Raw genomic sequence first — 576,716 nt, 5'->3', positions numbered from 1 at the left:
AATAGACATATGGAGAAAAATAAATAGGGATAAAAAGGAATACACCTTCTTCTCAGCACCACATGGCACATTCACAAAAATTGACCATACATTAGGTCACAGAAACATAGCACACAAATGCAAAAAAGCAGAAATAATGAATGCAGCCTTCTCAGATCACAAGGCAATAAAAATAATGATTAGTAATGGTACATGGAAAACCAAATCTAAAACCAATTGGAAATTAAACAATATGATACTCCAAAACCGTTTAGCTAAAGAAGAAATCATAGAAACAATTAATAATTTCATCAAGGAAAATGACAATGGCGAAACATCCTTTCAAACCTTTTGGGATGCAGCCAAAGCGGTAATCAGAGGCAAATTCATATCCCTGAAAGCTCATATTAACAAACAAGGGAGAGCAGAGATCAATCAATTGGAAATGCAATTGAAAAAACTCGAAAGCGATCAAATTAAAAACCCCCAGCAGAAAACCAAATTAGAAATCCTAAAAATTAAGGGAGAAATTAATAAAATCGAAAGTGATAGAACTATTGATTTAATAAATAAGACAAGAAGCTGGTACTTTGAAAAAACAAACAAAATAGACAAAGTACTGGTCAATCTAATTAAAAAAAGGAAGGAAGAAAAGCAAATTCACAGCATTAAAGATGAAAAGGGGGACAGCACCTCCAATGAGGAGGAAATTAAGGCAATCATTAGAAATTACTTTGCCCAATTATATGGCAATAAATACACCAATTTAGGAGAAATGGATGAATATATACAAAAATACAAACTGCCTAGACTAACAGAAGAGGAAATAGAATTCTTAAATAATCCCATATCAGAAATTGAAATCCATCAAGCCATCAAAGAACTTCCTAAGAAAAAATCCCCAGGGCCTGATGGATTCACCTGTGAATTCTATCAAACATTCAGAGAACAGTTAACCCCAATACTATACAAACTATTTGACATAATAAGCAAAGAGGGAGTTCTACCAAACTCCTTTTACGACACAAACATGGTACTGATTCCAAAACCAGGCAGGTCAAAAACAGAGAAAGAAAACTATAGACCAATCTCCCTAATGAATATAGATGCAAAAATTTTAAATAGGATACTAGCAAAAAGACTCCAGCAAGTGATCAGAAGGATCATTCACCATGATCAAGTAGGATTCATACCAGGGATGCAGGGCTGGTTCAACATTAGGAAAACCATCCACATAATTGACCACATCAACAAGCAAACTAGCAAGAACCACATGATTATCTCAATAGATGCAGAAAAAGCCTTTGATAAAATACAACACCCATTCCTATTAAAAACACTAGAAAGCATAGGAATAGAAGGGTCATTCCTAAAAATAATAAACAGTATATATCTAAAACCAACAGCTAATATCATCTGCAATGGGGATAAACTAGATGCATTCCCAATAAGATCAGGAGTGAAACAAGGATGCCCATTATCACCTCTACTATTTGACATTGTACTAGAAACACTAGCAGTAGCAATTAGAGAAGATAAAGAAATTGAAGGCATCAGAATAGGCAAGGAGGAGACCAAGTTATCACTCTTTGCGGATGACATGATGGTCTACTTAAAGAATCCTAGAGATTCAACCAAAAAGCTAATTGAAATAATCAACAACTTTAGCAAAGTTGCAGGATACAAAATAAACCCACATAAATCATCAGCTTTTCTATATATCTCCAACACAGCTCAGCAGCAAGAACTAGAAAGAGAAATCCCATTCAAAATCACCTTAGACAAAATAAAATACCTAGGAATCTATCTCCCAAGACAAACACAGGAACTATATGAACACAACTACAAAACACTCGCCACACAACTAAAACTAGACTTGAACAATTGGAAAAACATTAACTGCTCATGGATAGGACGAGCCAATATAATAAAAATGACCATCCTACCCAAACTTATTTATCTATTTAGTGCCATACCCATTGAACTACCAAAATACTTCTTCACTGATTTAGAAAAAACCATAGAAAAAAACATAACATTTGGAAGAACAAAAGATCAAGGATATCCAGGGAAATAATGAAAAAAAACACATATGATGGGGGCCTTGCAGTCCCAGACCTCAAACTATATTACAAAGCAGCAGTCATCAAAACAATTTGGTACTGGCTAAGAAACAGAAAGGAAGATCAGTGGAATAGACTGGGGGAAAACGACCTCAGCAAGACAGTATACGATAAACCCAAAGATCCCAGCTTTTGGGACAAAAATCCACTATTCGATAAAAACTGCTGGGAAAATTGGAAGACAGTGTGGGAGAGACTAGGAATAGATCAACACCTCACACCCTACACCAAGATAAATTCAAAATGGGTGAGTGACTTAAACATAAAGAAGGAAACCATAAGTAAATTGGGTAAACACAGAATAGTATACATGTCAGACCTTTGGGAGGGGAAAGGCTTTAAAACCAAGCAAGATATAGAAAGAATCACAAAATGTAAAATAAATAATTTTGACTACATCAAACTAAAAAGCTTTTGTACAAACAAAACCAATATAACTAAAATCAGAAGGGAAACAACAAATTGGGAAAAAATCTTCATAGAAACCTCTGACAAAGGTTTAATTACTCATATTTATAATGAGCTAAATCAATTGTACAAAAAATCAAGCCATTCTCCAATTGATAAATGGTCAAGGGAAATGGATAGGCAGTTCTCAGATAAAGAAATCAAAACTATTAACAAGCACATGAAGAAGTGTTCTACATCTCTTATAATCAGAGAGATGCAAATCAAAACAACTCTGAGGTATCACCTCACACCTAGCAGATTGGCTAACATAACAGCAAAGGAAAGTAATGAATGCTGGAGGGGATGTGGCAAAGTAGGGACATTAATTCATTGCTGGTGGAGTTGTGAACTGATCCAACCATTCTGGAGGGCAATTTGGAACTATGCCCAAAGGGCGACAAAAGAATATCTACCCTTTGACCCAGCCATAGCACTGCTGGGTCTGTACCCCAAAGAGATAATGGACACAAAGACTTGTACAAAAATATTCATAGCTGCGCTCTTTGTGGTGGCCCAAAACTGGAAAACGAGGGGATGCCCATCAATTGGGGAATGGCTGAACAAACTGTGGTATATGTTGGTGATGGAATACTATTGTGCTCAAAGGAATAATAAAGTGGAGAAGTTCCATGGAGACTGGAACAACCTCCAGGAAGTGATGCAGAGCGAGAGGAGCAGAACCAGGAGAACATTGTACACAGAGACTAATACACTGTGGTATAATCGAACGTAATGGACTTCTCCATTAGGGGCGGTGTAATGTCCCTGAACAACTTTCAGGGATCCAGGAGAAAAAAAAACACCATTCATAAGCAAAGGATAAACTATGGGAGTGGAAACACCGAGAAAAAGCAACTGCCTGAATACAGAGGTTGAGGGGACATGACAGAGGATAGACTTTAAATGATCTCTAATGCAAATACTATCAACAAAGCAATGGGTTCAAATCAAGAAAACATCTAATGCCCAGTGGACTTACGCGTCGGCTATGGGGGGTGGGGGGGAGGAAAAGAAAATGATCTATGTCTTTAACGAATAATGCTTGGAAATGATCAAATAAAATATATTAAAAAAAAAGAAATTAATAAAGAAAAAAAAAGACAATCAAAAAAAATTGTTATTATCACCTGGGTAGTTAGAAGAATTACATTTAGAGGGAACAGTAACAGACTATATAGGATGAAATGCCAAGGAATAAACACATATATAGATATATATAGCCATAAATATATACATGAATATATATAGTATGTATATATATGTATATATATATACACACAACTAGAGCTAAAAAAGAGGTTAATACTAAGAGAAATGGGAAAAGAAACAAAATGGGATACATTTATATGTCACAAAGAAGTGCATGGCAGGAGAGGGGAGAACATCAATACACTGGAAGGGTAAAGAGGTTGGAGATAAGAAATACTCAATTCTTACGTACATTGAAATTGACTCAAAAAGGGAAGAACAATCAAATACATTGGGGCAGAGAATGATTTGTGCTCTATAGGGAAGTAGAAGGGTAACAAGTGGACTGCTGAGAGGGAAGCAATACAAGGGAGGTTGAAAGTGGGGGGGTAGTTTAAAAAGTCTTTAGAGAAAATAAGAAGGGAATAAGAAGGGAGGGGAGGTACAAAGGGAAATAAAATAAGGGTGGGAATCAGGAGGACTGAATAAAAACAAAACAATGGTATAGAAAGAAATAGTGAAAGAATAAAGGGCAGGAAGAGGAGTGAAAATCAAAATGCTGGGAAAATACACAGCTGGTAATCATAACTCTGAATGTGAATGGAATGAACTCACCCATAAGCAAAAAGCAGAGTGGATTAGAAACCAGAACCCTACCATGTGCTGTCTACAAGAAACACACATGAGGATGGTAGACACACATAGGGTAAAAGTAAGAAGATGGAGCCAAATCTATTGGGTATCAACTGAGTAAAAGAAGGCAGGAGTCTCAATCATGATATCAGACAAAGCCAAAGTAAAAATATATCTAGTCAAAAGAGATAAGGAAAGTGATTACATCCTGATAAAAGGCAATATAGACAATGAGGAAATATCAGTACTCAACATGTATGCACCAAATGGCATAGCATCCAGATTTCTAAAGGAGAAACTAGTGGAGCTCAAGGATGAAATAGATAGAAAAATTATACTAGTGGGGGACCTGAACCTTCCTCTATTAGAACTAGATAAATCAAACCAAAAACTAAATAAGAAAGAGGTAAAAGAAGTGAATGAAATCTTAGAAAAATTAGAGTTAGTAGATATATGGAGAAAAATAAATAGGGACAAAAAGGAATACAACTTCTTTTCAGCAGCACATGGTATATTAAAAAAGATTGACCATGTATTAGGGCATAAAAACATTGCAAACAAGTACAAAAGAGTAGAAATAATAAATGCAACCTTCTCAGATCACAATGAAATGAAAATAATAATTATTAAGGGTACATGGAGCAGCAAATCAAAAATTAATTGGAAATTAAACAATACAATTCTCCAAAATCAGTTAAAGAACAAATCATAGAATCAATAATTTCATTGAAGAAAATGACAATAACGAGACATCCTTTCAAAATCTATGGGATGCAGCCAAAGCAGTACTTAAGGGGAAATTTATATCCTTGAATTCATATATTAACAAATTAGGGAGGGCAGAGGTCAGTGAATTGGGAATGCAAATTTAAAAAAACTAGAAAGTGAACAAATTAAATATCCTCAGATAAAAACTAAATCAGAGATCCTAAAAATCAAAGGAGAAATTAATAAAATTGAAAGTCAAAGAACTATTGATTTAATAAATAAGACTAGAAGTTGGTACTTTGAAAAAACAAACAATATAGGCAAAGTACTGGTCAATCAAATTTAAAAAAGTAAAGAAGAAAACCAAATTGGCAGTATCCAAGATGAAAAGGAAGACCTCACCTGAAATGAAGAGGAAATTAAGGCAATCATTGAAAATTATTATGCCCAATTATATGGCAATAAATATGGCAATCTAGGTGGTATGTAGGACTATTTACAAAAATATAAATTGCCTAGATTAACAGAGGAAGAAATAGAATACCTAAACAACACCATATCAGAAAAAGAAATTGAACAAGCTATCAAAGAACTCCCTAAGAAAAAATCCCCAGGACCAGATGGATACATAAATGAATTCTATCAAACATTCAAAGAACAACTAATCCAAATATTATACAAAGTTTTTGACGGAATAAGCAAAGAAAGAGTTCTACCAAATTCCTTTTACAACACAGATATGGTACTGATTCTAAAACCAGGCAGGTCAAAAACAGAGAATGAAAACCACAGACCAATCTCCTTAATGAACATGGATGCAAAAATCTTAAGTAGAATACTAGCAAAAAGACTCCAGCAAATGATCATGAGGTTTATTCATTATGAACAGATAGGATTTATACCAGGAATGCAAGGATGGTTCAATATTAGGAAAACCATCCACATACTTGACCATATTAACAAGCAAACCAACAAAAATCACATGATTATCTCAATAGATGCAGAAAAAGCCTTTGACAAAATACAACATTCATTCCTACTGAAAGCACTAGAACGCATAGGAATAGAAGGGTCTTTCCTAAAAATAATAAACACTGTATATCTAAAACCATCAGCAAACATCATCTGCAATGGGGATAAACTAGAAGCCTTCCCAATAAGATCAGGAGTGAAACAAGGATACCCATTATCACCTCTATTATTTAACATTGCACTAGAAACTCTAGCAGTAGCAATTAAAGAAAAATAAATTGAAGGTATTAGAATTGGCAATGAGGATACAAAGCTATCATTCTTTGCAGATAATATGATGGTCTACTTAGAGAATCCTAGAGAATCAACTAAAAAGTTAGTTGAAATAATCAACAACTTTAGCAAAGTTGCAGGATACAAAATAAACCCGCATATGCCATCAGCCTTTCTATATATTTCCAACACATCTCAGCAGCAAGAATTAGAAAGAGAAATTGCATTTAAAATCACCATAGACAATATAAAATACTTAGGAATTTATTTACTGAGACAAACATAGGAACTATATGAACACAACTACAAAACACTCTCAACACAATTAAAACTAGATACAAACAACTGGAAAAACATTGATTGCTCATGGGTAGGACAAGCTAAAATAAATAAAAATGACAATCCTCCCCAAATTAATTTACTTATTTAGTGCCATACCCATTGAACTACCAAAAAACTTTTTTACTGAATTAGAAAAAAACATAACAAGGTTCATTTAGAAGAACAAAAGATCAAGGGTATCCAGAGAAATAATGAAAAAAAAAATGCGAAGGAAGGTGGCCTTGCAGTCCCAGATCTCAAATTATACTATAAAGAAGTGGTCATCAAAACAATATGGTACTGGCTAAGAGACAGAAAGGAGGATCAGTGGAATAGACTTGGGGTAAGTGACCTCAGCAAGACTGTCTATGATAAGACAAAAGATCCCATCTTTTGGGACCAAAATCCACTCTTTGATAAAAACTGCTGGGAAAATTAGAAGACAGTATGGGAGAGATTAGGTTTGGATCAACATCTAACACCCTACACCAAGATAAACTCATAATGGGTGAATAACTTGAATATAAAAAAGGAAACTATAAGTAAATTAGGTGAACACAGAATAGTATACATATTAGATCTTTGGGAACGTTAAGATTTTAAGACCTAGCAAGAGTTAGAAAAAATCACAAAGGTACATGGAAAGCCAAATCAAAAATTAATTGGAAATTAAATAATATGATACTCCAAAATCGGTTAGTTAGAGAAGAAATCATAGAAACAATTAATAATTTCGTTGAAAATGACAATGGTGAGACATCCTTTCAAACCTTATGGGATGCAGCCAAAGCAGTACTTAGAGGAAAATTCATATCCATGAGTGCATATATTAACAAATTAGGGAGGGCAGAGATCAATGAATTGGAAATGCAAATCAAAAAACTTGAGAATGAACAAATTAAAAACCCCCAGAAGAGAAAACCAAACTAGAGATCCTAAAAATTAAGGGAGAAATTAATAAAATCAAAAGTGATAGAACTATTGCACTAATAAACAAGACTAGAAGCTGGTACTTTGAAAAAACAGACAAAATAGACAAAGTACTGGTCAATCTAATTAAAAAAAGGAAAGAAGAAAGGGAAATTAACAGCATCAAGGCTGAAAAGGGGGACCTCACCTGCAGTGAAGAGGAAATTAAGGCAATCATTAAAAACTACTTTGCCCAACTATATGGCAATAAATATACCAACCTAGGTGATATGGATGAATATTTACAAAAATATAAATTGCCTAGACTAACAGAAGAAGAAATAGATTTCTTAAATAATCCTATATCAGAAAAAGAAATCCAACAGGCCATCAAAGAACTTCCTAAGAAAAAATCCCCAGGGCCTGATGAATTCACCAGTGAATTCTATCAAATATTCAAAGAACAGCTAACCCCAATACTATACAAACTATTTGACATAATAAGCAAAAAGGGAGTTCTACCAAATTCCTTTTATGACACAAACATGGTACTGATCCCAAAGCCAGGAAGGCCAAAAACAGAGAAAGAAAATTATAGACCAATCTCCCTAATGAATATAGATGCAAAAATCTTAAATAGGATACTAGCAAAAAGACTCCAGCAAGTGATTAGAAGGGTCATCCACCATGATCAAGTAGGATTTATACCAGGGATGCGAGCTGGTTCAATATTAGGGAAACCATCCACATAATTGACCACATCAACAAGCAAACCAACAAAAATCACATGATTATTTCAATAGACGCAGAGAAAGCCTTTGATAAAATACAACACCCATTCCTATTAAAAACACTAGAAAGCATAAGAATAGAAGGGTCGTTCCTAAAAATAATAAACAGTATATATCTAAAACCATCAACTAATATCATCTGCAATGGGGGCAAACTAGATGCATTCCCAATAAGATCAGGAGTGAAACAAGGATGCCCATTATCACCTCTACTATTTGACATTGTACTAGAAACACTAGCAGTAGCAATTAGAGAAGATAAAGGAATTGAAGGCATCAGAATAGGCAAGGAGGAGACCAAGTTATCGTTCTTTGCAGATGACATGATGGTCTACTTAAAGAATCCTAGAGATTCAACCAAAAAGCTAATCGAAATAATCAACAACTTTAGCAAAGTTGCAGGATACAAAATAAACCCACATAAGTCATCAGCATTTCTATATATTTCCAACACAGCTCAGCAGCAAGAACTCGAAAGAGAAATCCCATTCAAAATCACCTTAGCCAAAATAAAATACTTAGGAATCTATCTCCTGAAACACAGGAACTATATGAACACAACTACAAAACACTCTCCACACAACTAAAACTAAACTTGAACAATTGGAAGAACATTAACTGCTCATGGGTAGGACGAGCCAATATAATAAAAATGACCATCCTAGCCAAACTCATTTATTTATTTAGTGCCATACCCATTGAACTTCCAAAAAATTTTTTTTTCTGATTTAGAAAAAACCATAACAAAGTTCATTTGGAAGAACAAAGGATCAAGGATATCCAGGGAAACAATGAAAAAATAATACAAAGGAAGGGGGCCTTGCAGTCCCAGATCTCAGACTATATTATAAAGCAGTGGTCATCAAAACAATTTGGTACAGGCTAAGAGACAGAAAGGAGGATCAGTAGAATAGACTCAGGGTAAGTGACCTCAGCAGGACAGTATACGACAAACCCAGAGAACCCAGCTTTTGGGACAAAAATACACTATTTCATAAAAACTGCAGGGAAAATTGGAGGACAGTGTGGGAAAGATTAGGTTTAGATCAACACCTCACACCCTACACCAAGATAAATTCAAAATGGGTGAATGACTTGAACATAAAGAAGGAAACTATAAGAAAATTAGGCGAACACAGAATAGTATACATGTCAGACCTTTGGGAAGGGAAAGATTTTAAAACCAAGCAAGACTTAGAGTCACAAAATGCAAAATAAATAATTTTGACTACATCAAATTAAAAAGTTTTTGTACAAAAAAACCCAATGTAACTAAAATCAGAAGAAAAGCAACAAATTGGGAAGCAATTTTCATAAAAGCTTCTGACAAAGGTTTAATTACTCAAATTTACAAAGAGCTAAATCAATTGTATAAAAAATCAAGCCATTCTCCAATTGATAAATGGGCAAGGGACATGAACAGGCAGTTCTCAGCAAAAGAAATCAAAACTATTAATAAGCACATGAAAAAGTGCTCTATATCTCTTATAATCAGAGAGATGCAAATCAAAACAACTCTGAGGTATCACCTCACACCTAGCAGATTGGCTAACATGACAGCTATGGAAAGTAATGAATGCTGGAGGGGATGCGGCAAAGTAGGGACACTAATTCATTGCTGGTGGAGTTGTGAATTGATCCAACCATTCTGGAGGGCAATTTGGAACTATGCCCAAAGGCGATAAAAGGCTGTCTGCCTTTTGATTCAGCCATAGCACTGCTGGGTTTGTACCCCAAAGAGATAATAAGGAAAAAGACTTGTACAAGAATATTCATAGCTGTGCTCTTTGTGGTGGCAAAAATTGGAAAATGAGGGAATGCCCATCAATTGGGGAATGGCTGAAAAAATTGTGGTATATGTTGGTGATGGAATACTATTGTGCTAAAAGGAATAATAAAGTGGAGGAATTCCATGGAGTCTGGAACAACCTCCAGGAAGTGATGCAGAGCGAAAGGAACAGAACCAGGAAATCATTATACACAGAGACTGATACACTGTGGCACAATCGAAGATAATGGACTTCTCCATTAGGGTCAATGCAATGTCCCTGAACAATCTGCACGGATCTAAAAAATACTATCCACAAGCAGAGGATAAACTGTGAGAGTAAAAACACCGAGCAAAAGCAACTGCTTGACTACAGGGTGGAGGGGATATGACTGAGGAGAGACTCTAAATGAACACTCTAATGCAAATACCAACAACATGAAAATGGGTTCGAGTCAAGAACACATGTGATACACAGTGGAATCATGTGTCGGCTAAGGGAGAGATGGTTGGGGGGGGGGGGTTAGGAAAAGAAAATGATCTTTGTTTCCAATGAATAATGTTTGGAAATGACCAAATAAAATAATGTTTCAAAAAATAAAAAAAGAAAATATCACAAAATGTAAAATAAATACTTTTGGTTACATTAAATTAAAAACATTTTGTACAAACAAAACCAATGCAACCAAACTTATAAGGGAAGCAACAAATTGGGAAAAAATCTTCATAACAAAAACCTCTGGCACAGGTCTAATTACTCAAATTTATAAAGAGCTAAATCAATTGTACAAAAAATCAAGCCATTCTCCAATTGATAAATGGACAAGGGACATGAATAGTCAATTTTCAGATAAAGAAATCAAAATAATTAATAAGCACATGGAAAAGTGTTCTAAATCTCTTATAATCAGAGAGATGCAAATCAAAACAACTCTGAGGTATCACCTTATACCTATAAGATTGGCTAACATGACAGCAAAGGAAAGTAATGAATGTTGGAGGGAATGTGGCAAAGTTAAGACTGTAATGCATTGCTGGTGGAGTTGTGAATTGATCCAACCATTCTGGAGGGCAATTTGGAACTATGCCCAAAGGGTGATAAAAGACTGTCTGCCCTTTGATCCAGCCATAGCACTGCTGGGTTTGTACCCCAAAGAGATAATAAGGAAAAAGACTTGTACAAGAATATTCATAGCTGTGCTTTTTGTGGTGGCGAAAATTGGAAAATGAGGGGATTCCTGTCAATTGGGGAATGGCTGAACAAATTGTGGTATATGTTGGTGATGGAATACTATTATGCTCAAAGGAATAATGAATTGGAGGAATTCCATGTGAACTGAAATGACCTCCAGGAATTGATGCAGAGTGAGAGGAGCAGAACCAGGAGAACATTATACAGAGCGACTGATACACCATGGTACAATCAAATGTAATGGATTTCTCCATTAGTGGCAATGCAGTGATCCTGAACAACTTGGAAGGATCTTCAAGAAAGAGCACTATCGACATGCAGAGGAAAAACGGTGGGAGCAAAAACACAGAAGAAAAACAATTGCTTGATTACATTGGTTGAGGGGGATATGATTGGGGATAGAGACTCTAAATGACCATCCTAGTGCAAACATCAACAACATGGAAATAGGTTCTGATCAAGGACACATGTAATACCCAGTGGAATTGTGTGTTGGCTAGGGGAAGGGGTGGGGGGAGGAGAGGGAGGGAAAGAATATAATTCTTGTAACCAAAGAATAATGTTCTAAATTGACTAAATGAAATTTAAAAAAAAGAAAAAAACATTTGAGGTCACTTTTCAAAAATGTGAAACTGGCCAGGTTGTTCTCTAGCACAAATAATTTCTCTGTTCAGCAACCTTTCCTCTGGTCAGAAAAAGTCCAACTTCTCCTTGTACTCAGGGGTCCAGAGCCCTCATGCCCTCTCCCTTCGCCCCTACCAAAGCTGCTCTTAAGAAGAGAAATACACTCACCCCAAGATACACTGGCTCCAAAAATTATACCTCCCAGGGTTTTTTTTTGTATTTTAATAGAGACAAAACCTTAATAATAAAGTAATAAAATGAAACTCCAGGGTGGAGGCATTTCAGGCACTAACCCAAGGGATGGTAAACCTAACTTGCATTACTGAAATCATAGGACATAGATGACTCACTTATTCTACCTTAATTTATAGAGGCAAAATGGAGAATGGCAATAATGGAGAAAAGTCTGACCTTAGATTTAGGAAAACCTGGGTTTAATTTCTGCCTCTGACACATACGGACTGTGATTGAATAAATCACTTAAATTCTCAGTCTCTCAGACAACCCTCTAAGATTCTAAATGGCAAAGGAAATGTTCATCTGCCTTGGGGGAAGGAACTTCCTCACAAGGAGTTTTCTGTACCAGTGAAATTACAGGTCCACTTAAATTGTTTAAAAATAAGAACAATGTACAGCTCTGACAAATCATTCTTGGCTTCTAAAATTGATCACAATCAGATAAACCAATGTACTCTTTGATGCATGACCTCCTCATCATTCCAAGGATGCAGTTTCTCATTCATCATCCCTTCTTAATTTGTCTGATTCTTGTACATATCTTTCCATAATTCCTCACTACAGAGTTTACCCAATATACTGGAAGCCTTCCTATAAGTATTTTTTTAAACATTTCATGGGTATCAGTGTAGTTACCCAGTGGTGCATCCATCTGTTGTTCTTTATCTAAAGCAGTATTCTCCATGTTGGATCTGGATTACTGGATTTGGAACTTTCCTTGCTGAACCTCCAGAATTCATTTACCCCTGTTGATCCTTCTCCCCAATCCTCAGAAGTTAATAAACTCCTCTTGGGATTGCCCCATCCTAGGATCTTAGCTCTAATGATTCATGACTGAGTGAGCACAAATCCGTCCCCAAGCCCACTGTGTCTACTAGATTTTTCCAGGCATCAAACCATGCTTTCACAGGGCATCCAGCTGTCTTCAAAAGTCATTTTGCCACCTGACAGACCCCAACAGTGTATCCCATTCCTTCTTCACACAATCTCCATTTCTACATTTTTCTCTGGACATGATAATCAAATTGATAATAGCACTACTTCTGGAAAATGTATGTCAATCTAATTATTTATACATGAAATCACAATCTCTGTGATTCTCTAGACCAAAATTCCCTTACCTGACCATCACTCCACCATCTATGTTTGTTTTCCCCTATTACAACATAAGTTCCTTGAGTACAAGGACAATCCTTCTATATCTGTTTCCCCAGTGCTTAGCACAGTATCTGGCACATAGTGAGTGCTTAATAGATGCTTCTTGTTTCTTTGTTTTTGCCTTCCTTTCTTTCATTCTCTCTCTCTTTCTTTCTCTTTTTTTCTTGTTAACATGATCTGCCTATCTTGTTTTCTGATCTCCTGAAAGATGTCTCTTTTGCCTCTTCAATGCTAATAATTTGCTATAACTATCTAATCTCTACTGTTCAGAGTTCATCATTACTCCTCTCTTCATAGATACTATGATGGTGTTTCATAATTTGCAACTATAGAATATCGTAACTTTTAAAATATTAGTTGTGTATTTGTGCAGGTAAAGCTTGAGATCCTTGAAGTCACTGCACAATTTTCTAGGCATAAATATATCCTGTGTGCTTCTTTCTGTTCAATTTTGTGCCTAGTTAATTGTCAACTGGGGTGATTACATGTTGCAGAGGACAGTGCTGGACTTAGAGTCAGAAAAACTCATCTTTCTAAGTTCAAATCTGGTCTCAGACACTTACTCATATAGCTTACTTTCTGTGTGACCCTGGGAAAGTCACTTCACCCTGTAAGTCTCAATTTCTTCATCTGTAAAATGAGCTGGAAAAAGAAACGATAAAGCACTCCAGTATCTTTACCAAGAAAACCCCAAATGGGATCACTAAGCATCAGACACAACTGAAAAACACCTGAATGAACAGCTGCCAATTGGCAGTGCCTGTCAAGGATACTTATATTGATGGCATTGGATGACATCTATTAAACCCTCAGAGAAATGTGCAGGCCTTCAAAAGAAGTCAATCTAATAATCCACAAAGGAAAAATCAAATAGATGAAAAATGCTTATTGACCAGGCTAAGTAACGCAGTTGGATGCACAGAACAACAGTTCTTTAAACTGTTTTTACTTTGCTTTAATCTGGTATTGCTTTTTATTTTGTCTGTGTACATTTCTTCAGGAGGAATGAATGAGATTTAAACTGAACATTGATAGGGGGAAAGAAGTTGATTAGGTGCCTCGGTGATCAAATCTGACCTTTAATATTTCCTATCTATGTGACTTGAGTAAGTTACTTAACCTCGATTGCCTAGTTCTTATCATTCTTCTGCCTTGGAACCAATGCTCAGTATTCTCCCCAAGACAGAAGGTAAGGGTTTTAAAAAACACAGTATTGGTTCTAAGATGGAAAATAATGATTTTGAAGAGGAAAATAATCACTTGGGTAACATACCTTGGCAAGAGAGACTGTATGTAGAGGGAAATAAGATGTTCAGTAAGAATGAGAAAAAAGAAAACCATTAGATACTCTTCTTGAGGAATCATCTCTTTTGTGTTAAGAAAATATCACTGAAGGACATTTTTAAAAAATTATGAACTTAAACACCAAATAAAATGGGCATTTCCGTATTTATAGTAGAACATAAAAAGAACGTTGGACATGAAACTTTAGATCTCTTGTATGTATAGTTTACTTTTTCTTTATAAGCATAATTAGAATAATGAATTCAACTAGTTTAAAACTAGAACATATTTTTTAATAGAATTAATAATCAGTGGGAAAGGACCTGCCATCCCCATAGCTTGTGGTGTACTAGTGGTTAATTATTACTTTATCCTCAAATGGCTAATGATTGAGAATGGAGGGGAGTGGCAGATCTGCTTCCTTTCTTATCATTGTGTTTTAAATCAATCCAGTTCTAACTATGGTAGTAGTACCTTGGGAGTCAGAGGACATAGGTTCAGATTTGACCTCTACTTCTGGTTTTGTGGGGGCAGCTAGCTGGTATAGTGGATGCAGCCCTAGTTCTGGAATGGAGAGACTCTGGGTTAAAATCTGGCCTCAGGAACTTCCTAATTGTGATCTTGGGCAAGGCACTCAACCCCTGGCTGCCTATCACTTACCAAATCAATATTAAGACAGAAGGTAAGGGTTTATAGGTTTGTGACCTTGGAGAAGTCATTTACCCAACTTGGTCCTCCAATTCCTTTTCTGTAAAGTATAAAAGGGATTGGACTAGACAGTCTCTGAGGTAACAAGTATCACTTCCATGTCATGGGGGGTAGGAGCACAGTGCCCTCTCGATCTAGAAAATCCACATACATTTTTTGGACCTCCCCTTCATACCGGAGAAGAAATATGAATGTTTTCCTTTTTCCTTTATGGGCTACTTAGAATACCTTATATCTATTTATGTGTTACTGAACGTTTTTAAGATTGCTCTATATTTCTAGTCTTTGTGTGCCATTTACTAGTTTTCACTTTCTTTTTACAACTTTTTCCTTATTTTTATTTTTTTTTTCATAAGCCCTTACCTTCCATCTTGGAACGACTACTGTATTTTGGATCCAAGGCAGAAAAGTGGTAAAGGCTAGGCAAAAGGGTAAATTAAGTAATTTGCCCAGGTTCACACAGTGAGGAAGAATCTGAGGCCACTTTTGAACCCAGGACCTCCATTCTCTAAGCCTGGCTCTCAATCTGCTGAGCTACCTAGCAACTCCCTTATTTTAACTTTTCGAAAAATTGTGTATATTTATGGTACTAAAATAAAATATGTTGATATTATATAATACACATAGTTTATGCACTTCTGAGTTTATAAACTGTTTCTGTGTCATCTGCTGGCCTTCACATGTTATTTGCAGCTTCTGCAAAACTCTTGCAAAATGCCAACATATAACATATTGACACCATAATGGGGAAAGTTATGATGTAGAAGGATACCAGTATGTAGGTTCTTGAGTGTCTTGGAACAGGGATTTAAAAAAATTCTTTTCTTTAACTCTTATCTTCTGTCTTAGAATCAATATATTTTGCCTCCAAGGCAGAAGCATTAATATTTAGGCAATGGACATTGAGTGATTTGCCCTGGGTCACACAGCTAAGAAATGTCTGAGCCCACATTTGAACCCAGGACTTTTAGTCTCTGGGACATTCTCAATTCACTGCATCACCTTGCTGCCCCCCCCTTTTTTATTCTTAGGATGGAGTTTACAGATTTCCCTAATGAGGTCAGGGATAGATTTCAAGGGAATCTTTTAACTCTAGCTGGAGAAAAATTAAATATCTTTATTTTTATTAACCTCTAATTAAATATAGCATTTATTTCAATTATTAATTTAAAAATAAAGAAATATTATTCTGAGAAAGGTTAACCAGACAGCCAAAGAGGAGCATCACCCAAAACAAGGTTAAGAACCCCTTAGAATTGGAAAGCATGTTAAGGATCACTTAATAAAAATCCCATAATGCACGTTGAGTCGCAGAGAGGACAGATGACTGATCTAGAGTGAGTGAGTTGGTGGCAAAGCTGGCATTAGATGCCAAATCTTATTATTCCATGATCATAATTCTCCCTCACCACACTGACAGCCATACTCACCATGTTACACCAGCAGTGTATGTCCTCCAAGGATATCCCTATGACAATCTATTCTTTAGAGTTCTTATTTATTAGCATTTGGTTTTGTGTGTATTGTAACCGTATTATTAAATCCAGTGTTTCAAAGAGATTAATTTTCTGAAATCTTGATGGCCCTTTAGATTCTTGAAAGACGTACAAATGGGTAGACATTTTCTTGTGCTTAGGTGACTATTCAAGATTTTTTAACTCCTTACAGCAGCGGGGCTTAACCTTTCATTGTGTCAAGGACCCCTTTGGTGGCCTGGTGACGCTTATGGTTCCCTTCTCAGAATAGTGTTTTTAAATGCATAACACAAAATGCATGATTATAAAAGAAACCAACATTAGTGAAATAAAAATGTAATACTTTTCCCCATCCAAGTTCATGGATCCCTTTAAATATATGTACAGATACAAAGACACAAGGTCAACACTAGAAGAAAGAGGTGTATCAATTGATATAAATATTATTTTTTATCTTTTTTAAAAATGTTTTTAGTTGCACGTAGAAACAATTTTTGATAAGTGTTTTCTGATATTTAAGGCTTCAGATTTTCTCCCTCCCTCCCTTCTCCCCCACCATCCCATAGGTGATAAATAATCTGATATAGGTTCTAACAGAGCTTTCATGCAAGGATCAGACATAATGGCTTACTTCTTCACTACCCACCACTTTCTAGCTTCCTAACTTAGTTATTTGTTCCCCCAGCTGGATACAGCAGAGTATCAATTTGCACAAATGTTCTACCATGTTCTACTAATGCTCCTGCTATATTCAGAGCCTTTCAGTAAGCATTAGGATGGGGAAAGAAGAGAGAAATTGATTTCAAGAAAGAAAATCTAGCTCTTGCTAGATTTTAGAATGTGCTAGGAAATACAAACTTATTTGAGAAAGATGCATTGCTTGTTATCTCCAGGAATGGGGAAGATGGGGAAGGAGAGAGACAATTGGAACTTTTAATTTCAGAAAACATGCTGAAATTTGTTATTGCATGTAATTGGGAAAATAAAATATCTTTTAAAAAAGAAATATTCATAGTTAAGCAAAAAATAAAGAGAAAGGTGCTGCTAAAACTTTTGGCATTAGGATTTCCATCAGATTTAAGCAAAGTGGTGGTCATGTATTACATTTAAACATTTCTAAATTTAAAATTGACCTGGGATCAGGAAGTTACAGAGAAGTTGTTACACACAAATCAGACATTCTTTACCTTTTGTGTATCATAGGCACCTTTGGCAGTCTGGTGAAACCTATGGGCCCCTTTTCAGAATAATATTTTGAAACTCATAAAATATATTATCAAAATATTTTTAAAAAACAAACAAATTCATAGACTTCAGATTAAGAAAGTGGATTATGTCAGGAAGACCTATTTTCAAGGACTGCCTTTGAGACATACTAGCTCTGGGACTTTATCTCTTAACCAGGCAACTCTCTCCAAGAGTATAAGTTACTAAAAAGTTGCTTGTATGCATAGGGTAGGAGACCTGGAATTCCCCTATCCATAAAATTATAGCACTGCACTGTCCCCCAAATCTAGGAACACCCAGATTTATATATGCTTAGCAGAAACTGCATTAGAAGGATCTGTTTTATTTACTATATAAAACCAAACAAAATGAACTCATTGATGGAATTTACTTAAATTCTATTCAAATATAATTTTTAGGGTTGGTCACACTAAAACTAGGGGCCAGGTTATTAACATGAAGGGGAAGGAAAAGGAACATGAGAGAAAGGAATGTGTATAGTAAAGAACACTTGAAAGAGGAAGAGATTTCCAGAATCAAGCAAGAAATCCCTAAAAGCAGATTGAATACAGCCAACCAAAAGTCTCTTAAACTCTAAAGTTTAGGAAGTCTGCCCATCTGCCCAATTTCAGGAAGGGGCAAAGAAACTTTCTTCAGTTCTTCTGCTCCCATATTGGCTATTACTCTAGAAGTAGAAGCTGACTATTCTAGAGCTAGCCCAGGGAGTAGATTATTAAATATTGGGTGTGAGCATTAACACCTTAGCTATTAAAACCTTGGATATTGGATAAATACTAACAAATCAGATCTAATGTACAACAAAACAAATCTAATGTACCAGTTTATTGATTGTTTGACTTAAAAAACTGATAAAGATGATGATAATAATGCAGATTAAACTCAAAAGTGTGGCATGGATACATTCCTCTTATTCCCAACTAGATGATAAACATCCCCTGAAGAAGTCAGATTATAAGAATCCTTCAGAATAAGAATAGCCTCAGAGACAACCTGCAGCCAAAGATGGAGAGAGAGGACACAAATCAGGCTCTCTGGACATCTATGGAAGTAGAAGAAACAAATGCTGGGATTAAAAATGGTGAAGCCTTTCTGCTCTCTGATAGGGATTAAGAATAAGCTAGTTTTACAAACTCTGCTGCAAGTCATTAAATCTGTAAACTATTTCACCCACCAGCTCACACAATTGCTATTGTCCCTAGGGATATTTTAATATGTTGAACAATATACCTTTTCCTCTTGCCCAAACTCTGATTATCAAGGAGATGAAACAAAAAGAGGTCTTTTTTTTCAACTGTAGAAAACAAACCAAAAAAAATGAACATCCCTAATGAAGAAAGGAAGAACTGAATTCATCACAATCTAATAAATTCAATTTATTCTAGGCCCACAGACAAATTGCTTTCAGGCTTGGCCAAACTGTTTTCAGGTTCTTGGTCTGGGCTAATTTTCATGAACTGTCAAATTACAGACAAGTATGATGCATATTTAAGAGCTGTGGAAAATGTAGCCCTGATAAACAGAATAGTCAATTCCCATGGAAGGTTTTACAAGTTATGTGTCCATACATTAGGTCCCATGGAAAATTGGGCCCTTTCACCTTCAACTCACAGAGGGTTCCTCTTTGTAAATCCATTCAAGATCTAAGGAGAAGGAAAAGGAAAGTCCATTACTTAATGTTGGGAGAGTAAAGGCTGCATGCCATGGCAATGAGAAAAACCTCCTTCAGCTTCTTACTGATGTCCCTTATTAATCTTTCCCATTTTCTGATGGAAATGTATTAATGGATTAATCTTCCCTCTTCCAAACAAGTCATCTGATTTGTTACTATACATATGCTAAGTGTATTACAAAATGTATTACTATACATTTTTCTAAGTGAGCAAAGAAGAATCCATCCCTTAGCACCATATGAAATGCATGTTTACATGTGCATTTGGGTGTAAGAAACAATTGTTTATGGATTTTTTTCAAAAGTAAAGCAAAAGGGCATTTTATCTATGAAAGAGTTTGCTAGATGTAATATCAATCACTGCAAATCTCTAGTTCTGCAAACATTGATATAAAAGGTAGCTTTGTTAATATTTTACCCATTAGGCTTTGCTGGTGCCTGAGAGACACATAATCACTTTTTGCTTCATTTTAGTCTGTCATTGGGTGATTAATTCATTACTCCAGTCTTGATTCAAAGACCTGACTTGACCCTAAGATTTCATATGATCATTATTTCTTTGAATCAGTTGCATTGTATAAACCTGTGGTTTTCTACCTTTTTAGTCACAAGGGCCACATTTAAGTGTAAAAAAAATCCCCTGTAAAACATCCAATATATATTTTCCAATTATAGCATTAGTATCCATTGCTTGAGGAAATACATAATGACTAAGAGAGTCTATGAAATCGGCAGTGCTTTTGAAAGATTTTGAAGTTGACTAAACCCACTAGCATCTAATATATATTTACATGTGTTTTGAAAATTATTATACATATTTCATATGTAATATTGGTGTGATTCACAGTATTGATTTAGTCTAAAGGAAGTAAGTTGGTCTATTCATGGATTCACATGAGGACTTGTGGACCCCTTGCAAAAACTGTGCCAATTCCCCAGGGATTTATGCTTCACCTCTTGAAAACCTGGTTTAGAGAATATGAGTTGTTCCGATATATCTGACTAAACTAGAAGCACTCTTTTTAAAAATAAAATAAAATCTGACTAATTCAGATTTTACCAACTTGAAATCTATAGAAATCTGTATCTATATAATCTGTGAAAACTCAAAGCACATGAGTACTTAAAATTTGTAGGAAAATGATTATTCTAATTAAGAAAATGAATTATTTATAACCACATTAGCAATATCAATTTTCAAACCAACAATTATTTTCTATTAGTTTAGGCAGGTCTCCCAAAGACCTATAGGAAGCAATACAAAGATTTCTAAATGTGTATGGAATGAATATGGCTGAATTTTACTTACAACCTCCTCTGAGTTAGTCTTTGGCACTATCTTCCTACTTTTTGATTCCAGTCAATATTCTGACTGATAATTTAATATTTTGCAATTCCTCCTCATAAAATATTTCCTGGGCTTAAAACTGAACATAGAGGGATTAAGAGTGGTTTGAGAGTTAGGCCTAAAGTCAGGAGGTCCTGGGTTCAATTTTGATCTCAGACACTTCCCAGCTGGGTGACCCTGGGCAAGTCACTTAATCCCTGTTGCCTAGCCCTTACCACTCTTCCGATTTGGAATCAATATACAGTACTGTAAGGGTTTAAAGTTTTTTTTAACTGAACATAGACTGCTTGATAGAGCTCTATTAAGAAATGAAAATTAAAGGTGAAGAATCTATTGAGCTACTTCTCCGGTAACAATATACCTTACAAAAACAGCTCTATTTACTTTCCCATAGCACTAATATTTGAACAATTTACAAAATGAAGCAAGGAAGCCCTGTTAACAGTAAATCTAAAGACTGGTTCTGGAGACACAAGAACTTTTGCAATTTAGCCACCACAGAAACAGAAATTCTTCTGATCCCATTTGCTTACCAACAAGTGATGTGATGGCCACCAGGATCCAGAAGGTAATGAGAAAAGGAACATGAATGGAGAGCCACTGAAAGGTCAGCACCTGTAGCCCTTGGCTGATGCTGCTGTTGCTGTTCCAGGTAGAATTGGGTAGTTTTTCTCCCAAACTACTGCTAATGAATCCCCCTGGACTAATGCTGCCTATGAGCCACATGAACAGTGCAAAGAAGCATGCCTCAGTCAAGCTTCCCCACATTCTGCAGAATTGGAGATGTGTCTGTTTGTTTTTAAAATTCCTTTCTCCAAGATCAATGGCATGTGATTATAAGCATTCAATTCTCAATTACATTTCCAGAGTAGTTCTAGAAACCTATTTTTTTCTTTCTCTTTTACCCAAATGGACTAGAATAATTTAAATTTGACCCTTTACTCTCTCTGATGCCTTCCTTTCTCTCCTTTTGATCTCTTTCTGATGTCTTAGTTCTTTAGCTCCCAAGGTCTCCTTTTTTAAATGTCAGGCTTATTGCCGCTAGGACATCAGAGTCTAGACAGTCCTCATGCCCAGTCGGATTCCCAGTGGCTAAAAAAATGTGATGCCTACGAGTTGGCCTCTCAGAGGGAGAAATCTGTACTGTGCCGTGTAATGTAGTGCCAAGTTAGGTCTGCAGATAAGCTCACAGGATGTAGAGCTGGAAGAAAATACAGAAATCATATTGTCGAATTCAATGGTGAATTTACAAACAAGGAAAATGGAAAAGGGAAGTGACTTTACTAACGTGATATGACTACAAGTGGTAGAGGAGAGATTTAGATCTAGGTTCTCAGATCCAAATCCAACGTTTTTCTATCAAGACACTACTTCAATATTTCAATAAATTTATGATTTCATAAATGTGGGTACCTCATCTAATGGTACAGATCACATTTTATTCTTGTCTTCTCATCTCAAGTGACTCTCATCAATGTGCTCTTAAAATCCTCCATCAGGATCCATCCAACTTGCCTAGATCCTTCCTATGGTCTTTCTCTATTTTTTAAACCCTTCTGTCTTAGAACTAATACAAGGAATTGGTTCCAAGTCAAAAGAGCAGTAAAGGGTCAGGCAATTAGGGTTAAGTGAGTTGCTTAGGGTTGAACAACTATTAAGAGAATCAGATCAGATTTAAACTTATGTCCTCCCATCTCCAGACCTGGCTTTCTATTCACTGTGCTACCCTAGTTTCTTAACATTATGTAGTGTACCATGCATCATTTGGGTTGTTCTGTCATTATCACTATTGTGATATGATAGACTTGCTTCCTCTTTCAATCATATATGTCCTTAAAATATCTTTTATGACACTTTTGATGAGCTATTCTTTTTTGTTTGGCTACCCACAACTCTTCTCTATCATCCTTTGGATAACATAGAACTTAAAATTTAAATTTTTTTTAGAGTACAAAAGTATTTAACATTCTTTTTGCTATTGGACTCTGCCAAAAAAAAATCATTTTCTCACAGAAGCTACAATATGCTTTTAATTTGAGATTTAATGTAATACAAAGTTAAATTTCTTTTTTTCCAGAGGACTATCTATCTCAAAGCATATTTTAAAATATATCAGATATTTAGAATGAAAATTATTGTTTTACTATAGTTTTTAAATAGTTTAATATAATAGTATTATTTTAATATTTAATATAGTTGTAATAATATGGTTAATAATACATTTAATTGATAACAAATAATATATAAACATTCTGTTTATATAAATGTAAATAAATGTTCTATAAATAACAAACAATACCTAAAATAGATAATGTAGTTATTTAATATCATTATATTTAATATAATTGTTATATTACTTAATATAATTATAATGAGTAATAAGTAATTATTAATTTAAAATATATCAAATATTTTAAAAATAATATCATAGCGAGCAGCCATATAGCCTCAAAAAATATCCTTCTTGTTTGGATTCAATTCTTTTCCTAAGCCGTGTATATACCACTATATTAGTTTCTAAAACTTCAATTCACTATCATTCAACATCATTGGGAAAATATTGGCCTGAAATATAGGGAACTATTTGTGGGAGGATAGTGGGATTCATGAAAAGTTCTGAGTAGCTTCTCAAATACCATCGAACTTGATCTCTGTCTTCTATTCATTCAATTCTAGACAATCTCTTTCCTCCATTCTTCTATTCTATTCATTCTGTGTCCAGTTAATTGTCCATCTGTTGGGCCAGTCTATATAAACTGAAAATTTTGGACTGATTATAGATGTCTTTTAGGAGACTCTTCAATGATCTGGATCTTAATGTAATGAGCACAATGCTACCTACAAAAAACAGCATTTAGAAGACTTTATCATCGGTAGGGAATACGTCTTTCACTTAGACTCTGCACTGATCATTTGCTATGGCCAAGATAACTATAATTTATGAGTATATGATTCCCTGTTTTATGCTCTCATGACAATAAATAGGGGGAATATTGAACAATGTTAATTCTGATCTGTCTTTTAATGAATCTTCTGTAATTTTTACACACTTCAGGGATACCTTGCTGCCAAGAAGCATTTGTTAGCCCAAGGTGAATGCTTTTGGGTACTCAACACTCTACATGCACAATGGGATTTTGTGTTTCTTGAACCCTTCTTCTAGTTAGGTGACAAGGAAGATATATTTAGTGTGGAATATTGTTTGCAAAAGCTTGCCAGTTCCCTGTTAATTCCTTTATTTAGGATGCCCTTGTACATAGATTTATCTAATAAAGGTTTTATAGATTTTAGAAAAGTAGGTTTCTGGAATCATTTATTTATTATATTTTAAAATATTAATGATATCTATGATTTCCCCAAGAATCCTCTCCTATTTCAACCACCTTGGAAATCAATCCTTCAATGCCCTCAGAAGGGTGTGATCTTCACCAAGTTGTGTATGTCTGTTCTAGATTCTTTCTCCATTTTTAGATTCTTTAGTGACCTTTCTACTTTATCATATAGCAACTAATCTACCAACAAATATTTATTATGCACTTACTTAGAGATATAGATGTAAAGAAGGAAACAATCTGTGCTCACAAGAGTTGCATTCTAATGGAGGAGCCAAGAAATGCAAAATCAATGCAAATAAAGACAAAGTAGCTAAATACATATAATAATATTATATTATATTTATTGTTAATGAATAATATTATAATGTATAATATACATATTTCCTTATAAATATATAGTAGAATTTTTAATGATAATCAAAAGAGAGGAGAAATAAAAAAGGTTCTTTCAGTCAAGTGAGTAGAGCAAAGAGAGACTGAGACTCACACCTGCAGGACTTAACCAAAAGCACAAGCTCCAAAAAAAGAGCTCCGCAGTGTGGGTCTCAGCCAAATTTATCTACTAAGCATCCTTACGTAAAAAGAGGATGTAACTTAAATGGATGCTGGGAATGAACTCAGGTGTTGCAAGTTTTCCATCTGCACATTATTCATGTTTGGGAGAGATGAGACTAACGGTTGAGGTGATTAGGAAAGGCTCCAGTTAGAAAGTCCATCTCCCAATTCTCTGCCTTTTCACTGGCTGTTCCCCATGCCTGGAATGCTTTCCTCCTCACCTGTACCTCTATTACATAGCTAGGGCCTTCTTTAACTTCCGCTAACTCCATCTATATGTTAAATGCATAGTTATATCCATATTGTTTACTCTATTAAAATGTGAGCTCTGATAGAGCAGAGATTGTTTTTGCTTTTCTATGTATCATTAGCCTGGCACATGGAAAGCGCTTAATGTCTGTCTGTTGACTGATTTTTCTAGTAAGGCTGTAAAGAGAGCCTGGAGCCAGACTGTGGAGGCCTTTAAAAATGAAACAGAGTGGTATTTGATTCTAGCAGCTGGATTTAAATAGGTCATGTTGCAACAGTTTTAATTATATATTGCATTGCCTCATTTTTATTGTTTCTTCTAATTTGCTATTAATTTGGATCTTTGTTCTAGTGAGTTGATGGTCTAATTGTATCCACTGTTAAACACTGGTTAAGTTCTCCATACAGTTGTGGATTGATGGGACCAGTCAGCAATCTTATCTCTATTTCACATTATCTATCTGACCTTTAGAAAGCCATTATAAGTTGAGTCTCAGTTTCTCTACTTGTAAAATAGGTATGATCCAACACTCAAATTTGGCATTTGTATAATACTCTCCTTGTTGGAGGAGGAAACCATCAATGCTCCATACTTGCAAGAGAGAAATAACTGGTGAGAACTTAAGAGAAGAGTAATACAGTTTTTCTGGCTCCCAACATCAAACTTAGTTGCAAGAGTTCTTCAGTAAGAGGTTCCTGGAGAGAGAGAAAGACTAGGAAAAAGCTAAAATGCAGAGAACCCAGTCTCAAGCCTGCCATATTAGAGACTTCAGGGAATTTTTTCTTGGGTGATATCCAGGACTTTTTCTCTTGATTGAGTTGAGATATCTCATTCCAAGTGGGAGAGTACCTTTATTCTGTGTATTCTCTCATATATTCTAACTCAGTGGTGTCAAACTCATATAGAAAAAGAATCCTGATGGTCACATATGACCTAAAACCTATAAATTATCTATAACATTTTGATTTTTATTTATTTTATTAAATTTTCCCAGTTATAGTTTAATCTGGTTCCCTTATTTGCAGAGATTTTTATTCCTCTGCTCTAATCCATATAACTTCTTTGATTCCTTTTTATCAGTTTGGATAAATCGGTTTCTATGGTATTAATAATCTATTGTTATTCATATATATGTGATGACCTTTATGTGACAAATATTTGATGAGAAGAGTATCAAGAGCTCAGATTTCACATGGGGCTCTCATCCCGTGAAAATAATTTTGATTTCCTTACTCATTTTAATAAATATTTACTCAGTTCATTGTGATTTTATGAGTGTCAGTGATTATGTTGATGAATTAAGTTGAATAGAATTAATATTGATAAGTTGATGCTATTAGATTGAGTTATGCAAGTTGGAATTAATTAAACCCACTATATATTTAGAGATATTATTCATATATTGATGATTATATTAATTGTATTTGATTTATAAAAATAAATCATACTATATCAGTTAGGCCTCTTAAAAGGAATTATATGAACCTTTTTGGAATTTGCTATCTTAGCAACACCCCACGACCCAGCGCTATGAATCACTAATGTCCACCCCCCAGTGACCTTTGCTTCAAAACCACAACTTCTTTGGTCCCCTAGGATACTGCTAGCCAAACATTAGTGTTTGATGGCCTGTGGAAAGCCCCTACTGAGAGGGTCTTGAAGTTGATGACCTGTAACTGATGGCCTGAAGAAGACATGTTGACAAAGTCCCTAAGACTGATGTATGTATCCCTTCACTAATCATAAGGTCTCCTTCATTTTTGGAATTGACCACTCTTGAATTATACCACTCTATTCTATTTTTAGTATTCTCTCTTTCTGTTAAAATATTTACAGTCCTTAAGCAGAAGGGATCCTTAACCAAGAAGAAAGTCTTGGATTTTCATCGCTTAAGGACTTCTGCTTTCACTAATAAATCACTTGCTGCTTGGATCTCAGTTTCCTGTTGTTGATGACTGAGAATTTTGCAGGCCATAATTCCTTATGAAGGGATAGCGACCTGGAGACAATTTGAATCTATAAATCATTTCCTTTCAACTAGCATATTGGTATAGTGGGCAGAGAGAGATTTCAGTCCTGAATTTTCTCTCTGAGGAAAGGAGAGTGGGGCAGCCTTATGAGCCTAATACCTCCTGGCAAGAATCAAAATCTCCATTGGAGAGAGAAGGATGAGATCCTACAACTAACTTCATATTTTCCTGGGAAATGCCTTAAGACAGATCTATGTGAACATAAATATAATATACGTCAGCATCTCATGCATAAACAAACCCTAGATAGGGACAAATCATACTATTGAAAGGGATGTTATAACATTCAAATTCTATAAAATGCAAAATTCCAAAGCAATGCAAAGTACTATTATTATTTTAGAATTTTCAATTCTAGGAAATGTCTCATTCAATTTTTAATTACAAATTGAAACCCCCTAAGATTCAGTGATTTGCCCAAAATCACACAGCAAACTAATGACATAACTGGAGCTGGGACCCAGATTGGCTAACTCCCTGGTGAATGATTTCCCCAGTTATAGGTTCCGTGAAGATGATAGCTCTTGGTGAGACATTAGGTTCAGAATATTATGTAAAATGAAAACAGATAAAGAAAAACAGATTTAATTGATTCAGTATCAGGGTGGTTTCTACCTTAACAAATAGATGCTGCCTTTAATGGGAAAAAAAAAGTATTGAATGGAATTAGGTCTAATGAAATTACCTAGAAACCAAAAATCAAGGCTGCCATTTGCATGCTGTATATTGCTATATACTGTGTACCTAATTCAAAGCAAAATATTGACATTTAAATGTCTCTTACATATGAGACAAGTAGAAGTCTGTGCCTGGGTGGGGGGAGGTACTTGGCAAAGGTCAGATATCTACCTTTTATTGCCTTCAATTATAGTATCAGAAAAAAGAAGCAGAAACCAGTGCAAGTTAATATACTAGAAAAGACTCAAAGGTTTTTAACATATACATTCTCTGTTATTTTTCTCTATGGTTAATCATTTTTTACTTGATACATTTATAAAATTTAGTCAGACTCTAAGTGCAAATAGAAGTATGAGGACAGCTGTTTCTCCTAATCTTCCCTCCTCTTCCTCCTTTTCTTCTTCTCAAGTTGTAGCATATAATTATGATAGAATACTACAGTGCCATAAGAAACAATGAGCAGGTCAATTTTAGAAAAACTTGGAAAGATATACATGAAACAATGAAAAATGAAATGAGTAGAACCAAGAATAACTTGTGATTGTCCACTTCCAGCAAAAGAATTAATAACTAGAAAGATGAAATACATGATTTGTATACATGTAATTTGTTGGTTGATGCCTTTTATGATGTGGGGAAGAGAGGAAGGATTGCAATGCCTTGGAATGAATTAATAAAGAAATTTAAAGAAAAATTTTTTTCTTTTTAATTTATTTTTTAACATTCAGTTAAAATTATTTTTGTTCTAAATTTTCTCCCAAAGTCTCTCCCCTACCCATAGAAGTGTAACCGTGAAAATGTGGGTTTCAAGACTGTGAATTGCCAAAACTGTAAAGATAATTTTTAGTGTCTTGATTTTATATTAAAATAAGTGGTCACCATGGGAAAATTCCCAAATATGAAAATACCCAAGTCAGCTGGGTTTTATGGAGATTTTAATTAATACAAATTAAGGAATTAAGGAAAAGGAGAGAAAGAGAATAAGAGAAAATAATATGAGAGAAAATAGTATGAAGGGCTAAGCCTTAAGAGCGACTAGTCAGTCTTTAATCACTCACCACAAGATTTGTCTCAAGCAAAACTCCAGTCCTTCACTGAAATCCTCAACTCCTGAACTGAGTTCAGGGACCCAGCTCCTCCAACTAACTCCAAACTCCAACTAAGTTCAGAGAGCCAGCTCCTCCAAACTAACTCCAAACTCCCCAACTAAGTTCAGAGAGCCAGCTCCTTTTAAAGAAAAATTGCTCTCATGTCACCTCCCCTAAATTTTCACATCTACCAATCACAGTAGATATTTTCACCAGGACTGACCATTCTTAGTTCACATCTTCTTTTGTTATCACCTTCTCTGAGTAGATTAAAACTTCACACCTCTTGCCTTTTGTAAGTTGCTTGACCTTTTTAGTGATTAATTTAACCTTTATAGGTACTTAGCACCCTTTTGTATTAGATCTAAAAATAGACCTAGCTTAGGGTTTTTGCTTCACTATAAGTATGAGTGTGTATATGGGGTGCTCAGAGAGAAGTAATATCTTTGGTACGGAGGGCTTATCGTGCCCTCCTAGGGCAGCTCTCCAGCCTCTGACCCTTACCTGACACCCAGCTCTCACTTGTGGCTCCCAGTAGCTGCTAGCATGCGGCAGCGGACACACCCCGGACAGCGGCTTCAACAGGCCGACTAAACCTTGTGAGGGTAGCCATCAGGTCATAGACCCCCGGTGAACCAGGGCTTTGCTCACCCAGCATGTGAAGACTGTTTCAGTGGAACAGGCAGAAGAAACCAACAAGAAGGTTCAACGGCTGAGATGGCAATACAGCAAGGCACTATGGAGTGCTTAGGGCATGTTGGAGCACAAAAGACAACACGGCCATCCAATGCAGCTGAGGAAGTCTCCAGGTGTAACAACTTTTCATGCCATTGGACCCAGGCTTCCAAAGCCAGGAGAGTGGGACTGTCTCTGTGCTTCGACTTTTCCACTTAAATCTTCATGCACAAGTGTCTTTGTGCACAAAAACACACAAAGAGAATTGTCATCCTCGGTTACCGAGAGACTACTACTAAGTATGAGTTGGGGACTTTTCATTGTTCAGTAAGGAGTTTACAACTTTATCTTCCCCTAAAGTATGCCTAAGTATGGGTGGAGTAATGTTAAAATTCCCAATGCATTCCTAATCAAATACATCCATTTGTTACAATAAGTGAATAGCTTAACCAAATCTTCTAAGGTAGAGTCTAAGCAGTTTTAAGATTCACTGAAGGCAATAAATATGATATTAATTATTTGTGTGAAATCATACATCATATATTTCCATAATAGCCATCTTTTTAAGAAAGGCAAGAAAAATAAAGAAAATGAAACAAGTATGCTTTAATGTGCACTCAGAGTTCATTAGTTCTCTTTCTAAAGGTGTATAGTAGTTTTCATCATGAGTCTTTTGGAATTGTCTTAGATCACTGCTGATAAGTCTTTTACAGTTGATCATCTTTACAATTTTGCTGTTACCATATACAATGATCTTCTGGTTCTGCTCACTTCACTCTGCATCATATAGGTCTTCCCAGGTTTTTCTGAAAGCATCCCTTTTTTCATTTCTTATAGCACAATAGTATTCCATCCCAGTCATATACCACAAATGGTTTAGCCATTTCCCAGTTGATAGACATCCCTTCAAATTCCAATTCTTTTCTACCACAAAATTGCTATAAATTATTTTGGTACATATTAGTCTTTTTTCCATTTTATTACATCTCTTTGGAATACAGACCTACTTGAGGTGATGCTGGGTCAAAGTCTAGGCACAGTTTTATAGTCCTTTCAGAATAGTTCCAAATTTTCTGCAGAAAGGTTGAACCAATTCACAACTGTACCAACAGTATTTTGGTATCTTCCCCACTTGTCCTTCAAAATTTGCCATTTTTTCTTTTCTATCATGCTAGCCAATCTGATAGCTGTGAGGTAGTACTATAGAGTTGTTTAATTTACTGAACACTCATAATTTAGACCAGTTTTTCCTATGACAATTGCTAGCTTTGATTTCTTTTTTTGAAAACTTCCTGTTCATATCCTTTCGTCATTTATCTACTGGGGAAAGGTTTTTATTTTTTATAAACGACTCCATTCCCTATGTATTTGAGAAAGAATGCCTTTACCAGAAGAACATGCTATAAATTTCCACCCCACCATGACCCAGTCTTTTGCTTTCCTTCTAATTTTGAAGACATTGAAAAAGCAAAAATATTTTAGTGTCATGTAAGCAAAATTATCCATTTTACTTCCTGTGATCTGCTATATCTTGTTTTTCCAAGCTCCCCTAATTTGCTTATCTGATTTATCTGATGAGTCAAATCTTGGGATACAATGTGAGATGTCAATCTATATCTAGTTTCTGCCAGACTACTTTGCAATTTTCCCAGTAATTTTGGTCAGATACTGAGTTCCTGTCACAAAAGCTTAGATTTTGAGGTCTATCAACACTAGATTACTATGATAATTTACTACTGTGAATTGTGTACCTAATTTATTGTCTATCAGTAGATTGACAATTATTTCTCTATTTCTTGACTAGAATAATATTGTTTTCATGATGACCACTTTGTAATATAGTTTGAAATCTGATAATGCTAGGTTACCTTCCTTCACATTTAAAAAATTGATTTACTTGATATTCTTGACCTTTTGTTCCCTCAGATGAATTTTATTAATTTTTGTCTAGCATTATGAAAAATAAATCTTTTAGTTGTGGAATTGGTATGGAACAGAATAAATTAATTTAAGTAGAATGGCTATTTTTTATATTGATTTGGCCTACTCATAAGCATTAATCTTTCCCCAGTTGTTTAGATCTTTCTTTGTGTGAAGAGTGGCTTATAATTATGTTCACATAGTTCTTATGTTTGTCTTCCCACAAGTAGACCCTCAACTATCTCATATTATTTGCAGTTATTTTTTAAATGGAATTTCTTTTTATATTTCTTCTTATTGAGTTTTGTTAATAATATATAGACATGCTGATGTATTCAATGATCTCCTGAATCTGCTGCTCACTTTACTGTCATCAAATCATATTCTGAAAGCATTCCCTTTGTTATTTGTCAATTTTTACATGGGTTTATTTTATATCTTGCAATTTTCCTAAAGCTGTTAATTGTTTCAAATAGTTTTTTAGTTAATCCTCTAGGATTTACTAAGGATACAATTATATTATCTGCAAAGAATGATAATTTTGTTTCTTCCTTGCCTATTATTTTTCCTTCATTTTCTTTTTCATATCTTACTGCTATATTTTGCATTTCTACTATAAATTAAGTAATTACAGTGATAATAGATTTTCTTTTTTATCAAAAGCTTTTTCAACATCTATTGATATAATCATATTTGTTGTTTTTGTAATTGATATGGTAAATTATGCTTATATATTTCCTAATATTGAATCAGTTCTGCATTCATGCTAGATATCCCACTAGACCATAGTGTTTAGACAGCTGTTATCTCCTTGTTAGTATTTTATTTAAAATATTCACATCAATATATATTAGGGATATGGGTCTGTAGTTTTCTTTATCTGTTTCTGTTCTTCCTGGTTTAGGTATCAAAACTTTATTGGTGTCATGGAAGGGATTTAGTAGGATTTCTTTATCAATTTTTTTCAAATAACTTAATGATTTAAAAAATTTTTGGTAGATTTCACTTGTAAATCCTGAGATTTTTTTCTTAGGAAACCCCTTGATGACTTGTTCAACTTATTTTTTTTATGATAGGTTTATTTAAGTATTCTATTTCCTCTTATGTTAATCTGAGCAATTTACTTCATTTTCTATGGTATTTTAGGAAGTTGTATCTGCCCTGATTATCTAGCTTAATTAAGTCTATTTTTGCTTTTGCTTTGTCTGACATCATGATTGTTGCTCCTGTCTTGTTTTCTTTAGCTAAATCATAATAGCTTCTGCTCCAACCTCTTATTTTAATTTTGTTGTCTTTCTATTTCAAGTATGTTTCTTGTAAGTAATATGTTGTTGAATTCTGGTTTCTTATCCATTTTGCTATCTGTTTCCATTTTGGGGGCAAGTTTGTTTCATTCGTATTCACAGTTAACACTGTTAACTATGTATTTCCCTCTGTCCCATTTTCTTCTGTTTATCCTTCTCCCTTTTATTACTCTGTAATTCCTCAAAAGTCTGTTTTGCTTCTGACTGCTACATCCCTTAATCTACCCTCTCTATCATACCCTACTCATTCTCTCAGCCTCTTCCTCTCTTATTTCTCTATTAGAGAATAGAGATTTCTTTAACCAGCTGAGGGTGTATACATATGTTCTTCCATCTTTGAATCAGTTCAGAAGAGAGTGAAATTTAACTGTTACTTGCCTTCTCCATTTCCCCTTCACCACTTTTATGTGAGACAAGTTTTCCTATTCTTTTTCCCCTTTCCCCTTTTTCCTAGGGCATCTTGCTTTCTTACCTCTTCTTTTTTTGGAGATCATCCCATAATTTACTCACGTCTGTGCCCTCTGGCTATGTAGATTCCTTCTAACTACCATAATAGTGAAATAGTTTTTAGGAGTTACATGTATCATCTTCCCAGACAGGGATGTAAACATTTTAACCTTATTAAGTCCCAAGGGCTCCTAAGCTTCAAGCTTTTTTAGGTTGCTGTTTTCATAGCAAGTTCTTAAGTTTTTGGTGATTCTACCTATGGAAAGGCATGGTCAATGCACTCCTAGTTTTTGCTGATTCTTTCCTAGTAAAGGCACCTGTTTATTTCCAGGTACAAGCAGTAGTGCTCCTTTTTGTCCTAAAACAACAGCTTCTGCTTCCTTGTGCTTAAAGGATTTCTCTGATTTGTAACAGTAACCAAAAACTGGGTATGGGCAATGAAGTTACCAAATAGCACTTAGTCATGTGTCCAATGCTAGAAAAGAAATCACTAGTCTCTTTTGGATCAATTGTTTAATCCCTTTATTATCTCTGGGCTGAGAGCTCTCAAAGATGCTGTAGCTGCTATCACAACTGCCTCAAAGGAACAAAGTTGTCTAGTGAGTGCTCCAGCTCAGCTCTCATTTCACAGACCACTCTTCCCATATTCTCAGTTTTCTTATGTTGCAAGTGTCTCACCTTGATCTGTTGTTGGCTCTACCACTCCAGAATCCAATATTTTAAAGTTGTTTGGAGGAGAATGTTGGGCTGTAGTGTTTCTTCTATTCTGCCATTTTTGCCTCCTTTTCAAGATTAAAAATTGTCAGTAATGCAGAATAAACTTTAAAATGTGTATGAATATTTCATTTTTCACAGACCCTCATTGTTAAACATTTACCAGCACGTCTCTATATTTCTCTAAAAATTCCTTGAGCTTAGAAGGAATGCAGTAGAAGGCTCAAAGATTGAAGTTATCATCAAATTGGAGGCCTGGTAACCACAGACTAATTATAACAACAATAACTCATTTATATCATGACTTAAAGTTTGCAAAGTGATTTGCCTCCATAATCTCATTTGAACCTCACAGTACCCTTGGATCAATGGTTTATAAGAAATTGGATCAAGTTCGAGTTCATTCATGGAAGTTTGTGTAGAGTATAATGGGGGTATTTGGAAGATGGGATTGGATGGGATAAGTGAAATACTTTGGGCTAGTAACAGGGTCCAGCACACCAACCACTTAGTCACAGAACAGGCAAAAGTCACTGGAAGTTGTAATTTATTTTTTAAGAGGGGTTTGGAGGGAAAAGGGAATTATGATCACTATTTTTCTAGCTAAAGATCCTAGGAATTATACCTTCATGAGAAGGGTCTTCATAGAGTTGTTGGACTATTCTTATCACCCTCTCCTTTCTCACCTAAAAATCCTGAACTGTAGAGACTAGCTATTCAGCACGAACCCAAACCTCTTTTGATTGTTATTAGAGGTATTGGTCTGTGGCAGATTAGGTAGGGTCCCAAGGGGGAAAATCTCAAGTCCAGATGCACTCAGACTTCCCACTCACTGACAGCTACAGATGACTGGATGTTGTCTAAGGCTAAGTCCAAAGATCTTCTTCCAAGGGAAACACCGGTATCAACAGCAAGGACACGTATAGGAACTCCACCATGTATTTGGCAGCAAATCCTTCCAGGTGCTTGCAGTCAACAAACCCCCGAGAGACTTCCAGCTCCTGAGATCTCAGCTCAACCCTTCCTTTTCAAGGTTTCAGAATCTTTCCCCATGCATCTGTACTCTGCAGACCATCATCTCTTACTGTAACCCTCTCTTCCTTATAACAAGAGGAAAGATGATTCCAAGTATTGGCAAAAATATTTATGTTGTACCTCTGCTCTTGGTAAATCTTTGAAATAAATATCTTTTGCAAAAATCTAATATTATTAATTGGTTAAGTAAAATTAGGCTTAGAGTCACTAGTGTCTAATAGTGAGAGGTATAGAATATATACATAACAGGGTCTAGAGTTGACAATGCTGGAAAAGGAGACACTCCAGATTCTTGAAAATACCCCAAGAACCCTGAAGGGGCAATGTATCTGACCTTATTTGGGAGAATGAATTTAGTCTTGCCTTTAAATTCTTTAGAATGTTATTCTAGTTCTAAATCGAAATAGAAATGTTAATCTGGTTCTGAATAATTTAAATTTTTATAGTGTTATTAGAGTTTCAAATCCTGTTGCAACACAATGAATTTTTTATGTGATAAACTAAAAGCTCTATGTTTTGTCTATTTCTCTATCCCTGTTGATCTGTCTCTCATATCAACTTTCCTCTGAAATAATTAAATGAAAACAAGTAGCTGAACATTCCAGTTTCATTGTTGGCAAAAGTTCCATTTTATAGAAAAAATGCCTAAATATTTTAGGAGACATTTGCTGCAATTGAAATATTTTGAGGTTTTGCAAAGGTACATTTCTCCTAATTCATTAATTTTTTGGCTTTGCTTTATTGATTCTTGCTGTTTTGTAATCTCACTGTCTTCCATTTGCTTAATTCTGGTCATTGGGGACTGGTTTTGCTTTTCAGCTTTGTCTGCCCTTCTATTAGATGCTTTCAGCTCTTTCTCCAATTGTGAAGTTTTGTCTATCAGACTGCTGATCTCTTTCTCCCATTTTTCTTTCCAAAAGGTTTCCATCTTTTGGGAAAGCTCCAATTTGAGATCTTCCAGAGCTTGTGGATAGTTTCCATTTTGGGAGGCATGTTCTGATTTTGTTTGGATTTCATCCTCATTCTCTTCTTTTCCTTGGGTACTCCCTCCATAAAAGTTTTCAATAGTCACTTTTTCCCCCCTTCCTTCTTGGAGGCTTGATTTTGGGCCATGTGAGCCATCCCTTTGGTGGTTTTATTCCACTTTCTTTTTTTGGTCTGGGGTCTGGGTGATATGGGCGGGTTTTCTGTGAATTTAGGTTGCCTCAGACTAGTTCTTCCCAGCCTCCAAGGTTTCTTAGAGTGTGGGCCCCTGTGTTCAGCCCAACAGCCCAGATGATCAGCACAGCCCACCCAGGCGATCAGCGCAGCCCGCCCAGGCGATCAGCGCAGCCCGCCCAGCTGTTCAGCTCCGCCCAGGTGCTCAGCGCAACTGCCCTGGAGTTCAGCTCCACAGCCCCCTGTGCTCAGCGCAGTATTCTCCTGTGAAACCGCCCTGAGTGTGCCCCCCCAGACAGAGATTTCTGCTCCTCACTCACTCGCTATCCCAGTGAGCGCTCTGATAGCTTACTCTGGTTTGGGGGGGGAGGGGTGGTTCAGTTCACGTTTTTGTGTGAGTTTTTCCTCCTCCTTATAGTGTGGAAATGTTCAAACCCCAAGTACCTTCATTTCTGTGGGATACTGGAGAGTCCCTCCATTCTTCCAAAGGTGATTTTTATGCTCTTTTGAGGTAGTTTATTTTGTTCAGTGCAGGGGGAGTGGAAGCAAGTCGTGTCTAGATCGCAGCCATGTTTACCCGGAAGTCCAAAGGTACATTTTTTAGGGATTGAATACTTCCTCTCCAGCTTTTGTCTGCAATTCCAATAACATTCTGGGATATAAAAGAATTAGAAGGTACTGAACAGGTTAACACAGATTTCTGTTGTTGGCCTATTGGCAGGCATGAGATTTGAGTTAAAATCATGAGTCAAGATAATCATTTTTCTATTAAAATATCTTTAAATTTAAATAACCATTGTGGCAATATTTGAAGGGTGATGTGGGGTGTGGGGATGGAATGTGGTTTTGGAGTCATATACCTGAAGTCCAATCTTGACTCTGTCACCTTGATGAATTTGGGGTCACCTCTATGACTGACTCTATGGTCACCTCGATATCTATGTGCAAACCATCGGTGTCCTCATCTGTAAAATAAACAGATTGGAATAAATGATCACTAATATCTCTCCTAGCTCTAAATTATGATCTTATTATAAGGACAGTATCTGTATCCCCTATATATCTGAAACCAACCAAACAAAACTTATTCAACATTTATCATATTATTATAACATAATTACATTAATATTATAATTCATCATCATTGGTGGAGAGTATCTAAGCTATGGTGGTGATTGGAAAAAATCCAGAAGGGGGAAAATAATTCTTGGGCAGGAGAAGGAAAGAAACATTCAAAGACACAGGAGAACAGTCGAGGCAAGGTGTGGTTTGGTAAAGGAGTTTTCTTCGTGTGGCCTGCACTTGAAGGCTATTGTCTGCAACAAATTTGTGAGTGAAAAAGAGATAGTACTGAAGTCTGGTTCTGGCTTAGTTTTCTATATCTATTGATATAGATGTCTTGGAAGGCCAAGCGTCAATCAAAATAATCTTTTGCCTGTTCTGAGGAGGAACAAGTGACAGAGCTGAAATGAATTGTGTCTTTCTTAGAACTCTTGTGTTCCCTTAGGAAGCCAATTTCATTATTCCTAGGTTCTATAACTATCGAACATTCAAGGATTAAGAGGGATTTCATAGTAGCTTTATTCATTACCTTGTGAGTTTGACCACCCAGAGAACTAGAGACAGAACAGTAACAATTCTCTGAGACTTCCTCACCATCTTGCCACCCCTTTACTGGGAGAAGTACAAAGCTGTTAGAAAAATCTTGGGGCTTTCCAGACACTGGTCTTTTTGTATTATTGTTGAATAGAATCTTGTTAGTAGTTAATTAAGTATGTCCCCTAGTGGTTAAAGCAATAATGCTAATAGATTCCGATTGTTTTCAAGTTATGATTTTTCCCTCTCTTCTGCCATAAACACAGTACCATGTCTTTTTGACTGCTTTAACTCAATCTTTTTTAAAGGTGGCTCTATTCCTCTCGACTCTGTTCCCATTACTCCCCAACACCCCACAAAACAAAATTCTTTAAAAAATTGATTCACCTGGTCAGTCTCACAAGATTCTGACCATTATATCTAGAACCACCTCTACCCCTCCTGTTTGTTACCCCCTTCCCCTTTGAAATTTTGCTAATTAATATGTTTTTATTTTCTACTTTAATCTAATTATTTATTACTTCCCTTCTTTTTTACCCCTCTCAGTTGGTTAAGTAGATTCTTCCTTCTCCCCTCTTTCAACTAGTCCTACTTATTACTTTTAAAAATTTCATTTTCCTCATGGAATCATTCCTTCTGAGCTATTCATTCTGGGCTCTCCCTTGACTTAAAAGGCTTCCCTTTTTCCATTATGCCTTGTCTCCAGACCAATGCTAAGTTCTGTAAGTGACAGAGAGGATACAGGCATACCTTGTTTTATTGTGCTTCATTTTGCTGCATTTTGAAGATGGTGTGTTTTTTACAAATTGGAGGTTTATAGAAACCCTGATATAAAAAGTCTATTACCTCCATTTCTCCAATAGCATATTCTCCCTCAATGCCTCTGTGTCACATTTTGATAGTTCTCAAAATATTTCAAACTTTTTCATTATTATATCTGTTGTGGTGATCTATAATCAGTGTTCTTTGATGTTATTATTGTAATAGTTTTTGGGGTGCCACCAACTGCACCTATATAGGCTAGTGAATCCACCCCCCATGTTCACAATGTCCTGCCCTGCTCCCTTTGTTCCTCAATCCTCTGGCCTGGCTCACTGGGGTCACTTCAGTGAGTCTGGTTTCTGTTTGGGGCCCTGGGAGGAGGGATGGAGTGAGGTGTGGGATCAAGTTCTACTTCAGGCCCCAACATGTGTACCTCTTTCCCTTTGTTTCTCTTTTCTCTTGCAGAAATCTTTAGCAGCACAGAGTGCTGTGCCCCAGCAAACTTCTTCAGCCTAGAACCCAGATATCCACCACACTGGAAAAGAGGGAAGAGGGGGTGAAGTCTGAGGTTGGGTTTTCTTGCACATGCATGGGTCAGTTTCTTGAGTCAGCTAATGTAGCCTGACTCTTAATAGCCTGATGGGTGGCAGGGAAGGGGATGCTTGAACTCAAGGTAGGCATTAATTTATGGCCTTTTTATACCTTTTGAGGGATTCTATGTGTTCTAGACCCTGAAGACAGTTTAATTTGCTCTTGCTTTTGTGTATGATTTCTGTTTTAGAAAGGTCTGAAAAGTCATGCGAATTACAGAAAATGTGTAATTTTCCCTTGTGACCCAGAACTCCTCTGTCCTGAGGCTTTCAACCATATCTATTGTAGAGATTGGAGAGAGACCTTTGGAATCCTACACTTTGAGTGACAGGCACTGCAGTGACAGTTTGGACAGCAAAGGATTGTGGGGGAGAACTGTTGGCTGAGGAGAACTGTTGGCTGGTGATTCATGAAGGAGAGCTGTGAAGTTCAGTTCTGAGTGATGAAGGACTCCCCCAAAACCACGAAAGGACCCTGCCTTTAGCTCCTGAAGCTGTATTCCCCAAGAAATCCATCCTACGGATTCTTCCACGGGCCAGCAAGATCTCTCTTCCTGAGGAGGAGCTAGAAAGAGACTCACACAAAACCCTGAGCCTGGCCCTCTTGCTTCTTTTGGTCTCTCCTATCCTTCCCTGAACTGATTTGGGATTTAGATATGATACATTAGCTTAGAGATAAATAGAGCAGTTCATTTGGAAAGGGGACTGAGACACTTGGGGGACTTGGACATCTGCCCCTTGATCCAGCTGCTGGGGATTTAGTTGACAGGGCAACCTCTTCCCATTTTCCTTCAATACTTTTACCCCTTTCCCATCAAAATAAATCCTTAGTATAAGTTAGATCTGGTTTTGGTTTAATTCCATAACAGGAGGGGTGTCGGGCAGTTGGAGACAGGATTCAGAGTTTGAATTCTGTCCTTCCTGTGGCAAGACCAGTTTAGGTCTGTCACACAATCTCCATTGAGGAAAGTTGACTACAAACCTTCCTCAGAAAAGCTGAAAGGGAAACAGAAATCTTTTCCTCTCAACTTGTGCTCTCATTAGTGCTCAAGGGATATAGTCTGTTAAAAATATCCCTTGAGGAAGGAGAGAGTCTCCTTCCTTTCTCTCTAGAAGTAACCTCAAACTCCTGCTTCAGTTCACCTAGGGAGGGAGAAATCTTGCCATCTTCCCTTCATCAACAAGGTTTACCTCAATTCCCATATTCCCTCACCACTTGATTCACTCAGCTGTCTCCACTGGTATCACATCTAACCAGTGGGACAAACCATCCAACCCTCTCCATTAAAAAGAAGGGAAGCCTCTCTTTTTTACACTATGTTTCTTCCATTCTTAGAAAATCCTCACTGAAGTCTACCATTCCCTCAAGTGACTTTCTTGCATCTCTGCCTCCTTTCATCACCAAACTTTCAGAAAACAAAAGCAAAAACAAAACAACTGTTCACATTCGTTGGCTGGTTGTTCTTTTTTCTCATTTTCTTTTCAGCACTTTGCAATCTGGTTTCTGCATCACTAGACTAACATTGCTCTTTCCAAATAACCAATGATCTCATGTCAAATCTGGTGGCCTTTTCTTGATCCTCATCTTCTTTACTTTTCTGTGGCACTGGACACTTGAATCCTTTCTCCTTCTGGATACCCGCTTTGTGCTTTATGATACCATTGTCTCTTGGTTCCCCTTTGACCTGTCTGACTGACTTTGAAGGCCATTGCTAGTTCATCATCTCATGTTACATCTTCTAACTGTGTGATAGGTACCTCAAGGCTCTTTTTCTTTTTCTATACTCTTTCTGTGACTTCATTGATTCACATGGATTTGTTGTTCAGTCATTTCAGTTGTTTTTGACTCTTTTGGGGTTTTCCCGACCAAGATATAGAAGTGATTTTTCCATTCCTTCTCCAGGTCATTTTTTATAGTTGAGGAAACTGACAGAAAACAAGGTTAAATGATTTGTCCACATTCACAAAGCCAATAAGTGTTTGAGACCAGATTTAAAGTTTGGAAGATAAATCTTCCACTGTACTACCTATTTGCCTTTGTATGGGTTTAATTATATCTATATGACTCCCAGATCTAGTTATCTAGCCTAAGTCTCTTCCAGAGCTCTAGGTCCACATCACCAAAAGCCTTTTGGATATTTCAAACTAGATGTTTGCTAGATACCTCAAACTCAATATGTCTGATACAAAACATATCTGCTTTACTCCCAAACCCTCCCTTCTCCCAAATTTCTCAGTTTCAGTTGGAAACCTCACTGCATTTTTCTGCCAGGTTTACAACTTGAGCATTATTTTTTATTTTTCATTTCCACTCCACATATCCTTTCAGTTGTCAGATCTTTTTTCTGTCTCTGGATCTCTTCCGTCTGATTCTCTCCTCACATGGCCTACTTCCCAATTCAGTAAATCCCCTCACCTCAGGTCTCTTTCTATTTCAATCTGTCTTCCAAAAAGCTCCCAACGTAATTGTTCTAGAGCATGTCACCCATGTACTCCATCGATTGTAGTGTCTCCCTCTGGTGGAAAAACTTGCTTGGTGTTTAAAACCTTGGCCTTAAACCACCTTCCAAAAATTGTTTTACATGACTCCCTTTTTGTGTACTCTACAGTTCAGCCACTTTGGCCTTATTATTCCTCACACGTGTCACTCCAACTGTCATCTCTCATCCCTGTAATGAACTCCTTCTTCACCTCAGTCTCTTAATATCCCTTCTTTCCTTCAAGACTCACCTTAAGAACCATCTTCTACCTGAAGATGTTCTTCATCTTCCCAGTTCCTAGCTTCCTCCTTCCCCAAATACCTGGTATTTATATTGTGTATATTTTACATATGTATACATGTACATGTTTTATCCCCTAATAGAATGCATGGTCCTTTAAGAACAATTCTTTAACTCTAGTTATCAAAAACTACCTAAAAATGCTCCAAATCACTAATAATTAGAGAAATGCTAATTATAGCAAGTCTTAGTTTCACCTTATATCCATCAGGTTGGCAAAGATGACCAAAGAATGTAATGACAAATGTTGAAGAAGCTATGGGAAAACAGGTATATTCACGTACTATTGGTGAATTTGTGAATTGATTGTCATTTTAGAAAACAATTTGTAATGATGCTCAGAAACCTACCAAACTATGTGTGCCCTTTGACCCAGCTATACCACTAGCAGGTCTGTATTCCCCAAAGAAACTGAAAAGAGAAGAAAAGAGCTCATATATATGAAAATGTTGTTAGGTATTTTTGTAATATCAAAGGACTGTAAGCAGAGGAAGTTCCTACCTACTGAGAAATGGATAAATAAATTATGATATATAAATACAATAGAATATTGTTTAGTCCTAAGAAACTACAAAAAGGCAAGTTTCCTCTGAAAGTGGTAAGGTTTCTAGGAGCTGGAACACAGTGAAAGGAGTAGAACTAGGAAGACAATTAATACAATGATAACAGCTCTAAAAAGGAAAAAAATCCTGAAATACTTTAGAACTCTGATTAGTATAATGATCAAATAGGATGCCAGAAGCATAACAGACTTAAAATGCAAAATAAGATACAGAATACATTTCTGAAATGGCCAATTTGGTCATTTCTTTTTGTGACCTATAGATATTTGTTATAAGAGTTTCTGTTTTCTGTTGTTGCTTTGTTGCTGCTCATTTGGAGGGGCCAGGCAAGGAAAAGAGAATATATGCATAAATAAAAATAATTAATATAAATCATTAACTATGTTATTAATAATAAATTAATGCCATATATTTATAAGTAAAGGTTATTAATATAAATAACAAAAGTATATTATTTTTTTAAACCCTTACCTTCTACCTTAGAATCAACACTGTCTATTGGTTCTAAGGCAGAAGAGTGGCAAGGGCTAGGCAATGGGGGTCAAGTGACTTGCCCAAGGTCACACAGCTAGGAAGTGTCTGAGATTATAGTTGAACCCAGAACACACACACCCATCTCTGGGCCTAACTTTCAATCCATTGAGCCATCCAGATGACCCTTAAAAATATTTTAAAACAATGTAAATATCCTGAGTATATGATCTATTTCATTTTTATTGGTGACCATAGCATTTAGCACAGTGCCCTGCAAATTAGTAGGTACTTAATAAATGTTTGTTGATTCATTGATCTTGCCTTCTTCTAGTGTTGTATCTGGTGCAACCGCACTATTTAGCTATGTAACAGAGAGATGCTTTGCTGCAGTCTCCCCAACATATCACATAAATGTATACAGATATACGTATGGAGAGAGTCCCAAAAGACAGTTTAGTTTTAAGCTTAAATAATTTCAGAAACACAAATGCTGTAACTTTATGAAAAAAACCTAATATTTGAAAGGTTAATTATTTAAATTTTTAAAAATCTGATAACTTTCCTCATGAAAATTCAACATAATCACCATGTTGCATTACAACATCGCTCTAGCTGGTTTCTGAATTTTGTAAAACCATCAGCTGTTTTCCAGTGACTGAGAGGATTGCATCTTGTGCTGAAATCATCCAAAGCATGAGATCTGGATGCATACACAACTATTTTGACATGATCTCACAAGGAAAAGTCTAATGGAGATAGATCAGGTGACTGAAGCAACCACACAAGAGGACTCCCTACAGCAGTCTACTACTCTGAGAAAATGTCCATTAGAAACTGTTGCACATGCAGTTCAAAGCAACAAGATGCTTTGTTTTTATCAAAATTAAATTTTTACTATTCGAAATTCACAAACCCAAGTAAATGTCAAAGAAATCTAAGTAATTATACTTTGAAATTATGCTTTTTAAGTTTATAGTATTAATATTTCTGAAGTTATTAAAGCTTTAAAATATACTATAACTTGTATGTAAGTATATAGGTTATAAAATGTTTCCCAAACCTCTTAACCACCCTGGGTTTCCTCAGCTGTAAATGAAAACTAGATGACCTCTAGAATCTCTTTTGGCTTTTATTTTCTATAAACCTACAAAATAATTTTGAAATTTCCTTCCAAGTCTAGCCTTTGGGAAGTCTGCAGATGGTACAATGGGTTAAGAATTCTTTGGGGAGTCAAACAACCCAGGGGTCAAGTTCAGCAGTGTCGCCAATTAGCTATATGGTCTTGGGAGATCTGGTCCTCAGCTTCTTATTCTTTCAAATGAAGAAGCTATAAAATAGATCTTTAGAATTCCATTCAACTCTAACCAGAGATGAATAGCCATTATTTTGTTGCTCTGTGACTGAGTTTCTTACTCTGACTGAGAATCCTCTGCTTGCAAAAAGGAAAGGGGAGTGGGCAACATTGTCCTTATTTGATTAGTTCAATACTGAAGCTCACGATACTAAGATTTGGAATTATTCCAGTAGCTTCAAATCCTGTTACAACACAATGAATTGCTTTATAATACAAAAACGTGGTAGTGCAAATATTTGTTTAAGAAATTATTTACTAGTCTAAAAAAAGATAATCCCCAAATCTAATCATCAAAAGCTCTGACCTCTGGAGTTAGTATTTGCCAAAGAAGCCTTGCATTTCATTGTTGTGGGAGCTTGAGTGTTTCCTCACAAAATGGGATATGAATGCTGGAACCTTAGGTTTTTTGCTCTTTTTATCCATTTAAATGGCCACCACATTTAAATAAGGTGATAGTAAATTACATTTATTGAACACTGAAATTTAATAAATACTCTCCCTAGATTACCCTCCCATGTAATCCTTAGAAAAACCCTGTAAGGTCAGTACATTTACTGGGTTTTATTATGCCCAATTTTACAGAGTAAAACTATTTAAATAATTTAAACTGAGGTTTGGTCTGGTCATTTTTACACGATCACACAGTGAGTGTTAATGCGTAAGTTCAAACTCAGTTTCTCCCTGACCAAATCTAATGATTTCTTCTATATACCATACTGCCTTGATTTTAATTGTTAATAAATATCAGTCAACTTTAAAATATCAATTTAAAATAAAAGATATTCCAATGCTCTTAAGTTGGTTGAGGAGCTTTCCCTAATCTCTCTACTCTTATATTAAAGAAAAATGGGAACTGGGCTCCTATGAGGCCTCACCAAATCTGGCACCAAACTCAAGCTATTACAATCTCCTCATATTTGCTCTCTGCCTTGTCTCTCTCTACTTCAATCCATTTTCCACACAAAGTCCAAAGAAAGTTTCTTAAATATAGATCTGACAATAACACAAAAAAATAAAATCCTTCCTGAGAGTTATGATTTTTTTTCACTAAAAGTCTCAATTTTAGTGTTACCCAGCTTTATTGAAATGTGTCTTGCTCCAGGACAGGGAACTCATAATTCCATAGAGACATTTTAAAGCTTATTTTAACTAAACCAGTGAGACAGAAATATTTCAAAATATACTACCTTTAACTATGAACTTCAAAGGCATCAATGTGACATGTTGATTTGCTCATTAGCTCAAAAACAGACTTGATGGAAAATTTGCATTAACCTTTTTTATTATTTAGATACACTAGGTCTAAATCAAGGTATCTATTCCTGGAGACTATAAACTTCTTGTTGCTTTTTTCCTACATTTATAACTGTAGTTTAACAAAATGAGTTTCCTTTGAAATATTATTGATTTTAAAATATTATTCTGGAGAATCCATAGGTTTTCCCAAACAACCAATTGTGTGCATAACGCAAACAAAGTTTTAACCTTACTCTAATTAAAATGCCTCCCACATTTTCTCTCCTCTCTTTTTAGGACTTCTATAACAGGAATTTTAATATTAATTAATTAATAACATAGGCTTAACTATTAAAATAAAAACTTACCTTTTTGCATCATGGTAAGGTTCATAATCTACTTTCCTCTAAACAACTCCAGAAGTACTTAGTGCAACTATTATTATCTCCACTTTAGAGAATAAGAGATCGAGGCTCAGATATACCCATCATCCATCAGCTGATCCATCCATGCTTGCTGTCCCTTAGCTAGAAACAGCAACAACTCCAAGGTACAAAGCTTTATGCTTGACCACAGGGGAGCTAAGAACTCGGATAAGACACAGTCCCTGTCTTCAAGGACCTTAGTGTCTAGAAAGGGAAGAAAACGTCAACACAGCTTCAAAACTAGGAGTGGAATTCAAAAATTCAATTCAATAATCATTTAATAATGGATAACTATGTGCCAGCTCCTGAAAGGCATGTAATGAAAGAAAGGTGGAATAGGAAACAAAGAGTTAGCCTCAGAATCAAAACGACATACCTCTGGCATATGCTGTCTTTGTTAGCCTGAGGAAGTCACTTAACCAATGAGTGCCACTAGGTATTGTGCCAACTATAATGTCTTATTATGCATCATGTGTGCTTTGCCTCTCTGTCAGGAGATAGGTGGCATGCATCCCCAGGGGTACCCGGGCACTGTGGTTGGTCATTGCATTGATTGGAACTTTTGTGAGTTGGAAACCCTTTTAACAGGTTGGTGATGCTCGCCTCAGAATGTTTTTTAAATGCATAAAATATATAGGATTACAAAGGAAACCACTTATAATGAAATACATTTTTTGTATTCATTTTTGCCAATATTTTTATGGACTCAAATCTAATCCACTGACCCCAGGTTAAGAATCCTTGCTCTAAGACTATAAATTGCAGAAGTCACATTGAATGTGAAATTGACAGAAGAGTTGTCAATCTCTGTATATGCATTTATAGATATTTGTCATATGATAAATTAAGACAAGTGAAAAATATAGTCATTTAAAATAACAATATGTTAATATTTTAATAAAATATTTAAAGTATTTATATTCTAACATTTTTATTTTTAAAACTATTTTCTAAAACAAAAATAAATAAATAAAGAGAATAGGATTGTGTCCTATATTTTTTGCAAATTTCAAGTGCTTGGCTTAATGGAAAATAGCTACTTTCTCATATCTATTTCTGTATTCAGTGTGTTAAAATATGTTATTTTGGTTGAAGAATAAGAAGAAAATCCAGCTTCACAAACATAATTGGAAAAGGGAGGAATAATTTAGTAGGGCAATAGTGTCTTACTAATATTTTGAAAATAATTTTGTTCTTACAGACCCCTGAAAAAGGGCCTGAGTGTTCCCAAGAGTTCATGGACCACATCTTGAGAACTGCTGCTTTAAGTATATAAGTTGAAGATTAATTACTAACCTACCTTGAGGAGGATATTTCTACACTTGGAGTCCCAAACTTGGATGAAATCCTTAGTTGAGATACACACAAAAATGTGTACATATCACTTCAATGTAAGACATTTAATTATATAAATACATGTATGATTGACTGTGGTATTCACAGAGAATAGCATGAAGAATAGGATGATGTCTTCAGTTTTTCTAGCTCCAATTCTCATTACTTCCTTTCTAAGCTAATGCATACCATTTTAACATCTGCTTTTCAATTTTCATTTTTTCCTCTTCTCATAGAGCAATAAAATCATGAAGGATCAGGGCAGAAAGGGACCTGAGAGGTCATCAAAATCAATTTGCAACAGAAAAGCTCTTCTCTGAAGATCAACACTGTCCAGGCAGAAGAGGGAGAACCATATGGGGAGCCTGAGATAATCACATTAGATAATTACATTTCACTATTTGTGGAAACCATCATTTTCAACCCTTTGGAGGTCAGAGGAAAATGGAAGCATCTGTGAGAATGAAGGAGGTTGAATGAGGATCAATAGATAGAGCAGTTCTGAAGCTCCAGGGTGAGAATGGGGTGGGATATGTAGACCTGAACAACCAAACATATGTAAACCCAGTTCTTTAAGTGCAAAAATAGAAGAATAGGTAAGAGCTGGCTCCAGCATGTGTCTGCTTCTAAAGATCCATGACTAACTTTATTTAATACCAAGGAGAAAAGTACCTTACAAATCTATATCATATTGGTTATCATCTGAGGGAGGAGAGGACATGTGGGATGACAGGAAAGAGGGGGAGGGAAGGAGGAAGCAAGAGTGGTAAGGTGGGAAAGAATTTGGAAATCAAAATTTGAAAAAAAAGGATGTTAAAAGTTGTTTTTACATGTAATTGGGAAACAGTGAAATATTTTTTTTTTAAAAAGCATTTTGCAAGTTTTATTTCATTTATTTCTCACAATAGCTTTCTAAGGTGAGGAGGCCCTCCAAGGCCAATCTCTATACATGAATTCTTGATCTAAACCCTTTCTCTCTTCCCCAGGCATTAACCCCATTTTATAGATGAAGAAAACTGAGACTTAGAGACTGAGTGACTTGCCTGTGAACCTAAAATGTATTAATTATTCGAAGGGATAGTTGAAGGGATCGTCTTTCTGACTCCGAGTCCAGCACTTTATCTACTATGCCACGTTTGCTTTGTCCAACCAGATAATTACTCTTCTTAAAGATAATTTGAAAAATATTATTGTATACACAGTGCTTAGTTTTTTATTGACTGTGAAGGGCAATCAATGCTGTTGGATTTGGGAGACATCTATGATTGTATGAGGTCAAGGAGAGCCTCAAATTTCTAATACTATGGTCATCAATCAACAGGGTAAATGTGCCACAGGGCTTAATCAATAAGGATCTATTTCCTAAAACTCTGACATTCTTCTAGGCCTAACTGCATCCCATTGCTCCATGTCACTCAATGATAGAGGACCCATCTGAGAACAACCCTACACATTGAGTAGGGCTCTGTGACCAAGGAAAACTCATTTCACTGAGAGTGCTTAGAACAGGGATAGGCATTCCTACTTCTAATGATTTTAGAGTTTCTGTGATTTTTCAGTTAACTGTTATTTTTATACTTCTAGTCACATAAGAGGCAGGAAGAGTAGAGGTCTTATAACCCTGGGAGCCAAGAAAACTGTTACTAATGTGCTTCTTCCTTCCTGGTAATTTGGTTGCTAACTAATCTTAAAATTATTGGCTTTGAGCTCCCTTTTCCCCCTCCTCCTCCATCTACAACTCCTTGACTGCACCTTGTGTCTCCTTTTTTATTCCAGTCTCTGATGAAGAGGTGAACTTTCTCCCCTCCAAGGCCAATCTCTATGCATGAATTCTTGATCTAAACCCTTTCCCTCTTCCCCATCAGATTGTCCCTAGAATCTCCCTCTAATACAGAATCTTTCCCTATGTATTGGTTCCCTCAAACATCCCTATGTATTTCCCATCCTTAAAATCGTGGTGCCATCCTTGACATTTCTCTTTTCCTAATCCCATAGATCCAATCTGTTGCCAAGTTTAATTGTGTTTTTATTTTAATAATCTCTTATGTTCCATGCTTTCCTCTGACTCTCCCACCTGGATTATTACAATAGCCTGATCTTTGTTTCCCCTGCCTGAAGTTTCTCCTTAACTTTAGTCCATCCATCCAAATTAGTTTTTCTAAAAAGTAGAGTGACCCATGTCATGCCTCTACTTAATAAATTTCAGTGTCTTATTAATTTCAGGATCAAAATATAAAATCCTTTTTCTTTTTTAAAGTCTTCCAAAATCTGTTCCTCTTCTATCTTTCTAGTCTTCTTATACTTTAATTCCATTCATGTACTCTATAATACAGACAGCTAGGTGGTACAGGACTAGGTGGCACTAGGAAGATTCATTTTCCTGAGTTCAAATCTGATCATAAACACTTTAGCAGTGTGGCCCTGGGCATGTCTCTTAACCCTTTTTGCCTCAATTTACTCATCTGTAAAATGAGCTAAAAAAGGAAATGGCAAACTATTCCAGTATCTTTGCCAGGAAAACCCCAAGTGGGGTCATGAAGAATTGGACATGACTGAAGAACAACACTAGTATTATCTCATAATTTTATTAGGCACCTACTAAGTTTTAGACACTGCTAGAGGCAGTAGTGTCATAAAGACAAAATGAAATAGCCTCTTCCTTCTAAAAGCTTATATTTTACTCAGGATAAAAACATAGATACGGAAAAGGCCAAACTGAGAAGAAATGGAGAATAAACTAGTTTAACAAAGGCTCTGTGAGAGAGCCAAGTAAATAGGTTTAAAAAAAAATAACACCAGAAAGTGTAACACAAAGAAAAATGGAAAAGATCTGCAAAGATTTTACATTTTAACAAAAATTCTCGACCCGTGACTTCATTGATATAGGAAACTCTTGTTAAGGAAACTCCAGCCATCAAGGCCCTTGAAGTCTTACATCACAGTTTCCTGTGTTTGTAGAGGAAGTACAAATGACCTTAATGAGATCACATGAGAGAAAAGCAGCTGAATTAGACCAAGTGAATATACCAAGTGTACATGTTGGAGCCAGCTCAATTGTGAGGCTATTGAGAGATCAGTTTTCAGGGTGTTTGTGGGACAGGGAGATGCCAAGGGATGTAGAGAAAACCTCAACATTTACTAAAACCAAAAGAGAGGGGCCAAGAGAACATTAGCAAATACATCTTTTGCCTCCTTTCCTATGGATGGAATTTTTATGAGAATAATCTATACACATATATTGAGGTAATCACTGATAAGGATATTAGAGACTTTCCTAAGCTCCATTCCACCGCGAACCACACCTTTGCTAGTTCTTGGAGCCATTTTAGCAGGGAAAGATCCTTCTAGAGCTTAATGGAAGTTGGCATCACTTTTAGAATCCAACATGTACAAGAATAAAATTTTTGCTGACTTCTTTGGTTCTGTTGCTAATCCTCTATCTCCCTTTTTATCATCAGTTACAACATGTTCCTAAGTGCACACTATTTTTAGGTTTTCTTATTATTAATATTTTGTCTGCCCAGTCTGATAACAACATGAAATGAAATCTTTTCAGTTACAGAATATTACTTTCCTTTTGCCAGAAATGAAAGCTCTTTAGTTATTTTTGATAATTTATCTCTTTGGGAGTCATTTCCAATACCATCATATTTTATCTTGCTAAATAGTTTCCAATTCCTGTGTCATCAGATTTCTTCTGTCCAATCATAACAAAATTGACACCATTGTTTAGCTTGTTTTCATTAAATATATTAGAATTCGCTTCTAAAATCCACATATGGTATATTATAAAATTATCTGCTTTCTACCTAACGCCATCAAAAATCATGCCCTGTTTATCCTCTCTATTTCAGTTAGAATTTGTTTGAAAATTTTTGGTGAGAAATGAAAATTCTATGTTGAATTTGTCATATTTAAAAACAAAAGCAAGGTCTACATAAAGATTTGAAGCTTCATGTACAAGCTTCTCCTCTTCTTCTACATTATATATAAAAATGCTTATTTTATTTGGGGGTTCAGTTTGGAATTTTAATAAAATGATTTTTGTAAAAAGGAAAACTTTGACTGTATATAATATTCCTTAGCATTGCTTGATAGCTGTTGCTTATAATGTTAAAAAGTTTAGAAAACTTTTTATAAAGACTTTATAAAGACTAAGCTTCAACAATTAAAGCTGATTAATAAATAAAAAACAAGACTTGATGACAATGTGCTTTTAACCTTTTTCTTGTATGTTCATTTCCAAAAAAGTTCACAGAAGTATTCAATTAGCAGAAATATTCAGATGCTATACATTCACGTGGTAATTGTGATGATAATTTAATGTTTATTTAGAATGCCAAATATGAAAATATAAGCCAAGTTTGTATGATTAAAGAGAACAGGGAATGAAAGTTAATGTAACCAAGAAGGAATCATGAGGCTTTCACTATTGACATTCCTTAGCAAACCATATATTCAATTGCCTGGTTGACAGAAATCTAGTGAAAATGCAAGATCTCACTACATTTTTTACTTGTAGGAAATTCTGCAAGACAAGAGCCCAAGAGTCCCTGAACATGTAAGGAGGAGTGCTGTGCTTCAAATAAGAAAGCCGTGTTTGATATAATGCTTCAGAGCAAAGGGACTTCAGGGAAGATGGTAGATTGATTCAACTCAAGAACTGAGCTTCCAATATGTCCCACAGGAGCAGACATAGAAAAGCCTCCTAAAAGGCAAAGGAAATATGGGATGGTTAAACAAAGCACTTTAAAAGATAGTAGCCTCTCATTGAGGGAAATATAAAAGAACAGTGCAAGCAGGAAAAAAAAACCCAACCACAAACACAATAAATGTGATGAGGATTTTTTCTTAATATAGAGGACATAAAAAGGAAAAAATAATAAACTGACCTAAACAAGTGCTTCAGAAACTAACTCCGTCTATGACAACATCCACCAAAATGGGAGAAACCTTCTATAGGAAAGAGAAAGAACTGGTATCACTAGTAAAGAAGGATTTAGAAAAAGTAAAGTTGAAGCTGACCTCAATAAAGAAAGAAAAAAGCAAAATGATAAGAAAACCCTATAGCAGGGAGATACATGAGGAAAACATAGGTGAAAAGATAGTGAAAGGTACAATTAATTTATAGGAAGATAAGAGGCAAAACCACTCAAAAGAGCTATATTTGGACCCTGACTCTGCCACTTCGTATTTTTGTGACCTTGGGCAAGTCAAAACCTTTGGGACCTCAGTTTCCTTATCTCTAAAATAAATCTAGTGCAATTATTATCAATAATATAGAAATAGGTCTTGATTAACAATACATGTAAAACCCAGTGGAATTGCATGTCAGCTACGGGGAGGGGGGGAAGGGAAAAATATGAAACATGTAATCATGGAAAAATATTCTAAGTTAATTAAATTTTTTTTCAATTAAAAATAATAAAATAAATCAGACTTTCTGAAAAAGTTTTTAAAAATAAAATAAAGCAGTTGCATTATAAGACTTCTAAAGTACATTTTAGATCCAAATGAGTACTTGTGGTACCTAATAAGCAATTGGAAAATGAATATCGATTGATTGATCAATCTTATAACTATCTAATCTAGGGAATGCTTAACAACTTTATAAACAAAAGTGATAAATTAAAGGAACAGAGCTCAAAAATTCATTAAAAAAAAGCCATAGGTGGGGCAGCTAGATGGATTGGGAGCCAGGCATAGAGACTGTTGGTCCACTTCCCAGCTGTGTGACCCTGGGCAAGTCACTTAACCCACCCCTGTCACCTAGTCCTTACCACTCTTCTGCCTTGGAACCAATATATAGTGTTAATTCTAAGAAGAAAGGTAAGGGTATAAACAAATAAGAGTCATAGGTATCTCTCCAAAAAATGTGAAGGTCTGACCACCATGTTTCAGGATATTATGCAAGAAAATGTCTCATGCGATTTAAACAAAGGAAAAACTACAGAGAAACAGAAGCCAGATAATGCTTACAGGTATAAATGCCAGATTTGAATAGGATGTGCTTGTCAGACTCTAAAGCTACAATGACCAAAACAAAAAAATTACAAAAATACAAAATACCCAGCTTAACCCAAAGAGAAGTAGGGAAAAAAGAAGGAAAGGACTGATAGAGGTAAAGAATAAAAAGATATAAATAGGAGGGGGAAAGGAGATAGATTTGCAAAAAATGGAAGATGGTGCCTAAATTTTTAATTTACTTTTCATTCAAGTTTCTGGTTTGGATCTTAGGTACTTTTGGTTTAGAAGAAGCTGACCCCAGAGCAGCCCGGGGTCTGCTTGAAGCATCTAGTGGGGGAAATTAGAGCTTTGAGATCTATCCCAGAGATGACAGGGCAGATAAAGGAAAGGGTAGGGCATGCGCACTGGGGTGCAACAGTCTGTGCTGACTCGCTCTCTCCTCCTTCAATCAGCTTAAGGAATGGCAAGAAGCCAGCTGTTTTCTCAACTTAACCCTGTCTGTCTAAGAAAAGCCTCCTTATGGCAGCTGACTTGCAATATCAGAGCAAAAAACAAAAGAGATGTGATGTTCAGGTAGGGATTATTTCCTCTCAATATAGTTTGGCAGGAATATGTGTTGAAGAAAAATAGAAGCAAAAAATATTATAGGGAGCAGGACTAAATCTTCTACCTAAGAGAACCAGTCATGCTCTTTGGGAGGAGGAAGTTAAAATGAAGGTTTAATTCCGGAGACAATAAATTTGTTTTCTCACTACTCAATCACATCAAGAACAAAGAATTAACATTATCTTTTCGTGGTTGAAGTGTTAATAATTTCTTTAAATTGAAAATATCTCCCTGGGCTTCTATTAAAACCTTAATGATTAAGCATCCATTTCCTTTAGTGTGATTAACCTAAAATTGTTGATGTAGGAGAAAAAGTGATGAAAGAGGGCTTCGGTTCAAATTCTGACTGTTGCAGAAGAGCTGTGTGATTTGGGGCAATTTTCTGTATTTCTGGGTTAAATTTTCATAATCTTTAAAATCAGAGACTAGATAGGGTCCCTTACAGCTCTAAATCTTTAATCCTATCTTTTTGAGAGGAGAGAGAGGTTCTTCAAGGGTGAAGGAAGAAGGAAAGTAGAGAGGTGAAGTGCTCATCCTTCCTCAAAAGATACAGATAAACATTTATCTAATAGTCCCAGAGAGTTGGGGTGGGGGGAAGGGAGAGGAGAGAAAATAACTGGGTAAAGAATAAGGGATGCCACTAGAAGGTTAAGTAATTAGCCCACTTGAACCCAGGTCTTCCTGACTTCAGTATGAGCCTTCCAACCAGAAAAAAATTTTTTTTTAATTCTGAAGACCCAGAAAATCAACAAAAGTTAGAACTGGAAGTCTTAGAAAACCAGAATGAAAAAAGATGAGGAAGGAAAGATGAATGAACAGAAAAAAAGAAGGGATGTGCCCAGAGGAGTTGAGAGAAAAGTGAAGCAGATATTAGCCTAGCTCACAATTTTTTTTTCACCTTTAAACCTTTAAATACTCTGGTTTAAATAGGATGTTGTTTAGTTATTTCAAATATGTCTGACTCTTCATGACCCCATTTGGAGTTTTCTTGGCAAAGAGACTGGAGTAGGTTGTGATTTCCTTCTGCAGCTCATGTTATAGATGAGGAAACTGAGGCAGGATTCAGTGACTTCCCAAGATTACAAACAAATTAGTGTCTGAGGCCATATTTGAACTTGAATCTTCCTTACTCCAGGCTCAGTTCTCTATCCACCAGGCTTCTCAATTGCCCCTAGCAGGAATAAAATCATGCCATGGAGCAGCAGTGGCCAGGGTATTATTATTACTGTTAAAGCTCAGGTAGAATTAATATGAAGGCTATGCTTTATTTAGATCACTTGGGATAACCTTCTTTCCTGTCCTTAGAGGATGTACTAGGAGGGCTTGCATCTCACACAAACTTACAGGGGTAGCTGCTACTATTTTAATTTCCTTTTTCCAAAAATTAACTTTTCGTTAACAGGCTCCCGAGTGCGTAAAACAGATGCATGCTACAGATGCATGCTACCTAACTCTAGAGCATCCTTGGCAGAGCAATTTTAGGTTGATAGATGGCATAGTAAATAGAGACTTGGATCTGGAGACAGTAAGACCTAAGTTTAAATCTGGCCTCAAACTCTTACTGTGACCCTGGACATACCTCTCTTTGCCTCAATTTCCTTATTTGTAAAATGAGGATTATATTATATTATATTAGGATGTATTCAGGGGAGCTAGTAGTCACTTAAATCCATTTGCCTATCTAATTTACCTATCCCTTACCATTCTTGGGCATTGGAACTGATATTTGTATCAGTTCTAACACAGAAGGTAAAGATTTGAAAAAAAAAATAGTAGGACCTATCCCTCAAAGTTGTAGTGAGGATCAAATGAGATCATTGTAAAATGTGGGAAAATTCCCAAGTCAGCTGGGTTTTATGGAGATTTGATTAATATTAACGAAGGAATTAAGGGAAGAGAGAAAATAGTACAAAGGGCCTAGGCCAAATGGCCTAGGCAGGAAAAGAAAATCAGTCTTTATCACTCATCACAAGATTGTCCCAAGCAAGCTCCAATCCTTCACTGAAATCCTCAACTCCTGAACTGAGTTCAGAGACCCTCCTCTGAACTCCTGAACTCCTTCTGACTTCCTCCCCTGAACTGAGTTCAGAGAGCTCCTTTTAAAGAGAATTTTCTCTTATGTCACCTCCCCTAAATTTTCACATCTACCAATCACAGTAGATGCTTTTTCCTAGGACTGCCCATTCTTAGTTCACACCATTCTTTAGTTCTCACCTTCTCTGGGTAGACTAAAACTTCACACCTCTTTTGTTAAGCTTGCCTCACTATAAGTATGAGTTGGGGACTTTTCATTGTTCAATCAGGAATTTGCAACTTTATCTTCCCCTAAGGCACTGTCTGAGCAGGGTGGAGTAATTTTAAAGTTCTCAATACATTCCTGACCATGTACTTCCATTGTAGAAAATGGGGAACAACTTAACCAAATCTTCTGAAGTAGAGTCTGAGCAGTTTTTTAGATTTATAATCCCCCCTGATGATCATTGGGAGACTAGTCTCCCCATTGATCATTTAACATAATCATCTTGTAGTCCTAAATGCACTTCTAACTACAGATGTATACAATATTCAATTTTCTAAGAGGAAATTACAGTAGTTAAGGAGGAATAAAAAAGAAAACAAGCAAAACCAATGTTTTGCTAGGCACATTGACAGAAAGCCAAATTAGGGGCATTATTCCTTTTGATAATCTTGAGAAAAGTTCTACATTCTATCATTCTGTGGCCCTTCTTCCCACAGAAGTGGCAGGTTACTGATTTATCCATGGATTCCTGCAAAGGGGCTATGGTTTCTCTCTTATTTTTCAATTGTCTCTTTAACATTTCAATTTCTTTCTTTAAGTCTTCCACTAACATGTTGTTTTCCTCAGGTCTTTTTACACAACCCTTATAAACATAGGTTGCTACTCTCCTCAATTCTTCAAGGTCCATAGAGTCCCAATTGGGACAGCTAGTTTTAAAGTAGTCTTTTACCACTCAACAACAATTCTCAATGAATTGCCTACGTATTTGCCTAATGTCCCTTTCTCTGGATAAATCAAGGTCCATATATGTATTTCCTACGTCAATAAGTCTGTCCATAAACTGGAAGGGGATCTCATCAATTTCTTGTCAGGTTCTTTCAAATTTTGACTATTTTCCAGGTCTATCCAAGCATGCTCTCATAGCTGTCAATAATGCTTCTCTGGCCTGGTTTAGTTTTGTGTGATCTAGTAGCATACATTACACATTCCATACAAATGTATCAATGATATAAATCTTTTTAAACTGTTTTAAAATAGGTAATTTATAATGGAACATTATACTTTTCACAAATATAGGATTGAAGAAAGTTCTCAGCTAGCCAAAATTTAAAGAATTATAAGAAATAAAAAAATTAATTTGTTTATACATATTTAGGAAGAAAAAAATTCTTTTTGGCACAATAAAAAGCCTTGTGTCCAGAACAAAAAAGAAAAATGGACTGGGGGAAAAGCTTTCAACATATCATTATGAAAATCATTAGATATTCCTGATAAAGCCTAAAATTCTATAAGGAACACACTTCAGAAAAGTAGGAATTATTTTCTAGCACATAAATGATCAAAGGATAAGAAGAAATATTTCACAAAGAAGAAACCATAGACAATCACATGAGAAAGCATTCAAAATCTTTAATAAGAAGAGAAATGCAAATTCAAACAATTGACCTACCATCTTACACCCCCTTTAAATTCTCTGGATAATAAAAAATGACAAAATTAAATGCTGATGTAGCTATGGGGAAATGAGCATACTAATCCTGCTGGTGGAACCAAGAATTATTGTTTTGAAAGTAATATGAAACTATACAATAAAAATTGCAGAGATATTTATACCCTTTGACCAAGTAGATCAGGTACTTTGAATATACCTAAAAAGAGGTTATTTATGGAGTGGGGATGGGAGTGGTATAAATGACATATTAAAAATATTTTGGGGAGCAGTATTTATCATGCAAAAAATGAGAATAAATTAGTTTAACTGAGGCATGAGTGAACAAATTCTGATATATATGTATATATGGTATATTATTCTGTTGCAGTAAATTATGTTAATTTTATTAATTTGTTCATTAATTAGTCATTAATTAAAGAATTTGGAAATGTACATCAAGTAACATTCAACAAAGAGAGAAGAGGCAAAAGACCAATTCACAAACTGGCTAGAGCTATCTAAAGAAGCAAAAGAGATGATTTGTTATTAATGTGTTAGAGTTATTATGTATGTCTTCTATTTTTTTGAACAATTAACACATAGAACTTTCCAATTGCATTTATTTTTTGCATGTGTTTTGTTTGCTTGTTTTCTTATTTTCATTTCTTTCCTTCTAACTTATCCTTCAGTTTTTGAAATTGAAGTAATGTTATCTTGATTTTTTAAAAAATGAATCATCTTAAGGTAATGTTATATTGGGGCAGTAGCTTATAAACCCCACTACCCTCACACCTAGGTAATGAGGCTATGACTCTGACATCTTTGAATGGATGAATAAAAAAAGCATGTATTAAACACTATGTAAGAGCTAGCAAAGAGTCAGGAAAACAGCAACATCAGAGGGGAGGCTTGTTGGAAGATGGGATCCAATGGACACTCACTATCAATGCAGGTTGGTCAGATCAAGCAGGGTAGGGCAGATAGTAAACTTCTGTCAGATTATACTTTCCTGAGGGACTAGAAGATGACATTAAGGGATTGTTTGTAATGTGGATTTAGAATTCGGTGAGTTTTCTCTTGCAAATAAACATTTTTTCCTCATTTTAATTAAAATTCCTTTTGTGGGGAGGGTTTCATGCCCATGATTATTGCAAGTGAGAGACACTCCCGAGTTGTTCAGTGGAGGAATATTCCAAGCTTTCTGGGGTAGGACTTTAGGCTGTTAGAAATGTGACCTCCTGGATGGGTCATTTGGGTCCTTTTGCACCATAACATTTTTTGACATAAAGCTTATATAGAATGATCTTACTCTGTCATTCCTCTGTAAAAAAAAAACCTTCAATCGATAGCCATGTCCTCTAGCATAGAGTAAAAACAACTTAACCTTGAATTTGAAAACCCCTACAAGCATTGCCCTCCATACCCCCCAAATGAACCACTCCACAGATTCTCTTCTCTAACTAGACTTTTGTCATTACTGTCCTCTAAAGGGGCAATGCTCATAATTCTCACCTTTCTGTCTTTCTGTCTTCATTCATGGTACCCTACTTCACCATATCTTCCCTCTCTTCTCTTTTCTGCCTATCCAAGCACCAACCATCCTTCAGGTCCTCAGTTGGGTCCCATCTCTTCCACGCAGCTTCCTTGATTCCTGCCCCCTGCCCCCAATTCAATCCTACTCCCTCTTGTGACATTATTATCTCTTCCCAGTGGGTATAGACTCATACAATATCTTGCAGAGTTTCTTATTAACATCTTATATCACTGTTTATATATGTATAGTTATATCATTTATATTTTCACATGTGTATTCAAGTGTCTTGTTGAGTATAATTCTCTACCAGCTTATAAGGACAAGGTATACATACATGCACTGTGAACAATTAGTTTTCCAAAATATTTTCCCCAAAATCCTATCCTTCCAATCAATGCACTTCTGCCCCAGTGAAGAGAGCACTTAGATGTCTCAGTAATAACTGACAACTCTGTAGCACCATTATTTCAAGCATGCACCCTGTTGAGGCAGTCAGAGGAAAGTGCGCTGAGCTGGAGGGTCATACTTTCTTTTGCTGTTCTTCACCCTTTGGCGTTCCATTTGAAGACCTGCCCTGAGCTTTTCTGAACATTCCTGTCTATTGCTAGCCATTGAAGATCATGCATTTGTCAAAATGCAAACAAAAAGCTCAGGATAAGGAGACTAGCCACGGGACACTCTTGAACTAATGCCATAGTCCCACTGAGTTTATGAACAAATATTGCATCCTTTTCATGTAATCATTGGATTAGTGGGCAGAATTTCCTCCTTTGATAACCTGTGTATTGTCTTGTAGTTAATCCAGTTTCATTATGTGGGCTTTAAAAGTGCCTTTACATTTATTCTGCTTTATAAAATTGCATTCACATAATACTATTAGTAAGGTGTGCCCTTCTTCACTCCTAATTCTTAAATTTCTTTGGATATTTAATTATTTCAAATCACTCCTAAAACTAAAGCCGTTGATTCAAACTTTCTTCACACGGGTATCTCACTACCCCAGATCAGATTTGATTATGTTCCTCTTAGCTATAGAAAAGAGGAAAAGATTGAGTAGGGAATACATGGTATAAATTTGGTTTTTGTTTTGTTTAATCTGTTTTAAAAATCAGGGGCATTAGCTCAGGTGGCTAGAGTAGTGGTCAGTCAGTCAGCCAATAAACATTTATGAAATATTTACTATGTGCCAGGCACTGGGCTAAATATTGGGGGTACAAAGAAAAGCAAAAGACATTCCTTGCTACCAAGGAGCTTATAGTCTAATGGGGGGGGGGGAGAAAATCTGCAATTATGTGCAAAAAACCATATACAAGATAAATTGGAGAAAACCAACTGAGGAAAGGCACTAGAATTAAGGGGGATCAGGAGAAGTTTTTTTTTTTATTGAAGATGGGGTTTTAGTTGAAACTTGAAGGAAGTCAGGGAACCCAGGAGACAGAGATGAGGAGGGAAAGAATTTTCCACATTGGGGACAGCCAAGGGAAAAACTACAATGTATTATTCAAGGACTAGTAAGTAACTAGTCAAATATCATCTGATCTCAAGAGTTCCCCGCAGGGCAGAGTGTAAGGTATAAGAAGTTTGGAAACGTGGAGAATCCAGTTATAAAGAACCTTGAAAAACAGACGGCTAAGCCTGTCCTGGAGGTAATAGGAAACCATCAGTTTACTGAGTAAACTGGGGGCAAGAGGGTGACATGGTCAGACTTTTGCTTAATGTAGGAGGATCACTGAGAAACAAAATGGATGTGGAGAAACTGATGAGCTATATTTCATATGGTCTCTATCAGTACCCCTTTCTAATCTTATCCTTTTATTCTTTTAAACACTTCAAATACAAATGCCTTATCCCATCTTACTTCTCATCAACAAATCTTATTTCTCATCAACACCTGTGATTGACTTCTCCAGAGGTCTTCAAATAAAGACAGAAAGCCTACTCATCAGCTATGTTGTAGAGACAATGCTTATTTCGGAGTGAGTTGGACAAAATAGACTAAAGTCGCTACCAACTTGGAGATCCTGTGAGTCTAAGATTCTACCCATTCTTTTGGTCAGAACCAGGAAATGAGTAAGTCAGAAGTCAGGATGAAGAGCCAAGCCCAAAAAAGGCAAAGAAGGATACTAATTGGGGTCAAGCAATTCAGGCTATCAGAAAGATTTCAGATGGAATTTATCTGAATTTTTTTCACTTGCTTCCTCTGCAAAAAATACTTCTGGAATCTTATAAATTTATTTTGTACTGAAGATTTTACAACACTCCTTCATCAAAGATGGGAACCAATGAGCAGTTGCCATGTGCCAGGCACTGTGCTAAGGGCTGGGGATACAAAGAAAGCCAAAAGCATGTTTTCTGTCCTCAGAGGGTTTAGATTCTAAAGGGGGAGATGACATATAAACAACAATGTGCATATAAGATACATACTATGTAAATGGGAAGATTCTCTCAGACAGGAGACTCCCTATATCTCCAAGGACTCAAAATCATTGGTTTAAGGATACCAGTTCTACAATTATTTTGAACCTATGGACTTATTTTGTTCTCCTACCACCCAGTCCCTTAATCTTTCCACCCTCCTTTTTTTAAACCCTTACCTTCCATCTCAGAATCAATACTGTGTATTGTTTTCAAGGCAGAAGAGCAGTAAGGACTAGCCAAGGGGGTTAAGTAGTTTGGCCAGGGTGACATAGCAAGAAAGTGTCTGAGGTCATATTTGAACCAAGGACCTCCTCTCTCTGGATGTAGTTCTTTATCCACTGAACCATCTATCTGTCCGAAGCCCTCTGGTTTTTAAGAAATAAATTAACTTAAAGTACTCTGGAGGAAAATAGTAGAAAGGAAGAAAGATGAGATGGGTAAATATTGAACCGAAACAGTTGTCAGCTCCATTACGCTGAGGTCAACAAGAAGGTGGGTGATCAAGCATACAACAAGGTCAACTCAAATAGCAAAAGATAGTTGAGACAGGTTCAGAAAGTCATGACACTGCAGAAAGAAAGGACGAGTCAGAAGGAGAGCCAAAGTCTAAGGTAGTTGCTTGAGAATCAGGCAGCCAGTGGCATCTTGAGGCAGCAGGGAGGAAAAGGGCTATGTCTTAGTATCAAGGGGAGCTTCCTATCCTAGTTTGTATATTTCTCTAAACCCAATATCATAGGACAGGATTTCTGGGTACAGAGCAGATGACTAGAAGAATGTGGCTAAGGTGGTGATTTCATGGGCAGAAGAGTAACCAGTGCTTCTTCTGGTTGACAAACCTTAACAAACTCTTCCTCACCAAAACATCTTCCCTTTCTTCTCTCTCTTCTTTCCCATAGTGGTGGCTGAGTGACACAATATACAATGGAGTAGAAATATATACATATATACAACATACACTGGACCTGGAGTCAGTAAGACCTGAGTTTAAATCCTGAATTCAAATCTTGCCATGCTTCCTATGTGACTGTAAGAAAGTTAATTGTTGCCTCAGTTTTGTCAACTGGAAAATGGGAGGGTGATAATTATAATAGGTTGTTTTGAGGCTCGACTGAGATATTTTTTAAGTGTTCAGCCCAGTGCCCTGGTACAGAATAGGAGCTTAATAAATCCTTGATCCCTACTCCTTTCTCTCCTGCATTTTCCCTTTCCTTCTAAGCTATATCATTTCCATCTAAGCTATCATATCAGGCTAATTCATTCACAAACATTTGTTTAACACCTATTTGTGCAGATTGTTACAACAGATGCTATTGGAAATAAAAATTTAAATAAGATAGTGTCCTGACCCCATTAAAATTTCCTTAAAATAAGAACTGATCTCAGCATTGCAGGTCTAGGCTTTGCTGCATGGTTGGGGGAGTGAAGCTTATAATCTTCTAGGAGTAGGAGAATAAGTTTCAAACATGGATGTTTAAATCTTACTCTCTTCCCATACCTCTCTAGTCTTAGTCCCTCAATTGTTCATGGTATAAAATTGTTGCACATTTAAAAAAATATTTGTTGGTATTTATTGAATAAAATGCTAATGAAGTTATTTTGATTGGTGTGTAATTTGCCCTCTTTGGGTTAATTTCCCTTGAGGGAAAAAAAGAGTATTCATGATTTAGGGAAAGATTGGGATCTTAGAATTTTTTGAAAAATTGTTTTATTGATTTCTTTTCATTGCTATCACTTACCAATGACTCTTTCCCTCTTGCCTTCTGAAGCAAAACAAATGACCATATCTGACAACATAACAGCTCATTTCACACATATAGTTTATTTCCTCCCTACTAAAAGGAAGGATGTATGTTTCATGATCCATTACCTGAAGTCAAGGATAGCCACTGCATTTCTCGGAATTCTAAGTCTTTCATTGCTGTTTTCCTTTAACTTATTGTAGTCAATGTGGAAACTGTTTCTGCTTACTTTACTCTATATCAGCTCATGTACATCTTCCTGTTTCTCTGAATTCTTCCAATTTTATTGTTTCTTATGGCACATACTAAATACAATAAAAACAAATATATGACAATTTGACCTTTTCTCAGTTGATGAACACACTAATTCTAGTTTTTTTTACTATTGCAAAAATACTACTATAAATTTACATGTATAATTTCATTTAGCAAAATATTATTCATGTGTTAGACACATGTTACATGTATGCATATATACATGCATAGGTGTATATATGTATATAAATTACCCTTCTATCTTTGACCTCCTTGAAGTCTATGCCCAGTAAAGGTATTTCTGGGTCAGAGGATATGTACATTGGAGTGACTTTCCTATTATAGTAAAAAATATGGTCTGGCTGAAGAGTTCCTTAGAAATGATCTAGTCTTACCCTCTATTTTATAGACAAGTAAATCAAGGTCTAGAGATATTAGTTGTTTTGCTCAGTGATGATCAGTGGCAGAGCTCAGACTAGAGCCCTATGCTTTCAGTTACACAAAGAAAAAGCTCAAGTAGAGGATACATTGCTATAGAAGAACACTGCTCTATGCAGTTGCTGTAATTTTTTTTTGGCAAATCCAATTATGGGGAACCTAAGACAAAATTGACCTATTTATAATTTGTACCCATTGATTCTAGTTCTATTTTCCTGCCCCTCTTCACTATAATCTAATAATTCTTCAACTTTACAGTCATCATACTCTGGAGTTGGCTTGTCTCCTTCAGACCAAACTTGTGTGGTTCAATCAACTGATTTTCATATAAAATGGTCTCCAGTTTAATCACTATCCTGTTCCTCCTCTAGTTACATTCCATCTCATCAATTATCTTTCTAAAATGAGGAGTCCAGTAATGAACACAATACTTAAAATATGATTTTACAGTGGCAAAGTTGGAGGACTGTCAATACCCTCCTCTTGTTTTTCTTAATGTTACCTAAAGTTGGATCTGTTTTTTGGTTGCAATGTTGCATTGTTGATTCATATTAATGAGAAACCCTGACTTACTTAGAAAGACATTAGATTTAGAATCAAGGGACTTGGTTTCAAATTCTGCCTCTGATAATTACTACTTTCTGTTTGGGAGAGTCAATTGGTTTCAAATGGAAAATGTGGATTTTGGACAAGATATTTTCCAAAATTCTCTTTAGCTCTAAATCTATTGTCAACCAAAACCCTTGGGTTCTCATTTTTGTTGTTTATGTTTTTCTTCAAAAATAGTTTTGGAACCATGGCTCCTCTGTTTTGTACTTGTGAAATTTATTTTTTTTTAACACAAGCATAGGACTTTACATTTATTCCTATTGAATTTCATCATATTAGATCCAGTCCATTGTTCTACCCCTTCAATATAATTTATGTCCTCTCAACTACCATATTAGCTATGTCAATCATCTTGATATCATCTACAAATTAAAGAACCAAGAATGTCACGAATATGAATATGAGCTATTAAAACTATAAAGGAAGGGAAAAAAAAACTTGTCTGCATAAATCTGCCAAGATAGAAACCACATAGTGTTGGTTTCTATGCAAGGATGAACGATAATAGTAATAATTCACAGAAAACAATATTCAAGAAGGTAACCAGGTTAAAATAATGATAATGGATGACAGAAAGGAAACAGAACTGTCAATATCCTTGATTTTGCTTTTATGATATTTTTGCCAAAGAAAATGATCTTTTGACTGGAAATGAGAAAAGAAAAATATAAAGTCCCTTATTCACAATTACTATATGAGGTCTAAATATTCCCATTTTGTAAATGAGGAAGCTGAGGTCCCAGGACTTAAGAATATGACTTTCTTGTGGTGACACAATTAGTAAGTGGTTGTTCAAGTTACCATGCATAGAGGAAGCTGTACACTAGGATACAAAAACAGCCTGTGATTACTCAGTCAGTCCAGGATCAAATATCAAATCCTCTGTTTTGCTTTTAAATTCCATTATAACTTGTCCCTTTAATATCATTTCATGCTTTTTATACCTTACTCTGCTCCACGTACTCTGTGATCCAGTGACTATGGCTTCCTTGTTGTTCCTTGATTAGGACACTGCATCTCCTGAATATGAATATTTTCACAAGTGGTCCTACAAGCCTGGAATTCTCTCATTCCATAAATTTAACTCCCGACTTCCCTGACTTCCTTTAGGAATTAGCTTTAAGTCTCACCATCAGCAAGAAGTCTTTCCAAATCCTCTTACAAGAGGTCCTGATGCTACAAACAAGACAATTTTGCAATTTTGCAAACAAGACATTTACAATAGCAACTTGCCATAGCAATGCTTTCTCTCTAAGAGCAGCTCTAATTTATCCTATATTTATTTGGAATATTGTGTATCTTTATAAGAACCAGAAGTACTTGTCTTTGAAGAAAGTACTAAGGCCATCCAGACTCATTTCCCTCCTGGTTTTTACTCATGACTCCTCTTTTCCATCTTGTCTCTGCCTGGGTACTTTCTCAACTTCTTTTAAAGTATGTTCTTTTCTCATTAGAATGTAAGTTTTCTGAGGATAGGGACTTTCTTTTTGGTTATATTTGAATTTATGGCATCTAGCACAGTTCTTGGGACATGTTATTGTTCAATCATCCAGATAGGTCAAACTCTTGGTGATCTCATGGATCATACTGTCCATAGGGTTCTGCTGATAGGGATACTGGAGTGGTTTGCTATTTCATTGACCAGTGGATTAAGGCAAACAGATTAAATGACTTGCCCAGGATCACGTGACTAGTATATAGATATAGAGATATAGCTTTTGAAGATATTGGTGGGAAATATTCTGGATGAATAGTCTCTTGCCTTCCCCAAAGAGAAAAAGTCTCTATCCACCTCTTTTGAAGAAAGATTGTGAATATGGGTATCTTCATATCAACTGAGGGATTATAGCAGACTAGGTTCAATGAGAGGTTCACCTCTCAGTTCAGAAGGGACAGAAACCCTTTCCCAACTGACCATCTCCTTTTCTTAGCTGAAAGTTCCAGTCCCATCTCCCATTGTCAGTTTCATTTCCTCCTGTAGTCCTTACTGTATCTCTCCCTCATCCACACTAGTAAATTTCTGATGCTGAATTTGAACTCAGATATTTCCAACTCCAGACAGAGTGCTCTAAACTAATTAGCTGCCCCCTGTCTAACACATAGTAAGTATTTAATAAATGTTTTATCTATCTATGTTTCTATTTATCATCTCCCTTTTAAACTATGTACCTATCATCTCTTCATATATTATCCATCAATCTTTCTACCTATTATCTATCTCACTGTCTTTCTGTCTGTTTATCCATCTACCTTAAAAGTTTAGCCTAAATCATCTTTGAGCTCCTAACTCATTGATTCTGTGACTCTAGAAAATGAATATTCATGGAATATTCAAGAATATTTGTGAACTCAGAGTGCTGAAATGGAAAAAAAATGTATTCTCCACTTTAATATAAGTAGTAATTTAAAAAATAAGAATAAAGATAATATGCATGAAACTCTCTCCCAACTAAACCAACTAAAACTGAAAGAAATCGTACTCGCTCATGTGGTATAGTAGATTCAGAGCTAGCCAAGAAGCTCTGATTCAAATCTCACCTTGGACTCTTACTAATTGTGTGACTCCAGGCAACTTATCTAATCTTTCAGAAATTTAGTGAATTGTCTAAGACTAAATTACAGGGAAGGTGCTCACCTGCCTGGATGGGAGTTTTCTCATTTGGAATTTCCTTATGCCAATGAAATAAAAGCTTTGGTCTTTAGCTTATATCAACCTGAGCAGAAATGCATTGAGCAAGCTTATTATTCATTTCTTACACCAGTATCTATAGGAGTGGTAGCAAAAAAGTTCTTTTTTTTCTCAGATAATAATTAAAAGGAAATATGTTAGTCTTGACATTCTGCCTGCCAGAAAAAATTAGCACCTTGTGGGGAGTGATGGATGTGGTGTTAATTTTAGGGATAACAAACTTAGAAGAATTTAACCATTAAAGAAGCGTCTGTAATTTCACATGTCAACCATGCCTATAAGTCGGTTGGAATATATCCTTAAACACATCTCACTCAGAGGAATGTGTCTTTTTTTAGTTTAGTACTTGATCTTGATACTATTCATAGTTACTGCTTGTGGCATTGTGAACCATATTCTTGTCATGCTATTATTCTACTAAGTCACAAATAATGGAATTTAGGTACCAGTTGCTCTAGCTCTCATGACAGATGACCCTCAATTTAAACACTGCCACACACAATGGGAAATGGAGAATGTACAAAGTAAATTAGATAAGTCAGTCTTCCCCTCAAAAAAAAAGTCCTAGTGGGCAGAATAGAAAGCAGGAAAACTCAAACCACTATGAGACTCTTCTCCAACCAACCTTAAAATAACACTTCAAAACAAATACTGCAGTGAAAGAATCAAAAAGAGACAGAGTGAAGCAATTCATGCAGAGAAAAACTTGAAAAGTACACAGGGAGAGTCTGGGTCACCGGGATGAGAGGGGAGCAGAGCCCACAGTGAGCCACACTAAGGAACAGCAGAGCAGGCCAACAGCAAGCCCCCCTCAACCCACATCTACTGTTCCAAGTTCAGAATCTGGGCCAAAACAGCCTCCAAACACTAAAACCTTGCCTGAGCCAACAGCAGTGCAATCACATACACACACCCCTGGCCCCCCATAAAGTCCCAAGTCCCAGCCCAAGCCTGCAGTGAGCACCTGAATACTAGCACAAGGCAATCCACAGTGTGTCTGACCTGACTAAGCCCAGAAGGAGATCAAAAGCTCCTGCCCAAGCCTAAGGCTGGACCCTGAGCCCCAGCAAAGGTAGTTCACAGTTCTCTGAGCTCTGCAAGTCATCAGCAGTCTCAGGGGATGGTTGAATCAGCAGTGGAAGGTGACTTTCAGAGCTCCCAGCCCACAGGCCATCATACTACCTTGGAAGAACTGAAACTTGCAGAAATCCAATAATAGAGCTAAGAGTAGCAGGAAGGAAAAACTGAAGTTTAAGAGTTCCCTCTCTACACTACAAACAGAACTCACCTTTAAGATAAAAGTGAAAGTAAGGAAAAAGGCTGAGGAAACGGAAATAGATAACCGTTAGAGGGGATGTGGCAAAATTGGGACATTAATGCACTGCTGGTGGAGTTGTGAACTGATCCAACCATTCTGGAAGGCAATTTGGAACTATGCCCAAAGGGCTTTAAAGGAATGCCTACCTTTGACCCAGTCATGCCACTGCTGAGTTTGTGCTCCAAAGAGATAATAAAGAAAAAGACTTGTACAAGAATATTCATAGCTGTGCTCTTTGTGGTAGTAAAAAAATTGTAAAATGAGGGGATGCCCTTTGATTGGGGAATGGCTGAACAAATTGCAGTATATGTTGGTGATGGAATACTATTGTGCTCAAGGGAATAATAAACTGGAGGCATTCCATGGGAACTGGAATGACCTCCAGGAATTGATGCAGAGTGAAAGGAACAGAACCAGGAGAACATTGTACACAGAGACTGATACACTGTGGTACAATTGAATGTAATGGACTTCTCTACTATCAGTAATGCAATGATCCAGGACAAGCCAGAGAAACTTAGGAGACTGAACACTATCCACATCCAGAGAAAGAACTATGGAACCAGAAATGCATTAGAAAAATATATGTTTGATAGGGATGTGATTATGGTTTTGATGTTAAAGGATCACTCTACTGCAAATATGAATAACATGGAAATAGGTTTTAAACAATGATATATGTATAACCCAGTGGAATTGCTTGTTGGCTTTAGGAGGGAGAGGAGAGAATAGGGAGAGGGGGTGCAGGGATCATGAATCACATAATCATGGGAAAATGTTCTAAATAAAAAAAATTTTTAATTAAAAACAAGGCTGGAGAAATGATCAAAGATTTTAAAAAAAAAACCCAAAACCAAAAAACAACCACCTAACCATAGAAATGTTTTATGGAGATAAAGACGTGTGAAGACTAGACTAAGCTCTCTTTGGCTATCATCAGCAAAATTTAAGTTAATCAATCAAAAACTTAAGAACCCCTGCTTAGTACCTTACCAGTCACTAAGTACAAGAGTTCACAAGTCACTTGCTAAACTGGGTGACAACTCCAGAGGACATTGCCCCACCACTGGGCATTGCTAAGCAAATTGAAAGACTTCAATTGGTTCCCATAAAGTGGGGAAGGGACAGGAAGTGACATGGAAAAAGGACTATAAAAAGTCCTGAACTACCTGTCCAAGGAACTTCTCCTTTGAACTTCTTCGCTTTTGGGGTTTGTTTTTGGACTCTGCGTTGGTGGGCCAGACTGGAGAAGGAGACTCTTTCCTTGGATCCTGTGGTGGTGAGTGGAGTGATTCCTTCCTTGGTTCTTTGGTGAAGAAACCCTCTCTGCTCATTGGTGCTTTGGTGGGACACTCCCCTCATCATGATTTCTGGTGATAGTCTTGGCAGTCTTAGCCTCATGTGTACTGAAGGTTCTTGGTGGATTCTTCATCTCCCCCTGGATTTTTGGATTTCAGCTTACTAATTAGGACTTTGGATTCTGGTGAGATTTGCTTTCAGATTCCCATTTGTGGGCTGGAGATATTAGGATTAAACTCAAGATATTGGAAGCTAGGCAGCACTTTCTCTTTATCTATATTTTCCCACTTTCACTCTTTCCACCTCTTTGTAAATAAAGCTGCTAAAAGTCATTTTGACTTAAGCTTTAATATTTTTAAATCAATGACTACAATATTATTTAAAATTCTCATATTTAGCATAAAACCTAAATTTAAATTCTTACAGAAGAGTAAGGCATACACACAGAAAGCAGCCCTCAAAGCAAAGCAAATATAACAAAATTTCAAAGAAAAATATAAATTGGTATCAGGCTCTGGAAGATCTAGAAAAGGATTCAAAAATCAATTAAGATAGAGAGAAAATGGGACAGAGAAATGAAAGAAATGTAAGAAAATCACAGCAAAATTGACCAAATGGAAAAGGAGATTCAAGAGTTTACCAGAAGAAAATTATTTCTTAAAAATTAGAATTGGCTATTTAAAAGCTATTAACTTCATGAGACATCAAGAAACAACAAAACAACTCTAAACAAAGAAAAAAGAAGAAAACATGAACTACCTCAGTGGAAAAAGCGATATGTAAAAAATATTGGACTTCCTGAAAGCCATAATCAAAAAAAAAAAAGTACCTGGACATCACAATATAATAAATCATCAAAGAAAACATTCCCAATATTCTTGAATGAGAGAATAAAATAGAAATTAAAAGAATCCACAGATCATCTGTGGAAATAAATTGCCAAATGACAACTCCCAGGAATAGTATAGCTAAATTCCAGAACCCCCAACACAAGGAGAAAATACTTCAATCCATCAAAAATAATTCAAATATCATGGAGCTACAGTCAGGATCACATGGGACTTAACAACCTCTACATTATGGGATCAAAAGGCTTGGAATATAAAATTCCAGAAGGCAAAAAACCTAAGTTTACAGCCCAGAATCATTTACCCAATAAAACTGAGTATATTCTTTCAGGGGAAAAAAATGATCATTTAATAAAAAAGAAAATTTCTAAGCATTCCTGAGGAAAATACCAGACCTCAGCTGAAAACTTGATATCCAAATGCAATACCCAAAAGAAGACTAAAAATATAAATTATAAAGAAAAGTTTTAAGGGTTTCATAAAGGTCAAACAATATACATTCCTATATGGAAAGATGATATTTGTAATTCTTGCATTTTTTATCAGAATTAGAGCAGTGAGATGATAAACTCACCCATAAAGTTGAAGTAGATTATAGCATGGTTAAAAAACAGAATTCTACAATATGTTGTTTACAAGAATCACATTTGATGCAGGGAGATATGCACAGAGTAAAGGTAAGGGGCTAGAACAGAGTTACTGTGCATCATCTTAAGTAAAAAAAAAGAGTAGCAATCAAAAACTTGGACAAAGCTAAAGTAAAAATAGATGTAATTAAAAGAGATAAAGAAGGAAATTACATCTTGCTAAAAGGCACTATAAAAACAAAGTAATATCAATATTAAACATATACACACCAAATGGTCTAGCCCCCAAATTTTTAAAAGAGAAATTAAATGAGCTTCAAGATGAAATGAACATTAAAAATATACTAGTGGAGGATCTCAATTCCCCCCCTTCCTGATCTAGATAAATTGAACCAAAAAATAAACAAGAAAAAAAATTTTAAAAAGTGAATCAAATTTAAGAAAAGACCTCTTGAGAAAATTGAATGGGAATACAAAGGAATATGCCTTCTTTTTATACATGGTACCAACACAAAAACTGACCATATATTAAGGCATAAAAATTTCATAATTAAATTCAGAAAAGCAGAAACAATAAATACAGTCTTTTTAGATCATAACGCAATAATAATTATAAGCAATAAAGGATTATGGAAAGACAAATCAAAAGTTAATTAAAACTAAATAATCCAATGCTAAATATAGAGAGCTCATACATGTAATTCTCATGTGGGTTTGAATCACCTGTGGATGGAAGATGGAAGCTAGAAAGTAATGTGTTAAGCTTATAGGTTAGAGGAAATGAGACATAGAAAGATCAGAGAAACAAGAAACACAGAGACAAGACATTAGTGTGGTGTCATCAGGTCAGCCTGTCAGCATCTTCTCAGATGGTCAGGGAGAGAGAATGACTGAGCTGAACTGACTTTCTTAAGGAAAGTAGCAATGGGGGTTGTGGGATGTCAATCAAACAGGTGACATGACAGAAATATTAGCATTATATTGGCAATCAATTACAAGATAAAGGAATGAATACCAATACAATGGTATAGCCAGTGCACAGAGGAGAAACTCATTTGAAAGTCCTTGCTCCTCCAAAACACTGGCACCCTCTCATTCAGATGTTGAGTATATGTTTTGATATTTCAAAGGAGCTGTAGAACTGCTCTGTTAGCTTTCAGACTACAGATCACACTAAAGGCTTAATTTCTAAGTTCCACAAAATTTAAGACCCAAACAACTTAAGGATTCAAAAATCAATCATAGGAAATATTAGAAATATATCCATAAGTCTGGTCCATAAGCACTTTGTTCATTAGAGTCAGCTTTTGAATACATCTTTAATACCTTCATGATTTGCTATAACTGAAACACACACGAAAAAAGGAGTGGATCAAAGAACAAATTATAGAAACAATTTCATTAAGGAGAATGATACTGAGGAAACAACATATCAAAATTCATAGGATATAGTCAACACAGTATTTAGGGAAAATTTATGTCTCTAAATGATTACATAAATAAAATAAAAAAGAAAACAGCAACAAATTGGTCATGCAATTAAAAAAAAGAACAAATTAAAAATCCCCAAGAATAAATTGGAAATCCTAAAATTAAAGGAGAAATTAATAAAATTGAAAGTAAGAGAACCTTTGAACTAAAAATAAGACTAGGAGTTGGTTTTATGGGGGGGGGGGAACAAAATAGCATAGATTAATTTTATTTTTTAAAAAGTAAAGAAGAAAATCAAACAATCAGTATCAAAAATGAAAAGATTGTCAATTCTGGTCTGAGACACTTCCTGGCTGTGTGATCCTGGGAAAGTCACTTGAACTCCGTTGCCTAGTTCTTACCACTCTTCTGCCTTGGAACTAATACACAGTATTGATTCCAAGATGGAAGGTAAGGGTTTAAAAGAAAATGAAAAGGTTAGACTCACCAGCAATGAAGAAGAAATTAAGCAATCATTAGGAGCTATTTTGCCCAATTATATGAAATATTTTTTTAAAATATGAATTGCCCAGATTAACAAAATAAGAAATTGAATATTCAATCCCATCTCAGAAAAATTGAACAAACTATCAGTGAACTCCCTAAGAAAAAATTCCTAGGGCCAGATGGATTCACAAGTAAATTCTATCAAACATTTATAACTAATCCCAATATTATATTAACTATTTGGGAAAATAAGCAGAAGGATTACTCCCAAATTCTTTTTTATATCACAAATATTGTACTGTTACCTAAGCTAGGAAGAGCAAAAATAGAGAAAAAAAATTATAGGCCAATTTCATTAATGAATTAGATGCAAAAAGTTTAAATAAAATACTAGCAGGGAGACTATGGCAATACCGTGATCCCTCACCTACAAATGGGAGTTACGTTGCAGAGACCCCTGCAATAGGTGAAAATCTTTGAAGTAATATGAGAGCAAACAGAGCGATGTTACAGTCAATGACAGTGCCAATTAGTGTGGAGGATACAAAACACAGAGCTTTTGGTTAGTTGTCTTTCATCCCATCAACCAATAGTGTGTTGTGTACAATCTCACATTGGCAAATTTGTGCAAGTGGTAGTGGTGTTCTGCATTTCCATTGTGTACAGTATGGCATTCATCTATAAATCCCATGATATAGCAAAAATTCCACAATACAGAATTAGATTTTTTTTGTTTAAAAACCCATGACACAGTGAAGCCGAAATAAATGAACTGCAATATAGCAAGGGATGACTATATATTATAAGAATCATTCAATATGTCCAGGTGGGATTTATAACAGGAATGGAGGGCTGGTTTAATATTAGGAAAACTATCAGAATAATTGATCGTATCAATAACCAAACTAACAAAAATTACATGATTATCTCAATAGATTTAGGAAAAACCTTCAACAAATAAATATATAGCATCCATTCCTATTAACAAACTAGAAAGCATGGGAATAAATGGGCCATTTCTTAAAATGGTAATTAGCATCTACTTAAAGCCATCAGTAAATATCCTGGGGATAAGATAGAAAGCTTCCCACTTAGATCAGGATGAAGCAAGGATGTCCATTATCACCACTATTATTTAATATTTTACTAAAAATTCTAGCTTTAGCAAAAAAGAAAGGAAGAAATTGAAGGAATTAAAGCACACAATGAGGAAACAAACTATTACTCTTTGCAGATAATATAATGGTATATTTAGAGAATCCTAGAGAATCAACAAAAACTAATTGAAATAATTAATAACTTTAGTAAAATTGCAAGAGACAAAATAAATCCACATAAAAATTAGCATTTCCATATATTACCAATAAAGTTCAGCAACAAGAGATAGAAAGAGTAATTCCATTTAAAATATCTCTAGACAATATAAAATAGCTTGGAATCTACTTGCCAAGACAAACTCAGGAATTATATGAACACAATTACAAAACACTTTTCACACAAAGTCAGATCTAAACAATTGGAAAAAATATTAATTGCTCATGAGTTGGTGAAGTTAATGTAACAAAAATGTGTTAAGGGTTAATTTTGGTAGGATTTTGACAAAAGTGAGGATAAGTTTGATAAAACACTTAGTTTAATTTGAGAAAAAGTACAGAGAGAAAATAGAAAAGAGGAAATAGAGGTGATTACTCTAATACTCTAATACCATATAACTAAACCTAAATTCCTAATCCCAACTAAAATTTCTAAAAAACCCTATTCTAACTGCCTTCAAGAACAGGTTCTTCTGCCTGGCAAACCAGGCCTAACTACCTAAAATGTCTAACTAGAAATTTGTTCACTAATTAAACTACTTAAAATAATAACTAAACATTCATCACCGACGAACTCCTTATATCCATTTCTCTATCCTAACTGTCAGTAGTCAAAAAACTTTGTCACAGAGACAAAGACAGACTGACCTGATCCCTCCAAGACCAGAGATAAAAGCCCCACTGTCTCTTTCTTTATATATCTTGTCTCCTAGGTAATGAAATCTTCAGCTCTAGCTAACTGTCTTCTCAGCTCTGCTGCTCTTACTTAGAAATCTGTCTGTTCCTAACTCTTAAAGAGACAGAGAGAGCAAATAAGAAAATTCCTCTAACAATGACAATCCTACCTAAATTAATTTACTGATTCAGTACCACACCAATCAAACTACCAAATAATTAAAATAATTATTTCACAGAACTAGAAAAAGATGATAGTAAAATTCATCTGGAAGAACAAGTGGTCAAGAATATTAAGGGAATTACTGGAAACAATAATGTGAAGGAAGTTGGCCTAGTAGCACCAGATCTCAAACTATACTACAAAGTGGTAATCATCAAAATAGTCTAGTATTGGCTAAGAAATTGAATTGTAAATCAGTAAAATAGATTATATACACAGTATAATGGAGGAAATGGCCATAGTAACCTACGGTTTGATAAACCAAAAGACCCCAGCTTTGGGGATAATAATTCACTATTTAACAAAAACTGCTAGAAAAATTGGAAAACAATATGGCAGAAACTAAATATAGACCAATATCTCACACTGTATACCCAGATAAAGTCAAAATGAGCATATACTTTAAATATAAATAGTGATACCATTGGTAAATTAGGGGAACATAGAATAATTTACCTGGGAAATCCATAGAGAAGGGAAGAATTTATGACCAAACAAGAGACAAAGAGCATTATAAGATGTCAAATAAATAATTTGATTATGTTAAATTGAAAAGCTTTTGGAAAAATAAAACCTATATTACCAAGATCAGAAAGGGACCTAAAATACAAACAAAATATTCTTTGCCCTGAAGGAATTCACTTTCTTTTGTAGGTATAAGACAAGTTCGCTGTTAAGCAAATACAAAATCATTTGAACAGAAAGCATTGGCCAGTAAGTAGGGTCAAGACAGTGAAGCAGGAACTGAGCTGAGCCTAGAAAGAAGTGAAAAATTCTACTTAAAAAATTTTAAAGCATTATTAAGTAGCTATTGTATACAAGACACTTTCTTCCAACCCAGAGAAAATATCTATCCCTATTTTAGGCAGAGGGGTTTCTTTCAGGAAACCAAAGATACAGTTTTTTTTTAAAAAATCTTCTTTTTAAAAGACTTTATTAAAAAATTCTTATGTAAGTGGGTAGTAATCCTGACAAGGTTTGTAAGGAATGGTGAATTGGCAACAGGAAATATATTGCAGTTTATGTCTGAGGGATGACAATTAGTTATGAAAATTAAATATGTAGATAATTTAATAATGGGTACATGAGAGGATTTTTGGAATCTTGGCACTAGGAGTGAGGGACAGAAAGCATCAGTTGGATAGTGAGGCATTCTGGGAAAGGAAATTGACCTGAGAAATAAGAGAATTGTGGACCTTTTGAGCTGAGTCCTTGACCTGGTAAGACCTGTTCCTGGGCTGACACGACATCCACAAGAGAATATCCAGTTCTTGTGTTCAATTTCTTCCATAAATCTATCTTCTGCCTGATATCTCTAACAACCTTCAACTGAGGAGAAGATACCTCAAACCCCAAAAGGGGGCTGTGGACTCACGGAGGAGAGAGCCCAGCTTCTTTGCCCTTCTAGTCTTCATGCACCTATGTCTTTATAGTTTCTTTAGGCCAGATAGATACATAAATTAATAGTGGGATTATTTAGTTGGGGATACAGGGCAGAGAAACCTGGATCCATGAAATTACATTGTGCATATGAAAGACCATGTTAGAAAAACATTAGGATAACCAATCTCCACTTTCCATCTCCCAATTTGCCTATAGATTCATCATTATTAAACCTTACAAATGGCAGTCAGATTTGTCAAGCCTCTTGGTTTGTAATTGAGAAGGTATCTGATTCAAGACCAACAGAGAGCCACCAGGACCATCCCCTGCTGAGGCAAAGCCTCCACAGGGGCTTGTCTCCAAATCCTCTCAGTGTCAGAAGAACTGAGGCTATCCTTGGGCTTCATTGGTAGGGGAGACCTGTATTCAACTCTCCACATTCAGCTCTCATATACAGATCCTTCTCCAGAAACTTCTTGAGAACCCCACTGATATACCATCGAAATCTGTGGAGAGAACCTTTATTTTGACCTCAGGGACATTCATTTTTACAATAGGAAATGGTATTCTTAGTCAGACTAATTCCTTCTTTACTGAAATTATAATTTTATATATCAAATTATATAATCTAGTTGTAATATTATAATTTGTCCAGGTTATAATACAGTTTTTAACATGAGTATGCACTGAAAAATCCCAAAACAGATTATAATTCCATTTGCAAATTATAAATTGCTTTGAAATTAGATAAGAGAATCACAACATTTGACTGGATATAAAAATAAATCTAAATCCCTTATCTTACTTTCTTTTATATATAGTTCTGACAGTCCAATATATATTGATTTCTACTATATGTAAAATTATATACATTATGTATAATGATATTACTACATATATGCTATTTCTTTGCCAATATCTATCTATCCATCTATATCTAGTAGCTTCTTTATCCATTAACTTAACATCAGAGAGACAGTGTGGTACTATGGAAAGAAACCTGAATTTAGAATCAGATGACCCCAGTTCAAAGATAAGTTCTGTCATTACTACTTGTTTGACTTTGGGCTCATTAAACTCTTTGGTTTTCACTTTCCTCATCAGAATAATGAGGAGGCTGGACAAGATGACTTTCTAAGGTCCCTTCTAGCTAAAAAATTATGGTCCAAGAGAAAAGTAAGAACATTCAACTACTGGTAAAGTCCTTAAGGCAACTAGGTAGCTCAGTGAATAAAGCCTGGAGTCAGAAAATTTTGAGTTTAAATCTTGCCTCCAACACTTACTAGTTATGTGATCAATCCTAGGCAAGTCATTTAAACTCTACCTTAATCCACTGGAGAAGGACATGTCAAGCAACTCCAGTATCTTTGCCAAGAAAATCCCATGGATAGTATTGGTGCTCTATAGTTCACAGGGTCACAAAGAATTGGACATAACTCAACAAGAAGTCCTCGATGACTTAAAAAACTGTGATGTGGGGGGCAGCTGTGTGGCTCAGTGGATTGAGAGCCAGGCCTAGAGACAGGAGGTCCTAGGTTCAAATATGATCTCAGATACTTCCCAGCTGTGTGACCCTGGGCAAGTCACTTGACCCCCATTGCCTAGCCCTTACCACTCTTCTGCGTTGGAATCAATACAGAGTATTAATTCTAAGACAGAAGGTAAGGGTTTTAAAACAAAACTAAACTAAACTGTGATGTAAGTGAGTGATATGATATGACAGTGTTTGTTCTAAGGACCATTAGTTAGGCTATATTTCAAACAAAATAATTAGATAAAGAATATAGCAAAAAGTACAGGGGTAAAAGAGTGATTTCACACTAATTCACCATTCTTTAAGGCATTTGTCAGGATAATTCCCATTTACCTAGGAATATTTTGATATGTGAAAGTGCTTTACCAAGTATAAGGAATTAGGCAAACTTCACACCAGCATATTAGAGATACTTTGCGAAGAAGAAAACTGGAGAAGGTAGCAAGTCATCATGGCAAGATGTTGACTAAAAGTGTGAATGTCATTAAAATTTTTTTTAAAAAGTATGATAGCTGGGAAAAGGCCAAAAACTTTCAGGATTATATAAAATCAATTAAAAATTAAGGTAAAAGGGTTCTTGGTTGGGCCATACTACAACAGAGGGACTTGGAGACAGGAAACCCTAGCAAACATGCTCAAAGAAGGGAATGTTCCCTCAAAGTCCCTCTGATATAAAAGTATGGAGGATTCTCAGAATAGTGCCGAAGTCATTCTTGCTGCCATCTTGGGTGAATTGAGAGTGTTTCTGACACATGAAAGCATCCAAGCCTGGGAGGCAACTCCTTCATCTCTGCTGTTTGCCTAGTTGCTAAAATGTCCCTGGTCTTTGTTCTATCCTGGAACAATATCATCCCCAAATAGACACCATCAGTAGACCTCTCAGATCCCCCTCCCCCCCCTTGAAAACACAAGACACACTCTGGACAGCCAATTAAGCAGTCCATACCACCAAAGAGCAACAGAAGTTGACATAGGAGGATTAGGATTCAAAGTTCTTCCTCAAAACTACCAGGAGGTCATTCCTTCTCACTCTTATGCTAGCTAACTGGTTTATTTGACAGCTTCCTTGGGAGAATTAGGTTTTTTTAGTCACTTTCAATCATTTCCAACTCTTTATGATCCCATTTGGAGTTTTCATGGCAGAGACACTAGAGTAGTTTACTATTCCCTTTTGAAGTTCATTTTACAGATAAGGAAACTGAGGCAAACAGCTCAGTGGCTTGCCTAGGGTCACACAGCTAATAAGTGTCTGAGGCCAGATTTGAACTTGGGAAGATAAATTGATAGAGGAATTGATGGGCTTCTAAGGCACCATAAGTCTCTTGCTGCTGAAGGTTGCCCTAAAATATGCAGAATGGAATGACTATCTCCCTGGGGCAGAATTTTTCCTAGGTACTCATTGCCCAATGTCAACATCTTCATGCTTGAATGAAACTCCTTCCAGTTTCTACACTACAGTGGAATGAGATTACCAGACATTCCTGCATGCTGCTGACACAGAAGTTGGATGTAGGGGGAAGTCTGGGAACAGAAAACTTTAGCATCACTAGAGCCAAGGAAGATTAGTGGTGGGGATTGTAATAGATAGATTTTCTGAGGGTATATATTGATTGTGTATTAGATGACTAATGGATCAGGTTTGCCTACCCTCCTCCCTTTATGTCTCCCTTCCTCCCCCCTTTTAATCTCCCTTCCTCCCCTCTTCAGAAGCCTTTCAGCTTCCCCTCCCCCCTTTCTTCAGTTTCACTCAGTGTAAACTATGATGCTTTAGAGAAAGTACTCTTTTCTCTTCTTTAACTCAAGTAAGGGTTTATTGGGGAAGATAGGAAAGAATGGAGGATAAGGTAAGAGGGGAAGGATTTCCCTATTCTTTAAAATGAGGGTTAGGAGGATATTGAGGGTATGGCAATTCTATCACAATTGTGACACAGAGTCAGTCAGAGAGATATGAGGACAACTCTCTGTATTCTTTCTTCTTCTGCCAATCAGATCAGATCAGTCCCAGAGATACAAATACCTTCTTCTCCACCTCTGTCAGAAGCCAAAAACCAAAAGTCCAGTTCAACCCAGCTCAGTCCAGTTCAGCCATTGGCTTGACTCCAACTGTCTCCCAGTCACATTCCAAATGGAATCTTCATTTTAACTGACAGATGATGTCCTTTGCATTTTGTCTTGCGTGCATGCCTCCTCCACAATATCCCTCCCTTTTTTGTCTTTAAAAAAAGCAAGTTGCATTTTTTTAATGATTTTTACCTTTTGGACATATATCTAGCTATCTATTCTTTTTTTTTTTTTAAACCTTTACCTTCCATCTTGGAGTCAATACTATATATTGATTCCAAGGCAGAAGAGTAGTAAGGGCTAGTTAAGTGACTTGCCCAGGGTCACATAGCTGGGAAGTGTCTGAGGCCAGATTTGAACCTAGGACCTCCTGTCTCTAGGCCTGGCTCTCAATCCACTGAGCTACCCAGCTGCCCCCCTAGCTATCTATTCTTAACTCTGTACTATCTTAAATATTCCTTTACCCTCCCAAAATAACAAATCCTAACTTATCTTAGCTATTTTGTCTACCTAGTTCTATGCTAAGTTTGGGTATAGGAAAATGGTTTAGGTAATAGAGATTTACATGAAACATAGTTTTGACATAACAAATCACGTAATAATTTCAAACAGCTTCAACAATTTCAATAACATTTAGAATAAGTAACTGTCTTATCTCCCAGTGTCTATAAATTCAACTAAGTAAAATTTTCTAGTACTAACAATTGCTAACCTACAATTATAAAGTATTCTAACTTCTATACTTAAATAGTTCTATATCCCTAAGACTTTGAACAAATTCACTAAGTTGTCACTATTGTTAGTCATTAGAATATTAAAAAAAATTCTAATATAATTAGTTTGTTAGTGCATTAGTATCTACATGTGTATATAAGTTGTACCTATACAGATTTACATAAATGTACATTTACATGTACATTCACATACATTGATTTCTGTGCAAACTCATGCAGATAAGAAATATCTTTTTTTTTTTCCACAGAAATTTAAATTAGTTTGACTTTAGTGTTTTGCCTCTATGTTGTATACTTATCCATTCCATGAGATATCTTCTATATTGTATGTAGGATGTGTATATGTGATGTTAACATGTATTCTTACATATGCTCATGATCTCAAGTACAAAATTTCAAAGTCCTTCCATGTCCTTTTGTTGATTGTATAAACTCTGTCCTTCATCATCAGTTCATCTGGTCATCCTACCACTCTCATCAGCTCTGTCTTGATTGTAGTCCTGTGTTCTTTAATTCAGGAACAAACTGGAATAATCAGGAACATCCATTCATGTAAGGTTTTTATATGTGCATGTATGTAAGATTGAAATTTTCATTGTGCATGGAAGTAAGCTGAGTTCTTCAAGAATGCTTGTCAGAATTCATCAATAATTCTTCATGTGTGGAAGTATTACATGTGTTCATCTTCATGAATGGAAGTAAGCATTACATGTGTTCATCATCATGCATGGAAGTAAGCTTTACTCATGTTCATCTTCATGGGTGGGTGTAAGCATAATAGTATTGTGCATAAGTTCTTAGAATTTTGTTAAGAATATTGATTTGAAGTTCTCTAATCTTTTCATGTTTGACTTTTTTCACAAGGAGGTTTATTGTATGTTTACTTTAACTGTGTCTTGGAGATAGAATTTGGATTTAATTCATTAGATCATGGAGTTACATTTTTATTTGAGATAATATTGTATCTTTCTTTTCTGTCACTATGGTTGGCAGAGAGTTTGTAGAGTATATAGAGATTTTTCTTTGGCTGCTAATCTTTTAAATGCAAAATTTCTCTGTTTTACTGGCTTTTGCAGTGCTTTCCTTTCATAATTTCCATTCACAGGCTATCATTCATAAGGACTGTTGTTGATATCTTCTTGGGCTATTCGTGTTGCTGCTCATGACTATGACTTTTTTATCAGATGTCATTTGTATGTATCTTCATTGATGACACGATCACATTGTTGTGTCCTAGTGAGTTTTCTGAAACTATGATGGTAACATCTTCATGGTACACCCTCCCTCTCTTCCTTCCCCCAGTAGAGGTTGTTTAGGGTGAAGGTTGAGAGGATATGGATAACCTGTTTCAGTTCTCAACAATAACTTGATGTTAAAGTCTTTGATAAAAAATTCATCCAATGTGAATCTATGCTTTCATAGCATTCTAGGTGTTTGTGTCTGTCATAATTATGAAGTTAGAGATTTCTACTACAAGGTTAGGAGTGTACTTGTTGTTGAATTACGTTAGCTAGAATATTTTCTTTTCTACCTAAGACTAGTCTTCATTCTCATAAGGTTTTGTGTAGTATGTTACCCTATGGAACTCCAACTAATCTTGGTTTCACTCTTACTGCATAAATGATATTTGTCATGTTTTTTGAAGTTAGAGAATAGAAGTGAAATTGTATATCTATTTCTCCTCCTCCAGTTCTTTAATATGTTCCTTAATATCCACCTTCCCATTCAAAATCTGTATCTGTACAAGCCATGTAATTCAACTTTCAGGGATTCAAGTTCCTGTGATGTAAACTGCCTGTGCACTTTAGATTGTAGCACACCAGCCGTATTTGAAAGCTTGGTGACCTCCTTTAATGGACAAATTTTTTCTGGTTCACTATCAGACTCAGTGTCCTTTTCACCTTCATTTCCTTTTGCATTGACCTTTGATTTATTTGCCTTTCTTTTTCAGCCCAGTTCAACCATTGGCTTGACTCCAACTGTCTCCCAGTCACATTCCAAATGGAATCTTCATTTTGACTGACAGATGATGTCCTTTGCATTCTATCTTGCATGCATGCCTCCTCCACAGGAGAAGTTGTTGGGAACACATCTGCCAGCCATTTGGCAAGAGAAGGAAAGTTTTTAATAGCATGAAGCAAACTGCTTCTTCCAACCACTAGTTCCATTTTCATTCATTCATTTGAGTCATGTCTCATTCTTTGTGACCCCATTTAGGGTTTATTTGACCAAGATATTGGAAGAGTTTTCCATTTCCTTCTCCAGCTTATTTTACAGATGAGGAAACTGAGGCAAATGTGTTAAGTGACTTGTCTAGAGTTATACAGCTAGTAAGTGACTGAGGCTGGGTTGGAACTCAGGTCTTCTTGACTCCACGCCTAGTGATCTATCTATTGAGTCATCTATCTACCCTTTTTGGATCACTACATATGGATTAAGAACACTTGAGGACTGATACTAGTTAGGTTTTGTGGTAGAGGCATAGAGAAAGAGAGAGAGAGAGGACTTGTAAGTCAAGATGCAAGAACCAAGGCTGGTGACCTGCCTGTCAATCAAGAAGAAAGTTCCAAACAGAATGTTCCCAGGAGAGGCAGTTGGGGGTTTCTGGCCACACAGAGGAGAAGGAGAAATTTGTTTTTTGAGTTGGTTGTCTCTTTGAGAGTTGAACTGGTCAGGATAAACTGAGAGACTTTGGACTTTGTTTTCTCTCTGGGGTTAAGCTGAGAGACCTTGCTGACTTTGTGAAGAAGAAGAAAGAAGATTTTAAACAGCTGTTGTCCTCCATCTCTCTAACTGTCTTAGAGTCACAGTTTGTGATTGGACTACTTTCTCAAACCCTCAAATTCTCCCTCATTTTAGATTAGGGACATCCTCATCCCTCTTATCTCAGTTTCCTATCCTGTTATCCCAATAAACCACTTGACTTGAAAAAGGAAAAGAAAAGAGTATCTTTATAGTTTACTCAAGGGGAGAGGGAAGAAGCCAAAGGCTTCAAGAAGAACTGGGAGGTGAGGGAGGCAGGAAGGAGAGGGTTGGAGAAAGGAGGGAGTGAAGTGGGGAGGAGGTTAGAAAGATATACTGATCCATCAGTCATCAGTAGGGATCAGTAGGCCCTAGAGCAGTTCCCTTGTATAGCAGTTCCCCTGTGAGACAGCATCTCTGTACTAGCATCCCTCAGTATCCCTCATTCCTACCTCCATTACAACCAAGCAATTTCAGGTTCCCCTCTAGCAGTTCTCCAGTCACAGCCTGTCAGAGTACAACAGTCATTGCAACAAGAAATAATTTCCTCAGTCTACCATTTCACTATTTCAGTTTCTAAATATTCCCAGATACCCAAAACACAAATATAATGGTGTAGTGACAAGGGAAGCGAACTACCAGGAGAGTTATCTGGGCTGAGGCAAAAATCATTGTACAATTGAATTTTAAAAAGCATTTATTAGGCACAAATTATATGTAAGATCCTTTGTTCCAACCCAGGAGACGTCCATGCTTATTCCAGCCAGGAAAGTGGCTGGGAATATAGTAGAATAATTGACTCAAGACACATCCAGAGTCAAGACAAAATGTTAATTTCATTTTTGCTTTGAGAAAAGTTCATCTTCTTGAGATAGGCATCCAAAATAGCAGAATAGTAATTTAATTAAATAAAATAGAGAATTTTAAATTGGAGTGAGTAAATGAAGATTTGGCATGGCACTTCTTTTTTTTATTTAAATTAATTTATTTAGTCAATTTAGAACATTATTCCTTGGTTACAATAATCACATTATTTCCCTCCCTCCCCCCTGAATGTGGTTAGTGTTCTTTCTCATAGACCCCTCCAAGTTGTTCAGGATCACTGCATTGCCACTAATGGAGAAGTCCATTACATTCAGTTGTACCATAGTGTATCAGTCTCCATGTACAATGTTTTCCTGGTTCTACTACTCTCACTCTGCATTAATTCCTGGAGGTTGTTCCAGTTCCCATGGAATTCCTCCACTTTATTATTCCTTTGAGCACAATAGTATTGCATCACCAACATATACCACAATTTGTTCAGCCATTCCCCAATTGAAGGGCATCCCCTCATTTTCCATTTTTTTTTTGCCACCACAAACTGCGCAGCTATAAATGTTCTTGTACCTGTCTTTTTCTTTTATTATCACTTTGGGGTACAAACCCAGCAGTGCTATGGCTGGATCAAAGGGCAGACAGTCTTGTAGCACCCTTTGGGCATAGTTCCAAATTGCCATCCAGAATGGTTGGATCAATTCACAACTCCACCAGCAATGCTTTAATGTCCCAACTTTGACAAATCCCCTCCAGGATTCATTACTTTCCTTTGCTGTCATGTTAGCCAATCTGCTAGGTGTGAGGTGATATCTCAGAGTTGTTTTGATTTGCATTTCTCTGATTATAAGAGATTTAGAACACTTTTTCATGTACTTATTAATAGTTTTGATTTCTTTAACTGAAAATTGCCTATTTACATCCCTTGCCCATTTATCAATTGGAGAATGACTTGATTTTTTGTACAATTGGTTAAGCTCTTTATAAATTTGAGTAATTACACCTTTTTCAGAGGTTTTTGTAAAGAAGATTGTTTCCCAATTTGTTGCTTCCCTTTTAATTTTGGATGCATTGGTTTTGTTTGTACAAAACCTTTTTAATTTGACATAATCAAAATTATTGATTTTATAGGCTCTTACTTGGTTTTAAAACCTTTCCTTTCCCAAAGATGACAAGTATACTATTCTGTGTTCACTTAATTTGCTTATAGTTTCCCTCTTTATATTCAGGTCATTCACCCATTCTGAGTTTATCTTGGTGTAGGGTGTGAGATGTTGATCAAACCTAATCTCTCCCATACGGTCTTCCAATTTTCCCAGCAGTTTTCATCAAATAGTGGGTTTTGGTCCCCAAAACTTGGATATTTGGGCTTAGCATAGACTGTCTTGCTGAAGGTCATTTACCCCAAGTCTATTCCACTGATCCTCCTTTCTGTCTTTTAGCCAGTACCAAATTGTTTTGATAACCATTGCTTTATAGTATAGTTTTAGATCTGGGACTGCAAGTCCTCCTTCCTTCCCATTTTTTTTTCATGATTTCCCTGGATATCTTTGATCTTTTTTTCTTCCAAATGAACTTTGTTCTGGATTTTTCTAATTCAGTAAAAAAGTTTTTTGGTAGTTCAATGGGTATGGCACTAAATAAGTAAATTAATTTGGATATGATTGTCATTTTTATTATTTTAGCTTGTCCTACCCATGAGCAATCAATGTTTTCCCAATTTTTTAGATCTAGTTTTAATTGTGTGGATAGTGTTTTGTAGTTGTGTTCATATGGTTCCTGTGTTTGTCTCGACAGATAGATCCTAAGTATTTTATATTGTCTAGGGTGATTTTAAATGGAATTTCTCTTTCTAATTCTTGCTGCTGAGATGGGTTGGAGATATATAGAAATACAGATGACTTATATGGGTTTATTTTGAACCCTGCAACTTTGCTAAAGTTGTTGATTATTTCGACTAGCTTTTTGGTTGATTTTCTAGGACTCTTTAAGTAGACCATCATATCATCTGCAAAGAGTGATACCTTGGTCTCCTAATTGCCTATTTTAATACCTTCAATTTCTTTTTCTTCTCTAATTGCTACTGCTAGTGTTTCTAGTACAATGTTAAATAATAGAGGTGATAATGGGCATCCTTGTTTCACTCCTGATCATATTGGGAAGGCTTCTAGTTTATCCCCATTGCAGATGTTGTTTGATGATGGTTTTAGATATATACTGTTTATTATTTTTTATGAAAGGCCATTGTATTCCTATGCTTTCTAGTGTTTTCAAAAGGAATGAGTGTTGTATTTTGTCAAAGGCTTTTTCTGCATCTATTGAGATAATCATGTCGTTTTTGTTGGTTTGCTTGTTAATATTGTCAATTATGTGGATGGTTTTCCTAATATTGAAACATCCTTGCATTCCTGGTATGAATCCTACCTGGTCATAATAAATAAACCTCATGATCACTTGCTGGAGTCTTTTTGCTAGTATCCTATTTAAGATTTTTGAATCTCTATTCATTAAGGAGATTGGTCTGTAGTTTTTTTTTTCTCTGTTTTTGACCTGCCTGGCTTTGGGATCAGTACCATATTTGGGTCGTAAAATGAATTTGGTAGAACTCCTAATTTGATTATTCTGTCAAATAATTTGTATAATATTGGGATTAGTTGTTCTTTAAATGTTTGATAGAATTTATTTGTGAATCCATCTGGACCTAGGGATTTTTTTCTTAGGGAGTTCTTTGATGGTTTGTTCAATTTCTTTTTCTGATATGGGGTTGTTAAGGTAATCTATTTCTTCCTCTGTTAGTCTAGGCAATTTATATTTTTGTAAGTATTCATATCACCTAGATTGCCATATTTGTTGCCATATAATTTGGCATAATAGTTCTTAATGATTGCCTTAATTTCCTCTTCATTAGAGGTGAGGCCATCTTTTCATCTTGGATACTGTCAATTTGGTCTTTTCCTTTCCTTTCTTTAATTAGACTGACCAGTACTTTGTCTATTTTATTTGTTTTTTCAAAGTACCAGCTTCTAGTCTTAGTAATTAAATCAATAGTTCTTTGACTTTCAATTTTATTAATTTCTCCTTTGATTTTTTAGGGGCTCTAATTTAGTCTTCATCTGAGGATTTTTAATTTGTTCACTTTATAGTTTTTTAATTTGCATGCCCAATTCATTGACTTCTGCCCTCCCTAATTTGTTAATATATGAACTCAAGGATATAAATTTCCCAGAGTACTGCTTTGGCTGCATTCCATAGATTTTGAAAGGATGTCTCATCATTGTCATTCTCTTCAATGAAATTATTAATTTTTTCTATGATTTGTTCTTTAACTAAATGATTTTGGAGAATTGTATTGTTTAATTTCCAATTAATTTTTTATTTGACTCTCCATGTACCCTTAATAATTATTAATTTCATTGCATTGTGATCTGAGGTTATATTTTTTATTTCTGCTCTTTTGCACTTTTTTTGCAATGTTTTTATGCCCTAATATATGATCAATTTTGTGAATGTACCATGTGCTATTGAAAAGAAGGTGTATTCCTTTTTGTCCCTATTTATTTTTCTCCACATATTTACTAACTCTAATTTTTCTAAGATTTCATTCACTTCTCTTACCTCTTTCTTATTTATTTTTTGGGTTGATTTATCTAGTTCAGATAGAGGAAGATTCAGATCTCCCACTACTATAGTTTTTCTATCTATTTCATCCTTGAGCTCCACTAGTTTCTCCTTCAGAAATTTGGATGCTATGCCATTTGGTGCATATATGTTGAGTACTAATATTTACTAATTGTCTATACTGCCTTTTATCAGGATGTAATTACCTTCCCTATCTCTTTTAACTAGATTTATTTTTACTTTGGCTTTGTCAGATATCATGATTGCAATTCCCACCTTTTTTTTATCAGTTGGTGCCCAGTAGATTTGGCTCCATTCTCCTACTTTCACCCTATGCATATCTACCTTCCTCGTGTGTGTTTCTTGTAGACAGCATATGGTAGGGTTTTTTATTCTAATCCACTTTGCTGTGTGAGTGGGTGAGTTCATTCCATTCACATTCAGAGTTATGATTATCAGTTGTGTATTTCCCAGCATTTTGATTTCTACTCCTAGTCCTGCCTTTTTTTCTTTCACTATTCCCTTCTAAACCAATGTTTGTTTTAAATCAGTCCTCCTAATTCCCTCTTATCTTAGTTCCCTTTCTACCCCCCTCTGTTGTTATCCCCCCCTTATTTTCTTTGCAGTCTTTTTAAAACTACCCCCCACCCTCTCCCTCCCTTGTACTGCTTCCCTCCCCACCAGTCTGTTCACTACCCTTCAACTCCCTTATGGGGCACAAATCTATTCTCTGCCCCAATGGATTGAATTGTTCTTCCCTCTTTGGGTCAATTTCAATGCACATAAGTTTTAGTATTTCCTATCTCCATCCTCTTTACCCTTCCAGTGTATTGATGTTCTCCCCCCTCCTGCCATGAGCTTCTTTGTGATATATAAATTTACCCCCTTTTGTTTCTTTTCCCATATCTTTTAGTACTAACCTCTTTTTTAGCTCTAGTTGTATATATATACATATATACATATATATGTATATATGTATATATATACATACATGCATATGTATTTATGCATACATATATCTATATACATATTTATGTCTTGTTATTTCATCCTATACAGTTTGTCACTGTTCCCTCTAAGTGTAATTCTTCTAGCTGCCCAGGTGATAATAACAATTTTTAAGAGTTACCAATGACCTCTTTCCTTATAGGGATACATATCATTTTCATTTTAATTTATTGGGTCTCTTTAAATAAGTTGTTTTTTGTTTGTTTGTTTATTTTGTTTTATTTTGTTTTCTTTTTTCCCTCTTTTTAAATTACCTTTTGATGATTCTCTTGAATTCTGTGCTTGGGAATCAAATTTTCTGTTTAGGTCTGGTCTTTTCTTTATAAATGCTTGGAATTCTTCTATATTTTTAAATGACCATACTTTCCCCTGTAAGAATATAGTCAGTTTAGCTAGGTAGTTGATTCTTGATTGTAGACCGAGTTCCCTTGCTTTCTGGAATATCATATTCCATGCCTTTCGGTCCTTCAGTGTAGATGCAGTCAGATCCTGTGTTATCCTCACTGTGGTCCCATGGTATCTGAATGACTTCTTGGCAGCTTGTAATATTTTTTCTTTGGTCTAATAGTTCTTGAATTTGGCTATAACATTTCTGGATGTTGTCAGTTGGGGATTAAGTACAGGAGGTGATCTGTGGATTCTTTCAATCTCCACTTTTCCCTCTTGTTCTAGAATATCAGGGCAGTTTTCTTGGACAATTTTCTGTAGTATTATGTCAAGGCTTTTTCATATGTCATGGTCTTCTGGTAGACCAATGATTCTTAAGTTGTCTCTCCTGGAACAATTTTCTAAATCTTCTGTTTTGTAAATAAGATACTTTATATTTTCCTCAATTTTTTCATTCTTTTGGTTTTGTTTTATAGTGTCCTTGTGAGGTCATTTAATTCTAGTTGTTGTATTCTGGTTCTTAAAGACTGGATTTCATCTCTGGCTTTTTGGTCATCCTTCCCCTTCTGGTCTGATTTTCTTTGAAGGTCATCTTTCTTTCTCTTTACCTCATCTCTCATCTCCTTTGCCTCATCTTTCATCTTCTTTGTCTCATCTTTCATCTCCTTTGCCTCATTTTCAAGCTGGTTGTTTTTGGCTTTGAAGACACTATTTTCTGTTTCCACATGACTTATCTTAGTTTTTAAGTTCTTTTCCCAATTGTCTTCAGCCTCTCTTAATTGTGTTTTGAATTGCATTTTGAGTTCTTCCAAAGTCTGTATCCAATTCTCTGGGACTTCTATTTTAATGCTTGATGATCCCTCCTCCTCTGTTCCATTTGCTCTTTGTTTATTGCCTGTTCAGAAGCTGTTGAGTGTTATTTCTTTCTTCTTTTTTTGTTGTTTGCTCATATTTACCCCCTTCTTTACTCCCCACAGTTGTCTGTGCTCTTGCTCCTCTCATTTTTTAGGTTTTGGGGTTTTCTGTCAGTCTCCCCTCTTGGAGCTTCGTCAGCAAATCTCTCAGTGCAGTCTGTGGGGGAAGGGTGTTGGAGCTTGAGTTTCCCTGCCCTCTGAAGGCTTTTGAATGGATTAAAGTCCAGCAGTCTGTGGAGGAAGGCTTATGGAGCTTGAGTTTCCCTGACCTCTGAAGACTTTTGATGGGATTAAGTTCAACTGGGTTGGGCTGGATGTGCTCTGAGGCCAAAACTTCCTGGAAGGCTGGAGTAATATGGAGGGTCTCTGCAGCTGTGACTAGGCTGCCTGCTCTATGTTCCCTCTCCAGCTCCTTCTCCAACTCCTGTGTTTGATCCTCTGAGCCTGGCACAGCCCTGCCTGCAAGGTACACCCTTCAGACCAGCACCTTTGCCTGCCCAGAGGTTCCCGATGCCTCTGGAGGTTTAGTGCTCTAGGGGGTGGGGAGGGGTGTCCTGGGACCTTCCTTCTTCCTTCCCCTTAAACCCAAGTGTTCTTGAATTCTGACTTTCTTGTTGTTAGGCTTGATTTTCAGTCCCCTAGAAGCATTTAGTTTGTAATTGGTAAGGAACGGTATTCAGAGGTCTGAACTTTTGCTGCCTCTACACTGCCATCTTGATTCTGCCTCCTGACATGTCACTTCTTAAAGATCATTAAACCCTATTATTGACTGGCTATTCTTACTCACACTTGAGGTTCCTTAAAAATTTCCAGTACTACCCAGTTTCCCAGAAATTAGTGTGACTGAATAAGGTTCAAAAAGGGGTTGTTATTTTCATTCATCTATTGATGGAAGTCCTGCTAACTGACCCTTTCTTCTCCATGTCATTCCCCATAGGACACACTTCTAGCTGGTACACACAGAAGAATTAAATACCTCTTGTTCTGGGGAAGGACGTAGACCTGTGGTTATTATTTTCAAGAAACCTTATTTCTGGATGAGGTAATTCCCTTTTATCTTGAATTTTACTGGGACTCCTAAAGCCAATAAATTTAAGTCCATGCCCTGTGAACCCACAGCAATGATCATAATATAACTGCTGACATTTATATAGCTCTTTAAACATTTCAAAGGCTTGCATGTGAATATAACAACCTTAGGGTAAAGGTGCCACAGAGATTATTATCTCCACTTTGCAAATAAGGAAACTGAAATCCAGAGGTTTCAATCACCTATGCTTGGCCATATGGCTGGTTCTGGGGGTAGAATTAGAATACCCATATCTTCCTGATTCCCAATCTGACATTGCATCTGTTACACTTCATTGCTTCACTAACTTGAACATATGCACAGTGTCTACTGAGACTATTTCTGGATGAAATCAAAGCAACCAAAGCAAACTGTTCTCGATCAATCAATAAACATTTATTAAATAACCACTATGTGCCCAGTATTAAGCTAGGCTCTAGAACTACAAATATAATAAATGAAAAAAAAATCCCTGTTCTCAAGGAGTTCACATTCTGATGGGAGAGGGAAGTCCATATATAGGGATTGGATACAAATAAAAGTTATAGTGTGATTTGGGGACAGTATTTTTTCCCTCAGAATTTTGGAACATTCTATATGATGAGAAAAAATAAATCACACACACACACATGTTTGCATATATATTTATATAAATAAATGTATACAAATAAAAATAGGTAAATACAATACAGTCAGGGACGAAGGGCACTAGCTAATAGAGAGGAAATCAGGAAAGGTTTCATATAGTAGGTGGTAGTGGAGTCCCCTTCTCTTACTTGAAAGTAGAAAGAAATTCCATAAGGGGGAGGTAAGGAGGAATTGGATTCCAGGTGTGAGGAATGGCCAGTGCAAAGGCATGGATATATGGGACTGAGTGCTCTTCATATGAACAGAAAAATTAGGATGACTAGATCTCAGAGTGCAGTAAATAGAGCAATGCACACCGAGGCTGAAAAGTTAGTTTGGGTCCTAGTTGTGAAGGAATTGAAAAAGCAAGCAGGTCTTTAAATTGTGTCCTGAAGACCATAGGAGTACTTGGTGTTTATTGAATAGTCATATAGTTAGGTAGAGTAAAAGGACTCTAGTAGCATGGGGAGGATGGATCAGATTGGAGAGAAACTCAAGGCAGGGAGGACAATTAGTAGACTATTGTAATAATCTTAACAAGAGTTGAGGGAAGGGAAGGGAAGGGAAGGGAAGGGAAGGGAAGGGAAGGGAAGGGAAGGGAAGGGAAGGGAAGGGAAGGGAAGGGAAGGGAAGGGAAGGGAGAGGGTGAGGGTGAGGGTGAGGGTGAGGGTGAGGGTGAGGGTGAGGGTAAGGGTAAGGGTAAGGGTAAGGGTAAGGGTAAGGGTAAGGGTAAGGGTAAGGGTAAGGGAAAGGGAAAGGGAAAGGGGGAGCATTTATAAACAGCCTCTACCATTTGCCAGACACTATGTTAAGTACTTTTAAAAATATAATCTCATGGGGGCCGCTGGGTGGCTCAGTGGATTGAGAGCCAAGCCTAGAGACAGGAAGTCCTAGGTTCAAATCTGACCTCAGACACTTCCTTGCTGTGTGACCCTGGGCAAGTCACTTCACCCCCATTGCTTAGTTCATACTGGTCCTTGGAACCAATACATAGTATTGATTCTATTGATTCTCAGGAGAAAGGTAAGGTTGTATAAATATATATATATATATTATAATTTGAGGTAGGGTAAAAACTAAGGAATGATCAGTAAGTTTAGAAATTAAGAGATTATTGGTAACTTTAGAGAAAACAATTTTAGTTGAGTGAAAATATCAGCATAGAATAATAATAATAATCAGTAGGAAGTGAGTTCAAATCCCAATTCTGACACTTGTAGCTATATGAACATGGGTAAATCTCAATTGTATCATCTGTAAAATGAAGGAGTTGTACTTTGTAACCTCCAAGTTCCTATACCTATACCTATAGCCTATGATCTTATATTACTATGATTGAAAATTAAGTGAGACAAAAGTAGAGACAATCAGTGTAAACAACTTTCCCCAAGAATTTAGTTGAGAAAGAGAAGAGAGACAAAGAATGAAAGCTTAAGAAGGTTAGAATTTAGGGAAGGTTTTTATTTTTAAGGATGAGGAAGGCTTGGGAGTATTTAAAGGCAAGAACTAAGCTTGGAAGGGGGATTTAGCAGTTCATTAAGGGTTTATACTTGAGCTGGGCATACCTATCTTTTATATTTATGACCAAAAATTATCTATTGAAAACTGAAAAATATATCCAAATATTTGTTGCTTTTATCTGTATGTTTTCAAATATCCACATAATTGAATTAATTTTGAAAATGTCTCTTTATGATTCTAACTCCAAGGGACATAATTCTTTTTTTTTAACCCTTACCTTCTGACTTGGAGTCAATACTGTGTATTGGCTCCAAGGCAGAAGAGTGGTAAGGGCTAGGCAATGGGGGTTAAGTGACTTTCCCAGGGTCACACAACTAAGAAGTATCTGAGGCCAACAAGGGAAATAATTCTAATGAGGAGGAAAACTAGAATTTGTCTGAAGGGATGAATGTGGAAGCACTGGGAACTTAAAAAGATTTAATATAATATTTTATTTTTCCCAATTATACACAAAAACAATTTTTAAAATTGATTTTCCAAAATTTTGACATCCAAATTCTATCCCCCATCCCTCCTTTCTTTGGCACATCAATCAACCTCTAGGCTATATATGTGTGATAATGGAAAATATATTTCCATATTGGTCACATAGAAAATTAACTTTTTAAAAAGTAGAAATGGTCAAATGGTAAAAAGAGATACAAATGCTCATGGAAGTAAATAATTTCTTAAAAAAGAATTGGGCAAATGGAAGGTAATGACTCTCTGAGACTTCAATAAACAATAAAAACAAAATCAAAAGAGTGAAAAAACTACAAGGAAATGTGAAAAGTCTCATTGGAAAAAAATTGACCTGTAAAATAGATTGAGGAGAGATAATTTAATGATTATTGAACTAGCTAAAAGTCACAATAAACAAAACAAAACAAACTGGACATCATATTTCAAGGAATTCTAGAACTGCCAGCATATCTTAGTCCAGAGGATAAAATAACAGATTCCACATTAAAAGAGTAGAAGGCTTGGAATATGATATTTTGGAAGGCAAAATCACTAGGATTACAACCAAGAATAACCTACCCAATAAAAACAGTATAATGCTTTAGGGAAAAATAGGTATTTAAAGAAACAAAGGACTTCTGGGTATTTCTGATAAAAAATATTAGAGATGAACAGAAAATTTTATTGGCAAAGAGAAACATAAAAAGGTAGACATGAAAGTGTAATCAGAAGGGACTCATAAAGTTAAACTATTTATATTCATGTATGTAAAAGTGATAAATGTTAATCATAATAACTTTATCATTAGGGCAGTTAAAAGGAGTCTACATAGAGAAAGAGTATGAATGAAGGTTGATTGTATTGGGATTATCTCTAAAATAAATACAAAGGCATGAGAAAGAGGGATTTAGTGGGAAAATGGGGGAGGGAGAATGAGAGGTATAATGGGGGAAATTTTTCTCACATAAAAGAGGGAGGAAGAACTTTTATAGTAGAGGGGAAAAGAGGGGCTAGGCTTGAATCTCACTCTCATCAGAACTGATTCAAAGAAGAAGAATACACACACACTCACACAGAGTTGTGTATAGAAATCTAACTTCACCAAAAGGGAAATTGGACAGGAAGGGGTAAATAGATAGAGGAGAGAATGACAAAAGGAAGAATAGATTAAAGGAGGCAGTGGTTAGAAGCAAACTAGACCTTTGAGAAGCAACAGGATAAAAAAAGAAAAAGAAAAGAAGAAACAGAAGAAAATAGAACAGAGGGAAATACACAGTAATTGTACCTATGACTGTGAATGGGAAATAGTTAACAGAATGTGTTAGAAACAAGAATCCAACAATATGCTGTGTACAGGAGACACACTTGAAACAGAAAGATACACATTGTTTAGTGTAGAAATGACAGAGAGAAATGGGTTTAAGTAATGAAAAGGTTTGCAGAGGTTGGTTTGGCCTCATGGTTAGGACTCTGTAACAGGAGATTCTAGAGTCTGGAGAGACGATTTGAAGGGCACTAACCAGTGGAAGGGGTTTCCTGTTCATTGGAGCTGAGAGGAGAGGAGGTAGCCAAGCTCTGCTGATCCTGGAGATACCAAATCTGACTTTCTCGGAAGGACCTTTCCTCACAAGAAGAGAGACATCAAAGAAAACCTTGTATAATATCAAACCTGATAAAGACCTCGTTGTCAGGAGGCAGTTGTGGTGTGAGGCCTTAGCCAAGCTCAGGGCCTGCCCAAGCTGGGTTGAACTCAGTCATCTGGGGTTCATCCCTGTTCCATCTTAAAAGACTGTTACCTCTTGAGAAACCACCTGGGAGGATTTTATAGGTAGATTCAGAGAGGCCTTGGGGATATTAGCCAGAGAGAGGAAGGCCTTAGAGAACATCAAGAAAAAACGAAGATTTCCCCATGCAGGGAACATAGAGGGAGAGGGAAGTAAGTATTCATAGTGTTAGGGAAACCCTTATTCCTTAATCCTACCTTCCTAACCTTGTGTTGTATTTATAATAAATTCTTTACTTTTACACCTACAACTGCTTGAAGGTCTGATTGTGCACTGGTCCCAGTAGATAAGACTATCGGCTTTACTTCACTGAGGAACACTGAGGTATTCCATACACTTCAGTGTGTACCTATTATGTCAACATACAGTAAAAATAAAGGGCTATAAGAGAGTTTATTATGCTTCAGCAGAGGTAAAAAAGATAAGGGTAGCCATCATGATCTCAGACCAACCGAAAATAGATCTAATTAAAGAGAAAATCATAAAAAAATATTTTGCTAAAAGGAAAATGAAGTAATTAAAACATTTAAAGCAAATTTCTCTGATAAAGGCCTCTTCTCATTTATATAGGGAACTGAGTTAAACGTATAAAAATATGAGCCATTCTCCTATTGGTAAATGGTCCAAGGACATGAATGAGTAGTTTTCAGAAGAAATTAGAGCACTACATAGTGAGATGAAACAATGTTCTAAACCAATTTATTGATTAGAAAAAGCCAAATTAAAGCAACCCTGAGGTACTGCCTCAGACATATTGGAAATGACAATTGCTTGTGGAACTAGAGGAAAATAGATACATGGATGAACTGTTGGTCCAACCATTCTGGAGAGCTATGATCCAGTAATTCTCCTACTAAGTCTATATCCCAAAGAGATCAAAGAAAGAAGAAAAAGGTTCTCTATGTTTAACATCTCTTTTTGAGGGAGCAATTTGAAAATTAAAGGATTGTTCATCAATTAGGGAATGGCTAAACAAATTGTGGCACATAGCTGTGATGGTGTATTATTGTGCTATGAGAAATGATGATGAGGGATGATTCCAGGAAAAAAAAAAACCATGGCAAGACTTAAATGAGCTGATGCAAAATGAAGTAAGAAGACCCAGGACATTATTGGGTCCAGTAATGTTGTGATGATGAAAGACTTGGTTACTCTGAATATAATGATTGAAAATATTTTCAAAGGATTCATGATGAAAAAATGCTATCCATATCTGGATAGAGAACTGATAAACCCTGAGTGCTGATTGAAATATAATCTACTTGCTTTCTTTAATTATTTTTGCAATATGGATAATATGAAAATATGTTTTGTATGATTTCACATGTAAAATTCATAGTGTTTGCCTTCTCAGTTGGTGGGGGAGGCATAGAAATGAAGGAGAAATCTGAAACTCAGAATTTCAAAAGAAAAGAATGTTTAAAATTAATAAAGAACACATATTTTTAAAAGGGGGAAATTCTAGAAATATACAATCATTTCAACATACAAAGAATAGGAATTATAATTACATTTCAATTATGAATTTTCAGAATGTACAGATTTTAATGCATTACATTACATTTAACAAGGTAGTATAGATATGTATACACACAGACATGTAAATATACACAAAATGGCAGCAAAATCAGAAAATAGAGATGAATGTAAGTCAAGGACATGGTCCTAGGACAGATAAGTAGCACAGTAGGTAGAGCAGCAAGCCTGGAGTTGGAAGGACCTGGCTTCAAATCTAGCTTCAGATACTTCTTAGCTTTGTGACCCTGGTCAATTGTCTAGCCCTTGCTGCTCTTCTGTCTTATAACTGACACTAAGGTAGAAGATGAAGGTTTAAAAAAGAGAGAGAGAATAGCAAGATTCTGTAAAAAAGGCCAGATAACCTCAGAATGAGTTTATTCCTACTACTCTCAGTAAAGAATGCTCAATAAATCACAGAAGTCATTCACATTCCTATGAAAAATACATTGTTGACACACAATTCCCTAAAATATAGGTGCTGCTCTCCTTATTTGCTCAAATAAAACAATAAACTGGACTTGAGACCTGGGGATATATAAAACACTTGGGTTCCTGATGATCTCAGATAGAATTGTTCATATCCTTATTTTTGCCATCATTCATTGGATCCTGATATAATTTCCCCTTTTACTCTGTGAGGCAATCATTGTTCTATTATTAAAGGTAAATATAATTCTCATATATTTCAAAACACATTTATTCTAATTTTAGGAATAAAGTCAAAGTGTTGGGTGCTACAAACAACTAGGAAGCATTGGGTCAGATTAGCATTGTAGTAGCAGACATTACTCGACCTCCATCCTCATTTCCCCTTTTCTGCACCTCACCCATTTTATTGCTATTGTATGGGAGCAATATTTCTACTTTAGTTGGATATAAAAACTCCAGGCCAAGGGCAAAGACTATATAACAGGTTATTCAGAGCCTTCCAATAACCTTCTAGGTGCCATCACCTGTTCAGCTCACACTCACTAGGTTATGCCCCCAGGAGAAGGAAAATGTGGTCTAGAGAATGACATTACAGTTGGGAAAGTATCTACCTACTGATAAGGAGAATATGAAGATCAGTGTTCAATTGTCTTTAGGAATTTCCAAATCAAACTTTTGGAAGTGGCTCTACTAAGACAAAGATGGAGGTTGAGTAAAGTATCACAATTTGTAAACGAACTACTCAAATGCCATTCATATGCCATTTATAACAGTTTATATGATTCTCCCTATTTTTCTTTTAATTTCTTAAACTTATTTTTAACCATTTTCATCCTTACGTCCATTATGGCCTCATGCCGATGTTGGTTTGATGACTCATTTCATGAACCTTCCTCTATGTTCAAAAATATCTATTTTGGGTTCTGTTTGGGAAGTAGAATGTCTAGCTTACCAAGCTTCTTAGCAGTTGTCATTACATTGGTAGAAGATTGACTGAAGTACTTCTGAAAGTATGGCTTGGTCAGAATGACCATATGCTTCATAATATAGCCAACTTTTAATTTGTTTGAGTTAGAGTTACTGGAAAGCACCTTAGAAATCATCTAGTTCAATTCCTACATTTTTCAAAGGAGAAAATGCTAACCAAATGCTAACCAAAAAAACTAAGTGACATGTCCAAGGCCATATATGGTAGTTGACTATGAACTCAGTCTCTTAAACTCCAAATCCAATGTTCTTTCCATATATCAGTCCATTCATTTATCTATTCAATAATAGTAATATTTCTATATTGCTTTAAGGTTTTCAAAACATTTTATGTTTGTTCTTGCATTTGACCCTAAAAACAACCTGACAAAATAATACTATTGTTGTCATGACCATTTTATAGATGAGGAAACAGGTTAAGAGAGGCTAAGTGATTTGCTCAGGATTATGCAGCTAGAAAGTATTCCAGGCAGGAATTGAAATAGGTCTTCCTGTTTCCAAGTCTAACTTCACTGGGCTATCTAGCTATTATTATTGAATATGTCATTGAATATGATGTATCAAGTGTCCCACAGGCCTGACTCTGTTGTGAAGCAAAGCTATGAAATAAATTTTTTTCAACATACCAATCAAATCAATTCCCTCCACAAGAATCAAAGCTTACCAACCTTACCATTTATCTTCTATTTTTGACCCAATTAAGTGTTACCTTTATTTAGACTTCTCTAATTTCCTTTGAGTTAGTAGGTGATAAAGGCTTGAAGTAATAAATATTCTAAAATTATTATCACTTAAGGAGATTTTTGAGGATGTACAAGCTTTCAAACACAAAGCAACACATTTCTAATGGCACAATATCAGACATAATAGTAAACAAGAGAAAATATTCAGACAATGTTTTTCAGAACTCCTCAAGTCATACTCATATGCAAACCAAAAAGAAATGAAAACTGAGAAGTGGTTTCAGCTATTAACCAATCAAAAAGTCAGATATGGTGCTAAGTACTGGGGATACAAAAATAAAATTTTGAAAAGTCAAATGTCAGCTGAACTTCTGTAAAGTCCCATCGTTGTCAAAGAAAACAGTTGATGGGACATTCTTCTCTCCATCTCAGCAGAGTAGACAACGAACTGATGAAAATGAAGTAAGCCAAAACATACACAAGTAATAGTAATATTGTAATGATGGTCAACTGTGAAAGTCTTAACTAGTTTGATCAATAAAATGATCTATGACAATTACAAAGAACTCAAGATAAAAAATGCTATCCACCTCCAGACAAAGAACTGATCAACTTTGCAAATTGAATTATATATTTTTTAATTTGGAGTTTTTTTGGCAACATGGCTTATATGGAAATATGTTTTTTTTTTTTTTAAGATTAGGGTTAGTTTCTTTGGGGTTATATAGCCACTGCTAGGACAGTCCCTGGCACATAGTAGGGACTTTTTTTTTTTAAATTTTATAGTATTTTATTTGATCATTTCCATGCATTTTTCATTAAAGACAAAGATCATTTTCTTTTCCTCCCTCCCACCCCCCGTGGCCGACGTGTGATTCCACTGGTATCATATGTGTTCTTGACTTGAACCCATTTCCATGTTGTTGGTATTTGCATTAGAGTGTTCGCTCAGAGTCTTTCCTCTGTCATGTCCCCTCAGCCATTGTAGTCAGGCAGTTGCTTTTCCTCGGTGTTTCTATTCCCTCAGTTTGTCCTCTGCTTTTGGATAGTGTTTTTTTCTCCTTGATCCCTGCAGATTGTGCAGGGACATTACACCACCACTAATGGAGAAGTCCATTACGTTCGATGATACCACAGTGTGTTTGTCTCTGTGTACAATGTTCTCCTGGTTCTGCTCCTCTCACTCTGCATCACTTCCTGGAGGTTGTTCCAGTTCACATGGAAATCCTCCACTTTATTATTCCTTTGAGCACAATAGTACTCCATCACCAACATATACCACAATTTGTTCAGCCATTCCCCAATTGATGGGCATCCCCTCATTTTCCAATTTTTGGCCACCACAAAGAGCGCAGCTATGAATATTTTTGTACAAGTCTTTTTGTCCATTATCTCTTTGGGGTACAAACCCAGCAGTGCTATGGCTGGATCAAAGGGTAGACATTCTTTTATCGCCCTTTGTGCATAGTTCCAAATTGCCCTCCAGAATGGCTGGATCAGTTCACAACTCCACCAGCAATGAATTAATGTCCCTACTTTGCCACATCCCCTCCAGCATTCATTACTTTCCATAACTGTCATGTTAGCCAATCTGCTAGGTGTGAGGTGATACCTCAGAGTTGTTTTGATTTGCATCTCTCTGATTATAAGAGATGTGGAGCACTTCTTCATGTGCTTATTAATAGTTTTGATTTCTTTATCTGAAAACTGTCTATCCATGTCCCTTGCCCATTTATCAATTGGGGAATGGCTTGATTTTTTGTACAACTGATTTAGCTCTTTATAAATTTGAGTAATTAAACCTTTGTCAGAGGTTTTTATGAAGATTTTTTCCCAACTTGTTGTTTTCCTTCTGATTTTAGTTACATTGCTTTTGTTTGTACAAAAGCCTTTTAATTTGATGTAGTCGAAATTATTTATTTTACATTTTGTGATTCTCTCTATGTCTTGCTTGGTTTTAAAGTCTTTCCCTTCCCAAAGGTCTGACATGTATACTATTCTGTGTTTACCCAATTTACTTATGGTTTCCTTCTTTATGTTTAAGTCTTTCACCCATTTTGAATTTATCTTGGTGTAGGGTGTGAGGTGTTGATCAATTCCTAATCTCTCCCACACTGTCTTCCAATTTTCCCAGCAGTTTTTATCGAATAGTGAATTTTTGTCCCAAGACCTGGGATCTTTGGGTTTATCGTATACTATCTGGCTGAGGTTGCTTTCCCCCAGTCTATTCCACTGATCCTCCTTTCTGTCTCTTAGCCAGTACCAAATTGTTTTGATGACTGCTGCTTTGTAATATAGTTTGAGGTCTGGGACTGCTAGGCCCCCCTCATTAGTGTTTTTTTTCATTATTTCCCTGGATATCCTTGATCTTTTGTTATTCCAAATGAACTTTGTTATGCTTTTTTCCAAATCAGTAAAGAAATTTTTTGGGAGTTCCATGGGTATGGCACTAAATAGATAAATAAGTTTGGGCAGGATAGTCATTTTTATTATGTTGGCTCGTCCTACCCATGAGCAGTTAATGTTTTTCCAATTGCTCAAGTCTAGTTTTAGTTGTGTGGCGAGTGTTTTGTAGTTGTGTTCATATAGTTCCTGTGTTTGTCTTGGGAGGTAGATTCCTAGGTATTTTATTTTGTCTAAGGTGATTTTGAATGGGATTTCTCTTTCTAGTTTTTGCTGCTGAGCTGTGTTGGAGATATATAGAAAAGCTGATGACTTATGTGGGTTTATTTTGTATCCTGCCACTTTGCTAAAGTTGTTGATTATTTCAATTAGCTTTTTGGTTGAATCTCTAGGATTCTTTAAGTAGACCATCATGTCATCTGCAAAGAGCGATAATTTGGTCTTCTCCTTGCCTATTTTGATGCCTTCAATTTCTTTTTCTTCTCTAATTGCTACTGCTAGTGTTTCTAGTACAATGTCAAATAGTAGAGGTGATAATGGGCATCCTTGTTTCACTCCTGATCTTATTGGGAATGCATCTAGTTTATCCCCATTGCAAATGATATTAGCTGATGGTTTTAGATATATACTGTTTATTATATTTAGGAATGACCCTTCTATTCCTATGCTTTCTAGTGTTTTTAATAGGAATGGGTGTTGTATTTTATCAAAGGCTTTTTCTGCATCTATTGAGATAATCATGTGGTTCTTGTTGGTTTGCTTGTTAATATGGTCAATTATGTGGATGGTTTTCCTAATATTGAACCAGCCCTGCATCCCTGGTATAAATCCTACTTGATCATGGTGGATGACCCTTCTGATCACTTGCTGAAGTCTTTTTGCTAGTATCCTATTTAAGATTTTTGCATCTATATTCATTAGGGAGATTGGTCTATAGTTTTCTTTCTCTGTTTTTGACCTGCCTGGTTTTGGAATCAGTACCATGTTTGTGTCATAAAAGGAGTTTGGTAGAACTCCCTCTTTGCTTATTATGTCAAATAGTTTGTATAGTATTGGGATTAACTGTTCTCTGAATGTTTGATAGAATTCACTGGTGAATCCATCAGGCCCTGGGGATTTTTTCTTAGGAAGTTCTTTGATGGCTTGGTGGATTTCATTTTCTGATATGGGATTATTTAAGAATTCTATTTCCTCTTCTGTTAGTCTAGGCAGTTTGTATTTTTGTATATATTCATCCATATCACTTAAATTGGTATATTTATTGCCATATAATTGGGCAAAGTAATTTCTAATGATTGCCTTAATTTCCTCTTCCTCAGAGGTGATGTCCCCCTTTTCATCTTTGATGCTGTTAATTTGCTTTTCTTCCTTCCTTTTTTTAATTAGATTGACCAATACTTTGTCTATTTTGTTTGTTTTTTCAAAGTACCAGCTTCTTGTCTTATTTATTAAATCAATAGTTCTATCACTTTCAATTTTATTAATTTCTCCCTTAATTTTTAGGATTTCTAGTTTGGTTTTCTGCTGGGGGTTTTTAATTTGGTCACTTTTGAGTTTTTTTATTTGCATTTCCAATTGATTGATCTCTGCTCTCCCTAGTTTGTTAATATATGCACTCAGGGATATGAATTTACCTCTGATTACTGCTTTGGCTGCATCCCAAAAGGTTTGAAAGGATGTCTCGCCATTGTCATTTTCCTCGATGAAATTATTAATTGTTTCTATGATTTCTTCTCTAACTAAACGATTTTGGAGTATCATATTGTTTAGTTTCCAATTAGTTTTTGATTTGGTTTTCCATGTACCATTACTGATCGTTATTTTTATTGCCTTGTGGTCTGAAAAGGCTGCATTTATTATTTCTGCTTTTCTGCATTTGTGTGCCATGTTTCTGTGACCTAATGTATGGTCAATCTTTGTGAATGTGCCATGTGGTGCTGAGAAGAAGGTGTATTCCTTTTTATCCCTATTTATTTTTCTCCATATGTCTATTAATTCTAATTTTTCTAAGATTTCATTCACTTCTTTTACCTCTTTCTTATTTATTTTTTGATTTGATTTATCTAAATTTGATAATGGTTGGTTTAAGTCTCCCACTAATATGGTTTTACTGTCTATTTCTTCCTTCAATTCTCCTAGTTTCTCCATTAGAAATTTGGGTGCTATATTATTTGGTGCATATATGTTGATTAGTGATATTTCCTCATTATCTAAAGTCCCTTTTAACAAAATATAATAACCTTCCCTATCCCTTTTGATCAGGTCTATTTTTGCTTTGGCTTTATCAGATATCATGATTGCCACTCCTGCCTTCTTTCTGTCACTTGAGGCCCAGAAGGTCTTACTCCATCCTTTAATTCTGACCTTGTGGGTGTCTACCCGCCTCATATGTGTTTCTTGGAGACAACATATGGTAGGGTTTTGGATTCTAATCCATTCTTCTATTTGTTTACGTTTTATGGGTGAGTTCATCCCATTCACGTTCAATGTTATGACTGTCACTTGTGGACTCCCTGGCATTTTGATATCCTTCCCTAATTCTAACCTTTCTTCTTCAGCTCTACCTTTTAGTCCAGTGATTTACTTTAAATCAGTCCCCCTTGTATTTCCCTTTCTACCCCCCTCCCTTCTAATTCCCTCCCTTATTTTCCCCTGTAGTCTTTTTAAAAATTCCCCCCCCACCCTCTCCCTCCCTTGTACTGCTTCCCTCCCCACCAGTCTGTTTTTTACCCTTCTACTCCTCTATAGGGCGCAAATCTATTCTCTTCCCCAATGGATTGGATTGTTCTTCCCTCTTTGGGTCAGTTTCAAAGTACGTAAGAGTTGAATATTTCCTATCTCCGACCTCTTTACCCTTCCAGTGTATCGATGTTCTCCCCCCTCCCACCATGAGCTTCTTTGTGACATATAAATTTACCCCCATTTGTTTCTTTTCCCATTTCTTTTAGTCATAACCTCTTTTCTTTTTTTAGCTTTAGTCATGTATATATATATATATATATATACATACACATGTATATGTATTTATGCATGCATATCTCTATATACCTATTTATGTCTTGTCCTTTCATCCTATACAGTTTGTCCCTTTCCTCTGAGTATAGTTCTTCTAGCTGCTTAGGTGATAGCAACAGTTTTTAAGAGTTGCCAATGACCTCTTTTCTTATAGGGATACATATCATTTTAACTTATTGAGTCTCTTAAAAAAAACCTTTGTTGTTGTTGTTGTTTTTCCCCTCTTTTTTAATTACCTTTTGATGATTCTCTTGAATTCTGTGGTTGGACTTCAAATTTTCTGTTCAGGTCTGGTCTTTTATTTATGAATGCTTGGAATTCCTCTGTTGTGTTAAATGACCATACTTTCCCCTGTAAGAATATAGTCAGTTTTGATGGGTATTTTATTCTTGGCTATAGGCCTAGTTCCCTTGCTTTCCGGAATATCATATTCCATGCCTTTCGGTCCTTCAGTGTGGATGCAGAAAGATCCTGTGTTATCCTCACCATGTTTCCATGGTATCTGAATGGTTTCTTTTTGGCAGCTTGTAATACCTGTTCTTTTATCTGATTGTTTTTGAATTTGGCTATAACATTTCTTGGTGTTGTCAGTTGGGGATTAAAAACAGGGGGTGATCTGTGGATTCTTTCAATCTCCACTTTCCCTTCTTGTTCTAGGATTTCGGGACAGTTTTCCTGGATAATTTCCTCTAGTATTATGTCCAGGCTTTTTCTTTTGTCGTGGTCTTCTGGTAGTCCAATTATTCTTAAATTGTCTCTTCTTGAACGATTTTCTAAATCGTCTGTTTTGTGAATGAGATGCTTCACATTTTCCTCAATTTTTTCATTCTTTTTGTTTTGTCTTATAGTGTCCTGCTGCCTTGTGAGGTCACTTGATTCTAGTTGTTTTACTCGGGTTCTTAAAGATTGGATTTCATCTTTGGCTTTTTGGTCGTCTTTTTCCTTCTGGTCTGAGTTTCTTTGAAGATTGTCTTTCATCCTCTTTATCTCGTCTTTCATCTCCTTTGCTTCATCTTTCATCTCCTTTGCCTCATTTTCCAGCTGGATGATTTTGGCTTTCAGGACACTATTTTCTTGTTTTAGTTCAAGTGCCTCTGTTTCCAGATGACTTATCTTAATTTTTAAGTTCTTTTCCCAATTGTCTTCAGCCTCTCTTAGCTGTGTTTTGAGTTCTTCCACAGCCTGTATCCAATTCGCTGGGATTTCTGGTTTATCGTTTGCTGATCTCTCCCCCTCTGTTCCATTTGGTGAGTAGTAGCTGTCTATTGTAGTTTCTTTCTTCTGTTTCTGTTGTTTGTTCAAATTCACCCCTTCTTTCCTCCCTGTATTTGTCTGTGCTCTTGTTCCTCTCATTTTTTTTTTGTTTTTTAGGGACTTCTATCAGTCTCCCCTCTTGGAGCTTTAACAGAGGATCTCTTGGTGTAATCTCTGAGGGAGGGTTGTTGGGGGTTTGAGCTTTCCTGTCCTCTGGAGGCTTTTGATTGGCTTAAAGTTCAGCAGTCAGTGAGGATGGATGGGGAGCCTGGGCTTCCCTGTGTTCTGGAGACTTTTGATGGGATTGAGTTCAGCTTATTTGGGATGGGTTTATTCTGAGTTTTAAACTTCCTGGACGGCTGGAGCAGATATGGAGGATCTCTAAAGCTCTAGCCAGGCTGCCAGGTCTATGCTCCTTCTAGGCTGCCATCTTGACTTCGCCTCTAGGTTTCTGTTTTTTCAGAAGACCCAGCTCTCTAAGGGGGGAGGGGTTGTGGCTTGCCTGGACTCTGAGGGCTCCTGATGAGATTAGGTTCAGGTGGTGTGGGCCGAAAGATCCCAGAGCCAAAAAAGGGAAGGGAAGAAAAGAAAAAAAAAAAGCAGCCACCTCCTCTTCCACAGCCTGTGTTGAGTGCCCAGAGACTGGCCGAGTTACTTTCAAGGAAAGCTCTTTGGAGCAACCCCTTTGCCAGCCCTGAGTTTTCTGTCCTTTCAGTAGCTCTGAGGGCTCCTGATGGGATTAGGTTCAGCTGGTTCTTTCAGAAGACCCAGCTCTCTAAGGGGGGAGGGGTCGTGGCTTGCCTGGACTCTAATGGCTCCTGATGGGATTAGGTTCAGGTAGTGTGGGCCAAATGATCCCGGAGCCAAAAAAGAAGAAAGAGAAAAGCTGCAACCTCCTCTTCCTCAGTCTGTGTTGAATGCCCGGAAACTGGCCCGGGGTTACTTTCAAGGCAAGCTCCCCGGAGCACCCCCCTTGCCAGCCCTGAGTTCTCTGTCCTCTCAGCAGCTCTAAGGGCTCCTGATGGGATTAGGTTCAACTGGTTCTTTCAGAAGACCCTGCTCTCTAAGGGGGGAGGGGTAGTGGCTTGCCTGGACTCTGATGGCTCCTGATGGGATTAGGTTCAGGTAGTGTGGGCCAAATGATCCCGGAGCCAAAAAAGAAGAAAGAGAAAAGCAGCAACCTCCTCTTCCTCAGTCTGTGTTGAGTGCCCAGAAACTGGCCCGGGTTACTTTCAAGGTAGGCTCTTCGGAGCCACCCCTTTGCCAGCCCTGAGCCCTCTGTCCTTTCAGTAGCTCTGAGGGCTCCCGATGGGATTGGGCTCAGCTGGTGCCCCGAAGCTGGGTCCTCCCCCGAGACCCAGAGGGAAGAACCCAGCCAGGAGGCCACAGGCTTCCCCCTTCTCTCTATGCTTCCCTGCCGTCTGTGTTGGGCGCTCCAGAGACTGGCTCGGGTTGCTTTCAAGGTGAGTCCTCAGAGCCCTGAGGTTCCCGCTGCTGCCGTGGGCTCAGCACTCTGGGTTGGGGGGGATGGGTCCTGGGACCTTCTTTCTGTCTACCCCTTAGATCTGAGTGATCTAGGGTTCTGGCTTTTGGGGTGCAGTACCTTTTGATCCAGGTCCAGGAGGAGGTTTCCCCAGGTCTATCCTGTTGTTCAGCTTGAATTTCGGTGGCCTAGGAGCACTCTGTTTGCGATCGGTAGGGAAGGGTTTCGGAGGTCTGAACTTTCACTGCTTCTACACCGCCATCTTGACCGGAAGTGGAAATATGTTTTGCATGACTTCTCATGTATAATGAGTATCATATTGTTTTGCCTTCTCAAAAGATGAGGAATGAATTGGAAGGAGGAAGAGATTTTCAGATTCAAAATTTTAAAACGAATGATAAAAAATAAAAATGACTGAGAACCAGGAATTGAAAAATGCAGGAATAGACTTTCAGAATATTGCATACACTGTCACACATATTTGCTTTGTTACTTTTTTTTCTTAACTATTTATCTTTTTTTTTTGGAAGGGAGAGATCAGTGACTAAGGAGTGTATCAGGAAATGACAATAGGATAGAAACATAAAAGATAAAAAAAAGCCATTTATGTAATAAAAAATAGTCAAAGAGAAAGAAATAACCAGGAGAATAGAGAACAAAAGTAGCTCTAAGATGAACCCCCAAAGTTAAATAAATTCCATTGATCAAAGGATCTGCATCAAGAATTAAAGAACATTTTGAACTGAGTGAAAAAAAAAATCCTATGAGCCTGGGGAATCAAAGGGAGATTTGAATTCTGTTTTTAAAATCTCCAGAGAAGCTAAATGGAGGAAAAAGAAATAGAGAACATTTGGATGAGGATTAATTTAAGTCAAAATAGAAACAAACTGAAGAGACCAAAACAAAACAAAAACAAAAACAAAAGCAGGCAAATGGGCAACAATCCAGGCATTAAAGCATTATGTTAGAAGTGACTGAGGATTTAGATGTTTACTTTCCTCAGAAGATGGAGGAAGTGATTAGGGGAATTGCTATCCCAGACCTAGGAAGAAAGGAAAGAAAGGAAAGAAGGAAGGGGAGGAAAGGAAAAGAGTTATTGCAATAGAAATGTTGGGAATCTTGTAAGGATGGAAACATTCCAAACTCTAATTTGTGATAGAAAAGAAAAAACAGAAATAAACTGATTTTTTTTTTCCCTGAGAGTTTGGGAAACTGGATTTCAAAGTGTTCAGAGAAAGCAAAATAAGAATCACTATGGCCCAAAATTTCATATTCAGCCTAAAAGATATGGGAAACTTGAGAATACAGCTCTGTACCCTGGAATGCCACTCCTGTATATAGATCCTCTCCTCAGTATGGCCTGATCTATGTATTAGTCTCAGTTTCTCTGGCATTAGGGATTATAAATGTAAACATCTACTCTGGGTTTAAAATGCTAATTCTTAAGGTATTTGAAAGAGAGGAGGATCTCAAACATTTGGGGAAAATTAGACCTATCATTACAAAAAAGGTAAGCAACTGAGAAAATATGAACAACTATAGAATCATATTCTACTTTTCTGTCTACAAAATCTTTATATGAATTTTCTGTACTTGAATTGGGGTATATTCAATGAAGATATGGGAAGAGAATGGGAAGATTTTCTCAGAAAATATTTTATATCAGATTGTATTTTCACAAATACAACTGACAGTCATTCTGACTATTAAAAAAATTGATTCAGTCTAGCAAAATATCCCAAAGGCAACCCCTCCAATAATTGGTCTCTTGGAATTTTCCAAAACCAAACAAAATTTCTTGAAAACAGCAAACTACAGAGATAAATTTTACTGAGGATAAAAACACAAAAGAAAAACAAAAGCTGCTGACCATAAGGAATTTATTCTATTTGGGTAACTATTTAGTTATTTAGCTGGGACAAGGACCTAGTTCTTCTAGTTCCCAATCTCATGTTCTAATTGTATTTTTTTAAACTGGTTTGGAGCCTATACTAGGTACCTAAGAGGCCATGTTAGTCCAATGCTTTCTTTTTTATAGGTGAGGAAACTAAAGTCCAGAGAGGTAGTGATTTGTCCAAGACCACACAGCTAGTTAATAGCAGAGCTGGCTTTTAAAATTCAGGTTCTGTGTCAGCAAATCCTATACTTTTTGCACTCTCCCTCACATTCTGATTACTGATATCAAGTGAGACATAAAACAGGATGGCATGTGCTTACCAAAGTTGTTTGTAGCCCTCATGTCAGATGTCTAGTATAGATTCCAAATAGAGTGGAGATTCTCTGTTACTTATAATATTTATAGCTTGCATTGTGTGTTTTGTTTTTTTTGCATGTTGCTCTTCCTAGTAGATTATAAGCTCCTTGAGGGCAGGGACTTTCTTCCCCCCCCCCTTTTTTTTAATCTCCAGGGCTTAGCACAATACCTGGCACAAAGGAGATACTTAATAAATGTTTATTTATTGATTAATTCTCTCTAAATAATGATGCCCTCCAGAAGCTCTTATTTCATGATAACATTGTGCTGATTACAGCCAAGTCCTGGAACTCTGCAAAGTCTCTTAAATGGGATGCATAAAGAATTAAGTCTAACCATTCACATAGAAAAACCTAGTGAGTAAAGAATGCTTGTTGTCAGGACAGTGATATGCCATCTGGAATAAGCAGCACAGGGAGGTCATCTATTAGTACATATATCTTAGACAGCCAGTAAATCCAGAATTGAAAATAGGGTGGAAATGGGCTGGATTGCCTTCATGGGATTTCAGAGTGTTTATAACAATATTAAATTCTCTCTCAAACAAAGATCCATCTTTCTAATATAAATATTTCTTAGGCGATGCTGTAGGGCTATGTCATGGAATAACAATTTCTGAAGCATCCACATTATGGATCTCCCAAAGGGTTACAGGGAGGTGCACATTGCAAATTTCTTCTGAGTTGGTATTGATGGGTTATGGTCCATGCCTTTGACAGTTGTGCCCGCATTAAGGATAATTGTACGCACAAATTCATCAAAGAGTCTTGAAATACTGAAATATACTTCACCTTATTAGACTTGGCTCAATGTTCAAAGAAACAATTCTTATCTTGCAGGTCATACAAAACATGTGGCAAAATGAATTTGATCTGTAATCTATAGTTTGCCAAACTTTGGTCTAGACCATAAAAATATTTTTGACTATGAACTTTGTACCTATTCTTCTCAGGTTTGTGTCATCTGCAAATTTGGCTAGTATTCCAGCTCTGCCATAACTGGTCAGCATCTCGGAGTCAGGCATAATAGATATGTAGGGCACTCCATTCAAGACCCCTTTTTAAGATTAGTTATTAATGACTATTACTGCAGTCTGGACAGTGAACCAATTCATAACACTACTTCTGCAAAATTCTTTGGTTTTAATGTGTTGCAGCCTACTCACACTCACCATGTGCCTCTCCATTGTTTTTTGTCACTGGAGACTGAGGTTTTCATTGTCTTGAAGTCTTACAACAACACTGGAAGAATGCTGGGTCTTTGTTTTAGGAAGAAGGTTGGGATAAACTACACTATTTTACAAAGGCATTCCAACCCAAACAATCTCCTCTTCCTATTCAATTCTGGGCCCATTGCATTGTCCATTTTCTTCTTCTTCTTCTTCTTCTTCTTCTTCTTCTTCTTCTTCTTCTTCTTCTTCTTCTTCTTCTTCTTCTTCTTCTTCTTCTTCTTCTCCTTCTCCTTCTCCTTCTCCTTCTCCTTCTCCTTCTCCTTCTCCTTCTCCTTCTCCTTCTCCTTCTCCTTCTCCTTCTCCTTCTCCTCCTCCTCCTCCTCCTCCTCCTCCTCCTCCTCCTCCTCCTCCTCCTCCTCCTCCTCCTCCTCCTCCTCCTCCTCCTCCTCCTCCTCCTCCTCCTCCTCCTCCTCCTCCTCCTCCTCCTTCTTCTTCTTCTTCTTCTTCTTCTTCTTCTTCTTCTTCTTCTTCTTCTTCTTCTTCTTCTTCTTCTTTCTTCTTCTTCTTCTTCTTCTTCTTCTTCTTCCTTCTTCTTCTTCTTCTTCTTCTTCTTCTTCTTCTTCTTCTTCTTCTTCTTCTTCTTCTTCTTCTTCTTCTTCTTCTTCTTCTTCTTCTTCTTCTTCTTCTTCTTCTTCTTCTTTTTTAACTTATCTCTATCTGAGTATCAGTTCTAAGATGGAAGAGTAGCAAGGGCTACACAAGTGGAGTTAAGTGACTTGCCCAGGGTCACACAGCTAGGAAGTATCTGAAGTCAAATTTGAACACAGGTCCTTTCCTACTCTAAACCTAGTACTATATCCACTGCACTACCTACCTGCCCCATTGTCCTTTTTCAATGTTTGTAGGTACAAATTGATAAGTTTAATAAGTTGATTATTGAAAGACTTATAATACTGAGGAGAACTGGAACTTTTTGTTCACTTGTTTTTTTTCTTTTATGGTTAGTTAGCATAAATCATTCTGAAAAAGAAACATCTGGAAGAGTTCTTTAACTATAGTTATTCAGTCAAGAAGTCAATTAATAAGCATTTATTAAATATCAATTATGTTTTTAACACAGTTAGGCACAGTGCTAAACACGAGGAATGCAAAGAAAGACACAAGACAGTTTCTGCTCTTGAGGAGCTTAAAATCTGTTGGGGGATATAACATGAAAACAACTATGTACAAATAAGAAATAGATAGGATAAGAGTCAGCTAAGGGGAAGGATGGAATGGAAGAAGGGAGAGAGGGAGAAAAGAAAGAAAAAAGAAAGGAAGGAAAAGAGAAAGAAAGGAAGGAAGAAAAAAGAGAGAAAGAAGAGAAAAAGAAAGAAGTGAAAGAATGAAAGAGAAAAACAAAAGAGAAAGAGAAAAAGAAAGAAAATAGAGAAGGATATGTAGGTTTAGATTAGAAATCAAAAGGGATTAGATTAGATTAGATTAGATTAGATTAGATTAGATTAGATTAAAGGGGATCATCAAAGACTTCTCCTAGAAAGGTGAATTTTAGAAGGAAATTGGGGAAGCCAGGGGGTAGTGAAATAAGGAGGGAACATATTCCAGACATGAGAAATATTCAATGAAATGCTTGGAGTAGGGAGATGGAGGGTTTATGTGGAAGAAATAGCAAGGAGGCCACTGATATCATATTGTGGAATATGTGTGTGTGTGTGGGGGGGTAGGATTAATGTGTAAAATTGGAAATGTAGGAAGGGGTCATGTTATGGAGGTCTTTAGATACCAAACATAGGGTTTTATATTTTATCTTAGAAATTATAGGGAGTCATTAGAGTTTATTAAATGGGGGGGGGGATCTGTTGACATGACCAGATGTGCATTTAGGGGGAAAAATAATAAGTTCAGTTCTGGACCCATTGAGTTTAATATGCCCATGGGATATTCAGTTTGAAAGTCTAATAAGCAGTTGGAGATGGAAGACTGAGATCTTTAGAGAGGTTAGGGCTAGGGTCTGAGAGTCATCAGCATAGAGATAATAATTGAAACCATGGGAGCTAATGAGGTCACTACATGAAATAATGTGGAAGGAAAATAGGAGACTCTTGGTCCAATAGAAAGCCCTGAGAAGAATTCATCTTTGGAGAGTGTGATCTGGACCAGAATTCAGAGAAAGAGTAGCCATACAGGTAGGATAATCTATTCTATTCAGACTGAACAATGGATCTTCTCCATGAGGGTATTGCACAGCTTTGGCTCATTGTTTGATGCCTTGCTTGATATTGATGATCATAAAACTATTGAAAAATATTTCTATTTGTACATATTTCAAGAAATATTTACATAATTATGCTATAGAAGTTATAGGTACCTTATTTAAGTAGTATATTTAAGGAGATATTCTGTTCCACTAAATCAAGTGTTTTTATTCTTAAATGACAAATAAAATGAGATCTCGTATGCTCCACAGTTTTCCGTTGTGTTACTTTAAAGATGTAATCTGCTATAGAAAATCATTTCAGAAGGGCTACTTGTTCCATTTTCAGATTTTCATCAAGAATACCCTCTATGCACGCATAGGCCATTCTCATAATTTTTTTAGGAATGGGAAAGCAGACATAGATTTTTAATTATTTACATTCTTAGTAACTTTTTAATGGAATATAGTAAGAGCTGAGGTTTTTTTTTTCTCCCTCACAGGTCTTTGGCCTCCTCTCTTCTTTCATATAGTTTAAGAAATGATTGCTCACAACTTTTGAATTATGTTGCTTTTGGCTTTAGGCTCTTCTGTGTATATTTGGTCTGTTTGAGCTACTCTTTCCACTTTAAAAAATATTTTGGCTGTATTCTGCTATCTCAGGTGGCATATCTTGGACTGTGAAATAAGAGGCCAAATGTAATGGCTCCACTGTCCTCAATGGTATCGAGAGTTTTTTAACAAAACATTTTCAATTTTTGTCTGTTATATTTTAATTACATTTTTCAAAACCCTTATCTTCTGTCACAGACTCAAAACTAAGTATTGGCTCAAAGCCAGAAGAGCAGTAAGGGCTAGACAATTGGCAGGAGAGTAGCTTCTGTATCCTAGCAGATGTGTAGGTTGTACAATATTTTCCTCTTGAAGAATAGGGAATCATCTGGTGAGATATAAGAGGATAACTGGACATGTCACTTATCTCCTTGGAGTCTCCATTTCCTCACATATAAAATGAATCTCTAGACTTTCTTATAGCATAGACATTCAATGATGTCAGAATATTACTTGCCTTTCTACACTATTTGGTAAATCCTTTTAAGGATTTCATCGTAAAATCATAGGATTACATTGTAGAGGAACTTAAGAGATCATTTAGTCTAAGCTTCTTATTTTATAAGTTGAGAAACTGAGGCCAAGAGAGGTGATGTGACTTGCCCAATGTCACATAGGTAGTAGCAGCAGAGATGAAATTTGAACCTCGGTCATAGAATCATAGATTTAAAGTTGAAAGGGACTTTACAGGTCATCTAGACCACTGTGTTCGTTATATAGATGAGGAAACCAAGGCCAGAGAGAACAGTTATAGATCTAGAGCAGTAAGGGATCTCATTGGCTCTCTAGTCAAACTTTTATAGATGAGAAAACTAAGAACCTAATGAAATTTAGTGACTTGTCCATGGTAAGTTGCCTCAGCTACTGTCATAAGTGAAATTTCAAGTTCCTCTTAAGAGGTAGGTGACTACTTAGGTTTAAATGACAATAGGGAGATCCATGTGTTTTATGTTTTTTTTTTCCTTTTTTCAGTGGGGAGGTATGCAAGAGAGAGAAAATGGATTTTTGATACTGAAAATGTTTTTTTAATTATTGTAAGAAATATTATAAGAAATGAGGTGCACATGATCATATATTTCTCTTCATCATCCATTTCTCTGAAAGATTAGCTGGTGAAACGATGTGTTGGCAGCTCATCAATGTTTACTCAGATAAAGAAAAGGTGTTTTTTTTTTTTAATTTAAGAGATATTGTAAGAGGAGAAAAAAGGTTCTTTGTTTAAGTTTGAGACACAAGTCAGTGTGAATCAAAAGAAAGAAAATGTAGATCTTTCAAGTCAGACTATGGATTTTGTGTTTTATCCTAAAAGCAACTCAAAACCACTGAGTATTTTTAGTGTGAGAATGTCTATTCCTTCCTAGTAAAAGGCATGGATTTCAAGAATGAAGATGAAAAGTGACATTTAAAAATTTATAATGATAAAACCCAAGGAATAAAAGCCTGTATTCACCTTCTTAAATTGACTACTGAAGTCATAAATATTTGAAAAGCATCTACTCTGTGCTAAATACTGTACGAAACATTCAGGCTCCAAAAAAAAAGAAAGGCAAAAGACAGTCCCTGTCCTCAAGGAGTTTATAATCTAATGGGGGAAGACAAGATACAAAAGAAAGAAGAAAAACAGGTAGGAAGTGGTAAAGGTTTCCAGTGCAAGGGAAATCCATGATCCAGTGATAGATGGAATCTTATTACTTAAGATGAAAAAAAAATTTATGCAATGTTTGCTATGGACAATCACCCTAGCACAAATTCATACTATTTATGCAAACAACCTGAGCCAAGAGTTATTCCTTTTGAACCTGTCTTCTTAGTTTCTTGATCCTTTAATGCCAACTATTAGCTCACTATTTGGTCGGGTTTTGTATTGAGGGGATCCTCACCTCAAAAAACCCAGATTCGAGGTTTTTAAGGCAAATAGGTAGGCCTTTTCCTAATAGTTGGCAAAGATGATAAACTCTGCTTATTTGGGGGGCAATGGTGGCTTCTCCAACCAGTCCTTTCAATTTACAGTCTCCCTGCTACAATGCTTCAATAACTTCCCTGATTTTCTAACCCTACCCCTCACCACACCCCCCAGAAATGACCTGCAAAGTAGCTGAAGGTTACTGTAAAACAAAAAGACTAAGGAATTAAGGAAACACAATTATTTCCCAGAATGTGTGGTGGCTTGGGATATAAAATATTTTTTTTCTAGTTTGAAAAATGAAGAACTAAATTTGTTAAATTTTTCTCTTGTCAAATTATCAAAAGTTGTTGAATGTCAAATGTTAATTTAGTGCAATAATCTCCTTTGTAGCTTCTAACTATCTGGGTACTATTCCACAGCACCACTAATGATGTCATCAACAACACCATGAGGATGTCTGCCATCACTATTGGAGCCCATAAACCAGGCTCTTTCAAGTATTTCTTTAATGGTTTCAGAGAGGTCTCTTGTTGGGAATTGGTGCCTCAACTGTTGAGCAATATTGACAATCTCACTGAGACTATTTAGTTTTCTGCTTCTTTCTTTCCTGAGGAGGTTCTTTTAGGGGTTTGATGATTGAGGCTGAGGCAGAAGACACAACCTCAATCTGGATCACTTAGTACTTAATGATTTTTCACTGTGATCCTTAGCCCTTTCCTATCATCAGTTGCCTTGGCAATGTTATCACCAATTTTTTTGGGAACAAACCCCAAGTGACCAATTTTGGGGGTGAGAGTAGATATGGCAACCAATGACTCTGATCTCATTAGAGCCAAAGTTGGGCAGCATGATGGTGGCAAAGCTGCAGGGCAGCTTCCAATGTCAGATGAACCCAGATTTAGGATGCCTGAAATTGCACCTTTACTACTTATGAATTTGGGAGTCAAAAGCTGGATGGAATATTTCAATGTGAAGAGATTCTATATGGTTTCAGATAAGAACAGAATTAAATTTCTTCTAATATTCAAGAATAGTCATCATTCAAGTCTGGTAAGAAGGGTTTTGAAGCCTTTCTCTTTTCTTCTAGTCTCCCTACTTCTTCTGAATTTCCTTTTCTGGCTTTTATTTCTTTTATCAAGCCTCAAAGGTAGATGCTCTGCCCATCTCTTTTCTGTCTGTGCCCTCTCTGGACAGTCTAACTTATTCCCTAAATGTCAACTACTATCAACTCTCAGTAGATAATTTAAAAATGTATTCTTCTATTAGTAACCTCTCTTGACCTACATTCAATGGGTTCATTGCTTAACCTCTTAACGAGTGAATTTTCTCATCTTTAGAATCTCAACCTATATGATCTCCAAGTTATAAATTTTTTTTTCAGTTATAAATCTCACCATTTCCCATTGTCTGATGGACTTTTGCTATTACCTACTAGCAGCTCAGATTGAAGGTGTCCAAAATCAACTTTATTATCTTTTATTATCTTTTCCCTGTTCTTCCTACTGACTTTACTATTTCTATCTGTGACCACATCATCTCCCTAGTCTCCCAAGTTTGAAAGAGTGGTAGGATCTCTGACTTTTCCCCCTTTTCAGTTATCTTTTCTAATCAGTTACTTCATTGATTCTAATTCTTACTATTACTTAAATCTATCCCCTCATCAATTTTCACCATTGGTGGACATCTGGAATTCACTTTCTGTTTAGTAAGCCAAACAGCAGCTTTCTGGGATAAACTGGCTTGGAAATAAGGAGATTACATGACCTCCTGAAGGTCCTATAAGTCCTCAAAGTCTCTGATTAGGTAAATGGATGTCGTTTTTATAGCTTCTAGTGCCTGAACAATGCATTCTGCTAATGCTGCTTAATACATCAGTTTAGTTTTGTTGAATAACAGGGTCACTACTAGAAAAGATGAGGAGGGCGGTTGATCTTAGTACAGCTTGATGGAAAGGTGAAGTGAAAGAACTCAGTTGGTTATACAGATGGAATCTCTGCAGTGGGTCCCTTCTCTCTATCCTGCTCTTCCCTCCACATACTTTTTCCACTGCCTGGAAAATAAACATCAATTGATGATGTCATTATGATATCCATGAGTATGATTTGGCAGCAACATCAAAGCACTTCTCTGTCTCTCCTCGTCAGCACTCTTCCAGATGCAGATTGGATGTGGTATCCATGGGAACAGTTACAGGATTTAGACCATAGCCCCATTTGGCTTCTACAGATAATGGAGTTGGCTTGCACTGAGGTCTCCTTTGCAAGCCTCATGGCTTGGCTGGATTTTGCAGGAGGAAAGAACTTTGAAGTTCTTTGGTATTAGGACTGAGCCCTGACAAACTGCTTTGATTCTTTGCGTTTGGATGGCAGCCACAGAAAGCCTTTTGCTTTTGTTAGACTCTGAAATGGGTTGGGCATTAATTAATTGTTTTTAAGTTTATGAAACCACACTAAGGTATTGTTTGTACCCAATTCAGACAAACTTGCACCTGATGTCTGATTAGATATCACACAGACTATCCTTTCAGTGGTATTAGCAATGAGAAGTTAATGATTCTTATGATTTAAATCTCCTAATAATACAAAGTGAAAAGGAAACTTGGGTCACACAATGTGAATTCAAAATTTTTGAAGGAGTCAGTCACACAGCATAAAAACCAATTATTTGCTTCAATATTACTGACATCTGTTCAAAAAATAAGCTGAATTAGCATTGATAACAAGTTATAACATCTTACTCTTATAGAGCTTTCCAAGCACTTTTCTCACAAGTCTATAAGGTCACTAGTGCAAGTATTACCTCCACTTTACAAGTAAGGAAATTGAGGCTCATAGAGATTAAGTAATTTGCTAAAGGTCACACAATTATTAAGTGGAGAGCCAGGATTCCAACCTAGGCCTCCAATGGAGTTCTCCTGACACCACGTGTCTAGACTGTTTCTCAAGGACATTATTTACACCCTTCAATGTTTTTTTTTAGAAAAAACTTGATCATACTAGTTGCATATCATTCAGTTTCATCTTTTAAATTTACATTGTTATTGTCAATTCTTAAACTGTTTTCCTGGTGCTGGTCATTTAACTTTGTATCAGACCATGTCTTCCTAGTTTACTCTGAATCCTTTAGTTATCATTTCTGACACAATGATCTATTATATTCACGTACCAAAATTAATTTGGTTTTCTCTAATTGTTGGATATCTACTTTATTTCTACTTCTCTGCTACTATAAAGTGTTTATTAGTGGTAGTCTCTCGGTGATTGAGAATGACTAAAGTGTTTATTACTCCCTTCTTATGCTACCTAATATTTGCATTGACTGATAATTCCATTTGACTAATAAATGTAATCATATTGAAACAAGCCTGTGATTTATAATTTTGTGATGGATGTGAAGTCTTTTCTGGGGGAATCCATATGTGAGCTGCAGGGGATAACCTTTCAGGTGATTCAAGGGCATAAGTTATCATAGTAGTATAAAAGATGATGGCTTCTATTTCTTCTAAATCTTTTATTTTCTAACTTTAAAAAATCATGTCCATATTTTGTTGAAATCAATTAATATTGAGGGAAGTATTGACTTAGTTTGGTGTGGAAATTTCATTCACTAATGTCTATCAGTAACTTATAACTTAAAGAATTTTAGAGAAATGGTTGAGACAGAATTTTAGTGACTTGCCTATGGTCACACAGCTAGAATATATCAGAAGGAAGACTTAATTGAACTCGCATTTCTCCTAACTTGAAAGTGAGCTTTCTACGCAGTGTGTAAACTGCAGATGTTATCATTTATATATATATATTTAAAGTGAGGTTAGGAGTGATTAAACATTTTATCTGGGATCACTTGAGAAATAAATGAGAAAGTATAATTTAACAATTCAAGAAACATTTATGAATCCCTTTAATTATCTTTTATATGAGGAGGATTGTGTTAGTTCCTCAGATAAATCTAAAATTTAAGTAAATAAGAGAGGAATTTATAGATACACAAATAACTGTTATAGAAAATAATATACAAGAAGGGATGTAAAGAACAAGTAGGGGAATTTGAAATATACCAAGTAACCAACATATAAATATAAATATATTTTATTTTTCCCAATTACAATTTTTCAAAAATATTGAATTCCAAAATCTCTCCCTCTTTCCCTTTCCCCCTCCCTAAAATATCAAGCAATTTGATCTAGGTTATATATATGTATATACATATATATACTTATGCAATCATGCAAAATATAGAATAAAGATAATAAGGAATTAAAATATTGGGAGAGAGAACATATGGGTATCAGAAAGTGTAAGCAAAGGTAGAGTCAGGAAGAGTGCAAGTGTATTACTAGGACAGTGAAGAAGGCAGTTAGATTAGGGAATAGAATACTTGGGAAAAAATAGCTAACAGAGACCTCAGAGGTGTGAATCTTAGACATTCTCAGACCCTACTTCATAAGATTTGGTTAAGACCATTGCCCATTTTAAACAATGAAGGGACTTAGTAAGGAATGTGAGAACACTACTCCACCCATACTTAAGCATACTTTAGGGGAAGATAAAGTTGAAAACTCTTTACTAAACAATGAAAAGTACTTAACCCATACTTATAGTAAGGCAAAAAACCTTAAGCTGTCTATTTTTAGATCTAATACAAAAAGGTGCTAAGTACCTTTGAAGGTCAGGCAACTTGCAAACTTGCAAGGGGCAAAGAGGTGTGAACTCACTCAGAAGTTTTAGTCTACCCAGAGAAGTTGAGAACTAAAGAAGGTGTGAATTAAGAATGTTCAGTCCTTTGGACTGAGGAGGGGTGTATGGGGTGTTCAGGGAGGGGTAGTATCTCTGGTATGGAGGGCTTGTCGTGCCCTCCTAGGGCAGCTCTCCAGCCTCTGATCCTCACCTGACACCCAGCTCTCACTTGTGGCTCCCAGTAGCTGCTGGCATGCGGCAGTGGCCACACCCCGGACAACGGCTTCCACAGGCCGGCCAAACCTTGTGAGGGTAGCCATCAGGTCGTCGACTCCTGGTGAACCAGGGCTTTGCTCACCCAGCATGTGAAGACTGTTTCGGCGGAACAAAAGAAACCAATAAGAAGGTTCAATGGCTGAGAGGGCGATGCAGCAAAGCACTGTGGAGTGCTTAGGGCGTGTTGGAGCACAAAAGACAACACGGCCATCCAATGCAGCTGAGGAAGTCTCCAGGTGTAACGACTTTTCGTGCCAATGGACCCAGGCTTCCAACGCCGAGAGAGTGGGACTGTCTCTGTGCATTGACTTTTCCACTTAAATCTCCTTCACGCACAAGTGTCTTTGTGCACAAAAACACACAAAGACAATGGTCATCCTCGGTTACCGAGAGACTACTACTACAGTCCTTTGGAAAAACGTCTACTGTAATTGGTAGATGTGAGAACTTAGGGGAAGTGACATAGGAGAAAATTATCTTTAAAAGGAGCTCAAAAGAGGTCTCTGGGAGATTTAGCTTGCCAGAGCTGCCTTGAAGGGCTTGGTGGCTCTCTGAAAATTCAGTTTGCCAAAGTTGAATTGGAGCTTGGACTAGTTGGAGTAGCTAGGTCTCTCTGAACACTAGAATCTTGCTTGGGACAAATCTTGTGGTGAGTGGATTAAAGACTGACTGATCTCTCTTAGGGCTTGGGTCAAGTCCTGGCCTGGGCTGGCCTACCCGTTTTCTCATTATTTCCTCTTACTCTCTCTCTCCCTTTCATTAATTTCTTAATTTGTATTAATTAAAATCTCCATAAAAACCCAGCCGACTTGGGTATATTTCATATTTGGGAATTTTTCCCTGGTGACCACTTTATATTTTATTTAACTCAAGACAATATCTTGAAACCATATTTCCGCAGTCACAGTTTATACCAACCACTCTTTTAATTGTTACAGAGGTCAGGTAGTCTATAATCTCTTCATTGTGAAGAGAAGGAAACTGAAGCTTAGGGAGGTCAAATAGGTAGTAACAGGGCTTTACTTCTAATCCTCATTCTGATTCCATATTCAGTCCTTCCTACTATATTATGTTGCCTCTGGTTGTATTAGCCCTTGGGGCTAAGACATATAAACTTGATTTGGTTGGTAATAGGGAGCCAGTGCAGATCTGTGACCAAATCTTTGCATAGTCATTATGTATCCATTAAAGCACTTCATCTAAAATTATAGCACCCTAGAGTCAGAAGGAACCTTAGGACTTGAAGAGCCCTTCACCAGCTGGCTCCAAACTACCTTTCCAGCTTTATTAGAAATGATTCCCTTGTATGGCTCTTATGATGCAGTCATACTGTTTAAGTCTAATTTAATCCTCATAGTCAATGCATTGGCACTGGCTGTTGTAAAGATAATTTTAGCATTTTGACTTAATATCTAAATTAATTATTGGTCGCCATGGGATATCCCAAATAATAAAATACCCAAGTTAGCTGGAAATTATGGTGATTTTAATTAATATAGAGAGAAGGAATTAATGAGGAGACAGGAAAGAGTTAATTTAAACTGCCCCATCAGGCTGAGCCAGACAGGAGTTAAAGGCCTTGGCCAAAGGGGCCTCCCCTGGGCCCAAGGGAAAAGAAAGTCAGTCTTATCACTCACCATAAGACAGACTCAAGGAAGCTGTCTGAGGGAGCTCCTCCAGGCTCAAGTTCCAGGATTGAACTGGCATCCAGGCTGCTCACGGGAAGTGATCAGCCAGATCCACCTCTCCAGGGAAAGAGAGCGAAGAGAGGAAGTGAAGCACCCTATATAGACAGTTTTACGTCACTTTTCTGCATCTTATCTGTACCAATGGTAGCTTAGCTTGACTTATGACAGCCCAGGGGTCTGTCAGCTGTTTCTGCACATGGTATATCAAAGGCCATCCTCCTAGATACTTAATCCTTAAGTATGGGTGCAGACATTCCTGACCTTGTTAGACTAAGTAGGGTGGAGAAATGTAAAGTACTACAAGACATTCCTGATTCTGTTAGACCAAGTATCTCCATTGTTATAATCAGGAAATAGCTAAATCAATTCTTCTAAAGTAAGGTCTGAGTAGGGTGGAGTAGTCTTAAAGTTCACACTGTTCCCCTTGGCAGGACTGGTTTCCCTTTTCTTCTTCCCCCTCCTTTACAGCTTCTCTCCCTCTCCCATATCTTCCCTCATTCTTCTTCCTCCTTTTCTTCATCCTCTTCCTCCTTCTTCTCGCCTTTTCTCATTCTCCCTTTACTTTCTCTCCCCTCTGCCTTCCCTCCCCAAATTTTTATTTCTTTTTCATTTCTGCTCATGGCTGCCTTCTCTCCTGAAGGCCTTCCTAATTCCTGGCTCCCTCAGACCCTGAGCTGGTTCTTCTTCCCAACCCCTTCCCCCCCCCTTCCCCCTTTCCCCTCAATGCCCCTTCCCCTAGGCAAAAATAAATAAAAAGACCATAGTGTTATTACTCTGGTGTATGGGATAAACTCGTGTATTATTTTCCAGCATTCATTAATTAGTATTGATCATCTTAGACTTAGGTGCCCTTCAGAAGGGAGACACCAATCTCCTTAAGAAGAGTAAAAAAATTCCCCTCTTCAGCAGCTTTATATATACATAAATATATAACTTTAATTCACTCTTTTCTAATGTAGTCAACCCACCCCTTTCCCTTTTTTCTTCTTCCCAAAGGAAGAGTCTTAAAACTTAGTTATAATTTTAACTCCCTCTCCTAAATGTTTCAGCCTAAAAGACCTTTGACATGTCTAAATTCTGACAACTTAAACATTGCAAATATAAAGAATACTCCCATGGATTTGAGAGAGCTGGGAAACTTAAGGAGGGTAGGACAAGATAAAGAAAATACAACGTACATAGATATTGTGTTGCATACAGGTGGTAGGCGACAAAAAAAAAGAGGAACATTGTGCTAATTTACTATAAATTCTGATTTCATGTGAATATATTTGGACACTTGCTTTGGGTTCACCACTCAGAGCAGTGCCGCTGTCCTTTCTTTCCTATTAAAGGCCACATTTTCTCTGCAAGCATCTATCTAAGCCTCCTGTCTGCTCATTAGTGACTTTGGGGTGCAGACCCCAAGATTCCACTCCATACACTATGAATACTATATGTGGCTCTCCCAATAAAACAGGCACCTTTGAGGGAAGGGCTGTTTCACTTTTGTCCGTATTCTCATAGTAGGCGCTTCACAGGCCTTGCGATCTGTTCCAACCGCCTCATTTTACAGGTGAGGCCACTGAACCCCAGAAAGCTTACGTGATTGTCTAAGGACAGATAGGTAAAAATGAACCCCGTGGAGAGTCGGACCCGTGAGCTTCCAAATTCTTTATTCACCCTTTCCCATACCCCACCCCCTCGTCCCTTCCCCCGCTCCAGCTTCTAGACCTCCCCCCTTTCCCGGGAGACCTAGTGCGTCGCTTCGTCCACTTTAAAGCCTCTTCCGGTCCCAGGAGGGGCCTCACTGCGCAGGCGCCGGCGCAGGCGCGCTCGGTTTGAAAAAAAATGGCGACAGCGATAAAGTTAATACTGTCGGAAGAGAAGATCCAGGAGAAGATCGGCGTCTGCTTTCGTGATATGGGTAACCTGGGGAACCACTGCCTCCAAACGGCCTTGGGGCCCCGAGAAATCCTCCCATTTCCATCCTGTCTAGCGGCTCCAAGGCCGTGGAGCCCGCGCTCCGCTAACCCCGAGGGCTTGAGCCCCTCGGGTTAAAACGGCCCCAGGCCGCTGTGGACCCCGGTGGGAATGGGGCGGGGTGGGGTGGGGTGGGGGTAGAGAAGGACCAGAACCAGCCCTGTTGTCTGGGCCACGGAGTAATCCCCCCAACACACCCACACACCTCCATGTTTTGCAGACCCTCCCCCACATGTGTGTGTACACACTTCACAACAAACCCAATGGTTAGTCCCCTTCCCTACATGTATGCTCACCATCCCTACTTCACCTCTCCTACCGCAACCCCGTGGTTAACTGCCCCTTCTCACATACACAGCCCTCTACCCAGGACAACCTGTTGTTTATAGAAAGACATACACATAGCAACCAATTCTTTGCGCTTCCAGTGCAACCCAGACAGTTGTACTAGAGTCAGCTTGTGGAAGCCTCAGTAGCTGAATTGACTAGTTATTTATTTACAGGTTTGAAAAGGGGTAGTAAGTATATTTGCACCAATTATAGTTTCAGTTTCCTCTTAAGCCAGAACATTGACCTGAGTTATTAGTAAGGTTAGACGAAGGACTGGCTTAAAAAAAAGCATCACTTGTGGTTTCTTTATAATTTTATATTGAACATTAATAAAGGCACTGATTTTTGACAAAATAATTTTTTTGAAGCTCTTAATCCAATTTAGATTTTTATATATAATATTTAATTTGTTGTTCTGGGTAAAATGCTTTTTGTTGGAATGAGCCATAAATACCCATTCAGAATGTGTGTTGTAGCTGAGCTCTGCTATGGAAGCCAACCCTTTATAAAGGACAGCAGAAAAAAGAGAAGGGCTAATCCTGTTTTTAGTAGTGCAGATGGTTTGAAAATTGAAACCAGGTATCCCTTTGATGCTTATTAGAATCTTCTTGGGGGCAGTTGCGTGGCTCAGTGGTTTGAAAACCAGACCTAGAGATGGGAGGGCCAAATCTGGCCTCAAACACCTCCTAGCTGTGTGACCCTGGGCAAGTCACAACCCCCATATGTAGCCCTTACCACTTTTCTGCCTTGGAACCATTATACAGTATTGATTCTAAGACAGAAGGTAAGGGTTTAAAAAAAAAAAAAGAATCTTCTTGATTAGCAAAGCCCTGATTCCCATTTAGGGGAGTGTTTAAAGCTGGAAGACATTATAGACATTATATAGCCATTGGCTTCTCTGTAATGAATTGTCCATACTAGAAAACAAGAAAATTTTCTATGGACATTTGTAATGGCTATTGAGACCAATGCTTATTTTAGAAATGAACAAATGTAGGAGATATAAAGAGATAAAGACACATAATCAAGCATTTATGAAATACCTACTATGTTGTAGATACTGGAGACAGGTGTCTGAGGTAAAATTTGAATCCAAGTATTCCTGATTCCTAAGCCTAATACCCTAGTCTATTCTGTCTTATGCTTCTCATTCCATGGGACTGGTTGAATGACCAGATTAAAAGAGTAAACTTTAATGGATTGATGGGAGGGACTTATTCAATGAAGTGTTCCAGGGAATTATATTTGGACTCATGCTGTTTAAAGACATATGTGGAACACATCATATTTGAAGGTGACAAGAAGCTGAAAGGGATAAATAATACCCTAGATGACAGATTTGGAATTCAAAAAGATGTTGAATGACTAGAACTTTGGGCTGAGTAAGAGGAACTTTAATAGGTATAAATGTAAAGCCTTATACTTGGGTTCACAATACAAGTACAAATTAGGGGAGGTAGGGCTAGATAACAATTAGTCTTGAAAAGATCTACAGCTTTGGTGGACTAAAAGCTTCATTATGTCAAAAGCATGAGGTGGCATGCTTAAGAAACACATACTGTCTTAGGTTGTTGTGACACATACAAGATGACATTTTGCATTGATATTGATCAAGAGAGAGGTTTAAGACAAAATTATGCATTCAACTGCCCAGATGAGATAAAAACTCTTTTGATTGCATTCATGAAGAATATATGGAGGAAGACACATCTGAAAGGTAACATTTATAGAACCTTTAGGAGTTAAAGTAGCTCTGTCAACTTTGCATATTTACATATACTCTTCTATAAAAGACAATAGCATCTTTGTTCATTAAATTAGATTATAGACAGCATAGAACATCAATACAATAACTGAAAAGGTAAGTAAGGCAGATTTTAGGTATAGGTAAATAATTCTTTTTCTACTATAGCTGCTAAGAGGCTGTAAAATTTTCAGGATTAGAAAGATTATATTTTGCCTAAGTCAAACCACATATTATGTTCAGTTTGGGGCACCATATTTTAGGAAGGATGTTGATAAATAGGATACAGACAAGTATAGTATATATAGTATATAGTATAGGAAAAGACCTCCAATTTATGCAGTATAAAGATTAGTTGAAATAATTGGGAATGGTTAGCTTAAATAAGAAGTGAGTAGAGGCAGTTAGTTTTCCTTAAGTATTGTTATGTGAGAAAGGGATTGGAATTTTTCTGGATATCACAAGGCAGAACTATGATTTGGATAGACAAATTTAGGCTTTATGTACAGTGGATGATTTACAGTAGAACTTGGTCAAGATTTGAAGTTAGTCAAGACTCATTGAAAGATATGAACAACAGGAAGAACCTTGTTCAGCAACCCATTGATCACAAATAGGCAAGGCATAAAACATAAGTATGGTTCTGTGTAAATTAACTGGAACAAAGTAAAATCATTACATTTATTGATTTATGTAGTGAACATTAAGGTTTTTTACATATTTATGTCCTTTTGTTTCATACTTTTTATATGATTTTTCATGGAGTTCACAGTATTTTAATACATATTTCAATTTATCATGAAACCTCAGTTTTACCATATTGGATACTTTTAATAGTCTACTCTTCCAAATCTAACTTGGGTTATAGTAGGTTTTCAAATGGAGTATAAATCAGGCACATTCCCAGATCATCAAAACTTCTTTATCTCCATATTTCATAGAAATTTATTAATGATTTGTGATACATGTGATACATAGTGATACAAAGTTGTTTATGGCAGTTTCTGGTGATTTGGAAAGAATTTGGAAAGAATAAGTATATGTAAATATACTTATCTGGGTTCATTATTTCTCAGTGAGGAAAAGGCTTCCACAACCAATAACACAACCAACACAACAACCACCAAGAAAAAAATACTTTTTTTCTGGGTAGATGTTTTGCAATCTGATGAAGTTGCTCAGATATTACAGGCAAATGAGTATGAATTCTGATAAAGGTTTTGGTATATACTTGAATAAAAAGATGAGTTTCATTAGTAAAAATTTTATTGTTGTAATTTTTAATACTATAATCTTCATATTTTTTGGTCTTTTTTATACATAGCTCATAGCATCTGTTAGATTTTACTGTTTTTTTCTGTTTTTCCAACTTGGAAGTCTGGTACTGTAGATTAATCACTAAGCCCCCTAAAACTTTGATGTTCCTTGGAAGTGCTTTACTTTGATATTGAATTAGGCAGTTTTGCCACAATAATTTGCCAACTTGAGGCATTTTTGTTTTTTACTGCATCTCTATTTGTGCTTCAGTGTTGACTGATTTTTTAATTGTGGGCTTAAATGATCCTTGAAACTCTTTATCTTCCCCCAGCAACAGCTATGGAAATATCTAAAACAGAGATTGAAATATGAATTTTTTGGGGGGTCCTTTGTTAGTTCATTGTAGTAATAGCCATTCTTAAAGTCTTCAGAATTAAAAACAGCAAAAGAGCAATGAAAAACATGTCCATGGCATATGGGCTTCATCACTAAACAGAGAAGGAACTAACTATAAGGTAGGAAAATCTACTAATTCCTATTTCTTTTGCTCAAGGACACACTTCTGAGTGAGGCTTATGAGTAGAAACACACAAGAATGACCACTGATAATCACAAAATGAAACCATATCAAAATTATTGGTTGTTCCAACAATTTATGTACTGCCATATATTTTGATGAGAGTGTTCACTGTCATGAAGGAGATCCAGCACAGATTTCAACTTGAAAATAAATTCTATATAGATTATGAAATTCTCTATGTACTTGTGTTTGTGGATGGCATTGCCCTGGAACACTACAGAACTTCTTAGAAAGTATCTGTAACCACTGAGAAGAATTTGGTCTCACTATCCATCTAGAAAAAACCAACAGCAACAAGTGGATGAAAAATTCCTAATGCCCAAATTGTAATGTACAATCTATAGAACTTCATCCTGCAAAATATGTATGTATGTTGGATGGACAGTCCAATTGCTTAGTTATATGTAAATAAGAGGAGAGTATGTTTAGACTGCACATGAATATTTGCATAGCTCCTTTAAAGACCTCAAACTTGGGCCCAGAAATGTTAAGTCTCATGGAAATGGGATTTGAACTCAACTCCTCTTGCTCCAAATCCATTGATAATTCCACTGTATCACCATGGTGGGTTTTTTTTATAAAGCAGTTTCTTTACAATCTATGGCTTTCTGCCATCTAACACTAACCTACTTTTCTTAGCTTAGCTTAACTTTGTTATCAATAAAGTCATGAAGACTTAAACCTATTGTAAGGGATTAAGGGGAAAAAAATAAAGGTATCTGGTGTAGAGCAAATTGAAGAAGGAGTTAGATGGGTTTGAAAAGATTGAGCTTTGGGAAGACCTGATTATATTTGTAAATAGATGAGAAGAAGCCAGAAATGGAAAATTGAGCATACATATGAAAGGGAAATCTGCTATATCAAGGTATTATATGGATGAGGTGAGATGAGAGGGGATAGGATCATAGGCATTGATGATTGGGGAGATGTGTTTCTGGCACTCTTGACTCAATGATTGGAAATGCATTTTCCCATAGAAATATTCTTACAGAGAACAAGACAGCCTCTTTGGTACCAAACTTTGGATTACAGTGATCCCTCACTTATTGTGGGAGTTACATTCCAGAGATCCTTGTGGTAGGTGAAAATCTGCAAAGTAGTAGCATTTATTGTCAGAAGCTTTAGAAGGAGCAGAACATTTGGGTGACTTCTTCAAAAACTTCACAAAAACAGCACCACAGAGCAACACTATGCACAATGATCAGATGTCAGTATGAGGTGGACACGGAGAAATGCTGAACTTATGGGCACAGTGCAGGAGAGCAAACAGACCAATGCTATGTTACTGAGCCAATCAATGCCCAGGTTACAGAACATAGTGCTGTGATTGGTTGCTTTTTATCCCATAAGTCATGTACCGTGTATAATCTCACTTTTGTAAACTTGCATGGTGGCGTACTGCATTTCCACTGTGTACAGTATGGTATTCAACCGCAAAATACTGTGATATGGTGAAAACTCTGAGATACAGATTTAGATTTTTATTTAAAAAAACAAAACAAAACCTGCGATACAGTGAAGCCATGATAAGTGAACTGTGATCTAGAGCTGGGTGACTGTATTCCCGTGCCTAGGAGGAGATAGATGAATGATGATTCAGCAATGGAGTCTGAAAAGGAGGGTTGGACATATAGAATTAAGAGAGAAATTGCCATATTATACATGAGAAGAGAGACTGTCTTAGACGAGGTATGGTCAGTAGTGTCTGAAGTTGCTGAGAGGGCAAAGATGATGAGAATGGAAGTTATTTTATAAAGAATTATGGATAGCAATCAAAAATTGATATTGCCATCCATTTTTCTTTCTAGGTTTCTCTTGAGTACCTAGGCAGACTCACTTTACCACTATTTTGTTTGTTGTCAGTGAAATACAAATTTACTTTATATTAAACAAACCTTTTAGAAAGGTATCACTAAAACATCACATGATATATTCTAAAACCAAATAAAAATGCCTTTTTTTGTAGTGCATGTTCAGTCTTGTTCATTTGTATCATCTTCAGTATCAGTGCACCTTGTTGAGTGCTAACTTCTCAACTGTGATATCTATAAATAGAACTAGAAACTGTTTTGTATTAAATCCCTTAAAAGTTCTTTAAAATAGTTAAAAGAAGCAGGATGGTAAGATATAAATAGGTTGTTATCTGCATAGTTAGGGTGGTATCCATATCATTGATATCAGAGATCTTTCAGTGGAATACTTTAGGGTAGTCAACATTTTAGTTGAGTTAAAGGATCTGAGGCAGAGTAAATAACTCATTTTGACTTAAAAAATAAAATATAGTTACAGTCTTAAAATTTTCTATTCTTAGGTTTACTTCAGTCACTATCTATACCTGGAACTTACCAAGAAAAGATTACTCATCTGGGAAATTCTTTGAAGAATTTAACTTGTTTGAAGTCTCTCGACCTCTCACGCAATTCATTGATTTGTCTAGAGGTAAATTTTTGTCTGCTTTTTTTTTTTAATTTGAAAGAAACAATTGTAATTAAGATTAAAGCAACAGAAAATAAAATTAGCTAAGATTATAATTTCCTTTAAAATAAATTAAGTGTATTCTTTGTATTTTGTACTATAAATTAGCTCTCATTAATTGAGGTGTACTATAAATAAATGAAATAAGCAAAAGAAAAGGTCTTGGATGAAAAAGGAATAACTTCTTTTATTGCATAAAGGATTAATAATACTAAGGAATGTACCTCAAATTTTATATTCATAACAAGATTCAGACACATTTTCAAACATATAGTGAAAACAAGATGATTACTTTTTTAAAAAATGAGGACTCTATGAACATCCTAGTAGTCATATTATTGTGTCAAAACTCTTTTTGGATATCAACTTTAATGACAATGGTAACATATTAAAATATTTTCTAAAGATTGTAAACCAATTTTTCTTTTTCTTTTCTTTTTTCCTGTTAACAGGGTATTGAGTACCTAACATTATTAGAAAATCTCAACCTGTACTACAATAATATTTCCTCACTAACAGAAGTATTTCGGCTTCACCAGTTACCTGAACTAAAGGATGTAGATCTGCGACTGAATCCTGTAGCTAAGAATGAACCAGATTATCGTCTTTTTCTTGTATATATAATTCCAAGACTTAGACAATTAGGTAGGAGAGACAATATTTATCAAAGACCTAATTTCCCCCCCTAAATGGTTATACTAGACAGAACTGAAATGATAATCTTATATATATATGACTATATTGAGAAATTCAGACTTGTGGTTTTGGGGTTTTGTTTTTTTTCCAGTTGTGATAATGTATTTGCTTTTATATCTCTATTTGGACCATTGTCCTATGTTTCTTTGAAGCCTGAGTTTTTAAGATGGGTGGCTTGAGTTAGGAGAGCAGTTTTTAAATATGTAAATATGGACATCTAACTAGCCTTAATGATAAATCAGTCTTGTGATCTTGACCTTGATTTGGTAGTAATAAGTAAAATTCATTTTTTTTTACTTGTTTAGCAAAAGTAACTTAAATAGTTAAGTAATTCATTCATATAGTGTCTAATATCACATTTAAAACTCTGATAGATTAAAAATTTTTTTCCATACTTAGAAAAAATAACAACTCACAAAATTTTCTAAGGTATATTTAATGCACTTTTCTCACAATTACCCATATAGTATGCATATGAGTATACTGGTGAAATTTGAAAAGAGACAGTTACTTTCTTCTTCGGATTTAAATATTTCAAAGCAGAAAATTAAGAAAAAATATTGTCTTTAGATAAATGTTATATAAAATTTCTTTAAGAAAGTTAAATTTTATTTAGCATTAAAAATTAGAACTGACTATAGGTCTTAAAAGTCAACCCTATATGCTATAGAAATTGTAGGACCAGTACAGAATTATGAGTAAGAAAGATAAAATGTTATCTTATTGGTCCAGTTTTCCCACTTAAAATGAGGAAAAATAATGCTATGTAATATTGAGGTCATAATACTTGCAAAGTATTTTGATATTTGTTAAAATCCGTTAGACCTAATTATGCTATACATAGGTCCCATCATGATAAGAAATTAACCCTTTTTCTTCCTTTATCAAAAGTGAGAGGTGCTTACAGTATAAAATATAGCATTCTTAGGTATATTGATGGTCCACGAGACACTTAAGAGAGTTGGTTTATCAAAACTACTCCATATTTTATTATTACTACTTCCATTTTCCATAAATTAGACTTGAATAATGTCATCCATAGTATTGACTTTTTCATATCTTTAAAGGAATTATTGAATTCTCCTCAATTCTTCAATGTAGTATTTTATTTATATTAGTGTATAGTGGCTGGAATTTGAATGAACTCTTTATTTCCTTTTACTAATCATTTTAAAAGCCCTACATACCCTGGCTTCAGGCTGTCTTTCCAACCTCATTAGATACTATCCACTATTTTTACTTTCTGTGATATAAACTAGTCTTCTCTCTTTTTTTTATGTACCACTTGATCTTCTGTCTCAGTGCTTTGCACTGTCATTCATATGCTTGTGATATAGTTCCTTCTTTACCTTCACCTTATAAAGACTGTCTCTACCCCTAAAATGTACCTCGAATTTCTTTTTTTATTAAATTGACCAGTACTTTGTTTATTTTATTTGTTGTTTTTCAAAATACCAGCTTCTAGTCTTATTTATTTATTCAATACTTTTTTCACTTTCAATTTTATTAATTTCTCCTTTTATTTTTAGGATCTCTAATTGAGTTTTCAACTGGAGATTTTTAATTTGTTCCCTTTCAAGTTTTTTGATTTGCATGCCCAATTCTTTGACCTCTGCTCTCCCTAATTTGTTAATATATGAATTTAAGGCTACTATAAATTTCCCCGAGTACTGCTTTGGCTGCATCCCATAGATTTTGAAAGGATGTCTCATCATTGTCATTTTCTTCAATGAAATTATTGTTTCTATGATTTCTTTAGCCGGTTTTAGAGAATTGTATTATTTGATTTCCAATTTTTGATTTGGCTCTCCATGTACCCTTACTAATTATTATTTTTATTACATTATAATCAGAAAAGGTTGCATTTATTATTTCTGCTTTTTTTCACTTGTTTGCCATGTTTTTTTATGCCTTAGTACATGATCAATCTTTGTGAATCTACCATGTGCTGCTGAAAAGAAGATATATTCCTTTTTGTCCCTATTTATTTTTCTCCATATATCTATTAACTCTAATTTTTCTAAGATTTCATTCACATCTCTTACCTCTGTCTTATTTATTTTTTGGTTTGATTTATCTAGATCAGATAGAAGAAAGTTCAGGTCTCCCACTAGTATTGTTTAATGTCTATTTCCTCCTTTAACTCCACTAGTTCCTCCTTTAGAAATTTGGATGCTATGCCATTTGGTGCATACATGTTGAGTACTGATATTTCCTCATTGTCTATACTCCCTTTTATCAGGATGTATTTACCTTCTCTATCCCCTTTAATCATATCTATTTTTACTTTGACTTTGTCAGATACCACAATTGTAACTCCTGCCTTCTTTTTCTCAGTTGAGGCCCAATAGATTTTGCTCCAGCCTTTGATCCATATTCTGTGTCTACCTGCCTCATGTGTGTTTCTTGTAGACAACATATGGTAGGATTTTGGTTTCTAATCCATTCTACAATTTGCTTTTGTTTTATGGATGATTTCATTCCATTCACATTCAGAGTTATGATAACCACCTCTGTATTCCCCATCATTTTAATATATTCTCCTAGTTCTGCCCTTTCTTCTTTCGCTATATATTTTTAAACCAGTGTTTTGCTTTCACTCAGTCCACCTAATTCCCAACCTTATTGTACTTTCCTTTCCTTCCCCTCCCTTTTTGTTCCCTTCTTTTTTTTAGTGCTTATTAAGTTCCCTTACCCCCTTCCCTCCTTTTTTGTACTCCCCACCCCACTCCCCCCTTAGTTTTTCCCTTCTCACTTTCCCTATAGGGTAAGATAGAATTCTGTATCCCAATATATCTACATTCTCTTTCCTCTCAGAATTGATTTCACTAGAGAGTAAAGGTAAAAGTATTTCCTATTAGCACTCTCTTCCTCACCTTATAATAGTATTCTTCCCTTCCCCTTCCCATGTGCCTCTTTGTGTGATATCATTTATCCTATTTATCTTATTCCTTCAAGTTTCTCTTGTTGCCATCTTCTATTTTACCCTCCCTCTTTCTTTTTTTGCTTATCATCGTAGATCACTTATTGAATGAATCGTCTAATTACTATAGTGCATATAATTTTTGAGAGTTACAAATAACATTTTTCCATATATTAATAAAAACAATTTAATATCATTGAAACTCTTAAAGAAGAAATTTTAAATTAAAAAACATTTCCTCCCCCCCCCTTCCTCTCTTTTTCTTATTTCATTTTTCTCTTGATCTGTGTGTTTGGATATCAAACTTTCCACTTAGTTCTGGTCTTTTCTTTACAGATACTTGGAAATCTTCTATTTTGTTGAATGCCCATACTTTCCCCTGGAAGTATACAGTCAGTTTTGATGGGTAGGTGATCCTTGGTTGAAGATCCAATTTTTCTTGCCTTTCTGAATATCATATTCCAAGCCTTGAGGTCCTTTAGTATTGAAGCTGCCAGATCTTATGTGATCCTGATTTGTGCTCCTTGATATCTGAATTGTTTCTTTTAGTCTTCTTGTAAAATTTTTTCCTTATCTTGGAAGCTCATAAAATTGGCTATTACATTCCTGGGAGTTATCTTTTGAGGATTTAGTGTAGAGGGTGTTCTATGAACTCTTTCAATGTCTATTTTGCCCTCTTGTTCAAGAACATCAGAGCAATTTTCTTGGATAATTTCTTGTAGTATGATGTCAAGGTTTCTCTTTATTTCTGGGTTTTCAGATAGACCAATGATTCTCAAATTGTGTCTTCTAGATCTGTTTTCTTGGGCAGTCATCTTCTCAGTGAGATATTTCATGTTTCCTTCTATTTTGTCAATCTTGATTTTGCTTTATTAATTCTTGCTGTTTTGTGAGATCATTGGCTTCTAATTGCCCAATTCTGGTCTTTAAAGAGTGGTTTTCCACTGTAATCTTTTGATTTTTCTCTATAATCTTTTGATTTTCCTTTTAGGTTTGGTCTATCCTGCTTTTCATGGCTTCCAACTGTTTAATTTTGGTCTCTAATTTATTTATCATTTCATTTGATTTCTGGGCTTCTTTCTCCAGTTGGGAGTTCCTGTCTTTTAAACTATTATTTTCTTTTTGTACTATTTCCCACTTTTCTTTCCAAAATTCTTTCATCTTTTTCATAAGCTCTGATTTAAATTCTTCTAGAGCTTGTGGCTAATTTCCATTTTTTTGGAAGGTTTGGATGCATTTGTTTGTATGTCCTCTTCTGCTATTTCCTCTGTAGTCTGGATTTTTCCTCCATAAAAGTTATCCAGGGTCAATTTCTTTTTTTTTTTTTTGTTCTTCTTGGTGTAGGGAAGTTGTTTTTCCCTGGCATTGTTTGCCATCACTATGCTGGTTTTTCCTTCCCTTTCCAGTCAGAAGTCTGAGTGAGGTGGGCAGACTCTCTGTGTATGTAGCTAAGGAGTGAGATTTTTGCCTGAGGCTACTTCTTGAGTCTCTGGAGCCTCTATTGTTTGCAGCCCTTCTCTGCACTATCTCTGTGCCCAAGGTCTGTGCTCTTCAGCCTGTTGGGGTCTCAATTCTAGCTGCTCTCAGGGATAGGTCTTTGGTGGTCTTAGTCAGCTGCCAAGGATCTAGAGGTGCCCCTCACTCACTCACTGATTCTAGTGTGTGCAGACTCCGAGTCTAGTGCACTGGCTCCGTAGGTGGGGTGGGGAGGGTAGATCAGCTCGCAATTTGGTGGAAGCTCACCCCCTTATAGTGTGGAAATGCCCAAATTCCACATACCTTCAATACTGTGCCCTACTGTTGTGGAGTTCCTTTGTTCATATGAATTCTGTTTTTTTGTCCTTTTGAGGCAGTCTATATTGGTAGGCAATGAGAAGAGGTAGACTTCTGTGTCCAAACTGTAGCCACATTTACCCAGACTTGAAATTCTTTATGAAGTCTTACTTGGTCCCTTTAACAGTGTCCTCCTCACCAAACTACCTTGTATATAATTATTTTCCGTACACATATATGTTTTTATATTTTATTGTATGGACTTCTCTTCCTTCTCAGATAATCGTTTAGTGAGAGAGAGTGAACGAAAAGCATCTCTTTCCCATTTTTCTATGGAAGAACCATTTGAATTGAAACAGATGTCTTCAGATTTATTGAAAAATCAATCTGAAAGGTATGAACAGAAGTGATATTTACATTTTTAGAAAATTAAGTTTAAAAGTGTCAAAAATTTAGACCCCAAGTTAAAAACATATTAACTGAGTATATATTCTCAAGAAGAAGAGTGGTAAGGACTAGGCAATGGTGGTCAAATGACTTGCCCAGGGTCACACAGCTTGGGGGTTTGAGGCCAGATTTGAACCTAGGACCTCCCATCTCTAGGCCTGACTTTCAATCCATCTGTCCCCCAAAAGTGGGAAATATATTAAGGAGACAAAGCCTGGGTTAGTCTGCTAGCTCTAAGAGCTGCTCTGGTGAAGTCTAACTCATCCCTCAAGTCCTAATCTCTACATGGAAGTCCTAGTAGTCCTCAGTCAGAAGTCCTGGTGTCTTCAGCCAGAGTTCTACCAACTCAGAATGACTCCAAGGAAAAGCATGTCTCCTCAGCTCTACTCACCAACACAGAATCCAAGGGAAGAGTCTCTCCAAAAGCCAAGGAAGGAATGTTCTCCAAGGAACCAATCTCTCCAAAAACCAAGGAAGGAAAGAAGAGCCCAAACCATGTTGTTCTCATTTTTTATACCCCTTTTTTCCATGTCATTTCCTGTCTCTCCCCCTCTTCATAGGAACTAACTGCAGTCTCCCAGTTTGCCTAACACTGCCCTAGGTGGGCTGTGCTTGTGACCTTTGGGGGTTGAGAACTAGTAAGTGACTTGTGAGCTCTCTTACCTAATGGTAGCTATCTACTAAGTAGGGGTACTTTAAGTTATTGATTTGATTTTCTAAAAATAGACAAAGGAAGAGTTAATTCTATCTTTACAATTCCCCCTGTGATTCTGTTGGGAGACAAACATGATGAAATCTACCAGATTTATATGCCTAGTCTCCCCAATGAATCATTTCATATAACTAGCTTATACCTTTAAAGATATTCTAGCTAAAGGTCCATACAATATAGCACTTTCAAAGAAGAAATTACAATAGCTGGAGATAAGAGGAAAATAATAGAGAGAGAGCAAAACCAATGATTGATAGGCACATTGACAAAAAGCCAATTGGGGATAATCTCTTCTGGCACAAGAGTTTACATTCAGAATAAATGTGTCCAATCAATCCCCTTCAGTACGATTGACTACATCCTAAAATTCATTCTGGATCTTCGATGCAGTGGTTTCTGCAGGCTTCTTTATGACACTTTCTCCTAACAATTCACTTTTCTTGATTTGGGAAATTAGTGAGCATCTTTTCCTGAAATTTTTCTCAAAAATTTTTAAAATTTGGATTTTGCAAAAATTATACTTTCCCTAATTTGTGGAATGTTCCTAAAAAGTCCAAAGTCTTGAATAACTAAAGCTAATGCATTTAAAAATATTTTAAAGTAATACTCTTTAATAGTGTTGAGTAGAAGTTATTTGTTGCTATTTAAATTTATATATTCTTGTAATATTTCAAAATCCTATCTGATTTATAAGGGTTGGACCTCTGTTAAAAGTTCATATACAGATATCTGGGAGTTTTTGTTGTTTACAAGCTCAGTATTATCCACTGTTGTGTTATCTATAGGTATAAAATAAAATTCTAGAATTTTAAGTTGTATTAACAGTGTGGGATGCTGTCTTTCTTTAAAAACGGAGGCAGCTGGGTGACTCAGTGAATTGAGAGCCAGGCGTAGAGACAAGAGGTACATGGTTCAAATCTGACCTCAGACATTTCTCAACTATGTGACTGTGGGCAAATAATCTCCATTGCCTAGCCCTCATCACTCTTCTGCCTTAGAACCAATACAAAGTACTGATTCTAAAATGGAAGGTAAGGATTTAAAAAAAAGAAAATGCTTTAAAAACTTATACAAAGCTTAATAAGCATTTTCAAAAGCCAAATATTCAAGTAAAAACTTAGAGGAATCCATAAATTATGTTAATTAGAAAAGATATAATTTTTTTGTGTCCCATCCTGATTTCTCTCTTGAAAAATGTCGCTATTATTTTATGTAGTTGAAGTCACTGTATGTATTCAACTTATGATTCATTACTCTGCATCAATTAATAATTTTTCCACATTTCTTTGCATTTTTTAGATTTTTCTTTTGCCATAGTAGTAGGCAATTGTTTTCATAAATTATTTAGTCATTTCCAATTGTTGGAAATAGTTTCCAGTCTTTTATTATTATGATTATTTTAATTTAGTTATTTAAATAATAAAATAATTTTACTCACAATCTTATATTTTAATAATTAATATTTTATACAGTAAGGCTTTATTTACTTTTAGTAACACTCTCACTGATACTTGTTCTATGTGATCATGAGGTCAGAGTATGACCAGTTTTGTAACTGTTATATCACTCAATCAACAAACTTATATTAAATATCTACTATGTTCCAGGCATTGTGTACCAAATAAACAAACTTATAACATCAAGGAAGTTATATTCTATAATTTTATATTTTCCATATTTCTATATTTCTTCATTTCTTTTTTCTTTTTTTTAAAACCCTTACCATCTGTCTTAAAATCAATACTAAGTGTCAGTCCCAAGGTAGAATAGCAGTTAGGTATAGGCAACTGAGGTTTAGTGATTTGCCCAAAATCACATAACCAGGAAGTTTCTGAGGCCATATATGAAAATAGGACCTTCTGTCTCTAGGCCTGGTTCTCTATCCCCCGAGACATCTATCTGCCCCTATATTTTCCAAAAATATAGAACCATATCACAACTAAAGGATATAAAATAGTATTTAAGAGTTATATTTTAATCCTTAAGTAATAATTCTTTTGTACTCTGTACTGGTTATATTGTATAAAAGATAGTAAAGGAGACTATTTTGAATTAACCTCTTTTAATACAAAAGAGAATGGGGGGACAGCTGGGTAGCTCAGTGGATTGAGAGCCAGGCCTAGAGATGGGAGGTCCTAGGTTCAAATCTGGCCTCAGACACTTCCCAGCTGTGTGACCCTGGGCAAGTCACTTGACCCCAATTGCCTAGCCCTTACCACTTTTCTGCCTTGGAGCCAATACACAGTATTGACTCCAAGATGGAAGGTAAGGGTTTAAAAAAAAAAGAGAATGTCAGAATTTCAGAAAGAATTCATTTGTATATATGAAACTTGAAACTAAAGATGTATTTAGTGACTAAGAGGGAGGGGATAGTCTCATTGAACCCAGCTCTTGAAAGATTTCCCTTATTTGGATTATTAAGTTCAATTGTGCGTGCTGCTGGTTTTGGTTTTGGTTTTTGAAACCTTTACCTTCCATCATAGGATCAATACTATGTATTGTTTCCAAGGCAGAAAAGTGGTAACAGCTCCTAGACAATAGGAGTTAAGTGACTTGCCCAGTGTCACAGAGCTAGGGGGTATCTGAGGCTGAATTTGAACTTGGGACCTATTGTCTCTAAGCTTGACTCTCAATCCACTGAACCATATAATGCCCTTAGTTACTGCTGATTTAAGAATATTCATAAACTGTAAAGTGTCAGAGAAGAGCTACCAGAAGGGTGAAGAACTTTCTGAGAAAAATCTCTGAACGGCATTAACTGACTTAGGTGTAGAAGGCATTGGGCTTTTTTCAATTGACCCTGGATGGTAGAACCAAGACTAATGGATGGAAGGTACACGAGGCCAATTTTGTCTTAATATCAGGAAAGATTTCCTAATAAGTAAGAATTCTTTAAAGGGAAAATGGGCTTACTTCAGAGATGAGGGTTATTGCTTAGAGGTCTCCAAACAGAGACTGACTAATTACTTGTAGGCTATATTAGAGCGGGGATTCCTTTTGGTTAAGGGTTAAACTAGGTGATTGCTGAAATACCACTGCTTAAAATCCATAATTCAATGAAAATCACCAAAATTATCAGCATTTTAATAAAGTAGTTTTTTTTTATAAAAGAAATTAAAAATCTGCAAAAGGAATTGAAAGAATTCTACAAAATCTATGAAATGTTTGAGTGTATTATGTACCAAGCCACATTGACGACTAATAAAGTAATTTTAAATATATTTGAAACACTGTACAGTATATAAAAATAACAAAAGACTAAAAAATTGGAAAGATTCCTTGGGGGCACCCATATAATAGAAATAAGATTACTTATATTTGATGCTATGCCCATCAAACTGCCAAGGCATTATTTTGTAAAAGACAGTTCATTTGAGGAAAGGGTTTAGTAATAGAGTAATAACATTTATATGGCACTTTAAGATTTATAAAGTGTTTTCCATATGTTATCTCATTTGATTTTCACAATAGTTCTGTGAGGTAAGTGCTGTTATCCTTATTCAATTTAGAGGTATCTTTAGTGGTGGCAGTAATATAAATGAAATATCATAGAAAACAGATGATTATGTCTTTTGACACTGCCATATCTAATACTTTCTAAATACTTTTATCTCAGTGGAAGTTCATATAGTTGGAATCTTGGCATAGTAAAATTAGTGCTAAACTTGGAGTCTGGAGAAGTGGTTTGTGTTTGAATCCCAGCTTTAGTTGAGTTATCATGAATATATATCATTTAACTTGAATTTTTCCTTATCTGTAAAATAGAATACTTGTAAGAACAAAAGACCAAGAGTAGGAAAATAATTAATTTTTTTTAAATGTAAAAGAAGAGAGTCTAGCAGTACCAGATTTTAAACTGTATAATAAAGCAGTAGTTATTAAAACTATCTGCTAGTAACTAAGAAATAGCAAGGTAGATGAGTGGAATAGAGCAAACACAAAAAACAGTAGCAAAAGCTTATATTAACCTTATATTTGACAAAAATACATATCCATGCTTTTGAGATAATAAATTACTCTTTGGTAAAATTTGCTGGGACAACTGGAAAATAATTTTTCAAAAACTAATTACACCATTCATTCACCAAGTTAAGATCAAAATGGATATGTGATCTAGATATAAAAAGAAATATAAGCAAATTAGAACAGAGAGCATATTACCTATGAGATTTATAGATAGGAGAGGAATTTACGAGTCAACAAAAGATGGTGAGCACTATAAGATGTAAATGGATCATTTTGAGTGGATCAAATTGAAAAGATTTTGAACAAATAAAACAAGTGTTGCCAATATTAGAAGGAAAGCAGAAACTATGAATGTTCACCTCCAGAGGATGAACTGAGAAATGGAAACACAAAAGACAATCTGTGTTTTGCTTTATGTTGCCTTTTTGGTGTGGGGAGGGGAGAGAGGGGCCCAGTAAAATAAATACTTTCTTTAAAAAGAAGGAAATCAGAAAATTGGGAGAACATTTTCATACAATCTCTCAGAAGTCTCATTGAAAATACATTAAGAATTTTGTCAAATTTATGTGAATAAGAGCCATCTTTCAATTAATAAATAGGCAAACAATATGAACAGGTGGTTTTTGGATTAAGAAATCAAAGCCACCTCTGGGTACATGAAAAAAATGCTCTAAAACTACTGATTAAGGAAATGCAAACTAAAACAATTCTGAGGTACCTCACTCATCAGACTGGCTAAAATGACAACAGGGCAAAATGGCACCTGTTGCAGGGTATGTGGAAAAGTGGGGATATTAATACACTGTTGGTGGAACTGTGAAATTATCCAATCATTTTGGAGAGCAATTTGGAATTAATGCCCAGGGAATTATAAAATTGTGTATACCCATTGATTCAGCAATACCATTGCCTGGCCTGTTTCCCAAAAAGATCATGGAAAAAGGAAAATAATGTATATGTCCCAAAATATAGCAGCTCTCTTTGTGGTGGCAAAGAACTAGAAGTCAAAGGGATGTCCATCAATTGGGGAGTGGCTAAATAAATTGTGCTATATGATTGTGATGGAATACTGCTGCACCATAAGAAAGAGTGAACAGATTAATTTTTTTTTAATTTGGAAAGGACTACATGAAATAAAAGTGAAAGGAGTGGAACCAAGAAAACGTTATATACAGCTACTAGTTTAATATTTGAAGAATAACTTGTGAATATTTGCCTCCAGAGAGTGAACTGAGAAGTAGAAACATGAAAGACATGATTTATTTATTTTGCCAAATGGAACCTTCTGTAATGTGGGGAGGGAAAGAAGGGACTGAATAAAAAAGAAAAAGTTAAAAAAATAGAACTTGTATTATCTCAAAAGAGTGCTTTGAGGAAAGCACTTTATAAGCTATCAACTTTGTTTTTTAAGCTATTTTTGAGCTTAGTATGAATCAAATTGTTTTGTAATGTCTTTAGATTTCCTTTGCTTGAGAATGGCCAGATTAATCATTGAATTTGAAGATAACTTGGAGAGACCATGTAATCCATTTTTTTCCTTTACCTATGAAACTAATTCAATTATAAAAAATTTTCAAATTAAACACTAGATCATAGCAATAATAATAAAAAGACTCTTTTAACACTGCCTTTCTTTAGTCCCTCCTCCACACAAGCAATTTGATACCAATTATATATATACATATATATTTCATGTAAAAATCCTTCCCAGCTAGTATCTATATACTATAGTCATGTTGTCAAACTTAAGTAAAAAAAAAAAGGGTTACTAAATTCTACGAAAGGATCCCAGCAGCTACAATTTGTTTAGAAAACCTTATTAACATTTGTATTGTACTTTTATTTTGTTAAATAATTCCCAATTACATTTAATCTAGTTTGGGTTTCATTTAGGAGTGTTACAGAAGGTGACACTTCTGTTATAAGAGAACAGTGCTGATATAGAATGATAATTAATGATTTTGCTTTCTTTGGTAGAGATCGACATTCTAGAACAAAATACATTGATTCTCTAACAAAGAAGTGTTCAGTCATGGATGCAGAAGATGAAGCTGTTCTAAATCTAATTGCTGAATGTGAAATGGATTTAAGTAAACCTCCTGGGCTTGCAAGTAGCAGTAAAAAAGACTGTGCTGTACCTGAATTTCATAATTTGCCAGGTATTCTACTATGGCTAATGTTTAATCAATGTTGATTGTGGGCCATATCACACATGCTACTCTTTCTAATTAGTGTTTTTTTAAACAACATGATTTTGTAGAAATAACCCTGCATTTGTAGTTAAAGGCCCTGGGTTTGAATTCTGGTGTTGGGATCACCCAGTGGAAAATCTGTGAAACCAGGGAATTTAATTAGATGACCATTAAGGGTTCCTTCAGTCTTTTGATCTACATTTTGAACTCTTTAGAAAACTGGGCTTATTTATGGAGGGTCTTCCTAAAGTTTTAAAGAAGTTTTAAATTTTAATAATTAAAGTTTTAGATATGACAAAAAGAAAACAATAAATGGCTTTAAAAGAAATTTTATTAAAGTTTAGAACAGATGCATTAGTTTCATGGTGTATAATTATTTCAGAGCTGACAAAAAAATAAATGTCTCTCCCAGAAAAGAAGACTGCATAGGCCAAGATTTGTATTCTTTTTCATCTTTCTTCTTTATCTTGCCTAGTATAGTGCTTAAGAATGTTTTTTGAATTAGATCGAGAAGGTAAAATTTCTGTAGCTAGCAGAATTGAAGTCCTTGTCCACTCTCAGAAAAAAAATTCTGTACCTTCAAATGTTGTTTATAGATCACTTTATACTTTACTATGCCTTAATGATTTCATAAGTACTTTATTAAGATTTTGTATGTTTATCTAAACCTGTGGTTTCAGTGTTATAGGAAACTTTTATTGATGAAACTCCCCTAATACAGCTTGGCATGTTCTTTGAAGAGGTGTTAGTCTCTCCTGAGTGCTTCTGGAACCAAATTAAAATTGGAAAATATTTAACTAGATAAATAAAGCTATAGTAAAATGTATTAATATGATTTTTTTTTAAAAAAGACAATATGCCCCCACAAGGATCTTTTTGTAAGTTTTAATAGCCTCCATTTCTCTTAATTTGATACTTTGGCCTTATTAGAGAATTACATTGATGGGTTAAGTAACTTGCTTAGACTTAACAGAGTCAGAACTTGAATTCAGGTATTATTGTCTGCTGTCTCTTAACCTCTAATCCATGCTAACAGTTGTCAATCTTGTTTGTGTGTTTATTCATACACGCGTATATGTGATTAAAATTTCTCATTATTTGAAATATATATAAAGCTTGATAAAATCTTATTCAATTATGGAGCATACATATTTTCATTACCAATTTCTTTCTGGAAAAAATTTATTAAAAAAGGAAGACAAAGCTATATACTGTAAAGATTAAAATTTAGGAATATGGGGAGACTGAGGCAGGTAGAAATTAGTTTCTCTCTGCAAGGAGTATTATATTTTATGAGGCTTATTAAAGATTAAGGATTAAAGAAAATACAGGATAAGAAAAAACACGTGTCTAGGCCAGAGGCCTAGACCTCACCTACATTATGGAAAGAGCCGCGTCTGCTCCAAAATGGAAGTCCAAAAAAGAACCCCCAAAAACCTTTGCCACCAGCTTAAATCCTTCCTTGATCTCGGCCCACCTCAGAATTCCCGTGAGATTACAAAGCATTTTGGGGAAGTGGAGCAAAGGCTTGTGGGGATTGTAGTCCTGTGTTCGAGTCTACTTTTTAAATTCCTCCATTTGATTATTTGCAAAAAAATTAATTTTTTTTCAAAGGATCATGAAAACATAATCAATTTAAAGATTACAATAATTTGATGATAAGAGAAAAAAACAAACAAACCCAATAATTGCTGGATGCATTGACAAAAAGCCAGTTACGGGGCAGTCCCCTTTGGCATGAAAGTACAGATACAAATAAATGTTCAATCAACCACACCCAAAGTTCAATTTTGTGCAACTTGTGGTCTGGAGGCTTCTTCATGGTGGCTTCTCCAACAGTTCAGTTCTGGATTCAGAGAGGTAGCATCTTCTTTACCTAAAATTTTTCTCAAAAGGAATTTAAACTTTGCAATTTAAATAATGATATTTTTTTACATTCCCCCCGTTAAGAGGGTGATTTAAAAAAAAAAAAAGATCTCTTAGGGATGCATGGCTGAGGTATGAGGTATATGAATCAATTGGCAAGAGATATTAAAAAGACATCAGAAAAATCAAAAAGAAAAGAAAAATTTCTGGATGAAAATATAGACTATCAAAGTCTTATGTGTAAAAATTCCAAGTAAAAGAAAAATAAATCTATAACAGGTCCTTGAATCAGGGCCCAATTAAAATGATCTAAGCAATGATGCATTTATCTATTCAGTATCCAGGACTACAGAAAGTTACCGCACTATGAGAGGCAGAAAAGGGACCAGATTATCAGAGCCAAGGTTTTGGGGATACTCGTCTGTGAGTATTTTCAGAGTGAGTGTGGACACAAGGAAAGCCTATGTCTTAACACATGTTAAACATAGTAACCTCGAATCTTCACAGTAGGTTCAAGACCTTTGTATTGGCCTAGAAGTCCATCAATCCATCCTGGATTGGCTTTTCTTTGGCTTTTGTGAAATGGCTCTTGTGTGTATATCTTGTCCTGGAATCAGACAGAATCATTAAGCAAAGTCCCATAATTTTTTAAATAATTAGTGTCATTGTTTTTATAGTCACAAGCTTTTTAGGGCATGCATTAGCAAATGTATTTCAAACTTGTAGCACTGAAAAGTCAAAAAGTTAAAGAAAATCTTAATGCTGGTGACATGTGCTTCAAATATAAAAAGGAGAGAAAAAATAATAAAAAAAACTGAAAAAGTATATTGCACATGTAAGAAAAATATACTAAAAGAGCTTTAAAAAATTCAAAAATATAGCTTATAATCATTGACACTCTGTGTCAGCTAAGAAAATATAAAATGCAAGACTTTCTCACCAAAAATGAGATCCATTTCCTCTTAATATCTGGCCTTACCACTGTGAGTAGAAGGCAAATGAATTGAACAAGGTTAACAATTTTTTCATTTTTAAAAATATAGTAGTACAAATATGTAGTTACCAAAATCCCCAAAATTCTCAATAGCCCAATTATTTACAATAGCAAACAAACACACTTTCATATTTCACATAAGTTGCTGTATGGCATTTTTAAAGCCTATGAATTGATGGACATTTGTCACAATTTTTACAAACAGCAATCTTTCAACCTTGGTAATAAACATATTTTTAAACAAAGTAAAACTCATCTTGGGTTAAGAACATAATCAAGAAATCTATATATCATTCTGGTAGAAGTAAAATAGTGAGCTGAAGAGTATAAATAAAGGGATGCTCCTTTTTCTTGGAGGCTTTTTAGGGATACAAATGCCCTGAGATTAACTGCTCAACTTCCATTCACATATTTAGAAATGTGGGAAGGTTGGGGGTTATAAAATGTATTTCACTTCAGCTACTATTGGCCTTACCTTGTGGTAGGGGCAGGCAAAAATAACCAAATTGTTAAAAAAAATTCCCAAAATCATATTTAAAAAACCCTTAAAATCAAATCATTTGAGGTATTTAGCACATTAAATTTTTCCAAGGTTGTTAATACAATTATAACCAGTTCTGAAGTCCATCTATCCTTGGCAAAATAGAAAAAAGCTGTTTTTTCATATATGGGCTTATTCACAATAATATTTGTTCAATAGTTATAAGGGAAAAAACCAGAATTTTTAAAACTAAGTACATTCAAAATAAATTCAATCAACCTTCAGTTCAAGCAGAATAATATTGAATCCAGTAATATATGAACTTAAAATCACAAAGTTAAACCATCCTTTAGTCTTTAAAGTTCCTTAGGTGTGTTTATCCATTTAAATGTCTATTGTCCTAAGGCAGAGTAGTAAGGGCTAGGCAATGGGGGTTAAGGGGTCTGCTCAGGGCCCCATAGCTGGGAAGTATCTGAGGCCAGATTTTAACCCAGGACCATATGTCTTTATGTCTGGCTATCAGTTCGACCAGCCACCTATTTGACTCCCCAAAGTTGAATCTTTTGGCTGAATCTTTCTTCTGGCATGCAGGTGAAATCAATGAAATGACCAGAACAGTCAAAAGGTATCCTTTCAAACAGCCCATTGCTCTTAAGTTTCTGTTTGAAAAATCTGTTTCTTCTCCTCTCCCTTTTCTCTCTCCCCTGATATGATCCCTCCTCCTACCCCAGTCCACGTGGAGCCCAGGCCACCCACGTGGAGTCAATACACCCCCCCCACCCCCACCCCCTTTTGTTACCCACCAAGGATCTAGGTTTGTTGGGCAGGCAGGTCATCAGGTGATTACAATCTTGGTTGAATCAGGTGGGCCAGGTGAGCGAGAGAAAGTCCCCTGGGCCGGGCCGGGGCCGGGGCCAGAGCCAGAGTGCACACAAGCAGGGCCCAGCTGAGCAGGCAGCCCGGGTGGGGCTGGGAGAAGCGGCGGCAGGCAGGCAGGAGCTGATCAACAGCTTTGGGAGGGTAAAAAAAAAAGACAAGCAGGGCCAGGAGCTTGGGCACCAGGTGAGAGGCTGCAGAAGCAGGAGCAGGAGAGGGCCGCAGGCAGGAGCTGATCAAGATAGTTTTCTAAAGAGCATCTTGGAGAAATTTGGCTTTAAAAAAATCATTAGGCTTAAAAATTTGAGACGTTCTCATCCAATCTAGTGGTTGCCATCTTTAAAGATAAAAATTTAGGAATATGAGGAGACTGAGGCAGGTAGAAATTAGTTTCTCTCTGCAAGGAGTATTATATTTTATGAGGCTTATTAAAGATTAAGGATTAAAGAAAATACAGGATAAGAAAAAACACGTGTCTAGGCCAGAGGCCTAGACCTCACCTACATTATGGAAAGAGCCCGCGTCTGCTCCAAAATGGAAGTCCAAAAAAGAACCCCCAAAAACCTTTGCCACCAGCTTAAATCCTTCCTTGATCTCGGCCCACCTCAGAATTCCCGTGAGATTACAAAGCATTTTGGGGAAGTGGAGCAAAGGCTTGTGGGGATTGTAGTCCTGTATTCGAGTCTATTTCTTACAATACTGCTATAAAAGAGATTATATTGATTCAAATTGCCTACATGAGATGTCAAAAAAATAAAAAAAAACCCAAACAGTCAGGGAATTCTAGCCAAGCAATATTATCTTTTTCATATTAAAGTAAATTCTGTTATTTATTAGCTTAAAAGTCACTCATAAAAAGGATCATTTAATATTTCCAGATAAAGAGAGAAAGTAGGATTGCATATGAAAACATAAGTATCATAAAGGCTTATTTTAAGTATATAATACTTTCAACATGATAGTAATATTATGAAAAGAAATATCTTTAAGTAATTCTCTTTTAAGTAATTGTCTTTGTCTTTGTAAATATCTTTACTCCTTTGCCACTTAATTTGTTTTTAGACTGAATACAGTTCTCAGCAACTAGTTAAATATGATAGTGATCAGAGGTAGTGATGTAGATATGGAAATGACTTCCTACTGAGTATAATTTTGGTAAATAACACTTCAGTTTACCATAGAACAAGGCTGTGTTTTCATATGAACAGATTTCTGCTCTCATCATTGAGTAAAATAGAAAGGGAAAACCAATAGCATGATACTTAGCTGAGACTGTATTCTTAGAGTCAAAGTTCTGGAGTCATATACCAGCTCTTCGCCTTACTAAATTATGATCTTTTACTAGTCAACTTGTAAATCCATTCAGTAGTCCAATGATTAATTTTATCATCAAATAAAATGAAGGCTTTGGACTAGATATTTTCTAATATCCAGTTCCATATTCTTTATTATGAACTTTTAAAAAGTTACTTAATTGATGACATTTTCTTATCGTCCTCAAGGCAGAGTAGATTAATTTCTAGAGATACGCAAAGCTAATTCCTAGAGATACGCAAAGCTATAGGTAACACAGTAGGTATGGGATATCTAGATAGATAGATAGACAGAGAGAAATAGATATAGATAGCTATAGCTTTTGTGCTCAAGGAACTCAATCAGTTAGTATCTCAGGAAAAGGTGAGATAACCTTTCTGGCTGAAGTTAGAGGTACCACATAGTATTTTTCCCACTCATATAAGTTGTCTGATATTAGATTGATGGCAGGTGACACCTTTTGAAAAATAATTTTTTTTTTGATGAGGATAAAAACTTGTCTGAGAATAATCACTCTAAGATCCAAGATTTTTGTTGAAATCTTGCATATATTTTCTCTATCCAATTCATGCCTTTGTTCCTGGCCTTGAGGATATTAAATTTCATTAGTTGAAAAGAGAACACACAACATGGAAATGAGTAAATACAATGATGGAGAGAGTAGTAATTATTAGAGGGATCAAAAAATTCTTCCCAGAGAAGGTTGAGCTTTGAAGGAAGGTCAAGATTCAAAGAAGTAGAAGCAAGGAGAGAGTATATTCTTGGTATGTTAGATAGCTTGTGCAATAGCACAGAGATGGAAAGTTAAGTATGGAAAGATGGATTAGTGAACCAGTTTAGTAAGAACTGTGACATGTTCAAAGAGGAATAATGTTAAATAAGCCTGGAAAGGTAAATTATAGCCAGAATGCTGTTGGCTTTAAATGCCAGCCTGATAAATAAGTAACTGACTCTAAAGGAAATGGGGAACCAGCAATGTTTCCTACGAAGTAGAATAGTATTATCACAGTTTGATTTAATTTTTTGTTTGTTTTTAATTTTTTTCATATCCTTATTTTTATTCTTAAATTTATCTTCTACCCTCCCTATGTTACAAATGTCTGGGAGATAGATGTGTTCATACAAATTAAGTCTTTCATGTTTCTACCTTTCAGTTCACTTTGGAGGTAGCATTTACAATTTAGTTTTTTTTTTTAACCCTTACATTCCATTTTAGAATCAATATTGTGTATTGGTCCAAGGCAGAAGAGTAGTAATGGAGGTTAAGTGATTTGCCCAGAATCACACAGCTAGTAAGTGTTGAAATGGGTGAGTTACTTGACCCTTAAAGATGATAAATGGTCAAGTATCTGTGACAAGGAAATCACTTTAAAAGACTGATATATATTAATTTAAGGTCGCCAAGGAATTCAGCTATGTAATTCCTAAATGAAAACTCAAGTCAGTAGTCAACCTTTTATGGAGTTTAATTACAAACAGGATGAAGAAAGGTATTAGAGATAGAGAGAGAGAGGGAGAGAGAAAGGGGAGAGAAGGGAATAGGGCTTAAATACCCCTTCTGTTTAGGCTGGGCCAAAAGGCCCAAGCCCTTAGATAGCTGGGGCAAAGAAAGGAGATCAGTCCCTATTACTCACATGACCAAAATGGAGAAATAGTCTCAGGGGCCTCCACCTCCAGCTTCCTTCAGAGCAAGCTTCTCAGAGCACCTCTCCAACCACTCAGAGCCAAAACTCTCCACCCCCTCCCCAGACCCCTCTATCTTTAAGGAAACCATCCAAGTTCCCTCCCCTCAGTTCTCACATCTACCAATCACTGTCCATGTCTTCCCTGTGCCAATGGTGGCTCTAGCTTAACCCAGGACCGCCCAGAGGTCTGTGGCTTTGCACATGTCTGTTGAAGGTCATATTCTCAAATAATTAAATCTTTGATCCTTTGCTACAGCCCTTCCTAAATCCTGTTACCCTGAGTAGGGTAGAGATTGGAATAATTAAATTTTGATCTATGCTGCAGCCCTTCCTAAATCCTGTTAGGACTTAGTGGGGTGGAAATTGTATTTTCCAAGACCTGGTTCTGTCATTCCAAGTATCTCTATTGTATCAATTCTAAAATCAATCATGACTCAAAGAAATTCCTGTTCTGTGCTTAAGCAAAGGTCAAAGCCCTTTCCATTGTTCAGCAAAAGGTTTCTGTCCTAAAGTAATCTTAAGTAGGGAGGAGAAGGAACCTCCCATGCCAATGGGGTTCACATTCCAATAGACTATCAGTAAGAAATTTTCCAAGTATGAAATTTCCCAATGGTGAAATTTCCAACATTTATAAGTCTAAGAAATTTTAAGGTTTACATATCTGAGCCTGTATTTGAACCGAGGGCCTCCTGTCTCTAGGGCTGGCACTAAGGCCGGCACTAAGGCCCCTGAGCCAACTAGCTGTCCCCTCACAATTTGTTCTTCCTGTATTTTGTGGTTATGTATGATGTTTTATTGATTCTTCTCATTTCTTTGTTCATTATCCTGTGTAGTTCTTTTAAGTTTTTTTTATTAGCCTTCTCATCATTTCTTATGGTGCAATAGTATTTAACCACAATCACATACCAAAATTTGTTTAGCCATTCACCAATAAATAGTCATCTCAGTTTCCAATTCTTTGCCACTATAAAGAGAGCTGTGTTAAATATTTTAGAATACATGAGTTCTTTTCCTCTTTTAATGGTATTACTAGGTCTAAAAGTATATGTAGTAAAACTGGTTGTAATTCCAAATTGCTTTCTAAAATGGTTGACTCACTTCACAGCTACACCAAGAGTATGCTAGTGTGTGGGGTGAGATTCAGTGTGTAATTCTCAGAGAAGTATTTGACTTGTCACCCCAATTCTCAAGGCCCCTTTGTGTTACTATTCCTTAGACTAAAGCTGCATGCCCCCCACCCCCTATGCCATAAAACTTTTAGTTTTCCTGACCTATTTTTGAAAACTTTGAAAACTGTACCCATGATAGTCATGGGTTTTTCTTGATCATGGGCGTCTTTAGAGGTACATCATGTTGAAAATCATACACTCAAAGGAGGAGGACCATCTTGCGTCAGGATTATTATAAAAGTCTGTGATTGTACCTAGAAGAAGAGAGGACATTTTCACCTCAAGCAAACTGCTTGTGTGGGCAAAATCCCTTTTCCTTCCCTTTCACTTCCCCTTCCCCTGCCCCTCTACTGTCTGCTGCTTTCTCCGAATGAAGCAGCTTTTCTCTGCCACCATCTTATCAAGTCTCCTGTCTATTCATTAGAGTGATTTCTGGTGGGAATGAGCTTCCCCCAAATTCCACTTCACACACTACTATGTCCCCATTTTCCCACATTCCCTCCAATATTTGTCATTTTAGCCAGTCTGATGGGTGTGAGATGATATCTCAGAATTTTTTTGGTTTGCATTTCTAATCAACAGTGATTTAGAGCAGTTTTTCATGTATCTATATGTAGCTTTGATTTCTTCCTCCAAAAATTGTCTGTGCATACCTTTTGCCCATTTGTCAGTTGAGGAATGGCTCTTATTCTTATAAATTTAACAAAGTTCTCTATATAGTTTAGATATGAGAAATCTATCCAAAGTACTGTCCATAAGAATTTTCCCCCAGTTTTCTGCTTTCCTTCTAATCTTGGCAACATTTGTTTTATTTGTTAAAAAATATACATTTTCAATTTCATATATTAAATATTCATTTTACATTTCACAATCCTCTTCATTTTTTTCATGACTCATGAATTTCTCTCCTACCCATAAATCTTATAGGTAATATGTTCATTGTTCTTCTGATTTACTTATGCTATCACCTTTTTTTTCTCATTTGAATAAGTTTATTTAGTCAATTTAGAACATTATTCCTTGGTTACAATAATCAAATTATTTCCCTTCTCCTCTCCTCCCACTTGTCCCCCAGCCAACCTGCAATTTCACTGGGTATTACTTGTGTCCTTGATCAGAACCTATTTCCATGTTGTTGTTTACACTAGGATGTTCATTTAGAGTCTACATCCCCAACCATATCCCTTCAACCTATGTATTCAAGCAGTTGTTTTTCTTCGGTGTTTTTACGCCCACAGTGTTTCCTCTGGATGAGGATAGTGCTTTTTTTCGTAGATTCCTCCTAGTTGTTCAAGATCACTGCATTGCCACTAATGGAGAAATCCATTACATTCAGTTGTGCCACAGTGTATCAGTCTCTGTGTACATTGTTTACCTGCTGTTTGCTCATATTTTCCCCTTCTTTGCTCCCCGTATTTGTCTGTGCTCTTGCTCCTCTCATTTTTTTCGTTCTGGGGCTTTCTGTCATTCTCCCCTCTTGGAGCTTTGTCATATCTCTCAGTGCAGTCTTTGGGGAAGGAGTTTGAGCTTCCGTGTCCTCTGGAGGCTTTTGATGGGATTAAGTTCAGCTGGGTTGGACTGTATGTGCTCTGAGGCCAAAACCTCCTGGTAGGCTGGAGCCAAATGGAAGGTCTCAGCAGCCCAGGCTCTCTCCAGTTTTCTCCAGCTGCTTCCCTGCCACCTGTGTTCCACGCTTTGAACCTGGCACAGCCTTGCCCTCCCAGTACACCCTGTAGTCCAATGCCTTTGCCCGCCCCAGAGGTTCCTGTCCTTGCTGGAGCCCCAGCACTGGTGGGGGTTGGGCTCAGGGCAGAGTCCTGGCCTCCCCTGAGCTCTGAGGACTCTTGATGGGATTAAGTTCAACTGGGTTGGTCTAGATGTGCCCCAAAGCAAAAATCTCTGGTAAGGCTGGAGCCAAATGGAAGGACCCCGCTGCCCAGGCTACCAACTCTTTGATCTCTCTTCTGCTGCTTCCCTGCAGCCTATGTTGGACCCTCTGAGCCTGGCACAGCCCTCCCCACAACGTACACCCTCTAGACTAGCACCTTTGCCTGCCCAATGGTTTCCACTGCCACTGTGGGCTCAGCACTTTGGGGGGACGAGGGGTTTTGGGACCTTCCTTCTGCTTTTTCCTTAAACCCGAGTGTTCTCGGATTCCGGCTTTTGGGTTTGGGGGGGGGGCGTACCTTTTGGATTGAGTTCAGCAGGAGGGTTCCTTTGCACTGTCTTGTTTTTTGGTTTGATTTTGAGTCTCCTAGGAGCAGTCAGTTTGTGATTGGTAAGGAAGGGTTTTCGGAGGTCTGAACTTCTGCTACTTCTAAGCCACCATGTTTACTCCGCCTCTGCTATCACTTTTTATGTCTAGACTGGACATATATTTTTATCTTAACCTAGTGAATGGTGTAAGATATTGATCTGTACCTAGTTTCTGCCACTCTACTTTCCCATTGTCCCCTAAATTTTACCAAATAGTTTTTTCTTAGTCTTAAAACTTGAATCTATGCTTTTGTCAAATACAAGGTTACTATAATCTTTTATTGTTATTTGTTTTGTGTCTACTTTTAATGCTATTCATTGTGTGTTGTGTGTTCCAGTGATCTACCTTTCTATTATTATTAACTATTTCCAGATAGTTTTGATGTTTACTTCTTTATAATGGTATTTAAAATCTGGTACTGATAGATCTTCCTTTATATTTTTTTCATTAAATCTTTTTCTAGTCTTGATCTTTTATTCTTTCGAATTTTGTTATTTTTTTATAGCTCAATAAAATTTTCTTTTGGTAATTTAATTGGGATAGCATTGAACAAATAATTAGGTAGAATTGTCATTTTAATTATATTGCCCTCTGCCCATCCATGAACAATTAATATCTCTCCAAGTATTTCGTCTGAGTTTATTTGTGTAAAAACTATTTTATTATTATGTTCATATTTTATAGAAATGAAATTTGATCTTTTGAAGTTTAATTTGTAACCTGCAACTTTGTTGAACCTACTGTCTTGAATTAGTACATTTGCTGATTCCCTAAAATTTAGTAAGTAAAACATGATTTCTTTACCTCTCTTTACCTTTTAAATTTCTTTCTTTTGCCTTATTGCTGTTGCTGGCTGGGGGAGAATGGACATATCTCATTTATTCCTCTATAGAGACATTCTAGTGTAGTGATGGTGAACCTTTTAGAGAATGAGTGCCCAAATTGCAACACTCATGCCACATATGAGCTTCCCCCTTACCCCAGACAGGGGTGGGAGGAAGCTCATTGGGCTGCTGGGCAGAGGAGTGGGTGATGAGAGAAATGTCCTCAGGTGTGTGTGGAAAAGGAAAAGGAAATAGACTCTTCTGGCCTGCTCTGGTAAGCATGCTATATGTTCACCTATATAGTTCTAGTGTATCCCCATTGTATATGATAATTGCATTTGACTTTAGATAGATACTTTTTATATTATTTAAAAAACCCCTTTGTGCCTATATTTTATTAGCAGACCTGGGTGTTGTGCTTTGTCAAAGACGTTTTTTCCCCCCTAGAGATAATTCTGTTATTTTGGATGTTTCAGTTGTTAATATTATTAGTTTTTGATTATTTTACTAATGTTGAATCACAACCTTATATTTCTTACATAAACCCAACTTGGTTGTGATTACTAATTTCTTGAATGATCAATTTTTATTTAAAGTTTTTGAGTCACTTCATTAATAATATAGGTCTATAGTTTTTTTGTATTTTTCTTGCTCAGGTTTAGATATTAGGGTTGCATTTGTCTTGTAAAAGATTCTCATAGGGTGCTTCTTCAATTAAAAAAAATTGTATAATATAGGTACTAATCGTTGTTTAAAAGAAATATCACATGACTATCAAAATCAGTTTTTTTCTTTAATGTATTTCCTTTTTTTTTAACCCTTAACTTCTGTCTTGGAATCAATACTGTATATTGGTTCCAAGGCAGAAGAGTGGTAAGGGCTAGGCAATGGAGGTTAATTGACTTGCCCAGGGTCACACAGCTGGGAAATGTCTGAGGTCAGATTTGAACCTAGGACCTCCTATCTCTATGCCTGGCTCTCAATCCACTGAGATACCCAACTGCCCCCAATGTATTTCCTTTTTTTATGTCCTGTTTCCTTTTTTGAGATTGGTTTATTAAAGATCTTTTTTCTTTTTTTAGTTGGAGTAGTTTATATTTCTTTTTCTTTTGTGTTCTTAATTTTGTTAACATGTAATTGTGTAATAGATTATGTTGATTCTTTTTATTTTGGTTTTGTGGTGATTTTACCTTGCTCATTTGCTATTTTGTTGATTTGATTTTCTACTGTCTTTTGTCAAATTAGATTGGCTAAAGTAAAGTTTTTTCAATTTTATTAGTCATTTCAAAGAACCAGCCTTTTTTTTTTAAACCCTTATCTTCTGACTTTGAATCAATACTGTGTATTGGCTCCAAGGCAGAAGAGAGGTAAGGGCTAGGCAATGGGGGTTAAGTGACTTGCCTAAAGTCATACAGCTGGGAAGTATCTGAGGCCATATTTGAACCTAGAACTTCCCATCTCTAGGCCTGGCTCTCAATCTACTGAAGCCACCCAACTGCCCCCTATCAACTTTTAATTTTTAACTTTTCTGAGTTTTTTTGTTTTCAAATTATCTAGTTCTCTACCTTTTAATAAATCTTTAGTGTGTATTTTAGGTTTGAATATTTGTTGGCTTTACAATTTTTTAAGGCTTATTCAGTTCAATATTTCTTTTTCTTTTTGTCTCTTTTTTGCCCCCTAAAGTGATTATTATTTTAATTTCATCATGGTATCTAAAAGATATTTGCTGTTTCTGTCTTTTTGCCTTTTTTTGCAGCATCTCTAATACATGTCTCTAATACTCCCTAATACATGATCTATTTTTGTTGAAGTTGGTGATGTAGTGCTGTTAAAAATGCATGTCCTGGGGGCAGCTGGGTAGCTCAGTGGATTGAGAGCTAGGCTGGCCTCAGACACTTCCCTGCTGTGTGACCCTGGGCAAGTCACTTGACCCCCATTGCCTAGCCCTTATCACTCTTCTGCCTTTGGACCCAAGACAGAAGGTAAGGGTTTAATAAAAAAATGCATGTCCTTTAGCAACCCAGTTTAGAAGAAACTGTAAGTCTTTAAGTTCTAGTCTTTCTAGGAATTCATATATATGTATATATATATATATTTATATATTTATATAATTTATTCAATTATAGTTTCTCTTTTCGTTACCCTTTTAGACTAATATCTGAGAGGAACTTTGACTCTTTTGTCATTCTTGTATTACTGTTGATATGTCTCCTTTTAACTCAATGTTTCTCTTATGAATTTAGATAGTCGTTTGGAGTATGTAAGATTAATACTGATATTGACTCATTGTATATAATTCCCGTCAGTAAAATGCAGTTTTCTTGTTTATCCAATTTTCATGTTTTAAATATTTGTTTTACCTTGTTATATGCATGATTGCAACTTCCACTTTTGTGGATCTATTCAATGCATAGTTCAAAAACATATTCTTTTCCCTCAGTTTTATTTTGTAGATGTGTTTCAGGTCATTTTCAACTTGCTTTTTGCTTTCTCACCTGTCTTCTTGTGTATTTTTAGAAAGAAATCTCTCTGTAGTCTCTGTGTGTGTGTGTGTGTGTGTGTGTGTGTGTGTGTGTGTATTCGTTTCTGGATTTATTTACATTGCTTGTATTGCTATCATCTAAGGTATTTGAAAAACAAATCATTGGTACATGTCTACTTTTCTAGTGAAGAATCTCTGATATCTGAAGTGGTCTGATTCTTTGCTTCAAAGCAGCATTATTTCAAAAGTTATAAGTCCTGTATGACTGTGTTTAATTATCAGTCATGTGTTTTTTAAAACAGAACTTCATATTTTTGTTTTTTTCATAAATGAACAGCTATATAAAGTTAATTGTTTTAGATGTTTGAACTATTTTGTTTTAGATGTCTGAACTATAATGTCTAGTATATATTGCTAATGAATTCTTACCTAATAATTATCTTAATTCTTCACCTATCAAAATAGCAGTGGATAGCACATGAGGCCAGGGGGTTAAGTAATTGAGTAAGCTCTCAGGGTTTCATCCCTTTTCCTATATGATCACAGTAGGAAATTTGATAACTATTATGGATTTACTTTCTTGGGAGTTAATTGGGAAATTGTTTACCATTCAGCATATCTAAAAGAGAATGCTTCTCTTCTGTAGATATTCATTATATTAAATTATGGTGAAATAATTTCTATAGTTCCATTTTAATTATTTATACCTAATTATTTATAATTATAAAGATTTATAATTCTAACCCTCTACATTGGTTTCAGAACTGGGACAAATATCTGATAGGTCATATTTTGCTATGACTATCTTTGGACATAGGCATACTTTTCCTTCATTACTTTTTCCCATGCTAAGGTGCAAAAAAGGGAACTTAATGGAAGGAATGCATACCCCTCAGCATTTGTCTTCCTTGGTTCCATTTAGTTGTTTGATATTAGAGGATGACTTTATGTAAAACCTAACAACTTTTATTGTGGAAATAACTTGTTTTTATGATCCTTGTTTGACTAAATGATGGGGGTTGAGGAAGACTTTTGATTTCACATAAGGGAAAAGAAGACTTTCAGAATTGTAATAATAATTAATTTTATTATAGCATGAACTCTAGAAACAGTATAGTTTAGACAATTTTTAAAGTTTCATAACAAAATCATGGGCATACATTTTAAAAATAGTTATACATATACATATATGACATATATGTATATATAGTGGGCTCTGAAAGTTGATTTTAAAGTCCAGTTGTTCTTCATTTTAAATGAATTTGCTTTATAGAATTTGAAGTTAATTGTCTTGCTAGTAACTAGCTGTGAATGACATGGTCAAATTGTTTCACTTCTGAGCCTAAGTTTCCTCACTGGATTCTAGCTATTATGTGGCTCTTTGAGAAAAAATAGAATACTATTTTATAGAGCCTGAACTTTGAACTCAAGTAATTTTTTTATTCGAAAAATTATATTTAATTAATTACTTTAGAATATTTTTCCATGGTTACATGATTCATGTTCTTTCCCTCCCCTCCTCCCACCCCACCTCACTCAGATAGCCAGCGAGCAACTCCACTGGAATTTACATGTGTCATTGATCAAGACCTATTTCCATATTATTAATATTTGCATTAGGGTGATCATTTAGAGTCTACATCCCCAATCATATCCCCATCGACCCATGTGATCAGGCAGTTTGAACTCAAGTAATTTTCAGGTTAAAATATTAGGCTTATTGAGAATATAGGCTTGATCATCTTTGTGGAGAAAATGAAATTCTTCCAATTTAAAATCATACTTAAAATGTAATATTTTCTTACCTTTGGAGTAATTTTTCTACTGATCCATTTTGTTTTGTAGTAATGGAAATTGGTTATAATGTTAGATGTCATATTATTAAACTATACTGACATTTTATACATTTTATGAAAATATACTTTTCTGATATTACTTCTCCGTTTGAAAATGTATTTATATTTGTTATTTTATCTTATAAAGCTACTTTTTATAATGTTAATTTTTTAAAACCCAGGTTCTAGACCTCTTCAAAGTCCTAAACCAGTGCCACGTGTCTCTCAAGAAAACATAAGGGGCTATGATAGGAAAAAAAGCAGTAGCAAAGTGAATTTTCTGGATGATAAACTTCTTGAACATTCCATTGTGAAAAGTCAAGATGAAGTAGAAATGCAACGTAAATATATGCCTTCTGGTCATTTTGACCTCCAACTCTCAGGTAATTAAATTTGAAATTTCTATTTAAACAAGTTAGTTCTTTTGTTTTTGCTTTTAGTATATGTAATACAGCCTTTGTTTATTGGAAACATATTTAACACATCTTAGTTTGCAATCAAATTGCACATTAATTTTCTATATTTTCTTTTGAATTTAGAGTACAATTTTAAAATTACATCACCTTTTTCTTTTCCTAAAATTTTTTTCATGGCATTACGTTACATAATATGTAGCTTTTATTAGTTATGACATCATGGCATAGTGGAACAGTCCTTGAAGTCAGGAAGACCTGGAATCAAATTCTGCCCCTGGGTTGTGATCCTGGGCAGCACACACTCTTTAGTTCTTCAGGCAGCTAAGAGTGTAAGTTGCAGAAAAGGTATATACTTATAAGATGTTTCTTACTAGAACCTCCCTAGATTATTGAAATTCCATCTCAGGTGTCTATTTGTATAGTCTGTTTTAGCTGAAAGGGTTCTAAAGTTCTCAAATGGAATTTTTTTTGAAGATTTTTGATTCATAGTAAAATATTTCAGAATATGCATTACTATTTAAAATAATACAAATAAAATGGTATTCTTTTAGAACATGCTGCATTTTAAATTAGTAATTGATTTATTAAAATCTAGGGTTATCATATTTTAAATTAATTCTTTGAATAAATCTCATATTTTGAATAATTATTATTCCATAAATTCGGGAGTTTTGTATTTTTTGTTTTTTTTTTTCTACCTTTATCCAGGACATTATCTGCTACAATTAAATTTAGTTTTGGTCATTTAAAAACTTAATGAATCACAATATTTTTGAAGTTAAAATGCTATTGCTTTTTGAATTTCACAACATTTTACCTTTGCAACATGTTAAATAATTTTTAGTTTTAAAGTTAAAATAAATTTATGATTTTTTGGAGATTTCATTGATAAACTCAAGAAAACTAGAATCATCTTGTGTTAATTCTTAGTGTTTAAAAATTTTCTCTATTATTTATTACCATTTTAATGCATGCTATCTTCATTTGTGCCTTACATATTTTCATTGTAAATTATATTATTTCCACGTGATAGAAGCATTTATAATAATTTTGCTGCTACCAAACCAACTAACCAAAAACATTTCTACAATCATTGAATAACACAGAAGCATAGTAAAAAAGGCCTATAGTCATCTATTCCAGGTTTCATTTTGTTTTAAACTCATGCTCACATTTTCTTTTTTCTCTTTCACTTCTTTCATCTCCTTTTATTTTGCTTTACTCTGTTATTCTCCTGACTCTTTTGTATCCTTATAGAATTTAAAATTTTAACAAAAACTTTTAATGGTGATTCTTTGATCCTCTTTACTTTTTTTTCTGTCAATTAGATCTATTATTAATAGCTATTAATAACCTTTCTCTGACATATATTTGTCATGCAACCATTATCAAGTTACTTAATCTCTCCTTGTCCCTAGTTTACTCCCTAAGTCTTGCTGCAGAACAGTTTCTGATTAGAATTTATAGAGCTTGTCTTCTCACCAGGAATTTAGTTCCCAGCACTGTGCAGAACGTTGGGATACAAATACAAAAGTGAAAATCGTCTTTGGGTTTAAGGAGTTTACATAGTAAACATGAAAGGATAGGGGTATTGAGAGTGATATTTTGGTTTGGAAATTTTATAAGTATAGTAAATGGAGACATAGAAGAGTAGCAATTGCAATTTTGGTTTGATTATGGCTCCAGAACAGAAAAGCAGGAGTTAGATAAAAAGAGTGGCTTACTGGACGTGTACATGGTGGCAAAGAATGAGAAGTTGACTGAGTAGTAGTGGGAAGCATGGCTAAAGTCAACCTAGCAGGATAAAATGGTCCCTATGATGTACTCATCAGTCAGGACAATAGGGGTCTGGTTTGGCAGTTATGACTTGTAAAACAGTGAATCCTTCAGTGCAGTCTCTGATCTGGATGACAAAGCAGATAATGAGGACTTGGGTGAAATTCAGCATGGATGGAGCTGGCCTAATCTCAAATAGTAAGTCACAGAAAGGGGATTGGAAGTAGTTAGGGGAAGGTCGGAAAGGAGAATAAAAATTCTGGAGATGAAAGGGTTTTAAATTCTATAGGGGTTGAATAGTCTTTGGGCTGGATGGCAGAATAGATAATTAGGAACAGTCTCTTAAAACAAAAAAATTAATGGAAAAAAGGCAGTTTTGCAAAATTTTCAACATATATTAAAATCTGATAGTATGGATCATTGCATAGTCAGCCAGCAAGCATCAGGTACTGTGATGAAAGATTGGGATACAAAAAAAATGCATAAATAGATAAATAAAACACACAACCCATGCTCTCAACGATTGATTATATTTTCTAATCGAGGCTACAACATGTAAACATCTAAATGTATATATGTATACTATGTACAGTCTATATGAACGTATGAGTAAGGCATTAGCATCTAAGATCAGGAAAGGCCTACAGAAAGTGACATTTGAGCAGAGTTTTGAAGAAAGCTAGGAAAACTTAAGAGATGGTGTGGGGGCTGAGCATTCCAGGCATTGAGGTTCACCAGTGCAAAGGCACAAAAATGAGTGATGAATGTTATTTTCGAGGAACTACAAGTAAGTAGATCATAGAATTTGAAGAAAGGAGTAAAATATGAGAAGGCATAAAAGGTAGGAAGTACATACTATAAAGAAATTTAAATACTGAACAGAGGACTTTTATATTTGATCCTAGAGGTAATTTGGAGCCCTTGGAGTGAGTTGGGTTACATGATTAGATCTGTGCTTTAGGAAAATCATCTTGGCTGCTGAGTATAGGAATGGGGATAGACTTTGAGGCAAGGAGATCATTTTAATAGTCTAGGAGGCTCTTATAGTAGTATTCTATGAAAAAGGCAAGAGGTGGTAGGGACCTGGACTAGAGTTATAGTTGTATGAGGGAAGAGAAGAACTACATAATGAATATAGAGGTGATAAAACATGATAATGAATTTGGATATATTGTGTGAGTAAGAATGAGGAGTTGAGAAAAACACCAAAATTGCATTTAAAACATTCAATTTGTCAAATGTATTTTTGCAATGAAGCATGTTATCAATTTTTGCATAATTCAGTCTTTACAGATACTAAAGATCTGTGAACACATAGTTTTCTTAAGGAAACCTAGAATATCCTAATAGTTCATTAAGTAAACTTCAAATGTGAAAATCATTTTTGTTACCTCTTAATTTTTTTTGTTATTTTTGAATGGTGATGTTAACTTGAGAGTACCAGAACTAATGAGTTAAGGGATATGATAATTTGCTTCTCACTTTGTAGAATCTTCAGGAATAGAGGGATCATTCAATAGTCCAATGCAGAAGAAAGTTACATCAGCTCAAAAGATGCTAAAAACTTTAGCTACTTCTGGAATAATATATAAAAGAAAAATGCTTAACAGAAGATTACAGTCAATTCAGGAAGAGAATTGTTCCGAACTCTTGGAAAGAAATAGTATCTTGGAAAGAAATAGTAGATTATCTAGTTCTGATGAAAGTATTTTCAATCAACAAATAGAAAGAACCCTGGAATCAGAAAGAAAAAATGACAGAAGCTACTCTAACTTTGATAGATCTGAACCTGATATTTCTGAACAAACAAGGATTAAAAATATAAATGCATCTCTCAAAGAGGTAAGCCAGAAAATGTTATCATTTTGGCAGAATATAGGACTCTTAATAATTCTTATTTGATAATCATTGGATCTTAATGATTCTTTTTTCTGTTTATGGATCACTAGATATTTTTATACTCTAAGTATCATTAAATGTTTAATATTAATTTAGATATATTAAATTTACTTCCATGATAAATGTAGCTTCATAAACTTTATTAGTTTTTGTTATACTTTTACATTTTTTTTTAAACCCTTACCTTCCATCTTGGAGTCAAGACTCTGTATTGACTCCAAGGCAGAAGAGCAGCAAGGGCTAGGCAAAGGGGTTCAAGTGACTTGCTCAGGGTCACACAGCTGGGAAGTATCTGAGGCCAGATTTGGACCTAGGACCTCCTGTCTCTAGGTCTGGTTCTTAATCCACTGAGCTACCCATCTGCCCCCTATTTCTTTAAAACTCACTTCTCTGCTTTAAAAAATTTTATACAATGTGAAATTGTTGGATTAGAATTATAATAATAGAGATTATATACGTGAATTTAATTTTTGCTTTTACATGTCTATTTTTTAAAAATTGTAATTCAGTCATTCCTGCCACCTGGTGGCAGAATCATCTTTAACATTGTCAGACTCTTGGAAAGACTGGTCCAGTTGTGGGACAAATGTCTCAGCTTACACTGACCAGTAATACTCCTTTTATTTTTTGTTTGCTTGGCTCATTTGTTGCCTTGGATATAATTGTCTCAAACTGAGGGGGAAAAGACAGTGCCCTTGCAGCTACTCTAGGTGATGTGGTAGACTACAAAGAGGTTTGAATCTGAAGTCAGTTGGCCTCAAATCCTCACTTTGTTCTTTCCTGTCTATATAAACTATAGGCCTTAGTTTCTGTGTAATATATGGGAAAATGACCCATTAGCTTCAAAACTGTGACCTTGGTATTCCCTCAGCCAGATAAGTTTTACTTTGGTGAAGGAATTTCTAAAGAGAATATACCAATTAGGGCATTAACTATAACCCAAATTTTAGTCACATCTTCCAGTTGATTTCTAATATATTTATTGCACCCAAGGTCAGTAGAGACTCTTGACTGTCAGGTTTCCCTTAAAGTTGGAGAGAATTTCAAATGGCTAGTCCAGCCTTTCCCCAAATCATGAATCAATTCAACAGCATTCTCAGTAAGTGGTCTATTTAAATATCCTCTATTTAAAGGCTTTAGTGATGGGAAACTCACTGCTTCATTAGGCAATAACACAATTAGTTGAAGTGTATTTCTCTATTTTGGTGTCAGAGAGCATACATTCAAGCCCAGGCAGTAAACTGGGAATAATAATACTTTTTGCATCCCGCATATGACTGGAGTTAGGAAGATATTTTTTAAAACTTCAGAATACTATGTTATTAAGAGTTTTTACTACCACCATCATCATTATTATTCCATATTTGGATAGTTCTGATTTTTAGGACATTTTTATATGTATTGAGCTGAGTTCTACTCCTCCATGATTTGGATAGGGCAGAATCATGTAAAATAAGTCTGATTCCTATTCCATAAAATACTTACATGATTACTAGCTACCTCTGAGATCTTTTACACTGTCTTTTCTAATCTAACCTAAAGATACCTGGTTGCTTCCTTTGACAGGGTTTCAAGTATTCTTGCTATTATACTAGTTACTATTCTTTGATTTAGAGTCAAAAGATCTGACTTTGAAACCTTCTCTGCTCTTGATTACCTTTGTGGCCTTGAGCAAATGACTTAATTTCTTTGGGTTTCAGTCTTCATTTATAGAATAAGGAAGTTGAAATAAATGACCTCTAAGATCTCTCTCAGGTCTAATTCATTGATCCTTTGTTTTTGTGAAAAGAGTTAAGGACACATTTGTCAGGGTATGACAATAGAATTGGGCAGTTACTATGAAAAGTGACTAATACATAAATTTCTGAAGAAAGTTTTAAAATTCTCTAACAGTTCCTATGCCTTTTCCCACCCTAATCTTTTAGTCACCAAAAACTTGACCTCCTGAGAAGAATTTAAATCAGGTCTTATAGTCCTGCATCTACTGTTCCTGCTTTGACTTCCACTCAAAGTCATTGATAATATGAACAGACAGGGGCAAGAAATACCAGATATTTATAAGTACTAACGAAAACTCATTACTCTGAAGATCTTCTTGACAGCTGGTACACATTATTTCCCATCTATTAATTCCTTGTTCAGGGCCTAACAGTTTTGTTTCTTCAAATGATCTTCATATGAAGAAGTAGAGAATTTCTTATCCCTGTGTAAAATAGAATGGGGATATAAATCTTTCTCTGGCTATAGCATGGCTTATGGAAGTTATCTTAAGCTAAAAAGCTTCCCTGGGATGAGTGACATAATTATAGGGATTCTGGTGGTACCAGCTGTTAGGTATAATACATTTTGGGGGGCTAGCTTATTAATAAGTGCTAGAATTTAAGCAATAGTACATTTGATGTTACACAAAATTAAAAAGAATCTCCATAATCTTATTTTCCAATTCAGGCATCAAGTTCTCATTCAGCAACACAGACACTGAATAAGGATGCATTCAAAATTTCTCTCTTGGATACTCTTTTGGACTTGGTGGATAAATATTGGAATGGTCGTAAATCACTGCACTCCAATGAGAAGTTTCTGTGTAAGTCAAAACAAAAAAACCAACCAAACAAACATAGTGCTTAATAATTCCAGGAATTGACAAGCCCAGTATTTAATTGTTGAATTGGGTTCTTAGAAAAGTGCATTAATTTTACTTGTTTCTTACATATTTACTCTGTGTAACTGGAGGAATTACATGAATTTTTCTGTTATGAGACATTTAAACAGGAGAGAGAATACAATTGGCATGGCCAGGTGGTGGTTGAGAATCCGTATATAACTTTGCTAAGTTTGGATTGGGGCAAAAATCTACATTGCTTCATCTAAGACCTGTGCTTTTTTTTTTTTAAACAATTACATGTAATAAATTTTCACCTAAGTTTTCTGACGTTATATATCCAAATTGTCTCTATCTGTCCTCTCCTCCCTACTCCTGGAGATGGTAGTCAATTCAGTCTGGGTTATATATGTTTTATGACACAAAACATGTCTATATTGTTCATTTTTTGTGAGTGACTAATTTTGCAAAACCAAAGTGCCCAAACATATACCAAATAAACAGGTGAAAAAATAATATATTTTCATCTGCATTCTTACTCCAAAAGTTCTTAGAGCTAAATAGCATTTCTTTGTCGTAAGTCCCTCAAACTTGTCCTGGATCATTATATTGCTGAGAGTAGCTAAATCAATCACTTTTGATCACTTTCCATAATATTGTTTACTTTGTACAATGTTCTCCTGGTTCTGCTTATTTTACTCTACATCATTTTATGTAGGTCTTTCCAGCTCTTTCTCTTCATCATTCCTTATAGCATAATAGTATTCCATCACCATCATATAAAAGAATTTGTTCAGCCATTCCATATGCATTGTTTTAAAGCCCTTTGGGCATAATTCCAAATTGCCCTCCAGAATGGTTGGATCAGTTCACAACTCCACTAGCAATGCATTAGTATCCCATTTTTGCCACATCCTTCCCAACATTTATTATTTTCCTTTACCATCATATTGGCCAATTTGATAGGTTAGGTGTAAGGTGGTACCATAGAGTTGTTTTTTTTTTATCTAAAAACTGCTTATTCATATCCTTTGACCATTTGTCAATTGGGGAAGTACTGTTTTTTTTATTTTTTAAAGAAATTATGACTACTTTATCTACAAAATTTCTATTCTATGACTCATTTTAGTATTTTGTGCCCTGGATTTTCCAAGACTTTATCAATGGAACATAACTTTGACAGCTTCTGCCAAGATGCAAATAGTTTAAATATGAACCCAGTAGCATAATATGTCTCTGGACTAAGATTAGCTAACTTAAGAGGGGTCATTGCCAGTAGATTGACTAATGAATAAATTCTTTAATGATGGCAACCTATGAAACAAGAGTAATAAGTGATTCAGTGCTGAGTGGTCTGTTTTCGTTGAGAATGGGGGTAGAGAGGTGCAAAAGGGCACTGAGGTAACAGAGAATCATATAGTTTTTATTCCCACAAATAAACAACTGTTGTTAAATATGAAATATTTGCCCTGAAATTATGAATTGATATATTACTGAAAGAATTGAACCATATCAATTCTTATAGTCTTAATTTAAATGAACCAGAAGGCATAAAGAGCTACCAGTAAATTAAAGGATTAGTCAATCAAGTATGAAGTGCTTACTATGTGTTAGACACGGTGCTAGGTAACAAAGATAAAGATATAATAAATGAAACAATCTCTACCTGTAAGGAATTGCATTCTAATGGAGAATTTATGGTTGATTGCTGTCCTTTGTACTCAAAGAATACCAAAGTGGCATCATTGATATGATGTCTTTTGACTGGAGCATGAATTGGATTTAATTGAGACAGAGATGCAGCATTACCCTCAATGTCTCTTCCAGGGTGCTTAAAGTCCAGTGGCAACTCTTAAAATCAAGATGACTGATGGCGGCCTGGGATGCAATGAATGACTTTGGCTTTTATGTCAAACCAAGCTCTAAGCACTCCATAGCACGTACTTCTTTGGAATTGTTCTCATCTGTCCTTTCTGTGGAAGGGCTTCATATGCCTGGGGTAGATGTCCCTCTAGTTCATGATGATGAGTTTGAGGCCTGTGGGTTACACTCAACCTGATTTAGCTGGCCTGCTGAACTGATTACCAGGCTGTGGCCACTCGACATGTTACAGGTTCTTGAAGTCACAGGTTGGAGTTGGGTGATGCGTAGACACCATGGAAGTCAACCTGAAAAGTGTTCAGCAAGCCCTCACACCAAAAGTATTAGTGTTCCCTGACTCCATATATCCCAGAGTATCTGGAGAATTTATACACACACAATATGAACCACAAGTATATTTTTTACAATATGTCTATATAATAAGTGCAAAGTAGTTACATACAACTCAGTTTGAGTCAGTCAGTAAGTACTTATTAATCACCTGTTATGTCAGACACTAAACCCAATGTTGGGGATACAAAAAAAAAGAAAAAGACAGTTCCTATTTACGAGGACTCCCATAATTTAATGGGGGAAAAGGTAACATACAAAAGATTATGTACAAACAAGTTATGTAGAGGATAATTAGTGATAATCAAAAGAAGATAGACACTAACATTAAGGAATGGATTGGGAACAGCTTCTTATAAGAGGTGAAGATTTTAACCACAACTTTTGAAAGAAGCCGGGGAAGCAAGAAAATAGAGATGGGGAGAAAGAGTATTCCAGGCATTGGAGACAATTAGTAAAAATTCCCAGTTAGAAGGTGGTGGGAGTATATTGTGTAAGGAATGTCAGAAGAGACCAGGGTCACTGCATTGCTGAGTATGTAGGAGAAGTGAGTCAAGTATAAATACTGGAAAGATAGGAGGAGGCCAGGTTATGAAGGGCTTTGAATGACAAACAGGATTTTTAAATTTGATCTTGGAGGTGATATGGAGCCTTGAAATTTATTGAATTAGATGTTAACTTTGGTTATATCTGTATTATATATAAGAAGTGAAGGATGATGGACTAATTTGGGGAGAGATGAGGCAGGAAGACCACCTAGCCTATTGAAGTAGTCTAAACATGGAATGAGGAGGACTTGCACCTGGCTGGTGTCATCATCTGAAGAGAGAAGAGACATTGTTATGCAGCAGATATTGCAAAGGTAAAATCCACAGAAGTTGACAGCAGATTAAATATTTGGTGGTTGGGTGAGAGGAACTGCCACCTAGTTTAGAACCTGGGTGACTGAGAAGATACTTATCCTCAACAATAATAGGGAATTTAGGAAGATGGGATATTTGGAAGGAAAGATAATGTATTCAGCATTTGGACATTTTGAGTTTCAGGCATTGATAGTACATATAATTTGAGATGTCTAATAGACAATTGGAAAAGTGAGACTGGAAGCCAGGAGAGAGTTTAGCGCCATATAAGCAGATTTGAAAATTATTAGCATAGAGATAGTAAATGAATCCATAGGAGCTGATGAGATCACCAAGTGAAATAGTATATAGAGAAAAGAGCCTAGGGCAGAGCACTATGGGATACTGACTATTAGCAGGTGTTAGCTTAGCTGGATGAAGTTACAATCAGATAGGAGAAAGAAGATAGTGTCATGAGAAACTTTAGAGAAGAGAGTATCAAAGAAATGAGAGATCAGTAGTGTCAAAAGACCAGAACAATGAGAACTGAGAAAAAATGCGTTAGATTTGACAGTTGAATCATTGGTAACTTTGGAGAGAGTTTCATTTGAATTATGGGGTTGAAAGCCAGATTTTAGAGAGTTTGGAAGAAAGATGAAAGGAAGTAGAGGCATTGGTTATATTTGACCTTCTAATGGAAGTTAATCACAGAAAGGAGACATAGAAAACCAATGAATCATCTAATTGTGTTTTGAGAATGAGAGAGACATATTTTGGGCAGTTGGGAATTAGAAAGGGAAAGACGGAAGATAAGTGAGAGAGTAGGGATAATAGAGGGGACATTCTGCTGCAAAAGACAAGATAGAACAAGGTCACTTGTTTGTAGAAGGGTTTGCCTTGGCAAGAAAGGCCACCTCTTCCACCTCTTCACATAAGAAAGATGTGAAGGAAGAGGTGCACAAGGCATCTGAATTTTGTGAGATGAAGAGGAGTAGAAGAGGAAGCTCTTGGCAAATGGTGATTCAAAATTGGAGTCACCACTTTAGGAGATTGTAAGTTCACTTTTCACTTCATGATTATGATTCCAAGTGAATACTGTATGTCTAATTTTGGGATGTGAAAGAGATGTTGTTTAGTCAATTTTTGGATTGCTCTAACTGTAAAAAGCCAAAATTTACTCTCCTGTAACTTCTAGCCATTACTCCTATTTCTGCACTCAAGTTGACTTGGTTTTGAAAATCTTATCAAGTTCTTCATATTATTTTTTTCTAATTCTTCATCCCCTATAATAAATTCTAATGGATAAACTAAAATTATCTTCATGGTGATCTTTAAAAAAACTTTAGCTCATTAAAAGCACTTAAACTATAGATTACCAAGTGTCCAATGAGGTGATGTTTTTTTATTGTCCATGTGTACAGGATGAAACCAACTTTGCCAATTTCTTTGTTTCTAAAAAGAACTGCCAAGCCCTCCCTTCTCACCTCCATTTCTCTTCCTTTGAAGCGCAACTCAAGTGCTTCCTTCTTTTGTTGTTCAGTTATTTAGTTGTGTCTGACTCTTTGTGACCCCATAGATCATAGCTTAGTGAAGTTTTCTTGGAAAGGATATTGGAGTGATTTACCATTTCCTTATCCAGTGGATCCTTTTGTCAGGCAATCAGAGATTAAGTCCAAGATCACACAGTTAGGAAGAGTCTGAATCTGGATTTCAACTCAGGTGTTCCTGACTCCAGACCCAGTGCTGTTAACCACTGAGCCACAGCTGCCTCTCAACCTTTTCATCCCTCCTAAAACACCTTTCCCTTCTCTTCACCCTTTCCAAATGAGAATCTTGCCTCACATTTCACTGAAAAACTTGGGGGCTAAGAAGAATAAGTTTATATAAGAACTTAAAATATGGAAACTACAATGGTATGGTCAGATAAATTGATGGAAAACTAAGTGCCATAGAAGCCACTAGAGAAGAGAATATCAAATAGGTAACAAAGCTGCTGAAGGGGCAAGTAGAATGAAAACTTTAAAAGGTTCAGCAATCAAGAGACTATTGGTAACCTTGGTAAAGGTGGATTCAGAAACCAATCACAAAAATATAAGAAACGAATTGGACGTTATGAGAAATGGTGACAACAATCTGTTACAAACTCCCAGAAAGTGGAACAATGAAAAAACCAAAGAGCTAGGGCTTTTAAGCTACTTTTCCAGACTGGTATTGCAAGTTCAGACTGCAAGAATTTTTCAGAAGTTCTAAGCAGAGACAAGTGAGTATAGACAGAAGGCAAAGTTCACAAGAAACAGACTTAGAGCTAGAGAAAGTACCAGACCAGTGCTATGCTTAAGTTGCCCTACCTTAAGCCACAGGAAGAAAAAGGATCAGAGCAACACTTAGGCATTGCAGTGCTGAGGTAGTCCCAGTCATGAAATTATTTGCCCAGGTCAGAATCATAGCACTAAAAAATGTCCAGGTCAGTACCTGGGGAAAAGACAAAACAAGAACAGACCCTGGAGTTTTATAGAATGCTGCTGTCATTAACATCTATACAGTCTGATCTGTCATGCTCATAGCAAGGGAGAAGAGCCAATTCTGAGTTCAAGACTTTGTTCAGAAGACAATTTAGAGAAAAATCAAGTCCAAAACCCAGTTTGAGTGTCTAGGATAATTATTTCCTACTTAGATATTTCTGCAAAAAGTGGGGTTTAATTTTAGATAACATTCCCAGGACCAACCAATACCTATCCTCAGCATCCAAGAATATGGAATGCTGCAGAGTCTGACCCAGGTACAAAATCCCAATCCAAAAATTGAAGCAAGAGCTATAAGTAAACAGAAGAAAATACCAAATACCAAATACAATGAAGAAACAGTATGTAAACCTTAAAATTTCTTAGACTTATAAATGTTGGAAATTTCACCATTGGGAAATTTCATACTTGGAAAATTTCTTACTGATAGTCTATTGGAATGTGAACCCCATTGGCATGGGAGGTTCCTTCTCCTCCCTACTTAAGATTACTTTAGGACAGAAACCTTTTGCTGAACAATGGAAAGGGCTTTGACCTTTGCTTAAGCACAGAACAGGAATTTCTTTGAGTCATGATTGATTTTAGAATTGATACAATAGAGATACTTGGAATGACAGAACCAGGTCTTGGAAAATACAATTTCCACCCCACTAAGTCCTAACAGGATTTAGGAAGGGCTGCAGCATAGATCAAAATTTAATTATTCCAATCTCTACCCTACTCAGGGTAACAGGATTTAGGCTGTAGCAAAAGATCAAGATTTAATTATTTGAGAATATGACCTCCAACAGACATGTGCAAAGCCACAGACCTCTGGGCAGTCCTGGGTTAAGCTAGAGCCACCATTGGCACAGGGAAAATGATGGACAGTGATTGGTAGATGTGAGAACTGAGGGGAGGGAACTTGGATGGTTTCCTTAAAGATAGAGGGGTCTGAGGACTGGGGGGTGGGAGAGTTTTGGCTCTGAGTGGTTGGAGAGGTGCTCTGAGAAGCTTGCTCTGAAGGAAGCTGGAGGTGGGGGCCCTGAGACTGTTTCTCCATTTTGGTCACGTGAGTAATAGGGACTGATCTCCTTTCTTTGCCCCAGCTATCTAAGGGCTTGGGCCTTTTGGCCCAGCCTAAACAGAAGGGGTATTTAAGCCCTATTCCCTTCTCTCCCCTTTCTCTCTCCCTCTCTCTCTCTCTCTCTAATTCCTTTCTTCCTCCCGTTTGTAATTAAACTCTATAAAAGGTTGATGGCTGACTTGAGTTTTCATTTAGGAATTACATAGCTGAATTCCTTGGCGACCTTAAATTAATATATATCAGTCTTTTAAAGTGATTTCCTTGTCACACAGTATGAACTAAGAGAAACCCAACAGAAAAAAAAAGAGAGTAACTCCATCACAAATCCAAGTAAAGCTTCTTAGAAAATAAATTCTTGGGACAGGTAGGTGGCTTAGTGGACAGAGAGCCAGGCATAGAGATGGAAGGGCCTGGGTTCAGATTTGGCCTTAAGGCATTTCTTAGCTGGGTGACGTGGGCAAGTCATGTAACTCCAAATGCCTTGCCTAACTGTTTCTGATCTTCTCCCTTGGAACTTTGTGTCAATTCTAAAACAGAAGGTAAGGGTTTTTAAAAAGAAAGAAAGAAAAAAAACAAATTATTGGCCCAGAAGGCTAATAAAGCCCTTGAGGAAAAAAATAATTGAAATACAAAATGTAATGTAAAAGGAAATAATGAAAGAAAATTCATAGTAAAAATAATAACAGCTAGTATTTATATAATGCTTTAAGGTTTACAAAGCACCTTATAAATATTATTTCATTTTATCTTTATAACAGCCCTGAAGGTAGGTGCTGTTGTTATCCTCAGAAAGACAAGGGCTATGTGATTTAGCCAGGTTTACGCAGTTAGTGTCTGAGACCGGATTTGAACTAAGTTCTAACTGTAAGCCTTGCATATATTCCATTGCACCACCTGATTGCCTCTAGTAGAATAGATGATGAATTGAATGATGAATGAAATTGAATGTCTTAAAATTAATATGAATCAAAATGAAAGCAGTGTCCCTGACACTAAAAGAAATATTCGAATCAAAAGGTAGAGGAAAACAAAAGAAAATTTTTATGCTATCAGATGATTGAACCATAAAACAGGTCAGAGACCATATCAAATCAACAGCTTACCTGAAAAATCAAAACAAGAAGCGTAAGTTCTTAATTTCAAGAAATGCTAGACAATAACTGTCCATGTCTTTTGGAACTTGAAGGCAATCTGGAGATAGAAAGATTTTTACTAGGTTAACTTCTGAAAGAAAACTCAAAATGAAAATTCCAAAGAATGTTATAGCCAAAATCCAAGTTTACAGGTCAAAGAAAAATTATGGCCAGTAGCCAGAAGGGAAAAAAAGTTAAAATTGTAAAGAAGTTAAAGTCAGGATCACAAGACAGTTGCGATTCTCACTTTCAAGGAAAGGAGAACTTATAATTCAGTTCCAAAAGAAAAAAAAAGGCTTAAACCAAGAATGGCCTACATGACAAATCTGAATAGAATCCTAAAGGAGAAAAAGAAAAAACAAAACATCTATTTTTAATGAAAGTGGGTTTTCAAAGGTTCCTGATGAAAAGACTAAAGTAAAAATCTTGAATTGTTGAAACTAGGAGTTATGAGAAACATTGATAAATATCTTTTATCAATTTGGAGGGACTATATAATGATAAATTATGTACATTCTAACAATGGGGAAAGAAGCAAACATCCTCAGAACTCTTAATGTCTTCAAGTTACATAGTTAAGTAAGATAGGTACAATGCCTGGGAGTGATTTTGTGTATGATGGTCCAAGAAGAAAAAAAGTGATTATTAATTGTATATTTCCCTTTTGCCTATTCTCTAATATTTTTTTTCTATTTGCCTCCCTCTCCTCCATTTACAAAGAAATGGTGAAAGTTTGTTCAACAGTAGTGATCTGTAATGGAACTATATTCCATTGTATCTCTTCTCTTATGTATCTCTCATTCACAAGTGTTTTACTTTTAAAAAGTCCCTTCATGGCCTGACTTTCAACATTAGTATTTGACCATTTTCTCATCTGTCTTGCCATCCACTTAAACTTATACTTTTTGTCCCTACTTATTTCCCTGTTAAGTTAAATATATTTCTGTACTTAGCTCTATATGTACTTTTTCAAGTTTAACTTATTATAGGCCTGCTGAATAACAGGACAAAATCAATTTATTGCAAATAGGCTCAATTTTTAAAAAGGCACAACCAATCAGAGTATCTTATAACCTATTAAATAGGAAAGAAGAACAGTATGGATTAGAAAGTAGAAAAAGAGAAACCGGGGTGGGGGAGCGTAGACATCTGGGTGGCTCAATATTGAGAGCCAGGCCTAAAGGTGGAAGGTCTTAGGTTCAAATGTGGCCTCATACACTTCCCAGCTGTGTGACCCTGGTAAGTCACTTAACCCCTATTGCCTAGCCCTTACCATTCTTCTGCCTTGGAACCAATACATAGTAAGGATTTAAAAAAGAAAGAGAGAAGCAGGGGTGCTACATTATGCTTAATAGCACCCTAGATAAATTAATTATTAGATATGTATCAGATATCCCTTTTAGCCTAAGAAAATCTAATAATTACTGATACAACTACAATTACAAAAGAAAAAGAAGTTAATGACCTGAATAAAACTTTAGAAAACTTAAAAATGATAGACCCCTAATGTGATTACCAAATGGAAACAGTAATAAGTTTATATAGCTCAGCCCTGCATGTTTTTTTTTTTACAAAAATTGCTGATATAGAAGTTGTATGAATAGAGAGAAACCCAAATGATAAAGAAGAAAATAGCATCAAAACTAGTTCAACTAAAACTTTGTGAAAGAGAGTGTCTTTGCTTTGAGGGCTATAAAAATGATTTTCTAGGTCAGAAAAGGATACATTGTACTACCCTACTATTATAATTCTACTTTATGTGTTTCTATGCAATTCAGTTTACTTGTTCTTCTAGTGTTTGTTTATATAGTCCATGTTAATAACAAAATTTGAAATCCCTCCAATTATATTAATAGATAGTGAAAAAACTTTTGATAAAACAATACCTGTTTCTGTTAAAAGCACTAAAAAGGTTCATTCCCTTTGAACTAGAGGCTCTATGATCCCAAGAAATCCATTGTTAAGAATAAAGTCCACGTGTACTTTTTTTTCCTTTTTTTTAATTTCTTGGTTAAAATCACATTATTTCCTTCCCTCTCCTCCACCCACCCTTCCCACAGCTGACGCACAATTTTACTGGGTATTACTTGTGTCCTTAATCAGAACCTATTTCTATGTCGTTGATGTTTGCATTAAGATGTTCATTTAGAGTCTACATCCCAAGCCATATCCCTTTGACCCATGTAATCAAGCAGTTGTTTTTCTTCTGTGTTTCTACTCCCACAGTTTTTCCTCTGAATGTGGATAGTGGTTTTTCTTGTAGATTCCTCCAAGTTGTTGAGGATCAATTCATTACCACCAATGGAGAAGTTCATTACATTTTATTATACCACAGTGTCCCTGTGTACAATGTTCTCCTGGTTCTGCTCCTCTTACTCTGCATCAATTCCTGGAGGTCGTTCCAGTTCCCATGGAATTCCTCCATTTTACTATTCCTTTAAGCACAATAGTATTCCATCACCAACATATACCACAATTTGTTCAGCCGTTCCCCAATTGAAGGGCATCCCCTCATTTTCCAATTTTTTGCCACCACAAAGAGTGCAGCTATGAATATTTTTGTACATTTTTTTTCCTTATTATCTCTTTGGGGTTCAAACCCAGCAGTGCTATGAGCTGGATCAAAGGGCAGACAGTCTTTTATCGCCCTTTGGGCATAGTTCCAAATTATCCTCCAGAATGGTTGGATCAATTCTCGTAACTCCACCAACAATGCATTAATGTCCCGACTTTGCCACATCCCCTCCATCATTCATTACTTTCCTTTGCTGTCATGTTAGCCAATCTGCTAGGTGTGAGGTGATATCTCAAAGTTGTTTTGATTTGCATTTCTCTGATTATAAGAGATTTAGGACACTTTTTCATTTGCTTATTAATAGTTTTGACTTCTTTAACTGAAAATTGCCTATTTATGTCCCTTGCCCATTTATCAGTTAGAGAATGGCTTGATTTTTTGTACAATTGGTTTAACTATTTATAAATTTGAGTAATTAGACCTTTGTCAGAGGTTTTTGTAATGAAGATTGTTTCCCAATTTGTTGCTTCCCTTCTAATTTTGGATACATTAGTTTTGTTTGTACAAAAACTTTTTAATTTGATGTAATCAAAATTATTGATTTTACATTTTGTGATTTTTTCTAGCTCTTGCTTGATTTTAAAGTCTTTCCCAAAGGTCTGACATGTATACTATTCTGTGTTCACCTAATTTGCTTATAGTTTCCTTCTTTATATTCAGACCATTCACCCATTCTGAGTGTTAACCTTGGTGTAGGGTGTGAGATGTTGATCCAAACCCAATCTCTCTCAATGTCTCCCAATTTTCCCAGCAGTTTTTTATCAAATGGTGGGTTTTGGTCCCAAAAGCTGGGATCTTTGGGCTGATCATAGACTGTCTTGCTGAGGTCATTTACCCCAAGTCTGTTCCACTGATCCTCTTTTCTGTCTCTTAGCCAGTACCAAATTGTTTTCATGACCACTGCTTTATAGTATAGTTTGAGATCTGGGACTGCAAGTCCTCCTTCCTTTGCATTTTTTTTCATGATTTCCCTGGATATTCATGATCTTTTGTTCTTCCAAATGAACTTTATTATGATTTTTCCTAATTCATTAAAAATTTTTTTGGTAGTTCAATGGGTATGGCACTAAATAAGTAAATTAATTTGGGTAAGATTGTCATTTTTATTATGTTAGCTCGTCGTACCCATGAGCAATTAATGCTTTTCCAATTGTTTATATCTAGGTTTAATTGTTTGGAGAGTGTTTTGTAGTTTTGTTCATATAGTTCCTGTGTTTGTCTCCGCAGATAGATTCCTAAGTATTTTATTTTGTCTAGGGTGATTTTAAATGGAATTTCTCTTTCACATGTACTTTAAAACATTGATAGCAGAACTTTTTGTGATAGCAAAGGTTTTGGGGGGAAAGTAGTTGTTCAATGATTGGGGAATTGCTAAGCAAATTGTGTGTTGTGAAAGTTATTTAGTATTACTTACCTGCAAGAAATGATATATATGAGGCATACAGAGAAGCCTGGAAAGATCTACTAGAACTGAGGGCAAAATAAGCAGAGTCAAGAAAATAATATATACACTAACTGCCACATTGAAGAACAACAGTAGCAAATTTCAAAAGTAAATGTAACTAAATTATAAAGATTAAGCGTGACTCAAATGAAGACAATTCTATGAGAAGATACCTCTAATCTACCCTTTGGTGGAAGTGAGAAGTATACGAGCCTTGTATGTTGCACATTTTCAGACTTTTTTCAGTGTCTCAACCAATTGGGTTTATTTTTTCCCTGAAAAAAATAGTATTATATATAAGATGGCTCAGTGGGAAGGGGGGAGAATATTGGGGATAACTATTAAGATGGAAGAAACAGAAGATATCAAAAAAAATTTTAAACCACTAGAAAGTATAAAAATAATATGGTAAATAGTATCTATCAAAACCCAAGGCTCCATATATTAAAGAGAAAGACTAGGGGCCTATATAGTAAAATCCAAGTAAAGCAAGGATGTCCAGTGTCAGCCCTATTGTTTTATATGTTTTTAGAAATATTACTAGCAATAATACTAGAAAAAAATCAGAGATAGTAGTAGTCAATATTTGAACCAAGATTATATTTGATCTTAAGGATACCTTCATAAGCAGTTATTAAGAATAAGAGAGTCAGACTTAGGAAAATCACTGACAGCTATGTGGAGGACAGATTATAGTATGTGAGCAACTCTATATGATATTGTGTGTAAAAGATATTGTGTTAATTATATCAACTTCCAGGTTATTCTCACCCCTATTCTGATCTTTATTTTTTCAAAATATATCTTCTTATATATATATCAGTTAATACTCCAAAGAAAAGTAAATGAATAAGAAATTCATTGTGCCCAGGTTATGGTATACATTTGGATGAGTACTTCATCAAGATGGTTTACTGGATCATGTATCTTGAAATAGTAGCCCAGCAGTTATATACAGTGAGCCAGGCCCACAGTTAAATAGGAGGAAGATAATAGATCGAACTAGTTGTGGTGTTATTCTCCTGGATTTATCATTTGGTTCTCTCAGGACATACTACTTCTAAATGGTCAATTTTTATTTAAAAAAAGGCAGGGCTGAGATATATGTAAACTCATTTCTGTTCCTGTTCAGTAGTCACCAGAGGTCTGTCATCTTCAGCTTTTCTGAAGTTATTTTAAGGTCATTAACTTTCATTCATCTCATTCATTCATTCACTTCTTTTTAGTATAAAACTTCATCTTTTAAATAATAGCAATGCAGTATAAATGTGAATCATGAAAGGCCACAATTTCAAAAGAATGAAGATCTTCATTGATACACAGAAAAATAGAAATCCATTTTAGTTGTAAGTAGGCTGAAATATTTTGCCAAATATGATTTCATAGAAGTAGCATGAAATACATCATTGAAGATATATAACTAAAATAAGAAATAAACTCATTATGGAATGAAAGTGAGGAATGAATATCCAGAGTACTGTATTGATATCCATAATTTTTTTAATCCTCTAACATTTTAGATTATCTATGCGAGATTTAAGAGGGTCATAGATAAGAATTGCACAGATAAATAGATGTGTATAGATTGTAGTTTGCATTGATACAATTAGCATATCATTGTAATATAGACTGTTAGAGCTGATGTTGCTATATAAAATTTAGAATTTTCAAGACCATATTTTATTTGTAGTAGAGTTGTAAAGAAAGTGCTTTGAATATTTAAAACACATTTGTGATACTATCTTTCATACTTAAATTATTTTAATACATGTTTTTTAATTCTCAGATCAGGCAAGACATGTTTTGTCCGCTGTGCAAGCAGCTGCGCCCAATCAGGAAGATTCATCAATCATGAGTGAAAAGATTAGTCACTTGATTTTAGAAAATGAAGCATTACAAAGTCTTGCTGAACAGGAACAGCAGTACAATATGAGGATTAGTGAGCTGATGTTGGAATTAAACACTGCACTGAAAGAGATGGTGAGCCATGTATGATCATTCTTAGATGTGTAAGGTGGGGACAGAAGAATAAAGAAGAATAATTAATGAAAGAATAATATCACAGGAAGTAATATTTCTTTTGTACTCTTTCCAAGTCTGTCTTATGTTGAAGTTCAAACAACCTTTGCCTTATGAAAGGGAGAGAGTTGTATTTGAAAAGTTTGCTTGTAAAGTTGGTTTATATAACTTGGAACACATTTCTCCAAAGATATATCTCTGGTTAGTACATAAAAGCTTGTTTAGTTCATATAAAGCACATTTATATAATGGTACTATTTCATAACTATAACTAACTAACTGCTATTCATACCATTGTTTCTGTGGGAAAATGAGTTCTGTTTTCTAAAGGATTTCAGAAATTGATTTCCTTCCCTCTCAGTGGCATCTTGTCGTAGATACAGTAGGAAGGATATAATTATTTGTTTGAACAAAGGAGATCTCCTATTTCAAAAACTAGCACCTATAGCACCCAGCTTTACTGTATAGAATAAAACTTTACTGTAGGTGAAAAATCTGTGAGACCTTATTGGTCCATAGAAAACCACTAAAACCAAATTCAAGAGAGCCAAACAGACTTGGAATCATTAGCAAAATGCACCCCTGGCAAGTAATTGATATTGGTTATAAAGTGCAGTTATGTAAAACATATTTCCATATTAGTCATGTGGTCTTCATTCAGCTCAGTCAACTCTTTTCTGTGGAGGTAGATAGCATTTTTTCATTATAAGTCTTTTAGAATTGTCCTAGATTATTGTATTGCTGAGAATAGTGAAGTCATTTATATAATTGATTACTGTAATACAATATTGCTGTTATTGTGTACATTGTTCTCCTAGGTGTGCTTACTTTACATCAATTAATGTAAGTCCAGTTTTTTTTGAGAACATCCTCCTTATCATTTCTTTAAAGCACAATAGTATTCCATCATAATCATATACCATACTTTGTTCAGTTGTTCTCCAATGGATGAGAAGCTCCTTGACTTTCCATTTTTTGCCACCACAAAAAAGAGCTGTTATAAATATTTTTGTACATATAGGTCCTTTTTTCTTTTTTTTTTAAACAGGATATGTATAATTTTGTAGCCCTTTGGGCATAGTTCCAGATCATTATCCAGAATGGACATCAGTTCACAGGTCCACCAACACTGCATTTGTACTCTTGTTGCCCCCTCCACAATATTTGTCATTTTCCTTTTCTGACATTAGTCAATCTGATAGGTATGGATGATAGATAATATTTTATTTAATTTACATTTCTCTAATCAATAATGACTTAGAATATTTTTCATATGACTATAGATAACTTTTATTGCTTAGCTTTCTAACTGTATCTCATACTACTTGTAGAAATTTACCTTCTCTTTAGACTATTCTGATGTAAACTATTTGTCCAGAAGTGCCAAACATATGTCCCACAATACTCCTGAGTGCAACCTGTACCAGACTAAAATATAGAGAAATACTTTACAAAATAAAATTTAATAATACAATAAAATATATTAAAATGTGATTTTCTAAGACAGTATCTTGTTTTCTTCCAGGGATCCTTATGTATAATTTAGTGACTCATGTTTCTGTTGCGTTTGACACCATTGCATTAGATTCTTCTACATTCTTGCTTTGTCATTCTCTTATCACTGCTTCATTCTTCATATATTCCTTGATGCCTGGAATAGACTTTTCCTAAATTGTCCTATTTTCCTCCATGATGGCCTTCTAAAATTCTCTTCAGTAGTGTCTTTGTCTTCAAATCTCTAATGACACTTTTTTTGACTTCTAAAAATAGTAATAATGAATATATATTTGGTTAACTGTTTCTTGTTTACAAAATGCTTCATGTTCATTACTTTTTAACATTCAGATTTTTTTAATTTTAATACATGTTTTATGTCTTACAAAGAGTTCCTTAAAGGCAGTGACAATTAATTTTGGTAATTCCTTAAAGCACCTAATAGCTTAAATTAAAACTGATAAAATTATTGAGGAATATTAATACTTTAGAGAGTTGTGTGAATACCTGTATTTTAAAAAATAAAGATTCTTATGACTCAGAGATTAAAATACGTTGTTACCAAAACCTAAGGGTAATTTAGTCAGTTTTTTTTTTCTTATCTGTATGTTTATGCCATTAGGATAGCTTGAAAAAACAATTAAGCAATTCATTGGAAGAAAACAAAAATTTGAAATCACAGTTGTTAAGTGTGGAACAAAATGCCAAACATGGAGAGGCTACAGCTCTACTAACTGTACAGGTTACTGGTGAGTTTAAAGTTCATTCAATTACATTTCTTAGCTATAAGAAGCCACACCGGTATTGATATATCTATTTTTATTATTTTAGTATTTAATCACATGTAAGATTAAATACTAAGTAATAGAAATTATTTTTTATTAGACCAATATACACATCTGAGAATATCTTTTGCCTTGGAAATGATAAAGCAACAAGACAAGTAGGCAAACAACATGTTGACGTGATCTGCCTTATGCCATTTTGTTTTTATTTTTAATTTATTTTATCTACTTAAAAATATTTATTAATTAATTTAGAATATTTTTCCATGATTCATATTCTTTCCTTCCCCTCTCCACTCCCCACACCCATAGCCAACGAGCAATTTCACAGGGTTTTATATGTATCATTGTTCAAAATCTATTTCCATATTATTAATGTTTGCAATAGTGATCATTTAAAGTCAACATCCCCATTCATATCCCCTTCGAGCCATGTGATCAATCATATGTTTTTCTTCTGTATTTCTACTTCCATAATTCTTTCTCTTTAATGCAAATTTGAATCCAGGATCTTCTCTCTCTAGTTGTGTCTCTCAATCCACTGAGCCAAATAGCTGTCCTGACCTTGTATAATATTATTTTTTAAATTTAAATTTACAGATTCATTTAAAAAATTTGATTATACTTTGTCCTCCACTCTTTTTAAAAATTTATTTATTTAGAATATTTTTCCATGATTCCATGATTCATGATTTTTCCCACCCCTCTTCCCTCCCCCTTCCCAGAGTTAACAAGCAATTCCACTGGATTATACATGTATATCATATGTTTTTCTTCTGCATTTCTGTTCCCACAGTTCTTTCTCTGGATGTGGATAGCGTTCTTTGTCATGAGTTCTTTTGGATTGTCCTGGGTCATTGCATTGCTGCTAGTAGAGAAGTCTGTCACATTCAATTGTTCCACAGTGTATAAGGCTTTGTGTGCAATTTACTGCTGGTTCTGCGCCTTTCGCTCTGTATCAGTTCCTGGAGGTCTTTCCAGTTCACATGGAATTTTTCCAGTTCATTATTCCTTTCAGGTCAATAGTATTTCATCTCCATTAGATACCACAATGTGTTCATTCATTCCCTAATCGATGGACACCCCTTCATTTTCCAATTTTTTGTCACCACAAAGAGTGCGACTATAAATATTTTTGTACAAATATTTTTCCTTATTATCTCTTTGGGGTACAGACTCAGCAGTGGTATGACTGGATCGAAGGGAAGGCGGTCTTTTAAAGCAATTTGGGCATAATTCCAAGTTGCCTTCCAGAATGGTTGGATCAGTTCTTAGCTCCACCAGCAATGCATTAAGTGTCCCAATTTTGCCACCTCACCTCCAACATTTATTATTTTCCTTTGCTGTTATATTGGCCAATTTGCTAGGGGTGAGGTGGACCTCACAGTTTTGAATTGCATTTTTCTAATTATGAGAGATTTAGAACATTTTTTAATGCGCTCATTTATTTATTTATTTATTTATTTGATCATTTATTTATTTATTTAGCTCAGAATTGCTTTTTCATGCCCATTACCCATTTATCAATTGGGGAATGGCCTGTTTTTTTTTTTTTTGTAAAATTGATTTAGCTCCTTATAAATTTGAGAAATTAGATCTTTGTCAGAGGTTTTTGTTATATTTTTTCCCGTTTTGTTGCTTCCCTTCTACTTTTGGTTGCATTGGTTTTGTTTGAACAAAATCTTTTTAACTTCATGTAATCAAAATTATTCATTTTATATTTTGAAATATTCTCTCTCTTCCTTGTTTTTAAATTCTTTCCTTTCCCATAGATCTGACAGGTACTCTCTTCTATGTTCACCTAATTAATTATAGTTTTCTTCTTTATATTTAAGTCATTTACCCCATTCAGAATTTATCTTGGTATAGGGTGTAAGATATTGATCTAAACCTAATCTCTCCATACAGTTTTCTAATTTTCCCAGTATTTTTTGTCAAATATTGGGTTCTTGTCCCAAAGCTGGGATCTTTGGGTTTATTATATGCTGTCTTGCTGAGGACATTTACCTCAAGTCTATTCCATTGATCTTTCCTTTTGTCTCTGAGCCAGTACCTTATTGTTTTGATGACCACTGCTTTATAGTATAGTTTAAGATCTGGTACTGCTAGGCCCCAATCCATCACATTTTTTTTTTCCATTAGTTCTCTTGATATTCTTGGTGTTTTGTTCTTCCAGATGAACTTTGTTATAATTTTTTTCTAATTCTGTAAAGAAGTTTTTGGTAATTTGAAAAGGTATGGAACTGAATAAGTAATTTAGTTAGAATTGTCATTTTTGTTATATTAGTTTGTCCTACCCATGAATTGTTTAGATCTAGTTTTAATTGTGTGGAAAGTGTTTTGTAGTTATGTTGATAAAATTCCTGAGTTTGTCTTGGCAAATAGATTCCCAGATATTTTATGTTGTCCAGGATGATTTTAAATGGAGTTTCTCTTTCTAACTCTTGTTGCTGAGTTGTGTTGGAAATATATAGAAATGCTAACGATTTTTTGCGGGTTTATTTTGTTCCTGCAACTTTGCTGTATTTGTTGATTATTTCCACTAGCTTTTTATTTTTAGTTGATTCTCTAGGGTTCTTTACGTAGACCAACATATCATTTGCAAAGAGTGATAGATTAGACTCCTCATTGCCTGTTTTAATCCGTTCAATTTCTTTTCTTCTCTAATTGCTACTGCTAGTGTTTCTAGTACAATGTTAAATAGTAGAGGTGATAATGGGTATCCTTGTTTTACTCCTGATTTTATTGGGAAGACTTCTAACTTATCCCCTGCAAAGCGGGCCGACCAGCAACTGCTGCATAAAGGATCTCCTAGTGGGTAATAACTTGAGGAGGAGAAAGAAGTTGGGAGAAAGGGATAATAAATCGAGAGACACAGACAAATTAATTGTAATGTAAAGGACGGCACTTGCTCTTGTAATATCTTGGAAGATATGAATAACAAAGAACGCGTGGAATAGAGGTTTCTTAGATAGGAATAGCTGGTGGAGACAGAGTGCCACTAACAAAGGTGGGGAGGCTAGGCTCCTAGTGCCAAGGCACATGGCGAGAGCATAGGTGAGAGGGAAACAAAAGAACAAAGGAAGATCTTTAGAGACCATAGCAGGGCCCCATAGAAGGAGGGATCCAGATGGCAGAAAGCCAGAGCCAGAGAGAGGGAGGGGCAGCGCTGTTCCTGTCTTTTATTATGGCCATGATTGGGAGATACGTAATACATATGTAACAACGCATAGTGGATTCACATTAGTTTGAGATGCTAATGATGACATGCTCTAGGCATGGATAATTAGCCCATGAAAGACAAAGAAGCCTGGATTCCTGCCAGAATGTTAAGAACAAAGGAAGCATGGTGAAGCCCAACTTTCACTGCCCTCCAGAGGTCTGACCATGAGCCTTTCAAAGGAATGCTGTTTGACCAGGTTAGAGCTAAGCCTTCTATGGCTCAGGCCAGAGATTCTCCTGGCCTTTGAGCTGTCTCATTAACTGCTCTGATTAAGAGTAATATAATATTAATACATCAACCACATTTTCCAGATGTATATGCCTGGAATCCTATATCCCCATTGCAAATGATGCTTACTGATGGTTTTTAATATATACTGTTTATTATTTTTTAGGAAATGCCCTTCTATTCCTATACTTTCTAGTGTTTTTAATAGAAATTGGAGTTGCATTTTGTCAAAGAAATGTGATTTCTGTTGGTTTAATTGTTGATATGGTCAATTATATGGATGGTTTTCCTAATATTAAATCATCCTTGCATTCCTGGTATAAATCCCACCTGATCACTGAGAATAATCCTTGTAATCATTTGCTATAGTCGTTTTGCTAGTATTCTATTTAAGATTTTTGCATCCATATTGTTTAGAGGAGATTGGCCTATAGTTTTCTTTCTCTGTTTTTGATCTACCTGGCTTTGGAGTCAGTACCATATTTGTGTCATAAAAAGAAATTTGGCGAAACTCCTTTGCTGATTTTGTCAAAAAGTTGTTCTTTAAATGTTTGATAGAATTCACTTGTGAATCCATTTGGCCCTGGGGATTTTCATCCTGGACAATATAAGTTCCTTGATGACTTGTTCAATTTCTTTTCCTGTGATGGGATTGTTTAAGTATTCTTTTTCCTCATTTGTTAATCTAGGCAATTTATATTTTTGTAAATATTCACTCATTTCACCTAGATTGTCATATTTTTGCTATATAATTGGGCAAATAATTTTTAATGATTGCCTTAATTTCCTCTTCATTAGAGGTGAGGTCACCCTTTTCATCTTTGATACTATTAATTTGATTTTCTTTCTTTTTTTAAATTAGATTAACCAGTACTATATCTACTTTTTTTTCAAAGTACCAGCTCCTAATCTTATTTATTAGTTCAATAGCTTTTTTACTTTCAATTTTATTAATTTCTCCTTTGATTTTTAGGATTTCCACTTTAGTTTTTATCTGGGGATTTTTAAGTTCTTCTCTTTCTAATTTTTTAATTTGCTTGCCCAATTCATTGATTTCTTCCCTTTCTGATTTGTTGATGTGTGCACTCAAGGATATAAATTTTCCCCTGAGTACTGCTTTGGCTGCATCCTATAAATTTTGAAAGGATGTCTCCTCATTGTCATTCTCTTCAATGAAATCATTGTTTCTATGATTTGTTCTTTAACCAACTAATTTTGAAGAATCATATTATTTAATTTCCAGTTGATTTTTGATTTGCTTCTCCATGTACCCTTACTAATTATAATTTTTATTGCATTGTGGTATGAAAAAAGTTGCATTTATTATTTCTGCTTTTTTGCTTTTGTTTGCAATGTTTTTATGCCCTAGTACCATGGTCAGTCTTTGTGAATGTACCATGTGCTGCTGAAAAGAAGGTGTATTATTACCTTTTGTCCCTATTTCTTTTTCTCCACCTATCTATTATCTCTAATTTTTCTAAGATTTAATTTATATCTCTTATCTATTTTTTATTTGATTCATCTAGATTTGATAGAGGAAGATTGATGTCTCCCATTAGTATAGTTTTACTATTTATTTCCTCTTTAAGCTCTAATAGTTTCTCCTTTAAAAATCTGGATGCTATACTATTTGGTGCATACATGCTGAGTCCTGATATTTCTTCATTGTTTATATTGCCTTTTATCAGGATGTAATTACCTTTCTTATCTCTTTTAATCAGATCTATTTTTGCTTTGGCTTTGCTAGATATCATAATTGGGACTCCTGCCTTCTTTTTCTCAGTTGATGGCCAGTAAATTTTGCTCTAGCCTCTTACCTTTTCCCTGTATGTGTCTACCTGCCTCTTGTGTGTTTCTTGTAGTCAACATATGGTAGGATTTTGGTTTCTAATCCACTGTGCTATCTGCTTCTGTTTTATGGGTGAATTCATTCTATTCACATTCAGATTTATGATTACCGCCTATTTATTCTCCATCATTTTGGTTTCCTGTTTTAGTTCTGCCCCTTCTTCTGTCACGATTTTCTTCTATATCAATATTTTGCTTTTAATCAGTCTCCCTATTCCCTAACCTTATTTTCCTTTTCTTTCCACAACCTCTCTTCTTATTCCCCTCTTGTTTTTCTTTAGGATCTATTAAATGCAGCCCCCCTACCTTTCCCTCCCTTTTAATACTCTACACCTCACTCCTTGCCTTGGCTTTTCCTTCTCAACTTTCCTGTAGGTTAAGATACAATTCTATACCCCAATAGATCTGGCTGCTCTTTCCTCTCAGAACTGATTTCATTGAGAGTAAGGTTTAAGTATTATCTATTACCACTCTCTTCCTCTTCATCTTATAATAGTATTCTTTGCCCACCTCCCACCCCACCATGCATCTCTTTATGCTGTATAATTTATACTATTTTTCTTCTTCCTTCAAGTTTTTCTTAGTATCATCCTCTGTTACCAAACCCCCCTTTTTGATATGTACTATATTAAATGGCTTAGTACCCCAACCTTTGCCTATGAATAATTCTTCTATCTACTATGATAATGAAAACAATTTTAAGAGGTACAGATATAATTTTTCCATATAAAGATATAATCAATTTAAACTTACTGAAGCCCTTACATTTTTCCCCCTCTTTCTTGTTTACCTTTTTATGGTTCTCGTAAATTTTGCATTTGGACATCAAATTTTCCATTTAGTGCTGGTCTCTTCTTCAGGAATGCTTAGAAATCTTCTGTTTTGTTGAATGCGCATACTTTACCTGGAAAGTATTTAGTCAATTTTGATGGGTAAGTGATTCTTGGTTGTAGACCCAATTCTCTTGCCTTCCTGAATATCATATTCTAAGACTTGTGGTCCTTTAGTGTAGAGGCTACCAGATCCTGAAAAGCTATCTTCTAAATGTTCACACTCTTTATTCACTACCAGTAATAGTATGGGAGTTTTATGGGAAAATGTAGGAAAAAAATTATCATCTTTTGCTCCCTCATATCAGAGTTTGGTTAAAATGTTGTTACTGTTATTTTGAAACTTTGTTGGTTAATTCAATGTTACCCATGATATACTTGTAAAATGAACAAGTGAAAAGAGAGCAGAGCCAAAATTAATGTTTTATAGTTCCTCAGTGACCTTGGGATTCATCTTTTGAGAAGTCAAAATTAGAAGGACTAACTCAGTTGAATCTATCATTCCTAAATTTATTTTGCTTCTCTTTGAACTTCTTTCTATTTTGGTTCCATTCACTCTCTTAAAATAACCAATTCTATAAATTTACAACCACCAGCATAAATTTTTAATTGTCCCAAAATGTCTTCTTTAAAGTTCTTATATTCCCATATTTGTTAAGCAAATTTATAGTCACATAACCATATTTTATAGACATTGATCATAATATCACTTCTTAATATCTTTGTCATTCTAGTTCTCCCACTCTTGGCCAATTTTAATCACCCTTTTCTGGATTACCTCCATACCAATATTGTTTTTCTTGACCTTTTGATTTTCAGACATAGATACTCTCTTTCAAGCCCAGTTACATAACATTTTGGACAGGGATAAAATAATGTTTTCTCTTTTATTTCCAAAAAAATTTTTGAGAAAACTCAACATTTCTGGAAGTTTTGTTCATAGTAGTTCTGTGTCTTTAGATAAGTTTGTAATGATTCCTCTATCCTTTTTCTAGATCTTAACTGAAAGTTTAGAACACACTCATATTAATATGGTTTAGACTTATGTAATTATTTATGGTTGCATTATAACTCATCTTCTAGTTCTCCTACCTTTTTAACAGCATTTTAAGGTCTGTCAAAATTTTCTCTTAGTTTAATATTTTGCTACCTATAAGATATTAGATTTTTCACTGTGCATCCTGTTTTCCTAATATTTTATAAAAATATTAAATCATAACAGTCCCAGCACTGATAGCTAGGAGACAGACTGATTTAAAAATTTTATCCATCTAGAAAATTGTTCATTTATCTCATCTCTGTTTCCTTGCTCCCACACAAACTACTACTTTGATACCTCATTGGGTTATAGAGTTGATTCTGGGTTCTTGAAGACTATACCACTGGACTGTTAAGCTATGGTAGATTCTGTCACTGGAAAGACATTTAGTATAGGTTTAGATTCTTTTTTTAGTTACTAATTACACAAATATTATATAGGAAACCACAAATATATTACAAATTGTTTTGGTTGTGGGGGGTTGGCATCACCATCATTCCGTATTCCCACAATCTCTCACCAAATAAAAGCCTTTCCTTGTAACCTGTAACTGTAGTCAAGCACAAAAAATCCATGTTGTTTGGTTTATCTCCCAAAATCTAGTGCAATTCTGCACCTCAGTTGTCTATCACCACTCCTCTAAGAGGGAGCATGTTTCATTTATAGTCTCTTCTGAAGTGGTGATTGGTTATTGATCTGAGTTAAAGTTTTTTCAGAATTGTTCATCTTTACAATGTTGTGGCCCTTGTGTAAAAAGTTTTCCTAATTATAATCACTTCTTCAAGTTCAAGTTTCATTGAATCTGTCCCTTTGATATTCTTTATGGTATTATAGTTAGGTTCTTCTAAAAATTTTTCCTCATTAATGTTTTTATTTCATAAAATATTTTCCAATTACAAGTAAAATTATTTAACTTTCATATTAAAAAATTTTGAGTCCTAAATTTTCTCTCTTCCACACCTCCTCTACCTCTTAAGAAAGTTAAACATGCACACACGCACACGCACTCCCCCCCACACACAAGAAAAATAAAGTAAAATAAGTATTCTTCAGTTTGCATAAAGTTTATCATTTCTCTTTCTGGAGATATGTAGCATTTTTCATCATGGTTGCTTTGAAATTGTCTTGGATCTATAATAGTTAAAATTAAGTTATGAGGCTGCAGTAGCTATAGTAGTTTTATCAAATCAAAGTAGTGATAGTAAAGAAAGGAAATTTGGTAAAGAGGTAAAGAGTTGATTAGCTTACTACCATATATATGCCACTTGATGCCACTTTTAAACTATCTATTTCACTGTGGTCTACTTTTTTCTCCTCTTTTTATTACAGATGTGTTAGGGGGAGATGTGTTCAATAGATTTCAGAAAGCACAAGTCAATCTCCTTCCCTCTAAAGTCATTGATTGAAGCTTATCACTTACAGTGGCTTCTTCAGGAGGGAGAGACAGACAGACAGAGGGGAGAGGGGAGAAGAGAAAAAAAGAGAATATTTTCTCCACTGTACCACCTAGATGCCCTGCACCCATCCCTATCCCTGCAGTTTTGCTGTTGCAATGTACAATGTTGTTCTGGTTCTTCTCACTTCACTTTGTATGAGTCCATGTTAAGTCTTCCCAGATTTTTCTGAATCTGTTCTGCTTCTCATTCTTTACATCTCCATACTATTCCATCACTGTCATAGATGATAACTTGTTCAACAATTCTCTAATTAATGATCATCCTCTTAGTTTCCAGTTTTTTTGCCATTACAAGAAAGAACTGCTATTTACATTTATATGTTGCATCCCATAATTTACATTTACATCCATAATTCGTTCTACCTTTCTGCAATTGATTGATATTTAATGTTTTTTACAGCTCTTTCCTATGCCAAAACAAATGCTAAGGTAATTTTTGAAAGGGCCCTATCTTTTTGTCTTTGATTTCTTTTGTATATATGCCTTGTTAGTAATAATGCTGTTGTAATAGATAGATACTTGAGGGTGAATATTTGATGGATTCTCTATATAACTAATGGTTCAGGGTTTACCTACCCTCCTCCCTTTTTCCTCCCACTTCAGAAGCCTTTCAGCTTCCCCTCCCCCCTTTCTTCTGTGAGGTATGAGATTTCAGAGGAAATACTCTTTTCTCTTTTCTCAAGTAAGGGTTTTTTTGGGGAAGACAGGACAAGGATGTAGGATAAGGTAAGAGGGATAGGATATCCCTATTCCCTACAGGGAGCCTTGGTTTGGAGGATATTGGGAGAAATGGCAATCAGTCACAATTGTGAAACAGAATCAGAGAGATACAAGGACCACTGTCTTTTCTTCTTCTTTCAAAGCAGCCAGAACAGTCCCATATATACAAATAGCTTCTTCTCCACCATTGTCAGAAGCCAAAAGCCCAGTTCAGCCTGGTTCAGCCTTTGGCTTGACTCCAACTGTCTCCCTGTAACATTCCAAAAGGAATCTTCATTTTTGAATGACAGCTTCTGTCTTCAGCTTTCTGTGTTGCATGCATGCCTTGCAAATTCTCTCCTCCACATCCCTCCCTTTTTTGTCTTTAAAAAATTTGCACCTAGCAAATTTTAATGATACTCACCTTTTAGATATTCCTACCTATCTAATTCTTACCCTATACTATCTTAAACGTTACTTTACCCTCTTAAAATAACAAATCCTAAACTTATCTTAGCTATTCTTGTCTACCTATTTTTTGCTAAGTTTGGGTATTGGAAAATTGTTTAGGTAATAGGGATTTACATGAAATATAGTTTTAACATAAACATATCATGTAACAATTTTCAAACCATTCCAACAATTTCCATAACATTTTGAATAAGTAACTGCCTTATCTCCTAATGTCTATAAATTCAACTAAGTATAGTATAGAATAGTACATAAGTTCTTAGAATTTTGTTAATAAAATTGATTTGAAGTTTTCTAATCTTATTGATGTTTGAAATTTTTCACAAGGAGACTGTGTCTTAGAGATAGAATTTGGATTTAATGTGTTTCTTTTGATAATGGAGTTATGTTTTCATTTGAAATAACATTTCTTTCTGTTGTTACTATGGCTGGCAGATAATTTGTATAGAATATGTAGAGATTTTTCTTTGGAGTTAAAGTTTAAATGCATGTTCTTGTTGCTGGCTATATTCATTTCTGGAACTGTGTTATTTGCTTCAGGGGTGCTTTCCTGTTATCATTTTAACATGGGCAATGTTCTCTTGTCTGTAATTTCTGTTGATCTGTACTCTCATGTGTGCTTTCCTTTGTTTTACTTAGGGACTGTTATTGATTTGTTTTAGGGCTATTTATGTTGCTGCTCATGACTAAGGCTTTTTTTTTCATTAGATGTCATTTGCATGTATCTTCATTGATGACATGACCACATTGTTGTGTCTAGTGAGGTATCTGAAACTATGAGTTAATATCTTCATGGTATACCCTCCCTCTCTTCCTCCCCCCAGTAGAGATTGTTTTAGGATGAAGGTTGAGAGATTTGGATAACCTGTTTCAGTTCTCAACTATAACTTGATGTTAAAGTCTTTGATAACAAATTCATCCAATGTGAATCTATGCTTCCATAGCATTCTAATTGTTTGTGTCTGTCATAGTTATGAAGATGTTTTCTGCTACAAGCTTACAAGAATTCTTGTTGTAGTTGTTGAATTACTTTAGCTGGAATATTTTCTTTTCTACCTAAGACCTTCATTCTCATAAGATTTTGTGTAGTACGTTACCCTATGGAACTCCAACTAATAGTGGTTTCACTCTTATTGCATGAATGGTATTTGTCATATTTTTTAAGTTAGAGAATAGATGTGAAATTGTCTAACTATCTCTCCTCCTCCAGTTCTTTAATATGTTCCTATCCACCTTCCCATTCAAAATCTGTATCTGTATAAGCCATGTAATTCAATCAATCCCTAATCTTGCACAAAGTTCTTCTAATGGTATGCAACTTGTTCTGTACCCAAAGAATATCTCATCATCATAATCTTGGTGAGGTTTTGATTGTACTATTGTACTGTTTTCAGGTATTCAATTTTCTCACTTGTGTCCCACATATCCTCTTCTTTGTCTGCCTCTTCATAAAGCTAATAAAATTGGTAAGGCATTTGTTCTAAATCATCTTGATCCATTATTATTACACCCTCTGGTATTCCTTCTGATTCTGTATCTGAATCTGACTCACTGAATCCAATCATTATGTTATTTATTGGATTTTGTTCAATGCCATGTAAACTTATGTCAGATGTTGCTAACTCTGGCTTTGTGTGTTGATCTAAGCCTATGTCACCAGCTTTTATCCTTCCCAAATCAGTTTCTGGTTGTTTCTCACTACTAAGCTTTAGATTTTCATTTTGATTTGGTAAACTTGATGGTATGGGGTTAGCTTCTTCTTGCAGATATTCAATATTGTTAAAAATATTAACAAATTTCACTCTATCACCAGTCTGAGGTTTATGTTCATCTTCACTGTCTTTTGATTGTGTAGAGATAGAAATCTTTCCCTCTATGTTGTGTTGTTCTGGGGAATAAGTTTAGTACATCAGCATTTTCCCCTGCATCAGTAGGATGTGTGCTTTCATTCTTTCCCACAGTAGTACATACATATGTGTCTGGCTGTGTAGCTAAGGTGTGTATAGTTAATAAGTCATTGTTCATTCCTTTGCTACCTTCTGCCAGCTAGTTAGAATCAGTTAATTCTTTTTTAATTCAAATCATTCCCCTGAAGTCTTCATTTGAGATTGTTGTTACTACATTGTACTACATACTCTACTACATTGGAACATGAATTTAAATCATAGCTGTTGCTTATCTCACATAATTTTATTTGGTTAGATTCCCCTCTGCCACTTAAAATGTTGGCTTCAAGTCTGCCATTTGAATCCTTGGTTGTTCTTTCAGTTACTAAGACTTCCATTAAATTCCTTTTTTCAAATTCAACTGTCATGCCATCTCCATTACTTTGAATAGGATTATTGTTTTCAAATGTAATGTCAGCTCCATTTTCTGTTAATTTTATATTCTCTAAATCAATCATTGATATATGGAAAGTTTCAGCTTCTGAATGCAAATTAGATATTTTTTTCCTAAGGGTATCTTTGCCATGCAACTGTTAGAAGAATTAACTGATTTTGGTGGAATGTCATGCAAATCTGTGAATGGTTTCAAAGCATTTTCATCTTTAGCAACAGTAACCAGTAGGGAATTGAAATTATGTTTCTCTGTATCACTCACTAACTCTTGCTTGAGTTCTTGTGACTTTGTCTTTCTTTCCCTTTTGCCCAATTTAATCCCAGTGCCCACTCTACACTGAAAAAAGTTCTCTAATAATGATTTTACTTCATTGGCACTTTTTTCTTGTGTGGTTACTATACAGCCTTTTTCTAAGTCTCTTATCTCAGTAGCTATTTGAGACATTATTTCCTTAATTTCTATATCTGTCTCTTTTACTAGTCTCTGCCTTTCTCTTGTATTGCATGTGCTATCACTCACAGATTCACTTTCTTATACTAAATTTTCACTGTTTCTCATCTTTTTCCTCCCAATTCTAACAGCAGCCTCTTTTTCACTATTACTCCTATCTCCATGTACCAAACTACATACATTATAGGCCTGGCTTCATAATTCTTTCCTAGCCATGTCTGAATAATTTGATTTGGTTCCTGATTTAATGGTGTTCTGCATCTCTTCTAAATCATTTGCTTGCTTTGTGGACTTTAGCTTACAATGAGAAAAGCAAGTGGAATTCTGTTTTTTAGTATCTAGTTTGTGTTGTTTTGTTGTCATTGACTTCATATTTCTTCTTCAGAAAACAATCTTTTATAAGGTGTCCTCTCTTGTGGCAAAAAAAAGCATTGCCTAGTCTCTCTAGTTTCTCTCTGCACTGGTTTTGGTTTATAACTAGATCTTGTGTAAGTCCTAACAGTGTTGAGTTTCTTGATTTCATCTGTCTCCTTTTCTCTTAGATTTTTTCTGGTACTTCTAATTTATCTTTTAAGTCTTGCATTTGTTTATGCTGTTCTGAATGATTATCATGGAGATAACTGTTTCATGTAGTTCAATCAGACTGACCATATCATATTTAGGGAAATAGTGTTTAAAAAAATTTTTAAGTGAGGTGTGCAGCCCCTCAAAAACTGTCATCTCACGTGACTAGAAGACTCCTCACTATTTGCCTGTAGACCCAATATTGATTCTGCCATTTCTGAGAGACGATCAATGAATGTGGCCAGATGTTCTCCTTTGTTCTGCATAAGTTTATCAAATCTAGCCCATGCATTAGGCTTTGAACAACACTGTTTTATAGCTTGGAGCAAGTCTTCCTATATTTCCTTAAGTAGGACTTGCTAGTGGAGTTTGCAAAATCTAGGTCTTCCCTTTGCTCCTCAGTGGGCCAACTAATTAAGTTGTTATCAGTCCTGGTCTTTTCAAGGAATTGCCTTTGCTCATGGGGGCTAAACAGTTCAGATAGGAGAAACTCTAAATCTTCAAAGTCTGGGTCAAAGATCCTAAAAGCACGTTTTAGTTCTTTCTGCATCTTAAAAGGTTGCTCTATGAATTTTGGAAAACATCTTTTCAGGAATTCAAGTTCTTGTGATGTAAATTACCTATGCACTTTAGATTGCAATAATACCAGTTGTACTTGAAAGCTTTATGACCTCTTTTAATGGACAAATTTTTTTTCTGGTTTGCTATCAGATTTAGTATCCTTGTCACCTTCGTTTCCCTTAGCATTGACCTTTGATTTCTTTGCCTTTCTTTTTCTTTAAGTGCACTATCTGCCTGGCCATTGTTCTTGTTCTTTTTCCTTGATCAATTCCTCAAATAAGTTCTTAATAATGTTTTCCAGGTTATTATCTACCACTAGTATCTGTTCTGCCTTTTGGGGGATCACAAATCTATAAATCTTTTTCAAATGGGTCAGAGTCTGTATAGCTGCCATAGAGATAATGTACACTTGAGTCAAAATCTGCCAGAGTATAGGTTCAGTCTGAAATGGCAACTGCAGTATAAACATGATGGTGTTGCCAATCCAGAGAATCAAAAATCATGTGAGTTATTTTGCTATAAAGTATATTGTAGCCCTAGAATCCAGTAATCGCTGCCAGTACCACAGCTCCACAGAGAATTTGCTTAAAACATTTTTCCCAAGGGATTGTGTAGTTCAGTTGTTTTAGGGTTGCCAATCTGTAATAGATAGATGCTTGAAGGGTGTATATTGATGTATGCTAAATAACTAATGGATCAAGTTTGTCTACCCTCCTCCCTTTATGTCTCCCTTTCTCCCCCCTCTCAATTTCCCTTCCTCCCCTCTTCAGAAGCCTTTCAGCTTCCCCTTCCCCCTTTTCTTCAGTTTCACTCAGTGTAAACTATGATGCTTTAGAGAAAGTACTCTTTTCTCTTCTTTAACTCAAGTAAGGGTTTATTGGGGAAGATAGGAAAGGATGGAGGATAAGGTAAGAGGGGGTAGAATTTCCCTAAAATGAAGGTTAGGAGGATATTATGGGTATGGCAATTATATCACAATTGTGACACAGAGTCAGTCAGAGAGATATGAGGGCCACTCTCTTTTCTTCTTCTTCTTTCAAAGCAGCCAGAACAGTCCCATAGATACAAATAGCTTCTTCTCCACCACTGTCAGAAGCCCAAAGCCCAGTTCAGCCCAGTTCAGCCTTTGGCTTGACTCCAACTGTTTTCCGGTAACATTCCAAAAGGAATCTTCATTTTTGACTGACAGCTTCTGTCCTCAGCTTTCTGTCTTGCATGCATGCCTTGCAAATTCTCTCTTCCACATTGTGTAAAAAGGTGTAGTTATTTGGAGAATCTGTTTCCAAAGTGCTTCACAGAATAGTTGGTATTTCTGTCTACCTAAAACCCTTCTAACAATTTGCCTGTTTTTTTGTCATCTTTGCCAATCCAGTGAGTGTGAGATAGAACCTTAAAGTGGTTTTAATTTAATTTTTCTAGTATTAGTGATTGGGAGTATTTTTTCACATAGTTTACCTTCTTTTGAGAAATGCCTATTCATTACCTTTTACCTTTATCTTTTGTAGAATGGCTATTATTCCTCTCTATTCCTCTCTCTCTCTATTTTCATATATCAGATCCCCATATACCTTGGTTAGGAAATGTAAGAGAAATATGTTGCAACATTTTTTTCCAGGTAATTATTTCTCTTCTAATTACAAAAGTGTTTTGTCTTTGCAAAAATTTAAATTTTATGTAATAATTTTTTTTCCAATTTATCTTCTGTGATCCTATTGATTCCTTGCTTGGTTAAAAATTCTTACCTTAACTATATTTCTGAAAACTATTTCCTCCTCTTCTCTAATTTATTTATAATATGACTTTTTAAATATGTCACATAGCCATTTGGAGCTTATTGCAGTCTATTGTATGAGATGTAGGTCTGTACATATTTTATTCATGTTTTCCAGTTTCCCTGGCAATTTTTTGCTCATTTCAATATTTTGTGTCCATGAGTTGATTAAACACTATCCCAAAGTGTTCTATTACTGCTAGATCTGTGTACCTAATCTATACATAGATCAACTTTTCTATTTTTTAACTAATACCAAATAGTCTAATGAATACTGCCAATTGGTATAGTTTTTAATCTAGTAATACAAAGATCTTTTCCTTTCAACTTTTTTTATTTCCTTTGATATTCTTAACCTTTTGTTCTAACAGATAAGCTTTGTTATAATTTTCTCTAGTTATACAAATTGGTTGTTTGGTTGATAGTGAATCTGTAAATTAATATAGGGAGTGATGTTATTTTTATTATATTAGCATATCCTATTGTTCAATAATTCTTCAGTTATACCTAACTCTGTGTGACACCATTTGGGGTTTTCTTGGCAAAAATATTGGAGAGGTTTGTCATTTTTTATTTTGGCCCATTTTGTAGATGAGCAAACTGAGGCAATGAGGGTTACATGACTTGCCCAGTTTTCATACAACTAGTGAGTGTTTGAGGCCAGATTTGAATTCTGGAAGATGAATCTTCTCGACTCTATTCCCTTGACTCTATCCACTGAGCCATTTATCTGCTCATATTAGCATATCCTAAGTGTGTGAAATTAATTCTCCTCTAAATATTTGTGTTTCCTAATTTATGTAGTGCTTTAAAATTATACATTCATAATTCCTGTCTTTGTTAGTGGACTGTAAGAAATTTTTTTACATGCTAAAATAATTTAGAATGGGATATTTTCTTCCTTTTTCCTGATTTTGTCATCAGTATACAGAAGGCTTGATGTTATTTATGAACTTGATTATATTCCTCTATTGTACTAAAATTAGTAATCATTTCTCTTAATTTTTAGTTGACTCTCTTTGGTTCTCTAAGTAAATTTATCATATAAAAAGGGGACATTTTAATTTACTCTTTGTCTCCTTCCTCATTTTATTTTTTTACCTTCTTATTGCTTGGCTGCTTTTTCTGAAAATAAATCACATAATAGTGCTGGCAAGGGACACAGCAAGGTGACTCAGTAGATAGCCAGCTGGAGATGGGAAGTCCTGCGTTCAAATATGGCCTTAGACACTTCTTAATTGTATGACTATGGTCAAGTCTATCACTGCTATTGAAGACCTCTTGAGCAAAAAGAACAAAGCCTTTATGGAGTGGCAAAATAACCCAAACTCTGCTCCTAAAAAGGACAGATTCAAGTCTCTCCAAGCCATGGCACAGTGTGAGATCAGGAAGATGCAAGACCGATGGTGGTAAAAAAAGGCAGAAGAAATCCAGCGCTTTGCTGATACAAAAAACTAGAAACAATTTTTCAGTGCCCTCAAGACTGTCTATGGGCCATTAAAATCCACCACCACTCCCGTGCTATCCACTGATGGTGACACTCTCATAAAAGATAAAAAAGGCATCAGCAACAAGTGGAAAGAACACTTCAGTCAGTTTCTCAACCGACCCTCTACAGTTGACCAAAGCGCCCTTGACCAGATCCCCCCAAACCGCACCATTGAACAACTTGACGTCCCTCCTTCAATAGAGGAAGTCCAAAAAGCCATTCAACAAATGAGTGCAGGCAAGGCACCAGTAAAGACGGGATCCCAACCGAGGTGTACAAGGCCTTAAATGGAAAGGCGCTCCAGGCATTCCACATAGTGCTGACCAGCATATGGGCAGAGGAAGACATGCCCCCAGAACTCAGAGATGCCTCCATCATAGCCCTATACAAGATCAAAGGCGCACAAGCAGCCTGTGACAATTACAGAGGCATCTCACTACTCTCCACTGCTGGAAAGATCCTCGCTCGTGTTAAACTCAACAGACTCCTGTCATCTGTTTCAGAGCAGAACCTGCCTGAATCACAATGTGGCTTCCAACCAGATCGTAGCACCATCGACATGGTCTTCACAGTGAGGCAAATGCAGGAAAAATGCCTTGAGCAGAACCTGAGTCTCTACATTGTCTTCATAAACCTGATGAAGGCGTTCGACACAGTGAACAGGGATGCATTGTGGGTGACCCTCAGCAAGCTCGGTTGCCCAGCAAAATTCGTCAAACTGATTCAGCTCTTTCATGTCGATATGACAGGGGAAGTCCTATCTGGTGGAGAGACTTCTGATCACTTCAACATCTCCAATGGCGTGAAGCAAGGCTGTGTCCTCGCTCCGGTACTATTCAACCTATCCTTCACTCAAGTATTACGACATGCTGTGATGGATCTAGACCTGGGCGTCTACATCAAATACCGACTGGATATCTCACTATTCGACCTTCGCTGCCTGACTGCAAAAACAAAGACAACAAAGAGACTCATCCTGGAAGCTCTCTTTGCAGATGGCTGTGCTCTCATGGCCCACCAAGAAAATCATCTTCAAACTATTGTGGACAGGTTCTCTACAGCAACAAAACTGTTTGGCCTGACTATCAGCCTCAGCAAAACAGCAGTGCTGTTCCAACCTGCACCAGGGAGGCCAATGAACCAGCTGTTGCATTACAATCAACGGCACACAGCTTTCTAATGTCAACACTTTCAAATACCTGGGCAGCTCCATCGCCAAGATGGGTCCCTAGACCACGAGATCAATGCCAGGATCCAAAAGGCCAGCCAGGCACTCGGGCGGCTGCACTCTAAAGTCCTCCAACACAGAGGTGTAAGCACTGCGACGAAGCTCAAAGTGTACAACACAGTGGTCCTCAGCTCGCTCCTGTACGGTTGTGAGACATGGACACTGTACCGGAAGCACATGAAACAGCTGGAGCAATTCCACCAATGCTCTCTCTGGTCAATCATGAGGATCCGATGGCAGGACCGAATCACCAACCAGGAAGTCCTCGACAGAGCCAACTCCACCAGCATTGAAGTCATGGTCCTCAAAACCCAGCTACGATGGTCTGGACACGTCATCCACATGGACCCACAGTGAATACCAAGACAGATATTCTATGGTGAACTGTCAGCTGGACTCAGGAAATAAGGCTAACCAAAGAAAAGATTCAAGGATCAGCTAAAGTCAAACTTGAAGTGGGCTGGCATTACACCAAAGCAACTAGAACTCGCTGCCTCTGTCAGAAGCAGCTGGAGAACCCACATTCACCATGCCGCCACCATCTTTGAAGATGAGCAACGTCAACGTCTTGCCACTGCGCATGAACGCCGACACCAAGCCACAACCGCATCTCCTGTAACACCTGGCATCCCATGCCCCATGTGCCACAAACTCTGTGCCTCAGCCTTTGGACTTCAAAGCCACATGAGGGTACATTAATAGATGATAATGCACGAAGACAGTCGTCAAGTCACTTAACACCCATTGAGGTTTTTTTTTTTAAATATATTTTATTTGATCATTTCCAAGCATTATTCGTTAAAGACATAGATCATTTTCTTTTCCTCCCCCCCCACCCCCCATAGCCGACGCGTAAGTCCACTGGGCATTAGATGTTTTCTTGATTTGAACCCATTGCTTTGTTGATATTTGTTGCATTAGAGTGTTCATTTAGAGTCTATCCTCTGTCATGTCCCTTCAACCTCTGTATTCAGGCAGTTGCTTTTCCTCGGTGTTTACACTCCCATAGTTTATCCTTTGCTTATGAATAGTGTTTTTTTCTCCTGGATCCCTGCAAGTTGTTCAGGGACATTACACCGCCACTAATGGAGAAGTCCATTACGTTCGATTATACCACAGTGTATTAGTCTCTGTGTACAATGTTCTAGTTCTGCTCCTCTCGCTCTGCATCACTTCCTGGAGGTTGTTCCAGTCTCCATGGAACTTCTCCACTTTATTATTCCTTTGAGCACAATAGTATTCCATCACCAACATATACCACAGTTTGTTCAGCCATTCCCCAATTGATGGGCATCCCCTCGTTTTCCAGTTTTGGGCCACCACAAAGAGTGCAGCTATGAATATTTTTGTACAAGTCTTTGTGTCCATTATCTCTTTGGGGTACAGACCCAGCAGTGCTATGGCTGGGTCAAAGGGTAGATATTCTTTTGTTGCCCTTTGGGCATAGTTCCAAATTGCCCTCCAGAATGGTTGGATCAGTTCACAGCTCCACCAGCAATGAATTAATGTCCCTACTTTGCCACATCCCCTCCAGCATTCATTACTTTCCTTTGCTGTTATGTTAGCCAATCTGCTAGGTGTGAGGTGATACCTCAGAGTTGTTTTGATTTGCATCTCTCTGATTATAAGAGATTTAGAACACTTCTTCGTGTGCTTGTTAATAGTTTTGATTTCTTTATCTGAGAACTGCCTATCCATTTCCCTTGCCCATTTATCAATTGGAGAATGGCTTGATTTTTTGTACAATTGATTTAGCTCATTATAAATATGAGTAATTAAACCTTTGTCAGAGGTTTCTATGAAGATTTTTTCCCAATTTGTTGTTTCCCTTCTGATTTTAGTTATATTGGTTTTGTTTGTACAAAAGCTTTTTAGTTTGATGTAGTCAAAATTATTTATTTTACATTTTGTGATTCTTTCTATATCTTGCTTGGTTTTAAAGCCTTTTCCCTCCCAAAGGTCTGACATGTATACTATTCTGTGTTTACCCAATTTACTTATGGTTTCCTTCTTTATGTTTAAGTCACTCACCCATTTTGAATTTATCTTGGTGTAGGGTATGAGGTGTTGATCTATTCCTAGTCTCTCCCACAGTGTCTTCCAATTTTCCCAGCAGTTTTTATCGAATAGTGGATTTTTGTCCCAAAAGCTGGGATCTTTGGGTTTATCATATACTGTCTTGCTGAGGTCGCTTTCCCCCAGTCTATTCCACTGATCTTCCTTTCTGTTTCTTAGCCAGTACCAAATTGTTTTGATGACTGCTGCTTTGTAATATAGTTTTAGGTCAGGGACTGCAAGGCCCCCATCATATGTGTTTTTTTTTTCATTATTTCCCTGGATATCCTTGATCTTTTGTTCTTCCAAATGAACTTTGTTATGGTTTTTTCTAAATCAGTGAAGAAGTATTTTGGTAGTTCAATGGGTATGGCACTAATAAATAAGTTTGGGTAGGATGGTCATTTTTATTATATTGGCTTGTCCTATCCATGAGCAGTTAATGTTTTTCCATTTGTTCAAGTCTAGTTTTAGTTGTGTGGTGAGTGTTTTGTAGTTGTGTTCATATAGTTCCTGTGTTTGTCTTGGGAGGTAGATTCCTAGGTATTTTATTTTGTCTAAGGTGATTTTGAATGGGATTTCTCTTTCTAGTTCTTGCTGCTGAGCTGTGTTGGAGATATATAGAAAAGTTGATGATTTATGTGGGTTTATTTTGTATCCTGCAACTTTGCTAAAGTTGTTGATTATTTCAATTAGCTTTTTGGTTGAATCTCTAGGATTCTTTAAGTAGACCATCATGTTATCCGCAAAGAGTGATAACTTGGTCTCCTCCTTGCCTATTTTGATGCCTTCAATTCCTTTATCTTCTCTAATTGCTACTGCTAGTGTTTCTAGTACAATGTCAAATAGTAGAGGTGATAATGGGCATCCTTGTTTCACTCCTGATCTTATTGGGAATGCATCTAGTTTATCCCCATTGCAGATGATATTAGCTGTTGGTTTTAGATATATACTGTTTATTATTTTTAGGAATGACCCTTCTATTCCTATGCTTTCTAGTGTTTTTAATAGGAATGGGTGTTGTATTTTATCAAAGGCTTTTTCTGCATCTATTGAGATAATCATGTGGTTCTTGCTAGTTTGCTTGTTGATGTGGTCAATTATGTGGATGGTTTTCCTAATGTTGAACCAGCCCTGCATCCCTGGTATGAATCCTACTTGATCATGGTGAATGATCCTTCTGATCACTTGCTGGAGTCTTTTTGCTAGTATCCTATTTAAGATTTTTGCATCTATATTCATTAGGGAGATTGGCCTATAGTTTTCTTTCTCTGTTTTTGACCTGCCTGGTTTTGGAATCAGTACCATGTTTGTGTCGTAAAAGGAGTTTGGTAGAACTCCCTCTTTGCTTATTATGTCAAATAGTTTGTATAGTATTGGGATTAACTGTTCTCTGAATGTTTGATAGAATTCACAGGTGAATCCATCAGGCCCTGGGGATTTTTTCTTAGGAAGTTCTTTGATGGCTTGTTGGATTTCAATTTCTGATATGGGATTATTTAAGAATTCTATTTCCTCTTCTGTTAGTCTAGGCAGTTTGTATTTTTGTATATATTCATCCATTTCTCCTAAATTGGTGTATTTATTGCCATATAATTGGGCAAAGTAATTTCTAATGATTGTCTTAATTTCATCTTCATCGGAGGTGCTGTCACCCTTTTCATCTTTAATGCTGTGAATTTGCTTTTCTTCCTTCCTTTTTTTAATTAGATTGACCAGTACTTTGTCTATTTTGTTTGTTTTTTCAAAGTACCAGCTTCTTGTCTTATTTATTAAATCAATAGTTCTATCACTTTCGATTTTATTAATTTCTCCCTTAATTTTTAGGATTTCTAATTTGGTTTTCTGCTGGGGGTTTTTAATTTGATCGCTTTCGAGTTTTTTCATTTGCATTTCCAATTGATTGATCTCTGCTCTCCCTTGTTTGTTAATATAAGCATTCAGGGATATGAATTTACCTCTGATTACCGCTTTGGCTGCATCGCAAAAGGTTTGAAAGGATGTCTCGCCATTGTCATTTTCCTCGATGAAATTATTGTTTCTATGATTTCTTCTTTAACTAAATGGTTTTGGAGTATCATATTGTTTAATTTCCAATTGGTTTTAAATTTGGTTTTCCATGTACCATTACTAATCATTTTTTTTATTGCCTTGTGATCTGAGAAGGCTGCATTCATTATTTCTGCTTTTTTGCATTTGTGTGCTATGTTTCTGTGACCTAATGTATGGTCAATTTTTGTGAATGTGCCATGTGGTGCTGAGAAGAAGGTGTATTCCTTTTTATCCCTATTTATTTTTCTCCATATGTCTATTAATTCTAATTTTTCTAAGATTTCATTCACTTCTTTTACCTCTTTCTTATTTATTTTTTGATTTATCTAAATTTGATAATGGTTGGTTTAAATCTCCCACTAGTATGGTTTTATTGTCTATTTCTTCCTTCAATTCTCCTAGTTTCTCCATTAGAAATTTGGGTGCTATATTATTTGGTACATACATGTTGATTAATGATATTTCCTCATTGTCTAGAGTCCCTTTTAACAAAATATAATTACCTTCCCTATCCCTTTTGATCAGGTCTATTTTTGCATTGGCTTTATCAGATATCATGATTACCACTCCTGCCTTCTTTCTATCAGTTGAGGCCCAGAAGGTCTTACTCCATCCTTTAATTCTGACCTTGTGGGTGTCAACCCGCCTCATGTGTGTTTCTTGAAGACAACATATGGTAGGGTTTTGGATTCTAATCCATTCTGGTATTCGTCTACGTTTTATGGGTGAGTTCATCCCATTCACGTTCAAAGTTATGATTGTCATTTGTGGACTCCCTGTCATTTTGATTGCCTTCCCTAATTCTAACCTTTTCTTCTTTGGCTCTACCTTTTAGTCCAGTGATTTACTTTGAATCAGTCCCCCTTGTCCCCTCCCTTGATGTTTCCCTTTTTAGTCCCTCCCTTTTTCTTCCCTCCCCCTCCCCCCTCTCTTTCCCTCCCTTTTTGTTCTCCCTCTCCCCCTCCCCCCCCTTGGTTTTCCCTTCTCCTTACCCTTGTTGGGTAAGATAGAATTCAAGATCCCAATGGATCTGGATGTTTTTCCCTATCAGAGTTGATTTCCCTGAGATTGAGGTTTAAGTAAACCCCCCCCCCTCTTCCTCTCCTTATTATAGGAGTTTTCTTCCCCTCCCCTTCCCATGTGAATCTTTGTGTGAGAACGATTATTCTATTTGGTCTTTCTTTACCCCATATTTATACATTACATTTTCCCCACATATTAGTATACATAGATTGATATAAATGTAGTCCTTATAGAAGAGAGTTTGAGTAAAAGAAGAAGATAACATTTTTCCCCTTTCCTTAATATTTACCTTTTCAGGTATTCTTTGCTCTTTGATTTTCGGTATCAAACTTTCCACAGAGCTCTGGTCTTTTCTTTGCAAAAAGTTGGAAGTCTTCTATTTTGTTGAATGCCCATACTTTCCTTTGGAAGTATAAAGTCAGTTTTGCTGGGTAGCTGATTCTTGGTTGGAGACCCAGCTCTCTTGCCTTTCTGAAGATCATGTTCCATGCCTTACGATCATTCAGAGTAGAACTTGCAAGGTCTTGTGTGACCCTGATTGGCATTCCTTTATATCTAAATTGTCTTTTTCTGGCTTCCTGTAGGATTTTTTCTTTTGTTTGATAGCTTTGGAATTTGGCAATTACATTCCTGGGAGTTGTCTTTTGGGGGTTTAGTGTAGAAGGTGTTCTGTGAGCTCTGTCAGTGGCTGTATTGCCCCCTTGTTCTAGAATCTCTGGGCAATTTTCTTTGATTATATCTTGTATTACCATGTCCAGTTTGGTGTTTATTTCTGGCTTTTCTGGGAGTCCAATTATTCTTAAATTATCCCTTCTCCCTCTATTTTCCAGATCTATCACCTTGTCGGTGAGATATTTTATGTTCTCTTCTAATTTCTTGGTATTTTGGCTTTGCTTTATTAATTCTTGCTCTTTTACACGATCGTTGTCTTCCAGCTGCCTGATTCTGGCCTTTAAAGCCTGGTTTTCCTTTTCAGTTTCATCACACCGGTTTTGTCGATGCGTGAATTTCTTTTGCATTATTTCCAACTTTTCCTCCCAGAAGGCTTCCATCTTTTTGGTCATTTCTGATTCAAATTCTTCATAGGTTTGTGGAGAGTTTCCATTTCCTTTGGAAGGTTTTGGAGCATTTTCTTGTATATTATCTTCTATCTGCTCTGTATTTTGTATTTTGGCTCCATAGAATGTGTCCAAAGTCGCCCCTTTCTTCTTATTTTTCTTGGTATTTTGGGGCTTCTGTGCTTCTGTGGAGTTTGCCATCTCTGAATGTGGAGGATTAGCTTTTCTTATCTCTGTCTGGTGTTCAGAGGCTTTAGTCCTGGACAGATTGTGGGTTCTATGAGCTTTCCCTGGGTTAAACTGAATATGCCTCACTGGAACTGGAATGGAAGGGTCGGAACACGTTGCTTTCCGGAAGTTGCCTTCAGAATCGCTGGCCGTGAGGCTGTTTCGTCGGCCTGCAGGGGGATGGGCTGCAGCTTCCCCAAGCTCCGAGGGCAGGGACTTTCACTGAGACTTGGATAGCAGGATCCAGCCCTTGAGGCTGTCTTGCTCCAGGCAGTGACTTTCACTGGGACTCGGATAAAAGGCCCTGAGGGTTGTTGTTCCGAGGACCCTGCTCTCTGAGCCAGGCCAGGCTGCGGCTTCCTGGAGCCTTGGACTCTGAGCCCCTACCCCTTAGGTCCGAGTGATCTCGGGTTCTGGCTTTTGAGGGGAGCCGTACCTTTTGATCCGGGTCCAGGTCCAGGAGGAGGGTTCCCAGGGTCTGTGCTGTTGATCGTTTTGAATTTCGGGGCCTTAGGAGCTTATAGTTTGAGATCGGTCGGGAAGGGTTTTCCGGAGATCTGAACTTTAGCTTTCTCTAAGCCGCCATCTTAACCGGAAGTTGAGGTTTTTTGATTTGTTGCTTTTTCAGTTTTTTTGTTTTGTTTTGTTTTAATATTTTGTGGTATTTTAGTTATGTGTCCAGTTTGCCAATTCTCTCCTTAGTTAAATAAAATATTAAATATTCATAGAGATACACTTCATATGGAAGGGGGTGGTAAGTGGGAGATAGAGGAAAGCAGGACAAAACTCTTGTTTCTTTCCAAAATTTTTTTAATCATTTGTCTTTTAGGAACCCTTTTCAGATAACTGTTAGGGTGAAAGTGGGAAAGCTGGGAGGGCTCCTGTTCAACTTCTCATGTTTCTATTTTAACTGGAAGTTGCCCCATAACATTTTAATAAATTGAAACTAAACCCCTCTATAAAATAACAAAACTTTACTGTAGCTCAGTTTAGCAGATTATCAATTTATAGCTTTGATTATCATTCCTTTAGAACTAATTGTCCCATGTTATAATCATTTTACATGTTTTTTTCAGAAGTAGCTAAAGATAATGTTTTCATTTATAATAGTCAGAATCTTAAGATGACAATCTTAGGGAGCATGTAATTGAAATCCTGAGAAATATTCACTTTTAGTTTAGTCTATTTTTGATGTTTTCTTATGTGTATTCTTTATTATCAAGATATTATTATATTGTTTAAGTAATTCTTCGAAGATGCAGTTGTTATTTGTAGCAAAAAACAAATGTCAGTTGTAGTAAAAGTAGACTGGGAGTCAAGAGAACTCAGTTCTAGTTCTGGCTCTGGCATCTGTAGACCAGTTTCTGTATCTGTGAAATGTAGATCAGCCTAGATTTCTAAGGTTTGTTCCAGCTACAAGATTCAATTTTGGGGACAGCTAGGTGGCTCAGTGGATTGAAAGCCAAGCCCAGAGATGAGAGGTCCTGGGTTCATACCTGGCCATAGACACTTCCTAACTGTATGCCCCTGGGCAAGTCACTCCATTGCCTGGCCCTTACTATTCTTTTGCTTTGGAACCAATACACAGTATTGATTCTAAGATGTAAGGGTTTAAAAAAAAGATTCAGTGATTCATAATTGAAATAGATGAATTTAGCCATGTTAAGCATTTAACTATTTAAATACTGTTATGAAATAATTCCCCTGATATACTCATAAAGAACTTTAAGGTTCTATCTCACACTCACTGGATTGGCAAAGATGACAAAAAACAGGCAAATTTTTACAAGGGTTTTAGGTAGACAGAAATACCAACTATTCTGTGAAGCACTTTGCAACCAGATTCTCCAAATGACTAAATAATAATAACTATATTCTGTACACCTTTTGACACAATGTCCCCCTCCCCCCATGAGTTTATTAGCAAAAGGAAGTAGTGATATGAAGACAAAATAGTTTAAGGGGATGGTGAGACACATGAAGATTTAAAAAGAATGGAGGTACTTAAAGTCATCATGGAACCAATAGATAGGAAGAGGTTGATGGTGAGAGAAAAAGGCAATCATGTTGGTCATATCATTGTTTATGTATTATCTGCATAATTAGGTTGAGCTCCAGGAAGAGAAGTGGGTTGGGATAATATGATTATGCTAACATTGGCATTGACAAGGAGAAGGGCTACCTCTAGAGACTTTAGCAGAAAAGTTGGGGATGGAAGATCTTGAGGGTTTTTAAGGTGTGGAGAAGAAGATGAAGGGAACTCACCATGGACAGTTGCATACACAGCATAGTCAGAATCAAAGTCACTGACTGAGAGCAAGATGACAGATATGGGAGGAGGGTTTGTAACATCTGCTGTGGGGGCTAGGTTAGAAAGTCACTCAGGGAAAAAATGAAAGAAATGGCACACAGAAATATATGCCAAGAATCAGTTGGATAGCATGCAATTGTAGTGAAACAGGGTAGTTTTATGGTAAGGGTGATGATAGGGTTAAAAATATTGAGAAGACTGTCAGGACACATCTTCTAGAAGAACTAGGGGCAGAAGACTCAGGAGTAGAGGATAACTACTGGGTTTGTACCCCAAAGAGATAATGAAGAAAAATACTTGGACAAAAATATTTATAGCCCCTCTCTTTGTGGTGGCAAGAAATTGGAAAATGAGGGGATGCCCTTCGATTAGAGAATGGACAAATTGTGGTATCTGATGGTGGTGGAATACTATTGTGTCGCAAGGAATGATGAACTGGAGGATTTCTATGCAAACTGGAAAGACCTTCAGGAATTGATGCAGAATGAAAGGAACAGAATCAGGAGAATATCGTACACAGAGACTGATACACCGTGGTACAGTCGAATGTAGTGGACTCCTCTACTAGCAGCAATGAAATGATCCAGGACAATCCAGAAGAACTTATGACAAAGAATGTTATTCACATCCAGAGGAAGAACTGTGGGAGTAGAAATGCAAAAGAAAAATATATGATTGGTTATATGGTTTGATGGAAATATGATTGGGGTTTTGACATTAAAAGATCACTCCATAGCAAATATGAATAACATGGAAATAGGTTTTGAACAATGATAACCCAGTGGAATTGCTTGTTAACTCCAGAAAGGGGGAGGGAAGAGGGGAAAAGAGTGGAGGATGAAGCATAATCAAATTCATCAAACTTAAAGTAGAATGCAAATTTCTTGAAATCAAGGTCTGTTTTGGGAAGGAAAGATTTCTTTGTGTCAGCTGTATGTAGTACTGTTCTTGGGCCTTATATAATAGGTACTTAATAAATACTTATTAAATTGGATAAGGTTCAGACTGTAAGGGGAAGATCATGAAACCAAAACATAAATGATAGACTTTGAAAACAGGAAGGTATTGAGGGACTAGCAGTATATCTCTGTTGGTAAAATACTGCAACTTTATCTCTTTTTTTTCAAGGATTACCATAGATGACACTTGCTTTTATAAGAAGCACAGATAGATGTTGTTTGTTAAAATTAATTTTATGAGCAATTTTATTTCTAAATTTATTTTTAATTAACTTTGTGACTGATATGTATGAAAAATTGTTTTTCAAATTGCATTTTCTTTTTTAGAATTCAACTCTTATCAAATTCTAAAAATTAAGTTTAAATTCACAAGTTTATAGAAGTGACTGACAAATTTTAGTAATAAGATTTCATTTCTATTTTAGAACTTCAAAACAGTAATCAGGAATTAGCCAGTGAAATCGATAACTTAAAGGAACATCTTGAACACTATGCTAAGATACAGGAACTCACAGAGATGCTTCAGGAAAGTCACAGGTATGTTATTACTAGGAATATATGATTTTAAGGTGATACTACTTACAAAATCATATGAGGGAAAGCCTTTAGAAGTCTGATGATAATTTTGAAAGGAACCAGTGGCCAGGGATCTGTATCTCATTCTGCTGCTGGGACTAACTGACTAGTTGATGTTAATTTAACCTTGCTAAGCCTAGATTCTCCTCTATAAAATGAATCTGATCCCTTATAGTGTGTTCAGTTAAAAAATTCTGATGTTTTACTTTCAGTTTTAACCTTGCCTGATGTGAAGTGTGGGAGAAGAGGGTTGCATGATGATCCAGGGGAGGGAAGGGCAGTTGGATTACATAGGGCAGGAAAGTGCAGTGATGGGAGTTTAAAGGAATGTCAGGAAGTCAAAAGGGTGAATTATTATTCTGCTGCATTTTCTACTTCCCCATATGTATACTCACATTTACCATTTACTTATAACACCAGCACACTTACTGAGCCTTTTGGGAAAGGGAACTAAAACTGGGGACTCACCCTTTCTGAATAGAAACTATGAAGAAGAGGAATTTCCTAGATTATTCACTCACACAAATTAAATAACTCCATTCCTATTACTGATACTTGGAATATATTGCTGTCATTGTTTCTCCAACAGAAAAATGCTTGTTTATTCCTTTTATTTCCTGCTCTTAATATTATTCCATATCCAGGATAAAATATTTTTGCTAATCTCATGGTCGTGGTGATTCAATTTTTAAAAGTAGTTTTTAGTGTAAAAATAATTAAGAGACCTTGGGTTGTAAATTAGAAGAACAGCATGCCAGAGAAAAAGTTAAGACTTTAAAGAGGAGTATGACAAGAGGTATATTTTGAAGGTTAGATTGAGTAAAATTTAGAATAAAAGTGGGTAATAGGGAGAGACTGCTGAAGGATGGGACACTAAAAATCAGGGTGAAAAAATATTGGAAGAATTTCTCCGATTTGGAAATAGTGCAGGCACATGCTTGTCCTTGGAGTATGCATGTCTTTCTTACATGGTAGCTGTTTTAAGTTTACATTGTAAATTTTCTCCTTCCCTCCACCAAAGGTGGGAATGCTGCTGTTAGAAACCTTAAAGAGTTTGGGAACAAAATCTATCATTTCCATCATTCCCCACCTACAGTGATAGTCTATCTCACATCTGCTAGCCAGATCACCACCATGTAGGAATTGAAGGTTAAAAGAAACCTGTTTGTTTTGTTTAAAGAGAGCAGTGAAATTTTGTCAGGTGAGAAATGCCTGGAATGAATGAGCATTGAAGGAAGCCTGGTGAGAAGACAAGGGGAAATCATATAGCTAGTATTGTGCAAACTTTTCTGAGGACTTTTCTGAGAGTAATTTGGTTTGCCAAATGATAATAGATACAAATGGGCAGTTTTTCAAAGAAAGAAATTAAAGTTATTGGTAGTAATGTGATGAATTAAAGAAATGCAAATTAGAATAACTCTCAGATGCTACCTCATACCTCTTGTATTAGCTAAGATAATAAAAACAGGAAAATGATAAATGTGGGAAAGGCTATGGGAAAATAAGTACACAAATGTACTATTAGTGGGATTGTGAACTAGTTCAACCATTCTGGAAAACAATTTGGAACTATGCCCAAAAAGCTGTTAAACTGTGCATACCCTTTCACTCATCATTTCCACTAATAGACTCCAAAGAAATCAAAAGGACCTTACCATAAAAACATTTATAGCAGTCTTTTTGTAGTGGCAAAGATTTGGAACCTGAAGGAAATGCCCATTAATTGTGGATTGACTGAACTAGTTATTGTCCTAGTTTCTCTTATGAATTCTCTAGTCTTGCATTGTCAATTCATGCTAGATGTCTTATCCTTGCCAAAATTGATATTATAAATTCACTACACCCCAAACAAAATTGATTCTCTTCCCTCACCCCTCTTAAATTTCCCATCCCAAAAACTTTCCTATTTTTATGGAAGGTGCCCACCTCCCAACTTTGGAATTCCTTGACTTCCCTCTTTCCATTATTCTCCATGTCTAGTCTAGTTGTCAAGTTTTATCAGTATCTCTTGAATCCATTGAATCTCTTCACTTATACTGTTACTAGCCCAGTTGAGGTCCTTAGTACCACTGCCTTGGAGTACTTAATTATGTGTATCAATTGTATTGAATTCATTTTCACTCAGCTTCCCAAATCTAGTTCATAGATTTATAGCCAGAAATGGCTTTAGAGGTCTAATTCAACTTCTTCATTGAGTAGATAAGACAATTGAGGAACAAAGGGTTGTTAAGTGACTTACCTTAGTTTGAGACTGATTTCAAACCCAGGTGACATAAGTCCAAATACAGCATTTTTCACTGTACCACTACATCTTCCTTACACTTGACCATTTTATTTCCTTGCTCAAAAACTACACTTGAGTCTCAATTGTGGTTGGTATAAAATAACGACTCCTCAGAAGTCTGACTTTTAAAACCCTTCACAATCTGGTTCCAATCTTCCTTTCTTGCTTTATTTAATATCATTTTCGTTCATACAGTCTCCATTGCAGCCAGTCTGGAAATCATAGTCCATTTCCTCCTTCTGTGTATTTATCCAAATAAAACCTGGAATTCATGCTCCTTATTACTGCTTCTCAGAATTCTTACCTTACTTTAAGGTTCATCCCAAATATCTGTCCTCTATGGAGCCTTCTCTCATCTTAAACCATTTCCAGTTGATACTACTCTCTTCCTCCTTGAATTACTTTGTATTTATTTGTCCATTTATAGGTTGTATCCTCTGACTGCTAGCACAGTACCTTTCTCATGTATGATTCCTTATAAAGAGTAAGCACTCAAATGCTTGTTAAATTGATTTTAAATTAAGGCTTCTTATGCAGGAAAGATATGACCTTTAGTATATAGATGATTGGATATACTTTGGAGAAAGTAATAATGTTTATCTGAATGAAATAGTTTTGTTCTTTTTATTCTGTTTTTAAGACTCCATTCATTCATTGTTTCTGGAAAGCAAAATATGCAATTAAATCTTTAATTTTTGAAACATAATGAATGGAAACTTTGGGGAAGAATGGTAATTTTAAAATGTTTCAGAACTTTGGCTGGATTTTATATAGTTTTAATTTTAAGCACATCATTTTAGAGAGAAAAAATCAAGTAATTTGTTTTCTTTATTTTTCTTACAGTTCTTTGATTTCTACTAATGAACATCTTTTGCAAGAACTTACTCAGACCCGTATTCGACACAAGGCTGAAGTTGAGCAGTTACACTGGAGTTATAATGAGTTAAAAAAGACAATGTCTCAGTTCCCTCTTAGCAACTCTGACCTCAGCAGTAGTTAATATTTGTGGAATGTTGGATAACATAATTTTAACTCTTCAGTCCATATTTTTGTACCTATATTTTTAAATTATAATGAAACTGTTCTTACCTCAGATATTTGTATTCATATTTCATTGCTCAGGAAAGATTTCATTAAGACATTTATTTTCTGATTTTGGAAATATGTGTGGAGATATCTTTTTTTAAGTTTCTTAAAAATCATAGGGGAATAAAAACATTAGGAATTTTTCTTTTGGGGAAATCCAAAACCTAAGCATGTAAATAAAGAATAATTGTATTTGAATTTCTCAAGAAAGTATGAGCATAATATGTAGACAGATATTTAGAGAGATACTGAATGAATAGCTTTTTATTTTCTATAATCTAAAACTGCTAAATTATTAAAATATTGTCATTTGATAGAAATATCTGCAAGGAAAACTTATTTGTAGATATTTCTTATTATATAGTCCTAAAAATTGGATAGAAAGTAATAGTGGTTCTTTGTAAATTAATACTAAATTCTCATTTAGTTCCGTACTTTTCATTGTTATAAGTGAAAGGTGCATTTTCACAGGAACAAAATCTGGCCTCAAAATCAGAATCCACGTTAAGATTCAAGAAATAACCTATATTGATAAGAAAACATTTTAAAATTATAATTAAAATAAGTTAGAAAATACAAATAACTCCATAGACTTCCCCAAAAGACTATAATGTCTTTTGGGGAACTCAAAATCATCATCAGGTAGTTTGAGTTTTCTCATAGAAAAAACATTGTATTTGGTGGTTGCATTCTTGCCCAGGGTCCTGTTATCAATAGCATATTTTGAAAGCAAAGATAACTACTATTCATTGTAATCATTTAAAAATTTTGTCTTAGAATTTTACAACTGAAATTAGTGCAACTTCCTAATTTTATTATTCCAGAAACTGATATACATACAATTTAAGTGAATTTCTAAAATTATTGGGATAGAGCAAAGGCTAGAACTCGGGTCTCCAGATTTCTAGTCTGATGCAATTTCCACTATTTCAGGTTTTGTCTCTTATGATATTCCGATAAAATGGGCATAAATTTGCTGTATGTGTTACACAAAGTTCCTCAGTATTCATGTAATATAGATATAAACAACAGACATTCACAAAATAAAGGTCTATTTTATCACAAATTTGACGTATCTAAAGCTAAAATGCTGGCTAAAATTAACATTAACTTAGGTAACATTTTTTCTTATAATCTTAGAATTTTAAATGCTTTAAATTTTTCAAGGGAAAATTGTTTTTATTTTTTTAGTTTTAGATTTTAGTTTTAGATAGGTCTAGTTTATGATAAAGTAAACCTTAGTTTTGTGTAAATCTCTTGTTTATATCTATATTCCATGAATTTAATTTTAAAAGGATGCCTTGAAGTCTGTGCTTATTTTATAAAACTCTCCAAGAGTGGTTGAACAGATATCTTCCCCCTCAAATAAATGTTTCTGTTAACAAGTAGAGGCATTAGAATTTTTTTTTACTTTTTCCTCTCTCCCAAATAGAGCCTTTCTTGCAACTACAAGGGGAAAAGGTCTGGAAAGTCAAGAGACTGACTCTTTTCTCAATCTTGGTACTATCTTGGCATGGCCTTGGACAAGGCTCTATTACTTCTCTGAGCTTCAGTTTTCTTATCTATAAAATTGAATTGATTTACTTTTTTATTTTTAGGTTTGCAAATTTTTCTTAGGCTTAATATTAAGAACAGAGTAGACAATAATTATAAATTGACCAAAAATTTTACATTAGGTGTTTTTCTTCAGTCACCTTGAAGTATTTGGATGTGATTACTCTTCACTTACAATCTTTGTGTGAACCTCTGTTTGTTGACTTGGCATTCAGCAATGTCAGTCTATTCCTCTGGACCCTCCAGCTCATTTTGAATCTTGAGGAATTTTGAGAGGTTGACATTGCACTACTCCTTCACCTTTTCATCTTGTCTCTTGTTTGCTTTCCCTTTGGTTTGTAATTTGTCTACTAGGTCCTGAAGCCTGAGAACATTCTTATGGTCTTCTTGGTGAGTTCCTGAACCATGTTTTTCATTTCACCCTGGACTTGAGTTATCTTCTTATTGGTATTGATCAGGCTAGTGTTCTGCATGTATAGGAGTTATACTTGTTCACTAGCATTCATAAATTCTTGTTTACCTACCTTCTTGCTCCTCTCAGTTTCTTCTAAAGAAGCTCTTAACTCTTCAGTCTCAGCCTACACCAAGCTAGCTCTCCTCTCTACCACAGCTAACTGTTCTGTAAAGTCCTCTTGGCCTCTAATGTTGTCATCCAGACGCAGTTGGGTATTTCAGGATACCTTGCATGTTTCTCATCTTCCTTAGGGCCTCTGCATCTTGGTAGTTGGCATGGTTTCAGCTGGATTTCCATTTCATTCAGAACTCTTCCAATCTTCTTATCCTTTATCCTAAGGGCATCACACCTACTTCCACTCACAGCATCTAGTGTGCACAGCATTGACTCCACAATGGTTCCTCTTTAGCTGAGCAATTTTTCATCCTTAGCATTTTTTCTGTCAATTTCAGATTTCACCTGGTTTACCTCAAGTAGGATGCACAGAATTTTGCCACCTTTATGCTCAAGTGATGTGTTTGCTGTAAAAATAAATTTTGGCGAGTTATAAAATAAAATATTTAGATGGAAAAACTGTTCCAATATAGGTTCAAAACTTTTCAAAACTGTTTAATTCACCAATCAGGTTCAAACTGTTTGGATACTTTTGATAGAGGTAATCAAAAGTGTATGATTGAAAATCCGTTACCCTAAAAAAGAATTACACATCCCAAGAGACCACTGGCTTCCTGTCATTATGTACTTCCTGTAGTCAGAGGATAAAGGGCACGGGCTTTGAAGGCCATGGGCACATGGTTATCCATTTTTTAGTCAACCCCATTCACCACTATCAATGCTGATTCTACATCAGAAAGAGGGAGTCTCTATCCCTAAGAGGCTCTTGGGATATGTAGTTCTTTTTTAAGGTAACAGATTTTCAATCAAACAAACGTATCATCAGTGATGAAGGGAAGCCCAGATGTGAACTTCCCTTCAGGGCCGGGCACAAGGATGCTAAAGAAACTCTTATTATAAACATAAAATGTTTATTGAAATATAGAAGGATAAATAAATGATTTCTAATTCTAAGGGATTCTAAATCCACCCAAATAAAATCCCTGGTTCCACAAGGAACCTCTTCTCCTGTGTTTCACAGGCTGCACTAATTCTTCCTGATATGACTAACCCAAATTTATACTATTTAAATAAAACTACTGTTAATATCCTTATAATTCTTAACTTTGCCTTCAAATTATAAAATAGTAAAGGCTAGCTGGTTGAGTCTCAACAAGAATCAAGTTAGGACTCTGAGTCTTAACAGATTCAGAGTCCAAACCAAACACCAGGTTTTTCTTTGGTCTTCTCAGAGTTAAACAATCTGTAAAAATACAATAGCTATTCAGTAGTGTCTCCCAAGTTGGAAACATAAAACACTGAACTCCTTCAGATCTTTGCCTCAGACAGAGAGAGAGGCAAAGATGTTACCTCCTCCAGCCCTAAGAGAGAGTCTCTGAGAGTGTGTTTCTGCCAACTACCAGAGAGTAACTCCTAACTGCCATAGAGAGTAATTGACACAGAAAAATGGTTATAACTTTCAGCAGTTGAAATTAACATGCTCTCTCAACTCTGCTTCAAACTCCAGTTCTTTTCTCAAGCCAGTCACTTATCTCTAAACGAATAAAACAATACTTATTTTCTAATATCTTCCTTACACTGCTTCCACCAGAGCAGAATGGAGTTATCCTTTTTTCCTTATTCAGTCTGTTTATTTTCTCATGGATCTACTTTCCTCCTTCTGCAATCTGCTCAATTAAGTCAGAAATATCCTGCTCCAAGTTCTTGTTCTCTTGCTTCAGTGTTTCCATCTGATCCAAGGATTCCTCATAAGCATTTTTCATCATGAATAGTTCTGTGCTAAGAGCTCAGGACTTCTGGGAAGCTTCAAGCTCAGCCTGAATTTCCTGATATTTGTTAACATTCTGACAACACCTTATCAAAATTCCTTTTTTTTTTTTTAAATTAAGAGTAGCATAGGCAAGATATTCAAATATCAAAAAGAATTGAATAAAATGCACCCCAAAAGCTGAAGAAAGTCAAATTTGAATTGAAGTGCAAATGATCCTAGACAGTAAAGACAGTGATATTGAACAGCTTTGATTGCAGCTCCACACCTTATACTTTGGTCTGGATAGTTCCAGTATAGGCAGTGGGCCAGAGGAAGCTGAGGTAGAATCAAGCTTAGAGGGATGACTTTCATTGCCTGGATAAAACAATACTAAGAAATTTGGATGGGTTACAAAGTATGTGATTGTAAGCAGTCTGAAGATTCTTTTCTATGACAATAAACAAGATAAAGAATAGTCTAATCCTACATGGTGTTAGACATCGACAGGTTGTTCCATGTCCAGTCAGTCACAGACACAGATGTTTATAGAGCTCATTCCAAAGTGGATATTCCAGGCCCTGTATGCTAATCAAGGTGAAAGCAAAAAAGAACAATAATTTCCCATGGATCCACTCAGGGAGAAGTCAAACTGCATTTGTCACAAAAGATACAAATTTATTCCCACTATCATTTTCCAGCTAGCTGTGAAGCCTGTATGAAGCCACTTTGGGACATGTTTAAACCTCCACCTGCTCTTGAATGCTGCTGCTGTCAAATGCCATACAGACCACATGGACAAAAAAAGAAGATATAGTCCCCTTACAAAAGTAAATTTTGGCATTTCATCAGCAAAGAATCTACTGTTATTAGTTCATTCTCCTGAAGACCAACAGAAGTGGGCGAGTCACTTGGTAAAAGATTTCTAAAAAGCCCCTAGCACCAGACCCTTTTGGATGGTCATCTCCTAGAACATCTATAAAGGTAAAGCCCAATCAATCTATAAGATGGCCAAGTTGATAGCTTCCTCCAAGGAAACCAGGTTAACTGCTGCCTTCCATGAATTCAGTCATCTGTGGGAATCATTTTCTTGCTGTTATGAATAAAACTGAAATGCAATACTCCCAAATTTATTAATTGAAAGAATCTATATGAAGTTCCAACTCGAGTTTTTTTTCTTTATTCTAACTTGTGAAGTTTTGTAGAATAGTAATCTCTTCAATCTGATGCTCTTGTGTTTTCTTTTATGTTCTCTTTCTTCCAAACAATAACAAATGAAAGTTTTAAATGGTTTTCTTCTGCATCTAAAAAAATACTTCCTTCACTTGTTTGCTGATGCCTATAAGAAGTCACTCAAGAAAGACCCAAAGAGTCAATCATACTTTGCTTTGGTGATGGTTTGTGTAAAAGATTTGTCATTGACTCATCTGGAGAACAAGTTTTGTTTTATTGCAACATTTGAGCAAAAAGGGTTAATGGCACATTTTTTAGTAAGATATGTGAAATATGCAGGTCTGTTGGAGCATGTGGCTGAGGAAGTACAAAGCTTAGAAAAGGCAGAACTGCCTATACTAAAGTGATTGTGCAAATAGTATAGGTTAGATCTTTGTAAGAAGGCAATAAGACAGGTAGGCAATTTGGAAAAAGCATTGGATTGGGAGACAGATGATCTAGGGTCAAGTACTAGCCAGTTACTATTATATGACCTTGAGTAATAAGTAAAGCTATTTTACTTAGCCTTAGATTCCTCATCAGTAAAATTAAAAATGCGAAAAGGATGATTTCTGAGGTGTCCTTTCATCCTTGATTCCGTGTACTTGATGTGCTGCTATTTAAATGTTGTCCGTAATTCTAGCTTTACTCTTGTAAAGTTGTGGGGTTTTTGACTCCATTTTTGTCTGACTCTTATTGACCCCATTTGGGGTTTTCTTGGCAAAAATACTGGAGTAGTGTGCCATTTCCTTTTCCAGCTCATTTGGTAGAAACTAAGGCAATCAGGTGATTTGCCAAGTGTCACACAATGTGTCAAAGACTGGATTTGAACTCAGGAAGATGAGATAGAATGCTTTATTCTGAGGTAAATAGTTTTATTAACTTGGTGAAAGTGATGATTATGATTAACTATAATAGCCAAAACAAATTGTTCTTAATATATAAGCCAAAATGTTTTATATGCACCAGATATTTTTCTAAAGGTGCTTACTGAGCCAAATTTTTGAAAGAATTTACTTTAAAAAATCATTTAGTCAAATTTAGAACATTATTCCTTGGTTACAAGAATCATATTCTTTCCCTCCGTCCCCTCCCCCAACCCTTCCCATCACCAACCACAATTCCACTGGGTATTACATGTGTCCTTGATCAGAACCTATTTCCATGTTGATGTTTGCACTAGGATGTTCATTTAGAGTCTATATCCCCAATCATATCCCCCTCGACCCATGTAATCAAGCAGTTATTTTTCTTTGGTGTTTCTACTCCCTCAGTTTTTCCTCTGAATGTGGACAGTGTTCTTTCTTGTAGATCCCTCTGGGTTGTTCAGGATTACTGCATTGTGTAAGAGAATAATACATTGTAAGAGAATAAGACTGCAGAAAACCTGGGGAAAAGATGCAATGAATGGAAGCTTGGAGATCTGTCCATCAAGGAAAAATTCTAGGGGAGAATGTGACCTGGAGAAAGCAGTTAAAAACAGGAACACACAAACTTCTTGGGGATGACTCTTTTTCCTGAGACCATTTGGGAGAGAGAGCTGGTGCTTTTCTTCTGCCTTTTGGTACCTAATTTCTTCTCTGAGATACTGGAGTTTAACTCTGAAGACCCTTTCAAAACTGTAAAGAACATACTTCTTATAAGACTACATAATTTTAGTTATTCAATTTAAGATTATTCTAGATTAAGGAAATCCTAACCCCTCTCTCCTATCCAACTTCTTTTTCCCCTCCTTCCTTAAAATAAACCCCATTTCAAACAAATTTAGAGAGTAAGTTTTCTATCAGATTTTTCAGTCAATTTACTCTGAGTCCCAGCTTCACTCCAACTGAAGAAAACAATGGAAGTTGGTGGGAGGGAAGGAGGGAGACAGGGTCTGATTCTTCACTACAGTATTGCTCAGTGTGCTTGCTCAGCAGCCCCCTATTACCATAAACGACCTAACAAAATAACCACCTAATTCAATTGCCACTAATGGAGAAGTCCATTACATTTGATTTTACCAGTGTATCAGTCTCTGTGTACAATGTTCTCCTGGTTCTGCTCCTTTTGGTCTGCATCATTTCCTGGAGGTCTTTCCAGTTCACATGGAATTCCTCCATTTTATTATTCCTTTGAGCACAATAGTATTCCATCACCAACATATACCACAATTTGTTCAGTCATTCCGCAATTGAAGAACATCCCTTCATTTTCCAATTTTACTTTCCTTGAATGTTATTGTTTTAAGGTCTCTGTTCAAAATTTGAGAGAATTGACTTGGGCTATCGCAGATATCACAGAAGACAAGTGAAAGTCCACTGGGCACTGTCCCATGTGAAAGCAAAGATCTTTTGAGAATCCTCATAAATTGGTATCGAGAAAAATGCTGAACATAAATCTACCACGGTGAAATATCTTGCTTGAATTGGAATAGATGAGATTATAGCAGCTAGACTTGGTACTATAGGATGAGTCTTTATTACATGATCATTACAGTTCTCAAATCCAGTATGAATCTATAGATAATTCTGCCATCTTGATCGAGCTTTTGCTTTTTATTGGCATTATGGGAGTGTTGTAGTCTGAGAAACATGGTATTATGATCCCTTGTTGAATTAGGGACTCAATAATAGGTCTTATTCCAACTATAGCTTCTTTACTCAAAGGGTATTGAGGAACACATGGAACTGGTCCTACCTTGGTTCTCACTATTACTGGAGTTGCTGATTTCAATAGGCCTATATCTGTGGAAGACTTTGCCCATAAATCTTCTGGTATGTCCTCAGGAATAGGATAGATGGAATTCAACTCATTCTCTGCACTGACTGAATCTAAGAACAGCAATGGGAAAGCTTTTAGAGATTCTTCTGGGAGTTGTAATGATATATCCCCAGGGTAGGTACATTGAATCATTGCTCATCATTTACAAAGCAAATCCCTCCCGAGAAGGTTCATTGGACATTCAGGCATACAAAGAAATCCATGCTCCATAGTTAATGGACCTAGAGTTATCATTTTAGGTTGTAATTTTGCTACTCTTTCTGGTTTTTCAGTAGCTCCAATCACTTCCATAGTACCAACAACTTTACAATCTTTAGGAAGACTTTGCAAAACTGATTTACTGGCTCCAGTATCCACTAAAAGTTCATATATCTAATCCCCTATAGTTATAGAAACATAGGGTTCAGTACTATTTGGAGGTTGGAAGGTTTCAAGAATTGGTATAAGCACAGTAACATCAGTACAAAGCTCAGTCATCATCAGCTTTTATATTACTCTCATTGGTCCTTAAATTCTCCATCTCAGTATCATTGTTCTCATTAACAATTTCATTACTGTTATTTAGTTTATATTCTTCATTAATTTCTTTTATTCTACATTCATTAGGATTTTCTATTAAATTTATATTACAATGTTCTTTCTCTGTACAATTATTTACATCAATTATATCCTTTGTTTCAATTAATTATTATCTATGACCATGTATTTTATTTTCATTACTCCTAATCTCATTTATCCTCAACTCATTTTCAATTATACCATACTCATTTCTTGATTCATTCTTATGTATTCTAGAGGAAACCTTCATAAGGCACTAGGATTCTTACTCTGGTCACCCTTCACAACTTAGCTATATTTAGGTCTAGCTCCAACATTTACCCAAGACTGCATAGTATTAAGATCCGGTGCTTGTTGTCCCTGGCAAGAGTCATTTTGACATTGATTTGCATACCTATTTTGATCATTGTTATTATTTTTAGTGTTCTATCTGTTGGTATTATAATTATTATTTCTACTCCAGTTATTGTATTTATTAAACCCATTATTTAATTGTTTTCTAACCTGATTCCTGAATCTGCAGTCCCTGTACATATGTCCAATCCGATCACAAAGGAAACAGTGCCTTGGGCCTGATATCCTCTCATTAGGCTTATAATTGTTATTGTTATACCTTGGCTGTATAGATCTCAATGAAGCCACAGTTTTTATTTCTTTAATTTCACTTTAGACTTCATTTCAGCTTCCTTTCTTTTCCTTTTCATATCCTCAGCAATGGTATCTCATCAATTTTATCCTCTAGGTCATTTGTCAAATATGTGGCTCTTCTTAATTTGCCAAGTTCTAATTCTTCCCAATCGTGGTAATTTGTTTTAAAAAATTGGCTGATCTTTGGGACTGCATTCTTTAAAAAACCCATTTGATATGTTCAATTGTGTTTTCTTCCAGTGAATCCATCCCTAACAGAGTTTCAGTTGCCTCGGTTATCCTTTCCAGGAAAACTGCAGGAGCTTCAGAGATCTTCTGCTTCATAGCCTCAAATTCTGACCATGAATTGGACCTTTTAGTATATCTCCCCATTACCTCTAGGATTGCATCTCTTGCTTCTACTAATGTATCATTAACCCCCTCATCTGACATATCCAGCTTTAAGTCCTCTGGCCAAGACTGTAATAAATGATCTTTTCTTGTCTCCTGTATAAATTTGGTTTTCTCTTTGTCAAGACCTCTTTCATTAATAGGGGGAAATCCTTGAAATCACAATTGTATAAATCAATTGTATAAATCAATTGCCCTATGCATCTCTAATTACTTTATTAGGTTCGTTATTAAAATTTGGGGTCCTCCTTTTGATGGATTCAAGATCGTCTGGGAAAATCTCTTAGGCATCTTAAGTTTATGTACCTCATTTTGCTTAACCACTGGCATATCTCTAAATGGGCATAAATTTATTATTCCTGTTGCTTCCTCTTGTTCTAGCCTATTTAGGTTTTTCCCTTTAGTGCTTAATCTATTGTTGTCATATGCACAGCCTTGATTCATATTCATGTTTATAAATTGCTCCAGTGTATCCAGTTGAGTTTTCATTTCTATAACTATCATCTTTAAGTCAGAATCCCTTCTGAACCAAGTTACCAGATCTTTAAGACTCTTAACACAAAAGCACACAGAGGCATGAGACTTGTAAACAATACACCCACAGATCACAGCAAGGTATGCCATGATATCACAGAGCTTTAAGTCCATCAATGGCTTCATACAATCCATAGTAAAAACATAATGGCAATAACTAGAGAATGACACAAATACAAAATATGGAATATACATCAAATACTTGAAAAACATCACTAGCATATTGATAAATATGTCTGCTGACATGGCAATTTCCATTGTAAAATTATTAGAAAAAAACAATATTATTACACTGTAACTTGTACATACAATAAAGAAAACAAACAAAAATGAATTTAAAAATTTAAAAATAGATGGCTTCTGGGGGTCTGTGGTGCAGCTTCACTGACCCCCTTGAGCAAGCCAAGCCCTTAGAATTCTATTTAAAAAAAATACCTATACAATAAACAGACTCTTCAACCTAGCTGGCTCAGCCAAACTGTTATGGTAGGATTTGGGATGAGGAAAGAACAAGAGGGAAACATATAAATGAATTCTGATTTATTGTTTGGGAAGGGTAGGAAGGAATAAGGGTTTAGGAATAAATTTATACTTAATTTAAAAGCAAATATCTATAACTAACTAAACTATATTACTAAGCTAAACATTAAATTCCCAATATCCAAGTCTCACAGCAGGAGTCCAATTCAAATAGGGCCAGGATCTCAAGTTGGTAGATGTCCAAGTAGGTCCAAAGATCTTCTCACTGATGCTTCCAGCAGCACAGATCCAGAAAACCTCTTTCCTCTGTTGGTCACAGGAGAAAATCCTCTTCCAGCCTTAATCTCAAATCCTTCAGGAGAGGAGACAGTTGGGCAGATAGAATCTTCTCCCAGATCCCTCAGACTCCCATGTGACCCTTGATCATATGATCCTGTCAATCATTCTCTAAGGTTTGCATCTCTCAGTTTTTGCAACAGTTTTTACAAACCTTTAATCCTTTATCACAGGTCCCAAAAGCTGGCATCTTTGAGCTTATCATAGACTGTCTTGCTGAGGTCACTTACCCCAAGTCTATTCTACTGATCCTCCTTTCTGTCTCTTAGCCAGTACCATATTCTTTTGATGACCACTGCTTTATAGTATAGTTTGAGATTTGGTACTGTAAGGCCACCTTCTTTTGCATTTTTTTCATTATTTCCCTGGATATCCTTGATCTTTTGTTCTTCCAAATGAACTTTGTTATGGTTTTTCCTAATTCTGTAAAAAAGTATTTTGGTACTTCAATGGGTATGGCACTAAATAAGTAAATTAATTTGGGTAGAATTGTTATTTTTATTATGTTAGCTCATCCTACCTATGAGTAATCAATGTTTTTCCAATTGTTTAGATCTAGTTTTAATTGTGTGGAGAATGTTTTGTAGTTGTATTCATATAGTTACTGTGTTTGTCTTGGCAGATTTCAGCCCATGTCCTAAGTATTTTATATTGACTAGGGTGATTTTAAATGGAATTTCTCTTTCTAATTCTTGCTGCTGATATGTTTTGGAAGTATATAGAAATGCTGATGACTCGTGGGTTTATTTTGTATTCTTCAACTTTGCTAATTTTGTTGATCATTTCAACTAGCTTTTTATTTGATTCTCTAGGATTTTTTTAAGTGGACCATCACATCATCTTCAAAGAGTGATAGCTTGGTGTCTCCTCCTTGCATATTTTAATGCCTTCAATTTCTTTTTCTTCTCTAATTGCTACTGCTAGTGTTTCTAGTACAATATTAAATAATAGAGTTGGTAATGGGCATCCTTGTTTCACTCCTGATCTTATTGGGAAGGCTTCTAGTGTATCCCCATTGTAGATGATGTTTGCTGATGGTTTTAGATATATACTGTTTATTATTTTTAGGAAAGGCCCTTCTATTTTTATGCTTTCTAGAGTTTTCAATAGGAATGAGTGTTGTATTTTGTCAAAGGCTTTTTCTGCATCTATTGGGATAATCATGTGATTTTTGTCAGTTTGCTTGTTAATATGGTCAATTATGTGGATGGTTTTCCCAATATTGAACCATCTTTGCATTCTTGGTATAAATCCTACCTGTTCATAATGAATAACCCTCATGATAACTTGCTGGAATCTTTTTACTAGAATTCTATTTAAGATTTTTGCATCTATGTTCATTAAGGAGATTGGTCTGTAGTTTTCTTTCTCTGTTTTTGACCTGCCTGTCTTTGGAATCAGTACCATATTTATGTCATAAAAGGAATTTGGTAGAAGTCATCCTTTGTTTATTCTGTCAAATAGTTTGTATAATATTGGGATTAGTTGTTCTTTGAATGTGTGTTTGATAGAATTTATTTGTGAATCCATCTGGTCCTGGAGATTTTTTTTTCTTAGGGAGTTCTTTGATGGCTTGATCAACTTCTTTTTCTGATATGGGTTTGTTTAGGTATTCTATTTCCTCTTCTGTTAGTCTAGGCAATTTATATTTTTGTAAATAGTCATCCACATCACCTAAATTGAAATATTTATTGCCACATAATTGGGAATAATAGTTTTTAATGATTGCCTTAATTTCCTCTTCATTAGAGGTGAGGTCTCCCCCCTTTTCATCTTGGATACTGTCAATTTGGTTTTCTTCTTTCCTTTTTTAAATTAGATTGACAAATATTTTGTCTATTTTGTTTGTTTTTTCAAAGTACTAGCTTCTAGACTCATTAAATCAATAATCAACAATAATAAAGTCAATCTTTGACTTTCAATTTTATTAATTTCTTCTTTCATTTTCAGGATCTCTAATTTAGTCTTTATCTGAGGATTTTTAATTTGTTCACTTTCTAGTTTTTTTTTTTTAATTTGCATGCCCAATTCACTGACCTCTACCCTCCCTGATTTGTTAATATATGAACTCAAGAATATAAATTTCACAGACTACTGCTTTGGCTGGGTCCCATAGATTTTGAAAGGATATCTTATCATTGTCACTCTCTTCAATGAAATTTGTAATTATTTCTATGATTTGTTCTTTAATCGATTTTGGAGAATCATATTGCTTAATTTCCAATTAATTTTTGACTTGCCTCTCCATGTACCCTTAATAATCATTATTTTCATTGCATTGTGGTATGAGAAGGATGCACTTATTATTTCTGCTCTTTTACACTTGTTTGCAATGTTTTTATGCCCTAGTACATGGTCAATGTTTGTAAATGTACCATGTGCTGCTGAAAAGAAGGTGTATTCCTTTTTGTCCCTATTTATTTTTCTCTACATATCTACTAACACTAATTTTTCTAAGATTCCATTCACTTCTCTTACCTCTTTTTAATTTATTTTTGGTTTGATTTATCTAGTTCTGTTAGAGGAAGGTTCAGGTGTCCCACTAATATCGTTTTTCTATCTGTTTCATCCTTGAACTCCACTAGTTTCCCCTTTAGAAATTTGGATGCTATGCCATTTGGTGCATACATGTTGAGTACAGATATTTCCTCATTGTCTATACTGCCTTTTATCAGGATGTAATTACCATTCCTATCTCTTGACTAGATATATTTTTACTTTGGCTTTGTCAGATATCATGGTTGTGACTCCTGCCTTCTTTTTCTCAGTTGATACCCAATAGATTTGGCTCCATCCTCTAGATTTTACCTTCTGTGTGTCAACCTTTCTCATGTGTGTTGGACAGCATATGGTAGGGTTTTGTTCTCTAATCCACTTTGCTATTTGATTGTGTTTTATGGGTGAGTTAATTCCATTCACATTCAGAGTTATGATTACCAGCTGTGTATTTCCCAGCATTTTGATTTCTACTCATATTCCTGCCCTTTCTTCTTTCACTATTTTCTTCTGTGCCAGTGGTTTATTTTTGATCAGTCCCCCTAATTCCCACCCTTATTTTACTTCCCTTTCTACCTCCCCTCCCTTCTTATTCCCCTCTTATTTTCTCTACAGACTTTTTAAACTACCCCCCCAACCTCTCCCTCCCTTGTATTGCTTACCTCCTCACCAGTTCATTTGTTACCCTTCTACTTCTCGACCAGGCACAAATTAATTCTCTGCCCCAATGTATTTGATTGTTCTTCCCTCTTTGAGTCAATTTCAATGCACATAAGAATTAAGTAATCCAATCTCCAACCTCTTTACCCTTCCAGTGTATTGATGTTCTCCTTTCCTCTTGCCACGCGCTTCTTTGTGACATATAAATTTACCCCATTTTGTTTCTTTTCCCATTTCTCTTAGTATTAACCTCTTTTTTTGCCTCTAGTTATACATACATACATATATATATATATATATATATATATATATATATATATATATATATATATATATATATATATATTCCTTGGCATTTCATCCTATACAGTTTGTCACTGTTCCCTCTAGGTATAATTCTTCTAGCTACCCAGGTGATAACGATTTTTAAGAGTGTCCAATATCCTCTTTTCTTGTAGGTATATATATCATTTTCACTTATTGGGTCCCTTAAAAGTTTTTTGTTTTGTTTTTCTTTTTTCCTCCTTTCTTAATTACCTTTTGATGATTTTCTTGGGTTCTGTGTTTGGGCATCAAATTTTCTGTTCACGTCTGGTCTTTTCTTTACAAATTCTTGGAATTCTTCGATTATATTAAATGACCATACTTTCCCCTGTAAGAATATAGTCAGTTTTGCTGGGTAGTTGATTCTTGGTTGTAGAACTAGTTCCCTTGCTTTCCAGAATATCATATTCCATGCCTTTTGGTCCTTCAGTGTAGATGCAGCCAGATCCTTTGTTATCCTCACTGTAGTTCCATGGTATCTTAATGACTTCTTCTTAGCAGCTTGTAATATTTTTTCCTTGGTCTGATAATTCTTGAATTTGGCTATAACATTCCTGGGTGTTATCAGTTGGAGACTGAGTACAGGAGGTGATCTGTGGATTCTTTTGATCTCCACTTTTCCCTCTTGTTGTAGAATGTTGGGGCAATTTTCTTGGATAATTTTCTTTAGGATAATGTCTAGGCTTTTTCTTTTGTCATGGTCTTCCAGGAGACCATTTATTCATAAGTTGTTTCTCCTGGAACGATTTTCCAAATCTTCTGTTTTATGAATGAGGTGTTTTATATTTTCTTCAATATTTTAATTCTTTTGATTTTGTTTTATTGTTTCCTGCTGCCTTGTGAGGTTACTTGCTTATAATTTTTGTATTCTGGTTTTTAAATACTGAATTTCCTCCCTGGCTTTTTGGCCATCCTTCTCCTTCTGGTCTGATTTTATTTGGAGATCATATTTCATCTTCTTTGCCTCATCCTTCATCTCCTTTGCCTCATTTCCAGCTGATTAATTTTGACTTTCAAGACACTATTTTCTGTTTCCAGATGACTTATCTTGCTTTCTAAGTTCTTTTCCCAGTTGTCTTCAGCCTCTCTTAATTGTGTTTTGAATTGTATTTTGAGTTCTTCCAATGCCTATGTCCAATTCGCTGGAGTTTCTGTATTTTTGCTTGGTGTTCCTTGATCCTCCTCTGTTACATTTGCTTTTTATTCATTGTCTGGATAGAAGCTGTCGATTGTAAATTATTTTTTCTTTTTCTATTATTTGCTCATATTTGCCCCTTCTTTTCCCTCTGAAGTTGCCATTTCCTCTCATTATGTGTTGGATCTGTGGGTTTGGGCTTTTCTGTCAACCGTCACCCTTGGAGCTTAGCAAGACTACCAGAGCAGTCTGTGGGGGAGGGTTGTTGTTGCTTGAGCTTCTCTTCCCTCTGAAGACTTGATAAGATTAAGCCCAGTGGAGTTGATCTTTCAGAGCTGGATGTGGCCTTGGGTCAAAACCTTGGAAAGTGGTGCTGGGGGCAATATGGAGTGTCTATGCTGATGCAACTAGGCTGCCTTCTCTGAGCTTCTTCTCCAGCTGCTTCCCCACCACCTGTGTTCATAGCCCTGAGCCTGGCACAACTTTACCCGCAAGGTCCTCCCTCTAAACTAGTGCTCTTGGCTGCCCAGAGATTGCTCAGTACTGTAAGTGGGAGGGGTCCTGGGACCTTCCTTCTTCCTTCCCCTTAAACCCACGTGTTCTCGAATTCAGGCTTCTTGGGGGTGTACCTTTTAAGTTGAGTCCAGCAGGAGGGTCCCTTCCGTCTGTCCTGTTGTTAGGTTTAGTCTTTCAATTCCCTAGGAACATTTGGTTTTTAATTGGTAAGGAAGAGTTTTCAGAGGTCTGAACTTTTACTGACATCTTGACTCCGCCCTCCTGCTTCTTTTATTTTTAACATACAAAGGAGAATGAAGCTTGAAAAGAAATGGGAGTGTGTGATTACAATTTTTTTGGGATATTTTATCTTATATCTTGATGATAATGACTTGAAGCAGAAGAAAGCCAAAGTGTAAATGGAAATGGAAAGAGAACTTGAGTAGTAGCACTCAGAGAATCTAAGAATATGAGTTGGGTTGAGCATTTCGTAATGGGAATGGAGTCCAACTGTCTACCTGGTGGTATAATTTTTTTCTACATACCCTTGACAAGTGGCCATCTAACCTTTCCTTGAGCAGCTTTAGTGACAGAGTCAGCATTTAATGAGGCAGAACATTCTATTTTTGGATGACTCTAATAGTTGGGAAGTTTTTATAGTGAGTGAATTCTGCCTCCTGCTAACTTTACTTATTGGTATTCTCTGGGGCCAAGCCAAATAATAAGCCTGCTTCTTTTATTTGACAACCTTATAAATATTTGAAGATAGCTAACGTGTCTGCTTTCTTTTCTCCCATCTAATCATATCTAATTATTTTCATTGATGATCCTCTTAAGGAAGAGTTTTGAATATTTTCATCATATTGGTCACTTTCCTCCATCCTCAATCTTCTGTATCAACAGGCTTTCTTAAAATGTATCCAAAAGTAGAATTTGGGCAGAGAATAGCAGAATGATCATCTTCCTAATTTTTAATAACATTCTTACCAAGCCTAAGATAATATAAAACTTTGTGAGGATATAGAATACTTGGTACTCATTTACTTTGAAGATAATTTTAAACTTTGAGTTCATGGAGGGCATTTAGAAGCCATAGAAATGACCCCAATAGATTCATCTGAATCTTGAATTAATCCCAAGGGGGATGGTCTAGACACAGTGAGAAGGAGTAGAAAATTGACCTCATGAAGAAGTAATGAGAACCTCCCTATAGGCCCCTCTATTATAGAGTGCTACTTATTAGATCTCTTGGTCAATAGCAAATAGAGCATATAAAACTGGTCATCTTTTTACCCAAAACTAGGGGGAAAAAAAGATTGAAGAGGAGCAGGTCCAGCAACACTACAAAAGGTCAGTACACTGTATAGGCAAGAATTTACCCTAATAAAAGTGTCATTCCTTATGTATACAACAAAAACATACAAAAGAACATTTTTTATAGTTCAAAAGGATGTGAGAACAAACTAGTTAATTACTAAAATAAATTAAGTATACTACTAGAAAAAAACAACATATAACAAGAATTCAGTTTCATACACAATCTTCTTTTACATCTTTTTTGTTGACCCCCCAAACAAGGTAACATGACTAAGAAAGGTATGCCCTACTCTCTCCTATCTTTCCAGAGATATCTTTTTTTTATTATGAACTTAATCATCAACAAAAGAAGATTGTGCATGAAACTTTGAACTCATGTACAATTTGTCTTTTTAGTATACACTACATTTAACTTTAGCAATGAATTAGTTTATTATATCCTTTTGCACTTAAAAATGTTCTTTTGTGTATTTTTGTTGTATTGATGTTCTTTTTTTTAAATTTGTGCCACTTGGCACTAACTCTTTTGACCCAGATGGAGTGATCATTGTACATATACATCAAGTCCAGGAAATCAAAACACTGGTCATTTCTGAAAATACATTTTATTTTTTACCACTAGTCTACCACAACTCAGTCTAATGGCATAAGGAAAGTCTAATAATTATTCCTCTGAAATAATGATGAGTCATGACATAGATTTTGAAGTCTTTTGGTTATTTTTCTTTATATTATCATTGTCATTAATTTAAATTGTCCAGGTTCTGCTTATTTTGTTCCATGTCAGTTCATTTGAGTGTTTCCAAGTTTCTCTGATATCTTACTTGACATTTCTTGTCACAGTAATAATAGTCCATTATATTCATATACTATAATATGTTCAGTTATTCTCCAATCAATGGACACTCACTGTTCCCTGTCCTTTCATTACCATGAACTAGTGCTGCTACAATTTTGTGTATATGGATCCTTTCTCTTTAGCTTTGATATTCGTGGGTATTTGCTTAGTATTGACATTGCTTACGTGTAATTTAGTGACTTTATGGATATAATGCAAAATGGTCTTTGAAAGTGATTAGACCAGTTAACAATGCTTTTCCTTCCACAGCACCTCCAATATTTTATTTTTCTTTTTTGTTCTAATAATTTGCACTTTTCTTATTAGTGATTTGCCATTCTTTCATATGATTATATATTTTCTTCTGAAAACTTCCTATTCATTTCCATTGAAGAATGGCTCTTGTTCATATATATATATATATATATATATATATATATATATATATAATACACGTGTGTTGAATATCATACCTTTTTAAAGTATTCTATACTTTATTGACATTAATAATAAAAGGAAAAATACCCTTTTATAAGGTGGATGATATTTGGAAGAACAATTGTAAATATTATATAAAAGTAAATCGATCTACAACAGCCACTGAACATTTAAGTTTGATAAATTCTTACGGGATTCCAAAATTTTGTTGTGTTCTTTTTAAATCAATTTTACTGTAAATCCAGAAACAAATCTTTTGGTCCAAGATTTTATTGCACTCATCTGTTAGCAGCCTCCATGGCAATACTTATTGTTTGCATCATTTCTTTCACAACTTTAGTATTAAATTCTTTTGTGGTTCATAGCTCATGCTATGTATCTGAAGTGAGTTCCCTTGAAAATGTGATACATTCTTCCATGTTTTGCTGGAAACTTTTGGCTCTTTAAAGGCATAAAATGTATCGCTTGGAAAAGCCCAGATATAGACATCCCAGTTCTCTTAGAAACCAACATTCATACTTTATTTAAAATTTGAGGAACTTCTTTCACTGACATTAATGTAATTCCTATCTCTTTGATGTCAGAGTCATTTGTTGTAAAGCTGTTCTCTTAATTCTTACTGCATAGGCAGCTTGGTAGAGAAACAGGCCTGGAGTCAGGTGGACTGGGCTGAAATCTGGTCTTAAGACACTTCCTGACTGTGTGACCCTGGGCAATTCACTTAACTCCAATTGTCTTACCCCTTACCACTCTTCTTTCTTAGAACTGATACTGAAAGAAGGTAACGATTTTTAAAAAATTCTGGCTGTACTGATTTTCTCATTTTCATTTTATATATTTAAATTGTCTATTTTGTCTTTTACAATTACCACTATACCTTGTTTAATTATTAATGCTTCCCCTGGTCTTGTATGTATTTTTTAATGACATGACCTTTATATTTAGGTCATATATACATTTGGAGCTTATTGTGGCACATGGCATTAGAGAATCTGTCTAACCCTATTTTCATCTAAACTGCTTTCCAATTTTCCCAGCAGTCTTTCCCCCCATAGTTGCTGTCTTCCAAGTTTGCCAAAGACTATAATACTATGCTTTATTATTTCTTGATTACCTCCTCTGATGTATTAAACAATGTTCCTATTTTTTGACCAGTGACAAATAATTTTGATGATGAGTTTTTATGTCTAATGGTTTTTATGTTTTTTACTTTTTCCATTTTCCTTTAAGTTTTTTTATCTTTTTCTCCCATCCAGATGAATTTTGTTATTATTTTGTATAGCTCTATAAAGAGACCTCTTAGTAGTTTGAGTTGGTATGGCACTAGATTGTACATTAATTTAGGTATCATCATTTTTATTACATTAGCATGGTCTAGCCATTAACACCTAACATCTGTCAAATAATTTCTCTCATCATTTCCTAAGTCCTTTTCTCTGCAAATTTTAGCTTCCAAGTTTACTGTGCTCTATTTGAGTGCATATTATTTGCTTTCCTTCTCATGAATCCGAGTACCTTCTTTCTGATGTGTGTGTCTTCTCTGCCTGTTAACTAGTATACTCTGTTAAAACTAAGTTTATCATGCAAAGCAGTTATTCAAGTCTATTTATTATTTTTGCACAATGATTAAATTCTTGGCCCACTCAATATGGATTTGTTGTCCAGTACTAAAAAAGTATTCTAAGGTTAACAGATCTTATCAGCTTTCTGGTGCAATGGTTCTTTGGCGCATCATTGGCTAAAAGTATAAGAAATCTTTAAACAGTTATAGATCTATTTCTGCTTGCAATTTTAGCAAACTTTTTTTTACTGACTAGTATTTGTCATCATGGATAATAAATGTAATGTCTATTTGATACATATCCAGTTGTGGATCATTAGTAAATCTAAATTCTAGTCATTTAATTTTAACAGTATAAGAATTAGTGGGGCCTGGAGATTCTTACTTTCTTTTTAATTGTTGATATATTTTTAATATCACTAAAATTTATCTCAGCAATCTTCCTCTCCCTCCCAGAATCATCCTATATTAAGTAATTTTTTAAAAGAAAATGGAAAAGAAGTGGATGAGGTAGAAAACTTTAGCAAAACCTCTCAATGCATTGAAAAAAAATCTCATTGTATATGCAATGTGCCATACTCATGAACCTCTGACCTTAGAAAAATGAGGCATGGACATTTTCTCACTTTTCTTCTTTGGAGCCATGCTTATTCTTTGTAAATGTATAAGATTCACTTCTGATTGCTTTGTCATTGTTCTTTTCATTTACTTTGCAGTCCTTGTGTATATTGTTTCCTTGGCTCTGCTTGCTTTACTTTACCTTAGACCTTATAAGTCTTGCTGTTCTTCTCTGTGTTTGTTACAGTTATTGTTTCTTACAGCATAGTGATATTCCATTACATATATATACCACAATTTGTTTGGCTGTTCCGCAAGTAGATTCCCTGTCTGCTTTGCTTCTAATTCTTTGCTATCACAAAAAGAGCTGTTACAAATGTTTTGGTGTCTGGAAACTTTTTCTTATCATGATCTCTTTGTGACATAAGCCTAGTGGTAGAATTTCTGAGTCAAAGAGCATATTTTAGTCATGTCAGTTGCATAAATAGAAATTGCTTTCCAAAATGGTTGTGATGATTCATAAATCCACCAACAACTCATTAGTGTACCTATTTCCCCATAGCACTCTACATTGATTATTTCTATTTTTTCATCTTTTCAAATTTACTGTCAGATGAAGTCTTAGTCATTTTTAAAATGTCCATTTTTATTATTAATGATTTGGAGGATTCTTTTATATGGTTAATAGTTTGAAATGCTTATTTCTTAGAACTGTTTATTCATATTTTTGACTATTTACTTATTTGGTAGTGGCTTTTGATTTCATTGTAGATATAAAAATTATGCATCTATTCCTTAGTTATTGTATATGTATATATCTTGTCTATAAATTTAAAATACTAAACCCTTATCCAAAAAACATGACCCAAAAAGTTTTTTTTCTCCTTATTTGACCACTTTTCCTATCCTAGACTCATTAATTTTGCTTGTGCAGAAGTTTTTCAGTTTCATATAATATTATTGATCCTTCTTTGTAATTTTCAGGACATTCCTAAATATGATCTATAACTACAGACTCTTCTTGCTGGGAGATGACCTAGTTTGGGTCTAGATTTCTAAGAGTTCTGGTACATTAAATAGTGATACCTTACTAATCCCCCCAAATACCTTTGAATTTAGACCCTCCCCACTTACCTAGGCTTTTTTTTTAGATTGGGGTAATTTCCTGGGAATTTGGAGAGAGGGCAGGCAGAGAACTTGACTCTTACTCAAAATCAACTGAAGGAAAATTTCCATTCTCTCATAGCTATAGTTTATTGCACCTAGATAGACAAGACTGAATAAGAATAAACATTATTCCTATTATAAAGCCAAGATAATATTTCATCTTCAAATTGTTTTCATAAGGTGAGAAACTTCCCTATGCCTGTTGGTATCCCTTGCCTCCTTTAAGACTCTGTGTAAGGACTATCTTCTATATATAATCTTTCCTGAACTCCCACATGATAGTGACTTACTTTGGGAATTTGTCTCCTATTTTTCTTTTATATTTATATATGTACACATTGTCTTCCTTGATAGAGGACTATTTTATGTATTCCCAATGCCTGATTGTTCCAGGTAAATAGTAGGCACTTAATACTTATTTGAGAAATTATTCTGAATGAACAAGATATTAATAACCTACATTAAGATTTGAAAATAAGAGAGGGAGGAAGAAGGTTCCACTTTACCTCACACTGGGTAGGAATCTTGTGGGGGATCAGCTGGCAACCCATCAAAGGCTATTTGACAAGTTACTTGGTCCTGTCTGGTCCCTGAACAGGGTGGTGCAACTTTTGATGGCTCATTATGTAAATATTATTGACTTTTACCTACTTTGCTTATAAGTTGGAATGACTTGATGTTCAGGTTCATTTATTTTAAGGATGACAATCAGTCCCATATTTTAACACATTTATTAATCACTTTGTCAACTGAACATATAATTGTATACAATCAATAGCAAAAAACATACACCATGAGTTGCAATCCTCCAGGAGAAATGATATCCATACAATATTTGTCATATTAAAGGTTTGCAAGCCAAGCATTTTCTAGTCAGACAATGGCTACATTGGAACTTCAGGTTTATTCAGGTTGACTCCAGAGAGCTGGCTATATATCAAGAAAAGCAATGTTCATTTTTGACAATATAGCTTATCCAAGATTAATAAAGTTTTAGAAGTTAGTGACACCACCTCACAAAGTTTCAATGTTCATAATATTGTCATGACTTACACATATAAAGTGAAACATTTAATACTTTCTAGCATTAATAAAACAGTGTAAAAATATATCACATATATATATATAAATTTGTTTCCCTTTCCTGAAAAACTTAGTACAAACTAGTAGTATGTGATCCCTTTCAAGTTTCTTTTAAGTTTTCTTCCCCCGCCCAACCCTTAGCCCCAGTAGTGTAAGGACAAGATGGCAGTTCAATGAAGAGTGTCAAAGTTCAGTAGGATGCCTCCAGTTGTGCCTTCCCTTCACCAGGGCTCTCACTCTCAGGATGGAAGCCCATGGATGCCCTCGGATCATATCTTTCAGTTTTTTTCTGGAAGATATCTGACTGCCACAATCAAAAAAGTGAAGCACCAATGCCCACGTGTGCTCATTTTGCCACTACTGTCCTGATTGAGGAATACCCATCCTCCCCGGCTCTAAAAAGCTAAGCTGTTTGCTTGCAGAATTTAAGCAAGCAGTCAGTAGTAAGTCAATAGAAAACAACTTTGCAAGTTTTTGCGGGGTTCCCCAGCCCCCCCCCCCAAGGCTTTTTAGTAGATCGAAAACTTCACAGTAGAGCTGAACGTTAATCTAAGAGGCTATATTCAACACTGCAAAAGACAAGGTAACAAAAAGCACACAGCAACTTTTGCTTGGAGTTAGGATGGAGGGTTGGGGAAGTTCACTGAAGCTATTGGTACCTTTACCTCAAGGAAGACAGACCCAACAGCCATCTTAACTGTTCAACCAGGCACCTAAAATGGGGACAGATTCTATTCCAGGTAGCTGGATCCCAGCTGCTGAATAGAAGATGGGCTTGCCCAGGCTCATGCATGTCCAGGCATCATCAGGAGGTTATTTCAGTGGGTCGAGGTGGGACAGCACAAGACAGCAATTAGTCAGGAAATCTGGAGACTAAAGAATAGGACTCCATGTGATAGCAAAGCTCCCATGCTTCTTAAGTTGTGATTTCTTGGCATTGCCATCATTTTCATCTGTCCAAATCTTGAAAGATTTAAAGGCATTAAAACATTTGAAAAATACTCCTGTATAAATATATATGTATATATATATATATATAACTCTTGCTATGACATTTTATATTTATAATATAATTAGAATTTGGATTTTGGTACCTCTCTGCTAAACCTGTCTCCTCTGCACTGACCATTTGTCATTTTATGTAGCACTTAAATAGAAACATAAATAATTTAGTATGGTCAGCATTACGAGGCAAGCTCTTACCTTTCTCTCTTGAGGCTGACACCCTCCTATAACACCCCCTTTCTATGACAGAAATTGGTGAGTGTTTTCAGGGTGTAAACTGTGTAGGTCCCTCTCCTATCCCAACTCCCAGCTAAGAAAAGTTTAATTATTTAACCTTGTTTAAGAAAAGCTAATTGGCATTGCATAAAACCATGCAACAAAGAAAGGCAAACATCCAGGCTATATGCTATATACAATATCCAGAAACGGAACCAAGGAAAATGCACAGACATGTTTTGGGGGCACAGATTCCAAATCCAGGCAAAGGGTCATCGTTTAACACACATGACGAAGCCCACTGACCAGCTCACTGGGACATTTCAATGGCGTTGTGATGCTCGCTGGAATTATTTTAATATTTATCATATCAGAGAAATGATGAAATACAATTAGGCAAATGAGTATATATTCTCAAAGCTTTATTTGGAGTTTAAAATGACTTTTTAAAGGAAAGATGCCTCTATCCTCAGCTATACACGGGCACAGAGAGGCTTGGGTGTACTCAAATGGCAGGAAGTAAACTGCTGAAACACTCTGCTGTAAAAATTAGACCCTGGATCTCCCCACAGGTTGTCTGCTCAAGTGGAAAAATGTCATACTTTAAACCCTACGTACTGATTCACTCTCATTTGTCTCCCACCAAGAATGGTGGGGAGTCAGAAGTGACAGGCCTGTTGCCCAGGTTTTCAAGGAATAAGACGAATCTTATTTTACAGCCATAGAATCTATGGATCTTAAAAGCTATTATGTCCAACCCTCTCATTTTAAAGGTGAAGAAAGGGGCTCAAGATCATCCACTTGTTTGTTGTGTTTAGTCATGTGCAGTCATGTCTGTCTCCTTATGACCCCATTGGGGTTTTCTTGGCAAAGATACTGGAGTGGTTTGCTATTGCCTTCTCCAGTTCATTTTTCAAGTGAGGAAATTGAGGCAAACAAGGTTAAGTGACTTGCCCAGGGCCACACACTGGACTTGAACCCAAGTTTTCCTGACTCCAGGATAAGTACTTCATCTATTGAGCCATCTATCTGCCCTACACAGCTATTAAGTGTTTAAGGGAGAATTTGAACCCAGGTCTTTTTGTGATCCCATCTTTTTGACTCCAAGTCTGGTGCCCTATCTGTGATAACATGTTGTCCCATTATTCAATGAAAGGCCTCTTAAAACATTGATGAGCACTCTCTAAAGCCTACACAGCCAAGACCCTGGATCAAAAACACAACCTATATTTTAGTACTAGACCAAAGGAAAATCATAAATCACAGAAGAATATGGTTGAATGTGAACGGGTCATAAAGGTTTTGTAGAAACAGATGCTTCGCCAATTGCTTAGTGAACCGAAATCCAACACTCCCCGGTGGCATGGCCTCAAGCAGAAGGAAAAGCAGACTCTCCTAATACAGGGGAGACTGTAGAATTGATGAGGACACCAAAGGGCCTATTTTCTTAACTTTGTTGAAACAACTAACTTTTGAGCAGTTCTGAGATATAATTAAAGGGAGCTAAATGGGCAAAAAGAGCCATATTCCTAATTTTTCATGGTTTTTTTACTTATTTAAACTTATTTCCATGAGTCTTTTTCCTCTGTGTTTCTAGTAGAATTTCAAATTCAGCTTAATTGGGAGACAATAGAATAAACATTTTTCCTAGGTAAATTTTCTTGAACATACTTTAAGTTTTCTTACCAAGGACTTAGAGTGAATTTGTTTCTCTTTTATACAATTCTCTAGGGGGTGCCTGGTTGGTGTGAATTGCTTAATTTCCTCCCTCTATCCCTCCTGGTCAATTCACTCTTGAGCGGGGTAAAAGGACATTCCTGCTTGAGAGGCATCATTTCTTAAGTGAATTGAACCTTGATATTTCCAGAGTACTTGAACTTGGCTCGCTAACGTTTGGGAGCATTAGACTCTTGTTCCTTAGCTTGTCACACTTGCCACCTTCTCCTTTTAAGGCAAATCTCTTCTGCATTTGGGTTTTTTTATTATTAATTTATATTTAATTAATAAATAAATAAAATAAAATAATAATATAATTAATATTAAAAAGAAATTAAAGACTTTTGTCCTTGGTTCAAGACAACGGAACATTACTATTAGTCAGGACCTAATATATTTGTGGCTCTCTCTAGCCTCACTCCTTTCAGTATTTTATGGATAAAAGAAGCCTCAAAAAGAAAGGTGTGAGGACTCCATGAGAGCTGCCACTGAAGATTCAGGGACTATTTTTTCCTTTGGGATAGGCCCTATCATGGATTCATTAAAATCTTTGCCCACAGATGCCCTGCTTTGCCCCTTTAAAGTTCTGTGAAGTATATATTGAGGGGCAGAGGGACTGCTCACACCAGTTATGTGAGATGTAAAAGAGAACACAGAATGGCGCCCAATGCGCGGAACTTCCCCTTTTCCTTGGTTGTTTTGTAGCCCTTGGCTGGAGGAGTAACTTGCCTGTTTAAAGAACGTAAGGAGAAAAGCCAAGTCTGGCTCTCTTGGGCTTCCTCTACTGTAGGGTGTTTGACAAACCGTGGAGGGAGGCAGGGACCATTCCACTTTTCCAGAGCGGACCTACATTCATACAAGCTCCTTCCCTGCCCCAAACTGGGCGTCTCTGTAGAAAATGGAGGGGGTGTCAATTCAATCAAAAACAAGGAATTGGTTATAGCCCCTGGACTGTAAGAGAAAGTTTGAGGGATGGAGTTACCAGAACAAACAGGTGGGTTTTAGGGCTTTTTACTGCACCTCCAGTTTTCATAGTTTTGCAAAAGCATTTTTCCGGCAATAATTAACCTAATTATTAATAATAATCAATAAATAAGAGATGTGCTTTGCACATTGGTCCGACCTGGTGAGGAAAGCCAGGAGAAATGCAGACTGAGATGTATCACCAGCTACTTTACGAGAACCGCTGCATTTTCACGTCCTCAGGCTGTGACTGGCTCCAACTCATGCACAGCATCTGCAGAGTGCCCACAGTGTGAATCGCTCTGTCTATGTGTTTGCATGCCACGATGTGCTTACCGAGCTTCCAGAATGGAGCCAGTAAAGGTTCTGGGGGGAAGGGGGAGCAGGGGCCCTGATGGCCGGCACAGCACCCCACTCCCCATCCACCCCCACGCACTGAACAGGGTGACCTTAGTTGGGGTTTCCTTTGACACTAAAGTTAGGAGGAGATTTTGTAAACTCAGCTCAGAGATCATAAAGGACAGCATAGTACTTAAGGGAAGAAGAAAGGCTCAGGTTTTAGAGGCCACATCTCTTACCCTGCCATTTTAAAAGTCCATTACAGGGTTATGGGTCTAGCTATCTGGCAGCCTCAGGCACAGACCTGATGAGTACTGAGCCTGAAAGGCAATGCTTTAATCAGAAATACCCTGAAAACTCAAGCCAATGTTTCTGCTCTCCTGATCGCTGTTCCAAACCTCCATTTTACTACTGGACTTGGAGTCAGGAAAACCTGGATTCAAATCCCACCTTTGACACTTACTAATCCTTCCTCATCCTCAGTTCTTCATCCATAAAATGATGTGAAGCCCTCTAAGATCCCTTCTCTGTCTGCATCATCCTTGATCCTTTGTATGGAATCACGCCTTGTCTCAAGCCAAGGGATTCTTTGCTGGCTAATAAACTTCCCTGTCACTTCCTTTTGATTTCTCTAAGACCACTTGGTATAAATGCATCAAAACCACAAGGGAAATGACTGAGGCATCTTTGTTCTATTTCCTGCCTCACCTCAGCCCAAATGCCTAGGAGTTGGCATTAGTATTTCACGAGCAGGTGCTTCAGAATCTCTTTTGCTGGGGATGGAAAATTAGAGAAGAGCCTTTTACTCTTTCCACTGGGAAAAAGCAAACTGAATTGCCAGTTTGTAGACTAAACCAGAGTGGGAAGGAAACTCCACCCAGAGCTTTGCTTCCCAGGTCCTGGGCCCACAAGCTAAAGCAAAACAGTTAGGATGATTTAGTCCCCAGGGGCATTGCGTGAATCAATGACCCAATATTGGACCAGCTGACATAGTTACTCTCCTAAGGCAGAATTTGTTTATAGAATAGTACAAAAGACTGTGCTTTAGTTCTGTCTCCCCTACTAGTTTGTGACCTCCTTGGGTGCAGGGACCATGTCACATGGTTTTACATCTCCCCCAGTGCCTAGCATGGTGCCTTGCATTGTAATATTTGTTGAACTAGTGAATGAAAGAATGAGGGGAAAGAATGATAAAGTTAATGATGGCATATGGTAACTGTGGGGAGGCTGAGGCAGGAAACCTTTCAGGATCTTAATTCTATGACATTATCTGTTGAAACTAAATAGGAGACCACACAAAAACGATCCATTTCCAGCTTCTATGTGGCCCAAAGGGAGACCGCTGCCAGCTAGGGGATCCTTCGCTGGTCAGGGAGCGGCACCCTTGGGCCCCGAGGTATTGGGCGCACAGTCTGCATCTGCCCATCTATTGAAAAAACAAAACAAAAAGCACCAACACCACAAGACACGGGGTTTATGTTTCAGGCTCTCCAGGTTCAGGGTGGGAGGGAAGGAACAATCCAGAGCTTTCCCTGCCTTGATGCCTGACTAAGCAAGTCAATAAATTCACTCTTGGGTCAAGGCACAGCCCTGTTAGTTATCCAAGCCTCTACGTAATACTCAACTCATAGCAAAACCTATGGTCACCTCTTCTCTAAAGGTATGAATATTCCCATGACTAAAACGGTGTTAAATACGACGTAAAGATTCCTGAGACCTAAACAAACATGCATGCTTAACAAATTGGCAAATATAGTAATACTATGAAAATGGTAGCTCAGCCACAAATATTGAGCATGAATGTGGGTGGAAATGTGTGCAGACACTTACTCTTTTTTGTGGTTTGTGAATGAGGCAGGGACCTTGTTTGATCTACGTTTAAAAAGACAGACATAACCACAGTGACTCTGTCGTGCCTCCACAAAAACTATCTTGGTACCTTCAAGAAACCTGAATAGATTCAGGGATGGCAGAAAGGTTGGGAGACCATAACACAAGTAGTGGTCGGGGCATGCTGAAAAATGGACTCATGGTTGGGTTTCTCTTTTCTCACAAACACAAAACAAAATCCAAACAAAAATCCAGGATCTAAGAGAGGTTTCTTTCCTCTGTTTATTTTTGTTGTTTTGGTTTCCTGTCCTGTTAGGGATTGGAACAGTTCAGGGGAGGCCAAGTTTATAAAGAAGGCTTCCAAGGGAAAGTCAGTTAAGAGTAAATTGCTGTAAAAAAAAAGCAAAAGACAGTTTGAGAGTTTAAAAAAGTGGGAGCAGGGGATGGGGATGGATTCTGACTGAATATTATTGTCTATACTAGGAGGTAATCTTGACTTTGTGTGCAAAGCCAGCCTACATAATCCTGTCCTGACTCTACTGTGAAAGATGCTCCTAATCTGTACTGAATCCAAAAAGGGAAAAGGGACAAACAGAGAGAGACTGTAAAGTTGATTAACTTTTAATAGTCAAAGTTACATATAATTAAAGTTAATGCATGAACTCCATTTCACAAAAGGAAAAGCAAAGCTTTAAATGGTCAACTGCAAGTACCCAGGCTAAAAAAAAAAATCATCAGGCAGTTTCATTGCATGTTTTGGACTTAATGACGTGTTGGGTTTAGTTTCAAAGAAGGGAAAAGCAGTGACAAATAATGGTTTTGTTCTGGACTTCTGCTTGCAGGATGTAAGACATAAAAGCCATCACAATGGCTAGAACTGTTTTTCGTATTAAGTAATATGAAATGAGCACTCTGTGATGCATACAGAGAACCAATGCCTTTCCTAATTTGCTCACATGCCTCATAAATATTAGGAAACTTTCACTTCAAACTCTTGAGTCATTTTTCTGTGGCCCTAGAGGAGGAGGAGAGGCGAGGGGATGATTCGCTTTTTGTAAACTGAGAGGTTTTCCTGTCCAAGCTCAGAAGACTTCCTTCTCTCTCCTTTGACCATGTTATTTGAGATTTCAAACTTTTCACCTCAGAGCTAGCTGAAAAGATATTGGTGTGTGGAGTGGTGCTCACATGTACTAGACTCCTGCCCCCCCCCCATAAAGACACACAGCGTGGCCAAATCCTGGGCAAAACCTCAGCAATGTTAGGCTTTAGTTAAACATGGGTGTGAGACTCCCAGTGCCCTTCACACCCACTATGTGGCAGTGCAAGCCTAGAAACAAACTGTGGCCATCCTTCAGTCTTGATTTCCCCCACTTAAGCCTTAATTTAGTTGTCTTTTTTTTTCCTAGTTAGTAGATTAGCTCTAATTGCAACCTCCCTCCTTCCCCCTTGCTTGTTTTGATCCTTGTCCACAGTGGTGATTTGGATGAAAGTGAGAACGGTTCACAAAAGGGAAAGAGGCCACCTTAGACACTCGGAGATTGCCCTGTGACCCCCCTGCTCACATACCCATCATCCCAGGGCTACATTTCTCTGGCCTTCTAGGAAGAAACTTCCTCTGCTCTCAAATAGGGTGGTCATGTGGATGGAGAAACAGCCATTTACTTCCCAGTTTAATGCTCAGCATTTTGTCTCGGAGAGCAGAGTGGACTCATTAGGAAGGAATCAGCCCCCTCACGCAGGGCATGAAGCGAGCCAGGAGAACGCTCCCCCCGAAGCCACGCTGAACATTTGGGAATGTTTTTGGCCTCTTGGCACTACTGATATGGTGTAGATCAGAGAAAAGAACAAAGAAAAAGGCCCTTCCATTTGGTTTCTTGCCTAAAGCTCAGAGACTTGTTTTTTTTGTTTTTTTGTTTTTTCCCTTTGCTTTTGCCCACGTTAAACACGAGGAATGTAAAGAAGTGTTGCCCTGTGCTGTGAGGACCTCAGCAGGTGGTAGAATAAGTTCCAGTTCCTGAAAGCGTTTTCCAACATCATCACCTTCGCATTCTTGCCAACCTGAACAGTGCGCCATCCCGACAAGGCTCGCTCGTTCTCCGCAGGCTACTCCTATTTACCCCCTTGGACTTTATGGTCGTACGTGCCCGCGTGCTTATATCCAGGCACGTAGCCTGACTCATCCACCAAGTCCACTCGCCCTGCCTTGCCTTTCCCCTTGCCAGACGGGTCGAACCTCTCCTTGTGGGAACCGGTGAATTTGGAGGTGTCTGTGAGGCGCGACACGGTCGGAGAGGAGATGGCTTTCTGTAGAGGGGAATGCAGGGAGGCCCGCCGGGAATGGGGGGGACAAGGGAGGGAGAAAAGAAGAGGGGGAAAGGTGAAAAGCGTCAAAACAAACATTTCATTTCAACCAAGTTCAATTCAATTAATCATATACTAAGGCATTAGGATAGTCACTAGAATTGCAGAGATACATCCAATCCAGACCTTACTCTCCAGGACAGAGGGTCTTGCTGAAGTGAAATAGTTTGATGACTATTCCAGTATAAGTGCTTTTCTTTTTTATTTGATTCATTTAAAAACATTCTGAGGAGTTCATAGGCTTCCCCAGACATCTGGAGGCTCCATAAAGAAAAACTAAAGTGTAAGAACCTCTGTTCTACGTGAATCTTGTTTTCATGGAAAAATATTCTAAATTAACTAATTAAATAAAATCCCCCCCTCTGTTCTAGGGGTTAAAATCTGTTGGAAGGAAAACCAGTACATATCATCAACAACAATAGCTGGCATTTTATAGCCCTTTAAGGTTTTCAAAGCATTTTACATATGTTGTCTCATTAAAATAACCCTATGAGATAGATCTGATATTATCCCAATTTTATAGGTAAGGAAACTGAGGCAGATCGAGGTTAAGTACCTAGCCCAGGGTCACACACTTAGCAAGTGTCCCAGGTTCAATATTCTATCAAATACAATAAATGAATGACTATGTATGGATGTGAAGAAGAGTGTGATCTTCACAAATGAGATCCAGGAAAAGAAAAGAAAAGAGTGTCAAGGGCTAGGCAATGGGGGTCAAATGACTTGCCCAGGGTCACATAGCTAGGAAGTGTCTAAGGCCAGATTTGAACCAGTACCTCAGGAACCCAGGAGATCTGGCCCTCCATCCACTGAGCCACCCAGCTGCCCCTGAAATAAATCTTTAATGAAAAGAGGGATTTGATTAGACAGAAACAGGTGGAAGAAATCTCCATTGAAGGGGAAATGACTCTCTTGCCCATCCATTTCAGTCTATTCTGTCTTTTCATTAAAGATTTATTTCAAAAGTCTCCCAGGGCAGTAGGGAAAAGGGCAGAAAAAATCTCAATAGATTTAACTTGACAATCCAGGGCTCCTAGGGCATTTGCAACCTATGCAATCGAAAAGGCATTTTAAATACACGTGGAAAAGAATAATGGGTGGTATACGAAATGCTGGCACAAATATACTGATATGTTCTGTTGGTATAAACTGTAGGAATAACAAAGGCCCAGAATAACCTCAACCCTGGGCTCAACCAAGGACTAAATTCATGGACTTTTGAAACTGAATGCTATTGATTCTGGGGTCCAGTGAAGGTTTAGAGCTTTACTTCCCCCAAGTCCCGTATCTGCAAGATCTATTATTGTGTGCCCCACCAAGTCTGTCTGCCATGCACCTGCTACTGTATGCTCTCTTTAACGAGGTTTTTTAGGAATTTCATCCGTCTATTGTCTTTAAGAATAGTCCAGGCCATCCTGGTGAATACTGCTCAAAACAAACTATAAAATACATCCTGGGCTCACACAATTGTCTGGCCAGTGAAATTGGAATTTGCTGAACCTGTATGAGTAAACCTTTTCCACAGCTCAGCCCTCTCTCCTATCACCCTCCTAAAACTTCAGGGAAAGATCCTTGGATTGGTGTACCCCCAGCCCAAATGAATCACTTACGAGAACAGAAATATGGCTTTCCCAAATGCTTGGTATTCTATCGAAAGAAAATGAGAAGGGAATTGAGAATCCCAGGAAAATCCAACCACTCTTTTCCCCAAATGGCCTAGAAATACCTTGAGGATATAGAATGTTGGATTGTCCTGTGTCTTCCCAATGTCTAGCACAATGCTTTGCACATAATAGGTGCTTGATAAAAGAATTCACTGCAGAAGAATTCGTTTAGGCACCTATTTCACAGGTCACATGAGGTAAATCTTATTTTTCTTGCAGACTATAACAGAAATAGAATCTGAGAAAACCCATCGTCAGAAGTGCTAAGTGAAGCTGGAAGACTAAACTGGGTAATTCCATTGAATAGAGTGCATCCTAGGAAATCTAGTGGGGCTCTTGTCATATAACTGATAAAGGTTATTGCACAGACATTTCATCTCAGAAATTTGTACCAGTCACAGCCATACTTTTAAATTTGTTCTGAATTCATTCTGGGTCTCATTGGCCATATTATGGCTATACACAAACTAGAGGGAGCTCTGAATGACCTGGAATGTGGACACTGACCATATGTTTATTTATTTTTAAACCCTTACTTACCTTCCGTCTTGGAGTCAATACTGTGTATTGGCTCCAAGGCAGAAAAGTGGTAAGGGCTAGGCAATGGGGGTCAAGTGACTTGCCCAGGGTCACACAGCTGGGAAGTGTCTGAGGCCAGATTTGAACCCAGGACCTCCCATCTCTAGGTCTGGCTCTCAATCCACTGAGCTACCCAGCTGCCCCCTGACCATATGTTTTCTAATTTGAGAGTGTCAAATGAACCTCAGCTCTTCTTAGAAGATTTTTATGGTGCAGAGGGAAAAAACATTGGAGAAAGAGGGAGGTTCTTGCCTAGACTCCACCACTGGTGACCTATGTGACCTTGGGCAAGTCCTCTGAGCCTTTTGGCCTCAACTTTCTCATCCGCAAATGGGTATAGTCATGCCTGCACTACCAACCTTATAGGGCTATTGTGAGACTAAAGGAAATATGGCATACGAGTACTTTAAGTAAACCTTAAACTTATCATCCCTCTCTATAGCATTCCTGACAGATGGCCATTCAGCCTTTCCTTCAATACTTCCAGTAATAAAGAACTCATTATCTCACAAAATTTTATCCCACTGCATTTTTGAACAATGCTTACTTATTCCATCAACTTCTGAATGTTGGAAGACCCTATTGACAGTCTAAATGGGCCAGAAAGAAAAACAAGTGGAGGTAAAGTAGCCAGGACATGGTAAACAAAACAGAGAAAAAAGAATTTATTACTGTTTTATTAACTTGGTCAAGTAAGAATAAAGTGAATAGTCTAAGCTCAAGACCACCACTTTACTTTATCTTCTTCAGAATCCAAGGATGCTATGCAATGCTACCTAACTCTCTAAATCTCCAGCGACAACCTTTTTTTGACCAAGTCTTTTCTTAGACACTTGGACAGTGGTATCATTAACAAACCAGTAGAATGTAGTGAGATGGTCCGCAGAATTTTTGGACTCGTGACCCCTTTGTACTAGTGTATCTCTTGGTGCCTTGTGCCTTGGTTTCTTTATCTGTAAAACGAGGCAGTTGATGAGCTCTAATATCCTTTCCAGGTCTAAACCTATGATCCTACAATCTTTCTTGGGTCTTTCCGGTAGCTTATCAGTTATTGCATCTTGGTTCCTAGAACAGCCTCATGGGTTCATCTCTAGCTGCTTGGTATTTGAATTGTTAATCCTTTTCTGTGGCCTCTGATAGTGAAGGCAGTGTAAAATGGAGAAATCTAGATTTGTCTTCATCACCATCTTTGGAATCTTTTCTTCCTTTGTTAGTTTCTCTCTCAATCTCAAGTGTGCATTGCTCCCATGCATTTTTAACTGTTTAGTTTTTAAAATTTGCACCCCCCCCAAAGGATCAGATAGATTCATTGGCACTGAGATAAGTGATTGGAAGAGCTGAAGAATTACTGTTACAAAAGACAGAGTCTTGAGATAATGAATTGAATGGTAGATTTTCAGTTATCTGTGACTAGCAAAAAAGGGGGCGTATTAGAAAGAGAGATGAAAAAGACTTTTCCCCCCTTCAAATTATTGCAAGCAGGCACCTCATCTATCTTTTTTATTATATAGTGGAGTGATTGAAACTCTCCACAAGCTGATTAATATTCAATGTGACTGGTGAAAACAAAACAAATACAACTCATTCATTACTATATCTTCGGTGAATAGATAATACTTGGTTCCTGCTCTTCCTTAAAATCTATGGATATAAGTAATATAAGCTAATATGCTTGAAGTCTAACCAAAATGTTGGTTTCAATTATAGATTGTTCTATGAGATTAAGAATGGGTTGGGTTTATCTCCATCATTTTACAGGTAAGTTTACTGAGGATGAGAGAAATTAAATGACTTAGTGCCCAAGGCAGTAAGGAGTTAGAGACATTTGAACCCAGGCCCTCTGACTTAAAAACCCAGAATATTCTATTACAAGGATGTCAAACTCTAATAAAAACACAATGGAGACCACCAAACCATCCATAAGGATCCATGTGGGCTGAATATTGACTGAGAAAATGACATACTAAAAGACTTTGCTACTCTGATCAAGACAGTGACCCAAGATAATTCTGATGGACCTATAATGAAAAATGCAATTTCCAGAGAGAGAATTGATTAACTCTGGGTGTAGATTGAAGAGTACTTTTTTACTTTGTTTTTCTTGTCTGTATGTGCTTTTGCAACATGGTTAATATGGAAATATATTTTGCATTAATCACAAAAATAGCCACATTTTATCTTATTATCTTATTGCTATTATACCATTATTAGCACAATACTATTATCATATTGCTTGTCTTCTCAAGGAGGTAGGGTGGGAGGAAGGAAGAAAATTTGGAACTCAAAATTTCTTTTAATGAATGTTAAATTGTTTTTATTGTAATTGGGAAATATTTAATGAAAAATAAAAATGTTAATAAAAACAAAATGCATTACAAAAGAAAACCACATATTAACAACTTTGTCTTATTTTATTTTTATTTATTTAAGTAAATATTTCCCATTTACACTTTAATCTGGGATCCCATAACACTTGGCAGCCTGCCCTCCGATATCATTGCATTATTGAACCCTGTTACTACCATTTAAAAAAGAAGAAGAAATTAGAAGATTTGGAAGAGAGACACTGTGGGCCATGGAGTTCAGTGGGCAAATGGGATAGATGTACTCTACATCTGTTAGCAACCTCATCTAGCCCAAAGTCTTCACTTAAAGATGAGAAAAGCCCCCCAATATGAAATGGTTTGTCAAAGGTCTTAGTCAGGGGCAGCTGACACTAAATGTTAGTTGGAGAGTCTAGCTCTCTCTGGGCCTTTGAGCCTGCTCATTAAACCCAAGCTTCTTCATTTATATAAATGCTAAGAAGGGAAAGTAATGCTTTCTACAAAGAGAAAGTGGCTGCTAGTCAAGCACAGTATGAATATATGGAGAGAGAAGGCGCTTTCAAGAAGAGGGTCCCTTTGAGTGGCTTTAAGGGATAGACATGTTGAAAGGTCATTGATCCTGCCTGTGCCTCATTCTCATTAATTCGTTCAATTAACATGTATTAAGCACCTTCTATATGCCAGGCTCTGTGCTTAAACTCAAGGCAAAGGATAGTTTCTGTCCTGATGGAGCTTACAATTTAATGAGGGAAGCAATATGCAAACATATATACACGAAGCAATGTAGAGACAGGGATAAATAGAAAATTAATTATTTAAAGCCACTGGGATTAAGAGGGGTTAGGGATGACTTCCTCTAGAAGGAGGGGTTTTAGTTGGGACTTAAAGAAAGCCAAGGAAGTACTAGTTAAATGAAGGAAGGAGAGTGTTCCAGGCATAGGGAACTGCCAGAGAAAATGCCTGAAGCCAAGAGATGGAGAGTCTTGTTTGTGGAACAGGCAGGAGGCCACTGGATTGAAAAGTAATTGCACTGGGGATTAAGGTATAAAAAGACTGGAAAAGTAGAAGGGGGCTAGACTGTGAAAAGCTTTGAATGCCAAACAGAGCATTTTGTATTGGCTCCTGGGGGGGGGGGGCAGTGCTGAGTGGGGGAGTTAAAACCATCAGATCTGTGTGTCTTAGGAAAATCACTTTGGTGGCTGAATGGAGGATGGACTGGAGTCAGGAGAGACTTGAGGAAGGCAGACCCACCAGCAGGTTTCAGTTATTCAAGTATAAGATGATAAGAACCTGCACTAGTGGTAAAGTAGATTTTGGTTTGGTCCCACAGTTCCCAGATGGGCTTGAGTATCAGGCCCTATGCCACCTTTGGGGATACCAGAACAAGGAGTGACCAGGCAGTCTTAGGTGATTGAATACTGCCCCTCTTCAGTCCCTGCTGGAGGCCATCATACCCCGACCGATTGATAAGGTCAGTCTGAGGAAGGAAGGTCAGCAAAGCAGACCCCAGAATGACGAGCCCCTGCTGATCCCCCTCTGTGACTTCTTTCCACAAATTTTCCCCACTAGTGGACTTTTTATGATTATTATTCTCTCCCCAATACAGGAGAAATAACATGAGAGTAAATACTGATAAGATCAATAACTATATACCCTATTTTAAGCTCCCTAGGTTATTACCCCCCAAAGATTGCAATTACAGAATAAAAGCCCAAAGATTACTGCCCATGACCCCTCCTTTCTCAAGCACAAGATACGCTCCAAGGCCCTACAATAAACACCAGCTGAAAGCTTGAGGACTCTAATGAATCTTGCCCTACAGTTACCACACTTGAATGAATTTGTTGGAACAGAAACCAAGCAGCATTGGTAGGCACTTCAAAGTAACACAAGAAAAGCAGAACTTGTCAAATGAGGAAAACCCCCAAGTTGGCCTGCCTTAAGTCCTCCCACCTAGATTCGAATAGGTTTTGTTGTTCATCTCCCAAGCAATTATGATGGATAGTAAAGGCTGACCAAAAGCACAATGATCCTCTCAGCAGGTCAAGGGGTGCTAACCTACAAATGGCATTATTCAAATTAATCATATCTATCATGGAGTGTTGTAGAAACCTAGTAAATGATCATAGAATTCTTTGTTGTAAAATCACAAGACTATTGTTTAGGTGATTTGATATATCCAATCAAACTGCAGAATGTCACATATGTAGAGAATTGATTATGCGTGTGTACCAAAAAACCTATATAATAAACGTACCATGATACTATGGCAGAGCACTGTGTGTGATGCCTGCATATGTGGGCTGAATGCATGGTGTGTATCATCTCATTTATTGTGACCATGACACTACACTGGGCAGACAGACCCTGGGTCCTCAAAGAGGCTGCTGGAAGGACCTCTGTAAGTCCCCCCACGTCCAGTGTCCATTGCTCCCTTTCTTCCTCCCTCCTGGTTTCCTCCCCTCACCAGCTCTAGCCACCTGAGAGTTGTGACATGAGAGCAGACCCTTTCCTCCTGGCCATTTCTCTCTACCCTACATCCCAAGCATAGTTGAAGGGAGCCACATCCCCTCAGGGAGAGCCCTAAAGTCAACCCCACGATATGTTTCTATACCGTCACTCCAGAGATTATTGGGGCTTTTCCTTCAATGAGTTTGTGTATCTCCTGGATGGCCTCCTCGTTGTTCTTATCTTTAAATCGTTTCTTTGAGAGTTCTTCCAGAGCTTCTTTAAATTGTTCAAAAGTAATTGTTCTGCAGGACTTCCCTCTGCAACAGAAAGAGAAAAGAACAATCAGTGGGATTTGGGGTTACACTTGGAGGGCTAGTCAAGGAGCAGGACATGGTGGACAATCTTGAGAATGTGAAAACCCAGCTTGCTGTGTGCTGTGTGGATCACCACCGTGCCTGATCACCACAAGCCTCATAATTAATTCACCCATTAGTCTGAGTGATTCAGAATGAAATTTGAGCTCATTGTATACTGGCTAGTGATACAATCTGGGGTGTTCCAACCCCAAACCCACAGCATCAAGACACTTGTATCATTCCCCACACAGCATCAGGTCTTTTGGATACAGAGGAGAGTCCTGATGAGGGAACACCCAAGCCAGGGAGGAGTGTTTTCAGACCATTAATTGAAACTGAGGATGGTACTGCCAGTGATTAATAACAGGAAAACTGGGATAAGCACAGAAAATGGCTGGTTTATGAGAAAATCCATTGGGGTGAGAAGAGATAGCATACACGATACAGACATACACACACACACACACACACACACACACACACACACACACACACACACACATCTTCCCAAATACAGTAAAATCTCACTAATGACAGAAGAATGCTGTTTTGCCAGCCTGACACTAATCAATTAGAATTAGGGAATATTTTTAGAGAAATAGCAGGCTAGTTCCTCTTGTATTACATACAGGGAGAGAGGGGTGATTATAAAGAAATGAAATCTAAATTTGCAAGCCACACAGGAATGCTAGAATCTCAGAACTGGAAGGGACCTTGCAATCATTCCATCCCTGAAAAAAGCACTCCCTTCAGGACACAGCCTTCCACTTGCCTTTCAACGATAACCACCCATTCTGCTTTTGTACACATAATTATTCATTTATTTCCCTTTACATTTAACCCAAATCTGCCTCTCAAGAGCTTCTACTCTTTACTCTTGGTTCTGCCCTCTGGGGCCAAGCAGAATAAATGTAATATCTGTTCTACGTGATTTCCCTTCATAGGCTCAAAGAAAGTTATGTTGCCATCCCTATCCCAAATCTCCCCTTCTTCAGGCAAAAATCCCCATTCCTTCCAACAGATGCCAGGATAGCTAATTCCAATAACTTTCAATATCTCATTATCTAGCATAGTCAGTACACACAATGTTGACTTGTCTCAGTTGTGAAAGAAGCAGAACTTTCTGGAATGTTGGGAAAGCCTACTCTGCCTGCCTGAAAAGCCTCCCCTTCTTGACCTGCACAATCCATGAAGTTAAAAAAAAAAGATACCTATTTTAATATATTGATTTCTTTTGTAATTCTGTGCATGTTAATTTATTCATTTAAAAACATATGTCTGAATGAGCAATATGGAAATATATATTACATGAAAGTAGAAGTATAACCTATATCAATCTAGTCACCCCTTCAAGGAGGTGGGGGAAGATAGGGAGGCAGAAAATGTAAATTATAAAATATCAAAAACAATGGTCAAAAATTATTTATATTAAATAAGATTGCTTGCTCTCTGCACTGTAGAAGAGAAAGGGGAAAGGAGAGAGAGAGAAAATTTGAGACAATATTCTTTGAAAAATATTAGAAACTTGTTATATGTTATTGGGAAAGTATAGAAGAAAAAGAAAAGTTTTCTACACGTAACTGAAAAAATAAAAAAAAATAGATTTGTCTGAGAAGGTATGACTGGGGATCACAAAACTGCCAAAGGGTTCTATGACACAAAGGAAAGGTAAGAATTCCTTCCTTAGAGTTTGGAATTCTACCATTAGTGAGTCATTCTTTTGTGTTAAACATTTTACATTGTTAAATGTCTGGGAGGGATCACCCAAGCTTTATTGGTCATAAACGTGAATTACTCCTCCTCCTCCTAATACTTTGGCATGAATTAATTTAATTGTCTAATTTAATAACATGACAATCCCAGGCAGCCTGGGACACTGTGTTGATGGGAGGAAAATATTGACAGAATGCACCAGCCCAGAGCAGGTAATGGAATGCACCCTGGCTCTCAAGGCAGAAGTTGGCCTTTTTCCTCCAGGCTTTTCCTCTTGTTCTTCGCGCAACTTTGAGTAAATCTCTTCACCCCTTTCCATCTTAGGTTCTTCATCTGTTAGTTGAGGGGTTTGGACTAGTTATTTTCAGAATTCTCTTCCAATACCTTCTAATCAGCCATCAAAGTGATCATTCTATAGCATAAGCAGACCATGTTATCACCTTCCTCCCTTTCAATAAACTCCAGTTCTTGGAGATTTGCCTGGGATGCTGAGTGGAGAATGACCTCCCCATGGTCACATATCTCCCATATCTACTGTGTCTTTCTTATTCCAAAGCCAACCCTCTATCCATAACATCATGCTACTTTTAACCACTGGAAGAATGCTGATATTTAAAAAGACAGACCTTTGGTTTGGGGATGAGCTTGGCGTCATTAAAAGCACTGTACTATCACCCAAAAGTAATCCAGCCCACTTTCCTTGTATTAAAATTCTGGGCTCATATTATTAACCATGAACAGTATCAGAGCAGCTGGGTGGGTCAGTGGATAGAGAGTCAGACCTAGAAATGGGAGTTTCTGAGGTCAAATTTGACTAGACTATTGGAAGGAATTCCCATAACGAAGGAATCTCCAAACCATTGAAACATTTAAATTTTGCTGTAAGAAATGACGAGCAGGTTGGCTTTAGAAAACCATGGAAAGATGAAGAGTGAACAGCCATATTGTTTGAGGAGTAACTCTGAATGACTAGGCTGTTGTGAATTATATGAATATTCAAATCAAAGGACCTACTAAGATGATACTATCTATCTCAAGAGAAAGAACTGATATATGGAATGATGAGTTACAGAGTTTCATATATATTTATATCTATGTCAAATGTTGGCCTTCTCTAGAAAAACAGCTTCAAACTCAAATATAATAAGAAATAAAATGTTAAAAAAAGGAATATTCATTAAAAAAAACACCATAAGAAGAAAAAGTTGCAATTAGGCATCTTGGTCACTCACTGGTTCTCATGATTATCTTCATCCCTTGACTCTGATTGACCACTTGATGGTACTCCAAACCAGAAATCTCTCTTAAACCTGTCTCATGAAGCCTAATAAGTGTTTTATCACAGAAACCAGTTTTTTTCTTATTCAATGGCTTTATTTTGATTTTGATTTTGATGTTTAATGACTCAAATTGAGAATGAGAAAGCAAATGGCATTTATAAAGTGTTTTAAAGTTTACAAAGTGTTTTAGACATGTTGCCTAATTTCACCATAAGAACTAATTTTTAGATAAATAAGTTGAATATAAGCAAGGACTGCCTCAATTTTGTCTTTGTATCCTAGTGCCTAACATGGTGCCTACCACCTTTTATCACTTAATAGGATGTGTTTGATTGATCAACTGAATGACAAATAGAAGACAAATGTTAATCTTACTTTAATTTTTAGATATTTAATTGGGGATTTTTAATTTGTTCTTTTTTCTGTTTTTTATTGTATTCCCAACAAACTGGTTAATTCTGGAAAAAACATGGGAAGACCTGGATAAAATTATAGAGTGAAATGAACAGAACCAAGAGAACATTATATATGGCAACAGAAATATTGTTTGAAGAATGACTTGTGCATGCTCCAGAGAAAGAACTGATACATAGAAATAAGCAAAACATAGTTTTTATAACCATATGCCTTTTTAAAAAATGATGCCTTCTCTAATAGGAAGGGAAGAAGGGAGGGAATTAAGCAGGTATTCTAATGAACAAATACTAATTAATTAAAAAAAGAAAGACTACTTAATAGCCCGTGATTCTGGGTTCAAAAACCATTGCATCCAGCTTGGATTTCCTTATTCCCAAGTAATACAGATCATCCACAGAGGAAATTATTTAGAAGTTTTTGTGTAAATGCTACCTTGGTGGAATCTCAATATATATGGTTTTATGTAGAAGTTAAAGATGAAAGGAGGAGATCTGATTTTGGCAGCTACTTGAATGACTGAAATAAGAGGGCCAAGCCAGCTTGAAGAGGACAAGAAGAGGGTAAGGGTTTCTTATGTTTAGGATACAGAAAAGGAGAAAGCTTGGAGGTGGAAGAGAGATGATTAGATGTAGAAGCTCCAGATAACTGTGACAGACAAAGTTACGGAGCAGGAGCCAGTAGCCCAAGCAGCCAGTAGAAGACTTGGAAGAAATGACTGAAACACTTGCTTTTAATGATGATTCTAAGAAGCAAGTAGAGGACACAGAAGAAGGAGTGTAGTATCTGGAGAGGAGCTGGCTTCAAAAATAATTGAGCAGATTTCACATAGTCAGATAAAGGGTTAATTCAGTTTGATGGTCTATCTTTGACTAGGGTTTCTAGAGACATTCTCTGGGCAAGTCATAGATGGTGCCCTCAAAATATTCGTAATATCTTCTTTGTTCTTCCCCTTCCTCATTTTCTTTTCATGGCTCTTTGTAAACTAGGGGAAGTAGGGTGTGTGGGCTCCCAAAGGAAGATGAGATCTGCCAAGTATTTAGTTAATTTGATCAAAGGTGACAGCTAAACTGGAAAAGTGGGTAATTGTTCTGTGTAGACATGACCTGTATGTGACTTTGGCAAGGCCAGTTTTCAGAAGCCCTGGAGTGTTATAAAGACTGATTTCCTTTGTATCTCCTCCCAAATAGTAAACACAACACCCTCCTAGCAACTGACAACCCTGAGTACCTGGTTTCATATCCTGTTTAAAAACAAATTCCTTGATTAGAATTGAAAATATTTAAATAAAATAAATTCCCTTGCGCTGTCTCTATGACCTAAGACTTTAAGGGATGATAGTCACAGGCACAAAAATAAAATGATGGCTCAGGGAAGTCAAACAGAAAAATAGTGGGCATTGAAAACCAAATGAGGTCAGAAGTCAGTGCTTCATTGCTCCATTTCCCTAGTTCCACCCAAGGCAAGCCCTGGAACACCATTTCCATTACATCACCCCCACTCCTCAAATGCCCACAATGGATCCCCTGTTACCTGTCAGATGAAATCTAAGCTTCTCTGTAACTTTGCACATGCCATTCTTTCTAACTGAATACCCTTTCATTTCTTCCATATCCATGCCCTTGCCCTTCCTCAAAACTCACCTCTTTTATGAAGCCTTCTTAGATTACTTTCCTTTGACTTATCTGTACGTTCTGCTTCATCTCTCCACTACTCAGTCTCCAATCACTCATATCTAAAGGGCCATTGCCACAGAAAATCAAAAGTCACAACTTTAATTGTCGAAATCCTAGCTATCCTCTTGTACCTTCTCTTGCCTGGAGGTGGGGATGAGGGCAAGCCGGGAGTCATGGATTCATCCATGGAACTAACAAGATAATGGTAGCAAGGCAGTAGTATGGGCAGGATGATCCAGAGTCCAAGTTTGTGAAAGGACAGAGGTGATGGTTGTGGCCAATTACCAGATTATCTAATACAGAACTAAATTCACTTTCAAGGTTACACATTACATATTTATTTGTGCTTATATATTGCTTTGTATAATCATGAAATGAGAAACCAAAAAGTCCCAAATCTCAGCTTGGGATTACTTCTAATTTACTGGGTTCCCTGACATCCCAAATCACGGGGGAGTGGGGACATATGTCAGTATTGACCCCAAATGCTATCTTTGGAGTAATTGTTCTATGGGGGAGATTGGAAATCATCCTCACTAACTCCTCTGTTGCTTTGGAGCTCTGACTGGGAGAAGGGATGAGAAACATCCAATATTCCCTCTGGGGCTTTTAACATTAACCGATATCTTTGCCAGCAAAATCCCATTAGAGCACCCACTATTCTGCTATAACCTAATGGCTTGGTGTCCAACTTATTCACATGACTGAATATTTTGATTAATTGAGAAGTGGACCCTAATGACACAAAAAAACATCTTGGTTCCCCTCCCTACTCATAACTGTATCTGTTCTTATAACACGGCTTTGGAAGGAGAAGGCCATTTTCGGTCACTGATAGAAGCCATCAGTAGGACCACCCAATATTAGCAAGAGTAGCAACTAGAACTAGCAATAGTGAGAGTTGTCTGGGAATACAAGGGGAACATGAAAGCCATGAGCCCTGCTGATGTTTCAGGGCTCCTGAAGTGGGAAGAGATAGGGATAGTCTTCAGATACTCAATCCTAGCTCCCAGAAGCAGTGCTTTGATTGAGACCCAGCAGACCCTGGGAGGGTACTGGTTTGGTGCCTCTCATGGCATATTTGAATTCGTGATAATAACAGATTATAAATAAATTAAAATCCTGTGTCTTTTTTCCTGTGATTAGATTAAGGCTTCTCTTTGGTCTTGGTGCTCTAAAAGGAATTTGTTTTTTTCCTTTATATATAAATGAATGAAAATATAGTTCTCAAATTTCCCTAAGATATATTTCATAGGGCTTTGTAAGATGTCTGGTACCACCACCAGCAAATAGTTCCAAACCTATATTTGCAAGCATGCACACACACACATACACACATACACATACACAGCAGTTTTGAGTAATATTATTAGAAAACAAAGCATAATACCATTATATGTGCAACTATTGTGCCTTTAGATTATAATTGAGATCTAATTGCAGAACCTTCCCATAAAACTTCAGGACAGGTGTAATAATAATTAAGTTACTTATTTTTGTATGTTATTTATGTTGAAAGTCAAAAGCTAATGTTAACCTTTATTTCAAAGATTCTACCTTATACCTCTCTTTATTGCACTGAGGTATACTTTTGGATTTCAAAAGCTCCCACCAAAACTTGAAGTGGCTTTGGCTTGTCCCAGAATACCTTTTGGGTCATGATACTTTAGTCTCTAAATCTTGCAATGTCAGAATTAGAAGGGAACATCTGGATCAATGAATCCAACCCTTTCCACTTCATTTTTTTTCCCTAAACCCTTACTTTTTGTCTTAGAATCAGTACTCAGATCAGTTCCAAGGCAGAAGAGTGGTAAAGGCTATGCAACTGGGGTTAAGTGACTTATTTCGAGTCATATAGCGAGGAAGTGTCTGAGGTCACATTTGAACCCAGGACTTCCTATCTCCAAGCCTGGTGCTCTATCCACCCAGTTCCTGCATGCCCCTCCTCCCCCTTCATTTTAAAGGGAAAGAAAATGAGGGCTAGAGATGTGACTATGGCTGGGGTCATACAGTACTTTGATGACTCTTAGCACTTATGTGTTAGGGAATGAGTAAAAAAACTGAAAATATGGACCTGATGCTCTTTTGGCCACAGAAGACCTCAGTGCACCCGACCAAAATTTCAAAGGAGTATTTAGAGTGTTTGTTGCTGGGCAACTTACTACTCTGTTAGCTGCTGTTTGCTGTGCCAACTTATAGAAGCACTTTGACTAAAGAAGCAAAAAAATAAATAAATAAAACTCCGACCTGGCCCACAGTGCTCTCTCTTCAGTGACAGCTGTTTATTCAGGTGCAAATGATGGGTGACTGCAAGGACAGGAAAATTGTGAACTGGCAAGAACAAGCTGGAGCTAGAAACCCCACAGAAAGCTAATTGAACTTTTAATAACTGAAGTTCATCAGCGGCCAAGTCAAAACCAACACAACCAGATCCATGTAAACAGAGGACCCTGTAAGAATATATACATTACAAGAAATTACAGTTGTTGCCTAAGGCTATGGCAGCAAGAATGGCTTTCTTGGCAGCGGAGACTTCTGTTACAATATTCCTTGCTATCAGGAACTGGATAAGGACAGTATTTCACCATGACTTGTATATGTCTACACTAAGAACTAACTAAAATAATGGTTCTGATGCTTTGCTAAGACCTTGAAACAAAGCAAATATATTGGAGAGGAAAGTCAATCTTTCACTAGTGGGTGGTAATGTCCTGAGCTCCATCCTCTCCAAGTATCTCTTGGGCCAATAGGAGGAAGCATCTTTTTGGTACAAATTCCCCCTTTTATAGGCATAGAGCCCAAGTCCCTGAGAATTGACTGGAGTTGCCCAAAATCAACTCAAATGACAAACTTGGGTGACAAGCCCAATGTCTCCCGGTTCCCAGGCATGTGTTTTTAGAAGTCACAATAAATTGTGGAATATTCCAGTCATCATCCAAAGTCATCCAAAGTTTTAGGAAGGGAAGTACTCAGGCATAAAGTCAATATGGTTTTGAGAGTATATGTTTACATTAAATCTCTATGGAAACAATTGTGTCTGATATATGCTAACTATCTCCCAAGATGACAAAAGGAAAAGAGCACCATTTTGTTATGCTATAATCTCCTAGTTCCTGGGATCCTGCTGCTGTATCTTATTTTCTTAGTTCCTTACCCCTGACTCTGATTATTCCTATTCTCCAGCCTTGGAGCACCCTTCAGAGCCCCATTCATTTTCCTTTCCTAAGGGGTTTAGGGCCTTTCAAATTTCATAGTGTAAAATTTCAATTAATATGTAATAAATCCAAGTATTATATTTTATAAGATTTATTAACTATCATTTGAAGTAAAAGAAATGAAAGGACAAAAGTAAAAGCCTGTGTAAAACCTGCTTTCCCAGCTGCAATCAGAGGGAAAGAGCATGAAGGGCAGGGTCGCATCAAACCTATATCTTCCCTACGCTAGTACATAACATGAGAAGGAACACTGGAAGCTGGGATTTAGAGTCCTGGAGAGAGAATTCAAATTCTACAATTGCTAATCCTTTGTGATTTCCAAAGTTGTTTATGCAGGACTAGAGCTCAGTCATAGTATATTTCTCTTAGCCATTGCTAGTTATTGATATAACCGTCTGCTATCTGGACTCCTATCTCTGGGGGCTCGTTGTTCATTTCTTACCACCTCCTCTTCTGTTTTTTGTTGTTGTTAGAGAGAACCTAGGTTCAGACCTCCCCACCCTACCACCTCTCTCAGGTCTACAAACTTACTGGAGGGCCTGGCCTTGGCTTCTCCCAGCCTGACTGTTTTCTGTTATCTCCCAAGTCTCAGTTATAAAGCTTTTATGTAAAAGATTTTCAAGCACACACAGCCCTTCCATTCACTAAATTTTGTGATAGGCTCTCACAAGGAAAAATACTCCAAAGCACTGCTCAGAAAATCATTTTTTAGCAAGTGAACTGCTTTCAAAGCTGTAAAAGTGACAAATTAGGGGAGAGCTTTAAGGCAGAAAATATTTTTTGATGATAAGTGCTTCTTACAGTTACAGAAAAGGAAATCCTCAGCTATCTCTGAGAACTGTTTTGTTGGACTTTATAAGGTATCCAATACCCTCACCAGGAAACACCTCCAAACACGTTACATGCACACACACCTGCATAGGCCTCCACACATGGCAGTTTTGGGTGGGATATTGCTGGGGACCAAAGTATAATCCTCATATGCAATTTCAGATTTTGAAGTTTCCAGTTCTAAAGCAAACAGATGCTGGTCATAGAGAATATTCCCGTTCTAACCACTTGCTTCAGAACACTCCTACTTCTCATTCCTAGGCCTTGACAATCAAATAGCCCATTCTCAGCCTAAAAAGACCTAGAAAAAGGAGAACATTTCAATTCCTTTTTTGGATCCTAAAAGCCCTAAAGAAGAAAGGGCTAAAGCTTTCATAGTCTAAAAGCCAAAGCTGAGGTATCCCAGGCCAGCTATATTTCCAAGGTCTGTTGAGTTCATCCAGAAACCTTAGATTTAGGTCAGATCAGGACTGGGCTGTCTCAGACCTCAGGGGACTAGCTCACAAGGCCAATTGCCCCAAGAGATCTTGGCATGCCCCAGACAATCCCCAATCCCTAGGGCCTCAGTAAATTGGGTCAATTTAACACCTACCTCTTACCTTCTTGGGGCAAGGGAAGCAGACCCAGAGACAACAATGGAAGCAATAGAATGATAATGAAGTAATAGTTGAAACTCCATAGGGCCCCAGTTGACTGAAGAGGCTCTTGAAGACATGCAGCTAAGGGTTTAACCCAGGATCATTGTATCATTGTTTGTTTGCTTTCTTTCTTTCTTTCTATATTTCTTTCTTTCTTTCTTTCTTTCTTTCTTTCTTTCTTTCTTTCTTTCTTTCTTTCTTTCTTTCTTTCTTTCTTTCTCTCTCTCTCTCTCTCTCTCTCTCTCTCTCTCTCTCTCTCTCTCTCTCTCCTCCCTCCTTCCCTCCCTCCCTCCCTCCCTCCCTTCCTTCCTTCCTTCCTTCCTTCCTTCCTTCCTTCCTTCCTTCCTTCCTTCCTTCCTTCCTTCCTTCCTTCCTTCCTTCCTTCCTTCCTTCCTTCCTTCCTTCCTTCCTTCCTTCCTTCCTTTCTTTTTCTTTCTTTTTTCCTTACCTTCTACCTAAGTAGACTTAGTTTCTAGTTTCTAGACTTAGCTTCTAAGGTTCCCTCCTTTCTACTCTAGCAACTCCTTTCTCAGTTGGTAAGAATTAGGTTGGAAGGAATGGTGGGTTCTTCTTTTTATTTCTTTGCCCTTAGGAAGAATGAAATTATCACTAAAACTAGTCATGGACTTAATGAGTTTTTTGCCTTTGGCACTCTGCAGAAAGTTGAATTGCTCCTTTCAGAATTTCCCCCTAAATCTTCCCTCTGTGCCAGTTTTGTGATGTGCTAAAAATTATTAACCATTTTTTGCTTCTGATTGGGCAGTCTGTTACTTGATTTTGTATTTGGTTTAGCTGTTGGATATGAGTAGTTTTCTTTCTTTTAAAATCTGTATTTTTAAACAAATTTGAACTTAATAATTAACACCAAATAAGAATAATATTTCTGTATACACAATTGAATGGAAAAAGAGAGTACATGAAATGGGGAAATTCTATTAGGTATAATTTGCTTTTCTTTTAGGTATTTAACAAATTTACTGTCAAACTTTCTAAGCTGACCTGCTTATCTGTGATTCTTTTGTAACTTCCCTTTTTTCTAATTTCTATATATTAAAAAAACAAACCCTTACTTTCTATCTTAAAATCAATACATAGTATGGGTTCTTAGGCAGAAGAGTACTAAGGACTAGGCAATGGGGGTTAAGTGACTTGCTGAGGGTCACATAGCTAGGAAGTGTCTGAGGCTAGATTTGAACCCAGGAGCTCCTGTCTCTGGGCCTGCTCTCAGTCCACTGAGTCACTCAGCTGCCCCCATAAGTGTATTTTTAAAAAAATGTTTTAGCAGTTATTTTGTTAAAAGCAAGAAAACACCTGAACTAAAAAGGCCAAATCCTGGATGAGCTACAAGCAATTCATTGACCCACCTCCTTAGTAGAGCTATGAATTGGCAATGTTATTTATGTTCTAGTTGAACTAATTGTGACTAGGACTATGGTTTAGCAAAAGAAAGTTAAAATATATTTAAAAAAATGTTTTGATGACTTTTTTCTTTTTCTTTTCAGAAATGCTAATTATTGTTTCCTCTTCTTCCTCTTCTCCCATTTCCATGCAAAAGAACCAACAAAAACAAAATCCATAAAATATATATGGTGAACCAAACAAATAACCCTTTGGGGCAATTTCCTTGCCTCTTCTCCACTTCCAGTTTACAGCTCTTGTGGTTCTAAGGCAGAAGAGTGGTAAGGGCCAGGCAATAGGGCCCCAGGGCTGATGCAGAAGTGACCATTAAGTGGTCTCAAAAGAAACTACTTTTGATAGTTGGCTAACAAACTTACAGTATCCTCAGATTTCTAAAATCATCTAGTCCAACTCAATGACCTCCTCAACCAGAGATGGCCTGTCAGGTTGCTAAATATCTTTGGACTCAAACACTGGGTAGTAAAGAGCCTGGAGCACTGAAGAGCAGATGATAAGAATGAGATTTTGTCTTCTCTGCCTTTGTTTCTCTTTCAGGTCCTGGTGCAGAGAATTCACTCTTTGGAGGTGCTAAATATATATTTTTGTTGAGTGAGTGAATGACTGCCAAATTTAAACACCAACAACACAAAAGACCTTAAAGTCATGCCAAAACTTTGTTAAACACCCATGTGTACATGTTTATCCACCCTAGACACCCCTGCTGCTTTAGATGCCTCACATGAAAGAAACTTCAGCTGCCTCAAAAGGAGCAGGCCTTATTTGACTTGTATGTTTCTCCCCACAGCCCAGCCACAAATTCCACTACAATAATTGATTGTTCTTGGTTGTTGGCATCTCTCAAGCTCTGGTACTTTTGAAACCAGAGTATATACAAAGGAATCCAGCTACAAAGCCACATTTCCCAGGAGGCTTCTTCCATCACCAGCAATGTGCTGAACTTGGAAGTAGTTCCTCTCTGCAAGAACCACTTGCCATATCTGACCTAAGAAATCAGGCTTGGTGTAGCTGTCACATAGGATACTTGCCCTGAGCTCCATGGTGCTCCTGATGCTCTAGATAGGAAACTTCTGAGGATGCAAGTACCCTGTACTTCCTCCTTTGATTACTTCTTTCCTTTAAAACACTCTCTATGCCCTTGGTTTTCCTGAGACTGCTCTCTCTGGGTTCTTCTCCTGCCCAACTGACCATTCCTTAATATGATGCATTATTATCCATGTTCTGCTCTCTTGGCACAGGTGTAAACCAATGTTTTGTCCTGAGACTTCTTTCTCAGTGGCCTTATTAGCCCCAAATAATCAATGATCATCTTTACTTCCATGACTTTCAGGTGTATAAATCTACCTGAATTTTAGTCTTGCTATCATAAATTGGCTACAGGCATTTTCTTTTATCCAAAGAGAACTCATTATTCCTCACCTCTATTCCCTTCCCCATTAAGACCACTCCTTTTTTTTTTTTAACCCTTACCTTCTGCCTTGGAGCCAATACTGTGTATTGGTTCCAAGGCAGAAGAGTGGTAAGGGCTAGGCAATGGGGGTCAAGTGACTTGCCCTGGGTCACATAGTTGGGAAGTGTCTGAGGCCAGATTTGAGCCCAGGACTTCCCATCTCTTGGCCTGGCTCTCAATCCACTGAGCTACCCAGGTGCCCCAAGACCACTCCTTCCAATTTCCCTTTTTCTGTTGAGGATGCCATCATTCTGAAGCCTGCTCAAATCTCAGGAGCTGATTGTCAGAAATTAGAAACAAATCAAGGCTTAGGTAATTGTTTTCTCAATCATCTAGATTCAAGAAGAGTGATGGAGAAAACATTAAGATTAAACCTAAAATTGTGTCATATGCACACCCCCTCCAGATCCAGTTGTTAAACATTTATCAGCAAACTTCTGCCTAGATTCATGGTTTTGTAATTAATTTTGGCTTTTCCCTTTCCCTCACCATGTTACTCAATCAATTGTCAAGGATTTTGAGTTCTACCTTCACAATATATCTCACATCTGGCCCCTTTTCTCTACTCATGCAGTCACCAGACTAGTTCAGACTCTCCTTACCTCTTATGCAAACAGCTTAAAACTATGCTGACTTTTGGAACACCCTGTTCTTCATGTTATTCCCTTTGCTCAATCAACATTTTTGCCAGCCCCCTACAACATTCTATCTTTCCTTGAGCCTTATAACAGGCTGGCTGTTCTCCATTCCTGGAATGCTTTCCTTTCTCATTTCCACAGCTCTAAGTCTCTTAGCTACCTCCTTTAGCAGCTCAAGTGCCATCCAGTTGTTATACAGGGCGGTCTTTCCTGACTCCTTCCAGTTGTAAACACTTATTCTTATCCCAAACTTAAGTTGTGTTTTCGATAGACGTATTTCATGTTTACTTATTGGCATATATAGGTATATACAATAGATGTGTTTATCTATCAATTTTAGTCAGTAGCTACTTTTCAAATCCTTTTAATTGCCTCTCAGCTCCCTTTCTTCTTTATCTCTGACTCTTTTGCCTTCTTTGGACTGCATAATGCAGAGTTGTTAGCTTCTGGTGCATGTCCTACACCAGTGAGTCAAACTCAAAAACTCAAATAGTAACAGATGTAGCACTTGTTACAATCCCAGGATCCATCCTTCCTTCCTTCCTTCCTTCCTTCCTTCCTTCCTTCCTTCCTTCCTTCCTTCCTTCCTTCCTTCCTTCCTTCCTTCCTTCCTTCCTTCCTTCCTTCCTTCCTTCCTTCCTTCCTTCCTTCCTTCCTTCCTTCCTTCCTTCCTTCCTTCCTTCCTTCCTTCCTTCTTTCCTTCCTTCTTTCCTACCAAAGATTCTGAAACTTAAAAACTTCAACTCTTGAAACTTGAAAGGAAAGGAAAAATTAAGTGATATCTTTCAAATGCTTTGCAAATCACATCTGTTCACTTTGGTTCTCATAATTATACCTATCCTCCAGCCTCAAGTAAAGCAGGATTTTGCTGTGATACTAGCTTAGCAAGAATATTGCATTTAGTTTCTGTCAATTTTGAAATGGGTTCCTATATAATAAGTAATTGCTCTTTAGTAAATGAAGACAGAAGATTTCAAAATATTAGATAATTAACCAGGATATGTGATCAGGAATCAATTGTTGGAATTATTTGGGGCAAAAATGGAGGTCATTTTGTGATTCTATATTGTAATAGAACTTCTGGGTGTATGGAGCAAGGGAGGCATATTAATAGAACCACTACCAGATCACTGAATAAAAAAACAAAACAAATTCACAGAGCTGGAACTATTCATTATGATGTACTAAGGACATATTATTCCAAGGTATTTTTTTTTTTTGCAGCTGGCATTGGTTTTATAATAGAAAACATAAGACAAAGAAAGACACTTAACCATTATAAAACAATAAGGCAATTATTATCAATACTCCAATGCACCAGTAGCCTCCCTCCTGGAGCTACCAGGCATAGACAGAGTTTGGGAAATGAAACATGGATTTTACTTGGAGAGATATATGCCCTTGTTTATTGTAGATATGTACTCACGCATAATACTATAATTATGGGTGCATTTTGCCTGTGGACATGTATGAATACATTCATTATAGCCAATGAAAAACTCAAATCACTTGAAACTTACCAAATTTGAATAATGAAATTTCTTTTTCCTTTCTTTTTTTTCCCTGGGGAAGAAGTGTAATGTTTTAGAGGGAATATTCAAAGTGAATTTCAAGTGGTAAATCTGGGATAAAGAGGATGAAAAAATCATCTTTTATTCAAAGGAAAAAATGAAAAGGTCATGAGTAACTTAAAAAATCTCTAAACTTGAGTTATCACTCAATTTCTCTGAGCAAGACAATTAACTATAAAATACAATAAAACTTAGTTAATAATATATTTGAAAACTAAGGAAATATGTAGCCTTCAGGGATTTTTATGTATGGCTTATGTGGTCCCATTTCTTTTCCAGTCTGTCACTACTGTTCTACTCTATTCTGATTAAATGAGATTATGCAATTAAAGTGCTTAGAATTTGCCTGGCACATAGTAGGCTTTAATAGATGCCTGTTTCCTTTTTCCCTCCTTCCATCCAATTATTTCTTTCCTTCCTTCCAATTACTTTAGTTCAGGATAATGGGGAGGCACTGGAATTGGAAGACTGGGGTTCTAATTCTGGGTTTTCCATTGACAAATAATGATGTCTTCTTAGCAAGGAAGGCCTAATTTAACTTGGGCTTCAGTTGCTTCAGCTATAATAAAGCAAAGGACTTAGTTGATGTAATCTAGACTTTATTCTCTGCTTCCTTTGTTGTCTCTTTTTCTTCTTCCTACCCTAACGACTATGAACATTTCCTGAAGGTCAGTCCCTGGTTTTAAGCCTCTTCCCTTTAACTTTCTTCTTTAGAGGACTCTTCTATTGCTGCATTTTTAACTGCCCCTAGCAGGCAAAAACTCATAAGGGATTGGAGCTCAGGACAAAACTCAAGATAGAGATTTGTAATCAATAGTTCCCTTGAATAGCAAATCTAAACTCTGCAAACCTTCAAGATTACACCTCCCCCCTTTTCCCATCTAGCCACATAATTTCAATCTAGAGTTATTTCCTAGTAGTTCTTAACACAGTCTCTAATCAGGTCTGTCTCCTCATGGTCCCATGAGCATAGCTTACTCATGTCCATCTATATCTATGCGGTTTTTTTTTCACTTGCTCTCACTGGAGCCCCCTCCTTTAATGTGGGAAGAATCTGGGAAAATATTTGGATTTTCATGTGAATACTCTTCTATTTAAATGTGTGACATTTGGTTTCAGTCAGTGGTCAGGACCATGAATCTTAAACATTCCTAGGGAGGGCCTATGATGAATTTGAGAGTCAGGACCAACAAAAATTGTATTCTTAATAGGTGACTTGTTACCTTCCTTGTCACATATATTAGACCTTCTATTAGAAGGTAATGAGCCATATGATACCTAGTACCTAGCACAAGTTGCTGCACTTAACAAACGCCTCTTCCCAAGATTTTTCTTTAATTGTTAGCCATTTTGACAGCTATTAGTGAGCCTGTAGAGGAGGTTTGGAGGAGAGAGGGAGCAAGGATAAAATTCAAGAGTTGTGCATCTTTCCTGGCATCACTGAAAGTCCACAATGTAAGCAGCTAACTATTCTTGAGAGGGATTGTTAATGAGTAGGAATCAGAATTCAAAAATATCTTTAGAGAATTGCTACAAATCATTAATAAGAGAAAAAATAATTCTGAATATTCAACTCATGCTTAGAAAATTGCCAAACATGACAAAAGATGGAATTAGTCATTCTTGCTGAGGTTGCAGTAAGAAAAGCACAATAATTCATGGAACTATGGAATTATGCTCTAAACCAGAGATGCCCTTGCTGATATATATTCCAAGGAGATCAAAGGCAGAAAAGTGCCGTATATATTCATAGCAACATTTTTTCTGCTGGCAAAGAAATAGAAACAAATTATAAGCCCAATGATTGGGAAATGGCTAATTAAATTGTGGCGTTTATAATGGAATATTACTGCACATTAATAAATAATGAATATTAACATTCAGAGAAGCATAGGAAGACTATATGAATTGGTGCAGAGTACAGGAAGCAAAACCACAAAAAAAAAAAAAACCCAATATGCACAATGAATAGAAAAGAAAAAAAACAAAAAAAGAAAATAAACATTGTATAATTCTAATGACCAAGAAACTTGGTCTTGGAAATGAGTTAAGAAAATGTACCTCTCCCTTCTTTGCAGATGTGGATGAATGAATTTGGTGTTCAATTTTGCCTATGCTATCAGACTTTTTTCGTATTCAGGTTGGTTTAGCTAAAATATTTTGTTTCATTTTTCTCTTAAAATTTTTTTTTGTTTGTTTCAGTGGATAGTAAACTGGGCGGGAGAAGAAGGAGGGCTTTTTGGAATAAAAGTAATGTAAAAGCAAAAAGTCTATTAGAAAAGATCTTGATAGACACAAGCATTAATTAAGTCAAATTTAATAAAATGGTATTGAGAAGGGATACATTTTGTCTTCTTGTTTTCAAACGTCAACTTCATAAGTACAAGATAGGGAAGGTATGTAGATAGTCGATCATCTAAAAAAGATCTCAAGGCTTTAGTGGGTCACAACCTTGATATGAGTCAACAGTGCGATGCCAAGAAGCCTAATGAACTCCTATGTTATACTGAGAGAACTATAACATCAAAGACAATATGTAGCTGTTCACTTCTGGGACCCAAATTTTAGAAGGATGTTGGTAAGTTGGACAGTGCCCAGAGGTGGGCAGCCAGGATGACAAATATCCCCAGGTCATGCTACAGTAGAATCACTGGATTTAGGGACAGGTAGGTGGCTCAGTATATTGAGAACCAGACCCAGAGATAGGAGGTCTTGGGTTGAAATCTGGCCTCAGATACTTCATAGCTATGTGACCCAGGGCAAGTCACTTAACCCCCATTGCCACTCTTCTGCCTTGGAACCAATAAACAATATTGATTCTAAGACAGAAGTTGAGTTAAAAAAAAAGAATCATTGAAGACAACTAAGGTATTTAGCCTAGAGAAGATTTAAAGAGGATATAATAGTTTTCATATATTAAATGGGTGATGTGTGGAAGAAAGATTTTGGCTTCAGAGGGCAGAAGCTGTGAAAATGCAACTTTAGGCTTACTGTAAAGGAAAATACCATAATCATTACAAACAAATTTTAAATGTAATGACTGGCTCAAGAAACAGTGAGTTCTCCCTTACTGGAGGTCTTCAAGCAAGATTAGATGATCACTCACAGGGTGTGGTCTGAAGGGACTCTTTTTTTTTTTTTCCTGGCTAGGCTGGCCTCTTAGAGCTCTAAGATTCTGTGATACTCTGCCTGATGAGTATTTCTTGCTCTATATAATTAGAATGTTGAACTGATTTAACTTCTAATTCTTGTAAATTATAGAACACATTCTTTTTTAATGCTGGGGTTGAGAATAGAACTAACATTTGCTTTATCAAGATTTTCTTGTATGTACTCATTAAGCTCTGACTCTGGAATAATTTAATCAGCAGTATGAGGCAGCTGGATGGCTCAGTGGATAGAGTACTAGACCCAAGGTCAAGAACACCAGAGTTCAACTTTGGCCTTGTGATAAAGGATGAATTGTTTGCAAAATCTGAGAGGTGCAAACATCAGAGTGAGTGATTGACAGGAGCATGTGACTAAGGGTCACATGGGAGCCTGACGCTAGAGATCTGGGAAAGATTCTATGCCCAATGGACTTCATCAGAGCTCTCCTGGAAGGAACTGAGTTTGAGGCTTGGAAAAGGCTTTCTCCTAAGACCAACAGAAGAAAAGAAATCTTTTGCATCTGATTGCTGGCAGCTTTGAATCAAGAAGACTGAAGATAGACTAACCAACTGAAGATCCTGACCCATTTGATTGGACTCCTGGTGTGAGGCTTGACTATAGGGGAATTTACTGTTTAGCTTAATAAGATAGTTTTAGATAGTTTACAGATATTAGATTGTTAAGATAATTAGTATAATTTCCTTCTAAACACCTGTTCTTTCCTCCCCTTCCCAACCAATAAATCTGAATTATTTATATGTCCCTTGTTATTCTTTCCTCACCCAAAATCCCAACATAAAAGTTTTGGCAGAGTCAGCTAGGTCTGTATGTTAATGAGATCAAAGACTGTATTAGTATTTTTTAAGTATAAAGAGAGAAGTTTTGTGTCAATATTCTACTCTATCTTTAGGTGGCTAGGAGCTTAGGGGGTCAGCCACATAGAATTCTAAGGACTTGGCTTGCTCAAGGGAGTTAGTGAGGTTGCACCACAAACCCCCAGCAGCCATCTTGGAGTGGCCATCTTAAAAAAAAAACAACTGGTTTTTAAAAATGTGTTTATTTCTTTATTGTATGTATAAATTACATTGTGATAATACTGTTTTCTATAATAATTTAACTATGGAAACTGACATGTCAGCAAACATGTTTAATAATATGATAATGATGTTATTTCACTATGTTATGTATATTCCCTATTTTGTGTTTGTATCCTTCTCTAGCTACTGCCACTATGGTTTTGACATGGATTGTATGAAGCCACTGATGGACCTAAAACTGTGTGATATTATAGCATATGTACCCCTTGCTGTAATCTGTGGGTGTATTGTATACAAGCCTCATGCCTCTGTGTGCCTCTGTGTAACTCATCTTAAAGATCTGCTAGCTTGGTTTAGAAAGGGATTCTTACTTAAAGCTGATGATTATACATATGAAACATCAAATGGATATCCTGGAGCAATTTATAAACAACATGAATATGAACCAAGGCTGTGCACATGACAACAAAAAATTACACAATAAAGGGAAAAAAACTAAATAGGCTAGAACAGGAAGAAGCAGCAGAAATAGTAAATTTAAGTCCATTAAGAAATATGCCAGTGGTTAGGCAAATGAGGTACATAAGGTTAAGATGCATAAGAGATTTTCCCCAGGGGACTTTGAATCCATCAAAAGGAGGACCCAAAATTTCAATGATGAGCCAAATAAAATAATTAAAGAAATGCATAGGGCAATTGACTTATAAGATCCTGATTTCCCTATTAATGAAAGAGGTCTTGACAAAGAGAGAGGAACAAGTTTGTAGAGGAAACAAGAACAGATCCTTTATTACAGTCTTGGCCGGAGGACTTAAAGCTGGATACTACAGATGATGGGGTTTATGATATGTTGGTTGATGCAAGAGATGCAATCCTAGAGGTAATGGGGAGATATATTAAAAGGACCAATACATGGTCAGAATTTGAGGCTATGAAGCAGAAGATCTCTGAAGCTCCTGCAGTTTTCCTAGAAAGGATAACCGAGGCAACTGAAACGCTGTTAGGGATGGATTCACTGGAAGAAAACACAATTGCACACATCAAATGGGTCTTTTTAAAGAATGCAGTTCCAAAGATAGACAATTTTTTAAAACAAATTACCACAATTGGGAAGAATTAGAACTTGATGAATTAAGGAGAAAAGCCACATATTTGACAAATGACCTAGAGGATAAAATTGATGAGAGGGATTCCATTGTTGAGGACTTGAAAAGGAAATTAAAGGAAGCTGAAGTGAAAGCTAAAGACACTGAAATTAAAGAAATAAAGGCTGTGCTTGCTTTGAGATCTGTGCAGCCAAGGTATAATAATAATTATAAGCCTAATGAGAGGAGATCAGGTCCTAGTCATTGGACATTTATACAAGGACTGCAGATTCAGAAATCAAGTTAGAAGACAATTAAATAGGAATAATGGGTTTAATAACTACAAGAACTGGAGTAGTAATAATAATAATTATAATAATAATCAAAATAGGTATGCAAATCAATGTCACAATGCCTGTTGCCAGGGACAACAAGCCCTGGATCTTAGTACTCTTCAGTCTTGGGTAAATGCAGGAGCTAGAACTAAATACAGCTAAGTAGTAAAGGGTGACCAGAGTAAAAGTTCAAGTGCCTTATGAAGGTTTCCACTAAGAGATATGAAAATGAATCAAGAAATGAGTGTAGTATAAATGAAAATGAGTTGAGGATAAATGAAATTGGAAGTAATGAAAATAAAATACATGAGAAAATACATCATAGCTGTGCTTTTTGTGGTGACAAAAATTGGAAAATGAGGGGATGCCCTTCAATTGGGGAATGGCTGAACAAATTGTGGTATATGTTGGTGATGGAATACTATTGTGCTCAAAGGAATAATAAAGTGGAGGAATTCCATGTGAACTGGAAGAACCTCCAGGAATTGATAAAGAGTGAGAGGAGCAGAACCAGGAGAACATTGTACACAGCAACTGATACACTGTGGTACAATCGAATGTAATGGACTTCTCCATTAGTGGCAATGCATTGATCCTGAACAACTTGGATGAATCTACGAGAAAAACCACTATCCACATTCAGAGGGGAAACTGTGGGAGTAGAAACACAGAAGAAAACTACTGCTTGATTACATGAGTTGAGAGGGATATGATTGGAGATAAAGACACTAAAGGAACATCCTAGTGCAAACATCAACAGCATGGAAATAGGTTCTGATCAAGGACATATGGAATTGCGTATCAGCAATGGGAAGCATGGGGGAAGGGAAAGGAGGAATAGAGTATGATTTCTGTAACCAAGGAATAATATTTGAAATTGACCAAATAAAATGAAAAATAAAATACATTGTGATACAAATGAATTAATTGAATCAAAGGAGGATATAATCGGTGTAAATAATTGTACAAAGAACATTGTAATATAAATTTAATAGAAAAATACTAATGAATGTAGAATAAGAGGAATTAATGAAGAATATAAACTAAATAATAATAATGAAATTGTAAATGAGAACAAAGATACTGAGATGGAGAATTTAAGGATCAATGAGAGTAATATAAAAACTGATGATACAAAATCCTGGGAAAGTCATGTAATTCAAGCAGATTTAGACTTGGATGGACAGGGAATGACTGAGCTTTGTACTGATGTTACTGTGCTTATACCAATTCTTGAAACCTTCCAACCTCCAAATAGTACTGAACCCTATGTTTCTATAACTATAGGGAATTAGATATATGACTTTTGGTGGATTTACTGGAGCCAGTAAATCAGTTTTGCAACAACTTCCTAAAGATTGTAAAGCTTTTGGTACTATGGAAGTGATTGGAGCTACTGAAAAACCAGAAAGAGTAGCAAAATTACAACCTAAAATGATAACTCTAGGTCCATTAACTGTGGAGCATGGATTTCTTTGTATGCCTGAATGTCCAATGAACCTTCTCAGGAGGGACTTGCTTTGTAAATTACGAGCAATGATTCAATGTACTGACCCTGGGGATATATCATTACAACTCCCAGAAGAATCTCTGAAAGCTTTTCCATTGCTGTTCTTAGATTCAGTCAGTGCAGAGAATGAGTTGAATTCCATCTATCCTATTCCTGAGGACATACCAGAAAATTTATGGGCAAAGTCTTCCACAGATGTAGGCCTATTGAAATCAGCAACTCCAGTAATAGTGAGAACCAAGGTAGGACAAGTTCCATGTGTTCCTCAATACCCTTTGAGTAAAGAAGCTATAGTTGGAATAAGACCTATTATTGAGTCCCTAATTCAACAAGGGATCATAATACCATGTTTCTCAGACTACAACACTCCCATAATGCCAATAAAAAGCAAAAGCTCGATCAAGATGGCAGAATTGTCTATAGATTCATACTGGATTTGAGAACTGTAATGATCATGTAATAAAGACTCATCCTATAGTACCAAGTCTAGCTGCTATAATCTCATCTATTCCAATTCAAGCAAGATATTTCACCGTGGTAGATTTATGTTCAGCGTTTTTCTCGATACCAATTTATGAGGATTCTCAAAAGATCTTTGCTTTCACATGGGACAGAGCCTAATGGACTTTTACTTGTCTTCCTCAAAGTTTCTGTGATAGCCTGAGCCAATTCTCTCAAATTTTGAACAGAGACCTTAAAACAATAACATTCAAGGAAGGTATAATAGTATATTTTATGGATGATATCCACCTAGCATCTCCATCTGCTAAAGTATGTTTAAGAGATAGCAAGATTATTTTGATTGAATTATATAAACGTGGACATAAAATCTCTAAAGCAAAACTTCAGTGGGTTTTGCCTCACATTGAATATCTTTGTTTTGTGTTGTCAGAGGGTTCCAGAAGTATCACTAAGAAAAGAATAGCTGATATCCAGAAATTGAGTGCACCTAAGACTAAGAAGCAACTCAAAGCTGTTTTTGGAACAACTGGTTTTTGTAGACAATGGATACCTGGGTATAGTGAAATTACTTAATGTTTAACAGATCTAACCAGGAATACAGAACCAGAACCTCTGAAACTCAAACCCGAACATCTGCAAGCCTTAAGTAAGCTTAAGGAAGCGATTTTATCTGCACCAGCTCTTGGAATCCCAGACTATACTAAACCTTTTCAATTATTTGTGAATGAGATGAAAGGAATTGCATCTGGTGTACTGACATAGACTTTAGGACAAAGTTAGCATCCAACTGGATACTATAGTTGTCAGCTAGATCCAATTGCTGCAGGTACAGTTTCTTGTTTGAGGGGTGTAGCTGCTACAGCTGTGTTAGTTCAGAAGTCATCAGACTTAGTTTTGGGATGTACATTGACAGTATTTTGTTCACATCAAATAGAAGCACAAATGAGGAAATTTCATACTCAAGCATATTCAGACCAATGAATATCTAAGTTTGAAATTATACTTCTAGGTAGTGAAAGCATTACATTAAAAAGGTGTAGTGTATTAAACCCAGTTACACTTCTTCCTGATTTTCCAAAGAACAGTGAACCATTACATGAATGTTTAGAAGTAGTAGATCTAGTGGATATGCCATGGATGGATTTAAAAGATACTCTGATCGAAAATCAAGATTTGGTTTTATTCAAAGATGGTTCTTCATATTTGTGTAATGGAATTAGATGTACAGGTGCTGCAGTTGTCACAGAATTTGAGACAAAGTGGTATGAATCATTACCTAGTTAAATAGAATAAGTAAACTGAAGAAACTGTTACTTGTTGAAATAGAGAATATAAACTGAGGGAAACTATTACTCATGAAATAGAGAAATAAAGGTAAACTGATGGGAAACTGTTTCTTCTGCAATGACTGCTGTCCTCTGGCTTGTGACTAGAGAGGACTCCTAAGGGAACCTGAGGCTGCTTACTTGTAATGGAGCTAGGAATGAGAAATGCTGAGGGATGCCACACAGGGATACTGGTACACAGGGGAACTGCCTACAATGGAATTGCTCTGGGTTTTACTCTGGGGTTTGCTTACGATCCCTACCGATGGCTAATGGATCAGTATATCTTTCTAAACATCCTCCCCCCTTCTCCAACCCTCTCCTCCCTTGCCTCCCCCACCTCCTAATTCTTCTTGAAGCCTTTGGCTTCTTCCCTCCCCTCTGAGAGAACTATAAAGATATTATTTTCTTTTCATTTTCAAGTCGGGGGGTTTATTGGAATAACAGGATGGGAAGCCGAGGTAAGAGAGATGAGGATGTCCCTAACTACAAGGGGAATTTTAGGAGGGTTTGAGGAAGTAGTCCAGTCACAAAATGTGACTCTAAGACAATTAGAGAAATGGAGGACTACAGTTTGAATCTTTTTTTTTCTTCACTAAGAAAAGTCTCTTCTTCAGCCTGGCTTTCCTCCCACTCTGTCAGTAAAACCTCAAAGAGAGCAAAGCCCCAAAAGCCAAGCCAAGTCCCCCAAGGGTCCTTCAGCCAGCTTCCACTTTTAGAGAGAAAATTAGATCCTCCTCCTAGCCAGCTCAATTCTCAAAGAGAAACCAAAGTCCCAAAGTTTCTCCCTTGATCACCTTCAACTGCCCGAAGCCAAACACAAATTCCAAAGCCTTTTTTGATCCTGCTTCTTCCCCTCAGTGTGTCCAGAAAACCCCAACTGCCGTTCCTAGGAACATTCTGTTGGGATCTTCTCTTGATTGACAGCTAGGTCTCCAGCCTTGCATCTTGGTTTACAAATCCTCTCCATGCCTCTACTACACTAGTAACCTTAGTGCTCAAAGTGAAGAGTTGATGGCTTTAAAGCAAGCATTTCTTCTGGCTGCTGGTAAAAGTGCAAACATTTACAGAGACTCACATTATGTTTTTCTGTTTGTCATGCTACAGGAAAAATTTGGAAACAACAAGGTTTTATTACTGCATCAGGAAAACCAATTGCTCATGCAGAAAAAATATCTGAGTTGTTGGATACTATCCAGAAGCCTAAACAGCTAGCAGTATTCCATTATAGAAGTTATACTAATAGAAGAGATTCAATTGCTAAAGGAAATCATAGAGCTGATATAACTTCAAAATTTGCTGCCAGAAATGCCCCAGTGTATATTATGAACTTATCAATTATAGAATCTGATGATCTAGAAAAAGCTTATGTAGACTCAGAAATATAAAAATGTAAAGAGAAGTTTGGAGCAAGAAAAGAACATGGTATATGGTTAACAGATACAGGAAAGCCACTGTTACCAAAAGACCTGTATACTTATTTGTGTCAAGCCATTCACACAAAAGGTCATTTTGGTACTCAAGCTGTAATTGACACCATAAAGAGAAAATGGGTTGCTCCTGGAATAAGTACTGTAGCAAATAAAATCTGCTCAAGCTATTCTGTTTGCCAAAAATTCAATCAAGGATCATTCAGACAGAAAGGTTTAGGTTGTAGACCTTTAGCATTTTGTCCATTTGCAATCCAGTCCAGTCTGCAGATTGATTACAACAGCATGCTAAAAGCTGGAAGATACAAGTTTTGTTTGGTAATTGTTGACAGATTAACCAATGGCCTGAAGCTTTTCCATCAAATACAAATACAGCTAGCTTTGTGGTGAAAATTAAGGAAATTATACCTAGATTTGGAGTACCATTAACAATAGACTCTGATAAAGGATCCCATTTTACTCATGACATCCTGAAAAGAGTCTATGAAAATCTAGGAATAATACCAAAATATCATATGCCTTATTATCCACAAAGTTCAGGGCAAGTGGAGCATGTAAATAATGAAATAAAGACTATGGTGGGAAAGCTCTGTGCTGAAACTCATCTCAAATGGCCAGAAATTCTTCTCATAGTTTTGTTTTACCTATGTAGGAGACAAAGAGCAGATTTACATATATCATCCTATGAAATGCTCTTTGGACATGCTCCACTACAAGCAAAAACTTGTAAGACAGTCTATAAACCTCTCTTAGTAGTAGATTGTCAACTTGCTTCTTACTTAAGTGCTTTAGAACAAAGACTAAAAGAATTACATGATATGGGAGTATTAATGCAAACCAGTCCTTTGGATCATTCTCTTCATAATTATGAACCAGGAGATATGGTATATGTAAAAAATTTTGCTAAAACATTAGTAACACAAGAAAGTTACCTTACACTATTGTGCTAGTTTCTCCATCTTCAGTGAAAGTTTTGGGTAGAGATTCCTGGTATCATTGTTCACATATAAAATTAGCACATGGTATAAATAATGAAAATGAACAAATCATTGAAAATGAAGAAGAGATTGTAGAAAGATAGAATCATCAGTCAAATTGAGTCTGCAGTTAAAAACATCAGTAAGGAAAGGACCATTCCTGTGAAAGAGTATAATAGAAGAAGACAATGCAGATGGAGAGGAGAATTCAGGGATTAATGGACATTGTTAAAAGACTGAACATTTATAAATTTAAAAAACTTTGTGAAATTTTCAATGAAGAGGATTACAGGATAACTGAACTAATGAATTTATACTTTGGGGTATTGTATTATAGTAAAAAATAACAGCATTTATTCACATACAAACACAAATATATTTACTACTATGGAATTGCAGAAGAATATTCAAAGAGGAGGTGAGAAGAGAAAGATCTGAAGTAGGGGTAAGTATCTTGCATATAACAGTAACATAAGTCTTACATAACAGTAACACTGACATTAAAATAGCAAAAAATATGTCATAGCAAAAGTAACAATATAATAAAATAAACATAAAATATAAACATGATTAGGTTACATTGAATCACTACTTAAATGAGTGAAACAATGTAAAGTTAGGGCTAACAGTGTTATGATTAGCTATAGATATGGTATTTACTAACAAAATGTAAGTCCATGCTTAGATTGAGTTTGGGTATAGAAATCTAGTGAGGCAGAAGTATTTTAGAGATAGAGATTAGTTAGGTAGGATTAAGTAAAATAAGATAAGAAAAGGAGATACTGACTTGCACTGCATCATACAACATATGGCATCACATATCAAACAAAATTGTAAATAAATATGTAAATATATGTAAATAAGGTATATAATAGGATTATAAGTAAATTGTATTATAGTGTATGTATATATGTAAAATATGTGTAAATATGAAGTGTATCTAAGTGCATATGTGTGCACATGTATAGCATACATGTATATATTATATGTATGTACTATATATGTGTAAATTATATATATATCAATCACTAATATTTATTGTTACATATATTTACATAAGTGAGTTTAATTTTTGGTTTGATTTTCATTGTAAAATTTATCCAATGATGCATTTGTTGTAATTTTCAAAAAATTTTCTCTAATGTACTGAAATAATGTACTGTATATGTTACTGTTAATGTACTGTAATAGTAGTACATTTTTCTATATTAGCTGATAAGAGTATTTTGACTTTGATGTTTGCATGGAAGTTAAGTTCATCTTTTGTTTGATGTTATTTGCTGTTTTGATTTTGCTTCTCTTTGACATTTGTGCTTCTTCATTATTTAATTCCTTTTCCTTTTTCCTTGTTAAAATTCCATAGAATATGTTAGTATTAGTTAGACATTTGAGTATAGGTTGTTTGTTATTTTGGGTAGATTTCTTAGTTTAGGTAATTGGTAAATATTTTAGATTGTGCACAAATGCAAAAATAGTGTTTCCAACACGATTTTGAATGTGATAAAGGATGAATGGTTTGCAAAAACTGAGAGGTGCAAACTTCAGAGTGAGTGATTGACAGGAGCATATGACTAAGGGTCACATGGGAGCCTGACGCTAGAGATCTGGGAAAGATTCTATGCCCAATGGACTTATCAGAGCTCTCCTGGAAGGACCTGAGTTTGAGGCTTGGAAAAGGCTTTCTCCTGAGACCAATAGAAAAAAAGAAATCTTTTGGATCTGGCTGCTGGCAGCTTTGAATCAAGAAGACTGAAGATAGACTAACCAACTGAAGATCCTGGCCCATTTGATTGGACTCCTGGTGTGAGGCTTGACTATTGGGGAATTTACTGTTTAGCTTAATAAGATAGTTTTAGATAGTTTACAGATATAAATAAATAAATCTGAATTATTTATATGTTCCTTCTTGTTCTTTCCTCACCCCAAATCCCAACATCACAGCCTCAACCACTTGCTTCTGTCCACCTTAATCCACTGGAGAAGGAAATGGCAAACCACTCCAGTTACCTTTGCTAAGAAAAACCCCATGGATTTTGTGGTCTACAGAATCATGTCAGACATAATTGAAGAACCACATTACAATAGACTTCTTTACTTAGACATACAATATGTCATTTTTACAGTCATTTCTACTTTTATTAATAGGAAGTTAGGAAATCTTAATAATATGACATATAATCCAGTCTCTCCTTCAGATGTTCTGGGAAAAGGTATGTGACCATCTGTATTAAAGAAAATTCAAAGAACTGGATTTAAATGTACTCTAAGAGAGGAAGACTCAAGGTCTGGCTCTGCCTCGTACTACCTTTGTGGTCTTGGGTAAATCCTTTCCCTTCTCAGTCTTGATTTCTGTATTTGTAAAATGGGTGGTGTTAGGTGTTGGACAAGGTAAGCTTTAAAGTCCATTTCAACTTGAAATTTATTCTCCTTTGATTTAGATTCACTGATCTATTTCTAAGCAGTCTCCACTCTTGGAGATCCTTTCCTCTTTTTATTCAAGAGGATGGGAACTTACTAACAATCAGGGCAAATATCCTTCCTGTGCCCATTGCCAAATGTGAGATCAAAAAGACCAGCTTAGCACTGCTTCAGCCTTCTGGACGTCTTGTACCTGGCTGCAGGGAAAAGGAAGCTGCCACTTTGAAGGCATGACACTGGCCAGGGAGAAGCAAGGCCAGGTGGGGACGAAAATACTCTCGTTGCCCATAGTCTTTCAAAAGACCAGATTCTAGGGCACTGGGCCCTCACTTGATGTATGGTTATTTTAAACATGTCAAATTTGGAGCAGAAGCCCGTGTTAATGCTTTAAGGTGTAGATCTTTTCATTGATGCTATTGCTGTTAAAATAAGGACAAAGAGGCAAACTAGTCATTGAACAGAGTTGGGAAATCCCAGCATAACAAAAGATGGCTTGACTGTTGCAAAATCAATTGACTTGAAGAATAAATATAAAAACATTGGTGCCAGGCTAATTCAAAATGTTGCCAATAATACAAATGAAGAAATTGCAGATGACACTTCCACTGCCATGAAGATTAGCAAAATAGCAAATTCAGTGGGGATCAGGAGAAAGTGATATTGGCTCTTGATGCTGTCATTATTGAGTTTAAGAAGTAATCCAGGGGTAGTTAGGTCCCTCAGTGGATTGAGAGTAAAGCTAGGAGACATGAGATCTTGGGTTTGAATCTAGCCTCAGACACTTCCCATCTTTGGACCTTAGACAAACCATTTAATCCCAGTTTCCAAGCCCTTGTCCCTCTTCTACCTTGGAGCAATACATGGTATTGACTCCAAGATGGAAGGTAAGGGTTTTAAAATTAAAAAAAAAATAAAAAAAAAGAAATTGTAGCTTCTTCGAGGGGTGCAAATAGTTTAGATTTCTATCTCTTATTTCCTTTTAAATTCTTAGCTTCTATTTTAGAATCAATACAATGGGGGTCAAGTGACTTGCTCAGGGTCACACAGCTAGAAAGTGTCTGAGGCCAGATTTGAACCTAAGACCTCGCGTCTCTAGGTCTGGCTCTCAATCCACTGAGCCACCCAGCCGCCCCCTAGAAGCTACAATTTCTGCAAATGGAGACCAAGAAATTGGCAACATAATATATGATGAAATGAAAAAGGTTAGAGGAAACAATGTCATTACAGTAAAGGAGGGGAAAATATTGAATGATAAATTATTGAAAGCAGGAAATTTGACAGAGGTTATATCTCTCTGGATTTTATTCAAGGCTAGAAATATTAATTCTAGGGTACTGTGTTCTCTTAAGTGAAAAGAAGATCTCTAGTACCTAATCTATTGTACCCACACTTGAGATTATAAATGCCCACCATGAGCCATTAGTCATAATTGCTGAAGATGTTGATGGGTAAGCATCAAGTATGCTTTTGAACAGGCTAAAAATTGGGAGGGAGGTTGTTACAGTAAAAAGCTCCAGGTTCTGATGACAATAGGAAGAACCAGCTGAAAGATATCATTATTTGTACTGGTGGTACAATGTTTGGAGAAGAGGGATTAACTCTGGATCTTGAAGATAGTCAAGCTCATAACTTTGGAAAAGTTGAAGAGGTTACTGTGACCAAAGATGATACTTATGAAAAGGAAAGAGTGAAAAACTCCAAACTGAAAAGTGTATTTAAGAAATCATTAATAAGTTAGAGATTACTGCTAACCACTATGAAAAAGAAAAGTTAAATGAATATTTGGCCAAACTTTCTGATGGAGTCGCTATGTAACAAAGGTTGATGGAATAAATATATAGAAGTGAATGAAAAGGAAGACCACATTTCCAATGCACTAAATGTTACATGTACTGCCATTGAAGAAGGCATGGTTCTGGGAGGTGGCTATGCATAGCTTAGATACATTCCACCTTAGGATCATCATCTCCAGCTAAGGAATATATATAAAAAACTTGCAATAGAAATCATTAAGAAGGCCCTGAAAATCTCTGCAATGACCAGAGCTAAGTATGTAGGCGTTGAAGGCTCACTGATAGTTGAGAAAATTTTACAAAACTCCTCAAGGTCAGTTATGATGCCATTTTTGAAGATTTCATGAATATGATGGGAAAAGGAGAAACTGACCTAAAACTAACATTGTAAGAAATGCTTTTTTGGATGCTGCTGGTATAGCTTTTCAGTTTACTACAGCAGAAGTTATTACTGAAATTCTTTTTAAAAATTGTTTAAAATCCCCCTATCTTCTATCTTAGAATCAATTCTATATCTTGGTTCCAGGGCAGAAGAGTAGTAAGGGCTAGGCAATGGGGATTAAGTGACTTGCCCAGGGTTACATAGATCTACAAAGTGTCTGAGGCCAGATTTGAATCTCCTGTCTTTAGGCCTAGCTCTCAATCCACTAAGTCACCCAGCTGCCCCCTAAAAATTTTAAAGTAGAGAAAGAAGCTAGCATAGGAGGGATGGGTGGCATGAGTGGAGGCATGGGAGGAGGCAGGTTCTAATTTCCTAGACAAATGCATTATTATTACAAACTGTTATGGAAGCAAGACTTAAGGCAGGGTTCTTTGCTAACTTTAGAGCAGTTAGTTGGAGAAAGGACCAAAGTAAAGGCTGATTTTTAAGAACATTTCTCCCTCAGTTACTGGTTTCAGTTGTCAAAATATGTAATGGTTTACTGTTGTCACTATCCATGCCTATAGATGATTTATTTTACTTATTTATTTTTTAAATAAAGATATTTGTATATTCCTTTTACAGGGTGCAAGATCCAGGTATCAATGTTCTGCTTTCAACTTAAATGACCTGAGGCATTTTTACTATTATTCTGTTAAATCAGAATTTTAGTGTTTGCCATCACTAGAAGGAAAATTCAGAAATAGCCTTTCTGTGAAGATGAAGACTTCTTAAAATTGGGTATGAAGCAGAGAAATAACCAATTATGTAATGATATTTGAATAATAAAATTATTTAAAGTTAAAAAAAGACCAGCTTAAAGCTAGAAATTTCTATCACAAATCATTGCAAATCCATTCTAATGATAATTATATCAGGTGATGCCTTTGATGTTTTCATCATTAAAATGAGAATAACAATACTAACACTTTCATGATCAACCTAAATCATAAATCTAGAGTTGCAAAAGGTCTTAGGGGTTATCTAGTCCTATCTCCCCCCCTCCATTTTAATGATGAAGGAATTGATGTAAAAAGAAGTTAAATCATTTGCTTAACATCACACGAGTAGTAAGTAGCAGAGTTGAGATTTGAACCAAAATCCCAGGGAACCAAAATCTGACTTTCTATTTTATCATTGTATTTTATAAACTTGCTGTGAGGAAGTTAGTTTGCAAACATTTTTTGGAAAGACATTTTATTTTACCAATTACATGTAATAATAATCTTTCACCCAAGTTTTCCAAAGTTATAAGATCCAAATTGTCTCCCACTCTCCATCCCTTCCCTCCGCATGGCCTGGAGATGGCAAGCAATTTGATTTGGGTTACACATGGATTATCTTGAAAAATGTACTTCTACATTGTTCACTGTTGTAAGAAAATACTCATATAAAATCAAAACCCTAAAATCAAAACCCAAATAAACTAAAATGAAAAATTATATTCTTTGAACTGCATTCCAACTCCAGCAACTCTCTTAGGAGGTGGATAGCATTTTTTTGTTATCCTTCAGAATTGTCCTGGATCATTGCATTGCTGAGAGTAACTAAGTCTATCACAGTTGATCATTCCACTTTAGAACTGTTCTATGTACAATGGTATCTTGGTTCTGCTTATTTTACTCTGCATCAGTCCATGTAAGTCTTTTCAGCTCTTTCTGAAATCATCCTGTTCAAAATTTCTTAAAGTGGTAGTTTGTAAACTTAAAAGTGATTATGACTAATTACTATTGGTCATTAAGCCATGTGGCACGTTTAACTTAGTTGGATAAAACATGGTGCTAAGGGTTTGGGTCCTCATATTTACCTAGGTTCCTACCTAACCCTGAAGCTTCTTATGTATAAAAAAACCCCAATAATCCACATACACTGGCCTTGTTATACAACAAAGGACACCAGCAGTCATTGTTTTCTACAACCTTATGATCTAAAATGGCTGGTTTGGTTTAATTCTAGACCTTGATCTAAAATTTTGGAAAGGAGTCCTTTGTCCTTTGTAATTATTGAAATAAGCAAACAAATCTCTAACCAGAGAGGAAGCCTTTTTCTTACCCAACCTGCAACTGGCAGAAACTGGTTGAGGAGTTTCCACAAATGCAGATAATTCAGTGGCTCCATCTCTGGAAGTTCAGACCAGCAAGAATCTATTTACTCCAGTGTCTTTGGGGTGAATGACCCAAATGTCTCATTGCTCCAGAACCAACTTTGGTTGTGATACAAATTTCACCTCCTTCTTAACTTAAACCATTTTCAAGGACTTCCCCATCAATTATCCAACATAAGAGATCCAAATTCCCTTCCTAGAAAGGGTTATTAGAAGGCTAGCAGTCCAGAAATACTTCATGGAAAGGACAAAAAGGAATGTATTAGAGGGGAAAATTCAAACAAATGACTTCATCATAAACATAGCGATAACATCAGATGTTGGAAATACATATCAGAATGCCATTGCTCATAAAACAAACACAATCTCCAGTTCCCCCTCTCCACCCCTTCCACACACTCAAGATTCTGCTCACTTTGAGGACTTAGCACATGGCCAGCAATGCTATGGTAAAGGTCTGTAACCCAAACGAAAAGCCTAGATACCAAGTGCATTACTCATAAATCTTTAGAAGTTTCCTATTGCCTCCTGAGCAAAGTTAAAACTCCTTAAACTGGTATTCCAGGCCCTCTCCAGTCTGGCAACACCCTATCTCCATCATTATATCATATTATTTCTTCCCTCCACAAAGTCTATGCTCTTGTTAAGTAGGACAACTTGTAAAATGTGCCTTGAATTTTTCTGCCTTTATACCCTTAATCACAATGTTCCCTATGCCTATAATGCCCAGTATCCCTTTCTTTGTGTGATGAATTCCTATTCATCCTTTAAAATCTAACTCGAATGCCAACTCCTCCCCCAAATCCTTCTTTTATCCTTCTTTTGGACCTCACAGAAGTTTATTTTATACCACTCTAATGAACTTATAAAACAATATCATATACTAGGGAGGAAGGTATTGGCCTGACAACATGGTGAGGAGATATCTGAGAAGTGGTTATAGAAGCAATCCAGAATATAGTCTAAGTATTTCTAGTATTTTTAAGTCTGGTAAATTCTCAGTTGTGTCACACAGTAAAACTATATTTGAGGTTATTTCCCCTCCCTTAAAAATTATATCTCCAAACACCTTCTGTTTACTCCCCTAAAAAGAAAGGCTGCTCTTCAACTCTATGCAATACTGCTGAATGATGCCTCACATGGTGGAAAGGAATAGTATCACATGGATGGCTCAGTAGACTTCAGAAACAAGAAGAATATTCACAACCTTTTTGGTCAAAGTATTTAAGCTGATCAAATATAGAAGCTTGTAAATACCTGTATTTGTTGACTAAATAAATGTTACACATGCAAAATACCTCGGATCTTGTTGACTTAATTCCATTTTGGAACACACACACTCTCATTTTCTCTCTCTTTCTCTCATTCTAGATGTTAATAGATCTAATTATATATATATCCATCTATCTATATAGAGAGGATTGTGAATATGTACATATACAAATATAAATTACATATATATCACAAAAATCTATCCATAAGTCCTCTCAGTTAATGGCTGACTCCACATAATAAAGTTTTTTAAAAGCCAAAAAGCAACAATAATATCAAATTCTTGATCTACTAAATAGTCCTAAAATGACAAGAACTGCCAGAAACATCTGTATACACATTATTTTGTATGAAAATCCCAAAGGCTGAGCTCATGACTCTCTTTCCAATAATGTCCTATGAATAAAAGGAAGTAATGGAGACTTCTGCACATTTATCCATGGTTATTGTCTCCTAGTCTTGAATACTTCATCCACAACCAGTCTCTGATACTTGCTCCTTCTCATTCACTAGTAAGAAATTGCATTTGCAGGAAACCGGAGAGAAGCTGAACCAAGGGTTTAGCCAATCTTCTCATGACAATAGAGCATCACATGTAGAGAATAGAAGTCACCCTCACTGCTGCTGCTGTTATTACTCAGGTTGAAGAATTCTAGTCCTTGGCGAGGCGAACATGTGGTGATGGTACCTGCTGACCAGAGAGTGCTGTGGGAAAAATGGGGGAATGGAGCTGGCAGGGTCTGGAGCAGGCTAAAATTCTCTTCCCAGAGGGCACTGTCACAGAATGAATCACAAAGGTGCTAAACCCAAAGAATCACTTTAAAAGGTATTTTTTTCTCATTTTCTAGAGTATAAAAATATTTGTTTCATGGACTCTTGTTAACGCACTGCTGGAAATATGATCAACACAAACAATGAGGAAGAGAAACCACCATTGTTCAATGTGGTACCCTAATGGACTATGTAAGGAGCCTGTACTAGAATCAAATAGAGATAAGAAAATAGCCACCATGCAGCTAGGTGGCACAGTGGAAGCTGGAGGAGCACACTAGAATAGCTTGTACTCAGATGAGCAAATGGAAATTGGGGCATCTGGTAATGTAGTAGATGGAGCACTGGGTTTAGAGATAGGAACACCTGAGTCAGACACTTCCAATATGTGTGACCCTGGGTAAGACACTTAATTTTGTCTGCCTCAGCTTTCTCAACTTTAAAAGGGGTTAATTAACTCACAGGGTTGTTGTCAGGATCAAACAAGATCTGTTTGTAAAGCCCTTTGCATAGTACCTAGCCTATAGTAGGTGCTTAATAAATGCTTTTTCCCTCACATTTTTCCTCCCAGCTACTGCTTGACTCACTACTGTTCTGGCCCAGAGGGGACAGGAGAATGGTTTGGAATCAATAAAAAAGGTCCAGATTTAAATCCCACCTCTTGTACCTAATAGCTGTGCACCCTGGGTAAATCACTTAAATAGACCGTTTCATTATATGTAGAATAGAGATAATAATATCTGATGTATCTAACTCCTAGTGTAGTTACTGTGAGAGTCCACAAGAGATAACTTGTATAAAATATTTTACAACCTTTAGAGTGCTACTTTAATATCAATGATCACTCAGAGATCCAGACTCTGTAATGCAAAGACAGCAAAAAGGTCAGCTTTTCTGACTTTCCATTCAAATAGCCCTCTTATTTTCTCCTAAGAACTTTTTCACATGGAAATAGAACAGTAAAATATAGTTTTAATCTCAAGGTTGTTTTTTTTTAAGTCAGAAACCCTGACCTCCTGCCATTTCAAGTGTCTGTTAGCCAGAATATAAACTAAGGAAGTGGGAATAAGTAGCTCACTACACAGCAGAAACAAAATTCTTGTGTGGCAAATAAATGCAGTAAGGAAGAGCAGTATAGTAGAATAAGGATTCATCTTGGAATCAGAGTTCTATTGACATTTAATAGCAATGTGACCTTAGGCAAGTCACTTATTCTCTTAAGCCTTGGTTTCCTCATTTGTAAGATGGAACAGATCATTTGCATCAGAAATGTTCTCATGAAAGAACTTGATAAACCAGAATATACTGTCTAAATGTGAATTGTTATCTATATACTTTGTCTTTTTCCATTCTGCTGACTTCCCAGTGAGGAAAATCTCTGCCAGTGGCAGGTCAGCAACAATTCTGCAGCTGATAGATAGCCTTAGAAGCTTGCCTTGGTGCTAAGAAGTCACATAGCTGATATGTCAGGAATGGGACTAGAACCCAGGTCTTTTTGACTCTAAGGCTGGACTTCTATCTACTATGCCAATCTGCTTCTGAATTTACTATAAAGATGGTGTCAAAAGGATTGGTTCCTGCCAATTCCCTGGCCTGGCACCTTATACCTGAGTGATTTTGATCAATAGGGAGAGCAAATAAAATAGACCAAGATCATTCTCTTTACTAGAAAAAGACAATGAAGAGCTCCAGTGTCTTGGGGCTATCAAGTATCCTCTTTGCACATACAAATTACTTTAGAAACCATGGTAGGAGTAGCTCTTTTTTTTGCTTATATTACATTTGCTTTTCTTCCCCCAACTTATATCAAAAGGTCTTCCTTGTACTTAGAAAGCACTCAAGGAACTGTTGAATGAATAAAATAATTCAAATGAATAATTGTTTTTTCCCCCCGAGGTCACAGTTTTACAGATTTCTTTTCCTCATGTCAGCAAAGGTTTCCATTCTTCATCTGAAATATCACTGGGATGTAGGATGAAGTGTTAGAAGAGATCCTGGAGATAATTTAGTCCAACCCCCTCATTATTCAGATGAGGAAACTGAGGCAGACAAAGGGGTATGTGTGATTTGTCCAAGGACACATGGGTAAACACAACAGTAGAGCTGAGAGTCATACTCAGGTCCTGTGACCCCATATTTAATGTTCACGACACAGAAAAGTAGGAATAAGACTTTGACTTCAATAGAATCAAGCTGGGCTGTGTATAGACCAGCTTAAATATTCTATCATTTTAAGGAAAAGTGTTCAAAAATAAAGTTGGTTTCTAAAAGAAAAACCTTGACCTACTTAGCCACATAAAGTTACATCTTTTTTTTTTTAGATACCACATCATTGGGTACATAGAGGGAAAACAAACATGGCCTAACGAGACTCTCAGTTACAAGCCAGTTGGGAGATACTGGTTAGGAGAAAATGGAAAAAGTTCACTTGAATTTTTATTTATTTAACCTATTTGCTGTCCTCTAAAAGCCCTGCAGCTGTTTGTCAGTGAATGGCTGCCAAAAGGTACTTGCTAACCTCATCACAGTTCAGGGTCAAGTCATTTTTAGACAGGCCTGCCAACTGGACAAAAAGTCTAGATTTGAATCCTGCTTGAAGAAACATTTATAAAAGATTTTTTCCTATCACTTTACCTGGGGTAGCCAGGTGGTACAGTGGATAGAACACTAGGCCTGGAGTCACAAAGACCTGAGTACAAATATGGCCTCAGACATCTATCAGTTGTGTGACCCTGGGTAAGTCATTTAACCCAGTTGGCCTCAGTTTCCTCATCTGTAAAATGAGTTGGAAAAAGAAATGGCAAACCACACCAGTATCTTTGCCCAAGAAAACCCACCAATGAGGTCACAAAGAGCTAGACAGGTCTGAACAACACTTTAATTGAACTTACAAATTAATAGTCTAAATGAGCCATCAAAGAAAGAATTTTGATAATTAACAAATCTGCCTTTAAATTCCTTTTTTGTACTAACTGGTGAATTTCTGAAAATTAATTTTCGTTTGAGAAATGTCCATTGTTTTCTATCCTAGAAGGGTTCTATAGAGTTTCCTTTCATCATTCCTGAGCCTATTTTGGGCAGGAATTAGATGTGTGCAAGCTAGGTTTAGGCAAGTGGCCCAGTAAATGTATGATTCTTATAAAGGATGGGTGGGAGATGAAGTAGGAAAAAGATATGTTGGGAGTCAGATTGTGAAGGGTCTTTAATACCAAGTATAGGATCTTTATCTCGAAGGCAATAGGAAACCACAGAAGGAATCAATGTTGAATATGTTCATAATACCAAAATTGATGAAGGAAAACCATCCCTGGTCAACTTAGCCCCTAAATGAACTATGCAAGTTTAGGCAGATAATTCTGAAGTGGAGGATGAAAGGAGAGATGGAGATGAAAGAAACAGAACCAGAAACACCAACCATTTGGGAGGCTTTGCAGTAAATCAGGCATGATGGAACACATGATGGAATGTAGTGCCCAAAAGACCAGGAAGGAAGAGATATATGTGAGAAAACATAAGAAGGAAAAGCCAACAAGATTTGGCAACTAAATGGATGTGGTTGGTTGCCAGTCATATTTGGGAATCCCCTTTTATTGAGGTAACAACTATAGAGATGAAATTAGGAATACATGTTGGTTGGTTGGATTTATTTAGCTTTCTTTAGTGTTAAGGAACCTAGGTTCAAATCTGGCCTCAGACACTTCCCAGCTATGTAACTCTGGGCAAGTCACTTAACCCCCATTGCCTAGCCCTAACTACTCTTCTGCCTTGAAACCAATATACAGTATTTATTCTAAGATGAAAGATAAAGGCATTTTGAAAAATAGTAGGATTTGGAGGAAGGATACAGATTATTACTTATTGAAGTATCTAGTAATGAAAACAAGGCTAAAATGGGGACATCATGGTCAAGCTTTTGTTTATTTCTTTTAAAGATAAGAGCACTTCACTGTGAAGTGATACCCGTAGATCTTTAGAAGGCCAGATTGGTTCTGTCTTGTGACGTTATTGGTATTCTCCAACATGCAAGAAGAGAAGAAAAGCATGGGTGATCCCAGGTGAGTACAGTGGGCATATGTAAAGGTTAAGAGGAGGGGGAGAAAGCAGGATAGGATATTTATGATGGTAGCACAGAGACTGACACACCATGGGGATTCAGGCTCAGCAGGGACCTAGGAGAGGTCAAAAGGCCAATGACTTGAATGATGTGGTAGTAAGTGACTGGAAATGCTGCTGAGATGGCAAGCTATTACAGTGGGTATAGGAATAAGAGTAAATTGTCAATAAAGGAAGCTTGGTAATGATGGGGAGGAAAGAATTAAGTTCTGGATCTTGGTGGATTTAGCAAGAATGAAACCCTAACTTACGGTTAGGAATAAGGACATAGTAAAGAAGGAAAGAAACTTTAGAAGGAAAGAATTTAAAATTCATTTATTAAACACCCACCTTGTGTCAGGCACTGTGCTAGGTGCCAAGAAGAGATATCAAGATGATTATTAGCATGGAGTCCCTATACTGAGATAGGTCCAGGTTGATCTGTTCCCAGTAGAGGGACTTTATCACAGACATTAAAAGCCTATTATCATATAGCTGGAAACTACAGAAAGAAAAAGTTTAAAAGTACTGTATATTGCCCACATGCCAAAAAGACAGTTTGGAAAAATAACAATTCAATATAATTCCATGATGCCAGTGATGGTTTCACTTTTTATTTTTGAATATCCAATGCTTATGGCAAATAATAGGTGCTTAATAAATGCTGATGGATTGATCACCATCTTCAAATACTTCTACTATTCTAAAAGGACAATCGGCATCTTATGGTGGGAAGAACAGGAGCCCAGGAGTTAGAAGACTTGGGCTCTACTTCTGGAACCATGTATTGGCCCATTTCACTTCTAAGTCTTAGTTTCCTCAACTGGTAAAATTGAAATCATCATATGTACACTATCTATCTAACAGGACTATTGTGAGAAAAGTGTTTATAAGTAACTTTTTAAGTCTGACATAAATATGCACTGTTATTGTTACTATTATTATGTGTGAAAACGTTTTAGAAACCATAAAGTATTATAAAAATACAATAACAAAGAAGAAAAGAAAAGAAGCTTTAGTGGATGCATCTTTTATGCATTGGAATTTTTCTCTAGAGGAGTTCTTTGTGTCCATAAAGTCCATATTGCCTTTTGGGCCAGGATGTGGATATAGCTAAGTTTTATGGATTGAGATGTTATCATGAACTTGTCAAAATGTGGAATGAGGATGATAACTTTTTGGAGAACAATGGTCAGGACCCCCTTAAGGGAAAGGGCTTGGTTTGTCTAGTCTCCACTTTGTATTTGCCTCAATCCTCTAGCAGAGTGAGTTCTTAAATCTTTGGTGACTGAGTGAATAAATGAATGTCTGAAGGAATACCTGGCACAAGATCCACTCAGTCTTTGGTTCCACCAGATTTCTGTTTTACCCAGTGCTGCATGGGTCTAAACAAAGATCCAATACAGGGCCCATTTAGCCCTTCTGTTTTCCCTCCGACTCCTTCTACTTGTCAACACCATTTTAACTGAACAACAATTTTGGATAAAAACCTAAATGAATTTGAGGGATGAGGAGTAAACAAAACTGAACTGGTTGATTCAGTCTCAGGAATCGATTTGTCAAAACTGTCACTGATCAACCAGAATATCATATATTCTTCCAATCTTTGTTGGCCATATTCTAGCTGTCTTCTGTGTTCCTTGTGAGGGATGGGGAGAGGCACATGGCTGAAAGAACAGTGAATAATAATAATGATGATGATAATAATAATACCAAAGATTTACTGTCATCCTTAAATCAAAATTGAAGAGGAAGAACACTATAAGATACTTAATGTTTTTTACCTCAATGATTTCTACCCAATTAATAAGGTAATTAACACTTTTGTAATAGTAGTCTATATACTTTTAGAACTGTATAATGAACCCTAAGTGGTCTGGGAAGTGACTCTAATGAAATTATTGTTATTAATTATTATTCATATTATACACAGAGACATAGAGACTGATACACTGTGGTACAATTGAATGTGCTAGACTTCTCTACTAGCAGCAATGCAATAATCCAGGACAAATCTGAGGGACTTATCAGAAAGAACACTATCCACATCCAGAGAAAGAACTGTGGGAGTAGAAACACAGAAGAAAAACAACTGCTTGATCACATGGGTTGATGGGGATATGATTGGGGATGAAGATTCTAAGCAATCACCCTAATGCAAACATCAATAATATGGAAATAGGTCTTGATCAATGACACATGTAAAACCCAGTGGAATTGCTCGTTGGCTACAGGAGAGGGGTGGGAGGAGGGGAGGGAAAGAACATGTATCATGTAATGATAGAAAAATATTCTAAATTAATTAATTAAATAAAATTAAAAAATAAAAAATTAATTATTGTTCATTATTAACAATACATAAAGGCCCGATACCCTAAAGTCATTAAAGAAAGATAAATACTTTTTTGACAAAAATGAAAAAAGAGGATTAATAGAAATTCTTAGAGCACATGATGAATAGATGAAAAACCTACCGAGGCACTTTTGAAACAAGCAGATGTTAATGTCACCAAATAGTCAACTGGGAAAAAAGACACCTGTGATAATTGGATTTGGTGAATGTGACAAAAAGTGTTTTACCTCAGGAAGGAACCTGGGAAATGACTGAGATACAAGAATAGTCAAAAGGCCTATAAAATGCAAAATCCACACAAACTTAGCCAATGGTATCTTGAAAAAGAAGCATTAAAATGGCAGAGGAATCATAAGGATTTGTTGGTGGAAAAGGAAGTTACTTATGATTGTAATTCAGGATCAAATCATTGCCACTAGAAAACAACTCAATCTCAATTATTTATGTAAATTATGTAAGAAAACAGTAGAAACTGAGAAATACATCACTACAGATTGTAAAAATTTAGCAAGATGTGACCTGGTCACTAGAATTGAACATCAAAAAGTCATTCTCTCTGATGAACTGACAGATGACAAATCCTCCTGGTGGAAATGCCCAAATCAAAATATTCTGGAGATCTCAGGGAACAAATTTGTTGTTGTTCAGTTATATCTGACTCTTTGTGACCACATTTGGGGTTTTCTTGGCAAAGATCTTGAAGTGGTTTGCCATTTCCTTCTCCAGTTCATTTTACAATGAGGAAACTGAGGCAAACAGGGTTAAGTAACTTGCACAGCTAGTGTCTGAGGTCAGATTTGAACTGAGGAAGATAAATCTTCCAATTCCAAGGCTGGCACTCAATCCACTGCTGTCCAATGAGAAACTTATAATGTAATCATAGAATGAACTGTTATAGGCAATTGCCTGAACATAACATTAACCATAAAATCTTAAGATCAATATTGTTAAGTGAAGTTGACATACTAAATACTCAGTCTCTAAGCCACAGATAACCAAAGTTTTAAAACGTGGAAATGTAGCAAGTAAGGCAGGAGGTGATACACGTGATCCCTGTACTCATGGCCACTAGGATGAGTCAGTCTACTGAAGATAAACTTACAGCCCAATATTTTTATCCAACTTCAAAAATTAGTTATTTTAATCATCTGTGTAGTTTATAGAACAGTAAGTATAAAAGTATGAGAGCTGGATTATTACTTGTCTCAGGACTGATCCCTATCAAAAAAGAGATCAAGATCAGTTATTATTGCTACCAACATTTCTGTAGCATTTAAATGCTTATAAAGTAAAAAAAAACAAAAAACCAAAACAACCCATATATTACCTCATTTGACTTTACAAGAACTTCGAGAGAGATACTCTTCATGCTATTTTACAGGGAAAGAAACTGAGGCAACCTGTGTTTGTGCATCCAGCCTTAGTATAGCTTACTGACATACAGGAGCAGTGAGGTGGTGCAATAGAGAGAGTGCCAATCTCAGCTATCTGAATCATATAGACTGTGCAAAGCCATCTTGGCTGTTTTTGAATCTTGGATAATGCTGGCGTTACACAGCCTTGCGAATGAGCTCCTGAGTCTCCTGTTGGCATGGACACTTATGAATACTCACTGAAGTTCAGTGTTGGCTTTCCCCATTCGAGCTGGGTTTCTGCAGCGAAACCTCAATGCTGTCACTCCTTCATAATGACTTGTGAGCCTTCATGCCCTCAGGTAACATAGTTGGATCCTGTCCATCTCAAGTGCTTGGATGAGGGAATTCTGAATTATGACATTTAACACCTTCCAAATCCAAGAAACTCTTCACTTTCTCTCTTAAACATAGCCCGGCATTTTTGGGGAAATGGGAGGCAGCATGAGGGTGGTCTTGTTCTGTGATTTTCCTCTCTGAAAACATCCTCTTTTAAAACCATGAGGATCAGTTCTTTCAATTCATTGTCTCAAGAGAGTTGCTTGAGGCACTTCATAGACTCACACACTGCTACCAGAGAACCATGAACCCAGATTGTTTTGGTTCCAATATCAACTCTTTACCCAGATGCACCCAGTGCAATGTTGCCTCTAGCCTTGAATTATAGGGATAAAATGTGATGATGGTGGATTGGCCTTCAAGAACCAATGATACATACTGTTTTTGGGTGTTTCCATCATTTCAGCTTTAACTATGTGAGGCAGCAAGAAATAAGTTTCTTACTAGCTAAAAGTGAAAAAAGACATTTCTAGAAGGTCCCCTGTTCCCACAGAAAGGTTGCTTTTAATGGATTTCCCACTCTCCCTCCATGACCTCCCTTCCTCCCAGGACTTTTCTATACAAGTTAGTTGTAAGTGTTGGGCTCAACTTGTTTTGTTGCAAATCTAATCTTGTTCAGGTCATAAAAGCTACAGCTGTTTTATATTCGACTGATAATTTAAGAATGAGATCAGCAGTCATAATCAGGTCAGCAATTGAAAATCAAATGCAATTTGGAAAAAAAAACTTCATAGAGATTAGTGTCATGCTATTCTAGAAGCAGAGAAACTGATCGTTTCATCATTCTTTCTTAAATATAATAATGCAATTGCATTCCTTTGGATACCCTAATCCAGAACTAGTGATAATTTTCTTAGAGTCTGGGCTGAAGTTTATGTTTAGCTCTGGAAAAAAAATGATTTATAAAATACATTCATTTCAAAAACAATAGACCTAAGAGAGCAACAGATTTTAACCACTTTCAATATAATTTTAAAATATCAACAACATACATACTAATTATAATCTCTCTGCTTTTGCCCATTAAAGCAAGTTCAGGAAATTCTGCTCTGCAATAATACCTTTGGTTGATTTGAATTTAATATTTGTACTTGGAAGTAAAAATTGCTTTTATTGTTTAAATTTTTCATGGTTTGGACTTTTTGGTTGTTAAGGATGACCTCTCCAGGCAATCCAAATAAACAAGGTTTCCCTTTATTTGATATTTAAACAAAAATATAATCAGCCCTCCAAAGTACTTCTAACTCACTGTGGGCTATTAGAACTCTTAAAGTAGTTGTGTAAGGTTTTAAGCTTTGGGTATTTTAAGCTAATAATGATGATGAATTAGGCATAAGGGAAAAAAAATCAGTATAGCCATAGATACTTTTTCCTTGGATCCACATGGATTTGAGTTCAAATGACACGGCAAATCACTCCCAGACTCCTATCCTGACTCATTCATCTACTCAATTGAGAAATCCTGAGAATATAGGAAGCTAAACTGAGCTCTAAATATTCCTTTGCTTACCAAGCCAACAAATTCAGGAAGGGAACAACAGTGAAATAATAAACATTTAATAGAGACACTGAAAAGAATTTTAAAGCAATTAACACAAAACCAGTTCCATTTCTGAATGGGTGGGAGGAACTCCAGTGTTGTCTGAAAAAGAGAGGTCTCATGGAAGGGAGTCTTATCCTTAGTGTCTTCAGGAATTTGAAGGGCTTGGTGGAGGCATACGATTTGTTCTATTTGGCTTCATAGGGCAGGACCAGGAGCAATAGCAATGGGTATAAGGTGCAAAGAGGCCAATTGAACTAGCTAGTTAGCCATTTATAGAGTGCTTTAAGTTTGCAAAGCTCTTTACATATATTCACATTTGATCCTCACAATAACTCTGTGAGGTAGGAGGTATTATTGTCCCCATTTTACATTTGAGGAAATTAAGGCTGGCAAAGTAAAGAAGTAAAGCTGACTTATTCCAAGTAACATGGCTAATATTTGAAGTAAGATTCAAAGTCAGGTCTTGCTGATGACAAGACCAGTTCTATCCACTATTCCATCTAGACATTTACTTCCTACTGTCAAAAAGCGCAATTGACTGCCTCATGAGGTAATGAGCTCCCTTTCCTTGGAGGTTTTTATGCAGAAGTTGAATGATCATTTATTTGGCATATAACAGTGGAGATTCCTTTTCAGTATTCTTTGGGTATATCTAATATGTGTGTATTTTAAAATATATACACATGCACATGTATGTATATACACAATGCATGTATATATACACACATGTGTATATATGGCAGCCAGGTGGCTCAATGAATAGAATTCTGGGCCTGGAGTCAGGAAGAGTCATTGTGAGTTCAAATCTGATCTCAGACATTTCTAGCTGTGTGATCCTGGGCAAGTCACTTCACTTCTATTTGCCATAATTCACTGGAGAAGAAAATGGCAGACCATACCAGTGTCTTTGCTAAGAAAACTCCATTAATATTATTGGCAAAATTTGTCCATGGAGTCATGAAATGACTGAACAACAAGAAACAACAACACATACCACACATACACACACTATATCTATATCTATATCTATATCTATATCTATATCTATATATCTATAGATATATATATATATGTATATATATATATATATTTAACATATATTGGAATGGATGACTGCTAAGGTTCCTTCTAGTTCTCTAATTCCATGATTCTGTGAGGACTATGTCTCCCCATTTCCCCTTTTAAAAATCTAAATTTAAATTACATTTTCCCACTCCTTTCCCCTCAGTAGTTTAGGATTTAAGTGCCTCTAAACTCATGCCCTGGGACTAGGCTGTGAAGACATGGATGTAGTCTTCCCTGCAGCCAGAATGCATTCTTGGACAATCCTGGGACTGAAGACTTCAGTGAGGTTCTCTGCCTTTGTCGGCACATATATACACCTATCTATTTTCTGATTTATTAATTGTAAACACATACTAATAATTTATATCATAAAAACACACAGGAATAGAAATTTTATTTTATTTATTTATTTTTTAAATTTAAACCCTTACCTTCTGTCTTGGAGTCAATACTGTGTATTGGCTCCAAGGCAGAAGAGTGGTAAGGGCTAGGCAATGGGGGTCAAGTGACTTGCCCAGGGTCACACAGCTGGGAAGTATCTGAGGCCAGATTTGAACCCAGGACCTCACCTCTCTAGGCCTGGCTCTCAATCCACTGAGATACCCAGCTGTCCCCTAGAAATTTTAAAGGATGAGAATATAAATGATGGCAGAGACAATAAGGAGTTACTGACATTTACTGAGCATGGGAAGGAACCGATCAGATGTTAGTAAAGTCCTTTTAGTAGCTGAGTAGAGAGAGAATTTTGAGTCTGGGAAACCAAATAGATGGCTACTATAATTGTTCAAGTAAGAATGATGATGGATTGAACTAAGATTTATAAGTGGAAAGAAGGGGACAGATACCCCTTCTGTGGAAGTAGAAATCACAAGATTTGACGACTGATTGGATCTGTGGAATGAGTAAAGAGAAGAATGGCTAGTACCAAGATTATGAATCTGAATGACTGAAAGGATGGTAGTGTTCTCCAGGTATTAGGGATGTCTGCACAGATAGGTTTGGGAGAAAGTGTCATGAGATCTAAGATGCAGAACATGATTTTCCATGCCTGCTCATACCATGTGACTCATGCTCTACCCAAAACAAAAAGGGGGAAAACGGGGACTTTTCTTATCTATCATTTCCCCAAGCATGAAAGCTAGCCTTCAAGGTGTCTAGGAGGACCTGCTACATTTGCAAGGCGACTAGTTGGGCAAAATAAGGGAAGAAATTTTCCCAGTGGCATCTATACAAATGCTGCCATGAGTATCCAGGGGGTGGGGTTTAACTGCCCTAAGGATCTGATGCCAACTTTAAAAATGGGGGGAAGCTGGAAATTTGCATATCACAGGGTAGGGGAGAAAAATGTGGATGGACTGTGGAATGATGGAACACAGGAATGACTGTGTTGCAGAAATGATCCAAGATTTGCTATCAGGGAAGGTTTGGAGGCAATCTATCTTCTTACTCTTTCATTGGTTGATGACAGTTCACTGTCCCTATTTTGGACACCACTTTTCTAGATCTTAAAATTATAGATTCAGTCCTGGAAGAGCCCTCAGGAGTCATTTCAACCAACTCCTTCATTTTACAGATGAGATAATTGAGAGGCTAAGTAACTTGCCTCAGGTGACCCAGGTAGTAAAGCAAAACCTTAATTCAAACTCTGGCCCTTTGACTCTCAAACCAATGTCATTTCCATAAAACTCAGTCCAAATCCCAATCCCTCTTTAATTCTCATCATTAGAAATTTGACCACCAAATGAATTGTTTTTTGATCCCAGCAGCTCACGACTTCAGCCTACTTAAGGCAAAGAGAGGTCACGTGTGATATAAATAAAGAGAGTGGCCACACTGGATAAATCAGCATCTCCTGATTTCTATAACTTATATTTGAAAAGAAGTGATTTCTATGAAGGACATCACTTTTCAAAAAGGAACCAAGTTATTTCTAAAGGACCAAAGCTCAGTTCTGGGCTTTCTATCTTCTTTAATGTATGTATGGCCCTTGGCAAGGCACAAACCTCCTATGCATTTGAGTTTTTTCACCTTTGAAAAGGGCATGCTCCTATGTTCTTCCTCCTAGGGATGTTATGAAGAACATCTTCAAAGCACTTTGAAAGAACAAAGTTTAGATGGAGTACATGTGGTGTATGCCAGTTATAGTATGGGAGTGTTTGGATAAGGATAAAACCTGTATTACTTGATTGAGACATGACCCTTCCCAGTGTCCTGACATTTAGTGTGAATGAGCCCATGGTAATCACAAGGGATGTTAGGAGTCCTTTATTGTCTATCAAATACTCTTTTACACTCTAATTATATTGAAAAGACACTATACAAGCCAAATATTTGCAAATAGTATCTCATTTTTAACCTACTAGAGAAAGGAGAGAAGAAGAAGGTTTTGACGCAAAGGAATTTTATATTTCTGTGATGAATCTTTTCATAAAATGAATAATCCATTCTTGATTTATATCTGTGCAATCTTTCAGAAGAATTTCCCTATACAATAAGTCATCTGTTCTCTGTTGTTTTAATAATCAGCACTTGCTGATATTAGCTATTAAAATATAAATGTTATTTATATATAAAATATCCATATAACAATATATTGTATAATATGTACCATTTGTATACAATATAAATATATAATTAGATAACATCATTATATATATTTTATGTATAATATATAAATATGTATATATGGTGTACCTCTCTCTCTGTCTCTGTCTCTGTCTCTCTCTCTCTCTCTTTCTCTCTGTGTCTCTCTCTGTGTCTTTATCTCTGTTTCTCTCTCTCTCTCTCTCCCTCTCTCTCTCTCTCTCTTTCTGTCTCTGTCTCTGTCTCTGTCTCTCTCTCATACTTAGCTCTCCATTTAGACCAGGGTTTTCACTCTTTTTTTGTGTCAGAGACTTCTTTGGCATTATGATGAAGCCTATGGACCCCTTCTCAGCATAACATTTTAAAATGAATAACATAAAATACATAGGCTAGTAAGGAAATCAATTATTTTGAAATACATTTAACACAATATTAAAAACCAAAATTCCCTGGGTCCCATGTTAATGACCCTTATGTTAGACTCAACCTTTTACCTGTAGTTACAGCTGGCTATTGGAGGGGAGTATAATAGGAACAATGGTTTGACACATAGATAGTGATGAACCATGGGCACATAATAATCCACATTCTGCAACAAACTGAGTATGTATATATACATACATACATACATATATATAATATATGGAATGTGATTGAAATTAATTGACCAAAAAGAAGAAATAATGTTTACTCTCATTTTAATTAATGAATTTCCTATAGTCTTTCCAGTGGTGCTCCCCTTATTTCAGCTAGGCAGACACATTTTCTTGTGTAAACTCATGAAAACTATTCTTTTTCTATGGTAGTAAGGAGCAGAGGTTGAAAGTAGGAATGGACATTAAAGATCACCTAGTCTAATTCTCATTTCACAAAGTAGGAACAGATACAGCAAGGTCCTGTGACTTGTCCTTAATCCCAAAGTGGTATGACCTCTAGCTTACTGATTCTAAATCCATCATTCTTCCTACAACACCAAGTAAGGAGAAAAGCAAGGTGTCTTCTATGAATGGTGGGTTACTGGAATTGTAGAAATTATCATAAGGAACCAAGACTGGAAGCCTGAGCTAAACATATATATATATGTATATATATATATATATATATTTTTTTTTCCCCCCACAAAGCTGGCACTATGTTTCCAAAAAGGTTTTTTTTTGTTGTTGTTGTTGTTGTTGAACTCACATTTTGTTTATTTTATGATATAGAATAGCATTTTAATGAACAGTTTCAATAGATTGGAATCATAAGTTTAAACTTACAAGATAAAATTTAAAAGGGATGAATTTCAAGATCTGACCTTGTATTAAAGGATTGACTTTCCAAGTATAAGATGAATCATAGAATCTTAGAGGTGAATACTCATTATAGCCCATTTTTGGACACCTCAACTTGTTAAATTGTTCTTTTTTATACTGAAACGAAATCCATTTCTCTGTAACTTTAACTTACTCTTATTTTTGCTCTTTGGAACTACACAGACTAGTCTTATATTGCTCTCATGTGACAAATATTTATAGATGCCTATCAGGTTCCCCTAAGTCTTCTTTTTTTCCATGCTAAAATTCTCAGTTCCTTCAGCTGTTCCTCATATGACAGTTTTGAGTCCCCTTGCAATGCTGCTGATTCTTCCCTGGAAAACACTCAAGTTTGTCAATGACCCCTCAAAGTATGGTGGCCAGAATTGAAAACAATACTATACTTCAGATGTTGCCTGATCACCAAAAGAAGGGTGGGACTCTAATCCTTCTTGTTCTTGTCACTATGCTTCTATGAATGACACCTAAAATAACATTAGTGCTTTATTGGCTACATCATATTGTTGATATATTGGAGCTTGGAATCTATTAAAACAGACAAGCTCTTTTCTCATAGGAATTGCCCAGTTACATTTGCCTCACCTGGAATTTGTTTAGGGCCTTTTTCTTATCCTAATTGCAGAAATTTACATTTATCCCCATTAAATCTCCTCTTTTTAGATAGAATGTTCAACTTATTGTGACTTTTTTGAATTCCATTGCCTTTTATATCTTCAATTAAATCAGAGATTGGGAAACTATGATTGGCGTGCCAAATTCTGCCAGCTATCTCTTTTTTGTATAGCCTGAGAATGGTTTATAGTAATGTAATGGTGACTGAACAAAAACAGGTTATGCGTTGGATTTTACCCCAAGGTTGTATGTTTCCAACCCTTGATCTAAATCATGGATGAGCAGAACAGGGCCAGGGGAAATATAAGAACCAAAGAAGAGCAAAGAACCCATAATGAATGGATTATGTTATATAAATTGATAAAATAATAACAAAATTATCTGAAGTTACAAAAAATAAAGATTCTCAAGAAAAACAATGGGGGAAAGGGTAGATATGAAAGGTGCTTATGACTTCCAGATTTCAAATTATGTTATAAAGCAGTAATCATTGATATGCAACCTGGAATTATGCCCAAAGAGTTATCAAACTGTGTAAGCCTTTTGACCCAGCAATATCACTATTAGATTTATTTCCTAGGGGGATCAAGGAAAATAGAAGAGAACCTATATGTTCTAAAATATTTATAACAGCTCTCTTTGTGGTGGCAAAGAAATGGAAATTGAAGGGATGGCTATCTATTGGGAAATGGCTAAACAAGTTGTGGCATAAGATTGTGATGGAATATGACTGCATTTTAAGAAACTGATAAGTAGACTAATTTTTGAAAAAATCGTGGAAAGATCTATATGAAATTACGTAGAGTGAAAAGAGCAGAACAAGGAAGACATTATATGCAGCAACAGAAATATTGATTGAAGGATGGCTTGTGTATGTCTACCTCCAGAGAAAGAACAGATAAACAGAAATAAGTAAGGGATAGTTTTATATACACGTATATCCTTTGTCAAATGATGCCATCTCTAATGGGTGTAGGGAATGGAGAGAGGAATTTTAATGTAATCAATAAACAAATATATAAATTTAAATGAAAAATACAAAAACCAAATAACCAAACTAGATAAGCTGCTGTACCCAACATCTATTATGCCAACTTCTTTTTTAAAATAATATTTTATTTTCCCCTATTATGTGTAAAAACAATTTTTAACATTCTTTTAAAAAAGTTTTGAGTCCCAAATTTTCTCCCTTCTTCTGACCCTACCTCCATACCCTCCATACCTTTCTGAGATGACAAGCAATCTGATATAGATTTTACATGTATAGTCACATAAAGCATTTTTTCCAGATTAGTCGTTTCATGGAAGAATGTTCAAATGGAAAAAGAATAAATAAAAAATTAAGTTTAATATGTTTCAGTCTTCAAACTCCAGTTCTTTCTCAGAGTGCAGATGATATGTTTCACCATGAGTCCCTAGGATTGTCTTGGATCTCTGTATTGCTGAGAATAACTAGGTCATTCACAGTTGTTCATCAATAAATATTTCTGTCACTGTGTACAATGTTCTTCTGGTTCCACTTATTTTACTTCAATTTATGTCTTTGCAGATTTTTCTAAAATCATCCAGCTTATCATTTCTTGTAACACAATAGTATTCCATAACTATTATATATCACAACTTGCTATCTACTTCCCTAAATTTCCAATTCTTTGCTACCACAAAAAGAGCTGCAATGAATATTTTTGTACAAATAGGTCCTTTCCCCCTTTTTGATCTCTTTGGGATGCAAACCTAGTAATGATATTGATAGATCAAAGGGATAGTTTTAGAGTCCTTTGAGCATAGTTCCAAATGGCTCTCCAGAAGGGCTGGATCAGATTTCAGCTCTACCAACAGTGTATTTGTGTCTCAACTATTTTCTGCATCCCTTCCAACATTTATCATTTTCTTTTTCTGTCAAATTAGACTATCTTTTAGGTAAGAGTTGGTTGTAATTTACATTTCTCTAATTGAAAGCGAACTGCCTGTTCAAATTCTCTAACCATTTATCAAGTGGAGAATGATTTTTATCTTATATATTTGATTTAGTTCTCTATATATTTGAGAAATGAATTTTTTATCAGATATACTTGCAGCAAAATTTTTTTCCAGATTTCTGGTTTCTTTCTACTCTTGGTTGCATTTATTTAGTTGTATGGTCCAATCCACATTTTATAATGCTCTCTATCTCTTGTTTGATCCTAAATTCTTCCTTTATCCATAGATCTGACAATCCAACTATTACATATTCTTCTAGTTTGCCTAGAGTATCACCCTTTATTTTTAGATCATATACTCATTTTGACCTTATTTTGGTATATGGTGTGAGATGTTGGTCTAATCTCAGTCTCTAATATACCATTTTTCAATTTTTCCTCTTATTTTGTTCAGTCAATTGACCACCACTCCTCTAATATTTGTTATCCTTATTAGAAGATAAGGTTCTGGAATGCAGGAAAGTCTTGTTGGCTCATATTTATATCCTCAGTGCTTAGCAGAATGCCTGTCACTTAATATTGACATAATAAATACATTTTTATCCATTTATTCATTCAATTGAATATAGTAGCCTAATGTTTGATGAACTCAAGAATATAAATTGTTGAGGTAAAGCTTCACTATTTGCCCAGAACTGTCAGGACAATTGAAAAGCAGTTGAGCAAAAGTTAAATTTATGTCAGAATAAATTCCCAGTAGATATTTGACCTAAATGTAAGAGATCACATCACAGAAAAATTAAAGGCAAATAGAAGGCAGCACAATTAAGGATAATTAAAGAAATAAGGGTTAGAGTTGATTATTAGAAATTAACACAGATAATTTCAATTATATAAAATTAAAAAGCTTTGCCATGAAATTAGCATAGCTAGAGTAAGAACAGTTATTTAATGGGCAAAATCTTCACAGCAACCATCTCTATAATAGTCTGATGGATACACAAGGTAGATAAGTACTGATATAGAAACAAGAATCAAATACATATGTAAGTGATCAAAGGATATGAGTAGGCAGTTATCAAAGGAATAAAAATGAAAATTAGTAATAACCATATAAAACAATGCTCCAAATCATTAAGAAAAATGCAAATAAAAACTCTGAGGTTTCATCTTATATACTTCTCAGCTTGGCAAATATGACAAATGACCAAAATGTTTTGTGTTGAGGGTGGATTATGGGAAGATCAATACATTGTTTTTAGATCTATGAATTGGTTCAATATTCTGGAAAACAATATAGAATTACATTAAGAAAGTCATCAAATTGTATATGCTCTTTGACTCAATGAAACCAATGTAAGAAATATACCCAAAGGAGGTAAAAAATAGAAGGTCCTATACATACAAAAATATTTATAGCAGCATTTTTTACAGGAGCAAAGAATTAGAAATAAAGTGTGTGTGTGGGGGGGGGTAGCTGGGTGGCTCAGTGGATTATGAGCCCGGCTTAGAGATGGGAAATTCTGGGTTGAAATCTGTCCTCAAACACTTCCTAGCTGTGTGACCCTGGGCAAGTCACAACCCCCATTGCCTAGCTTTTACCACTCTTCTGCCTTGGAACCAATACACAGTATTGATTCTAAGATGGTGGGGTTTTTATTTTTTTTTAAAAGAAATAAAGTGGATATAAGCTGAATGGTTGAACAAACTATGGTTTATTGATGGCATATCATTGACTATGAAAAACAACAAATATGGAGAACTCAGAAATATGAAAAAACATAAATGAACTGATGCAGGAAGAAGTACACAGAAGCAAGAGAACATTGTACATAATGACAACAATTCAAGGAAAACAACACTGAAAGATGTCAGAACTCTTATCAGTGTAATGATTGGTTTTAACTCTAGAGTCAAATATACTAACTTGTTCTAGTCATAGAGAGTTGGATTATGGGACTGGGCCCTGACTCAGTATTACTTCTTTCTTACAAGAGGTAGGAAAGTGAGGTTGAATCATTGAGAAGGAACAAGAAGTGAGTGCCAATATAATACACACACACACACACACACACACACACACACACACACACACACATCTCTGAAGGAGCTGGGAAAATGAAGAAACAAAAGAGTCATTGTTTTTGTAGTTTGGCACTTATCTAAATTTTAATTCTGACTTTTGACTTGATTGTCCTTCATGCACTTGTTGCCTTGACCCCAGCATGAGTGTGAGTCTTGTTTTCTTTTTTCCTCCCTTCAGCACTGTCAAGTTAACCCTATATTAGCCTGGTTTAATCTAGAGGATATCCCTCTACTTGTGCCTTACTAACACACCTATTCTTCTCTCTTGACTAAATGATTACCCTACTTCTAGTCTGCTCTGCTTAATTCTAGGTACTTGATCCCATGGTTTATTTTTCTGTGTGTATCTATGATTGTAGCTGAGCAGAGTGGTCTTGTGTAATGGCTTCTCATGAGGCTTCTGTTGCCCCTCCTCTAAGGAAACCCATGGACATACATACGTCTTTTGCAGGGCTCTTATGAACTTTTGGAGGTTCGGAACATAAGAACATAAGAACACTGGACTACCAAAGCTAGAAGTGGTCTCAGAAATCGTCTAGTCTTATGCTTTCATTGTATAAATGAGGAAGATGAGATGCAAGAAGATGATTTGACTTTCTAAAGGCCATAGGGACTAAAATAATGCTTTTCTAACTCCCAGGTCAGTGTTTTTTCCAACATGTATATGATACAATAGATATAGCACTACATCTGCATTCAGGAAGACTTGAGTTCACATCTAACTTCAGAAACCTATTAGCTGTGTGACCTTGGCCAAGGCATTTTTCTTCAACTGTAAAACTGAGGTAAAAATATCAGCTATCCCTCAGGGTTGTTGTGAGAATGAAAAGAGCTATTTTTGTTTTGAGGCACTTGGCACAGGGCTTGGCTCATGGCAGGTACTTAATAAATATTTGTTCTATTTCCCCTCTCTTGCCCCCATACCACACAGTATCCCTTAGCTATAACAGATCCTCTACACCACTGTATATCACTGGAGGCAGAATTCCAGACTGGCATCTATCTCATGAATTTGAGGAATCCAATGAACTGTCAGAGATCAGATAAAGCATTGCTAAATGCTGTGCATTGTCTACACCATTTGCCCAATATCAACTTAATAAACTTTTCCAAAAAAGAAAATGAGGCTAGTCTGACATGACTTTTAGTGAACACATTCATATGGTGGTCCTTACTTTTCAAAGTGCTAATCATCTGGTTAGTAATCTATTCTAGAAATTTGCAGGGATTGATGCCAAGTTTATGGAATTCTCTTTTGTGCACTCCCTTTTTAGCAGTGAAAGAGAGACTCCCCAAACTCTAATCCAGGAGTGGAAATTTTTTAGCTGGAAGCAAGGATTTCAACAGGTCAATGGAGCTAAAGGAATTAGGGAGTAGGGATGTAGATTTGAGAAGATAATGAACTCTGTAGCAGAGAGTCAGTAAGAGAATGAGAGAATGATCTTTCCTGCCACAGGTAGACATTCTGTGGAGGCTATATGAGAAAGCACAGCCAAGAATTACATGGAATGAAAGCATGAGTAAGAGTTAAAGTCTATATCCATGAAGAAAATACTTAGAGTTCAAATGATGAATCTATCAAAGAAAGGAAGGAAAAAGTAAACTGAAAATGAACTGGTTTCCTACATAAAATATAAGCTTTAGATGTGGCAAAACTTATAATAAGCACATTTCAATAATATTATAGGGGGAAAACCCCAAACCACTAGATGACAATCTTATAAATACAACAGACGATCAATCACTGTATATCACAGTCACCAATAGAAGCACACTCAGAAATCTGGCTAATGAGCAACTATAAAATTGGGGTTCTCAATAAAAGCCCAGAATTATGTAAAAAGTCATCTGTTATCTGATAAAAATGCTGAAAACAGTTAAGACATAAATTAAGTTCCAAGCTCATATTAACTACCAAAAAAAAAAACCCCAAACCAAACCCTTTGTGGGAAAGTTCTCTTTCATTAAATCTCTAACTGCCTTTTCATGTTGAAGAAGCCTTTAACATTTTCATTGAAATAATGAGCACTCTTCTGAACTAGAACCAGGACAAAATTTGATTCATTCAAAGTTTTCTCTTCTATTTGTTGGTATCTAAGGATAGGGAGAAAAACCAACTTTCAGGAAATGCACTGTATAAAAAAAGTCATAACAAAACATGGAACAAGAGGAAGAGGATTTTGTTTTCTGAAATGATCAAATTCTGAAGGGAATAATTAAAACAAATCAATCATGGCCTATTTTTGAACAGTCAAATCAAGGATTTGGTTGAAAGCCTGTGGTGATGGAATGTCTATAAAACAGATAAGGAAATTGGAGGAAGTCAGTTTCAATTAATCAGTCAAGAAATCTGATTGCTTGGGTGCATGCCATCCTCATCTTCTCTATCTAGTTTATTTTCAGTTGCCTAATTAGTAACCAGATGCTTCTTCATCCTATGTTATAATGACCCACAAAAAAGGAAATCAGCTTTTTCAATGCACTTATTACTCTTTGTAAATTATGGTTTAGTAAGGTGGTTTTCATCTTCCTGGTTTTCCTCCTCTATATTTACAAGCTTGAATGGAGGAAACCTATGCACTTTCATATCAAAGGCTCTTTGAAGAAATGAATCCTTATGATCTCTGTTGTGGGGTGGTGGTGGTGGTGGTGGTGGGAAGGAATACTTTGCCTTTTGCAGGGCTGCAAGGCTCTTTTTTCAGAGCTTGTGCTTTTCATAAAGTGCTGTAGGTGTGAGTCTCTGGCTCTCTTTGCTCTGCTCACTTCACTGAAAGAACCTTTTATTCCTTTCTCTTCTTCTTATTAAAAGCCTACAATAGTATGCAGTAAATTGCCAAGTTGATAGGCAAGATTAAGCTATTTTGGTTTGTTAGATAGGCCAATGGAGATTAACAATGCAAATTTCATGAAGCTGTGTGAGTTGACAAAGAAATTATAGCATGGGCAAGTTATACATTTTTTGGGGAGGAAAAGTTCAAACTGTTCCTCAAAGATATCAGCTTTGATTCAGGCAAGGTATTTGGAGTTATTGTTAGCTGTAGACACAGACCCCATTTGATATGTCAATAGGAAGAATATTGCAAATGAAATAAAAAATATTCTATTCTGGTTTAAAAGAGAAAAAAAACAACCCAACAAACTAGTGACTATGTAGTTCTGATCATTCAACTTCAAGATGTGGTAGAACTGGAGAAAAATTCAGGGAAATGTACTTTAAATTAATCAGTGTTTTGAGACTTCAGTGAATTTCTAAATTAGAAATAAGAAGGTTGTGTGGGTTAAAAGTTTGGAAACTGTTAATCTATGAAGTGTATGGATTAGGTGAACACGGACTTATTAACCAAATAAAAGAAAATCAGAATTAGAGGGGGTTCTCCTTAAAGGAATGGTTTTAGGACACAAAGAAACATTAACCTATATAAAAGACTATGATATATTTATGCCAAAAACACAGGATCCAAGGAGTTAGGTAAATTATGGGATGTTGTAAGGCAAATCAGAAAGGTTTGGGATGCAGACTTAATTTTGTAGGTTGGTTACCAATGGGGACAAGTATCATCTCTCCCACAATGTGTCTTGTGTTACCACTGTTGGAGACAGAATACTGAGCTGCATTGCTGATTGAATCCAAAATAGCATCTTATGTTCAGCACTGGATTGTCATTGGTATAGACTCTGGAGACATATGGCATCTGTCTCAAAGGTGGGAGGGGAGAAGATGATGTGTAGGAAGCTTGATAATGCCTAGTTAGCATCTAAGCTGTGCTTGGGAGAAAACGAAATAATAATAGTCCTCCTCTCCCTCCCTGTCCATTTTCTTCCCCTTTCTGAAGTGATTCACTGAACTTCAAAAGCACCAAGAATTTTTTTTAATTGTCTAGTCCTGGAGCTGTAATGGGAGTATATTCAATAGAGCTCCTATTTCCCTATTCATGTCCCTTCCCTGGCTAACGTGTTGAAGGGCGAAGCCTGGAAACTAAGAGAGCATCACACTACCAATTCAGAGCACACATATCCCTTCTGCTCACAGTGGTTCCCATTCACAGTGCCAGGCACTACCAGGTCCTTGCAGGCTCCCAGCATGACTCACTCCCAGACTTGAGGTTGAAGGGACAAGAGGGGTTTCCCTCATCTGAAATGAGATTCAGAGCTGGAATGAAACTAAACCTTTCAAATTCAGTAAATGAGCCTATCCTTGAGTCTCCTCATCAAAAGAGAGAACATTTTATTAAGCTTTATTTTAAAAAAACAGCAAAAGGCATATTTTCTCCATTATTTTATGTCTGAAGACATGTCTCTCTGGTAAATCAACAGCAGCTGACCTTAATAGCAAAGTTAAATGAGCATTTCAAGGGGGACAAAATATCTCCCCTTCCAAAGCTTATCTTTGACTACACTTCCAGGATTGAAAGACTCTACAGCCTGCTGCAGATAGTGCCTCTGGTGATCTGGAAGTATAATGACTTTCAATTCCCTAAATATATATATAGGCATTGTAGTTTGGAACCCATGCTGGGTCCTGTTTTTAGGGTGCCAAGAGCAAGTTCGTTCCCCTCTAGTCCATTAGAACTTAAGAGTTTTCACTGAAGCCCAATGAGTAACCCATGCACCTTCTAGACCTTCTTCTTGTTTTCTCTCCCCATTTAGCTGGAGTTAGATGCAAACCATTATCCTGTGGTCCAATTCTGAAGACTAACATTTTTGTCCAAAGGATCAGGATTCTAAAAAGAGAGAGAGCCAGAACCAGAGAGACACATACAGAAATAAAGACTTACAGAGAAAAAGAGAAACCTGGAAAGATACAGATAGAGAAGAGAGAGGGGGAAAGAAAAGAGGAGAGAAAAGATAGGGAGAGAGAAACAGAGAGACTGGAGTTGAGACAAAGAGAACAAAAAGGAGAGAGAAAAGAGAGAGAGAGAAAGAAGAGCAATTTGAGAGAAGGGAGAGGTGAGAGGGAGGGAGTGAAGAAAGAAGTGAGAATGAGAAAGTAAGAAAATAAGATCAAAAGAGAGTTGATCCTACTTTCTTACAGTCACTGATTATACAACAATGACTTCAATTAGTTTAGATTTTATTTTGTCATCTATGCTTACAGTCATCTGGTGCTAGAAAACAGGTATATGTGAAAATATCTTGGTGAAGGACTATTCTATGGCATGCTCATCCTGGCCTATCAATGGCCACTGATGGAAATTTGGGCCTGGACAATGGCATTTAGCAGAAAACTTCCGGGAAATAAAGGGGCTACTTCATTTCAGACCTTCCTGGATGACAAGACTTTTGGTATTTTGAAATATTTTAGCTGGGCATGTCATATGAATTAAAGGTCAGGTATCTGATCTGTATTCTTGACTATTTTATTTATGCAAACCAATTCTATTTTAAAAATCCCACGTTCACCCTCTCAAAATGCACCAGATGAGGACAAGGGAGAGAGAGAGAGGGGAAGGAAGGGAAAGAAACAGCACTATAGAGAAATGCTTCTGCAAGGATGACACTAAAATGAAGTCAGAAAATTCACCTCACGTCAGTCAATTACAAATATCAATTCAAAAGATTATTGGGTAATCAGAAACATTTTTATTTAGGGAGTTTGGTGAAAGCAGCTGGTTTTAAAAGGGATTATAAATAGGCATAACTTCCTTATCCCTGGATTGACCTTATTCATGGAATATCACAGAAAAGGCAGCAGAGTGGGAAAGTTGGATGAGGGGGTTCTAGTTAGGAGTCTGCTATGACAAATAGAACTAGGAGGTCAGAAGCAGTTGGAGAACACTGGATATAGAGACCCTTCCCTAAGAAGCAACAACCTATATTAGTACCTTTGTTGACTTATAAGTCCTAAGTCAAGATGAATGTTAACTGGTCTCCAGAATTCCAGAGGCTTATACACATGTAAATTGATTTGAAAAGTCTTATTTCCTTTTGAATTTCCCCTTAGAAATCTGACTTACACAAAAAACTGGAAACAAAGTGAGTTCCCATTGATTGGGAAATGCATAACCAAACTGTAGTATAGAAATATAATGGAATATTATTACAATATAAAATAGAACTGAAATATGAAGAATCTAGAATAGCATAGGAAGATTTATATGAACTGATACAATGGAATGAAGATCTAGGAGTCTGACTTAGAAATAGACTAAATATGTCTCTGTACATGTACATATTTATGCAGTGACAGTGACCACAGTCAAGGAAAGAAAGACAACATTAAAAAGCAATTGAAATCTGATGGGTTGTGCCTGGAGAAATGATGGCGAAACATACCTTTTTATAAGTAGGGAAAAGGGGGCTATGGATTTGGAATGGGATATATACTCTGTCAAACATGATCACTATGTCAATTGATTTTGTTTAACTTTTTTTTATTATTATAAGGGAAGGTTCAGGGGTGAGTGTGGTGGAAAGAATTTAAAGAGAAATGACTAGTTTAAAAACCAAAGCCAACAGAGAGCTTAAAACAAAAGCAAAATACAATTTAAAACTAACCCCAAAAGTTAAGAGAGACTTCATCAGATCAAGGGCAAACTTGGGTACATGGACTTGTTAACTAGGGTGGACCTAGGGAGACCAACTCCAAAACAAACTGAACTCTAATTTGAAAAAAGAAGTTTTCTTACCAGATGCTCTGGTGAATCAGTGCATTTCTCACTATAAAAACACATTACATTTCTTTTACCCTCTAGCTCTAAGAATCGGTTAAAAGGAGAGTGGTTAAATAAAAAGTGTCTGTATTTCCTATTTGAAATAACTGCTACTCTAAATTGTTAATTAGAAGAAGGTTTTGATTTATTCACTGTGCGCCTATCATTTATTATGCTATCTGTGGCCCAGGGAATTCTATAAATATAGTTATATTTTCAAAACAATGTCAATGACTATTTTATAAACAATGACCATATTGTGTTTGGAAAATTTCAGTTCCCATCTTAAGTGAACAAAAAAATGTCACAGTGCTGTGATTATTCTTTGTTCCTAAATCATTAGTCTTTTCACATTTGTAATATTAGAATCTCTGAATTTCAAACTTTCCTTTACATGTAATACATTATTTAGTCTCAAAATCTACACAGCCTCACTTGTTTGAGTTTATAGTTTGCCCACTCAGTTCCTGTAGCTCTGATGAACAAGTCATTACTTAAGCAGTGCCCAAAAGAACATTTTCAACAACCTCTAAGATTTCATCTCTTTGAGTATTCAGTGAAAAGAATTTGGATATTCCTTCCTGCATTAGTATTTCACATCATTTTTTCCTAGAATGCTATACTAATTTTATTTTGATTCGTTCCATCTCTTCAAATTTTCCAAGACTCACTACTTCTAGAAAACATTTCCTAGGCTACCTAGGAAGGTATCTCAAAAAAAAAAAAAAATCTAGGGTGGATTTGCTTATTGATTACTCACTGGATATGACTTTGGGCCATTCTGTCTCTGGTTCCCAACTTGACTTGATGGGGAGTTGTGTCCAACTCTAATGTCTTTAAACTACATTTATTCTTAATTAATACAAAATAACAAATCATATTCTGAAAGCCATCCCTTGTCTCCAAGGAGAGAGACCAACATGTGCCTTACTTTATTCTCAAGTTATTTAGGGTTTGTTGTTGTTTTTAACAGAAAAATGTTGACAGCATTCACCAGGGAGTAGGAACAGTTATGATGTGGATGGAATAAAATAATTAGAAAATTTTACAGAAATAGAGGAAGTTTCTTTCATAAATCAAATCCTAAATCTAGTCTGGATTGTATGACACTCACCAAATGGGCCTGAATAAATGCAAGAATTGCCTCATTTCCTTTAACTCTAAATCCTTGTCAGCAGTGATGTTGCCATGCCTTTTGTTTTGAATAGTTCACAAAAGTTTTTGCACAAAGTGAAACTTGAATCTTCAAAGTACATGGCTATCATATAATTTCTTTTCCTTCAAAGGAAACAGAGCCAGGCCCTAAAATCTAACAATGCCTGTATTTGAGAACTCGGATGTAAATAGCATCTAAAATAGAGTAATAAGTAACAGATTTGCATGAGAAAATTCCCAAGAAGTTCAGCCAATAACTTTGTAACAGACTTTCTGTATGAAAAGCTATAATGTTTTTTCTCTGCTTTTCCAGCTAGTTCTTTCTATTCATCCAAAGGGGAGCGCTATTCCTTTATACTGACCTAGAAAGGAGGGACCTTAATGGAGGTAAGACTGCCCTCAAAGTAAATCTTTATGGCATCATTCAACATCCAAAAACTAAAGCCAAACTTATAAATGTGACTCTAGAATAGTTTTGCATCTCAGTAAATAGCCTGCTTTCTATATCAGTGAATTACTTGTTAATTTTAATCAAGTGTCTTGATATCTAGCACAGTGCTTGATACCTAAGAAATATCTATTGATTGACTGACTGAGAATAGACAATGATACCTCAAAGTATAAATGAACCTCCCATCACTAATACAGGAAACAGAAATTAATGTATTTCCCTTAGGTGTGGAATATGGATGTTGAATTTTAAATTGCATGAGACATAATTAATTGCTAATATTTATTTGATGCTTTAAATTTGCAAAGTACAAATAGTTTCTCATTTGATCATCACAACAATCCTAGTATTGTTATCTCCATTTTACAGAAGAGGGAACAATCTCAGAGAAGCTAAGCAACTTTACCAGACCAGATTTGAACTCAGGTCTTTGATGCCAAGAAGTCTACTAAACCACCTATATATGGACAATTAAATTCTAGCAGATTTCTGTAAATTTCAGCAAATACATTTCAAGTTCTAACTATGTTCCTATGTCATCAGAACGAGTACAGAATTCAAATATTAATAAAAAGACATAGATTTGGTTGAGAACCATGTGTTTAGGAGATCAGAGATGGAAAAGATCTTGAAATTCATGCAGTTTAAATCTCTTGTTTTACAGAAAAGGAAGCTAAGGTCCACACAGGTGAAATGATTTAATTAAATAAATTAAGCTCTTTTTCTTTTCATGGTGCCCATGTAATTTTCCTAGGGCTATACAACCTCTGCAGAACATGGTCACATAATTTCTATCTATGAAGAACTCAGGTTCACAGGCCACTGAATGCAATTATGATTTATTTTATATAGTACTTTTAAGGTGTACAGAGTGCTTTCCTCTCAATAAGTGTGTTAGGGAACAAATATTATTATCCCCATTTCATTGATGTGGGAGACTAAGGTTTACAAGTCAAGTGATATGCCTACTTGAAGAAATAGGATTCAAATGCAAGTCTTTGACTATTAATCTAAAACTGTACTAATCCTTTTGCTTCTGCATCTTTACTGAAAGAATGAGAAAGCCTGGGGAAAGGCATAATTTGTAGCCATTTAATAAACATTTGGTAGGCATCTATTTATTCTTCAATGCTTGAAGGATGATCCAAAAAGATCCTAGATCCACTAAAAATATATTTCCATCCAACATGAAAGAGTATAAGATGCTTCTTTCCCTGATTCCACATTTTCTTTGCTCAAACATCACTAAAGAAAAAAATCAACAAAACTTGTTGTGATAAAGCTTGTTTCCAGTCTTCTTGCCTGCCAGATACTCCAAAAAGTATCTACTTTACTTTAGTAGCTCTGAAGCCTTTTAGGACGCTTGGGTTCAGTTAATGAAAGGTATAGTTATCTTAGAGACCCCATGCTTGTTGAATCCCATGCCATAGGGGCTATGAGCCGACTTCTCACCAATTAGGATCCAAGTCAGGACATGAAAATGTATAGAAAGGAGTCTGCCTTCTTCATGGTGCTGCCTCCAGATAAAATTAGTCAGACTGGGGATTCATTTGGCCAAAGACCAATCCTCACCTACTGTATCATGTGCTTTGCAATCTCAAAGGCCAGATCATGTGCTGCAGAGTTAGCATTTACAAGGGAACTTTTCCATTCCGGCCCTGTAATCATACTCCCAAATTTCTGCTTCTAAGCAACCTGAGAATGAAACTGAGAATCAGGTGGCTTGATAAATACTTTATAATGTGTTTAAAAAATGCCCTCCGGGCTACTTGCTGCCCCAGGAGTGTAGCAAGTTCCTTGAGCAAAGGCAAAGGGAAGACAGAATGTCCTCATGACACTTTTAATAGAGCCATAAATTAACCCAAAGACAATCCGTGGGGTCTGGAGGGGTTTTTACACATCTTTCACTGCTGATGTTTCTCAGCATGCTAAATTGCCAGAGCTGGACTTAAGGAAACAGGAGAATTCAGATCCTGTTGTATCTTTTGACTTTGTAGTTACTGTGAACACTTTCTGGGGAACAAAGGATGTATATCCTGATGAAGAGAAATGGTTCATCTACATTCAAGATCCTTGGGATAGGTTACAACTTTGGACAAGTTAGCCAAAGCAGGGCTGTCTAGATCCACCCTTCCAAGCTATGGGAGAATCCAAAAGGACTTGTTTATAAAGCAATCTCACCTAAAAGAGAAACACCTGGCAAGGATATGATGAGGCTATGTGGTACCAGGGCAGAAAGTGCCAGAGGTGGAGTAAAGAGGATTCAGGTTTAAATCTGACCTCAGCCATTTGCTATTTGAGCAAGTCATTTAACTCTGCTTGCCTCAGTTTCCGCACCTATAAAATAGGCTAGAGAAGGGAATGGCAAACCACTCTTTGCCAAGGAAATCCCAAAATGGAATCACAGAATCTGGCATGACTGAAGGACAACAATATTTTGCCCAGAAGCGTCTTTTGGGCCAGTATTTGAGGGCAATAATTGCAATAGTCTAGAAGGTTTTTTATTGAAATAAAAAGAAGTGATTGTATTTATCCTTACAGAATGCTAGCAGATAAAGTGGGTCAAGTAAGTTAAAGGGAAAAGAAGAAAGTGAAGGAGAGAGCAGGTACTAAAGTTTGGTGGTACAATGAAATGAGGACTTGACTGGGAGTCAGGAGACCTGGGTTCTAGTTCTCACTCTGTGATAAGCAATAGTGTGTTCTTGGCCGTCATTTAATTATCTGGACCTCAAATTCCTCATCTATAGAATGAGGAGGTTGAACTTCAATTTAGTTTATTATTATTATTTAGTTTGTTATTCAATTTAGGCTTTGCCACTGCTAACAAACTTTCTCAGGGGGTTTTAACCTAGGCTCCAGGAATTTGTTCTTTTAATATACTTTTATAAATAACTATATCTGAGTGCTATTGATTTCCTTTGTAATTCTACTCACTTTATTTTGTGCATTGAAAAACCCTCTTCTAAGGAGCTTATGGGCTTGTCACCAGACCATCAAAAGGGTCTGGGACATGAAAAAAGGTCAAGAACTCCTTTCTATGTCTATACAATCACTTCCCCCTGTTCATGAGAAAGTCATATAAAAATCATTTTATCACCACCATTTGTAAAGTGCTTTGGACAGTGTCCAGCACATAGTAAACACTATATATTTGTTGTTGTTGCTGTTGTTGTTATTGTTGTTGTTACTACTTCTAGCTGGGGATTTTTGATGAAAAAAGGACTGATCTCTACATTTCTCCCAGTCTTTGTCTGTACTTAGAAATAGGCTGCACAATGAACAATCCAAGCCAATACTTGTAAAAGGAGAAGTACCTCAGTGTCAAGGGCTGAGTTCCAAGGGAACACAATCAGATCCTTGCTCTACCAGTTATGGAGCCCTGACCTGTACCAAGCTCATGAGCTAAGCCAAGAGTTCCAAACACCTGGGCTCTCCTCTCGGCTCATCAGTTCATATCCTGAGCTACCAGTAGCAAGTCATATGGTAATGATAATAATAGCTAGCATTTCTCAAACGCTTTAAGATTTACAAAGTCAAATGCAAATATTGCATTTTATCTGCAGAATATGCCTGGGAAGTCGGTGCTGTTGTTATCTTCATTTTACTGCTACCCTTGTTTCTTGGGGTCCTATTTATAAAACCAAAAGAGCCCAACTATTTACCAGGGAATACTTATGTGTCAGAGCAGTAGATATCATGGACCACAGTACAGAAAAACTTTATCACAGTGAGGTTGGAAAAATCCAGGCTAAGTTTGCATATCTTCAATAGGCAGTTGATAATCAGCTAGAAGTTGATGTCTGGCAGATGCTGATCAGCATGATCAAGTTTTTCCTAACTTTTATATTCCAAATAGGCAAAAAAAAATTTCCACCAAAAATCTTCCCAATTTCATATTGGAACTGTTCTTGCTTTAACTGACTTTCCAGCACTGAGGAACAGGGAACACTTTGTAGGGTAGCAGGCCCTATACTCTTCCTTTTGAGTGGGTAGGTCCTCAGCTTCATCCCACTTACCCACTTGCCTACTGAGTCTAACCGAAGATTCTTCTGACCTCATGTTCTATCTCTGGCAGCAATGCTAAGGGGATGTCATGAAATAGTTGCTCTTTACAAGTCTGTCTTCAAAAGGTTATGGGTGTCTCCTCAGCATCCCCAAAATGCTGTCACTGCACTGACTGATGAAGATATTTTAAGATAATGTCTAGCCCTGCTTCTGCCTGAGCAGAGGGAAGGTCCCACTTCTCTTTTTACCCATTGTTCAATCAACAAGCATTTATTAAATGCCTATTATGTGCCAGGCATTGTGTTGGTACTAGGAATACAAGGGAAAAACATAAAACTGTTCCTGACTTCAAGGAACATATATTCTATCAGGGAAGGCAACATATATACATATAAATAAAATATGAAATATAGCAAAATTATCATGGATCAAAATGCATTTACTAAGTCTTATGTGTTAGGCACTCTGCTAAATACAGGTGATACTAAGAGAAAGCAAAATAATCTCAGCTCCAAGAATTAGGGGTCAGAAGAAGGTGTATTCCAGGTATGAGCTATACAAAGAAATATACAAAGACAGAAATACTATATATTGAGGAATACCAAGTAGGCTGATTTAGCTGGAACATAGAGTATGTAAGGGCATGTAATGGGTCTGGATCCAGTTTGTGCAGGGCTTTAAATGTATTTTGGCCTCCAGGGAGTAGGATCTATGAGTAGGGGAGTGACAACATCATGGGCTATGGATGCAGTAGATAGAGTGCTGGGCTGGAGCCTGGAGGCAGGAAGACCCAAATTCAAATCTTGCCCCTGCCACTTACCAGTTATATGACCCTGGGAAAGTCACTTAACTTCTGCCTGTCTCAGTTTCATCACCTGTAAAATGGGGGATAATAACAGTGTCTACTCATGGGCAAGGAACAAAACTCTGGCAGTTGTGTGGAGGATGGGTTCAATAGGGTAAGAGCCCAGTAGGGAGACAATTACAATAGTCTACATGAGAGATAATAATCCAAATTAGAGTCGGGGTCCTGTGAGTGCAAAGAGGACAGATGAGAGAGATGCTATGGAGGAAGGCTTCACTGATTGGACAAATAGCTCTCTGTGATTCTTTTCTCTCTAGGAATGGCTGTAATGAAACAAAAATGCTTAGCATTAAATAGCCATTGGGATGGTTTATAGACATATTCATCCAGAGCACTATCCTTCAAACCACAAAACAATTTCTGATTGGTTTACTTTACAAATCCAGTTCCTTAAGCTATGTTGTTATTAAGTTATTCAGTCATGTCCGACGCTTTGGTATGCCAAGGACCGCAGCACTCTAATAATGTCCATGGTGTTTTCATGGCAAAAATGCTGGAATGGTTTGCTATTTCCTTTTCCAGTGGATTTAGGCAGACAGAGATTAAGTGACTTGCCTAAGGTCACATAGCTAATAAGTATCTGAGGCTGTATTTGAACATAGGTCTTCCTGACTCTAGACACAACACTCTATCCACCTAGCTACCTCCTACACTGTATTAGAATCATCATAAAATGCCACCGAACACAGGAACCATATGTAATTGTAACCTGGGAAAGTTATTCAATAATCCATAACTGATAAAATAAGTCCCCTTTCTACTATGTGATCTAAAATTTCACAACTTTTACAATCGAGAATCCTACCATCCACTGCTGTGCTTGTTCTTGTTATAGGCTCTGCAAGGGAATGGATTATAATACTGAATTCCATTTAAGTTTAACAATAGTTTCAGAGTGAAATGATTTCTAGGTAGTAAGAGGCACTAGATTTAGATTTAGAGGATTTTGGTTCAAATCCCCATTCTATCACTATGACTTTGGATCAATTATTTAATTTTCTGAACACCAACTTCCATTTCTATCAAATGAGAAAGAATTAGCCCACGTGATCTTTAAGGTCCCTTCCTGCTGTAACTATGAACCCAAAATTCTTTCATTCATTCAATATCAACATACTTTGGTTTTGTTTTAAATCACGGGAGATAAAAAACTACCCAAAATAAATTTGGGCAAAAAGGACAGCAGAGAGTGAAAAATAAGGCAGAGGTCATTGTTTGGCATAGACTTAGAGCTTCCAAACTGTAAAAACTTAAACCTGGCTCGGGTCCAGGAATCTGCAGGGAACGAATGGCCAACAACCACTTAAGACCACAGTTGAAATGTACAATTCCTACCACTGTCATGGCTTGGCCACTAGAGGGCACCATAGATTCATACACCCACCTTTGAGGGTGGGTTCTATAAAGCCCAACCACCTCTATCTAGGAAAAGATCATCTCAGATTTGTTTCTCTCCCAATGTGAAACTGATGATTAGAAAAGAAACACATTCTAGGCATTAGTCATTAAGGCAGCACAAAAAGGGTACTGGAGGGCACTGGAATCTACCCAGCCCATATATTAGTATAAGAAGTAAGTGTTTATTTAAGTTCATATAAAATCAGTGTACATCTTTAAAAAAAAACCCATCAAATACGCCATAAAAATAGGGCATATCTTATATAGGAATGTTGTTGATTAGCATAATTATATAATTAGAATAAAAATAACAATGACCCCACCATACACAGAGACATATGAATAAACACACACTTTGGAATATTTGGAAAAATTGGGACTGCTTTAGATGGAAACTAATGAGGGCTTCTATCTAGGTAAATGACGAAGTCACGTCAGATTGAAACTATTTTGTCATGGTATGAGCAAGAACAATTCAAACGTGAGGCCTGCTGGGAGGAGCTTCACACTTTTTTTCAGAGAGTAAGTGGGATGGAATGGTAGGATCGTGCTTTGCGCATCCAGGCATTAGACCATTGGTTGTTAAATGGTTAGGACCTGGATATGAGGACTCAGTTGGAAATCCTGAGGAGCCCGGCTAGTGGTGGAAAATGATGAATTGTCCTATTGTCGTGATGACTTTGCTTTTCCTTGAGGGTCCCTCCATCTCTTAGGAGTTTCCTTTTCCTCTTCTACCTTGTTACTCCTTAACATCTCTCATACTTAATGAAAGAGAAAGCATTGCAGAACTCCCCAAAAGTCATTTGGTGGAGATGGTAGCTACATGCAGCTGCAAGGAAAACTGAAGGGTTTTTTAAAATAAGAAATACCCTTTGTGTTGATATTGGAGCAGATAATAGAGATGAAAAATCATTGAGCTGCAGTAGTTCAACTAAAACTAAACTATTCATTCTAAACTAAAAATTCAATTGTGTAAAGCCCTTCTAGATTGCTTTTTGATACCTGGAGCCATGACGAGGCAGCACCCAAAGCTGATTAAACCAGAAACAATTTAAAATCATCTGTCACAACCACAGCCTTCCTTCAAAGAAGCCATAGAGATGTGTCTCTGGAACACTGGGATTTTGTAGAAGTTTGAAATTTGTCACTAACCTAGAGTTTTGTCAGTCCTTCCCACATACTCTTTAAAATAAGAAAAAAAAAACAGAAAGTCTTTTAAGAATCACACAGTGGAAAAGTGCAATCTTTCCTCGTTCAGGAACTAATTAAACTAAGAGGAGGATCTGAACACTTTGGAAATTAATATAACGAGCAGAAATTGAATTGAGAAGCAGGCTAGTCTAACGGGGAAAAAGCAGCCACAAGGCATAGTGAAATCCTAACCCAGCTCTTTGAACATTCATGAACTAGGGCATTTACAGCTAGACAGAATGACTACGAAAGATGTTAAGTAGTAGAAAAATAATCAAAGAGAAATTGCCGCATTTTCCTCTCTATGTCCCCAGCATCCGTACAGGTCCTCCCTTTTGTGACAAAAATCCAGGGTAGTAAGTCTCCTAAGCAACATGTTTTTGGGTTCAAATTTCCCAGTAGAATTGAAGCTCCCTAAGAATCAGGAATGTCATTTTTAATTTTTCTCCCCCACCTCCCCCCGATGCCAGCACACTGACTTTGTATGGTGCCTTAGGAATATTTGTAAGATTTGGGGCATGTAGCAGGCTCCAAATAGATCCCTCAAAGTGGATAGTGGGACAGTGAGGGTGAATAGGATGTGGGGAGGAAGGAGAGGCTGAGAGGGACGTGCTTCTTCCTGCTGCAGCACCCTGTTCCCAGGCACCCTCATTCAGCGCAGTGCCCCAGGCACAACCACAGGGGCTGAGGTCCAGGGCCAGGAGTGGGGATGGGGCTAGACCTGGACCTCAGCTCCAGATCTATGGGAGAGGAGGAGACAGGAAGGAGGAGCATGAGGTTTCCCAGTCACTGTTTGGCTAGGCAGCAGCCAGACCTTCCTCCTGTCATGAGGATTCATGAGACATTTGTGGAAAGACATTTGTTTCCTAGAAACAAATGTTTTGTACTTTATTAGGAGGGGAAGCTATACTGACAGTGACTAAAATTGTGCACGGACATTTTCATTATTGAAGTATTCCAGAGAAACTGATCATGTTTGTTTGTTTTATAGTTTTCAAGGAGGGTTAGCTATGAACTACCAATGTCCATTAGCTGATAGAGCTCAAACTGGATTGGTTGCAGTATTCAGGGATCTCATTCAATGAGTAAAGAAGAAAGACACCCTGATTACCTCACATTTGTGGGGTGCTTTAAGATGCTTTTGTACCAGGGACCAGGGTTTCTTGGGCAGCTAGATAGAGCACTGGGCTTGGAATCAGGAAGACTCATCTTCTGAGTTCAAATACTGTGCCCCTGGGCAAGTCACTTCACCCTATTTGTTTCAGTTTCTTCATCTGTTAAATGAAATAGAGAAGAAAGTGGCAAACCACCCCAATATCTTTGGGAAAAAATTCCAAATGGAGTCACAGTCATGGATGCAACTGAACAACAACAATAAACAACCATATGATCCAGAGAGGATGGATTTTGCAAAGTCCATCCACTTAATTGGACACCCTATTAGCATGGAGAGTTGGAAGAGGCCTTGGACATTGTCTAGTCTAGGCATTTGTTTTTGTGCCCTAAATCACTTTGGTAGCAATCTGGGGAAGCCTATGGACCCATTCTTAAATCTCAGCCTAGTGCCAAGTCAATGTTACTAAATGCATAAAACAAAATGCACAGGATAAGAAAATAAACCAATTATATTAAAATAAAAGTTCATGGACTCCAGGTTAAGAACTTCTGACCTAGCTGATCTCTTCATTTTACAGGTGAGCAAACTCAAGACCAGAGGTGGTGACTTGTCTAAGGTTATAAAGTGAGCAAACAGCAGAGCTGGAATCATTCCCCAGATTGTTAGTTCTCTTTCCACTTACTCAGCCTTAAGTCTTTATGAGTTCCCTCACTTCTTTCCCAGGAATAGCCTTCCATCACATTCCATGAGTGTTATCGAGTTCAATTACTTCCAATCTGCTTATCCCTTCTTATACAATCTTTATTCTATCCAAGGCTGGTCCAGCCTCCATTGTACCCCCTTCCCCCCCCCCCCCATTCACTAGGTTGTACAGAGGATAGAGCATTCTTGGCTTGGAATCAGGAAGACATACTCCTGAATTCAAATCTGATCTTAGACACTGTGTGGTCTTGGGCAAGTCACTGCTCCAGTTTGTCTTACTTTCTTTGTCTGTAAAATAAACTAGAGAAGGAAATGGTAAACCACTACAGTATTTTTGCCAAGAAAACCCCAAATGGGGTCATGAAGTCAGAGACTAAAATGACTGAATAACTAAGTACCAAAAATATTTAATGTTCTCTCTCTCTTCAATCTCTCTCTCTCTCTTTCTTCAATCTCTCTCTCTCTCTCTCTCTCTCTCTCTCTCTCTCTCTCTCTCTCTCTCTCTCTCTCTCTCTCTCTCTATTCCTTACCTTCTGTCATCTTATCAATTTTAAGACAGAACAGTGGCAAGGGTTAGAAGTTAGGTAATTGGAATTAAGTGACTTGCCCAGGGGACATAGCCTGGTATCTGTGGTCAAATTTGAACCCATATTCTCCAGACTTCAGACCTGGTGCTCTATCCACTGTGTTATCTGATTGCCACTTAATGTTCTCAGGAAGAAATGGCTCTTGCAGCAATTTATTTCCTTTTTGCTAGGTGGTGTTAGAAAGTCTTCTTTTTTCTGTCTTTTTTTTTCGTCTTGAAATACACAAAGTCGAGTTTCTCTCAGTCTCATCTGTAAAGTTAGAGAGTAGGGCTGGCTCCTCTATAAGGTTCTGTAAATCTATGGTTATTCTTCCTTAGTGTTAGTCAATGTCAAATGTCAGTTATTCTCAAAATTTAAAATTACTCAGCACGGATAATTTTGGTATGCTGTCTCAAATCCAATTACTATTCATTTCCTGTGGTCAACAAGGCTGCTGTGAATGCTATGAAAATAGGCAGCTCTCAAAAGATTAGTCATGACTGATTTTGAAAGAAAGTCAAGATACAGCAGTCAAGAAAATCCTTGTTTGTCTATTTACCTGTGAGAGCTGGTCTCCCTCTGTGATACAACATAGTTGAAAACATTTTTTTAGACTTCCCCTACAAAAGCAACTAAGTTTGGCTGAGCAAGTTGGAAGATTCTGGGGGACAACCCGTGTATGACCAATTTCTTTTGTTACGAAAGGGTACACTTTTCCAAGTGCCTTCTCTCCCACAGGTGTCTGAAGTCAACAATAACTAGCATTTACTCCAGACAGGCAGAAAAACAACTGCTTCTCTGTTTGGGTGGCTAAAGGGGAGAAGTGTACCCAGCCTTATCCTTGCCAAGGAATCACAATCAAGCAGCTCTATTTGCAGAGCACATCTGGTTCAGTTCTCCAGGCTACTGAGAATGGGCAGCAGGCATCTGGTGAGGAGAAGTCTTCAAGAGCCCTGGATTACCTTGAGAGGAGCCATCTAGGTGATTTAAATAGGTAGCACGAGGGAAGTGACTGGTGTAAAAGAGGTAAAAGGGAGGACAAGGACCTATCATAGCCTCAAAGATTTAAAGCTAGAAGGGACCTTAATGGTCAACTAGCCTATCTGTCCCACTTAACAGAAATTGAGAGAGAAAAAAGTACAGTGGCTTGATTTATTCTAGTAGAAAGAACAGACTAGGAATATTTTCAACTTCCTATCAAGGTCTGAATCCCAAAAGACCTTAATTCGTAGAATCTTTGGTTCCATTACTTCCTCCCATGCTGACCTTGACCACATAAAACACACAACTTAGTCTCACCACCTCTGAAATGCTGACCTCCCTAATACCAAATGGGAAATGGTCAGTGACCCACTTCCCACAGACTTCTTGTGTGAGGAACAAGAGAATAAATGTATCATGGAGATCTACTAAGCTTTCTAAAGGACTTTGGATGCAAGACTGCCTGGCCTCATAGCCTTCCAGGTCCAGAATTCTAAATCTAAAGAGGGGGAAAAAAGCTAAGTGGCACCTGTCTTCTTGCAAAAATCCTCCAGAAGAATAAGTAATCCCCCCAGAACACACACACACACACACACACACACACACACACACACACACACACACACACACAGAGCTGGGTCTATTGTTGGTTGTTGGTTATTTTTTTTTTTTTGCATTTTGCATTTCAGTGGTGATTCCAAGATGATGCAGATAATAGAGTTACATGAAAGTATACCAATTGCTGGTATTTCAGAATGTTAAAATTTTCATTGCTCTTATTTTACTCCCTTCAACTATCACTAATTTTTTTATGGGGGAGGAGGAGTAAAAGTGGTATTTATCTAGTTTAACAGTAGTCTTCAATAAAAATCTAGCATTATAACCACAAAAATTTGTTTAAAATTTAACACATAGTAACATCAAAACAAACAAATGTTGCTATGGAGACAACTACCTAAATAAAGGCTCACAGAGATCCAAAACATGACGTCACCCAGGCCTGCCTGGAACCATAGTAACCTGCCAGGATAAACAGAAATATTTTGATTTTTTTTTCTATCAAGTAATGTCAGAGAATTAGCAATTTTATGGCAGTACTTAAGACAATTTCCTTGTAGTGTTCTGTACTTATGCTCCTAAAATAAGAGCAAAGGTATTTTTATCAGGGCTATTATTATTACCACATTAACTGTATCCAACAAGTGGAGCATGTGTAGGACATATCTTCTGTATCAAATTCCCCTGAGCAGTTGCTGACCCCAATAAACCAAGAAATTTATGTTCCCAGAGCAACATGTGGGAATGTTAGTCAAACAGAGGTTGGACACAATCATTCTTGGAGATTTTTGTCTTCAAAATGTGTAAACACACACACACTCACTCTTACACACTTCCCAGATTTGCCAAGGCCCAACCTCATTGTTATGCTGGTTGACCAAAGGATATTCCCTGCTATTTAGATTTTCCCAAATAACTTCTGTGTTTCCACCATCCTCACCAAGAGAGACAAACACAGACATATAGACAGAGACAAAGAGAGACAGAACCATACAGATAGAGACAGAGAGACAAAAAGACAAAGAAAGAGAGACAAAGACAGAGATATAGACATAGACATGAATAGAGAAAGAGCAGATAGAGACAAAGAGGCAAATACAGATATGCAAGAGCAAGAGAGAGAAAGGGTGACAAAGAAACAGACAGAAACAGAGATTAGTGACAGACACAGGAACAGAGAGAGAGAGAGGGAGATAGAGATAGAGAAGCGAGAGAAAGTGAGAGAGACACAGAGATATAGAAACAGAAGATAGAGACAAAGAAAATGAGAGACTGACAGAGATAGAGACTCAGAAAGAGAGAGAAACAAAGAGAGGAGATAGAGAAAATGAGAGACAAACAGAGAAAGAGAGGGAGATAGAAATAGACATAGAGAAAGAAAGAGAGATAGACATTATCTGGCACACACAGAGAAGAGGAGATAGAGACAGACAAAAACAGAAGCCTGCAGCAGGGAGCTGTTCAGAGATAGGTCCTTTCTCTGTTAGGATCCCTTTGAAGGAAGCATGACACAGGCAAACTAATAAGGTCTAAAAAGAGAAACTGAGATGATTCCCATTTATCAGCACCCCTCTCCCAACTTCCTCTATTGCTCTGATGGGGAAGGGAAAGATCAGGAAGACAAAGAAGAGATAAGGCTAGAAAGAGGAATGTAGAAGAGAAGAAGGAAAAGGGAGAAAGAGAGAAAAGAAAAGAAAGAGGAATGATGAAGAGCAGGGGAAAATAGAAGGATGTCCCACAGACAGGCTGACCTCCTCAAAATTATAACTAGCATTTATATGATTGGTTTGCAAAGCACTTCACACATTATCTTATTTGATCCTCACAACAACCCTGGGAGGTAGGTGTTATTATTATCTCCATGGTACAGATGAAGAAACTGAGGCAGACAGAAATGAAGTGATTTACCCCCAAAAAATATAGAGAGGCTGGATTTGAACTCTGGTCTGCCTTGACTCCAAGTCCAGCCTTCTATTCGCTGCACTACCTTGTAGGGAAACAGAATTGAAGGTGCCTACATAATAATTGTAGTGCAACTATAATTGTAGCCATGTTTTATAGAGAATAACTAATCAGGTCAACTATAATGAATCAGGAAGACCCGAGTTCAAATCCAGCCCCAGACCCTTACTAACTGAATAATTATGGGCAAGTTATAGCACTGGTTTCTGTCTCAGTTTCCTCATCTATAAAATGAGGATAATAATAGCAACATATCCCAGGGTTGCTGTGAGGATCAACTGAAATAATATTCATAGAGTGCTTTATAAACCTTAGAGCTCTATATAAGTGCAAGCTATTTTACCCTCTCATCTCACATCTCCTAGAATTTAAACCCATCTATATTACTCCTTCACAGCATCTCTGAATACATGCTTACAGACCATTTGAAAAGCTCCTGGTTACAGTTATAAACAACTAAGCATCATCCCCTTTGACATATCGAGTCTCTAAGACCCTTGGAGTTCAAATAACTCATCCTGAATTGAGCCAGGCTTTAGGGACCAGAATTAGAAGTAAGACTGTATTCTTTTCCTGGTACTTGGCCTATCAGATTATCTTCACTCCAGATGGCTAAAGGGAACTAATATCGTTCCACCATCAGCAGTTTTAGACAGAGGCTCTGTCAGAGCCTCATAGATATCCTAGAGAGAAGGAATCTTAGAGGTCTATTTAGTCTAATTCCCTCATTTTATTGATTGTAGATTTGGAAGGTACCTTAGAAGTCACTTAAAACAAGTTTATTTTTACAGATAAGGAAACTGAGCCCCACAATGGCTTTAAGTGATTTACCCAGGATCACCCAAATGGTAAATAGCAAATTAGGTTTTGAACCCAGATCCTCTGATTCCAAATACTCTTTTCATTGCACCAAATTGCATATACCTATTGATCATGATTCCTTTCTTTGTATTCCTTTTTCCTCTTTATAAGATGTAAGGATATTTTTAAAGTTATTAAGCTCCTACTTGGCATAGATGTTGAATGACCTGATTATTAATTCTCTATAAAGTATGAGACAAATATGAAAGGTTACAAAAAATAAATACATGGAAATATAGAAGACAGTAAGTTGTAAAGGGGGAAAACCAGCAGAGACATCAACTACCATATTTTCCTGGTCTAAGGGGAGTTTGCTGAGGAAGAATAACACCTAAACTCTTCCAGCACCAAGTACACCTCCACATTGTGTGTGTGTGTGTGTATGTGTTTGTGTGTGTAATCAGTTCTTGCTTAATGTTAATGGGGCCATTCCTCTGAGCCCTGCTTCCTGTCAGGGATTCTGCTCCCTTGAAGCCAGAATGACTTCAGGATCCCTGGGATGGGGCTTCACCCAAATTGCCAAAGGGTCCTGCCATCTATTTGCCAGCTAGGGGGTTGAATTTTCAGAATGAAAATGAGGATTTTATTTTTATATTATTTATATTTATGTCTATATATTAAAATTATATTTAATGTACATATACATATGTGCATATAAATGAACACACATGTGTGTTTTATCCATGCATTTGGTATGCGTATACACACGTGTGTGTGTGTGTGTGTGTGTGTGTGTGTGTGTGTGTGTGTACCCACAGAGCTATATAAATGTATACGCCCCTTTCTAAACTCATTATTTAGTCTTGGTCTTCCAGATAGGTTTAAAAATGACAATAATCAAATAATCAAAGATCTTATCCAAGGAACTAAATATAGCCACAATATTAAGTCCTTTTCTTACCAAGGTACTATAAATTGTAGCTAATTAGCTCTCTCAACCTTTTTGGGAAATGCAAGGTCTCAGAATTATAGACTCTTACATCTCAAAGAGACCTAGAAACCATATCTCATTGTCTCTGTACTGGGGAAAGACCAGAGGATACTTGTCTTGCCCATGTTTGTATAAATTAAATAATGGCAGGGGTCAGACTAAAACCACTTTTAGGGTTTCCATTACACTATAATTACCTCCCCCACCCCCAATTTGTCAGCGGGTTAGCAGGACATGGGATTCCAAATCTAGAGCTAGAAAGATACAGTAAGTGAATTGCCCAAGACCATACAGTAGTAAGGAGAAGAGGTGGGACTGGAAGCCAAATCCTGTGTTCTTTTAGAAGCAAGCTTTTTTGAAGGGGCTCTAATTATGATAAAATCCTGACTTCCAAGCTCCCCATGCTTAGCACAAATGGTCAACAAACATAGTGTCTTGTACATGGTGGGCTCTTATATGTGTGTGGAACTGAACTGATTTGAGCTTTGACTGCATCCTTTTGGAGGATGAGGATGTTTTGATTATATTTGCTTCCTCCCCAATCTGCACAAGTTAAATATAGCTGACCTAGTTTCCCTCCTTTAGCTTGGGAGAAGCAGTGAAAATGCCCATTTAAATGAGCATTGGACAACAAGGAAGCAGTCAGTATATGATGCCTCAATTCTTTACAGCAAAGGATGCTATGCTAAGAACAGGAAAAGAAAAGAAAAAAAATAAAGAACTTGATTAATTAGACTCGCCCAAAGTTATACTACTGATAAGTGGGGGGAGGCAGGACTTGAACCTATATCCCTCCCAACAAGAAGTCTGGTACTCTTTCTACTACATTACATTATTACCTTCTACCAAGACAAAACTAAAATCATTTCTGCTGCCAAGTAGCTTACCTTTTCTTCCAGTATTCACTAAAATTAGGGATCCTTAACTGACAGTCTAGTGAAACCTGTGGACCCTTCCCTGAGAAATATTTGTAAAAGAATAAAGTTAAATTCATATGGTTGCAAAGGAAAGCAGTTATATTGAACTAGGTGCATTTATATACATATATGTGCATATTTTGTATAGATACATATATGTATTATGTGTGTGGACATATTTATATGTGTGTATGTATGTGTGGGCAGGTAGGTGATGCAATGGATTGTGCAATGGGCTCGGAATCAGGAAGACTCATCTTCCTGAATTCAAATCTGGTTTCAGACACTTGCTAGATACATGACCCTGGGTAAATCACTTAACCCTGTTGGTCTCAGTTTCCTCATCTATAAAAATGATCTGGAGAAAGAAATGGCAAACTACAAAGATACTTCAGTATCTTTGCCAAGAAAACCTCATTTGGGGTTATGAAGTGGGACATGACTGAAATGACTAAACAAAAGATCTGAACATATGTGTGCATGTCACTCTCTACATATATGTGTATGTATATCCAAATGTATGTATATATATATATATATATCCTTCTGATTAAGCACTTATGCCCTAATGAATACTTTGTTCTTAACAAACTGTATTATTTATTGTCCCTCAACTCTATCTTTGGCTGTCCCATTCCATGCCCTTGCTTAAAATCTTCCCTCACCTTGGTATACTCTCTCTCTACCTTGTCTATTATCAAAATCGTACCCATTTTCCAAAGTCTAGTCCAATCTCTCTCTGTCTCTGTCTCTCGTCTCCTCTGTCTGTCTCCCCATCTTTTCCTACCTCTCTCTGTTTCTCTCTCTCTCCCTCCCCCTTCTGTCTCCCTTTTTTTCTCTCTCTCTGTCTCCTGCTCTCTCATTCTTTCTGTCTCATTGTCTCTCTCTGTGTCTCATTCTCTCTCCATCTCTCTGTCACTGTCTCTATCTCTCTTTCTGTCTCTCTCTCCTCTGTCTCCCTCCCTCTCTTTCTCTCTCCTTCGCTCTCTATAGTTACTGCTCTCTCTCATTCTCTGTCTCTGTCTCTCTGTCACTCATTCTCTCTCTTTCTCTCTCACACACATCCTCTCTCTGTATATATAAAACTGTATAAATATATATATATATATGTACAAAAGAAGGATCCACAAATATGTACACCAACTTAGAGGTATATATGTCTATGAACTTGGATACCATGATGTTTTTAAAGTGCCAACAGAAAATGGCTAGCAGTTGCTAAAATGGGTGTATATAAAAAGCAATGCCTTTGGGGTCAGGAGACCTTAACTTCAAGCCTGATTGCTGTCACTATCTAGCTCTGTGACCTGCTCTAAGTCACTTCACTATCCTGGGCTTCAGGAGCCTTTAATTTGTAAAATGAGGAGATTGGACTAGATCAGGGGTTGGCACACCACAGCCCAAGGGCCAGTTCCAGCCCACTGCCCATTCTTGTGTGGCCTATGAGCTCAGAATTCTTTATTTAAGATCTATGACCCACAAGCTGGAGCTTACCTACCCTTCAACTAGACTGTCTGTAAGGTTCTTTCCAGCTCTGAACTCTTACAATTTTATACCGTCCTAGCCTCCACTGAGAAAGTCATATTCTAAGAGACACAGATGCTGTAGATAAGGACGAGGACCTAAAGTGAGGAAGAAGAAAAGTCTAATAACTCAAATATATTCTCCACTTTTCACTTCCTTTTGCTATATAGATTACAGACAGCTAAATAGTGCACGCAAATTTTTATCAGAATCACATGGTGTTCATAGAGAAATGTCTAGTTATTAAAAAGAAAAGATTCACATCAGAACATTCCCTTAGGGCGGAAAGGCATAAAAGGAATGGAAAAAATAACCTAAATGAATACAGCCTGTGTTCTATCAAGGCTTTACTACAAGGAGTTGCTGAGTTTGGGAGGACAAGATAACTTATAAAAACCTATGTCAAGATGAGCTCTGTTCTTATGTATTTCCAGTATGTATTGTTTCCTGAAGGATGGCAAACATTACCAGGGCCTGGGGCAAGAGAAGCGGGAAATGGGGAAGAAGGCCTGCAATTGTTACAAATAACAATCATAAAACCCAATCATTTCTGTTAAGTCTAATTGTCAAAGGGAAATAAATCCTAGTTTCCCCTGGATCCCCAGGATATTATGTGACTGATCATGAGTGACAGTGTATTGGTGGAGAGGCCATCACAGAGAAGAGACTCAAGTAGGTATCAAGATATTCTGTGACTCAACAGTCCAGAAATCCAGAAGTGGATTTCACAGATTTATCTCAATCAGGATACAATCAGAAGGTCCAGGAATCAGGAGATTAATAAAATGAGAATACTAGATTGTGGAAGTTACGCAGATCAAGGTTGAGAGTACTCCTAGCCAGGCCTCTTAAAAATCAAGAATTAGTGTCAGAACACATTGAGTATAATGCTAAGAAGGAGAACATTTGACTTCTTTGCTTTTTCCTGCCAAGGCAGGATGAGATCTTAGCATTTAGGCCAGTGGGGGTGAGGAAAAGAGACTGCCACCGATTTAGGAAAACAAACAGGCAAGTAAATGTCATGATATATTCATGTCTCTTTAACATGTTTATAGGAGTGTTTTTAGGTAAAGCTTTTATGCCTTTGAGATAAGTTTTTAGGAGCTGGATTTGAGGGATCCTGGCCTATCTCTCTCTATTGGCCAAAAAGCAAATTTATGGCTAGATTCTTAGGAAATTGGCTCCATGGGGGTGAAGAAGCCACATTAATTAGATTGGAGGTCTTCCAGAGTTTCTGAAATTGGACTCAGCATGTAGTAGGAGCTCAATATTTGTTGAATTGAAAGGAAATACCAGTTAGTCAAAAGTAACAAAGTTAATTTAGGAAGGCAGTGAAAGAGCACTGGCTCTACTCGCTGAGGACCTGGGTTCAAATCCTCCTTCTGCTTATTTTTAATTTCTTAATTTCTCTGGGCTTCAGTTTTCTTAGCCATAAAATGAGAGGGTTGGATCAAATGGTCTCTGAGGTTTCTTCTAGCTCTATCTATCTAATTATCATCATCAGTCAGTAACTGTTTACCCTAGAGTAAGGATTGAAGCTCATAATTAGAGAAATACCATTTGAGAGAGAATATAAATCTCAAGACTTCTTAATCTCTCTTGTTGGTAGCACAATTTCCCTGGCGAACTTGTTTTAAATGAATCATTATATATTTTATATTTACTTCTCTCCTTACTAGTATCTAAGAGGATGCTATTATTCAACCTAGCAATGGCAAACCTAGGTGGCACAGGGGATAGAGCACTGGCCTGAAGTCAGAAGACTTCTTCCTAAATTCAATTCTAGCTTCAGACACTAATGAGCTGTGTGCCCCTGGGAAAGTCACTCAACCCTGTTTGCTTCAGTTTCCTCATCTGTAAAAGGAGCTGGAGAGGAAAATGGCAAACCACTCCAGTATCTTTGCCAAGAAAACCCCAAAGGCTGGTAACTCCCCAGTGCAATGTGAAGTCCCTTTGGTGTGGATATTGCCAGGCACCATTGATCAATAAGCATTTATTAAAAGTCTAGCAGGGCACTCTGTTGGCAATGTGCCAAACACTAGTGGCTACCAAAAAAACCAAAACCAAACCATCCTTTTTCTCAATGAGCTCATACATTCTGTCTTCACTGGCTTTGTAGAACTGTATTTCCTCTTCTCCTTTGTGACAAGGCAGTGAGTGTGGGGGATAAGATATAATTTTGAATGAAGTGATGTAAAACCAATGAAATCAATAAAAATGAGATTTTTTTAAAGAATGTAAGCTCTTCCTGGGTAGGTAAGAGTGGTTCCATTTTTGTCTTTGTAAACCCCCGTCCTCCCCACCACCAAATCTTTGTCTCACATACTCTAGACACTTGGTGGTTCCTGCATGGATTTGAAATGAGTTGGAAATAAAGCTATCAAATGAGCAAGAAAAGTCTTTGGAGATAGAACACTTGGAGAAACAAGAGTCAGTATGAATTCCTCAAACTCTGCAGCATTCTGAAATACCCAAAGACGGATTACACTGAAAACAAAATTTAAAAAAAAATAACAAACCTTTGGTGTTTGAAAAGAATCCATCTGCTGTTTTATTTAAGTTTTGCAGATAAGGATGGCCAAGGAGAGGTGCTTATGAAACAATGTGACAGGACCATGACTACATATATAAATATGATAAAGTTTAGTTCCCAGAGCAGATCTCATCACCACAAACGATTTATGCTGCGTGTTGGTCTCCTTTTGTTCAGATTTGCTCCAACATCTCTTCTGGGTAACAGAAGGAATATTTATGATGGGAGCTATTCCAAAAACTGGTTTTTAAAGGTTTCTGGTTGATAAAAGAAATGATGGGTAGATAAGAAAAGATGTAGAGAATATTTAGAGAAGTGGTATAGTATGAAGGATAGAGTTGTTCAGTTGTTTCAGTTATGTGTCTCTTTGTGATCCCATTTCATTTGGGGTTTTCTTGGTAAAGATTCTGCATTGGTTTGCCATTTCTTTCTTCAGCTCATTTTACAGATGAAGAAACTGAGGCAAACAAGGCAAACAAGTGACTTGCCCAGAGTTCCCACAGGCAGTAAGTATCTGAGGCTGGATTTGAACTCAGATATTCCTGACTACTCCTAGCACTCTATCCACTGTGCCTTTGAGCTGTCCTAGAGGAGAGAGATCTGGCTTCAAACGCAGGAAGATATGGGTTCAAGTTCCCACCTCCAGCTCAAATTGGCATTGTGACCATAGGCTAGTTATTAAACCTAGCAATGCTCCAGGCAACTCTTTAATTCTCTAAGGTGCAGAAAAAGTGACAATCTGAATTGACAGCCTTCTCACTTAGGAATTCTTGATATTCAGGCTCAGTTCCCACTCTTGAAAAAAAAATTCTGGGTTGCTCTCTCTTGTAATATATACCTCACTCAGCAAGTGATTTGGAATTCTAGTCCACTCTGCCACATAACAGCATCTGCATCAACTTTATTGTAGTTCTCCCTTCTTTCTGTCTCTCCCTTGCCCATATTTCTATTCTTTTCAGTTTCTTTACCAGGGCACACTATTTTGGAACCAAAATACAAAAACAAAAACAAAAAGCAAACACATCAGACATCACACAAGTTGAATTTCTAGAGTCACAATCCTTCATCATGTCTTGACCCCAACATATTAGCACCTCTTTTCTCCTGTCAATAATAATTAAAAATTCACCCAAGAAACATTCTGAAAACTCTCAAGGCACTCAGCACTCAGTCTTCTCAGAAGACCTACCATTTAGCAAAATGGAGGACCTGCTTCTGCTTAAAGATTCCAGCTAGAAATCTAAGGATCACAATAGTTACCCACCAGGGAAGGGCATCCACATAGCTACTAATGAGGACCCAGAAGGAAGGATGAGTTACATTTATGGCTAGATGAAGCTCTCAAGGCCACAACAGTATAAACTACTTTTCCTAAACAAGGATAAAACTTACTTGATTTTACTGAAGACGATGTCCACGTCGGTGGTTGTCACATTTTTCCCATCGATTACTTGGCAATCCTTACAGAGTTTTGACCAGTTTTTTCCATGCATCTCTTTCCCCGTGGCTCTGGTGTCTCCGTGGATTGCAAATTTCCTGAAGGCCTCCTCCAGGGCACTGAGTTCTGGGGCGGTGGCCCCCTCATTAGTGCCCTCAGATTCCAGGGAGAGACGTTTACCTGATTTCTCCTTGGCAGGATCTCCAGGAGACTTGGGGGGAGTCTTGTTGGCAGCTTTGGCAGACTTTGCTTTGTCAGCCATTTTGCTGGAGAAAAGAGAAAGAGAGAAGTCATTCTGTTCCATCCTCATAGATGGAAGTGCCCCGAGGGCCACTTCCTTGGTTAGCCTGCTCACAGGATGTAGGGAGGTCTTGTACATGCTATGGCAAGTAATCCAGGATGTGAAGAGACAAACAAAAGAGAAGTCAGAACTCTTAGGGAGAGTCACCCCCAGGCCACCAGACTGTCTCCTCTGCTCTGAGGTCTTGGATCAGCAAAGTAGGAGCAGCCTGGTGAAAGATGAGTTCCAATCCAGCCTCAGGCATTTATGGATTGTATGGCTCCCAGCAAATCACTTACCCTCAGTTTGCCTGAGTTTCCTCACCTGTAAAATGGGGATAAGACTTAATCAAAGTAACAACAAAGAATCAAAGGAGTAGAGCTGGAAAGGACCACAGAGGCCATTTAACTCTCCCTCCTCATTTTATAGATGAGAAAACTAAGCATGTCCCAGACTTCTATCTTTCTCTCTCTCTAGAGCAAAAGTAGTATGATTAAAGCTATCATGGGAGACACCCTTTTACTGCCTTATCCCAGGCATTAGCATCTCTTTTTTTGGTCCAGAACCATGATTTCATCAGTGCAAGGGAATTCCTAGTTAGGAAACTCCCTGCCCCAGTGCAGAATGGTACCTACTCAGTCACTCACCATCTTAGAGCCTTGCTTGGAATCCCAAGCAGTTAAACGACTTATTTGGGTTTATTTAGATGATCCATGTCTTAGGCAGAATTTGAACCCTGGTCTTTCTGACCCTCTAGTCTCTACATCCTTCTGTTTCCATTTTTCTGAAGTCTCTGCCTGAGAACCGCTCTGTTAATTTATTTGGCAGACCTACTTACCTCTGACCCAACCAGAACATTTCATTACAACTGAGATGACTGACAGGGAAAGTTGACTGAGTTTGCATTTGCCAAACATCTCACACTTGTTTCCAATGATTTGGACAAACATTCTGCATCCCCCAGTTTGTTCCCAGCTCAAATTGCCAGGGCTTCAAGGCCACCCAAGAGCTTGGGTCCTTAGGCCAAGGTATCCTACAATGTGAATGTGATGTAGTAGGCAGAGCATTTTTCAAGGAATCAAGCAAAATCCTGGCCCTTCCAACTAAGAAGTCTGAGAGGAGAAGTCACTTAATCTTTCTGAGCCACACTTTACTATCTGTATCATGGGATTAAAATACTTAGGAACCTATCACACATGGTTGTCGCATGGATCCAATGAGACATCGCACATAAGGAGTTTTATAGTTTGAAAGTACTTTGTAAATATAAGCTATTATTATGATTCAAGTCATGATAAATATACCTGTTCTTCTATCTACCTCTTAAGAGTTATTGTGAAAATAACATTAACTTTAAAAGGATCAAATGAGAAAATGTATGTAAAGAGTTTGCTATGTAAATATAAGCTATTATTATGATTCAAGGGAAGATAAGTATATCTGTTGTTCTATCTACATCAGAGTTATTACAAAAATAATGTTAAATATAAAAGGATCAAATGAGACAATGTATATAGTTTTACAATTCAAAAGTGCTATATAAATATAAACTACTAGTATGATTCAAGTGATGATAATTATATCTGTTGTTCTATCTACCTCTTAAGAGTTATTAGAAAAATAATGTTAAATATAAAAGGATCAAATGAGACAAGATATGTAGAGTTTTATGATTTGAAAGCCCTTTATAAATATAAGCTATTATTATGATTCAAGTGATGATAATTTTATGTTGCTCTATCTCTTAGAGTTATGGCTAAATAATAATAACCATAAAAGGATCAAATGAGACAATGTATCTAAAGAGTTTTACACTTTGAAAGTGCTATATAAATGTAAGCTATTAGTACGATTCAAGTGACAATAATTATATCTGTTGTTCTATCTACCTCTTAAGAGTTATGATGATTCAAGTGATGATAATTTTATCTGTTACTCTATCTACCTCTTAGAGTTATTGCTAAATAATAGCTATAAAAGGATAAAATGAGATAATGTATGTAAAGAGTTTTATAATTTGAAAGTGCTATATAAATATAAGCTATTATCATGATTCAAGTGAAGATAAGTATATCTGTTGCTCTACCTACCTCTTTCTTGGTTATTGTGAAAATAATAGTAAATATAAAAGGTGTAATGCAGATGTGAGATGCTGCCATTATCAAATATAAGGATGATAAATAGCCCTGAAGACATCTAGATTTCAATCTAAGTGTAGGTGGGGAAGAGGGGGAGTATTCAGGGAAAACAGGAGTGGAAACTCTTAGAAACAAAAACATTGCTGCAAAGATAGGTATCTGAGGTTTTCAGTTGAGGTATATGTCAGATGGAGTAAGTGGACTGGTTGAAGATAAGGAAACCAGGTACGAGAATGGTTTCTCATATGGGAAAAAATAACCAGAGAGAAAGACTATCAAGACTGAATCAGCAGAGTTATAACTAAGGCAGAATAATGGGGCTTTTGTTCCATTTTAGAGGGGACTGACCACCAAACGGCATGCTTCCACTTCCCCTATGGTTTGTCCTGGCCTCCTTTTACGTCCTTTTCCCAAGTCTGCCCCATCAATAGGTGTTCCAGGGGCTCCTCCTTTTCCCCCATTCAATTAACTTGCTCTAGGCACCAATATTGCCAATTTTGGTTCTAAATACTAGGCTCTTTTGACCACAAAGGTAGTTTTGGTTTTCCTCTGGAGCACTCCTAAATCCTCAAATCATTCTATGACACAGAAAGATACATCATTATCCCTACCATCTTTAGGCACGGAGTCAAAACAAAGAGTGACATCATTTTCTTATCTTGATGTCTATGATCAATTCTTCATACCTAAAAAAACCTCAGATATAGAGCAGGAGACGTGAGTTTTAACATTAGTAACTCAGATTAAGCAGCAGGGAACTTGCTTGCCTTCACAACTAAGAGATTTTTTATGGTTTTATTGGCCTGACTGCCAACCACAAAGTGAGTCTTCCTTGTCCGAGGATGAGAAATTTGGGAAGGTTCCCAATCAAAAACATCTGGCTCCCAACTCAAAGTTTATAGTTGCTTTGTTGAGGAAAAAATGATCTGATATGATTAACTCGCTAATATATTACTGAGAAATAAATAACGTGAAGATAAACAAGAGGAGGTTAAAAAGCAGCCGAAGTCTTATTTTAAATCAATGCAAAAACCTATTTGGGACTGTCTGTGCCAAGAAGTTAAAGCTCATATCACACTCCAACCATTCACTGATTGTTCACCTTGAGAATTTATAACTCCTGATACTTGCAAACACTGAAAGAGAAAATGATCATGTCATGTTAACAATGACAAGATAAGATAACCAACAAGTATTTTTAAGTACCTTCTATGTTCCAAACACTGAGTTAGGTGTTAAGGATACAAATGAAAAAATGAGCTATTCCCTGACTTTAACAACTTATATTTTACTAAGGAAATAGAATGCATTCACAGAAAAACACAGGAAATTATGAAGTGATGGAAATAAATTTGAAAAAAAAAAAAAGCTTTCTGAAGGCCATGGAACTCAAGCTGAGCCTTGAAGAGAGACTAGAAGTTCCAAGAGGTGAAGGCAGGGAAGGAAAGAAGTCCAGGTATGATCACCCAGTTTAAGAGTTAGAAGACCTAAGTCCAAGTTCCAGCTCTGCCAACTACTGTGTGACTACAGCAAAGTCATTTAACCTTGGTGTCTCCATTGCTATAGCTGAAAAATGGATCCACAAAGGAAAATACTACTTGTATTCCCTGAACTGAAGGAAAGTATTTGTGTTGTAGAAGCTGTGGAGGTAACCTGGAGAGAACCCATGTGGCTGAACTAGCTAGTTGTTATTATTAATCATTTAATACTGATTCTTACATGTAGACAACCCTTTACTCGCTGTGCAGAAAGTCAGACTCCTCTTTGTTAAAAGGGGATAGGCGAGTTCTTATGATGCCAAGCCAGCAGATTTTCCAAAAACCACCTCTGGTTCCTCTCCTCCTTAAGCCAGTAGGGAAAGTATAGGTTACCCAGGGAATAAATTGCTGGTTGTTCTCCAGAGTAGGTTGCCCTCTGAGATGGTCTCTGGTCTCAGTATTCCAGGAGTATGACCAGGGCTGAGACAAATAGGGAAGCAAGAAAGTATATACATGGCACTTTAAAGATTACAAGATACACATACACATGCATATATAAATTTACCTTCGTAAATGTCTTGTGAAGTAAATGCTACTACTATTTCCATTTTACAAAAGAAAACGGAGACTTAGGGTTAGAATTAAGTGATCTGTTCATACCCACATAGGTGAGTAAACATCAAAGGCAAGATCAGAACCCAGGTCTTTTAACTTCAGATCCAATGCTCTTCCCACTGTACTATTGCACTACCATTGCTACAACAAAGTATATCCATTTTCCACCAATGATTTGATTGCTTCCGGCTAAACTGTCTCTGGGTGGATGTTCTTAGTATCTCCTTCGGAATCTTAGAGATTCTTAAATGTTAAGAATCAGAAGGAAAAAAGTACTCCATGTGCTTCTTCCCCTGCTGACTGGCCCCCAAGAGAAGGGATCAGTCTTTGTTTGGGTTTGGTGTTTGGTCATTTCCCTTCTCCATGAGCTGCTTCTCTTATCATGGCCAGCATCTCTAAAGGCTTTGTAGGCAAGTGGAAGAGACCCTGCTTTGGTTATCTGAGCCCTGGGATCTCTGAGCAGTTTTATCATTAACATCTTCTCTTCATCTGAAATTGGAGCTTCTAACATAGCTTAGACTTTGTTTAACCAGGGTTCCTGCTGAGCTGCTTTTGTGCTTTGCCATCCTAAAAGGGATAAGGTGGGATAAACAATACCACTCATTTATTCATGACTTTCACTGGCGGAAACCCAATGCACACAGTTCAGAGTCCTTGGTAACTGGCCCTTCAGGGATGGACACGTCAAGTTAGGGCTCAGGAAAAGCTCATTTCCTAAATTGAGTGGAATGGGTCACCCAGAGACCCAGCTTCTGATCCTGCATGCTTTTTACTAGGTCTTGAAGGCATACATGCTACGTATGACACAGTATGATTATTAGAGGATCACGTTTTGTTTTGTCTTTTAAACCATTATCTTCTAGCTTAGAATCGATACCAAGTATTGGTTCCAAAGCAGAAGAGTGATAAGGGTTAGGCAATGGGGATTAAGTGACTTGCCCAGGGTCACCCAGCTTAGAAGTGTCTGAGGCCAGAAGACCTCCCATCTCTGGGTCTGGATCTCTATCCATTGTTCTACTGAGCTGCCCTGAATTGTAGACTTTTAGAGCTGAATGTTTATAACAGACTATTAGGCCTGCAAGGGAGCCTGGAAACCATCTAGCCTTGCTCTCTCATTTTACAAACCAAAACTCATACCTAGAAGAGAAAGAGCATTTATTCAATACCTGATATATTGGCAGCAGGAGTGGTGCCAGCCAAGTAATTTGCAAATATTATTTGATTTGATTCTCCCAGTATTCCTTGGTGGAATAGGTGGTATTACTATCCCCATTTTACAGTTGAGGAAACAGAGGCAGATGCTTACTAGCTGTGTAATCTTGAGCAAGTCACTTATCCCCATTTACTTCAATTTCCTCATCTATAAAATGAGCTGGAGTAAAAAATGGCAAACTACTCCAGTTTCTTTGCCAAGAAGAGTCAGGTTATGGGATGACCACACAGCTTGATAGTGTAGGAAGTTGAATTTGATCTCAAGTCTTATTTCTGACTCCAAAGGCCAGTACAACACTGAACTGCTTGGAAATTGTAAAGTGACTTTTCTAAGGTCACAAAAGTAATTAATAGCAAAAACCATTGCTAAATTACATTTTTTTTTCTATTTAGGACAGAAGGAAAGTAAGGAATATATTTTAGAAATACATCTGTGCAAGGGCAGCTCAGTAGCACAGTACATAGGGCACCAAGCCTGGAGTTGAGATGTCTTGTGTTCAAATCTGACCTCAGATATTTTCTAACTGTTGTGACCCTGGGCAAGTCATTTAATCCTGATTGCCTAGCCCTTGTTTTTCTGTCTTAGATTTGTTACTGAGACAGAAGCCAAATCTTTTTTTTTTAAGTAAGAAATATATTTATGAAAAGTGATTCCAACTAAAAGATCTTAGTTTATCTTATGTGAATTAACTCCTTCTCTAATGATACTGCATAAATGAAGTATTGCAACCTCTAACAAATTTCATTTTTTCATGGATTTAGTTATAGAACACAGGATAACAGAGCTGGACGAGCCCTCAGCAGTCATCTAATCCAATTGTCAATCAATACAGTGATGTTGAACTCAAATTGAAATGGGGTCTGTTGGCCTGTCCATACGGATCCCTGCAGGTTGTGGATTTACTTGATTTTTAAATGTAATATTATCAATAGGAGGCAGTTAGGTAGCACAGTGGATAGAGCCCTGGGCCTAAAGTCAGGAACACGTGGATTAAAATCTGGCCTGAGATGCTTATTAGCTGTGTGACCTTGGGCAAGTCACTTATCCCCCATTTACCTCAGTTTCTTCATCTGTAAAAAGAGCTGGAGTAAAAAATTTCAAACCTCTCCAGTATCTTTGCCAAGAAGAGTCAGACACAACTGAATAGCAACAATAATATTATCTTTATCTTCTTGTATTTGTATTCCAATCATGCTCCTCCTCAGGCTTTTCTTCTCTTTAGGCTCCACAGTAAGCATTCTTAGGACATGTAGGAACTATAGTACATCCAGGGAAATGTCCTATAATTTTGAAGAAATCTATATTTGAGCCATATCCTCTTCATTGAGCATGTTCTCCAGCATCTATGGGATTCTGCCAGCTGTTGTCCTGCTGCTGCTGCTGCTGAAGGCTGCTGAAAAAAGCATGTATTGGCCACCAGACCTGTCATCTTGTTTCCTATTTGCATTTCTCCCCAACTCCACTTTTCTACCAGCAGGAAGAAGAAAATAAATCACTTGGACAAAACAGGGCCTACAGTCCCAGGGAACTGGCTAAGGAAGAAGCAAGAGATACCAGGCGACCAAATCCATGATGGAATCGAGGGCTCTTTACTTTTCTCTGTACTCTCCAGAGTTGGTATACTACATTCCCTGGAGCCCTAGTTCCTCCCTGGACTCAAACTTCATTTAAAGGGAAAAGGGTCAAGTGTGGGCAAGAGTGAAAGCCAGATCAAGTTTCATTCAGGCTGGTAACAAACTATGCTGCCTGGAAAACCTTGGGCACACCACTCTCTCTTCCTTCTCAAAACTATCTTGGTCCCAGAGTATTTTCAGTGGGTTTTGAGAAGATGAAGGGAAGACTTTATCTAGTCTTAGATTCTTTCAACATAAAGACAAATAAATAAGCTCCAAAGGGCTCTCGAGGCTAATTCTCTGGGAAGTGCACAGACCCCAGTTCCTCTGACAAAGACTGGGTCTCTCTTTGGGCAAAGACCCATTTCAATTAGACATATTCAACAAGCATTCATTAACTGTGTTCTTAGGGCAGGCAGAGCCCTGTGCTGGGATCTAGGGAAGATGCAAATATAAATAAAATTTAGTCTTTGCCCAGCTTGCAATCTGGTGGGAATATAATACTAGTAGTTATAATGAATAATAATAATCAAATATCTCAGAGAATACCATGGAAATATACCATATTTGAATAGAAGGGGTACAAAATAGTTATGAACACAAAACTCCCAAAATATAAAGCTTTGATGCAAAGCTCCTACAAGGTAGGCAGTTGGCTAGGATCAAAGGAACAGAAAGTACTCAGATGGACACTTTTTAATAAGACTTTCATAACTACATATATTTTGGATGGCATATAATTCCACCCTCCAGGGCCTGCTCATATTTTGTTGTGGTAGACAAAGCAGTAACTTACTAAGGGAGCAAATTGCAGACTTTGGCTAAGTTCCACCAAAGCCTTGCCCACTTCTGCCCTGAGAGATCTTATGGGAAATTCCAAGTTATGTAGTCTTCTACAATGTGTAGTCACCAGCTTTATCTATTGGTAAGCCATTGCATCCATTTATTATTAACTGCAAGGCAATATAAACAGAAGTCATGGGTGCTCTCCAGGAAGGCCATTCACACACTTCTGAAAACTCAGAGGAATGTAATTTCTCACATTATCTATCATGAAAGTAGCTCCATGACAAGGGGAGACATGGAATCTGGCCTTCAGGAGCACACCCACTTAGTTAACTTGGGACATTTTCACCAAGGAAAGAAGGCAAAGAATTCAGTCTGCATCTGTCACATACCAATTCAGAGCACAGTACAGGAACCACTTAATCATATCTCACCATGGTCACACTCTTCTCGTTTTCTGCCTGTAGTTCAGATTTCTTGGCATTGTGTTTTGCCAGGCTTTGGGCTATGAGCTCTTCAGAGAAGGGCTCTTCTGTCTTTTACACAATCCGTGGTCTGAATGAAGAACACGGTATGCTGTATGCCTACAGAAAGACCTCGAGTAGGGGACAAAGCACCCTGATGGTTTTTCCTTGCTCCCCTCCTCAATTCTGACCTTCTTATACCCCACCACTAGTGCCAGTGGGCATTGCAGGAGAAAGAAGAAGGAAAAGGAAAGAGAGGTCACAGAAAAAATAGGAAAGGAGAACAAAAGTGTAGAGAAAGCATAGTAGGGGAGAGAAGGAAGAGAGAAAAATGCAAATGGAAGTAAGAAGGGGCATACCAGGATGGCTTGTACTCAAAGGAAAACAATAGATGCTAGGGGTTAGATAGACAGTTAGATAGTTAGTTAGATAGACGGATAGAAAGATGGATGAATAGATGGATAGATAGACGGATAGATAGATGGATGGATAGATGGATGGATGGATAGATGATAGATAAGATAGGTAGGTAGGTAATAGATAGGTTGATATAGATATAGATAGATGAATGAATGATAGATAGATGATAGATACATACATACTCACAATGTATATAGTACATTACAATATGTATCAATACATGCACCATAAATATATATGTATACATTATAATATATCTATACATGTTTGTATGAATATATACATGTGTTATACACATTCACAAATATATACATATATTACCAAAAACATACCCCAAAAGATAAGTAATCAAAGGATATCACATCTAGAAAGTGGATAAACAAATTGTGACGTGTGAATGTAACGATATTACTATCCTTCAAAAAAAAATGAATAGGATGAGTAGAGAGAATCATGGAAAGACTTATATGACCTGATACAGATAGGTAGGCAGGGGTAGGTGACTTCCTGGAAGCCTTCCTCACCTCCTCCTGACATCAAGAGGATGCCAGTGTAAAACCTAGGCTGTTGTCTACCTGTCATCGCTTGCTGCGAGATTAGCCTGTCAGTTCTATCATACATGTCCTTGATTTCTCTTTGGTTTGCATTGCATTTGACTCACACTCACACTTAATATGTGTCTCTATTGTCATCCTTTATGTGTTGGTAACTTCCTTCCTTCCTTCCTTCCTTCCTTCCTTCCTTCCTTCCTTCCTTCCTTCCTTCCTTCCTTCCTTTCTTTCTTTCTTTCTTTCTTTCTTTCTTTCTTTCTTTCTTTCTTTCTTTCTTTCTTTCTTTCTTTCTTTCTTTCTTTCTTTCTTTCTTTCTTTCTTTCTTTCTTTCTTTCTTTCTTTCTTTCTTTCTTTCTTCCTTCCTTCCTTCCATTCTCTTTCTTTCTTTCTTTCTTTCTTTCTTTCTTTCTTTCTTTCTTTCTTTCTTTCTTTCTTTCTTTCTTTCTTTCTTTCTTTCTTTCTTTCTTTCTTTCTTTCTCTTCTCTCTCTCTCTCTCTCTCTCTCTCTCTCTCTCTCTCTCTTTCTTTCTTTCTTTCTTTCTTTCTTTCTTTCTTTCTTTCTGTCTGTCTCTCTTTCTGTCTGTCTCTCTCTCTCTTTCTGTCTGTCTTTCTACCTTACTGTCTTTCTCCCTTACCTTCTACCTAAGTAGACTTAGTAATTGCTTCTAAGGTTCCCTCCTTTCTACTCTAGCAACTCCTTCTTTCTCAATTGGTAAAAATTAGGTTCGAAGGAATGGTGGGTTCTTCTTTTTATTTCTTTGCCCTTAGGAAGAATGAAATTATCACTAAAACTAGTCATGGACTTATTGAGTTTTTTTGCCTTTGGCACTCTGCTGATAGACCTTCAATGAAATGCAGAAAGTTGAATTGCTCATTTCAGAATTTCCCCCTAAATCTTCCCTCTGTGCCAGTTTTGTGATGTGCTAAAAATTATTAACCATTTTTTGCTTCTGATTGGGCAGTCTGTTAACTTGATTTTGTGTTTGGCTTAGCTGTTGAATATGAGTAGTTTTCTTTCTTTTAAAATCTATATGTAAAAAAATTTGAACTTAATAATTAACACCAAACAAGAATAATATTTCCATATACAAAACTGAATGGAAAAAGAGAAATTGTACATGAAATGGGGAGACTTTATTAGGTATAATTTGCTTTTCTTTTAAGTATTTAACAAATTTACTGTCTATCTTTCTAAGTTGACTTGCTTATCTGTGATTCTTTTGTAATTTCCCTTTTTTCTAACTTCTATATAGTATTAGTGGTAGTCTCTCGGTTACCGAGAATGACAATTGTCTTTGTGCATTATCATCTATTGATGTACCCTCATGTGGCTTTGAAGGCCAAAGGCTGAGGCACAGAGTTTGTGGCACATGGGGCATGGGACACCAGTTGTTACGGGAGGGGCGGTTGTGGCCTGGTGTCAGCGTTCATGCGCAGCGGCAAGATGTTGATGTCATTCATCTTCAAAGGTGGTGGCAGCATGGTTAATGTGGGTTCGCCAGCTGCTTCTGTCAGAGGCAGCAAGTTCTACTTGCTTTGGTATAATGCCAGCCCACTTCAAGTTGGACTTTAGCTGATCCTTGAATCTTTTCTTTGTTTAGCCTTGTTTCCTGAGCCCAGCTGACAGTTCACCATAGAATATCTGTCTTGGTATTCGCTGTGGGTCCATGCGGAACACGTGTCCAGGCCATCGTAGCTGGCTTTTAAGGACCAGGACTTCGATGCTGGTGGAGTTGGCTCTGTCGAGGACTTCCTGGTTGGTGATTCGGTCCTGCCATCGGATCCTCATGATTGACCGGAGAGAGCGTTGGTGGAATTGCTCCAGCTGTTTCATGTGCTTCCGGTACAGTGTCCATGTCTCACAACCGTACAGGAGCGAGCTGAGGACCACTGTGTTATACACTTTGAGCTTCGTCGCAGTGCTTAAACCTCTGTGTTGGAGGACTTTGGAGCGCAGCCGCCCGAGTGCCTGGCTGGACTTTTGGATCCTGGCATTAATCTTGTGGTCTAGGGACCTGTCGTTGGCGATGGTGCTGCCCAGGTACTTGAAAGTGTGGACTTAGAAAGCTGCGTGCCGTCGATTGTAATGCATGGATGGTTTGTTGGCCTCCCTGGTGCAGATTGGAACAGCACTGCTGTTTTGCTGAGGCTGATAGTCAGGCCAAACAGTTTTGTTGTGGTGGAGAACCTGTCCACAATGGTTTGAAGATGATTTTCTTGGTGGGCCATGAGAGCACAGTCATCTGCAAAGAGAGCTTCCAGGATGAGTCTCTCTGTTGTCTGTTTTTGCAGTCAGGTGGCGAAGGTCGAATAGTAAGCAATCCAGTTGGTATTTGATGTAGACACCCAGGTCTAGATCCATCACAGCATGTCGTAATACTTGGGTGAAGGATAGGTTGAATAGTACCGGAGCGAGGACACAGCCTTGCTTCACGCCATTGGAGATGTTGAAGCGATCAGAAGTCTCTCCACCAGATAGGACTTCCCCTGTCATGTCGACATGAAAGAGCTGAATCAGTTTGACGAATTTTGCTGGGCAACCGAGCTTTCTGAGGGTCACCCACAATGCATCCCTGTTCACTGTGTCGAACGCCTTCGTCAGGTCTATGAAGACAATGTAGAGACTCAGGTTCTGCTCAAGGCATTTTTCCTGCATTTGCCTCACTGTGAAGACCATGTCGATGGTGCTACGATCTGGTTGGAAGCCACATTGTGATTCAGGCAGGTTCTTCTCTGAAACAGAAGACAGGAGTCTGTTGAGTATAACACGAGCGAGGATCTTTCCAGCAGTGGAGAGTAGTTAGATGCCTCTGTAATTGTCACAGGCTGCTTGTGTGCCTTTGATCTTGTATAGGGCTATGATGGAGGCATCTCTGAGTTCTGGGGGCATATCTTCCTCTTCCCATATGCTGGTCAGCACTATGTGGAATGCCTGGAGCGCCTTTCCATTTAAGGCCTTGTACACCTCGGTTGGGATCCCGTCTTTACCGGGTGCCTTGCCTGCACTCATTTGTTTAATGGCTTTTTGGACTTCCTCTATTGAAGGAGGGATGTCAAGTTATTCAATGGTGCGGTTTTGGGGGATCTGGTCAAGGGCTCTTTGGTCGACTGAAGAGGGTCGGTTGAGAAGCTGACTGAAGTGTTCTTTCCATCTGTTGCTGATGCCTTTTTTATATTTTATGAGAGTGTCACCATCAGAGGATAGCAAGGGAGTGGTGGTGGGTTTTAATGGCCCATAGACAGTCTTGAGGGCACTGAAAAATTGTTTGTGGTTTTTTGTATCAGCAAAGCGCTGGATTTCTTCTGCTTTTTTTTCCCACCATCGGTCTTGCATCTTCCTGATCTCACACTGTGCCATGGCTTGGAGAGACTTGAATCTGTCCTTTTTAGAAGCAGAGTTTGGGTTATTTTGCCACTCCATAAAGGCTTTGTTCTTTTTGCTCAATAGGTCTTCAATAGCAGTGTTGTTCTCCTCAAACCAGTCCTGGTAGTTGCGTTGTTTGGGGCCTAGGACTGCCTTTGATGTTTCCCTTCACTGCGTCTCTGAACTGGTTCCATTTCTCGGTTGAGCTTCCAGTGAGTGGTCCCTTGGCAGACAGCTTGTTGTCCAGGCAGGACTGGAATGTTTGCAAATAAGATGGATCTCTAAGACGACTCATGTTGTAAAATGCGCGAACTGTCTGGGCGCGTTTTGGTTGGCAAGGTGCTTACTTTCTATCTTAAAATCAATACATAGTATGGGTTCTAAGGCAGAAGAGTGCTAAGGACTAGGCAATGGGGGTTTAGTGACTTGCTGAGGGTCACACAGCTAGGAAGTGTCTGAGGCTAGATTTGAACCCAGGAGCTCCTGTCTCTGGGCCTGGCTCTCAGCCCACTGAGTCACTCAGCTGCCCCCATAAGTGTATTTAAAAAATGTTTTAGCAGTTATTTTGATAAAAGCAAGCAAACAACTGAACTAAAAAGGCCAAATCCTGGATGAGCTAGAAGAAACTCATTGACCCACCTCCTAAGTAGAGCTATGAATGTCAATGTTATTTGTGTTCTGATTGAACTAATTGTGACTAGAACTATGACTTAGCAAAAGAAAGTTAAAATAAATTTTTTAAAGTGTTTTGATGACTTTTTTCTTTTTCTGTTCAGAAACGCTAATTATTGCTTCCTCTTCTTCCTACTCTTCCATTTCCATATTAAAAAAAAACCCAATAAAAACAAAACCCTTATAAAATGTATATGGTGAAGCAAACAAATAACCCTTTTGGGCAATTTCCTTGCCTCTACTCCACTTCCAGTTTACAGCTCTCTTGATCAAATCTTTACATCTTCAGAAAAATGTGTTTTTTAGCTTGTTTGATATATTCCATTCCTAGCCAAAAGCTAGCCATTCCTGTATCTCAAGCTGTATTCTAGTAGTCCAAATACTGTTCCTGTCTTCAATCAGCATCACTATGAAAAATAGCCCTGATAAAGTAAAAATCTTTAGTCTTCAACCCTACAACTCTGTAATCCCTAAGGATACTTTCTAAGGTTTTTCTACCAGTCATTTAACTCAACACGAATTACCAGAAATATTGCAGATATTACATATTAGGCATAATGAGTCTTGGAATATTCTCTGACACTCCACATACTTGCTCTCAGAAGGCAACTTGCTTCCCAATTATTTCTATTAGGTTGATTGGAAATCAAGTGCCTGTGTATTATGCAAGGTATCCTCTGGGCATGTCTAATCCCCTGCCATCATACATAGTTAGCCACAGCACATTTTTAGCTCATCTGAGGGGACCTGGATGCTTGTAAAGGACTCTGGCCTGCCCCTAACCACTACCCACATCCCTAGCTCTCTAGTAATTATAGTGATGAGCTATAGAAATGGTTGGCACCATGCACTGATGCTGACACTATTTTCATAGACCACAGTATCCTGAAGCATAAGAACCTTTCTATGACTAGTAAATTCCTGCTTTTTCCCTAGGGTGTTGTTCTGATAAGTAAAATTTTTCATAATCACCAGGTACATTCACTTTCTCTTTATCCCCATCATACCTTTTCTACCTCCTCAGAAAACTGTGATCAAGTCGATATTACCGTTGCTTCTTAATGTGTCAGTTGAATGGTCCAGTATTCTATTCAAAATCCCTGTGACTTCCTAGCCTAAAACATCATTTCCTAGCTACCACTATCCTATATATGTGTTGTCTCCTCCACTGAAAATGAGCTCCTTGAGGGTGGGAATTGTCTTACTTTTGTATCTCAGCAATTAGCTCGATGCCTGGTGTATAGAAATAATTCAATAAATGCTTATTCACTCATTCATTTGTTCACCAGTCATTCAGAGTTAGCAGTATATCCCTTTGCTATATAGCTCCTTGTACTCTCGCCTATATGTCCTAGACTTTCCTTTAAGAAACCATATCCTTCGCCCCCCCCCCCCCATTTTCTTTGTGGAATTCCTTTCTGGAGCTCTCTTTGTTGTTTAAGCCTTTCATCAGGGATTTTATCCAATGCTTAGCACACATTACCCCTATCTCTGTCCTTATTCTTAGGAACTTCATTATAGAATCTCTTGACCTCCCAGTACATGTCTCAACTCTTTAACAATCTACCTGGAAGTTTATCTTTCCATCTTCATCATTCTCATTCACACATCCTACAGTTCAGCCAAACTGACCTTCTTATTACTCCCTCCTACCCTGACTTTCATCTCACCCCTAAAATACCTACTCCTCCTCAGGATACTTCCCTCCTTCTACTGGAGGCACAAAACTACCCAGTTTCTCAAGTTTGGGGTCATCCTTGAGTCTTTCCTTTGGGTAAGCTTCCTCCCTCCTTCACCACATCCCAGCTATTCCTAAGTTTTTTTTACTATCCCTTCCCTATGTTTCCCACAAAACTTCAATTAAACAAAATGTCTGAAATAGGAAAGATACTTTTTGATTGCTTTTTCAAAAATAAGGGCTAGAAATCTTTTTTCCTTCCAATTTTTTTGGCTGCAAATCTTTCTAAAATGTACTATGCTTTCCTTCAATAAAGACAATATTTTGAAAATGACTGACTCTTCCTTCCATATTTAGAAACGTGCAGTGCCTCTGACTGTTCTGAATTCACCTATATTTGTAGGTGTAAGTTATTAGGCTGAAAGTGTTTTGGCCCTAGGACATCCCTGGGAAGCTGCTTTTTTGGACCAAATCCCAGATAGAAAATTTATATTCTTGTCATCTATTCTTTCTTTGACAAATGGAGCACCCACAAAAATCTTATTGATTGACATTACCAAAGATTTATTTGTGATACAACAAGCATTGCAACACGTTCACTGGGAAACAGTAACACACACACAAACTCTCATGTGGACATAAGATTCTCATGGGAAAATAGTACAGAGCCATTACAAATATTTCAGGACACTAAAAGTAAGGTAGCATTTAGTGTAAAGAGGAAAAGAAACATTGGGCAATCGTTTCTTAATATTACAGCGCTACAAGAAAAATATCATACAGCAATTCCCTCTACTCTTCAGCACCCTTCCCCACAATGTCCTGATGTTTATTATGGATACCCTTATCTTACAGATTCTATCTAAGTCCTTTAGAGATTGCTCAAATGCCAGCCAGACCTAGGACTATGTCTACACCTATAAGCGTTTGATTGGGGATACTGTGTAAATTTTAGGCTCATCCAAAGTTTAGGTAGGATTTCCTGGCATGTCTTTTTTTTTTTAATGAGACCCTCATCCTTTCCTTATGGCCCCAAGGGTGAATGAAGCCTCCTTGAAGTTCAGGTTCTAGTTCACAGATGCTATTTATGTCACATACTGCTACTGAACAACACACACATAGTGAATAGTTAGCCACTAACTGAAACACCAGGGAACTTTTAGCAGCAAGCTAATTGAGAGCAAGAGCCTTTGATGTATCCTCAAAATCAGAACATCCACAAGAACCAAATAGACTTGATAATCTTTCCATAACCTGGGCCTGTGACCAAATCCCTGATGACATTTCTGGTGTTTATATGCTGTTATTAAATCAGTAGCACCCTCGCCACCTTTTTTAATAATTTTACTAAAGCATTTGATTGCTCTTTAAGCTGGAGATAAACATTGTTATCATTTCCCTTCAAGGGAATAAACAATGGACACCTTTGTCTTGTTTTTGTGAAGAGAAAACTGGTTACCCCTTGGATCATCTGATGCAATTTGTCTAGCCAAAGGGAGATGGGCAATCTGAGATATGGCTCTGCATGGTGATCTATTCTGATAAAACAGTTCTCATTAGAAAAAGAGCAAATACACAAATGAAGCTTTATAACCACACTTTTCAGATTTATGAGTAAACACACCTGAAGGGCAGCTTGTGGTGAACATTTGCTGCATTCTTTAGCAATTCATCCAAGGAAACCAAAAGGAATTTGGGGAGGGAGGGTAAGGATGGGGAAAAGAGTAGAATAAGTAAAGCAATTCAAAGAGCTTTCAAATTCCTATGGGGGAAGGCCTGAACCATTTCTAGTGGCCTGACACTCATTTAATAGAAAGGAGCATTTGCAAAGATCCATAAGGGCAGCAGATAGACCTAAAGGCTTCTAGAGTAGCATTTGGGTCCTCTATTTGACTAAAGGGAGTGGTGGGGTGGGGAAGGGGCTCCCAGTGTGCTGAAGCATGCCTTAAAGTAAACTGGGAAAGCCCCTGCTAAAGTCAGGAGTGATACAAGCATGTCATTGCCAGACATTCTTTTTCAAGTATGGGTGGGAGTAGATGGACTGCAGCTTTCCTTTTAAAATTCTGCTTCTGTAACTTATAAAAATAATAATAGTAATGTTAAAAAGCCAGAGACCACAAAAGTAATCTGGAAACCAGAGAAATTAAATAAAACTAAAGTATTGACTTTGGAGAGGTCTACTTCAGGGAGTAAATACATGGTTTAGGAGAAGGCATGCCGGATTTTGAATCAGAAGAGATAAATTCCTTCTACTTAATACTGCTATTTTGCTATTACGTGAAATAAATTAGTGGACTTAGTTTTCCTTCTCTATAAAATGAAAGGACTAGAATAAATAATCTAAAAATCCCTTTAGCTCTAAATGCTATAAAATGTTCCCTGTCTTGTTCCCCATTTGTAACATTCAGTTATTTTCAGTGATGTCTGACTCTTTGTGACCCTATTTTTGGTGTTGTCTTGGCACAGTCTGGAGTATGTTGGAGTAGTTTGCCACTTCCTCCTCCAGCCTATTTTGCAGATGAGGAAACTGAAGCAAAAAGGGCAAGTGACTTGCCTAGGGTCACCTAACTAGTAAGTGTCTGAAGCCAGATTTAAACTCAGGAAAATGAGTCTTCCTAACTCCAGACCTACCTTCTATTCACTGTGCCACCTAGCTGTCCTGTTCCCCATTTAGTCTATGGCTATTCACTTGACAAAAATGTATAGGGACCTCAGATGCCATCTAGTCCAACTCCTTCTTTTTACAGATGAGAAAATTGGGGCCCATTGGTGTTAAATGATTTGCACAAGGTCATACATACAAGTGGCAAAAGGCTTTAAAACAATTAGAGCCATTTCATAAATGCAATAAATGCCTTGTAGATCCCTGTCACTGGAACTCTCCAAGTAGCTGCTCATGAGATATGTCATAGACTAATTTCATGCTTCAGGTTAGAATTGGACTTTTGTGACCTTTGAAATCTCCTTTAGGTCTGAGAATTTCTTGATTTGATGTGATCAGCTTCTTTGGGGCAGCATATAATAAGATGGAAATCCCAAGCCTTTCAGAATACATGTAACCAGGGAAAGGAATGTGGGCATTTGGATGGAAGACCCATAGACTAAAGTGTATTAATTAGTAAAATAGAGTCACCACCTTAACTATCAAAGGTTGGGGAGGTCTAGAGGGGCACACTCTGACTACGAGTAAGAAGTTATCAGGATGAGGATGTTAGCACATGTGTAAGACTTTCTAAAAAAATCTCTATTTCTATTATATTTCTATAAACATTGTTAAATGCCTACTGGATGCAAAGCATTATGCCAAGTTCCAGAGGGAGGTACAAAGATGAATAAGACAGATTTGGTTCCTTTGAAGAGTTTATAGGAGACATAAATAATTCTTCCTAAAGTATGATATGAAAATTAGTGCCTTAAGAAGGAAAGATAGACATTAGCTACCTTTACCTAAAATAACCATACCACTGATATTATGGTGGTTATTTCTGGTTCTCTTCTATCTTACCCAAACCTTCTCCCTGGGAGATTAACTCCCATTTATAGTGTGTGTGTATTTATATATACTATATGTCATTTATTAATTACTTCATAAGTTAATATAATAATGAATAAATGTATATATATTTATACACATAGATATCTGACATATATGTACGTTATTTCCATATTGCATCAGTTCTTTAAGAACAGAGATAGTTTTTCCTTTCTTTGTATGCCCATTTAGTACTAGGTTTAATAATTTCTTATTGACAGATTGGTAAAATTTTTCCAAGGGAAAAAGAGAAAGAAAAAGAGAAGAAAAGAGGCAAGAAACAGAAGCTAGGCACTGAGTGTAAAATGTTATAAAATGTTGATTTGGGAGGGGGGCAGAGGGTGTAAGAATTTCCTAAAAATATCAACTAGTTTGGAGAATCTATTTAAATCAGACCATACCAAAACTAAACCAAATCATTCAAGTATGAAAGTGTCCATTGCTGAGCTCCATGTGGTTATTGTGGTATAGTAGTCAAAAGACCTGCAGGCCCTTTCCTTAAAATAATAAACAGTATTTATTTAAAACCATCAGTAAGTATTATCTGCAACAGGGATAAATTAGAATTCTTCCCAATAAGATCAGGACTGAAGCAAGGATGTACACCTCTATTATTTAACATTGTGCTAGAACTTTAGCAATTAGAGAAGAAGAAAAAAATGGAAGGGGTTAAAGTAGGCACCAAGGAAACTAAAATATCACTCTTTGCAGATGATATGATGATCTACTTAGAGAATCCTAGAAAATCAACTAAAAAGGTGGTAGAAATAATAATTTTAGCAAAGTTTCAGGATACAAAATAAACTCATATAAATCATCAGCATTTCTATATAATTTAACACAACTCAGCAGAAAGAATTAGAAAGAGAAACTCCATCTAAAATCACTCTAGACAATATAAAATATTTTGGTATCTATCTGCTAAGACAAATTCAAGAATTATATGAAGACAACTACAAAACACTTTTCACACAAATAAAACTAGATCTAAACAATTGGAAAAAAACATTAATTGCTCATGGGTACAACAAGTTAATATAAGAAAAATGACAATCCTAAATAAATTACTTATTCAGTGTCATACCTACCAAACTGCCAAAACCTTCTTTATAGATTTAGAAAAAATTATAAAAAAGTTCATCTGGAAGAACAAAAGGTCAAGAATATCAAGGGAAATAATGAAATAAATGTGATGGATGGGGGCCTAGAAGTACCAGATCTAAAATTGTACTATAAAGCAGTGGTTATCTAAATAATTTGGTACTAGCTAAGAGACAGAAGGGAGGATCTATGGAATAAACTAAGGGTAATTGACCTCACCAAGCTGTTGTTTGATAAATGCAAAGATCCCAGCTTTGAGGATAAGAACTCACTTATTTGACAAAAACTGCTGGGAAAATTGGAAAACAGTATGGGAAAAATTAGGTGTAGATCAGCACCACACTCTATACCAAGATAAAATTAAAATCAGTAAATGACTTAAATATAAAGAGTGAAATCATAAATAAATTAGGTGAACATAGAATAATGTCTGATCTACAGGAAAGGAAGGAATTTAAGACCAAACAAGAGAGAACATTCCAAAATGTAAACTGCATAATTTTGAATATATTTAATTTAAAAAGGTTTTGTACAAACAAAACCAATGCAACCAAAATTAGAAGGGAAGCAACAAACTGGGGAAAAATTTTATAACAAAATTCTCTGACAAAGATCTAATTTTAGAAATATATAAGGGACTAAGTAAAGTGTACAAAAAATCAAGCCATTCCTCAGTTGACAAATGGTCAAAGGATATGAATAGACAGTTATTAGATGAAGAAATCTAAACTATCAATAAGTACATGAAAAAGTGTTCTAAATCCTTCCTGATTAGAGAAATACAAATCAAAATAACTCTGAGGTACCACCTCATACCTAGCAGATTGGCCAATATGACAATAAAGGAAAATAATAAATGCTGGTGGCTTTATGAATTGATCCAGCCATTCTGGAAGGCAATTTGGCATTATGCCCAAAGGGCTTTAAATGAGTGCCTGCCCTTTGATCCAGAAACACCACTACTAGTTTTGTACCCCAAAGAGATAATGAAAAATGGTTGTAAAAATATTTATAAAGCTGAACTCTTTGTGATGGCAAAAAAAATGAAAAATAAGGGGGAGTCCCTTGATTCGGGGAATGACTGAACAAATTGTGGTAGATGATTATGATAGAATACTATTGTCCAATAAAGAATAATAAACTGTTTGATTTCCATATGAGTTGGAAAGACCTCCACAAACTGTTGTGGAATGAAATGAGCAGAACCAGGAGAACACTGTACACAGAAAGTGAAACATTGTGGGATGATCATATGTAATCAACTTTACTACTAATAACAATGCAATGATCCAGGACAACTGTGGGGGAACTTATGAGAAAGAATGCTGTCTACATCCAGAGAAAGAACTGTGGGACCAGAAACACAGAAGAAAAACAAGTGTTATATCACTTGTTTATATGAGTATAGGATGTGGGGTTGGAGTTTTTAAAAGATTACTCCATTAAAAATGATTAATATGGAAATAGGTATTGATAATACACATAAAACCCAGTGGAATTGCTTGTCAGCTCTGGGAGGGGGGAGGGAAAAGGGGAGGGAAAGAACATAAATCATGTAACCATGGAAAAAATACTTAAATAGAAATAAATAAATGAATAAAAATATCTAGACACAAAAAAAGACCTACAGGCTTGGCTTCATCACTTACATGGTGTGCAATGGTAAGTAACACCCAAAGACTGATTCTCTGAAACTTCATTTGTAAAATGAGGCTGATAATAATTGGGTTAGGCTGGGGGGGGGCAGAGTTTGGAAGGGGGTTGAGGTTAGTAAGTATTGAAAGGGATAGAAAGAGCATTAATAACACTTTTAAAAATATAGAGAAAGGGGGAAAAAGTAAGTACAATAAGTGTTCCTAGCAGTTTTTATGGTGTCCTCCTTTAAAAAAAATTGAACTGTTTGTTTGTGTTTTTTGATTAAATTTAAATAAAAAATACTATTTGGAGAATTGGCATTTTCTCACAGACTGGTATTCTGGATCAAATAAGATAATGAATATAAAATGCTTTGTAGTTTTAAAAATTTAAGCTATTGTACTTTTTCTGTCTCAGGAGAATAAAAACTGAGACAGGAGCTTAAAGAGCCTCAAAATGTTTCCAGTTCTGTGACAAAGGAAAATGCCTTTGGCCTAAATCCAAAGAATAGGCTTGGGTCAGGCTTTTTTCAATGGTGCAAATTAAATCAGCTAGAATTATTTTTCAAGTATCAGACTATTCCGTCTTTTGAATGGAGGATTTGTGTGTTTGTGTGTGTGTGTTTTAACTTGAGAGCTGTATTTCAAAATAAAACTAAAGAGGAATATTTGGGTTTAGTTCTTCTCCATAGAGGTGTGTGTCCTCCCACCCTACCTCCCAGTAGGAATAAAGATGCTGAAGACAACAAATTTATTTCAGGAACGACAGATTGGAAGCATCTATACACAGTATGATGGGAGGAAAAAGAAAAACAAAACCCTTGGATTCTCCTTTTCTGAATGCCCCATAATGAGGGCTTTCAGAAGGTGCTATGAATAACTTCCTATTTGACAAGTAGGAGTCTAAGAGCAGAGAACAAGCAATCAAGAGAATAGAGCAGCCTCAGAACAAGCTTTGGGTTTAGAACAAAAGGGCTCTCAGCAGAGGACCAGTTGGTCTGAAGCAACCAAATAGATGTAGAGCTAGAGTGGACCTCAACGGGCATCTCTTCCATTCTCTTCATTTTGGATTGGAGAAAATGGAGACCAAGAGATGTTAAAGGACTTGTCCAAGGTTACCCACGTAGTAAACAGATGCACACCTAAATTTTATGGTTCCAGTGTCAAGTTGAGTTTTGACATGTACTGACTGTAAGACCTCAGGCAAAACATGTTAACTTATCAGCTCCAAGCAACTAAGACTGTAAATTGCAAAATGATTGCAGATCTGCACCTGTCTGGAGAGTTTCTTCATTAAGAGTTGCCTGTGCCAGTGAAATCACAAGACTGGCAAAAGAAAAAAAAATCCCCTAGCAACTAGTACAACACCTTCTCCAATATGTCTTCAATAATTTTTAATGGATAAATTAATGCCTCCACTGGAATAAAAAATGTTTAGCAGACCAACTTCAAATGCCAGGATAAATCCTATGGAATGGGATGTCCTAATTCCAAATTGTTACTTGAAAGACTATGGATATGGATGCAGAACATGCATTAGCCAGTAAGGATATTTCTCAGGCTTAGTGGATTCCCCTAGATTCTTTTGATCAAGATCTGCATATGACAGAATCTTGGGCAGTGTTTTGGGGGTTTCTAGATGGCTTTCCTTCACTGCTTGTAACTTAAATCCAATTCATTCACAAGTCAGCCTGTGAGATCACTGTTCCTCTTGGAAAAACAAAAGACAAACAGCTATAGCAGAACCAGGCAGGAAGGAAATAATTTTCAAAAAATATTTCCCTCACCTTGTTTGCCACCTAGACCTAAGAAAAACGTTTTTCTTTTAGGAATAAAAGTTACTGGTCATTACGCTGAAAATATTTCTGATATTGGGGAAGTACAGTGAGAAGGATGCAGAAAGGTCACTCTCCTGAGTGGAACGAGAGAGATCATTGTATACATGTCTCTGTCAGTGGAGACAATCTGATGATGAATGGAGCTGAAAATCTATGCTGAGAAGGATGTGCCCAACCAGTAGGCTTCATCTTTCACCTCCACTCAACAAATGAGTTGAGACAATAGTGCTCTTCAAACCTAAAGAGGTGCAACTTTCATAGAACTTTGGACAAAATGTTCTATTGGTAGGAATCACACTGAAATAAGAAGAAACTGTCCCAGGAGATTAGAAAGAGCTACTGTACCCTGGGGTGGCTAGGTGGTACCAAGCACTGGCTAGAATCAGGAAGACTCATCTCGATAAGTTCAAATCTGGCCTCAGACACTTACTATGGCTTTGTGACTGTGGGTCAGTCACTTAATCCTGATTTGCCTTAGTTCCTCATCTGTAAAACAAGCTGAAAAGACAATGGAAAACTACTCTAGCATCTGTTCCAAGAAAATCCCAAATGGGGTCATAAAGAGTTGGACATGACTGAAATAATTGAACAACAACAATGCAAAGCCACCAACTATCCAAAGCCACCAAGCCAGGAGGATGCTGGATCGATTATAATCAGACCAGATGCTAGCCTGGGACCAAAGCTGAAGGTCTTCATTTTCATGTAAGTAGCAGGAAAGCCCTATTTATGTTGGGGGGGGGGAGTGGATAATACAACTATCCACTCAGTTCCACATGTGTGGCTGGGACTTAAGTCCACAAGGAAAAAATGACTCTGGGCTGTGGAGACTCTTGAATGCTGGGCAGATGAGTTGGAACTTTGACATACAGCAATATGGAAGCTCTGAGGATTTTGAGCGGAGGAGTGACTCCATATGGACATATGTAAGATTTGTCTGGCAGCAATGTGACAGATGGATTGAAGGCTGGAGAAGAGGAAGGCAGGAAGATAGGTAAGGAGGCTACTGCAACAGTCTATAGCAGAAATGAGAGACTTTATTAGGGAATTAACAAAATTGATTGGCTTCATCTGTTTCATTGCTTTTGAGATTGATTTTTTTTTCCTTTGTTGCTGTTCAGTTGTATCCATCTCTTCGTGAACTCATTTGGGATTTTCTTGGCAAGATACTAGCCTAGGTTGCCATTTCCTTCTCCAGCTCATTTTATAGATGAGGAAACTGAGACAAACAGGGTTAAGTGACTTGCCCAAGGTCATGCAGTTACTGAGTATCTGAGGCCAGATTTGAACTCAGGAAGATGTATCATCCTGACTTCAGGCCAAGAACTCTCTCCACTGGGTCACCTTTAGTCATCTAATAATGTTCCTTTTGAAAAATTCCAATCTTATCTTGGGTCACTGAGCCAAGGGACTGACCCCTAGAGGACAAATATGGTGGCAGCATGGCTGTCCCCAGTTCAAGGGAGGCGTCTGGTGGTGGGGAAGCTGTAGGTGGTAGAATGATGAAGGCTCAGGATAAGTAAGATAAAGGGTCAGCTGTGACTGCAATTCCTTCCCTTCTGGGTGCTGTGTTCCAAGACCCTAGAGGGAGAGACAAAGTCAGAATGTATGTGATAAGTAGTGAGTCTGCAAAGGACTGGAGGCAGATTTATCTCTATTTCAGAGGAAAGTCATATGTAGGTCATCCTGGGAATTGTCACAAGGGCTGGGACAAGGAGCAAAAACATATAGAATGGGTGGTGTGAGGACCTGGACAACATTAGATCAGGGAAAGACTTTAGATTATTTAATCCAATCCCCTTTTTTTTGGCAAATAAAGAGAGATCGAACGTGGTCTGGGAGTTCTGCCAATGAGAAACAAATTGGGTAGAAAGGGGTAGATCTAGACATTTCTTTCTTTCTCTGAGCTACTGCTAGATTTGCTACCACAGATAAAAAAGTGACAAATGGAGAACAGGTTGTGATATCCAATCCTAGGCAGCATGAGCTGAGAAAAGAGAGGAGAAATTTTTCATGTCATGCGCAAGTCAGAGAGGAAAAAAGTAACCATTGAATGTTTCTGATACTCATTTGGCACAGACTTAGGCAGGGTATACAAGGGGGAAGAAGAGAAAGGATTGCTTATTTTGACCTTACAACAATGCTTATGAAAATATATAAACAGCATTGTTAGACTCCAGTTTCAAAATATTGTTCCCTTAAAAATACCAGGTTAAGCAAAGAATTATTGAAAAAACACAGAATTTTCATGGTTATGAAGAGACATTGGCATTTTACTATACATATCTTATTTTCCTTTATGTTTTCTTTATTTTTACATATATTTATTATCTTTCCCTCCCACTTATACTACAATAACTGTAAAAAAAAAAAAAAAACCTCTTACCTTCTGTCTTAGAATCAATACTATGTTTTGGTTCTAAGGCAGAAGAGCAAGCAGTAAGGGTTAGGCAATGAGGGTTAAGTGACTTGCCCAGGGTCACATAGCTAGGAAGTGTCTGAAGACACATTTGAACCCAGGACCTCCAGTCTCCAGGCCTGGCTGTCTACCCACTGAGGCACCTAGCTGCTCCCTATAATATTTAAAGCTACAAAAGCCCTTAGAAGTTATTTTTGACAACTACCTCCTTTTGTCATTGAGAGAAACAAAACTCATGACAAACTATTATCAGGTTAGTATTTGCTAGAAGCTTTCATAATATATAAAGAAGAGTAAAGCAAGTGTGCCCCTTTCCCCATTATTATTTGACACAATTCTGGAAATTTTAACAAATCCAAGAAAAGAAAGGAAATTAAAACCATAAACCCTGACCAAAAAAGCAAAACTATCTCTAAAAGATTATATGAGACTCATCAAAGAAAAAAGTTCAAAAACCACAAAAATCATGAGATTTTTGGATTAGAATACTAAAATCCTATCTAAGATTTTGCTATTCCTAGGAGGAAAGAGGAAAAACAGAAACATCATCCAAAATAACTATAAATGAATAAAATGAATAAAATATCTGGGAGACAACCTATCAAGACATATGTAACACTAACACAAACACAATTACAAGATTAAAAAGGAAATTTATTTATTTATTTATATATTAACTTTATGCCAATCAATTTATGAATAGTTTATTTTTAAAGAACAAAATAAAACAATATGGGAATGAGAACTAGGTTTGAGATTTCATTGAGATAAGCAATACTCAAATGAGAAAATTCTCATTTGGCATCTTTTCCTCACACAGAGTTTCCTAGAGGGGTAAATAAAGTTATTGTCCCAGAGTTACACAAGCAGTATGTGTCAGAGGTAGGACTTGTGCTCAGGTCTTCCTGGTTCTGAGGTTGGCTTTCTATGCACTACACTATGTAAGTAGTATTTCAAGAGAAGTAATGGGGAAAAAAGCCTAAAGGGAATATATAATTTCCAGACTGCATCATAAAGTAGTAAGTGTCAGATTTGGGGATGGGGAAGGTGTGTTAGAAAAAATGTAGAAAAGTTAATCAGTGGACTAGATTAGATAAGCCATAAAAACAACTAAACCCAGTAGCACAAATTTTGACAATTCCAAGAACATAAGGTACTGGGGAAAGGATTCCCTATTCTACAAGAACTGCTAGGAAACTAGAAAGCAATTAGCAGAAAATAAGTTTAGCCTAACATCTTACATAATACCAAAGCTCCTAAAAATAGAAAAAATCTCAACTCAAACAAATATGCAAGCCCAAGGTCCATTCCCCAACATGTGAGTAGTCAAACAAAACAAATAATTTTTAAAAGAATAGCAAACCCCAAAGACATGAAAAGCTTCAAATTAATAATAAAAGAAATATAAATTATAACAAGTGATATTTGACCTCAAGCCTAGCAAATGGTGAAAAATGCCAGAAGATGGAAATAGTTAATTTTGGAAAGCTGAGGAGTGTAAATGCACTAATATATTGTTGGTTGAACTGTGGATTAGTTAAAACATTTAGGAAAACAATTTAAAATAAAGCTAAAAAGTGACTATGAATAGTACTAGTTTTGGTTAAAATTATGTGTCATTTATATAATTATATTATCAATATATTATATAATATGTGTCATCAATATTTTGTATATTAATATGATATATCATATGTTATTCATATGTTGTATATTAATATATTATATCATGTTATATAGCATTTATTTAGTACTCTTCATACAGTCCCTTTTTAGCTTTATTTTAAATTGTTTTCCTATTCATACACTTTGATCCAGAGATTCAACTCTTGGATGTGTTCAACAAGAACATCAAAGACAAAATAATAGCATAGTCCAATCCAGTAAACATTTATTATTCTTGGGCTTTGTACTAAGCAATGAAGATTCAATTAATAAAAAGTTGGTCCTTGCCCTCTAGGAGCTTACTATCTAAAGGAGGAAACAACACATAAAAGGAGGCAGGAAGGAGGAGGTGGTTGGGAGAGACACATACCAGGAGGTACCTTGTTTTGTGGAGTGAAAAGCCAACAGAGTAACAGATGCAAAGTGGAATGAGTTGAGAATTTGCTCTCTGTAAAGAAAGGCATTGGGAGAAGTTTGGTACTCTTCCTTCCAGCCCTCTAAGTAGAGGGGAGAGGAGGTTGAGGAAAGTGATAGCAATCAAGGCTTGAGTTAGCACCACAGAAATAAGCTTAGAAGGGATGAGCTTATCTTGGAAGGACTGCAACCAGGCAGGGCAGGAAATGCAAAGTGTATACCAAAACAATAAATACTCTTTTTATTAAAAAAAATAGGAAAAGAGTCAATTCCCTCATTTATTGGAGTATGCATGAACAAAATATGGCATACAAATATCAAGGAATGTTTTCAGTAAGAAATGGTAAATATTATATTTCACAGAAACCAGGGAAAAGTTGCATGCATTGATATAGAATGAAGTAAGGAGAACCAGGATGAACACATACATACATATATTGCATATATATATATATGTATATAATAGGCAACAGATAATACTGTCTAGCTAGTTAGTTCAGAGGATACAGTGTGAGCCCTGGGATCAGAGAAGTCTGAATTCAGATCTAGCCTCCAACACTAGCTGTGTGATCATGCACAAGTCACTTAACCTGTTTCCTCATCTTTAAAATGGGGTTAATAATATCTATCTCCTAGGGTTTTTGGGAAGATTACATGAGATAATAATTATAAAGATAATATAATTATAATTATAAAGATAATAATTATAAAATTATAAAGCAGTTCCAAGCACATAGTAAATGCTATATATAAATATTAATTATTTTTAGTATCATTATTTGCTGATGATGTTGGGATAGGGGACAAATAATTCCCTTTTTCTTCTGTGTGCATTTGGTTTCCTTTCAGCTTACTTCTCCCTTGGGGGGTAGGTTGGAGGGTTCTTTTAAAATCCCAGCATGCCAAAAAATTGTTGCTGCCGGTGGTTTGAAAGTCACTTTGCCCATTTGCAGCCTGGAACGTCTTACTGGTATGTGTCTCAGTAGGAATCTAGCCCCAAATTTTATTCTTTCTTTAGCTAAAGAATGGTAATCTCATGTAAATATGCACCTGAAGCCTGAAGTCAGTTGGCACAACAAATCCAAATTCTGTTTACACTTTTTAATTGTGTTTAGACACTTTTAATCCACTTCCCTTCTGGGTTTGTCCTTATTCTGTTTCCAGTCTCACTAATAACATTCAAGTAAGGAGAAATGATTCAGGTTTGAATGATCATTTAGAATCTAATGCATATTGTATGGAGTGTATTTGCAAAAACACTTAATAAGATGCATAAAGCTAACCATTTTTTAAATGGCCACAATCTGCTTCTGCAAGAGGGAGGAGGAAAGGCAGAAGCAATGTCTGGCTTCCCCTCTGTTCACATCTCCATCATATAATGAGTAAAACAAGGGAGTGAATGGGTATATAACAAGGGAGTTAACCTCCAAATGGGGAAACCTCAGAGGTCCTCTAACCAACAACTGCATTCCTGCATCTCAGAGGTTTACTCACAGACTCTGGAATGTTTGTCCCTGACTCCCCAGCTGATCCAAGTCATTAGTGAGAGGAGAACCTGTCCACCCTCAGATTAACCCTTGATGTCAAAGCACAGCAGCCTATAGATTGGCTGGCATGCTGTTCTGGTTCCAACCTTTACAGATTTCTACCTGTCCTCCAAGGACAAAATCCCTGGTCCAAAGCATCTTGTTGGATTTTACCTTTGTGCCTTTTATCCATTAATCCTTCTTCTCCACGGGCAGTCATCAGCAATCCAGGTGGTTTGCCATTAGATCAAGTATCAAATCCTCTTGGAGTTTAGGAAACCCAGGAAAGAAAATCTGTTTGATGCAAAGACCCCTCTAACCCTCTTTTGCCTCCATTTCTAGCCTTTTGGCTAAACTCCAAAAGGCAGGTAAAATAAATAATTACAGTGATGTAAACAAAAAAGAATGCTGGGAAAAGCTGAATGATGAGTATTTGTAGTGACTAATCTGTACCAAGAGAGAATTTATTGAGATGGGGAATTAGAGGTACAGAGTGTTGATACAATGTTGGACTCTGTGTCCCTTGGATTTGCTTAACTGTTTATAAGGACAAGGGGTGGTGGTGTCTGTTGGGTGTATATCTGGTGAGGGTAATTTCCAGAAATGACACCAGTACAATAGGAGTAGAGTTTCTTAGTTTTGGATTAATAGGGGTATGTTTGTCAGGCATGCTATAGAAAGGATTCCTTTTTCAGGTAGGGTTTAAATGAAAGAGCCTCTGAGGACTCTTCCAATTCCGAGATACTCTGAACTTATTAAAAAATAATTTTCCTAATGTGTTTATTACAAAGATGATTATTTTTTGGAGTTCCTTAGGTACTACCTCAATTGGATTTGCATCAGAAAAAGTCTGCATTTATATATCCTTGTAAGGGTTTACAAAATATTTCTGTCACAATTTGAAGTGAGTGGTACGAGTATTAGCCCCATTTTCCAAATGAGGAAGAGGAGGCTCACAGAACTTAACTGGCTTATTCCAAGTCAAGAGTAAAGTGGAAGAACTAGGATTCATACCTAGGTCCTCTGATTCCCAATTCAGTTCATTTTCTCTAATATAACATTGATTATGAAGTTATTCACCAAAATAAATGTCTCATAAAGGCAACACATTACTCTAGGGGTGCCATTTTTCATGGATTATATCTGTTTTTATGGATTTGGATGGCTTATAAAGTGGGATATTTATCATATGTCTTAGATATTTAGCAGTTGCCATGAAACCAGACAATATTCTAAAATGGGTGAAAACCAACCTGGCCCAGGGGCAACAATGACATCAGGATCTCTGGGAGGAGTTTCAGCTGGCAGTCAGTTGGGATAATGATGCTGTGGTCTCTCTCAATGCCACCTCTCCCATTTCCCTTCTCTGCCTGCCCTTCTCCCCAGTTACATTATTATGTCTCTCTGGCCCAGTCTCTTCTGTCCACCCTCTACAGACACTCCCTTCCTTCTCTAAATGCTCCTCCTTTCTGGCTACTTCTGCCTCCTAATACTTTTTGCTTCTTTTCTTCCTCCTCCTATTTAGACAGCACCTAAGCAACAAAAGTGATTTTTCCTTCCTCTTCATATTTCTACCAGTTAAGCAGGTTAATATAAGCAGGTTAGTACCCTGAGTTGCAAAGCTTTTCAGTTATAAGTGGTGGAATAAGCCAGCATTTCCATAAAGTTGTTCCTATATGTTCATCCCTGCATTGCCCTGCATAGAATGGCATTGTAGTGTAAGGGACAAAATATTAGTCTTAATTGTTTCCAGAGATCTGGACTCAAATACCTTTAAGACCAACCAGTTTTGTGGTTACAGGCCACTTACATCCCCCTGGTTCTCAGTTTCCCTACAAAATGAGGCTTATAATAAATATCCAACTCACAGGGTTGTTGAGAATATATGTAAGAGGCAGCAAGGTGGTATAGTGGATAGAGAGCCAGGCTTGGACCTGGGCCCAAATCTGGCCTCAGAGACTTTTTCTTAATGTGTTTTATTATTAGTTTTTGATTTAGCAAATATTTGTGTTCTATCTTAACTCTCTCTTCCTCCCCTGCCCATTAAGAAAGACAGAAAGATCCTTGTTACAAACAAGCAAAACGGATTTCTGCCTTGGCCATCTCCAAAAACATATGTATCAATCTGCATTTTGAATACACTGTCTCTCTGGCAAGAGGAATGCTTCATCAAGTCCTTTGATAATTTCAGACTGATAATTTCATTGGTCAACATTATTAAGATTTTCAAAGATTTTTTTTTAGTTTATAATATTTTATTTCTGAAGTTATATTAAGAGAAAACAATTGTTTGTACTTTCTTTAAATATTGTTTGATCTTATCTCTAATCTTTATCCACCAACACCTCCATTTGAAATGGTTAATTATGCTATCTCAAAGATGTTTTTAAAAGATGGTAACTATAAAAATTGTTCTTATTCTGCTCATTTCACTCTGCATCAGTTTATACAAGTCTTGCAGGTTTCACCAAAACTTCTTTAATCATCTTTAAAAAAACATAACATAGTATTCCAGAGTTTTCACATATGTGCATTATTTTTTTAGAGATTTTAAAGATGAAAAATAAAACCTGATAAAGGAGAAATAATCAGTCCATGCTTACACAAGTAAATGTCTGAGTTGATATTTGAACCAGGTTTTTAGGATGCCAAGTCAAATACATTATCTGTTATGCCAGACTGTATCTTTTGAATCATGTTGCCCTCCCTTCCCTAACCATTTAAGTAATCCCTAATAAAATATTCTGTAATACCAAGAGAGGAAAACATAACTTTAAATCGATATACTTCCAGCAATTATCTTGCAAAGTTACTGTTTGGTGACCTGAGCAGCAAGGGAAAGAATGGCAGTCACAGCTTTACCTTCATATCATTTCCACATGCATGCCAATGCCACATCCTTTGAACACTGTCACCTCTACAAAAATCTCAACCCCAGAAGGAGTTTACCTAAGATATGAAAAATGAAACATATTATTGTTCATAGCCTAAGACTAAATGGAGATGAAGAACTGAGGCCCACTAGAGATAGGCTTTTGTTATAATTCTAGAAAACTCTATCAAAAACCTACAAGGAACTTCTCTTGGTTAATGCTCCAGGACAGCTTGTTTTCTTTGAAAGTATCTATTATTTCTTTAGTTTCCCTCTCCTGTCAATAAGAACACACTTAAAAATTCTCCTAATCCCTTCCTAGCTGTTCCTAACAAAATATACTCTCAGTGTATTAGGGTGTATAATGCTGCCTATCCCCATATTAAATGGCCCCAAGTAGTTATTTTTTTTATTTCTGCTCTTCTTTAAGTCCCTTAGGCTGTCTGTCTCCAAAGGCATCCAGCTTCTTTTTTGCTGTTTCTAACTCACTATGGGCTAGGAAACTAGATATGTCAATAGGTATAGAGTAAGGACTCAGTGTTTTTCTATGAAAATATGACACTAATAGTATAACATAAGTTTTAGATCCTACAACTTGATTTTTGTTTCTTTCTAATAGGAAATTTCTGTGGAATTTTGGATTTTGGGGGGTCGTTTTGCCATTATAGGAGCTAAAGTGATATGGAAGTGAATCATGAAAAGGGAGGACTTGTTTACACATAGTATTCATGTATACACGGATACCTTGATTGATGAAGAGAGTATAATCCAGTGAGTAACTTTGTCAGAAATTATGACTAGAGGAAGTATATTTTTGAACATCAGAAAAGGAAGGGGGCTAAAACAGCAAAAATTATTAAATACTAAGATAATAATGCCATCTTCATGCTCCCCTGGGAAAAATTCATCACTAGGAAACTCATCCTTATAAAGGACTACATCAGCCTTGATACCTCCCATCTCCTCAGCACCCTCTGTAGCCTTGGTCCCTCTGACTGGAGAGCTAGAAGGTAGAACAAAAAACTCCTCTCAAGCTTCCAAATAAACAGGGCTCAGAAGACCAGCCAACTCTTCCTTTCCCACCAGCTACATTCCTTGGACTATTCTACATCACTATCATACCTCACCCTCCCTTTTTGGCATTTTTTGTAACTTGTTTCCCCCCATTATACTGTAAACTCCTTGAGAGAAAGGTTGATCTCTCTGCTCTATTTGTATCCCCAGTGTGTAGCATATTATCTGGTTCATAGTAGGTATTTATTAAATGTTTATTATACAGCACTGAAAAATAACTAGCATGTATATGATGTCTTTAGGTTTCCAGAGTGTTTTACAAATGTTTAATTTTATCCTTATGACAATTTTGGGAGGGAGGTACTAATATCTTCCTCATCTTATAGATGAGGAAACTAAGGCAGACAGAGGTTAAGTGACTTTTTTTTTCTAGAATCACACAGCTAATAAGGGTCTGAGACAAGGTTTGAAATTAAGTCTTCCTAACTCTGGGTCCAATGTTCTTATCCACTCTGCCTTCTAGCTGCCTCCAGAGAATACTCCCGCCACCATCAGATTACTATCACCAACAAAATATATCTGTTAGCCTTAGTGCAGAAGGAGGGGCAATCTAGTTGAATCATCCTAAGAAAATCAAACCTAGACACTAGATATAATAGAAAGAGCTATGACCTCTTACTAAACTGTGAAATGTGCATGTCATTCACTCAAATGCTTTAAAATGCCTATTAAATGCAAGTGTGCACTACTGTGCTAAGAGCTAGGGCTACACAGATGAAAATCAATGCTGCCTCTGTCCTTAGAAACTTACACGTTACTTCATGAAATATGACACATAAATAGATAAGTGTACTACAAGGTAGAATGTGATAGAGGCAGAGGAGAGAACCAGATAAAGTGCCCTAGGAAAATCTAAGAATGGAAAAAAATATTTTTGCCTGGGAATGGACTCTGAAAGGTTTCTTGTTGAAGGTGGCTCCTGAGCTAATTCTGGAAAGAGGAAATTTTTAACAAAGTGAAGGGGGAATGCATTTCAGGCATAACCTGTGGGAATACACAGAGGGAGAAGGTAGAAATATGAAGTAAAGCTGGAAAAGTAGGCTGGAGCCAGATGGTGTAAAGTGTCTAAAAGGCTAAGCTGAGGAGTCTATATTTTATTGTTGGGGCAAAAGGAAGTGATAGAGAGCCATAAGCAATCAGATTTGAGGGCAATGAAGTAATATAGTCAGATTTGTAATATTTTTTTAAAAATTAATTAATTTGTTTTAAAATATTTTTTCCATGGTTATATGATTCATTTTCTCTCTCTCCCCTCTTCCCTCCTGCCTCCCTGAGCTAACAAGCATTTCCACAGGGTTTATACATGTATTTGATACCTATTTCCATGTTATTCATTTTTGTAATACAGTATCAGATTTGTAAGATTATTTTGACAACTGTTTGTATGATGAAATCAAGAGAGGGAAAGTCTGGAATTAAAGAAATCATTTGATAATGAGCATCTTAACTAGGTTATCGGTGTAGTAAAGAGAAAGGGTTAGATGCAAAAGATATTGTGAGGGGATAATCAATTGAATCTGGTGAATAGCTGCATGTGAGAAGTGAGAGAGAGTGAGGAAAGAGTCACAGATGCTCCCACTTCTTGAATCTGGCTTACTTAGAAAGTGGTGTTGCCCTAACAGAAACTGGGAAATTTGAAGGAGGGACAGGGATAAGGGAGGAAGGAGATAATTAATCTCTCTTTGGATAGGTTGAGTTGCATATGCTGGCAGGCTATACAGGTAGAAATATCTGTCAGATAGTTGGAAATGTAAAATTATTTCTCAGGAGAGAGATTGGGGCTATACAACAGAGTCTTATATGTATATTTATCTGGTATCAACCCCACATTTAACTTTCCCAAATTTACTATAAAAAATTACAATGAAAGAAGCTTTGGCATCTTCGGTCATTCAATGAAGACATGCATGAATGATTTGAGTTGGGAGACATTAATCTTCTGTTCCCTCAATTGATTTCAGTTCCACTATAGCTCCCAGAGTGCATACATCTTGCCAAATCTCACCACTAGCTTAATATAATTCTAGTATCTTCTCTTCATCATAACCACAAAGAATATTCCTTCTGTTTACTCTGATAAAAGCAAAGAACAGCCTTAGTTGGCCTTTTTAGAGATCCTGGTCAACTAGAAGGTGCCTAGTTGGGCTCCCTTTGACTTCCTTGTGTTCTTCTCCAGCTTATGATGAAACAACAAGAAACAATTATGTGGTTATATGGTCACAATCTAATATTGATGTTATTTATGTGTAAAACCTTTTCAGAAGCATTTTCCCTCTACCCATCAATTTTCTGGCCAAGTAAATCTTTACCTATTTTTTTATTCCTATAGAAACAGAAGTCCTGGTTCCTGCCTTTCTCTCAATCAATAACTTCCCTGAGTAAAGTGAAAAATAATATTTGAATGTAATTGCTACCATGGTAAGCATTCAGATTCATCTGCTTTCTGATATAGATATATACTTTTCTTTTCAAAAGACAATCCCTTTTGAGCTATAGCAGTTTAACAATACTAACTAAGCTATTATATATGTGCCTATGTGTAATATTATAGGCACATATATAATGTGTATAAATATATGTATGTATATATAGATAAAATCCCTTTAAGGGATTTTTGATAGCATTTAGACTATTTTCACCTTAAGTGTTTACTACAGAACCTTGGGCAACTCTACTGAATACACAGATTTGGAATCATCTGCATAGAGGTAATAATTAAACTCATGAGAACAAATGATATAAAAGGAAAATATATTAATATTATTTTATTTTTCTTATATGAAATCCTTGCTTTACAAAGTATTATTTGTTCCTTTAAATTTTTAAAAAATATTTATTGGTTAGACACTGTGTACAAAGCAGCATGACTGATACTCAAAGGGACATAAGGAAGTATAAGACACTGTCCTTGATCAGATATTGAAAGCAACGCCTCTAGCAGATTGGCATATTCTTTATGGAGGATTTGACAAAACTTAAATAATAATCATATATGATGAGAATCCTGGGAGAGGTTGCAGGCTACACTGTTGGGAGAGTAAACAAAATCAATAAAATAATAGATGTACCTAAGTACCCAAATATGTAATCATTGAAAAAGGACCACCCAACTTTTTCCTATGAAATATGCAGGAAGATTTGAATCACTCCTCTTTCATCTGTCTTTTCTTTTTTTAAAGCAAAATTTACTTTAATGTTTTGTCCCAAAATTTCTCATGGTAAAAGGTGAGGCTTAGACTATATGAAGATTAGGCAATAACTGAATATTAAGGATACCAAAAAAACCCATTTTTCTTCTCCCTTTCAGTTTTTTCCTCATATTCCCATATAAAATGCCCCTATTGGAGCATTTGAAAATTAAATATCAATCAATAATTGGTTATCTCAGGCATAATTATTTTAAAAGCTAAGAAAGAATCTATGAGTTTTGTAGTCAATATAGTCTAAGGAAATTTATTCCCATATTTTTTCCTTTCCTCTGAACTCCTTTTATCTATACTAGTACCTGTCTCAGAAAAAAAAAATTATTGTACCAGACTTTGGGGATTTATGGTATACTACTTTGAATGGCTATTTTAAAAAATGTATTCCTCTTTTTTCCTCAATTGTATGGTAAGCTCCTTAAAGACAAAGAAACCAGCCATTCTTTTGATTGATTTTGTTATAAAAGTAGATTCTTCCTGTTGGCTTGGTCTTTGTAGAAGCTAGCAGTGTCCTGCATTAAGTTTGGTGGTTTGGATGTTACTTTATTAGAAAGAAATTAGAAATATTTTATATGAAAACCAAGAAGCCAATTAGCCTGTTATATAACTTTAGTGATGAATAACTTTACAGATGCTTAGGATAATTCTTTTTAAAATAAGAGATTTGTTTTTGGACAATAAAAACATTGCTAAAATATAAAAATAAATTATTTGTACAATTTCTGACTAAAGATATATATATATATATATATATATCTTGTTTTTCATTCTATAATCATTGAATGTCAGAACTGGAAGACTTTTAGAGGTCAGTCAGACTACTACTAACTACTAACAGCAGTTCTCAGAAAAAACAACAACAACAACAACAACAAAACAACTGAGTAACTTGCCTAAGATCACATAAATAAAAAGGCAGTAGGTGTGGGGTCAAACCCAGGTCTTTAAAACTGTGTCATATCTTTCTAGGCTTAGTTCACATGCCATCTCCTCTGTGAACTTTGTCTAAGCTTTCCCTTCTCTCCCATAAGGGCTATTCTCCTCAAATTACTTATTATTTATTTGTCTGTATACATGTTTTATCCTCTGGAATTCAAGTTCCTTATAGGCAGAGATTTTAAAAAGTTCCTCCTTATATCTTCATTTTTGTATTTCCTTGAATTTCCATCTCTGTATTTGCATCATTTTCTATAATATGTTAGAACCTCTAATAAACTGAATTGAAACTGAATTTGATTGCCTCTTTGATATTAATCTTCTGAATGAACCTTTCCCCCTACACAAATAAATAAAATACATCTCAAGTGATGCTCAGAGGTCAGAATAAAGAGTTCTTCAAGGCAGGTTTTCTCAATGGGCCTTGTTTTCCTTGATTTGTGGCACTCCCTGGTGGTGGCACTCCCTGGTGGTGGCACAGGTGGCTAGTGCTGCCTTGCCAATTTTACAAAATGGGTTTACTGGGGCTGTTATTAAAACAATCTAGATTTCACAGTAATAACTCACGTTAATCTCACACATGAAAGCTGTCCAGGGCCATTTTATTATCACTTGAAGCAACACAATGAACTTCAATAACAGGTAAATATAACAATGTTCATGGTATTGGGAATGGGGTGATAGGAATGGGGATACAAGTTAGGCATATCAAGGGGCAACAATACTGACTGCCCTCCAAACTCAAGTTTCAATCTATCTGCAACAGACTAAGTGAAATGATCTACATCTGATCCTCATGGGGAAGACATCGTGTTACACATCAAAATCATTGGCTATAATTAGGTATAATTGTAAATCCCACAGTCTCTGCCCTGAAGATGCTCTCCATTTTAATTGCCTCTTCCAGGGTGTTGTCAGCTCTAAGGCAGAAGAGGACAATACATCGCCATAGCATGTAAGAAAACCTGTACCTACATGGCATATGTAGCTACTGCAGTAAAGCCTTCCTGAAAACAAAAAGAAAAGGCAAAAAAAAATACAAAGCATTCAAGGTCTTTATCTTTCAACTGAAGAAGTAACAAAAGGGAAATCAGTATCACTTTTTTTGAATAATAGACCAGCTTCCAATGAATATTAATTTAATGTTTGATAATCGTGCACAGAAAAATCCACAGGTTTTTAAGAGACAAAAGTGACGCACCATTCATTGCTTTAGTAGCAGAGTCATGATCATCAACAAACTAGATGTCACATATAATTTATATCATTTAATGCATTCATGGCATTCCTTACCATTACTGCCTATTGAAATCCTGTCCCCTTTTCAAGACCCTACTCAAACATTAAGTATTCCATGATCCACGATTCCATAGAGCCTTCCATTATCCCCCATCCACACAATGAGCTGGATGTGATTTCTCCTTTCCCAGATCTCCTCCTACTGTGACTTTCTCTTACTGCTACACATTATAGTTATTTGTAGGCAGGTCTTTCTGCACTAAATTATAAGCTCCTGGAAAATAGGGCCCATGTATTATTTTTCTTTGCATCATCATTGTGCTCACTTAGCACAATGCCTTGAATTCAGCAGGCACTGGAAAAATATTAAATAACTGAATTATCATCTGTAGCTTATTTTGAAAGACCTTTTAAGAAGAGGATACCAAAAAGAGTATTAAAATAGAAGGAAATGCAAATTAACAGTTATGTAATGGTGTACTCTGACCAAATTTTTGAAGGCTTAAAATACAACTGCAGACAGAATTCTTAGCATTCAACTCCCCTTTTTTAATCATCAGTTTTCAGTAAAGGAGAGAAATCTTCTAATGGCTTAGAAATGCTCAAATTTTACTCCTGATTATGAAAGCCCTATTAAAAAATGTTCTTGGGCAGCATACATTCTGAATTTTGCTCACTGATTTATGGAAACAAGAAGTTAAGATGAAGCAAAAACTTCTGGGAAACTTGTTGATTTGCATATGCTAAAATCCCACCCATCAACACTGTGAATAATAATCCTGGTCTGGGAAGGGGAAAGAGTTTGTTCTAAAGCAAATTCATTGAAGCTTGTGGAAAGTCTCTTTTCATGAAGTGAACCTGCACAAATTATGCCAAAAGATCCCCATTCATTAGGAGGCTACTAGGGCATAAAATGACCTATTTTTGTCATTCAAATAATTTAAATACTTAGTTCTGAAAAACTTTAGGTTCTTAAATCCTTAGACTAGTTATCTGGCCTACCATTTAGAGAAAGCTCATTCAACTTTACTAATTGATTGACAAACAGTAAGTTTTAACTTTGGAATGTAGCCTGGAATGGAAGAAGCCACTTTTATTGTTTATCCATTCTAACCAGCTACCACAGGCTTTTTATGAGCAGAATTATTTCTTGTGATAAGGATAATAAAAGGAATTGCCCACACCAAGATTGAATTGTATTTGCATAAAGATGGGAAGGAAGAAACTACATGTTAAAAGGCCTACTGGGATGGCGCTTCATTTGATTTATAATTATTTAATTCCCCAAGTGCTGGCTGCTGGGTCCGCAGGAACCCTGAATTCCCTCAAGCTCTCTTCCTCCTTACAGCACTAGTCCCTTGTCCCTGGCCACACCAGGGTAACCCGGATAGGTAGAAAGTCCATCCACCCCTCACTCTGCCTTCCCTCTCCCCCGCAATCTTCAACTCAGGAGCTTCTGTCTGGCGCAGTCTCCCTACCTACCACCACCAGTTTCCTTGGATAAAAAAGGAGAGCAGGGATGGGTCCCTATTTGAAGGACTGAACAGGGTCTCTGTCAGACTGAGGAGTGGGGGAGGTGAAAAAGAGAAGGAAGAAAGAATGATTTAGAACCCCAGCACTTGGACCTTCCAAGATTGCACCCCTCCAGCTGCGTCAGGTCTGCTTCTTCAGACAGGACGCCTCAGTAATGCCACTCTGAAGGGTTACAGGTAATGATGCTATCTCCCTGCGCTCCGGGTACTCAAGCCCCGGGGAGGGTGGTTGAGGCGGGGAGGGCTGGAGGTGCCCTCTGAGCGCACAGGTCCAGGTGCAGTGCTCAGGCCCATCCTCACGACTGCAGCTCTGGAAAAAGACCTCCATTGCTACTCCTCCCCCAACATCCCCACCTGCGGTAAAGGGGACCCCAACAGCACTCCCCTCCCCCAAATACGCAGCCTCAGCTCAGTCAGCAGGGCTGGCCAATGCATCATCCTCAAGCTGGCGCAGGTGCCAAGGCTAAGGGTGCAGGCGGTGCGCCATCGGAAGAGGGTGCGTGGTGTGCATGCCCGGTGCATAAAGGGGAGATCCCCTGAGGAAGAGGTCCCAGGGACCGGAAAGTGGGGCTCTCCAAGCAGCACCCCGTCTTGTCCCACCAAGTGACGCTCGAATCCTGGAGACATAACCTCTGGCCAGACCTGCCCCAGCCTTCGAGAGCCTAGCAGTACAGTGGCCACTTACCCAAGGGGGAAAGCAGCTACGGGAGCAGCGGCGCCGCCTCCTCCTCCTCCTCCTCCTAGTCCTCCGGGGCTACCCAACACCCCAGTCCCCACCCGGCTGCAGCTCCCCGACTCTGCCTAGTGGCCCAGCCAGCGCCACCGGCGCCCGGGCCCCGCCCCAACACCACCAACGCCCCGCCCCTCTAACCCATTGGTCTCTGGATGCCGCCTCGGTCCCCCACCCACTTTTTTCATTGGACGAGGTGGCTCCTCGACCCACCCTGCGGCGAGGAATCCCCGCCTCCCTTCCCTGATCTGGTTCCACAGGGGGAGAGAAAGCAAGAGCTCTGCAGCCCCCGGGAGCCTAGAGGCATTGGCCGCTGCCTCTCCCTTAAATGGCCGGGGTGGAGGACTGGGGCCGGTCTGGCATGTCACTGTGCTGGCAGGTCTAGGGATGCTTCGCTCCCGCAGGCCTCTCTCAGGTGTACAGGGTTGAAAGGCAGGGAGCCTTTCTGCAACAGGCAGCGTGGGAAAAAAAAAATTCTGTATGCATCCTGTGGGACAGACGTGTAGATGCAGATGCGGAAAGAGGGGCTTGATTATGGGGAGGTGTTGGATAGGGGTGGAGTAGGAAGGCTTTAGGCGTATTGAGCTCTGATGGGCTGCAGTGGGAGACACACACACGCCTAGGTTGTTGGCTATAAACAGACTTTAGAAATCAGTGCCTTTCTCTGTGGCTGAACTCTATGGTTTTTACAGCTTATGAAAGGGTGGTTCTAAACAAGACTTTTCTCTCCCGCTCTAACCTCTTATCTGGCACAGAGAAACAGAAAAGAGGAAATTTGTCCCTAATTGCCTCTGTCTCTTTTTCAACGTCAAATTTACAAGTTTACTAGCTGTGTGACCCTGGGCAAGTCACTCGACCTCTGTTTTGCCTCCATTTATTCCAATGTAAAATGGGGATAATAATAGAACTTAGCTCTCAGGGTTGTTATGAGGATCAAATGAACTAATATGTGTACAGTGCTTTCTTTGTACAATGGCTGGAACATAATACAAGTTATGTAATATTCCCTTCTTAATTCTGTTCCATCCTCTTGCTCTGTGCATCAAGAGCCTACCAGGAACCAGGCACTATAGTGAGGATATCTGTGTCTCTGTTTCTTTGCCTTCCCCTCACAAAGCAATGCCACTGTCTGAAATCTCCTTGAGAGGACTAAAATAGAGATTCCTCAGTCTTTTAAAAGAGGCTATAGAACCCTATCAATGTCCAGGAGACAGCTGGAAGTTGCCTTTCCTCCCCAATAATATTCCCATTAGGATCTCCAAGGAAAACTTACCTAGCAGCACCTGATCAGGTAAAGAAGAAAGGTGCCTTTACCTTCATAGTACTCCTTCTACCCACTATCCCAAGGCTTCTCTCTTCCATTTTTAAGGACTAGACAACAAGTAGTGGCAAGTAGCCTACAGTATGTTTAGCAGTCTCCAGGACCAAGCAACAAGTTGTTGGGTTTTTTTGTTCCACCTGCCCCAGTCCCCCACTTACCTGTCCTTACTCCAAGGGCTGTAGCTTTGAAGTGCAGCCCCCTGAGACCTAGTAACATTTCGACTAAGTTCAGGGTCTTAATTTTTCTTTTAAAGTTTCTATTCCATTGCTAGAAATCTGAAAACAGCTCTGGTAAGATCTACTTCTATACTCAAGCCATCCTTGTCTCTTTGCCCCAACTTCTTATCATAGATGCAATCTTACACTTATTCAATTATTCAAAGCTTACTTATTAGGTATCTCCTGTGTGCTGAGAAAACACTGCACTAGGCACCAAGGGAAATACAAAGTTTAAAGCAAAACAATCCTTATAATCTTGGAATTTAGTCTAGTAGGGGAATAGCTCAAAACCAGAGTATGCAATGTTACCTAATTAACTCATAAGAAAGATGCAAAACAAAGGGCCATGTGAGGTCTGAGGAGAATTGTCTTTTTGAAGGACAATCTGAGAAGACTTCTGGAGAAGGTGACAGTTGAGCTCATTTTTAAGGATATGGAATAATTCATCAGGCCAAGAAGGAGATAGAGGGCATAACAGACAGGGAATAGAGTATATACAAAGATATGGGGCCAGAAAGCACATGACATAATTTGGGGTCAGGTATTTTAGCTAAAGAACAGAGTACATGAAAGGAAGTAATATTAGATAAAATTAGAGAGTCAGATAAGCTGGAGATTATAAAAGGCCTAGAATGCCAAGCAAAAGAATTCGAACTTTACTTCTTAGACAATAAGTAACCACTCAAGATTCACAAGTCCTGATAAGTATAAGGAAAATTCTTAGCATATGAACATAGTATATTACATTAGAATGGAAGATTAAAGAAGAGAAAGTGGAAGTGGGAAGATAAATTAGAAGATTATTAGGTGGGCGTCAGTAGGGCAGCGAGGTGGTACAGTAATGCATTGCTGGACCTGAAGCTAAGAAGACTTATCTTCCTGAATTAAAATCTGGCCTCAGACACTAGTTGTGTGACCCTGGGGAACTCTGCCTCAGTTTCTTCATCTATAAAATGAACTGGAGAAGAAAATGGCAAATCATTCCAGTATCTTTGCCAGAAAAATCCCATATGGTGTCACAAAGAATTGGACAGGACTGAACAACAACAAAAGGAAATCTCAAAAGTAGTGAAACAGATGCAGCCAAACAGAGTTCACAGAAAGAGGTCAACTGTTAATCATGCATTTACTGAGTATTTACTATGTGCCAAGAGCTGCTAAGCACTAGGAGTAAAAGAAAGGCAAAATAAAACAAAACAAACAATAATCCAACAGTCCTGCCCTTAAGGAATTTAAATTCTAATGAGGAAGACATATAAATAAAGTACATAGAACATACATACAGAGTAAAGAGGGGAAGGCACTAGTATCTGAGGAGAGGGAAGGAAAGGCCACCTTCAAGACGACCCAAATCTCAAAGAAATCCAGAGATTCTAAGAGGTGGAGGAGAAGAGACAGAATATTCCAGGCACATGTACAAAGGTATGGAGATGAGATAGGGAGTGTTGCATGTGAGGAACAGTAAGGAGCCCAGAGTAGTTAAATTGAATAGTAAAGATAAGATAATGAATTCTGTAATGAAAATGTTGAGATTGAGATGCCTACCAGATACTGGATTCCATATATCTAACTTTCTACTGGGTACTATTTGTATCAATTTGATAATTGAACACATTGGATGCTGACAAAATTACCAAGTGAGAGTAGCATATAGAAATAGAGATGCTACCATAGAGATGTGAGTTAGAGGGAAGGAAAGATCAGAATGGTACAGAGAGAACAGGTGTATATTGAACCTCCAGTCAAGAGAGGAGAAGTGTGTTAAGAAAGGTTGGGCAAATGCTAAAGAGAAGTCAGAGGATACCTAGTATGCAAGTCCTCTGTTCCCTCCAGTGATGTAGATTGCAACCCATTTATCCCTGCCCAACTCCTTATATTCTTGTTCATGTATTTCTATGAACTCAACCAGAGGCAGCCCCTTGACATGCTGGAGCCTTGATTTCTCTTGAAATTCTCAGGATAGCAGTGGGGCACACAGCCAATCAATCATCTGCCCTGTGTTCTTGCCACATGTCCAGCTTATTATTTTTTCCTCTGTATCTCATTATGTTCTTTACTTAGGTTTTTCATTGCATTTCTTTGTAGTAAATTGAATCTTGTTCACATTCACCATATGCTTTTCTATTGCCCTTTGGGGAAAATGCATGGAATGTGAATATTTTTTTTAAAGCCACTGAATTTGATGATTGGAGGTCATTGCTAATCTTAGCTAATTGGTATGAGTGGAAGCTAGAAACCAAATGACTTAGGAAAGAGTAAGTAGTGAAGTAGTCATATCATGTAGAGTCCTTTTCAATAAATTTAGCAGTAAAGAACAGAGAAGTGGAATGATAGGATGAGTGGTCAAAGAATGAAGGGAGGTGTTTTGGATTGAAGAATTGGAGCATGTTTTAAAGATAAATGGGAAGCAGCATTACAGAAGAGATTGAAGATGGAAAGAGAGAAAGGGGATATCTGATGGAGTAAATTTCTAGAACAAAATAAAGGGCATAGATAGAGGTATTGGCTCTAATGAGGAGCAAGGATGCCTCTTCTAGGACAGAAGCAGGGTAACAAATAACAGATGAAGCTAAAAAAATGGAGGAGGGAAGCAAGGAAACCTCATGTTTTTTAGCTCAGTCTTTGCAGGGAAGTTGCTGCAACCCTAGAGACTACTGAAAGCTGACTTCCCTAAATGGCATTGTTTTCACTCCTGCTTTTGAGTTGAGTTCTTATCTCATTCTCAGTAGAAAAGCCCATTCACTCTTATGTATTCTTTGCCCTATTTTAATCTTTATAACTTAATGTCTGTTTATTGCTGATTTTTGTAAAGGGGGAAACTTGCTATTTGAGAATTTTTTGAATACCCAGAATTTGTTGGGAAGGAATAGAAATCTGGTAAGTTCTACCCTTCCTTTGACAGCAATCAGGGAAAGCAATGTTGATTCTGAGACCCCTAAAATTATTGTATGCCTAAATTACAAATAGTTGCTATAGAGTAGATAAATATAATTCTAGCCTAATACTCCATAAGTACTCTGCAGCACCTGCATCAGCCATCTTCATAACCACTAGGTTATCTCTTCTGCCCAATCTGCCCAGAGCAGTCTTCACAAGCTTGCAGTAGAATTTTTAAGAATTTTGTTTATTCTGCCTACAGTCCATAAGTGACCATTTTTCTTCATGAAAAATAAACCCTCAACATTTCTTTATTCTATACATTTTCCTGTGGAAAATGTGTACTCCTTCTCAAAGTGGTGGAAAGAACATTGGATTTAAATCCTGGGCTTGCTACTTATAATTTACTTGAAGATGAACAAATTCCTCATCCCTTTGAATCTCAGTTTCCTTGTCTGTGAAAGGAAAGGGAAGGCGAAGGGGCACTATATGTAACAGAGATCCTTTTAAATTTCTGAAGTCTATGATTTTATCAAGAAAATGTAAAACGTTTAAGAACAAGAAGGTATAAAAGAAAAAGAAAGCGTGGAGAAATAAATTTATATAACTTAATTACCTCAGATGACTCATTATAGGCTTCTGTTTTATTGAGATCTCAAATCTGGATTGTGTTTTCTTTATGCTTCATACAGCCCTAAGCAGAGAGTCATTGTTTTAAAATTATTATTAACACCATAAATAAAATAACTAACCTTACTCATATTTTAGTTATCTATTAACATATTAGCCTAGAGGAAGGTTGCTAAGTCCATTTTTTAAACTTCCTCTAAGGTCTCAGTTTTTGCCAGGAGGAAAGCAGTCTCTCATGGATAGGGAGAAATAGTTTGGAGAAAACCCTCAGGAAATCCCAACAGTAAAGGTTTAGTAAACAAGTGAAAAAGAAAAAAAAAACCTAGTAGGAGTAAGAAGATAGGCACAAAATGTAGTATCAATATAAGTAAAGAAAGCAAGTACTTCAGTGAAGGAAAGGTCACTAGCAATAATCAGAATTTACCATTGAATTCAACTATGTAGAACTAATCATATTCTTTTGAGCCTGAAATTTCTGTTTTGGAGCCCCTCATTGATTAGTGAGTGCCTCACATGACCTTCCACATCTTGGCAGCTTCCAGTCACACTTTCCTTTATTCCCCATCTCATTTATCAGTGTTCTCATCTATCGCCTACATGCTTATTATCCTTGCCCCACCAACTTTCTACTTCTATAACTATAATTAAATAAATACTGCCATTGCTATCCCAAAGGGTGCGTCATTTTACTCCCCAATGATGTCCCTCACTATGCCAGTAACTTTCTGAATTATGAAGCCCTGGCACCACCTTCCCATCCCACCTCCCAATTTTTGTTGTCTCCCCTTGTAAGAATGCAAGCCTTATTTATTTATTTATTTATTTTTGTATCTCCAGAGCATATCATAGTCTCTGGCATAGAATAAATGCTTGATAAGTAGTGAATAGAGGGCTGGACCTGGAAGTACGAAGGCCTGAGTTCAAATACTACCTTAGACACTTCCTAGCAAGGTAACCCTATGCTAATCACTCACCTCTGTCTGCCTCAGTTTCCTCATCTGTAAAGTAGAGATGATAATAATATCTGCCTCTGAATCTTGTTGTAAGGATAAAATGAAATAGTATTTGTAAAATATTTTACAAACTTTAAAGCACAATGTAATAGAGAGCTATTTTTATTCATTCATTCTCTAGAGATACGGAAGATCTGAGAATCAGGAATGTGGGTTGAAGGAGGTCACTGGAAATAAGAATCATGGAAATAAGTAGAGATTCATAACAACAATTTTAAAATTGTGTTCACAAAATTTTATTTAAATATTAAGAGCATCAAAAATGTAGCTTTGTTATAATCTCATAAAGAGCTGCTACACTGATTTCTTTTCATCCTCCTTCCCCCCTTTCCTCCCTTCCTTCCTCCTCCTTTCTTTCTTTCTTTCTTTCTTTCTTTCTTTCTTTCTTTCTTTCTTTCTTTCTTTCTTTCTTTCTTTCTTTCTTTCTTTCTTTCTTTCTTTCTTTCTTTCTTTCTTTCTTTCTTTCTTTCTTTCTTTCTTCCTTCCTTCCTTCCTTCCTTCTTTCCTTTTCCTTCCTTCCTTCCTTCCTTCCTTCCTTCCTTCCTTCCTTCCTTCCTTCCTTCCTTCCTTCCTTCCTTCCTTCCTTCCTTCCTTCCTTCCTTCCTTCCTTCCTTCCTTCCTTCCTTCCTTCCTTCCTTCTTCCCTCTCTCTTTCTCTCCCCCCTCTCTCTTTCTTGGATATTATGAACAGCCATGGAGGAGATAAGAACATGTCCTTTCCAATATTATTGCAGTATTGATTTGATTATGAGTTACAGAAGAAAACAAAGAAAAGGGATGAAGGCACATGAATGTGAGACATGGTTGAACCAGCTAGATATAGACAGTGGGCCATGAAGTACTATGAGTTTGCATTCACTACCCCACAAGTTAGGCCAGCAGGCTCCAGAATGAAAGTTCCAAAGTTGAATGGGATAACATATTTTCAGTTTCATGAGAGCAATTATTTAATGTTATTATGTGAAAAATTGTTTGAATTTCACAATTTGCTTGATTTTCACATTTCCCAAGATGGCAGTTAGCTCTACTTAGCTTTTACTTTGCACACTAAATTTGTGCACAATAAATAAGGGGACATTTGTGTAGGGAATAAAAGCAGTAAATTAATTTGGATGATGTGAAAGCTTCATTTTGGTTATAATATTGAAAAAAATTGTGGCAAGTTACAAAGGATCTTGAATTTCATGATAGGAGTTTATATTTCATTCTACAAGAATTTGTCAACTTTTTCTGCTTTTAGTCCTGTTTCTCTCAGTCTGAGGCACATAGTAGTAAATATATCTATAATAAGTGATCTTATTACAGTGGACTCTATATATAGAGTGAGAGAGTGGACTCTACCTGCTTTCTCTGATTGGTCCTTTTGAATTCTAGTTATTTTATTTTTTAAGGGAATGGATATAAAATTACAGAATTTAGAGCTGGAAGGGTCAGAAATCTTAAAGGTAATTAATAGAAATTAACTTACTTGCTGGGGGCAAATGGATAGTAACTGTTCCAGTTGGAACTTGAAGCTCATGGGTTTCCGGTCTCCAAATTCAATGATTTTCATTCTGCCAGACTATTTCTCTTCTACCCTAAATGTTAACTTAGAAGATAATATGTGAAACAGGGAAAGAAACTATCATTTTCACTTTCCTAAACCTTCTTTTGCAATGGAGAAGAAGCTTTTGTATGCAATAGAACTTTATCCCACTGTGCCACCTAGTTGCCATCATTAGTTAAACCAGGATCCCTGTGGAAAATTTTACACTACCTACTTTCACAAAAGATGGGTTAATAAATCAGAATGCTAAATGCCTAATTTGTAGTGCAAATTGTTCTCAGTGGAGATCCATTGTAGTCAGAAAAGCCACATCCCTACTTCTGAGCAGGATGCTGCCTGAGAAAACAGATTCAGTTCTTGAGTTTTGTTTAGTGAACAGGAAATGAGAGAGGGACAACAGTGATCTCCAGGGATATTTGATAAAGCCTCCCTGATCATTCCTTTCAATCTGAAGGTGTACCTGTCTAACTGGGCAGGGACGCTTCCTAGCAGCTGGTGTTCAATATATAATGCCTTGTGTCGGACTTCCACCATTTGCCAGCCTCCCTTCCCAGAGCTCCTTGGTCTTACAGCATATACTTCCTGGCTTCTATTGTTCCTTGATGACATCCTATTTCCTATCTTTTCAGATACCAGTTCACATTCCGGTTTGATTACATGCAAGTGGCCCCTTATCTTGTTTATATCATAGGTAAAAGTACTCATGTTAATTTGTAGTACCAAGCTACATTCTTTAAGGACTTTGAGAGTGGAATAAAATAAATGCTCATTTATTTTAATAAAAGTCAAGCTAAGGTGAAAGCATTTTATTTGTTCCAGTAGGCTTCAGACTTGAATCTAATTACTGCAAGTTTCAATTTAAAGAGAATCCTATGGATACTTTTCATAAAGCATAAAATAGAATTAGCCCTATCTTTGAGTGGGGAATGTAGCCCTTGTGTGGATCTGGTTGTCAGAAGATGGAGATCTGATCTGAAGTCTAGCTCAGTTTTTAAATAGGATTTATGTGATGTGTGTGTCTGCAAAAACATAATGGGAAAGAAAAGCAGGGAGAAAGAAAACTTGGGAAGGTTTTTAATTCCATAGACTTTGGGATTTACCCTCTTATTTAACAGTGTGAGATTGTCACAGATCTCATAGGAACTGATTTTAAATAACTATAAAGGGCACATTTTAACTCTGACTATTCAATTTCAAGACTTAATGGTATTGTGAAATACTGGATTTATTTTAAGTCATTATTTAAAGCACCTTTAGTGAGGGCTAATTTATGACTATAATGTATAATTTTCTCCCCCACAGATTTTTTTATTCAAATATTTCCGCATAAACAACTAAAGGGAGAAAAATAAATACAAGCAAGTGATCCAATGAAGCCTAGTGGCCCATAATCAATGATTTTCTCAAGTTGTTGGGGAATAGTAATGAAATAGCTCTCTTGTACCAGACAGCCCTCCTACTATGATTATGTAAGGGCAATTTTCTGGAGCTATCATCTCTGTGAGATGAAACAAAATTGCCCTCCCTTGTATTTTACCTTTTTACCTCTCGAATTATCCTCCAACACTGGGTCCTCCTTGCAGTATGACTTCTGTCATTTTAAGAGACAAATGATGTGAAAAATTTGGAAATACACCCTCTATATAGAATAAGCAACATGTATATTCTAATATCACTAGATTAGCTTGACTTTGTAGTTTCCCAAAACATCCTTATTGTCTTCCCTGATTAGGGGACCTACCTAACCTAATCCTATACTTCCTTGATAATTAATGCTACTTCCACTACTTAGGCAAGATCTCTTTCTCTCTGTCTGTTCATGTTTCAGTCTCTCTCTGGAATTTTGATCCTCAGAGAACATTATTATAGGAGGATCCGTTTATGCCTGAGTTTTAGGTATTCTTGACTGCATGCTGAAATATATTTATAGTCACCTAAATGCCTGTTCAGCCAAGTCTTCTGGATCATCCATAGACTTTTCCTAAACTAGCCATTTCTCTGGTCTTGTACACATCTTGCCATCACATTTTCCTGGTTATCTCCCTCCAGGCATCTTTAAGTGTTCCTTTTTTATTCTTTAAAAGTAGACTTATTAACCAAGTCCCTCTAATCTTGAGTGACACTTTCTGGTTTCTTTTCTTCTCTTCTTCCCTAATTCATACCCATCAAATTCTTTTACAACATTCTCTTTTCTTTAAAAAAGAAATTTTGGGGGGTTATTCTGTACTTGGTAAACACCAACAAGCACAAACATTTCAATTATAAAAGAGAACAGAAAAAAAGGATTGCATGTAAAACTGACTTTCCTTTCCTACAACTAGGAATTTTTGTATATATGTGTGTTATATACTAAATTCACTATCTTAGTTCCAAAACTGTCTTACTTGACTTTATTGCCCTCAGAACCTGCTTCTGATATCTTCTGTTCATTTTCTCTAAAAGCTTCTGTGATGGGGGACTCCCACATGGATGATGTTCTAGGAGATTTGAGGTGGCATATAAGTGCCTCAGAGACACTTGGGCAAGTAGTTTCTGTTTGCTAACCATTTTATTAGAAGTCTTTTCCATTGACTGTATAGTCAAAACTAAGTGTTTTCAAAAGCCTTTGGTTGACCGTGGCTCACTCTTTTCTACTGCATGCTCATAAGCTGCTATCTCTTGGTTTTTTCTTGACTCTATTCACTGAAAGGAAATGCTTTAGGGCCCAAGGACTAACTCCTATGAAACTGAAGTGTGACCCTGTAGAAATAGGTCTCAGTCCTTTTGCCTCATCTGATTTTCCATTTAGGTGAAATAAATAATGCTCCTGACGTGAGTTTTAAAAGGTTAGGAGAGTGAACATTTGGGTTTCAAGACTTCTTAGCATCCATCCCAGAGTCCTGGTATCCAGGCTCCCAGCATCCTGGTTTTGCAACCAGGATGATGTATGCTGGAGGACCAAAAAGTGACATTTAGGAGTAACCTTTGGGACCCAGTCCAGCCATAGCCAGAAAGAAGACTTATCTGGAAGAGATGTTACATCTGCACATTGGCACAGTGGGACAAATGCTTGTTAAAATTTGTGGTAAGAATGAGAGAATATTTGTCAGAGGTGGGAATGTGCACCCAAAGTATTGGAGGGGTAGTTTTTATACGTTTATTAGTGCTATATCTTCTTTTTTATGTAGTTTTTAAAGGTATTATATTTACTACACACAACAGCCCTATAGAGTAGATACTGTTATCCCCATTTATCAAATATTGAAACTGAAGCTGGAAGAGTTTTAGGAATGGGACCAAGGTCATGTATTTAATATACCCTTTGTTTTTTTAATATTTTTCTAATTATATGTAATAATTTTCAACTTACATCTTCCAAAATCATAAAATCCAAATTGTTTCCCTCCTTCCTGCCTCCCTGACATGATAAGCAAGTTAATCTGGTGATACATGTATGATCATACAAAACATTTCCATATTGGTCACCATTGTGAGAGAATAGTCATATAAAACCAAAACGCACACAGAAAGGTGAAAAGTAGTATGTTTTGATCTGCATTCAAATTCTAATAGTTCTTTCTCTGGAGGTAAATAACATTCTTTGTCATAAGTCCTTCAGAACTGTCCTGGATTATTGTATTATTATTGCTATAGCTTCAAAGTAAATATGCTCTTATAAAATCTGATGCAAAATGGCTTAATGGAAGTCAGATGCTATTTATTGCCACCTAACAGTGGAGGGAATATAGTCATTTCATCATCTCCATTCTACTATCCCCATTCTTCATCCTTTCCTATAACAAGTTTTTGTATTTTTTGAGTTGATTCAGACATGTCTGACTCTTTTTGACCCATTTTGAGGTTTTCTTGGTGTGGTTCCCCAACTCTTTATTTGGCTCATTCTTACAGATGAAGAAACTGAGACAAACAAGGTTAAGTGAGTGTCTGAGGCCAGATTTAAACTCATTGATATGAGTCTTCCAGTTTCCAAGCCCAGTGTTTTATCCATTGTACCCCCTAGCTGCCCCAATAAGTTAGCATAACCGAAAACATACAAACCCATACATTAACCGTGTCTGAAAATGTATGGTCATTTTTTAATCTCTAGTTCTAGAACTTATTTAATGTCTACTATATGCCAGACACTATGTCTGTACTATGTGCCTGGGACCAAGGACAAAAATGTGATAGATAATTCTTGCTCTCCAGGTGCTTACATTCTATTACAATTCATTTCATACTGCTGTGAAGATTTCCAAACCATTGATGATGCAGACATCAAGTAGATTCTTAGTTCATGGCAATCTAGGAGCATGGGACTATTTGTAGAACCCTGTGGCAATGGTTGGAAGCCATATTTTGTGAGAACATAGTTCAAAGGATACAAAGCTGGATCATCCAGGACAGCTCCCTCATTGTACAGGTGAGGAGATAATAATGATAACTGAGAACTTTGTAGCATACAGCTGCTTTTAGAGTTGTCGAGCTATCCACACATAGGACATTGTCACATTCAAGCCTGAAAACAACCATGGGTTCTGCAAGTATATCCTCCTTTTACAGATCAGGAAACAGTTTCAGAGAGATTTAGTGATCTGTTTGTGACTGCCAGTATAGATCTGAGGCAGGATTTGAACATGGGTTTTGCTGACTCTGAATCCATCACTTTATACATTGGGCAATGCTGATGAGGTCAGGAAAGATTTGTAATACTTCTTAAAGCAGGAAATAATGAGTCAATATAATGTCCCCCTTTTTTTCCTTTTAAAAGCCTTACTTACCTTCTTAGAATCAATACTGTGTATTGGTTCCAAGGCAAAAGAGCAGTAAGAGCTAAGCAATGGGGGCTAAGTGACTTGCCCACAGTCACATGTCTGGGAAATGTTTTAAATCAAATTTGAACCCAGGACCTCCTGTCTTCAGGCTTGTCTCTCAATCCACTGAGCCACCTAGGTGCCCCCAATTGAGTGCCTTTTTAGTGATGGTCATTATTGTTAGTATTATGTCACAGTAGAATGCCAAGCCGGGATTCTGGAAGATCTAAATTTAAATTTGACCTCAGCTACTTCCTAGCTTTATGACCCTGGGAAAGTCACTTAATAATATCTCTCTGCCTTAGTTTTCTCAATTATAGAATGAGTATAACAGCCCCTACCTCTCAGAGTTGTAAGGATCAAAAGAGATAATATTTATAAAAAGCACTTAGTCTAGTACCTGGTACATAGTAGGTATCATTTAATGCTTGTTCTTTTTATTTTTCCCCATTAATATTCCAAAAGGAAAGTAGGTGTAAAATGTCAAGGCATAGGAGAGGATGGGTTTCGCTTATATCCCACTTTTTCTCAGAGGGAGCCTGGCTAATGTTCTAGCTGCTTTGGCAGCAGCTTACAATAAAGCCTTTGTTTTTGGGAAACTCACCCAGGATAGGGTCATGGTTGCAGCCAGAAACCATTTTGCCAAGGTTAGATCTGACCTTCACCTCAGTCAGTTGTCTGAGGAAGCAGAGATCTAAGATCAAGTCCATTCAGTGAGTCATAACTCAACTCCTGGGATTTCTCTCTGTCTCTGTCTCTATCTCTGTCTCTCTTTCCCTCTCTCTTTCTGTCTCTGTCTCTGTCTCTGTCTCTGTCTCTGTCTCTCTCTGTCTCTCTCTCTCTCTCTCTCTCTCTCTCTCTCTCAGAGGGTCTTCTGTGGCTGAGTCTTCTAAGTCAGGAGGCTCAAACAGTTGATATACTACTAGATTCTTTGACTGGCCATGCACCCTCCCCCCAGTGCTGGGACTCATTTGGCTTAAAATGGGTCAGCATTCTCTGCTTTAATATTGGAATTGTCTCCCTATCCTTGATTGCTGAGGACAGGATTGGGCAGTTGAGGCTTCACTTTCAGAGAGAAATTGATGGTGAAAGGAGATAAGATCAAGGGTTGACTCTTCCCCCACGCAGGATTATTCAATAAGCGTATCAGGCAGTTGCCTAAGACCCCTACATGTAGGAAGTCCTCCAAATTTGAAACTGAAGTGGTTATTGTAGATCATTCCTCTCCCAACAAACAATTCAACAAGCATTTATTATGTGCCTACCTGTGGACCAAATGACAGGTAGTAAGGTTTTGGGCTCAGACTCAGGAAGACCCCTGTTCAAATCCAACTTTTGTTACACTGATTGAGTGATGTGAACAAGTCACATAATATCTCAGTGTCACAGGCAACTCTCTAAATCTAAGATGTAGAGAAGGTGCCAAAATTGCATGGGTAGAGATCATTTCTTTCTCTTTTAAACATTTAGAAATTTTAAAAAATCAGGTTATACATTGATATAATTTTTAATAATCATTTTCTGATATTTTGTAATCCATGTTCTCTTCCAACCCTCCTCAATATGTATTTATACAACACATATTTCCACATTCATCATATTGTGAAAAAAATATGTTACTTACATTAGAGAAAAAAATTCATGAAGAAAATAAAATGAAGAACATTATGCTTCAATGTGCATTGTCTTTCAATTCCATCTGAGGCAGTGAGTCATGATTTATGAGTCCCTTAGAGTTGTCCTGTTTCCTTGCATTGCTGATCACAGTTAAGTCATTCACAATTGCTTATCACACTTTATTGCTGTTGCTGTGTACAACATTCTCCTGGTCCTGCTTACTTCACTTTGCATCATTTCATATAAGTCTTTCCAGGTTTTTGTGATCATCTTGTTCAGCATTTATGGCACAGTAGTATTCCATTACAACCATATACCCCAACTTGTCCAGCCCTTCCCTAATTGACAGACATCCCCTCAGTTGCCAGTTATTTGGCACCACAAAAAGAGCTAATATAATTTTTTTTTGTTCAAGTGGGGCCTAGTAGCTATGCCAAAGAGTATGCAGGGTAAAGGGAATTTCTTCCTTAGACAACTCGCCAAGTCTAATTGAAGGCAACTCGTGCCTAGACCATTGTCATAGCCCTCTGTTTGGTCTTCCCTACTCTAGTCTATCCTGTAATCAGATGCTAAAGTGACTTTCCTAAAGTGCACATCTGACCATGTTATCCCCCGCTCTCCTCCCATGGGCATACACACACTCAATAAACCCCCACGGTTCCCTATAATCTGCTTGAGGAACTATAAAATCTTCTGTTTGGCTTTTACACTTTTTAGTCTGTCCTTTCCCTACATTTCCAGTATTTATAAAAATTTATTTTTACTCCACTTCATCTTCTCTACCATCTAGAGACACTGCCTTCTCACCATTCCATGAGCCTGACACTCCGTTTTCAGACTCCATGTTTTTTCATTGGTTGGGTCCCCATGTTTGAAATATTTTCCATCTTTATTTATTGTTGCTTCCAACCTTCCTGGCTTTTTAAAAGAGACTCAGCTCAAATCTTACCTTCAGCAAGATGCCTTTTCTGGTCTGGCTTACCTCTGAGATTTCCTCCAATTTACCTTGAATATCTCTCTTTTTTAAAAAAAACAACCATACTTTCTGTCCTAGTAACAACTCTAAGACAGAAGGGCAAAGGTTATGCAAATGAACTTAAGTGACTTGCCCATGGTCCCACAGCCAGTCTGAGGCTAGATTTGAACCCAGGTCCTTTTGACTCCAGGCTCTATCCACTATGCCAATGCCCATGGCTCCCTTGTATAACTCTTGTATGTACATAATTTACACATTGTCTCTATCATTGGATTGGTCGCTCCTTGCCAGTAGACAATTTTTTGTCTTTCTTTATCTCTCTAAAGCTTAGTACAGTGATTGGCACATGGTAGGATTTGACATGTGAGATTTGGGGCTAAAAATTGGAAATGATAAAACGAAAAAACTCTGCTCTCTCATAGAATTCCTTATTGCATTTCCATGAGGAATTAAACGTTTCCTCAAATAAATTGCTGTTGTGGTGGTGGTTGTCATGGTTATTGTTTGTCCTTTGTTTTCAAAGAGGACAAAAACAAATGAAAACAAGATCAAAGGAAAGAACTTTGCAGAATAGGGAAGGTTGATCCAGAGAAGCTTCAAAGAACTAAGCCTACAAGGCACATAAGAATCATGAGAGGGGGGCAGCTCAGTGGCTCAGTGGCTCAGTGGCTCAGTGGATTGAGAGTCAGGTCCAGAGATGGGAGGTCCTGGGTTAAAATCTGGCCTCAGATACTTCCTGGCTGTGTGACCCTGGACAAGTCACTTAATGCCCATTGTCTAGCCCTTACCACTCTTTATTGATTCTAAGACAGAAGGTAAGGGTTTGAAAAAAAAAAAAGAATCATGAGAGAAAAAGAATTTTCCTTTTGATAAAAAACCTGGACCAAGAGACCAGAGTAGAAACTCCATCCTTGACCTGGGATGGTTGTAGTGAAGACACTGGTCTCCATCCTGCAAATACATAAGGTGTTTGCAGGTGGTCTCCTTCATGTAATGTGAGTTCCTTGAACATAAAGGACTGGGATTTTTGTTTGGTTTGGCTTGGTTTCATTTTTTTCTGTCCTAGTAACAGGACAGAGCTTAGAGCAATGCATGGCAGAAAGTAAATACTTAATAATTACTTGTTAACTCTGAGATCTAATTGGGGCGGGTAGGTATACAACACACATAAGAGCTAGGACAGTAACTTGTCATTCCTTTCCCATTCCCCCATCTTCTATCCAGGAATTTCCCACAACTTTGGAATTTTCAGACATAAACTGTTTTTTAAGTTTATAAGTAGAAAATTAATCTGTTTTACATGGTTACAATTTTGTGAGTTTTTTAAAAAAGCTTTTCAGTTTTTGTGCCATTTTACTGTGATACTCAGAGGATCTGTGACTTGAATTGTGGGAAATCTTGGCCCATATTATAACTCCATTCACGTTTAGTAAGTGAGCTGTATGGTGTAAGAGGGAAAAGACAGATAAGAGAGTTTGCAGTCAAGTCATCTGCATATTTCAGTGGGTTTCTATAATTGAAAAATTATTCACTTTCTGGCCATTTTGGGGATAATGATACTCCTTGAACTTTGTTAGGCTAGTCCTCAGACAACAACAGGCATCCAGTCTGTCACTGGCCCATCCTTGAAGTCTTTCCTGCCTAATAGAACTTGCCAGAGCTTGCCCTCTGTTGGCATAGCTTTTGTCATTAAAGCCAGATTTTACTGGAGGTCATACTGCATGGGCTTTTTTTGTTTGTTTTTGTTGTTTCTAAACATTAAGAACTATAAAAAGGTCACTTGGGGGTAGTAAAAGGACTACTGGACTTAGGAGGAGAAAGAAAAGGAGGAATTCTTGCCTAGGAATGCTACAGACAATCTTAATTTGTCATCATTCCACTTAACTCCTTTCTCTGTACTAGAAAGTGAGGGAGTTGAGCCTTGGGCAGAAGGAACGGATGTCCCAAATGGTCCTTTCCCCCCTACCTTCTTACAACATTAGCCTTACATGGAGATAAAGCTCAGTGGTGTGCTTTAAGAGAAGACCTGGTGGCCCCAAATTTCTCTCCCACATTGCCAGTAGTTCTGCCAATTAGAAATTAATTTCAGTTAACAAGTAAACAGTCCCAGTAGGGTTATAGGAAATTCTGCTAGCTAGTCACACCCAATAATGATGATGACGATAGCTTACATTTAAATAGGGCTCTACAGTTTACCAGGTGTTTTATACCCAATTAAGACATTCAGGGAATGAGGGCCTGGAGAGGAGGAATGAAAGGAAATGTCGGAGACTGATCATTTCAAAGTGGCATTCTTCTTCTGACATAGGCTTTCCTTCTCCTGAAGCTCCATTATAATCATACTTCATTTTCTTGACATCTGGACTGGCTCAGAAAATCCAGGTTGTATGGCCATTAGAAGCATGGAGCCCTTCATAGATGGGCAGGTATGGTCAATTGTCACAGTGGAAAGCATTGAAGAATTCTGAAAAAGCAGCATTACTGGAAGGGATGGGGTAGGGATAAGGGAAGGAGTCCCAGTGGAAGAAAAGGAAGGGACACAAAAGGAGAAATGGGAAAGCTGCTAAAGACAAACTTGTCCAGATAGTGTAGCAAGGATTCCTGATTCAAGAATGGGTCAATAAAATTACCTCCAAATTTCCTTCCAATTCTGAGATTCTATGATTCTATAAAATTCTCAAATTTTTCCAAAGCCTAGTTCCTCTCATTTCCCTGGATTATTGCTATTCTGATTACCCTCCCTGATTCATTTTTCTCTTTTTACTCCAATACTTTCTCCAATGGGCTTCTAGACCTAAAGCACAAGTCTGGTCACTCCTCTGTTCAAGAAATTTCAGTGGCTCCCTATTGCCTCTAGGACAAAAGACAAAATACTCTATTTAACATTTAAAACCTTCCACAGTATGGCTTGAAGATTTCTAAACCAATTTTACATCGTTCCTCCTTACACTTTGTACATTCCAACTAAAGTGACCTACTTGCTTTTCACATATATGCTCTTGCATCCCCTCCATTGCATAATCTGTGCCCAATGCAGAGAATGTCCTTCTTCCTCTCTACTTTTAGGGTTCCTCACCTCCCATCAAGGCTCAGTTCAAGTGCCCCTTCCTATAGAGACCTTTGCTAATGCCTCTAGCCAAAATCTCTCCATATCTACATTGTATATATGTTGCGTTTATGTAACCATATAAATGTTCTTTCCTCCTAGTAGAATGGACACTCCTTGAGGTCAAGTGCTGTTTCCTTTTCATCTATATTCCAGGACCTAGCTTTGTGGTTGGCACATTATAGGCACTTTATAAAATTAAATTACCTTCTCTCACGGCCTAAAACATAATTGTGATTTAACTTGTCAGGTCCCCATCCTTCTATTTCCTTCTTTGCCCCATTGTTACTGCAGTAGGAGGCTGAGGAGATGAAGGGATGACCCAGCTGCCATGAAATAATTCTATGGAATTGGATATAGAAAACTCTTGTGCTTCCCAGTTACAGGCTCATGATAAGTGCAGAAAAGAGAAAATATGGGAGCATTTATGCTGTGTGCCGACACTTATACATATTATTACAGGGTGTGTGAGTGTTCAAGGTGGACTAGCCCCTTTGGGGTGAGGGCTTGCCAAGTCCTTTTCAGGGCTGGGCATCCACCTTTGTTGTCCTCCTGGCATTCAACGCTCACCTGTGACTTTAAGAAGCTGTAACATGAGCTGTGGCCACAACACAGTAAAGTCATCTCAGTGGATGGGCTAACCCACGTTGAGAGTAACTAATGGGCCTCAGACCTCTCAGTGAATTGTGTGAAGACTTATCTGGGTGGAACAAGCAGGTGGAAACAGTTTCTTCCAGTGAGTCGGCTTTGTGGAACACTTAAAGCTTGGTTATACAACAAAGAAGCCAAGGTCATCCATTGCATCCTGGACCATTGCCAGTTGTCCTGACTTTTGTCTTGCCACAGGTCTTTGGTGACTCTGGATGAGAGAGTGAGGCTGTTGTCTTTGTGCAACTCTGCCTCGCTTAAATTCAATTCAGGCACAAGTCAAGACTTCAACTTGTGATGTCATTGGTCCTCCTCAAAATGAAGGACTAACAACAACATATTAATGCAATTATAATTTTTGTCTTTCAGGGAGAAAGACCTTTCAGTGTCCTGTAGACCAATGGTGTCAAACTCAAATAGAAATAGGGGCCCCTGAACTGTGTATAAAGATCTGTAATAGTTCCATATCAACTTAGTTTTTTGAATGTAAGATTATCTGAAAACTATTTGATTGTATTTCTTTTTATTTCATTAAAAAAATTCCCAGCTACATTTTAATCTGGTTTGGGCTGCCCTTGTGGGTATTTTGGGGCACACATGGCTTATGGACAGTGTGCTGATACCTCTGCTCAAGACCATGTCAACAGTTAGTAACTTTTTCTTTTCATTAGATAACCTTGATGGACTTTTAATTCTTTGTTGCAACTAACATCATGGAGCAAATTAAGAACAGTTGGGACTCTGGGGCAATGTAGTTATAATTTTACAGAATCCCAGATTAATGGGTTTAGGGTTGGAAGGAAAATCATTTAGTGTAAAATGATCTCATTTTAAAGATGAGGAAACTGAGACACAGCAGAATGCAGTAACTTCCAGGCATATACACAATATGTAACAGTGGGTTCACTGGAAATCTATCCCTCTTTAGAGAGTCTTCTATAATGCAATTCATAATGCAAAATGAAGATTTCGAACCCTGGAATACATTCTTCTTCTGCCATTATGTTAATTCACCTCTATCATTATTTTCTCATTACCAATAATATTAAAAGCAATAATTCACTTTTATATAGGACTTTAGGATGCACAAAACATTCTCCAAGCATCAGACTGGAGAAGCAGACTACTTGTATTATCTTACCAGCTTGATGGATTCCCTGAACTCCACTTGTTATGTGGTCAATAGGTGAATGATACTATTTTGCAGACTTGTGGAACTTTGGCCTTGGAAGGATTATTTAGTCAACTCTCATTTGTAGATTGGGAAACTGGTTGCCCAAAGGCTCAATATATTACCTCATGGCACAACGATAATTAATGATAGAAATGGAACTAGTATCCAACTCTCTAAAATTCCCAAGAATTTTGGCATGTGTTCATTTTATAGGAAATTATTTCGATTCCTTGATTTTTTTGTGGTTTGTGTGAAACTTGAATTAGCTTTTTGATCTTATACAAGTCACCCCATTTCTGTTGGGTTTATCTTCTTTAGCGGTAAAATGAAGAGACTTTAATAGATAACAATATTTTTCAGCTTCTGTGTTGTATTTGGAATCTAAGACCATTCCCAGTTCTAAATCCTATGAATTCCTTAGGTCCCTATGATCAAAGGGATTTCATTGGTCATTCTGGATTAGTGGAACTGATTCCAACTCTCTAAGACCAACACCAACACCTCCTGGCCTGCCCTATCTTGTTGCCACCCAGGTCCCAGCATGATAGTGGGCAAGATGTCAGTGCTTGTGGTGAGTGCAGAGGCTTCCAAAAAAACCAAAACCAAAAAATCTACCACACCCTCCTCTCTTGTTTATCATGGTGGGTAGTTGCTGTCAACAAGGGTTTTGTTGCCAGCAACTATCTACCCACAAGCATTTTCTTTCCCGGCCCACAGAATGAGTGATAAATGAATAAATCTTTCATTGAAGCACTGAAACTGAATTGCTGTTAATAAATAAATGTATTGATTATTTTTCGGTGTCTACTAAGGCATTATAGTAAACTATCTAAAGCACAGAGAGCCAGGATCACCTTCCTTAAGATTATACTGTAACATTAATTAGCACTGTGATTCCAGATAATAAAACTGCTGATAAAAATAAAAGGACAAAGAACAGATAATATCCATGAAATTAGCAAATGCCAAGGCCTTGGTAACAGATGTTACTGTTTTTTTGTTTCTGCAAATATTCGTGGCAGTTGTTGCACAAAATAGCATGGCTCATTAACACTTGAATTGAGGTCTAATCATGGGTCAAATCATCTCAAAAATTCAACCAGCATAGACTATATAGCAGTCATATGTCGATTTCTGAGATGAATCAGTTCTCAGGTATCAGCATTATAAAGATACTTCTCTATGCCTTTGAGATATTTTGAGGGCAGTGGAAAACATCATAGATTGGGAATTGGGAGATCCCAAGAAAAAGAGGATTCTAATCCTATTGTGGCCAATAAATAGCTAGAAATGTGACCTTCTCCTAGACACTTCAAATATCTAGACCTCAGTTTCCTCACCTGTAAAATGAACCTTGAAGACACTAACCCTCAAGCTATATTATGGTCATAAAAAAACATTTGAGGGGGCAGCTGGGTAGCTCAGTGGATTGAGAGCCAGGCCTAGAGACGGGAGGTCCTAGGTTCAAATCTGGCCTCAGCCACTTCCCAGCTGTGTGACCCTGGGCAAGTCACTTGACCCCCATTGCCTAGCCCTTACCACTCTTCTGCCAATACACAGTATTGACTCCAAGGCGGAAGGTGAGGGTTAAAAAAAAAATTTGAGATCAGCTTTGAAAAAATAGAAAAATAGGTCAATAGAACAGCCCAGACAAGTAAAAATCAGAAATAATGGAACTCAATAACCCGTTATAAATTTCTTAAGAACTACTGGGAAAACTAGAAAGTGACCTGTCAAAAATTAGCTGTAGAAAAGTATTTTACACCATGTTCAACAATAAATTCAAAATAGAGAAAAGGAACTGATTATTAAAGGTAATAAGAAAAGAAACAGATCATAAATCTTGTATAGCTATGGACAGGAGGTAAATTCTAAAACAACCAAAAAATCGATGCAAACATAAAGTATAAAACGGATAATTTTGATAACATGAAATTAAAAGGCTTCTGCACAAATAAAACTAATGCATTTAGGATTTTTAAAAGTGGTAAGTGAAAAAAACTTATATCAAATATTTCGGTAAAGGTGTGCTATCCAAGATATATATATGACTAAGATATGTATAAATGTAGTATATACATATATATGTCTCTATATGTGGTTATTTACACATATGTATATGTATATATATGAAGACAAACCAAAAAACTCACTCCCCAATAAAGAAATAGTTAAAACATACAAACAAAAATTAAGGGAATGACAAACTAATATTTTCCCCACATTATTTAATTTATTTTTTTGGAATATTTTTCCATGTTTACATGATTTATGTTCTCTCCCTTCTCCCTCCCCCCTCCCAGAACTGACAAGTAATTCCACTGAAAAGTCTTAGTAAATATATGAAAAAATGCTGTTCATTAATAGTAAAAGAAATACAAATAAAGACAACACTGAGGTTCATCTCACACTCAACAAATTGGCAAAGATGGCAAAAGTCGGGAAAAGTCAATTTTAGAGAGGTTTCAGTAAGAAGTTATTGAATTGTTGGTGGAGGTGTGAATTGGTATAATCATTCTGGAATGCAATTTGGAATTATGCAAATGAAGTTATTAAAATGTCTAAACTCCGGAATTCCATTGCTGCATTTATCTTAAGGAAATCAGTGACAAAACGAAATAAAACCAAAAACTCCTTATTCCCCCAAATTATTATGGTAGCACCCTTTTTGGAAGCAAACACTATAAAGAAAGTAGATGCTCATCCCATAGGGAATAGCTCAATAAACTGTGGTACATGAAAATAATGGAATATTATTGTGCTACAGTGAGCAATGAACAGAGGGTATAGAGAAGCTCATGGAAAGAATTACATGAACTAATGCAAAGTAGATAAAGAAAGGAAAACAATATACACCATGACCACAACAGTATACATGGAGAGAACATCCACCATAAAATAATGGAAACTGAATTTTGTGAAGCTATGTAAAAATTAGCTAAGCCCAAAGAAGAGATGTAAAAAGAGATCTTCTTCCTTATTCCTCATTGCTTTGCAGAGGATAAGATCCACAAAGATGAAACATTGCATATAATGTCAGATTTTTTTTTAGTGTATTAATCTGTTTTTCTCAATTTTTTTTCTTTTTCTTTTTCTTCTTTAAAAATTATTTGGTTTGGGGAATGGTTGAACAAATTGTGGGATATGTTGGGGATGGACTACTATCATGTTATAAGAGATGATAAAATGATTTCAGAAAATGCTGGAAAGATCTGTAGGAACTGATGTAGGGGAAATGAGCAGAATTGAGAAAACACTATACATATAACAGCAATATTGTATGATGATTATCTATGAAAATGTGACTACTCAGCAATGCAGCAATCTGGGATGATCCTGAAAGATTTATGAGGGAGAATGCTATCCACCTCCATAGAAAGAATTATTGGAATCATCTTTCACATATATTTATGGGTTTGGGGTGTTTTTGTTATGTATGAATGTGTTCTTACAATTTGGAAATGTGTTTTGCATGACAATAAAATAAAATAAAATTTAAAAAAATTATTTGGGGGGCAGCTGGGTAACTCAGTGAATTGATTCTAAAGCGAAAGGTAAGAGTTCAATAAACAAAACAAACAAATAAATAAATAAAATAATTATTTGTTCATTCAATCAATCAATAAGTATCTATTAGGGATCTGTTATGTTCCCAGCACAGTACTAGGAGTTGGAGATTTAAGTACAAAGAACAAAGCAATCCTTTTGGAAGGAACTTACATTCTAATAGGGAATAAAGTGCACATAAATATATTCAGCATAATATAGTGGCATGTGTTTCTACATACATAGTCATAGACACATATGCTCAAATGTGTTTATAATTTTTTAAACAGAATAGTTAAATATAAAGACATTTGGGATGTAGAGCTTTTGCAGTTGAGGGATCAGTAGAGGATGCTTGCAGAAAAATGGTTCCTGGGCCACATCTTTTAGGAAGAGAGGGACTCCATAAGGAAGACTTAAGGAAGGATTTTGTAACAGACTGGAGGACAGTAACTGGTGCTGATAATGTAGCTTCACTTTCTTGAGTCCCTGGAGGGTAAAAATGACACCTAAACAAATACAACTCCTAGAACCAGTATTTCATATATCAGGTTTTTTTTTTTAAACTTTTAATCTCAGACTTACGAAATTGTTAGACTACTTTCACCCTTTACCTTAATTTATGTGCAATGTTTAGTATCTAAATCTGTTCCATCAATAGTGAAGTTTCATCTATAGAAAGCAACAAAGCAACTATAACTAGTTTCTTTGAAATGTTTCTTAAAAAAGGTAAAGTTTAGAGTCTCAGGGGACAGCTAAGTAACTCAGTAGACTAAGACCCAGATCCATGGTGGGGAGGTCCTACATTCAAATAAGGCCTCAGACACTTTCTAGTTGTGTGGCCCTGGGCAAGTCTCTAAACCTCCATTGCCTAGCCCTTACCTCTCTTCTTTCTTGGAACCAATACAGAGTATTGATTCTAAGATGGAAAGTAAGAGTTTTTATTCTAAAAAAAAGTTTAGAGTTTTTAACTTAATGGGTCAAAATGAAATTGATCAAGAGAATGTGCCATTCTCCCTGGGGCAGGGCTGACCAGTGGGGTATGAATTGGTCAGTATGAAGTTTCTAGGACTATGTTGAATAGGAACTAACTGCAAGGGTCCAGCAATATCTGAATACCAGAGTCGAGTCATCTTTGGCACAGATGTAACTGAGAGAAAAAAAGGGGGGGAGGGGACTTAAGGAAGCATTGTCAAGGATGCAGTTGTTGCCTTGTGACAAAGAATTCTCATTGAACAAGACCTTTAGTGTATGGTAGGTCTTGATCCATCCAATAACTTATGTGTGTCTTACTGCAGGAGACTTTCCCTAGAGACATCCAGAGGAAGATACAAAATATAAGGGTAAAACCCAACAACCCATGGGCTTGTCTCTCTGACAAGGGACACCAGCTCTGGACTCATGTGGATCACCCTGAGTCTTGAAGGAATCAGGTTCTTTTCATAATCTGATTCTTTGTGCCCCCCCATCCTAGAGCTCTACATATCCCCTTAATCTTCTAAAGCTCATGTTTGGCTCCCCTGAAGGGATTAACAAGGGCCTTTCTAGAAACATACTCAATGTTTAAAGTACATAAGGAATAGAATAGCTATTTATTTCATCTACTTCAAATAATTTGTCTTTTCTCATTAGAATGTAAGCTCAAAGACAGGGACTATCTTTCTTTTTTGCATTTGTTTGTACTCCCAACACTTAGTATAGTAAAAAATGAATGCTTATTGACAATTTTAAATCCAAAAGGCTCATAAGCATGCATTGACAAATGACTGAAATATGATACAGTATACATATTATGTTCTTCTGGATAGCTAATACTTAAAACATGAAACATTTTGTGGATCTTTTGAGCAGGCATTTTGCTTTCCCCTTAGCTCTGTACTGTTTGAAGAACTAAAGAACTATTTTTCATCAAGCCAGTTATGGGTTGGACTCATCCTCCTGGCAGTGATCTTCTCTTCCAAGAAATTGTTTCAGAAGTCATCTCCTGCTGGGAAATCGGTCCTGATACCCAGATGCTCCCGACCTCTTGAACTGATTAGGTTTCTGCCAAAGTCAGACCCTACCCTTCTCAGGATCACTGTTTCCAGCTATTCCAGCTATGCAAAGAATAAAAAAAAATTATAGAACAGGATGTATCCAGAGACTTTAGGTCTAGTCTCAGGTTTGCCTAGCCCATTCTCTCAAGTCGAGTCAATAAGCATTAAAAAAAAAATCCTTACTTTGTCTTAGAAAAAAAAAACTAAAAGAAGGGCGCGAGCTAGGCAAATGGGGGTTAAGTGACTTGCCCAGTATAAATAGGAAGTATCTGAGGCCTGATTTAAAACTAGGTCCTTCCAACTCCAGACCTGGCACTCTATCCACTGTACTACGGAGCTGCCCCATCAACAAATATTTAATTCATGCTTACTGCATATCAGATACTGTTCCAAGTAGGTAGAATACAAATGCAAGCCAAAAAGGATCATCTTTGCCCTCAAGGAGTTTACATCCTAATTGGGAAGCCTAACACATGAAAAGGAGGTGAGAAGTAGGTGTAGGATAGGAGAAAGAATATACCTTTATGGAGACATGGTGGAAAATTCTGGGGAATCAGAAGTGGAGGTGAGAGAGGATTGAAAGATACTTAGCTTGGGCCTTTCTTCTATAAGGATATTCCAGGAGGAGCTCACCAATATCAAGAGGGACCGGTAGGATGGAGGGATTTTCCAGGGAGAGTAGGCAACTGAGGTATGGTGCAAATTCCTGACTGTCAGAAATGGAGCTGGAGCCTACCATGAGTAAAGCTATCATAGCTTCTAGGGGGCAGGAAAGAGAAGGGGAAGACAATCCTTTTTCTGCAGAGAGTACAGGAGGGACCTTCCAGAGTGCTAAGCCATATCCTAGAAGAGTAAAAGATGAGAGAATGGTGGCAGGAATGATTTCTTCTCTAAAACCAACTTTATTGGCAGCTATTCCTGCTTTCCTGTTTAAGTGGGCAGCTCCTTTTGAACCCATCCATGCTCACGCCATGTTCTGTAATGGGGACTAAGGAATATGCTTTGCCCTCCCAAAGCACCAGTCAACAGGAACTGATCTGGGGTAGCAGAACTATCCTAAAGCACAAATCCTTTAGAGCTGAGCCAGAGTTCATCTCTCCAGAGGGGGTCAAGGAGCCAGAAGATCATGGCTTCTCCCCCAATTATCCCTCTGGAACAAAAGAAGCCATTCAGGGAACCATGTTCCCTAATGTTGTCTTTGTCCTGTAACAAAGAGCTCTCAGCTGCTTCTCCTCTCTTGCCAGTTAGTTCTTCATCCTACCTATCTGATCCTTGCTGTTTTTCCCTTCACAATATTTCTTTCACCCTACTCCTTCTCTTTACTCACACAGCTACCACTTTAGTTCAAGCTCTCATAACCTTTTGCCTGGATTACTGCAACAGTCTCCTAAATGGTCTCTGCCTCAGGTCTCTCTCCACTACAATTCAGTCTATATATTGGTGCCAAATTAATTTTCCTTAAGCACATATCTGACCACGTGACCACCCTTCTCAACTAACTTCCTCAACCAACTCCAGTGGTGTCCTATTGTTTCTAGGATAAAATATAAACTCTGTTTAGCTTTTAAAGCCCTGGCCCAAATATGCCTTTCCAGCACTGTTGCACATTATTTTCCCACTCTGATATCCAGCCAAACTGACTTTTTCTCTGTTCCTCACACCTAACACTCCATCTCCTGCTTTTGTGACTTTTTCCTAACTGTCCTGCATGGATAGAATGTGCTCCCTCTTTACCTCTTCCTTCATCTTCTGCATGAAACTTTTCCTGATCTCTCAATGGTGAACTCCTTCCCAGACTATCATGTATTTCACTACTCTGTATATATGTATATATGTACATATATAGGGCAGCTGAGTGACTCAGTGGATGGAGTATCAGGTCTGAAGTCAGAAAGACTTGTCTTCAAATCTGACCTCAGACCCCTTACTAGCTGGGTGACCCTGGGCAAGCTACTTAACCCTGCTTGACTCAGTTTCCTCATCTGTAAAATGAGCTAGAGAAGGAAATGGCCAATTACTCCAGTACCTTTGCCAAGAAAATCCCAAATGGAGTCACAAAGGATCATGCATGACTGCCAAAAAAGTATGTTATGTGTGTGTCTATCCATCATCTATCTATCTATCTATCTATCTATCTATCTATCTATCTATCTATCTATCTATCTATCTGTCTGTCTATCTGTCTATCTGTATGTATGTATTCATAGATTTTTGGAAAATTTGTATATCTAGTTATTTGTATTTCTTTATGTGGTTATATTTGCATATTTAGTTTATATATTTGTATACATAGTTATATTTGTATTTATAGTTATTTGTATTGGTTTATGTAGTTATATTTGCATATCTAGTTTGTATATTTGTATACATAGTTATATTTGTATATATATATTTATTTGTATTTGTTTATGTGGTTATATTTGCATATTTAGTTTATATATTTGTATACATAGTTATATTTGTATTTATAGTTATATTTGCATATATAGTTTGTATATTTGTATACATAGTTATCTTTTATATATAGTTATTTGTATTGATTTATGTAGTTATATTTGCATATTTAGTTTATATATTTGTATACATAGTTACATTTGTTTATATAGTTATATTTGTATATATAGTTTGTATATTTATATATATAGTTATATATATACATACTTTTTTGGTATTTAATTTTATATGTGTATCATATACACATATATACTCTCTCATATATATATATAAACTTCATGTTTATACAATAAAAATTATTTCCTCATTAGAAAGTAAAACTGTTAATATTTTGTTATATACTACAATTATATGTAAAAAATCTGTGTTTTCACACCCAAAAAAGAAATTAGGGATTGTTTCATTCTTTGTACTTAGATCCCCAGCACACATAGCAGGTGCCTAATAAATACTTATTAATTAATTGAAAGGTCAGTTTATAAACCCATTGGCAAGAAGTAGGAGTTAACTCTGTTTCCTATAAGTTGGGGGCAGGTAATCTCAGGAGATTATTAGTCTTCATTAGTATCACTGGCCAAAGTTCTACCTTCTTGCACCCACATATCTGCCTCCTTGCCTTGAGGATCTTACTAATTATGATCTTCTCAGAATGACCTGGCCTGGTCAGTGTATACACAGCACAAACATCTGTGATGGGGCGGGATCAGAAACATGAAGACTGTCAAAGGGTTGGTTAGTACCAAGCAGAGAGCAGGTGAGAAGCCAAAGGCCAGAGGCGTGGATAAAATCAAGAAATCTGGCTTGGCAGTACTAGAGTGATGGAATCCAAAGGGCAAGATGTGTTTATGTGGTCTCAGGTCAAGCAGAAATTCAGGTTACCCCCTTGGGTGTGAGTGTGAAATGCTTTTTTTTTTCTTTTTCCAATTTGAGTTGATTGGTGCAAAGATTGTGCTCCCACTTTTTCAAGTCCTAGTGTCCAGAGCTGACCCCCTTACCCTTCCTTGATTTGCTTAAGCTGCAGCTGCAGGTGTGAACAGCTCCCTGGCAAAGTTTGAGTTTGTTGCAGTGCTTTTACATGATGGAAGAAGACAGGAATATGCATTAATCAGCCAAGAAGCTGTCCATTTTGTAGTAAGCTGTCTCCATAATTCTTTTATGGTTTGACTACAATACTGTATTAAGAAAAACATTCTCTGTTTTATTTTAGCTACTTTTATTCTAGCCCTTTATCTGCCCTCTCACTCTTAGGATGTTAGGATATTTTTTTCCCTGTTGTAAACCTATTCAAGGGGGTATTTCTAGAATCTAGTCCCCTCTGAGAGGGGACTTGAGTGAATGAGTCATAGTTAGGAGAGCACAGGGAGGTGGGTGGATCCAGCAGCTTTGGCCAGGGAAAGGTGTGAAACATTCATTGCTTCCACAATGGGTCTGTTAGTTTAGTTCAGATAGCAATCTAGGAGCCAAAGGCATCATAAAAGCAGAATCCTGGTAGGAGATCCAAGAGAGAACACCAATTTTGAAATAAAGACTATAGTGGGGAACTTTTCTAGGAACAGCACAGGGAGGACAGGTTGTGAGAAGCAGATTTTGTCAGGCGCAGAGCACGATGACCTCCAGAGAAGAAAGGACATGAGATACTAGTCTAGGACAATGAGATAAAAAGTTAAGTTTCTGCATGAAGGGGAGTAGAGTACTGGAAAAGTAGAAAGGGGCCAGGCTGTAAAGAACTTTTCATCTAGACAAAGAATTTTATATTTTATCCTAGAGGTAATAGGGGATCACTGGAATTTATTGGGAGAGGAGCAATACTGTCAAATTTACACTTAAGGAAAATCCCTTTGGTAGCTGTGTAGATGATAGATTGAATTTAAGACAGAGAAACCAATCAGAAGTCCAGAGGAGAGGTGATGAGGGCCTAAATTATTGGGGTTGGGGGAAGGGGTCCATCAGAGTTCACTGTTAAGTCTTATATATAACTTTGAAACTTTCCCATTTATTTGCTATTTCTCTCCACTGTGGTGCTACTTTAATGCCTCTTGATGCTGTGATACTAATTCTGGGTACTCCAAGACTATGCTAGAAGAATACAACCCCTAGCAGACAATTAAAAAAAAACTACTCTTCCTCCCAAAAAATCCATCACAAATTAATATAAGATTTTAGGGGCAGCAAGGTGGCTCAGTGGATAGAAAACCAGGTCTGAGGATGAATGGTCTTTGGTTCAAATCTGGCCTCAGACACTTCTGAGTGATTCTACCTCTAGAATAAAAGTGGTTAAAATAAAATAGAATTTTTTCCTAATATAATATTGTACTCAAACCATAAAGCAATTATGAATACAGATTACTACTAGCTATGGGACCCTGGGCAAGTCAAGTAACCCCAATTGTTTAGTCCTTAACAATATCCTGACTTAGTACCAATATTTAGTATTGATTCTAAAATAGACAAAAAGGTTTAAAAGGATAAAGTAACATTTTAGGTTGTTGTCAGAGAGCAAAGCAGGAAAGAATGGGAAAAGATTATATCCTCTCCTTTAGACAGTCTGGCATTGGGTATGAATGGCATGTAGGGTGAAGGTATCATACAGAAGCCAACAGATCAGAGAAGACAACAAAACATCAGCATAGTCTAGCTGAAATTGGCCAATTAGAGACAGGCTGACTGAAGTAGATGAGAGGAGCTGATTTGACTGAAGGAACTATTTGATGCTGGGAGCTGATTAGATAAGGCAACATTTATTTTTTGAAGAGATGAGTAATGAAAGAGCTGCTTTGCTCTTTACCAACATCTATAGCTGGAGAGAGAAAACTCCTCAACGATCTTAGAACAGATCTGAATAGATTCACAGATTTCAGACTGAAAAGGGGTGAAATGCTGCTTTCTTATCCAGAAAAAAGAGAAGACCTAAGAAGCTCTGTTTATCTCAGGCTTAAGGTTGTTGTTTATGGTATAGCTTCCCTTTCTGGTGAACTGATGAACCACTGCAACCTGTCAGAGTGAGTACAGATAGGGTGAACAAGCTAACCTCAACACAGAAAGAAAGAAAGAAGAGTTGGGGGTAGGTTTCATTCCTTCCATGCTATATTGACATCACAGTAAGTGTTATTTGAACCCCACCCCCAAACACCAATGTAATTTCTCCTCTGAAGGGAAATTGCTCTACATCTTGTTGTATGTTCCAGATAAGTCCTGGTTATAGCTGTTGTCATTGGTGAACTTTGTGGTAGAAATTTCGAAAATTTAGGCTGGCCAGGAACAACATCACAAGATATTAAGAAATGAATAGATGTTGAAGGTATTGAGGTTTAGAGTATACATTATTCTCATAGAAGTTTAACAGTGAAAAGGAAGAGGAATATAGAAAGGTAACTTGGAGGGATGATGTGGTCAAAAGAAATGTTTTTCCTTAATGGTGATAATGAGGTTTGTGTATGTGTGTGTGTGTGTGTGTGTGAGAGAGAGAGAGAGAGAGAGAGAGAGAGAGAGAGAGAGAGAGAGAGAGAGAGAGAGAGAGAGAGAGAGAGAGAGAGAGAGAGAAAAGAGAAGAGAGGAGAGGAGAGGAGAGGAGAGGAGAGGAGAAGCTCTTTTTAGAAGATGTGAAGGGACAGTATCAGGGGAACAAATAGAAGTTTTAACCTTGTCATTGACTTCTTCTGAGGATGGAATTAAAGAGAAGAATAAAGTTTAAGATGTACAGGGGTTTTGACCTCAAAGATCATCTAATCCAACACCCTTATTTCACAGATGAAGAAAATGAGACCTATGTAGGTTAAATGATTTGGCTAAGGACATACACTGGTGTCATAGATGGGATTAATGTGCTCAGGAGGGCTGGCATCCATTTTCACAGTAAAATAGGAGGGAAATTCATCTAGTGGGAAATATTGAGGATAAAGGGAGTATAAAAGAGAATCAGTTAGGGAAGAATAAAGCAATGAATAAATAATGACTAAATGAATGGAATGACTAAAAGGACTTCTTTGCTTCAAGTGAAAAGGGAGAATGAGGATGAGAGAAAATATATGAGAGGAGAGAGAACATTTTTGGAACAGTCATGGGGCAATAGAAAGCCAGACCAGAAAAGAATGAAAGGTTTGCCTTACATCAGTGATGATTCCACTGAGATGGGATGACACTAATTGGTAGTGCACTCAATTTATATAGTCATGTTACTTCCTCTAACAAGTTTAGCAATGGAACAGAAAAGATGAATGGTGGGGATTGTGGTAAGTGCAAGATGAAATGACTGAGGAAATAAAGATTCTGAATATAACAATTTATTAAGCAATTCATGGCAATTGCCAAAAAAACTGGGACCAAGCTCTTTCCTCATTTTAGGATTAGACTCCTATATATAGGAGAAACCAGACTTTTATACATTAAAAACAATCAAATAAGGCTAATTAATTAAAAAAACAATAAGTAATCTGATTTCAAATTGGATGAAAGGTTAGAGATTTTCCTAGAAGGGAGAGGGAGAGTGAATGTATGATTATGAGAATATTCCATACATCAGTCTTAGGATCTGATTCCATTTTTGGTCAACATAATTTAGGTCTTTGCTTAAAAGTCTCCAAACTACAAGTCCTGGTAGTTCAGATTCTCATCAAAGTAGGGCTAGCTTCAAGCTAAGCAATAATCTTTACTCTCAATTTCCACAAATCAATAGTTTTCTCACAAGATGGAAGTTGGACTAGATTTATAAATGAATAGAAAGGGCTGAGCTGAGTCACAAGATGGAGTCTGTGATTTACTCTTTGTGGTCTGCCTCAAACCCCACTACCACTTGCTCTCCTAATAACTTCAGAGATAAGGGATGTGAGGATAAATGAGAGAGAGAAAGGGGGTAAGGAATTTGAAAATGTTGAATAATGGAAACATTGATGAGCTGGTTAATCATAGGGTCAGGATATATATTACTCAGAGTATATTTGTATATTTATCACAAGGCATGGGTAGATATATAGGTATTAAGTTCTGTGAAAACAAGAAGTCAGATGAGTGAAACCTGATTTCTTCAAGAATCTTTTTAATATTGGAAAATGGTTTTAGAGTTCTTGAAGCACTAACAATATCCACTGAAGTTTTCAAAGGTGAGAAATTTCATTGTTTTTCTTAGAAATAATTGAATTTAGGAGAAGGCAAATAATAATTGGGCTTATCATTTAGTGTTGTAAATTTAGATGAAGCAAACCTGGACACCCTGAAATAATTTTGCTTCCCAAAAAGAAAATGAAATTGTCAGTCATTTATTTTATCTTTTGTTTTCCATCAGTTGAAGAATTTGAAAGCTAGTGAGGTTTAGAAAGCTCTTTTGAGCTTCCTAAATCTCACTAGCCTTTAAGCTATTTTTGTCATGGAAAATGAAAGTGACCATCCTGGGGATATGCATCACCCACTCTCAGAATGCAGAGTGTTAATGTGATAAGATTTTCATACTTGTTTTCAGTATGTATCTTCTCTTCCTTTTCATTTCTACTACTGAGATATCCATTAGCATTTGTGAAATCAACTCTGGAAAATTTCATTATTGTATTTCCTTTTTCCCATTTAATTTTATATCCTTTCTTTCCTGCCTCCTTTCACTCCATTCTGGACCCAACCCTTACCACCCCAAGTATCAGAGAGCCTGTCATAAAAGATCCACTTGTTTTTTTTTTTTTATTAGAGGGCATGGTCTAATATTTTTTTCTTATAAAAATTGGGGTTTGATTTATTGTTTTGTTGGTTATTCAACTTAAGAAAATAATGAGTTAATCATGCCAAATAAACTTAGAAATGTGTCAAGAGTATATATGTATATGTATATTATCTCATTATATCCCAGAACTGGTTGTTAATCCATCCCAGGCAACTGAAAGGAGGGTTGTCAGTTGGAACCCCTAAACAAGGGTAGCCATTTTGAAGGGTCAAGGACAGAGGAGTTTTTGAGAGAAAAACACAATGTTGCAAATATTTTTCTGGGCATCTGTGCTCATGGCACTAATTATATGCTGGGCATATTGTGCCATTTACCTCACTGTAACATCCATAATGATAGATATGGTGGAACTGATTGCAAATACATCATTTATTAGCATGATACCGTTCTCCAACTCAGTAGTTTGGCAGGTGGTGACCCAAATCTATGTGATCCTTATGGCCACCATACAAACCTTATCTTATCTGAAATCTGTTTTGAGGATTCTGCCACCAAGAAAGTCTGCACAAATACTAGTTTTAGATAGCAAACTGGAAGACCTTATAAAGAAAATGTGTAATTACTACTTGACAAACAAAGATAAGGACACTGTTAGAGAGATGGTTGAATCAAATGAGGATAAGGTTGGGGACAAAGTTAATTCAGGAAATGACACTATGGTTATGGAAAAGATTTCTGACAATACTAAGGATGGTAACAAACAGGACAACACAACGACAGAGGTCACAGGTGCTCACAAAATCATGCCACTCTGTGACATGGCACAAATCACCAATGGATCTGGAGTTTTGCACACAAAGGTGCACAAGTCTTTTACCACCCAAGACTCAGAGTCGCTGAAAAAATGATTTTCCAAATTTGTCTCTGAGCCTTACAAATGTTTAAAAGAGCTAAAAAGGGCATCCAAAGTTTATAAGCCTGATTTTGATAATACTAATTTTATAATGGGAGAAGTTTTTAGCCCCCATGAACAGAGACAATTTGTGGGAAAGACCAGGCAGGATGAGAGCTTGACTGACTGGCCTAGGGCACACAAACATGAGGATTTCTATTTTGCCAGACCGGCTAATTTCCCATGTCTCAAAAGATGCAGGGAAAACCTCCTACAAGGAATTAAATCATTTTGCTATAGACCAAATGCTTGGAGCAAGTTTGACAGGATGGTCCAAGAAAAAAATGAACACTGTGCTAGTTACATTGATAGACTAAGTGAAAACATAGAATCAATAATGGGAATTAGCCAGGACTCACAAGAATCAGTGACCCATGTACATAGGCAGTTTTTGAAGGGATGTAATCTGCAGTTAAGAAATTTCTGTAGGAATTTCTTCCCTAAGTATGACTCCATCTCAATCTCTGAACTTAGGGACATAGCCACATACCTCCATGAAAATCAGAAAGAGCAGGAAAGAGAGAAAGATGAGCTAAAGCAGAAACTGCAAAATACTGAAGACATGTTGAGACAAAAAGAAATTGAAGAGGTGAAAAACTTAAACACCATTAGAACATACTCTAGACCTATTTACCAAAACCAAAGCTAATACAATTACACATAGGATGTGGAGAAGCTCTTTTAATAAATTAACAAATGAAGGTCCATTCTTTTAATACCAATTCTGTTGCTGGTGGAATATAATCAAGGAACAACACATTTTCTGAAGAATTAAAATTATAGACAATGGTAAAGCACATTAAAGGTGTGAGGGAGTCCCATCCCTCTCCACACCACCCCTCCCAATTTAACAAGTAGGGAATTTTGAAAAATTATAATAAAGCATCTTACCAGGGAGATGTAAGAGGCAAAAAAATGGACTGGTTACATGATAAAAGAAAGGAATAACAAGTGGATGGCTCATGTCCCACTGGTAAATTCATGGAAAAAGTAAAGAAAGCTTCTAAATACATTGAGTAGATCTTTGTGGCAAACCTATAGGTAAGAATAAGAATCACACAGGATGAATAAGCAGAATAAGAATCACACAGGATGAATAAGCATGGGTAGAATATGTTTGTTGGAGGGGACTCTAATTGATGAATAAGATTATGGATTGATATGAATATTTAAGGTTTTTGTAAGTATTATTTTCTAGTAACAGTCACACAGAATTCCAAAATCTCTGAGTTAAAATGGAGCTCAGAGACCATCAGATTTACCTGAGCCTGAAAGGAGATACCTTCTCTTATATTTTATATTTTATTAAATATTATAATATTCATGACAAACCAGTACTTCAAGACCTCTAGTGATAGGCAACTGATCACTGCCCCTCTACTATGTGCTAATTGGTAAGAAATTTTTTGTTCTTCTAAGACCAAACCTGTCTCTCTTCAGCTCCTACCCCATTGCTCATGTTTTTTTTCTCCTTGAAGTCAAGCAGGACAATTTTAATCTTTCTTCATGTCTTTTGAAGTGAAGTTATTTATCATTCTCTCCCACTCCCCTCAATAAATTCCAGTGGCTTCCTATTACCTCTACGACCAAATATAAAATCCTCTTTTTGGCTTCTAAGACTCTTCATAACCTTAACTCTTCTTACTTTTCTAGTCTTCTTTTACTTCCCTGCCCTACAATCCAGTTCCAATGGATTATTTGCTATTTCTCACATAAGACACTCCATCTCCCATTTCTTCATTTTCCCTAGAAGCCTTTCCTGATCTCCCTTAATGCTAGTGTCTTTCTTTGGAGATTCCTCCAATTTATCGTATTTCATTCAGTGTGTGGCCAGTTTTTAAAGGGCTATGTATTTTCATTGGAAACAACCATTGGTGAGGCAGTGCCAGTAAAAGAATAGAATTGGGAACTCCCCTCTCATACATACACTGGGGATAGGAATGACATCTCCAAAGCAGGAAAAAGATCAGGGAAGTGTTACAATTGTAAGAGTCAACAGAGAATGTCCATAACTGTCCTGAGAGAAAGAGGTTGCTCCCAGGACATGACACATGGCTTCACCAAATTCTTTTTGCACTTCTGAAACCATCTGGTTTTAGACACTTATGAGCTGAAGAAAGAACCCTGAGTAAGTCACTTAACATTCTCAGCCTTGATTTTCTTATTTGTAAAATGGAGGTTATGCTTTGACCCACTGATACTAATACTAAACTTCTACATTAGTGAGGAAATATGCCCTAAATTATCTGTTACTGCTCTTTTTGTAGTAATAGAGAATTAGAAACTGAGGAAATGTCTATCAATGGCTGAACAAATTATAGTATAGGAATGGGATGAAATATTATTGTTATAAGAAATAATGAATGGTTTCAGAGAAACCTAGAAAGGCTTGTATGAATTGACGCAGTGAAGGGATCAGAGCCAGGAGAACAGCTTATACTTTAACAAAAAAAACTAGTAAAGACAAACAACTTTGAAAGGCATGGGAACATTTTCAATGTAATAACTAATCAAGATTCCAGAAAACTGACAAAGACACTTGCTATCCACCTTCTGACAGAGAGGAGATGGACAAAATCTGAAGAATGAGGCACAATTTTTTAGACAATGGCCCATATGAGAAATTGTTTTGCTTGACTATGCATATTTTTATAAGATTATTTTCTGGGAATGGGATTGGGCAGGTAGGAGAGGGAGAAAATAAAAGCTTACTAATTAAAAAATTCATTTTATAAAATAAATAAAAGAGAGGAATAATAGTACCTGCCTCACCAGAGTGTTGTTGGGATCAAATGAAATAATGTGTAAAATGCTTTGCAAAACTTAAAAGTGTTAGATTAATGCAGTCATTGTTCTGATCATTATTGGTATTCAACTTTGTGTTGCAGGACAGCTCAGTTTTTTTTTCTGTGGGTGCCTGGAACATTGGCATACCCTTAATAAATTCTTGTTGATAGATTGATAGGGATGAGGGGTTCTGCTTAGGCTGCTTAGATTGGTTTTCCTGCCCTGAAGTCACAGCAATGAAGTTCCAAGATAGAAATACTTATCTCAATCTATGTGTTTGTCAATGCATGACACATTTTGTTGGAGGGAACTGGCTCTTCAGGAGAAAAATACCATTTTCAGATTTTTCATCAATTATTGGTCCATTCCTCCATTTTTCCTGGGAAAACCAATGTTCAGGTGCATGACATGATTTGTCTAACCTTCCTGGGTCAGAAGTATAGAATATTAGAGTTGGAGGGAACCTCTGTATCTATGCAGGATAATACATGCCTAAATAAGACTCCTCTCTAGTGCACAGTTGACTAGTTCTCTTCCATTCTGTACACTAACACTTTTCCCCAGGAAGACCCCCCTACCTCTATGGGCAGACAATTATACTTTTGGATAGTTCTAATGGTGAAGAGGATTTTGCTTCTATCAAACCTAAATTTACTTCTTTGCAATTTTTATCCATTGATCCTTCTTCTACAGTGCAATACTAAGAAGAAAAAGTCTAATCCCTCTTAATGTAACATATCTTCAAGTCCTTGAACATGGCTATCACATTATCCTCTGAAAAGGAGTATGCAATAGCCACCTCCTACTGGAGAAATGATTGTTAAATTGTCAGTGTGTGCATTCACATCTCAGAAATTAGCAAATGCTACAAATCAGGGCTTGATTGATTGTACTGTTGATTTTCTAGACTTATGGAAGTGATGAAGAAGATGCTAATAATGCGGATTAAATTATAAAGTGGATCTTGCACATACCTCTACCCCCTTTTTTCTTCTTCTTGGAGTGTTGGTTTTTCTTGACCCTAAATATTTTCTCCTCTGGGCTAAACATGCCCAATTCTTTCAAATGATCTATATCAAGACTTTTAAAAAATTATCATTTTTATAACTTATCAACACACTAAAATATGGCTCCCAGAAACATTCCACATAAGTAGTGCAGTGCAGTGCAGTGGTTCTCAAACTTTTTTTTTGTTTCAGGATATCTTTACACTATTAAAAAAAACCAGAAAGCTTTTGTGTGTGTATGTTATATCTATCAACATTTGCCATGTTAGAAATTTTAAAATATATTAATATTATTATGAAAATAGTCTTAATCTTATGGATCCCTTTTAAAGGATCTTGGGGGTCATTGAATCACACTTTGATAACCTCTGGTATAGATTATAGCAAGGCTCTCATCTCTCTAGTACAAAATGACATGAGACTGTTTTGTAAATCCAGAGCTCACAATAATTTTTTTTTAGTTTCCATATCACAAACCCTTATACTAGATTTACAACCCACTAAAATCCTAAGCTTTTTTTCAGACTTAACACTATCCATCCCTGCTGTCCCCATCTGGCACTTACAAAATTTACTTTTTGAAACCAAGCAGAAGACTCTACGTTTCTCTGTTAAATTAAATTAAATTTTATCCTGCCAACTCTTCTAGCCTTCTGAAACCTGTTTGAATCCTGACTCTAGTCATCTAGTGTTTTATCCTTTATATCGTCATGTCATCTGGAAATTTGATAAATACACCCTCTTGTCTTTTAGCCCTATCATTGCTAAAATTATGAAGTTTCCTATGACTAAGCACGCATCCCTATAACACTATCAGAGTATCACACATGATCTCTATTTGACTATAGGAACTTAAGTCCCTAAATCTACATTTTAACAGTCAATCTGTATAGAACTAAGATACATGCAGTTCAGTGCTCTATAAATTGTATGTGCCTGATAACTTAATCAGTTAACATTTTAAAAGTACCTACTGTGTGCCAAGCACTCTGCTAAGTGCTGGATATGAACTGTTCAGTGTCTGGCTTTTGGATAAAAGTTTGCTGAGAGAAGAGATCAGGGGAAGATCAGCCCAAGGCATCACACTCCTCTTCCATCACAGCCACAATGCCCTGCATCTCTCTTTAATTTTAATTTCTTTTCACTTCTTCCTTGCCTTGCCTTGTCTTGCCTTCCCTTTCCTTCTTTTCCTTTCGCTTTTCTCTTCTTTTTTTGAAACACTGGCTTTATGTAATGATCTCTCCCCTCTATGACCTCAAATGGCTCTGCCTTTATGCTTTTGTGTCATTCTGAAGTATCATGAGGGCAGAGTTCACTTCTTATCTACATCTTGAAATTCTGCCAACTCCTTGGACCAGTGTTCTGCACAGGTTAGGTATTTAATGATTATTTGTTAAGGGAGAATTTGAAATGGAAATTGAAGGCAGCTCTAGAACTGAAACATTTGGTGCCTTCTCAAGTGACTAACTCCCCAACACAACAGAGAACTTCTCAGAATCCCCTTTCAAGTATGATTCCTCTTTGGCTACTAACTCAAATTGGTATTATAATATGATGCACACATACAAAACAAATAAACAAAATCAAAAGAATGGTAAAACCAAGTTCCAGATAAACCAGAGGTGGTAATCGGAGGTATTATCTAGGAAAGATAAAGGAAACAAATGCTGGAGGATGTAGTCTGGAAGGTATGCAGGTGAGGGAGACAGAGACAGTGTATGAAGTTGGTCAAGTATGTTGGGCACTGGTGGTCTACTGAGCAAAGGGAATTGAGCAAGAAAGATGGAGTTCATTGGGTCTTCAAACTTGGAGATGGACTAAGAGACAAAATTTGTGCTCAGACTTAGCTTGGGAAATGGTAAAAATAAAATAGTAAGGTCAGCCCCAAAGAGGATGTGTATTCAGCCATTGTTCAATGGTGCTCAACTCTTCATAACTCTAGCAGAAGTTTTCTTGTCAGAGATACTAGAGTAGTTTGTCATTTTCTTCTCCAGCTCATTTTACAGATGTGGATCTCAAACAAATAGGGTTAAGTGACTCCCCAGGGCAACACAGCTAGGAAGTTTCTGGGGCCAGATTTGAACTCAGGAAGATGAGTCTTCCTGATTCCAGGCCCAGTACTCTATCCACTGTACCATCCAGCTATTAGATCAACCTTCTGTTTAAACTTTTTCTCTGGGCTAGTACTTTGATTTAGTTTCTTTGCTTGGCCCTGTACCTCAGTTGCTGAAAATTCTCTTCTTCCTGAAAAGTTATTAGGACTTTGGACCTCCTGCCTTGCTCTTCTTTCCTATGGCCTCTTGAATTTCCATTTGTTTCCCTATATTCTAAGCCACTGCTTATGTGCCGGACTCTCACTTGCTTTCAAGGAGCCTGATCCAGGCTTTGTTTAGCTCTGGACAGCTGTCTGGTCCTTAACAACCTGCCTGTTGTAGCCCACTTCTGAATCCTTGCCCAGGATTCTCAACCTGTTCCTGCTGTCCATGAATTGGCATTCCCCTGATAGTGATCCCTCATGTCATCTTTGGATGTGAAAGAAAACACTTTGTATACCCTCCAGTTCTCTGCCTTTCATCTTTTATGAGTCTCAATTTTAAAAACGGATGGAGAAAACATTTCCAAATAGAATGTGTAGGGATTATTCATCAAGAAAAAGTAACGATGAACTTATATTGTAGTAACTGGTTATATCACCTATAAACATTATGGACATTAATTTATACACTTATTTATTCTATTATTTTTTATTCCCTTTCAATTGACTGTTTAATAGATTGACACAAAATGAGGATGTTAGGATTTATAACTGTTCTTTTCTCCCTAAATGTATTTTAAAACACTAAAAAGAAAAATCACAAAGGCATTTTACTTCCTTGTTTCAACATTTGTAAAATGAGGAAGTCAGTGCAGATGATCTCCTATATCCCTTCCAGATGTATAGCTGTGATTCTATTTAAGAAATCAGTTTAGAGGAGCCTAGAAATTGTTACAGTGTTAATTCATCATCTTGAGGAATTTGATGCAAGGTAACTTGTACAACATTTTCAGTTTTAAATTCCAGGAAAAAGCTGACTGATTAAAATTATTATTTTTTGCCAGATATTCACTACTATTCAAATAATAGTAAAACTACACAAATTAGAGACGGCAAACTCCACTGCTACTAGACCACATTATAGCCCACAACACTCCCTACAACAACCCAAAACAGATTAGGAATGTAATAAATGTAATTAAGAAATACTTCAAAAATATATTAAAAATGCAATGAAGCAATATTAATATATGGTGTTCTAAGTCAATCTAGGAACCATAGAAATCCTAATATATGGTTCATAACTCTGTGGGTGTAATTCTAAATTACTCTCCAAAAAGTTTGGATCAGTTCACAGCTCCACCAATAATGCATTAGTGTCCTTTTTTTCCCCACATCCCTCTCAACACTTGTCATTTTGTCCTTTTTGTCATTTAACCAGTCTGGTGGGTATGAGGTGATATCTCAGAATTGTTTTAGTTTGCATTTCTCCAATCAGTAGTGATTTAGAACATTTTTCTATATACTTATGTATGACTTTAGTTTTTTGTCCAAGAATTGTCTGTTCCTATCATTTGCCCATTTATCAATTGAGGAATGATTTTTATGCTTACAAATTTGACAAAGTTCTCTTTATATTTTAGATATGAGACCACTATCTGAAGGGCTGTCTATAAATTTTTTCTCTGATTTTCCACTTTCCTTCTAATCTGGGCAGCATTCAGTTTAATGTACTCAATCCACCTACTCTGTATGTATTCTTCTTTTCTTTGCACTGAATCTCTCCTCAGATGTGCAATTTCCTTTGACCCATACCTCTCCAATTCACATCTCTTCCCAAAATCCTTTCCTTATCCTCTCCTCTTGACCCACTAGTTCCAAATTGGTCCATCTTTCCAAAGGACTCTCCTTTGCCCCTTTACCTTTTAATTCTTATTCTATCCACCTTTCCAAAACCCCCTTCCTTATCCCCACGACCATGCCCTCCTAAATATTGATATGTTTGATTCTAAAAACCCTACCCCTATCTTGTCCTGAGTCCTTCACTATCCCCCCACCTTACCCCAACTTCTTGATATGGTCTTCCTTCTCCAATCCCTCACTTATCCCATCCCCCTTCCCTCTTATTTCTTTATACATTAAGAAAATTTTTACCCTCCCTACATGTGTATGTTGTTCTCTCTTTATCCCAGGTTTAATGAAAGTAGGATTCTAAAATTACCAGCCCTCCACTCCCTCCTTCCCTTCTTAGTAGCAATTCCTCCACTCATTTCTCCTCCATATTAGTTAGCCATTCCACCCTATCTCTTCCTGGTCTATTCCCTTACCATTTTTGCTCATTCTATTTCAGTCACCTCAACCTTGACCATATATGCCCCTTCAAAATACTAAGGCAATGATGCCATTCCCAGGGGTCATAGATTCCATGGGGTATTTTCCCTTATAGGAATAAAAAAATTTGACCTTTTTGGTTATTTATTATTAATCTTTCATTATCTTTGTATATTTCTTATAGATTGAATTTTCACCTGAGTTCTGGATTTCCCCTCAGGAATAGCTGAAACTCCTTTAATTGGTTGAATATCAAGTTCAGTTCTTTTGCACTGTGAAAGGCTGTGTTCCATGTCCTACATTCTTTTTAAAATTGTTGCTTCTAAGCCTTGTGTTATTTTGACTGTAGCTCTAAAGTAAATAATTTTTTTTCTTTCTTGATGCTTGTAGTATTTTCTACTTAACCTGGGAGTTACATAATTTAGCAATCATGTTACTGTGCATTTTCCTCTTTGGATCTTTTAGGTGGTGATTGGTAGATTCTTTCAATTTCTATTTTTTCTTTTGATTCTAGAATTTCTGGGCAGTTTTCCTTGATGATTTCTTGGAGTATGGTGTCTACACTCTTTTTTTGATCACAACTTTCTAGGAGTCCAAATGCTCTTATTTCTCTCCTTGACTTATTTTCTAGATCAGTTGTTTTTGTGATAAGATCTTTCATATTTTCTTCTATTATTTCATTCTTTTGATTTTACCTTATTTTTTTTTTGTTGTCTTAGGAAATTGCTAGTTTCCCCTGGTTCAATTCTAGTTCCTAATCCATTATTGTGTTTCATGAGTTTCTGGATCTCTTTTTCCATTTGGGTGATCTTTCTGAATGTTCTTAATTTTCTTGCATTGTTTTTACTTTTTCCCCTAATTTTTTCCTCAACCTCTTTCATTTGGTTTTTGAAATCTTTTTGAAGCCCTTCAAAAAGCTTGTTTTTGAGCCTATGGCCATTTATTGTATTTCTTTGCAATTTTTGAGGTAGGTATTTTTATTTCACTGTGCTCTGAGTTTAAGCCAAAGCTTTCTGTGTCTCCACAATAGCTATCAATAGTTGGGTTACTTCTCCTTTGCTTGCTCATTTTTATTTATTTAAAAAATTTTAGTGTCCAGGCCAATAGATTTAATTATTGTTTTGTTTTGTTTTTCTAAACTGCCAGGGTTCTTATTGTGCTGGGGTATGTTAACCTCATGTTTTGGGATTTTTTGTGTGTTTGCTTTATCTGAGTCCTAATTAATTTTTCTAGTTTTTGTGTTCCAGGGTCTTATATAATCCTGGGTTTCCCACTCAAGTCCCAGGCTGTGAATGATTTCAGGTGTTCTGACTAGAGTGCATGGGCATTTCTGCCACTGCTACTGTAAGCAACCCTCTGGCAACAATCAAGTATTCTCCTCTTCTAGGAAATACCACAGCTGCCTGGGTCCCAATCCCTCATCAATCACATTCATGGTGGTGCGTGCTTCTTTGTCATTCCTTCTCTCCTACTGCCACAGCCCAGGACAGAGCAGATGTTCAGTCTATGTTCCTTGGGTCTCCAAACTCTCTTTTTAGCTAGTAGCAAGGTCTGCACTCTTGGACTTGGTACTTGCAGAGTGCATGGTATCCACTCTTTCAATCCCCAGCTGTGGGCCAGTTAGAGTCTCTGGAGTCAAGTCCACAGCAGACATAATGACTCACAAGGCTTTATACCTGAGTATTCCAGTGATATCCTTGGGAAAGCAGTCTCCTGGAATTATCTAACAAGATGAGGTTGCCAATCCCTCCCCCCCCAACCTTGATTCCATTCCGTTTCCTCTATTCCTGCCCCCAGGGCCTATTGCACTGGGATGGAGATCAGGAAAGTCAGAAACCTTTTCCCCTAGTTTTCTCAGGCTTTACCTGATACCAATTTGTTTTTGCCACTCTTAGTGGAGTTATTTTGGGTTGTTTGAAAAAAAGAAACAATTCAATTCTATATTCTTTCGTTCCTAAAATCAAGTACTGTATTTGAAGATCTCAAAGTGTAGATCTTTAAGGAAAGGTAAGAGACAAAGTTTTGTTCCCCACTGATTGCCATTCTGGAAACGAAGAAGAGGAAGCACCCCTAATACATGTCAGAGATGAGATTTTTCAAATACAGAAAGGGAAAGCAAGAAAGTCTGCCTAGCTCTAAGAAATATTTTCTAATAAATCCCTTTTGGACACATAATTCTTATGCATGATATCTCTCCTATGCCTGCTCTTGTGTGGATGGATGCAGCAGTACCACTCAACTGGAGATCACAATTAACTGTAGGAATTAGAATAGGTGCAAGAAGCTGATAAAGACACTTTTTAAAAACTCTAAAACTCATTTAAAGAACTCTCCTTCTAATTATTGTATCTAATGTAATTTAACTAGGTAGCTTCCTCTCCTCTCTGAGGACATGGAACAGAGGGATTGAGGATGGGGCAGAAATCTTGTATGTGCTTGCTAACTGAGAACTAAATACAAATATGAGATATATGGCATGAAGAGAATGTCTCCATTTTGTAAAGAAAGTCAAAAACCTTTTCTGTGATTAGCAGAACATAGTTATAGATATAATTCATTTCTTAGGACAAGTAGAGTTTATAGCAAGGCAGGTAAATAGAGCAACAGAAGAGAGTTGAAGAAGATAATTTCTGGAAAAGTAATTTATGGACTAAGTCCAATTTTTTTTTCAAATTCCAAAGCACTATGAGGGAGGTAAAGAGGAAATTGCTCCTGAAAACAGAGGAATTAATAAATAGCTGATAACAATTGAAGTTTAGCTTGAGAAAAGTAATATAATTTATTTAAGTATTGATATTTCTTTAAACTCAATTCAAACAAGTTCGTTTGTTTGTCTTTAGTAATTAAATGCTTGGTGGTTGGAGGTGGGACTTATTTGATGAATATAGAGAATTCTTGTTGAGGAAGCTCCATCTATCACTGAAGATAAACAATTCTTCTGCAACTGAGAGTTACCTAGTACACTGAGATGTTAAATGAATTACTGAGGGTCACGTGTTGTTCAATTATGTCTGACTCTGTGTGATCCCATTTGAGGTTTTCCAGGCAAATATACTGGTGTGGTTTGCCATTTCCTTCGCCAGTTCATCTTACAGATGAAGGAACTGAGGTAAAAAGGATTAAGTGACTTGGCTAAGGTCATACAGCTAGTAAGTGTCTGGGGTCATATTTGAACTTAGGTCTTCCTTACTTCAGAAGGGCTCAGCACTCCATCCATTGTGCCACCTAGTTGTAAAGTTACATAACCTGTCAGAAATATGACTAGAACTGAAGCTTTTGGGAATTTGAGGCCAGTTCTTAATCTTCTCTGACATGCTGTCTTAAATTCTTGTGCTATTTAAATTGTTATGGTTTTTATAGAAAATAAAAGAACAGAATGAAGTGTTCAGCTATGCTAGCCACACTGGAGGAAATCCAAATCAGTTGGTCCACACAATTATGGATCTTATCTGATAGCTGATTCCAAATTGTAGTATGACTCCAGAGGCTGTCTAGACCTACCACTATTAATCTTTTTTACAAAATCATCAAAACCTTCTCATAAGTAACTTCAGTGACAGACAACTCACTCTTCACCATTCTGTTCATTCAACTTTTGGATAATTCTAGTAGTTAAGAAGTTCCTTTCTTGCAGAACCAGGAGAACATTGTACACAGAGACCGATACACTATGGTACAATCGAATGTAATGGACTTCTCTACTAGCAGCAATGCAGTTCAGCCCCAGGACAACTCTGAGGGACTTATGAGAAAGAACACTATCCACATTCAGAGGAAGAACTGTGGGAGCAGAAACCCAAAAGAAAACAATTGCCTGATCACATGAGTTGAGGGGGATATGGCTGGGGATGTAGACTCTAAATGAACATCCTAATACAAACACCAACAACATGGAAATGGGTTCTGATCAAGGAAACATGTAAAACCCAGTGGAATTGTGAGTCAACTACAGGAAGGGTGGGGAGAGGGGAGGGAGGGAAATAATATGATTCTTGTAACCAAGGAATAATGTTCTGAATTGACTAAATAAATTAAGGAAAAAAAAAGAAAGTCAAGAAAACAATAAACGCAATTCAGATCATCATAATATAATAAATACAATTCATGACAAAACAAAAACAAAAACAAAGGAGTTCTTTTCTTTATGTTGGTCAAAATCTTTTGGTCCTGTTTCTCTTTGTTAAATGTCACTGTGAGAAGCAAAAAGGGATGATTCATGTCCAGAGTGAGAGGAGCAGAACCAGGAAAACATTATACACAGAGATGAATACAATGTGGTACAATCGAATGTAATGGACTTCTCTAGTAGTGGCAATGCAGCGATCCTGAACAACTTGGAGGAACCTATGAGAAAAACCACTATCCACATTCAGAGGAAACACTGTGGGAGTAAAAACACCGTAGAAAAACAACTGCTTGAATACATGGGTCGAGGGGGATATGGCTGGGGATGTAGATTCTAAATGAACATCCTAGTGTAAACAACAACATGGAAATAGGTTCTGATCAAGGACACAAGTAATACCCAATGAAATTGTGCTTTGACTGTGGGAAGAGTGGATGGAGGGGAGGGAGGGAAATAATGTGATTATTGTAACCAAGGAATAATGTTCTAAAATGACTAAATAAACTTATTCAAATGGGAAAAAAAGAAATTTTATCAGCCATACTCAATCCCAAGAATCAGTAGACTCTCTTATGTGGAATTCTCTCTCTTTTTGGGGGGAATTTGTAAAATCACCAATAAAATACAAAATTAATTAATATACTCATTGGTGTCTCAATTAGAGAAAATATTTCTCTTTTTTAAACCTTGGTCAGAGGCTGCTGTCATAAACTAGGAAAGATATTTCTTAGCTAGTTCCCTTAGTATAGTTACAATAATTAGAACTTTACTTTCGGTTCTAACCTTTATGTGTGATCAGAAAATCATAAGGAAATGCACATGTTTAGCTTAAACACAGATGTTTTATGTCAAGAAAACAGGATCCAAATAATAAAACAGTTCAGATATAACAAAAGAACAAATCATAGCAGATACCTGTTAAACAACAAAATTGTAAGGAAAAGGAGATTGGAGAGAGAAAGCCTTGGTGGAGTTTCTTTACAGAGGGATAGATGCCTTCTAGCAAACACAGTCAATATCATAAAGTAAGACAACTTCCAAGAGATTCTACTCTTACTCCCCAGTCCTAATGGCTATAGCAATCTGGTGGTTCTCTAGCCATCCCTCTGATCCCTAACTCCTTTTCTCTCTCTCTATTTCTCTGTCTCTTTGTTTCTCTGTTTCTCTTCTATACTCTTTTCCCATTATTCCTCTCAGTGGATGGGAAAAAAGAACCCAGGCATCTCTACTGTACTAACTGGTAGATGCTGCTGTAACCAGCAGCATATATATTCCCCTTGTTTAAGCTTTGTATGGGGCTATCTTATTTCTTATAGTTCAGTCCTAGCCTCAAGCTAGGAAGATGGGCAATAAATACCAGCAAAAAATACAAGAATTGTTGGCAAAGATTAATTTACTTCCCCAGTAAAGTCTCTGGTATCACCCTTTACCCTGGAAAGAAGAGAGGGAGGAGTGTCAGATACTTCATTAAACCAGTTCAATCTCTTTTCCAAATGACAAACATCAAATTATTTAGACAAGCCATTGTACCCCCACTGAGTCTTTTCTTCTCCTACATATTATTATTATTAATATTAACTAAATATAAATGTATCCTTCCATGATCTTCACATAGTATGGTTTTGAGCCCTCTTACTAGCCTGGTTACATTCCTTTGGATTCACTCCAATTTGCTGATGTCTTTCCTAAAATGTAGTTTCCAGAATGTAACATTTTTCTCCAGATATGGTCTGATGAGTAGAGTGCTACAGGACCATCACATCTCTTACTATGGACATTTTACTTCTATTATGGCCTAAGGTTACGGTAGATTTTCTAATTGTATCTCCCTACTACTGCTTCAGCTAAAATTATAGTTGACTATAACTTCTAAGTCTTTTTCAAAGATGCCATTTTCTAGCTATGTTTCTATTCCTTGTATAATGTGAACCCATTACGTTTATCCTAGGGAACTTCAGCTGTTTTAGGTTCATCTCAGTTTGAAAAGATCTTTTAACATCCAGATTCTTTTATCAAAATGTAACATATAGGTGAGAATACATTAGCTCTGGATGACTATACTGACACACTCAAACCTATACTAATTGACTTTTATCTAAAAGCTTTATGAGAATATTTTTAACTGATAACCAGGGCCCAACTTCCATTTTAAACATCTTATTGAACTTTTTCTTACTATCCCATTTGTTTTGCCTGCTCAGGAAAAAAAAAATCACAGGATTTCAGTGGGAAAAATTAGCTCTTTAGCCATCCAGTCCAATTTATACCAGAAAAATAAATCTCGTCTACAATATTCCAGACATTTAGCCTCTGCTCAAAGACTTCCAGTAAAGGAGAATATACTCTGTCCAGAGACAGACTATTCCACTTTGAAATGTTTATTCAATCTAGAACATGAAGACTCCCTACCACTTTTAAGAGCCTCAAAGTCAACAAAAATGTAAAAGTCCATTGGTTTCCATAGTTAAACTGAGATCAGTAAGAATAGCAGATTATAAGGAAAATGGGAAAGGGGGCTGGAGGAGTTCAAAGAAGCAAATCATGATTTGTTAAGCAAAGCCTTTTAAAACTTTTTTTCCTCTCTCTCTTCAGAAAGTTCCTTGAGAAACACACTGTGATGATATGTAAATATTATGTTGCAGCCTGTTTATTTTTACAGAGAAAAAAGAGGCTTGCATCAGCATTATTCAAAAGCCCATAATGCTCTCTCACAGGACCCAGCACCACTTAAACAGGGTGGGTGATGAAATCAGACTTATTAAAGCCCAGCAACTGTTCCAAAAAGATTCCCAAGAAGAGTGGTAATATTTTTAGATAACTGAGTCAGACCAGAAATGTCTTAGAGGAGTGGGGAAAGAAAAGACAGGAAGAAATGCTACCTGCTCCATCACAGATTAGTTAGAACAGAGAAACAAGACTCTCCAATGGTTCATGATGCCACCCAGGTAGTATAAAAAAAGAGAATGTACTAGGGAGAGAATAGCAGACACATCTCTATGGAGATAGCCTTGAGTAATCACTTTTTATTTCTGCTGCTCCACTCTGTTCAAAAAAGGGCACCCAGGAAATGGGCTCCAAGTGTATGGTCAATCAAAAATGCTCCTCTGCCTAGGTTGCACATTTTGTCTTGAACTTTCAAGTAAATAAAATAAATAAATTCAAGATTTCTGGATTTAATCAAACCTGGGAAATGTCAATTCTGAGAACTAATAATATATAATAATATTTTAAGAACAATATAATTTTCTAGTGTATTAAAGCATACAAAAACACTTTTCTGTGAGATAAGCAGTGCAACTATTATTATTCTCATTTTAAGGATGGATTTATGGAAGCTGAGGCACAGTGAACTTGACTTGTCCATAGTTCCACAGCTGGTGTCAGAGCCAGGATATGAACTCACATCGATTGAAAAATCCATCATTCTGTCAGTGAGAGACCAGATAATGGTTAATGTTAAAGCTTCCAGAGAGCGAGGCTGGGGTTCTTGGCAGCACTCAGGGGATGCTGGTCTTCCATGATTCAGAGAAGCTGACTTGAGCCTTGGAACATGTTTTCAGCTTGTCCCTCCTTCCACCCTCTACTTGAAGAGCAGCTGCCTTCTTGAATTGTGGGAAAGAAGACATGAAGTGATAGTGAGCCCATTCCCAGGCAATTGAGAGCCACTTTGAGATCCCGATTCTTTCGGCAGCATGGGAGCTGGTAGCTCCCTAAAGTTCATTTGCAGATTTCTCTTTTCTTTACCCACTTCATCCTGCAGAAAGGTTGGCCCCTGAACTCCATTGTGAGGGAACTACAGGTTAGTGGACCGTTGCTTGATGCTTTCAAATTCGTCTCTGCCAGTGTTGGCTGAAAAATACATGAGCTCATGCCACAAATGACATCACCAAAGCCGTCCTTGGCTGCCAGCCTGTGACAGTTTGAGAAAGGAGATTTACACGGGTTGGAGAGGGAGGTTGGGGCGTGGGGACAGAGAGGAAAACAATTGGTTTGGTCACGGGCTCTGGGTATCAATGCAGCTTGATCTCAGAATACATAAAGCGTTCTGTAGAGAGACAGTTCTCCATCGTGAATTTTGACTCCAGCAGAGGAAACAGGCTGGTTTCAGTCCCTTCAGAGAAGCCAACCTTGTGCTTCTTAGATGTGAGACCAAGTTTGAGACAAGCCCAACTAAAGTGGGTGCACCAATTTTGGAGAAGGTCCAGCTGCAAGGACAGATGTGGGAGGGAGGGCCTCCCCCCTCCCCAAAGGCTCTTGTTCTGCAGTAGAATGCCCCTTCCTGACTGCTGAGGGGCATTACGAAGAAAGAGCATGGCCAGTATGGGGGGAGGGATTATCCTTGCAGCAGCTAAATCTCACTTTCCAAAGTCACCCAGGAGGAGCAGAGCAGAGTGAGCAGCCTTTTTGAGGAAGAAGTTGGGAAATGCCTTCCTCTAAATACCCAAGACTGAGTAAAAATGAACTGCCTTGTCAGAGAGGATGACTGGGGAGTTTGGGAGGTCTTAGGAGCCAAAGAGAATTAAACAGTCACCGCTATGTTTTGAAAAGGGATTGCATTTTCATCTAGTTCCTTTGGAGAACCTAAACCCTACAAGAGACTGCTGGGGTCTCAATCTCTTAAACATTCCAAAAGCTCTGTATTCTGTAGAATGAAGGCTGAAGAGACTAAACCCCAATTAACAATGTTTTGTACCATCCACTGACAGAGGACAATGTTTATGCTTTAGAAAGAGGGGTAATTAAGGAAAGGGGAAATTCATCATTTTGATCAGAGCCATCAAGAATTTTGCTTGAAATTGAATCCTCATCCCCTTTCTCTCTACACTTCTCTTCTCCCCTCTCTCTTTTCTTAGTACTTTCCTTTTTCTTATCTTTTTTTTCTTGTTAAAGTCTATCTCAAGGATTGGTGCACAGGTACTGATGTTTGTCCCCCTAAACCCTTCCAAAGAACACACTCTCTCCTGAGAGGTTATGTGTTTTGTCCTCAAAAGCAAAAACTGTATGAATTACATTAAATATTACCATCCAGGCAAATATTTATTTAAATGTTTTTTTTCCTAAAAAAAAGTTTATGAACTTGACAAACACAAATTTTCCACAATGCATAGGTGAAAAGAGGATTGCATATGAAATTATGAATACTAGTAGTTTTTTAAGTCTATATTAAATTTAACAAGCTACCCATTCTATCACCCTGCCTATGTTTCCTTCTGAACTTCTAAATGCTCTCCTCCTTTCTCCCCCTTTTCTTTCTTTCTCTTTCATATTCTTAAATGTTTCATTGACATTCTTTTCTTTATTTTCATATTTCAGCATCACTGCAATTTCTCCTTTACTCCCATCTATAATTCTCCCATCAAAAGAAAAAAGTTCTTTATTGTAGCAAGAAATTATAATTCAGAAAACAAATTCACTTGTTTTGATTGTATTTGAAAATGTCAGTCTTGTTCTGTATCTCTAGGTTTCATTAAGGTTTTATATATTTGTTTTTTTAGACTGAATCTCTCTCTGTTTCACTTAAATTGGGAAAGAGATGCATATGGGTCCATAAGGCATAAATAAGGACCTTTCCTCTCTTGATCATCTTGGGAGCTTTGACCCAATCTATTTCCAACCTAGACTTCATGCTTCCTTAGGCCACTGGTACCACTTTGCTCCTTGCCTCTTCCAAGGACTCCCTATACTGATTTTCTTTAAAAAAACAAAACAAAACACCTTTTGTCTTACCTTCTGTCTTCATTCCAAGACAGAAGGTAAGACAAAAGTTCCACACAGCTAGGAAGTGTCTGAGGCCATATTTGAACCCAATTCTTCCCAAATCTAGGCCTGGCACTCTCGCCACTGAACCATCTACCTGCCCCATCCTCCCTGTATTGATTTTGAAGTTAGTGTAGACAGCCTGTAGCCCAGAACTCCAGACCTGGAGAACCAGCCATCCTCAGCTTTTCACATAGTTGGGATAATAGGCATGTACCACCATGCTTGGCCCTCATTAAGCCTTTATGTGATGTGATTATACTTTAACAACATTGTATTTACTTGTAATAAAATAAGGTTAATTGTTCACATTCTAAAGCTTAAAGGGTTTATAATGCATTTTTCTCAGACTAACTTTGGGAGGAGGCAGCTTGCAAAAATATTATTATCTCCAATTTATAGATGAAGAAACAGGTAAAGTAATTTCGCTACAGTCGATAAGTGCCGAAGCCACCAGCCCCAGCATGAGATGTTTTGCTCACATCTGCTTTCAAATCTATTTTATGACCCCAGAGTTTTTTTGAGGAAAGAGATATGAGGCTTTTGTCGGCCAGCCAAACTCTAGAGGCTTAGGGAATGAGCAATGACATTAGAAATATGGATGTTGGCAGGGAAATCACCTTCTCCTGAGCAGACTGCTCATACCTGAATTAGAACACAGAGGAGCTGAGAGTTAGATTTTATCACAACCTGTAATCACAACTTCAAACTCAATGCGATGTCTAGGGAAGTGGGTGTTAGCTGTGAATCACCCTGCCTCTCCAGAACCACAAGATTCAATCCCACCCAGGTTGATTCAGCCCTTTGCAGGAGTGCCTTCTTAATGGGCCCAGCTGGCATCCTAACAACTCAGCTGTTCTTTCATATGCACACTGCCTTATCTGTGCTCTTGTCATGAGCAATGACTGTCTTGTCTGGGCTCTTGACTGGTAACACCTTAGGGCTTGTTTCTTCTAATACAGACAGTATATTATTTAATAGTTTAAACAGAGATATTGTGGTTGGTACAATGCATCACTTTGTTGTTGTTTTTTTAAAGAAAGATTTCATAGATTCACAGAATTTCAGAGTTAGAGAAGAGATCTCAGTGTCATTTTATTCAGCTCATATTTGACCAAGAATCCCTTTCATAGCAAACTCAACAAAATGATCTTTCAATTTCTGCTTGTCTAGTGAAGGGAATTCCACCATCTCTCAAAGCAACCAAATTCCCCTCTTGGATTAAAGTGGATAGCCAACTTTGAAAGATTATCTAAGCTGATCAATATGATGATTAAAGATAGTTATGAAGGACTGACACAAAGAATGCTATTCCCTTCCAGACAAAGAATTGATGGAGACTGAATGCAGACTGAAGCATCCTACTTTTCACTTTATTTGTGTGTGTTGTTTTTGAATTTTATTTTTGTAAGAGTGTTCTTTCACAACATGACCAATATGGAAATGTATCTTGAATAATAATACATGTATAACCCAGAACAAACTATTTACCATCTCATGAGAAGGTTAGGGAAAAGAGAGAGGAAGACAATTGGGATATTATAATTTCATTAAAATGTATGTAAAAGACTGTTATCACACAATTGGGAAAATAGAATATTAAAAGAAAAAATTAAATTTAAAAATTAAAAAAAGAAAATTAGGAAAACTATTTTTTAAAAAAGCTGGATAGCTTTCATTGTTAGGAGGTTTTTCCTGATATCAGAATTAAATCTACTTCTTTGAAGTTTCTTTACATGTTCTTTTTTCTTCCTTTTTAAACACCAAGACAGAAAAGTGGTAAGAGCTAAGCCATTAAATGACTTACCCAGACTCCTACAGCTAGGAAGTATCTGAGGTCACATTTGAACTTATGATCCAATTCCAGGCCTGGCACTCTGTCTACTGTGCTATCTAGTTGCCCTCTAGTTCTTCCTTCCTTCCTTCCTTCCTTCCTTCCTTCCTTCCTTCCTTCCTTCCTTCCTTCCTTCCTTCCTTCCTTCCTTCCTTCCTTCCTTCCTTCCTTCCCTTCTGTCTTGGAGTCAATACTGTGTATTGGTTCCAAGGCAGAAGAGTGGTAAGGGCTAGGCAATGGGGATCAAGTGACTTGCCCAGGGTCACACAGCTGAGAAGTGTCTGTGAACCTATGACCTCCCATCTCTAGGCCTGGCTCTCAATCTACTGAGCTATCCAGCTGTCCTCCCCCCCCCCCCCAGTTCTTTCTTCTGAAACCAAATAGAAAAAGTCTAAGCACTCATATGACAGCTTCTCAAATACTTGAAGACAACTAACACATGCCTCTTAAGACATCTCTTTTCTAAGCGAAGAATTTCTAGGTCCTTCAAATGGCTCATATGGAAAGATAACACCATCTACCTGGTCATCCTCCTTTGTCTGTGTTCTAGCAAGTTGATATCCTTCCTGTAGGGTACCATTCAGAACCAAGCACAATATTCTAGGAGGGATCTGATCAGGATTGTGTATAGCAAGACTATAATTTCCCTAACCGTGCTATATCATGCCTTTCTGAACTCACCAATGGGTCTGAGGCTTATCAGTTAACTTCAAGCTGGTTTAGCTCACCTGCCTAGACTGTTTGTCAGGCTGTGGTCACTGTATGTGCTCCAGCTTCTTGGAGCCACTATGAGAGCTGGGCAGTAGGTGGACAACAAAGGAGGTAAGTAACCCTGAAAAGGGCTTGACAAGCCCTCACACCAGAGGTGTTAGTCTACCCTGAACACTCCCACATACCCTAGGCATGTGAATACTTTTCTTAGAGGAATTGTTGGATCAGAATAATTTGTTCCAACAACCATTATGCCAAAGGAAGTGAGCACTGTGGAGCTTAGTCAGCCACTGAAAATGTCAATATCATGCATTGCCACCTGGGCCAGCACCAGTCATCTTGACTTTTGTCTTGCTACTGGACCTTGATGATTCTGGAAGAGAGAGTAAGGCTGACAGCTTTGTGCACTTCTGCCTCACTTAAGTCCAATTTATATGCTAATCAAAAGAAATCACCAGTGATGTAATTTTTGGTCCTCTTCAAGAGGACATTAGGCAACAACCTACACCACTCAAGTCTAAGATTATATTAGCTCCTTTAGCTTCTAGGAAAAAACAGTTTAGGTTCAGGTTGCTGTCCACTAAAATTTGCCAAATCTTATCCCCCTGAAGTGTTACCTACTTGTGTATCTTCCATATTGTATTTGTCATTTTGGTCTTTTAAATCCAAGTGAAGGACTTTCAGTTTATTCCTGTTAAAATTTACCTCATTTAGATTTAGTCAAATGTTCAAAATTTCTCTAAGATCTTACTGGATACCTATTTCTCACTGTTTATTGTAACCATTATCATCACCATCATCATTGTCAAAACAATAAGAAGTATAGCAATTTTTATTGCACCATTAGCTGTAAGTGAACATACATCTCGATTTGATCTGCATAAAGGTTATGTGATATAGATACAACTACAATTATTCCAATTTTATAGATGAGGAAACTGAGTCTCAAGAGAAACAAAACGATTTATCCTGGTTTTGAACCTATATCACTAAACTCAAAGTTCAGTTCTTTCTATCACATCAAGATGCCTTTTCTATCTAATGGCTGTTAACTATCATCCTTAGTTTCAATGAATTTTTATTTATTTTTAAAAAATTTTTTATTTATTTTTAAATATTTCCCCATGTTTCCATGACTCATTTTTTCCTTTCCCCTCTTCCCTCCCCCTTCCCAGAGTCAACAAGCAATTTCATTGAGTTGTACAAATGTTATCACTTGATACCATGTTTCCATATTATTCATTTTTGCCATAAAGCAATCTTTTAAAGCCAAAACCCCAAATAACACACCCATGTATACATGTGATAAGTGACTTCATATGTTTTTCTTTTGTCTTTTTACTCCCATAGTTCTTTCTCTCAATATGGAGAGCATTCTTTCACATGTCCTGCAGGAGTGTTCTGCTATGTTGCATTGCTGCTAGTAGCAAAGTCCATTACATTGGATTTCTCCACAATATTTTACTTTCTGTGTACAATGTTCTCCTGGTTCTGCATCAATTCATCTGCATTAATGAGGTTCTCCCAGGTCATATAGAAATCCTCCAGATCATCATTCCTTACAGAAAAATAGTATTCCATCACCATCAGATACCACAATTTGTTCAGCCATTCCCCAGTCAAAGGACAATCTTTCATTTTCCAATTTTTTGCCACCACAAAGAGTGTAGCTATAAATATTTTTGCAAGTATTTTTCCTTATTATCTCTTTGAGGGTACAAACCTAGTAGTGGTATTGCTGGATCAAAGAGTATGTAATCTTTTAAAGCCCTTTGGGCATAGTTCCAAATTACCTTCCAGGATGGCAGGATTAATTCACAACTCCACCAGTAATGCATCAAAGTCTCAGTTTTGCCATATCCCCTCCAACATTTCTCATTTTCCTTTACTGTCATATTGGCTAATCTGCTAAATGTGAGGTGGTACCTCAGAGTTGTTTTGATTTGCATTTCTCTGATTAGGAGGGATTTAGAACTGTTTTTCATGCGATTATTGATAATTTTGATTTCTTCATCTGAAAAACTGCCTCTTCATATCCCTTGACCATTTGTCAATTCGGAAATGGCTTGGTTTCTTGTACAATTGACTCAGTTTATTATAAATTTGAGAAATTAGACCTTTGTCAGAGGTTTTCATTATGAAAACCCCCCACCCAATTTGTTGCTTCTCTTCTCATTTTGGTTGCATTGGTTTTGTTTGTACAAAGCCTTATTAATTTAATATAATAAAAATTATTCATTTTACATTGTAATGTTCCCTTGGTCTTAAATTCCTTCCTTTCCCATAGACCTGACAGGTATACTATTCTATGTTCACCTTATTTGTTTATACTTTTCCTCTTTATATTTAAGCCATTTACTCATTTTTGAATTTATCTTGCTATAGAGGGTGAGATGTTGATCTAAACCTAATTTCTCATACTATTTTCTAATTCTCCCAGCAGATTTTGTCAAATAATGGGCTCTTGTCCCAAAAGCTGTGAGCTTTGGGTTTATTGAACACTATCTTGCTGAGGTTATTTATCCCAAGTCTATTCCATTGATCAACCCTTCTATCTCTTAGCCAGTACCAGATTGTTTTAATGATCACCACTTCATAGTACAGTTTGAGATCTGGAACTGCTAGACCTCCATCCTTAACATTTTTTTTTCATTGGTACCCTTAATACTCTTGATCTTTTGTTCTTACAAATGAACTTTGCAATATCTTTTTCTAATTCCATAAAAAGGGTTGGTTTTATTTTTTTGGTAGTTTCATAGATTTGGCACTGAACAAGGAAATTAATTTAGCTAGGATTATCATTTTTAATATATTAGCTCATCTTACCCATGAGAAATTAATGTGTTTCCAATTATTTAGAGCTAGTTTCATTTGTGTGAATTTGTAGTTACATTCATATAATTCCTGAATTTGTCTTGGCAAGTAGATTCCCAGATATTTTATATTGTCTCAACTGATCAAAAAAGTCTTTATTAAGTGTTTATCTCATATCAGACACTGAGCATATATACAGAAAAGCAAAAATAGTTCCTGTCCTCAAGGAGCTTATATTCTAAAAAGGGAGATGCCCTAAATAGATAAATTAATGATAACATACAGAGTAGATGGAAGGTAGACTTAAAGGGGGATGTACTAGCATCAGTGGGGCCAAGAAATGTAGATGCTGAAATCTTCCCACAGTCATGAAGGAAGACAGGTATTCCAGGAGTTTGTAACAGCCAGAGCAAAATCCCAGAGAGAGGTGTGGAATAAGTACCAGGTGCTAAGAAAAGCAAGTTGACCAAATGGATTATAACAGTGCTTGGAGGAAAGTAATGTGTAAGCAGACTGAAAAGAAAGAAAGGGGCCAGGTTGAGAAGAGGCGTAGGCCTTCTCTGATCTTCTTGCTCCCAATATAGTTTTTTTAACCCTTACCTTCTTGTTGCATATTGATTCTAAGGCAGAAAAGCAGTAAGGGCTAGGCAATGGGGTTAAGCAATTTGCCCAGGGTCACACATCTAGGAAGTGTCTGAGATCATATTTGAACGTAGGACCTCTTATTTCTAGGTCTGGCTCTTAATCCACTGAGCCATCTAGCTGCTCCCCATTATAGTTTTTAAAAGCTCTTGATACTATCTTTAGCATGTATCTGTATCCTCAATCCATTGTTAGCTTGAGAATTTTGGATATACTTGTCTTTTTAAAGAAGTGGGCCATTCTTTTATCCTTATCATCCATCATAACTTGCCCTTGCCTTTCAAAATCTCAGTTGATCAATACTGTGCCTCCATATTCATCCCTTCAGAGACAATTCTCCATTTTTTCTCCTCCTGAGAATTGTTTGTACTATTATTAGAATTTTATTTGTTAGAGTTACTTCTTAGATTGACTTTTATACAGTCTATCAGACACTAAATTAGTTATCTTCTTTTTAAACTCTTTGAAATTTTCTCTTTCAAAGTTTTAGCCTTATTTAGTCCTTTTTTCCTCTTCAGTGTTCACGCTCATCTGAATTTTGGGGTGCATCATTGAGAATCTTTGGTAAATGTGATTTTGAATTATCTTCATAGTAAATGAGTATTATCTTCACAACCAAGGATAATAATTCATTTATTCATTAATTGAAGAAATATTTATTATATATCTATTATTTATAATGGAGTCTGAGAGATACTGGAAGAGTTATAAGAATAAATAAGACCCAGTCATCCCCAAAAGTCACTTCTTGTGAAAATTATAATTGGTTTTATTTATCAAAAGTTAGACTCTTAAAGTCACCCCCCCCCCACAAACAAGAACTGACTCTTTAAAAAGGGTAGCCATATGTAAGGGACATAGGAAATAGGATATAAACCCATTAGCAGTATTGCTTGGTCAAGAAGTTTACACAATTTTGTAACTCTTTGGGCATAATTCCAGATTGCTCTCCAAAATGGTTGGATTAATCCCACCAAGAGTGTATCAATATTTCCTAAGGTGTTCAAGGAAAAAGGAAAAGGACCTAGATATTTTAAAATATTTATAGCAGCTTCATTTGTGGTGTCAAAGTACTAGAAATTGAAGGGATGCCTATCAATTGGGGAATGCTAAAACTTTTGTGGCTTACGATTATTATGGAATACTACTATGACATAAGAAATGATAGACAAGCTAATTTTAACTAAAATTAATTGAACCAATAAATCATTTTAGCAAAGTAGCATGACATAAAATAAAGTCACATAAATCCTCAGCATTGCTATACATTATTAACAATGTCCTGCAAGAAGAGATAGTAAGAGACAACCCATTTTCATATAGAATAAAATACCTAGGAGCATATCTTCCAAAACAAATCCAGAAACTGTACACATAATGAAAAAAAGTTAAGGAAGGAGGTCTAGCAATACCATATTCTGAATTATTTTATAAATAGTAATTATTCAAAGTAAAATATAGTCTTAAAAATAGAAAAGTAGATCAGTGGAAGAGAATATTACTACAACAAACAGTTATAAAAGATTATACTACATGTCTGACAAAGATATAGATCTAAGTTTTTGGAATAAGAATTCACTATTTTGTAAGAATTGTTGGGAAAACTAGAAAGCAGTTTGGCAGAAACTAGATATAGAGCAATATCTTACACTATTTATCAAGATAAAAAATGGATACAGGACTGAAGGCTAAATGAAATTATTATAGGCAAATTATAAGATTAGGGAACACATTACTTATAAGATTTATGGATATGTTGATTTGAAAGTCTTTGTACAAAAATATTCATAGCTATGTTCTTTGTAGTGGCAAAAAACTGGAAAATGAAGGGTTGTCCCTTGACTGGGGAATGATTGAACAAATTGTGGTATCTGATGGTGATGGAATACTATTGTGATGAAAGGAATAATGAACTGGAAGAATTCCATGTGAACTGGAACAACCTCCAGGAACTGATGCAGAGTAAAAGGAGCAGAACCAGGAGAACATTGTACACAGAGACTGACACTGTGGCACAATCGATTGTAATGTACTTCTCTACAAACAGCAATGCAATGAATGATCCAGGACAATCCAGAGGAACTCATGACAAAGAACGCTATCCACATCCAGAGAAAGAACTGTGGGAACAGAAATGCAGAAGGAAAACATATGATTGATCAACAGTTTGATAGGGATATGATTTTTTGTTAAAAGATTACTCTATTGCAAATATCAATAATATGGAAATAGGTTTTAAATAATGATACATATGTAATCCAGTGGAATTGCTTTTCAGTTGTGGGATGGGGGAGAGGAAGGGTGGAAATCTTGAATCATGTAACCATGGGAAAATGCTCTAAATTAAAAAAAATTTTTTTAAAAGAAAAGTCTTTGTAAAAATAAAATTAAAGTAGCCAAGATGAAAAGGAAAGTAATAAGTTGGGGAAACATGTAAAGATAGTTTCTTAGATAGAAGTCTCATTTCTAAAATGTACAGAGAATTTTGTCAAGTATATAAGAATATGAGCCAGTTTCCAATTGATCGTCAAGAGACATGAACAGATAGTTTTTGGATAAGAAATTAAAGCTATATATAACTATATAAAAAGGGTCTTATTGATGAGAGAGAAATGAAAATCAAAATAATTCTGAGATATGTCACACCTAACAGATTGGCTAAAATGATAAAAGAGCAAAATGACAAATATTGGAGAGAAGCGGAAAAATGGGGACACATGCATTTTTTGTGGAACTGAACTGATCAAATCACTTTGGAGAGCTATATGGAATTATAATCAAAGAGTTATGAAACTGTGTATATCTTTTGACCCAGGAATACCACTATTTTACTTCCTAAATTGATTTTCCTAAGGTGATAAAAAGTGAAAATAAACTACATTTATTTATATTTATAACATACATAAAAATGTTAGCAGTAGTTTTTGTGGTGGCAAAGAATTGGAAACTGAAGGAATATCCATTATTTGAGGAACAGCTGAATAAGTTGTGTTATATGATTGTAATGGAATACTTTTTGCCATAAGAAATAACAAACAAGATGATCATAAAAAAAATTTTGGAAAGACTTAAATGAAGTAATGCAATGTGAAGTGAGTAGAACCAGGAGAACCTTGTATACAGTAACAACAATAATATTGATGATAAGCTGTGAATGACTATTATTATCAATATGGCATGGATCCAGGACAGCTTCAAGGCATACATGATGAAAAAAGGATATCCACTGCCATAGAAGGAGCAAGCAGAGTCTGAATGCAGTCATATCATTATTTATTTTCTTCATGAGTTTTTCTCTGTTGCAAGCAATATGTGTCTTTTTTTTATAACATGGTGAACAGGGAAATATGTTATATGATAATACATGTACAAACTATATCATATTACCTGTCTTCTAGGGGATGGATGAGAAGTTGAGAGCATGGATTGTGAAATGTCAGAAAATTAATATTAAAAATTATATTGACATAATCTGGAAAAAAATGAAACTTTAAAATAAGAAAACACATGGAAAGATCTACATGAAATTATGAAGAGTGATACAAGCAGAACCAAGAGAACATTATATACAGCAACAAAAATATTGTTTGAAGAATGATTCATGTATGTTCACCTCCAGAGAAAGAACTGATAAATAGAAATAAGCAAGACATAGTTTTATATACATACATAGCTTTTTATCAAATGTTACCTTCTTAGATAATGAGGAGATTAGAGGGAGGGTATTTTAATGTAACAAACTAATTAAAAAAAACAGTAATGAAGTGCAGTCTGGGCAGAAGATAAGCTAGGGCTAGGTCTAAGGTGACTTTTGGGCATGCTAAAAATAAGAGATTTACTTAAATGGTCAAGTAGTCCATAGGTTTAGAGAGCTAGAATTGAAAGGGATCTCATAAACCATCTAATCCGGTCTCCTAATTTTATAGGAGAGGAAACTGAATCTCAGGGAAGTTTAATCCCTTGTTTAAGTTATCAGAGATAGTCATTGTCAAAAGTGGGGTTTGAACACAGGGTTTCTGACTCTACCAGACTGATTTTACCAGTGCTCTTTCATATCCTAATGGTATCTCAATTTACATGAAAAAAGAAACAAAACTTTTCTTTTCCTCTTAATCTTATTCTAGTGAGTTTTCTACTATGACTATTAGAATATAAATTTAAATTATTCTGTTTTTGTAATGAAGCCTTTTTGGTATTTTTAACCTAAATAGCATAAGTGGGATGTAGCTTGATACACCAGCAATATATCATTATCCAGTACTGTCATTGAATAATATGAAAAAAAAAGTTATTTGTTTTCCAAACACCTAAAGATTTTAATTTTAAGTATTAAAACTTTTCTTATTCTGGCTACTCCCTTGTATATAGTACGTATTATTTTGGGCTGATCTCGTTCAAGGAAGGTTATCCAAAGAGTGGCTCTGTGAGTTTGGAAAATCTTGGTCACAGAGTTTGAGATGGTTTGGGCATCAGTGTTGCCATAAAGCTGAGTGTACAAGCTGAAGAGCTCATAGCATTTAAACAAGCTTGTATCACAGCCAAAGACAAGAGTGTGACAATCTACATGGATTTCAAGTATGTTTGGAATTTGTCACAAAGTAGGAAGCCTAAGGTTACAAAGAGGCTTCTTAACATCCTCTGGAAAGATGGTTGCCAATGCAAAAACAATAAGTGAACTGTTAGCAACTTTACAACTTCCAAAGCAGCTAGCTATTGTGCATTGCAGAGCATATACGAAAGACACAGACTTTGTTGCACAAGGAATGATAGAGATGATAAGACCACTAAATTTGCAGCAACCAGTAGACCTGAATTGTGTTTAAATCTCTCACTGATAACTCCATCAGATCTGGCTACCACATACAATGACAAAGAAGTTCTAAAGTGGAAACAAAACTTTAAGGCAGAGAACAAAAATGGCATTTGTATGACTTCCTATGGCAAACCAATACTGCCAAGAGTGTTTTATAGCCATATCTGTCAAAGCATCCTCAAACAGGATCATTTTGGGACACAGGGAATGGTTGACACCGTAAAAAAAGTTTGGATAGTCCCAGGAAAAACGACAATAGCATCTACGATCTGTTCTTCTTGCCAGACCTGTCAGAAATTTAACCAAAGCATGTTTAAACAAAAAGCTTTTGGAAGTAGGCCTCTAGCTTTCACTACTTTCGAGCATATGCAAATTGATTATATCACCATGGCAAAGGCTGGGAACTTTAGGTACTGTTTAGTAATTGTGGACCTGCTGATAAGGAGGCCTGAAGCATTTCCTAGCAATAAGAACACAGCTAATTTTGTTACCAAGGTGTTATTGAAGGAAATAGTGCCATGGTTTAGAATCCCATCTAAAACTGATTTGGACGTGGATCTCACTTTATGAATTTGGTTTTGCAATAGATCTATGCAAACTTGGGAATAGTACCAAAATTCTATAACCCGTAACATCCCCAAAGTTCTGGTCAGGTAGAACACATAAACAGAGAAGTCAAAACCATGGTTGAGAAACTGTTCAGAGACTCATTCATTAAAAATGAACAGATATTTTACCACTAGCTCTGTTTTACATTAGGACCAGGCCAAGGGGTTATTTGCATGCTTCCCCATATGAAATGCTTTTTGGACCTGCCCCACAACAAACAAAGACTTTTAGCCCTGTTTATAACTCTTTGTTGTGTGGAGATTTAACTATTGCAGAATACATCAGGCAATTACAGAACAGAATTAAGGAACTGCAAAAACTGGAAATTTTAGTTCAGGCTGGACCAATAGACTTCACATTGCACAAAATACATCCAGGTGACATTGTGTATATAAAATTTTTTTCTAGGACAAATGCCACTGAGCCAGCATGGCAAGGACCCTTTGATGTTCTACTCACAACATCTATTGCTGTAAAGGTTTTGGGAAAAGATTCGGGGATGCATTATTCACACATTAAAAAGGTGTCATTGGGAGAACTAGATGACAGATGAAATTTCTTTAGGTGAAGATGGTAATCGAGAGTACAATACAATACAACACAACAACGCAACACAACAATGACAAGGATGACGCAATGACAACAGATCACACAGACAGCAGACTCATTACAAACAAGGTTTCTTAAGGACAATGTACTGTTTGCACACATTACGAGAACATTGTTACAATCACAACCACAATCAAGAGGACAAATTCAGCAACATTCTTTGAGAACATCAATCAATAAGAGAAACTGGCAACATGTCATTTTGCAAGTAGGCTAAAGGAGAAGAGAACAAGCTGCACATGAAGATTCTAAGGATAGAACACTACATGACAATACAAGAGGTTTGAATCAGGACAGGTTGGTATATTACCATATATACAGTATGGTGGTAACTATAAATATTTTAGGGTGTAGGAATAGTTTGTATCATTATAAGACATATTATATCACATAAAAATGTTATAAGTTCTAGATAGCTACGTGCAATATAAAGACATTAATTTCAAAGATAACCTTAATTCATAAGGATTTTATATCCATTTTACAGAGATATTTTACTCACAGCAGGGGGGAAGATTTTAAATTCTTCAAAAGGAGTGATTTATTTTCTGCAACTATGTATATGTATATAATATGTACATATGAAGTATTGCATATTTGTGTAAATAAGTTGTGCATAGTTTTGTTTGCATGGTGGTGTGTTTTGAGTTTAGTTTGCATAGTTTTAGAATAGTTTTCTGGAAATAGGATAGGAAAAGTTTGCAATTTCTATAGTTAGTAAGATGGTTTGAAGTTTTTTTTTTGTGTGTGTGTGTGTGTGTGCAGGTATAAATTGGTTTTCTATTAAAATACTAAAATTTTGTTCTGTTTCTATTTCCATAGATTTGTATGGTAAATTTTGGAGTTTTATCTTTAGATAGGATTTTCCTTTCTGTATTAGTACAGGAAAAATTGTGTTATTTATTCTTTTGCTATTGCATTGTTTTCCATTTGGATTTTGTAACTGTAATTTGATTTGCAATTTGCAAAAAAAAAAAAATTCCTTACTTTCCCTTTTCTTTTCCGTCCTAGAAGAGGTAAGTTCAGTTTAGGTGTAGAATAGCTTAGGATAACTTTAGAATAGATTACTTGGTTGCATTCAATTCATTTAAGAAAACACAGTGTGTTTTTCAAAGAATCACAAGGGGGGATTGTAGGGAAATATTTGTTAATTAATTAAGAGTTCATTAGGAAATGGGGTAAATTAGCAAAATTTATTGATACATACATAAGAGAGATGAGTGAGTTGGGTTTCTTTAAATCTGAATGGAATTTCAGAGATGATTGATGGGAGAGAATTTTCCCAAGGAGCTTTGAGAAAGATAATTGGGCCAATCATTCTCTCTTTGGGTTGACCTGGTTCAAGGAAGGTTCACATTTAATTCACATCCTGAAAAACCATCTTGTCAGGCCAGAAAAGAAGGAGATTGTTGGGTGCAGTACCTGCTCTTGCCCTAATAGGTGACAGTAAAGTCTGATCTGTTTGAGTGGAGAAGGCAGTGGAATTTCTGACCAGCTGGAAATCAAATTTGAGCAACAGGAAAGAGAACCTTGACTTTTTCCTCTCTGTTTATAAATTTATATTTTATATTAGGATAGATAGATAAGGATTTGGGGTTTTAGGTAAATAGGAAGAGAGGATAGCCTCAACTCTGTCGAGGAAGAAGCAAGTCCTTGAGGACCAGATTGGTTTGGGTGGTTATAGTTAGAATTTATTAGAACAGGGACATTACATAAACATAAGAAATGCTTTTCTACCTGTTTTTCCTTTCACTTTCCCTTCCTTAAAATTTTATATCTACAATAAATAGAGTTTTATATAACTGAACTGAGATGGAATGCTTTTTAGACTGCTTTGAGAAGCCATCTTTCTCAAAAATCAAAAGCAACAGGCTGTCTACAGTAGTTACAATTATTGGTAATATTAATACCAATAATTAATAGGGTTCAATACCCTTATAACAGATATATACATATATCTATATATAAGAGGTCAGCATTAGGAAGTATACACAGATCAGCTCTAACCCAGTGATACCTGGAGAGATTACTAAAACAAGTGAAGTTTGTGTGTCCCCATGATCCATAAGCCCAAACTTCGGTGCTTTTGAGTTAATCAGTCATCATGATTTTTCTATCTACTTTTTCCCCATCTCCAGGTTCATTAGTAGTTGGACTTCTTTACCTGGATGTTTTGTTAACATTTCAAATTTAACAAGTAAAAAACTGAACTTATTATCTTCTCTCCTAAACTTGTCCCTCTTCCCATGTTTGCAAGTATAAAGTCATCTTGGATTCTTCTCTCTCTTATATCTCATATCTAATCAGGATTCAAGTATTGTCCATTCTACCTCCACACCATCTCCTACATCCATTCTTTCCTTTCCAGTCAGATGATCACCCTAGTTCAGGCCTGCATCATCTCTCTTCATTTAGAGATCACATGGGAGGAGAAATCTGAGGTCACCACCTTATGGGACAGATATTTCAAAATACTTCCCGGGAGCAAAAAGACTGAGATATTCTCTGCTGCCCTTGAATATAAATACTAGACTAAAACTGGCTATTCTATTCTACTTATGGCTTGTTCTATTAGTTGATCATATATTCACAGAAAAAAATTACTTTAGAATTCAAAGAATATAAGATTCTTCTATATTTATTGATTATTTAAAAATAATCACAATACAGTAAGAAACAACTTTAAAGGCATTCATCCAACAAAATATTTCCCATGTATGCTTTGATATTTTGCAAGATTCCTTGGAGATTTATAATCTCAGGGATAACTTTGTTCAATAATCTTGGTTGTCTGGATAAAGCATCATATAAAGCAAAGTGGTATATTATTATCAAAGTAATTTTTAGGATATCTTGTCCAGAGGCTAAATGAAGGAGGGATTCTTTATAGATGGTGAAATTCTCCATGTACTCCTTCATGTAGTTGCCTTTATTCCCCAGGACTCTAAGGGATGCCTCAGTTAAATCTATGGCCACTCAAACAAAAATGAACCAAGCATTTATATTGGAGAAAATCCAGGTAGATGAAGAATATCTATTACCTTTTCTATGATAAAGAGCTGCAGTGGGAACCTACTGAGTTATTAGCACATGAACCTTGGAGAGGTATAGCAGAAGAACAATGATCAAAAGTGGGACTTGAAGAGGAGGAAGAAAGGTAGAATTGCATTTGAAAAATTGTGTAGTGCCTTCAATAACTTTAAGCTGTTAACTCACAAAGAAATCTCCCTCCCTCCCTCTATCCCTCCTTCCTTCACTCTGTCCATCCCTCCCTTTCTCTTTTCATTCCTTCCTTCCTTCTTTCATTCCTCATTTCCTCTCCCACTTCCTTCCTTCCTTCCTCCCTTTCATCCTTTTTTCCCCACCTTCTTCCCTAAACTCCTCCACTACCTCTGTCTAAATGAACAAATACATGAATTAGTTTTGAACCATAAATTGTCCTAATGGCTTTTCAGTTATTCCCTCTAAGTTTCCATCAGGATTCTTTATTCATTCATTTTCATTTATTTTTCCATTCATATGGTTGCAATTAGTGTTCACTCTTTTCTTCTGGTTCTGCTCTTTTTCAATTTGAGTGATTTCATGTAATGATCTTTACAGATTTCTTTATTTTCTTTATACTTGTCTATAATAATTATAGTATAATATTCTATTACACTAATACATCACAATTCATTTAATCCTTCTATTGTTGGACATTAGATTACTTCTATTTTTTTTGGCCTCTAAAAATAATGCTGCTATAAAAATCTTTGAGCATATAGCTCTTTTTTCTTTTTACTAAAACATTCCCAGCAGTGGAATTATTGTGTAGGAACACATCTTTTAAAAAACAACTACAGTAGTACCTTGATACTCCTCAATAATTCATTCCAGAAGGCAGGCTGAGTACCAAAAAGGTCAAGTACCAAATGAATTTTTCCCATAAGGAATAATGTAAATTGAATTAGCCCATTCCAGATACCCAGAAAACCCAGATTTTATAAGGATTATATGTATTGATAGTTATATTTTACTAAATAAACCTTAAAATATAGAGACATGAATAAAAAACAATAATCAGATTAAATAAAATAATTTTAATTTAACTTTACCTGTATTGAGAGGAGTTCTGGCCTAAGAGATTGGTAGGGAGGAGAAATGTTATTGTCTGGAAGAGGAGGAGAGGAGGTCCCTTCCACAATGTCTGAGGGTAATGGCCCTTCTGGAACTCTTTCTCTTTCCTGTTCCATATCACCACTAAACTCTGCTTGAGACTAATTAGGTATAAACTTCACAAGAAATCTGTCCAATGGTGTTTGCTTTTGTCTGCATTTTAAAATTCCTCTAAAGTGAGAAGTGGTATGATCACTTAAGAAATGTACAATTCTGTTTGCTAAAGCTTTTTCAGAGTGATCTTTTTCAATTTATGCACTTCCACCCATTTGCACACATTTCCTTGATTAACCAGGTGTGGACATCCTCCTTTGCCTCTTCCTCACCTGAAAAAACTCCCCCCTTCCCACTCACTAGCTGTTGCTGCTCCCTTTTAGGTTCCTGCAGCTCCTTAGTTTTGAACTCTTTATGTTCCTTAACTAACTCCTCTACATCACCACCAATGACCTCCGGATCCATGGACTGGTCTAGAAAAGCAATATCCTCCACCACTGGTGTAGGCTCAGTCTCAAAGTCTTCAAAGTTCCTTTGAGTTACAACTTCTGGCCATAAGTTCCTCCAGGCAGAGTTCAGAGTCTTGTAAGAGACTTCCCCCCAGACTTTATAATAAGGTAAAGACAATGGAGGATAATGAAATGATTCACCCAGAATTCATTCATTCTGAGTCAACTTTGTATCAGAGGATAACCTTTGGAAAAGTGCTTTTGTGTATTGTTTTTTGTTTGTTTGTTTTTTGTTTTGTAAATTAGAGATGATTTACTGCTCTATGAGCTGCTAGGGAGCAAGAACCTCACAGTTCTAGAATTAAATTCCTCATGTAAGTCGTCTTTCAAGCCTGGTGGGTGAGTGGGTACATTGTCTAACATAAGGAGAGCTTTCAGTAGCACATCTTTCTCCTGTAAATATTTTTTCACAGATGGGCCAAACACCTCATTCATCCACTCAAAAACTGCCTGTGATCCAAGTTTTTTAGTATTTGCCCTTTGCATCATCTATAACTTGGTTTTTTACCACATTATTTTATTTTGAAAACAAGCAGATTTTCACAATGGCAAACCAAGAAGGACTTCAGCTTCAAATCCCCTCTTGCATTCCCACACAACAGAGTGAGCTTGTCCTTCATTTGTTTGTGCCCTGGCAATGCCGTTTCCTCTCAACTGATATAAGTCTTGTTTGGCATTTATTTCCAAAATAAGGGTCTTATTGCCGTTAAATATTTGTTGGGGAACAAATCCTTTGGCCTCTACATAATCTTTAAAATCATTCACAAATTCCTCAGCAGCTTTAATACTGGCACTGACTGCTACTTCATGCCTCACTTTGTATGTATAAAAAAGAATTTGTTTTTTTTTTAATTATCAAACCAACCACAACTGGCTTTAAACATTTCACCACTATTAGCATTCATTCCTGGCTTGTTTTTCAATAGATTGGCATACAACAGTTTTGCCCTTTCACAAAATTATATTGCCTTGGAAATACTATTACCTACAAACTGTTTCTCATTTATCCAAATTAATAATAATTTCTCTACCTCCTCTAATGTCTAGAATCTCTGTTGCATCACAGCTTTCACTCCTTTAGAAACATCAGCTACTTTGATGGCCTCTTTTTTTCATGATGGTGGAGATCATTGGCATAATTTAGTCTCTAATGTGAGATCAGAAACAAAGATACCACTCTCATATTTCTGGATTATTTTTTAACCTCTAGCATGATTCTAACTAATTTCTTTTTCTGCTGTTATCAATAACTTTTATAGGACCCATAATGACTTATTTGCATAAAATACATATAAAAAATGTCACAGAAGCCACAAAAAGTAAACACAAGATCTAGAGATGTTCTCCACTATGAGAGAGCTACTTGAAGACTAACATGATCCTTAGTTGTGGCTGGAGCTGGCATTTGCTTCTCAAGATCACAATGCCAACAACATCTAGAATGCTATCAAATACCTGGCAAATGTCGAATACTGTGACAATTTTTTCTCATCAAAATGCATTGACTACCAACAAGTTTTGAAACTGTTGATTACAAATGTTTGACTGTGTTCTGATGATGATTTTAAATATTTAGAAATCAAGGAATTCCACATTCCTAGAGGATCTTATCAATTAAAATTGTAGGTGGCCAAAATAGAAGTGGAGAAAAGGCATAATGACATAATTATGGACTGATATTTTAGTGTAAGAAGTATTTTTAAATATATCATCCAGAAAATTTCTACTCATAAAAGAAGTGAAATAGTCACATAGCAAGAGTGAGTGAGGGATACTAATAGTAATCAGAGACCTACAGGATGGCTTCTTAAGTGCATGGAGTAAATCTCCTATAGAGTATTCATGGGATTACATGTAGAGAGATCTAAAACTGCTTTAGTGGAATGAAGGTCTGTTCTCATGATAGCCTTCGAAGTACTATATAATAATGATGATGATGATGATGAATAGCAATAATGAGTAATAAATATTATTAAAACATAACAATAAGGCTTGCTAAACGTTTTACAAATGTCTCATTTGATTCTCACAACAATCCCATGAGGTAGGCTATATTATTATCTTTCTTAAAAAAATTAAATTCATTTATTTGTTTGTTACATTAAAATACCCAGCTAACTCTCTACTTCTTTACTCCTCTTCCCCATTAAATAAGGCATCATTTGACAAAAAGATATACATGTATATAAACTATATCTTACTTATTTCTGGGGTGTATGGGGTGCTCAGGGAGGGGTAGCATCTCTGGTATGGAGGCTTGTCGTGCTCTCCTAGGGCAGCTCTCCAGCTTCTGACCCTCACCTGACACCCAGCTCTCACTTGTGGCTCCCAGTAGCTGCTAGCATGCGGCAGCGGCCACACCCCTGGGCAACGGCTTTGACAGGCCAGCTAAACCTTGTGAGGGTAGCCATCGGGTCGCCGACCCCTGGTGAACCAGGGCTTTGCTCACCCAGCATGTGAAGACTGCTTTGGCAGAACAGGCGGAAGAAACCAACAAGAAGGTTCAACGGCTGAGATGGCGACGCAGCAAAGCACTGTGGAGTGCTATGGGCGTGTTGGAGCACAAAAGACAACACAGCCATCCAATGCAGCTGAGGAAGTCTCCAGGTGTAATGATTTTTCATGCCATTGGACCCAGGCTTCCAACGCCGAGAGAGTGGGACTGTCTCTGTGCAATGACTTTTCCACTTAAATCTCCTTCATGCACAAGTGTCTTTGTGCACACTCATCTATACACCATAGATGAAAATGCACAAAGACAATCGTCATCCTCGGTTAACGAGAGACTACCACTATACTATACTTATTTCTATTTATCAATTCTTTCTCTGGAGTTAGACACACAATACATATTATTCCCATTTTACAGATGAGGAAACTGAAGCATACAATGGTTACATGGTTTGCCCAGGATCACATTTGTGTCTAAGGAGAGATTTATGCTGACTCCATACCCAACACTTTTTTTACTGTACTTCTTAGATGCTTTCAAATACAAAAAGGCATAGACTACCTTAAAAGTAATGCAGTTAGGGACTGCTAGGTGACTCAGTGGAGAGAGATCCTAGCCTGGCATTAGGAGGTCCTAGGTTCAAATCTGGCCTTAGGCTCTTCCTAACTCTGTGACTCTGGGCAAGTCACTTAATCCCCATTTCCTAGCCCTCACCACTCTTCTGCCTTGGAACCAGTATTGGAACAGTATGGATTTTAAGATGGAAAAGAAGAGTTAAAAAAAAAAGAAATGCAGTTAGTGAAAATTTTAAGATGAGGAGCTCATCCCTGATTTCTGTCCCTCCTTTTACACTATATATATAGTGTAAGTAGTTCAAGAAATAAGTGGATATTTACTTAAGCATTTACCATGTAAAAATACTGTTCTAGCTACTAGGGATACAATGCTAGATAAGACATAAGTTCTCTGTGAATCCATTTATAATACAATAAAGAGAGACACACACACAAGTGACCCGTGGCTAGGGCACTCATACTCTCCCCTAATCCCCTAGACCATTCCTGGAACCTCTCCGTAGATAAAACAGTTTCTCTCTTTGGTTTTGTCTTCCTCTCCTTCCTTCACCTCTCCTCATTAAAGAAGGAATCATTTGACAAAAATACATATATGTGTATATAAAACTATGTATTGGTTATTTCTATTTATCAATTCTTTGATATTATGAATTCTGAACATCATCCCAGATGAGAAAATTTCTTTCTTTGGCTGTTTCTCCACCTCAAGGTTATATATATGGCTGAGGTTTCTTTATATGTGGTTAATAGGATCTCCCTTCCACAAAGGTACCCAAAGTCTAAATGTAAAATATGAGTATCAGGTATGAGAAAGTTCTATTTAAAAAAAATATCTTTCACTTCAGAAAATGCCTGATGCAAAAGATTCGGTTATGCTTTAACAAATGCGGGAAACAATTCTCAAGTAGACTAATACACTCATTACACTCTCCCAGGAGGTAGTAATCTCTTTTGGGGCAACTAAACGAATACTTCCCATTAACCTAAGGTCTGTGCCATCTGAATTACTCACAGCAACATTGAAGGGGGTGGTTGATAAGGTCCTGATTCCTTACCTCATCATGCTGTGACTATCTTCTTTCTCCAAATGACACAGTCAAGAAATTATTCTTCCTCTGAAGGTTGGTGCTCAACAAAGAAACTCTTGAATTTGAGAAGTCTTGAGGTAAGAATTAACTTTCCATTATCTTTTTTTAAAAAAAAAAACCCTTACCTTCCATCTTAGAATAAACACTGTTTATTGTTTCCAAGGCAGAAGAGTGGTAAGAGCTAGGAAATGGGGGTTAAATGATTTGCCCAAGCTAAGTAGTAGAGTGTTTGAAGTCAGATTTGAACTCAGATTTCTAGGCCTAGATCTCTATCCACTGAGCCACCTAGCTGCCCCTCCATTATCTTTTGAATAATAGATTGATTCAGTGATTCAACTCCTATTGCCTATGACTATTAATGGCTTTGATTTCTTCATCTGAAAATTGCTTGTTCATATCCTTTGAACATTTGCCAATTGGGGAATGACTTGCATTTTTATAAAATTGAGTTATTTCTCTAAAAATTTGAGAAATTAGACCTTTATCAGAGAATGTATTGATGTATTGATACGCAAACACATGTGTATTTCTAAGTCAATATGAATCTCAGGGAGATCCTTCTGTTTTATTTTCATTTGAATTTGATCCCAGTCTGCCTCCTTGCATTGGCATATCCATTTGTTGTATCATCCCCATTGGTTATGTCTCCAGGTCTGCCCATTTGAATCTTTGGAGATTTTATTGATTGTTCCACTCCATTGGACCATTCTACTGTTTGCTTAGATGTTTTTTCCTCCATTTGAGTTACAGATTTTGCTTTAGAGGTATTAGAGGACCACAACATTTGTGAATCATTTACTTTTTGCTTGTTTCTTTTCCTCTGGACTTTGTACAGATGATATTAGAAAATAAGTATTGTTTTATTAATTTAGAGATAAGAAGTAAAGTGGCTAGTTTGAGAAAAGAATTGGAGTTTGAAGCAGAGCTGAGAGAGCATGTTAATTTCAGATTTGACAATTATAATCATCCTTTAACAATTACTCTCTAGCAGTTGGGAGTTTGTTTCTGGCAGTTAGCAGAGACATACTCTCAGAGACTCTCTCAGGGTTGGAGGAGGTAACATCTTTGCCTCTCTCTCTGACTGAGGGAAAGATCCGAAGGAGTTCAGTGTTTTCCTTTCCCAACCTGGGAAACACTATTGAATATCTATTGTGGTTTTTATAGATTGGTTTATATCTGAGAAGACCAAAGAAAAACCTGGTCTTTGGTTTGGACTCTGACTAAGACTCAGAGTCCTAACTTGATTCTTGTTGAGACTCAACCAGCTAGCCTTTGCTATTTTATAATTTGAAGGTGAAGTTAAGATTTATAAGGAAAATAGTGGTAGTTTTTGTTTCGATAGTATAAATTTGGGTTAGTCAGATCAGGGAGGATTAGTGTAGCCTGTGAAACACAGGAGAAGCAGTTCCTTGTGTAACATGGGAGTTTATTTGGGGGAATTTAGGATCCCTTAGAATTAGAAATCCTTTATTTATCCTTATATATTTCATTAAATATTTTATGTTTATAATATATATAATATATATATATATTATAATAATATAATATATATATATAATATAATAATATAATAATTCTTTAGCGCACCTGGCCTTGAAGGGAAGTTCACATTTGAGTTTCACTTCATCACTGAGGATACTTTTGATTACCTCTATCAAAAGTATCTGAAAGTATCTGAACAGTTTGAACCTGATTGGCAAGTTAAACAGTTTTGAAAAGTTTTGAACATATATTGGAACAGTTTTTCCATCTAAATATTTTATTTTTTTAACTCACCATTTTATTTTTACCACCTTCAATTCCCAACCTATGGCTTTTTTCTTTATGCTATGTTACTTTTATTTTGTGCTGAGATTTCTTTTAGTTCGCTGTCATCAGAAACTGTTTCTTTGTATTCTTTGCTTCCTAAATTGTTGCTCACTGATAACTGAATTGATTGTGCTCTATTCATTGTAATAATATCTCCATCCCCTCCTTTCCTTTTGTCTTTTATCACTGTCCCATATGCCTTACACCTTATTCCACTAACTTCTTTTTGCATTTGCAGTTCTTTCTCCTGCTCTACACTTTTATATTTCCTCTTTGTACCCAGTGGTTCTATTTCAATGCATTTTTCCTCAACACTCTTTCCTCCATTCCTTTTCCCATCATTATTTATTTCTTTCACACCTATTACCTGGCTTCCTGGCTTTGCTTATTATTATTAGCAACCACTGCCAAAAACTTAGGTCTGGCACCTTGTTGGATGAATTTTCTCATAGTTTCTAAGTTGGGATCTTGGGCTAAAAAGTTTGTACAGTTATGGGAACAACATTGCCTATTTGCCTATTATTATTATTATTAGATGCATTATTTCTCCATAATCTCTGTCTATCATTTCCTGTGTCCAACTGAACTTTGAGCCTGCAATTTTTTTACTATGTGTCCTAATTTATCACATAAAAAAGCATTTAGGCAAGTTGTTTCTTTGTCTGTTTTGTGCAAAGTCTCTCCTAGGTCTGTGTCCTTGTAACATTGCCAAATTTTTTAACTTCATCTATTTCTTTGTGCCTTAATTTGCTATTTGCCTCCTTGAGCTGTGTTTTGAGCTCTTGGACAAGCTCATTGCATTCAGCATTCCTTTTCCCCATTAAAAATGTACATAGCTGTTTTCCTTATGTCCTCTAGCCCCAAGGATTCCCAATTAGGACAATGGAGACGGAAGTAAGTTCTGATTGGAAGACTATTTCCTTTCATAAATTGACTCCTGATGTGTTAGAGATTTTGCTCAGATAAGTGTATAAATCCAAGGACATTCTCTGCTGTTTCAAAGACCCAGTCTAAAAATATTGAGGGAATTTCCCCACTTTCCTGTTTTAACTTTTCAAACTTTCCCCATGTGTCAGGACACTTAGAAAATATTTTCATTGCCTCTATAAGATCTTCTCTAGCTCTATGGAAGTATGTTAGGTTTTGAGTATGAGAAAGTTCTAGATCTTGCCATTCCTCTGGCCATGACTGCAAATTTGGGTTGGTTCTCCATTTCCCCCCTATAAATTGATCCATCTTTCTTTGGGAAAATAACTTGAATAAAAGAATTTCAGTGTCCAAAAAGTTGGGAACATAAAAACAGATCGCTTGTTTGAACTCCTTGATGCACTTCATAGATTAGTCAAACCATTTAGGCATTCTTTTTTTTTTTAAAGCTTCTAAGTCCCCAGCTGTAAAGGATTTATGAATTTTAACGTGAATTATGCCCTGATCTTGTTGTAGGCTTGCCATATCCCTTAATGGTAGAATTAGTGTTGCCCCCTCAGCTTCTTCCTTTTTGCCCTCATTAACTATATTGTCTTGTTTAGGAATGTCTAGTTGTTTGTCATTTGCTTTGCTTTTCTCCTTTTCCTCAGTTATTTCTTTCACCATTTGTCTTAGTTGAGTAATTTCCTCCCTCATAGCCCCTATCATTATTTTTAATTCACTGTCCTTTGCCTTTTTCCCTATCAACCTCTTCACACATTCTCTTATAATGTAATATAACTGAATTAGTGAAAAACTTGCCCCTGCAGTGGTTGGTATGAATGAAATACAGCTGTCAAGTCCTATCTTCAACCATTGGAAACTATAGTAGAAATTTAATAAGAAATATATGTAGTCAGGTATTATGAAGAAGAAGTTGTAACATATATACCAAAACTGGCACACTAATGCCATATATCCCATTGCTACTATGAGTTTGTTTGTTGTTTTTTAGGCTTAGAAACTACTGCACTGAAAAATCATCTTTTAACTCTGTGTCTTCAAGAGTTCAACACCCCCCTCAGAATGGGTGGGATGTTGATTAGGCATTTGGTTGCTGGGCAGACTCCAGCACTGACTGAAGACTGTTGCAAGATGACTACCTCCTACTCCCACACTAGCTTTGCCCCTATGAGTAAGTCTCAACCTCTTTGTCACAACCCAATGTCTTCTTGACCCCCCAAACTTGTTAACTAGGTAGATTTAAAAACATAGCTGGCTCTGCCAGTGTAAAAAGAGTAAGAAACCCCTGAATTGTTGTTGTAAATGAATGGTCAATTGGTTTGGGTAAACTGACTGTCAGGGTGTTTCCCCCTTTAGAAAGAGAGCAAAATGGCTGCTCTCTACCCCTGGCCAGATCAGAATGGTGGAAAGATGCTGCAGTCTGTTTCAGAATAGAGAACACCTCAGGAAGGAAGGAATAGATGTTTGGCTAGGATGTGTATAGTTAGAAATTCTTGAACCTTCAAACAAAACGACATTACTCAAGGTTCTTTTCTGTATTACCTAGAATCCTTTCCCCTTTCCCTGCATCCTCCTGTTTAGTGGGATTGTTTTTAAGTGGCAAGAACTCCTCCATCTTTCTCTTTTTTTTTTGCTCTCTTTTTTGACCTGTCACCTAGCTGAGTTCAGGTAGTTTTTAAATTTTAGTTATTATTGATAAAACCTTTAAAATACTATTGATTATTAATTATAAAACAACATATGTTTTACTTAACCTAGTTTTCCTTTGGTGAGCTCCTTTCTGAACAGATCTGCTGGAGGGAGAACAGTAACGCTCAGTCCAGGGTTTGGCTTCATCTGGGCCTGAGAAAGCTCTCCTTCTGAAAAACCCCTTCACCCACCAATCTCCCTTTGCTCTCCTTTGTAAATTAATCTGACTGCTTGCCTAAAGTTTGAAGATGTTTATTAAAGGATAACAAGGGTTGATGTTTGGGAAAAGAGGGAAATAGTTCATGTCTTTACAACCCTGGCTAAAAACCCGGCTGGCTTGAGCCTCTCTGTCTACTGTTGGAAGTACTATGGCTACTAGATTAACTATGAGGAAGATTATAGTCTCTAGGTTTAGCTGGGACAAGGGATGATCTTCAGGCTTGACTTAGTCCCTCTCAGAGTCACCCCTTCAAGATAACTGGCAGTTGATCAAGTTTACCCAGGTTTCCTCTCAATTCAGAACAGCAGGATGATTCAAGGCTGATGGTTTCTCTGAAGGATTAGGAATAATGGCTATAGGGGTGTATCCAGTCTCCCGAAGTTTCTATGGGAACTCATACTCTTTCAGAGTCCAAGATCAGACTCCTCCCTTTGTCCCTTAGGTTTCCCAATAGTCCCTTGCTTCAAGATTCTAAATGACCTTTGGCCTCTTCTCACTGTCTCCTGCCTTCATTGCTTCTCTGTGTAAAATTCCATTCCTTAAATCTCAGGGGGATTCTTATGGTTTATTATTATATGGTTTTCATTTGAATTTGATCCCACTCTGCCTCCCTCAAAATATGTGGTTGGATAGAAGAATTCAGGAAATTCAAGAAATTTTTTCTAGGATCAAGGCACAGGAGATGGCACAAATAAAGACATGTAGATAAAAACAGATGGAGGATAGGGAGTCATCAAGACTGACCAGAACTTAGAGCATATGAAAGAAAATAGCAAGAGATAGAACTGCGAAAGTATGTTGGAGGCAGATTGTGGAAAGATGAAATGTGAGGATCAGCTTCTAATTATTCTGTAAGAAAAGAGGAACTGGTGAGTATAATTTGGAGTTGGAAAAACTGAGGTTAAAATGCCACCCTGGACACATAGGTCATAGATTTATAGCCAGAAGGGACCTTAGAGGTCATTGAATTCAACCCTCTCATTTTGTAGATAAAGTAACTGAAGCCCAGAGAAGTCACCGAATTAGCAGAAATTTAACCTGGGTCTGCCTGCCTCAAAATCTAGCACTCTATTCATGATCCAATGCTGCCTTTCATTACCTGCTATGTGACCCTGGGCAAAATAATTTGGAGTTTCTGTTTCTTCATCTAGACTACGAGACTATCTATGGTACTTACTGAGCAGTGGTGTTGTGAAGCTCCTATGAGTTTATTTATGTAAAAGGCTTTATATTCTTTTGAGTATTATGTAAATTTCAGTTATCATTAACTTATTAAAAAGTCAGTCTATTATAATACTAGGGTATATTGAGCTGGATTAAGTTACACAGCCGTATATCTGTAATTTACTTTTTTGGCTCCTACTCCAGGATTTTGTCACATTGAATTAACATGGGTTTTGTGTCCAACTGCATGAGAATGTGAAAGGCTAATGTCCCACTATGGAAAACCTTCCACATACATTTATGAACCCAGGCTGAAGTCCCAAGGTTGGAGTCTCAGAATAGATTTCCATAATTCCTTCTCTTACATGGTGGTAAGGGAAATGACCAGAGGTAAACACAAGGGTAAAGTAGTGTAAACGTTAAATTTAATGGTTGGACTTAAATTATATGAAATAATGTGGTAACTGAAATTATTATATCTCAAGTCAGAAGTTTATTTACCAAAATAGAGAGGAAACAATTAAATAGAGAAATGTGAAAGAGGTTAGAGAAAATACCTATACTAGTCCTCAGCTAGGAGGGCCAGTACTGAGTAACTATGTGGCCTCCTCCAAGATGGAAGCTAGTCTCTTAGGAAACTAAGAATGGAATAAGCCATTTCACTCAGTAAGGAAGTAGTCCAGGGAGTCAGTGTCTAAATTGAAGTCACGATTCAAGCTGAAGTCTCCAGTGAAGTTCCCTCAAAGACTATCTCCAGGAGATTCATCTTCACCAGAATGTCTAGGCCAAAGGATTTTGTGGCTTTTATGGTGGTTTCCTGTCCCTGCCTCTCTTCACAGGGGCCAATCACAGCTTCCAAATAGTCTAGCACTGCCCAGAGGGCAGTGTTTGTGGGAACTAGTTCCCAATTTCTGGAGAGGTGTTAAAATTTAATTCATTTTTCTACTAAAAGTATTATATTTTATGAGGTTTATGAAAGATTATTAGAATTTAAGAAATAAAGAAAATACAAAATAAGAAAGCATGTGCTTAGGGCACAGAGCCCATTCACAGCCACTCACATCTTGCCTGGGTGTAGAGAAATGAGTGTGCTTAGAAGCTGAAGCAGAGAGACCTGAAGTAGGCCGAGAGTCAGTTTAAATACAAACTGTGTTCTCAGCTTAGGTGAGGATTCTGGTGATATTATAGGGCATTCTGGGAAGACCCAAGGACTTCTGGGGACTGAAGTCTGGGGTTCAATCTCCATTTTTACAGAGGTGAATACTCAGTGAAAGGGTTCATAGTTTCTGAGGGTGTGAACTCTTAAAAGAATTCAAAAATTTCTGCCTGTTTGAGTTAGAATAAAGGGTGGAGCTCTCCAAGTATCTTGCTGACTTCTCACCTAGCACTAAGTAGGGTGTGATTTCACTAAGTGGTTTTTGAGTTTGTCTGCCTAGTTCAAGCTTGTGTTGATTCAATCAAAAGGTAGACAAAGGAGAACTAATCCTGTCTTCATAATCTAGTGAGGTACTTAAGTTAGTGTTATTTAAGTTATTGTTAACCAAAGTTTTAACTCCAACTAGGCAAAGAGAATAAAGGATTCCCTTTTCACAAGTGTAAAATCAGAATAGACAAAAGGGAACCAAGAATTTCCTTTCAGTAGATACATGGCTCAGTAGATAGAACACTGGGCATGGCTAAGTTTAAATCCAGCCTCAGACACACACACTAGCTAGCTATGTGACCTTGGGTAAGTTACTTAACTCTCTTTGCCTTAATTTGTTGGAGAAGGAAGTGGCAAAACCACTCCAATATCTTTGCCAAGAAAACCCCATGTTTAAAATGGTCCATGGGTTCATGAAGTCACACTTGACTGAATAAATGCAACAATAAAAACTATAAATGTATTTTCAGTTTGAAGGTGTGCTGAATCATAACCTCAAAAGGCAAAATAGTAACTAATATATTATATGGTGTAATCAGAATTCAATGTTTTTGAAAATCTAAAATGATAGGTACAAATCAAGTCTTAACCTTCAGTAAAAAAAAAAAATGCCCATACAGGATGGAATAAATAAACAAACCTGATAGAGGTTGATATGAAAAACACCTAAGGGATTTAATGGACTACAAATTCAACATGGACTAATTACTGCCAATAAATAACCTTCAGTAAAAAAAAAATGCCCATGCAGGATGGAATAAATAAACCTGATAGAGGTTGATATGAAAAACACCTAAGGGATTTAATGGACTACAAGTTCAACATGGACTAATTACTGCCAATAAATCTTTTAAATTAATGCAAGTAAAGTGTTCAAAACAAAGCAGATAACAATTCTTCTGTGCTATGCTTTGATAGAATTTCATATGTTAATTTATTTATGGTTGGACTTGAATATTTAAATTTGGTGGTCGCCAGGGATTTAAGTTCTAAATCCCAAAATGAATTACTAAAATAAATGTAATTTATGATAGTTTATTTACAATAGAGAGAAAAGGGGAGAGAGAGAGAAAACTCCAGCTTCCTCTGAGCCAGGTAGAATTCTAAGGTCCTAATCAAGGAAAGGAGTCTCAAGACAATGGGCCTTTCTTAGAGGTTCACACCTCCAGAAAGGCAGGGAAACTAAGTCAGCCTTTACACTCACCATGGTGACCATCTAAAAGTAAAGCAGTCTGAGGTCTCCTGCAGGAGCTCCTCAAGGGTTGAGTTCCATAGCCCAGTGTCTTCACTCTAAGTCTGTGTGTCTGCCTTCCAGTCTCTATTCTGAGTGACTCTTCTTCACTCCAAGCTGGAGAGACTGATCTTCCAGTCCAACTCAGAGTCAGAAGATCCTCGATCTATCTCTTCTGTGCCTCTGTTTTCTCTATTTAAGGATATTTTTCTCTTGTGTTACTCACCTAAAATTCAAGTCTACCAATCACAACAGATGCTACTCTCCAAGACTGCCCATTCAATGTATGTAATGGGTGTTCACACCATTTTTGGTTAAATTATACCTTTTTTGGTTAGATTATACCTTTTGTAGTTAGTTTGCACCTTTAGTATTTAGTTAAAATGGGCGGATCTACTTTAAATACTGAGTTAACACCTTTGGAGATTAAAATCTAAAAATAGACTGGGGATTATAATTTGATCTGCCCAATAAAAGAAGAGCTAAGTATCTTAATTGTTACAATCAGGGGAGAGCTAAATCCAATCTTCACACATCTGGAATATTGTTTCCAGTCTGGAATTTCACATTTTAAAAAAGGTTTTTGTTGATGCTTTTGTTTTATAGCATTACTTTTATTTCTAAAAACATTTCTACCCTCTCCCTTACCCATCAAGCCATTCCTTACAATGAAGATTATCAAAGAAAAAAAATTAGTTTGACAAAAACAATTAACACGTAAAACATATGATGTTTATAAAATATTCCATTCCCCATATGCTCCCACCTCTGTAATGAATGGAAGGAGGTACAGTTTTTCCAGCTCTCCTGCTAGACCAAACTTGGATATTGTAATCACACAGCATTCAGTTTCAGCTTTTTCATTCTTTCTTTCCTTAGATATTATTGTAGTAGTAATTATAAATATATATATATGTGTATATATATATATATATACACACATATATAGTTTACCTGGTTCTGCTTACTTTACATTGAATCATTTAATATAAATATCATGCTTTTCTCCTTTTTTCATATTTCTTTCATACAGTTTAGTAATATTTGTTTAACCAATTCCAGTTAGTAGGCATCTACATTTTTCTTGGCTGCTACAAATGTATAGATGAGACTTTTCTATCTGTCTTTGAACTCCTTGGCTTGTATATCTCAATGAAATCTTGGAGTAAAAGGTATGGACATTTTAGCTTCATTTTTACCATAATTTCAAATTGTTTTCTTTTCCTTTTTGTTTTAAAATATTTTATATCTATATACAATTTTAAATAATTGTTCTCTGACATTTTATAATTCATGTTCTCTCTTTCCTCCAAGGTGGCAGGCAGTCAATATGATATATGTTGTACATGTATTATTATACAATACATATTTCTATGTTCATTATATTGTGAAGGAAGACACATATTGTTTACACTGGAGAAAAAATTCATGGAGGAAATAAAGAGAAAAAATGGTATGCTTCAACTTGAATTCAAACTATCAGTTCCTTCAATGGTGGTGGATAGCCACTTTTATCATGAATCTCTTGGAGTTGTCCTGGATCTTTGCATTGTTGATCATATTTAAGTCATTCATGATCATCAGACATTATTGCTGTTACTGTGCACAACATTCTCTTGGTTATGCCCACTTCATTTTGCATCACTTAATTTAAGTCTTTTCAGATTTTTTTTTGATGGTCATTTTATTTTCCATTTCTTATGGTATAAATGTATTCCATTATAATTACATATAATTTGTTCAGCTATTACCCAATCTGTGGACATCCTTTTAGTTTTCCGTTCTTTGCCACTACAAAAAGAACTGCTATAAATATTTTTGTACAGTTAGGTCTTTTGCCCCTATATTTGATTTTTTGGGGATATTACCTAGTAGTGGTATTAATGAATCAAAAGGAATTCACAGTTTTATGTCTCTTTGGGTGTGTTTCCAAATTGCTTACTAGAATGGTTATATCAGTTCACAGCTTCAACAGTGTATTACTGTCCTGATTTTTCCACATCCCCTTGAACATTTATCATTTTTTTTTGTCATATTAGCCTGTCTGATAAGTATGAGGTGATACTTCATGTTTGTTTTAATTTGTACTTCTCAAATAGTTATTTGGAGCATATAATCATATGACTAAAAACTTTTAGTTTTTAGTTTTAGAAGTTTTAGAAGAAGTTTTAACTTCTTCATCTGAGAATTTCCTGTTCATATCTTTGGACAATTTGACAGTGGGTAATGCTGTTTTTCTTATAAATTGAGTCAATTCTCTACATATTTGAGAAATGAGGCCTTTGTTAGATACTTGTTTTAATTTTCCCTTCAATTTATTATTTCCCTTCTAATCTTGGTTGCATGGTGTTGTTTGTGTGAAACTTTTTAAATTTAATATAGTCAAAGTTATCAATTTTTCATCTTATAATAATCTCTATGTCTCTTTAGGACACAAATTCTTCCTTTATCATAGATCTGACAGGCAACTATTCCATGCTCCCCTAATGTGTTTATAGTATAACCCTTTATTTCCAAATCATGTATACATTTTGACATTATCTTGATATAGGGTGTGAGGTGTTAGTCTTTGCTTAGTTTTTGCCATACTGTTTTCTAGTTTTCCAAGAGATTTTGTCAAATAAACATTTATTTCAAAAGCTTGGATCTTTGGGTTTGTCATACATAAAGTTCCTATAGTCATTTACTATTGCACATCAAGTGTCTAAACTACTCCAATCATCTGCTACCCCATTTCATAACCAGTACCAGATTGTTTTGATGATTACCATTTTATTATACAGTTTAAGATACAGTACAGCTAAGCCACTTTCCTTCATATTTTTTCATTAATGTCCTTGATATTCACGACCGGCTTTGCTTATTTTGTCAAATAGTTTATATAGTATTGGGATTAGTTGTTCTTTAAATGTTTGATAAAATTCACTTGGGAATCCATTTGGTCCTGGGGATTTTTTCTTAGGGAGTTCTTTGATAGTTTATTTAATTTCTCTTTCTGATATGGGATTGTATAAGTATTCTATTTCCTCTTCTGTTAATCAGGCTATGTTTTTGTAAATATTTGTCCATTTCACCTAGACTTATTTATTTATTGCCATATAATTGGGCAAAATAATTTTTAATGATTGCCTTAATTTCATTTGCATTAGAGGTCAGGTCTCCCTTTTCATCTTTGATACTGTTAATTTGGTTTTCTTCTTTCCTTTTTTAAATTAGATTAACCAGTACTTTGTCTATTTTATTTGTTTTTTTTCAAAGTATCAGCTTCTAGTCTTATTTATTAATTCAATAGTTCTGATGCTCACTCTTTTTTGAGCACAATCTCTTTCCATGAGAAAAGAGGCACCTGGAGACTCAGATATTATGTTTTAGATATAGTATCTGTTAGAACTTAGCATCACTGTACCTAGAAAGCTAGAATCACCCCATTGGGAGACATTAGGACACTGAAAACTCATTTTTACCCAAAAGAGACATGAACTGACAGTGATTGCCTTTCTCTGCAGACTGCCTTAATGTTTCTTATGGCTTTATTGATAGTGCATTGTTTTAAAAAGCTGGTCTCTTGGTAAGCTTATATTAGTGAAAAGATATATATCAAAATATGAATATGAAAGAATAATTTACATTCTAAATATTCTACTAGCGAAACTGAAATGGTTCCATTAGCTTCTAGAGAGATGAATCTACATTTTGAAAAGCTAAATAATTTATATATGTTAGGTTTCCTTAATCATAGGCTGATTCTGATAATAGGATCATGTATTTAGAGCTAGAAAGGCCTTAAAGATTAATGCCTTTATATTACAGATGGAAAAAAACTGAGACATAGAAAGATTAAGCAATATAGATAAAGTCACATATAGTTTATAAATGTCTGAGGTGTGAACTTTAGATTACTCCACCCTACTTAGTCTAACAAAAACAGGAAAGTCTACACCCATACTTAAGGATTAAGTATTTAGGAGGATGGCCTATGACAGACATGTGATAGCAAATGACAAATTAGAAAAAACTGACAGACCCTGGGGCTATACTAAGTCAACCTTAAGCTACCATTGGTACATGTGAGACACAGGAAAGTGATGTAAAAACCGTCTAATATTTCGCGTCATTGCTTCTCTCCAGTCTTTTTGGCAGTGGAGAGGTGGCTGGCAGAGTGTGCTGAGCGTTTTAGCATCGTGGGTGGCAGCTGCTATTGTCCGGGTTTAACTGTGAGTTTTCCTTGATACCATACTGGAGGAAGCTGAGTAGCCTAGTTCAGGTGAGAGATCTTTACTGAGCTCTATCGGAGTTTAGGCTGATTCTTTCTCCTTTACCTTCCAAACACTATCCTCTCAAAAGCCACTAATCTTCTTCAGGGACCTTATGGCAGAGGACTTTGAACTCCCTCTGGCACAGGCCAGATGGGAGAACTCTTACACCTTTTCCCTTTCCCTTCTCCTTAATTTCTTCCCTCTATACTAATTAAACCACCATAAATTAAAAACAGACTTGGGTATATTGTTTGGGATATTCCCTGGCAACCAAAAATAATTTAGATTAGGTCACAACCCTAAAATTATCCTTACAGCGGTGTATCCAGGACTTCATGGCTCCAAGTCCAAGGCTCTTTCTATTACACAAAATTATATTCCAAAAAAAAAAAGAACATGGATTTACATGCATTTTGTAATACATGTGTAACTCACACATTTTTAATGTTCTATCATATCTGGTACACTATATGTAATCTCAGACTTAGTTCATGTGTTCCTTAGTTTTTCTGAACATTTTAAAATTTATTTTTGTTATAAGATATGGATCATGTTGGCAAATGAAGCTAACATAAAAATAAATAAAAATTATTATTTATTTTCCCATTCCCCTAAAGCAGTGGCTCTCAACCTTTCTAATGCTGTGACCCACAATACAATTCCTCATGTTGCAGTGACCCCAAACCAAAAAATTATTTTGGTGGCTACTTCAAAACTGTAATTTGGCTACAGTTATGATTCGGAATGTAAATACCTGATATGCATCATGTATTCTCATTGCTACAAATTGGGAGGTTGAGAACTGCTGCCCCAAAGACTCCCCCTCATCTTTTTTATCTACTCTTCTTACAGTGTTTCTTGCCCTTTGAATGATCATCTGCTCAAAAGCATTAAACACATGAGATTTCATCATAGAAATAAAGAAGGGCCTAAACCTTCAATTTTCATCATCATAGTCAGAAATACAATCCTTTAAAGCTACGACCCTAGAGGACACCAATTTCCAATTTTAATTAGGAAATTTTCAAATATATATTTTTAAAAGTTTGTACCTCACCTAAATGACACTCCATCTACGTTTCTAAACATAAAATATAAAATTCACTACTTATTTATACCTCCAGGGATTGAATATCTGAAAATGTGTAGTAAAGGATTTTAACTAGTGGCCTAAAAAAAGTGACCTTTAACCTGCAAATAATGACAAAATAAAGTGTTTCCATGCCCTGAATTTTCAAAACCTAAATTAATCACTCTTTAGAGATAAAATATGTTCACACACCATCACCTTCAATCAGCAAACCTTGGATTCCTGAGCAGCTGCAGGTTTAAAAAGAATTTCTTTTTTGTTTTCAGTTTTTCCCATTGCAGGAAATTGCTTCATTTGTTGTTTTAGAGACTTTGCAAAGTCATGATAGCAACGGAAACAACGTTCCCGAAACAAATATCAGTACTTTTACTCTATTTGCTCCTTTTATTTTGTTGTGTAGCAGGGAGTTGCCATGAATTCACCCACATCTTTCTCAATCATGGTCTCTAATGGATGCAGCAGAAGTTGTTTCAGGAAAACTAGAGGCCCCCTGCTTCCCCAGTTTGTCTTTTGCAGAACTGTCTGTGCCAGTCTCCTTTCCATTCTCCTCTCTCCTTTCATCAGGTTACTGATATGATACACATTCTAGGGAAAAGTTCTATATACAATTTTTTTAAAACCTCAAAAAGGAGGTACAATTTTCCTTTGCACAATGGGGAACACATATGCTCTAATAAAAAGAAATAAAACATTCCAGGCTCACTTGTGCTCCATGAAAATATCAGTCAGGGCCAAGCCTACCTTCTTTGAGAGATGTATGGACCATGGAAACAATGTCCCCTCCTCTGGAGAATTCATGTGTGTAAGGCATGAGTTAGGACTTAGCAGAGTAACTAGCACACAGTAGATACTTAATAAAGGATTGTTGCCTTGAGTTATCGTAAGCTTAGACATGGGAGAGGGGAAATCTTCATTTATCCCATTTATCCTTCCAAATATGCAGAGAGCTTTCCTTCATGGGATTGGAGAGCCTACTTTTCAACAAATATGAGGCATAAAATATTGAAAAAGTGGAGTATCGCCTCTCACCTTTATAGGCAAATTGATCTTGTAGGATAATAGGTAAACAGAGAGGAAGAGAGAAAAAAGATTTCCGCTGGTAATGTTGACCCTCATTAATGAAAAAAAGACCAAGGATTTTCTGGCTATGTAAGAGAAAAAAATTTCTCCTCAGTGAGCATTGCCTGAAAGTGAAATAGATGGCCTCAGAAGGTTGTGGGCTTCCTCTTTGGAGGTCTTTAATAAAGACTGGGTAACCACTAGCTAGGGACATTGTCCTGGGTAACCCCTGAATTCCCTTTCAATTCCAAGTTCTGATTCTGCTGCAAACCTTTCAAACAATTAGGCATGTGAGCTACCAGCATTGGGTTATTCCAGAGATCAGGAGGCACCCACTGTTGCCATGTGAGAGACTTTGTACTTGGGGTATTTTTTACCAAGTTAAGAAGAGGGAGGGTGCAAAGTGTCCTGCCACAACCCCCTTGGAGGTCTGCCTGGTGGCCTGGAATCGTAGAAGTCCTTTTGGGCTCTTGCTCTGTGTCTGAATGTGTGTGAGACAGCACTGTGTGAGAGCAAAAAATAAGGGACTTTTACTGTAACCCAAAACCAATGTCACTCACCTGTGACTTCAGCTTTTTGAGGATACTATGTCATGTCTGATGGCAGCCAGTCTTCTTTCTCCTTGCTTGGAGAACGTGATTTCAGTGAACTGGCTTTGAGGTGACTGAGTCACTTAAAAATAAATTATTACAAACCTGGAAGCATTTAAATGATCTCTCCAGTTTTCTATAATTGCAATCCCAATTGGATAATCAGGATCTGGCATCTGACCTCCTCCACAACCCCAAACCCCCTTTTAAAAAATCAAAAGTAAATGACTCGCTTATAGTCATATCTGACCCTTCATGATCCCATTTGGGGCTTTCTTGGCAAAGATATTGGAGTGGTTTGCCATTTCCTTTTCACATCTGTCTTATAGATGAGGAAACTGAGACAAAACAGGGTTAAATGATTTGCCCAGGGTCACACAGATATTGTCTGGAGCCAGCTTTGAACTCAGGTCTTCCTGACTCTAGGTCCACTGAATTTCCAAGTTGACCGAAATAGCTAAAAGCAGGATGTTGAATTTACTGATTAATTATATGTTCTCTTTCTATTGCCCTTCCCTCTGACCCTACTGCAAAAAGTACTGCATTTAGTCACAAGACCTAGGTGTGACTCCGCTGTGCCATATACTATGTGACCTTAGGTAAGCCTTTTACCTTTTTGAGTCTCAGGCTAGTCTCATCTGATTAACATAGATCATCTCTAAAGCCCTTTACTACTCTAGATCTCTGATCTTATTCCATATACCACCCTGCTGGCATGTTGATATGATACAAATAGACAAAAGGAGATGGGAGATGCTGGGATGTGTAGTATTTCACTGGTTCTCTCTTTTTTTAAAATTTATTTTAATTTTTTATAAAACCTTTACCTTCCATCTTGGAATCAATATTGTGTATTGGCTCCAAGGCAGAAGAGTGGTAAGGGCTAGGCAATGGGGGTTAAGTGACTTGCCCAGGGTCACACAGCTGGGTAGTGTCTGAGGTCAGATTTGAACCCAGGACCTACCATCTCTAGGTCTGGCTCTCAATCCACTGAGCCATCCAACTTCCCTCTGTGGTTCTGTTCTCTTAAACCATCTAAGGAATCAAAGGCTCCAAGGCAGAAGCTTTTTTGTTTCATGATTTTTTTTTCACTGTGTTCAAAAATGTTTTGGGGGGATCATGGATCCCTCACCCCAAAGGCAGGCTGGTGAAGCCTATTGACCCTTCCTCACAATACATTTAAATACATAAAATATACAGAGCCACAAATATAGAAACCAGTTGTCCTGAAATACAATGAAAAAACAATATGTAGGTACATGTCTATGTACATATGTATTTTTATATATGTCATTTTCAAAAGTTCATGGCCCACAGATTAAGAACCATTTCTCTGTTTCCTCCTTCATTTACCCATGAACCTTTCTTAAAAGCCACTCTGCTTGTTCATTGATGTATTGGTTCAATATCTGATTCTGGGTCACATAAAGTAACACGAACATCTCCTGATGACACCCATGCCTCCCTTTGTGTTATGCAGTAAGGATAGTGGCAGCTAGATGGTACAGCTGGTCTACCTAGTCTTAAGTGATTTTCCCAGGGTCAGGAAGTGTCTGAAGTCGTATTTGATCCTAGGACCTTTCATCTCTAGGCCTGGCCATCCACTGAGCCACCTCACTATCCCCAAATATGGATGTTTCAGAACTTAAAAAAAAAAAACCCAACAACAAACAACTTTCTGTTTTAGTATCAATTCTAAGACAGAGGAGTTGCAAGCACTGAACAATCACAATTAAATGACTTGCTTAGGGTCCTACAGCTAGGATGTGTCTGAGGCCAGATCTGAACCCAGGTTCTCCAGTCTCCAGGCCTGGTGTTCTATCCACTGTTCTACCTAGCTGTCCAACTTAAAAAAAAAAAAAATATATATATATATATATATATTGATAGTTCCTTTCCATAAAATTGGTTTTCTTTGCAATCCTACATATATGTAATGTTTAGAATTGAAAAAAAAAAACATTATTATGAGAGAGGACACCCATAGGATTCACTAGACTGCTAAAGGGGTCTATGATATTTAAAAAAGGCTTGGAATCCCTTAATTCAGTCCAATTCCTTAGTTTTAAAGATTAGAAAACCAAGACTTAGAAAGGGCAAGTGGTTTACCCACAACACAGTTCATAAAGGCCAAAGCTGGGATTCAAACTCGGATTCTCTTACTTCGGATTTTGTGTTTTTCCCCCTTTGTCATGTTTCCCCTTCTTTGCTGGAAGACTGGAGTAGATCTTTTTAATAGTGCTATGACTCATCTTTCCAGACTTTTCCAAAGGACCCCTTCTTTCAGACATCCCCAGCATCATCTATTTATGACACAACAGACTTATGTTCTAAAGTGCTAGAATCTTTAAAGGGGTCTATCTATTTTGACTACCCAAAACCTTAATTAATATATTGCTTGGACATGAGACTCATTTATGCACAGTAGTAGGCAGTGGTAAAAGTCAAACACATTTGTAGTTCATGGTGGAAATAATATCTCCTTCTCTACTGGTGTATAATTGAAAATCTGTTACCCTAAAAAAAACCAAGAACTACATTTCCCAGGAGCCCACTGACTTCTTGTCATTATGTACTTCCTGTAGACAGGGAATAAATATCCAGTGGGCAGTTCTACCTGCTGCTTTTATGGCATGCAGCCAGTGATATTGGTGGTGAGTAGGGATTTTGAAAATGACTAACCAGCCATGGGCACGTGGTTTTTATTTTGTATCCTCTTTATTACTTGATTTTTAATGACCAATTAATAAACCTGAAAGATATTTTTACTATTAAGATTAATTTTAATTTTTACAGTGGCACAGTTCATCTATCTTGTTCACTAAAGCATTCTTGCTGACTTGACCTCCTGAGCTTGAGAGTTTAATATTTTTAAGTGCCTACTTTGTGCCAGGAAAAGCTAAGCATTGCTCAGACATCTTGGACTTGCTGCTCCTTAATGCCTTAACTGACCTTACTCTTCTCTTTATTTGGACTGCTGATCCTCACCCTTCTAGGTCATTCCTGTCCTCATTTCACCTATGATCCAAAGTGGTTTCTTCACAAGTCTATAGTTTGTCTCATATGAAGTTCATGAATGATTTTATCCAACTTACCACATACCAAAAAAAAAATTGTACACCAAAAAGTCATTTCAAGGTACATCTTTTATTTTCCTGAAAAAATCGAAGCCATTTGTCAAGAGCTCCTTCTTCTCCCCTTCTCATCTCATGCCATTCAGAATTCTTCTGCTACTATCTCTTCTCTTCACCCATCTGACATGAAGAAGTGATTCTTCTCTTTACCAGGGAAAACCCCTTTATAGGCACAGATGGTTCCATTCCATCCTATCTCTTTCAGTAGACTACTCCTTCTATCACCCCTTCAATCTTTGTCTCCTGACTACTTTCATACTGCTTACAAATATCCTCAGGTCTCCATCTTCAAGAAATCCTCACTTGATCCATTCATCCACACTATTGTCCCATATTTCTCCTGCCTTTTGTGTAGGAACTCCTTGAGATCATCTGCAATTGCTGTATTCTTTCTCTCTTCTCACTCTCTTAACTCTGTATTCTGGCTTCCAACACCATTACTGAACTAAAACTGTACTCTGCAAAGTTATCAATGATTGATTAATTGCCAAATTCAATGTCTTTTTCTCAGTCCTCAACTGTCACAACCTCTTTGACAGTCTTTGACACTGTCAATTTCCTTCTTTTTCTTGATACTCTCTTTCTAGATTGTTGGGACAACATTTCCTCCTAGTTCTCCTATCTGATTATTCTTTTGTGGTCTCTTTTACTGGATCTTCATCGAGGTCTTGCCAACTAACTTTGAGTGTGCCAAAGGGCCTCTTTTCTCTTATACTTCTTCACTTTCTAATCTCATCAGCTACCATGGATTGAATCACCTCTAAAACTACATATTTAGCCTTAACTTCCCTGATGGCATTCCATCTTTGCATCTCCAACCTTCTTCTAGACAAACTTCCATATTACTATTGAGGGTCACCCCATCCTCCTAGGACTCCAAGCTCACAACCTATCCTAACTCTTTCACACTCCATCTCCAGTCTGTTGCCTATGCCTGTCTATTTCATCTTTGTAATATTCCTCAAATATGCCTCATTCTCTCCTCTGACACTGCTAGCAATTGCTGCAGGATTTTTGCAGTAGCCTACTCATGGGTCTACCTGACTCATCTCTCCCCACTGAAATCTAACCTTCACTCAGTCACCAGTGATTTTCCTAAAGAATAGGTTTGACCATGTCCCATGCCATTCTTCTGATCATCTCTGGGAGAAAAAATGAAACAAACAAAATAGATAATAAACAAAATAAACAAAACAAATAAAAAAGAAACAAAGTTCTTCATAACCTAGCCCCACCTCTCCCCTGGTTTTCTCATGCCTTATGTGTCCCACCCATACATTATGATCTGATTAATCATAGCATCCTTGCTATTCCTTGAACAAGACACTCTCCAATTCTGGACATTTTCCTGGCTGTTCCTCATATGTGGAATGCTTTCCCTCACTCAGGCTTCCCTGGCTTCCTTCAAGTCCCTGCTAAAATCACTCCTTTTGTAGGAAACCTTTTCCAATGCCCTCTTAATTTTAGTGCTTTCTGTTGACAATTTCCTCTTTCTCCTTTATATAGCTTTCTTGTACATAATTTTTTGTTGTCTACCCCATGAAATTGTAAGTTCCTCAATGGAAAAGACTGCCTATTGCCTTTCTTTGTGTCCCCAGCACTCAGCGCAATGCCTGGCACATAGTAGCTGGTTGATACATGTTCAATGCTTGCCTGCCTCTCCCTTAAAAACAAATTATTAGAGTTTGTTACTGGAATGAGTTTTGGGTCCAGGTATTAAATTATATTGTCTGCAACATATGTAGTAATGAATAGGTAGCATAGCAGAACTTAAACTCAATTCAGGATTCAAGTTCTAATCATAGCCCTAAATAAGTGCTAGGAAAAGATTGCTTTCCGTTGTTTTAAGTATGTTGTAAAGAAGAGTCAGTTCCAATATCCAGAGAAAAGAGCATATTTATAAAAGGAAATGAGATCAAATATCATTTGTTTCCTCACACTGACAGATAGCAAATACAGAAACAGTGGGGTGCTGAGAATATACACCTGATCTTTTCATGGAGTTCACTTTCCATTAAAAATGAGACATCAGTTGATCAAGATCAATTTACATTTTTATTAACATCATTATATTATTTTTATACTTTCATATTATAAAACTTCCCCAGGATTTCTGAGGAAATCTCTGAAGTTATTTCAACTTATACCGATAGCAACAATCAATATCATTTATCCATATTTAAAAAAACCAAAACACATATCTTCTTGTGAAATGTTTTGAATATGCCTTTTTCAAGTATAAAATATAGGTGTATGTTTAAAAAACTGTGATTAAAAAGCTTGTCAAAATATTTTCCGTAGTAAAAATAAAATCCTTCCAAAAACTCAGAACAGAAAAATAAGCATTCTATTTTCTCTTGTTTCCATTTACAAAAAATAAAAAATAATAATTTTTAAAATTGGGTAAAGGTGAAAACAAGAAATGATCCAAAAGGACCTTACACCACTGACTGTTTTCCCCAAACTATGCTGGTTTTTCATGCCAGATAGAACTTGTTTTTTGTTTTGTTTTGTTTTGTTTTGTTTTTTTCATTCCAGATGGGGAGAAAAGGCGAAACTTGTTGGAACATTCCATATCTCTTTGTAGTTGATTAAATTCAATACTGCGAGATGGAATTTCAAAAAAATTCTTCTCAAATCCCTGAAACTTGACTTGCTGCAAACATGCTATGTTATCTTCGGACCCGCTGGATTACTTGTGTCTCAAAAGCCTGGGGTATCCAAACCCCTCCAGAAACTGGTTTTTCCCAAGGTTGTCTTAAGCCAGGTATGTAGGATCGATGGTTCAATCTGACAAAGTCTCCACTTACTGAAAATCTAGTTGGGTGCTTATGCTATGTGTACTTTTGGAAAGAAGTGCATCAGTTATACCTCCGCCACAATAAGATAAGCTAATTTCTGGCTAGCTGGACAGAGACTTCTTGGGAACCAAAATTTGGTTTTATCATTGTGCCAGATTCTGAAAAGGCCACATTTTTCATGATTTAATTCTTCTCTTTAGAAGGGAATAGTATTTAGTTAGCCTCAGAAGTGTTGGGAACACTCATCTTCTGCTTTTCAACGGCTTGTAAGAGGTCTTCGGATATGATGCTCGGTTGATTTGAACCAATGCCATATAGAACCATTAGATTATCTAATGTTTGAGGCTCAGGTGGGATTTCTATGGATGAGAAGGACCTCAAATTGAAAGACTCTTCAGAAAGGGAAGCATTCTGTACTGGTAATAAAAGAGACTTGTGAGTATCTTGTAGTTCAGTTTATAAAACTATGAAATTCCTGATGTTTTAAATATATACACATATGTAAACAAAAATGTTTATTAAATTGTTTACTTATTAAGTTTCCAATTGGCTAATCAACCATACACTCAAGATTATATATAGTCATATAACATTCATAGAGAAATTACTTTAATATTTCATTATGTACATGGATCATAATTTACTTAGTCATTCTCCAACTGTTAGGCATCCAATTTGTTCAAGATCTTTGCTACCACAAAAAGTGCTGACATTAATGTTTTGACATATACATGTATCCTTTCCTTTTGTTTTTGAACTTTTGGGATATGTGCATCTGGCAGTGGAATTTCTGGGGCAAAGTATATTGGTATTTTAGTCACATTTTTGCATAATTCCAAATGGCTCCCTAGAGTAATTGGACCAATTTATAGCTATATAAACAATGCATCCCTGTGCTAACCTGTTATCTCTACAACACTATTTCCATCTTTTGTTTTTCTTTGTTAATTTATTGGGTATGAGGTGTTTTGATTTGTATTTTCTTCATTATTAACGATTTAGAGAAATCTCTCACATAATAATTTTCTATTTTTCTGAGAACAATTTATCTTTTTTAAAAAATCTTTTTAAAAACTCTTAACTATCCTAGAATTGATCCTAAACTTTAGTTCCTAGGCAGAAGAGTTAGACAAATTTAAGGGTTAGACAAATGGGGTTAAGTGACTGTGTTCAGAGTCATACAGCTAGGAAGTGTATGAGGGCAGATTTGAACCCAGGACCTCCTATTTCTAGGCCTGACACTGTTATCTTCTGAGTCACCTAGCTGCCTCTGCTCATATATTTTCATGAAATCTTTTGGTTGATGGCTTAGTTAATTTCCTATATAGCTTGATAGTGCCTCTTTAGCCGATATTTTTGATTCATAGATTTTCCCCTATTGATAGCTTTTCCTTTTACCCTAGCTATATTAATTTTGTTCACAGAAAACTTTTTCAATTTAATGTGACCAATTTTTAACTTCTCTTCTCTCCTATCTTCATTTGCAAGTTATCCTTTCACCATAACAGTGAAAGACTCCTTCATGTAATCAATCAACAAGCATTTGCTACATGCCTCTGATATGCAGATACTGTGCTGTGTAAATGTGTGTGTGTGTGTGTATGGATTTTGCTGTGTGAATACAAAGACAAAATTGAAACATTCCTTGTCCTCAAGTAGCTTATACTGGGTCTATAAGTACATAAATAAGCATATGCTGGATATACATAAAATGGAAAGAAGTTAGTTTTAGGAGGGTAGAGATTGTCAGCTATTGGGGATCCATAAAAGGTTTCATGCAGAAGATATTTGACAGTCTCAGAGCAAACCAGGTATTGGAAAGGGGAGAGGTGAGAAAAATAATGTTTTCTATGCAAGGAACAAAGCCAGTGCAAAATCACATGGCAAAAAGGAATGTTGTTTTGAGAAATCCCAGTAAGCCACTAAGGCTGGACCTCAGAGACTATGAAAGGATTAAAGTGTAAGAAGACCAGAAAGAACTTTAAATGCCACACAGAAGAGTTTATATGTGTTTGCAGAGGCAATTAATTGAGAGAGGGGAGAAAGAAGATTGTTTAGACTAGTGCTTTAGATCCTGTGGCTGCGTGGAGGATGGATTTGGGTAGACAGAGACTTGATGATGGGAGACCAAATAGGAAACTATTGAAATAGCATAGGCAAGAGACAAAGAAATTATGAAGACCTGATGTAGTGTGGTGGCTTGGTGAGTAGAAAAATAAGAACAGAAGTAAGAGGTATTGTAGGGATGGAAATGATAAGATTTGTCAACTGATTAGATTGTGGTGTTATTGAAGAGTAAAGGGTCAGGGATAATCCTGAGATGATGAACCTGGATGAAATGTTTGCAGTCCACCATAGCAACAGGAAAGGTGGTGCTTTCTTTGATTGCAAACTGCCTGCTTACAAAGAAAGGCACCATTTTCCTTCTTTCCCTTCCTCCTTTCCTTCTTTTCACTATAGTTTCTGTCTTAATCTCTCTTAGAATTGATTTTTTTTCTTTTTCTCTTAGCACAACTCTAAATTATGTTTTTTAGGAATCTACTGATAGGTAGTAAATTTTGGTTTAGCCAATCATTTTTTGGTATGTGTTTTTATTTTTTAGAAGTATTTCTCAGAAATAGCAAAGTGTTGGTTTACTTTTCTTATCTCTTATGCCCTTATGTTTCATTTTATTGGATTGTTTAGTCCATTCACATGTAAGGTTATGGTCGTATAAACTTGTGTCTTTCCCCATTTATCTTTTTTGTATTTATTTGATCTCTTTCATCTTTTAACATTTTCCCCTAACATTTCTTTTGCTTACTTTCCTTTGATACTAGCCTATTTACTAGGTAGTTCAATGACATAATGGCTTGGGTTCTATATGTAGAATCAAAAGACCTAATTTCAAATCCTGTCTCAGATACTTATTAGATGTGTGATCCTGAACAATTAAATTAATTTCTCTTGGCCTCAATTTTCTCATTATAAAATGAGAATAAGAAAGAGCACCTATCTCTTAGGGTTGTCATGAGGATCAAATGAGGTATGTAGGAGTAAAAATAAATAAGTACTTGTAGTATTGAAAAATATATATGAATTTTAATAATAAATTAAAAGAGAGAGGAAAGGAAAAAAAGGTTCTTTCAGTCAGGTGAGTAGAGCAAAGAGAGACAGAGACTCACACCTGCAGCACTTTACCAAAAACACAAGCTCTGAAAAAAGAGCCCCTCAACTTGGGTCTCAGATGAATTTATCTCCCAAGCATCCTTACATAAAATGAGGACGTAACTTAAAAGGATGCTGGGAATATTCCTTAGGTGTGGGAAATTTTTCATCTGCATAGGTAACATACATAAAGTACATTATAAACCTTAAAGTACTTTATAAATGCTCTCTATTATTCCCACAGATTCTCTCTTCCACCTCGGGTTTACCTGTCCTATCCCATGTTTCTTGAATTTATTTAAATTGTTCATTTATTTTTATGGTTTTATTTATGGCAAAGATTATCCTCAAAAGTATTGCATACATTTAGCAGATTAGAAATCATTTTACACCTTTCCTCCATACTACACAGACTACCCAGAGAGTAAATAAGTTGTATCAATATTTTTTGTAACTCATCTGTTCATAAGTCAGTTCTTATCAGGGATACCAATCAAAAGTTATTTGCAATTTGGCCATTGGCAGGTGCTGTATTAGCTGTGAGTTATGACTAGCTTCTTAATATCGAAGAAGAAACTGCCTCCCACATAGCGAGCTGGTCACTTCTATAGACCCATTTCCTCCTTGGAGGATCAAAACAAAGTAAATGTTAATGTGTACTAAATTTGAAAAGTAAATTTGTGTAACTCAGTGTCTTACCCTTTTTCTCTTTCACATCTTCACTCTCCTCTTGTGTTTTCTTCCGACTCTGCCTGTTTCTATGGCATTTGCTTATTGCTGACTATTTAAACAATAATAGGGAAAAAAAGCTTTAAGTTGATTATAGAAAATAAGTCAAGTTGGAAGGTTTTCTGCAGAGTTTGTAATTCTGCAAATTTTAAAGTGTAATTACAAATTTTAGAATCAAAGAGCAAAACCTTGCTTTCTGTTAACCTTCAGTTAGTTTAGGTTTCACTTTCAGTTAGGTTTATTCTGCTCTTTCAATGTTTCTTGTCCATTTCAACTCAGCCAATTGTATTGTAATATCCCAAACCCCAAAACCATCAAGGGTCACATCAGGGCCTTCAGGATTTAGCTATTTACTGATTATAACAATGAAGATACGTGGTTTAACAAAATCAGGAATGTCTTGGGAACTCTAAATTACTCCACCCTACTTAGACTGTACTCTAGGGGAAGATAAAGTTGTAATCTCCTGATTGAACAATGAAGGTATTTAACTTTTACCTTATAGTGAAGCTAGAACTTTAAGCTAAGTCTGTTTTAAGATCTTAATACAAAAAGGTGTTAAGTAACTATAAAGGTTAAATTAATCACAAAAAGGTTAAGTAACTCATAAAAGGTGAACTTAACAAAGAAGTGTTAAATAACTCTAAAGATATAATCTAATCAAAGAAGATGAGAACTAAAAAGAATGGGCATTTAGAGGAGGAGACACAAGAGTGAAAGGTCTATATACGTGGCTCACTTCCTCTCTCAGGTACCTTTTGCGGAGGAGAGTTGGCTGATAGCAGTGTGCTGGGCCTTTTGGCATCTTAGCGTGGCTACAAGCTATTGTCCGGTTTGGTGGTGAGTTTCTGGCTGAGTTTTCCTCCTTTACTTTCCAACTTTATCCTCTTAGAAGCCTCTAATCTTCTTCAGAGACCTAGAGGTGGGGATTTTAAAACTCCCCCTGGCAGAGGCCAGGCAGGAGAAATCCTATATCCTCTTCCCTCCTTTTCCTTAAATTTCCTCCCTCTATATTAATTAAATTACCACAAATTTCCAGACTGACTTGGGTATTTTATTTGGGATTTCCCCTGGTGACCAATTAACTCTAGATTTTAAGTCACAATCCTAAAATTATCTTTGCAATTGGTTGTTATGAAAGGGATGGAGCTGGTTAGGAAGGACTGGGGCTTAGAGTTCAGAAAGCTGTAGGGATCTGGTAGATTCCACATAGCTAGAAAAACAAAGATTTAAGGCCAAGGTCAACTAAGGTAAGAAGACACAGATAGGTTTTGCATAGGTAGATAGGTCTTGCAAGTGAGAGAGAGTCGGCAAGAGTGGTATTAATGACTAGAACTGAAGGACTATTATTTTAGAGCTGAACACAATAGACTTCGGACAGGTTCATATTGTATGCTAAATATGGGTGCTCTGAGGTCCACAAGTATTGACTGTAACCAGATAGATGCCATTGTAGATGGAACTTGTCCTTGATGGAGGCAAAGAGAGAGATACTAGGATTGTTTCTCAGTTAGATGGTGTTCATTTTTTACTCTACTTAAACACTACATTGTTATTTTCTGTAGTTGTTCCCTAAAGAAAATCCTATAGTACAATGAATGATTTTTCACTCAAATATCAAACTGCACAGTTAAGGATCCGTTCTTTCCTCCTCCAATGGCTTTTGACTGTTTTCTAACAAGCATTGATATTCTAAAATACTGAATAAAATACAGAATTTTTGAATTCTAGAGTGGGAAGAGACTTTATTGATTAGCAAGTTTAATGTCTCCTTAAGAGGAATTCCCAACTCTAATAGCCTCAAAAGGTGACTTTCCAACATTGGTTTGAAGATATTGCAATGAAAAGGAATCCTCCATTTCTTTGGGTAGGGCATTCTACTTTTGTATGGCTCTAATTATTTTGAAATTCTTTCTGACAATAAGTGTAAATTTGCCTTCTCATAATCATTCATTTCTCTTTGTTCAGTTCTTGGAGGTCAAATAAGACCAGTCTAAATTCTTCCACATTCCAAATACTTTTGTTGTAACTTGGGGAAAGCTTGGTTTTGTGAGTAGGCTGTTCACAGAGACCCTAGGATTTGTTATTCTTCCCAGTTTGGAAATAGAGGAAACTAACAAATCAGCTTTCAGACTGGAGGACCAAGGTTTTTCACGTACAGGTTATAGGGGGATTTTGAGGAACCCTAAAGAGAGAATGAAGAGAGAAAAGAGGTAGCAGTTGTCTCCTAGTAGCAATTCTTCCATGGTAATCATTATCTGCCACATTGGTGGTTTCCAACTTTGAGACTCTGAGAGATGACTTCTAAATGACCAGGTAGAGAGGTATTATAACTGTGTTTTTTGAGGGTGCTCGCTGAAGTAGGAGGAGTGCTGAGAAAAAAAGTCCCCAGCCCCAAGGAATGGGAAATTCCTACCTTGCCCCTACCTTACTTTCAATTAACTGGGTTTTTGTTGTTGTTTTTACAAAACCTGTTAGATCTCACAGGAACCTGTGGTTAACCCTGTCCTCATGTTACCTGTTGTCCCTTTGTTTACAGCATGATAGCACAATGGGAGGGAACCACACAGAAGAGTTATTTTCTCCTTCTGGGCTGGGCACTTCACTTGCAGCTCTATTTTTAAGGAGGCTCTCTAATTGGGGTCATAAACATGAGTCATTACGTAACTTTACTTCCCAGTGCAGAATTACTACCATCTTGGTCCATATTGTAGAAAACTGACTCCCTTGTGAGGTTAAGAGTAAATGAATGTTACTCTTCAAATCAAATATTATGTCCCCTCTTTTCTAGGCTAAAATATCACTAGCTCCTTTAACTAGTCCTTAAATATCATTGTTTTTAATGACTTTATACTACCTTCTCTGTCCTAATCCAGATGCACTCTAGTTTATCAGTGATCTTCTTAACTTCAGTGCCTAGAAATGAACACAATTCTCCAGATATGGTCTACTTAGGCAGAACAGAGACAAACTCTCAAACCCGGCTCCTGGAATCTGTGCTTTTCTATTTTTTTTTTAAGCCCTTACCTTCCATCTTACTGTATTGGTTCTAAGGCAGAAGAGTGGTAAGGCTAGGCAATAGTGGTTAAGTGACTTGCCCAGGGTCACACTGCTAGGAAGTATTTTAGGTCAGATTTGAACCTAGGACCTCCTGTCTTTAGGTCTGACTCTCAATCCACTGAGTCACCTAGCTTCCCCCTATGCCTCTCTATTTAATCCAAGAGGACATTACCTCTTTTGGCTTATGGTCTGGTATTTATTGAAATGAATATATTGGACTCTGATTTCATATGTTCAAGTTCAGATAAGAGCTGTAGTACAACTAATAATAATAATGATAATAATAACAATAAACTATGATAACCCTGGAGTTTCTAAAAAAGTTTTTGAGAAACTTTGAAAAATGTTCACAATGCAAATAATACCATGTGTTTATATATTTCTCTTTGATCTCTTTAGCAATGACAAAAACTGGAGCAAAACTGGTAACATCAGAAATTCTTAATTTTGCTCTTTCTTCATTCATGAATCACAATCTGTGGTTGATACTCTTCTAAAAAATTATATATTTGTTGGTTACATAAAAGTTCCCAGGTATCTCTCTTCCTCCTCCCATCCTCACACTAAAGAAGGGATCATTTGACAAAAAAAAGTTATATGTACATATACATAGACATTGAGGGATGTGAAATAATAGCACTTCTGAAGCACTGGACAAGCATGTGTCTTACTAGCTTATAAAGTCTGTGAGAACAGGGGCCATGCTCCTATAATCTTTGCATCTGCTTACATTGCATGGAGTAAATGTTTGAATAATTGTTTGTTGAATGAACAAAGGGATAAAATATTTGCCTGTTTGTTTCATTTCAGTGACCAGTCCTTCTAGTCCCATAGATAAGTCTTAAATTATTTTTCTATCATTACCATGTGATTTATCTCTCTTGTCCCATCTACATGTTCTAATCTGTTATTGTGAATGGGTTTTCCATCTTCCTGTTCTATAGCTATTTCCATGACTTTTCTTCTCAACCCCTTCTTCTATGTGGCAGCTATAGTGTCATTGCAAAAGCTTGGGAACTGGAGCCATGAGATCTGGGTTTGAATCTTGCCTGTGCTCTTTACTAGCTCATTCATCGTGGGGTTAATCACTTATATCATTTCTCTACTCAATTTCTTTATCCATAAAATGAAGTTGATACCTCAGTGATTGTGGTAAGGTGGGTTGGTGGGTTGTGGTAAGGATCAAATGATATCATGAATATAGACTGTTTTGAACATTGTCCAATTTGTAAGTACATATGTGTATGTACGTATATATATACATGTGGACATATTTGAGTATGTATACACATACATATATACATAAAACCCTACTGACAATTTCCTTGGTATAAGGAGTTTCAGCTGAAGATCTTGCAGTGCCAATCCAATAATTTTTTTTGCTTGAGATGTTGAGTGGCTTATCCATGTTAGCCAATATGTGTGAGAGTCAGGGCTTGATCTCGGTCTCTCTGATCCCAAGGTCAGTGTTCTATTCTCTAGGTCACTGTGTCTCAAAGATTATATAACGATATAGAAATGTGAGCTGTTACCTCAAGGATAGAAAGAGTGCTTTTCATATTCATAGGCTTAGCACTATCTTGCCCACTGCTTTCTTTGTTCATATGAGGTACTTAATGTTTTTCTTTTTCTTTAAACCCTTACCTTTCTGTCTTAGACTCAATGATAAGTATCAGTTCTAAGGCAGAAGAATAGTAAGGGCTAGATGATGGGGATTAAGTGACTTGCCCAGGTTGACATAGCTAGGAAGTATCTGGGATAGATTTGAACCCAAATCACCAGTCTCTAGGTCTGGATCTCTGTCCACTGAGCCACCTAGCTGTCTCTACTTAATGTTTCAAATGAATACCTACTGTCAGTTGTTTCTGTTTTGTTAATCACCTCAAGTTCATTATGGAAGACTCATGAGATTTCTTTTTTCAGTTTGGGAGTGAAACCTAAAGCTTAAGTTTTTGACTTTTTAATCCTGACTTTCTTGATGATGAGACAAAGTCAATACTAGAAGTTCTCCTTATAATCAACAAGGTGCCATCCTTACCATTAGAGGGAAGCAGCTTTTAGTTTTGGTATTATTATTTCCTTTACAGAGATTTGGACTTCTCAAAGGGAATGAGGTCAGAAGAGAGCTTGTCTTCTTTGATGTGCTAGAGAGGAGAAAAAAAACCAAAAAAAGCCCCAATTATCATTTAATTCCTTTTTGTTGTTTTGCTTGTGGACAATGATTACATTTTTTCCAGTTAATTTTAAAGGTAATACCTTTTTTTCTTAGAAAAAGGAGTTTTCATCCTAATATCATTAGTCGTAGACATGAGTTGCTTGCCTCTAATACCACCTTTTAGGACTAATTGCTCAAAAAGGGCGGTTAGGTGTCATGATGGAAAGATCAGGCTTAGAGTTAGGAAAACTCATCTTCCTGAGTTCAAATTTGATCTCAAGCACTTAATTAACCATCTCATTCTGGGCAAGTCACACTATTCTAATTTCCTCAGTTTCCTCATCTGTAAAATGAATTTGAGAAAAAAAATGGCAAATCACTCTAGGATTTTTGCCAAGAAAACCCCAAATGGTGTCAAAAGAGTTGAGACAATTGAAATGACTGAACAGTAAGCTCAAAGATATATATATATATATATATATATATAAAATATATATACACACACACACACACACACACACACACACACACACACACACATAGCTCACGTGTTACAGGGAACAATAGTAGTTTGACACAATATATAGAGGAATGAACTTTCTAATAACTAGTGTTTTATCTTCTCTAGAGATGAGCCAGAACATGATTGGGTAAATGCTGTGGCTTGAGGAAGGGAAATGCCCTTCTGAGTAAAGGTAATATCTGAATTGAGATTCAAACAAGTGTGTCCATGGAACAACCAAACTGGCTCATTACCAGTATTCTTCTAGAATACTGGAATCCTAGAACTTTTATAGAAACATGGGATTGGTTTCAGGGACAGAAATCTAGACTGAGAGCTGAAATCAGATTAGGAGGCCAGGTACAGTGAGTCCAGGAGAAATGAGTCTTTGTCCAGCTCAAATCTGTTTCCCTAATGTCTTTAGCAGTTCCCTGATCTCTAGTATGTACTTATATGTTGGGTTGGTTTAACATGAGTTTCTGCTATCCTCTCTTGATATAGCTGTTCTAAGAAGGCCAATAGGATCAGAAAATGACAACATTGAGTCCAAGGAGTCAATACTGAGAGGGGTTGATTCATAACGTAATGAGCCCTAAATCAGTACAAGGATTGTCTATAAGATGCTTTTTGGGGAATGTTGGAAGTATGTGTCACATCAATCATTGGACCAGATGTTCTTTTAGGTGCCTTTTGACTTAATACGGTCTAGGGCAAGAGTTTGGGTTAGGAGTCAGAGGATTTGATTCAGATCCTAACTCTGAAACTTACTACCTTTATTGCCTTAGGAAAGTCTCTGAGCCTCCTTAGACCTCAGATCTCTCATCTATTAAGTGAAGGGTTTGAACTACATGGTCTCTGAGATTCTTTCGATATGATCTATGACTTGGTTCTATGGACTCTGAGTTCACTATAATATTTATTTTATCATGCTGCCAAATGTATATAGAAAATCAGTTGGTTCATTACATGTTGAGATGTTCTTCCTTCCTCAAATGGCGCCATCATATTTGTATTTTACTCTAAATGTATTTCTTAAGTTACTAAAATTGATGTTCTCTTTAAAAGTATGACTGTAAGGGCAGCTAGATAACACAGTGGTTAGAGCATCAGGCCTGAGTTAGAACTCAGGAGGACCTGGGTTCAAATCTGACCTCAGACACTTCCTAGCTATGTGACTGGGCAAGTGACTCTGGGCAAGTCACTTAATCCTAATTGCTTAGCATTTACTGCTCTTCTGTCTTGGAATTGATACTAAGAGAGAAGGTAAGAGTTAAAGCAACATAAATGTATTTATGCAAGCATGCAATCTCTTTTAGGGAGTGGGTTCCTTCTGAAAATTATTACCTCTCTGTGGATGATTTCTAGGTTGATGAAGTCCAGAATGGCTAAGATCTAGATCCAAACTCAACCTCTCCCCTAAAATTCAGCTTTACCCTATCTTGAGCTCTCAGAGACATCTGTACCTGAATGTCCTACTAGTTCCTCAAATTTCACTTGTCCCAAACTGAGTCCATATCTATTATACATACCCCAAATCTTCCTCTTTCCCCCAATTTTCCTATTATGTTTGAGGTTACCATTGTTTTCTGAGCCACACAGCTATAAAATTTTATTTCCTCTTTGATCCTTTCCTCTCCCTCATTGTGGACCACATCCAATCAGTTGCCAAGATATATCTATTTCACCTTTATAATACTGAATTACTCATGTCTCTTCTCCACTTAATCTGCTATAACCCATGTTCAGATATTAGTTTTTCTTATTATTGTTTTTTAGAATTAATCTAGTGCTTTAAGGCTTGCAAAATGCTTTCAAAATGTTATATTTGAGCCTCACAATAGTCCTGGGAGGCAAGTGATCATATTATCATCCCTATTTTATACATGAGGAAACTAGGGAGAGGTTAATTGATTTGCTCAAGGACACACAGCTAATAAGTGTAAGAAGCAGAATTTGAACTCAGATTTTTCTGACTCTAACTCTAGTACTCTAATATACTATGTTATCTAGTTTCCTTCTTGCTTGTACATTTGTAAATTTTTTTTTTCCTTTTCAAGTCTCTACCCTTTCCAAATCATCTTTCACACAGCTGCTAAATCATTCTGAGTACAAAAGTCTTAAACATATCATTTCCCCATTAAAAACATTTAGGACTTCCCTTCTGATTTAGACTAAAATATAAACCCATTAGGCTGACATTCAAGGGTCTCTACAATCTGTTTACAAGTCATATTTTCTTATTTTCTTTTTTCTTTCTTATTTTCTATTACTTACCTTCTTGTTCTCTAGTTGCAGCCACCTGGATGGTGGGCTCTTCACCAGTCTCATATTGACCTCTTCTAACTGTGTACAAGTCATCTTCTGTGCTTGGAATGCATTTTCACCTTTTGAAATTTTTCTCATCCCTCAAGAACTGGATTATATACCATTTGCTCCATTCAAACTTCACTAACTTTCCAGTAAGTATCTCCCTTTTGAAGTTTTTATAGATCTTGGCTTGGATCTCTTTTTTTGTCCTCACTTTTGACCTTACCATTATATTTATTTCTTTATGTTTCATAATCTAGAGGACCAATGTAGTGAAATGGATAGAAGTTGGCCTAGGATCCAGAAATTTAAGGTCTGTCTTTGACACATACTGGCTTTGTGACCCTTGCCAAATCACTTAAACAACTCCTAACTTTATCTCTCAGTGCTCTAGATAACTCTCTAAAGTCATAAGTTGCTGAGATGAGGCTATTTTTTTCAATGAAAAGTTTCCTCACCTGGAAGTTCCCAATACTAATTAAAACATAAGTCTAGTCCTTATACTTATCTATTCCTATACCTTTATGTTTCTTGATTCAGTTGTACACTTCTTCAAGGAGCTATGTCATTTTTATCCTTGTATTTCAATAATATATAGATTTGTTGAATTTGTATCTTGCCCAAAACCAGAAATTTTAGAAAACCAGCAACCTTGCAGAAAGGGGTATGGGGGGAACATAATTGTAAACTTGAACCAAATGGGTTATAATATGGAGATTATAAATCACCATTATAAATTGTGAAAGGAAATTTTTTATTCTCTTTGTCTATTTTGAGTTAATCAATCTAAAAACCTCTACTTGACACTTTGTTAGCAATCATGTAAAAGAATGCACAAGTCACTTATTTAGAGAGCTCCATCTTTTTAACTCAATCAGTCAAAAACTTATAAGTCCTTTGATAAGAGTTTACACCCTTAGAGGAAGAGAAGTAGATCCCACAGACAATCATCCCTGGGCAGTGCTAGGCAAATTGGAAGCTGTGATTGGCCCCTGTGAAGAGGGAAAGGGATAGGAAGTGACATGGAAAAAGGACTATAAAAAGCCCAGCACTTCCTGTCCTCCAAATTTCTTGTCCTCATGACTTCTCCTTGGGACTTCTCCTCAGAACTTCTGGCTTGGGGAGATTCCTGCCTTAGTGGCTCTGTGAGAAGACTCTCTCTGCTTGTTGATGTTTCAGTGGGATACTCCCTTCAGCATGAGTTCTGTGGAGAGACTCTTTTCCTTGGATCCTGCATTGGCTTCCTGGTGAGTGACTCAAACTTCCATATGGAAATTAGAACTTTATTGGGGAATGAGCTGAATTTCAGATCAGCGCTTAGTGTAGGCTAGGCAACTCCTTACCTCTTTCCATCCTACATTTCATAATTCAACTCCTTCTCTTTGTCATTATAAATAAAAACTGCTAAATGTTTTTTCTGGCTTAGGGATAATTTTTTGAATTTGGCGACCACAATACTGAATTTATAACTCTTATTGAGCCAAAATCCCAATTTAACCCCTACAAAACCTAAGAGGTAGCATCAGGAAAGAAATTAGAAAGGTAGAACAGGAAGAGTCTAAGGAATTAGAAGGAAGATGAGGGCTAAGGATGAGGCAATAGTATAAGCTAAGAACATTATTGTGGACTGGAGTAAGGATTAGGGAAGAGTTCCCTAGAATACCTTAGTCAGAGACTGAGGAAAAGAATCAGAGCATAATATTCATGATTCATTAAAGCTGATGGGTTTTCCTGAGGCTAGGACAAGGGGAGATCCTGGGAGATGATGAAAGTGATAGCAGTAAGAGACCTCATACCAAAGCATGCATCTAGGGTCAAATAGGGATGAGTCTTCATCACTCTGAAACTAGGCAGAGATAAACTACACATATGGAGTCCAAATGACTGATTATAATCTCTATGACTCAAAAGAATACAAGGAAGACTCTAGTATGTTTGGTAAATCTTATATAAAAGAGTTGTGGGGAAATATGGATAATTGCTTAAGATGGAAAGGCATGAGGGGTTAACTGGGTGGCTCAATGGATTAAGAGCCAGGCCCAGAGATGGGAGGTCCTAGGTTCAAATATGGCCTCAGACACTATCTAGCTCTGTGACCCTGGGCAAGTCACTTAACCCCCATTGCCTAGCCCTTACTACTCTTCTGCCTAAGGGTTTAAAAAAATAAAGATGGAAAGGTATGGAGCTGTTTGGAAATACAAAGGATTTTTTCATGAATAGTTCCCCTAGACTCTGGTCCTATAATAGATCATTTTATTAGCATAGATTTAGAGAAGATTCCATAGCTATAGGGCAGTAACTGGGAAAGTGCTGAAATTATATGGGGGATCTAAATATAAATTCTGGCTCTTCTGTTTACTACCTATGTAGTACTGATCTTGTCATTTAATTCCTCTGGATTTGATTCAGTATGCCCAACTATAAAATGAGGGAGTTGCAGGTAGTGGTGAACAGGTAGCTGTGAGTTAGAGACAGCTTCAACTGGCTCTTGAGTGTGAATTGTTAAGTTTTCATCGTGAGAATTTACACTCTGGAAATTAGAAAATGCTACAAATCAGGCCTTGAATTATTGTTTCTTGATTTCTACATGTAAGAAAATTATGAAGGAAAATGTTACTCAGCTATATTAAATTTAAAAGTGTTTTTTAAGGGGGGAGGGAGAGTCAATTGTTAAATATATATTTTAAGAGATGTGAACATAAAAACTCACATAGTATTGATTAAGTTGGATAAGGTGACCTTCAGTTGTATAAGATCACTTCCAGTTCCAAGTGTTGAATATTAACCTATTTCTAGGCAATTCTAGAACTCACCCCTGGGGAACTTTGGCTTATGCCTAGATTGATTTTTGCTGCCATTCTATTATTAGTTCTACCTTACTTGACTCAATATGTGGGACAGGGTTTTATTTGGACTATTAAATGTTATTATAGATGATATTTCATTTTCATGAGACTATTGATCCATCATGAAATAATAGTATATGGGATATTTAGTCTCATCTTAACATAAATAGAATTTTTAATGATGCTTGTACTTGAAATTCTGTTAAAAGTAAAATACGAAGGAAAATTTGGAGAAAGTGCTGCAATGTTTGCAACAGTCATGAAAACAATCACAACAAATCCATAGGTTCTGAGGTAGGGTCTCATGAAAATATACCAGAACAAAATCTTGAAATGATGGGAGTAATCCCCATCAGTTAAAATAACAGGTAAAATAGAAGAGTGGGGTTGATACTGACAATAATTATATGTATATACCTATTGCCTAAATTAATATAAAAATTGGTAACTAAGCCAGGCATGGTGGTATATGGTTGTAATACACATTCCAAAGAGGCTGAGGCTAAGGGAAAACTTGAGGTTGGGAGTTCTGAGCTTCAGTAGGTTGTCTATCAGCTGTCCTCATTAAGATTGGTACCAATATGGCAAGCTCCTTGCAGTGGGGGCAGGTGGAAGGGAAGGTGTACACTGCTGAAGGGGGTGAAATGACCTAGACCAAAACATAGCAGGTCAAAGTTTGAAGTGGTTATTGGTAGTGGAATCAGTTACATGAGAGGATGCTATACTTCTAGAATGGGTGAGATAAGGAAGCCCTTATCTACAAACAAACAAACAAATAAAAAAAACCAAAAATACCCAAATTTATCATTGGCTCTTAAGTCCTTCCTTGCCAAAATTCATTCTGTTTATCACTGCTAGAATAATTTTCCTAAAACAACACTTGAATGATGTCATTCTCCTTTTGAAGATCACCCAGTGCCGACTGCCACGATTCAGAACTCCTCTACTTGGCTTCTAAGACCCTCTATGATTTGACTACAGAGTCTTCTGAGCATTGACCTAGGAATTTTTTAACTTCTCTTACCTTGGTATCATCTATGAAATGAAGACCATGACACTTACCTACCTACATAACAAGACTCATCTAAAATTGACTTTTGACTGTTAAGTGAAAAGAAAATGTGAAGACTTTTTATTTATTTTTTTATTTTGCCAATTCATCTTTACCTACCTACTTAACTCTTAAAGCAAAATGAACTTTTCCTCAAATATCTCTTTTTACATTTCTTTTCCTCTTTTTCATGCTCAGTTTCTCCCTCTTAACAATATTTTCTCACTGTTGATCTAAGTTCCACTAAGGCTCAGTTGAATTTCTATGTCCTCTAAGAAAACTTCTCTTAGACTTTTTCACTCCTTAGCATTTATCTTATCTATGGCCTGTTATATTAGGTTAGCCTTTGTTTTAATGTATTGTCTTAGATTATTCTGTAATGGTTTTGTTTGTTAATTTTGAATACTCAATTAGATTATAAAATTTTTGAGAGCAGGAATCCATGTCTAGGCAAGAGTGCTGTACCTGGACTCAAGAGAACCCTGCGTGAAAATCCTCTGACACTTACTCTTTGTGTGACCAAAAGCAGGTCATGTAACCTCTTTGACCTCAGTTTCCTCATCTGAAAAATAAGGTTAAGAGTCCTAATATCTACCTCTCAGGTCTTGTTGTGGAAATCAAATGAGACAATATGTAGTAAATGCTTTGTGCACTTTAAAATTCTATATAAATGTCAGTTATTATATCTTTATGTGCTGGGCAGATAAGAGGCACTCATAAGACACTTGCAGATCAGCTAAGTAATGGAGTAATCATCTATAATGTTTGGGATGCTGACCAATGCAATGACCATTTTTTCCTCCAGAAGAATGATGATGAAGCATAGACCTATATAATAATGTGTCAATGAAAAAGCAATGGAACATTACACTAGAAACTTCTTTTCATATTAGAATTGATCCAGTAATGACTGAACAAAATATTTCATAATAAATGGAAAGGCAATATTCTTTGCATTAATTATTCAACCAGTTCAGAATACATCTAACTACTTTCATTTGACTTATCTACCTCCACATTTTCCTCTCAACTCCCAAACTTCTACAATCAAGTATAGTTAAGTAAAAAACAACAACAACAACAACAAAACAACAAAAAACACTCTCCCACTTCTACAATTAAGTGTAGTCAAGTAAAAAGAAAATACAGTGGCCATCATTGAAAATGTAGATCTCATTCTGTACTTTGAGTAAATCACCTTTTTCTCAAGAAGCAGTAGACATACTTCATAGGCTCTTTCATTAAGACTCTGCAATCATATCTTTCAGTACTTGAGCACATCTAAGTCAGGTGATTTGAATTTATAAAGGGCAGGTGAGTACTCTTACTATATTATTACTTTCCTTGACTTTCAACACCCTAGTAAATATTTTGTTCCTTCCTTTCCAGTCAAACGTTATTCCTCTCAGTTGAGGAAATAGATGCAAAAAATATATTAAACATTGTTAGTGGAGTTGTGAACTCCAGATCCAACCATTCTGGTGGGCAATTTGGAACTATGCCCAAAGGGTTATAAAAGTTGGTATACCCTTTAATCTGGTAATAACCACTATAGGGTCTGTATCCCAAAGAGATAATAAAAAAGGGGAAAGGACATACTTCTACAAAAATATTTATATCAGCCCTTCTTTTTTTGTGGTGGCAAAGAATTAGAAATTGAGGGGATGCCCATTAATTGGGGAATGGCTGAAAAATTGTGGTACATGTTGGTAATGGAATGCTGTTGAGCTATAAGAAATGATAAGCAAGATGAGTTCAGAAAAAGCTGGACAGATCTTCAGGAACTGATGTAGAGTGAAATAAGCAAAACTGGAAGAACATTGTACACAATAATGGCAGTACTATATGATGATCGTCTGTGAAAACTTGGCTACTCTCGGCAATACACTGATCTGGGATAATCCTTAAAGATTTATGATGAAAAATGGTATCCACTTCCAGAGAAAGAGCTGTTGAAGCCGTCTTTCACATCAGAGTATCTTTGGTCTTATTTGGGAGTTTTGGTTATGGATGAGTGTGCTCTTACAACAATGACCAATATGGAAGTTTGTTTTGCATGACAATAAAAATCAAAAACAACATATATATGTGTGTGTGTGTGTATATATATATATATATATATATATATATATATATATATTAGCCCTGCCTTCTCTCCGCCATCCATTATCATTACTCCATCCACACCAGCAGAAATTCTGTTCCTTCTCCTCCCTACATATGAAAATCATTTTTCTTATCCTTAGTATAGTAAGCCTCAGCTCATTCTGGCCTTTAGCACTCTTAATGGTATTATGAGAGTGCATTTCTTTTGTGTTCATATACCATTACCTTCCCATGCTTTCATCTTCAATGAATCTGTTTTTGAAACCTGAATTGGTCAGTAATCTCTATATGCGCCCAATTTGTTCTTTTTTAGGCAACTCTTCTTTTCTAACTCACTGAAATGATTTCCTTTGCATTTACAGATTTTCAAACTTAATAGCTTCTTTCTTAGGTCATGTAATTCTAGAACTATAATTCTGCTTATGAATCATCAAACTATCATTAAGGCAAGAATTTATCTGCTTTTCTTCTGTTAGGAAAAAGGGGAAAATGAGAGAGAGAGAAAGAGAGAGGAGGGGAATATATCCTAGATTTCTTGATAATAGATAACTGAAGAAGTCTGTATTTGTAATATTTCCTCAATATCTCTTTTACTTTCTCTGTCAAAGTGGTATGTAGTATATTCTCCTGAGAACACTACTGCATTATTGGTAGGATAATGAATTGGCACAACTATTCTGGAAAGCATTTAGAACTATTACTCAAAATTTATAAACTGTGCCATACCCTTTGATCCATCAATAACACTATTAAGCCTATAACTCAAAGAGATCAAAGAAAGAGGAAAATGTCCCATATTTATTTCTTTTTTCATGGCAGCAAAGAACTGGAAATTAAGGAAGTGTCTATCAGTTAGGGAATAACTGAACAAATTGTGGTATAAGAACATAATGAATTTTATTATGCTGTAAGAAATCATAAGATAAAAATCTTCCCAGAGAAATCTAGGAAGACTTATATGAATTTATATGTAGAATGAAGCAAGGAGAACCAAGAGAAAAATTTATAAAGACAAAAACAACTCTGAAAGTCTTAAAAATACTGATCAACCCAATGACCAACCACAATGCCAGAGAATCTATGATGAAAGATGAAAAGTTCTTGACTGTTTATAATTCTTTTTTAAACAGCTACTTCATATGCTTTTTGCCCTCATATGTTGGTGAAAGGCCATTAATTTTGTAGAACTTCATAAAGATATTTTTCTTTTATTCTAATTTTAGGTGCACTGATTTTTACTTGAGCAAAAGGTTTGTAATTTTATGTATTCAAGATCACCAGTTTTGTATTTTATGATCTCGCTCATGTCTACTTACATATTCTACTTTTCATCATTGTGAAAGATATAACTTTCTATTCCCTTTTAAGGTTTTTTAACTTTTTAGTTTGGTATTATTGAGTCATCTATTAAGATATGTAAGAGCATGTTGCAAAGGGAAAGATGGAACACTGAAAGAAGAGATGATTGATAGCAAAGACAGTTGGTAGCAGAGGATGCTGGGAGAGAAGAAGGGACTCTGAGAAGAATTCTGGGCTTTTTGAACGGTGATCTTGAATAGTCATGAAGCATATTCCTTGCTGGAGATCTTCCCAAGAGCCAATCAAGGATTCCCCTGTGAGTTGCCCTGAGACTTCTCCTATAAAGTATTTCAACAACATAATACCTCTGAGAACATCCAAGGAGAGTGTCAAGTCTCTTCAGTCCCAAGAGGGTCATGGACTCTCTGTCAGAGAGCCTGGCTCTCTCCCCTTAGCCTTCTGCACCTGTTCTGATTGTTACTTAGACCCAGTAGTATTATATTAGGAGGGAGAGAAATAGTGAGAAAGGAGAGGAGAAACTCTGGGTAGCTTGACATCTCTCAGAGCCAGGGACCTTGGGGAATAGAAATCAGGGACTCCTATTTCCACAACCCAACTCCCCATCTTTCCTTATATTGTTTGTCTACTAAATAATATAGCATGCAGCCAGATTTATCCAAGTGGCTTATTCTGGTTGCTAAAGGAAGGTAACTTCTTGTGGCTACAGATCAGCCAAAACAGAGTGCAAACCAAGACCCCTCTCCTGCTGAGTCTGAAGACTCGGGGGTGGCTTATCTCCTAGACCTCTTCATGCCAGGAAATCTGGGGGTACCCCTTACTACACCTAATAGGGGAGACTTTCCTTCATCTCCCCATAACCCTCTTATAACAGGGGATCCCCAATTTCTTGAGAAACACCCATTGTTAGCACAACCCAGCAGGAATGTAAGAGAGAGTGTAGGAGTCAGCCCATCAAGGCTCCTACCATTCAGCTTCCTCCTTCACAACAAGCTCCTTCTAGACTATCTTTTACCATCCTCAAAGTATCACCAGTGCCTGCTCATATATAATCCTTATAGATATGAGGTATAAGATGTTTACCAAACCCTTTTTTAATCAGATGGCTTTTTAGCTACCCTAGCAATTTTGCCAACTACAGAATCACTTTGTAGTTGGATTCTTAGAGGATTTTTAACTCCAGAATGCTCCATGCATTTGTTCCTAGCTCTTGCTTACTCAAGCTACTCTAATGATCTTTGTTGTTCAGTCATTTCATTTGTGTCCAATTCTTTGCAACCCCATTTGGAATTTTCTTGGCAAAGTTGCCATATCCTTCTCGAACTCATTTTTTTTTAAATGTGGAAACTGAGATGTGTAGGGTTAAGTGATTTGCCCGGGATCCCACAGCTAGTGTCTGAAACCAGATTTGACCTCAGGAAGATGATCTTCCTGGTTGAAAGTCCTGAACTCTGTCTACTGTGCCACTTAGCTGCAATGATATGCTTTTCTCTTCTCTTCCCATTCAGTGCGTGATAGTTTTGATAATTACTCCTTGACAGCGTATTTACAGATCTTAGAGCACTAAGTTCCTCTCCTCCTAACATTTTCCCATTATATTTTTGTAATATTATTGATCTTTTCCCCTTTAAATGAAATTTCCCATTGTTTTGCCTAATTCTAATGAATTGTCTAATAATATACCTTTTGGTAGTTTGATTGGCATAACATTGAAACTGTAAAGAAATTGGGGTACTATTGCATTTCATGTTAAATGGAATTTTATCTCTTTTTGGTTTTATTAATGATATACTGAAAAGGTGATGATTATTGTAGATTTGATAAAACACATTGGATTATTGGATTTTATTTCTTTCTTGACTCTCTGTGGCTCTTTAAGAAAACCATTACACTGTCTGAAAAGAGAAAATTTAGCTTCTTCTTTATCTAATTATCCTCTAACTTCTTTCTCTTGTCTTGCTGCTCTAGCTTACATGTTAAGAACTATGTCAAATAACAGTGGATCACTTGTAGGAAGGAGACTGGTTCTTAGTGAGTCTGGCTCGGACATTAATTCCTCACAGTGGGTAAAAATTGCACCACAGTGAAAGGTATGCATCTGCAAATCCCCTATAATTCTATTCTCAGTTGTACAGCTTAGGACTGTTAAAAACAAGATTAAGAGGAAGGAAACCATATTTGTGAGCTATCCAACAAAATTTCCACTCTTTGAAGTAATGAGAAAAAGTTTTAAGCCCATGGAAAATGCAATAGAGGAGTTAATCCTAATGTTACCACAGAAGAGGCACAACCCACAATATTGACACCCAGACAAAGCTCCATTAATACCAACTTATTATATCACGTAGCATATAGTCAAAAAGGAGGGACAACATCTTCCTCTTCCAGTTAACAACTAATTGGTATTTAGTTTGGTAAATATTACAGAATCCAAGGGTGTTCTAATTTGATATGATGTTTAGAGCTTTGATTTTGGTAACTGCTCCATTCCTGTCCTGTATTCTCCAATGCAGCCTCCATGCCTGCTCCTTCATTGAAATCATGTTCCCAGCTGCACAGCTGCTCTCAGTTATGCATTCTCCTAGCCCACCCTGGTCTGACTCACAATCCCCTTTAGGGTGTGACTGCCATGCATACCCACAAAGCCCCAGTAGCTGTGTGGAGTTTCCCTATTATGAAAAGAAAGTAAAGCTTGTGAAAGAAGGTGCTTTCAGGGAATGCATATTTGTTAAAGATAATTTACCTGAATTCTAGTTCACCCCACCTCTCCTTGCAGAGGGGAGAATTGTTCACAGGAGTTCTTGTTGTTAGTAGCAAATTAACATTACAGTTCCTTACCAATTATAGAAAAACAAAATGCAGTGATTATTTCATCCTGTAAAAATAAGATTGCTGGAGGATTTCCTGCTGTGTTGTTACTACAAAAGTCACAATTAATCTCCTTGTGATATTATTCCAGTTTTGGTGTTGTGAAGCCACCGCAAATTAATTATTTGGACCTCTAGATCTTGTGACTTATGGTTGGTCATCCATAGAAATCTATCTCTTGTATGTCATTTTGGTGAGCAGGGTTCCCTGGAGAATTCTCAGAGGTTGTGCTCCAGAAAGAAGGCTCTAGCAGGTTTTCCAGGCTAGAAAGGCTCCATGTAGAGCCACAACCTATTTGCCATGTGAGGATATGCATTCCCAAATTAATTCATTAGCTTTCTTCCCAAGTGATACCCTTTGATTAACTTTCATGTTACTGTCAAGGGTAGCACTTCCTCCCAAACACCCAGGTATGTAACTCAGATGTCATTCTCAACTCCTCACTCTTTTTCTTTTCTCCTAACATATCAGTCTGTTATTAAATCCCATCACATCTACCCTCATAATATATGTTTCCTTTTCTCCTCTGGTACTGCCATCACCTTAGTGCAGACTCTCTGGACATCTGAACTATTACAACAGTAATCTACTGGTTGTTCTCTCTGCCTCTGGTCTTTCCCCACTTCAATCCATCCTCCAATCAGCTATGAAAGTTATTTTCCTGAAGTGTAGGTCTGATCATGTCATAATTCTATTCGATAAATTCTAGTGGTTCCTCATTGCTTCCAGAATCAAAAATAAAATCCTTTGTATGGATTTCAAGTCCTTCTTACCTGGTCCTCTCTTCCTTTCCTGTCTTCTTACACTGTCTATCCTGTTTTTCAATCCAGTGACATTGTTCTCCTTACTATTTCTTAAAGAAGATACTCTATTTTCAGATTCTAGGCATTTTCACTGGCTATCCCCCATGCTTAGAATGTTCTCCTTGCTCATCTTTGCCTCCTGGTTTCTCTGGCTTCGTTCAAGCCTTCTGCTGGGAACCTTTAGTCTTCTATAATCTTGGTGTCTTCCCTCTAAGACTACCCTCAATTTATACTATTTATGTCTTGTTTGTACATGGATATATGTTGTGTTAGACTGTACACTCCTTTAGAGCTCAGTCTATTTTTCTCTTTATTTCCCCAGTAATATCTGACCCATAGTAGGTATTTTTGTTTGTTGAAACTGACTGATAGCCTAGTTCAGTTTGGATATGCTCAACACCAGTAGGCAAACAAATGGTGATGAAGTCTTTGGCTTTACCAATCCAGAAAAGAAAAAAAAAGGGAGAAAAAATCCTAAACCTGTAAATAGACTCTAAACTGTTGTTATTAGCAAAATCTTAAAACTTAAATGACTTATATTTACACATTTATTTTACTGAGATCATAATTGTTTCCCCCTTTATAAGTGAAATACTTGGATTTGTCCTAGGAGATTGTAAACTCAGTGACAACAGAGATGGGGTCTCGTTAACCCCAGTAGAAAGAATTCTGAGTTTAGTATCATCGTGCTATACCAAATGGTAAGCACCATGTTAATGAATATATGTATGCAAAGAGCTCTGGAAACACTAACGTTCTAAATATATGTACATATGTAGACAAATACATATATGAGATATACATATATATGTATATTTATATTTAGCACCCATGTGAGTAAGTTGAATGATCATTTCATTGTCCTGCTCAATACAAATTCCTCAGCTAGAAAATAAAAGCTTTCCAGCACCTGATTCCAGGCCACTTTCCCTCAAACTTACAGCACATGATTCCCCTTCATACGCTCTAAGTTTTGACCAAACTGGCTTACTTGCAGTTCTTGGCCCCTGCCACTCTATGCCCTATCATTCACGCTATGACACAGACCATCTTCCTGGAATGCAGTCCCGCCTCATCTGGGCATTTTCTAATTTCTAGCTTCCTGCAAGGCTCAGATTACTGCCTCTTACAGGAAGCTTTTCTTGTTCCTCCCAGTTGTTAGTTCTTTCTCCTTCCTCTTTAGCTGTCTATATGATGTATCTTCCAGTTAAATAGATTAATTCAAAACAAGCTGAATGCCGAGCTTGGGTGTAATAGACCAAGGGCTCAAGAGTAATACCTCAAAGTTAATTTGGCAAGAAGTCTTTGGTAGACTATCCTAGGAATCTGTTTGGCTTTATATTGGGTATTATTTTTCACCAGTGACGTGGATAAAAGTACAGAGGGCAAGCTTATATAATTTGCAGATGACAGAAAACTAAGAAAAGATATTAATACAGGAGGGGACAGTGAAGATCCATGAAGGTATCGATAAGCTAGGGGAATAGGTTCAATCTAATATGACATTCCACATATATACATATGTGTGTATGTATATATATATATTTTTTATACATATATTTATTTATATACAATCTTATACTCTAATTCAAAGAATCACATTTTTAAGTATAAGATGGAGAAGGCATTCTTAAACAGCAAATTATTTGGAAAAGATAAAGTGAATGTGAAAGTGAATTACATGAATAAGTAGTATGACGGAGGACAGTCAAAAACCAAAGGACTTTGGTCTACATAAAAAAATGTGTAGATTCCATATAAGGAGGTGACACATACCCTGCCATGGTCAGACTATGTCTGGAAAATTGTATTCAGTTATGGGGGCCATAGTTTGGTCAAGACCCTGATAAGCTCGAGAGCATTCAGAGGAGAGAGAAACAGGATAATAAAATGCCTTGCACCTATGTCATATGAAGGGTGTTTCTGCCTGGAGCAGAAGAGTCTAAGAAGGGGCAAAATAGCTGTGTTCAGATATCTGAAGGATTGTCATGTGGAAAAGGGATGATAGTTTGTTTGGGCAGATAGGTGGCACAATAGATAGAGCATTGGGCTTGGAATCAGGAAGACACATCTTCATGAGTTCAAATCTGACTTCAGGTCTTAAGTCACTTAACCTTGTTTGCCTCAGTTTCTTCAACTATAAAATGAACTGGAGAAGGAAATGGCTTCTCCACTCTCCAAAAAAACCCAAGTGGGTAAGGAAGAGTTGGACACAATCGAAATAACCAAACAATAATTGTTTGTGCTCAGAAGGCAGAGGCAGTATGTAGAAGATACAGAGACAAAATTAAGCTTTCTATGAGGAAAAAATATCCATATAGCAGCCTCAAGAACACTTGACCTCAGGTACTCTGTAACCCCAAGCAAGTCCCTTAACCCTTTTCTGCCTTGGAACCAATATGGACACAGTATTGATTCTAAGATGGAAGGCAAGGGTTTAAAAGATAAAGACAGTGGATTCCTTACTTCATGTAAAGGCTGGATGAACATTTGTTGAGTATGTTATAGTAAAGATTGCTTAATGATATGGTCAAACCACCAAACACTATGGTTTCCTTCCAGCTCTGAAATTTTGTGATTTTATTCTTCCAAAATGTAAACTCTGAGGAAAGCAGAGAATTGATTCACATTTCTTTTTGTGTCCCCAGAATCTAGTACAGTACCTGGCACAGAGTAAATATTTTTTAAATGCCTATTACATTTTGTTTGGTTGGACAGGAGATGATGGGTTGGTTGTAAAGTTAAAATGATAATACATACCTGAGAAGAGCTTATAATATATAAAAAGTATCATTATTGGCAAACATAGAACCATCTACTGCCTCATAGCTATTTGACATACATATACATTTAAAAGGCACTTATATCTTATGGGCATTTATTTTGAAATCATTTTCTAAGTATATGCCCTATTTAAGCAAATTAAAAAAACAAAAACATTTCAACTCCAATAGGTCAGTTTCTGAGTTACCTATACATTCTTTCTCAGAATAACTTGGAAAAACTTCACCTCCAGGGATATATACATAAGATTAAGCAGTTATTGACACATTTATTCCCAAATGAATGGAAACCTGATTAATGAAAATACTATATTTAAACTTAAAAAATATACCTTTAGGGATAAAAATTTCACTAGCCTCATAGGCAGACATTAACTGAAATAGTGACAATTTCACAGACAACACATATATTTAACTTTTAAAAGTTTCTATCATCATATATTATTGTAATAACATTTTTGGGCAGAAAATTTGAATTAAGTGATGGAAGCTGCTTTTACTTTAAGGAATTAAAAATCAGCCCAATTTTTTTAAACACTTACCAGTTTGCACATAAACTTGGAAATTTAGATCTTCTTCTCTGTTCATCTGGTGCCCCATCCTTAAAAGGAAAGAAAAGATTTGTTACTTTTGACTTTTCTCCTACTACGTGATATTGGTCTTTATGAAATTAGGTACAAAAAACATTGACCTCAAGTATTGTTATTTAAAAGGGAAAAGTAACTGTCCAATATTAAGTAAGAAGGCAAATATTTCCTACCTTATGGAGTAGATGTGACTCTAGGTCTAGAAATGAATGTGTATTTGTGTTGGGGTTGGGAGGATAGTGGGGGAAAGGTGGGTGTGGTGGAGGCTCAGCAATAAGGTGGAGGCTCTGATGATAGCATGACTATCTGAATTTCCCTAGATAAAACTTGGGTTGTTAGGAAGTTACTCCGTCAATAGTGAATTATATGTTCTCCTGGGAAATCATCATACTTTGCAGAGATTATGTCTTGTCTTATTTAGGCAAAGATGATTAAAGTAAGAAAGAATTAGGGCATCATTGATATAACGTGTAAGGCTGCCATGAAAGACAATCCTACCACTAGGTTCAATTGTATAAACCAAAAGCAAACATTCTGAAGTCTTTAGAACCAAATAAAAGACCTGCTTTCTCTAGGCCTGGCTCTCAGTACACTGTACCACCTGGTTGCCCCTTAAGGTGATTCCAAGAGGCATATGGAGAGGTAGGTTCCAGAAAGTAATGTGAAGCTGTGAAGTTTGTCTTTGGATTTTCCAAGATTTTCCACTGAATCTAACTCCCTGCATTCTGGAGCTCTGCACATCCATGAAGGGGTGTACATGGTCCCAGGTTTAGGTAGGATATAGGACAAGACAGTCCTATCCAAAAACTATAACACTTTGCAATTTCAGGTTTGGGGAATTCTGGATGTGAATTTTATGTCTTCTATTTTTATACACAGAGCAACAACCTTACCTTGGTATTCAATAGTTTAACTCAGTTAGCCTTTATGAAGTGACTTTATTTGCAGAGCACTATGTTATGTGCTAGGAGAGATAGAGTATTTAGACAAGAAATAGTCCCTGACCTCATGAAGCTTACAGTCTGAAAAAAGGAAATTACATTAATACCATAACTAGTATATAACAATATAGCACAGCATTGTTGGTATTTTGCAACCACATTATTCCCATTCCACAGGATTTTTATTCTGATATTCTACGGTGACTTCTTATCTCTTAATTCACACGATGGTTTATTGATCCACTTTACCACACCCCAGTGGCTTGGTACACAAGAGCAGACTCAGTTATTTGGTCCCATATGAGGGTAAGACTTAGGGTGAGAATGATAGGAGAATAGTAATTCAAGCCTGCCATTAGGGGCAGCAAAGAGGGAGAGAGTGACACAATAGAAAAGAACAAAAGCTATGGAGCTAGGAAGAACTTGGTTCAGTTCCTGCTTCTGGTACCTATCACCTGAGTGACTTTGAGTAAGTGAATTAAGCTCTCTGGGCCAGAATGTGAGGCCTTTGCTAGCTCTAGAATTCTGGTCCCATGAACTGAACTATGAGCCTGTTAAACTGAAGGAAGTTTCTGAAAATCTGATTTGCAGGAAAACAAAGATGAAGAAGAGGTCAGATGATGTCTTTCTCCTCAGAAACTCTCAGTGGTTTGTCCTTCTTCCTCCAATCTAGTTCCAGCCTATTCTGACTCAATTTCATATTATTCCTTTAAAAGCAATTTATACAATTTCAATTGGACACTCCCACAACTTAAAATGTTGTCCTCTGGCTCAATGCATTTGCACAAATCATTCTATGCACATTCCCTACGAAAAAGATAAGGAGATGAAATAGCTCTTTTGTCTTGCCCATGATTAATGAACAAGCATACCAACTACAAGAATATTAGAGAGATGTAAGGGGAGACTCTTCAATGGATGTCTTAGAAGAGAGCTTGAATGACCACTTGTCAGAAATGTAAATAGAATTCTTTTTAAGATACCAGTTGACCTAGAAGATGATCCCTGATGTCCTTTCTAACTCTAAGATTATGACTGTGAAAAATTTTTATAATTTCAATATGTAAGTCATTTTCCCTATCTCTGGCTCTAATCACCATTCCCTCTTATTCCCTGTCCAAAACATTCCTCTCTCAATACATGTGTTGTCTTCTTCTATTAGGAAGTAAACTTCTTAGGGGGTATGGACTGTCTTCTTTGCTTGTTTTTGTATTTTAGGTATAATATCGTATTTAGTATAGAGTAAGTAGTAAGCTGTAATAAAAGCTTATCACATATATTCATTAACAAAACATTTTGTAAGGTGATTGTTCTACTAAGTAACTATTGTCCAGGGTCATATTTAGCCATTTATTTATCCCCAGATGCTTAATATAACACTAGAGGTATCCAACCTACAGAAAATCATACAGCTTAGAAAATGATGTTCAACTGAAGTTGAATATCAGTGGGAAAAACAAACAAACCAACAAACATTTCCATAGGCTTGAAAGTTTTTCTACTGAGTCATAGTGACATTTGAAAAATCTTGGAAACCATTTACTTCAACCTCCCTCATTTTATAGAGGAGGAACATGAGTTTCAGAAAGAAGTAATTTGCTGGCGGATATAAATTTTATAAACAGATACCCTGGATAGGTAAAGAAAGAGTTCTACCAAATTCCTATTAAGAAAAAAATATGGTCTTAACACTTAAATCAGGGAGAGCAAAAACAGAGAAAGAAAACTAAAGGCCAATTTCCCTAATGAATAACAGTGCAAAGATTTTAAATAAAATACTCTCAAAGAGATTACAACAATGTATCACAAAAATCATCCATTGTGACCAGATGAGATTTATATCAAGAATACAAGACGGGTTCAATATTAGAAAAATGATCAGGATAATTGACCATATTAATAGCAAAAGCAACAAAACAAAAACAATCATATGGTTTTATCAAGAGATGTAGAAAAAAGATGCAATCATTCTGAAGAGCAATTTGGAACTATGCTCAAAGGGCTTTAAAACTCTGCATACCCTTTAATCCAATAATACCAATTACTAGTTTTGAGTCCCAAAGAGATTTTTTTAAAGGGGGAAAAGACCTACTTGCACAAAAATATTTATATCAGCTGTTTTGGTGGTGGCAAAGAATTGGAAATTGAGGGGACATGATCAACTGGGGAATGACTGAACAAATTGTGATATAGGATGGTGATGGAATGCTATTGAGCTGTAAGAAATGATGAAAAGGATTCTTTCAGAAAGAGTTGAAAAGACATATGTGAATTGATGCAAAGTGAAATAAGCACAACATTGTACATAGTAACAGCAATGCTCAACTGTGAAAGTCATAGGTAGTCTCAGCAATACAATAATCCAGGACAATTTTAAAGGACTTCCAACAAAAAATGCTATCCACCTCCAAATAAATAACTGTTGGAGTCTAAATGCAGATCAAAGTATACTATTTTTCACTTTAGTTCATTTGTGTTTTTATTTGGGCATTTTGGTTTTATATAAGTATTCTCTTACAACAATGAACAATTTGGAAATATATTTTACATGATGATAGATGTACAACTCAGAAAAACAAACAAAAGAGATGCTGAAAAAATCTTTGACTAAATACAACATTTGTTCCTATTAAAAAATACCTGAAAACATAAGAACCAATAGACCCTCTATGAAAGTGATAAATAGCATCTTTCTAAAACCAAGAGCAAGCATTATCTGTAATGGGGATAAACTTGAATCTTGACCAATAAGCTCAAGAGTGAAGTAAGGATGTCCATTATCACCACTATTATTCAATATTGTACTAGAATGACTATAGCAATTAGAAAAATAAATTGAAGATATAAAAATAAACAATGAGGAAACAAATCTATCACTCTTTAAAGATGATGTAATGGTATACTTAGAAAATCCTAGCAAATCAACTAAAAAAACTAGTTAAAATAATTAACAACTTCAGCAAAGTTGCAGAATGTAAAATAAACTCACATAAATCATCAGAATTTTTATATACTACTAATAAAACCCTGAACCAAGATATGGAAATAGAAATTCCATTTAAAATAACCACAGACAATATTAAATACTACATGGTAAGACAAACCCAAGGATCATACAAAATACTTTTCAAACAAATAAAAAAAGATTTAAATAATTGGAAAAAAATTAATTGCTCATGGTTAGGTTGAACAAATATAATTAAAAAAAGACAATTATACCTAAATTAATTAACTCAATGCCATATCAAACTACCAAATGTGAAGATGCCCTGCCAATTTTTAGATTTAATCACCAGAAGTGTATACACCCCAACTTACACTTGAGTGGGGGAGGTCTGTGACCTATGTGTGCAATAGTGTGTGACGAATCAGAATCAACAGATTGCTATAATTAGTACTGGTAAAATAAAAGGAAGTCACAGGAACTGACTAAAAGGAACGGTCTTTTAAAATGCCAAGAACTTCCTGTGAAGACATCTTTTGTCTTTAATTTGACCTTAGGGGAATTCTGACTGAGGACCTTGGACTATTTCTAATTTCCTTAGAACTATCATGTGGGGTGAATAAAAAAGGCTGACTCCTTTCCTGGATTTTTTGAAGGGACTAGCCTCAGGAGAGGCCTCCCCTCTTGAGAGAGGCTTCCTGCATTCCCAAGTCCTTGGCTCAAGGCTAAGGGCCCTCCAGCTAGGGACTAAAATAGCCCTGCCTTGGTTGAACCAGAGGTCAGAGCAAAACACTTAGTGTGTAGGTTGGATATCTTACCCTATCCTCTCTCTGATTTTCTTACTTTCACTTTATATTTTATAAATACATTACTAGAAAAAATCATTTTGGAATTGATTAAATTCCTGGTGACCCTACTCTTAAATAATCTAGCCCGATCTTTTATATTAACCCCTTACATTCTGGCCCTTACACAAAGAATTAATTTTATAAAGCTAGAAAAAGTAACAAAATTTAACTGGAAGAACCTAAGGTCAAGAATATCAAGGGAATCAATTTAAAAAAAGTGAAGGAAAGCAGCTTAGCAATTTCAGATTTCAAACCCTATTAAAAAGCTGTAGTCTTCAAAACAGGGTAACTAAGAGGAACAGAAGTTAGAGCTCTATGCCTTGAGTCAGGAAGACCTGAGTTCAAATATGGCTTCATGCACTCACTAGCTGTGTGACCTTCGACACGACACTTAACTCTGATTGCCTCAATTTCCTAATCTGTAAAATGAGTTGGAGAAGGGAATGGCAAGTCACTCCAGTATCTTACCAAGAAAACCCCAAAGAAGGTCAGGAAGCCTTGGACATGATTGAAACAGCTAAACAGCAATCATCATAGCAATCTGGTACTGGCTAAGTTGAAAGATGGATCAGTGGAATAGATTAAGTGCATAATAAATAGCAGTGAATGACCATAGTAATCAAGTGTTTGATAAATCCAAAGATTACAAATTTTAGGGAAAGAACTCAACTTTTGATAATAGTTACTAGGAAAACTAAAAAACAGTTTGGCAGAAGCTAGGCATAGCTCAATATCTTGCACCACATCACAAGATAATGCCAAAATGGGTAAATGATTTAGACATAAAGAGTACTATAACTAAATTAGGGAAGGAGTTGATCCTTGTTGGAAGAAATCATCAAATGATGTGAACTGAGTTTATGATAAATTAGTTTTATGTGAATCCATTTAAGTTTCAACTGCAGCCCAGCAACTCTTTGGGGAAAGCTATAGGGCATAGTTAATAAAGTACTAGGTCTGAAGTCCTGGCTTCAAATCTGGCTTCAGACACTTACTAGTTGTGTGACCCTGATCAAATCAGTCCTATTTGCTTCAATTTCCTCATTTATAAAATAAACTGTAGGAGGAAATGGCAAACTACTTCAATATCTTTTCTAAATAAACCCCAAATGGAGTCATGAAGAGATAAGACTGATAGATGGATAAGACTGAAATGACTAGACAATAACAAAACTCTTTCATTGATCTTTGTTTTGGGGGGTTTAAATTTTTATTGGTCTTTTTTTTTAATATTATCATAGTTATCCCCAGGATCCTTCCTTCTCTCTCTTCCAGATAACCATTCCAAAGCAAACATTATTTTTTAAGATTAAAAAGAAAATCAGGACAACTGATCAACATATTCAAAAAGTTTGGAAGCATGAACAATGTGTAACACTTAGGGACATCCCACTACACAAGGGGTGAGTTGGTGATATCTTCTCATATCTTCACTTGAGTCATTATTGATATTTATAAATTTGTTACATCACTTTTGAATTTGGGGCCAGTTGTTCTTTCCATTAACATTGCTATACTTATCGAATATATTATTTTATTGGCTCTGATTAATTCACTCTGCATTACTTTATCTAGATCTTTCCATATTTCTCTGGGTTTCATCACACAGGTCATTTCTTGTAGCAAAGCAATATTATATTATATTATATTATATTATATTATATTATATTATATTATATTATATTATATTATATTATATTATATTATATTATATTATATTATATTATATTATATAAGTACCACAATTTGCTTAGCCATTTCCCAATCAATGGGCATTTACTTTATTTCCAATTCTTTACTACCACAAAAAAATACTAATATAAACATTTTGGTGTATGTGGGGTCCATCTCCTGATCAGTAGCTTCCTTAGGAGATAAGCACAGTAATGGAGTGTTGGGTTTAAAGAATAAGAACATTTAGTTATTTGCATAATTCTAAGTTGCTTTCCAAAATGGTTGTACAATTTCATAGCTCTACCAACAATGTATTAGTGCAGTGATGGAGAACCTTTTAGATAAGGAGTGCCAGGCCCTGTCTCCACCCCCAGAGATTGAGTGCCTTTCCTTTCCCTCCCACCAAGTGCCTGACCCCACACAGGGGAGGGAGGAAGCACTCCTATTGGCCTGCCGGGCAGAAGAGTAGGTGAAATGGAATGTTCTCAGAGTGTAGAAAGGGGGAGAAAGCTCTCTGCTCCCCTCCAGCTCTGATGTGTGTGAGCTTCTCACCTTTCCCCCTGTGTGCTCCCATCAGGCTGTTGGACAGAGGGGCAAGGGATAGGGATGTGAAAAAATGTCATCAGGTGTGGTGGAGAAGGGCAGAGGAGCAGCTTCACCCAAGTCCCTCTGTCTTTCTAGTAATGACTTGGGGGAGGGGGGTGGTGGCAGGGCTTGTGCCCACAAAGAGTGCTTTCTGTGCCATCTTTGGCACCCATACCATAGGTTCACCATCACTGTATTAGTGTATCTATCATTCCACAATACCTTCTATATTGACTATTGCCATTTTTTAAATCTTTGACAATTTTCCACTTGTGAGGTGAAATGTCAGGGTTATTTAGATGTTTCTGTTTTCGCTTCTTATGTTTTGAAATGATATAGAGATTCTATTGAGATCTGAGGATTTATTTTATAGCCTGAAACTCTGCTGAAGCAATTAATTATTTCAGTGAGCTCCAGGATTTTCCAAGTAAACCATCCAATTTTTAGCAAATGGAGACAGTTTTGTCTCCTTTTTGCCTTTCTATTTGACTTTAATTTCTTTTTCTTACTATTGCTACCATTTTCAGAACTAAATTAAATAATAGTGAAATAACAGGGGATAGTGAGTATACTTACTTTACTCTCATATTTACTAGAAAAGTTCTAGTGTTTCCTCATTGCATATGATTCTTGGTTTTTGCTTTAAATTGACGCCTTTCATGATATTAAGAAATGTTCCTCAATGCCAAGAGTTGGTAGGAATTTTATCATAGAAATGTTCTGTTCTTTGTTAAAGGATTTTTTTTGCATTTATTGAGATAATTTTGTGGTTCTGAATGTTTTTGTTTTTCATATGATTTATTATTTTGATTATTTTTTCTAATTTTGAACCATCTTTGTATCCCTGGTACATATCATTTGTTCATAATTAATGATAAGGGAAGTCTATTCAATAGGATTTTGTTTAAATTTTTTGAGTCAATTTTCAGTAATGATATTGGCCTATATTGTGTTTTTGATCTTTTCCTTTTAAAGTATTAATGATATTTTTGTCTGTAGATAAATATTCTGGTAGTATGGTTTATTTCTCAATTTCTGAAAATAATTCATGAAAAATGGGTATTAAATATTCTTTTAAAGTTTTATCTAATTCTCCCATGGATTTATGAGGACAAGGAGTTATTTTTTTAAATATTCCTCTATTTATTTTGTATTTTAAGTTAAAAAAAACATAACTGTATAATATATCTTGATTATCCTTTTTTCTTCTAGTTCTGTGATGATTTCATGCTATTTTATTTATTTTATTTTCCATACCATTTAATAAGATTAGCTAAAGAATTATCAATTTTATTATTCTTTACAAAGAACAAGTTCTCAATTTTATCTATCATTTCCAGTAGAGGGATTTTCATTTCCTGTTTATTCATTTCAACTCTAATTTTTAATATTCCCTCTTTTGTGTTCATTTTAGTTTTTTCTTTTATTTCTTCCATTCTTTAGAATTTGTTTTTTATTATTTCTTGATGTCTTGTGAAGTCATTAGCTTCCACTTACCAATTCTAATTTTTATGGAATTATTTTCTTCAGTGAAGTTTTGAACCTCCTTTTACATTTGGTATATTCTACTTTTTAAGAAGTTCTTTTCTTTTTTAAAATTTTATTTATCTTTGTTTTATTTGTTTTATTTTTAATGACATGTAAAAACCATTTTTGACAATTGTTTTCTGACATTTTGTGATTTAGATTCTCTATCCCACTTCTTCCTCATCCCCTCCCCAAGTCTAATAGTTATAGCAGTGCTTTAAGGGAGTAAGTATTCCTGCAAGTCCTTCACAGTTGATCATTGTGTAATATTTCTATTATTGTATGTATTATTTTCCTGGTTCTACTCACTTCACTTTGCATTAGCTCATATAATTCTTTTCAAGTTTTCCTGAACTCATCTTGTTCATCATTTCTTATGGTGCAATAGTTTTCCATTGCAATCATATACAACAGCTTGTTTAGACATCCCTCAAGTGATAGACACACTCTCAGTTTCCAGTTCTTTCCCACTACAAAAAGAGTTGTTAAAAATATTTTTGTACAAGTAGGTCCTTTCCCACTATTTTTTTATCTCTTTGAGATACAGATCCAATAGTGGTGCTGTTAGTTCAAAGAGTATGCATAGTTTTATGACTTTTTGGGTATGGTTCCATATTACTCTCCATAATGGTTGTATTAGTTCACAGTTCTGCCATCAATGCCCTGATTTTCTCATATCCCCTCCAATATGTATTATTTTCCTTTCCAGTCAAAATTTGAAGTTCTCTAATTAAAAGTGATTTGGAGCATTTCCTCATATGGCTATAGATAATTTTAATCTCTTAATCTGAGAATTGCCTGTTCATATGCTTTGATCATTTTTCAAATGGGGAATGCTTTGTAATCTCATAAATTTGGCTCAGTTCTTTGTAGATGTGGAAAATGAGGCCATTGTCAGAGGCACTTGCTATAAAGTACCCCCAACCCCCTCCATACACCCTGCTGCCTTCTTCTAATCTTGGGTGCAAAAATTCTATTTGTACAGAAACTTTTTAGTTTAATGTAATAAAAATTATCCATTTAATATTTTGTTATGTTCTCTATATCTTGTCTGGTCATAAATTCTTTCCCTATCCATAAGTTTGCCAATTAAACTTTTCCAAGTTCCCCTAATTTATGGTATTTCCCTTTCTTTCTCGATCAAGTACCAATTTTGAGGTTATCTTGGTGTATGGTATGAGAAGTTGGTCTAGTGTTAGTCTCTGCAATATTGTTTTCTAGCTTTTTCAGCAGTTTTTGTCAAATAGTGAATTTTCCCCCCAAATGGCTTAGATGTTTGGGTTTATTGAATATTGGGCAACTATGGTCATTAACTACTGTTTGTTGACTTCCTGTTCTATTCCACTGATTCACTGCTCTATATCTTAGCCAATACTAGATTTTTGATGACTGACATTTTATAATATAGCTTGAGATCTTGTATAGATAGGCCTCCTTCCTTCATTTTTTTAATCAATTCCTTTGTTATTCTTGATCTTTTGTTCTTTCACATGAATTTTGTTATTTTTTCTAGTTTTTCTAGAAAAAATGTGTATAGTTTGATTGGTATGGCAGTGAACAGGTAAATTAACTTAGGTAGGATTGTCATTTTTATTATACTGGCTTGACCTATTAGGTCTTACTTTATTTTGGTAAAAAGTGTTTTATAATTATATTCATATAGTTGTTGGGTTTGTTTTCATATATATACTCCTAGGTATTATATATTACCTAGTCATTGAGTTAATTGTTCTTTGAATGTTAATTTAAGGGTACTTCTTAGAGGGTAAGGTTGAGGTCCCCTACTAATAAAGTTTTGTTGTCTATTACCTCCTATAAGTCATGTAAACTTTTTAGGAATTTGAATGTTAAGCCATTTGATAAATACATATACTTAGTACTGATATGTCATTGTTAATGATGCCTTTTATCAAGATGTAATTTCTTTCCTTATCTCTTTTGATTTGATCAGTTTTTGCTTTTGTTTTGTATGAGATCATGATTGCTAGCCCTGCTTTATTTTTAACTTTTGCTAAAGCATAATAGATTCTACTCTAGCCCCTTAATTTTATTGTGAATGTCATTGTTTTAAATATATTTTATTTTTAATATACTCTGCTATACTTTTCCATTTTTATGGATGAATCCACCCCACTCAAATTCACAATTATGATTACTGATTGTGTGTTTCCATCTGTCTTATTTTCTTATGGCTGAATTTTCTTTCTCTCTCCTTTTAGCCTTTCCCTATTCACAAATGTTTTGCTTTTGAACTCTACCTCCAGAAGTTTACCTTCCTTTTTTGTCCGTTTCCTTTTCCCTTCTCTTATTCCCCCTTCCTTCCTATTTCTCTATAAGGAAGGTAGTTTCTATAGCTGGCTGAATATGGGTGTTATTCTCACTTTTAGCTAAATCCAATGACAGTAAGTTTCAAGAATTGCTACCCCACCACCAGATTTTTCATTTCACTTATTCTTGGATATTCCTCATGTAAAATAATTTAGCCCCTTTCTGTCTTTCCTTTTTTCTTCTGTCTATGTGGTCCTCTTTTCTGATTTTTGGGGCTTTTTTTAGATATCAGCCTATGCTGTCCTGCTTACTTCCTTCCATATATATATATATATATATATGGAATATATATATTCCTTCTTACTATCCTATCAGTGATAACATTCTTAAATATCTTTAGGTACTTTAAATATCTTGAATACCTTAAGTATTTTACATGGCTCAAGAATCATATATATTTTATTTATTTTAATTATCATCTCCCCAAGTATAAATTTACTCAATTCAATTTGTTGAAACAATTAAGTTTTCACTTTTTGTTTACCTTTTTATGCTTTTCTTGATTGAATTTTCTCATTCAATTTTCTATTCAGTTGTGGTTATTTTGCCAAGAATAACTGAAAGATCTTGAGTTCATTAAACGTCACTCTTTCCCAGTGGAAGGTTATGTTCAGTTTTGCTGGGTCTGTGATTCTTGGTTGTAGGCCTAGATTCTTTACCTTTTAGAATATTATATTCCATACCTTCCAGTTCTTTAATGTAGAAGCTGCTAGGCCTTGTGTAATCCTGACAATGGTTCCATCATATTTTAATTCTTTCCTTATGGCTGCTTGCTGTACTTATTCCTTCATCTAGAAGTTTTTGAATTTTGCTGAATGAGATGATTTATATTAGGATTTCTTTCAGGAGGTAATCAGTGGATTCTTTCAATGTCTACTTTAATCTCTTGTTCAAGGATATCAGGACAGTTTTTCCTGATGCCTTTTTGTAATAAGTTGACTATGCTTGTTTTTCCCCGCCTTTGGCTTAGCATTTATTTTTATTTTCTTTAATATATGATATAATATGTAACACAACAATATTAGAAATATGTAATAAGTTATAATAAGATTACCCAAGAGAAATACATTTATACATTATGTTCAAAAGTCTATCTCATTCTTTCTCCCCTCTTTCTACCCCTCCCCTTTCTACAAGAAAGCAGGTAATATAATATAATTTGTATATATATTATCATGTAACACATATTTCTCTGTTCAATTTAGGAAACAAGACACCTATTGCTTAGAGAAAAATTATGGAGGAAATAAAGTGAAGAATGGTGTTTCAATCTGTATTCAGACTCTGTTCCTTCTTTGGTGATAGATATCTTTCTTCATCATGAGTCCCTTAGAGTTGCTGAGATCCTTGCCTTGTTAATAGTAGCTGTCATTCATAGTTGATCATTAGTTACTGTTTATAACATTCCTTCAGTTCTGCTTACCTCACTTTGCATCACTGCATATGCCTTTCCATTATTTTTTTGATCATCTTTGTTTGTAATTTCTTATGACAATAGTATTCCATTATAATCATATACCACCTTATTCAGCCATTCTCCAACTGATGTTTATCCCTTCCATTTCCAGTTATTTCCCCAAAAAAATAGAGCTCTTAAAAATATTTTTGTATATATCATATTTCTCCCCTTTTTTCTTTGATCATCATAAGAAATAAATCTAATAGTGGTATTCCTGGTTCAAAAGGTATTCACAATTTTTATAACTCTCTTTGAGTGTAATTTCAGATTAATCTCCAAAGTGGTTGGATCAGTTTGCAGTTCCACTAAATGTATTATTGTCCCTATTTTTTCACATCTTCACCAGCATTTCTTATTTTGCCCTTTTTCATTTTAGCCAGTCTGGTAGGTATGAGATGATATCTCAGACTTGTTTTGATTAGAATTTCTCTAATCAAGGCTATTTTTGGATTAAAACTTTCAGATATTCTGATGATTCTCAGATTATCTCTTTTAGATCTATTTTCCAGGTCAGTTATTTTCTCAGAGAGGTATTTCACATTTTCTTCTATTCCTTCATTCTTTTGATTTTGTATATTTTCCTAATGCCTTATGGAGTCATTAGCTTCCTTGAATTTTTGTGCTTCCTTTGTCATTTGATCTATTCTAGTCTTTATTGAGTATTTTTCTTCAGGAGTCCTTTTTTTTTGCTTAATGCATAATAAATATTTTTCCATTTTTTGAGCATTATTTTATGTATGTTTTTGCTTTTTAAATGTTTCTTATTCAATATTTTTAAAAAAATCTGCCACTTTTTTTATTTTATGAGGATTGTTTATTTCAGGAAGATATAAGTTCAAATCCAGACTTGGACACTATTTGTAAGACTCTTGTCAAATCACTTAATTTGTTCTTCTCAGTTTTCTCAATTGCAATATGGGGATACTAAGAGCACTTACCTTGGATTGTTGCTGTGAGGATCAAATGAGATAGCATTTGTAAAGTGCTTAGCATGGTTCTTGGCACATAATAGATGCTATATAAAGTCTTCTTCCCTTCTTTTCTTCACTCACATGAACATTCTTCAGTCAAACTCCCTCCTACCACCAAAGCAAGTTCTCCTTCTTGTTCCATCCTTCTTCCTTTTTCATTTCTTCCTTCCTTTCTCTTCTCCACCCATTTTCCTATAGAGTCTCCTTTTCCAGAGATGACAGTCATCAACTTCCCCTAATTACTGTCTTTCAATTTGACCCATGTACAACCCACACTTTTATAGCTCTGATAAAAGCCTCATTTTTCAGATTTGTAGAGTATTGAGTCAAAATCATAAGAATGAGTCATCTCTCTATTTCCCTCCCTCACTTTCATGCATACTCTCATTTTGTTATTCACATGTGGGCAAGATTCTGTCCATAATGTCCAGATCCACCTCTTCATTGTTCATTCGAGTTACTTTCTTGTGTATCCTTAGAAAGAAGTCTCTCACTGGTGTCTCTGCTGTTATTCTCTCACTATTTCTGCCCTTGGCTATTGCATTCTTTCTCAAACACACACACACACACACACACACACACACACACACACACATCACACATTGCTGTTGTCTGTTTGAGAAGCAAATAATCTCTTTAATTCTAGTTTTCATTCTAAAAACATTCCAAATGCCTCTTTATTATTGAATATCTATCTTTCCTCAGTTGTGGTTAAATTCAAATTTTCAAGGATAGGTCAACTTGGGCTGCATCCTGAGCTCCACTGACCTTCAGAACATATTATTCTATTCCTTTATATGGTTTCTGGTGGGTGCAGAATCATCTTATGTTTAAATTTCTTTTCTTTTGAATTTGAAGAACTTTCTCCTGATCACCTGCAGAACTTCTTTCTAAAATGAATTCTTAACTTTAACTGGAGTCTATGAGCTTGGGCTCTTTTTCCCCCTAGAAGTAATTTATGAATTCTTTCAATTGATATTTCATTTTCTTCATTCAAAAGTTCAGGGTAATTCCCTTATATTATTCTATCCATTATTATGTTAAGGTAAACCAAAGCTTAGGTTGTCTTAACATATCCTGCCTTCAAGATTAGTATGTATTGCTATACTTTTAATAATATTGTGATGTTTTTTTATTTCTTTTCTTCTTTATTGTCTTTCATTTCTGTGTACTTGCATTTTTAACCTATAGGGTTTTTTTTTATTTGTTAGTTTGTTTCTTTGACAAGACTGGTCATTGAGGACTATAGATTTTCTTTTCTGTCCATTATTTTTCTGAACAGGCTATAAATTCTCTTAATTCTCATTTTTCTTTTGGACTACTCAGGAACAGTGTGTTTCAGTTTCATGGACTCTTAAATTCTACAGGGTCCTCCATCTTGTCAAATGTTGGATTCTTTTTCTTTCTTTTGTGGTATTTGTTCATAAATGCCTAAACTTGTTTACTAGATCTGGAGACCATATTTCCTTGCTGTTAAAGTTTTCCCTTTTAATTTTTCTACTTATGTTCAAAGTCTTTGAGTTTTCTTCTTCCTGAAGACTTCTATAATTTCACTCTCTTTTTCTCCCTTGTTTCCCCCTATTGCTCACTTTCTGACTCCCTCCCTTCTTATGGTGGTTTCCTTGGGGACTGAACCTCAAAGCATCTTAGCCCTCTCCCACTCTGGAAAAGTTCAACAGTCTAGGTCTCTGCTCCAAGCAACTTTTAGGGGTATAGGACTTGCCCCAGAAGGATTATGAGTTTAGGCTTAGTGTAGTCCTGTACAAGCAACCCCAAACATTCCCTCTGTTCCTCAGTTCTTTGTAGTTCAGAGCACTGTAACATACTGGTACCACCCAAGCAAGGGGCAGTCTCTGTTATTCAGCTTTGGATCTCTGAGGGTCTCTGTTGAGGGTGGAATGGGGCATGAGATTGAATTCTGTTTCAAGCCCTAGACCTATGTCCTGCTTTTTCCCTCAGTTTCTCTGCACTCCAGAGATTTTTTGCAAAATAGAATCCTGCTATTGTTGTGTCAGTCTGGAGGACTATCACAGTATTGTCTGTCATAGCCTGACCAAACATCTCCAGTTTGGGTCTGGGATCTCTATGCTACTGGAGAGGGAGGGGCATCCAGGGTGTGGAATTGGGTTTTGTTGCAAGTCTGGGGGGGAGGGTTGAATCTTTGGGTTGGCTAGTGAGATAGCATGGGGAGTGAGGGAAAGGTGCTGAGTGAGTTCAAGTTAGGCATTAGTTCATTTTTAATAAGTTATTATAATTTTATAGCACAAACAAATCTGAAACAGACATAATATAGGCTGATTGAATTCTTGCAATTTTCATATTCCTTCTAAAATTCCTTATAAAACAACCATATTAATATCTCTAGTTGCTATACTTTTGCACTGTGTATCCCTCATTTGTCTTCTGGAAAGCCTGGTTTCTTTTCAAAGTCAATGTTTCTATATGAGGGCATTTCTGAACCCTCTATGACAATATTGTTTTCCCCTACAAAGGTTAATTTGTATCTACCTCTTTGTATTGTTTTCCTGGTCAGAATACTTGCTCACTAAGGGTAAGGACTTTTCTGTTTTTGTATTTGCATCCCTTCTACTTGACATTTTACCTTATATACAGTAGCTGTTTGATACTTACCAACTGTTTCAATTAATTAATTAGTCAATTAATTTTTATCATTTCTCTAATGAGCTGGGTGGGTTTGGTTTTGTTAAAAAGTTGTCACTTTTTAAAAGTAGTGTCTTTGATGAGATTTTTATTCTTAATTCTTTTTTTCAATGACTAATCAAGATTGAGATTTTTGTCTTTGTAACATTAGTTCAATAAAAAAAAAAAACTTTCTTTTGGATTCTAGGTAAGAACGGAACAAGTGAAGTTTTATCTTTGGTGGAAAATCCCTGTTTTGGAGAGGTTTGATAAACTGTGGGGAGCAGAGAAAATATATAGTCCTCTACCTTGTTTGTCACATGATCCAGAAGTCCCTTTGATTGGTCTTTGATCCTTCTCTCCAGAGAAGCAATTCCAGATTTTCTCTTCTGTCCTTAAACTTCCACCTCTTATGCCATAAATCTCTCATCTCTCCTATGGTTTCATATACAGATTAAAAATCAAAAGGTACCTTTACAGAGATCATTAACTCCAGAACTCTCTTTTTTCAGTTCTAGAGGATCAGATTTATGTACTATTTGCTGAGACTGGTTCTTCACATCATATCCTTAATTCCAGTATCTCCTTTGTCTATCTGAGTCCTTGATAGTCTCCCTCTCTTATTGTTTCTTTCTCTCTTTGTGTTTGTATTTTTTGCTGTCTCTTCTTTATCTTTACTTTTCTCTCTGCTCAGTGACACTCATGTTTTCCCGATCCTAATAGAATTTCCCCTTAACTTTGCCATTCCCTTAAGCTATTTTATTCTCTCTCCTCCCCTCTGTTCCTCAGTCTTCTTCCATTTTGCTTCCCTCCAAGACATTTTACTGAAACTTCACTCCACGGTCACTTCTTAAGTGGAAATTCCAATTTTACTACTAAATCCTCATTTTCTCTTGACCTTTCTGCAGCATTCAATACTGATAGCCATCCCCTTTGTGTTAACATTCTCCTCTCTCAGATTCTCTTGACATTACTTTTTTTGTTTGTTTTCTATCTTCCTGACCCACGTCTTAGTTTCCTTTGCTGTTTCTCTTCTCTTCCCCTAGAAATGGATGATCTTCAAAACTCAGTTCCAAACTAATAAAACCACTTTTTATTCACTGAGTGATGGTATTAAAAGTTATGAAGGACAAAGAGATCTGATCCAATCTCCTAATTTTCTAGATGAGGTTTTTGAGGCCCAATGAATTGAAATCATTTGTTTAAGGTCACATGGGTAGTAAGTAGCATAACTTCTCAATCCCATTCTGTACTCTACCACCTCCACAGATTTGTTAAGATTATTCCTCATATCTGGAATTCACTCCAACTGTTGAAATTCTTTTTTCCCCAACAAGGCCTAATAATAATAGCTAGCACTAATATAGTATATTCACATTTCAAAGTACTTTACAAATGTCATCTTATTAGATCTTCGCAAAAACACTGAAAAACAAACCCTGATTAATTCCATTGTACAAATCAGAAAATGGAGGCATATATCAATTAAATGATTTGCCCAGGGTCACACAGCTAGTAAATGTCTGAGGCACTATTTGAACTGAGATCTTTCTCACTTGAAGTCCAGCCCATTCTCCAAATTCACTATAGATGTGTAAAGTACTGTGTATACAAAAAAAATTGAAATATTATCTGCCTTCAGAAGGCAGATATAAAATTGATGTATTTATATGCATATTTTAAAAAAATCATTTTATATCTCTCTACTACCAAGTACAGCTCTTCAGTTTCTGACACTAACCAAAGTGAGTTAGCATGAAAGAAATTAAACAAACCAGCATCTTAATCAATCCTGTTTAAAAATAAATCTATAGAAACCAACTGGTGGCTCTCCTCAGCTTTGATTGTCATTCAGCCCAATTTATTTTTACCAAGAATTCTTTACAATGAATTTTTAAATTCATACAGAGATACTATAAATTCTAATGAAAAGAAATATTTCATAAATTCTCATAATTATAAAAATTAATAAAATTGTTATAGAAAAGAATAGAATTTACAAAATTGTTACAAAGTAGTCTTACAGAATTAAAAAGTAATTACAGAATTACATAAAAATGTCTTTAAAGGACTTCCCCACAATTTCTACAAGAATAAAAATGGGAGAAAATACAAGACAAATCATGTCAAGTTCCTACCTCAGACTCAGTATTGGGGGATTTCAGAGTTCCGGAAACTTTTAATGGGAGATTTGTGTTTTGCTTTTGACGTCCCTGGGTCATATAATCAAAGGTGCTCAGTTGCTTGCCCACTAGAGGAGAGAAGCAAAAAAAAAAGGTACAGAATTATTGTATCATCTAAAAAGGAATGGAAATTAGAGAGAAATAAGATGTTCTATTATTAGCTTGAGATAGTCTTATGAAGCAGTCATGTGACTGTCAGCTCAAAGAGTTGTCCCTATGTACTCCCTGGTTGTTGGTTTTTTTTTTTGTTTTGTTTTGTTTTAATCTTAGAGGAAGACCAAGAATAATAGTGCATGTAATTTTGTGACTTTGTAAATAGAGAAGGCTGAGTCTAATGGATCACTTGAGCTCAGGAGTTCTGAACTATTGTAATTCTAAAGCCAACTGGGTATCCATACTAATATGGTGAGCCCTTAAGAGTGAGAGTCACTGTGATGCATAAGGATGAATGAAATGGCTCAAATCAGAAACAAAATAAACTTTCTAAATCAACTGACAATGGGATGAGAGGCCACTATACTTCTAGCATGAGTAAGACAGGGAGACCCCATGTTGAAAAAAGAAAAGAAAAAATTTAGATAAAGACACTGATTATTATGCACAATCTAATCCACTCTAATCCATTTAATCCAATCCAATATAATTCATTAAATTACCTCTAGTTATTTAAAAACAAATCTGTGAGTGAATGTGTATTTATAAAACAAAAGCAACAGTAGTGACTTATTCAACACAACACCCTCTCCACTGTACATCAACTTATCAGTTTTGAATTTCTTCTTTCCTTAAGGTCAACAAGCATAAGAATCAAAATATTTATAAATATTTCTGGAAAACAAAAATGGCCACACACACACACACACATACACACACAGATAACTTATTATAAGGAATCAATTTTACATCCAAGTTCGCTGTTTACTTACTCCTTGTATCTATGTATACTGAGTAAAGAAATCCAATCACAGCTGGTTAATCTAAGCAAAGAAAGTCTTAACTTTCACTTGTATAACCTTTCTTGATCAAGACTATCTGACTCTCAAACTCCATTCTTTCAAATCTCTTTTGTAATTAGTATTATATTAATAACACATATTTTGCATTCTTTCAACCATTCATTCTTTTTGTCTTTGGTCTGCAGGAAATTCCTTCTACCAATTCAAGTCAGCAACTGTTTAGTTCAGGGCACTCAGGCATGGAAGGGTTAAATGATTTGTTCAGGTCCGCCTTTGTCAGATAAGGGAACTGAACCCAGGACTTCTTGATTCTGAGGTCAGTTTTCTATCTGCTATTCCATATTGCCTCTCATTTTAATTATATATTAAATAAATAACATATTTATATGGTACTTTGCATTATAAACTCATATATTACTTGATTATCTCCTATTTATTCTGTAGATAACTTGCAAATGCCTAATTATTTAAGCCTTCTGCATTAAGATATGTTTCATGAGGACAGGTATCATTTTTTAATAATTTTTTTGGTCTTTTTATCCACTGTCATATGTTTTCTCATTGAATAATTCTCACAATATCCCTGTAAGGTAGACACATATATTATTCTCTTTCCAGGAAAATGAACTCTGAAATTCCTTCATCCTTCTGATTATTCTATCACCCACCACCCTCTCTTATGATTTTTCACAAACCTGTTTTTCATCCTTACCCTGGCCTCAGGTCCAGCCACCTTACAAGTAATTACCCAGGCCATCACCTCTCTTCTAGCTTCATTATTCTCTGTTTCCCTATTGTAAACCAATTCAAATTTATACTTTCCTTTTGAATCAGTTTTTCCTTTGTCCTATTGCTACTCACATACTGCCAAACCCCAAGCCTGGATTACATCCATCATCCTTCTCTCCCACTCATGCACTGTAGAATGGAACTGCAGGAAATTACACAATCACCCTGATTGGGTCCATGGCAAATTAATATTATCTAATCTCAATTGAGTCCTCACTGTAGTAAAAGGACTTTTTATTTTTACTCCTCATATTTTTCCCCCTAAAGACATCTCCTAGGCAGCATTTGTTAACCTTCTCTTTGTTATTTAAGTCTCTTATACTACACCACTCTGGTGACTGAGGACCTGCCATAATATTTTGTTGTGCAAGGAGACCATTCACAATGTGAAAGTCATTTCCCCACTCTACATCTAAAAGTTACCTTAACATTTCCCATTTTCACTCCTTTATCTCAATGTTATTATTCTATAATAAAGTGGCAACTTTCCCCCTCTTCTACTCAATCACATAATTCTTACAATCATTCTCTCCTTTCTTCTTTCTCTCTCTGTTTTTCTCCCCTCTCCTCTCCTTTATCTTAATTTTTCTCTTCTTGTTCCTTGCTGATTACAAATAGCCCAAATCTCTCCTACCTTTCTAGTGTCCATCATCACTTAAAACTATTGTCCTGTATCTTTCTTTATTCATAATATAGAAATTTGATCATCTTTTCTAACTCCTCATCCTTTTCAACATTTCTGCTCCATTCAATTATTTCCCACCTTCTTCTCTTGGAAACTTTCTCTTCTGAGAGTTTGTGACAGTCTGCTTTTTTGGTTTTCTTCTTAATTTGTTTAAATACTGTCTCAGTATCTTCTGCTAGATTATCATTACTATCATATCCTCTAACTGTTCCCAAAGGCTCAATCCTAAGCGCTCTCCTCTTCATTCTCTACACTCTATCTCAGTAATCTCAACGCCTATAATTTTAATTATAATTTTGATGCTTTTGGTTTTCTTATTTGTTTGTACATCCCTAACCTTTCTCCAGCTCTAGTCATGCATCTATAACAGCATATTGAACTTCTCAGATATAAAGGCACCTGGTGATGGGCCTGAAGTAAAAAAGACATGAAGTCAAATCCAGTCTTGGACACTTACTAACCATGTGACCCTGGGAAAGTCACTAGCTTCTGATCACTTCAGTTTCCTCAACTATAAAATGGGAAGAAGAATAACACCTATCTCTAACTGTTGTGAAAAATCAAATGAGAGGACATTTGTAAGACACTTAGTGTAAGTCCTGGCGCATTGTTGTTGTTGTTGAGTCATGTCTGACTCTTTGTGATCCCACTTGGGGTTTTCTTGGCAAAGATCCTAGAGCCACTAGCCAATTCCTTCTACAGTTCATTTTACAGATGAGGAAGTTTGACAAATAGGGTTAAGTAACTTGTCCAGGGTCACACTGCTAATTAAGTATCTGAGGCCAGATTTGAACTCACGAAGAGGAGTCTTCCTGATTCCAAACCCAGTACTCTATCAACTATCCCACCTACCTTCCCCTGGCATATAGTAGGTATTAGGGAAATGTTAATTCCCCTTCCTCCCCACAATGTCTTCTGAATACCTCAAACTCGATGTGTTTGAAACAAAATTCATTATCATTTCTCCCTAATGTTCCTATTCCAAGCTTCCCCATCTCTATTAATTCCATCAACCCTCTAGTCACCTAAGTTAACAACTTCATTGTAGACTTCTGTACTCATTTTATACTTTAATGCTGCTAAATTTGCTATTTCTAATTGATAACATTTTTTTGAAACTGTCTCCTTCTCACATGATCACTCTCCTGGTTCAGGTCATCATCACTTCTTGCCTGTATTACATCCTCTTCTCTCTTCTGACATTGCTACCAGCTTGGGTTGGGTCCCATCTTCTCACACTCAGATTATTAAAGATTTTGTCTCCCTGCCTCAGAGCTATCTCCATTCTAATACACTCTCACCTCAATTGTCAAATCCCTCTTGGTAAAACACAGCCCTACCATATGATTCCTCTATTCAAAAAATTCCATTGGCTCCCTGTCACTACAGAATCAAATATAAAAACCAGTTTGATTTTTAAAGTCCTTTATAACCTGGATCTTCCCTACTTTCCTAGTCATCTTCATTTTAACTCTCTTCCACATAATCTATAATCCAGCAACAATGGATTCCTTGCTGTTCCTTGGATATGTTACTCTCACTTCCCATCTTAATGCATTTTCATTGACTGGCCATGACTGGAAATCTTTCCCACTTCATCTTTTCTGCCTGGCTTCCTTCAGGCCTCAGCTAAAATCCCACCACATTCAAGAAGTCATTTTTGAATAATCCTAATTGCTTGTGCCTTGCTGCTATTGATTATGTCCAATTTATCATATATATGCATATATGTGTTTATATATATCTTACTAGTAAATAGTTGTTTAAATATTATCTCTCCTCTTGGATTGGGAGCTCCTTGAGAGCAAGGGCTGGTTTTTGTCTTTGTATCCACAGTACTTATTTTAGTACATTCCCTGGTACATAGTAGGTGTTTAATAAATGCTTATTAACTTGACATTAATTTAACCATTTGTTTCCAATTATTGACTTGATTATCACAATTAATCCTCATGCATCAAGTCACTCCAAGTTCTAATTCCTCTCCCACAAAGCAATAAATTCCACTAACTTCCTATTTCATATATGGCCAAATAAAAACTCGAATTTGACTTTTAAAGCTCTCAACATGCTAGCCCTGATCTAATTTACCATCCTTTTTAAACATATTATAGTTTATACACATTGGATTACAGTCAAACTAGTTTTACTTTTCCTAACATGGGGTATGTTGTCTCCGATTTCTGTGTCTTTGCTCTGTGTCTGGAAGGTCCATTACACTTTAGATTTCCTAGATCTCTCTCTCTCTCTCTCTCTCTCTCTCTCTCTCTCTCTCTCTCTCTCTCTCTCTCTCTCTCTCTCTCTCTCTCTCTCTCTCTCTCTCTCTCTCTCTCTCTCTCTCTCTCTCTCTTCCTTTCTTTCTTTTTCTTTTTTTCTTTGCTTCCTTGTGTTTTTTATTTCTTTCTTTCTTAAAAACTCTTACCTTCCACTTTAGAAAGAACAATGTGTATTGGCTCTAAGAAGAGTGGTAAGGGCTAGGCAATGGGAGTTAAGTGACTTGCCCAGGGCCACAGGGCTAAGAAGTGTCTGAGGTCAGATTTTAACCCAGGACCTCCCATCTCTAGGCCTGACTCTCAATTCATTAAGTCACTTAGCTGCTCCCTAGAATTCCCAGATTTCTGAAAGGCTCCTGTTAAGAAACAATTCTATACAAAGCCTTTCCAATTGACTACTCTTGCTTTCTCCCTAAAACAATCTTGTATCTCTCTATATACCTATTTATGTACATATTGTTCCCCCTTTAGAGATCATTTTTGTATTTGTGTCTCAAGAGTTTAGCTCAATGTCCTGCACACAGTTGTGCTTAATAAATGTTTATCAATTGTCACTTTGCAGAGGCAGAAAATGAGACTAAATTCTTTGCCCAAATTTAATGGCAGATTTTCTTTCTACAAATCCACTTTTCTTTCCACTAAACCATATAATTTTTTTCTCATTCTATTTCTTTGTAAATATATGCCATTTGCATGCTTTTTGTTTTCCCTTCTAATTTTACCACTTAGATTATAAATTCCTCAAGGTCAGTAATCCTGTATCTAGATAACTGCCAATCTAAAAAAATACGAAATTTACAATTTTTAAATTTACAGAATTGATAGAGAATTGATTCATTGATTATACCTTGAAACCTCATTGATTCAGAGGTTTGGGCAGAGCAAATTATATGCTAAGTTGTGCAAAGAGGTGAGGCAAAATACCTTATCATAGATCTCTTTGATATTGAAATGCCAAGAAGCAATACTTTGAGGGACAACTAAGTACAGAATAGAGTGCCCTGTCTGGAATCAAGAGAACCTGGGTTCAAAACTGATTTCCTAGCTGTATAACCCTGGATAAGTCATTTAACCCTGTTTAACTAGCCCTTGTCCTCTGTCTTAGAAGTTAGTAAGATAAAAAGTAAGGGTTTAAAAAAAAAAGCAATGCCTTGAGAGCTGTGTATTGATCTAAGAAATTTCCAAGCATAACTAATGTTGAGAAGCAGAGCAGAGTAGCAAGACATTTGATGAGAAATAGCCTAGACCATAGCACTTTCCCTGGACTACTATGTTAAAGGATTCATGAGATCTACCTCTGGTGGAGGCTGTAGACATCACTTTGTCTATTTCTTCTCCTGTTACAGATGCTTTAAAGTTGGAGAAGATCTCTCAGATCCCATAACCCAATATCTTCATTTGACGGAGAGGGGAACTAAAGTGAGCCCCAGAGCTATTAACTGGCTTACCCCAGGTAATGTGTAATACTTGCTGGATTCTGATCTGCTGGGATTCAGACTTAGGTGAATTCTTGAAACCTTGATTGCAAGTTCAGTTCTCTTTCTCCCATAATTAGATACTTACCCCCCCAAAGCTGCCTAGGTCTCTTTTCTCTTTAGAGTGGAAATTCAACTTGGATTTCATAATGATGACAATAAAAGAGCAGACATTTTATAGAAAATTTTACAGTGTTATAAGGTGCCTATGTTCCAATATTTATTTTCCTAAAATACATAAGTAGTGCTCTGTGTATAGGGAATGTAAATAGGAACAAACTGAAGCCAGTTTAAAAACCAGATAATTGCCTTAATTTTTTATCTCTTGTATTCTGTAACTAAAGATTATGTTTCTTCAGCTAAACAAGAAAGTAAGTATATAATTCACCTATATTTAGCTGTTGGACAATCAAATAGGAAAAAAGAAAGACAACCGATAGAATGGCAAAGTGGAAATAACCAAAGAACCAAGAGAGAAACACAGAATGACAAAATGAAGACTGTAACTATACTCCCATACCAAGGTTCAAGAGAGGTGATCATAAGCTCAAAATATCAAATACTTGAACAGTAACTTGGAACTTAGAACAAATACTCAGAACTCAGAAACCATCCAGACCAATCCCCTCATTCTATTGATGAGGAAATGGAGACCCAGAATGGCTCATTTACTTGCTCAAGGCCATACAGGTCATTAATAACAGAATGAGGATTCAACCCCAAGTTCTTTGACTCCCTCTTTTCACTCTGTCACACGTACTTTTCTGCTGCTTTTCATCTGGGAAGTGTTCCAAAGTATTGCAAAAGAAAAATAATGAGACAATAGCGGTAGTGATGGTTACAGCCAAACAATTATAAAGTGTTCCATTCTTATTCTTAGCATAGTCCTTGGTGGGGAAAAACACACACATCCTATTGCTCCTGGCATGGCATGTTGACCTGCTCTCCAGTGGTCTAAATTCTTTTGCAGTAAATTAGTTTAAAAGACATCCTTGAAGAAGATGCTCTAAAAACTGTGATTTGAGCTTCAGAGCAGTAAGAGCTTTACACATTCAAAGTACTGTATCATGATATCACAGGTTATGAATGATAATAAAAATGTGTATTACTCTCTTCTACACAATGTTATATCTACCTGGATGCTCAATAAATACCTATTGATTGATTCTAACATTTTCCCATTGGAGACTGTATCTGTGACATGATGTACAGGGAAGATTTTCACATTGATAGCATCTAAGTATTTATTTTGACAGAATTATCCAGTGTATCTAGTTGTACTAATGAAAGCCTGGGAATAATTATTTCACTTCATTTTTTGTAGAGACATGCCATAATGTGGCACCAATGAGAAAGCATACTGCATACTTGTGCTTTAACTTCAATGGTTACTTGGATTCTCGTACCCCTAGATGAACCCTAACTCCATTGGCCAGTGAAGGAGAAGTCTCTTGGAGAAATACAAATTATTAAACTAGATATGAAGGAAAAAAAGCAATAAAGCTATCGTTCCAAAGCATATGTTGAAAAAACGGAATGAATCTGGGTATGTTTAAGCAAGGAGTGAATTAATACTTGCCCAGCATAGTTTAGATACACAGTACTCTAAGTTACACTAGCTAATCTGGGCCTATCTGAATTGTTCAATTATGTTCTGATAGGGCTTTGTTCCCAACAGCAGAATGCTCAGAGGGAACATATGCAATTTATCTCAATCCCTGAAAACCTATGGAAAAGACTGAAACCACCTCTCCCCTCTCCTCCAGCCCTTCCCAGTCACTTCCAAATGGAAACATTAGCAACAGGAAAAATTGCATGTGAAGTAAGAGACAATTCGCAGTTACACATACAATTACCCGTCTGAGAATTCAAATTCAAAGGTAATTTTATAGTATAGTGCTCAAGTTAATTTCTAAATGCTTTCCTATTGCTTCTTCACTTCTATAAACCCAAACTGCCCTTCAAGATTCACCCAAACTAAGCCTTTACTGATATTGTTTCATGTCACTGATCCAATGGAAGGGGCTCTGGGCCCTGGCATCAAAAGACCTGAATTCTAATCCCCTCACTGATACTTCTTGTTTGAACTTGGAGTCATTTAATTAGTTGTCACTTAATCTTCCTTGGACTCGGTGTCTTTTTCTGTAAAAACAAAGAAGCAGCAGTAGATGGCTTCTGAGGTGCTGTCTAGCCCAAGGTCTCAGCCTTATTTCTCAGACATTATGGTAAGTTCCTTGACAGCAGAGACTCAGTTCTGGATTTCTATCACATCCACTCTAGGCCTCAGTAGTCTGCTATGCAGATAAAAGGTACTCACTACATGATGATTGTCGATTGTAATGCACAGCTGGTTAGTTGGCCTCCCTGGTGCAGGATGGAACAGCACCTCTGTTTTGCTGAGGCTGATAGTCAGGCCAAACAGTTTTGTTGTGGTGGAGAACCTGTCCACAGTGGTTTGGAGATGATTTTCTTGGTGGGCCATGAGAGCACAGTCATCTGCAAAGAGAGCTTCCAGGATGAGTCTCTCTGTTGTCTTTGTTTTTGCAGTCAGGCGGCAAAGGTCAAATAGTGAGCCATCCAGTCGGTATTTGATGTAGACGCCCAGGTCTAGATCCATCACAGCATGTCGTAATACTTGGGTGAATAATAGGTTGAATAGTACTGGAGCAAGGACACAGTCTTGTTTCACGCCATTGGAGATGTTAAAGTGATCGGAAGTCTCTCCACCAGATAGGACTTCCCCTGTCATGTCGACATGAAAGAGCTGGATCAGTTTGACAAATTTTGCTGGGCAACCGAGCTTGCTGAGGATCACCCACAATGCGTCCCTGTTCACTGTATCGAATGCCTTTGTCAGGTCTATGAAGACAATGTAGAGACTCAGGTTCTGCTCAAGCCATTTTTCCTGCATTTGCCTCACCGTGAAGACCATGTCGGTGGTGCTGCGATCTGGTCGGAAGCCACATTGTGATTCAGGCAGGTTCTGCTCTGAAACAGATGACAGGAGTCTGTTGAGTATAACACAGGCAAGGATCTTTCCAGCAGTGGAGAGTAATGAGATGCCTCTGTAGTTGTCACAGGCTGCTCGTGAGCCTTTGTTCTTGTATAGGGCTACGATGGAGGCATCGCTGAGTTCTGGGGGCATGTCTTCCTCTTCCCATATGCTGGTCAGCACTATGTAGAATGCCTGGAGTGCCTTTCCATTTAAGGCCTTGTACACATCAGTTGGGATCCCGTCTTTACCGGGTGCCTTGCCTGCACTCATTTGTTTAATGGATTTTTGGACTTCCTCTATTGAAGGAGGGACGTCAAGTTGTTCCAACTTGCACCAGGGAGGCCAACTAACCAGCCGTGCATTACAATCGATGGCACGCAGCTTTCTAACGTCAACACTTTCAAGTACCTGGGCAGCACCATCGCCGACGGGTCCCTAGACCATGAGATTAATGCCAGGATCCAAAAGTCCAGCCAGGCACTTGGGCGGCTGCGCTGCAAAGTCCTCCAACACAGAGGTGTAAGCACTGCGACGAAGCTCAGAGTGTACAATGCAGTGGTCCTCAGCTCGTTCCTGTATGGTTGCGAGACATGGACACTGTACCGGAAGCACATGAAACAGCTGGAGCAATTCCACCAACGCTCTCTCCAGTCAATCATGAGGATCCGATGGCAGGACCGAATCACCAACCAGGAAGTCCTCAACAGAGCCAACTCCACCAGCATCGAAGTCCTGGTCCTCAAAACCCAGCTACGATGGTCTGGACACGTCATCCGCATGGACCCACAGCGAATACCAAGACAGGTATTCTATGGTGAACTGTCAGCTGGACTCAGGAAACAAGGCCGGCCAAAGAAAAGCTTCAAGGATCAGCTAAAGTCCAACTTGAAGTGGGCTGGCATGACACCAAAGCAACTAGAACTCGCTGCCTCTGTCAGAAGCAGCTGGCGAGCCCACATTAACCATGCCGCCGCCACCTTTGAAGACGAGCGACATCGACGTCTTGCCGCTGCGCGTGAACGCCGACACCAGGCCACAACCGCACCTCCCGTAGCAACTGTCGTCCCAGGCCCCATGTGCCACAAACTGTGCGCCTCAGCCTTTGGACTCCAAAGCCACATGAGGGTACACCGTAGATGAAACTGTACAAAGACAATCGTCATTCTCGATCACTGAGAGACTGCCACTACTACTACATGATGATTGTTGAGCACATTTTCTTTATGCTAGTTATGCACTACAAGTGATATGCACAATTGCCATAACAATGCGCAGAAGTATCAGGATCAATCTGGAGATGTATAGAATTGTGATTTGATTTGATAACATCAGTAGCGAACAAATGAAACAATATTTTTTATGATTCAATTATATGAATCAACATTTGTTAAGTACTTACAATGTCCAAAGCATAAAACTAGGTGCTTGGGGATTCTAAAATGAAAATTATAGGCTCTGCAGATTCAAGCAATGAAAACAAGATAACATGAATAATTCTAACAAAAATTAAAATATGAGTGCCCAGGAGAGGTACAAGCAAATGAAATGGAAATATCTAAGGAAGAGAAATTACTTTGGGCAGTGGGAAGGCTTAGATAAATTAATGTTATGAGATATAATAAAGAAGAGGAAGGAAAGCATAGTAGATAAGAAAGCTGGCTTGCTTCAGTGTTAAGAAAGTCTCTGATACATACTGGCTGTAAACCTGAGGAGCCATTCAAAGTCTCAGTAGTCCAAGTATCTCTCTAAGATTCTAAATTGCAGAGCAGGTACCCCTCTATAATGGCAGAAGGATTTTTAAAAAATTAGGAGTTGCCTAATCCAATGAAAATTACATGCCTAGGCCAAAAAAATATAAGGGGCGATTGAAGGAAGTTAAGAATGTCTACATGTATCTCCTCCTCTCTAGATCACTTCCCTGTTGTAGCAGAGGGGGCTTGTGTTGCTCTATAAAACTATGAGCTATGTTGTGCAGGGTTACCCAAGATAGATGGGTCATAGTGGGAGTCTTTTTGTTTGTCTTACATTATAAGTATTATTTACTTTTACTTCAATAATTATCTCATATGACCGATACATTGTGGTACAATCTAATGTAATACATATCTCCATTAGTGGCAATGCACTAATTCTGAACAACTTGGAGGGATCTATGAGAAAGAACACTATCCACATTCAGAGGAAACACTGTGGATGTAGAAACACAGAAGAAAAACAACTGCTTGATTACATGAGTCAATGGGGATATGATTGTAGATGTAGACTCCAAACGATCATCCTAGTGCAAACACTAATAACATGGAAATAGGTTCTGATCAAGGACACATGTAAAACCCAGTGGAATTGCATGATAGCTATGGGAAGGGTGGGGGGAGGGAAAGAATATGATTTTTGTAACCAAGGAATAATGTTCTAAATTGACTAAATAAATAACTTACAATGAAAAAAAAAATCTCATATATGTTCTCTTTTCTTATATATATTTATTACATTAAAATTCCTGGGTATCTCCCTCCCTCTCTTCTTTTCTGCCCTTTTCTGAGATGATCCACTCAAGAAGGAAATGGTAAACAATTCCAATATCTTTGCCCAGAAAACCTTGTGCACAATATTAAAATTCTCACAGATTCCACATTAGAAGACCCTGAAGTTGTAAGGTGTCCAACAAGTTCAATTAACATGAGCTTGGACAGACTACAGGAGACAGAAGGGCTTCATTGTTTATGGCACCCTTTATCAAGGTGTAGTTTCCTTCCTTATCTCTTTTGATTAGATCAGTTTTTACTTTTGCTTTATCTGAGATCAAAATTGCAATGCTTTTTTTTTTTTTGTTTGTTTTAGCTGAAACATAATGAATTCTTCTCCAGCCCCTTATTTTTACTCTCTGTGTGTCTCCCTGCTTGAAATACATTTCTTCCAGGCAGTTTATTATGGAATACTCTTTTTAAACCTATTCTGCTATTCTCTTCCATTTCCATCCATGTGAGTTCATCGGATTCATACTCACAGTTATGATTACTAATTGTGTTTTCCTCTATCTTTTTTTTCTCCATTTCTTCTCTCTTAGTTTTTGCCTGTTAACAAATCTTTTGCTTCTGACCACTACCTCCAACAATTTGCCCTCCTTTTTTGTCAGTCTCTTGATTCTCTTATTTCCCCTTCCTCTAATTATCCTGTAGTGCAGTGTTGAAAAAGTATTGGCACACATGCAGAGCCAGCACTTGGGGAGCTGTTCTGTTCCCCTTCTTCCTAATGCCTTAGGACATTTTTTTTTGCATTTTCTTCTGTTCTCTCCATACCAAAAATTCAAACCTCCCTTGGGGTACAAAACTTCCCTGCCTTTTATCTTATTTAAGACAGTTGGCACCCCAGATTTGAAAGGACCCCATTTATTGAAAAAAAGGCTTTAATGACTGTCACCAACTGTCATCAACTGTCAGTTGTAAAGTTTGTCAATTACAACTCCTGAGGCTAGCAGCCTTTGTCACTGACTCTGTTTAGGAGTTTCCACACAGGATCAAAAACATCTTGATTCCTGGTGGTGGAGGGGTGGGGGTGGGGGAGAACAAGTCAGTTACCAACTGCCACTCTGGTCAGTTACAAAACCTGAGGGAGAGAGTCTATTGTAAAAAAGAAACTGTACTACGGCTGTCAGTGATAGGACCTAGCCATCTTGGTTCCTATCTAGCTAGAAGCAAAGCTTGTGGGGACAACAACCATTTTCTAACGGTTAACTCCTGGCAGTTAGAGCCTAGAAAGATCTAATGGGAAACATGTTACAACTAATACTTTGGTCAACTATGCTAGGAATAATTGCCATTTATTGGGGCTACTGTATCATTTATAACTCAGGGGCAGGGATGATCTACAATGTTCTGGAGGCATTAACCAATATGACTATGGGTTGGACACAGTTGTCAATGAATTATCTAGATGTAAATTACTTCTGGCAAATCATACCCCAAGTCTAATTTGTGCTCTTGGTAGTAACTAACATCTTAAAGAATATCAAAGTTGGTGCCAATCTGATTTTCCAAAAGAAAACTGTGCATGCTCCAGTCATTGCTAATGGATTAGAGACATTGTTTGGTCAGATATCTGTTATAACTGAGATGTGCCAGGATTACATTCAAAGAAAACAAGGCATGGGGAAGGGAACTGATGAGGAGACTGGGGGCATGATGGGACAGACTAATAAGGATGATGTAGTTACTAATACTAATACTGGGACACCATTAGGTGAAGTAGGGGGAAATGACCTTGCCAATAACATACAGGGACCAATTAATGCATCTGCTAAAAATCTTGCAAATGCATCAAAGGCTCAAAAGATTTTGCCTTTGTGCAATATAGTTAAGGTCACTGATAACTCTGGCATTTTACATGCTAAGATTCATAAGTCATTCACCACCCCTTACTTAGAGTCTTTATATAAACATATGACTAAATTTTTATTAGAGCATCATCTTGTGATTAAAGAACTGAAAAGAGCATTTTGCCTCTATGAACCAGATTTTGAGGATGTAGAAATTATTTTATTTGAACTTTTTACATGCCAGGAACATAAAAATTTTATTGAGCTAACTAGAAAAGATTCGTCATTTATGAGCTGGCCAGAAGTTTTTAAGGATCTGGATTTTTATAATCCAAGATCAATAGCTTATCTAAGAAAATGCCATGAGGACCTATTGCAGGGAATGAAGCAATTGTCAGAAAGACCCAATGCATGGGGAAAATTTGACAGATTATCCCAAGATAAAAATGAACATCCAAGCTCATTTTTTGATCGTCTTATTGAAAAAATTGAGGGACTGTTAGGTTTTAGCCCTGATTCAAAAGAATCTGAAGCACATGTGAGGAGACAATTTCTCAAGGGTTGTGATAAGCACTTGAGGGATTTCTTCAGTAATTATTACCCTAAGTTTCACACCATCTCACTTAATGAACTTAGAGACACTACCACCTATCTTCATGATAACGAAGTAGATCAAGAAAAAGAAAAGAAGGATCTAAAGAAAAAGCTCCAAGAGACCTCTGACATATTAAGGCAGAAAGAATTAGAGGAGGTTAAGAACCTGGCTAAAATTAAGACATTTAACAGACAAATGACACAGTATAGACAGACACCCCAAAGTCAACAGAGGGTGCAAAGAGATACCAGGACTTGTTCTTGTCAAGGACACATAGTAAGAAACTGTCTAATGAAACATCGCTATGAACAGGGCCAAAATAAGAGAGGTGTGAAGGGTCAAAATGCATACTATCAGGGACAAGTATATAATAACAAAAACTATTGGAGACAGAACTCCAATAGCAAGCAGTGTTGCTCTCACTGCAGATTTAGAACAGGAGACCCCAGACCTGAAATCCATGGAAGCAGCTATAGCTTCTGTAGCAAAACCCCATTATTCAGAAGTTGTAGCGAGAAATAATCATTATACTGCATGATGCCAGGCTCTAGCATTATATATAAAAAAGAGATGAATTTGTGAGGTACCCCAGTGAGAAAACATGAGGGCATAAGCATAAAGAGCAAAAAGGGAGATGGTAGAAAGTAAAAAGAAAACTTTAAAATTTTAGTGGTGGAGAAAAAGATAGTTGGGCAAGATGCCAAGGCAAGCAACTGAAGTATAAAACAAAAGTCTAGAATTGAGGTGGAAAATGAAATTGCACAGATAATAGCAGACATGAAACATGACATTTATGGTTCACAATACATGGGCACACAAAACTGCATGGAGAAAAGCAAGGAACAGATTAAATCCTTTTTGGAAATTTTTTTAGCTTTCAGAATGTATCTAGACAGTGGAAGAACAAACAGGACTAACAAATCTTTCAAACAGCAACTTAAGCATCCAGACCATTCTGACAAGATGGCCAAATGAGACATTGTTGCAAGACACTTTTGAGCTGAAACATTTATACATCTAAGAGGGGAATGAAAGGAAAATGAGGGGAGGACTAACTTAAATCCAAAAGCCAAAGACTTTTACCCATGAAATCCTATAAAGCTTAAAGATATCAGTCCTGGGGATGGGTTTAGCACAGATCAATATCAAACTTCTAATGACTTTATATTCACTGAACCAGAGACTGCAAAACAATGTAAGGGAGTGGGAGCAGAAGAGTCTTTGATAGAGAAACATCATCCAAGCAGTTCTCAAACTGAAATTAACACAAACACAAACTTTTCCTCTGAGCAAGTGGTTAGCTCAAAGACAGTCATGGTCCAAAGTGATACGGAGCTAGTTAATAATACTGAATTGAATGGGGATGGAATAACTAAAGAGGGGATGGTAGATTTCACTGTAACATCTATAAAACCTGAAACATCTACTCGTGATACAAGTGCATTACAAACCCTGGGCAAGAAAGTAAAGATGATAATAGGAAATCTGCTTATGTATATATATATATATATATATATATATATATATATATATACATATATATATATACATATGTATACATATATACATATATATATATATACCATAATAGGTAATTTACAAGAAACTCCAGAACCATATCTTGGGGCAGAAGTGGGAGAAGAAAACTACAAACCTCTCACTGATATAGGGACAAGTGGATCTGTATTGAAGTCATTCCCAGAAGATACCACCATAGAGGGTATGGTTTCTATGTCAACAGATTCACAAGAGGGAGTAGATAAACAAGAACCTGATCCAAAAGATATGGTAGAACCTGTGCACTCTAGTCGCATAATAGCAGATCCGCAAGAAGCAGTAAACCCACAAGAATCAAATTTGTCACCACAGAACTCAGAATTAGAGCATATTACTGGGTAACATATAGAAAAAGAATTGGGAAATACAGAAATCACTGAAACAGGGTCAGACCAAGACACAAAACCTGGGTTAACAACACCTGACACAGAATTACAACAGGTCACTGAACAAAAGCTAATGAAAGATCTGGAGAGTATAGAAATCAGTGACCAAGAGTCAGACTCAGACCCAGATGATACAGAACCAAATGGTACAATAATAGTTGAACAAAACAGTGATGAAGAACAGGAACCCTATGAGTACATTAAGCTTTATGATAAAGTTCACAAAGATTTAGATGACCGGGACACAAATTGGCATAGTGAACACCTGGATTCAGAACAACCAATTTATTCTGATTCTGATTCTGATGAAGCAATTGAAAACATAGGAAACTCTTTATCAGTAGAAGAAATACCGTATATTGCAGGAGTCAATAGTTATGAAGAATTTTGTAAGAAATATGACTTAGGGGACAGTGATACCGAATTGGAAGCAATATCATAGAGAACTTGGTCCCAGGACTGGTTTGAGTTCTATAGGGCAGCAAACAACACAAAACCTTATAAGAACTCAGATTGATACTAGGCATAAGATCTGACACATGATCCACGAAGAAACTTTAATCAAATCAGAAAAACCCCTAAGCCCATAGTGACAATCCCGTGCTGGAAAAAAAAAAACTGAGACAAGTCCATAAACCCCAGTATATGTAGATGAAAAACATCGAAGATGCTATTGGAGCATCTTACCCAAACAAAAGTAATTACATGGAACCGAAACAGAATAATGCCCAAGACAGATAGTATAAATTTGGGTTAGTTAGATCAGGGAGGATTAGTGTAGCCTGTGAAACACAGGAGAAATGGTTCCTTGTAGAACCCGGGAGTTTATTTGGGTGTATTTAGAATCCCTTAGAATGATTAAACCTATATATGAATTTCAATCTCAAACCTAGGTTAAAATATCATTAACCTCTACAATCAACCACAAAGGAATAGAATAATCACCTTACAATCACACATTAAGACAGTTACCCACATTCATTACATAAAAAGAAAAATCTCACTTTCGCACATGAGAATGGCACAAACATCCTATATAAATTTTCACTCACATGCATCAAAATATTCACTCTTACATGTATGCACATGTTAATCTTATACACACACATGATCCTATAGTTCCAGATACCTGAGATCATCTTTCAAGGTGAGATGACAGGCAAGTATGTATCCTGTAAAGGAGAAGGCACTCTGGACCTGTGACAAACTTCAAGCATCACCTAGGGATGGAAGTTACACGGACAACTGGAAAGAACTTTGAATCAAAGACATTATGGGGAATGAACTTCAGGAAAATGGGTCACATAAGATTAATCGCTGATCATCTTAGCTTCACATGTAGGGAAGTACATCCACGTATACATTGGAATAAATATGCATTCACCACGACATATTTAGAACACGAACAAATTTCACCTTGACATTAGGGACTGTACCTTAAATAAGGACAACCCATGAATTGTATATCTGTAAATAAATCTCTACTACCTGAAGATATATATGTATATATGTATTTAAATAACATGTGACATATATAAATGTATAAAAATAGCAGACATGTATATATACACATATATATAGCATAATAATGATCTAATCCAGTAATATAGATAGAAAGGAGAAATAAAATACTAACCGTTAATAGACAGGGACAGAGTAGTTTAAGGTGGAAAAGGGAATATTGTAACTAGAGGTAACATAGGGACAGAATAAATCAGATTTCATTAGATACAAGTTAATATATATCTATATCTATAAATGTTATGAATTATTACATTGGAATTAGCATTATATAAGGCATATGAAAGTTCAATTTTACTTAAGATTTAAATTTTATATTGATTGCAATAGGAATGACTTTTGTATTAAGAAATTGTTATATTGTAAAAATTTTGTTGGCACATAATCCTAACCCTCTTCCCACAACTCAGTCTTAGCATAAGAAAGGAATTTAGATTAGCAAATAGACAGATTATGATAAGATTTATTATTTTGGGAGAGGGGAGATTAGATGGGAACAATAAGTAGCATAGATAGATTATAATAGATATAGAAGATAAGTAACTGGCGTGGGCCAGGGTGGCACCACGCAAACAACAGGAAATGGAAGATTTATGACAGAGGCTGGCACTTGTAAAAATGGAGACTTGAATCCAGGACTTCAATCCCCAGAAGTCCTTACTTCACTTCCCCAGAATGCTTTGTAATCTCACTGAATTCTCACCTGGGCCAAGAGCAAATTATTATTTAAAGGAGTTCTCCGCCTACTGAGGGTCTCTTTTCTACTTCTGCTTTGGAGGAGACGTGTCTCTCGTGAGGTGAGTGAAATTGAATTGGGCCTCTTGGCCCACCTAGCATGTACCTTTCTTATTCTGTATTTTCTTTAATCCTTAACCTTTAATAAACCTCTAAAAATATACTACTCCTTGCAGAGAAAAACTAATTTCTAATTGTCCCAGCTTCCCCCCAAATTTTTAATCTTTACACACTAGAGAAAAAAGTGCCAGACTGAAGAGTATGTGAAATTGATCACCTCCATGGGGGAGGGGCCCCAGGAATGGATTCTGGAGGAAGAGAAGACTCTGGCTGGGAGAGCAGTGGGTCTCTTGGTCTTAAGACACTGAAGAGAGAAGGTGGGAAAAATATTTTCTTCTGAAGGTTACCCAGTTTTCCTGCTGGTGACTGGAAATCTTTCCCCCCAACACTTCCCAATTGAAGGGACTTCTGAAGATAAACTTGAGCAGACTTTACCTCAGCGGTTGCTGAGTGTTGTTGCCCAGCGGTGAGTCAACCGGACTTTCTCTCAGGGGGCTCAGGCTGCCAAGGCCTGAGTTCCCCCCAAACTCGAGGAGGGAGGAAAAGAGTTTAGATAGAGACAGGGACCCCCTTTTCCCACTTTCCTTTTCCTCTTCTTCCCTGCCCATTATTCCTTTTGTATTATCTGATTGAGTTAACATTAAAAGTTATCTGTTCCCCAAGATGAGTGTGAATGAACAGATCAAGGGGAGACCTTTTGGTCTCGAATAGTGGAGGGGGGACAAGAGGGACAAGAGTGAATTGGGGCAAGCAGTTTTAGCTAAGGAGGGAAGGCAGAAGGGGGAAAATCTTCAAACCCCCTTTCCTCTCTCTGAGCCAACCCATTACATCTGCTGTCTCCTCTGTACCACACTTTGTGGAAGGGGGTTCTCCTCTCTTTCCCCCTCTTCATACAGAAACTTCAAGCTTCCCTCAGGGCACAAAAACTTCCCTCATCATTTTATCTTTTTTTTTAAACACTCCTCTCATTTGACGATATCAGAGCATTTTTTCCTGATGATTTCTTTTTTTTTTAAACCCTTACCTTCCGTCTTGGAGTCAATACTGTGTATTGGCTCCAAGACAGAAGAGTGGTAAGGGCTAGGCAATGGGGGTCAAGTGACTTGCCCAGGGTCACACAGCTGGGAAGTGGCTGAAGCCAGATTTGAACCTAGGACCTCCCGTCTCTAGGACTGGTTCTCAATCCACTGTGCTACCCAGCTGCCCTCTTCCCTGATGATTTCTTATAATTTTTCCAGGTTGTTTTTTTTTTTATCAAGATGTTCAGGGGGCAACTGGTAGCTCAGTGGATTGAGATCCAGGTCTAGAGATGGTAGGTCCTAGGTTCAAATCTGGCCTCAGACATTTCCCAGCTTTGTGAGCCTGGGCACATCACTTGATTCCCATTGCCTAACCCTTACTACTCTTCTGCCTTGGGACCAAGACACAGTATTGATTCCAAGATGGAAGGTAAGGGTTTAAAAAAAATAAAAAAGACTTTAAAGTATTCTGATGATTTTTAGATTACCTCTTCTGGATCTATTTTCCAGGTCATTTGTTTTTTCCAACCAGGTATCTCATATTTTCTTCTATTGATTTTCTTATTTCCTGACTAGATTCCATTTGCTACATTATAATTTTTAGGAAGTTGTTTTCTTTCCCAAAGTTTTGTGTTTCCTTTTCCATTTGGATAATTCTACTCTAAAAGATTTTTTTCTGTTGTTTTTTGAGAGCCTCTATTTTCATTTGTCTCATTCTAGTCTGTAGGGTATTGTGTTCTTCAGTGAATTTTTCCCAAACTATTGATTCTATTAATTCACTTATTATTTGATTTTTTAAACTTCTTTTCATGTTCTTCCAGTCTTTCTTTTAAGGCTTGACATCCTTTCATATTTTCCTTTGAAGCTGCACATGTTTCCTTTTTGGCATGGTTCTTTTCTGAGTTCATATTTTTATTTTCTCTGTCACCAAAGTAATTTTCAGGTTTTTCTTTGTCTTTTGCTCATTTTATAGGTTTAATATTATTCTTTTTTGTTGTTACCTTATCTAACTATTGAGTATCCACTTTACTTCTGGGGTAGAGGAAGCACAGTTTCAAGCTAGCAAAGTAGTCTTTTCTAGTATTTGGGATACACCTGACTGTGTTTGAGTCTCACTAAGTGTCTTTAAAGTAAGTGTCCCTGCTGGCTTTCTGTGGGTTTCTTGTACCTGCTTTGGTCAGCTAGATTCTTCTCCCTGTGCTACCACTTTGTTGCCATAGGTCATATACTTAGGTTGGGCTGGTCCTCCATTCTGCCACTTCATTGACTCTGACCAGGTAGCAATGCATGTGGTTGGTCTAAGTTTGAGATTACTATCCCTTTTTACCACAATGAGATGTGTCCATTCTGTTTTCTGTTGTTTTGAGGTGATTTATTATTGATCGGGGCGGTGGATGGATTTGGGAAGGTAGAGCATCCTTTGCTTTGCCATATTAGCTTCTAGCATGTAACTCGACTACATAAAATTTAAACTGCTATGCTTAATGTTAAAGTCCATCATAATTGACACCAATATACCTTTCCAATAAATATTCATTGAGTCAACTATGTTCAAGGCAATACACTTGATTCTGTGGAATGTAAAGGGAAATGAAAGTCATGGTTCTACTCCCAAGGAGCTTGCGTCTAATTGGAGATATGAAGCAAATGGAAGAAAGGACATTAACAATATATGACAGAATATATGATGAATCAACAAATACTATAGGAATTCAGGAAAGGCTGTGACGAGAAATTCAAGTTGGGTCTTGAGGAATAGGAACTTTAGATAGTCATGATAGTTGGGGAACATATAACATTTTTGTGGTTTTTTTTGGGAGACATGCAACTTTTGATGCTGCTATCTCCACTGCTCTGAGAAGTCCTAGATACCTGAGTCTGTAGTCTAGTTGCTGTTTCAGAGTGGGTCCACCCCCAAGTCAGAAAACCAGCTGCAAATTCCTGAGAAAATGAAAGAAGGGGCCAATTGGAAGGCCTGTGTTCTATGAGGAGGAAAAGGAGAAAAGAACATGTTCCCTGAAATTAGTGCAAACTCCTGGTCTCTTTGGGTTAGTGGTAGCTCTGATGTGCAGGAAATAATAAATTTTGAAGGGGAGGGGGAAGAAATTGGAGATAGGAAGACCAGTGAGAAGTGTGTTTCAGTAGTTTAGGCATAAAATAATAAAAATATGAATCAAAGTCTTATATGTGGAAATGCTAAGGAAATCATGGAGGCTATGCACAACAAATTAAAACTAGATGAGGGAGGAAGGGGTTAGAGAAGATGTATTTAAGTGTAACACTGAAGTTTTGATCCTGGATAGCTGGAAAAATTGCTCCTTCCATGCTATCTACATTTACACTCAGGTTTCTTCATTCTCTAACCACCACCACTACAACAACAACCCTTTGTTAGCCTGAGAAGGTTCTCGGATAATACTAGAAGTAAATGCCCAAGTCTTCTGCCTCTACTTTCTTCCCTTCCTCTTATTCCTCTTTTAGTTTTGGAACCCAACCTCCTGCCTATCCTCACTTTGATAAAACAATTCTCTTTCACGTTATCAGAGATCTCTTAACTGTCAAAGGCAGTGACTTTTTCTTTTGAGCCTTATCCCCCTTTGGTTTATCTATAACTTAGAAAAGGAATGGCCACACCTCCTTATAGAAACACAGATTATCATTAGAAGAACAGACCTCTGAGGCCATCTGATCCAACTTTTACCTAAAGAAGAATCTCCTCAACACTATTCCCAATATGGCTTAAATTCTAGGGCTTCTCAGCTTCCTCAATCTCAAGAGAGGGAGAACCTTATCATCATTACACCACCACTAGCATTTATGTAGCTCTCTAAGGTCTGTAAAGCATTTTATATACATATATACATATATATTATTTTCGAGAAAGATATGATCTCTCAAATCTACTGTTCCTTATCTCTACACAAATGGCCACCATCCTTTGTAGTTTAGGCTTTCACCACCTCACATTTGGATTTTTATAATGGCTTATTTTTTCAACCCTTACCTGCCTTCTAAGAATCAATACTGAGAACTGATTGTAAGGTAAGAGAGTAGTAAGGTCTAGGGACTTCAGTTTAAGTGACTTGTCTAGGGTCACATAGTTAGAAAGTGTCTGAGACCAGATTTGAACCCAGTACCTCCCATCTCTAGACCTGATTCTTTAAATAATGAGCCACCTAGTTTCCCCTTAATAATTTCTTAATAGATCTTCCTGCTAAGTCGTCTTTCCCCTCTCCAATCCATTCTCTACATGAACTCTAAAACAATTTTATGAAGGTGCTGGACCAACATATAATCCTCTGGTTTTAAAAATGGCAGTGATTCCCTTTTACCTCTAGGAGAAAATACAAATCCTTGTATTTTGTCCTTGTATGAAGGTGCCATAACCTTTAAGAAATCTCTCCAAATTTTAGTCTTTCCTTCCTTCTCATAATTCTTTGTGATTTGCTTATCTGTTTATATTTTGTATCCCCCCATACCCACTACTCTACTACCCTTAAATGTAAGTTTCATGAGGACTGTTTTTTTATTTTTATTTTAGCATTCCCAGCAACTAGTATATAGTACCCATTCAATAAAAAAGTGGTTGAATTGAATTGAGAACTTTGGCAGATAGTACTACCACCTCTCCAACTCTCATTCACAAGTTGGGCCCTTTGGGTGACAATGAATCCAATTCAAGCAAATCTGCCAGGGCACACCTTTAAAATTGTTACTCATGAACCCCTCACCCCCATACACACACACTGAGGCATTTAGCTTGAATTGTCACCCAGATGAAACAATTATCTTAAAACAAAAGCATTTACTGAAATGGCATAGCTAGAACTAATAATGACGCATTCCCACCCTGCCTTCAACCTGGACTATACTCTCCGCAAATGTACATGTCATCAATTGAAAGAGTAGGTACATACATAGAGAAGCACACGTGCAAGGAAACCCCATGGCCAAAGCAACTCACACTTCTAGCACTGCAGGGTCCTTGTGTATTGTTTTTATGGTGTGCTCACATCACTCCCTTTGAGCACAGTCTCTGCTGGTTTCTCTGGTCATGCTCTCTGCTGGCTGTAGGCTTCTATTGGGTGAGTTGCTTCAGTGTAGATGCTATTATAGGAAGTGTAGGAAAGAGAAATCCCACAAGACTTCTCCCTTCTCCCAATTATTACAGTCTGGAAGAATCATAGAAGAAAAAAAGGCAAAGAGCAATCGCTCTCAAGGGCTAGGTTCTTCCATCGTACCTGGTTTTCTTTTTTACTGACAGAGTTGACTTCTTAGAAAAGATCTGTCAAGCTGACTAGCTTGCTTCTTTTTTTATTTTTTTAAACTCTCACCTTCCATCTTGGAGTCAATACTGATTGGTTCCAAGGCAGAAGAGTGGTAAAGGTTAGGCAATGGGGATTAAGTGACTTGCCCAGAGTCATACAGCTGAAAAATGTCTGAGGTCAGATTTGAACTCAGGACCTCCCATCTCTAGGCCTGGTTCTCAATCCACTGAGCTACCCAGTTGCCCCCTAGCTTGCTTCTTAAAAGCCCACCAAGGGTGTGGCCACTGGCAAGGTGATCTGTTTCCATTAAGATGATGGAGAAATTTTCACATACTTATTAAAGATAGAATGAAGTAGAAACAGTCCTTTACACTTCTTTTAGAAGTTGAGAATGAGCCACTGGTACTTTCATAACCTTTATAGTGAATAGCCCATTCAGGGTGTGCGATGCTTAAGGTCTCAGCCTCATGTGAGGTACAAAATGATCCACTCAACATTTTAAAAGGAACATCTTGTATAAGGTGAAAGCATAACAACAGGAAATCATAAAGGGACAAATATTTACAACCCATTGTCAGTTATCTTCCTTTATATACTTTAATTGCATTAAGTAGACTGGGCAGACTAATTTAATATGCATCAATCAAGGCAGTTAGGTGGCTCAGTGGATAGAGAGCCTGATCTAGAGATGGGAGGTCCTTGGTTCACGTCTAGCTTCAAACATTTCCTAGCTGTAAGACCCCGGATCAATCACTTAACTCCAATTTCCCAGCTCTTACTGTTCTTCTTCCTTGGAACAGATTCTTAGTATCTAAGACAGAAAGTAAAAATTAAAAAAAAAAAGAACATACTATGTTCCAGGTACTATATACTAAGTACTAGGGATACAATGTCAAAAATAAAATACTCCTTTCCCTTAATGTCTTTAGTTATATTTGGGGGTGGGGTGGGGTTATGCAATACGAACATGGTTAAGTATATATAAAATATATACAATCTAAATACAAAGTCATATTTGGGGAAGCAAAGGTATTAGCAACTGGAAATATTAGAAGACGCTTCATGTAGTAGATGGCCCTTGAACAGAGTCTTTGAAGAAGGTAGGAATTCTGTGAGGTGATGGTTAGGAAAGAGTTGATACCATGTATCTTGAATTAAAATGAATGAATGCAGTTACATAGTACATAGGAATGTTTCCCTTCTAGACATCTATTAAAAATCTTTATGAAGGTCATCTATGTAAGAAGAGTGTTGACAGGAAACAAGTAGGCTTTTGCAAGTAATGTTCTACGATGGACCACCATCACGCAATTGACTAAAAGATATAGAAGACAGAAGATCCCATTGTGGTTATTTTTTTCATGATTATGAAAAAAGTATTTGATTATACCTTGCTTTATAGACTCACAAGATATCTCACATCATAAACTGAGATCATTTAAGATTCTTTGGAAGATGTAACAAGAGAAGTAACACTGTCCCCCAAATTGACAATAGATGATGATATATAAAAGCCAACAACATACTGAAAAACATATAAATACAAAATTAACATGTAATACATAAATATAATATATAAGCTCACTATATAAATCACAGACAGATATACTTGGGGACCCAAAGTGCCAAAATCTGCTCAGGAAAACAAACTTCTCTCATGTAGAGATGCATTTACCCACATTAGCTATTTATATATAAGCAGAAAGGTAGGATATTGAACAGTGCTAGACTTGGAATCAGGAAGACCTGAATTCACAACCTGCTTTACTATCTGTGTGACCCTGGAAAAGTCACTTAACCTATGTTTGCTTCAGTTTCCTCATCTGTAAAAATGGAGATAACAATAACACCTTCCTCCCAGGGCTATTGTAAGAATTGAATAAGATAATATATGCAAAATGTCTTTGCAAAACATATATGTATGTATGTATATGTACATGTACATACACAATGTACACATAAATTATATACATTAAACATCTCCATAATATTAATATATCTCCACAATAGTATAGACTACATGTGTATGTATTTATATTTTATTTGACTACAGAATTTCTAAATATTCAGTTTGCCTCAGTTTCCTCATCTATAAAAATAGAGCTAATAAGAGCCCCTTCCTCCCAAGGTTGTAGTAATAATGAGAAGAGATAATGTTTGTAAAATATCTTTGGAAAACACATATGTATATACATGGATTTGTATGTACAATATATAAAATATATATTACACATACATACTATATATCAATACACACATAGATGGTGTACATCAACTATCTCCACAATAATGTGTACCATCTATGTATATATTTGTTTATGTCTTTACCTCTATTTCTACTTATGTATTTCTACATATTTCTATTTATTTTTTAGATTCACAAGTTTGGGTACACCTGTGGGAAAGAAGATGAATATTTAATATTGTTTAAATAGGGCAGGGATGGCGGCAAAGCAGCCCAATTCTGATGTTACCTTTCGTTTAAGAAAATACGTACATAGGTAGAGGTGAAACAGTAATAAGTGTCCAAGGAGCAAGAGGCTCACGAAATTCAGCAGCAATGTGATCACTGCCAAGGTCAGGAGCACAATGGGAGACGTGGTCACTGGAATCAAAGGAAGGAACGACAGCCATACGTTGGAAGGATGGTCTAACAAGGCAAGTGAGAAGAGAGAGTGTGGAGATTAAATTCATCTCTTTAAAAGTCAAACCACATTAGACACAATTTCTTTTTTTTTTCTTTTAACCCTTATCTTCCATCTTAGGATGAATACTATGTATTGGTTCCAAGGCTGAAGAGCAGTAAGGGCTAGGCAATGGAGGTTAAGTGACTTGCCCAGGGTTACACAGCTAGGAAGTGTCTGAGGCCACATTTAAACCCAGGACCTTTTGTCTCTAGGCCTGACTCAATCCATCGAGCCACCCAGGTGCTGACACAATTTCTAATAAAGAGCCAAAGATCACTGAACCCATCTTCTTTGGGAGTGAGATTTATTTCCCTCTATTCCCTTTCTAAACATGTTATGCTCAAACAGAAATCTTAATGGTTCTCCCCACCCCATTCCAGCCCAAATCTTAATGAGCTTGTCATATTGGCAGACTTTTTACATACCTAAAATTTGAAAATTCTTGAAATCCCACCTATTTCAGAAATCTTTCACAGATGGCTTAACGACACTAAAATTAACTTGCATTTGTCTAGTGCCTAAAGGTTTGCAAAGTGGTGTGAAAGTGAAGTCATAGCTTCTTCCAGCTTTGTCCTGTTTTCCTGGAGGATCACCTCACTAAATATCTTCTTGCTTATTCTACTTTTAAGGTGATGTAATATCAGACTATCTAATTTATCTACTACTTCAGACTATCTAATTTATCTACTACTCTGTCTGCTTCTAGTTTCTCTGTAGACTATTTGGGGTGGTGGGTTGTTTTTGTTTTTTTAATCCTTATCTTCTGTCTTAGAATTAATACAGTGAGAAGAAGCTGGGTGGCTTATTGGATCAGGCCCAGAGATGGGAATTCCTGGGTTCAAATCTGGCTTCAGATACTTCCTAGATGTGTCACCCTGGGCAAGTCACTTAACTCCCATTACCTAGTCCTTACTGCTTTTCTGCCTTAGAACCAATACATAGTGTTGATTCTAAGAAGGTAACTGTTTAAAAAAATTAATACAATGTATTGATTCTAAGGCAGAAGAGTCATAAGGTCTGGGCAATGGGAGTTAAGTGATTTATTTACCTGTCACACAGCTAGGAAGTATCTAAAGCAAGATTTGAACCTAGGATCTCTTGTTTATAGGACTGGCTCTCAATTGACTGAGCCACCTAACTATCCTTTGCAGGCTTTTTTTAGGCAATGCTGCCTTAGCTTAGATTATGTCTGGATTGCAGGGGTATTATCTGTACTCTATCTCATACAGTGTCCATATGAATAGGTGATTAAGAAATTATTTTCAAGTGATGATGTTGATTATTTGTTGATGTTTAAGAAAAAAATACCATGAGGAATGTTAGAGGTATGTATGGGTCAGTATTTAGCTTTGAATATTTAAATTGAGGTTCTGATACAAATCATAAGGAAAAATATTCAAGCATAAGTTATAGTCTATGATAAATACATTTTTAAAATCTTAGTAAAGCATTTTATCTTAGCATGGTTTTCAAAAGTTAATTTCTTGGGTGTGGGGGCCCTAAGCTGGGTGGTTCAATGGATTGGGAGCCAGACATAGAATAATAGGAGGTCCTGGGTTCAAATATGACCTTAGACATTTCCTAGCTGTGTATCCCTGGGCAAGTCACTTAACCTCCATTGTCTAGTTCTTACCACTCTTCTGCCTTGGAACCAAAACACAGAACTGACTTTAAGGCAGAAGGTAAGGTGGTGTGTGTGTGTGTGTGTGTGTGTGTGTGTGTGTGTGTGTGTGTGTGTGTGTGTAAGTCTATAGCTGGAAAGGACTTTATAGGTCATAAAATTCAACTTCTTTTTTCAAGTGAAGAAATGAAGGCATAGAGGATTTTAAAGTGACTTGTCCATAGTCACATAGATAGTAAGTAGCAAAACCTAGATTGTTGGATTTCAGTAAAGTAGAATTGTTGAATTGATTGTAGAGCTTTAGAATTTTTTGTAACCAGGGAAAGTATCTCAACTTGAACCTAGAGCAGTGATGGGCAATCTTTTGAGTTTGGTGTGTCAAAATTCGCCAAAAAAGCTAGCATAACTAAGGTGGTGTGTCACTTTGAGAAAAAAAAACATAATTATGCAATATTCATATTTAAATAACAAAAATATATAATTATAAGATATAACTGTATTTAATAAACCAAAAACTAATTATTTAATGTACTTGCTTAGTGACTTCTTTGTCCATCTGTCAGTTGGTTTCTTTTGTTGGTATTGATATTATTTAACTTGTGTGGGGTGCCCTGAACTAAGATAAGTGAGGGGGAGGGGAATTCTTTAACTAACCTGCCTATCAGTGACTTTTTTGTTGCTGAATTTCATTGGCTAAATCTTCAGTTGAAGTTTGATATTTTGTACACTTCAAACCCAAGCAAGTGCTACTAACTATCTGTCAATCTGTTTCTTTGTTTTGGTTTTGATATTATTTAATGCTGAGAATAAGGTCTCAGAAAAGTACATAGAGGGAAAAATTGTGAGTAAAGCCCTTGCTATATTTTTCAGGGTGCTAAAATGTCTGGTAATTGGTTCCAGGCACTCCTCAGTTGCACATGGGCTGGAACCTGACCCAGTCTTCTGTGGGCCCAGCCCCATCCCTCCCTCACCCTCTCTAGCCAGCTGGCCCAGGTCTCTGTGAGAACAGTGGCTGCTGCCCACCAGCCTGCCTGCCCACAAGCCTTCTGCACAAGCACTCCTTCCCCTGACCTCACAGGAGCCCCATATGCCCCAACTACCTGGTATATACTGCCCACTGTACACCCCCATTTTCTCCTTCCCCCACCCCTCCTCTGCCAGGCCAGCGCATGGCCACAGTCACAGCTGCAGGCCCACAGCTCCCTGGGCAGCTCCTGGACCTTGAGGCGCACTGAGCCCTCATGAGGCTGTGTGTCACCAAAAATGGCTATGTATGTCAGTGCTGACACACATGTCATAGCTTTGCTATCATGGATCTGGAGTAATTGCAAGAAACAGAGTCTAATATTGGGGGTAAGTTTCAATAGTGACTCTCAGACATTCATAGAAGGTCATACTTTATGGGATGAGAATGGCTGGGTAGGGCAATGGAAGAGTTCTCCCTTGCCTACCATATGGCAGCTTCCTATTTGAATTATTCTTGGTAATTATGTGACAAACTCTTGTTTCTATTCTGCTGAAAGACTGAAATTACTATCAGTTTTGTTTTTTTAAATGTGGCATCTTGGGACAAAGGTCTGTTGTCCAGCCTTAGTTATATCTCTAATTGGTACTACTTTGGTGGGGGTATGATATATGGGGTGTTCAGGATAGGACTATCACCTCTGATGTGAGGGTTTGCTGAGCCCTTTTCAGGGGTTGTCATCTAATTGGTATTACTAGAAATTATCCAATATCAACTTTTTTCTTTTATCCTTTTTTTAAACTGTTTCAACTTTTACCTCCTTCTTTGCAACTGCCTTATAACCTACAATAAATAAGATTACACTTTTTAAAGACATTTAACTTGTAACCCCCTCCTCCTCTAATAAGAAATAATGGGGTATCTCCTTTTGAAGGTAGATAAATTATTGAACCCTGTAGAAAAAAGGTGAGGAGAAGAGTCCTTAACTTATAGTCAGACATGTTAAAAATATGCGCTTGGATATTTTTGTTTGTTTGTTTTGGTGATCATTGGCTATACTATTGGCCAACCATATTCTTTAAAAAACAATAAGAAAGCTCTTCATAAAGGCACTCAAATAACTGTGTCAGAAGATAGTTTGATGTATTCCAATCAACAGAAATATGGCAGACCTCCCATCTGGAATTTATCAAACATTGAATGGAAAATGAGAATGTTTGGGTGGTCAGTACTTTGCTTCAGAAATGAACTTAGCACTTGAGGGTCAGTCACCAGGGTCAAAGGATCATGGTGATGGGTGTTTATACAACAGTAGCCAAGGAGACTGGTTAAAGGAGCAGAGTAGGAGAGAAAGCCTGTGCCTGGGTATCAGCAGGCATCTTGTGTGCTCCTTGTTTTCTGCCCTGACCCTTAGGCAACTCTGGGGAGATTATCTCCAAATACAATGCCTGTCGACTTGTGGCTGAGAGTATTTTTTATTAGGATACTTAATAAAGCAACAACCTGTTTTTTAAGCACGGACAGGTAGATGTTACTTATACTCAGGATTTGGTTTTGTCTCAGGGGCTGGCTCCATTTGGTACCTTGATCCTTGGGGAGAGCATTTGGGTCTGTACCAGTGGACTTTGCAAGTAAGGGAAACTTCCAAGAGAGAAAACTCATTCTTATCAAACCAGGTTGCCATCTCCTCTATAATTTCTAGTGTTAGAGAGCTACCTAGATTACTAAGAGATTAAGGGCCTTGCTCAAGGTCACACAACTTGGATGTGTCTGGCACAGACAGAGATTAATTAATGCTTCCTCACTGTGTCAGAGTTGGGACTTGAACCTAGGTCTTCATGACTCTAAGGCCAACTAGCTATTGACTATACCATATTGCTTTTCTGCTCCCTAGCAGTAGCCAAATAACCTGTTGTGAACTGATGGGAAAATGGAATTTCCAAGTGATATTCATAGCATTTTAGTTAGATGAAATCTCAGAGGTCCCCTCCTTCAATCTTGTACCTGAATTAGAATTCTCTCTACAAAACCTGACAACTCCCAGTGAGTAACCTGAACTTCATTTAAGTCTCTTGTTTCTCTGAAAGCCTTTCCCAATCCTTCTTAATCCCTTCTGTTTGTTAGTTATTTCTTTGTTATCCTGTATGTGGCCTGCTCGGTATATATTTGTTTGTATGTTGTTTTCTCCTTTAGAGTGTAAGCTCCTTGAGGGCAGAAACTGTCTTTCACTCATTATCAGCCTGGGCTTTAGCATGTCTGGTACATAGTAGGTGTTTAATAAATGGTTACTGAATGAATGGATTCATCCTGTATATTGCCTGCATTGTCAATATTTATTTGCATGTTCTCTTTCCCCCATTAGGATGTAAGCTCCTTGAAAGCAAGGACTCTCTTCTGCCCCTTTTGGTATTCCCAGTATTTAGCCCCAGTAGGTACTTAATAAAAGTTTATTGACTGATTGATAATTGAAAACCTCAAGTAATAAGGAGTCCATTATTTCCTGAGGCAGCCCATTCAACTTACGGCTAGTTCTAGTATCCTTTTGTCAAACTAAAATCAAATTCTCTAAAATTTACGGCATCACAAGATGGTAGGATTTAGATTTAGTTTGAAAGAACTGTAGGGATCATCTAGTCCAGCCCATCCTTTGACAAATGAAGTGAGGTTTGGTGAGGTGGAAGGATTTGCCTCAACTTAGATAAGTAGTAAGTGGCCTGAATAGGATTTTCCAGTCCGGTCTCTTTGACTCCATATATAGTGCTCTTTTTCACTGAACACTCTAAATATGCTTCCTACCCCTTACTCCTGGCTCTGCCCAGAAGAATTCTAATCCTTTCCCTCAAGAGAGCCTTTGAAATACTTGAAAGCAGCCACCATGTCTTCTGTGTCTGCTTTCTTCTAAATTAGTGGAAGTTTCCTTGTCAGTTTCTTTAAAGTTCTGTTTGTAATATAATAATGTAGGAAACCACCAACATATATGTGGTAACCTGCTTTAGAGCAGAAACCATGCCTTCTACTTCTGGTAGCCCCATCCTCACCAGCGTAAACAGTGCCTTGAACCAAGCAGGCACTCTAGAAGCATTTTTTGATTGACACAGCATAGCTCAAGATGCTTCTGTCTATGTGAGGACAGAAAAACCTTTTAGCAGGAGAGGGCTCATAAAAATGTCAAAAGAAACTGCAATAAGCAAAATTTTTCAAAGTGCTCCCCTCACCCCCGTAAGGAAATGGTTTAGTTACTTCATTAAGGCAAACTGTCAATAGAAACAGATTTTTAAAATGAAGTGGGGTGGGGAAAAAGTCATGTAAATTCACTGTTGGTGGGGCTGTGAATTGGTTCAACTCTTCTGGAAAACACTTTGGAATTAGACAAGGAAAGTTACTAAATTGTTCATGGGGATTCCACCACTGAGATATTCCCCAAGTAGGTTATTGATAAAAAAAAGGTTCAGATGTAAAACAAAACAAAAGCAAAACAAAAAACACCCCAACTGCAGTTTTATTTGTGTTAAGGGGGAAAAAAAACCTAGAGACAAAATATGTCAAATAACTAGGCGGTGGCAAAACAAGTCATAACATGAACATAGTGGAATTGGATGGGTATGTGTTTTTCTTTTTCTTTTCTTTTTTCTTTTTGGAGGAGAGTAGAGAAAGACCAGATTCATAATTTCATTGCTATAGGAAAATTTGCTCTATGAGGAAATTCTATTAGAGCTGATCAATAGTTATTCTACTACATCCTTTTAGAGAGTTTTCCGGGGTACCAAGTGACTTATCCAAGGTCACACAGTCAGCGTGGGTCAGAGGCAGGACTTGAACTTGAGTATTCTTGACTCCAAGGCCAACTTTCTATCCATCAAGTTATATTATCTCAGATGAGGGCTGTGGAATATTACTGTGTTACTAAGGAATGACAATTGTGAATTCCAAGAAATGTGGGAAGACTTACATGAAGAGATACAGAGTGAAGTTATACAAGGTGATGCAACCACTGGCTCTTTAGCAAAGCCAAAAGAATATTAAACATGATAACTATAACAATGGAAATGATGTCAACATTGAAAAACAACAAAACTGATCAGTTACAATAGGAAATTTTGTGCCATACTGTCAAAGTTAAAGGGCAAACCTTTCCTTTCTGTTAATGATCAATAAATATATATATATACATATATATATATATATATGTTGTGTGTATGTCTGTAAAGGACATGCTTTCTAAACAGATTAGAAATTTTGTTGGAAATTCTTTCTTAAATCAAAACAATGCATCAGGGGGCAGCTAAATGGCCCAACGGATTGAGAGCCAGGTCCAGGGACAGAAGAGCCTGGGTTTAAATCTGATCTCAGATACTTCCTAGCTGTGTGATCCTGGACAAGTCACTTAACCCCCATTACTTAGCCCTTACTCCTCTTCTGCTTTGGAACCAAAACACAGTATTGATTCTGAGGCAAAAAGTAAGGGTTAAAAAAACAAAAATGAAAACAAAACAAAACAAAAAAACAATGCATCAACCAACTGGGGCAAAACAGGAAAATTATTGGGGCAATATGGAGCAAAAATATACGAATGGTTCTCTTCTACATCAGTAGAACCATACTATGTAAGAAGAGCACTGAAACTAACAGTATGAGGCTACTTCCCTGGTCGTTTGGGGTTTTTCTGTCCATGTTGCTTCGGTGGCTTTTGAATTTGAAGCTCACTAGAATGCCCAGATCTTTTTTTACTTGAACTATTATCTAGCCACTATTTTGAGCTTGGAAAAGTGATTAGAAAAAAACAAACAAACAGGTATAAGACTTATATTTATCACTATTAGGTTTCCCCAAGTGCTGGCTAGGCACGTGTCAGTAGTTCGCCAGTGCTGTCCTATGCTATTGAGAGCTTTCTGGATTTTGGACCTGTGATCAATGGGTCAGCTGGCCCTGAAACTTAGTCCTTTAGATTTTTGTTGAGGGTCTACCTGAATTTATGGGTGCTGTCCCCAACACATTATTTGTGAGGATTTAAAATGCATTTTCCCACCCCTACTGCCTGCTGTGTAGGTGCGTCATATCAAGTCATTTGCATCCCAGGAATCTCCAAATAGAAACAACTCTGTAATATTTGTTTTTTAAGAAATTCATTTCATGGTGGGGGGGAGGAAAAGAAAATGATCTATGTCTTTAACGAATAATGCTTGGAAATGATCAAATAAAATATATTAAAAAAAAAAGAAATTCATTTCATCTATGTCATCTTTTTTTTTTTTTTGCATTCAAAAACATTGAGATGGCTCTCCGTGTAGGGCAGGAGAGGGACATAGAGGAGTTATGTGAAAACAAAGTGAAAGTATGATATTTGCTAGGACAAAGAGAATTAGTGGCTTTGATGGTAGGGAAACACACTTGGAACCAGCCAATATTCCTACATGATGTATGGAAGGCTAAAGTTCCATGAGCTTTCTCCCCTTTGGGATTGCCAGGAATCAAAGAGTTAATGAAACTGAGTAAGACTACCCTAATATTTATCAGGTCTGAAGATTTCATCTTAAAGCTACTTGAAAACATCCCTTTGCTTCAATCAAGTTGCTTTCATTGTTCATCTACCTCCTGTTAGGGTGGGGACTCTTGCCAGCGAATGCTAAAAATATCTTTTGGATATCTTTTCAATATAATGTTTCCTATGTATTTTGTCTTGTGCATTTACAAATGTTATTCTGAGAAAGTATCCATCGGCTTCACCAGAATGTAAAAATGGGTCTGGGACACAAGACCAAGAAACCCTGTCTTAGAGTCAAAGAGAATTCAGGAGGGCGGCACATTCAGTTTGGGCATTCCTATTCCTCACTAGTTACTTTGTAATGACAGGAGGAATTTTTTCTCTCCAATTTGATTCAGTTCAACAATCAATTATGAAGAACTTACTCTGGGCAATATAGAAATATATGTATTGCATAAAATAGATTATATACTGCCTAGGGAGGGGTAGTGGTAAGAGAGGGAGGGAGAAAGTTGGAGCCCTAAAATGTCAGAAAATAATTGCCAAAAATTCTTTCTACATATAATTGGAAAAAAATAAACAATAATTGAATGAATTTGAAAAAACAACAAAACCTTATTCTAGATTTAGTGGATAGAGAGCAAGACCTGGATATAGGAGGTCCTGGGTTCAAATGTGGCCTCAGACTCTTCCTAGCTGTGTGACCTTGGGCAAGTCACTTAGCCCCGGTTGCCTAACCCTTACAGTTTTTGTGCCTTAGAACGGATTCTTAGTATTCGTTCTAAGACAAAAGGTAAGGGTTTAAAAAGAATACAAATTTATTTTGGCCAAGGCACTGTGCTAAGAACTGGGTTACAAATTATCCAATCCCTGACCCAAAGAAGATGACAATCTGACAGGAGGGAAGTACATGGCATTTATACAAATAAATATGATGCAGTATATAAAATGCAATAAGAGTATCTAGACGGGATCCAGTCAAAGTACTCTAAGAAGACTCGAAGAGGGAAAAATTACAAATCTAGTCTATAGGTGCAAGGACTGCATGATTCCAGGGTCCAGTTACTCTGTGCAAGATATGGCTGACAGACAGACGGACTATAGTGATTCCTTGAGCTAAATTGGTATTAAAATTGGGTCTTTTCCAGCAACATTTTTTCTTCCTTTATCTTTGCTGATAAATTAGAAATGCAAGCAGAAAATCAAATACCAAATTTCACCTTTATAAACTATGATATCTGGACAAATAATAAAGGTGAGAAAATTAAATGAACTTTAAGAGTAACTGTTAGATTCAGTATTCATATCTAATAGATAAAATCATAGAAAAGGCTAAAACAGAGAAAAGGGCAAAATAAATACTCAAACTTCCTCAAACAATCAAGAAGGGGATTGCTATTATGGAACACTTTCCACTACTTAATTGAATCCTTCATAGAGGTAGTGAAAGTTATATTCTTGTAATTCTACAGGGGATCGTGGGCACTCAGAATTAGAGAACTGAACAAATATCTTATGTCATGGTTGGGATGCATCATAGGATGGTGGGAAAAGCACTGGATTTAGAGGCAGAGGACCTAAGTTCAAATCCTATGCCTTCTACTTGCCATTTGTGTGACCTTGGGCAAGTCACTTACCCTCTGTGGACCCCGGATGTTCATCTGTTAAATGAAGGGGTAGGACTAGATGGTCTCTGAGGTCCCTTCCAGCTCTAAATACATGGTCCTATGGTACAAAATATTGAATGAAAAAGTATTTTATAAATGTAAAATGCTAATTAAATGTGATTTATTATTGTATTGTGGTGATACCAATGCAAAGATCGCAGAATAAAACATTAAGAAAAAAATCTATCAGAGACAACTCAACCCACCCAAAACCAAATCAGACAAAACAATCACCACCAACAACAAAATAGTCAGAAAAGCAAATGGGGTTTAACCCAGTGGGGAAGCTATTTTCTTTGGAGGGTTCTTCCCATCCTTTTGACTAAAAGAAAATAGCACATCACTCAAAAAAAGTCCTAAGCACAGATAAAGGTGTTTTTTTCTCATTAAAAAAGCTATCATTGTCTAGCCTAACCTGATGGAGAAATATAAGAAGGCAAATGTTGACAGGTATTTGTAAATAGTAACAAAAGTCTCCTGAGTATTAGCTTTTTTCTGTGCAAGAATACACTGTGTGTTCTCATGATATTAAGTAAAAAATAAAGTATCCTTCCAATTGTTTGATTCTTCTGAGAAAACTGAATGTTCCTCATAAGAAATAAGTAGAGAAGAAACATTTATTACTCCTTCTAGTTGCCCAGAAGAAGATAAGCAGGCGGATATGGATGGCATAGGAGAGAAAAAGGACAAAGGCTGTGAATGGGCAAATAGGCACTGCCTGTCCTTTTAATAGGTCATAATGTCCTTTGGCCATTGGCAATGAGAACATGTAATACTAAAGGTAGTAACCATAGCTTCCTACATGTACTTCAGGATGAGTGAAAAAGATGAATCACAGACTCCTAGATCAGGACCTAACAGGGCCCTCAGAAGTCATATAGTCCAGCCACCTCATTGTAAAAATGAGGAAACTGAGGCCCAGGAGATTAAGTGACTTGCTCAGTCTACACCAGTAGTGCTGGAGATGGGATTTCAGACTGGTTTTGAGAGCCAACCCAAAGGTCCTTGAGAATTCCACTTATTTTTGTCCCTCCCTAGCAAAATTTAGTATATTTTTCTATATGACTTTTTGACTTCCTTTCCAGGCTCTAACAAGTCACAGAATACATTTCTCAAGGTACCCTTTGCAGGGAATTTTAGAAATGAAAAAGACCCCAGAAAATATCTAAACCAACCTATTCATTCTACAAGGGAGAAACCTGAGGGCCAAAGAAATTGTGATCCTTTCAGAGCTGCAGAGTTCATTTTGCAGAGCCAAAATTAGACTCTAGGGCTCTTGATTCCTAGTCCAATAAGCATGCTTTCCATTGTATCATCTCTTATAAATGTCTAAGAAATATTTCTTCATTTTTACAGTACTTCAAAACCTTAATATTTTAATTAAACAAACAATTCTCAAGCTTCTGTTTTGTATAAAGTCTGAGAGCATGGTCTCTGCCTTAAAGGAATTTAGAGCCTAACAGGAGAGGCAAGACATGTTCATAAATAATAAAAATAGTATATAAACTACACAAGAGAGGTACAAGCGCTGTTGTTTGTCCTTCATTTTCTAGGAGGACCAATGACATCACAGGGTGATGTCTTGACTCATGCATGAAATGGCTTTAAGGGAGTCAGAGTTGCTCAATCATCAGCCTCATTTTCTCTTCCAGAGGTATCCAAGCCCAGTAGCAAGACAAAAGTCAGGACAACTGGCAAAGGCTTGGGATGCAGTGGAGGACTTTGGCATTTTTGATGTCTGACCAGGCTTTAAGAGCTCCACAGCACATGCTTCCACTGTCTTTGTGGCCTTTGGAAAAAAATTGTTCTCATCTGTCCATTCTACTGAGGAAGTCTTCAAATGCCTATTGGAGACATTCCATGTAGGATGAGTCTGAAGCACAGAGATGTCACTTCCAGTTGGGATTGGTGAGGTTTGGGAATGGGAGGAGGATTAGGAAAAACTTCATGGAAAAACTGACATATGAACTGTGCCTTGGAGGACAGATAGACTTTCAGTAGTCAGAATCATCAGGTAGAGATTACCTTTTAGGCAAGAGCAGACTTAAAGTCAAGAAAATGAAGTTTACAGAATGACGAGCACCATAATTTGGCCAGAGCATTGAAGATGTGAAGGAGAGTAGTGTGAGAGAAGATTGAAAACAGAGACTACTGAGGGTGTAAATGCTAAAGTAAAGGAGTCACTTTCTTGTATCCTCTGAACAACAAAAAAGGCTGTTGGCCTATTCCAGGGATCCTGTCATTTGTATTAAAACTGACTGATTCTGATTGCCTTGCTAGCCACCATAAAGAATGACTTCAAAAATCCTGTGTGTCCCAAAGGCCATCCCTGACTCCAGAGGCTCTGTGTGTAAATAATGGGAAAAGAAAGGAATGGACTACAATATGGAAATAAAGGTCCAGAGGTCTTATCCCAATGAAAGCAGATTGACCCACGTTTTCTTAGACTGGACTATATAATACAATGGATAGATAAAATGATGGGCCTAAGAGCAAGAAAACCTGAGTTCAAATTCAAATCCTCCCTCAAACACTCATTGTGTGACCCCTGGGCAAGTCATTTAACCTTTGTTTGTCTCAGTTTCTTAATCTATAAAATGGGGATAATAATAACACCTACCTTTCAGGATTGCTATGAGGATAAAGTAAGATAATATTTGTAAAGTGCTTTGCAAACCTTAAAGCACTATAAAATGCAAGCTATTATTAGTGATAATAGTCTTAATAGACCCTATGGGCTACTTTTGCTATGTCAGTATCTGTTTTACTGGATAAAATTATGGTTATTGAATAGGGCTAAAGATTATTTATACCAAAGAAATTATCAAATCATAAATTCAGGTCTTAGATACTTTTTGGTGCAGGACAATTAGTCCTTGTCCTGGATCTGTGATTTAACTGGAATGTGGAGCTCTTAATGAATAACCTCCTATTCCTCATGCAGGTCAGCCATTGCAAAGCAACTTAGAGGCTTGGAGAGCTGCCTCCAGGATCAAACAGTTAATGATTTAAGTGGTTCCTCAGCCAGGAAATTGACAGAGATGGAACTTGAACTCAGTTCTTCCTGACTTGAAGATTGGCTCTCTGTCTTCTGTGCCACACTGATTCTGAATAATTTTTTAAAACTTAAAATAAAACCTCATTCCTCGCTTAGAGATGTAAATATGGAAGGTATTGACTTAGCTTTAGTTCTTGCAATGAAATATGAGTATATATGTGAAATTTTCATGAGATAATACTATAAATTCAAACACATTAACTTTTACTTCTGAGCATTAATTCCTTCACGAAATGTAAAACATCTTAATAAATATGCTTAGTTTGAAAGATGGAAATTTAAAGAGATCCCTAATTAATTTGCTGATTATTGTTTTCTGCTGAGGATGTTTGCCTGTATTGTCTTTATCTGTGACACAAGCACAGCCTAGACTCATAGGTAGCTTATCACTTCATAAAAGGCTTGGTGGTGGTATGATGGCTACCAGGTAAGACGTGCTTCACTACAAAGTCATGGAATGTTAGTTTTTGTAAGATGACCTGTATTATGAATCCTGGCAGTTACAGGATCAAATATTTGCAGAATAGAGATTTATTATAAAGAAACAGAGGAAATTAAAGAGAAATAAAGAAAATATTTGAAGATATGCTGAGTCCAGTACTTGGCACATACTATGTACTATGAAAATGTTCTTTTCCCCTCCTATGCCTTGCTAAGGTTGCAGCTGACAGCATAGGTAGGGGAAAATCGTATTTCTATCTGAATTTTCCACAACCTTATCATGACTGAGTCAAATGAGGATTCTGTCTTTGAATGTCTGTGTTGTAGTGATCTTATTGAGCTTAATTCTGTTAATAAATCCTTTGGATGGGATCAAAGTTGGGCCCATCTAATTTTTTATTAGGGAGAATTATCTCATTGTAAAGTCCTAATAGAATAAAGAGGTGTGTGTGTGTGCGCCCAGCAAGAGCTCATTAGTCCTTTCCTAGATCCTCCTGGGGAACCCCTGGATAATGAATAAAAGTGCTGACTAGTTTATGGGAGCTTCTGTGATTTCTGAGAGATCAACTCTCCATAGTAAAGTCCCAATATGAGTTTATGGTGATCCTGTTGCACATATTGTATCTCTAGAGTAGCCAACACATCCTGGCCCCAGGGCATGCCACCTTTCAAGATTTCCCCATTGGGCATCAGACTTGGGCCTAATTCTTAGAAGGAACATAACATCTCCAGGGTGAAGCTACATCAAAACTCTTACCTATTTTGTCTGCTGAAATCCTGCAATATCTAGGATTACCAATATAGGATATCTTAAAAAACTAGCACCCTATGACCAAGATGCCATCTATTTATTGCATGGTAGCCATTATATTGCCAACCAATTCTTTTAAGAAATGGTCAATTGCTTATCAGTTTAGGTTAGTTGTGTCCAATAAAAACCCAAAAACCTCCCTCTTACTACAGGAAGGAGAAACTAGGTTAATTCACTGGTGGTATATACCAGGTACCTCTTCTTACCTGCAAAAGTTTACCAGAAAGTAAGCTGGAAAGTTTACAGACATAACAGACAAAGTATTAAAACTATAACACAAAATCATGCTGTGTAAATGTAATTCTAAAAGAATATTGAATAACATACTTTCAAACTGGGAGTCTGTGCGGAGTTTCTCTGGATTCACAAAGTACTGGATGAAGATGTACAGTAGTAAGATGATAAGGAGGATGATACCAATAACAGCGGAGGCCACACTAGCAAAGAAATACCTGAGGGAGGGAAGCAAAGATAACAAGTCCAAAACAAGCCAAAGTTTTGTCATGTGGGTAAATATAAATACAAGTAGAATTTGACAGATGCCCAGCACACTAAAGGCTGGACAAGGGCACAGAAAAAATTAATAGCCACTGTATTTTCCCTGTGTTCAAAAGGCCAAGTTTCCCATTAGTGTCAAATTGAAGTTATAGAAAGTGTTCATGCCTTCACTATGTTCCGAGACATTCATTCCACATTAGTCACATTTTTAAAGGTTCTTTTTCAAGCCCAGTAGCCACTTCTGGTTTTGAGCCCTGTCCCTTTATGGGCCCCACTGGCCTTTCCCTTCCCAGTTCTCTAGTAATCTGTGGTGTATTCTTATGAATAGCATAGATTTGCTTTCATGGTAGCCATCGTTAGCTCTATCATATCTGGGAGTCACAGATTGACTCCATATTAGTATCCTTTGCTTTCATACAAAATGAATGTTGTTTGGAAACTGTGGGCATGTTCCTCTATGTTTATGCCAGATCCAAATCTAGACTCAGAGGAGTTTGTTTCCAGAATGGTTTCTTCTATGAGTAGAAAGGAGAATCAGATGCCTGAAAGAAGGCTCCAAGACCCTAATGCTATCTCCAAACAGGAAACATCTCAACTCTCTCAGGTCTTGGAGGACAATCCAGACGCATAATTAATCCTATCCAGTAGCATATTGCCCATTGTGAGGAAACACTTAAAAAAAAAAGACAAAAACTAGCAAGCAACCACTTGTGTCCAAAATAATCTTAAAATGTTCAATAGGGAAAAGACTTGTCTCTTTTAGGAGCCCTTGATTGAGTAGGAAAACAAACAAACAAACTTTTCCAGAATTAGGTAGATGGTACACAATGATGAACTTAGTTAAATAGATCCTTTCCATATCAAATAGCCTTTTCTTTTTTCTTTCTTCCTTCCTTTTTCTTTTCTTGACAGAGAAGTTAACTGGAAGCCTGCAGGAGTATCAGAAGAAAGAATAGCAGTACCATATGCTAGTAATTTAGTCATACTAGTAACCAGATCCTGATTGGAAGGTGAGGTCACAGCAAGATACGACCTACTTCTCTCTATGTGTTTCTTGGGAGTTAGAAAACAATAAAATAAAATCCCAAGATTTTCTTTAAAGGGTCTGGATGAAGAAAAAGGAACACAAAGCAAAAACGAAAGCCAGATTTCTGGAAATAAAAGAAAGTATGTAAAAGTTGAGTGGAAAGTGGAGGACTGAGGCCTGGAGATGTCCATGGTAATGATGTAGGGGAAGAACAAGTGCCAAAGATTCTGGGTGAGAACAGAAAAAGGAGAGGTTATGAGAATATTACGAATGAGTCAGCTAGGGGCAGGTAGGTGACTGAGTGGGTCGAGAGCTAGACCTAGAGATAAAAGGTCCTGAGTCCAAATCTGTCCTCAGACACTTCCTAGCTGTATGACTCTGGGGAAGTCACTTAACCACCATTGCCTAGCCCTTATCATTCCTCTGACTTGCAATCAATGCATAGTATTCCAATATTATTATGATTTATATTATTATAATATTACATATTATGTATTTTTATAATTAACAATATAATAATTATATTATAATAATATTATAATTCCAATACATAGTTTTGATTCTAAGACAGAAGGTAAAGGTTATTTAATTGAAAAAAAAAATGAGGAAACTATGAGCCTGGAAAATCAGTTCCTCTGATCTAAGACTTGAAAAGGAAAGAAGATTAGCAAGCTGTTGGATGCCAATAACATTAAAAGGGAGAAAGATATCCAGGTTCAATATGTCCCTAGATAACAACAATACAAAAGTTGTTATATTGAAAATGAACACTTTTTAAAATGGGAAAAATCTGACTCCACTCTAACATTCATGATGTTGAACCCCAACAAAATGCTAGAGTGGATTATTAAACAGAAGGATTGTGAATACTTAGGAAGAACAACAGAAATTACTAGGAGTTAGTTCACATTACTAAAAATAAGTCATATTAAATTAACCTCTTTTCCTTTTATTATAGGGCTTCCAAATGGTAGGCAAAGAGATAGTTACAGACATAATATGGTTTGATTATAGACTTTGCACTAAGCAAACTTTCATTGAATCATAAGACATTAGAATTGAAAAGAACTTTAGTGGTCACCTACTTCAACCACTTGCTCAATGCAGTAATCTATAATGTCAGCCAGACTCTGTTTGAATATTTACAGTGACAGGCAGCTCACTACTTCAGGAAGCAATCTATTCCATTTTTGGACAGCTCTATTGGTTAGGTGCTGTGAGGTGGCATAGTGTTTAAAGAGCCAGGCCTGAAGTCAGGAAGACTCATCTTGCCTGCTATGTGGCCCTGGGCAAGTCATTTAATCCTGATTGCCTCAGTTTCCTCATTTGTCATATGAGAAGGAGAAGGAATGGCAAACTACTTCAGTATCTCTGCCAAGAAAGCCCATATGGGGTCATGAAGAGTCCTGTGGTACTGAACAATGATTGAACCACAATATTGATTAGGAAATCTCACCTCTATTTCCTTCAAAACTCAGCTCAAGCACCACCTCCTAGTAAACCTTTTCCTGATTCTCTGAAATCTAGTGCCTTCCCCTCAAATAGCCCTCTTCCACATGATAATCCTTCAAGTATTTGAAGGTAATGAATAGATGCCCTCCAACTCTTCTCCAGGTGAAACTTTCACATTTATTGGCTGTAGAACTGGAAGAGAAGGTGGATTGAGACTTCCGGTTAAGATGGCGGCTTAGAGAAAGCTGAAGTTCAGATCTCCGGAAAACCCTTCCCGACCGATCTCAAACTAGAAGCTCCTAAGGCGCCGAAATTCAAAACGATCAACAGCACAGACCCTGGGAACCCTCCTCCTGGACCTGGACCCGGTTCAAAAGGTACGGCTCCCCTTAAAAGCCAGAACCCGAGATCCCTCGGACCTCAGGGGTAGGAGCGCAGAGTCCAAGGCTCCCGGAAGCGGCAGCCGCGCCGGGCTCAGAGAGCAGGGTCTGAGGAACAACAACCCTCAGGGTCTTCTACCCAAGTCCCAGTCCGGGTGAAAGTTACTGCCTGGGGCTTCCGCTGCAAAGAGCCGGTGGGTCCTGGTGAAAGTTACTGCCTGGGGCCTCCGCTGCAAAGAGCCGGTGGGTCCTGGTGAAAGTTACTGCCTGGGGCCTCCGCTGCAAAGAGCCGGTGGGTCCTGGTGAAAGTTACTGCCTGGGGCCTCCCCTGCAGAGAGCTGGTCAAAACAACAGCAACCCTCAGGGCGGGCAAGACAGCCTCACGGGCTGGATCCTGCTATCCAAGTCTCAGTGAAAGTCTGTGCTCTCGGAGCTTGGGGAAGCGGCAGCCCATCCCCCCGCAGGCCAACGAAACAGCCTCACGGCCAGGGATTCTGAAGGCAACTTCCGGAAATCGAGCCAGGGGGAGAGTGTGGCCTCGTGGTCCGACCCTTCCATTCCAGTTCCAGTGAGGCATATTCAGTTTAACCCAGGGAACGCTCATAGAACCAACATCTGCCCAGGACTAAAGCCTCTGATCACCAGATAAAGACAAGAAAAGCCAATCCTCCACGTTCAGAGATGACAAACTCCACAGAAGCACAGAAGCCCCAAAATACCAAGAAAAATAAGAAGAAAGGGGCGACTCTGGACACATTCTATGGAGCCAAAATACAAAATACAGAGCAGATAGAAGAAGATATACAAGAAAATTCTCCAAAATCTTCCAAAGGAAATAGAAACTCTCCACAAACCCATGAAGAATTTGAATCAGAAAGGACCAAAAAGATGGAAGCCCTCTGGGAGGAAAAGTGGGAAATGATGCAAAAGAAATTCACGCATCTACAAAACCAGTTTGACCAAACTGTAAAAGAAAACCAGGCTTTAAAGCAAGAACTAATAAAGCAAAGCCAAAACACCAAGAAATTAGAAGAGAACATAAAATATCTCACCGACAAGGTGATAGATCTGGAAAACAGGGGGAGAAGAGAAAATTTAAGAATAATTGGACTCCCAGAAAAGCCAGAAATAAACACCAAACTGGACATGGTGATACAAGATATAATCAAAGAAAATTGCCCAGAGATTCTAGAACAAGGGGGCAATACATCCACTGACAGAGCTCACAGAACACCTTCTACACTAAACCCCCAAAAGACAACTCCCAGGAATGTAATTGCCAAATTCCAAAGCTATCAAACAAAAGAAAAAATCCTACAGGAAGCCAGAAAAAGACAATTTAGATATAAAGGAATGCCAATCAGGGTCACACAAGACCTTGCAAGTTCTACGCTGAATGATCGTAAGGCATGGAACATGATCTTCAGAAAGGCAAGAGAGCTGGGTCTCCAACCAAGAATCAGCTACCCAGCAAAACTGACTATATACTTCCAAGGGAAAGTATGGGCATTCAACAAAATAGAAGACTTCCAACTTTTTGCAAAGAAAAGACCAGAGCTCTGTGGAAAGTTTGATACCGAAAATCAAAGAGCAAGGAATACCTGAAAAGGTAAATATTAAGGAAAGGGGAAAAATGTTATCTTCTTTTACTCAAACTCTCTTCTATAAGGACTACATTTATATCAACCTATGTATACTAATATGTGGGGAAAATGTAATGTATAAATAGGGGGTAAAGAAAGACCAAATAGAATAATGGTTCTCACACAAAGATTCACAGGGGAAGGGGAGGGGAAGAAAACTCCTATAAGAAGGAGAGGAAGAGAGGGGGGGGGGGTTTACTTAAACCTCAATCTCAGGGAAATCAACTCTGAGAGGGAAAAACATCCAGATCCATTGGGATCTTGAATTCTATCTTACCCAACAAGGGTAAGGAGAAGGGAAAACCAAGGGGGGGAGGAGGAGAGGGAGAACAAAAAGGGAGGGAAAGAGAGGGGGGAGGGGGAGGGAACAAAAAGGGAGGGACTAAAAAGGGAAACATCAAGGGAGGGGACAAGGGGGACTGATTCAAAGTAAATCACTGGACTAAAAGGTAGAGCCGAAGAAGAAAAGGTTAGAATTAGGGAAGGCAATCAAAATGCCAGGGAGTCCACAAATGACAATCATAACTTTGAACGTGAATGGGATGAACTCACCCATAAAACGTAGACGAATAGCTGAATGGATTAGAATCCAAAACCCTACCATATGTTGTCTTCAAGAAACACACATGAGGCGGGTTGACACCCACAAGGTCAGAATTAAAGGATGGAGTAAGACCTTCTGGGCCTCAACTGATAGAAAGAAGGCAGGAGTGGTAATCATGATATCTGATAAAGCCAATGCAAAAATAGACCTGATCAAAAGGGATAGGGAAGGTAATTATATTTTGTTAAAAGGGACTCTAGACAATGAGGAAATATCATTAATCAACATGTATGCACCAAATAATATAGCACCCAAATTTCTAATGGAGAAACTAGGAGAATTGAAGGAAGAAATAGACAATAAAACCATACTAGTGGGAGACTTAAACCAACCATTATCAAATTTAGATAAATCAAATCAAAAAATAAATAAGAAAGAGGTAAAAGAAGTGAATGAAATCTTAGAAAAATTAGAATTAATAGACATATGGAGAAAAATAAATAGGGATAAAAAGGAATACACCTTCTTCTCAGCACCACATGGCACATTCACAAAAATTGACCATACATTAGGTCACAGAAACATAGCACACAAATGCAAAAAAGCAGAAATAATGAATGCAGCCTTCTCAGATCACAAGGCAATAAAAATAATGATTAGTAATGGTACATGGAAAACCAAATCTAAAACCAATTGGAAATTAAACAATATGATACTCCAAAACCGTTTAGCTAAAGAAGAAATCATAGAAACAATTAATAATTTCATCAAGGAAAATGACAATGGCGAAACATCCTTTCAAACCTTTTGGGATGCAGCCAAAGCGGTAATCAGAGGCAAATTCATATCCCTGAAAGCTCATATTAACAAACAAGGGAGAGCAGAGATCAATCAATTGGAAATGCAATTGAAAAAACTCGAAAGAGATCAAATTAAAAACCCCCAGCAGAAAACCAAATTAGAAATCCTAAAAATTAAGGGAGAAATTAATAAAATCGAAAGTGATAGAACTATTGATTTAATAAATAAGACAAGAAGCTGGTACTTTGAAAAAACAAACAAAATAGACAAAGTACTGGTCAATCTAATTAAAAAAAGGAAGGAAGAAAAGCAAATTCACAGCATTAAAGATGAAAAGGGGGACAGCACCTCCAATGAGGAGGAAATTAAGGCAATCATTAGAAATTACTTTGCCCAATTATATGGCAATAAATACACCAATTTAGGAGAAATGGATGAATATATACAAAAATACAAACTGCCTAGACTAACAGAAGAGGAAATAGAATTCTTAAATAATCCCATATCAGAAATTGAAATCCATCAAGCCATCAAAGAACTTCCTAAGAAAAAATCCCCAGGGCCTGATGGATTCACCTGTGAATTCTATCAAACATTCAGAGAACAGTTAACCCCAATACTATACAAACTATTTGACATAATAAGCAAAGAGGGAGTTCTACCAAACTCCTTTTATGACACAAACATGGTACTGATTCCAAAACCAGGCAGGTCAAAAACAGAGAAAGAAAACTATAGGCCAATCTCCCTAATGAATATAGATGCAAAAATTTTAAATAGGATACTAGCAAAAAGACTCCAGCAAGTGATCAGAAGGATCATTCACCATGATCAAGTAGGATTCATACCAGGGATGCAGGGCTGGTTCAACATTAGGAAAACCATCCACATAATTGACCACATCAACAAGCAAACTAGCAAGAACCACATGATTATTTCAATAGATGCAGAAAAAGCCTTTGATAAAATACAACACCCATTCCTATTAAAAACACTAGAAAGCATAGGAATAGAAGGGTCATTCCTAAAAATAATAAACAGTATATATCTAAAACCAACAGCTAATATCATCTGCAATGGGGATAAACTAGATGCATTCCCAATAAGATCAGGAGTGAAACAAGGATGCCCATTATCACCTCTACTATTTGACATTGTACTAGAAACACTAGCAGTAGCAATTAGAGAAGATAAAGAAATTGAAGGCATCAGAATAGGCAAGGAGGAGACCAAGTTATCACTCTTTGCGGATGACATGATGGTCTACTTAAAGAATCCTAGAGATTCAACCAAAAAGCTAATTGAAATAATCAACAACTTTAGCAAAGTTGCAGGATACAAAATAAACCCACATAAATCATCAGCTTTTCTATATATCTCCAACACAGCTCAGCAGCAAGAACTAGAAAGAGAAATCCCATTCAAAATCACCTTAGACAAAATAAAATACCTAGGAATCTATCTCCCAAGACAAACACAGGAACTATATGAACACAACTACAAAACACTCGCCACACAACTAAAACTAGACTTGAACAATTGGAAAAACATTAACTGCTCATGGATAGGACGAGCCAATATAATAAAAATGACCATCCTACCCAAACTTATTTATCTATTTAGTGCCATACCCATTGAACTACCAAAATACTTCTTCACTGATTTAGAAAAAACCATAACAAAGTTCATTTGGAAGAACAAAAGATCAAGGATATCCAGGGAAATAATGAAAAAAAACACATATGATGGGGGCCTTGCAGTTCCAGACCTCAAACTATATTACAAAGCAGCAGTCATCAAAACAATTTGGTACTGGCTAAGAAACAGAAAGGAAGATCAGTGGAATAGACTGGGGGAAAACGACCTCAGCAAGACAGTATACGATAAACCCAAAGACCCCAGCTTTTGGGACAAAAATCCACTATTCGATAAAAACTGCTGGGAAAATTGGAAGACAGTGTGGGAGAGACTAGGAATAGATCAACACCTCACACCCTACACCAAGATAAATTCAAAATGGGTGAGTGACTTAAACATAAAGAAGGAAACCATAAGTAAATTGGGTAAACACAGAATAGTATACATGTCAGACCTTTGGGAGGGGAAAGGCTTTAAAACCAAGCAAGATATAGAAAGAATCACAAAATGTAAAATAAATAATTTTGACTACATCAAACTAAAAAGCTTTTGTACAAACAAAACCAATATAACTAAAATCAGAAGGGAAACAACAAATTGGGAAAAAATCTTCATAGAAACCTCTGACAAAGGTTTAATTACTCATATTTATAATGAGCTAAATCAATTGTACAAAAAATCAAGCCATTCTCCAATTGATAAATGGGCAAGGGAAATGGATAGGCAGTTCTCAGATAAAGAAATCAAAACTATTAACAAGCACATGAAGAAGTGTTCTACATCTCTTATAATCAGAGAGATGCAAATCAAAACAACTCTGAGGTATCACCTCACACCTAGCAGATTGGCTAACATAACAGCAAAGGAAAGTAATGAATGCTGGAGGGGATGTGGCAAAGTAGGGACATTAATTCATTGCTGGTGGAGTTGTGAACTGATCCAACCATTCTGGAGGGCAATTTGGAACTATGCCCAAAGGGCGACAAAAGAATATCTACCCTTTGACCCAGCCATAGCACTGCTGGGTTTATACCCCAAGGAGATAATAAGGAAAAAGATTTGTACAAAAATATTCATAGCTGCGCTCTTTGTGGTGGCCCAAAACTGGAAAACGAGGGGATGCCCATCAATTGGGGAATGGCTGAACAAACTGTGGTATATGTTGGTGATGGAATACTATTGTGCTCAAAGGAATAATAAAGTGGAGAAGTTCCATGGAGACTGGAACAACCTCCAGGAAGTGATGCAGAGCGAGAGGAGCAGAACCAGGAGAACATTGTACACAGAGACTAATACACTGTGGTATAATCGAACGTAATGGACTTCTACATTAGGGGCGGTGTAATGTCCCTGAACAACTTTCAGGGATCTAGGAGAAAAAAAACACCATTCATAAGCAAAGGATAAACTATGGGAGTGGAAACACCGAGAAAAAGCAACTGCCTGAATACAGAGGTTGAGGGGACATGACAGAGGATAGACTTTAAATGAACACTCTAATGCAAATACTATCAACAAAGCAATGGGTTCAAATCAAGAAAACATCTAATGCCCAGTGGACTTACGCGTCGGCTATGGGGGGTGGGGGGGAGGAAAAGAAAATGATCTATGTCTTTAACGAATAATGCTTGGAAATGATCAAATAAAATATATTAAAAAAAATTAAAAAAAAAAAAAGAACTGGAAGAGAAGTTAGAGAACATCTAGTCAGCCCTCCCCCTTCCCCATTTTACAAAGAAGCAAAGCCAGGGATGTTGAAAGACTTGTCTGAAGCCACAAAATTAGCCAATCATTAGTGCTGGGATTATATCTAAAGTTTTATAATTCCAAATCAACAGTTCTTCGCATTTTTCCAGTCAATCTTAAAGGAATATGGTATTGGCATTCCTTACTATTTTAACTGCTCTCTCCTGGGTGAAATTCAACTTCTCCACGTCCTTGTCCTTCTTTAAAGTAGGGTACCCAGAACTGGACATAAGATTCCTGACGTAATCTAACCAGTGCAAATCAAGTGACTGCATCATCTGAATTAATCTCTTACTTCTCAGTTATCTCCACTGAAGGGTAGCTGGCTGAAACTCAGAGGCTTATGTTACCCTGATTGGCACCACTATGACCAGATAACGGCTACTAGAAATGCACTCATAATACCTAGGATGAAATAACCAGCTTCCAGTGAGTGTATCTTGCAAATCAAACCTATTTCTGCAGTAGCCAGCATCACACCCTTACATGAAGGAAGTGTGTGTCCCTACCTAACCCCTATTATTCCTGCAATTCTTATTTTGTTCTCAGAAGGAACTGAAAATTACAGAGATCACTTCAGGAATAATAATTATCATACTGGTTGAAGACTCCCTTGGGTATAAAAATCTAATTTCCTTTCCTTTTTCTACTTATAGTTTCTTTTTTCCAACCTATAACTTTTTTCTATTACTATCCTCTAGGATCCTGCCTTGCTCCCCACCCCTGCCCCCCCCAAACACCCTTTTTAAATAGATCTCTTCAATCTCCAAATTAGATATTTTCGGAGGGGTTGATGTCAACTAGAGTCACAAAATTTCAGAGTTGAGAGGCTTATCAGAAACCATCTAGCACAACTCATCAAGTCATTTTTAAATGATCTTTAGTGAGGAAATCCTTGACGTTGGGATCACTCTGATTTTTAGGAAATTTAATCTTTACATAAAGCCTAAATTTACCTCTGTACAACTTAAGCAGATTGCTTCTGATTCTGCCCTCTCCCAAACAATAGCCTTTCAAGTATTTGAAAGCAGCTTTCATACACCCCTTGAATTTCTCTTGCCCAGGCTGTCTGCATTCCTTTGATCAGTCTTCATTCCCCCCAAATTTGAAGCCTCTCTCCATTCTAATTGTCATTCTTTAAACAATCTCCAGTTTATCAATATCCTTCCTAAACTGTAGTGCTATTGATATGATGATAGCTAGCATTTATATAGCATCTTAAGGTGCACAAAACCACTTATATATTATATTTCATTTGAACCTTATGACATTCTTTGGAGATAAATTCTATTATCATCCTGATTTTACAGATAAGGAAATTGAGATTAAGTGATTTACCTAGGGGCCACACAGCTAAAACATATTAGACTAAATATGAACTGGTCTTCAAGTCCAGATCCAACACTCTACCCATTGTACCATGAAATTGTCTGCCTAGTCTAGAACTCAACTCAATAGCCTACATATGGTTTTATCAAGTAAGAGCAAAATAGGATTATCAACTCCTTATTCCAGGAAATCATACTTCCCTTAATATATATATAGCCCACGACGGTATTATCTTCTTTGACTGCAATATCACACTACTGATTTATACTGAACTTGCATTTTACTAAAGCAACCCCCACACTCTCCGCCCAGAATAATCTGCAATCTAAATATTTCTTTCTTGCCTCATATTTATGAAATTAATTCCCCAAACTCAAAAACCAAGATTTTACATTTGTCTGTATCTGATTTCATTTGGTTTGATTCAGATGTACTAACCTGTCAAGATGCTTTTAGATATTGTTTCTGTTATTGTGTGTAATAGATATTATGCCTAAGTTCATATCACCCACATATTTGATAAGGATACTCTCTATCCCTTTATTCGAGTTTGGACAAAAGTATTAAAGAACATAGGATCAAACATAGATCCCTAGGGCACTTCCCTGGAGACATTCTTCCAAGGAGACATAGAGCTCCCAAAGACGACTCCTTGACTCTGCCTATTCAATAAAATTTTAATTTGTCAAATTTTGCTATTAGCTAGTTTACATTTTTCTGCCTCTTCCACATGAAAAGTATGATAAAACTTTCCAGGTATATTGAGGTAACTGGCCACTGTTAAAGTAACCCAAAATATTAATGTTTAGGGGTCATCATGGTATCTCTTCTGTCTTGTAATGATGCAGTTGAATTTTTTTAAGTAAACAGTAGGACTTTACATTTATCTTAATTAAAGTTCATCTTCTTATATTTAGATCATCATTCTAGTTTGAGATCTTTGGGGCTCCTGATTCTGTAATGTGATGGTAGTTTTCTTTCTCAGATTGGAACATCTGCAAATTTGATAAGCATGCTATCTAGATCTTTCTCTAAATCACTAATAGTAATAATTAATATTCCAGAAGCAAAGATAGCTCACTAAGCTTCAAAGATTTCCAACATGTTCACTTCAATTCATTAGCTTTTTTTGTTTCATTTATTCAGATAGTTTTGAATCCTCATAACTATTGCCCTCAAGTTCATGTCTCTATATATTATCTCTATCTTAGTACTAGCTGTGATCCTTGAATTATAGAATCTTAAGAATTGGAAAGAATTTTAGCATCCTTTTTGTCTAGCTTCAGTCTGTTGTAGGACTTTTTCCTATAATATTCTTGACATAGATTCATCTAGTCTCTGCCTAAATATCTATAATGTAGCATGTGCATGCATATATGTGATGTTGACATGTATGATACACTCTTACATATCTTCATGATCACAAGTTCCAAAATTTCAAAGTTCCAAAGTCCTTCCATGTCCTTTTATGTTGCTTGTTGAACTCTGGTCAGCATGCCACTCTTCATCTTCTAGTATTGATTGAAAACGTGTTCTTCAAATCAGGATCCACTGGAAAAATCAGGAGCCGGGAACACATGAACATGCATGCAAGTTAGGTTTTTACATATGCATGCAGGTAAGAGTGAAATTTGTAAATGAATGGAAGTAAGATGGGATCTTCATGAATATTTGTCAGAATTCATGTCTGAAAGTAAGGATTACATGTGTCCTCTTCATACTTGAGGGTAAGATTTGCATATGTACATCTTTGTGAATGCAAGTAAGCTGTACATGCGTTTTTCATGGATGGGTGTGAGCAAATGCATAAGTTCTCAAGATTTTGTTAAGAATAATGATTTGACGTTGTTTCCAATCTTTTCTATGTGATTCTTTACAAGGAGATTTATTATATGGTCATTGTAATCACTTCTTGTATGGTTACTGTACTTATTCCTTGGATAGTTACTGTACTTATTTCTTGGAGATAGAATTTAGAAAATTATGCATTCATTTGCAATAACATTTTTTCTTTCTGATCAGTTACTGTGTCCAGCAGAGACTTCAGATAGATAGCTAGATGATAGATAGATTGATTGATAAGCTTCTTTTTCTTATGGCTGATAGTCTTTTAAATATTTATTTCTCTTTTTGTCTGTATTCCTTTTTGAAACTATATTAGCTTCAGGGGTGCTATCATTCTATCATTACAACATGTGCAGGGCTCTCTTTTCTGTATTCTGGTGGCTCTTGTGCTTTCCTGTGTTTTCAGTAGGGTTTCATTCATAAGACTGTTTTTGATTCCTTCTTGGGCTATTCATGTTGCAGGTCATGACTAGGACTTTTTTTTCATATGTCATCAGTATGTATCTTCATTGATGAAATTATTACATTGTTGTGTCTAGAGAGGTATCTGAAAATATGAAGTAATATCTTCAAGGTATACCCTCTCTCTCTTCTTTCCCCTGGTAGAGACTGTTTTAGGATGAAGGTTGAGAGATATGGATAACTTTTGTCAGTTCTCCTGTATAATTTGCTGTTAAAGACTTCTTATAACAAATTCAACTAATGTGAATACATGCTTCTCTAGCGTTCTAGATGTTTGTGCCTGTCCTAGTTATAAAAGTGAAGTTTTAGGCTACAAATTTAGGAGTGTTCTTGTTGAATTACTTGTTCTTTTGCTGTAATAATTTGCTTTCTATGCTACACCAAGACTAGTCTTCATTCACATAAGGTTCTGTGTAGTATGTTACCCTATGGAATTCCAACAAATCTTGGTTTCACTGTTACAGCATGAATAGTGCTTGTCATATTTGTGAAGTTAGAGAATAGAAGTGAAATTGTGTATCATCTCTCCTCCTCCAGTTCTTTAGCATGTTCCTTAATATTCTCTTTCCCATTCAAAATCTGTATCATTATAAGCCATGTAATTCAATTTCTCTATAAAATCATCTTCATTATCAACCCCTAAGCTTGCATAAATTTCTTCTAATGGTATGCAACTTATTCTATGCCCAAAGAATAATTCCTCATCATTGTCTTGGCAAGATTTTGTTTGCACTGGTTCCAGGTATTCTATCTTCTCACTAGTGTCCCACAAATCCCCTTCTTCATCTACCTTTTCATAAAGCTTATAAAATTGGCAAGGCATTTGTTCTAAATCATCTTCATCCCATTATTATCATGTCTTCTGGTATTATTTCAGATTCAGTATCTGAATCTGAATCACTGAATCCAATCAGTATGTTCTTTGGATTTTGCTCAATGCTATGTGAACTTTTGTCAGATGCTGGTAACTCTGGCTTTGCATTCTGATGTAAGCCTATGTCACCAACATCTTTGTTTCTCAAATCAGTTTCAGGTAGTTTGTCATTACTAAGCTTTAGAATGTCATTTAGAATTGGTAAACTAGATAGTATGGGGTTTGATTATTCTTGCAGATCTTCTATAATGTTAATAATCATAGATCCTTCTCTACCACTAATCTGAGGTTTATGTTTATCTTCATTCTCATTTGACTATATAGAGATAGGAATCTTTCCTTCTTTTTCAGTATTTTGTTCTGAGAATAATTTTGGTACCTCTACATTTCCCCTTGCATCATCAGGATGTGTTCCTTCATTCTGTCCCACAGCACAAACATATGTTTCTGTTTTTGTAGCTAAGGTGTTCATAACCACTAAATCAGTGTTCATGCCTTTGCTACTCTCTGCCAGGTGCATATATAACTCAGTTAATTCTTTTTTTATTTAATTCATTTCCCATGAAGTTTACATTTGAGCTTGTATTCTGTACTACATAGGAACATGAACCTAAATTACAGCAATTGTTTTGGCTAGATTCCCCTTTGCCCCTTAGAACATTGGCTTCAAGCCTGTCTTTTGAATCCATGGTAGTTTTTCCAGTTGGTAAGAATTCCATTCCATCACCATATTCAAATTTAACTGTCATATCACCTCCAATACTTTGAATAGGATTATTGTGTTCAAAAGTAATGTCAGCTCCATTTTCAGTTAATTTTTCCTCACCTATATCACTCATTGCTGGATGGAAAGTTTCAGCTTCTGGATTCAAATTAGATGTCTTTTTTAAAGGTATCTATTCCACTTCCGGTTAAGATGGCGGCTTAGAGAAAGCTGAAGTTCAGATCTCCGGAAAACCCTTCCCGACCGATCTCAAACTAGAAGCTCCTAAGGCGCCGAAATTCAAAACGATCAACAGCACAGACCCTGGGAACCCTCCTCCTGGACCTGGACCCGGTTCAAAAGGTACGGCTCCCCTTAAAAGCCAGAACCCGAGATCCCTCAGACCTCAGGGGTAGGAGCGCAGAGTCCAAGGCTCCTGGAAGCGGCAGCCGCGCTGGGCTCAGAGAGCAGGGTCTGAGGAACAACAACCCTCAGGGTCTTCTACCCAAGTCCCAGTCCAGGTGAAAGTTACTGCCTGGGGCTTCCGCTGCAGAGAGCCTGTCGGTCCGGGTGAAAGTTACTGCCTGGGGCCTCCGCTGCAAAGAGCCGGTGGGTCCTGGTGAAAGTTACTGCCTGGGGCCTCCGCTGCAGAGAGCTGGTCAAAACAACAGCAACCCTCAGGGCGGGCAAGACAGCCTCACGGGCTGGATCCTGCTATCCAAGTCTCAGTGAAAGTCTGTGCTCTCGGAGCTTGGGGAAGCGGCAGCCCATCCCCCCGCAGGCCAACGAAACAGCCTCACGGCCAGGGATTCTGAAGGCAACTTCCGGAAATCGAGCCAGGGGGAGAGTGTGGTCTCGTGGTCCGACCCTTCCATTCCAGTTCCAGTGAGGCATATTCAGTTTAACCCAGGGAACGCTCATAGAACCAACATCTGCCCAGGACTAAAGCCTCTGATCACCAGACAAAGACAAGAAAAGCCAATCCTCCACGTTCAGAGATGACAAACTCCACAGAAGCACAGAAGCCCCAAAATACCAAGAAAAATAAGAAGAAAGGGGCGACTCTGGACACATTCTATGGAGCCAAAATACAAAATACAGAGCAGATAGAAGAAGATATACAAGAAAATTCTCCAAAATCTTCCAAAGGAAATAGAAACTCTCCACAAACCCATGAAGAATTTGAATCAGAAAGGACCAAAAAGATGGAAGCCCTCTGGGAGGAAAAGTGGGAAATGATGCAAAAGAAATTCACGCATCTACAAAACCAGTTTGACCAAACTGTAAAAGAAAACCAGGCTTTAAAGCAAGAACTAATAAAGCAAAGCCAAAACACCAAGAAATTAGAAGAGAACATAAAATATCTCACCGACAAGGTGATAGATCTGGAAAACAGGGGGAGAAGAGAAAATTTAAGAATAATTGGACTCCCAGAAAAGCCAGAAATAAACACCAAACTGGACATGGTGATACAAGATATAATCAAAGAAAATTGCCCAGAGATTCTAGAACAAGGGGGCAATACATCCACTGACAGAGCTCACAGAACACCTTCTACACTAAACCCCCAAAAGACAACTCCCAGGAATGTAATTGCCAAATTCCAAAGCTATCAAACAAAAGAAAAAATCCTACAGGAAGCCAGAAAAAGACAATTTAGATATAAAGGAATGCCAATCAGGGTCACACAAGACCTTGCAAGTTCTACGCTGAATGATCGTAAGGCATGGAACATGATCTTCAGAAAGGCAAGAGAGCTGGGTCTCCAACCAAGAATCAGCTACCCAGCAAAACTGACTATATACTTCCAAGGGAAAGTATGGGCATTCAACAAAATAGAAGACTTCCAACTTTTTGCAAAGAAAAGACCAGAGCTCTGTGGAAAGTTTGATACCGAAAATCAAAGAGCAAGGAATACCTGAAAAGGTAAATATTAAGGAAAGGGGAAAAATGTTATCTTCTTTTACTCAAACTCTCTTCTATAAGGACTACATTTATATCAACCTATGTATACTAATATGTGGGGAAAATGTAATGTATAAATAGGGGGTAAAGAAAGACCAAATAGAATAATGGTTCTCACACAAAGATTCACAGGGGAAGGGGAGGGGAAGAAAACTCCTATAAGAAGGAGAGGAAGAGGGGGGGGGAGGGTTACTTAAACCTCAATCTCAGGGAAATCAACTCTGAGAGGGAAAAACATCCAGATCCATTGGGATCTTGAATTCTATCTTACCCAACAAGGGTAAGGAGAAGGGAAAACCAAGGGGGGGAGGGGGAGAGGGAGAACAAAAAGGGAGGGAAAGAGAGGGGGGAGGGGGAGGGAACAAAAAGGGAGGGACTAAAAAGGGAAACATCAAGGGAGGGGACAAGGGGGACTGATTCAAAGTAAATCACTGGACTAAAAGGTAGAGCCGAAGAAGAAAAGGTTAGAATTAGGGAAGGCAATCAAAATGCCAGGGAGTCCACAAATGACAATCATAACTTTGAACGTGAATGGGATGAACTCACCCATAAAACGTAGACGAATAGCTGAATGGATTAGAATCCAAAACCCTACCATATGTTGTCTTCAAGAAACACACATGAGGCGGGTTGACACCCACAAGGTCAGAATTAAAGGATGGAGTAAGACCTTCTGGGCCTCAACTGATAGAAAGAAGGCAGGAGTGGTAATCATGATATCTGATAAAGCCAATGCAAAAATAGACCTGATCAAAAGGGATAGGGAAGGTAATTATATTTTGTTAAAAGGGACTCTAGACAATGAGGAAATATCATTAATCAACATGTATGCACCAAATAATATAGCACCCAAATTTCTAATGGAGAAACTAGGAGAATTGAAGGAAGAAATAGACAATAAAACCATACTAGTGGGAGACTTAAACCAACCATTATCAAATTTAGATAAATCAAATCAAAAAATAAATAAGAAAGAGGTAAAAGAAGTGAATGAAATCTTAGAAAAATTAGAATTAATAGACATATGGAGAAAAATAAATAGGGATAAAAAGGAATACACCTTCTTCTCAGCACCACATGGCACATTCACAAAAATTGACCATACATTAGGTCACAGAAACATAGCACACAAATGCAAAAAAGCAGAAATAATGAATGCAGCCTTCTCAGATCACAAGGCAATAAAAATAATGATTAGTAATGGTACATGGAAAACCAAATCTAAAACCAATTGGAAATTAAACAATATGATACTCCAAAACCGTTTAGCTAAAGAAGAAATCATAGAAACAATTAATAATTTCATCAAGGAAAATGACAATGGCGAAACATCCTTTCAAACCTTTTGGGATGCAGCCAAAGCGGTAATCAGAGGCAAATTCATATCCCTGAAAGCTCATATTAACAAACAAGGGAGAGCAGAGATCAATCAATTGGAAATGCAATTGAAAAAACTCGAAAGAGATCAAATTAAAAACCCCCAGCAGAAAACCAAATTAGAAATCCTAAAAATTAAGGGAGAAATTAATAAAATCGAAAGTGATAGAACTATTGATTTAATAAATAAGACAAGAAGCTGGTACTTTGAAAAAACAAACAAAATAGACAAAGTACTGGTCAATCTAATTAAAAAAAGGAAGGAAGAAAAGCAAATTCACAGCATTAAAGATGAAAAGGGGGACAGCACCTCCAATGAGGAGGAAATTAAGGCAATCATTAGAAATTACTTTGCCCAATTATATGGCAATAAATACACCAATTTAGGAGAAATGGATGAATATATACAAAAATACAAACTGCCTAGACTAACAGAAGAGGAAATAGAATTCTTAAATAATCCCATATCAGAAATTGAAATCCATCAAGCCATCAAAGAACTTCCTAAGAAAAAATCCCCAGGGCCTGATGGATTCACCTGTGAATTCTATCAAACATTCAGAGAACAGTTAACCCCAATACTATACAAACTATTTGACATAATAAGCAAAGAGGGAGTTCTACCAAACTCCTTTTATGACACAAACATGGTACTGATTCCAAAACCAGGCAGGTCAAAAACAGAGAAAGAAAACTATAGGCCAATCTCCCTAATGAATATAGATGCAAAAATCTTAAATAGGATACTAGCAAAAAGACTCCAGCAAGTGATCAGAAGGATCATTCACCATGATCAAGTAGGATTCATACCAGGGATGCAGGGCTGGTTCAACATTAGGAAAACCATCCACATAATTGACCACATCAACAAGCAAACTAGCAAGAACCACATGATTATCTCAATAGATGCAGAAAAAGCCTTTGATAAAATACAACACCCATTCTTATTAAAAACACTAGAAAGCATAGGAATAGAAGGGTCATTCCTAAAAATAATAAACAGTATATATCTAAAACCAACAGCTAATATCATCTGCAATGGGGATAAACTAGATGCATTCCCAATAAGATCAGGAGTGAAACAAGGATGCCCATTA

General features: G+C 36.7%; 3 protein-coding genes, 2 long non-coding RNA genes and 1 pseudogene across 10 annotated transcripts in view; 3 read left to right on the top strand and 3 right to left on the bottom strand.

Annotated features, from left to right (window-relative positions):
* Window positions 1-124,419: 124,419 nt before the first annotated feature.
* Window positions 124,420-214,310, top strand: CEP72 (centrosomal protein 72). 3 transcript variants are annotated; one of them, XM_056824344.1, is made up of 12 exons: window positions 124,420-124,565; window positions 130,844-130,971; window positions 131,460-131,652; window positions 136,679-136,793; window positions 143,502-143,683; window positions 159,682-159,882; window positions 163,418-163,533; window positions 166,039-166,174; window positions 179,772-179,965; window positions 182,121-182,247; window positions 210,592-210,703; window positions 213,870-214,310. In XM_056824344.1, exons 1-12 carry the CDS (start codon window positions 124,490-124,492, stop codon window positions 214,024-214,026), a joined length of 1,737 nt encoding a protein of 578 aa, XP_056680322.1. In that variant the 5' UTR covers window positions 124,420-124,489; the 3' UTR covers window positions 214,027-214,310. The 3 variants fall into 3 exon arrangements, 2 of the variants coding, with proteins under 2 accessions (XP_056680322.1, XP_007486828.1); XM_007486766.3 differs by having other exon boundaries at window positions 163,181-163,533; XR_008917818.1 differs by lacking the exon at window positions 182,121-182,247 and having other exon boundaries at window positions 163,181-163,533; window positions 213,870-214,002.
* Window positions 214,311-215,687: 1,377 nt separating this feature from the next.
* On the bottom strand, window positions 215,688-228,237 carry LOC103098135 (uncharacterized). The gene is made up of 2 exons (XR_464021.2): window positions 228,061-228,237; window positions 215,688-216,641 (listed from the first exon to the last, which is right to left on the bottom strand). It is a non-coding gene; the product is annotated as an uncharacterized LOC103098135 (long non-coding RNA).
* An 8,368-nt stretch (window positions 228,238-236,605) lies between these two features.
* TPPP (tubulin polymerization promoting protein) lies at window positions 236,606-377,977 on the bottom strand. Of its 2 annotated transcripts, none has more exons than XM_001363173.4 (4): window positions 377,776-377,977; window positions 336,789-337,100; window positions 252,586-252,739; window positions 236,606-245,347 (listed from the first exon to the last, which is right to left on the bottom strand). In XM_001363173.4, exons 2-4 carry the CDS (start codon window positions 337,094-337,096, stop codon window positions 245,153-245,155), a joined length of 657 nt encoding a protein of 218 aa, XP_001363210.1. In that variant the 5' UTR covers window positions 337,097-337,100; window positions 377,776-377,977; the 3' UTR covers window positions 236,606-245,152. The 2 variants fall into 2 exon arrangements, with proteins under 2 accessions (XP_001363210.1, XP_056680321.1); XM_056824343.1 differs by lacking the exon at window positions 377,776-377,977 and adding an exon at window positions 375,613-376,150.
* LOC107651713 (60 kDa heat shock protein, mitochondrial-like) lies at window positions 270,993-317,389 on the top strand (annotated as a pseudogene).
* Window positions 377,978-442,281: 64,304 nt separating the features above from the next.
* Window positions 442,282-576,716, top strand: part of LOC130458479 (uncharacterized) — a 153,609-nt gene continuing 19,174 nt past the window's right edge. Inside the window, exons 1-4 of one of the 2 annotated variants that reach the window (XR_008917816.1) lie at window positions 442,282-442,742; window positions 504,884-505,011; window positions 523,025-523,131; window positions 542,980-544,214. This is a non-coding gene — a long non-coding RNA (uncharacterized LOC130458479). Of the gene's footprint in view, window positions 442,743-504,883; window positions 505,012-523,024; window positions 523,132-542,979; window positions 544,215-576,716 lie in introns of those variants that run through there. The other variant, XR_008917817.1, reaches the window with a different exon arrangement.
* LOC100014747 (palmitoyltransferase ZDHHC11) overlaps window positions 471,066-576,716 on the bottom strand; it is a 252,599-nt gene continuing 146,948 nt past the window's right edge. The window contains exons 7-13 of one of the 2 annotated variants that reach the window (XM_016431409.2): window positions 557,663-557,787; window positions 543,102-543,254; window positions 516,931-517,043; window positions 498,831-498,889; window positions 481,589-481,694; window positions 476,461-476,542; window positions 471,066-473,030 (exon numbers count right to left, since the gene is read on the bottom strand). In XM_016431409.2, coding sequence (XP_016286895.1) covers window positions 472,828-473,030; window positions 476,461-476,542; window positions 481,589-481,694; window positions 498,831-498,889; window positions 516,931-517,043; window positions 543,102-543,254; window positions 557,663-557,787 — 841 coding nt within the window. In that variant the 3' untranslated portion in view covers window positions 471,066-472,827. The remainder of the gene's footprint in view (window positions 473,031-476,460; window positions 476,543-481,588; window positions 481,695-498,830; window positions 498,890-516,930; window positions 517,044-543,101; window positions 543,255-557,662; window positions 557,788-576,716) is intronic. The other variant, XM_007486776.3, reaches the window with a different exon arrangement.

Source organism: Monodelphis domestica, chromosome 3 (assembly GCF_027887165.1).
Source record: "Monodelphis domestica isolate mMonDom1 chromosome 3, mMonDom1.pri, whole genome shotgun sequence".
Lineage (NCBI taxonomy): Eukaryota > Metazoa > Chordata > Mammalia > Didelphimorphia > Didelphidae > Monodelphis > Monodelphis domestica.
This window is presented reverse-complemented; position numbering and strand designations above follow the sequence as displayed.

What these genes read in the sequence shown, in the direction of transcription:
- TPPP (XM_001363173.4), bottom strand. Translation starts at nt 337,096, where the DNA reads ATGGCTGACAAAGCAAAGTCTGCCAAAGCTGCCAACAAGACTCCCCCC. An exon ending in ATCGTCTTCAGTAAAATCAA is followed by an intron (nt 252,740 to 336,788) that starts GTAAGTTTTATC and finishes TTTCTGTTGCAG; the next exon opens with AGGGAAGTCCTGCAGAACAA. An exon ending in CAATAATCTCTGGAGTGACG is followed by an intron (nt 245,348 to 252,585) that starts GTATAGAAACAT and finishes TCCCCTCTACAG; the next exon opens with AAAGCCATCTCCTCTCCGAC.
- CEP72 (XM_007486766.3), top strand. Translation starts at nt 124,490, where the DNA reads ATGGCGACAGCGATAAAGTTAATACTGTCGGAAGAGAAGATCCAGGAG. An exon ending in CTCCAATGAGAAGTTTCTGT is followed by an intron (nt 166,175 to 179,771) that starts GTAAGTCAAAAC and finishes TTTAATTCTCAG; the next exon opens with ATCAGGCAAGACATGTTTTG. An exon ending in ATGCTTCAGGAAAGTCACAG is followed by an intron (nt 210,704 to 213,869) that starts GTATGTTATTAC and finishes TTTTTCTTACAG; the next exon opens with TTCTTTGATTTCTACTAATG.